General features: G+C 43.5%; 1 protein-coding gene across 1 annotated transcript; it reads right to left on the bottom strand.

Moving 5' to 3' along the window:
- Nucleotides 1-33,545: 33,545 nt before the first annotated feature.
- On the bottom strand, nucleotides 33,546-457,959 carry LOC126160312 (acetylcholinesterase-like; the record flags this gene model as incomplete). The annotated part of the gene is made up of 7 exons (XM_049916899.1): nucleotides 33,546-33,792; nucleotides 410,534-410,992; nucleotides 414,885-415,201; nucleotides 440,159-440,599; nucleotides 447,019-447,207; nucleotides 451,467-451,535; nucleotides 457,921-457,959. Coding segments are annotated over 7 exons (1,761 nt in total), but the record flags the coding sequence as incomplete, so codon positions are not given.
- Between the last annotated feature and the right edge of the window lie 118,757 nt (nucleotides 457,960-576,716).

Here is a 576,716-nt window from a genome sequence, read left to right on the forward strand (position 1 = left end):
CGGTGCCCCGGTTGAAGAACGCTATTTATAGTTCGTTGTCCAAAAAATTAATATTCATGCTATGGAACTTGTGCGTGTCATATGAGTAAACTGCTCATGGTTGGGATACACAGTCATATAATATTTCTTAAAAGACATCATAGTCGCCGTTGACTGTCTAAGATAGTTATTATTACGATTGCAGTTTCGGCCTTATGGCCATTTTCAGCTAACACTGCAAAAATTACATTGTGTCAGAATATAAAACCATCTGGCATGAGTTCGTCGTCAAAATGCAGCCTTTTGACTGTGAGAGTCCCACAAGATCCGATGAGTACGTCACTTATTACATCGTAATATATTGTTAAACTTTTGCAGTTTACTTGAAAATCGCCATAAGGGCGAAATTGCAATCGTAATAATAAATATTTTAGGCAGTCAACGGTGACTATGATGTCTTTTAAGAAATTTCATATGAGTGTTGGCGATTCACAATTGGTGATTTATTTGAGAACGACATTCACGAAATAGCGTTTCGTGTCGTGGAAACAACAATCAATCGCATCGGGTCAGTTGCGGGCAAGCAACGTGTAATCAGCAATTGTCAGTGTGAATATTAGACGAGAGAGAGAGAGAGAGAGAGAGAGAGAGAGAGAGAGAGAGAGAGAGAGAGACCTTTAATCCGGTTGACTAAATATCACAAGCACAGGTACTTTTCGTCCGGATATCGTAGCGCCACATCATGAATCAGGCGCGTCGCTATCGGTCGTGCTTACACTCCTGAAAGTAGACCCAACTAATAATAGCACAAGAACGGATTAGTACTCCAGAATGACATTTTCACTCTGCAGCGGAGTGTGTGCTGATATGAAACTTCCTGGCAGATTAAAACTGTGTGCCGGACCGAGACTCGAACTCGGGACCTTTGGCTTTCGCGGGCAAGTGCTACGTAGAGCAGTTGCCCGGGAAAGCAAAGGTCCCGCGTTCGAGTCTCGTTCCGGCACACAGTTTTAATCTGCCAGGAACTTTCGGATTAGTACTGATTACAAGAACTGTGTTAGTCTTCGGCATATATAACACTCCGTTGGAACTGTGTGTTTCGTGTCATCCTGCTCTAGGCATGTACACCGAGTAATTTACTTCTCGACAACAGGCTTCGTTGCATTCCATTGGACTACGTGGCTTAAGTGTCTAACTGACGATTACATCGTTTATTGATATGTTTGTTGAAGTATTTGATCACCAGACTACATTCGGATCTGTCAGATAAACATAGATATCTTTGTGTGTCTTCCCAACCCGTTAAATGTGAATCATTACGGTATTCCGCTTCTAGCTGGCGGTAGGAGAAGCAAGAAGACAGCCGTAGGGAAACCAGGTGCGTTGGGTTCAGGCACGCGGTCGTTAAATATCCAGGCCTCAAATATGTGTTTATGTGACTTGTGTAATGTACGAATCGAGAAAAATGTTCAAATGTGTGTGAAATCTTATGGGACTTAGCTGCTAAGGTCATCAGTCTCTAAGCTTACACACTACTTAAACTAAATCATCCTAAGGACAAACACACACACCCAAGCCCGAGGGAGGACTCGAATCTCCGCCGGGACCAGCCGCACAGTCGATGACCGCAGCGCCATCAGACCGCTCGGCTAATCCCGCGTGGCATGAATTGAGAAATACAAATACTTTTGACGCTGTTTTAGCCGCGGGAGTCTTACATACTGTATGAAAAATATCCTGATCTGAAATGAGGAGCCAGGGCTATATGTAAACGACACATTTTTAGGAAGCAAGGCAGAAGTGATTGATTAATGAAACATTTAAGTGCCTGTATAGTGTTAACATAAAAAAATGAAGCATACAGACTTACCTTTGAAAAGTTACGCTACGAGGGCAGCCTAGTCTGTAAATACAAAGTATGAAGCTCGTGGTCTAGTGGTTAGCGGCGCTTTTTCTAGTTCGGTGGGTCCCGAAATCGATTCGAGACCTGGTCGGGGACTGGGTGTTTCTGTTGTCTACATTTCTATGCGTACTCCGCGAAGCACTACATGATGCATGGCGGAGGGTTCCTTGTACCACTATCAGTCATTTCCTCTACTAATCCAGTTGCAAGTAGAGCGAGGAAAAAATGATTGTTTACATGGCTTCGGAAGAGCTCAATTTCCCGCATCTTATCTTCGTGGTCCTTACGCGAAATGTACGTTGGCGGCTGCAGAATCGTTCTGCAGTCGGCCTCAGATGCCGGTTCTCTAAACTTGCGCAGTAGCGCCTTGCGCAAAGAGCATCTACATCCCTCCAAGGATTCCCGTTTGAACTCATCAAGCATCTCCGTAATACTTGGGTGCTGATCGAACCTACCAGTAACAAACCTAGCAGTCCGGTTCTGAATTGCTTCGTTGTGTTCCTTGAATTAGACCTGGTTGGGATCACAAACAGCTGACCAGCACTCGAGAATGAGTCTCACTAGCATCCTACAGGCGATCCCCTTTACAGACCAACCACACTTCCAAGTAAACCGAAGTCGACAGTTTGCCTTCCCTACTACAGTCCTTACATGCTCATTCCATTTCATATTACTTTGCAATGTTCCGCCTAGATATGTAATCGACGTGACTGCGTCAAGCATCACAACTGTTTATACTGTATTTGATCGCCACGGGATTGTTTTTCCTACTTATCTGCATCAACTTAAATTTTTCTACATTTAGAGCAAGATGCCACTCATCACATCAACTAGAAATTTTTCATATTCATGCCGTCACTCAATGACGTCAGCTTCCCGTAAGCACAGCATCACACTGTCCGTCTGACCATTTATGTATATAGAGAATAAAAGCGATACTCTCACATTTCCCTGGGACACTCCTGCCGATACACTTGCCCTTGATGAGCTCTCGCCGTCAAAGATCACACACTTCGCGTTCTATTACTTACGAGGTCTTCGATCCAGAACTTAAATCGAATGCTCGGGCCTCTCTCAACAATCTGAACTGGAGCACCGTGTCAAAGACATTCGGAAATCTCGAAATTTGAAATCTACCTGTTGCGATACATCCATTTTTCGCAATATATCATTTGAGAAAAGAACGAACTGAGTATCGCCCAAGCGATGCTTCCCAAATCCGTGCTGATTTGTGGACGGAAGCTTCTTTTTTTTTCAAGCACATCTATTATTTTCGAACTCAGAATGTGTTCATGAATTCTGCAGCAATTCGATTTCAAGTATATTGATGTATAATTGCGCGGGACACTTCTTGTACTTTTCTTACGTACAGGAATCCCCTACGCTTTTTCTCATTCGCTTGGGACTGCTCCCTGAGCGAGAGACTCGCGATAAATGCAGGCTAAGTAAGGGGCCAATGCCGCAGAGTAGTCTCTGTAACACCGAATTGCGATTCCTTCTGGAACCGGTGACTTATTTGTCTCGCTTCTCTAGGCCACGGATGCCAATTTCTATGTCTTCCAAGCGGGAGTCTGTACGACAGTCAAAAGAAGGTATATTTGTAGGATCCTCTTGTTCAAATGGTTTCTTTAACGTGAAAATTCAAACTTCAGTTTTCCTATTTCTGTCTTCTACTGCCACCCCAGACTGGTCGACGAGTGACCGAACAGAAGCCTTCGACCTGTTTACTGATTTTACATAACACAATAATTTTGTCGGGTCCCCGGCATGGTTTTTCGCGAAAGTATGACAGTGTAAGTTCTCATATGCTTCGCACATCGCTCTTCTACGGAAGCGCTAATTTCTAATAAATTTTGCCTATCGACATTTGCGTGCTCTTTCTTGAATCGAGAGTGCAACAATCTCTGTTTCCTTACATTTTCAGAATTTTATTATGAAACCACGGAGGGTCCTTTCCGTCCTTAATGTATTTACTTGGCACATAGATCTCAAGAGCGCAGTTTACAATCAGTTTGAACCTTTCCCATAATCCCTCTACTTACGTCATATTGGAGCTACGTGATGTCCATTCATTGTGTAAGTGGACTGTTAACGATTGCTTATCTGTTTTTTCTAGCATAAACTCTCTCCTAAACTTCTTGCCGGATTTATTAATTTCAGTAATTATCACAGCTATAATGACATCATGATCGCTATTCCCTTTTTATTTACTCACACTGTCGATGGGCTCACCCCCACTTGTTCAAGGCCTAAAATACTTCCACTGCGTTACTCGTAGTTGTTCAAGATAATTTTCGGAATACGTGTTTAGAAGCGCAGCACTACACTGTCTTTCCTTAGGACCTGCAGTGAATCCATAGACGTTGCAGTCTATACTGGGTATGTTGAAGCCACCTCCAACTAATATTGCGTGATTTGGGGGTTTCTGCGATACTGAACGTAGACTTTCTTTGAAAGTCCTCATCATTTCATCTCATCTTCGTGGATGCACAGGTCGCCGAAATGGCGTCAAATAAAAGGACTAGCACTAGACTACCGCAAACCCGAGTCGTGGTTTCCAGGCCAATAATACCATACGATTATCTCATTCAGTGAATTCAAAAACGAAGAGAAAGTAAAAAGTGTTTATGCAGATAGTTATAAAAATGATCCTTCTTTCTTTTTTTAAAAAAAAGAAATTCCCCAGGCAATGCGTGCAGGTCACTTCTCTTTTACATGAGTTCCATTTGGGAAACTGTGTGCATTGCGGTTTGTTGTGTGAAAGCCACGTGGTGATATTACTGACTAGCCTATTGCCTACACGATTTATATTATTTTTTTCAGTAACAGTTGTGTCGTCGGTAAAGACAACGTTTGTCATCTCTTATGTTTAGTGACAAACCATTAATATGTACCAAGAAAAGAAATGAATTAGAACAGAACCTTGTAGCACCGTCAACTTTACACGAAGCTAACCACATCAATGCTGATTGCTGACACTGCAGAATGTTCTTGATTGTTACATGACACACATGATGTGCACCATTTTCCAAATCTCTACCTCATCGGGGAACGCCAGTGGTAAGTAAGTACTCCATACCACATACCACAGAGGAATGTCGGCCTCGATAGCTGAGTGGTCAGCACGACGGAATGCTATGCCAAGGTGCCCGGGTTCGATTCCCGGCTGAGTCGGAGATTTCTCTCCGCCCAGGGACTGGGTGTTGTCTTCATAATCATCATTTCACCCCCATCGACGCACATGTCGCCGAAATGGCGTCAACTAAAAAGACCGGTCTACCCGACGGGAGGCCGTTGCCACACGGCCACGGAAGAATGGGAGACTTAATATTGATGGTCATCCAGTTCTGAGCAATGCTGAAAGTGTTACTTCTTCAATTCCTCAAAGGGAATTTAAAATCAGTTGCCGTATTTGTACTGAACAGACAAACAAGACAGCGAGGAATTAAAAACGTCCTAAAATGAGTCACTTATGCACCAGATTTGTTCGAAATTACTCCAGGAATCCCTTACCTTAGTTGTGGTTTGATATCCCACAGCTGTAAGGGTGTGGGGTATTGAGGTTTCAACTGATATGTGTGCACAATTCGGTAGAAATTTCTTCAGCCGTCGCAAATGTGTACATGTAAATGGAATGAGTTGTCGCAGAATTCTTAAATCAGGCAATTTACGGACATTGCACCTGCAGGGGCGTTGACGCAATCTGCTAAGCACAGGCGTCGTGCAGGGACTACAGACATTTACACCGCCAGCACCGCCACTGTTGCAGGAACGAGGTTTTGGCCCCACACTACAGCATTGTCATCCAGTTCTCTGCACTGAATAAAATTTCAAGTTTCTAGTTCATCGAAAAGTTCGTTTAATATCAACTGAGAGATTTTTACTGAACAGACGAACAAGAAAGTAACCTAATAAAAACGTGCTGAGAAGGTACTATCCCCTAACCCGATCAAGGTTTTCGGGAGGTTTCCTTCGGTCGTTAGGCGAATGCCGGAAACAGAAGCCCCTCCCACCTATTCCCAATTGGAAGCCCCCTCTGCCCACTCACAGCCTACTGGGATGGTACGTTAGAAACTGAAAAGTTCTGCAATAGCCCACCCAACTTTCAGGAGCAGGAAATGAAGAAAAAAAATTGAAAAGACGCCAGGTACGAGTATAACTTGCTTGGTGATGGGTCCGTACAAACTTAATTACGAATATACACAGTTTTTCCATTCTGGGAATCGAGAATCTCGATCATTTAGCCTGTTATTGACGTTGATACTGGCAAGATATCAGACTCAGGGATTAATTTCAATAATTTGTGTGTGGAAAGTAACGCAGGAGGCAAGCGATCATTATTATAATAATCAGTAGTTCTCCGTACAGGCGGACTGAGTCACAACGGTAAAATTCAAACATCAAGCAAGGAATGACTTTATTGCTCCTAAGACATGCTTCGGAATTTATGTATCAGATACTCAGGAGCGATTACTTTAGTTACATATGTCATTTCAAGTTGTATGTCACATAAAAATGCTACTTGCTGTAATCGCTCCTGGACATCTGATGATGGATAAGTAACAAAAGACGTCATATGAGCAATAAGGTCATTCCTTGCCTGATGTTTCACTTTTACCATTGCGCCTCAGTAAGCAGAATACAGAACAACTGACTGTTTTAATTTCAGTTTTGTCGTGGGATAAGTAATGAAAAATGAAATATTTTCTTCTGTGTGATATAATTACAGACTATCAACTTTCGGATTTTTCCTTTATTTGTTCTGATACCTTGCTTCTTGCGAAATTTCATGATTCTAGGTCAATGGGAAGTAATCTATAAGTTTTGAGGAGTGAGTTTGCCAGTATCAAAGTATGTGACCTAAATGGACGTATTTTTTGGTTGGATTGACTTAGAAGCCTACATTTATTATACCCCCAAGGAAACATAGACCTCAATATGTGACATGAATTTCATCGTGATACCCATTCCTGAGAAAGAGGTTTTTAACAGTCAGATAGAGAGACAGACGGACAACGACGTAAACCCCAAGGGTTACTTTTTTATCGACAGAGGTACGTTACCCTAAGAAAGAGATATAAGCAAGGTTATAAGCATCAGCTGTGAAACCTTCCTTCATACGATTTTTGGCCTGAGTTTCGACTCGTGCTATGTGGTGGTATTTCAAGTAATTTGTCCATAATGGGGACATGAACCATGACCTTGCCGTTGGTGGGGAGGCTTGCGTGCCTCAGCGGTACAGATAGCCGTACCGTAGGTACAACCACAACGGAGGGGTATCTGTTGAGAGGCCAGACAAACGTGTGGTTCCTAAAGAGGGGCAGCAGCCTTTTCAGTAGTTGCAACAGTCTGGATGATTGACTGATCTGGCATTGTAACAATAACCAAAACGGCCTTGCTGTGCTGGTACTGCGAACGGCTGAAAGCAAGGGGAAACTACGGCCGTAATTTTTCCCGAGGGCATGCAGCTTTACTGTATGGTTAAATGATGATGGTGTCCTCTTGCGTAAAATATTCCGGAGGTAAAATAGTCCCCCATTCGGAACTCCGGGCGGGGGCTACTCAAGAGGATGTCGTTATCAGGAGAAAGAAAACGCGTTCTGCGGATCGGAGCGTGGAATGTCAGATCCCTTAATCGGTCAGGTAGGTTAGAAAATTTAAAAAGAGAAATGGATAGGTTAAAGTTAGATATAGTGGGAATTAGTGACGTTCGGCGCCGGCCGCGGTGGTCTAGCGGTTCTAGGCGCTCAGTCCGGAGCCGCGCGACTGCTACGGTCGCAGGTTCGAATCCTGCCTCGGGCATGGATGTGTGTGATGTCCTTAGGTTAGTTAGGTTTAAGTAGTTCTAAGTTATAGGGGACTGATGACCGTAGATGTTAAGTCCCATAGTGCTCAGAGCCATTTTTTTAGTGACGTTCGGTGGCAGGAGGAACAAGACTTCTGGTCAGGCGAATACAGGGTTATAAATACAAAGTCAAATAGGGGTAATGCAGGAGAAGGTTTAATAATGAATAGGAAAATAGGAATGCGGGTAAGCTACTACAAACAGCATAGTGAACGCATTATTGTGGCCAAGATAGATACGAGGCCCACACCTACTACAGTAGTACAAGTTTATATGCCAACTAGCTCTGCAGACGACGAAGAAATTGAAGAAATGTATGATGAAATAAAAGAAATTATTCAGATAGTGAAGGGAGTCGAAAATTTAATAGTCATGGGTGACTGGAATTCGTAGCAGGAAAAGGGAGAGAAGGAAACGTAGTAGGTGAATATGGATTGGGGCTAAGAAATGAAAGAGGAAACCGCCTGGTAGAATTTTGCACAGAGCACAACTTAATCATAGCTAACACTTGGTTTAATAATCATGATAGAAGGTTGTATACATGGAAGAACCCTGGAGATACTAAAAAGTATCAGATAGATTATATAATGGTAAGACAGAGATTTAGGAACCAGGTTTTAAATTGTAAGACATTTCCAGGGGCAGATGTGGACTCTGACCACAATCTATTGGTTATGACCTGTAGATTAAAACTGAAGAAACTGCAAAAGGGTGGGAATTTAAGGAGATGGGACCTGGATAAACTGAAAGAACCAGAGGTTGTACAGTGTTTCAGGGAGAGCATAAGGGAACAATTGACAGGAATGGGGGAAAGAAATACAGTAGAAGACGAATGGGTAGCTCTGAGGGATGAAGTAGTGAAGGCATCAGAGGATCAAGTAGGTAGAAAGACGAGGGCTAGTAGAAATCCTTGGGTAACAGAAGATATATTGAATTTAATTGATGAAAGGAGAAAATATAAAAATGCAGTAAATGAAGCAGGCGAAAAGTAATACAAACGTCTCAGAAATGAGATCGACAGGAAGTGCAAAATGGCTAAGCAGGGATGGCTAGAGGACAAACGTAAGGACGTAGAGGCTTATCTCACTAGGGGTAAGATAGGTACTGCCTACAGGAAAATTAAAGAGACCTTTGGAGATAAGAGGACCACTTGTATGAACATCAAGAGCTCCGATGGAAACCCAGTTCTAAGCAAAGAAGGGAAAGCAGAAAGGTGGAAGGAGTATATAGAGGAGTCTATACAAGGGCGATGTACTTGAGGACAATATTATGGAAATGGAAGAGGATGTAGATGAAGATGAAATGGGAGATACGATACTGCGTGAAGATTTTGACAGAGCACTGAAAGACCTGAGTCGAAACAAGGCCCCCGGAGTAGACAACATACCATTAGAACTACTGACGGCCTTGGGAGAGCCAGTCCTGACAAAACTCTACCATCTGGTGAGCAAGATGTATGAAACAGGCGAAATACCCTCAGACTTCAAGAAGAATATAGTAATTCCAATCCCAAAGAAAACAGGTGTTGACAGATGTGAAAATTACCGAACAATCAGTTTAATAAGCCACAGCTGCAAAATACTACCACGAATTCTTTACAGACGAATGGCAAAACTAGTAGAAGCCGACCTCGGGGAAGATCAGTTAGGATTCCGTAGAAATACTGGAACACGTGAGGCAATACTGACCTTACGACTTATCTTAGAAGAAAGATTAAGGAAAGGCAAACCTACGTTTCTAGCATTTGTAGACTTAGAGAAAGCTTTTGACAATGTTGACTGGAATACTCAATTTCAAATTCTAAAGGTGGCAGGGGTAAAATACAGGGAGCGAAAGGGTATTTACAATTTTTACAGAAACCAGATGGCAGTTGTAAGAGTCGAGGGACATGAAAGGGAAGCAGTGGTTGGGAAAGGAGTAAGACAGGGTTGTAGCCTCTCCCCGATGTTATTCAATCTCTATATTGAGCAAGCAGTAAAGGAAACAAAAGAAAAATTCGGAGTAGGTATTAAAATCCATGGTGAAGAAATAAAAACTTTGAGGTTCGCCGATGATATTGTAATTCTGTCAGAGACAGCAAAGGACTTGGAAGAGCAGTTGAACGGAATGGATGGTGTCTTGAAGGGAGGATATAAGATGAACATCAACAAAAGCAAAACGAGGATAATGGAATGTAGTCGAATTAAGTCGGGTGATGTTGAGGGTATTAGATTAGGAAATGAGACGCTTAAAGTAGTGAAGGAGTTTTGCTATTTGGGGAGCAAAATAACTGATGATGGTCAAAGTAGAGAGGATATAAAATGTAGACTGGCAATGTCAAGGAAGGCGTTTCAGAAGAAGAGAAATTTGTTAACATCGAGTATAGATTTAAGTGTCAGGAAGTCATTTCTGAAAGTATTTGTATGGAGTGTAGCCATGTATGGAAGTGAAACATGGACGGTAAATAGTTTGGACAAGAAGAGAATGGAAGCTTTCGAGATGTTGTGCTACAGAGGAATGCTGAAGATTAGATGGGTAGATCACATAACTAACGAGGAAGTATTGAATAGGATTGGGGAGAAGAGAAGTTTGTGGCACAACTTGACCAGAAGAAGGGATCGTTTGGTAGGACATGTTCTGAGGCATCAAGGGATCACCAATTTAGTATTTGAGGGCAGCGTGGAGGGTAAAAATCGTAGGGGGAGACCAAGAGATGAATGCACTAAGCAGATTCAGGTTGCAGTAGGTAATGGGAGAAGAAGAAGCTTGCACAGGGCAGAGTAGCATGGAGAGCTGCATCAAGCCAGTCTCAGGACTGAAGACCAAGCCAACGAGTACAGTGATAAGACCTGAATGTACGAGACTCTAGAGATCTGACGTCTGCTCTTCTGGTGGATTAATGAACTGCGTAGGCGCTGTTTCACCAGTTTAATCCTGACGAGAACGAGACCTCAAACAATACACTGTTGCGGAAGTACCGCTACGTGTTAGTTAGACGTCAGCTGTTCCTCCGACAGGGAGCCGGTGATAATCGGCTCAGTGATACATCGCGTGGGACTCGGGCGCGGGGGCGAGGAATTATCGGGGTTTTCGCTGTTTATTCGGCGGCAGCCGCGAGCCGTGTGGGAGCCTCTTCGAGGAGCTGGCTGGTAGCGCAGGGAGGTAATTAGACGGCGCGGCGGCGTGTCGCAGACAGTCCCAGAACAAGCCCGGGAATTAGGCGCGCTGCAGGCAGTAACGGGCTATCAACGGAGCTGCCGACTGTGGCAGCGGGGCGGGCAAATTACGCCCCGTCTGCAGCGCTCATCTGCGCCCCTAATTCTGCCGTTTAGGAGGCGACGGCGACCGCCCGTCCGCGCCTAATAGGATTTCGCGTTGTTGTGGAGGCGCGGAGGCGGCTCCAGACCCTGGGGGAAGCGGCTGCCGCACCTTCTGCTCAGCGAATTCTTCGGCGCCACCGGGCGCCGCTACTAACCTGGCCGCGTTTACAGTAGCCACGGCTACGTGCTACAACATTATCTTCGTGGGCGTTCCATCCTTGGAAGATCAGTTTAATACAGCTGACAGTTTTTAATTATGTTATCAGGTCAGTAAATAACATGTAACAAGAGTAATAGAGATCAGTCGAAATTTATCAGGGGATGCTGAGGAATTGATTATTTTACTGAAACTTCTTGGCAGATTAAAACTGTGTGCCGGACCGAGACTCGAACTCAGGACCTTTGCCTTTCGCTGGCAAGTGCTCTACCAACTGAGCTACCCAAGCACGACTCACGCCCCGTCCTCACAGCTTTACTTGTGCCAGTACCTCGTCTCCTACCTTCCAAAATTTGCAGAAGCTCTCCTGCGAACCTAGCTTAACTAGCACTCTGAAAGAAAGGATATTGCGGAGGTATGGTTTAGCCACAGCCTGGGGGATGTTTCCAGAATGAGATTTTCACTCTGCAGCGGAGTGTGCGCTGATATGAGTTCGAGTCTCGGTCCGGCACACAGTTTTAATCTGCCAGGAAGTTTCATATCAGCGCACACTCCGCTGCAAGGTGAAAATCTCATTCTGGATTATTTTACTGTATAGGTACGATTCGTTTCCTTGTTTTCTTTGTTTTGCGTGTAGTCCGGTTGCTGTTGTGTTATTCATCGATTGTCATTTTTATTTGTAGTTCACTGTTGCTATTTGAGATTATATATTGTCATTTTGTCATTTGGAGATATTGTGTGGAGCTGTGGACTCTAGAAAATGCAGTGCTAAGTGGAGAAATAGGATTAATTCCCACGTTTTCTTCTGTTTTAGTTGAACAGTGGGATGGCAGCAACAGAGGTAGCGGGAAACATTTGCACCGTGTATGGGGATAATGCTATTGGACAGAGCATGGTGAGAAAATTGTTTTCTGGTTTTAAGAAGGATAGTTTTGACATTAACGATTTTCCACGTTCTGGAAGACCTGAAGAGTCTGAAGTCCGTTTACGGGGGAAAGGCCGTCAAACATTTTTAAAAAATTCGATTTTTTAAATATATGCCTATTTTTAGAGCACATCTGCCTCTATAGTTTGCTGTATAAAACATATAAATTTGAGAGATTATAAGGCACGTTATTTGGTCTTAAGTGTACCAAGATGTAGCGTCACACTGTTCTGCACACCATTACTGAGTCATACGTATGTGAATAATTTCATCACAGGAGTTCTCCACCAACTGCTGTAATGGAAGCTATCAAAACTACATTCAAGGACCTTGCAAATGAAAAATTATTGCAGACATGTCTTCATGGTGGTGCCCAATACCCAAATGAAAGTTTTAACCAATGTGTATGTGGAAGATTGCCAAAAACCATTTTTTGGGAAGAAATGCACTTGCTATTCGTGTTTATGATGCAGATTCATGTTTTACTGATAGTATGCAAAGCAGAAAATATGTTTTAGAGAAAATGGGAACTAAGCCCGGAGTGAACTGCGTCAAAGCTCTGCATTCGTTAGACAGAGACCGTGTAGTGAAAGCAGATAAATCATTTTTGAAGCTGATGTAATCAAGAATAGTGCATCATAGGCATGTGAACAAGAAGAAAACTGATGTATAAAATGAAAAAGAACCTGATTATGGTTTTGGAAACCTCTAAAAGAATGCCAAATACAAGCAGAACGGCCATGTTCCGCAAAACACAAATTTCTGTACGTAGGTACATGTAACACCCAAAATAAATATCCTATTCCTTTCAAACTTGGTATCCTTATGAAACAATAACACCTTAATGCAAAACTCTTGCATTTTCCGAAATCTACTAAAAACTGTGGTAAAAAATTGATATAATTATCTATAAAATTTGAGTTTTTTCTTAACATTCTAAACATTCTGTGTGGTGTCTGTTTGTTCTATATCGTGTCTCCCTACCACTTTCGCGCAACGACGCTCTGAGGGTGTTTTTTAGGGAATTGAATAGTTTGAACCTGGGACCTGTTGCTGGTAAGGAGACGCCAGACCACACATGACATGTAGAATTCAGAAGAGTTCAGTGAGACTCGCGATGATATATCCAAATACTTAATGATTTCAGCGTCAGCTCCACTGCACTCCCTTAAAGGTATCTTAATACTAACTCAATTTAGTGGAAGGGGTTCAAGGCTTTCCTATTTTTAGTTAGCTCGTAAAATAACGTCGAAAAAGCAGTTAAGTTTACCATTGGAAATTTTATTCTGTTCACAAAACATCGTTTATAAATTGCACTATTAATAAAAGGAAGTGTTTTAATACAGGATGGTAAAAACCAACTGCGTTCAACAAAAATATGAACGAATATTCCCTGAATGGGTTTCCAAGTTCTACAATGGATCGAAGGATGGCCTATGCCATATTACATCTATAATCTAGGTTTAAATTAAGTTTCACAAAAGAGAAAACTATCAAAGTGGTCTACAGTGACCCTCAATTATCTTTAATTACTTATCTAACTTGTAAATTACAATGGCTGATGTGGCTTCTCAATAACTATATAACAGAAAAATCATCGCATTTCAGATTTTTACTTCAAGTGGCAAATGTGAACACCATGAGCTTTAATTGACGATCGACACTAGTATTACGCCAAAAAGGGGTTGTAACAGGGTTGTAACGGATGAGACTTCTGCAGTTCTGAGTGAAGCCTTATGCGCTCAAAAATGCAGCATCGTGTGCGTTCATTACCTTGTCGGTGTTCGTCAGGGGGCAGCGGGCAGCACAGCTCCGCTCACCTCACTGTCTCGGAAGCAACTCGCTCTTAACTTCTCCTTACTACAATTTACGTAAGTTGGTTTAAAAAAAACTATCTGGCTGTGTTTTTATCTGATCAATCAGGGTCTCAGTGTTAACCTTAAGCTCCGCCTACAAAAATTCTATCTATCCAATGAGAAACGTTATACTTTTCGTGGTGGGGCAATGTTTTTAAAGTTTGCAACGTAACAGAGAAGCGAAAAAGTCTCACGCTAAAACTTGCAGCTGGTGTGGTCCTTTTAGCGTTATCGTAAGATCTATACTGTTCTTCTGGAGGGCTCTAGTTTTTAACATGGGCTGGGGGGTGGTCCTAACGTAACAGAGACGCGAAAAAGTCTCACGCTAAAACTTGCGGGTGGTGCGGTCCTATCGGTTAGCTGGCGACGTGGGTGCCCGTCCGTCCCTTATCGTAGGGACTTCCAGCTTAACACGGTTGTGCTCTCGGCTTCTGTTCTCGTTTCTCCCCTCGGAATTGCGTCTGTCTCACGGTCGGACGGTATGACATGCATTTAGGCATTCTTGTGTGAGTCTGTGGTATTCCATTTGCTCACTCGTTATTCGTATTACTTTGGTTAATTTAATGTCACGATTTATTCGGAGTTATGTGACATACTACTGGATTTGCTTGTCATGTCAGGGTTTTCATGGAAGGTGTTGGATTTGCCTGACACCTTACAACATGATGTTTAAAATGTAACAGCTGGTTCATTTTTTCATATATAAAATAAATTCTGCAGTTTCATACACCTGTAAGTATGGTTTGCATTCTGTGCAAAATTCATCGAAGAATCTGTCTTACTTATGAAGAAAGGTGTACGTTCAGCAACAAATGCAGCCAATAGTAAGCGAAAAAATGACGAAATTTCACATGTGAAAAAAATTTATTTTATTATGTTTTTGAACTTCCACTCTTATGAGTGTGAATCCTGAATTCTTCCTAGTCATTCTGACAAAGTTTTATGAATTTATTTGTAAAAGTATTGACAGCGGAAATTAAAATGTCCTTTGGTGCCTGTGCTGCTCCAAGTCGACCCATTCGACGCACTGTCCCCCTTACATGAATCCAAGATGATCCACGTTAGCGTACTCGAGAATTGGTAAATGTGATGAACTGCGATAATTCCACCATCGTGCAACATTTGCATCCAATGATGAAGAGTAAAAAAATCGGATGTGTGGGTATAGCATGCTCTAAGCCAAAATCACAAAGAACAGCGGCTGGTCTTAATATGTGCATCTCTGCTTGCTCGTCATCAACTGGCTCATGAACAACGCTGACCATTATTTACTGGTGTCTTTATGCTAACATGAGGAAAAGAAACGAATTATTGAGCCCAAGGAAAGCAGCAACTCCCCGTGCAAAGACCTGCGCGCGTCCGCAAGGACAATATTACGCATGTGATGGCACAGTGACGGTGTGTTGTACTACGAATTGCTTCTGTGACGTGTAACCATCACTGCAGACATTTGTTGTCAGGAACCGAGACGTCTTGCAGACGCATTCCAAGAACAGCGACTAGGAAGACTTTGTGAAGTGATGCTTCTCCACAAATACGCCCTCCCTCATTCAGCTAGACTGACAAAAATATAAACACTATAGAGGAGTAATGTTGGGAAGTCACTCCGTACCCACCTTATTGTTCAAATGGCTCTGAGCACTATGCGACTTAACTTCTGAGGTCATCAGTTCCCTAGAACTTAGAACTACTTAAACCTAACTAACCTAAGGACATCACCCACATCCATGCCCGAGGCAGAATTCGAACCTGCGACCTTAGCGGTCGCTCGGTTCCAGACTGCAGCGCTTAGAACCGCATGGCCACTCCAGCCGGCCCAACCTTATTCACCTGATCTTGTCTCCTCAGAGTTTCATCATTTCCTCTCTCTGTCGAACAACCTTCAAGAAACTTGCTAGATGAAAATGATTATTAAACGTATGGAAAAACGCTACTAACTTATGTATCAGACGAATACATTAGTTAATGAGGCACTAAAAGTAGTAGATGAGTTTCGTTATTTCACCGTTAAAATAAGTGTTGTTGGCTGTACTATAAATGATTTAAAATAGAGACCGGAAGCAGAATACTAGAAAAAAATTGAATAATATACATGTGTTCACATCGATTTGAAACTTGAATCTTAGAACGTCTGTCCTGAAAGGTACCAGGAGCGAATCCTTTTACAGAGGTGAAATAAAGAGTTCAGACAAGAAAAGAATACAAAGGGCAAAAATAAAACTACTGCTTCGTCTAGGGCAGGAGCGGGCAAACGTTGCACGCGGCTCATGAGCGCACAGCGCTGCACGTGTGCTGCTCGCGTGCAATCGCCGACTGGGGCAGTGGCAACAGCCGGCAGGTTGCGGCAGTGTAGTACCAGGCTGAGCTGCGGACGTTGATGCGTAGCGACCACTACGTAGTCAACGTTGTATTTCAAGAACAGGAAAATGCAGAGTGAAACAAGGAAACGGAGAAGTGGATATTTGCTATCTTTTAAAAAGTAATGGGAGAATCATTTTTTCTTTGTGCAAAAACGTGAAAATTCAAAATGTTTAATATGTGGCAGTATTCTCGCTGGTCAGCGGAAGTTTAGTATTGAAGGCCATTATAACAAATTTCACAAGGACGAGTACAATTTATTGTCGGATTCTGAGCGGATGGGGAAATTGACTGAGCTTAAGAAGAGCGATCTGACGATACTAGATGAATCTGTCGTAGTTGCTGTGGTCACGAGAGATCTGCGACTTCCTTTCGTCATGTCTCTCATGCAACTGATTTAACATTTTATGGAGCACCGTTTTCAATTTTTCAGAACGACAACAATAATAGCCCAGCGGTACGAGCTTAATATAGCGAGAGCTGGAAAACCATTTGCTGAATTAGTAAGTGTCGGTTAAGAGAAAACATCAGTGATGAAAATTTAAGTAACTGCTTGCGTTTGTCCGTCTGTAGAAATTTTGTTCCACTCCACCTGTAATAATTAAATAAAACGTATCGTAGGTAATAGGTACTCTTTCAAAACACGACATCTTTCAAGCACTCGACATCTTTCAAGCACTCCTACTAACCTTACTTTGTTCCACTCCACCTGTGATAATTAAATAAAACGTATCGTAGGTAGTAGGTACTCTTTCAAACCACGACATCTTTCAAGCACTACTACTACTAATCTTATTCCTACATTCAATAAAGCAAGCTAGGAAACAAAACGCATTGCAGAGGAAGGAGCGGACACAAGGTATGGTGGGGAGGGAAGATAAGCGGGTGACCAGCTTGCCACTGTGTGCACGCAGAACACCTGTTAACTGCACGCGTGCAAGTGCACCGCACACGTGCAGGATTCCTGCCCGCCACTGGTCTAGGGCGTAAATTTACACACATTTTGTGGTCGAAAACGACAGTTTGCCATGCAACGTGCGACATAACGACGTTCTTGAACACCTCTGACACTGGTGACGCGTCCCGCACCACTGAACCCTTCTCTAAGGACATCGTGGGGCTGCAACCGCACTGAACGTGGTCTGATCCCTTTGTAGGGTAGTGCGACTGCACGTTTTGCCCCCCGTATATCGTGTGGGACCGAGAGGGACCGTTCAAAACTATTCGACGGAATTTGAACCTGATCTGAAGCAGCAAAGGATGTTTACACATTTTCAACATTTTTGAAGTGCTCAACAAAGGAACGCTGGCGGCATGAAGGGTGTTGTCAAACTGAGGGTCTTAGACACACCATTTGCCGTTTTATTCATGAACATTTGGGTGCCAAGTAGGAAGTATGAAAATGTAATAACACCCTTTATTGCTTCGATAATTAAAATTTCTTCAATTGGTTTTGAACAGTCCCGAGTCGTTCCATCTTACGAGAGCAAATATTGTGGTCGCGCTACGCTCTAAATGGGTCAAGACACGTTCAAGACGGTTGCAGCCTTACGATGCTTTTAGAGAAGGTTGAATCGACTGGAGTGGGAGAGCAGGAGTTTCAATAGTTGTCAAGAACGTTGTTCTGTTGCATATCACACAGTCGAACTATGTATAAATGAAGGCCCCAAAGGAAGGGGTGATTTCATCGACGGCCTTTATGCCACGCCCTGAGGCCTTTTCGTGTCGATTTTTAGCGGCGGTTTATCTAAAATGTTTTCCTCGGCCACCAATTAGATTTCATTTCTAGGTGCCGCGGCTCTGATCCCCATTGCTGCGGTATGAAAAGAATTGGTGAGGTGTGTTTAAAGGAGAGTGTGACGACTTTGCCGTTGTGGGACATGTTCACCTGTAGCTTTGGACAGAATTATCTTGAAATTTGTTGTCAATGTGACTTCATTCACCCATATTTCACCTCACATCGACTTCTGAGCTCATGAGCTTCCCTCATGTATTGACTCCTTGCAGTTCTAAGAGTCGTCGAACCCTAGTGTGACGTCGCGGGGCGCCACGCCTTTGGACCATTACACAGGAAGTTAGTACCCACCGTATCCGAATTTCGCACTTCTGCGTCCCCGTGAGTAAGATGGCGGAGTTTCAAAGACGTGGCCCTTTAATTCTTTTGGGCAGTGTACGGAGTAAAGTCTGCGGGAAATATGTCGTACTTGTGGACATGTAGAGTAGATGAAATGTCTACACATCGTCATATGCGCAAGCCTGCAAGCTGAGAGGATGGGAAAGGACGAACAACCGTGGAGTAATTATGAAGGGACTTGTAGGAGAGGAAGACAAAGGCACTCATACAACTATTAATGACGTCGAAAAGGCGTCTCTTCAGCAAGTAAGAAAAGCTTATCAGTTAGCTCCAAGAAACTATGAAACTTCTGCGCTGAACTGTATTTATACTGAAAGTACACTACCGGCTATTAAAATTGCTACACCACGAAGAAGACGTGCTACAGACGCGAAATTTAAGAGAAAGGAAGAAGATGCTATGATATGCGAATCATTAGCTTTTCAGAGCATTCACACAAGGTTGGCGCCGGTGCCGACACCTACAACGTGCTGACATGAGGAAAGTTTCCAACCGACTTCTCATACACAAACAGCAGTTGACCGGCGTTGCCTGGTGAAACGTTGTTGTGATGCCTCGTGTAAGGAGGAGAAATGCGTACCATCACGTTTCCGACTTTGATAAAGGTCGGATTGTAGTCTATCGCGATTGCGGTTTATCGTATCGCAGCATTGCTGCTCGCGTTGGTCGAGATCCAATGACTGCTAGCAGAATATGGAATCGGTGGGTTCAGGAGGGTAATACGGAACGCTGTGCTGGATCCCAACGGCCTCGCATCACTAACAGTCGAGATGACAGACATCTTATCCGCATGGCTGTAACGGATCGTGCAGCCACGTCTCGATCCCTAAGTCAACAGGTGGGGACGTTCGCAAGACCACAACCATCTGCACGAACAGTTCGACGACGTTTTCAGCAGCAGGGACTATCAGCTCGGACACCATGGCTGCAGTTACCCTTGATGTTGCATCACAGACAGGAGCGCCTACGACGGTGTACTCAACGAAGAACCTGGGTGCACGAATGGCAAAACGTCATATTTTCGGATGAATCCAGGTTCTGTTTACAGCATCATGATGGTCGCATCCGTGTTTGGCGACATCGCGGTGAACGCACATTGGAAGAGTGTATTCATCATCGCCATACTGGCGTATCACCCGGCGTGATGGTATGGGGTGCCATTTTTTACACGTCTCTGTCACCTCTTGTTCGCATTGACGGCACTTTGAACAGTGGACGTTACATTTCAGATGTGTTACGACCCGTGGCTCTACCCTTCATTCGATCCCTGCAAAACCCTACATTTCAGCAGGATAACGCACGACCGCATGTTGCAGGTCCTGTGCGGGCCCTTCTGGATACAGAAAATGTTCGACTGCTGCCCTGGCCAGCACATTCTCCAGATTTCTCACCAATTGGAAACGTCTGGTCAATGGTGGCCGAGCAACTGGCTCGTCACAATACGCCAGTCACTACTCTTGATGAACTGTGGTATCGTGTTGAAGCTGCATGGGCAGCTGTATCTGTACACGGCATCCAAGCTGTGTTTGACTCAATGCCCAGGCGTATCAACGCGGTTGTTACGGCCAGAGGTGGTTGTTCTGGGTACTGATTTCTCAGGATCCATGCACCCAAATTGCGTGAAAATGTAATCACATGTCAGTTCCAGTATTAATATATTTGTCCAATGAATACTCGGTTATCATCTGCATTTCTTCTTGGTGTAGCAATTTTAATGGCCTGTAGTGTACAACAACATTTCGGGAACCTTACGGAGCAATAGACACCGCGAAACTTGGACCTCGCGAAACAGACAGTCGTCCCACAGGAGGACCGTATCGGAGCCGTATCTGCAGAGAGGTTAAACCAACATATAATTTTTGCAGGGGGAACAGTCCGGTTGACTGGTTTAGCCTTGCAACATTAGCTGACACTTCCTTGCAAAGTTGGTACTGCCAAGGTTGAAAGCAAGGGTGAATTGCAGTCGTTATCATTTGCAACAACCTACAGCTCTACAGTATTGTTAAATGAAGATACCACGATATTGGATTAAATATTTTGGGGGTAAATAGTCTCCTATTACGATCCGCACGCAAGGAATTCTCAAGAAGTTGTCATCAGAAAATAGTGCTGGAACTATGATGCAAAAGCTGTACAATTTCGCCAAAGTATTTGTTGTAGCTGTTGTGCCAAATTATGAGCAAGAGTGAAAACTCTAGTTCCATATATGCCGAGCATGTAAGGAGTGCAGGTCGCAGCTACCCGCCACAGTCCCATGTGACCCACTTCGGAAACAAAGAATGTTTGTTGAAAATCCAGGAAATCAACAAACAGCTTAATACTTCTTGTCGGCTATATTTAGTTCTCCTCATTTACCCATTGGTCATGCACTGTTTCTTTCGTTCCTAACACCCATGTCACTCTTTATTTATTTTATTTTGACCGTCAGGGAATTCCATATTGCTAAACATTCTGTCCATTAGTATTCTAGTGCACATGTACTGAACTTGCGTTAATGTGATCGTTGTTATATACAGGGTGATCCAGCTGTCCTTACCTAACGGTTTTATCCAACCCACATGCGCATTATTTTCATTATCTCTTGCTAGCTGAGTGAAAACTGTTAGTGCTACGGAAAAAATGAACAGGACCTCTTTGTAGGAAATTTAACTTAGATAAACATTGTATTGGGATACGTATTCGCTTGAGTCCGTAGTTCCCGAATTATTTAGGAAAAACGTACAAAAGTAAACTTCAAACGGGTGTTTCTTGCACAACTCTAGAACCGCGCCCTCCAGCGAAAATGTATCCCAGTAGCGAATTTAGCTACATTAAAAATCTTACAAAACTGTCCTGTTCGTTTTTTTCTGTACGACTAATAGTTGGCACGTAGAAAAGGAGAGAATATAGCAAACGAGAGAATATTGAAATCTTGAACGTTGTTTTTTGAAGCCGTTGTGGGTTGCCAGAGATCCACTGATAGTGTAACACCATGGTTCTAATGCTGTACGGATTTATTTTGCCTTTTGCTTTGGTTTAATGTTATAACATTGAGTATCTTTGCTTTGGCTTAATGTTATAACATTGAGTATCTGTAAATGTGTTTGAATCGATAACATAAAATTGTATACTCCTTTCTTTGTAAAAACTTTGATGTCATGATTTGATTGTATGCAATGTAGTGTATCTGTCATTTAAATTCTTTGTCCCATTTGGAGGGAACAAAACTTACTGTATATAATTGTAATTTCTGTGTGAATAATTTTTTGTAGAAATGTCAATATGTGTGAATGTTCTGTTCTATTGAAAATGTTTGTTTGCTGTTATGTAAACTGCTGATCCCCACTTAGGGGTCTTAGTTATTCTGTGTATAAGAGGTGTAGTGGTTCCCCTCGGGAACGGAACTATGTAGCGCGCGCAAAATGTGGTTGGCCTAGGTAGAAAAGTTGGAACCAAGTGTCAGTCGGGGACGAGCTACCGAACTGTGCACTGCCATGTAGAAGTGGCATATTGTCCTGGTTCCGGGAGAGGCTTTTTCTGCTACTTTCCAATGCCTCGGATGGATGGATAAATAGCTGGAACGATTCTGGGATTGGTATTCATCCTCGTCACCAAGAAGGGCCAAAGTCCAGCAATTCTGTCTGCAAATCCGCCTACCAACATGCAGTTGTCACCACATTGCGTAATCACTGTAAAGGAGTACTATAATAATGTACAGTGAAGGATCAGCTTATTGGGCGATTTAGTATGCGAAAATATAAGGTAACTTATAACTGAATTTATGTACCTACCTTGATTTTTTCCTATCACAACACCTCTCAGGTTCCTCTCCATTTGAATTATGATTACCGAGTGTCCTATTTTGTGGAAAAAAATGAAAGCCTCGAAGGTAGACAGTTAATTACATAATGTTATTTGATCTTTGATGAGAAGCGCATACTCAGATTTACTGTGGATTTAGTGAAATTGTGGGAGTTTTGTGAAGTTTCAAAGTCACCTATTTAATCATTTACTTGAAAGTAAAATTTGCTGTTAAATTAAAGTTCTTAAAATTGAGGCTTATAAAGTTTTGTTTAGTTAATGATCATAGTCCTACCTGTAGTAAATTTTAAGAGGTGAGTCAGTTTCTTGCAATTTTGTCAACATTGTGTTTCACTGTAGTAAAAGTGGAAAACTGCAATAGTAGAAAATTATATGTTCATGATTGCTAAGTGTTTGTCTCTCTTGTGTATTGGAAGTGCATATTAATAGTATAACAGGATCCACAGTTTGCCTATTATGCTAATGCTAGGTTTACAATAATGGGAAGACCACTACTTATGAAAACCATAATTACTTTATTCAAAAGATAGTGAGAAGCCACCTGTTAGTGGATTCCAATTAACTTCCATTTCAAATAGTAAAGTATTTAACTGAGAGAGACTTAACCTATGTCCAATTTATGATCCTGCAGTGAATGTTAATAGTAATGTTATAAAGACCATTCAGTTTGAACAAGTCCTGAAAGTAATAGAGTGTTTCGGTAACTGTTATATTTTTGCAAATAGTTTGTGCTGTTCTAGCTGCTAGCATCAATCTTACCGTAAACATATGTATGTGTCAAAGTTCATTGCACTCGCGTGTGGCCAAGTATAGGTTGTGTTTATCCGTTAAAGAAATACTTTCTTAAACGAGAACGTTAATCCTTCTCTTGCCTAATTAGGCTGGCGACCGTTTTCCTTATTCTTTAAACAGTATAGCTAGGCAAAAATATTGTTTGTTACTGTTCGAATATTTACGTAATTCTGACTTCCATTTCCGATAAGCCATTTCCGTTAGGTACAACACGGTCAACCTAGCAAAATTCCTCTCAGAGGGTAACACTGTTCTGTTGCGTTATACCATAATTGCTTTAATAAGATTGTTTTATTTCACAACCTGCCTCCAGCTTCGAGGTTATGGTGTAGCTGTAGCAGACGGCAGTGTTACAATAGGGCCAAAAAAATGGTTCAAATGGCTCTGAGCACTATACGACTTAACTTCTGAGGTCATCAGTCGCCTAGAACTTAGAACTAATTAAACCTAACTAACCTAAGGACATCACACACATCCATGCCCGAGGCAGGATTCGAACCTGCGACCGTAGCGGTCACTCGGTTCCAGACTGTAGCGCCTAGAACCGCATGGCCACTCCGGCCGGTTGATACGGCCAGCTGAAACAGAATTTCTATATATTCTGCAGTTTACTTTAAAACAGGGTAAGTGCTGTCCATCCCATCACTGCCCCTCCCCCCACACATATATACTTGCACGTACACACACACACATGTGTGAGAACAGTGCTTTCAGCGTTTAGTCTTAGCGTTTTTGCAAACGTCTTACATTTATTTTTTGTTTAAATTACACAGTTCAATTTGAACACAACTAGAATATCAAATATGACGTTTACTCTACTTTTCATTACTCCTCTTAACTCTAACACCTTTTTCACAGTTGTTCATGAGACTTGTGAACTCTACAATGATGACAGTTATTGTCTCAAGACCGCCTCGAAAGCCGAAAGCCACTTAAGAACATAAATCTGGATGTAGATGATGGATGTTGGGTTGCCTATCTTAACGTACTAGGGTAATCCCAAAAGTAAGGTCACCTATTTTTTTATAAGTACATAGTCCTGTTCATTTCTACAATGTTTTACATCAGTTTACAGATTGAACATTCAGCTATTTTTCGACATAATCACCATTTCTGTCGATGCATTTTTGTAGACGCTGTGGCAATTTTTGTATGCCGATGTCATACCAGCTCGCCGCCATGCTTTTCAGAAAGTTATGAACCTCTTCTTTCACCTCGTCGTCGGAGCTGAATCACTGGGTCCACAATTAATGCTGACAGGTACTGTGAGACTCTGAAAAAAACGGGCAATTCGGAACCGGAGAAGAGGAATGTTGAGCAAGGGCGTACACGTTCTCCATGACAACGCTCGCCCACACATCGCTCGGCAAATCGTTGCTCTCATGCAACAGTTTCTGTGGAACATAATCGCACACCCACCCTATAGTCCTGACTTGGCGCCCAGTGACTATCACCTGTTCCCTAGGTTAAAAGAACATTTGGCCTGAAAGCCATTCAGCTCCGACGACAAGGTGAAAGAAGAGTTTCTTAACTTTCTGAACAGCATGGCGGCGAGCTGGTATGACGTGGGCATACAAAAACTACCACAGCGTCTACAAAAATGCATCGACAGAAATGGTGATTATGTCGAAAAATAGCTAAATGTTCAAGCTATGAATTGATGTAAACCATTGTAGAAATAAACAGGTCTATGTACTTATAAAAAAGTAGGAGACCTTACTTTTGGGATTAGCCTCGTACATGATATGCGAGGCCTATTCGGAAAGTAACGTCCGATCGGTCGCAAAATGACAATCACTGTGAATATAAAAAATATTTTATTTGCAACAGTTAGCTACACCTTCCAGCTACTTCTCCACATAGTCGCCGCTCCAATTTTAGACATTTTTCTGGTGTTAGAACATTGTCTTCATAGCCAGCGGTTCAAATGAGCATAGGTGAAACTCAGGAAGAGTCAATTACGGGCTCTGCTGTGTGTGATGAAAAACTTTCCATAGGAAACGCTGCAGGAGCATCTTCATTTCCCCTGCAGAGGACGGCCGAGAATTATCATGCAGAAGGAAAAGCATAGATTAGGTGAAATCTCACATCAGGCCCTCATACTTGGCGGGAGACACTATTGCTCTAAGCATTTTTACGTGCTCACTGTGCGCTCATAACTGACACGAGCGACGCGGCGCGATCAACGGGCATAGTAAAGGCACTGCCCAACGTATCTGTGCAAATCTTCGTCAGATTTTCACTGTGGTTTCCATTTCGATCCCCGCCGGCCCTTGCTTTCCGAACAGCCCTCGTATTTTCCTGGCCTGTTTTACAATGTGCAACACAATTAAATAATCACATTACCTAACTACGTAATTATTGGCCAGACGTCACCCTCGGGCTCGGAGAAGCTTCAAACAGCAAGCTGTCGACACACGCGAGAAAGAGGCAGAGCTCAGTTGATGTAAGGTGTAAGGTAGGTTAATGACGTTACAGTGGCACCAAATTTCACCAGAGTTTGGCCTAACCCCACCAAGGACTTTTTACATGATGAAAGGAATGTCTCACTCACTCTGACCCACAGTTTACCCCTTCTTTTAAAGTCTTCGCATGGAGGTTAGAACGGCGATGCCAAGAGATGAAATTACGCTTTTTCCTTATGCGCTCCCGGAAAAAACGTTTCAGGAAAGTCGCCTTTCAGAATCGACAAGAAAAGGCGTCAGGGAGTTGCATAAAGGGAGTCAATGAAACCACGCCTACCCCTGAGGCGTTCAGTTCAATGCATTTTGCCGTCGATAACGAGAGTTCGTTGGTGATGGACAACAGGACGACATTCTCGGCAATCTTTGACATGGCGGACGTCCCAACGGCCATTAAACCCTTCTCTAAGGACATTTTGTGGCTACATGCCCACTGAAGGTGACTACACAATTTAGGAGTGTAGTGCGATCGCAGCTGTTGTTCTCGTGTGTAGGTTGCAACCATTATGAACTGTTCAAACCATCTGACGGCATTTTACACCAAAATTCGGTAATACTGTCAGTTTCACCAGCCTTCGTTTTGTTGAATACGTTAAGGGGCTCCGGAAAGGCTCAAAATCATGAAAAGTTCAATTTTTACTTTTTTGCGTTTTCTCAATCTGCAGACTATTAGCTTTTAATAGATATATAATTTATTCAATTCCGAAGACTACAACAATTTTTAAATTTTTTTTGAAATGTGTTCTACATGGGCGTGACCCACTGTGGCGCTGTTAAACTGCTGTCAAATGGTGTTATTATTAACGTCCGTGTTCATCAGGTACATTTTAGTGATGTGAGATAAAGTATGTGTTGTGGCTAACCTATTTTCAGAGACTTAGCAGCACCTGAACTGTTGAAAAAGTGTATTCACGGAAAAACTCAAAACCCCAATGAAAGTGTAAATAGTGTTATATGGTCGAGAATCCCCAAGACTGTATTTGTTGGAATAGAAACACTTCACTTTGGTGTGTATGATGCTGTTGCGACTTTCAATGACGGCAACATTGTAAGGTGCAAGGTATTTAGAAATATGGGAATGAAGATAGGTTCTAACATGGTACGAGTGATGCTTGCTTCAGACAAGGAACGCCTTCGGGCTGCAGACAGGGCTGTAAAGAGTCTAGAAATACAAGCAAGAGTAAACAGGAGGAGGAACAAGAGGAAGCTGGAGAAGGAGTTTGCAGAGGATGAAGATAATCCATCCTATGGATGCACTAAAAAGTTAATCCAATCTTTGTCGCTCGATTCCCAAAACTTTTATTTTCTCATACTAATTACATGTTTTCTAAGGATCTTCCAAACATATTTGTTTCAAACTTTCAGTAAATGTTACACAGTACCTTCTGCATAATTTAACACAGCCTTTTTCCAAAAAACTGTATATTTTTGAATATATAAATAAAAAATTGCAAAAAAATGTTGTGAATTTTCATTACAATTGAAAAAAATCATCTTTAATAACTGAACTAAAATTTTGTAAAATCCCTGTGTTAAGTTGTAGCCCATATTCCAATAAATAATCTGTAAAAAGTTCAACTTCCTACCTCAAATACTTTGTGAGGAAAGATGTAATTTATAAGCGTTATTTTAACATTGCAAGTATAGGGCGTTCCGGAGCCCCTTAAAAAGATACCTGCATGGAGCAAACCTATGACAGAGTCCTGGGCACCTGCTAACACGCATACCGGAACGGAGAGTTTTCAAGTAGTTGCCTACCTGCAGGCACCTAGAGTACTCGTCGCAGGTTTTCTCTGGAAATGTACATTTTTAAAGTGCTTAACAAATGTGGGCGGGTGGCACTGAGTGCTTCGCCAAACTTGGATGGAGAGGGCGGCTTAGAAGGACCATCTGGTATTTTATTCCCGCGTGTGTCAGTGTAGCACCCGTCTGTCATCACGCCACGGGAGGGCACAAAACAGGACGGCTGAAAAAGCGGAATCATCCATTGCTGCTTCGAACCGTGTTCAGTTCTCTTCGAATGGTTTCAGACGGTTCCCTCTTGGTTCCGCACTGTACATCAGAGCAAAATCTGCGGTCGCACTGCACTCCAAAGGGGTGTGATCACGTTCAATGTGAATACTGGACCACGATGTCTTTAGAAAAGGGTTGAAGTGTACGTGGGATGTTAGCAGTGTCCAAGATTGTCACGAATGTCGTCCTGATGCTCGGTGCGCTGCGAACTATCGTTTTTGACTGCTAAACGTATGGAGTGCCTGAATGGTGGTTTCATTTACACACTTTGTGCCTCCCCCTGAGGAATTCTTGTCTGGATACTTAGAGGCGCTTTGTCTGAAATGTTTTCCTCGGCCAGACATAAGAAAATCACTTCATTTCAATGCTGGGCATCGAGTTCTAACTTCCATCGAAGAGGCTTTAAAAGAAGGCGTGAGACTGGGTGAGGTGACTTCCAAACCGTGTGACCGGTACACAGAGGCGTTGAGCAAAATTATAGTGAAATTTGGTCGCACTGGGTCATCATTGCCTACCTTGATCCTCACATGAGCTTCTGAGCTCTGGCCTTTTCTTCTCACGTGTCGACATCTTGCTGTTCGAAGCGAAGCCGAACCCAAGTGTGACGTTGCAGAGCGTCACGCTTAAATACATTACTACACAGAAAGTTTGAAGACACTGTTAAGCCAAATTTCAAACTTTTAAGTCGCAATGGAAAATAATTACGGGGCTCGTAAAACGCTGCGCAGCGTGTTTTGCCCATCCTGTATAAATACGAAACTGTTCTACAAAGCAGCGATGGGAGAATCATTCAGTATGATAGGCTACAACAAACAGTCATAACAGGCGGGACTGGAGGTCGGGGTGGTGGAATATCAGCAAACAGCTTCGCAGAGTCCGCCACTCCCACAGTAGCGCCACATTCATGCTCGGTATTCACGGCTGCTGTCGGCCCTTTAGCAGATGCAGCGAATCAGAGCCGCTTTCACGGCCTCCCCTATCGCTGGCCGACTGCCAAAGGCGACAGTTCGTGATGTTTCCACTGCTCACCGGCAGTAGCTCAGCGTATATTCCGCCTACTCTCTGGACAACGCCAGTCTGTGCCTGGCTGCCAGCAGGCAGATTACGCTGGGTCAGATGTTGCAACTTGGCGAGAGAACCACAAATAATTAAGAAGATTAAATGAATACAGAAAACGTCTGAAACACAGATTCTGACCTTATGATACTCTTTACCCAAAAAATTTGGTATTTCGTCATTGCTGAACAGCTAGTGAAATTAATATCGAAGTTTTCACTTTTTATTTTACTACAAATTGTTAGTTGTCGCATCCAAGTAAGCAACGAGTCAAGATGCTCTGTGCATCGTGCATAAATTGTAGGGGTTTGTAGCTCTCCACGATCCTTGCGTTCGTAAACAACCTGCTGCATTGCCTTGCCAATATGTGCTGAACGATTCGGTTAAGTCGAAGACAGAGATACACTGGAGCGTCTCCGCTGCAGTGTTGACCAAATATTACTGATAACGCAGTGGTTAGCACTCTGGACTCGCATTCGGGTGGACGCCGGTTCAAAACTGCGTCTGGCCATCCAGATTTAGGTTTTCCTTTATTTTCCTGAATCGCTCAGGCAAATCCCGGGATGGTTCCTTTCAAAGAGCATGTCCGATTTCCATCCCCTTCCTTGATACAATTCGAGCTTGTGCTCTGTCTCTAATGACCTCGATGTTGACGGGAACTTTATGTTAACGGGCGGTAGACCCAATCTTCCCTCCCTCCTAGCGCTGATAGATTTATTAAGTTTTATATATAGATTCAAATTACAAAAGAGCACTCTTCAGTACTCCCATTAGTCAAATATATGGCTAAAAAGCTACCGAAAAACACCATAGAATATACATTACCCTCGTTCTCGTATTTTAGTGTCAAAACTAATAGAATAGCTATGAAACACTCATTCACCGATTATTTCGTCTCAGTTAAATGTGTTGATACATAACAATGACTTCTAATTATCGTGGTGACAGAATCCCTTGTTATAGCCCAAGCACCAAAAAAATTTTTCATTTATACGACCTAGAACAAGCGTACTTAATCCTTTTTCTAACACACAATATTACGAGAAAAGATTTTATTACAGCGGGAAGGCATGGATAGGAGGAACGATTCTGTAACGACAGCAGAAATTAAGCTTCAAAGTCTAAGACACGCTCATTGAAATACACTACTGAAGATATTATAAACCTGGAATATTTAATTCGTTAGCTTCGTGATATCCAAAATGGGTCTGATTATTTAATATCGCACTTAAAGTGACTACTAAAGAGTGTTATACAAAAATATTCAGCTTGCTACAGTCTTTAGCTTCAGGGAATTTACGTAATTTGCATGTGTTATTTGTCGCTTACCACGAGATGTGAAGTGTCTACCCGTTTAGTACAATAGACACTAATCCCCCTGTGTTACTATGCAAAACCCCGGTCTTCACAGGTGATGACGAATGTAGTAGTTTTATTCGTGAGACACTCGACAAGTGCAGTTTATTTCCGTTCGCTAGGATGATGCCGTTGTACCTCAGAGTTAAAGTGGAGACACGTGTGCACTATTCTATTGACTTTGCCGACGTAACCTGGATCCCTCCATCCCCAAAAATTTTACCACCACTTCTAACTTCTAGAATGACTTTACCTCAGCGTCCCGTTCTATATCCGCATTCTCTCATCTACACATATCCTCCATAGTTTGATAAAATTCCCCCCTTTACTCAAATTCGTCGATTCTCTTCACAAAACGTGTAGATACCACAAACTCGACGATAAGAACTCGACTGTCTACAATGTAGCTTCCGCTCATATACACACATCAAGAAAATGTTTTTCATCGCCCCGGTTCCAAGAACTGCTGAAGATAGACTTTGACTGTGGATATTGTATTACAGACACAGTCCCTTTGACTGTGGATATTGTATTACAGACACAGTCCCTTTGACTGTTCAGAGGTGTCACTAAACCCGTCCTAAGATGTAAAGAGCCATGCATGAACAGTACCTATTAGACGGTGGGGATCCGACAGCGTATCAGTTCCAGTCATTCCACCAGGAAGGAAGTAAACGGCTCGTGTTGTCTGTAGTTCAACCATGCCTAGACGGTCAATACCGCAGTTCGATCGCGTCCGCATTGTTACTTTGTGCCAGGAAGGGCTCTAAACAAAGGAAGTGTCCAGGGGTCTCAGAGTGAACCAAAGCAATGGTGTTCGGACATGGAGCAGATACAGAGAGATAGGGTCGATGATATGCCTCGCTCAGGCAGCCCCAGGGCTACTACTGCAGTGGATGGCCGCTACCTACGGATTATGGCTCGGGGGAACCCTGACAGCAACGCCATTGTGTTGAATAATGCTTTTCGTGCAGCCACAGGACGTCCTGTTACGATTGAAACCGTGCGCAGGAGGCTGCGTGATGCGCAACTTCACTCCCGACGTCCATGGCGAGTTCCATCTTTGCAATCACAACACCATGCAGCGCGGTACAGATGGGCACTACAACCTGCCCAATAGACCGCTCAGAATTGGAATCACGTTCTCTTCGCCGATGAGTGTCGCAGATGCCTTCAACCAGACAGTCGTCGGAGACGTGTTTGGAGGCAACCCGGTCAGGCTGCAGCAAGGTGAGGTTTCCCTGCTTCTTTGGTGTGGCATTCTGTGAGGCCGACGTACGCCACTGGTTGTCATGGAAGGCACCGTAACGGCTGTACGATACGTGAATGCCATCCTCCGACCGATAGTGCAACCATATCGGTAGCATACTGGCGATGCATTCGTCTTCATTGTACACATCTTGTGAATGACTTCCTTCAGGACAACGACATCGCTCGACTAGAGTGGCCAGCATTTTCTCCAGACATGAACCCTATCGCACATGCTTAGGATAGATTGAAAAAAGCTGTTTATGGACGACGTGACCCACCAACCACTTTGAGGGATCTAAGCCGAATCACCGTTGAGGAGTGTGACAATCTGGACCAATAGTGTCTTGATGAACTTGTGGATAGTATGTCACGACGCATACAGGCATGCATCAATGCAAGAGGACGTCCTAATTCGTATTAGAGGTACCGGTGCGTACAGCAATCTGGACCACCACCTCTGAAGGTCTCGCTGTATGGTGGTACATCATGCAATGTGTGGTTTTCATGAGCAATAAAAAGGGCGCAAATGATGTTTATGTTGATCACTATTCCAATTTTCTGAGCCGAGGTGAAGCATAACTTCTTTTGATGTGTATATCAACAAGTGCCACCATCCTTCCACCTCCACACCATGTCCGATTACAAGACAACTTCAACAAGATCCCTCTTGGTGACAGAGAATGCGTCGTACTGGCTGAAGTCCTAGTTTCAATCAAATACATTATTACCCACGTCAACATTCCTTTTCCTCAACACATATTAATCATACACGGATGAATGAGGTCTCATTATAAATATTTATTAAACAGGCTTCTGACACTGCACTGCAATTTTGCGCTAAAACTTACGCTTAGCGGGAAATTTTAACGTACAAGAGACTTTTAAATATCATAGTCGAAAGGGTTTCATGGATGCCTTCATGCATGTCAAGCTTCGTATTTACATTGTACGAAACTGATTTGTTAATGACTAATAAGAGACTCCCTTTTCATAATATCTTATTACAAGTACCATTTTATTTGTTTTAAAATACTTATTAACTGGCTAATTTGTACACAGCGTTGTCACAGGTAATAACCAAGACCGCTGCGGTAGTCCATTATTTCTGCCCATCGTAAAAGTTGACTTTTCTAAACTAATCCGAAACGACAAACATATTTTTCATTGAGGCCTTCAATTGCTATTTACCTGTTGCTTACGTTCTTACTGTAATTAAAACTGTTGTGGGTCATGTGATCCTACTGACAGTCCCTGATCTCTGCAGTCGTACAAGACGGGACAAACATTCCGAATACAGAATATATTTCTGGACACATGGACATGTATGTACAAGGATGTGTCATAAATTCTTGATTACTATTTCACGTCGTCGGTTCTTTTTTCCCTTCCTTCCCACAACGATCCTTATCGCAAAGACTACCCTTGTTCGAAATACCGTCATTATTTTAAAAAAATATAAGTGTGCGGAAGTATCGCACGAATCCCCTGGTGTCCTATATGTAGACTAGGACTGCAGTACTTCTCCTGTCTTTCTGTCGCATCCTCTCACTCAACCCTCAGTTTATACACCCCACTCCCTAGCCTGACTTAGTTCCCCAAATCAGAGACATTACTAGCCATTTACCTGTATTGCCCTACATCTCTACATCATACATTCCTTCCTGCCGACACAGAACATTCTCGCACGTCCAGAATGAGATTTTCACTCTGCAGCGGAGTGTGCGCTGATATGAAACTTCCTGGCAGATTAAAACTGTGTGCCCGGCCGAGACTCGAACTCGGGACCTTTGCCTTTCGTGGGCAAGTGCTTTACCAACTGAGCTACCGAAGCACGACTCACGCCCGGTCCTCACAGCTTTACTTCTGCCAGTATCTCGTCTCCTACCTTCCAAACTTTACAGAAGCTCTCCTGCGAACCTTGCAGAACTGGCACTCCTGAAAGAAAGGATATTGCGGAGACATGGCTTAGCCACAGCCTGGGGGATGTTTCCAGAATGAGATTATCACTCTGCAGCGGAGTGTGCGCTGTTATGAAACTTCCTGGCAGATTAAAACTGTGTGCTCGACCGAGACTCGAACTCGGGACCTTTGCCTTTGCCCGCGAAAGGCAAAGGTCCCGAGTTCGAGTCTCGGTCGGGCACACAGTTTTAATCTGCCAGGAAGTTTCATTCTCGCACGTGCCGAGGGTGTCATCATCTTCGTTACAGTCACCATCACTGTCGTCATCTCGGTACAAGGCATACTGGTCTCCATCTGCGTTTTATACAAAGTCATCAAATGAAATAATTTTTTTAAGTTTTAACGCCGTGTGCCTGAAGTCCGGTACCATGGTCGCAGGTCTCCTCCCCCCGCCCCCTTTCATATCACAGTAGTGAGATAATCAATAGAGAAATGCAAAGCTTCGCCAGAAGGCGCCGAGGGGTACTCACTGGTCATGGCGATCAGCTGAGGTAGGTACTTCTTCCAGAAGGCACACTGCTTGAGCCGCGGCCCGCGCCCCGTCTCGCTGGAGTTGATGGCCAGCGTGAGGAACTCGCGGCCGTACGCCGTGTGCACCGGCCAGTAGGTAGCCGTCCACGTGCCGTCCTCCGACTTGCTGGGGTTCCTGCGGGCACAGGTAGGCGCACCTCAGTCCACGAGCCTCTTCTGCGGGCGAGCCAAACGTAATAATGAGTGATCATTTATGTGCCAAAACAGTTTTTGTGGGGATACTGATAACTCAAAAAGCTTTACGGGACGGCATAAACTAAGAAAAAACTGCATCACATATAAACGTTGACTGATGTTTCAGAAATACTCAACCGGCCATTAAAATTTCTACACCACAAGGATGACGTGATACAGACGTGAAATTTAACCGACAGAAGAAAATACTGTGATATGCAAATGATTAGCTTTTCAGAGCATTTACACAAGGTTGGCGCCGGTGGTGACACCTACAACGTGATGACATGAGGAAAGTTTCCAACCGATTTCTCACACACAAACAGCAGTTGACCGGCGTTGGCTGGTGAAACGTTGTTGTGATGCCTCGTGTAAGGAGGAGAAATGTGTGGCATCATGTTTCCGGCTTCGGATTGTAGGCTATCGCGAATGCGGTTTATCGTATTGCGACATTGCTGTTCGCGTTGGTCGAGATCCAATGACTGTTAGTAGAATATGGAATCGGTGGGTTCAGGAGGGTAATACGGAACGCCGTGCTGGATCCCAACGGCCTCGTATCCCTAGCAGTAGAGATGACAAGCATCTTATGCTCATGGCTGTAGCGAATCGTGCAGCCACGTCTCGATCCCTGAGTCAGCAGATGGGGACGTCTGCAAGACAACGACCATCTGCACGAACGGTTCGACGACGATTGCAGCAGCAGGGTCTACCAGCTCGGAGACCATTGCTGCGGTTACCCTTGACCCTGCATCACAGACAGGAGCGCCTGCGATGGTGTACTCAACGACGAACCTGGCTGCACGAATGGCAAAACGTCATTTTTTCGGATGAATCCAGGTTCTCTTTACAGCATTGTGATGGTCGCATCCGTGTTTGACGACATCGCGGTGAACGTATATTGGAAGCGTGTATTCGTCGTCGCCATACTGGCGTATCACCCGGCGTGATGGTGTGGGGTGTCATTGGTTGGACGTCTCGGTCACCTCTTGTTCGCATTGACGGCACTTTCAACAGTGGACGTTACATTTCAGATGTGTTACGACCCCTGGCTCTACCCATAATTCGGTCCCTGCAAAACCCTACATTTCAGCAGGATAGTGCACGACCGCATGTTGCAGGTCCTGTACGGGCCTTTCTGGATACAGAAACTGTTCGACTGCTGCCCTGGCCAGCACATTCTCCAGATCTCTCACCAACTGAAAACGTCTGGTCAACTGAAAATGTGGGGTCAATAGTGGCAGAGCAACTGGCTCGTCAGAATACGCCAGTGGCTACTCTTGATGAACTGTGGTATCGTGTTGAAGCTCCATGGGCAGCTGTACCTGTACACGCCATCCAAGCTTTGTTTGACTCAAACAACGGCCAGCTTTGGTATAAAAGATCAGTGCATTAACAGAGCTAGGATTTGTACTCAGGTGATTCATGTGAAAAGGCTTTCGTCGCGATGATGGCAGTACGCCGAATGATAGTTGAAGCCAGACGAAATCGACATTACATTTCGCAGTATTCTGCGTCGACATTGTCAAGAGTGTGCCGAGAATACTAAATTTCAGGCATTATCTCTCACCCGGACAACGCAGTGGCCAACAGCCTTCACGTAACGATCGAGAGCTCAAAATGGTTCAAATGGCTCCAAGCACTATGGGACTTAACATCTGAGGTCGTCAGCCCCCTAGACTTAGAACTACTTAAACCTAACTAACCTAAGGACATCACACACATCCATGCGCGAGGCAGGATTCGAACCTGCGGCAGTAGCAGCAGCGCGGTTCCGGGCTGAAGCGCCTAGAACCGCTCGGCCACAATGGCTGGCACGATCGAGAGGAGGCGTGTTTGCGTAGAGTTTCCAATTGGTTGGTCGGTTGGTTGGTTTGGGGGGGAGGGTGGGGGATGGGACCAAACAGCGACCTCATCGATCTCATTGGGGCAGTTAAGAATGGGGAAGAAAATCGGCATTGCTCTTTCAGAGGAACCATCCCGGAATTTTGCTGAAGCGATTTGGGGAAATCACTGAAAACCTAAATCATGACGGGCGGACGCGGTTTGAAGTGTCGTCCTGCCGAATGCGAGTCCAGTGTCTAACCACTTAGCCAGCGCGCTTGGTATAGTTGTCAGTTTTAACAGGTAAGTTCACTGCGTGAAATAGCAGCCGAAATCAATGTGGGACGTACGACCAACGTATCCCTTAGGGGAGTGCGGCGAAATTTGTCGTCAATGGGCTATGGCAGCAGACGATCGACGCGAATGCCTTTGCTAACAGCTCGACGTCGCCTGTCGCGCCTCTCCTCGGCTTGTGACCCTAGACGAGTGGAACACCGTGGCCTCGTCAGACGAATCCTGATTTCAGTTGGAAAGAGCTGATGGTACGGTTCGGGTGAGGGAGGTGCAGACCCCACGAAGCTATGGACCCAAATTGTCTACAATGCACAGTGCAAGCTGGCGGTGGCTCCATAATGGTTTGGGCTGTCTTTACATGAAATGGACTGCGTCCTCTGATCCAACTGAACGGGTCATTGACTGGAAAGTCATTGACTCGAAAGTTTAAGTTCGGCTACCTGGAGACCATTTGCAGCCATTCATTTACTTTGTGTTCTCAAACAACGATGGTATTTTTATGGATGGCATTGCGCCATGTTCAAAACAATTGTTCGCGATTGGTTTGAAGAACACTGGGAAGAGTTCTAGCGAATTATTTTGGCCACGTAGATCGCACGACATGCATCCCATTGAACTTATATGGGACGTAGTCGGGAGGTCATTTCGGGCACAAACTCCTGCACCGTGAATACTTTCGCAATTATGGACGACTGCAGAGGCAGTACGGCTCATTATTTCTGCATGAGACGTCCAACGACTTGTTGAGTCCATGTCACACAAAGTTGCTCCACTATACTGAGGAAAAGAAACTCCAACACGATACCAGGAGGTAGGCCATGACTTGTCACTTCAGAGTATATTTTCTTTAATTTTCATGGTTGGTGTGTCTGACTCTTGGAAGGTTGCTAACTTATTTTTGGTATTAAATGAAAGTGTTGTGAGCTCCATTTTTATTCGATGTTTCACAAAATATAACTGCACATTGGATATTTTTAAAACAGAAGTCTTCAACGATACGATATTGCAGTGCCTGTGTTATTCTCAATTACAAGGGGACCGTACGAACTTACCCTCATCATTTCAATCGTTTTGACAGTTTGCCTAGAGAATGACCTGAACTTCCAGGAAGACGCAACTTCCACCTTTTTCTACAAAATCGAGTTACAAAATTACAGGCCTACTAATATATTTTGTACAGTCGTAAGCTGAAAAAAATTGGGTTAATAGGCGGTTACTTCGGGATGCGCGAAGTCTCTTGATCGACTCTTTCTACCAGTCCTTTTTCTTCCCATTCTCACGTTATTCTGGGAAATTGCAGTATTAAAAGAATCACTCCCACGTATATTCCACTGTGTAGCCTGTCGACGTTTATTTTTACATACGTGCAAGGAATTTTACGTAACGACTACCAAATTGCTCGTACATCGTCGAACGGAGTAGAGGGATAGTTTCTAGAGAAGTTTAATAAAAATTTAATCGGTCGTACACTAGCACTAGTATGTCCAAACGTATGTACAAATATTCGGTGATATATTTTGATATGTGTGGTAAGCCGCTGAACTGTGTGATAATAAAGAACCTTTTATGAATGCAAACTTCTTTTCTTTTTTTTTTTTTTTTTTTTTTACACTGAAAAATCATGCACCTGCAAAAATTCGTCGCTCATCACACTTGCTGTATGTCACAGTAATTGTTCTTTACGGTAGCTGCAGTACTGATTTGACAGTAAGTTCTCGTGATATCCTTTTGTTACAGTCTCTTTACGAACACATTTTTGTGTACTTTTATTGCTAAATATTATGTAAGCAATGAATTAATCTTTAAATATTGATAATTTTTACAGTAAAAGTAATTCTGTTATTAGAATGGGAATTAAAAGTACCTATAGGAAGATCCATCCAGAGATCTTGCGCATATGGGACTGATGTGAAATTTTCAAATTCAATCTTTTCGAAAACGGGAGGAGTTGCACCACCCCCCTCCTGTTTACATATGTTGAAGTCCTAGTAGTGCTCTGAACGGCCTGTCTATATCAATGAAAACCGTGAGCGGAGGTTTATACGGTCTCCTTGTTAGCGGAAGGCAGTTATTCAAAGTAAAGCATGCTGTGCTTGTTAGTACTTTTTTTGCTGGTTTACTGCAGCACAGCATGTTAATATTCATCACTTTCGAGCAGTACCCAGTTTCCAGCGCCACACGTTAAGTCACTTAAGATTGTAAGAGCCCAGTTTAACGTCACAGCCAGGACACGGTAAAATCATTCACAGTCAAGCATTGCGTTACAATATTAGGTTCAGTTTGGTTGGGAAGTTCAGATTTTATTTGTTTCTGAGACGTTCTTATCGTTACAATGCAGTGTTAGTGTTCGCTTATGTGCCATTTAAAATTTGGTATTTTATTTAGGCACTTCTGGTATTTAAATTTGCAGGACAATTTTTACAGAAGCATTTCGGATATTTATTTCTAATTTTATGTACATTTTTTATTTTTATTTTCTGTGCTGGAATCGGAAGACATGCACTGTGATGTCACTCATCGTTTCACAGTTTATTCCACTGTACAACACAGAATTTCGCGGGATAGCTTCTTTAGTATTCAGTTTTAAGTTGTGTAATTATTTCTAGTCAAAGTTAACTTCAATACAGTAATACAGTTTCAGATGGATTCGAGGATTCATTTCAACAGAAGCCTTCACGTAAGCACATCGTTTGCATTGTTCAGGTTCACGTTACAGCACACACGTTCAAGAAAGTTAGAGAATAGGAAGCCAGTTTACTTATGGAACAACAAAAAACAAACAATAATAAAAATCAAAACAGTAAAGCATGTTTTATCAAAGCTATTTCAATATATTCGTTATTATTCTTAAAATAGTTCGTTATTATTCCTAAAATAGTTCGTTATTATTCTTAAAATAGTAGTTTTGTATAACTTGACAAATTATAAAAAATCTTTCCTCAACTTTCGTTCGTGCCTGATCTTTAATTCTTCGGTGTATTACGAGAAGGCTGCGGCCAAATGTTTAATCTGATACGCTTTAAAAACACGTAAGCTTTGCTTCTTCATCTCCTATAGTTATCCTGAAAATGCACGTAATATGGCAAAGAATCCTTTTCCTGCTCAGTATTTCTCAGTTTTTACTGTCTATGGCCGACAGAGCACTAATAACATATTTCCAGGATTAAGCTACACCTAATAATATATCCTTTGTTGCACGTGACAGTATCATAATACAATGCAACTTGTAAGGTATAATTTAACTTACAGGTCTTGAACCTTTACATGTATTATATCCAAGGGGACCAGACCTCTGTGCCAACACAATAGATACCGAAGATGAGACGGTGTTTATTGACATTACCGCAGTCCATCAAAAACTGTCATGGACAGCTGATTTCAAATATCTGACTGTTACTGGATTATTGAAATAATGTGTTATTAATCCCCTCCATAAGCAGAATGAAAGTGTTAACACTGTGCCTTGAACCAGAATTCCGGTCTTCATCTACATCTACATACATACTCCGCAATCCACCATACGGTGCGTCGCGGAGGGTACCTCGTACAACAACTAGCACATTCTCTCCCTGTTCCACTCCCAAACAGAACGAGGGAAAAATGACTGCCTATATGCCTCTATACGAGCCGTAATCGGTCTTATCTTTGTGGTCTTTCCGCGAAATATAAGTTGGTGGGAGTAAAATTGTACTGCGGTCAGCCTCAAATGCTGGTTCTCTAAATTTGCTAAGTAGCGATTCACGAAAAGAACGCCTCCTTTCCTCTAAAGACTCCCACCCGAGTTCCTGAAGCATTTCCGTAACACTCGCGTGATGATCAAAACTACCAGTAACAAATCTAGCAGCCCGCCTCTGAATTGCTTCTATGTCCTTCCTCAATCCGACCTGATAGGGATCCCAAACGCTCGAGCAATACTCAAGAATAGGTCGTGTTAGTGTTCCATTAGCGGTCTCCTTTACAGATGAACCACATATTCCCAAATTTCTACCAATGAACCGAAGACGACTATCCGCCTTCCCCACAACTGCCATTACATGCTTATCCCACTTCATATCGCTCTGCAATGTTACGCCCAAATATTTAATCGACGTGACTGTGTCAAGCGCTACACTACTAATGGAGTGTTCAAACATTACGGGATTCTTTTTCCTATTCATCTGCATTAATTTACATTTATCTATATTTAGAGTTAGCTGCCATTCTTTAAACCGGTCACAAATCCTGTCCAAGTCATCGTGTATCCTCCTACAGTCACTTAACGACGACACCTTCACGTACATCACAGCATAATCAGCAAACAGCCTCACATTGCTATCCACCCTATCCAAAAGATAGTTTATGTAGATAGAAAACAACAGCGGACCTACCACACTTCCCTGGCGCACTCAAGATGATACTCTCACCTCCGATGAACACTCACCATCGAGGACAATGTACCGGGTTCTATTACTTAAGAAGTCCTCGAGCCACTCACATATTTGGGAACTAATCCCATATGCTCGTTTCTTAGTTAGGAGTCTGCAGTGGGGCACCGAGTCAAACGCTTTCCGGAAGTCAAGGAATATGGCATCTGTCTGATACCCTTATCTATGGTTCGCAAGATATCATGTGAGAAAAGGGAGAGTTGCGTCCTCAGATCCATGAAGATGCCTCACATTGAATGTTGGAATCACTGTTTACCACATACAACCTCACCCCTGGTAATGACATTGTCAGTACTATGACATGAAACTTGTTAGTCTCAGTACTGAGAATGTTGCCGATTAGTTTTCGAATATCTGATACAATTACCAAAACACCTCACCGTTACTGTCACACACAGCCTCTCCCCTGGTAGTAGCATTGTTAGTATTGTGACATCAAACTTATTATTCTGAGTATTGAGAATATTTTCAGTATTGAGAATATTTTCAGTATTAAGAATATTTTCAGTACTGAGAATATTCATAGTATTGAGAACGTTACGCAATAGTTTTTGAATATTTGATATAACGCATCATCTTTAGAATATCTGATACAATTACCAAACCATGTTACCAGACTATGTTATCCTATTATCAAATTGTAGTACAACACTTGCGATTGCTATAACATTGCCCCGAAATATGTTGCTATAAATACATCACACATTAGACAACTGGTGCCTAACTTCCTCGGTACTGATTCATGAAACAGTTCTACTATGGCTTCATAACAGATGTTATTTTTCTGTAACTGAGTTACCTTTCTTGGAAGTTTCGTCTTTAATACTGAATCGTACCATCATAACATTTCACTAATACAATTAACTAAGCAACAGTGAAGATACGAAGATACATGTTACTTTATTCTTCTGACTCACAGTCCAAATCGGAAATAAATGCCCATAGTCCCATGTTAGTCAACTGTGGGTACGTGTCATAGAGTAGTAATATCTCTGGAGTGAGCATTCAGATGCTGAGAATAAACTTTGTGTTGTCAACATAAAATGCCCCCTGCCAATTTGACCCGGGGACGGCGAATGTTTGCCCGTAAAGTGCCCTGTAGTTTGAGATTTTAAAATGTAATTAGATCGCTAACACAGAGATTCTCTAGGAGGTGCAGTAGATTTGGTGCAGACATCATAAAAATTTCCATTTTATACTTGGAATAAATTAGACTCATAGTTTTTATGAGTCAGTTACACGAGAACAAAAACTGTTTCGTGCAACGACTGTTAGAAAACATAGGCGGCTGGCCGTCATTTACATGACTGAGCTCATATGTATATTCCAATAATAATTACATATTAAAGGCTACCCTGACAAATGAACAATAAGCCATAAATAACTTGTACTATAAATGCGATATATCGTATACACAAAGAAGGATAACCAATAAATCAGCAGTCTAGGCCGTAACATTTGCTAACAACAGCGGCCTATATTTGATCAGTTACTGTTAAATAATGAATTACCATAATTAGCGGCAATTTTTGGCCTTGTTGACAGTCTTTGTTTCTCCATTCAATCGTGTAAACATATTTAGCGAGCAAACATTTTACTGCATGCCTATTGAAACTAAGCAGATACTCTATCAACGCAAAACAACGAAATTTCTACAAGCTGAAGAAATATTATTTGCAGTTAGGTGAAAGGGGCAGAAGTAATTCGAAACTTTTAAAATTTGTAACACTGCTAGTAAGGTTGCTACATCAAATTTTTTCGCTTGGTGGTCCTGTTTGAAATCATAAGCTTTGTTTAACATCCACACAAATGATCAACCACTACCTGAAGGAACACAGAGCTTCATGTATGCAGATGACTGTGCTATCACAGCCCAAGCCCTCTGCTTTGAAACTGTTGAAGAGAATCTGTCCAAAGCACTGAGAGAACTGTCAGCTTACGATAGGGGCAACCAGTTGAGAACAAGTCATGGAAAACACAGACTTGCGCTTTCCATCTTAAAACCCGGCAGGCAGCTAGAGGCCTCAATATCACCTGGGAAGAAACATCACTAGAACACTTTACGTATCCCAAATACCTAGGGGTCACCCTTGACCGTGCATTAACATCTAAGAGGCACTGCCTAAATACCAAGCAAAAATTGGAAGCCAGAAACAATATCATTTGAAAGCTAACAGGCACAACGTGGCGAGCACACGCCAGCAGTGTGAGAACCTTTTCCCTTGCATTTTGTAACTCTGCCGGAAAATACACAAGCCCAGTGTGGTTCAATTCTGGTCATGCCAAAACAGTAGATGTCGCTCTTAATGATACTTGTCGTATCATCACCGAGTGCCTGAAGCCTACCCCTCGGGGTAAACTGTACAGCCTCCCGGGAATTACACCCTCCCCCCCCTCCCCCCGACAGCCGCCGAGAGGTAGCAGCAAAAAGTGAGAACAAAAAATCAGAAACTTCTGAATCTCACCCCCTATATGGCTATCAACCAGCAAACCCACGAATAAATCCAGAAAGAGGTTCCTCAGATCTACCGAGGCTCTAGTTAGGCAACACAGCAATGCCGAATCGAACTATGGCGTGCTAGGCTTACCAGTATTGTGGGATGGATTACTCCAAACGAAAGACTGCCACCCGGCTACACAGAGAATTGGAATACATGGAGATCCCCCAACAGACTACGCTCGGGTGTCACGAAATGCAAGCTATCGGAAATCCTAACCTTTGGCGGGAGGAACCAGTCTGTTCACTATAGAAGGGTTAATAGCGCAATGAATATAAATTTGCAACTCCTCTAGAATATCGAGCTTTTGCCGTTAAGGCTCAACATGTAGTACTTTCATGCCCTTATTTACAACAGGAAAGTGTAGCCTTCATTTTCTAGGTGATAGCCTAGAGGACTACTGTTTTTGCAATTATATTCCCTATACCTAGAAGCAAGGTCCCTTCCTGTTGCCTGGCGTAGGCATTACTGCACGAGCCACAATGGATTTATACACGCGGTTTCTCTTCTTTTTCCCTTAATTTATCTAGCTTGTCGCCAAGGCAATGACGCAAAAGCAAACCTAGTTTCTTACACGTATAAAACCTTAGTTTCGCATTAGCCTTCTTGCAGGCGTCACCTATCCCATCGTAACTGGGACCAAAGTAAGACAATGTTACCACCCCTCGTTGAAAATTATAGTATCCATTGCAAGTATGGATTTTTTAGTGTCACCACCAGCTAGTCCAACCAGAACAACAATCTTGTTCTATTTAGTGATAGCGTCTCCACTAAGCTGCAGTTCAGTGATTCTAACGAACACCAAGGGAAAGTATGCTCGCTTATGAACGAACGGGTGACATGATTGCGAATCGATAACAACGTCGGTGGAAGTTGGCTTACGATAATAGTCAGTAATCAGACTTGAACATGTCCTAGTTGTCTTCAAATACAAAAAAGCTTAGACATTCTTGTTTTTCCATTTCCACGGTAAATTTGGTTTTATCGTTCATACGATTGAGAGCGAGCACGAAGTTCATAAAGAAAAAGCAAAACGATAAAGGAAGATTGAGGCCTTCATTGTTGTGTTCGTATCACGGTCTCAAACTGTTCACCTTAAGCAGTGATATACGCTACACAGTGATTCCGGATACACTCTACTGCACACTGAGTTTTGCGTTGACTTATCGTAACAAAAGCCACTGTTACACACTATTTCATGTCTTCATCGTCACCTGCGAAGTGAACACCACAGTAAGAAGACGCTAGTGGCTGCCAATTTAACTTTGCAGAGTGGTCATTCCAAAACCGTTGAAAATAACACAGCTTTACTGGCCATGAAAACTGATGTCTTTTTGGCCTGTCAAATGATTTCCTTGGGAGGAGAAATTTTTAATTATCACCCATGGCAAATACTGGACCATACGTTTTGTCTCCAGACCATATAGACATCAAGTTTAGATGTCATATTGTAACAGTGTTCCCCAGTGTTAATGGCTCGAAACTATAATGGAGGCTGCTGGTTTTCGACGGTAAAACTACTTAACCGTCTTGGTCACTTGTCACGATGACTCAATAAAGAGATACTACTATAAAAGCTCGAAACTATGAACACAGGGTACTACTGTATAAGCTCGAAACTCTGAGCACAAGCTAACCACGATATCACCCATGCTGCCGCTTAGGTAATGTTTAATGTTGTGCCATCGCAGAACCATTTGGTAAAATGTATCTCTCACTAGCCTCAAATTTTCCCGTGCTATTTCTTGTGAGTGATTTTCTTTTCACCGACTAATAACAGCCTACGCAACGACCCGTAAGAGCTGATCAGTTTATGCACCGTTTGCCACTTAATTCAGCGTTATTTCGTTAAGAGACAATGTGTATCTAAAACTGAAGAATTAATTAAGTATATTCAGCAACTGATGCTGTCTACGAGTAATATTTAATATTTGGGTCAACATTTGTAAAACTCTAGTTCCTCTCTCGCAAACCCCACCTTATGGGGAGAGAGGGAGAGTTTTAGTTTCAGCGAATCAAAATTTACGAAGTAAGTAAGTATTTTTTATTTATCTGTTACCATTTTCCACCCAAAAATGAGAACATGGATCTTCTTGAATTATATACCCAACTGCCAAGAATCAAAACAAATGTTTAAGACAAATTGTACGTTGTTTTTTAATTAGAATCTGATTCTGCAATAAAAAATGGGGGTTCCAATTTGAAATTTTGGAGTTGCCTTCCGCCCTCCCCCCCCCTGGGGCTGGGGGTGGCGGGCTAATTTTAGCACAAGCAGATGTCCCCCTCGAAAATAATCAACTTTGGATTCTACACATTTTTTCGTGTGAAGCTTATTTTTCGAGTTATTCTCGTTTGTCAACATAAAATTTACACCCTGTATATGAACCGTTCGCATTAAATATTTTTTTTTTTTACTTATTTACCGAATCGCTTCGGACCGTGCGGCCAAACTTGCTTGTTCATGGAACGAGCCAATACATAGTTTACAGAATGTTGATTTGATAATTTACAAATATAAACCATTAATAAAACGGGAAGAAAGGATTTACGTATAAAGAAAACAAAGTAGAGATAAATCCTCAGGTAATGCGAGGAACTCCTGTACAGAACAGAGTGTGTGTGGCACAAGGAAACCTTTCATATTGAAATTGAATATTTGTGGCATTACGCTCATTTTTTTAAAAAATTTCCGCTGGAAGGTTACTGAAAACGAAACCTGTTTGATAGCGCACACTTTCCTGGGCTTTAGTAGCTATCATATCCAGCTCCGAGATTCTTTTCTTAGAGCAGCATAGGTTTCAGCATTAAGCGTATGGCGTAATCAGTGATGTGAGGTACTAGTTGCAGAATGTGCCTCTCTCGGAGGAAGGACCACAATAATTGTAATCTATCAGTGGGACTGGTTGATATTTTCGGAGACTGAGCGCCAAAACTCTAACAACCTTTCATTAATATTTTATTAACGGTTTGTTAAACCTGCTTAACATTCTGGAACGGGTATCTTCAAATAGCAACCTATCACCGGCTTATTTCAAAACTCTGAATTACGTACAAAACTAAAAACAAAAGCCAAACGAAAAGGCAGACAAAGCACTTGGGGCGCCTTCGGATCTCCGCCTAGACTTGGCTCCCAAGCGAAGTAGCGGAGCAGCCTAGCACATCGGAAGGGGCAGTCTTGGGAAACAGTCCTGTCGTCTGTCTGGCGAGATTAGTTATAGTTCAGTTTTTTTTTTTACGTAGATTCAGTGAAGTGTAATTCACATGGGAAGTGGCAGTCATGGTAGACAGACGTTTGTCTAACATGGACGGTTATGTGTCGATTTTACGCAAATTCAGTGAAGTCTTAATCAGATCGGAAGGTACAGTCTTGGTGGACAGACGTGTTGTCTGGTACGATCGATCAGATCTTAATTTTGTGCATGAATAATCAACTAGAACACGTAATCATTTACTCGTGTCACAAGACGGGTATATATACAGGGTTATTACAAATGATTGAAGCGATTTCACAGCTCTACAATAACTTTATTATTTGAGATATTTTCAAAATGCTTTGCACACACATACAAAAACTCGAAAAGTTTGTTTAGGCATTCACAAATGTTCGATATGTGCCCCTTTAGTGATTCGGCAGACATCAAGCCGATAATCAAGTTCCTCCCACACTCGGCGCAGCATGTCCCCATCAATGAGTTCGAAAGCATCGTTGATGCGAGCTCGCAGTTCTGGCACGTTTCTTGGTAGAGGAGGTTTAAACACTGAATGTTTCACATAACCCCACAGAAAGAAATCGCATGGGGTTAAGTCGGGACAGCGTGGAGGTCATGACATGAATTGCTGATCATGATCTCCACCACGACCGATCCATCGGTTTTCCAATCTCCTGTTTAAGAAATGCCGAACATCATGATGTAAGTGCGGTGGTGCACCATCCTGTTGAAAGATGAAGTCGGCGCTATCGGTCTCCAGTTGTGGCATGATCCAATTTTCCGCGGGCTACGCGTGAAACTTGCCCGCACGCGTTCAACCGTTTCTTCGCTCACTGCAGGCCGACCCGTTGATTTCCCCTTACAGAGGCATCCAGAAGCTTTAAACTGCGCATACCATCGCCGAATGGAGTTAGCAGTTGGTGGATCTTTGTTGAACTTCGTCCTGAAGTGTCGTTGCACTGTTATGACTGACTGATGTGAGTGCATTTCAAGCACGACATACGCTTTCTTGGCTCCTGTCGCCATTTTGTCTCACTGCGCTCTCGAGCGCTCTGACGGCAGAAACCTGAAGTGCGGCTTCAGCCGAACAAAACTTTATGAGTTTTTCTACGTATCTTTAGTGTGTCGTGACCATATGTCAATGAATGGAGCTACAGTGAATTTATGAAATCGCTTCAATCATTTGTAATAGCCCTGTATGTATATATATCTGTGTGTGTGTGTGTGTGTGTGTTCTACTTAAGTAAATAATAGGGGTATTCCTAAACAGTGAACGAATCAGATATTTGCGTGATATCTGTTCCTCGCTAACAGCTCATTGCGGCCTTAAGAAGACGGAGATACCACCTACTTGCAGGAGCGCTGAGAATCAGGACTGGGCTCGGGCCAAAATGTGTGACTGAGTCCCATTTCCAAATTTATCAACCTAGTTTTATTGTTATTTTAAAAGAACAATTGACATGATTTAAATTCGGGGAATCCTGGAGATACATAAAAAAATGAAACTGGGATGAAACACAGAATAAATATAGTTCCTTATTAAATACTAAGTATATCTTCACAAATGCAAACGGTTGATGCATAACAGTGCACGGTACCAAGGCCGCACGCAAAAAATAAGTTTTTCAGGTGTCATATCTCGTCTACTGATCACAGAGATAAGGCGTAACTGCTTTGGGTAGCCCTCGACCTGACGACCACGTGTATATGTATCAGGAGAATTGCTATTCTGTAGGTATATTACAGTACAGGGTCAAAATTTACACATTGGACACTTTCTCCAGTCCAGGCAAATCGAGAAAATCGCTTGGTTCTTTTGCATCAGGTGTGGTGTAGAGTGGACCTTAGGCGGCTTGTAAAATCACCATTTGTTAATTGGCGTGTCCTGCGGAAACCCGGGAAAGCAACGATTTTTAAGTACGAAAAGCAGACAAGTTGTGGGTAAGGTTACTTCTATAATTTCTATTCATGGCAAATCATCTAAAATTTTGTCATGTGTTCTTCAGATGCCATATTCAGGAAAATTCTAAACTTTTTTAATGTCATGATCCGTTATCAAGATCCATAGGCTCAAATTTGTCGTATAAGTTCAGTAAAATATGTGTGTAATATCCCACCTGAGGCGTAAATGTAGTTTTAACACGTTGTGGATACATGGCAAGGGCTCTGAGGTCACCCAACTATGTTTTTCGTCAGCATTATTTCACAAATAAAAATTTATGACTCACTGTCTGTGTATAATGTACGCTTAACACCTATCCAAACAAGCTGAAAATGGTACTACAGAAACAAAAAATCGGCTTAAATTTTTATTAACAAGCCTAAAAAGAACGTAAAATGACTTTGAAAACTTATCTAAAACTGGAAAGACGGAAAATTCCATAAATCAGTTGTAATCTTTTATGATACAAATTAGTAGGGCGTTTGCGATGGATTGCGAACGATGAGCAAAGTATTGAGAAAAACGAAAAGCAAACGATTTTGTATCATCCTTGTATTGTGAGCATTTATTTGTTGTTTATGACACTGGTCAAGTACATAAGTGTCGAAGTGTACAAATAAACTGTCAAAACTTTACTGGCCTATAGCATTCATTTGATATAAGCAGCTGTAGCAGCAGAAAAAGAGGGGATTTAGCGGAAAAGTGCTCCTGCTGGAATAACAAAAGGGCGAATATATTCCTCTTGAAAAGAATCTGATAGAAAAATCGGGAACCAGCTACCTCTATACTCGTTCCTACTTCCTCGCCAAAATTTTTGGCATGCGAACATATTTGCACTTTTTTGTGCTGAAAGGGAACAACAGAGAGGCAGAGATGGTGAAACAGAGAGGAGACAATGACAGTGGGAGAAAAAAGAGAGAGAGGAGACATAGTGACGGTGGGCGAAAGAAAGTGTCAATGAAAAAGAAAGAGGGGTGGATGAAGACAATATCAGCAGCAGAGAGGAGATATTGATGGTCAGTGGCAGACAGTGCCAATAAAAGATAAAGAGAGCTGCAAGAGTGGGTGGAAAAGAGGAGATAGTTGGAATGAAAAACAGAGATGCGTGGACATCATAGTGAACTTTAAGTGAACTAGTGAAGGGTACATTTTGCAACGAAATTTTTTAGCACATGGATATAGGGAGAAAGACAAGGTGGACCACCGCCTCTCTCCCCCCGGGAATTTTTGTGCTGCCAAGATATCGTGGGGACTGTGGCAGTGGCACAGAAAGACAAAAAGAGACAGAGGAGACAGTGGCAATGGTATGTGGTGTAAATGAATAGGAGAAAAATGAGAGAGTTGGAGAGAGAGAGAGAGAGAGAGAGAGAGAGAGAGAGAGAGAGAGAGAGAGATAGGCGGTGGCAGTGAGGGGATATGCTGAGTATTGAGGCTTAACTACAAAAGGAGGCTGGATTAACGCATTTAGAATGTACTGTATTAAAAGATCGCGAATATGTTCGCATGCCGAAATTTTTAGTGAGGATGGAAGAATGGGGGTTTAGGCCACTGGTTCCCCACTTTTCTGTCAGTCTTTCAAAGAGTAACGTATTCGCCTTTTTGTGCTCAAGAGGGGAATTTTTCTGCTGCTTTCTACTATGGTACTCTACGTTGCAGGAGATATTGCCTGTGGATTCGGGCGAAATAACACTGTTCACGGTGTAAAAGGTTGAATCAGAGCGCGCCCACACATGTGTACCATCGAACCGCTATTAACAGTATTAACTTCTGTTGCATGTTAGACGCTGTGTTAGCGTGTAATAAGGAACATGTGAACATCCGAGGAAATTATGTAGAGTGTGACACGTCATTGTCATTCATTTAGAAAGCGGTTTCCCCCGAAGAAACAGAGCGAAGTGTTCTGCAGCAGAGTGCGAAGTTTATATACAGGAGTATCAGAGTAACTGTTCTAAATTATACGCTGTCGTAGAAGACAAGAATGTAAACATTACTTATCAATAATAAAGTGCCTGCGAATGCTTCATATTCTACACAAAAGTTAGTGCTTATCACTCCGATTTAATATGCTTTTGCTTCAGCGTTATTCTTACCACGGAAACAATGAACTGTAAAAGTTAGTTTGTTACTATTGGTCGCAGACTATCTTTTATGAAATTTGTTTACTTATTTTCTGATTTTAAAATACATAAAACAGTTTTTCTTCAAATGTGGGGCAAGACAGATTTTCTATTTACAGACCTGATACTGATAGTTAAATTTACTGCCTCCTGTAAGTAATTTTTTTCCAAGTACATACTCTGCATTCACACTTCTGATTTCCACACACATTTTCTATCAGAATTAGAATAGGCTGCGGTGTCTACAAACTTAAATAACATTTAAAATATTTTAGCTGTTTTTATTGTCTTTAATTACTATAATTTAATAATTTAATGGAAACGAAACAGTATCACACCTTGGTGATGTGCCCCTCCTGAGATGATGATCTAAATTTTACACCCGTTTTTCAATTATGTCCTTCCAACACTTTTATTACAATACTCAGTTTCCTTCATCCCAGTGCAAGTTCAAAACGACTATTTACTGGACATTGTTTTACTAAGAAAAATGTTTGATTTCCATTATTTCAGAAAACTAGTGAAGTAATCTCTTAGACTCTTCCGGCGATTCGTTCTCATCTCTTTGAGACCAGGTGTTCTGCCGGTGGTCCGCGTCTTCCATCTTCCCAACACGTCGAGTTACGGTGTCTAAATAGTGTGCTGTGAAGACACAGACCACCGAAAGAACAGCCTATTTCAGCTAGATGACAGACTAGTATAGCTATTAATATACACCTTGTCTAATGGTCTATTATAATCAGAATTATCTGGATTGTAGTAAAGCAAAAAATCATCGTAAGCCATGTTTTCAGATTTCCACTGTGGCCCAGAAAAAGCTAATACATCAGTCAGATGAATCATGAATGAGTGTGAAAAGGTTAAATATATCGAGAAAGAATATTGACACCACGACGTTTTCATGGAGAAGGAGACGGAAAGAACAGTAATAAATTGATTTCAAAAGTAGTGACGGCGACGGTTATCAGCAACCCAAGAACACCACAGACTGGGAACTGGATGATATCCCAGCCATGACGCTAATGCCAAGTTAGAAAACGAGCATGACTTACAAACTTGCAAGTTCAGCTTAAGGTCTTACACAGTAATGAATTACCTTGAAATTTATGTATGCTCCTCGTAATTTTATTTTTTTAAATGGTTTAATTTACTTTAACTTCGTTTTAAAAGAGAAGGTTAAGTATTATAATGGTATGTACATAGACAAAATGTCTGGTACCAATAAAGCTGCAATATGGAGTGTTCAGTCCCTACGCGTTCCATGGTACGCATACACATTTCAGTAAACAGACTTCAATTCACTCCCATGTAAACCGCTATGAGTCATGCAACGGGGAGTATAGTATAACATACTTGCAAACAACACTGTCAATGGCGCTTTGAGAGCCTTTCGTTCAGAAAATGTTAGAATCATAGCATCAGAGTCTAATTTACTTGGCAACTTATGTTCGGTATCCAAGGTTGCACAAAGTTCGAGGCACTGTTGATACATAATTGATCTGAGACAGATTTGAACACAAGTCAGAGTGCTGAACGACCTTTCTCCTTCACTACAGTCACTAGAACAGTTAAAAGATGCCAATACGTACACATACATTAGGAAACTAGCTTAAAATTCTAAGCTCGCGCGTGTGATTCAAGAGTTCTAATGGTTCCAAAATTATGTATTCGATGTCTGAAGTCTGAGTTCTTTCCCGATATTTAATTTCTTCTTCTAAATCTTTTGTGACATCAAAATGGTATTCATTGCTGTCTTAGTAGCTTGACCGTCACACATCTTTAAGTATTTCCATAAAACTCAAATGTTTCATCTAAAATCTTCACTGTTTCCTTTGGGTTTTCAAGTTAAACAGCAGATTGTTAATAATGATATAAAATACATTTATGTTTAATAAATCTTCTGAATTCATATCTGGTATTTCGTTCCCGGCTTTAAAACGAAATGATTTCCTCTTCTTAGCGCGCACCTCCGGAAATTCAGGATAGATATTAATTGCACTGGTAACTACTTTAGATAAGGGTGAAGGGCTTCCCAATTTTCGTGAAGATATTGTAAGTCATTTAATAAGCTCTCAGAGTGTCTTACTCCAACTTCAATGTTCATATTTCGAGCTTAGTCAATTGGTACCTACAAGATTAGCTAAACTGACGCCACGATTAAGCGGTTGAATGATATCACACAATCCAAAACAGCCCGTACTGCAGAACGTGTTTTAACTGACAGATTTAACTTATGGGGTGTTTCAACAGCTGTGGTAATCTTACCCAAATGATTTGCAATCGGTATTCCAGCATAAACCCGACACTCAATGGGCATCAGATCTGGAAGATGAAGAACTGCTGATGTTACGGCCTACGTCGGTTACGATACGTTCCACATCTTTGTGTGATCTAAAGACAACAATTTGTGTGTCATCCTTCATGTTTAATGACAGAACATTAGTATACAGTGTGATTTAGCTGGGCTACCTATGGATATTTTCCAACTCACAATGCCTTCAGATGCCACACACAAGATTTTCATATTCTCTCCCTCGCTGAGTGCAAACTGTCAGGCCTGTAGAAGAAATGAACAGAACCTCCTTGGAGGAAATTTAATGTAGTTTGATTTTCTGTTTGGATACGTCTTCGCTGGGGGCAATGGATATAGTGTTCCTCCAGAAAAACACCTTTGAAAGTCACTTTGAACGTTTTTTTTAATAACACAAAAACCACGTCCTCTACTAAAACAAATCTCAGTACAAAACTTAACTACAGTACTGAACATTAAAATTCCTACACCAAGAAGAAATGCAGATGATAAACGGGTATTCACTGGACAAATATATTATACTAGAACTGACATGTGTTTTCACGCAATTTGGGTGCATAGATCCTGAGAAATCAGTACCCAAAACAACCACCTCTGGCCGTAAAAACGGCCTTAATACGACTGCGCATAAAGTCAAACAGAGCTTGGATGGCGTGTACAGGTACAGCTGGCCATGCAGCTGCAACACGATACCACAGTTCATAAAGAGTAGTGATTGGCGTATTCTGACGGCCCAGTTGCTCGGCCACCATTGACCAGACGTTTTCAATTGGTGAGACATCTGGAGAATGTGCTGGCCAGGGCAGAAGTCGAACATTTTCTGTATCCAGAAAGGCCCGTACAGGAAATGCAACATGCGGTCGTGCATTATCCTGCTGAAATGTAGGGTTTCGCAGTGATCGAATGGAGGGTAGAGCCACGGGTCGTAACACATCTGAAATGTAACGTCCACTGTTCAAAGTGCCGTCAATGCGAACAAGAGGTGACCGAGAGGCGTAACCAATGGCACCCCATACCACCACGCCGGGTGATACGCCAGTATGGCGATGACGAATACACGCTTCCAACATGCGTTCACCGCGATGTCGCCAAACACGGATTCGACCATCATGATGCTGTAAACAGAACCTGGATTCATCCGAAAAAATGACGTTTTGCCATTCGTGCACCCAGGTTCGTCGTTGAGTACACCATCGCAGGCGCTCCTGTCTATGATGCTGCGTCAAGAGTAACCGCAGCAATGGCCTCCGAACTGATAGTCTATGATGCTGCAAACGTCGTCGAACTGTTGATGCAGATGGTTGTTGTCTTGCAAACGTCCCCATCTGTTGACTCAGGGATCGAGACGTGGTTGCACGATCCGTTACAGCCATGCGGATAAGATGCCTGTCCTCTCGACTGCTAGTGATATGAGGCCGTTGGGATCCAGCACGGCGTTCCATATTATCCTCCTCAACCCACCGATTCCATATTCTGCTAACAGTCATTGGATCTCGACCAACGTGAGCAGCAATGTCGCGATACGATAAACCGCAATCGCGATAGACTACAATCCGACCTTTATCAAAGTCGGAAACGTGATGGTACGCATTTCTCCTCCTTACACGAGGCATCACAACAACGTTTCACCAGGCAACGCTGGTCAACTGATGTTTGTGTATGAGAAATCGGTTGAAAGCTTTCCTCATTTCAGCACGTTGTAGGTGGCGCCACCGGGTGCCAACCTTGTGTGAATGCTGTGAAAAGCTAATCATTTTCATATCACAGCATCATCTTCCTGTCGGTCAAATTTCGCGTCTGTAGCACATCATCTTCGTGGTGTAGCAATTTTAATGGCCGGTAGTGTATATTAAATCTCCTAAAAGGTCCTGTTCATTTTTCCCTAGGTCTATAGCTCTAACAGTAGCGAGCAAATGTGAATTCCTCACACGTGGTTTTTGAAGGCTTTGCGGGTTGCATAATACCGACAGGTATTGGCAGTTGAATCACCTATCATATCCAGAAAAGAAACGGGCCTAAAACCGAGCCCTACGGCACGCTCCACATTGTATGACCACGAGTCACATCCAAAAGTCTTCCCTGTTTGCTGCGAGAAGAGGGAAACTGCTCACTTTCGAGATACTGTCGAGCTTTCTTCGCTGTTCGAATTAATCATTAGAGAAAATGTTTCATAATTTTCGGGCTTTTCAGCAGAGAGACCGGGTGACCACGATGAAGGAGGAGGACGCGCCGCGCACCAATTAAGAGGACCGCGACCGGCGGGCGGCCGCAGCGGGAAGACCTTTAAGAGGCGGTCCCGCGGGAAATCAGCATCGGCGCCGCGCCGCCGCTAATGACGGTCAGGCGGGTCGCGACCCATCGCCAGGGCCCACCTACTACATCAGTAACGGACGCCGATACCTGCAGGACTGCTCTAGCCGGACTAACTGTACAGACTGCACTCCTTTAACGACCCGCTGACGTTCTACCGTGTGGCCTGTATTCACAAACTGAACTACGCAATGCACCTAACCTCCTCGGAACTTTCACACGTAAACCGCTTTTACCGATTCCGTATAAATTTTGCCCAGATTTTGGTTCATTTTGTTACTTACATTATATGTTTCTCATGTGTACATATCTCTGAACATCATTGATTACCAAAAAAAAAAAAAATTTTTTTTTTCTAATAACATATTTTTAATATTCATATCGATCCGTTTTATAATATCGATCTTGTACGGCGAAATTTATGACAATTGTCAACTTAAATGGTTTAAAAGGAAATTTGTCATTTGAACTATCCTGGACAATACATATTCAATAGCTTATACAGGAACAAAGAAACCAACTCGTACACTGAGACCAACTTGGCAAGGTAAGTCCTATTTAACATTGTTTAAACTACGAGATAGTTATTACAACGAAATAATTGTCTTTTATAATACAGGGTGTTACAAAAAGGTACGGCCAAACTTTCAGGAAACATTCCTCAAACACAAAGAAAGAAAATATGTTACGTGGACATGTGTCCGGAAACGCTTACTTTCCATGTTAGAGCTCATTTTATTACTTCTCTTCAAATCACATTAATCATGGAATGGAAACACACAGCAACAGAACGCACGAGCGTGACTTCAAACACTTTGTTACAGGAAATGTTCAAAATGTCCTCCGTTAGCGAGGATACATGCATCCACCCTCCGTCGCATGAAATCCCTGATGCTCTGACGCAGCCCTGGAGAATGGCGTATTGTATCACAGCCGTCCACAATACGAGCACGAAGAGTCTCTACATTTGGTACCGGGGTTGCGTAGACAAGAGCTTTCAAATGCCCTCATAAATGAAAGTCAAGAGGGTTGAGGTCAGGAGAGCGTGGAGGCCATGGAATTGGTCCGCCTCTACCAATCAGTCACCGAATCTGTTGTTGAGAAGCGTACGAACAGTTCGACTGAAATGTGCAGGAGCTCCATCGTGCATGAATCACATGTTGTGTCGTACTTGTAAAGGCACACGTTCTAGCAGCACAGGTAGAGTATCCCGTATGAAATCATGATAACGTGCTCCATTGAGCGTAGGTGGAAGATCATGCGGCCCAATCGAGATATCACCAACAATGCCTGCCCAAACGTTCACAGAAAATCTGTGTTGATGACGTGATTGTACAATTGCGTGCGGATTCTCGTCAGCCCATACATGTTGATTGTGAAAATTTACAATTTGATCACGTTGGAATGAAGCCTCATCCGTAAAGAGAACATTTGCACTGAAATGAGGATTGACACATTGTTGTATGAACCATTCGCAGAAGTGTACATGTGGAGGCCAGTCAGCTGCTGATAGTGCCTGCACACGCTGTACATGGTACGGAAACAACTGGTTCTCCCGTAGCACTCGCCATACAGTGACGTGGTCAACGTTACCTTGTACAGCAGCAACTCCTCTGACGCTGACATTAGGGTTATCGTCAACTGCACGAAGAATTGCCTCGTCCATTGCAGGTGTCCTCGTCGTTCTAGGTCTTCGCCAGTCGCGAGTCATAGGCTGGAATGTTCCGTGCTCCCTAAGATGCCGATCAATTGCTTCGAACGTCTTCCTGTCGGGACACCTTCGTTCTGGAAATATGTCTCGATACAAATGAACCGAGCCAAGGCTATTGCCCCGTGCTAATCCATACATCAAAGGGGCATCTGCCAACTCCGCATTTGTAAACATTGCACTGACTGCATAACCACGTTCGTGATGAACACTAACCTGTTGATGCTACGTACTGATGTGCTTGATGCTAGTACTGTAGAGCAGTGAGTCGCATGTCAACATAAGCACCGAAGTCTACATTACCTTCCTTCAATTGGGCCAAGTGGCGGTGAATCGACGCAGTACAGTACATACAGACGAAACTAAAATAAGCTCTAACATGGAAATTAAGCGTTTCCGGACACTGGTCCACATAACATCTTTTCTTTATTTGGGTGTGACGAATGTTTCCTGAGAGTTTGGCAGTACCTTTTTGTAACACCCTGTAAATGGACTACACATTAGAGATTGCATTGCACCTGCGTCCGCCCTGACAGCTGACTGGCCAGCGTGACGCACTGCCGTCGTAAGGGGCCCGGGTTCGATTTCCGGCGGGGCCAGGGATTTTCTCTGCCTCGTGATGACTGGGTGTTGTGTTGTGTGATGTCCTTAGGTTAGTTAGGTTTAAGTAGTTCTAAGTTCTAGGGGACTGATGACCATAGATGTTAACTCCCATAGTGCTCAGAGCCATTTGAACCATTTTTGAACAAACACGGGCCACGGTCGGCGAGCAGCATCTGCAAGGGACATGTTTACGATGACGACCGTGTTTACGAGTGTGGCTGTAGTGCACTGTTGTGGTTTGGTCTAGCTGTCGCAGTGTCCGCATTTAGCGCTTGCTGCTATTGTTATTCTGCATTCGTCTCCGCACGCAAACCAAGTGTACTACACCGTGTTACCAGACGTCTGTGATAGTGTAGTGTTATATTAACTGTGACCAAGGTGTATTCGAACTCTGAAAAGGCGGAGATGATACTCATCTATGGCGAGTGTCGACGAAATGCAGCTGAAGCCTGCAGGGTGTATGCAGAACGGTACCCGGACAGAGAGCATCCAACGTGCCGCACATTGAAAAACATCTACCGCCAACTGTATGCAACAGGTATGGTCGTAGCACGCAAACGAGTCCGTAACAGGCCCGTCACAGGAGAAGCGGGTGCAGTTGGTGTGTTAGCTGCTGTTGCCATGAACCCACACATGAGTACACGGGACATTGCGAGAGCCGGTGGACTGAGTCAAAGTAGTGTCATGCGCATACTGCATCGTCACCGCTTTCACCCGTTTCATGTGGCCCTACATCAGCAGTTTCATGGTGATGACTTTAATCATCGAGTGCAATTCCGCCAATGGGCATTAACAGAGAATGCGTTGCAGTTCTACCTGTTTACCGATGAAGCGGGTTTCACAAACCACGGGGCAGTGAATCTACGGAACATGCATTACTGGTTCGTGGACAATCTTCGCTGGCTCAGACAGGTAGAGCGACAGCGACCGTGGACTGTAAATGTATGGTGCGGAATCATTGGCGACCACCTCATTGGTCCTCACTTCATTGCAGGGACCCAAACAGCTGCAACATACATCGCGTTTCTACAGAATGATCTGCCAATGTTGCTCGAAAATGTTCCACTGGAAACGCGTCGACGTATGTGATACCAGCATGATGGTGCACCTGCACATTCCGCAATTAACACTAGGCTGACTCTTGACAGGATGTTCGACGGGCGTTTCATAGGACGTGGAGGACGCATAAATTGGCCATCCCGTTCTCCTGATCTTACACCTCTGGACTTCTTTCTGTGGGGTACGTTAAAGGAGAATGTGTACCGTGATGTGCCTACAACCCCAGAGGATATGAAACAACGTATTGTGGCAGTCTGCGGCGACATTACAGCAGATGTACTGCGGCGTGTACGACATTCATTACGCCAGAGATTGCAATTGTGTGCAGCAAATGATGGCCACCACATTGAACATCTATTGGCCTGACATGTAGGAACACACTCTATTCCACTCCGTAATTGAAAACGGAAACCACGTGTGTACGTGTACCTCACCCCTCATGGTAATGTACATGTCCGTCAGTGAAAAAGACCAATAAAAAGGTGTTAGCATGTGGACGTAATGTGATGTTCCAGTCTCTTCTGTACCTACGGTCCACCACCGTTCCCTTTGGATCCCTACGTAATTCGGTGCTCTCCGATACACACGATCGAACAGCGGAGGAGTGGTGCTCAAGCGTCAAGTTTATGTTACAATATCTCCGGATGTAATTAACATGTTACAATGCAACAAACGGCACTGATTATATATTTGTTTATATGTTCAGATGTGCTAACAAAACTAACGGGGTTGCATTTAAAGAATCGTAGGTTTGTGTTAAAAAACATACTTCCGTGCATTTTTGTATGGTTTGTATTAACCAATTACACTAGCCCCTCTCCTCATGTTCGGTCTGTGGAATCGATTCTTCAGTATTTGATGTGGTTTACGAAATATATCGAGCGGTAATGTTAGGTGACTCACCCTGTATATGGCGCTCTGTGACTAACGTAGGTCATGGGCGTGAAGTGGTGTGAATGTGTCGGTCGGTTTTCTGGAGTCAGTGCTGTAGTGAATGTTGGAACTGAATGCTACTGTTAGTTCAGTGCAAACATCCTTAGGTCGCCGAGAAATGCTATAGTTCGCCTAAGGTAGCCAAGCACGGTCGCAGGATTGAATCCTGCCTTGGGGATGGATGTGTGTGATGTCCTTAGGTTAGTTAGGTTTAAGTAGTTCTAAGTTCTGGGGGACTGATGACCTCAGATGTGAAGTCCCATACTGCTAAGAGCAATTTTTTTTATTAATTGCTCGTCCAGTCACTCCAACATAAACTTTTCCGCATATGCATGACATGCGGTATATTCCCGACGTTGCAAGTGGAAGCCTTTTCTCCTTTGACGATCTGAGACACATGATCTTCTTCGTCGGTTTGTAAATAGTCTTTATGCCGTATTTGGGCAATATACGGCCGATTCTACCCGTCTGTCTGGGAATGTACGTCAGAAACGCCTTACCCTACGTTTCTTTTTCTGATTTGTCACTTCGTCGAGTGTTTGGCCCTGACGCACTTCTAATACGACTTTCCAAGTGTTGCATATCGCGTCAGAGATGCTGCGGACCACATACTCGTCTTGCTCTCGTTACGAGCGTATTAATCATGCCTCTTTTCTGGCTCGGATGGTGACTTGATAGTTTGTGCAAGTATCGGTCCGTGTGTGTCTATTTTGGACACACGCTGTGTTCCAGGTTTTCACAATCCCTTGTGACCAGCACATCTAGAAATGGTAGTGGAAAAGGACAAAAACTACCATATAACTACCCAAGACCGCTCGGTAACTAGCAATGCGTTCGTTGAAGTTCTCGATGACACGTTTACGAACATCTGGTGGGATGCCGTTAATAACCGTTTTAATTTCATCCTTCAATTGATGTACTGTTTGTGGTTTGTTCTTGCACACTTTTGATTTCACAAATCCCCACAAATAAAGTTACAAGGCATAAGATCGCATGACCTGGCAGGCTGTTACGGGTTGCCACGCAAGGAGACAATTTTTTGAGGATACTTTTCATGGGATGTGTGACATGTCGCAACATCTTGTTGAAACTAAAATTCATTATTTGCATCTGTAAGAGGGAGAAACCAATCAGAAAACATGTCTTGGGAACGGTCGCCGTTCACATTGACGGCAGCTGCCTCGTCATTTTCAAAAAAGTACGGACCGATCACTCCTACTGGCCAGGATCCACGTCACACAGTCAGGCGTTGTGTACGCATCTCATTTTCTACAGTCACTCGCGCATTTTCGGTGCCTAAATTCTGCAGTTGTGCTTATTGATGTACCCCCTGAGATGGGAGTGCGCCTCATCTGAGAAAACTATTCTTTTTGTGAAGTTCTCGCTCTCCGCTTGTCAAGCCAAGACCCATTGAGAAAATCGATGTCTCTTTCCATGATCTGCTGGCTTCAACTCTTGTGTAAGTTGAATCTTGTACGCATGCATTCTCAGATGTTTTGAAAGGATTTCACGCAATGAAATTGTTGCTAAGTACAGCGGTTGAGCTCATCGACAAATCGCTCATCTGGGGCTTACGGTGACACGGTCATGCACGAAATCAATGTTTTCTTGTGTTCGAACAGAACGCGGTCGTCCTGTTTTCTTAACGTTTGAAACAGAATCCATGGTCTCAAACTGCCGGATCAACTTCGGAACTGATGATTCGGTTGAAGCAGCATTACGTCCGAGTGACACATGCAAATCCCGAACGGTCACTGTAGGACTTCCACTGTTTGTGAAATAACTTTATATCACTTGGATACGTTGCTTAGTTTTTATTTGCTCCATGACGAAAATAAACCACAAACGACAACGCTCAACGCACAAACGCTATCAGGCTACTAATGGGAAGGGTCGAAGATACCAAGCAAGAAAAGTCACGGCTGCCAATGGCCATATGAGAAAACTGCGCAAAATTCAAATTCGTCCTTACTTCCCAGACATTCTGTGTATCTGATTTTATAGGACTCAATAGGTTTGGAGATGAAGTAACACTGATTTCCTTGAAGTCAGTTTGAGGGAACTCTGTTACTGGATTCAGTTTTTATATACAAATGTTTGCTACATAGATAAAGAAAAACATAAATTGATAATAGTTACCTAAGAAGTCTATTGCAATTAAGCTTGTGGCGTGTAAAATTCGTTTTTACACAAGGCAGAAGCGGATGAACTAATATGAATTTTGATACAGGTATTGGCACGTGGTAGCTCTTGCTTCACCGTTTTTCATTACTTAACGATATTCCCAGAGGTGCACATATTTGTCATTCAATTGCACTCGCTGTGGAAATTGATAACTGCCGAACATCGCTCCCATGTGAATGAGAATATCCACTCAGTCTTTCACGACCGGCTCTTGTATATTCCATACATAGCCGCTTATAGCTGGAAGCAAGTCAATTACAACTCTGGAAATTTCTGTCGTGCAAGATGTCTTCCAGTATTATAAAATTGTTATTTGATATGACATTTGACGTTTTCCCGGCGTCATGAGTATTCCATAAGATTTCGGCCTTGCTGCCGAATGACGTCGACATCGGGTCCGCGATATTCCCGCTGAAGGTGTAAAACCCACCTGAAGGCGGCTATTCAGTCAACTGAAATATCGTGGCAAAATTTCAACTTCAGTCTAGAAGCCTGAAATATCATGGAATAATGTAGCATTTCTTTGTGAAACTGAAGACCACGTGTGTGTAAAGCGATACTATTATTTCCGTGTCCCTTGTATTGATGTTTCGTGAGTTACGTACGCTGTTATTTCTTAGTATCCTAATTGCTAGAGAGCTTTCACATTCTCCTTGAGGATTACTTGTATTTTTTTTGCAGCGAGTGTACCCTATATACCAGTTTAATTTTGTAAAATACAGGGAAGCTCAAACAGAACTAATTCAAATGTGAGAAATAGTCCGCTAGATTTACTTGCGTCTTCTTCACTTACCACCTATCCCATGCCATCACAAGCCTGCAACAGGGAGTGAAAAGGGTATATTACCATTGACTATACTTTCCCCGCCAGATTTCTTGTATTAGCAGCTGAAATGCTAAGTAGTTTAATCATCTTAATTTTCAGCACTACAAAGTAACTCGACGAACAGCTCATTTAGTGACCGTGTGGTCCTTCACCAAATGCTGAATTATTATGCTTACTTTTTGCAGGCAGTGGCGTGTTTTCATTTCTATTTGCTTCTCAATATATTCGTTAGAGTTTGCTTGTTGTACAGACAGCACCTGCATGACTTTGCACGGGTGAGTCCTGGAAAGGAATATTAAAGTTTTCAGTTACACATTCATATACGTAGTAAGCTGAGCTTCACTTGATATGTCACTGTATAAGACGAAATAGTGTGATGGAAAGGCATTCAGGAGGCAGTTATCATTAATCACGCAAAGTAAGAGGCTTAGAAACTGGGCTTCACCCCACACTGAAATGTATTCAGACAACGAGTTCCGGCCTTAAAAATGGACTCAAACTTACCCAAGACTGTATTTGAAATAACCACAGAAGCTTTACATTATGTAATGGACTCCGTTTCCTAGCGTTATAAGCCGAATCCGAAAATGAGCTGCGTTACTGGCTATAGTGTGGAATTTTGTACCTATAAAACTTTGATCACCAATCAGTATATCATATAACGGTTCTTGAAACAAGATAAATTAGTTCGAACAACTTACGGGTTTGCTGCCCGGTGACGTTGTCAACCATCCACCTAGTCGAACATAAAGCATAAACTGTCACTGATGGTTGACGACGTCACCCGGCAGCAAGCCCGTAAGTTGTTCGAACATTCAATTCGACGGGAAAAGTTAAGGTCTCACAAGATAAATTAGTGTCATAACTTTCAGTGGGAAGTATCGAGATTTCAACTTACGGAGTCACTGAATAATTGCTCCGGTAGTCGTTATTGTCTACTCATTACAGGAAACGTAATGAGAATTACCTCGGCTTCATCATCATTCCTTTCTCCACCTCCCCCCCCCCCCCTCCAGCTACCAACCCATCCCATCCACCTAATCGAACATAAAGCGTAAACTGTCACTGAACTCACCATTTTAGCTGCTGACTCAGCGGTCATTTCCACTCTGTCGGAACAAAATTTATAATATGCAGTAGACTAGCAGGATAATTTATTCTGCTAACCTCAATTTATTAGGAGACAACCGTATTTCATTCGAATGAAGTGTAAACCGTGAAATGCATGACTTTAATCATATGCAATAATTTATCGAATGGGCATTAATTTCGCTTCCGTGTGTCACGCTCAGCAATACGTTGGAATTGCGGCCATTGTATTCCTACAATACGTTTTTCTGTCGTGAAATGCAATTTTTTAATGTCATTACTCTTGAGCGCTATCGCAAATGAACCACAGCGTATTATAACTGTTACATATGTAACGAAGGTACGTGAAGAGGCTTTAACTATACACTTATCACTTAGATGTTTCTCAGCATGTTACTTTTGATGGATATTTCTCTGCATTAAACAAGCGATATTTTTCCACTGGAGCGGCCCCACGGCTTGTTTACATGGAGTTATAAACGAAAAGGTAGAAAGATTAGATTTGTGCGTCTTATTTTTGACGTGTCTATCAGAAACAGAAGAAAGCAGACAGAGAGTGGCAATCGGGGGTCACCTTTTCAGCGGAACTATACCGGTTTGCATCTTAACGGACTTTCGGAAATCACGGGAAAAACTCAACCTGTATTAAAACCAATTCGCTTCAGGTAAGTTCATTCTTATCTTTCTATTGCCGCTACATGGCTATTAAAGTGCATTACACGTCTGGTAACGAAATGTTAAAGTATGAATCTGTTTTCGATTGTATACAGTGTACTACAGCATAAATCTGTTAGAAGAAATTACGTTCTATAATATATCAACTGTTAATGTCATACCATGTGGATATTCCATGGATATTCGCGTGGTCGAATAAGGATCCACGTTTACGGTTGTAGTACTAAACCACCGATTTTTTTTCCTACCCACACCACGACTTCTTTTCCACTACCGACCACTTCATTTTAACATCCTCGATTACTAAGTAATTGTATTATAGTCTCAGTCTTACAACATACTCCTTTCCTCGTCAGATTTGCTGTTAATCCTCTTATTTTTTGACTCATCAGCCCACTTACCTGTAGTTTTAAGTATCCTACTCTAGCAATATATTTCTCAAACTCTTCGGGTCTGTTCTTTACCGGGTGTCCGATAGTCTTTTATTCACATCGTACAATAGAGTTATCCACAGCTACGTTCCCAGATATTTCTTCCTCAAATTAAGAAGAACGTTTGATTGTAGTAGACTTCCGTTGCGAGGAATACCCTCTTTCAATAAAAGTTAAATCAGATCAACAACTGTTTTATTAAGTACATGAAATGTCAAACTTCCCTCTGAAAGGTATACAGGATGAGTCACGTAAGACGTAACGCCGTCTTTGTTTTGCGAACGGTTCCGGATGAGGTTTTCGCCAAAGGATAGTACGATAAGGGGCACGTACTTTGGAATGTAATAAAGAATACTACTCTTGTATCGACGGAGATACTGAAGCAGATATGATTTTCTAAAATATAAAGATATAATTTTTTAACTGCATCCGGAAGCGCTTCATAAGCCTAGTACACTGATGTAATACCTGCTGAGTATGAGGTTGAAACTCTGCGCAAAAGAACCCAAGAAATGTTCTGAAATTGAAAAGCTTGTCGGCCGAAATCGGCTATTGCGCTGTAAACGCGCTCGTACCAGACTACGTCATTGTTTCAAGCCTTTAGACTGTAGAGGAGATATAGGAAGAACTTTATTCAACACATGCAGGTCATTTCTGCTCAATATTTGTTGCATTTGGACGGACGTGTACGCCAGCATTTCACATTTGCAATGTCTTATCTCGCGCTTCCATTCACCTGTGCTCTTGCTATGTTAATCACTGAAATATGTTACCGAAACAAATGTGTTCTGGAAATTTCATTATTCTGAGTTAATTATTTTTTCGTATAGATACAGAGTCATTTATGATTTTTGTACATGGAACTTTGTTATATGCTAGCTTCTGGAGACTCAGATAAAGCTTATAAAACGATTACAAATGTGCGTACGTTTTCCAAGTTTTTGGGGAAACAAATACAGTTTAGTCAGCCAGTTTTCCATTACAATTTGTTTGACATTCGCCGTATAAAATTTTGCATCTCTAACTTCAAAGAAGAGGTCAGAAATGTAGGAGTTGTCTTATAATTTCCCATATCTGTTTGATTAGAGACAGACCCAGTGATCGAACAGGCCAAGGCAACATGTCGACGCTCTGTAGAGTATGTTGGGTTACAACTTCGGTATGTGAGCGTGTGTTATTCTCATGGAAATGCTGTTCATGAATAGCAGCACAACAAGTCGAATCGCCATTGTGACGTACGACTTTGCAGTCAGGATGTGTGGCACAATCACAAGAGTACTCCTGTTTTCACACGAAAACCTTGATTCCAGGTGTAGATCCAGTGCGTATAGCACTCAGACAAGCTGGGTGAAGGTCTTCAATGGGCCACTTGCTAACCAACACACCGCCATTACTGGCCCCGCGGCAGAACCGGCTTTCACCAGAAAACAGAACAAATCTCCAACCAGAGCTCCAATGAGTTCATCTACATCTACATCTACATACATACTCCGCAATCCACCATACGGTGCGTGGTGGAGGGTACCTCGTACCACAACTAGCATCTTCTCTCCCTGTTCAACTCCCAAGCAGAACGAGGGATAAATGACAGCCTATATGCCTCTGTACGAGCCCTAATCTCTCTTATCTTATCTTTGTGGTCTTTCCGCGAAATTTAAGTTGGCGGCAGTAAAATTATACTGCAGTCAGCCTCAAATGCTGGTTCTCTAAATTTCCTCAGTAGCGATTCACGAAAAGAACGCCTCCTTTCCTCTAGAGACTCCTACCCGAGTTCCTGAAGCATTTCCGTAACACTCGCGTGATGATCAAACCTACCGTAACAAATCTAGCAGCCTGCCTCTGAATTGCTTCTATGTCCTCCCTCAATCCGACCTGGTAGAGATCCCAAACGCTCGAGCAGTACTCAAGAATAGGTCGTATTAGTGTTTTATAAGCTGTCTCATTTACAGATGAACCACATCTTCCCAAAATTCTACCAATGAACTCAAAGACCACTATCCACCTGTAACGCGCGCACGTAGCACACGATACTCATTAAAGCCTGTACTATGGTAAGTGAGTGGGGTTCACCTTACGTGACAGGATTTTGGTATAGATATTGACCGCGTGTACCTGAATGGAGGCAAATCAGACTTACACCCAATGATACGTCAAGTAAGTCCGAAATGCAACTACACGTCAGGACGGACAAGAAACAACACAGAAGATGCTACCAATTTGTTAATAATACGGTCGCCAGCCTAATTAGGCATTGACTGAGTTTCTTTCCTGTACAAGTTGGTGTATATTCATGCAAACCAACCCGTAGTAATACTGCATAATATAGTAAATTTTAGAACCAGAAAATCTATTGAACTGATAGTTTCACTTTCTGTACTGATATGGAAAAACCACAAATACATAACATCACACTATAATGTATACTACCAAACTTCGTAGTGTCTATTGATCTGATTAAAATCGGGCATAGGTTACCCTAGAAATAGTCATTTCGAGCCACAAATAAAATGTCAATTTTATTAAAGATAAAACACTGATAGGTTTTTTACTTTTATACTGACTTTAACTTTTGCTGGTCAAATCAATTTAGAACACTTCAGAATTCAAATGAATAAAAGGAGGGTGGGGGTGGGGGGGACTCTGAAACTGTTATGATCACTGTATTAAAAAAATTGATTACTGAAATCATTATGCGCTCAAGATTTCCAATATATGAGTTACTACTCTTTTTATCTTATTTCCTGCTCATTTAAATACCATTATATCTGTCTCGAAATAATTAAATTTCTTTACTAAATCAATATCAAAGTTATCTTCCAACTTTGTCAGGCCTTTGTTATTCATTTACTGGTTCATTAACAAAACAGTTCTTTAAACACCATTCTTACATAGTTAGGTCTGCAAGTAATTATTATTAACACAAAATTTAATTTTTCATTTCTGGACACTCGGATTACACAACATTCGGAAAGGACCCTATCTAGGTTAGTTGTGAGGATAATTAAATGATAGGACAGTTCTGGTAATATTTAAGTTGTTATTGAACAGTATGGAACAAAAGTAACACTGGTCCACACGAATACAGTACTAAAAGTTTCAACCTGTTTGTATCGATGCGGCGGCTGGCGGGCGGCGAGGTGGCAAGGCACAGAGCACACACACAACCACAGCTATGGCTCTTGATGTATCGGCACTTTAGTTCTTCTTAGCGTCGCAATGCTTGTCCATTTAGTGCCTATGGAATTTTGCCATGCTGTATAGGCGTTGGAACGGCATACCCGAGGCTCAATGAAACTACGTCTTCCAGGAGAGCCTCCTCGCTCCAGAACGTGTTGCTCAGACCAATGCCAAACTCCAACTACTACTGCTGAGCCCGTTGTGCCGTGCAGCGCCCGTGCGCATTTTTCCGCGCTCGCCTGCCATCCACCTTTTACCGCTCCCTTACAGACAGGGTATTCACCCGAGGTTTTGCATTCTACATATTCTAACACATTGCCTACGTATGGACCAGACGCACAGTTACAATTTTAAACATCTTATAATAGTTTCAACGTTTCTTACATTTCAATTCTGTTACAATATTGTTTGACATTTGACATAAACATTAATATTCACATTGAAATTTGTTTACAGTTTTCTTAATACAATGACATGGAACAAAAAAGAAATGACATCAGAACATCGATTACACTAATTTAACGAAAAATCAGAAGAAAAAATTACCTATTTGTACAATAGTACAGCGTTGTTGTTGTTACACACCTTCCCAACAACTGCCATTACATGCTTGTCCCACTTCGTATCGCTTTACAATGTTACGACCAAATATTTAATCGACGTGACTGTGTCAAGCGGTACACTACTAATGGAGTATTAAAACATTACAGGATTCTTTTTCCTATTCATCTGCATTAATTTACATTTATCTATGTTTAGAGTTAGCTGACATTCTTTACACCAATCACAAATCCTGTCCAAGTCATCTTGTATCCTCCTACAGTCACTCAACGACGACACCTTCCCGTACACTACAGCATCATCAGCAAACAGCCGCACATTGCTATCCACCCTATCCAAAAGATCATTTAAGTAGATAGAAAACAACAGCGGACCTACCACACTTCCCTGGGGCACCACAGATGATACTCTTACGTCCGATGAACACTCGCCATCGGGGACAACATATTGGGTTTTATTACTTAAGTAGTAGAGCCACTCACATACTTGGGAACCAATCCCATATGCTCGTACCATAGTTAGGAGTCTGCAGTGGGGCACCAAGTCAAACGCTTTCCGGAAGTTAAGGAATATGGCATCCGTCTGATACCCTTCCAGCTTGACACCACTGAACTCACAAATAGCGGTGGTTTGGGGTCAGTGGAATGCATGCTGCGGGGCGTCTGGTTCGGAGGTGTCCTTGAAGTAACCGATTTGTAACAGTTCGTTGCGTCACTGTGCCTCCAATTGCTGCTCAAATTGCAGCTTCTGATGTAGTTCGATGCGATGGAGCCATACGCCGCAGACAATGGTCTTCCCTCCCGGTAGTGTCAGTGGTTCAAATGGTTCAAATGGTTCTGAGCACTATGGGACTTAACATCTGTGGTCATCAGTCCCCTAGAACTTAGAACAACTTAAACCTAACTAACCTAAGGACATCACACACATCCATGCCCGACGCAGGATTCGAACCTGCGACCGTAGCAGTCGCGCGGTTCCGGACTGAGCGCCTAGAACCGCTAGACCACCGCGGCCGGCAGTGTCAGTGGTCATCCGGCGCACCGCCTTCTTGCGACCTTACCTTTCAGTTGCTACGGCTGCCAGCAATCATGTACAGGGGCTACATACCTGGCGAATCTGTCTGCAGTAACTTAGAAGGAACAGTCAGCTTCTGGTTGCCCTATTCCACAACCCCTTCAAATTCAGTGAGGTGTCGATAATGGCGTCTTTGTAGCCTTAAGGGCATTCTTGACTAACATCAACTCACCAAGTCCAGTCTCGAAGATAACTAACGCTCACAACAGTAACCGTGTGTACGTAAGGCAACACTAATTTTCAAACTCATAGTGGTGCTACTAGCGCCACTCTTATGCCGCTGGCACGAAATTTGAAGAGACATCGTTTTCCAGACGTAGAAACCCGCCTAGCAACTTTCGTATAAGTGGCACAGCTCCTTGTTGATGTTTATTTTTTTCCCGCCAATGCACGTCGTGTAGGAAATTAGATATTGTCTTACCAGCGCAGGCCTATCTTGGTGCGTATAACGACGGAGCGTGGCATCTGAATTCTTTTAGGCGTTCTTTAAACCTCAGTATCCGGCTCTGGACCCATTTTTTTCCAATATTAGTGCATTTCTCCAACTCTTTTGTGAAAGGTTTTAACGACAATACTAACAGGCGCTTTATGGCCTTACAGGGAGCTACTGAATGCAGTGATGAAAATTATACGGTTTCATTAAAAAAAATACTTGTTTCAGTATCTTGGCTGATACCAGAGTACAGGGGATTGTTCACGCAAAAACATTACGTGTCCCTCAGACTAGTATCACTTATGGAGTACCTCGTTTCTATACCTGGAACCATTCATGAAGTAAAGGGGGTTATGGATCTTACGTGGCTTATCCTATATCTAAAAATAATCATAAACCTACACAGAATTCATCATCCAGCCTCCGAAACATGTGTGTCTACGCATCGCGGCAAATATTTTGGCATCCTTGGTGACTAAGAACGGTTTATGCATTGCTGGCGTGAACTTAGGCGCGGAAAACATTCGTTAATTTTTTTTGTTCTACTCTATTTTCCCTTTAATTTATAACTCAACTGTATTGTTTTCGATTTTCAGTGCCATCGTTAGCCGACCTACAAAGATATGGGAACCGATAACATCCGAAACATACATCACTACCCGACACAAATGGTTCAAATGGCTCTGCGCACTATGGAACTTAACATCTGAGGTCATCAGTCCCCTATTACTTAGAACTAAGGACGTCACACACATCCATGCCCGAGGCAGGATTCGAACCTGCGACCGTAGCGGTTCCAGACTGAAGCGCCTAGAACCGCTCGAACACAACGGCCGACACAGTACGAGTTGATAGTATACAGGGTGAGTCACCTGACGTTACCGCTAGATATATTTCGTAAACCACATCAAATACTGACGAATCGATTCCACAGACCGAACGTGAGTAGAGGGGCTAGTGTAATTGTTTAATACAAAACATACAAAAATGCACGGAAGTATGTTTTTAACACAAACCTACGTTTTTTTAAATGGAACCACGTTAGTTTTGTTAGCACATCTGAACATATAAACAAATACGTAATCAGTGCCGTTTCTTGCATTGTAAAACGTTAATTACATCCGGCGATATTGTAACCTAAAATTGACGCTTGAAACCTCCGACGTTCAGTTGCGTGTTGTAACAAACACGGACCACGGTCGGCGAGCAGCATCTGCAAGGGACATGTTTACGATGACGACCGTGTTTACGAGTGTGGCTGTAGTGCACTGTTGTGGTTTGGTCTAGCTGTCGCAGTGTCCGCATGTAGCGCTTGCTGCTATTGTTATTCTGCATTCGTCTCCGCAAGCAGACCAACTGTACTACATCGTGTTACCAGACGTCTGTGATAGTGTAGTGTTGTAGGAACTGTGACCATGGTGTATTCGAACTCTGAAAAGGCGGAGATGATACTCATCTATGGCGAGTGTCGACGAAATGCAGCTGAAGCCTGCAGGGTGTATGCAGAACGGTACCCGGACAGAGAGCAGCCAACGTGCCGCACATTGAAAAACATCTACCGCCAACTATATGCAACAGGTGTGGTCGTACCACGCAAACGGGTCCGTAACAGGCCCGTCACAGGAGAAGCGGGTGCAGTTGGTGTGTTAGCTGCTGTTGCACTGAAAACACACGAGTACACGGGACATTGCGAGAGCCGGTGGACTGAGTCAACGTAGTGTCATGCGCATACTGCATTGTCACCGCTTTCACCCGTTTCATGTGTTGCTACATCAGCAATTACGTGGTGATGACTGTAATCATCGAGTGCAATTCTGTCAATCGGCATTAACAGAGAATGCGTTGCAGTTCTACCTGTTTACCGATGAAGCGGGTTTCACAAACCACGGGGCAGTGAATCTACGGAACATGCATTACTGGTCCGTGGACAATCCTCGCTGACTCAGACAGGTAGAGCGACAGCGACCGTGGACTGTAAATGTATGGTGCGGAATCATTGGCGACCACCTCATTGGTCTTCACTTCATTGCAGGGGACCAAACAGCTGCAACATACATCGCGTTTCTACAGAATGATCTGCCAACGTTGCTCGAATATGTCCCACTGGAAACGCGTCGACGTATGTGATATCAGCATGATGGTGCACCTGCACATTCCGCAATTAACACTAGGCTGACCCTTGACAGGATGTTCGACGGGCGTTTCATAGGACGTGGAGGACGCATAAATTGGCCAGCCCGTTCTCCTGATCTTACACCTCTGGACTTCTTCCTGTGGGGTACGTTAAAGGAGAATATGTACCGTGATGTGCCTACATCCCCAGAGGATATGAAACAACGTATTGTGGCAGCCTGCGGCGACATTACACCATATGTACTGCGGCGTGTACGACATTCATTACGCCAGAGATTGCAATTGTGTGCAGCAAATGATGGCCACCACATTGAACATCTATTGGCCTGACATGTCGGGACACACTCTATTCCACTCCGTAATTGAAAACGGAAACCACGTGTGTACGTCTACCTCACCCCTCATGCTAATGTACATGTGCGTCAGTGAAAAAGACCAATAAAAAGGTGTTAGCCTGTGGACGTAATGTGCTGTTCCAGTCTCTTCTGTACCTACGGTTCATCACCGTTCCCTTTGGATCCCTACGTAATTCGGTGCTCTCCGATACACACGATCGAACAGCGGAGGAGTGGTGCTCAAGCGTCAAGTTTATGTTACAATATCTCCGGATGTAATTAACATGTTACAATGCAACAAACGGCACTGATTACGTATTTGTTTATATGTTCAGATGTGCTAACAAAACTAACGGGGTTCTATTTATAAAAACGTAGGTTTGTGTTAAAAAACATGCCTCCGTGCATTTTTGTATGGTTTGTATTAACCAATTATAGTAGCCCCTCTCCTCACGTTCGGTCTGTGGAATCGATTCGTCAGTATTTGATGTGGTTTGCGATATATATCCAGCGGTAACGTTAGGTGACTCACCCTCTATATCAGCAAGTTCGGATACACCTCTAACGCGAGAGGGAGCCAATGAAAGAGACTACAATGGAATTCAAATCTCAGTCCAGAAAATACTGATACAGACTTTCCGCAGTCTCTCAAAATCCTTCCGTGTCCTCTTCCATTCCGTGAATGTGTTGTATCTCCAAAAGCCTCGTCGTGATCGGAACGCTATGCCGTAATCTTCCATCCTTCCTTCCTCGTTTTTTCAGTTTTTGGAAAAACGAAATTGCATCGTATCGGCGTCAAGATACGTGAAAACTGCAGTCCTACGAAGGACAAAAAATAATGAAGTTTTACGAAGTGTGCGACCACAGTGTAGTTCGGAGGACGGATGATTAAGTTTGTAGGTGATTCTGGGGATGTACAGGGCGTGAAATTCAGTACACTGAGCTTTTAGCTATTACAGAACAAACGGCCCTGACCCGTGTGTCGTATGAGTCGAGCTGAGGATGGGTGACAGATACGGGTGCACCATTTCACGCTGCTAGAACTCTTATGCCAGACTTCATCGAACCTAACGCCCGGCGAGTGGTGGTGTGCCTGTCCCTTGGCAACCGTGACCAGACGTCTGAACTGGTGAGAAATCTGAAGAACAACGCCTTCTGTATCGAGGTATGTCACGGCAGTGAGGTCAACATACCATCTTGCATTATCTTGTTGGAAGACAGTGTACGCTACCGACCTTAAAACTTCAGAAATGTAGCAGATGATGTTGACCGAGTTACCGGAAATGCACACCGGAGATGAATGTGATGTGTGCAAGTGCTGTCCCTGTAGTACTATGACGAATGCAATTTAACAACGTTCCTTCCTCACACACGGATACATCTGTTATGGTGCTGCTAAATAATCTACTGCATATTCGCATAACAGTTGTGAGACCTCCACCATCACGAAGAGCAATTGGGGCAAGACAAATCGCCGTTGAGTTCCTACCTCTCCCTCCCCCCCCTCCCCCCAACCTACCCCTTCCGCGCCGTAGTAGGCGTTACTTCTTACACGAGACATTTAACGAACTTCTTACAAACGATCAACATCCAGATGCAATTTCTATATGAGAAATCAGGTGCATAATCCCTCCCCATATACAGAATCTTGGTACTAAGAAGTTAATCGTTTGAATATGAACACTTTAGCCATTTTACTTTTATTGCATGCAGTCTTCAGTGCCACAGTATAGTAGAAGATTGGCTTCGAAAACTCAAATGTACAAGTGAGACTTACTGGATCACTATTTACGCATTTGAAATATAATATACGAAGAGTGTTCTGGAAGAGCAGTGCGTAACTACCCACTTAACTACGTAGGGAGTACATTTTCAGCCGCGCGGTATTAGCTGAGTGGGTGCAGCAGAGGCTAGGCCTGATTACCCGCAGCAGCCCAGCCAGCCACTGCACTGACATCCTGCTCTGGCCGGACACGAAACATTTTCCAGCTACCAAGAACAACACCGTGATGTGGCTGTTAGGACAGTTTGTGACATATATCATCATTCACAATACTGAAGATAATCTCATTAGTTTCGAGGCTTATATGAGAACGGCACGTTGGAAGATTAAACGTTACCCATATTTCAGGACGATATTTGGTACCATGTTAGACATAATTTTTGAAAAACAAGGCGTAGGGTAATTCTCGACGCCGGTAAGGACACAAATCACGTGCAAGACTATGTAGCGAACACAATACACAACGAATAAGGGGTTACACCTGTTCCTAGGACTGCTCCTGACTTCTCAATGGTGTTATTAACTTCATTTGACGTTTTCCTTAATTCATGTTGCCTGTGCATGTCTTTGTTATTCGTTTGTATGCTCCAAATGACTTTCTGTGAAGATTATGGACGGTTGTGAATCAATTGACAGAACTGCAATTCTAGTTAAGACACTCATATATATTTTGTAATTCTCTTTAATATGTTTACGTTTTGGTTCTATGTCTCTGTCTGGTCTGAAGATGCTATTGTCATTTTGTTCTGTTTCGTAAGTTTACGAATGGCACTATATTGAAATGTGTTCTTCGGTCTATTGTTGAATACAATTCGTGTTGCAACGGTTCCAGTACTTCATTATTTTGTTTTTGTGCTTATGTGTTAATATGATTGTTTTAATAAAGGGGAAAAAAGTAAAAAAAAAGCGGTCTAAGGCGCTGCAGTCATTAACTGTGCGACTGGTCCCGGCGGAGGTTCGAGTCCTCCCTCGGGCATGGGTGTGTGTGTGTGTTTGTCCTTAGGATAATTTAGGTTAAGTAGTGTGTAAGCTTAGGGACTGATGACTTTAGCAGCTAGGTCCCATAAGATTTCACACAGATTTGAACATTTTTTTTACGTTTTCAGCAATTTATACTGTTGTGTACGTGTGTGTTTTCACGCTACGTCGACGCAACAAAATCTTCTCAGCGTACTAAACGAACAAACTCACCGGGTGACCACGACGTTTTGGGAAGCATATGCTTTCATTCAATCCTCTGGCAAACAGACTTGGAAGATCCTCACCAGAAGATTGGACGCAATATCGTACTGGACACACCAGAGGTACTACAGATACGAGGACTGTAGCTTCAGAGGAATCTGTAGCATGCTCACAGTTATTATCAGACTCCTGTCCAATGTTATTAATTGTTACTGTAGAGGGAGATGAGGCCGACCACCAACAGAAGCAGCCAGATCTAGTAGGTCACAACGTGACATGTAAACATTATACTGTTCGTTCCTTAACATGATAGTCTGTTTATTATGGATATATTAGAGTCGCAGAAAATGCTGTTGCTTTTACACCAAGGAGGAGAGTAGGCCTACTTTAACATAATCATTGATGTGATTCTTCTGTCCGTCTCTAATGCTAGAATGTTAGCCTTGGAGACATTAAACCCTAATTACCCTATTTCCTTCTTACCTTCGGCACTAAACAATAGTTTACCAGTCCTTATTTGCGTATCATAACAACAGTCCGTCTACCAAGTGCCTACCACAAGCTATCGAAGTCTTCTGACTGGCTTAATGAAGCCCGCCACGGATTTCTCTCTTCTGCCAAACTTTTCGTCAGAAAACAGCAAAGTCTGAATAGAAATTGGAAAACACTTCGTAATGGGTTTAAAAGACCAGTAAGATGTAGTTGTGAACCTATATACTCAGAGGAGGATAGATATGAGGAAATTTTCCGAGTGAAAAAAAGTTCAGAATCTTTCATCCGAAACACATTTCCACCACGGTGTCAGAGCGGAAACATCCTTGCTGAGGCGCTCCAGAGATTATCCGCCATTTGCACCAAGCGGCGAAGAGCTTCCAAACTTTAGCGGCGCCTCACTTAGGCGATGCTATCAGGTTTCTCTCCCCTTACCCACACGCGAGAGAAATCGTCTGCTACGCTCACCCACCCCACGAGCAGCGTCAAGTCTTTATCGGTTGCACTGCCTGAAACAACCTTCCTGAAAATCGTTTAGAATCTTGTTCTATTTTCTTTCTTTCTTCACGGTATCCAGGTTGAATGTTTATATTTTCATCATATACAACTGCTGAAATTTGTTATTTAACACATTCCTCAGCAACTGTTTTAGTGAAAAATATGCCACATCCGTGTCACGTGTTTTATCATTCTCTTCTCGTAAACTATGGCAAAAAAGGGAAAAATAAAACAACGCTTTTCTTTCGAAAGTAGTTAACAGGATTTTTTAAATTGCTGCACATATGTATCAATAAATTTACCCGTGGCGATGAGATGAAATCCACAACTGTCTTGACAAGGCAACCAATTCGGCAAGCCGCTTGTGCACAACCTAAAATGAAAGATTCTAAGGTATTTAGGCTCAAAGCCCCCCCCCCCCCCCACTCCCCCCGTTTCGAGAAAACAACCCCTGGAGTTCATGACACGCAATCGACTCAGAATTCATGGGCTCGATAGACAACTGAAAATTAGCATTTTTCATTAGTATATATGATCTCCGTAAAGGCTTGTTTTCGTAGAAACCGACGAAATAAACTTTTTCGACTGACTCTTATGTACCCATAAGATATGCGCTATTAAACGAAAGCGCCGCTGGCGTAGCGACCAAGGCACTTGGCTCAGAAGTAGAGAACCTTAGTTCGAGTCAGAGTTGCGTTCTGCAGCTTTTTCATTTGTATTTTTTCCTCATTAAACTGATACGAATAGGAGAGTTAATAAGGTAAGTAAATCGATAAGGAATAATGACAAAACAGGCATATAAATTTCTCAACGCAAATAAATTTCTCAAAGAACTAATGCCTTACTGTACGCAAACAATTCCGAGTAAGATTGTTGTGATGACGAGCATTTTGGCGCACGTCGTTGCATAACGGAGAAAAACTATCCCTTGTCGCAGTTAGTAGTCTATATAAAATGACGCATTCGTAGACCAGACAATAATCCATCACAGCGTCTGGAAAATTGTCGCCTACGGTTTTCTCGTGCTTATAAGAAACTAATGAATAATTTCGTCCATGGGGTGCAGAAGAGGCCAATCGCTTAACCGACTCGTTAACAATGTTCAATTTATTTGCTCATAATTCGGGAAACAGAAGAATTTAATTTACAAAACATTTCTTGACATTTTTTTTAAAACCATATGTTGCTGAGTCCAAGTTTTATTTGACATCGAATTTCTGGGGCGGACAGACTGACACCATCAGGTATGTTAGCCTGTTAATAAATGACGAGGATCAGACGACTTGCACGTAGGAGTAATACCCCCAATCTGCAGACCTGTGTGCCACCTTTGTGATTTTTATCTTCGTGGCCAAGATAAAAGCTTTATTTCGAGGCTTCAAAATTACAGCTGGTCTGGAAGCCCAGCGGTAATTGCACAATCGAGCGAATGTAATAACGAGTCACAACATGTGTGATCAATTTTCAGCACCGACTTTTCGAACATTGTTATTTTATGCGTGGTCTGCATCAAAATTAATTCTCGAATAATAAACATATTTATAAGGGAACTTAGTTTGTTTTCGTCCGACTCTTATGAAGGAACGATGTAGTTATACAAACACTGGATACGTTAGATATTCTTAGTGACGCAAATATATTTACTTCGAATGCTTATATGACAAGTACCATCCACCTAGGTGTTCGAATGAAACTGAGGACATGTAACAGAATGAATGAGAAGTCATTGTAATGCCACCAGGATTAATACAAAACGTCTGAGAAATTTATTTGCCTAAGTTGTTATTACTCCATATTGCTTTTCTTACCTTACTAGCCCGCTTACACCTATTAATTGCGCGCCGACCGCGGTGGCCACGCGGTTTAGACGCTACAGTCCGGAACCGCGCGACTGCTACGGTCGCAGGTTCGAATCCTGCCTCGGGCATGGCTGTGTGTGATGTCCTTAGGTTAGTTAGGTTTAAGTAGTTCTAAGTTCTAGGGGACTGATGACCTTAGATGTTAATACCCATAGTGCTCAGAGCCATTTAAACCATTTATTAATTGCGAAGCGGAAAAAAGGAAATCCTACAGAATGCAACTGGGAATCGAACACGGATTTCCCGCTCGTTAGCCAGATGCCTGGAACGCTGCACCACCGGCGCTTTCGTTGAACAGCTCTTACTTTATGGGTACGTAAGCGGCAGTTGAATACGTTTCTTTCCTCCATTTCCAGGAAAATATGCGTTTTCGGCCCCATATTTGCTGATGAAAAATGCTCGATTTTCAATTATCTATCGGTACCGTCAATTCTGAGTCGACTGCGCGTCATGATCTTTAGGGGTAGCTTTTTAAATAACAGGTTTTGGCTGAGCCAAAATATCATAGAGACTTTAATATTGGGTTGTATCCAAGTGACCAGCCAAATATGAAGTTAATCACTTGGTCGTGTCTGAGAATATCATTTGTGAGATACATGAGACACCATTTTTTTTTCAGTATGGTTTTAAGGCGCAAAACTGCTACGGACATAAGCGTCCATTCTGTGCCTTCGTGAAGGGTAAAAAAAAATTTAAATCTACAGCAACGGGAGCAAAACTAAAGGAGGAGGGAAACTAAAATCGGAAGGAAATCTTAGAAAATTGCTACTGAAGGGGTGTTGTTTTCCCAGAAAAGAGATTCAAATGATCGATGTCATCTCACTAATACTGATAAACTCAAGGACGAGATCGGCTGAGCGCGCGTCATCTCCTAAAAGGGACACTGTTTGGAAAAATATTAACGAAGGGCATTGTATCGGTCGTCGGCTGCTGAAGACAATAAGGTGAAGTTGTCTGCGTACAGTGCTGGTGTAGAGAGTTCCTGACAGGCCTAACTCAAAGCGGCGGCATTCTGTCAGAAATTGGATCGTCGATCAGCCTACATGATTCTAGGGGGGGGGGGGCGACATGACATATATTCGTCAGGCATTCGTGGTCGTTCCTTGCTGTGTTTAAGTCTATGGAACCAGTGCCTCTACGATACTGAAGGTCTTTCCTCCACAGGGTTCATATCGGGAACCCGAATTATCGTGTCATCTCCGGTTACCTGGCGACCCGCTACCGTATTCACTGCACACCCGTCTTTTCAACAGATTCATCTGATACGGCGTATACGCTTTATATAGATGGAAACTTCTGGCGTTACACACAGTTCGCCATCAATTAGAATAAAACCTCCCGTGTCCTTTAGGCACCAACTTTATTTCTTGAAACCATTACCGGTTTCGAGCATTCCCTGTTCTTCTTCAGAGGATCTATAGTGATTATTTAATATTCCATGCAGATGATACTGACTTTGTCAATGGTAGAGGCAAATACGTACATTTCCGTAAGTAAAACGCGATTAACTACGAAAAAAGAGTTATATTCGAATTCACTTTGAGTTTTACCGTAATTAATGATCACTTTTCATAGATACGGCTATTATTACTTGTTATATCATATTTGATACAAGCAGGTCATCCAACGATCTTCAAATGGTTCAAATGGCTCTGAGCACTATGGGCTTAACATCTGAGGTGATCAGTTCCCTTGACTTAGAACTGCCTATCATAAGGACGTCACACACACCTATGCCCGAGGCACCATTTGAAACTGCGACCGTGGCAGCAGCGCGGTTCCAGACTAAAGCGCCTAGAACCGCTCGGCCACAGCTGCCGGCCAAGTATCTTCCGGAGACGCAATCGACACCATCTGCGCAGAACAGTGGGGGGAAAAATCACCATTCATCTGAAGATAACAAACTTATTTATTTATCTCTATGATGTTGAGTGGGCCGACGTGAACAGCAGCTGCTGTGCCATGGAACGACTCAGTACATTCTTCAGAATGGTCATTAGAAACCCTATAAACAATACATTAAAGACTTAACGAAACACGAAAAAACAGAGATAATACGAACAAACAAATTACAGAGAAACAAATGAATGCTTATGGCATTTTTGACCGGTAATCTCCTTCTGGGGATGAAATAATGATCAGAACAAAGCACACACCGATTTCACTGCCGAGAGAGTCCTCAACCCCGCCGGGAATCAAACTAGGACCCCATGGTAGACAATCAGCAAAGCAGTCACAAGACCACGAGCTACCCCTCTCTCTCTCTCTCTCTTTGTTTGTCAGTTCCCCTTTAAGCTACCGAAAGTGAACCCTGCTGAATGGTACACACCTTCCTGTACAATTTTTAAGAAAATGTTATAGCGTGAGCACGCGTGTGGCGTGTGTGTTAGTGTGTGTGTGTGTGTGTGTGTGTGTGTGTGTGTGTGTGTGTGGTTGGAGCATACAGGTAATGGCGAGGTTATCAGTACTTTCAATAATATGAGGGGCGTTCAATAAGTACTGCAATTTTTTTTTTCTGAAAGCAGGTTGCCTTTATTCCAGTGCACCATATTATTCTCCACTCTTTTTCCTACAAAACCCTATTTTTCAACATAATCTCCGTTCAGTGCGACGGCCTTATGCCATCTTATTTGAATGGCCAGTATGCCCGCATGGTAATTCAGTACTGGCCGACGTCGGAGTCAGTTCTTGGTGCAACAACAACCCCACCATCAACCACGTACTGCTTTCTGCGGAATGCATCCTCCATTGGGTTAAGCAGATGGAAGTCGCAAGGTGCGAGATCCGGGTTGTAGGATCGGTGAGGAAGAACAGTTCAGTGATGTTCTTTGAGCTCATCTCGGGTGCCCAGACTTGCGTGACGGCTTGCGTTGACATGGGGAACCAGAAGTTAGTCTGTATTTTTGTAGTGACGAACATGCTGAAGTCGTGCCTTCAATTTCCTGAGGATAGCTCAGTTCTCCTCAGAGTTGATCACTGCACCAAGAGGGAAGACATGAGACAGAATATCTCTTCACAGTCCCAGAAGGCCGTCGCCATGATTTTACAGACTGAGGGTGCTGCTTTGAGCTTTTTCTTCCGATGAGAGGTGGTGTGGCGTCACTCCATGGATTGCCGTTTTGTTTCCAGTTCGAAGTGATGAACCCACGCTTCTTGACCTGTGGAGATTTTCGGCCAAAATTGTCACCATCAGCCTCCTAACGTGCAAGCAATTCCACACACGTTGTTATTCATTGCTCTTTATCATCTTCTGTTAGGCGGCGTTGAACCCAGCCGGCACACACCTTTGAGTACCCCAACAGGTAGACTAGTGTGTCAGCACTACCAGCATAGACGCTCAGTTTTTTTTTCTTTATTGTGATTTCATTCCCCTGCTCCATATGGGCAGGGGAGGGCTGTCAGCGGCACAATCCACCGCTCTTCAGCCGAGTGACACGACAACTAAAACAAGAATAAAATGATACATACATAAGAAGATAAAAAAGGGGAACATAGAACAGGGAAAGGGGAGAAAATGGAGGTAAAAATACATTGACATGTAGACGTTCATGAGGGACAATTAAAAAAGTCACCAGAAAGTTAAAAAGCAGAGTTGGCGATTCTTGAAGCACAGAGAAGACACTGAATGCGCATGTACAGGTTAAAAGTTGGCCACAGTATTAAAAACACTCCGAAACAACACACTTAAAACCATTTTGGAGCACACACGACGAAGAGTAAAACTACCAGGTGGGACCTGCCGAGGGAAAGGTCAGAGAGGATGGAAAAGGAGGGGAGAGCATGGGGCAGCTGGGGAAGCGGCGGGATGAAGAGAGGAGGGGCAACCGTGAGTTCACGAAGAGGCAGGAGACATGTGGGGCAGGAGAGGAAAAGGGAAGACATGGTAGGAGGGAGCGAGGAGACACTGAAAGGAGGCACAAGAGATGGAGGGGAAAGCCGCTCAGAAGGAGGGAGGGGGAGGTTCAAATGGCTCTGAGCACTATGCGACTTAACTTCTGAGGTCATCAGTCGCCTAGAACTTAGAACTAATTAAACCTAACTAACCTAAGGACATCACACACATCCATGCCCGAGGCAGGATTCGAACCTGCGACCGGAGCGGTCACGCGGTTCCAGACTGAAGCACCTTTAACTGCACGGCCACACCGGCCGGCCGGAGGGGGAGGAGAGGGAGCCCTGAGGAGGAGGCAGGAAGAGGGGTTGGTAGGAAGGGTAGATGTCAGGGCGAAGCTCATCATCTGGGAGGGGAAGATGGTAGAAGTTGTGTTGGGAAAGGAGATGGAGGGTGTGGAGAGGGAGAGAGGGAGGGACACAATGGTAAACGCACGGCAACTGGTAGGGGGTGGAGTGGAAGGGAGACACCAGGGGGTGAGGGGGATCAAGGTGGCGGACAATATCTAGTGTGCGGATGTGTTCAAGGAAAAGGAGAGGGTGGGGGAAGGGGATGAGGTCATAGACGATGCGCGTGGGGGATGGAAGGCGGATGCGGAAGGCGAGGCGGAGTGTATGGCGTTCGAGGATTTGGAGGGCTTTATAGAACCGGGGAGGGGCGGAAATCCAAGCGACGCTGGCATAACAAAGGATGGGGCAGATCATGGATTTGTAGGTGTGGAGGATGGTGGAAGAATGCAGACCCCACGTCTGGCCGGACAGGAGTTTCAGGAGGCGGAGGCGGTTGTGAGCTTTGTTTTGGATGCTAAGGAGATGGGGAGTCCAGGTGAGGTGGCGGTCAAGTGTGAGGCCAAGGTATTTGAGGGTAGGAGTGAGGTGGATAGGACGGCCATAAATGGTGAGGTAGAAATGATGGAGGCGGAAGGAGCGGGTGGTGCGGCCTATGATGATCGCGTGGGTCTTGGAGGGATTAACACGGAGGAACCACTGGTTGCACCAAGTGGTGAATTGGTCAAGGTGGGTTTGGAGGGTACGTTGGGACCGTTGAAAGGTAGGATAAAGAGCTAGGAAGGCGGTGTCATCAGCGAACTGGAGAAGATGAAGAGGAGGGGGAGGTTTGGGCATATCAGCAGTGTACAGGAGATAGAGGAGAGGGGAAAGGACAGAACCTTGGGGAACACCAGCAGAGGGGTAGAAAGTACGGGAGTTGGAATTGTGGGTAGTCACATAGGAGGGACGATGGGAGAGGAAGGAAGCAACGAGACGGACGAATAGACGCCCAATTGAGCAGCGAGGTCTTTGTTTGTCATCCATCGACCACTTCTATTGAGAGTGTCCGCACGTTCCAGCAGCGCTACAGTCACATCTGTGTGCGGCGGGTCGGCAAAGAGAAATCGGAGGTATTTGCGAAACCTTGCCCACCTTGTTGCGACGCTCTGGTTTTCCGCCAAAAGAATCTGAGTGACAGCTCTCTGTTTGGACTGCACCCCCGTTGCACACGCCATTCTGAAGGCTACGTATAGTGCCGCCACCAATCGCAATTTCATGAAACTGTAGAGATTGAGGCGGAAAGATTCAAGATGTTCCACAGCAAATCCCGCAGTTTTTAACCAGAAATGACTGAGAAAAAAAGATGGTGCATTGCATATTGAACGCTGCTCGTAGTAAAAGAAACGAATGTGAAGAAAATGGTTAGAAATGTTATCACACATCAAGAAGTAAACCTACAAAACTACACTCACACACTCCACCCACGCATTGCCCACACAAGCAGTCTTTCCCACACGCCGTAAGACAATGGAGGATGAAAGGTGCTAAACATGGAACTCAAACACAAGTAAAACGACATAGGAACTTTAAAAAAAATCCACACAGGGAAATATGACCGGGCGACCACTTACAAAATACACACATCAAAAAAAAAAAAAGTTTTGCATCACCTCGGTTCCGAGACTTCCGAAACCTGTACGGAAAACTGGAATAGACATCAACATAAACATCATTTCCGCCCTTTTTATTGCTCATGAATACCACACATTGCATGTTGTACTAATATACAGCGAGACCTTCAGAGGTGGTGGTCCAGATTGCTGTACACACCGATACCTCTTTTAATACGCAGTAGCACGTCCTCTTGCATTGATGCATGCCTGTATTCGTCGTGGCATACTGTCCACATGTTCATCAACGCACCGTTGTTCCACATTGTCCCACTCCTCGACGCGATTCGGCGTAGATGCCTCAGAGATGTTGGTGGGTCACATCGTCCATAAACAGCCCTTTTCAATCTATCCCAGGCATGTTGGATAGGGTTCGTGTCTGGAGAACTTGCTGGCCACTCAAGTAGAGCGATGTCGTTATCCTGAAGGAAGTCATTCACAAGACGTGCACGATGGGGGCGCGATTTGTCGTCCATGAAGACGAATGCCTCGCCAATATGCTGCCTATATGGTTGCACTATCGGTCGGAGGAAGGCATTCACGTATCGTACAGCCGTTACGGCGCCTTCCATGACCACCAGCGGCGTCCGTCGGCCCCACATAATGCCACCCCAAAACAGCAGGGAGCCTCCACCTGGCTGCACTCGCTGGACAGTGTGTGTAAGGCGTTCGTTCAGCATGACCGGGTTGTCTCCATACACGTCTCCGACGATTGCCTGGTTGAAGGCACATGCGACACTCATCGGTGAAGAGAACGTGATACCAATCCTGAGCGGTCCATTCAGCATGTTTTTGGGCCTATCTGTACCGCGCTGCATGGCGTCGTGTTTGCAAAGATGGACCTCGCCATGTACGTTGGGAGTGAAGGTGCGCATCATGCATTCTGTTGCGCAAAGTTTGAGTCGTAACACGACGTCCTGTGGCTGCACGAAAAGCATTATTCAACATGGTGGTGTTGCTGTCAAGGTTCCTCCGACCCATAATCCGTAGGCAGCGATCATCCACTGCAGTAGTAGCCCTTGGGTGGCCTGAGCGAGGCATGTCATCGACAGTTCCAGTCTCTCCTCCATGTCTGAACAACATCGCTTGGTTCACTCCGAGGCTCCTGTACTCTTCCCTTGTTGAGAGCCCTTCCTGGCACAAAGTAACAATGCGGACGCGACTGAACCACGGCATTGACCGACTAGGCATGGCTGAACTACAAACAACACGAGTCGTGTACCTCCTTCCTGGTGGAATGACTGTAACTGATCGGCTGTCGGACCCCCTTCGTGTAATAGGCGCTGCTCATGCATTGTTGTTTACATCTTTGGGCGGATTTAAAGACATGTCTGGTCAAAAGGACTTTGTGATACAATATCCACAGTCAACGTCTATCTTCAGGAGTTCTAGGAATCTGGGTGACGCAAAATATTTTTTGGTGTGTGTATGTGGGTGAGCCAGTCACCTTGTTAACATGTTAAGGGCATCTTCCAAAAATGTTATCCAAGTGTATATATTTCTTCCGTCTAGCGTTCACAGAATGAATGTTGCAGTTTCCTCCGAGTGAATAAATTCGGTTAACAACAAATTGCATTATGGAATATGATTATAGGACGGCAGAGTTAGAATTCCGAGACACCTAATCAGTGGTCTACACGGAAGTTCGTAAACTTACATCGCAGGTAACTCGGACCGCGGACCGCTTGTGGGCTATGAATATTCTTGGTGACTTTACAGATTGCCACAAAGCGTAGCACCATACAATAGAGTGCAGGCAAGCAAAGAGAACAAGCCATCATGTTTCAGTGTGAGAGACAATGGAACTCGTTCTTGTAGTGAAGGTCGCAGCGTTCAGTTTCTGCACGACATCTTGACTGTGACTTTTCAAAGAACTGTTTGACCACCTTCCGACAGTAAATTTCCGTTTCGCGAGAGGGCGTGTCAAAAACTGAATGCACTGCATTTTTTTTTGCAGATAAACGTTAATCATTTCTGTGAAATCCGCGTGCTCGTGTTACTGACTACGATATTAGATACGTAATTTGCAATACGTTCTGTGCCTCTTACAATATGATTTGTAACAACTGCCAAGATAACTTTTGTGTGATCTATCATGTTTAGTAGTATCTACAATTAGTGCTTGGTTTTTCTGTATGTGGTAATGTCTGCAATTACTGGCACAAGACTAATAACGCTCCACAGCAATAAGGCAAACAATATGAAAATTGTGAACAAAAATAGTTCGTACTATGGAAACGTGCTTACGTTTCGTTAGTGAAGTTATAGTGCGACCTCCAGTATGTGGTCAGATGCCAACCGAAAAACGCGAGTAACTATAAGTAATCACTAATTTCCGTATAAAACCAGACGTCAACTGTCTTATAATCTGCAAATACCGCATATCAAAACATGTATAATTTTAGATTTCATTGTAGATTCATTAAAGCAAAAGGCGCAACGTGTCTGAAAGGAATGAAATACATTGGAGCAAGAAAAGGCGGCTTTTATTTAGAAAAAGAATGTTTCAAGGGCAGTTTACGGAGCAATACATCGCGTGATCTCTCTCGCGCACCACACGCCGTTAAGAGTATATGGAGTATGGGCGCGGCCTCGAAAGGGTATTCAGCATATACTACAGGATCTAAGAGACGATGCACAGGCAGTAACGTTTCACCACGAAGGTTACAGTCTGCTGGATCAGAGCTGACTTGTGAATTTACTGAGGTAACGTATTCATAAAGCAGATGAGATGAAGTGGTTAGAAGTTATTCATAGGACGCAAGAAGGCAGAATAACAAAGCAAGCACTGTACTACAGACCTCAAGGAAAGCGAGGTCCGATGCCAGCAGTCAAGAGATGGCTAGGCTAAGATAAGATCGCGTGAGGAGCGTACTCTGTAAGTGAAGGAGAAAGTGATGATGATGATGATGATGATGAAGAAGAAGATGTATTAGTTGTTTAATCTGTTATCTCTGTGATTTTTAATTATTTTTAAGTCGTCATTGTTTCGACTTGTTTGCGATTATCTGTTCATCTGTGTGTCAGTACTAAACTGAACAGCTTCTATGGGTAATTTTCAATATTCTGGTTTTATCTGTCCATACCATTTCTCCCCTCCTGGTCAGTGCAGTCTAGAGACAGTGTTTTTAATAAGAAGGTGATAGATACGATGGTGTGATGAAAAGACACAGTGAAAGAATTTTTTTAGTAACAACTGCTGACCCTATAACTCTTCGATATAATTTGTCCGGTAGCCTTATCCGTTAAGACAGACATCGTCAAGCTGGAACACGTTCTCGATTGCCAATCAGCGTCCGGAGTAGCTAGTGTGTTTACTGTGCCTCTCTCCCATCACGGACTTCGAACAACGCGTGAACTTTTTCTGTTTCAAGTCGCAAAAATAGTGCCCAAGGAAGTGATGAAATGTTGAAATTAGTGTATAGCGAAAATAGTGTATATCTGAAGACTGATTACAAGTGGTATCACCGATGTAAAAGCGGAAATGAGTCGGTAGAATACGAATAAATTTCGGGACTACCATGAACCTCAGACACAGAATTTTTTTGCAAAAAGTGGCAAAATTTTTTCACTCAAACAGGTGAATAGTATCCGAGAGATTACCAGAGAACTTAGCATCTCGTACAGGTCCGTGCAAAACATATTAACCGATAATTTGTAAATGAGAAAAGTGAGTGCAGAATTTGTTCCCAGACTTTTCAGTGATGAACACAAAGAAGCTCGTGTGTCAGTTTCCACGGAGTTGAAGACTCGCCTTCATTCAGATCCTGACTACACGTCCCAAATGGACTGGAGATCAAACTTTGGTCTATGGGTATGACTGAGAAGGAAATTCATGTTTCCCAAGGGAAAATCAGTAAATCTCTCCGCTCTAAAAGGCACGTCAATAAAAGTAAAATAGCATAGAAATGCTCATAGTATAGAGCAATCAGAATTAGTTCCACGGGGAAAAACTGTAAATGGCTCATTTTACAAAGGCTTACTGCAACGTTTGCATTACGATGTACGAAAAAAAGAGACTGAAAAATGGGCCATTGGTTTCCTTCTTATCATGACGATGCGCCGTGCTTTTAATTCACGAATTCACGAGGTTTCGACCGGAAAAAGTGTTCCTGTCTAACCACATCCGCCTTACTCACCAGATTTAACTTTATGTGACTTCTGACTCCTCCTGAAAATTAAAACCATGTTTAAGGGAAAACGTTTTGACGCGATTCCTGCTCTGAGAGGGCCACAACAAAACACAGCAGAACACCGTTCCAAAAGAAGCCTTCTAGTATTGCTTCCAGTTTCAAGTTCAACGATGGGATAAGTGCAATGTTAGCCAAGGACAGTAGTTCGAGTGAGGCAAATATAACTACATGTAAGCTTCTTCATTTGTTTTGTATGAAATTATTCATCGTAATATTTGATCAGACCTCTTAGCAGCAACTGCTTCGATTTTGAATAAAAAACGTCAACAGTGTCGAACGAAGACTTACGGTATGCGGTGTCATCCAGATCCTGGCAACAAACTGTTAAAAAGGGCGCAGAAGAGAACAGGACTTCGGGTAGTGATGGGACAATCGTTCGGTCGACTATTTTCTCGTTTAGTCGGCTTTTTCAGTCGAATAAAACAACTGAATGAAACTAATCTCAGCGGTCAAGTCAGTTATGTGAATGTTTCCAGTCACTCATCGGATTTGGGTGGTGTCACTCAATGAGTGGCAATCGACTGACTCAAGTCTCCGTCGGTTTCGGCCATTCTATGACGTTTCCACTCACTCACCGGGTTTCATTGATTTTTTTACATACTTTTTCAGCCTTTTCTGTTATACATGAAACATTACAAGGGTTGACAACTTTTCTAGAGACAAATAAAGTGTGTTATATCAAGGACATGTGAATAAAAAGTATATTTCTGAAACTAAAGTACATTAAAATGTATGTATTTACTTACTGAAATACGAATTTTCGTACTTGTGGCATAAAGTATCAATTTTTGGTTGGTTTTAAAAATTTAATATCTAGTGCTGCATTGTAAATTTGTGTATATATAAATGAACAGTCAGTTGTACCACGTTTTCATTAAGTCGGTTTCTTGTCTTTTTCTGGTACAAATTTTGCAGTTAATTTTAGTTTCCAGATAAGCTAGAGGCTTTAAAGTTTCAACATAGCTCAGGACTGCATGACAATGCAATATTAAGTGGATTTCTTTTCAGGTGCGTGGCTGGGAGTAGATACTTAGCGTTAGAACTGGATGACATTGCAACACTAATTCGGTTTCGAGTCTGGTGTGTCGGGGAAGGTGCTTTGTTTCTCGGTCGGTCTGTCAGTTTGGTACAAATTTTGCAACTGATTGCCGGCCGGGGTGGTCGAGCGGTTCTAGGCTCTAAAGTCTGGAACCGCGTGACCGCTACGGTCGCAGGTTCGAATCCTGCCTCGGGCATGGATGTGTGTGATGTCCTTAGGTTAGTTACATTTAATTAGTTCTAAGTTATAGGGGACTGATGACCTCAGACGTTAAGAACCATAGTGCTCAGAGCCATTTGAACCATGTTTTTTTGGCAAGTGATTTTAAACTAACTTCCCGATAAGCTACAGACTTGAAAATTAAAACTTAGAACTGGATGACAACGCAATATTAACTCGCTTTATTTTCTGGGTTGTTACAGACAGTACGTATTTGATGTACCACTGCTATTTCCCTGTTTTCTTGTTCCAGTTGCCAATTTTTTGCTAGTAAGAATGACTGCCGCTAAGTTTCCTTGACAGCTCGATTCTCTGTATTTTTTACGTTTGCGGTCTCCTCGCAAGATATGTCTATGAGTGACCAGTATATTGGCTGACTCATTTGAAGAGAAACTGAAATAAACCTGAAGTTTACCGCACACCCTGCTGTAATCTCATCAAAATATTTGAAATCAACTGAAAAATTTCACACACACGAGACTAAAGCAGGAAATAACTATTGAAATAGAAAAACTTTTTAATATTACACGGTTTTAATACGGACTAGTAAATTAATAGATATTAACTCCGTACAGATTCTTAACGCTATACAGATAGTCCTGTAAATTCGTGCTTGTGAATTTTTGTTAGCTATGACACTACCTGTAAAACTGAAAACGTCGGGCATACGTGTGTATCTACGTCTGGATTTCCCCGGATTGGCCCTAGTTTTGAGGGTGTACAGACGCGTGCTCGAGGGATTTTTATACAACTGTCAGGGCTAAACCTGGACCTTTCTTCATACCTGTCAAAATTCGATTGACTGGAAACAGATTGTAATAAACCATAGTTAAAATTCGTTGAAGGAGGACCTAACTACAGACAGTTTCTTCGTTTCAGACTATGAATAATGCAGTGGAAAGCACGCTTAACCGCTCTCCCGTTAAATACAGTATGTTCCTAAATTGTCTTTACAACTTTGATCACGTTTATTTTAGAAATGGGAATAGGTAGAAAGGTCAAGTTGGCGGCATGTGTTCACATGCACCTAAAGCTGTTTTTTTAAATTTCTTACCATCCCATGTAAGTTACCGACTGACCATTCATTCTCTAGCAGCTGGACAGTGTGTGTAATAGTTTGTACAGACCAGATCTGACACCCAGGTCCTGCGGACCCCTTTAAATTTTTTTCTTCTCGCGGGACTTGCATGAACTGTGAGCTCGCATCAGAGCAGGAATAGCATTTTTTAATGAGGACATTCTAGGCCGGCCATGGAACTGTAATATCGCTCAGATCACCTGTGTGCTACAGACGACGCGTGCATTAAAAGGGACCACCCGTCTCCCGCTCCACCTCTTTTCGTGACTGAAATGATAATTAAATCAAGACCTTAAGCTGTCGACAGGCGTTAATATACTTCAACGGAGACAGCTGAAAATATGTGCCCCGACTGGGACTCGAACCCGGGTTCTGCTGCTTACATGGCAGACGCTCTATCCATCCGGGCCAACGAGGGTACAGAGGATAGTGCGACTGCAGGGATTTATCCCTCGCACGCCCCCCGTGAGACCCACATTCCCAACTTAATGTCCACGCACTACATTCGTAGTGCCCCTGCCCATTACACTCATCACTCGCTGTAGACAATCTTACCGAGTCCCGTAAGAGTTCGGGCAATGCGTGTGCATCCAGCACAGAAGAAGAAGGTCAATGGCCGATTAGCCTTAACTATATGAAGATGGTGTATGTTCTTTCGGACATGTCTGAAAGAACAGATACCATCTTCATACATCTTTTCGTGACAGTCACGATTTTTCTAGTTACACCCCGAATGTTTTTAAACTGACTGTCCCGGATTTAACATTTATGGAACGATTCATCTCGAATTGTACGTTCATTTTACCTGTGTCGCTATGCTGTTATTGAAAGGATATTTTCCGAAATGAGTAATGTATGGAGCAGTGACAAATCACAGTTTGTTGTAGAAACTAAGAAAGCAATGTTAGTGACTAGAATGAATAATTATGAAACTTGAGTTGAATGTTTTCATAAGGTGGTTGAAGAATACAGACACGCTGAAGAAAATTTACAGCACTGATGGATACTGAATGCCTGCTCGCAGTCCATCTTAGAAAGTACTAATAAAATATAGATTAATGTACTTTTTGTAAAAAACTAAAGTGATAGTTTGCACTTATCACGTTCAATTTAGACTTTTTTTGTACGAGCGTGAGTCAAATGAAAACCTTAAATATCTTTGTAAATATTATTTACTGTGCAGAAGTGGTACAAAGCTGTATCACTTTTCAACATAATCTCCCCCACGCTCAATTCAAGTCCTCCAGCGCTTACAAAGTGCATAATTTCCTTTAGAAAAAAAATTCTTTCGGTAGTCTGCGCAGCCACTCATGCAGTGCGTGGCGTACCTCTTCATCAGAACGGAACTTCTTTCCTCCCATTGCGTCTTTTAGTGTCCTAAAGATATGGAAATCACTTGGGGCAAGGTCTGGTGAGTATGGTGGATGAGGAAGACTCTTAAAATGTAGGTCTGTGATTGTAGCAACTGTTGTACGGGAAGTGTGGGGACTTGTATTGTCATGTTGCAAAAGGACACCTGCTGACAGCAATACACGTCGCTTTGATTTGATTGCAGGCCGCAGATGATTTTTTAGGAGATCTGTGTATAATGCACAGGTGACAGCGTCCTTCTAGGCATGTAATGCTCCAAACTGACGCCTTTTTCGTTCCAAAAGAGAGTCAACGTAATTTTTCCTGCTGATGCTACTGTTCGAAACTTCTTTGGTTTTGGTGATGAGGAATGGCGCCATTCCTTCCTCGCTCTCTTCGTTTCCGGTTGGTGGAAGTGAACCCAGGTTTCGTCCCCAGTAACGATTCTTGCAAGGAAGCCATCACCTTCTCGTTCAAAGCGCCGAAGAAGTTCTGCACCTGCATCAAAACGTCGTTCACTCATTTCAGGAGTCAGCTGCCGTGGCACCCATCTTGCAGGCACTTCGTGAAACTAGAGCACATCGTGCACAGTGTGGTGTGCTGAGCCATGACTAATCTGTAAACATGCTGCAATGTCATTCAGAGTCACTCAGCGGTTTTCGTTCACTATGACTTCAACTGCTGTAATGTTCTGTGGAGTCACAACTCGTTGTGCCTGACCTGGACGAGGAGCGTCTTCCACTGAAGTCACACCATTTGCGAACTTCCTAACACATTCGTAGACTTGCTGTTGTGACAAACATACATCACCGTACTGAACTTTCATTCGTCGATGAATTTCAATAGGTATCGCACCTTCACTACGCAAAAATCGAATAACAGAACTCTGTTCTTCCCTGGTGAAAGTCGCAAGTGGGGCGGCCATCTTTATACTGGTACCGGTACTGCGACAGTATGTGTGCATCTGCACTATTCTGACACCTACAGGCCATTCTGCACGCTGTTTGTAGCACGCTTACCAACTTAGAGGATAACGGCGCGAAATTTCGATTTGCTATTACAAATTTAAGGTTTTCATTTGACTCACCCTTGTAATATCAAAACTTTTTAATGTGTCCCGAATTTTGCTCTATAAAAAATGGTAACCGAGGCGCACTGAATTCCGTTAAGCGGCTACTAGAGCCTTTGGTGTATATGAACATTATGCCACAAATCGCGCTTTTCTACCTAACGCCATTTGTGAAATACATGTGATCAAAGCAGCAAAGGGAATTTTAGAACTCACTTGATAGAGAGAATGAGAAGCCGCCGACAATAGGCGATCGCATACACTGCTATGCCGTCCCTTCCGCCAGACAAGTGAACTTCTTAAATGTCATTTGCTTTCTACTAATTGAGCTGTATAAAACTGATTTCATTTACGTTCATTTTCCTTACTGCAAATTAGTACTACGTCTGAACGTGAAACTCTCTATGATGCGCTTTCACAAATCCTTGTTACTCCCACGCGTAATTTATATTTGCTGATCGGCAGGAGGCGCGCGCCCGCTGGCAATGTTAGCACTGAAACGCAACCCAGGGAACATCCCCTCCCCTCCCCCTCCCCCTCCCCCTCATGTCACCGCTCCCGGAAGGATATCGTAGCCATTGGCCAACTTATGGTCTGCAAATTGTTTGTGTCCAGGAAAATGATCCCATTTGTACCTAATGCCCGGGGTTCTCGAAGATTTTGTCTGGGGTCGGCAGGTCTACCCCAGCGATATGCCAGGTTATTTAGTTACATATTAGTGGCACCTGGAACAATTTAGTCCACGACAGTATGTTCATCAGTTTTAAATGATGAACAGAAACGTTACTCCAATCAGTTCATAACTAAATGAACATGTATACTGATTATATATGAAGTTGGTATCTGTTCTTTCGGACATGTCCGAAAGAACAGATACCATCTTCATGTAGTTAAGGCTAACTGGCCACTGACCTTCTTCTTTTGTGCTGGATGCACACGTATTGCCCGAACTCTTACTGGACTCGGTAAGATTGTCTGCCGCGAGTAATGAGTGTAATGGGCAGGGGCACTACGAATGCATTGTGTGAACATTAAGTTGGGAATGTGGGTCTCACGGGCGCGCGCAAGGGATAAATCCGTGCAGTCGCACTATCCTCTCTGCCCTTGGTGGCTCAGATGGATGTTCGGTCAGAGGGCTGCTCAGCCCTCTGTAATAAAAAACTGAGTAAAGGAATCAACGACCAACTTGAACGGATGACTTCTGACGTCTGCCCAGACCAAACGCAACGAACAATACCGAACAAAATGGAAAAAAAAAGATGGATAGTGCGTCTGCCAATAAGCAAGAGATCCCGTGTTCGAGTCCTGGTCGGGGCACACGTTATCAACTGTCCCCGTTGATGTATATAAATGCCTGTCGACAGCTTAGGGTCTCGATTTAATTATCTTTTTATACTGATTATGTTAAATTTGGCATACCCCTGAGACACGTCTACGCGCTTCAGTCTGGAACCGCGCGACCGCTACGGTCGCGGGTGCGAATCCTGCCTCGGGTATGGATTAGTGTGATGTCCTTAGGTTAGTTAGATTTAAGTAGTTCTAAGTTCTAGGGGACTGATGACCTCAGATGTTAAGTCCCATAGTGCTCAGAGCCATTTGAACCATTTGAGATACGTCTTCACTTGGCACCACCCTCTGTCAATTTAAGGTAGCGCAGCTTTAGTTCAGCAAACTAAAGTACTGAAGGCTGTTTTCATTTAGAAGAATGAACGGATAACAAGGTCTCCTTAACACTGAACTACGGTTCCAGCCTAAACATTGAGTACACTGTTCAAGCGATAGAAAAACTATCGTTTCATTAGATTGCCCCCACAGACGTCTCACTCGAAACAATGAATGAGCAGTCCAACCAACTGAATCGATTGTTTTCATTTAGTTGCTCCCACAGATTAGTTGCACTCAAAAGAATGAAGGAATAATTCAACCGGTTTGTGTAACTACAACCGAATTAGTCAGTTATTTTCCAAGAACCGAATGAATTGATTGTTCCCATTACCAGCTTCGAGGCACATTATGTCATTGTACTGGTAGACCGGTCTCTATGGTCAAGAGAATTAGCAGGCAGGAAGCAGTGGAAACCACTCCTCTTACTACAGTTGACGTGTATCCACAGTATATATTACTTGTATTGGAAACAGCGATATGATTATCTATTTGCAAACTTAAGGACAAATATTTTCTTCGAATTATGTAATTTTTCTACATAAGCTGAAGATATTGTATCTAACGTTGCGCCAGTCACCAGACGATTACCTAACGAACCGAAAATCGGTTAGGAAATAAATAAAAATTATTTCGTGGCTTCCAGAAAAATAATTTTTTATTTATAAGGCCTATGATGACGGAAAGTGTGCCTAAACTCAAGGCTGAAACTCGAATACCTTTTTACACTGTAGTTTTAAAGACACCACAACACTGAATCTGAAACATGTTACACTCACCCCATAAGTATAATTCTGTACTGCTTTTTGGAAGCCTCGGCTCAAATAACGACGCAGCCCGTGTTACATTCGGTTTTCCGAGTAGCGTCAGATGTCCTCTGAGGACAAACGGAATTCCATTACAAATACTACCGGTACGGGGAAGTACGGGGTGGGAAAAGTTCCTAAACCATCTGGGAGTGCTGCCTTCTGTATAACTTCCACATCGATTTAAACAAGCAACAGACGCGAATCTCTGGGGGAAGCAAAGCCGATGAAGATTCCTGAGAAGAACTTTTTATCACCGGCCAACTTACTAGGGCTCTCCGGAATTACTTCTGCGCTCCGCCGCTTCGCTCAGCGACGGGATGCGATGGCAGCGCGGATCCCTGGGGACCTTACCACCCCTCTCTCTGTCCCCCTTCCAACCCCCCTCCCTCCTCACCAGTTCCTCTCGCCAGACCGCCCGCGCTGGCCCTGCAGCCGCGTTCGCCGACGTCATGGCGACGCCTTATCGAAGAAGCAATCCCAGCCGGCGCGGTGGACGGCTAGCGCCTGAGTGGACGCTGGACGGTAGACGTCTGTTTGGATAGCCCGCCGCCTGCGACGCGTGGCGACCCCTCGTCCCCAATCTCCAGGAGCTGGAGTCCAGGCCAGACGAGGAGACACGAGCCCCCACGACGCAGGCCGACAGGCGCCGCTCGCCGGATTCAATTAGCGAGTGGCGCAAACACCTGCGTCCCCGGGCGCCCCCAGAGGTCTGTTCGCTTGCCTTCCCGACACTCGCAGAAAGGATGGCGCAGCGGCACAATGGTGTCAAGTGTCTGCGGTACTTTACTCCCCTTGGCCGTCGCGTAGAAAACGTGTTTTTCTGTAGGTAGTGCAAAGTACGGAAACAAGCCTTCCGTGGAACGCTATCATGACATTCGCAAGCATCGCGAAGTCCGGCTAGTTTACTTTTTAGTCATCAATCTTCTGCCATGTTTGATGCAACTCACCACAAATTTCTCGAACTGCAACATGGTCGCGTATACAAACAGTGATCCAATACTGTCAAATGTTTTTTATTCCAGTCTTTGATCACAATATGAATTCTTTAGACGATGATCGGTTTCAGTCCGTAATGACCATCCTCAGACCTATAATATACAAATATGTACACCTAGTGAGCAGTGTGTCTTTCAACATAATACAGCAATACGTATCACAGTATACTAACGTACAACCAAGGAGACGTACAGAAAATACGATAAAATGTACCTTTTTTACACCATGTCCTAAAGTGATAAGGCCATAATGGCATCGTCAAAACATATAAATACAATCAGCATAGCATCGTCATATAGATCTAAAATAAGGTGTAGAATAGGCCGCATCGTCCACACAGTCATTATTGAAACTGGCTACTGAAGTACAGTAGCTACCAGAAATCTGTTTGCGTATATCATCCCTAGTTGTCGCTACTGTCGGCTTAGATTCACCATATAAAGGATCGATCCTATTCTATTCATATATTTTCTTTTAATAATTTTATATGGGTAATTGTATTCGTCTTTTAATACATCACAGTTTAGTTTCTATGATAGTTATCAATTTTAAAAGTTTGCTACGTGTATTTTACATAATGCGTTTTTAACAGATTACGTTTTTTGCGTAAATGATGATCACATCTAAGCCGACAATAGCGAAATCTAGGGATGATGTAGGCAAACAGATTTCTGGTAGCTACTGTACTTCAGTAGCCAGTTGCAATAATGACTGTGTGGACGATGCGACCTATTCTACACCTTACTTTAGATATATAACGACGATGCTATGCTGATTATATGTTTTGACGATGCCATTATGGCCTTATCACTTTAGGACATGGTGTAAAACAGGTAAGTTTTACCGTATTTCCTGTACGTCTCCCTGGTTGTATGATAGTATATTGTGATAAGTATTGCTGTATTATGTTGAAAGACACAGTGCTCACTAGCTGTATATATTTTTATATTGTAGATCTGAGGATGGTCATTACGGACTGAAACCGGTCATCGTCTAAAGAATTCATATTGTGATCAAAGACTGGAATAAAAAACATTTCACCACAAATTCCTCTCATGTGCAAACTTTTTCATCTCGAAGTTGCAATTGCAACCTAGCTCCTCAATTTGCTGGATGTATTCCAGTCTCTGTCTTCTTCTACACTTTTAACCCCCTACAGTTCCCTCTAGTATTACGGAAGTCCTTCCCTGATGTTTTAAGAGATGTAATATCATGGTGTCCCTTCTCATTGTTAGTGATTTCCATATGTTCCTTTCCTAGCCTATTCTCTAGAGGACCTCCTTACGTTATCTGTCCACCTAATGTTTTACATAATTCTGTAGAACCACATCTCAAATGCTTCGATTCTCTTCTGTTCCGGTTTTCCCACAATCGCATGCTTCACTACCCTACAACGCTGTGCTCCAAACGTAGAATCTCAGACATTTCTTCCCCTAATTGTGGCCTTTGTTTGATAATAGCAGTGCATCTTTTGGCCAGTAATGCTTTCTTTCCCAGTGCTAAGTGTGCTTTTGGTGTCTTCCTTTCTCTGTCCAACGTGTGTGATTTTGTAGCCCAGTTAGCAGAACTCCTGAACTTCATCTACTTCGGGATCACCAGCACTGATATTAGCTTTAAGTCTGTTCTCATTTCTGCTATTTCTCATTACTTCGGTCTTTCTTCGATTTAATTTCAATCCATATTCTATACTCATTAGACTGTTCATTCCACTCAACCCCTGTAATTTTTCTTCACTTTCACCCAGAATAGCAATTTCATTAGCGAATCTTATCACTCATATCTTTTCACCTTGAATTTTAATTCCACTCTTGAACGTTTCCTTTATTTCTGTGATTGTTTCTTCGATGTATACACTCCTGGAAATTGAAATAAGAACACCGTGAATTCATTGTCCCAGGAAGGGGAAACTTTATTGACACATTCCTGGGGTCAGATACATCACATGATCACACTGACGGAACCACAGGCACATAGACACAGGCAACAGAGCATGCACAATGTCGGCACTAGTACAGTGTATATCCACCTTTCGCAGCAATGCAGGCTGCTATTCTCCCATGGAGACGATCGTAGAGATGCTGGATGTAGTCCTGTGGAACGGCTTGCCATGCCATTTCCACCTGGCGCCTCAGTTGGACCAGCGTTCGTGCTGGACGTGCAGACCGCGTGAGACGACGCTTCATCCAGTCCCAAACATTCTCAATGGGGGACAGATCCGGAGATCTTGCTGGCCAGGGTAGTTGACTTACACCTTCTAGAGCACGTTGGGTGGCACGGGATACATGCGGGCGTGCATTGTCCTGTTGGAACAGCAAGTTCCCTTGCCGGTCTAGGAATGGTAGAACGATGGGTTCGATGACGGTTTGGATGTACCGTGCACTATTCAGTGTCCCCTCGACGATCACCAGTGGTGTACGGCCAGTGTAGGAGATCGCTCCCCACACCATGATGCCGGGTGTTGGCCCTGTGTGCCTCGGTCGTATGCAGTCCTGATTGTGGCGCTCACCTGCACGGCGCCAAACACGCATACGACCATCATTGGCACCAAGGCAGAAGCGACTCTCATCGCTGAAGACGACACGTCTCCATTCGTCCCTCCATTCACGCCTGTCGCGACACCACAGGAGGCGGGCTGCACGATGTTGGGGCGTGAGCGAAAGACGGCCTAACGGTGTGCGGGACCGTGGCCCAGCTTCATGGAGACGGTTGCGAATGGTCCTCGCCGATACCCCAGGAGCAACAGTGTCCCTAATTTGCTGGGAAGTGGCGGTGCGGTCCCCTACGGCACTGCGTAGGATCCTATGGTCTTGGCGTGCATCCGTGCGTTGCTGCGGTCTGGTCCCAGGTCGACGGGCACGTGCACCTTCCGACGACCACTGGCGACAACATCGATGTACTGTGGAGACCTCACGCCCCACGTGTTGAGCAATTCGGCGGTACGTCCACCCGGCCTCCCGCATGCCCACTATACGCCCTCGCTCAAAGTCCGTCAGCTGCACATACGGTTCACGTCCACGCTGTCGCGGCATGCTACCAGTGTTAAAGACTGCGATGGAGCTCCGTATGCCACGGCAAACTGGCTGACACTGACGGCGGCGGTGCACAAATGCTGCGCAGCTAGCGCCATTCGACGGCCAACACCGCGGTTCCTGGTGTGTCCGCTGTGCCGTGCGTGTGATCATTGCTTGTACAGCCCTCTCACAGTGTCCGGAGCAAGTATGGTGGGTCTGACACACCGGTGTCAATGTGTTCTTTTTTCCATTTCCAGTAGTGTAGATTGAACAATAGGGGCAAAAGGCTACATCCCTGCTTTACATTTTTCTTTTCTTGTATCTGAGCACTACGTTCCTGTCCTTCCAGTCTAATTGTTCTCTCTTGGTTCTTGCACGTACTGTATGTTGCCTGCCATTTCCCATAGCTTACCACTATTTCTCTGAGAATTTCGAACATCAGGCAACTTTTTACATTATCGAATGCTTTTTCCAGGTCAGCAGACCCAATGAACCTGTGTCGAGTTCTTCAGTTTTGCTTTCATAATCAAACGCTATGTCAGAGCTGCCCCTCTGGTGTATCTACCTTTCCTAAAGTGAAACTGACAATCACCTAACGGATCCTCAATTTTCTTTTCCATTCTTCTGTATATTATTCTTGTCAGCAACTTGGATGCATGAGCTGTTGAATTGATAATGCGATAATTCTGACACTTGTCAGCTCTTGATATCTTCGGAGTTGTTTCGATGAGTTTTTTCCCGAAAGTTTTATGGTATATCATCAGTCTCATACATTTTACACACCAACGTTAACGGTCGTCTTTTTGCTACCTATCCCAATGATTTTAGAAATTCCGTTGGTGTGGTCTCTAACCCTTGTGCCTAATTTGATCTTAACTTGTCAAAAGCACTTTTAAATTGAGATTCTAATACTGAATCCCCTACCTCTTCCCTGTCGACTCCTGCTTTTTCTTCTATCACGTCATCAGACAAGTCATCTTCCCCCCCCCTCCCCTCTCTGTCATAGAGGCCTTCAATGCACTATTCCCACCTTCCCGCTCTTGCTTAACAGTGGAATTACTTCTGCACTCTCAACGTCAATTACCGCTTCTCTCTCAATGTTACGGCCCTCACTTAAAAATTCCACCGAAGGTTGTTTTGACTTTTCTGTATGTTGAGTCTGACCTCCCGCCTAGTATTACAGGAAAATGACCACATGCTGTCCGTCACGCCGCCAGCGACACACTTGCACAGAGCGACATAATTTGGAGACGTGCATTGAGTTCCTCTCAGGCATGGTTTAATATGTTCGTATGCTGTTTCAAGTACGTAGCAGAGAGCGACGAACTGATGGTGTGACTGGAGACGGGTAACGAACGCTAGTTTTGAAGTACGTGGAATGTGAATGTGAGACACTCCCACAACATTTAGACGACAAATACCAAGGAGAATTTGCTGAAGTAATTGCGAAAGCAGAGGAAGAGACGATGTTAGTACAATCACGGGCAGAAATCATGAAAGTCAATAGTCACGACGCTAATCAAAGCCCAGTCTTACTTGTGGAATGGCAGGGGAAAACCAAGTTTTTATATGGACATGGAAAATAAGATATGAGGACGTTATGCGACAGCTCGTGGCCTCGATCAGTCTTCCATCGGGTACTGACAGATATGCGCCTCGGAGCGGAATCACTGGGTTCAACCGACAGCAACCAAAGGCCACTCGCCAGAGGCCAGCGTCCCATCTCGGCTGACAGCAGGTATTAACTTTTCGTACTGATACACAGGACCCAATCGGTAGCTGCTGCAGCAACCGCAGTCGTCATGCAAGATAAAGAGCTTACCTACTTCCGATCTAGATCAACCGACCCAAAGAGCACCGGGCATTCTCACTCAATTATGTAATTAACTGTTATTAGAGTTATAAGTCGCTCCAACACACTAACAAAAATGCTGATCTAGCCTTAAATCTAAGTCTGACGCCGGTGGCAGCTGGCAATATGAGACGACAGATTTCATGGTAAGCGTGGGGCAATCTCCAGGTCTTTAGGTAACAGCTACCATTACAGTCGGTATCATTTTAAGCCCAGAACTGTCAGATCAATACACACTCAAGCCAGCAGTCCCACGTTTCCTTCCAAGTTTCATACATTTCATTCATACAGAAGCGACGATTACATTGTTTAACGGGACCCGAACATGAAGAGGTACTATTCAAGTCCACACGCTTGATCAATATCATCTGATGACATCAGGTAAAGCAGTATTGGAAATTGTATTTATATATCTCTCAACGTTGAATTACGACTTAGACTTGTCTACAAGATGAACTTTGGACGCAAACAGATATGGAATTGCCATTATCAATGGACACTGTATGGAGAGGTTAGCTGATACACGTGTGTGTTAACTAAGCAAGAGATAATTATCATGATTACGACACAGGTTACATTTTAGACATTTTAGAAAAATCCATGAACTTCACTTCAGTCAACCATTACGCCAGAGAAAATTATACCACCAACAAAAATCAACAAGCCAGGCGTTATCTAGAAGGTGTTTTCCACATTATACAAACTAAAGGAATGATTCATTACAGAAATTTAGAACAATGTCCAAAGCATAATCTTATTCTGAACATAATTCACCAGCCATTAACATTCCACCAAGCTCACTAGACGACACCGCATACCGATACTAACGCTGAGAAATGTAAGACCGCAGAAAACGAAATCGAAAACAACTTCTTCAGACTTATTGGTTTTGCAACACTATAAACAATGTGCAAGAACACGGGTAATGTGAAGCAAGTAACATGCTGGGAATGTACATGTGAAGCTGCTGCTCTAATTGCAAGGCCAAATTTCAACTCCAGTATCGTATTTAAGAAACATTGGACTTAACATTGTTTTTGACGAATCAGTAGTTGCAGTAACGGCTGTTTCAGATATTTCTAAGATGCTTCTGGTAGAGTTCCATTACTGGTATATGTTGAAGGAATTTGAGACAAAAAATGTCAAAATGGGTTACACAGAGACGAATAGTTAAATAAATCAAGCAGCTACCTCGAATGTTTATGATGTTGTTAAAAATGATGTGTATAGGTGTTTTAGCACTTCAGGTTACCTGGTAACAGAACTTACAACATCCTGTGTGACAGTAAAATTAATGTGCATTTCGTGACACATAAATTATTGGAGGACATTATTACAGAGTTCATAGGACTGAAAGTAAACTCTCAAAGAAACACAATACTTAAAGTTTAGGGCAAAAGCTGTGAATTGCTCATCACCTAAGGAATTAAGAATTGTTGGTTACTGAGGATCTGTATTAAATGATGTAGATAAATCGTCTGTTCATAACACCTGGATCCAAAGCTACATTCAGCTGAACCAGTTCAGCTGACAAAAGGTGATAGGTGATTCAAAGTTCACGATAAAGTGAACATACTAGCGTGTGGACATTTTCGAAAGGATATAACTACTCAGCAGATGTGAGCCCAAGAGGATTCCATTTAAAAATGATTTAGCAGAAAAATTAGTTCTGAATTAAATGTATTGAAACTGTAATCAGTGTTTTACGTACATGGAAGAGATGATGGTGAATACTGTAACTGACATGTGGTGATAATACGATGCGATGAAACTGTAACTAATTATTCTAAATATATATTATGATACCGAAACTGCACCACACTGGCTAGATGTGTATTGTTGTTGTTGTTGTTGTTGTGGTCTTCAGTCCTGAGACTGGTTTGATGCAGCTCTCCATGCTGCTCTATCCTGTGCAAGCTTCTTCATCTCCCAGTACCTACTGCAACCTACATCCTTCTCAGTCTGCTTAGTGTACTCATCTCTTGGTCTCCCTCTACGATTTTTACCCTCCACGCTGCCCTCCAATACTAAATTGGTGATCCCTTGATGCCTCAGAATATGCCCTACCAACCGATCCCTTCTCCTAGTCAAGTAGTGCCACAAATTTCTCTTCTCCTCAATCCTATTCAATACCTCCTCATTAGTTATGTGATCCACCCATCCAATCTTCAGCACTCTTCTGTCGCACCACATTTCAAAATCTTCTATTCTCTTCTTGTCCAAACTATTTATCGTCCATGTTTCACTTCCATACATGGTTACACTCCATACAAATACGTAATTGTAACACGCTTGTCATAGATGAAGAAAAGATGTGATTGATGTATTACCTAACGAAACACTACCATGTTATATTACTCATATGATGCACATATCACTGTATTTTTATTATGATGTATACCAACCATGCCAGTCTGAACGTAAGTAGCAGACAGAGTATTCCTCCACCTTCATTCATGTACACAATTGTTTAGATTGTGTAACGTGGCAGATTTCAGAAAACACATGTGTAAGGACTTGGCTGTCTGCAGACAAGCTAATTAAGTGCCTGTTCCAATGTCCAGGCAGATAATTACAGAAATGCCATTACAAGTGGTCGAGAATTATGTATCTTCCTGACAATCCCAATTGTCGGCAGCTGATAGGCTCATTTTTCTAGCAGTAAGATACTGAACTCTGACTGGGAGTTTTAAATAAGTGTTAAAAATTGACTTAGAAATTGCCCAGTTGGTCTGTTTGCAAGAAAGGGGTTCGGTTTAAGGAGGAGTCGAGAAATGTGATTTCTTGTTTAATTTTTATGGCAGTAAACTACTTATCTTTTACTGTAAAAGCTAAATATGTGTGACACAACTGGCTTAGAATATATCTGATTGGCTTATTTCGAAGAATAATATGGAATAATTAGGAAATAAGAATTGAGAGTAGGTGTTTGGGTTAGTAAGGTAGCAGGAAATGGAGAGAGTTGGGAAGAGATGGTTCATGTGGTACAGGAGAAGGCAAGATGGAGCGAATGGGAAGCACAAGGGTAAGTGAGGAGTGGGCAAGAGAGGGAAGAGAGGGGGAAAAAGAATTCTGTGTCAAATTGTGGCCCAAAATGCCCTTTTCTCTCCTGCTGATATAACTGCTTACTCGAAACTGACGAAATACGTATAATAGAGGTAGAACGAAACTACTCTGACTATTTGATAAGAAAATTTTATTTCTAGTGTGTTCATTAACACACGGATTAACGCTTGACTAATAGTGTGGTTCAAATATTATGGATTGTTGTTAGAACAACAATAAGTAGATCAAAAATAAGTAGCTGAAATTACGACCATTACTGAGAGTTATTTTCAAAATTTTCTTGCCTTCTGCATCACCTTTACGTATGCTTTAATGTCCCAAACTAACGTAATTGCTAAATGTTAAGAACGTATCATCAGAGACATTGTAGTCAATAGAACAGCTAACGCTGATACAAGAATTACGGCTCAGCATAAAATTAAATCGCCGAAGGTGTATGTCATTTGTGGCTCGCTGTACAAGGAGGACATTTTATGCAACATATCAAGTATTGGTCTAGTTTCATAGGGTTATACTTAAAGGCACGCAGCCATAATTATTATAAACTCAAGGTTTATTCAGTCCAAATATTAGGAAGGGTCCCCTTACTCCAAAGGATTACTATGGCCCTCCTCTGTCTGCTGCTGTCCTGTTACGCATAGACTCCATTCCCTCCATGATACCACTACCACGCATTACATTACGTGATGATCTATAAAAGCTTTGATTTTATTGGTGTCCTGAAATAGAACGTGTGGGAATTTTTAATAGACTGCTCGCTTGTGGTAGAGGGAGTGAGTATCTGTTGTCCGTGTTTCCAAGGGATATCAACTGTGATTCGCAGTCAACAGTGAATTTTTTGTAGATACCGGTTTCCGTCTTTTGGGTTATGTGTGGCACAGTAGCAGTTTATCTCTCGTAATATTCGCATCTCATGTTGCTTGTGTGCATTGATAACTTTTGACGACAGGCAGTCAGGATGGTGTAAGATTATAGGCGTCCTTTCTAATCATTTTATTACAGCATTTTGCTCTTCACCATAACTGGCTGCTTGGCAAGTAAGGAGGTTCCACTGAATTTTACCTTCTTGCCACAATCTTCTATTGTTCGACCAACACCGATTGGCCGTGTTGCCCAAGTGAAATATTGAAATATAGATTATGTAGTTCGGGATATATGTCGCTTCTACCCTGTTGCTTTCGTTGGTACATACTACTTCAATGACGAAGACAGCAAGACAGAAGCTACACACATACTCGTACTCTTTGTGCCTTGAATTTGAAATTCGTGGCACGTCATTCCTCCAGCCCCGCTTAGTTAGCCTCAGTAGCCGTGCTCTGGGGCATGTCCGTAGCCAGATGGCACGCTCGGCGGTTTTCGTGTTGTCCTTAGCGCCACGTAGAAGTGAGCTGGGGTGGCGCGAGGTGATGGATATTAGTTACCTGCTGTACTTGTTCCCAGGAACATCGCCCAGAAGCCAGCGCCTAGGCCCAATTACTCAAGGACTATGGCTAGGCAAGATTCTTGAGTTCACACTTGTTAACTTTGTATTTTTGTAAACTGTTGAATTAATTTGTGTTTAATAAATGTTTATTGCTAAAATCAGCCCACCCCAGTACAACTCCTAGCCCTAACCCCTCTCCACTCAAATCCCACAATAGAACTGGTAGCTGAGAATGGTCGTGCTTTGTGCCACCATGGTGCTCGTAGGACGATAGAATTAGTTTGTAAGCTAAGATATAGTGTCCTGCTTTCCAATTTGCTGTTACACATATCGCCACTAGGAATGAACCTGGTGTAGCACGGCAGTGCAAGGGAGAATTAACTTATAAAGTATCCATTTGTGTTGAGGTCCCAGCAAGTACAGTGTCAGCGTTATCGCAGCGCCTTCAGCAGCACATGGGTGATCCGGTAATGTTACTAGTAAGAGAAGGGACAGACTCAAGTACTGAAATAAACACTATTCCGTTGCTCATCTCAGAGTATAATTCTGCACAGACAAACCACGTTTCTGAAGCCATTTGTATGGGATGAAAGCCATTCATTATGACAATAAAATTAATGATCTACTGGTGTTAATGAAAGACGTGGAGGCAGGGTTGATGCTGAATGAATTACAGGAGACAGCAACAGGTACAGAAGTTTTAATTTGTGATGTATTAGCAGCACCATCTGGCCACAGTAGCAAAGTGGGTTTAAACAAGTGTTTGGATTTAAGGACGAACCAGTTCCGAAGTTGTGTCATGGTCAAAGCTTGTTTGGTTGGTTTCTGGTAGGTTACAATCAGCACAGTTTATGCTGCAGCTAGCACTGCATCGAGGTGAGCCAGGTGGGCAGGGTGGTGGATGTCAGTCACGTGGTCTACTTCCTACCACGAACATATCATGAAAGCCTGTACCTTGGCCACAGGAAGTGGCTGGGAAGCCTGTGGAGTGTCAAGAACGGTCAAAATGGGTGTGGCGTAGCTGGAGTCAGCGACCGAGGATGTTGGAAGCAGGCTGCACTTGCAGGTGTGGATAGCAGAGCTTGGAATGTGGTGACATCTACGAGGGCTTCCGAGGATGCCTAGGGCTGATGAGGGGTTCTCTAGATGTGGTATGAGCACATGTCTGAAGGACATTGCAATCTGGAGATACAGATACTGTACAAACAAGGCATTGTAACAATCAATTATGTATCCATGCCTCGACAGGATAAAAGGACATAAGATATTTGTCTCTTACTGTGCCGCAACGACTCCATAACGTATGAAAGTTTGAATCGGCCCTAGAAGCATGCTCGGATAACCGAAGTGGTCAAGGTGACTGCTCGCAATAAGCGGGAAATCCGGGTTTGAGTCCTAATACAACAAAGATTTGCATGTGTCGCAGACAGATGATGTCAATGCAGATTCGCAAAATACGACTCCGTTTCATATTGGAACCAAATGGCTCTGAGCACTACGGGACTTATCATCTGAGGTCATCAGTCCCCTAAAACTTAGAACTATTTAAACCTAACTAACCTAAGGACATCACACACATCCATGCCCGAGGCAGGATTCGAACCTGCGACCGTAGCGGTCGCGCAGTTCCAGACTGAAGCGCCTACAACCACTCGGCCACACTGGCCGGCCATAATGGAACATTCTACAATATTAAAACTCACATAGTGAGTGGCACAGAGGTATTCGATAGAAAGATAGTTAAAATACCAATCCAGCTAGTTTGCGTATGTATTCGCCCTGCGATATATTGACATTACTGACGCTTTGCTGTCGTCATCACTGAATTTGCGTACATTAGGATCAATTACAATATTTAATCCTCCAGCAAGGACAATAGAAACGACAACTTTGTTGAATTTCTTAGTGTTTCTAATTGACACGGCTTAATACGAAGAAAGATTTTATTGATTTCCACACCTCAGGAACTAAACGTCGATAAAAGGAAGTTCTTTTATTTTTTATTTTGGCAGTTACACGTCTGCTTGATTCATGATTATTTCCCTGTATGTCCCTCCCTCGGGGATGCAGCATAACCATACATCACAAATTTATCGCCAATTTCTTTCCTAATACCTCCCAAACAGCGCCATATGTGTGTGCACTGACTATGTTTGAACGAAGCTTTAGACACAGTGAGAAATAAATGCAAATTCAATAGATTTGTGAACGTTTATAGTGAAGAGCATGAAGTGGAAAGAAAAGAACTGTACCCGAGAAAGCGTCACTGAAATACGCGCGCAGTCAAGATTTTTCCAAGTAATTTTCCGCTTTTCTGCCCCTTGCTTTAACAGCGGAGGACTGGACAGAAGGGCGAAACCAAAACCCTCTTAATACTGCGACTGCCACACAAGTTTGAATCATTGTCACAAAATGAAGAACGGCGGACTGAAGTAATCCTGCCGCAATTTCACGCAGTTTTAGGACTATTTCTACATTATTCTATTAAGCATAGCCAGATAGTTCGTTATCACTTCTTTCTAGATATGATACCGCAGTTCATACATTTTAGAAGGAACAAGCACTGCGTTTTAGGCTGTGCGGCTGGTCCCGGCGGAGGTTTGAGATCTCCCTCGCTCATGGGTGTGTGGGTTTGTCCTTAGGATAGTTTAGGTTAAGTAGTGTGTAAGCTTAGGGACTGATGACCTTAGCATTTAGGTCCCATAAGATTTCACACACACACAGAACAAGCACTGCAGCGACTACAGCTGTTATGAAATACATGAAAATTATTTGCAGTTGCGAATATCGACAACCTTCAGGTGTACAATGGAATGACGACATGCATGCACCACAATATCGTATTTATCCATCGACAACGCGAAAGCGACTTTCAATTAAATAATCTCCCCTGTACAGGAAGATACATAATGAATGGACAAGTGGAGGTTGCAGATATATGGACGAAAACGTGAAAGTTTTGGCCCGACCGTGATGAGTGCTCGAATAGCCGAAATTGTTAAGGTGATAAGCTGTAATCTTGATTCAAGTCCTGGTGAGGCACAAAATTTCGTTATCATCCCATGTAGAGAGATGAAGGTTGCCCACATTCACAACTGTGAGTACATTTCATGTCGTTCTTTCTAAGGTTACCATATTCCGTAATCTAAAATCTTAAGTCTTTGTACTGTAGAAGCTGACCAAAACCTTTGGGTAGAAATCCTATAGGCAGTAGGGGATACTCAATGGAGCGTTTTGAAAATGAGAACTAATGGCCATAAATGAATTTTTAAAAGCGTTACGTCGTCTTGAATGACCAAAGTGAGTGAGAGACTGGTGTTTGTACTCTGCTTAAACTGATGACCAAAGTACACTAAAACTAAAATTAATGTAGGGTAATGATATTTCGGGAATACATTTGTCGGTAACATATTGACGTAATTGACACTGAAAGGTCACAGGTTAACGTAAGAGTGAGATTGGCTATAGCAAAATGTGAAGTATTGGTACATTAATAACCTGTGTAATCACAAGAAGACTGAATGCAAGCATGCAAATGTGCACGCATTGTGTTGTATAAGTGCTGGATGTCAGTTTGTGGGGTGGAGTTCGATGGCTCTTGCACGTGGTCGGTCAGTGTTCGTTGCGGATGACGCTGGAATTGTGGCTGGAAAAGCACCCTGGAACGCTGTTCATGAATGGCAGCACAACAGGACGAATCACCAAACTGACGTACAGATATACAGTGAGGATGTGTGGGATAACCACGAGAAAGTTCCTGCTGCCATACTAAATCTCACCTTCGCCCATTAGTACAATGCTGTACTCCAGACGTACATCCTCAGACATTTCTTCCTCAAATTGAGGCCGGTATTTGATATTAGTAGACTTCTCTTGGCCAGAAATGCCTTTTTTGCCATAGCGAGTCTGCTTTTGATGTCCTCCTTGCTCCGTCCGTCATTGGTTATTTTACTGCCTAGGTAGCAGAAGTCCTTAACTTCATTGACTTCGTGAATATCAATCCTGATGTTAAGTTTCTCGCTGTTCTCATTTCTACTACTTCTCATCACCTTCGTCTTTCTCCGATTTGCTCTCAAACCATACTGTGTACTCATTAGACTGTTCATTCCGTTCAGCAGATCATTTAATTCTTCTTCACTTTCACTCAGGATAGCAATGTCATCAGCGAATCGTATCATTGATATCCTTTCACCTTGTATTTTAATTCCACTCCTGAACCTTTCTTTTATTTCCCTCATTGCTTCCTCGATGTACAGATTGAAGAGTAGGGGCGAAAGGCTACAGCCTTGTCTTACACCCTTCTTAATACGAGCACTTCGTTCTTGATCGTCCACTCTTATTATTCCCCCTTGGTTGTTGTACATATTGTATATGACCCGTCTCTACCTATAGCTTACCCCTACTTTTTTCAGAATCTCGAACAGCTTGCACCATTTTATATTGTCGAACGCTTTTTCCAGGTCGACAAATCCTATGAATGTGTCTTGATTTTTCTTTAGCCTTGCTTCCATTATTAGCCGTAACGTCAGAATTGCTTCTCTCATCCCTTTACTTTTTCTAAAGCCAAACTGATCGTCACCTAGCGCATTCTGAATTTTCTTTTCCATTCTTCTGTATATTATTCTTGTAAGCAGCTTCGATGCATGAGCTGTTAAGCTCATCGTGCGATAATTCTCGCACTTGTCAGCTCTTGCCGTCATCGGAAGTGTGGATGATGCTTTTCCGAAAGTCAGATGGTATATCGCCAGACTCATATATTCTACACACCAACGTGAATAGTCGTTTTGTTGCCACTTCCCCCAATGATTTTAGAAATTCTGATGGAATGTTATCTATCCCTTCTGCCTTATTTGACCGTAAGTCCTCCAAAGCTCTTTTAAATTCCGAGTCTAATACTGGATCCCCTATATCTTGTAAATCGACTCCTGTTTCTTCTTCTATCACATCAGACAAATCTTCACCCTCATAGAGGCCTTCGATGTATTCTTTCCACCTATCTGCTCTCTCCTCTGCATTCAACAGTGAAATTCCCGTTGCACTCTTCATGTTACCACCGTTGCTTTTAATGTCACCAAAGGTTGTTTTGACTTTCCTGTATGCTGAGTCTGTCCTTCCGACAGTCATATCTTTTTCGATGTCTTCACATTTTTCCTGCAGCCATTTCGTCTTAGCTTCCCTGCACTTCCTATTTATTTCATTCCTCAGCGACTTGTATTTCTGTATTCCTGATTTCCCCGGAACATGTTTGTACTTCCTCCTTTCATGGTGTCCCATAGCGTCACAGAAGTGTTCCACTGGGTTCGTATCAGAAGAATTTCTTAGTCGAGATATGAACGTGATTTCCGTACCACGCTGCTCAAACTTACTTAGCACGATTCTGGTCTTGTGACGGGGACAGTTATTTTGCTCGAAGACGTCATCGCCGACGGGGTAGACATCAAGATTTAAGGTGTGCAGTTGTTCCGAAATAATGTTGCCGAAGTACACAACCATCACGATGACTTCTATTACCGTCACACTTCCTTGGCACCCAAGTGAAATATCGCCAAGGTATAATACAGTTCCCACCGTCCTGTGTCAATAGGGAGGTGCTTTCTCCGGGCAGCCGTTCTCCTGGATAACGGTGTATCCGGAGACGGCCGTCAACCTGGTGTACAAGAGACATGCTCCATCCAACCAACCAAGCGATATGTTTACACTGACCAACGGTTTTATCTCGATGATACCGTGTCCACTATAAAACTACACTCCTGGAAATTGAAATAAGAACACCGTGAATTCATTGTCCCAGGAAGGGGAAATTTTATTGACACGTTCCTGGGGTCAGATACATCACATGATCACACTGACAGAACCACAGGCACATAGACACAGGCAACAGAGCATGCACAATGTCGGCACTAGTACAGTGTATATCCACCTTTCGCAGCAATGCAGGCTGCTATTCTCCCATGGAGACGATCGTAGAGATGCTGGATGTAGTCCTGTGGAACGGCTTGCCATGCCATTTCCACCTGGCGCCTCAGTTGGACCAGCGTTCGTGCTGGACGTGAAGACCGCGTGAGACGACGCTTCATCCAGTCCCAAACATGCTCATTGGGGGACAGATCCGGAGATCTTGCTGGCCAGGGTAGTTGACTTACACCTTCTAGAGCACGTTGGGTGGCACGGGATACATGCGGACGTGCATTGTCCTGTTGGAACAGCAAGTTCCCTTGCCGGTCTAGGAATGGTAGAACGATGGGTTCGATGACGGTTTGGATGTACCGTGCACTATTCAGTGTCCCCTCGACGATCACCAGTGGTGTACGGCCAGTGTAGGAGATCGCTCCCCACACCATGATGCCGGGTGTTGGCCCTGTGTGCCTCGGTCGTATGCAGTCCTGATTGTGGCGCTCACCTGCGCGGCGCCAAACACGCATACGACCATCATTGGCACCAAGGCAGAAGCGACTCTCATCGCTGAAGACGACACGTCTCCATTCGTTCCTCCATTCACGCCTGTCGCGACACCACTGGAGGCGGGCTGCACGATGTTGGGGCGTGAGCGGAAGACGACCTAACGGTGAGCGGGACCGTAGCCCAGAGACGGTTGCGAATGGTCCGCGCCGATACCCCAGGAGCAACAGTGTCCCTAATTTGCCGGGAAGTGGCGGTGCGGTCCCCTACGGCACTGCGTAGGATCCTACGGTCTTGGCGTGCATCCGTGCGTCGCTGCGGTCCGGTCCCAGGTCGACGGGTACGTGCACCTTCCGCCGACCACTGGCGACAACATCGATGTACTGTGGAGACCTCACGCCCTACGTGTTGAGCAATTCGGCGGTACGTCCACCCGGCCTCCCGCATGCCCACTATACGCCCTCGCTCAAAGTCCGTCAACTGCACATACGGTTCACGTCCACGCTGTCGCGGCATGCTACCAGTGTTAAAGACTGCGATGGAACTCCGTATGCCACGGCGAACTGGCTGACACTGACGGCGGCGGTGCACAAATGCTGCGCAGCTAGCGCCATTCGACGGCCAACACCGCGGTTCCTGGTGTGTCCGCTGTGCCGTGCGTGTGATCATTGCTTGTACAGCCCTCTCGCAGTGTCCAGAGCAAGTATGGTGGGTCTGACACACCGGTGTCAATGTGTTCTTTTTTCCATTTCCAGGAGTGTAAGTTACGATGTCATAGTGTGAACAGGGGAAGCTTAAGAGCTGTCTAATGCGGAGTCCCCATGTTCAACAAGGTACACTGAACAGTGAGTTCAGAAAAACTTCGACCTGTCCCAGCAGGCAGAGCTCACCGGCTATCCTGCTTTACAAAGCGAGCAAACCTCCACGTTATTCACTGAGGCATGGAGGTCCAACTCTTCGCCGTTTGCTCGTGGTTGCAGCGTCCTTCAACCACATTCCACAGATGCTAACTACAAATGAGTGCGAATACCCAACCAGCTTCGCCTTCCCCAAAGTTCCCTTTGATAAGGCGTTTGCAGTCTCGCTGCTGCGTGATATTAATTTTTATTTCTTCCCCTTCAGTAAAGATCTGTTACGGCTAAATAGCAATTATCGACTGACGTTTATACTGTCTAGATGGACTGACATACATGCAACATCGTTGGCAGCTGTATTTTAACTGTCGTTCAATATTTGTTGAATTATGGTGGAAATTACTTTGTTATGGGAGTAATTTGATAGTTTTGCAGCGATAGACATCCAGACAACATATAACTCACTCGATTATGGCAACTGAGCCCAAACAGACATGTAGTGGATGACTAAAAATAAAAATTAATATCACACAGTAGCCAGTCTTTATAAATGTGTCACTTGTTGCAGGTCCTACGGAACATAATATGCCCTTTGTCTAAGTCGTTACATCTGAGGACATTCCCATTTGAGACTCGCATCATATGATACCCTATTCGTCCCTGCTCCACTTACGTATTTTGCTTGTAGTATTACGCGCTTGGGCAATGCCACCAGGCGGCATTAACTCTCGCAGTGGACAGTGGACATAGTCTTTTGGTCATCATGGCACGTTTCACACGAGCTACCTACTATATGAAGTTGTTTTGTCTCCACAACAATAGAATACGAGAAATGATGTTGAATCTTGTGGGAGAAGAATTAAAAATTAGCATCTGCAAACTTGCTCTGGAAATTCAGGGATCAAAGAGAACAGCCCGAAAATTTAATTTTTATTCATTGGCTTGATCGAAAAGTTTTCTGAACGGAATTACCGATTGCGGCTAAGCAACAGACATCGTCAGAATCTACAATAAAAGTAAAAGAAAATAGATTAATAGCTTCTGAATTAAGAGATTAGAAACAAAGGATGTAGATTAAAATATAAACTTGATATATTTTTTATTCTGTTGCTGTGCAACATGTCAAAAACATGTAAAAATAACTTGAGTCAAAATTGTTCAAAAATATGTGTGAAATCTTATGGGACTTAACTGCTAAGGTCATCAGTCCCTAAGCTTACACACTACTAACCTAAATTATCCTGAGGACAAACACACACACTTATGCCCGAGGGAGGACTCGAACCTCCGCCGGGACCAGCCGCACAGTCCATGACTGCAGCGCCTTAGAACGCTCGGCTAATCCCGCACTGCAGTCAAAACTGCAATGCATATTTCAGCCAGTAGTATGTAGGCTACAAAACTAGCTTAGAGGTCGTTCATACATGAATAACGTACAAATAATTATACAAAGTAATTAAGTGGAGGTTAACTTAAAAGGACAGTCCTTGTAAATATTCTCGGTTGTATGTAAATAAGCAAAAATTCTTTTTAACATTTAACCATATGAGAAAACTGTTCTTTTAATCAGTTTGTATAATTACTTACACGTTATGCATGCATAAACGAACTCTGAGATACTTTGCGTCCTATATATAACTGGTTGAAGCATGCTAGGCGATTCTGACTCATTTTATTTTTACTGAGTTATGAATTGTTGCAGTGCAGCAGAATGAGAAGTACCCCATGTTCACCTTATAATTTCTGCCCTTTATTTTTAGTCACCTAATGCAGTTGCTAGAAATGTATTTCTTTAGCATTTACAACTGCACCACATGCATCGTGTGATAGCAAGGGTACTTAATGGCTTGGAGTCCATGGTTTAGTACTGCTAATAGATTATCCAATGGAGTACGGCTGTGCCGAGCTTTCACTACTTCGTATTATTAATGAATAGCGGCTCCTTCGTCTGTGATGTTTGAAAACGTTGCAAAAATTTTGTGTGGACTAATGCGGATCCATACGTCGCTCTGAGGTATATATAATGTGGTGTCACCGCCAGACACCACACTTGCTAGGTGGTAGCCTTTAAATCGGCCGCGGTCCGTTAGTATACGTTGGACCCATGTGTCGCCACTATCACTGATTGCAGACCGAGCGCCGCTACACGGCAGGTCTAGAGACACTTCCTAGCACTCGCCCCAGTTGTACAGCCGCATTTGCTAGCGATGGTTCACTGATAAAATACGCTCTCATTTGCCGAGACGATAGTTAGCATAGCCTTCAGCTACGTCATTTGCTACGACCTAGCAAGGCGCCATTACCAGTCACTATTGATGCTGTAAAACATGTACCGTCAAGAGCGATGTTCACCAATTATGGATTAAACTTAAGTATTCCAGAAGCTACGTACGTTTTTTACTATTCTCATTTCCGTGTCCTGTTCCAGACCTCACGCCAGCCTGCGTGAGCTTAAACGCGTGCCTTTCGGCTTCCTCATAGTGGATTGGCTGTCTTGCCAATCCACAACATATAACATAAATGATTATATGTCCGCCTACGAGCTGGAATTATTCAAAATGAACTATTGGCGCATTATCAGCCTCCAGTATTCATTTGAGGGGAAAAAAGGGAACGTAAGGACTAACATCACGTTGACCCCGAGAGTATTAGGGAAGAGCTGAATTGGAGAAAGATATCGACAGTAGCCTTTGCAACTGAAAAAGAAAATGCCTGAGTTTAGGGTTTCGGTGGAGTACCTATAACAGGATTTGACCGACAGTCAAGTGTCTCACCACGGCGACACTTCCTTTGACGTATGCTCTCTATTTGTATTGCCAGCATTAATAGACACAGTACCTCTTGTTGTCCGCAAGGACTTGGTTTCAACACATCAGTGTCGTGTCCTCGAGCACCTGAACGACGGATTACATAGCAGTTGGAGAAGAAGGGTAATTGCTGTAGGGGACGTTATTGAAGAAAAGGTTTTGTAAATGATAAGGCAGTTACTATGTAAAAGGGGTAAACGATTTTTTAATATTATTATGGAATACATTATCCGATGAAGGAGGGATTTTGGCTATACGAACAGTTATCGTAGCTAATGAAGGAAAAGCTAAAGAATGAAATTTCCATAAGAGTTCATATATTTAATAATTAAAAATGTTACCTCTTTTATTGAAATAAATTTTTATACCTCTTCAACGCTGTAATGACACGTTGATGTTTCCCTCCCTTACTACTGGTGTCCTTGCATGTCCTCACGATCGTCCAAACATTACGATGTACTTGTAACGACTAATAAATAAATATTCAAACAATTTTTAAAACTGTCCTGAATATGTTTTCACACACAATCTTTATGGAATGCATTCCAAGGGTTAATAATACTTGGGGTGCTTACACATGCCTCAAGTCTCTTTTAGATGTCTACACAGACGGACAGACCGCTACTAATTAATTAGTGTGCTCTGCATTGCTCATTAATAATCATCTCTGGTCTGGCACCGCGCGCCGCGGAATTTGAATTCCCGCCAGACATCATTGACGTCGAAGACCCATTGGGCTCTCTGCACCATCGCGCCGTAAGCTGTGGCGGCGCGCCCCTCCTGGCCCACATTTAGAGTGAGGGCGCCACAGTGGAACACGTGGTTGCAGCGGCCAATAGCGGCGTCCCGGATAGAGTACTTAAGCGCCTGCCTGTCGCTGAGCCTACAGTTTTATTCCTCGTCGTGTGTGCTCCAAGTGGGTTTTAAGTGTGTTGTTACAGAGTGTTTTTACTACTGTGGCCGACTTTTAACGTGTGCATGTTCATTTAGTGTCTTCTCTGAGTTTTCAAGACTCGCCAACTGCGTTTTTCAACTTTCTGGTGACTTTTAACTGTCCTCCATGAACGTCTCCTTGTTTATTTTTTACCTCCATTTTCTACGATTATTCTGTTTCAAGTTCCCCTTTCTTGCCTTATGTATGTAACATTTTATTCTTATTTTAAGTTGTTATGTCACTCGGCTGAAGAGCGGCGAATTGTGCCGCTACAGCCCTCCCCTGCCCATATGGGGCAGGGGAATGAAATCACAATAAAGGAAAAAAAAACAAGCTCAGCCTACCACCCCTTCCTTCCACCTCCTCGATTTTTATTTAACCATCTATGGCCGTCCTATCGCCGTCACCCCCACCCTTAAGTACCTTGGCGTCACCCTCGACTGTCGCCTATCCTGGACCCCCCCCCCATCTCTGGACAATCCAAGCCGAGGCACGCTCCCGAGTCCATCTCCACAAGCTCCTTTCCGGCCGTACATGGGGTCTGGACCCCTCCACCATACTCCACACCTATAAATCCCTCATCCGCCCTATCCTCTGTTATGCCCATCCAGCCTGGATCTCCGTCCCCCCTACCTTTCATAAATATCTGCAGATTCTTGAACGCCATGCTCTCCGCCTTGCGTATCGCATCCGTCTCCCCTCCCCCATGCGGATCCTGTACGACCTAATTCCGTTCCCCCACCTCCTCCTTTTCCTCGAACGGATATGGATCCTCTACACCTCCCATAAACTCGATCCTCCTCACCCGCTTGTCTCACCCATCCTCTCCCACTGCCACTTTCTGCCGCACCTGTATTCCCACGTCCCAACCGGTCTCCATCTCTCCACACTCCTTACCCTCTCCCAAGGTGGCTTCCGCCAGCTCCCCCTCCCTGATGATGTCCTCCTCCCTTCCATCTACCCCTCCTATCAACTTTGGTCCTCCCCTCCCACTTCCTGTGTCTTTTCCTTTGGGCACCCTCCCTCCCTTCTCTCTTCTATTCCCCCAGCCCCCCTTCCTCCACAACTGTTCCCCCAGGCTTCCCCTCCCCCTTCCTCCCTTCCTCCCTCCCCCCAATCTCCCCTGCCCGTGGCATCTCTGCTCTCCCCTCTCCCTCTCCCACCCCCCCTCCTCCTCTCTTGGCAGGTCCCCAGACTCGTACACACTCAGTGAACATTCGCGCGCTGGAGGTCATCGCCATCAGTGTCTAGTGTGTGTGCCTTTGTGTTTGTTTTTAGTGTTCTTTCGCCATCACGCCACCACCGTTCACCTGTGCCGTCGCAGTCGTCCGTGTTTTGTGCGCCGTGTCAACAGGTTTTAGTGTTTTTTCTTGTCCAGCGTGAACGGCTTCATGTATCTTGTTTTTCGTGTCTACAGTTCTTACCCGCTATTTTTATTGTATTATCTGTTCCTACTTTCTGTCATTTATTGTACCACTCGCGGCTGAAGAGCAGCGTACTATGCTGCTGACAGCCCACCTTTGTACAAGGTGTTTAAAATAACAATACAGAAAGAAAGAAGAGGAAGAAAAAAAAGCTCAGCCTGCCAGTCCTACCTTGCGTACGTCTCAGGACATATCGCCTCGCATTAGACAGCATAATCACTTTTGTGTTTTCTTTACGAGTTGACATGGTTGTCTTGTTTGGTTTTCTTGACTCTGTTGTCCGTTCTTGTTGTTGTCCTTTGTCCTGTCCGTCCTCTCCCGTTTTGTTGTTGTTCGCGCGCCGCGCCACGGGTCCCGCCGCTTTTTCCGTCACTTCTACCCCGCGACTGTTCCGGTCGCCATTACAACATCTGGCTTCACTATCTATCATCGTTTTTACACATGGTATCCCTATCTAGCGGACAGAGAGCGCGTCTTCTAACCAATTTAAAAATTACTGCCACATTTCTCTTCCACAACCAGAGCAGAATGTTCACTTTACTCCTATAAATACACTCCTGGAAATGGAAAAAAGAACACATTGACACCGGTGTGTCAGACCCACCATACTTGCTCCGGACACTGTGAGAGGGCTGTACAAGCAATGATCACACGCACGGCACAGCGGACACACCAGGAACCGCGGTGTTGGCCGTCGAATGGCGCTAGCTGCGCAGCATTTGTGCACTCCCGCCGTCAGTGTCAGCCAGTTTGCCGTGGCATACGGAGCTCCATCGCAGTCTTTAACACTGGTAGTATGCCGCGACAGCGTGGACGTGAACCGTATGTGCAGTTGACGGACTTTGAGCGAGGGCGTATAGTGGGCATGCGGGAGGCCGGGTGGACGTACCGCCGAATTGCTCAACACGTGGGGCGTGAGGTCTCCACAGTACATCGATGTTGTCGCCAGTGGTCGGCGGAAGGTGCACGTGCCCGTCGACCTGGGACCGGACCGCAGCGACGCACGGATGCACGCCAAGACCGTAGGATCCTACGCAGTGCCGTAGGGGACCGCACCGCCACTTCCCAGCAAGTTAGGGACACTGTTGCTCCTGGGGTATCGGCGAGGACCATTCGCAACCGTCTCCATGAAGCTGGGCTACGGTCCCGCACACCGTTAGGCCGTCTTTCGCTCACGCCCCAACATCGTGCAGCCCGCCTCCAGTGGTGTCGCGACAGGCGTGAATGGAGGGACGAATGGAGACGTGTCGTCTTCAGCGATGAGAGTCGCTTCTGCCTTGGTGCCAATGATGGTCGTATGCATGTTTGGCGCCGTGCAGGTGAGCGCCACAATCAGGACTGTATACGACCGAGGCACACAGGGCCAACACCCGGCATCATGGTGTGGGGAGCGATCTCCTACACTGGCCGTACACCACTGGTGATCGTCGAGGGGACACTGAATAGTGCACGGTACATCCAAACCGTCATCGAACCCATCGTTCTACCATTCCTAGACCGGCAAGGGAACTTGCTGTTCCAACAGGACAATGCACGTCCGCATGTATCCCGTGCCACCCAACGTGCTCTAGAAGGTGTAAGTCAACTACCCTGGCCAGCAAGATCTCCGGATCTGTCCCCCATTGAGCATGTTTGTGACTGGATGAAGCGTCGTCTCACGCGGTCTGCACGTCCAGCACGAACGCTGGTCCAACTGAGGCGCCAGGTGGAAATGGCATGGCAAGCCGTTCCACAGGACTACATCCAGCATCTCTACGATCGTCTCCATGGGAGAATAGCAGCCTGCATTGCTGCGAAAGGTGGATATACACTGTACTAGTGCCGACATTGTGCATGCTCTGTTGCCTGTGGTTCTGTCAGTGTGATCATGTGATGTATCTGACCCCAGGAATGTGTCAATAAAGTTTCCCCTTCCTGGGACGATGAATTCACGGTGTTCTTATTTCAATTTCCAGGAGTGTATATATATTACGAGGGGCGTTTGAAAAGTCCGAGCAGAGTCTGAGAGATGGCACCACCGGCACGTATCGAGGTCATGTTTAGTTAGTAGCATCTTTGGAAAGAACGCACACCAAGTTTCAGCCATATTGGTCTATTTATTTGTGTTTGGCAATCGTGTGAATCAAGGAAGTTGAATGATGGTCAAAAAATGGACAAAAAGAATTTCGTGTGGTGATTAAACATTACTTTATGAAAGGCAAAATGCCTGAGGAGGATAAAGAGAAGCTTGATAAACATTACGGTGACTCTGCACCTTCGATTAGAACAGTTTATAAGTGGTTTCAAAATTTTCGGAGTGGCTATATGGGCACAAATGATGCTGAACATTCTGGACTCCCTGTGGAGGTTACGGCTACAGATATCATTGATAAAATCCATAATACGTTGACGGATGCCAGAACAGTTAAGGTGCGTGAGATTTCTAGTGCTGTGGGCATCTAGAATGAATGGATACATAATATTCTGCGTAAACATTTGGACATGAGAAAGCTATCCGCAAGATGGGTTCCGCGATTGCTCACACTTGACCAAAAACGGAATGGTGTGAAGTGTTGCAAAGATGGTTTGTAGCTGTTCAGGAAGAATCCGCAGGACTTTAAGCATCGTTTCGTCACTGTGGATGAAACATGGATACATTACTATAATCCTGAGACCAAATAGCAATGTAAATGATGGGTTACCAAGGGAGAATGTGCACCAAAAGGGCGAAGACCATTCCTTCGGCTGGAAAGGTTATGGCGACTGTCTTTTGGGATTCATAAGGGATTGTCCTCATCGACTATCTGGAAGAGGGTAAAACTATTACAGGTGCACATTATTCATAGTTATTGGACCGTTTGAAAACCGAGCTGCATGAAAAACGCCTGCGATTGGACCGCAAAAAAGTCCTTTTCCATCATGACAAGACACCAGCACACAGCCGGCCAATGTGGCCGTGCGGTTCTAGGCGCTTCAGTCTGGAACCGCGTGACCGCTACGGTCGCAGGTTCGAATCCTGCCTCGGGTATGGATGTGTGTGATGTCCTTAGGTTAGTTAGGTTTAAGTAGTTCTAAGTTCTAGGGGCTGATGACCTTAGAAGTTAAGTCCCATAATGCTCAGAGCCATTTGAACCAGCACACACCTCAGCAGTTGTTGTGGTCACAAAATTATTGGAAATAGGATTCCAACTCGTTTCACATCCCCCCCTATTCTCCAGACTTGGCTAGCTCGGATTAGTATTTGTTCCCCAATTTGAAGAAATGGCTGGCGGGACAAAGATTTTATCCAAACGAGGAAGTGATTGCAGCAACCAATAGCTATTTTGCAGAGTTGGACAGTTCCTGTTATTCGGAAGGGATCAACAAATTAGAACAGCGTTGGATGAAGTATATAATTCTAAAAGGAGACTATGTCGAAAAATAAAAAAGTTTTACCCCAAACATGTAAGTAGTTTTTATTTTTGCACGGACTTTTCAAACGACCCTCATACCTACGGGGTTACACGAAGTAACAGGTTTAAAAATCCAAGTTGAAAGAGATGACAAACCTATTTCCAGGGGCGACGTTGCCTAAGATACTCTTTCTTATTTCATTGGATTGTTAAGTTGGTTTATATCATTTCAGGACTAGCTGTCTGTAAGACATACTGAACGCAAAAATGTTGCTTGTTTCATAAGCTTTCACCCAAAAACAATTTTATTCGGACACTGACGTTGAGAGACCTGAACACCAAACAATGAAAACATTTCATATGTCATCGGGGTGCCTGTGAAACATGGTACGCTGCAAATTTTTGTGTCGCTTGAAAACAATGAGCTCTGTCACACTCCGGCGAGCAGAGTAAGGAGCAAGCTGTCCCTTGTTAGCCGCATCGCTGGGTCAGCGATCCATCAACGAGAAACTTCTCGCGCACGCGAACGCTTCTGCATGTTGAAGCACAGCCAACTTTCGCCTATAACGGAAGAAGTTTGACGTAGAAAAATTAAAGCCATCTACCTACTCGCCGAGGCCTTGTCCGTCTGGCTGGCATAACGACCCCCTCCATCAGTGCAGTCTCGCTAAGGAGGTGGGGATATGCAGGACAGCAAGTTGGCGGGAACAACCGTTTCGCTCCCGGCTGTTGGCAGCTGCTGAGTTGCCAGGAGGAATAAAAAACGTGTATAATCCAACACATGGGGTAGCCTAGAAACATGCATCCAGAGAGTATTCATCACATCTTACAGACACCGCCGGAGTCTCAGCAGGAGCTACGTAGCCCACTGTGAAATCATCTTTGAAAAAGCAACTTGATTTGCTAACCGATCATCTTTCTGTGATATAATCACGAAGCAACACGATAAAATAAAGTAATGCAAACCATTCGAGATTTTATTACGTCGAATTAGAGAAGGCATTAGGATTCTTTAACCCTTTGAGTACCAGTACCAGTGTCTTTTGCGTGAAACCAGCGATGCTTTCGCAAGAGGGACATATCTAGTGGTACACTGAACTACACTTATACTGCTTCTTTTTTTAGTATTCATACTGAGGAGTAAATATATTTCAAGTTATTGTAACCCGAGTTTGTACAACTGTTTTCATTAAAACATTGGAACACAATTTATTAAATTTTAGGTCCGTTGTTATTTAGGACTATGAGTTCATAGATTTTTCGGGATGTGGGATTGTGTCTAGGTAAATGAGAAATTGCTTTCAAATCTCTCTCATGAAATGATGTGTGGTTGACAACTGTACACGTATCTCCCAGTGCTTCCAAAGTGAAACTACCTCCTTAACACAATATATTGTTTACTTTTTACCAATTTACTCTCGTATTCAATGCTCACTACGAGAATAAAGGTTAATTTTGTCAAAAATTTAAATTTTACATTCCAAAGTGAAACCATCTCCTTAAAATAATTGACCGCTTACTTCTTGCCAGTTTCTTCTTGTATTAGTGGCTTGATAGATGGTGAAGATCAAATTTCTGAAAATTTTTTAAATGACGTTTTTTATGTTAGTGGTGATAAAAGGGTTAATAGAGGAAAGGAGAGCTGTTGCTCACATAAGTGATGAAGCCTGCGCTGCTTTTCGTATTAGTAACTCAGCGGACGTAAGCCTTAACGCCACCAGGCGAGCTCATCCAGGTCCGGAAAATAAAACATGCCCATGACTGAGCGGCCTTTCTTGGGAACCAGACTATGACCAAAAAGTAACATTACGATTAATTACACGGAAGATCAGTGATGGAGAAAAGCTGCAGTGCAGTTCTTACATGTTGAACTCGGAAGTTATGACTGGTATCACAGTTCAGTCTCGAAACTTGTAATACTTAACGCAGCAAGGAGAGAAAATAAGCTTGGTGGGGAAAACGAAGCCAGTTAGTCCTATCTCCCTTGCGATGCAGAGAAGAACAGTTTGTAACAGCAGGAACGGCGACCAACTGATCTGGAAGCAGAATGACGTGTTTCAAACTAAAGAAAGCATTAAGCATAGCCTGTGAGTAATTTTGGCAGTCCAAGTTTGTGTGAATGCAAAATGACATTTTTCATTGAGCTAATCAGTATGTTAATAACTTTAATAAAGATTGAATTTAATAAATGAATCGGCCAGTTTAAGAGTTTCTGGTTTATCCCGTTGCTTCTAACTGTTTTGAATAGTTATTTAATAAGCACCGAGAAAATAAATTTAAAAATATTTTCAGGTAATGTTCGTACTCTGGTATGTATCCTAGAGGCGATATTGGAAGAAATGTAAAACGAATATTTGAATTCATTAGTATGTGGTTCTACACTATTTTTGTAATTCTTAGACAAGTCCATTTCCTAACAGCTACCACTGTCAAAAATTATATGCCATTTTATTTATTCCGATGCACATTACTCATCACAAATGCATCATAATAAATATATAATAAAATAATTTTAACAACATTGAGTTCCAAGGATTATGTCTTAAAAAAACAAAGCAAAACAGCAACGCCATCTTCATTAATTGTAGTATCGTTCCCAGAACCGATCGCGGTCCTCTGGTTTGGAGCCGAGTGGAAGGCATAAACCAGAGGCTCAGACGAGTCTGCGGAGATCTGTGGTGCAAATTTCTCGACCTCCGCTATCTTGTGGAGAAATGTAGGGTCCCCCTGAATAGGTCAGGCGTGCACTACACGCCGGAAGCGGCTACAACGGTAGCGGAGTATGTGTGGAGTGCAAATGGGGGATTTTTAGGTTAGAGAATCCCCTCCCTAGGCCCGACAAGACGCCTCCTGAGACGCGGCAAGGTAGGAGTAGGCAAAATGCAATAGGGAATGACAATATTAATGTGCTAATAGTAAACTGCAGGAACGTCTACAGAAAGTTCCCAGAACTGCTCTCATTAATAAAGGGTCACAACGCCATAGGGACAGAAAGTTGGCTGAAACCAGACGTAAACAGTAATGAAATCCTAAACTCAGATTGGAATGTATACCGCAGAGACAGGCTGGACAGTGAAGGGGGAGGCGTGTTTATAGCGATAAGAAGTGCAATAGTATCGAAGGAAATTGACGGAGATCCGAAATGTGAAATGATTTGGGTGAAGGTCACGGTTAAAGCAGTCTCGGACATGGTAATTGGATGTCTCTATAGGCCCCCTGGCTCAGCAGCTGTTGTGGCTGAGCACCTGAAGGATAATTTGGAAAATATTTCGAGCAGATTTCCCCATCATGTTATAGTTCTGGGTGGAGATTTTAATTTGCCGGATATAGACTGGGAGACTCAGACGTTCATAACGGGTGGCAGGGACAAAGAATCAAGTGAAATTTTTTTAAGTGCTTTATCTGAAAACTACCTTGAGCAGTTAAACAGAGAACCGACTCGTGGCGATAACATATTAGACCTTCGGTGACAAACAGACCCGAACTATTTGAAAAAGTTAACGCAGAACAGGGAATCAGCGATCATAAAGCGGTTACGGCATCGATGATTTCAGCCGTAAAGAGGAATATTACAAAGGGTAGGAAGATTTTTCTGTTTAGAAAAAGTGACAAAAAGCAGATTTCCGAGTACCTGTTGGCTCAACACAAAAGTTTTGTCTCAAGTACAGATAGTGTTGAGGATCAGCGGACAAAGTTCAAAACCGTCGTACATAATGCGTTAGATGAGTATGTGCCAAGCAAGATCGTAAGAGATGGAAAAGAGCCACCGTGGTACAACAACCGAGTTAGAAAACTGCTGCGGAAGCAAAGGGTACTTCACAGCAAACATAAACATAGCCAAAGCCTTGCAGACAAACAAAAATTACGCGAAGCGAAATGTAGTGTGAGGAGGGCTATGCGAGAGGCGTTCAATGAATTCGACAGTAAAGTTCTATGTACTGACTTGGCAGAAAATCCTAAGAAATTTTGGTCTTATGTCAAAGCGGTAGGTGGATAAAACAAAATGTCCAGACACTCTGTGACCAAAATGGTACTGAAACAGAGGATGACAGACTAAAGGCCGAAATACTAAATGTCTTTTTCCAAAGTTGTTTCACAGAGGAAGATTGGACTGTAGTTCCTACTCTAGATTGTCGCACAGATGGCAAAATGGTAGATATCGAAATAGACGACAGAGGGATAGAGAAACATATAAAATCGCTCAAAAGAGGAAAGGCCTCTGGACCTGATGGGATACCAGTTCAATTTTACACAGAGTACGCGAAGGAACTTGCCCCCTTCTTGCAGCGGTGTACCGTAGGTCTCTAGAAGAGCGTAGCGTTCCAAAGGATTGGAAAAGGGCACAGGTCATCCCCGTTTTCAAGAAGGGACGTCGAACAGATGTGCAGAACTATAGACCTATATCTCTAACGTCGATCAGTTGTAGAATTTTGGAACACGTATTGTGTTCGAGTATAATGACTTTTCTGGAGACTAGAAATCTACTCTGTAGGAATCAGCATGGGCTTCGAAAAAGACGGTCATGTGAAACCCAGCTCGCGCTATTCGTCCACGAGACTCACAGGGCCATAGACACGGGTTCACAGGTAGATGCCGTGTTTCTTGACTTCCGCAAGGCGTTCGATACAGTTCCCCACAGTCGTTTAATGAACAAAGTAAGAGCATATAGACTATCAGACCAGTTGTGTGATTGGATTGAGGAGTTCCTAGATAACAGGACGCAGCATGTCATTCTCAATGGAGTGAAGTCTTCCGAAGTAAGAGTGATTTCAGGTGTGCCGCAGGGGAGTGTCATAGGACCGTTGTTATTCACAATATACATAAATGACCTGGTGGATGACATCGGAAGTTCACTGAGGCTTTTTGCAGGTGATGCTGTGGTGTATCGAGAGGTTGTGACAATGGAAAATTGTACTGAAATGCAGGAGGATCTGCAGCGAATTGACGCATGGTGCAGGGGATGGCAATTGAATCTCAATGTAGACAAGTGTAATGTGCTGCGAATACACAGAAAGATAGATCCTTTATCATTTAGCTACAAAATAGCAGGTCAGCAACTGGAAGCAGTTAATACCATAAATTATCTGGGAGTACGCATTAGGAGTGATTTAAAATGGATTGATCATATAATGTTGATCGTAGGTAAAGCAGATGCCAGACTGAGATTCATTGGAAGAATCCTAAGGAAATGCAATCCGAAAACAAAGGAAGTAGGTTACAGTACGCTTGTTCGCCCACTGCTTGAATACTGCTCAGCAGTGTGGGATCCGTACCAGATAGGGTTGATAGAAGATATAGAGAAGATCCAACGGAGAGCAGCGCGCTTCGTTACAGGATCATTTAGTAATCGTGAAAGCGTTACGGAGATGATAGATAAACTCCAGTGGAAGACTCTCCAGGAGAGACGCTCAGTAGCTCGGTACGGGCTTTTGTTGAAGTTTCGAGAACATACCTTCACCGAAGAGTCAAGCAGTATATTGCTCCCTCCTGCGTATATCTCGCGAAAAGAGCATGAGGATAAAATTAGTGAGATTAGAGCCCACACAGAGGCATACCGACAATCCTTCTTTCCACGAACAATACGAGACTGGAATAGAAGGGAGAACCGATAGAGGTACTGAAGGTACCCTCCGCCACACACCGTCAGGTGGCTTGCGGAGTATGGATGTAGATGTAGATGTAGATTAATCCTATAGCAGTTTGAATGTCAGAGATTCAAGTTCCACAGTAAGTTGCATACCTCATTAACCGTTTTACACTCTAGGATAACTGCCTAGTAAATGTTTTTGTGATTGATATTTCTTACGTTGTACCATTTTAATAGTGACATCGAAATCAACAGAATTTTTAGGTGTTCGTATTCCATTTAAGTAATACATATGTTTTGAAATTGTCGTGGAACAAAATCACACACAATAAGCTGCTACGTGTCTTCTATATTCAACATAATTGTAGTTACAGGCAATACGTATATGTTTCGTCATGAATTATATAGACTGAAAAAGATGTCTAATAACTGGATGGAGAGTCCTCAACAACAGCTGACAAGGAAAGCATACACCAGATTGCTCAGCAATGTTGCACATCTTTCGCAGAACTGTACTACACACTTAGATATAATAACTGCTGTCGTTGTGCGATACTGTTTTCAAGCGTCTTCGAGAAATCGCGGTTCAGGATTTTATGACCTATTGAAAAAAAAAAAAGTACAAACCATCCAGAAGTTGCGTGAGTGCAACTAGCTATGGCGCCAGACCTGCAGTCTGTCCATATTACAATCGGATCTCATTTTTTGAATATTCCAACAAACATTTATTTGTTTATGCAAACAAGTTTTGGAGCCTTTTGGGCTGAGTGTTTTGATTCATGAACATAATGAAATTGGGATATTAAGGACGTGGCAACCTGTATACAGTTTCGACAGCACAGAGGCACATAATTTCTTCAGTTAAACATATCAAAAGAAATTTCCAAATCAACAGCCCTCTATAAAAATAAACATCACTTCCTGTCAGTTTCAGAAAGTTTGCGTTCTTAAAACGCCGCCATCTTCAAAACAGTATGTTTTTCCTCTTTGAATTTACCAAAACACGTTTCGACACCTATGTGTCACCATCAGTGGATCTCTATTTATTTCTGAAACTGCATGAAGTGTAAGTTTCAGAAATAAAACGAGACCAACTAAAAATGATAAATGTATGTCGTAATATATTTCGATAACGAATACGTTCCGTTTTGGAAAAATGAGGAGTTGTTAAAAACCAAATTTAATTCGTGATCAGGAAAGAGTAGCAGTAAGAGATTCCAAACACAGCGAGATGATTAACTTTGGAGAGGTATTGGCGTCCCTATCAAATCATTAAATATTACATGGAAAGAAGCGGGATAAGTACTCTATATACGTCCGATGATAATATTGTACTGTAATGAACACCTACAAGCTCTGTCTCGTACCTAACAGTACTTACAGTACACTGTTTGAAAGAATTACGGCAACACGGGAATCAATGACCGATATGTTAGATCTACTCTGATACAGGCGGTACCTGTGATCTTATGGCTTGAGAACTTCTTTTTCAATGTCGGCAAGAATTACAGTCATTTTCCATCTGTTGGCTGTATCAAGTATTGCAGTGGCAGGCCACCGCTAAGAAGAAAGTGACTCCAAAACCAAGTGTTTTCTAGATTGGAAAAGAGCACAGGTAGTTCCAGTTTTCAAGAAGGGTTGTCGAGCAGATGCGCTAAAGTATAGGCCTATATCTCTGACATCGATCTGTTGTAGAATTTTAGAACACGTTTTTTGCTCGCGTATCATGTCATTTCTGGAAACCCAGAATCTACTCTGTATGAATCAACATGGATTCCGGAAACAACGATCGTGTGAGACCCAACTCGCTTTATTTGTTCATGAGACCCAGAAAATATTAGATACGGGCTCCCAGGTAGATGCCATTCATTGACTTCCGGAAGGCGTGCGATACAGCTCCGCACTATCGCCTGATAAACAAAGTAAGAGTCAACGGAATATCACACCAGTTGTGTGGCTGGATTGAAGAGTTTTTAGTAAACAGAACACAGCATGTTGCTCTCAATGGAGAGACGTCTACAAATGTTAAAGTAACCTATGGCGTGCCACAGGGGAGTGTTATGGGACCATTGCTTTTCACAATATATATCAATGACCTAGTAGATAGTGTCGGAAGTTTCATGCGGATGATGCTGTAGTATACAGAGAAGTTGCAGCATTACAAAATTGCAGCGAAATGCAGGAAGATCTGCAGAGGATAGGTACTTAGTGCAGGGAATGGCAACTGACCCTTAACATAGACAAATGTAATGTTTTGCGAATACATACAAAGAAGGATCTTTTATTCTATGATTATATGATAGCGGAACAAACACTGGTAGCAGTTACTTCTGTAAAATATCTGGATGTATGCGTACGGAATTATTTGAAATGGAATAATTATATAAAATTAATTGTTGGTAAGGCGGGTGCCAGGTTGAGATTCATTGGGAGAGTCCTTAGAATATGTAGCCCATCAACAAAGAAGGTGGCTTACAAAACACTTGATCGACCTATCCTTGAGTATTGCTCATCAGTGTGGGATCCGTACCAGGTCGGGTTGACGGAAGAGATAGAGAGGATCCAAAGAAGAGCGGCGCGTTTCGTCACAGGGTTATTTAGTAAGCGTGATGGCGTTACGGAGATGTTTAGCAAACTCAAGTGGCAGACTGTGCAAGAGAGGCGCTCTGCATCGCGGTGTAGCTTGCTGTCTAGGTTTCGAGAGGGTGTATTTCTGGAAGAGGTATCGAATATATTGCTTCCCCCTACTTATATCTTCCAAGGAGATCACGAATGTAAAATTAAAGAGATTCGAGCGCTCACGGAGGCTTACCGGCAGTCGTTCTTCCCGCGAACCATACGCGAATGGAACAGGGAAGGGATGTAATGACACTGGCACGAAAAGTGCCCTCCGCCACACACCGTTGGGTGGCTTGCGGAGTATAAATGTAGATGTAGATGGTACACAGATGGGAGTTGTCATTTGCGGAGGGGTGTATTCAGCCTAGCACAAGCAATGCGATATCTTAATCCACTGCAATTTGCTACGGCAATCTGTTTGATCCAAAAAGCAAGGACTTTCGGTCGTGCTGCTGCAGATGGCAATGCTGTGGACGCGCTACAGGGAGACAGATCAGTACACAAGGCGAGTAGGACAACGTTACTGACGCATTACAACTGCACGTGACGAGCTATATCCGGCCATCTCTGCGTTGCGGGTTCATTCGGTTACCGTCAGAACAATGGAGAACGATCTCCGAATGGCCACTGTAGTAGCTGTGTCCGATTAGACTATAAAGAACAGGTTAGTAGAATGGAACCTAAGACGTACCCCACTTGAAACGAAAAGTTGCAGCTCGCCTTCAGTACGGTCGTTCTCATGTCAACTGGCAACTTCGTCACTAGCGAAATGTGTTATTCAGAGCCGAGTCCATATATCCTCTGAAGCAAAGTGGCGGGCGTGCTGTTGTGTGTAGACTCATTGTGAGCAGTACCTTTCAAATGTTGTCCAGATAATCGACAGATTTCTAAGGTTCTGTGATCTGGAGAGGCATCAGTTTTTATAGCCATGCGGATGTTGTCGTTTTGTCCATGGTCTCCTGTCCGCCAGGCAGCACATCGAGCAGATTCTGTTGTACCATGTGGTGGGTGCTGCGTACTCTGAATTCCTTATCATGTCAGATAATGCAGGACCCGTGTGTCGGGCGTCAGCAAGCGTGTCGTGTGAAGCCTGGATACTGAAGTAGTGGGATAGCCGGCGATGAGTCCCGAACTACATCCCGTCGTGCATATGTGAGACATGCTTGATGGGCGTGTTCCGATCGTCCCGTTCCACCACGGACTCTCCAAGAACTCTCATGGCCTCCGACTTCAGAAAGTGAACGGATAACACAGGGTATTCTCCACAGACTTACACGGACCATGTCACGTAGGGGCCAAGCGATGTTCCCCGCTAACGGGGGTCATACATGTTACTAAAGCTTTCGAAGTATAATGAAAAGCAGCAGGCTGACGAGAAGAATGATTGTTTCCACTTTGTTCGGGACAAATGCCTCATTTCGCATTTTTTATTATGTAAATGTACGGAGATATCACTATGTTTTAAGGTATAATTTAGAAACACAGCGCCGCGCGGAATTAGCCGAGCGCTCTAAGGCGCTGCAGTCATGGACTGTGCGGCTGGTCCCGGCGGAGGTTCGAGTCCTCCCTCGGGCATGGGTGCGTGTGTTTGTCCTTATGATAATTTAGGTTAAGTAGTGTGTAAGCTTGGGGACTGATGACCTTAGCAGTTAAGTCCCATAAGATTTCACACACATTTGAACATTTGAAGTAACATAGCCAGCACTCAATTATTGTTCAATATAGTATGGCAGACTCCCTTCGTCATGTTTCCCTAATTCATATGAGTAGTGGAAATCACTGTGTGTGTGTGTGTGTGTGTGTGTGTGTGTGTGTGTGTGTGTGTGTGTGTGCGTGTTGTAATGCCACTGCCTCGGACGAGAAATCGAGAAATGAAAATCATAAATTAGCTCCAAAATTCCAAAACATTTCCCCAAAACAAGTTCTAAATTCCATGAAAAATGAACAAGCACACAAATTTCCAGTTAACACTGTTATCTGGATATTAACCAGTAATTGAATCAGGAATGTAATACTTAGTAATTTATTAACATACGAAAGAAAGATAGGATTGTAGTAAAATCAAATTCAAAATTCAAAATCATAGTAAATCGCAAAATCATTATAATTAATATTCGAAAAGTAGAACCAACATTCCCAAAGAATACTACGTGTGAATACTCTGACATTCGTGAGTAATGGCTAAGGATAATTCAATCCATTGTCACCACGTTACGATGGTTAGCCGAAGCAGATCATACTTTTGAATGCTCGTGTATCAAGGCGCAGTTAGATTGTTTTTTCAGAATTGATTATCGCGATCTACTACGACGCAGCGAAACGATACTTTGACTTCAAATATTACGTTATTTAGAATTCAGATATAGGACTTGCATATATTAGACAGAAGTGACTTTCAATTAGATAACCTGACGTTAACACTAGTTAGGAAGTGAACACACAAGAGTCGAACGAAAACAAATGAATTTCACTTTTAAAAACGTTTTCTTTTTCGGGAATTAATTTTGATGCAGACCACGCGTAAGATAACAATATCCGAAAAGTCGGTGCTGAAAATTGATTACGTACGTTGTGACTCGTTATTGCATTCGCTCGGCCGGCCGGGGTGGCCGAGCGGTTCTAGGCGCTAGAGTCTGGACCCGCGCCACCGTTGCGGTCGCAGGTTCGAATCCTGCCTCGGGCATCGATGTGTGCGCTGTCCTTAGGTTAGTTAGGTTTAAGTAGTTCTAAGTTCTAGGGGACTGATGACCTTAGAAGTAATGTCCCACAGTGCTAAGAGCCATTTGAAACTTTATTTGAACACAGATAGACAATTTCATTCGTAATAACTAATGTACTATGGAACTTGGCGATAGTTACGAAGCATATAATTTATAATTCCCCCCAACTCCTGGGAAAGCTTCTTCCTCATAGCTCTGTTAGGAAGTGGCTAATATTGTGTAATAAACCAGCATATAGTGTCAATTCATGCATTTATCATTCAAGGTTTACAATATTATTTATTGAGATAACGTGCTGCGATATTATTTGACTGAAGTGCTCGGCGCTTATATAGGAACTCCTTGACGTTAGGAATTAATAACACTGTTACGAGTGATTATAGATTTGAGATTATAACTAGTCTATAGAGAATTTGGTGTCGCTGGAACTAATTTGAACTTATCATTAATATTTAAATAGCAACTGATAAACCATCGATTATAAACGATTTAATTACGACGTTTGGTGAAGTAAATATCTCGCACATGTCGCGAGTTCAGTTCATCAATGTTCTTTTTGTAACGTCGATACTGATACATAAGAAATAACAATCTCATTGCTCTGCCGCTGAGTGTTAGCCAAAACCGAAAATCCGAAGGACGTTACAGTGTGTGTGTGTGTGTGTGTGTGTGTGTGTGTGTGTGTGTGCGGTGTTTTAGCGCTCCTGGCACGGCCACGCCTCGACATTGCTGGTTCAGTCGTGATTCCGTATTTGTTTATGATTCTGATTTTGGAGACCCGGTAATTAGTGAGATCGCTACGCACAGGGGCAGCAGACGTCTCCTCCCAAACCTAGCCTGCTCAAATTCCAGCTCTGGCTGCCGCCTTCTCTCGGGCCGCTTAATTGGTTCTTTATCAACGGATTACAGCTAATGTTAATTCGGCCTTAACAAGCGCTGCCTTGATGAATGGCGCAGCCGCAGATGGTGGGGGATTACGCAACTGTGCCGCTCTTTCAGGACCTAAGCCTCTTCTCGATCGACGCTGTTGTTTGCACTTAAGATCGTTATTTTCCAGATACCATACGCTTTCCAAATGTTTCGACATTTATAACTGTATCTACTTCATCGGAGACACGGAAATTAATTCTGTGGCAGTAATCACAATACAATACTTTCACATTCGGCGACTAGTGCCATATCCCGAGATAGAAGATATACTATGGATAATTATGAACACAAGGAGTCCGCAACAGATCATACAGACAAACATTATTTTGTCCACAGCCGAAAAATGCAACACAAAATATTCGTGACATGCTCTTATTCTTAACTTAAGTACAGCTACTGTCATTACAAGCAACTTGTAGCAGAACATTTGCAATAGAACAACAAATTAAGAACGCTGCTGTTATTGATAGTACGCTGACGACGTTTCAAGAAGAGGTAGTCGACACTGGATAGCGCAACTGAAAGCATTATCATCGCTTATCAATAATTGAATCAGAAGTACTAATCGGACACACCGATTCTTATTGATATGCCGTCAATAGCTAACTTATTCGTCTACAAGGACCACCACTTTGACACCTGTTCGCCAATGGCGTCCTTTCAACAAACGTGTAACATTCCCTAGCGTCTATTAGCTATTATTAATTACTTTTATTTTATGTACAATGCGCAAAGACGTAAGTAGAATTATCCTCAGCTGGCGTAATAATAATTTTCCAGAGTTATTTGCGAAAATCTTACTTAACTCGTTTAGGAACTAACAAGAGATTATGACCAAAGTTTTTGTTTTCTCGCCTCTGTGACATGCCAGGGGTGAGACGTAATCACCTGTTCTCACATTAGGCTGTATATTAACATTATGCTGAGACACATCTCTTAACAAAATCAACTGATATATCAAAACCATTTATCCTTTATCTGTTTTAATCTTAGCACCATAAGAGAGCAAAGCCTGTCCGTCTGTTTCCTGCTGCAAAGAATGAGGCGAAAGGCAGAGCTTTAATTAATTCCCAACAGAGTCCGATTACCTTCATGCAGAATAGAAATCCAGAGCCCAAATCAAAGAAGAACATGAGAATAATTATAGAGTTTACGGTTTACATCTCCGTTTCCATGTCCGAATCATTCAACCCAAGATGGCCCCACTGAAATCTTTTGTTCCTGACGTTGAAGAATTTCTGCGTTATGAACTCTCTTACTTTCAGAGACTACCAACAGTCGGTCCCATAGCAGCAACACTCACATTGCTGTTAATGATTTAAGTGTTCCTTGTCACAAAGATATTTAACTCTTCTTGTACACTCCTGGAAATGGAAAAAAGAACACATTGACACCGGTGTGTCAGACCCACCATACTTGCTCCGGACACTGCGAGAGGGCTGTACAAGCAATGATCACACGCACCGCACAGCGGACACACCAGGAACCGCGGTGTTGGCCCTCGAATGGCGCTAGCTGCGCAGCATTTGTACACCGCCGCCGTCAGTGTCAGCCAGTTTGCCGTGGCATACGGAGCTCCATCGCAGTCTTTAACACTGGTAGCATGCCGCGACAGCGTGGACGTGAACCGTATGTGCAGTTGACGGACTTCGAGCGAGGGCGTATAGTGGGCATGCGGGAGGCCGGGTGGACGTACCGCCGAATTGCTCAACACGTGGGGCGTGAGGTCTCCACAGTACATCGATGTTGTCGCCAGTGGTCGGCGGAAGGTGCACGTGCCCATCGACCTGGGACCGGACCGCAGCGACGCACGGATGCACGCCAAGACCGTAGGATCCTACGCAGTGCCGTAGGGGACCGCACCGCCACTTCCCAGAAAATTAGGGACACTGTTGCTCATGGGTTATCGGCGAGGACCATTCGCAACCGTCTCCATGAAGCTGGGCTACGGTCCCGCACACCATTAGGCCGTCTTCCGCTCACGCCCCAACATCGTGCAGCCCGCCTCCAGTGGTGTCGCGACAGGCGTGAATGGAGGGACGAATGGAGACGTGTCGTCTTCAGCGATGAGAGTCGCTTCTGCCTTGGTGCCAATAATGGTCGTTTGCGTGTTTAGCGCCGTGCAGGTGAGCGCCACAATCAGGACTGCATACGACCGAGGCACACAGGGCCAACACCCGGCATCATGGTGTGGGGAGCGATCTCCTACACTGGCCGTACACCACTGGTGATCGTCGAGGGGACACTGAATAGTGCACGGTACATCCAAACCGTCATCGAACCCATCGTTCTACCATTCCTAGACCGGCAAGGGAACTTGCTGTTCCAACAGGACAATGCACGTCCGCATATATCCCGTGCCACCCAACGTGCTCTAGAAGGTGTAAGTCAACTACCCTGGCCAGCAAGATCTCCGGATCTGTCCCCCATTGAGCATGTTTGGGACTGGATGAAGCGTCGTCTCACGCGGTCTGCACGTCCAGCACGAACGCTGGTCCAACTGAGGCGCCAGGTGGAAATGGCATGGCAAGCGGTTCCACAGGACTACATCCAGCATCTCTACGATCGTCTCCATGGGAGAATAGCAGCTTGCATTGCTGCGAAAGGTGGATATACACTGTACTAGTGCCGACATTGTGCATGCTCTGTTGCCTGTGTCTGTGCCTGTGGTTCTGTCAGTGTGATCATGTGATGTATCTGACCCCAGGAATGTGTCAATAAAGTTTCCCCTTCCTGGGACAATGAATTCACGGTGTTCTTATTTCAATTTCCAGGAGTGTATATACGTGAAAACAACCTTTCCTTACTCACCGCTAGCCACTAGCACCGTTTGCAAAGTGGTATCACCTAACACTATGGTGATTATTCCTGAGTAAAGGAGCAGATGGTGTGGGGAGAGGGACTGTGGAGGGAAAACCATTATAAACAGTCCCATGCAGGCGGGGACCAATCACAGACGTATTTCCATTGTCAGTTAAGACTGTGGTAGATGTAAAATCGTTGTTTGAATTGTAACTTTGCCACAAATCTGCGTATATGCTCCTTGCTTCTGACAGTCTCGCTAACGACATACATTTTATTCCTCTTAAAGTACGTGAGTGGAAATGGTGAGTGTGTGTGTGCTCGCGCGCTTGTGTGTACGTGTGTGTGTGTGTAGGGTTGGAGGGGAGAGGGGGTGAATAGTTTATCACTATCTTATGTGACTGTTAAAGAGTGCTCAAATAATTATGCAACTTTTTTTCCATTTACTACCTAGCTGTCAAGATACATAGTAGCTTCAGACAGTTATATTTAATGATATTTTTTATTGATTTGGAATTCACTCCTTCCATAGAAAATGGAGTTACTCTTTTTCGATGAGAGATTTTTCATTGAGGATACGATTTCTACAGACGTTCCGTTTCTGGGTTCTATACAACAGTTTTAAAACAGGATGAATTTCAAGTCTGCAGCGGAGTATGCACCGTTCGCAGGTAAAAACTGTGGTGTGCAGGTGTGCCGGATCGGGTCCTAGGTTCGAGCTCTGGTTCGGTACACACTTTTAACCTGGCAGGCAGGTTCAAACCAATTACACCATTTCATCTCATGTTCATCTCGCCATAGATTAAATTGGTTAAAATTTTATCTATTTTATTCTATTCAAAAAGTCAAACTTGTAACATTTATTTACTCTGGAATTCGAACGCTCGGTTGCCAAAGGATCAGTAACTGTGTTCAGCGTTATAGCTTCTTACTGCTCTGTCTCAGTTGCACTGACAATTTGGGTTAATGGTAAACAGTTTGGAGTGTGTCTGTTCATTATCGTCTACGTTAAAAGTGCATCTTAGGGTAAACGTAAAATACAAATACTGAACTACTAGATAATCAGTTTTTTTGGTACTCTGTATGTTTAAACCATAATAGTACATTATAAAGGATAGAAGATGCCTGAGTTGTACGGCGGCCGCTGTGGCCGAGCGGTTCTAGGCGCTTCAGTACGGAACCGCGCTGCTGCTACGGTCGCAGGTTCGAATCCTACCTCGGGCATGGATGTGTGTGATGTCCTTAGGTTAGTTAGGTTTAAGTAGTTCTAAGGCTAGGGGACTGATGACCTCATAGTCGCATAGTGCTTAGAACCATTTTTGAACCTGAGTTGTTCTGAAAGATTAACGAAAAATATTTGCGTGTATTGAGCTGTTCAATACTGTTCAACCACGAAAATTCTATGCTCTTAATGCAAGTGCCTCCAATACACGACATCACCTCTTAGCGGAATACGCAGTAGCACTAACTGATGACAAGCTTATAACTGAGCTAGAATACTATTTATGTGCTTACATATTTGGATTATACATTTTGACTAACGTAGGTAATGTTTCGATACTGAACGGAGAAGTTCTAAATAAGTCAATCCAAATTGTCAGTGAAACTGTGACAATAGAATATACAAACAATAAGATTAATTTATAGGTACTGAAGTGATGATATATGTATTTCTTTATTTATGCATTTATTTTACCTGGCAATATTAGGGCCTTCAGGCCCTGTCTTACACCTAACCAGGCATACTCAGATTCAACAAATTTCAGTTTCTACAGAACATTAAGGACATATAACATGTTATACAGTATTAATGTTAAAGAAAGAGACAGAGATTATAAAAGTAGTACAATGATAATTATAACAATCAAAAAATAATTATAACAATCAAGAATAATAATAATAACAGTAATAATAATAGTAATGACTATGTATATGAAAGTAAACATATTTTTCTTTTATGAATGTCAGTCCTATTGCTAGTTGGGAATTTTTTCGTTATATTCTTGCAGCTTGTGAGTTATTCTCATCAAGCAGAGACATAAGACGATAGAATGGGGTGAAAGAGATATAGAAGAGGTAGATAGGTTAGAGGAAGAGAAATAGAATGGTAAAAATCGAAGCTATGATGGAGAGGAGAAAGAAAAAGATGAGAGGGGCACAACAATGGTGGCTATACCGTCCCTAATATGTAAGTCTTGAGTTCCTTCTTGAATGTTGAGTGGTTATGGATAAGACGCAGATCACAGGGGAGCGCGTTCCATAGTCGTATGGCTGAGATGGAGAATGACACGGAGAAAGATTTTGTGTTATGTAAAGGTACAGCCAAGATGCTAGACGTATCCGATCTGGTATTGCGGTTGTGGAATGATGATCGGTGTTTAATGTGAGAAGATAAGTATTGGGGGCACCAGTGGCTAAGAAATCGATGAAGTAAGCACATCATGTGGAGATCGCGTGCCTTATGTGGGCGTATCCAACCTAGCTGGGAGTATGAAGGACTGATATGATCATACAACCGTATATTGCATACGTATCTAACGCAAGCATTCATCACTAGCTCGAGGCATCTCGAATTTTCACTATTTGTGCCGTGTTGAACTACATCACAGTAGTAAAGATTAGGAAAGACTAGTGTTTGGACTAATTTTTGTTTAACATGGGTTGGAAATATTTTTCTAAATTTTTCAATTGTATGTAGGGAGGAGAGCGATTTCCGGCAAGCTGTGACTGTTTGTTCTTCCGAGTTCAGGTGTTCATCCAAGATTATTCCAAGGTCTTTTACTGTTTTTTGGTATGGTAGTTGGGTACCATTGAGGAGTATTTGAGGGACTGTTTCGCGAAAGTACCGACTGATTAACTTTGAATGAGATATAAGTATGACCTGGGATTTCTTGGGGTTTAGTTTCAGACCTAGGTTCTGTGCCCATCGAGAAACAGAGCAAAGATCTGCGTTCATACTCGCTACTGCGTCAGCAATGTTCTTGGGGCTTGCACTTATGTACAGTTGGATGTCGTCGGCATATATATGGTAGTTGCAGGAGTGAATCACTGAAAAAATATCATTAATGTACAGTGAGAAGAGTAATGGACCAAGGACGGAGCTTTTGGGAACTCCAGAGCGCACGTTTTTCCACGATGACTTTTCAGACCCACAAATGACTTGTTGACTTCTGTTTTTGAGGTAGCTGTCGAACCAGTGTATTGCGCTGTTTGAGAAATTCAGCTGCTTCATTTTAATTAGTAATATATCAAAGTCAACTGTATCAAAAGCCTCGCTAAAGTCAAGCAGTGTTAGGATGGTAGCTTCACGTCTGTACATAGCATGTTTAACGTCATCAGTTACTTTGATTAATGCAGTTGCTGTACTATGGTGCTTTCGAAAGCCTGACTGATATTTGTTGTGGATGTTATGAGTTTTGAGGTAATCCGTCAGCTGTTCTTGGACGATGTATTCTAGGGCTTTAGATATTGCAGGTAGTATGCTGATCGGCATGTAGTCACCTGGCGACTTAGGGTTGTCAGTCTTGGGTATAGGTTGAACTAAACTTTGCTTCCACTCAGTAGGATATGTACTACTGACAAGAGACAGGTTGAAGATGTCTGTGATAACTGGAGTAATAGTGTCTACGACGTTCTTCATCATGCCAATGCTCACTCCATCATTTCCTACTGCCTCGGAAGAGATTCTCATAATTGCCTTGTGTACTGTGCCGGTGGTGACATGTTTTAGGAAAAACTTGTCTCTCGAGAGATTGATATCTTGGGGCTGGTAATTTGTCGCTGCGTGGCAGTTTACAGATGTTGAGAAGAAATCGTTTAATTCTTCTGCAGAAGCTTGATAAACAGCGTCAGATCCTCGCTTCCCTATACCGAAACTGCGCAGCTTTTTCCACAGTGCAGCAGGTTTTGATATGCCGCATACGACAGAGCGGGCATGTCTGATTTTGGCATTCCTCACGCTTTGCTTGGTTCTATTTCGGAGTTTCCTATAAGCTTCGTACGCCTCGGGAGTTGGGTTATGCTTGAAGGCCCTATGTACAGCACCACGTTTATTCATTAACTGGCGTAATGCAGTGGTGAGCCACGGAGCGGGAGCTCTCTTTACCTTGACAGTGCGTTGAGGAGCATGTTTATCATACAGTGCAATAATTTTGCGACATAATTCCCGAATTTTTCCGTCTAAAGCCGGTTCATTGTTTATATCATGCCAAGCGATGTCTGAGCAATCCTTTTGAAGAGCGTCATGGTTAACATTTTTTAGGTTTCTGTAGATTACCAGGTGAGATTTTTCTTTGGTAGTATGCACTGAGTAATTTAAGAATATCACGTCATGAGCAGAGAGTCCCGGAGCAGATGTCTGATTGGCGCGAATTACTTTATCTGGTCGCTTTGTTGCTATTACATCTATGAGTGTATGGCTGTGTGGCGTGTGATGAGTTGGGTCTAGCGCTGTTAAACTCATATCATTGGAGTGGAAAAGTCTTCTTAGTTTTTCTGCAGAGGGAGATTTTAACTGAACGTCGATGTTTGTATCGCCCATAATGATTATGTGTTCATACAGTGTCACGAGCGAGGACAGGGCAGACTGAAAGGAGGACATAGCACCGACGTTTGGAGGTTTATAGATTACTCCAATTAGCAGTTTCTGATTTGATGTATTTATTTCGAAAAACAAGAACTCTGCTTCTCCTTCGCCCTTTGCATCCGATGTGCATAGTATAGTAGGTCTCAGATCAGAGCGAACATAGGCACCCACACCACCCCCGCATCGTGTTTCACGATCTGCCCTTAGGAGAGAGTAACCAGTGATTCGGATAGCGTCGGAAGAAATGTCTGGTTTCAACCAAGTTTCAGAGACGAGGATAATATGGAACAGCAATTGGCAGAACAGGTCACAGAACTCGTCGAAGTGAGCCGTTAGCGACTGAGCGTTCGCGTGGGCCACAAAGAGCCTGCCGCCGGAACAGATCCGTCCCATTGTGGCCGCCTGTAGGACCAAGCGCACTCCGTCTACCTGCTGACCTGAAGAGGGACAAAAGCTGGATTTCGCGAGGGAAGACATATTTACAGGTGTGTCCAAGGTCGTGACTGACTCAAGCGTCTGTGGGCTAAAGGTGAAAGACAAGCTGGAGGTATCGGAGAAGGGAGCGAAAAGAAAGATGGAAAGTGGCAGTAGTGGTTACGAAAAAGATAATAGTAGTAGTAGTGATAGTGACGATGATGAAAATAACAGATACAGATAGGCGGTTTTAAGGAGATTCCTGTTAATGGAGAATGTTAATTCCCGTTTGACTGACAATATGAATATACATGAGCACTTATGGTAGACAAATAAAGAAGCAATATTTATGTGAAACAATTGACTGATTTTAAATAGAGTACTTATGGTACTTATAGAAATAACGAAGCGATATTTACGTAAAAAATGAAAAGAAAGAATAAAAATTAACTTATATTAGACAGAGTACAATATGAGACTTTGTGTCTCGCGAGATTTCGCTCAGTCTTTCAGTTCGGACATGTTCGTCACCGTTTTCCTCCCTCCTTCCGTGTTGACTACGATCCTGCCATCCTGGGTCCATACGTTTTGAAGGCCGAACTGTGTGATGGCAGTGTTCAAAACTTTTAGTCTTTCGCGCGTCAAATCTTCCCTCAGGGTAACCCCACTCTTGGCGAGTTTTCTTTTCTGAGCAAACACTTCAGCTCTTTTCCGGTATGACACAAATTTAATTAATATGGGCCTGGGTTTCATGGCACCTGGTATCCTGCGCCCAACAAGGTGGCTTCTGTCAATATCGGCCAAGTCGATCTGCACGCCAAGTTTCTCACGCACGAGGCTAATGGCCAAGTCGTCGGTGTTTTAAAGATCGTTTTCAGCTACCCCGAACAATCGCTAGCTGTTCCTTCGCTGATACTGCTCAATTTCATCGGTGGCCGCAGACAGTTTAGCTTCTAGGTCGGCGGCTTTTTTCTCTTGTGCGGCCAGGGACTTTTTAAGAGACTGGATTTCGGTGCTGTTGCGCCCGACAGACTCTTGCAGTTTGTCCATGACCGCGGCCGTCACAGAGTCCGTAATGGATTGCACGATTGCGTCTAGCGTGTCTTTACTGTGCAACGCCGCACTCGCCTGGGACCGGACGAGCTTCCCGATGTCGGGAAGCGAGGCCTCACCTGCCGCCGGAGACCGGGCGCCCGCGCTGCCTGCGCCCCTGTAGCCTCGCCTGCTGCCGCTTACTCGTGCTCTTCCCATTGTTCACTCACTTATCACTTACCACTTCTGGTAATCAACGAAGAACAACACACCACGGCAAGTAACACTTGTTTAGTCGGATGCACACGTTGTGGACTGCCGCACTTCTCTGTAACACCTTCAATGGGTGGAAAAACTCGCGAGCCAAGGAAACGCGCGTCACTCATTGGCCGCCATATTACTACGCCTACTCGTAAAACCCTATTGCTTCACGATGGAAAGGCTGCCAGAAACTGACGATTAAGACATAGGATTTTATTTTTGCCAGCCGCAAGTCCCTCCATAAAAAAAAAACAATCACACCATAACACCACCGCCTCCGAATTTTACTGTTGGCACTACACACGCTGGCAGATAACGTTCACCGGTCATTCGCCATACCCACACCCTGCCATTGGATCGCCACATTGTGTACCGTGATTTGTCACTCCACACAACGTCTTTCCGCTGTTCAATCGTCCGATGTTTAAGCTCCTTACACCAAGTGAGGCGTCGTTTGGCATTTACCGGTGTAATGTGTGGCTTATGAGCAGCCGCTCGATCGTGAAAGCCAAGTTTTCTCACGTCCCGTCTAACTGTCATAATACTTGCAGTGGATCCTGATGCAGTCGCGCATACCTGTGTGATGGTCTGGATAGATGTCTGCCTATTACACATTACGACCCACTTCAACTGTCGGCGGTCTCTGTCAGTCAACAGACGAAGTCGGCCTGTACGCTTTTGTGCTGTACGTGTCCCTTCACGTTTCCTCTTCACTATCACATCAGAAACAGTGGACCTAGGGATGTTTAGTAGTGTGAAAATGTGGCGTACAGACGTATGACACAAGTGACACCCAATCACCTGACCACGTTCGATGTACATGAATTCATCGGAGCGCCCCATTATGCTCTCTCAAGATGTCTAATGACTACTGAGGTCACTGATATGGAGTACCTGGCAGTAGGAGGCATTACAGTGCACCTAATGTGAAAAACGTATGTTTTTTGGGGGTGTCCGGATACTTTTGATCACACAGTGCAGATGGTGAAGTCCTTCACTGTGGAGATGTGCAAAATTCTCAGAATTAAGCTTTCTTTTGATCATAGGAATTCTAAGAAGGTTTTTGGGAGAAAAGATTTCTATGTAGATATCTGCTAAATTTAAAATTTGTAGATCAGATTTTTACCTTTATTACGACCTTAGTTTCTCTATAGCTGCCTATTTCCCATTCTGCAACCGCAGGTAATTTCCTTCACACGCTCCTTTTAATCGGTCATTGTCAGGAAATATCGACAATCACTGGTAACATAAGTGTTTTTAATATTATTTCCCTACCAGTAAAAGAAGAATCCTTAATCAACACAAAAATAAAACCATCACTTATATTTAATCCACTACAAATTTCCAACCTACCGTTAGTTAACACAAAACTCGTCGTTAGTTAACACAATGAATAATAGATCACTCGAGGGATGTGTTTTCCAGACCCTGTCTGAGCAACGGTTGTTCAGCGCACAACATCGTAATGTTCATGATGGTAATACTGTTAGTAAGTCTCTCTAAGCTAAACAGCACTATGACAGTTCAGATGCGACCACTGTGGTACGTTCCCATTAAATGGTCTTTCGCCTTGACTTCTTATAATAAAAATAATTGCTCACCACAAAAGTGGGTAATGATTGTCAACACTTGCCACGCGGATTTGTTAACATTACGGGCGGTTCACTAACCTACCGCGAGGTGTAAGCGATCCAGGACGGGGTAGAGTCCTCTCGAGTTCACTTTCTATTATTACTGAAAATATGCGTTTACAAACAACCTATCTGTGACGTCATCTAAGGCAGTGCGTACTCCGGCGTTTGACACGCGGATTGTACGGTGGCTGGGTGTGAAGTGTTCCCTCTCAGGCCGTAATTATATACGGGCGCAGCGGACGGCCAAGGGAACACTTGCTGTTATCCGCTCTATGCACCCGGTAGTAGCCTGTAAACGGCCGCTTTCTCGGACACATAATATTTTATACCACTGTTGTGTATTAATTTAGTATCTTAATAAATTTTGTATGGTTGTTGTTAAGTTGGTTAAAATCAAAGAAAATTTTTTAGCTTTACTACATATTATCTTTGGCGTCTAGGATTTTTAGAGCAGAACTGACAGTAAAACATGACCTCTGAACTGCAACTTTAAGAGACCACGTATTGGTTGTTATTAACACCAAGGTTTTGAAACTTGTCATAGCTCTATTATTTGATAGGTTTCATCTCGTAATAAGAATTTTCTAGCATTAATATAGCAGATACTTAATCTACTACAAATAAGGACATTTTTCATTGCAAATTTAGTTTTCAGTAAATTACTCGAAAATTATTAGAGGTAGGTCAGTGGATTCACGTAGTTACTTTTTTTAAGTAGAACCGAAGCTTAATACAAATTTTCATATTTGTAAGTGTAATATTTCAGCGCCTTCAATTTTTCTTAAAAATATAGATTCTGACCAAAATATTGCTTTCATCGTGTTCAGACTTTCATCAGTTAATTTTTACATACATCTGCACATTCTGAGCAATTTTTGGGTTCCTAGCTTTATTTTTTAGCGCCACTTATTTTTTCTTAAAACCATTTATTTAGGGAAAGATATTCGTCAGATCAGTCTGAGATTTGACAGCTTAAACATTAATGTACTAAAGCACAAAGTTGGGAAAAGCAACTTTAACTTTTAATTTCATTCCTAAATTATGGTGTAACACTTGTGTGCTACACACATACGTATTGTGGTGACGTGGCGCTACTAACAGTGAACTGGGGTAAGTCCTGGCACACTCGTTCGCCTCTGTATCTCTCAAATGACACAGCGCTTGTTTCGCCATAATATGTCACTGTTAAAGTCATTTCCCGAATTCATTGCAACACAAAGCAAACAAAATTTATAGGCAGTAAAGATGGTAAGTTGTGTTCTCCGAATAAAAGACGGAAATATCCAGTATACTTTCAGTCCTTCGCAGGTAGAATACGTGCATCCTAGTGGAATGAGAATTTCATTGTTCAATGCATAGGACAAAGCAGATAGATGGAAAGAATATATTAATGGCCTTCGTGGTGGGGAAGATGTTATCTGATAACGTGATACAAGGAGGAACAAGAGTCTATAGAGAATAGATAGGACATCCTGTATTAGATTCTGGATGTAGAAGAGCTGTGCAGGACTTAAAATCAAATATGTCAGAAAGGGTACGTAGCATTCCATCGGAATTTTTAAAACCACTCTGGGGAATTGAAACAAAATGGTTATTCACGATGGTGAGTAGAATGTATGAGGCTGGCGATATACCATCAGGCTTGCGGAAAAATATAACCGACAGAATCCCCAAGATTACAAGAGCCCACAACTGCGAGGATTAATGCACCATCAGCTTTACAGCTCCTACATTCAAGTTGCTGACAAGAGTAATATACAGAAGAATGGAAATAAAAACTGAGGATTTGTTAGATGGCGGATCAGTTTGACTTTAGGAAAGGTAAAGGCACCAGAGTGGCAGTTCTAACGTTTCGGTTGTTAATGCAACCAAGACTGAAGAAAAATCAAGACACGTTCATACGATTTGTGGAACAGGAAAGAGTTTTCGACAATGTGAAATGGTGCAAGATGTTCGAAATCCTGAGAAAAATAGGAGTAAGCTACAGGGAAAGAGTCGTAATATAATATCTGTACAAAAAACAAGGGTAAATAATAAGAGTGCAAGACCAAAAGTGAAGTACACGGATTAAGGGTGAGAGACTGAAATGTAGTCTTTCGCCCCTACTATTCAATCTATACGACAAAGAAGCAATGGTTCAAATGGCTCTGAGCACTATGGGACTCAACTTCTAAGGTCATCGGTCCCCTAGAACTTAGAACTTCTTAAACCTAACTAACCTAAGGACATAACACACATCCACGCCCGAGGCAGGATTCACAGCTGCGACCCTAGCATTCGCGCGGTTCCAGACTGTAGCGCTTAGAACCGCGCGGCCACTCCGACCGGCAAAGAAGCAATGAAGTAATTAAAAGAAATGTTCAAGGTGAAAGGATACCACCGTTAAGATTCGCTGACGACATTGCTATCGTCAGTAAAAGTCAAGAATTACAGGATCTGTTGAATGGAATCAGTTATCTAATTAGTACAAAATATGGACTGACAGTAAATCGAAGAACGACGAAAGTAATGAGTAGTAGCAGAAAGGAGAACAGGAAGAAACTTAATTTCGTAATTGGTTATCACGAAGTAGACGAAGTCACGGAATTCTTCTACCTAGACAGAAAAATAACTCATGATGAACGGAGCAAGAGGGACGTAAAAAGCAGACAAGCAGCACTGGCGAAAGGGGCGTTCCTGGCCAAGAGAAGTCTACTAGTATCAAATGTAGGCCTTAATTTTGGAAAGAAACTTCTGAGAATTTACGTTTGGAACACAGCATTGTATGCTAGCGAAACATGGCGTGTTTGAAAAGACAGTCGAAGCATTTGAGCTATGGTGCTACAGAAGAGTGTTGGAAATTGGGTAGACTGATGTGGTAAGGAATAAGGAGGTTCTCCGTAGAATTGGCGTGGAAAGCAACGTACAGAAAACACTGACAAGAAGTAGGGACAAGATGATACGGTATGTGTTAAGACATCAGGGAAGAAATTTCATGGCTGCAAAGGGACCTGTTGAACGAAAAAACTGTAGAGGAAAGCAGATTGGAATATATCCAGCAAATAATTGAGGACGAGGGTTGCAAGTGCAACTCTGGGATGAGAAGAGAGGCAAAAGAGAGGAATTCCCGGCAGGTCGCATCAGTCCAGTCAGAAAAGGCAGATGACGGAACGTAAAGCAATTTAAACTTATCACCACACGAAATGGCTTCCCCAATTCGGTGTAATAAAAGTCATATTCGCTCAGAAACGAAACGGTTCCTAGATTCCGAGCGGAAGTTACTCCGCACAGTGGATGGGACCACTGTTTGTTTGTCTCTTCCCCTGCTGTCTCCAGGACGCCGCCCGGCGCACACCTGCGAGCGGCGGGCGGTCGTTCTCTCTCGGAAAATAAGAGGGGCAGAGCTGGCGGCGAGAGGCCGGCCGCGAGATAACGAGGTGGCGCCGCGGCCAAGTCCCCGGTGGCCGGCGAGCGGATTAATAGAGTGGAGCTAACGCGAGGGCGGTGAAATAAAGCCCGCAAACGAGCTCGCCTCTCCGTCGCCGTTCGGCAGCCGCCGCCTCCTGGCAGAGGGAGGTTTGCGGCAGCGGCGACGGTGGCGCTGTTGTCGAACGATGGCGTCGCAGCCCCCTAACGAGGACGCGCCCGGAGCCGCCGGTAATGGCAGACGTGAGTGCCAGACAGCGCTCTGATGGCCGTCACAACGGACTGGCAGTCCGACGCGACACGTGAGTTGATAAGGCGACGTCCTCGACGGAAATATCCGTTAGAGCCTGCTTTTTCAAAACCACACTCGCTTCTCGGCTCACACTCCCGGCAGTAGCGAAGTTTTCTTTTACCGATTTCTGCATTCTCACAACGATATAACACTACGTACTCCATCATCTGACGTCGAGAAATTATGTCTGCTTCTACTTATCTACGCTATTTGATCAAAAGGTTAAGGAAAACCCAATGCCACGATAGCTGGCCCCGCTATTATATAAACTACTGGCCATTAAAATTGCTACACCACGAAGATGATGTGCTACAGACGCGAAATTTATCCGACAGGAAGAAGATGCTCTGATATGCAAATAATTAGCTTTTCAGAACATTCACACGAGGTTGGCGCTTGTGACGACACCTACAACGTTTTAATATTTTTGTGGGATCTGAAATTTAAAAACCTCTCTCACACCGACCTGATTTAGCTTCACTGATCAGGACAGTAAAAAAAAAAAGTGTGTATATTAACGGAATTTCCATTCACAATGCAGGCTTATCACATTCACACAGTTCAATACTTTTCAATCCTGATTAAATTGAGCTTAAATTGCATAAGGGAGTGAAGCAATTTCGAAGTCTCGGTGCGACGAAAATTGTCAGTCGATCTCCTGAAAACATTTGTAATAATTATTAACTTTCGGTGATCACATGGGGAAGACCGGAGATCTGCTGGTAAGATCGTGTTAGTCCATTTATTGAAAGTAATGAACTGGATATCTTGAGCGTACAAAACGGCAGGTTCGTCCAGTGTAAATCAGACGTTCCCCACTAATCCCGTACAACACAGCGTAGTAAGCAGACACTGTCAATAATAATCAGTTAAATACTACGCGAACACACTGACTTTAGTTCATGTATTAAATTCCTTCTCATACAGAATCTCATCAAGATGGCGACTAGCTCAACAATACATACATATACATCTTCGTTCTTTCACGGCTAATCGGCAAGATCTGAATCCTTCTTTTCATAAGAGAAAACATAGATAGCAGAGAAGCTATTCCATGGAGTAAATGTACGCTCCAAGGAATAATAGGGCTTGAAACTACTTTGCATTGATAATCATCGTATATTAAGGTTTAGGAATCGGTAATATAAGAAGAGATATTTCGAGATACGTACTGAGCTATATAATTTATATAATTCATAAAAATTTCTGAAAATATCGCGGATAGACCGCTGCAAGAGACATTACAACGTGCTGACATGAGGAAAGTTTCCAACCGATTTCTCATACACAAATAGCAGTTGACCGGCGTTGCCAGCTGAAACGTTGTTGTGATGCCTCGTGTAAGGAGGAGAAAAGCGTACCATCACGTTTCCGACTTTGATAAAGGTCGGATTGTAGCCTATCGCGATTCCGGTTTATCGTATCGCGATATTTCTGCTCGCGCCGGTCGAGATCCAATGACTGTTAGCAGAATATGGAATCGTTGGGTTCAGGAGGGTAATACGGAACGCCGTGCTGGATGCCAACGGCCTCGTATCACTAACAGTCGAGATGGCAGGCATCTTATCCGCATGGCTGTAACGGATCGTGCAGCCACGGCTCGATCCCTGAGTTAACAGATAGGGACGTTTGCAAGACAACAACCATCTGCAAGAACAGTTCGACGACGTTTGCAGCACCATGGACTATCAGCTCGAAGACCGTGGCTGCGGTTACCCTTGACGCTGCATCAGAGACAGGAGCGCCTGCGATGGTGTACTCAACGACGAACCTGGGTGCACGAGTGGCAAAACGTCATTTTTTCGGATGAATCTAAGTTCTGTTTACAGCATCACGATGGTCGCATCCGTGTTTGGCGACATCGCAGTACACGCACATTGGAAGCGTGTTTCCGTCATCGCCACACTGGCGTATCACCCGGCGTGATGGTACGGGGTGCCATTGGTTACACGTCTCGGTCACCTCCTGTTCACATTGACGGCACTTTGGACAGTGGACGCTAGATTTAAGATGTGTTACGAAACTGGCGTTCTACGGATCGGAGCGTGGAATGTTAGATCCCCTTAATCGAGCAGGTAGGTTAGAAAATTTAAAAAGGGAAATGGACAGGTTAAAGTTAGATATAGTGGGAATTAGTGCAGTTCAGTGGCAGGAGAAACAAGACTTTTGGTCAGGTGAATACAGGGTTATAAATACAAAATCAAATAGAGGTAATGCAGGAGTAGGTTTAATAATGAATAAACAAAATAGGCGTGCGGGTAAGCTACTACAAACAGCATAGTGAACGCATTATTGTGGCCAAGATAGACACGAAGCCCACATTTACTACAGTAGTACAAGTTTATATGCCAACTAGCTCTGCAGATGGTGAAGAAATTGATGAAATATATGATGAGATAAAAGAAATTATTCAGATACTGAAGGGAGACGAAAATTTAATAGTCATGGGTGACTGGAATTCGAGTGTAGGAAAAGGGAGAGAAGGAAACATAGTAGGTGAATATGGATTGGGGCTAAGAAATGAAAGAGGAAGCCGTTTAGTAGAATTTTGCACAGAACATAACTTAATCATAACTAACACTTAGTTCAAGAATCATAAAAGAAGGTTGTATACATGGAAGAATCCTGGAGATACTAAAAGGTATCAGGTAGATTATATAATGGTAAGACAGAGATTTAGGAACCAGGTTTTAAATTGTACGATATTTCCATGGGCAGATGTGGACTTTGACCACAATCTATTGGTTATGAACTGCAGATTAAAATTGAAGAAACTGCAAAAAGGTGGGAATTTAAGGAGATGGGACTTGGATAAACTGAAAGAACCAGAGGTTGTACAGAGTTTCAGGGAGAGCATAAGGGAACAACTGACAGCAGTGGGGGAAAGAAGTACAGTAGAAAAAGAATGGGTAGCTCTGAGGGATGAAGTAGTGAAGGCAGCAGAGGATCACGTAGGTAAAAAGAAGAGGGCAGTAGAAATCCTTGGGTAACAGAAGAAATACTGAATTTAATTTATGAAAGGAGAAAATATAAAAATGCAGTAAATGAAGCAGGCAAAAAGGAATACAAACGACTCAAAAATGAGAACGACAGGAAGTGCAAAATGGCTAAGTAGGGGTGGCTAGAGGACAAATGTAAGGATGTAGAGGCTTATCTCACTAGGGGTAAGATACATACTGCCTACAGGAAAATTAAAGATAACTTTGGAGAAAAGAGAACCACTTGTATGAATATCAAGAGCCTAGATGGAAACCCAGTTCTAAGCAAAGAAGGGAAAGCAGAAAGATGGAAGGAGTATATAGAGGGTCTATACAAGGGCTATGTACTTGAGGACAATATTATAGAAATGGAAGAGAATGTAGATGAAGATGAAATGGGAGATACGATACTGCGTGCAGAGTTTGACAGAGCACTGAAAGACCTGAGCCCAAACAAGGCCCTGGGAGTAGACAACATTCCATTAGAACTACTGACGGCCTTGGGAGAGCCAGTCCTGACAAAACTCTACCATCTGGTGAAGAAGATGTATGAGACAGGCGAAGTACCCTCAGACTTCAAGAAGAATATAATAATTCCAATCCCAAAGAAAGCAGGTGTTGACATATGTGAAAATTACCGAACTATCAGTTTCATAAGCCACAGCTGCAAAATACTGACACAAATTCTTTATAGACGAATGGAAAAACTGGTAGAAGCCGACCTCGGGGAAGATCAGTTTGGATTCTGTAGAAATATTGGAACACGTGAGGCAATACTGACGTTACGTCTTATCTTAGAAGAAGGATTATGGAAAGGCAAACCTACATTTCTAGCATTTGTAAACTTAGAGAAAGCTTTTGACAATGTTGACTGGAATACTCTCTTCCAAATTCTAAAGGTGGCAGGGGTAAAATACAGGGAGCGAAAGGCTATTTACAATTTGTACAGAAACCAGGTGGCAGTTATAAGAGGGAAGCAGCGGTTGGGAAGGGAGTGAGACAGGGTTGTAGCTTCTCCCCAATGTTATTCAATCTGTATATTAAGCAAGCAGTAAAGGAAACAAAAGAAAAATTCGGAGTAGGTATTAAAATCCATGGGGAGAAGAAATAAAAACTTCGAGGTTCGCCGATGACATTGTAATTCTGTCAGAGACAGCAAGGGACTTGGAAGAGCAGTTGAACGGAATGGACATTGTCTTGAAAGGAGGATATAAGATGAACATCAACAAAAGCAAAACGAGGATAATGGAATGTAGTCGAATTAAGTCAGGTGATGCTGAAGGAATTAGATTAGGAAATGAGACACTTAAAGTATTAAAGGAGTTTTGCTATTTGGGGAGCAAAATAACTGATGATGGTCGAAGTAGAAAAGATATAAAATGTAGAGTGGCAATGGCAAGGAAGGCGTTTCAGAAGAAGAGAAATTTGTTAACATCGAGTATAGATTTAAGTGTCAGGAAGTCATTTCTGAAAGTATTTGTATGGAGTGTAGCCATTTATGGAAGTGAAACATGGACGGTAAATAGTTTGGACAAGAAGAGAATAGAAGCTTTCGAAATGTGGTGCTACAGTAGAATGCTGAAGATTAGATTGGTAGATCGTGTAACTAATGAGGAGGTATTAAATAGAATTGGGGAGAAGAGGAGTTAGAGGCACAACTTGACGAGAAGAAGGTACCGGTTGCTAGGACATGTTCTGAGGCATCAAGGGATCTCAAATTTAGCATTGGAGGACAGCGTGGAGGGTAAAAATCGTAGAGGGAGACCAAGAGATTAATACACTAAGCAATTCAGAAGGATGTAGTTTGCAGTAGGTACTGGGAGATAAAGAAACTTGCACAGGATAGAGTGGCATGGAAAGCTGCATCAAACCAGTCTCAGGACTGAAGACCACAACAACAACAACGACCCGTGGCTCTACCCTTCATCCGATCCCTGCGAAACCCTACATTTCAGCAGGATAATGCACGACCGCATGTTGCAGGTCCTGTACGGGCCTTTCTGGATACAGAAAATGTTCTGCTGCTGCCCTGGCCAGCACGTTCTCCAGATCTCTCACCAATTGAAAACGTGTGGCCACAGGTAGCTCATCACAATACGCCAGTCACTACTCTTGATGAACTGTAGTAACGTGTTGAAGCTGCATGGGCAGCTGTACCTGTACACGCCATCCAAGCTCTGTGTGACTCAATGCCCAGGCGTATCAAAGCCGTTATTACGGCCAGCGGTGGTTGTTCTAGGTACTGATTTCTCAGGATCTATGCACCCAAATTGCATGAAAATGTAATCACATGTCAGTTCTAGTATAATATATTTGTCCAATGAATACCCGTTTAACATCTGCATTTCTTCTTGGTGTAGTAATTTTAATGGCCAGTAGTGTAAGAATACGAGGTTTACCGTCAGCATGGAACCAGTAACAGCAGGACTGGTGGGACAGGATATGTGTCAGTGACTTCGATCGTGACATCATGCTGTACGCTAGAGCACCGATGGCCAAGAATTCGGCTCGCTGGCTGTACCCTGGCACGAGTACCATAGCGCTCAGTCTCGTTAGTACGTTTTCCCCGCTACCACACCACGTTGTCTGGCCGTAACGGTGAAAGGTGGCGAGAATTGCAAACACGCCGCATTTAAATGGCAATTCAGTCACACTGCATTAGATTTGGTTTTATATTTCACATTTTTCAATAATATAGATCAAAAACAAGAATATGCAGTTTTATAAAATTATTTTTGGCACTCTGAAGACATAATATAACTTTTATCTCGTACAAACTGTTGTCATAAGGACACACACGGACAATCTCACGATTTTCCCACTCGTGTTGCCATGTTATCTTGACTTATTTAGTTTAATAATCGAATAAACGTGTATAACACACGTATGTTGCACTTCGGCAACCCCATTATGGAGATATGGAAACTATGCCTGAGGAAAGCACTGTAGATGTCCTGCATACTTTTAACGTTAAAGGAATTTGTCTCTAAAACGGGAATTACCTTGCTTGTCAATCTTACACCTGCACATGCACAGGCGTGCTTTCAACTGAAATGGCAAACGGTCTAGAAAACAGCTCGAAAACTGATGTAAGGGTGGCAGTGTCGTCATAACGTTTAGGAAACTATCCTTCTAGTTCTTTAAGAGCTACAATGAATTCTTGAAAATCTCACATTTTCATTAATATCAGTGAGCTAAGGCAACTGGACTGTGTCACAATGTGTCCCTTCTACAACGGGATTTTCTTTTTAAATGCATCCCCTTCAAACCTGAAAGAAGTTTTTCCTCACCTTGCAATGTCTTACTGTCAGTAGTGTTCAGCGAAATTCACTTAAAACGCGATGTCTGCATTCCAGGTGTTCTAATTTTTTTCCTGCTTTTCTTTGTCCCACATAAATTCAACAGAAGCGAGTTTCAAATCGATAAATCGTTCCAGCCACGCACCTTACCTTAACGACAGTACTTTGCAGAAATACAGAAGTCTCCACACTCTCTGTTTAGTTCTATGGGAAATGTTGGGACTTCATATATTTCAGTGTTTGTACCACCAGTTACTTCACTCCCTCCAAACTTGCAGTATCCGTTGCTCATGCGACTGCGTAACGTATACTGAAAATGCTCATACCTCTCTTCTGTTCAAATGGTTCAAATGGCTCTGAGCACTATGGGACTTAACATCTGAGGTCATCTGTCCCCTAGAACTTAGAACTAATTAAACCTACCTAACCTAAGGACATCACACACATCCATGCCAGAGGCAGCATTCGAACCTGCGACCGTAGCAGCCACGCGGTTTCGGACTGAAGGGCCTAGAACCGCTTCTTCTGTTGTTCCTACTGATTTTTGTAAGCTTGTGACGATAGATTACTAGAATAGCCCTTTCTGCACAAACAGCCGCTGGAACTGCGAACAAATAGTGAAAGGTAAACAGCGCTGACACCAGGGTTCTGCCAAACTGTGTAAAGTTCTCCCGACAACTAAATGCGTCACCGCGGGTCTCAATAAAATGTCGTACTGTTCCGGGTACTTTCGATAAGTACCAAGCTCAAGTACCAAGCTCGGGCCCGCAAACCTTGCATACGTGAAGTTTGCCACCCCTTGGCCGGCCCTGCCCTCTAGCAACACAAAGGAGGTTAGAATCAGTCAATTAAGCACTTCAGTTGTAAACTGTTTTCTTAGTTCAAACTCATGAGCAGTTTTGGACAATTATAATATTATCTCCAGATGTAGAAGGACTGTGTGGCTCGTGGCTTATAATTGACCGAAATCGGTCACGATTTCCACTCAGAAACTATTTACAAATGGTTCAAAGGGCTCTGAGCACTATGGGACTTAACATCTGTGGTCATCAGTCCCCTAGAACTTAGAACCATTTAAACCTAACTAACCTAAGGACATCACACACATCCATGCCCGAGGCAGGATTCGAACCTGTTACCGTAGCGGTCACGCGGTTCCAGACTGAAGCTCCTAGAACCGCACGGCCACAATGGCCGGCAACTATTTACAATTCAGGTAATTAATTATGTTATTTTACTATGAAATTCAGTTGCGGATGTCCTCACCAAATCCGTTGGAAGGGTTTGTCATTTCTAAATGTCTGGAGAACTTCACCTGTGTCATGAATAGTACCGGTTTAAGGCAGAAGCTACACAAGCTGACGCTTGGTGTGCCTAGCTCAGAGCTGCACCGAATGGGCTACATGCGTAAGATTTATTTACAGGACGTATCGCAATTATTAGCGGTGACACGGTGAGATTTGTATGGAATTCGTTTCACAATTAGTGGCGAAAGCTGACATGAGTGAAACTGTATGAGGGAAAAGGAAAGCAGCAGAAGGGGTCAAATGACTAGGCACTTGTGTGGAACAATGATCTCGAATCATTCAGCCTCAGGTTAACACCTTATTGGGAACATCTAACAGACCTCGGGGCTTTGACTTGCCCCGCAAAATCTGGTCTACCCTTAACAGGATCAGGACGAGCCACGGCCGCTGTGCGGACTCCTTGTACAAATGGAGCATAGTGCCATCACCACAGTGCGACTGCGGCGCCGACAGGCAGACAATTCACCATATCGTGGTAGAATGCCCTCTGAGGGCCTACCCTGGGCCAACAAGGGACTTCATGGATGCGACTAACAGTGCAATCGATTATATTTCTAACCTAGATGTTTGTTTGTGATATTATAACTGTTTTGTGTGTTATGTACTTTTAGATTTTTCATACGTCATTTGTACTTGCCATACGCTAAATAAAAATAATAAATCTCGAATCCGCCCTCATGATCTGCAGTGCCATCAGTGAAGTATCGGGTAGGCATTGTACGGTATTGGGAAAGATGCGACAAACTTTACACGACTGTGTACTGTGTACAGTAGAGGAACGGTTCAAAGACAACTGTTTCTGTCAGCATGGTAATGCATCCTGTCAAAGTAGCATTTGTGGGCAATAACATTCGTAAAAAGGACTGGGCTGCCTAGAGTTCCGACCTTAACCCAAAGTAAAACCTTTGGGACGATTTACAACGTCAACTTTGCTCCAGGTCCCAGCGTCAAACATCCGTACCTTCTCTGATTTCGGCTTTTGAGTATCAACGTGCTGCCATTCCTTCACAAACATTCAGAAACTTCGTGGAAAGTGCACCCAGCAGAGTTCAAGGCGTCATAAACCCTAAGTGTAGACACACATAAAATTAATGTTCACTAATAGGTGTCTAAGCACTTTTGATCATATAGGGTACTCGTGAAGTCAGCTTATGCAGAATCATACTGAGGTAATCCCACGTCCGTGGCCAAACCAAGGAGGTACTCACTCTCCTCCTGGAAAACTACCTTCCTGCAGTTTTTATACGCATGTTTAACAAAAGTGATGCTGGCAGCAGTGAACATTTACGGTTGCAGTCAGAGGGAAACTTGTCAGGCTGCAACACTTAGAGTATGTTACGATGGAGAAGGACTTCTGGTTTTATGTATGTGACATAAAAGAATATGATGAGCACGACATGTAATAAATGAAATAACAAATGAGTTTGTTAATGGCTCAACGCCGAAAGTAGGTAATAGAGCGACTGTAACAAAGCACAATACAACCTACAACGGAGAATGTATTCTTTTATTAGCGTGGCTTTTGACGTTAATATTTTCCGGGAAATCTACTCTTCCAACAGGCAAATTGCTGTGACAAATGCTAAGACCGGACATTTGAATAACGTATGAAACCCTGTTCAACAATCACAAGAGGAGGAGGTATGCTAGGAAAAGGCCAGGTGATACGGGAAGATTTCACTTAGATTACCATCATGGTCAGACAGAGATTCCGAAATCAAACAATGGATTGTAAGGTGTACCCAGGAGCATATATAGACTCAGATCACAATATAGTAGTGATGAAGAGTAGGCTGGAGTGCAAGACATTAGTCAGTAAGAATCAATGCGCAAAGAAGTGGGATACAGATGTACTAAGGAATTCCGAGACACGGTTGAAGTTCTCTAAAGCTGTAATACAGCAATAAGGAATAGATCTGTAGGCAGTACAGTTGAAGAGGAATGGAAATCTATAAAATGGGCCATCACAGAATTTGGGAAGGAAAACATAGGTACAAAGAAGGCAACTGTAAAGAAACCATGAGTAACAGAAGAAATACTTCAATTGATCGGTGTGAGGAGGAAGTACAAAAATGTTCCGGGGAACTCAGGAATACGGAAATACAAGTCGCTGAGGAATGAAATAAATAGGAACTGCAGGGTAGCTAAAACGAAATGGCTGCAGGAAAAATGCGAAGACATCGAAAAATAAAAAGTCAAGACAACCTTCAGTGACATTAAAACCAAGGGTTATGACATTAAGAGTAAAACGGGAATTCCAATGTTAAATGCAGAGGAGAGAGCGGATAGGTGGAAAGAATACATTGAAAGCCTCTATCAGGGGGAAGATTTGTCTGATGCGATGAAAGAGGAAACAGGAGTCGATTTAGAAGAGATAGGAGATCCAGTATTAGAATCAGAATATAAAAGTGCTTTGGAGAACTTAAGGTCAAATAAGACAGAAAGGATTGATAACATTCCATCAGAATTTCTAAAATCATTGGGGGAAGTGGCAACAGAAGGACTATTCATGTTGGTGTGTAGAACGCATGAGTCTGTCGACATACCATCTGACTTTCGCAAAAGCATCATCCACACAATTCCCATGACGGCAACAGCTGACAAATGCAAGAATTTTCGCACAATCAGCTTAACAACTCATGCATCCAAGTTGCCTATTAGAATAATATACAGAAGAATCGAAAAGGAAATTGAGAATGCGCTAGATGACCATCAGTTTGGCTTTAGGAAAGGTAAAGGCACTAGAGAGGCAATTATGATGTTGCAGTTTATAATGGAAGCAAGACTAAAGAAAAATCAAAACACGTTCATAGGATTTGTCGACCTGGAAAAAGTGTTCGACAGTATAAAATTGTGTAAGATGTTTGAAATTCTGAAAAAAACTCTGGGGTAAGTTATAGGAAGAGGTGGGTCACATACAATATGTACAAGAGCGAAGATGGAATAATAAGAGTGGACGACCAAGAACGAAGTGCTCGGATTAAAAAGGGTGTAAGACAAGGATGAAGCTTTTCTCCCCTACTGTTCAATCTGTACATCGAAGAAGGAATTATGGAAATAAAAGAAAGATTCAGGAGTGGAATTAAAATTCAAGGTGAAAGGATATCAATGATACGATTCGCAGATGACATTGCCATCTTAAGTGAAAGTGAAGAAGAATTACACGAACTGCTGAACGGAATGAACATCCTAATGAGTATAGAGTATAGATTGAGACTAAATCGAAGAAAGACGAAGGTAATGAGAACTAGTCGAAATGAGAACAGCGACAATCTTAAGATCAGGATTGATGGTCACGAAGTAGATGAAGTTAAGGAATTCGGCTACCTAGGCAGTAAAATATCCAATGATGGACGGAGCAAGGAGGACATCAAAAACAGACTAGCAATGGCAGAAAGGGCATTACTGGCCAGGAGATGTCTACTAATATTTAATATCGGCCTTAATTTAAGAAAGAAATTTCTGAGAATCTACGTCTGGAGTACAGCATTGTATGGTAGTGAAACATGGACTGTGGTAAAACCGGAACAGAAGAGAATCGAAGCATTTGAGATGTGGTGCTACAAACGAATGTTGAAAATTAGGTGGACTGATAAGGTAAGGAATGAGGAAGTTCTGTGCAGAATCAGAGATGAAAGGAACATGTGCGAAACACTGATAAGCAGAAGGGATAGGATGATAGGACATCTGTTAAGACCTGAGGGAATGACTTCCAAGGTACTAGAGGGAGCTGTAGAGGGCAAAAATTGTAAAGGAAGACAGAGATTGGAATACAGTTAGCAAATAATTGGTGACGTAGGTTGCAAGTGCTACTCTGAAATGAAGTTAAACCAGTCAGAAGACTGATGCCAAAAATAGGACGATACTGTGGTTTTTTTCCTAGTATGTCCTGTTGCTGATTGAGATACTAATATTTATTTCGGGGAGCAGGTGCAAATCATGAACTGCCACAAAAAGTGAAACGTCCTGAAGGAGTGTGTCCAGTGACACCGGGGTACAATATGTTCATACAGAGGGCGATCAAATGTCGGTGCGTTCTCCGTTTCGACTCTGCAGGCAGTGACCGTGCAGAGTTTAGATGTGAACAGTGGGTGCAATGCAGACAACCTTGTAGGTGGGGCAACCACAACTACGAGTATTCATCTTGGGTATCAATAGCCGCTTCAGCGGTATTTGGTCATTTATTACTGTATGATTACCGGTTTCATGGCGCTACGGAAGCAAAGGAACAAGAAAGCTTCAGCACAGATTTAAAAGTGATCAAAGACTGGGTGAAGAACAAAAGCTGACCGAAGAAAAAATGACCGTAAGGATAGGTATTCAACGAACATGAAAAAAAAATTGTCGACCGATCTATCTATAAAGACCAAATTTCTGAAAGTTATTTAAGTCAGAAGCGCATCAATCGCTCTGTGACCATACAGCCACTGAACAGATGATGACAGACTGATGAGAGACAGAAGACCGAAATATTGAATTAGGTCTTTCAAAACTGTACCTGTCTTAGATCGTAGCACAGTTCCTTCTTTCAATCGTCGTAAGAACTCCGAAACGTCAGATACTGCCGAAGAAAAGCAACTGCGAATGCTTAATAGTGGAAGAGCATCGGCGCCACGTGTGAAGCCTGTAAGATCTACATCTACATCTACATGGATACTCTGCATATCACATTTAAGTGCCTGGCAGAGGGTTCATCGAACCATCTTCATAATTATCTATTATTTCAACCTCGTATAGCGTGCGGAAAGAACAAACATCAATATATTTCCGTACGAGCTCTGATTTCCCTTACTTTTATCATGGCGATCGTTTATCCCTATGTAGGTCGGCGTCAACAAAATAGTTTCGCGTCCGGAGCAGAAAGTTGGTGATTGGAATTTCGTGAGAAGATTCCTCCGCAACGAAAAACGCCTTTCTTCTAATGATGTCCATCCCAAATGTTGTATCATTTCAGTGCCACTCTCTCCCCTATTTCCCGATAATACAAAACGTGTTGCCCTTCTTTGAACCTTTTCTTTGTACTCCGTCACTCCTATCTGGAAAGGAGCCCATACCGCGCAGCACTATTCAAAAAAAAGGACGGACAAGCGTAGTGTAGGCAGTCTCTTTAGTAGATCTGTTACATTTTCTGAGTATCTTGCCCTTCCATACAACATTATCTGTGTGTTCTATATCAATTTAAGTTGTTCGTAATTGTAATTCCGAGGTACTTAGTTGAATTTAGAGCCTTTAGATTTGACTGATTTATCGAGTAGCCGAAGTTTAACGAATTCCTTTTTCATGTGGATGACCCCACACTTTTCGTCATTTAGGTTCAACTCCCATTTTCACACCATACAAATATCTTTTCTAAACCGTTTTGCAATTTGTTTTGATCTTCTGATGACTTTACTAGTCTATAAACGACAGCGTCATCTGCTAACAATCTATGACGGCTCTTCCGATTGTCACCCAAATCGTTTATATATAGATAAGTAACAGCAAAGGGCCTACAATACTACCTTGGGGACGTCAGAAATCACTTCTACTCTTATTTCACTCGATGAATTTCCATCAGTTACTACGAACTGTGACGTCTCCGACAGGAAATCATGAATCCAATCGCATAATTGAGACGACATTCTGCAAGCACGCAATTTCACTACAGTGTCAAAAGACTACAGGAAATCCAGAAATACGGAATCAATTTGAAATCCCTTGTCAATAGCACTCAACACTTCGTGTGAGTAAAGAACTAGTTGTGTTTCACAAGAACGATGTTTTCTAAATCCGTGTTCACTGTGAGTCAACTGACCGTTTCCTTCGAGATAATTCTTAATGTCCGAACAAAATATATGTTCCAAAACCCTGCTGCATATCGACATTAATGATACGGATCTGTCATTTAGTGGATTACTCTTACTACCTTTCTTGATTATTGGAGTGACGTGTGCAACTATCCAGTCTTTGGGTACGGATCTTTCGTCGAGCATACGTTTGTATATGTTTGTTAAGTATGGAGTACTGCATCAGGATACTCTGAAAGGAAGCTAACTGGTATACAATCTGAACCAGAAGACTTGCTTTTGATCTTCTGATGACTTTACTAGTCTATAAACGACAGCGTCATCTGCTAACAATGTATGACGGCTCTTCCGATTGTCACCCAAATCGTTTATATATAGATAAGTAACAGCAAAGGGCCTACAATACTACAAGTGATTATAGTTGCTTAACTACTCCGAAGTTATCTTCTTCTATGTTCTTCATGTTGGCAGCTGATCTTGATTCGAATTCTGGAATATTTACTTCGTCTTTTTTATTGAAAGAATTTCGGAAGGCTGTTTTTATTCACTCTGCTTTGGCAGCACTGTCTTCGATAGTATCTCCTTTCCATCGCACAGAGAAGGCATGATTGTGTCTTACCGCTAGCATACTTCACTTATAAACAAAATCACTTTGGATTTTCTGCCACGTTTTCCAGACAAAGTTTCGTTGTGGAAACTTTTATAAGCATCTCGCACTGAAGTTCACGTTTAATTTCGAGCTCCTGTAAAACATCGCCAATCTTTGGATTTTGCGTCTGTTTAAGTGTGGCATGTTTTTAGTTGTTTCTACAGCATTGCTGTGACCGGTTTTCTGTAACATGGGGGATCAACTCCGTCGCTTACTAATTTATTTGGTATAAATTTCTCAATTGATACCGATACCATTTCTTTGAATTCACGCCACATCTTGTCTATACTTACATTTTTAATTTGGAAAGAGTGGAGATTGTCTCTCAGGAAGGCGTCAAGTGAATTTTTATCTGCTTTTTTGAATAGGTACATTTTTGGTTTATTTTTGGAGGATTTGCGGGTTACAGTTTTCAGTCTCGCTATGACAGCCCTGTGTTTACTAATCCACGTAATTGTGTTGATGCTCTTTATGAACTCAGAATTATTTGTTGCTAAGAGGACAAATGTTTTTTCACAACCTTTTAGTTTCCCGCGGGCTCATGAACTAACTGCACGAAATAATTTTCAGGGAAGACGTTTAGGACAATTTCGAATGATGTTTTATGCATTCCTACGGAATTAAACATGTATTTTCGCCAACGTATCGAGGGTAACTTAAAGTCACCACGAACTATAATTGTTTTAGTCGGGTACATAATTGAAATCAAAGTAAAGTTTTCTTTGAACTTTTCAGCATTTGCATCATCTGAACTGGGAGGTCAGTAAAAGAATCTAATTTTTATTTTATTCCGGTTTCCAACAACGACCTCTACCCACACTAACTTACACGAATTATCTACTTCCATTCCGCGACTCGATAAACTACTTCCAACAGCAACAAACACGCCACCACCAACTGTGTTTGCCTATCCTTTCAGAACACCGTTAGGCTCTTCGCCAAAATTTACGCTGAACTTATCTTCGGCTTTAACCAGTTGTCAGCGCCTATAACGGTTCGAGGCTAAATGCTTTCTGTTAGCGCTTGGAGATCTGGTACTTTCTCAACAAAGCTACGACAATTTACAATGGTTTCTATACTTAAGTTCTTCCTGCGTTCGGCCTGCACCCTTTGTGACTGAAGCCCTTTTTGTGTTTTCCCGAGAACCTATAACCTAAAAAACCGCTCAGTCCACGTCACACAGTCCTTGATACCCGCGTAGCCGCCTCCTGCGTGTAGTGGGCTCCTGAACCTACTCAGCAGAACCCGAAATCCAACGACCCTATGGCGGAATTTGAGGGATCTGCAGCCATCACTGTCGCAGAAGCGTCTGAACCTCTGTTTCAGATTCTCCACTCGGCTCTGTGCCAGCAATCGGTCCTGTTGACTATGCTGTAAATGTTTTGCAATTCTTTCATCTCGCAAGCAAGACTGGCAGCCTTTACCACTTCTGTTAGCCGCTTGAAACCAGAGAGAATCTCTTCCAATCCAAAGTGACGCACACCATTGGCACCGACGTGAGCCTCCACCTGCAGTTGGCTGCACCCTGAGCTCTTAACGACAACCGAAAGGCCCCGTTCCACATCTGGCATGACTCCACCCAGTGTGCACATGGAGTGCACATTGGCTTTCTTCCCCTTCTTGGCAGCCATGTCCCTAAGAGGCCCCATAACGCACGTAACGTTGTAGCTCCCAACTATCAATAATCCCATACTCCGTGACTGCCCAGATCTTACAGGCTGAGAGGTTTCCTCTGAAATGGGACAGGCAACAGCATCTGGCTGATTGACAGTGTCAGCCACAGAACAGCACCGTCTGTCAGACTAACTGAGGAGGCCCTAAGTGCGGCTCCCTGGGAAGTCTTTCGCTGTCTGCCACACCCCGGGGCGACATCCAAATCCTCTATGGGTCAGCGTCAATGCGAGGAATAACGGGGTTGGGCACTGGTGATGACGAATCAGAGGACTCGGACGTGCTGGACGTCCGTTGTATCCCTACGGCTGGCTCACAACATTGCTGCCCATCCACTGCAGCTTCAAGCTGTGTAACTGAAACCATCACAGCCTGGAGCTGAGAGCGAAGTGTCATCAACTTGGCTCGCATCCGCACACAACAACTGGAGTCCCTATCCATAATAAAGACCGTGGAAAACTAAACTACCAAGATAAGCGTACTATCGACACATGCTGCAGAACTCTACTGTACGCCCTGATGAAAACGTAGGAACTGTATCTAATAAACTAGATTAATACTCAGTGATTCGAAAACCTAACTATCGAAACACTGAGGTGAAACAAAATAATTCGCCACTGATTAGGAATTTGTAATGTCACAAAATCGGTTTACTTTCCGACACAAACGAAAAGGCGAGAACTGTGGCTATTAGACATTAAATTAACATGTATAAACTCAAGAAACAAAGCTATCGAAGCTCACAGATGAAATCACAATATCGTTTACTGTCCTGATGCTGCCTCTGTTTCGGACAGTTGCTGCTGCGTGACTGGATTATATAGATATTATGCTAAAGAAGTTGCTCCCCTTCTAGTAGTAATTCATCAATGGTTCTTATATCAACGTTCTAACTGCGTTCAGCCTGCAGCGTTTGTGACTGAAGCCCTTTTCGGGTTTTCCCAAGAACCACTAACCTAAAAAACCACCCAGTCCACACCACACAGCCCCTGCTACCCGTGTAGATAAATGATCTGGTAGATAACATTTGAAGTGCAGGTCTAGAAGAAGCCACCGACGCCAGACACTGCAACGAACTGCAAGAAGCCCTGTAGGGATTGATTACTGGTGCAGGGACTTTTAGTTAGTTACCTTGAACTAAATGCAATATATTCTGCACGAATACGTGGTGAAATCCACTACTGTGTTGTTATTATGTTGGTGAAACAGTGAAACGTTGGGAAACAGCAACTATCGTAAAATACCTAGGACTAACAATTCGGAGCGTCGGAAAGTGGAATGAGCGCATAACATAAATTGTAGGACAATGAAATGGGAGGTTGAGATTCACTGAAAGAAATTTAAGGGAATTTAATTCATTGACTAAAGAAGTGGTTTGTGTAACACTTGTTCGACCGACTGCTCATGTGTGTGGGACTCATATGAAGTTGTATTGATAGAAGAGATAGACAACATCCAATGAGTGTGTCATAAAGGGATCATTGCAGAGATGCTGAACGAACTCCAGTGACACACGCTAAAGTAAATCTTTTGTTCACTACCGAAAGGTTTGCTGCTGGAATGAGAAAGAACATTCCAGAAAGAGGAGAGCAATATATTACTTCCTTACACATACGTCGCGGAAAAGTCGAAGAAATTTGGGTTAACAAGGAGGTTTACTGCCAATCAATCTCTTCCCGCGCGATTCGCAAATGAAACAGAGAAGTGGCACGAGAAGTAAGATTCGCCATGCATCGTAAGGCGACTTATGGAGTAGGTGTAGATGTAGACATCTTGTTGAAAAGTATCGTATGGGTGTACGAAACTGGTCTGAAACAGATTTTCGTTCATACGATTAAATGATTAGAGGGACAGTGGGAGCATACGAGTTATCTTTGGGGCAAATGTGGCGCATGGCCCCGCCCACCTAGCGCTAAAAATTGGCGGGTCGGTGGGCGGCGCCCAGAATAAAACCGTCAGTCCGGCGGCGCAGCTCTGTCCTCCAATAAAAGAGAGGATGGGCAGCCAGGCCGTGCGAGGTTTTAATTAAAACGATGATCGACGCCGGGTCGCGCGCTGGGGCTGATGAAATTTTTACTTGACGCCTTGAAGATCAATGGGGGCACGTGAGTGCCAGCCGAGCGCCGACGAGCGTCCGGCCCATGTGGCCGAGCCAGCGCCGGTAGACACTGGATTAGGCCAGCGACGTTTAACACTTGGCATTCTGTCAGCGGTAGGGAATGCTACTGCAGGAGACTGGCAGTGTCGCCTTCCACTGTGTTGCCACTTCTGCAGCAAAAAGCATTATGGCTTTCTAGCCGGCCGCTGTGGCCGAGCGGTTCTAGGCACTTCAGTCCGGAACCGCGCTGTTGCTGTGGATACAGGTTCGAATCCTTCCTCGGGCATGGATGTGTGTGATGTCCTTAGGTTAGTTAGGTTTAAGTAGTTCTACGTCTAGGAGACTGATGACCTCAGATGTTAAGACCCGTAGTGCTTCAACCATTTGAACTCCTTGGACATAAGTGGGATACCAACCTGACCGTCTCCTGCCATACAGCCCGACAACCGTGACGGATTGTCTTGGATGCCATTTTTTCATAAAAAGACCCATTTCGTTGTCTCATCTGCGATACATGGACGACATTCCATCCCCCCCCCCCCCTCCCTTTTGCAAATTTGTGGTAAGTACTATGGGACCAAACCTCTGAGGTCATCGGTCGCTAGGCCTATGCGCTACTTAATCTAATTTAAATTAACTTACGGTAAGGGCAACATACACACCGATGCCCGAGGGAGGACGTGAACATCCGATCCCCCCCCCCCACCCTTCTTTGTTGGTCTTCGTGACAAGCCATCAAGGGCTTACATTAAGGCACGATCCCGTACACACATGGCAAGAGTTTCTCTTGCTTGTCCCCGTACTTGACAAACCCACCGTGGCCAGACAGATTGCGTGGGTCATGGGAGGTTGTAATGTTGGAAGGCGCCACTGCTATGTAAGCTTTGACACACACGCATCTACATCTACATCTACATTTATACTCCGCAAGCCACCCAACGGTGTGTGGCGGAGGGCACTTTACGTGCCACTGTCATTATCTCCCTTTCCTATTCCAGTCGCGTATGGTTCGCGGGAAGAACGACTGTCTGAAAGCCTCTGTGCGCGCTCGAATCTCTCTAATTTTACATTCGTGATCTCCTCGGGAGGTATAAGTAGGGGGAGGCAATATATTCGATACCTCATCCAGAAACGCACCCTCTCGAAACCTGGCGAGCAAGCTACACCGCGATGCAGAGCGCCTCTCTTGCAGAGTCTGCCACTTGAGTTTGTTAAACATCTCAGTAACGCTATCACGGTTACCAAATAACCCTGTGACGAAACGCGCCGCTCTTCTTTGGATCTTCTCTATCTCCTCCGTTAACACGATCTGGTACGGATCCCACACTGATGAGCAATACTCAAGTATAGGTCGAACGAGTGTTTTGTAAGCCACCTCCTTTGTTGATGGACTACATTTTCTAAGGACTCTCCCAATGAATCTCAACCTGGTACCCGCCTTACCAACAATTAATTTTATATGATCATTCCACTTCAAATCGTTCCGCACGCATACTCCCAGATATTTTACAGAAGTAACTGCTACCAGTGTTTGTTCCGCTATCATATAATCATACAATAAAGGATCCTTCTTTCTATGTATTCGCAATACATTACATTTGTCTATGTTAAGGGTCAGTTGCCACTCCCTGCACCAAGTGCCTATCCGCTGCAGATCTTCCTGCATTTCGCTACAATTTTCTAATGCTGCAACTTCTCTGTATACTACAGCATCATCCGCGAAAAGCCGCATGGAACTTCCGACAGCCGCTATTTCCGAAAACTGCACACTGCAGTTTCCCCTTCCGTCCCGGCTTGTCCTGACATTGGACCTGTCTCCATTGTGGGCAGGGCCATTCAACCGTCTCGGGATTTTGAAGATCTAATGCATTAATTGGACAGAATTTGGCATGGTATTCCTCAGCAGGACATCCAATAACTCTCTCAATCAATACCAAGTCTAATAAATGCTTCCATAAGGGCCAGAGATGGAACAACGCATTAATAGCTTGTTCAATTTGTGAAAATTCTTCTCTTTCATAAATCATGCATTTTTTCCTGAAACTGTAATTACACTCCTGGAAATTGAAATAAGAACACCGTGAATTCATTGTCCCAGGAAGGGGAAACTTTATTGACACATTCCTGGGGTCAGATACATCACATGATCACACTGACAGAACCACAGGCACATAGACACAGGCAACAGAGCATGCACAATGTCGGCACTAGTACAGTGTATATCCACCTTTCGCAGCAATGCAGGCTGCTATTCTCCCATGGAGACGATCGTAGAGATGCTGGATGTAGTCCTGTGGAACGGCTTGCCATGTCATTTCCACCTGGCGCCTCAGTTGGACCAGCGTTCGTGCTGGACGTGCAGACCGCGTGAGACGACGCTTCATCCAGTCCCAAACATGCTCAATGGGGGACAGATCCGGAGATCTTGCTGGCCAGGGTAGTTGACTTACACCTTCTAGAGCACGTTGGGTGGCACGGGATACATGCGGACGTGCATTGTCCTGTTGGAACAGCAAGTTCCCTTGCCGGTCTAGGAATGGTAGAACGATGGGTTCGATGACGGTTTGGATGTACCGTGCACTATTCAGTGTCCCCTCGACGGGTCACCAGTGGTGTACGGCCAGTGTAGGAGATCGCTCCCCACACCATGATGCCGGGTGTTGGCCCTGTGTGCCTCGGTCGTATGCAGCCTTGATTGTGGCGCTCACCTGCACGGCGCCAAACAAGCATACGACCATCATTGGCACCAAGGCAGAAGCGACTCTCATCGCTGAAGACGACACGTCTCCATTCGTCCCTCCATTCACGCCTGTCGCGACACCACTGGAGGCGGGCTGCACGATGTTGGGGCGTGAGCGGAAGACGGCCTAACGGTGTGCGGGACCGTAGCCCAGCTTCATGGAGACGGTTGCGAATGGTCCTCGCCGATACCCCAGGAGCAACAGTGTCCCTAATTTGCTGGGAAGTGGCGGTGCGGTCCCCTACGGCACTGCGTAGGATCCTACGGTCTTGGCGTGCATCCGTGCGTCGCTGCGGTCCGGTCCCAGGTCGACGGGCACGTGCACCTTCCGCCGACCACTGGCGACAACATCGATGTACTGTGGAGACCTCACGCGCCACGTGTTGAGCAATTCGGCGGTACGTCCACCCGGCCTCCCGCATGCCCACTATACGCCCTCGCTCAAAGTCCGTCAACTGCACATACGGTTCACGTCCACGCTGTCGCGGCATGCTACCAGTGTTAAAGACTGTGATGGAGCTCCGTATGCCACGGCAAACTGGCTGACACTGACGGCGGCGGTGCACAAATGCTGCGCAGCTAGCGCCATTCGACGGCCAACACCGCGGTTCCTGGTGTGTCCGCTGTGCCGTGCGTGTGATCATTGCTTGTACAGCCCTCTCGCAGTGTCCGGAGCAAGTATGGTGGGTCTGACACCGGTGTCAATGTGTTCTTTTTTCCATTTCCAGGAGTGTATTTGTTTGGCTGTACATCATATTTACAGGTTTCCCTCCCATTCGGATGATTCATTTGGGGTGTGTCATTTTCTTTATTTTGCTTTTTAGTCTGACAGTGTAATTTCGTGGAGGGCTGGGAACAGGCAAAGTCGGGATTTCGGCTGTCACTCGTCGTGGGTGTATGGGACTAGATTGTAGCTCAATGCGTCTAAGGGGAAGGGGGAGGGGCGGTGATAGCGTATGTTTCGGATGCCAGTATGCAGGGACAAATAATGTGGAACGTTTAGAAAGTGTTCCGAAACACCTCCGTGCGCGGGCGTGCTAACAGTCTCAGTTAGTTGTCCAATGTCAAGGTGAGTGTCGCTGTCAATTAGTCTAATCCTACTTCTTTTAAAGAGGCTATCTAATTAAGCATGGAGCAACTAGGTAACTGGAAATCTTGTTTAGCGAACGATATTCGAATGTATATTTGAAGTGTGTAGTTCTTGTGTACGTCCTTATGCTATCTGACATTAGACTGAGATCCAATGTTGATTACCGGGGAGATGGCAGAGGAAACCGGATGGTGATAGTGTAGTGGCTGCGGTGTGTCTTGTCTAATCCAGTAGTCAGAATAGAGAGTTTTGTGACAGTTCTCTGACTGCTACGCCAAAGGCCCTGCTGCAGTGGTAACACCGGTTCCTGCCAGATCACCGAAGTTAAGCGCTGTCGAGCTGGGCTAGCACTTGGATGGGTGACCATCTGGTCTGCCGAGCGCTGTTGGCAAGCGGTGTGCACTCAGCCCTTGTGAGGCAAGCTGAGGTGCCACTTGACTGAGAAGTAGCGGCTCTGGTCTCGTAAACTGCATGTGGCTGAGAGAGCAGTGTGCTGACCACTTGCCCCTCTATACCCGCATCCAGTGTCGCCTGTGGGCTGAGGATGACACGGCTGGCGGTCAGTACCGTTGGACCTTCCAAGGCCTGTTCGGACGGAGTTTACTTTTTAGTTTCGTTTTTAGTCTGACTGCTACAAGGCGCTGATCAGCAGTGTAAAAAAGTGACTATTTTAACCCCGTGTTGCTGTTCGGAGCGAGCCTGGCGACTTATTTATTGTGTCAGTAGTCTGAGGAGGTTGGTGCAGTGTACACGCAACATATTTCGACTCCGATGTGGGTATAACAGCCACCCACATGTAAGCAAAAGATTAGTATGACGTCCGTGTCCATCCGACATGTGAGCAGTAAATGCGGAAACGTGAATTATGGTGATGTTATTGCCAAACACTCCAAGAAGGACCAATGTACAGTTACAGTTCTTGGCTGCTGACGGACAAACACAGGTAGACAACTTTCAGACAATGAGGAAGGTGTATGGGGCAGCATATCTGTCGACAGTCTTCTTTGTGGATCGGTGCGCCAAGTTCCGTGCTGTTCGTCATTCGACCCAAGACGCCTGCCGATCTGAGAGGCCAGCCTCTGTTGGGAACAAGTGGGAGACATTCGAGCACCTGCACCATACTCCCGCTCTTTCCTCATGCGAATATCACGCCTTTGGTCCCTTCAAAGAGGCACTGAAGGGTCGATGATTCCTGCCGGACTAGCACGTGCACCAGGCTCTTACCGACTTCCTCACGCAGCGAGACACGGTGTCTTCTAATACTTTGGCGCGACAGTTGGGTGATTCCTAAATGCTCAGGGCGATTTTGATTGACTTTCATACTGATTAAGTAGTTCTCTGTCTAGGGGACTGATGACGTCAGATGTTAAGTCCCATAGTGCTTAGAGCCATTTGAACCATTTTGCATACTGATTCTGGACTGTACAACCCTTCGAACGGAAACTTTTTGACTGCCCTGTTAGATATATGAACACTACTGGCCATTCAAATTGCTTCACCACGAGGATGACGTGTTACAGACGCGAAATTTAACCGACAGGAAGAAGGTGTTGTGATATGCAAATGATTAGCTTTTCAGAGCATTCACACGAAGTTGGCGCCAGTGGCGACACCTACAACGTGCCGACATGAAGAAGTTCCCAACCGATTTCTCGTACACAAACAGCAGTTGACCGGCGTTGCCTGGTGAAACGTTGTTGTGATGCCTCGTGTAAGGGGGAGAAATGCGTACCACCACGTTTCCGACTTTGGTAAAGTTCAGATTGTAGCCTATCGCGAATGTGGTATATCGTATCGCGACATTGCTGCTCGCGTTGGTCGAGACCCAATGACTGACAGCAGAATTTGGAATCGATAGGTTCTGGAGGGTAATACAGAACGCCGTGCTGGATCCCAACGGCCTCGTATCGCTAGCAGTCAAGATGACAGACATCTTATCCGCATGGCTGTAACGGATCGTGCAGCCACGTCTCGATCCCTGAGTCAACAGATGGGGACGTTTGCAAGACAACAACCAACTGCACGAATAGTTCGAAGACGTTTGGAGCAGCATGGACTATCAACTCGGAGACCATAGCTGCGGTTACCCTTGACGCCGCATCACAGACAGGAGCGCCTGCGATGGTGTACTCAACGACGAACCTGGGTGCTCGAATGGCAAAACGTAATTTTTTCGGATGAATCCAGGATCTGTTTACAGCATCATGATGGTCGCGTCCGTGTTTGGCGACGTCGCGGTCAACGCACATTGGAAGCGTGTATTCGTCATCGCCATATAGGCATATCACCCGGCATGATGGTATGGGGTGCCATTGGTTTCACGTCTCAGTCACCTCTTGTTCGTATTGACGGCACTTTGAACAGTGGACGTTATGGGCCTTTCTGGATACAGATAATGTTCGACTGCTGCCCTGGCCAACACATTCTCCAGATCTCTCACCAATGGAAAACGTCTAGTCAATGGTGGCCGAGCAACGGTCTCGTCGCAATACGCCAGTCACTTGATGAACTGTGGTATCGTGTTGAAACTGCATGGGCAGCTGTACCTGTACACGCCATCCAAGCTCTGTTTGACTCAATGCCCAGGCGTATCAAGGCCGTTATTACGGCCAGAGGTGGGTGTTCTGGGTACTGATTTCTCAGGATCTATGCACCCAAATTGCGGAGAAAATGTAATCACATGTCAGTTCTAGTACAATATATTTGTCCAATGAATACCCGTTTATCATCTGCATTTCTTCTTGGTGTAGCAATTTTAACGGCCAGTAGTGTAGCTATGTATAGAGATTAGCTAGATTATGCATGAAACGGTTCCGAGGAAGTCTACGGAGCAATACGTACTGTAATTTTTCTCGTGCACAGTATGGTGAGACGAGTTCATGTACTCTGCCCAAGAACGCCAGAGGCCATAGAAGCTCCGTGGGCAGGACGAGAAGAAACGTTTCAGGCTAGCGCAGGATAGTCTTGTGTGGCGAGCTGCATAAAAACAGTCTTCGGACTGAAGACAGCAACACTGTAGGGATCTATAACATACCTACATTTCAGAAAAATTACGTATATTTTAAATACGAAATTGAGACCTCATTCTTGTTACAGCTAGTGCAACATAATGCGCCCTCAGCGCAGAAACGTATTTTCGTCCTGACAACTGGGCGAGTTTGTGCGTAGACTGCAGCCGTTTAAGTGCATCTGCTCTAGTGCATGGTGATCGTTCTAAAGGGATCGGCCACCACAACCGCTTTACTCTCCCCTATTGCGCTGCCTACACAGGTATGGAACAATTTTTTGGCGTGCATTCTGCTTCTCAAATATAGACAAGATGGCAGAAAAGACGTAGTTTTCCGAAATTTTAACACAGGAAACGCAACGCGACACGCAACTTTAGAAAGATTCATTGACGAGCAAAATATTTTATTTATTTACGTGTTTGATGTGATCTGATTAGGGTCACCAGGCCCTCTTTTAAATCGGTGGGTATTTCATACATACAGTGCCTTTTGTACATTTTAGTTTCTCAAGAAATAACAATTTTAACTTGCCAAGAAGTATCAGAATGATATAAATGAAGTGCGAATATGAGTGAATAATATTGACTACGAACTAATAAAATTAATGCTGCCAATAATAATAATTGAAGGTATAATGCAGGAGGCTATTCCAAAGCCCAGTTCCTGTTACTGAGAAGGCATTCGAGAAAATAGCTGAAGGATGGGGTGTTAGAGAAAGGATTTTACTCTGATGGGAACGGGCGTACCTGCCATGATCAGTTAAAAACCTTAACGTGAAGGAAAAATATGAGGCACAGTGTTCATTAATAAGACAACAGAGAAGGCAGATGGTATGGAAATTATCAGCGCTTGTCCGCACGCAGCCAGGATAGCTGTGCATTCGACGGTGAAACGTATTTTGTAAGGAGCGATCAAAAAATTTTCTTTGCATGGCTGTCCAGTACAGAATCGGTATGCCAATCACGGAAAACGGCCTAGAGCATTGAGGCGATTATCCAATCGACGCACCGGGTTGAAGGTGCCCATTTAATAAAACACTGTGTACTGCTGCGTTAAGAAGTCCGTAACTGCCTGCTACACACCCTCGTCCGACAGCAATCGTCGACCCTTCAAGGTCTTTTCTATGGGGCCGAATGTGTGATAATCGTATGGGGAAATACCAGGACTATAGGACTGGTGCTTGAGTGCCTCACATTTGAGTTGCCGTAACTTCCACGTTACAACATTTGCCGTATAGGGATGTGCTTTATCATGAATCAGCAGCACGGAATTTGGCTCACCATTTCACAACAAATGGTTTTCGTACGACATGCTGGCCCACACACAGTCTTCATTCCCTACCGGATGCCTACCATGTGGATGCCTTCGGCAGCCAAGAAAAGCATAATGACACGTTGATCCTGTATGGACGAATTTGGTAATAACGTCGCCATAGTTCACTTTTCCGCATTTAATAAACGCACGTCGAAAGACACGAATGCTACACTAACTCCTTACCTACATGTCGGTGCTTATGTACCACCATCGGAGACATGCCACGTTGATTACTGGCTGCATAAATGCCCTCAAACTGCCCTAAGTAAGAATAATAAAATATTTTTGACATGATTAGAGATGCTATAGAATCTATTTCATAAATAAGCTTCCAAAGTTTTCCATAATTTGTGTGGGATAAACGGACTTCACAGCATTTTACTATTCCCGCGGAGAGCTGTGGTGGTTGTCACTTATCGAGACAACTGCAGAACTCCGGACCTTAAAAGTCAGATGCCAAGTAATTTTAAATATACTGCAGTCTCTACCGGTGCATAATTCGAGAATTATTTAAAGTCCAAACGAATTAGGCAGCGACGTCGGCGTCTAAATTTGGGGTTGCGGTGAAGTTTATTCCCTTGAATGTCAACAAATTTCGTATTCTGTCCGTATATATTGTTAACGGTAATCCCCCTGGCCGGCACAATTTATAAAAGAGCAGCACTTTCCGACAAGCTGCACCTGCCACGTGCAGCACTAGCATTGCTAAAAAGAAATTGAAACTTAGGGCCAAACTATCCCAGAACAGGAACGGTAAAATACAGACAGCGAAAATTATCTCTATGAATAGAAGGGAACAAAACTAGGCACTACTATGTAACGCAGTTACGCGGGCTTGAAGCCTATTCCCATGTTATTTAAACTATACTGTACTTTAAGTAGACAATAAAGAACATCAAGGATAAATTTTGAAAGGCAAAAAGAAACAATTACTTTCAAGTTCAAATAAAATGACACTACTTCAGAGACTTTATTGGTATCATACAAACATGATTTCATGTACATAGACCGAAGCAGCGGGTGAAAATTAGCGCCAAGGCCCGCCAGGGTGGCTTAGTGGCTAACGCACCTATCTAGTAAGCAGGAGACCCGGGTTCGATTCCTGTCCGGGTACAAATTTTCATTCGCCGTTCTTAGTCTTTCAGTCTTATTGTCCCCTCTAGGCTCGTGTACGAGTTATACATTACCCGTCTTACCCTTTAGTCTACCCCAATTTTTCTTGTAATTTCGAATATTTCACATTTCACATTGTCGAACGCTTTTTCCAGGTCACCAAATCCTACAAACGTGTCTTTCATTTTTCTTTAGCCTTCTTCCATTATCAACCGCAACTTCAGAATTGCATCTCTGGCGACTTCAACTTTTCTGAAACCAAACTTCCGTATATTGTTCTTGTCAAAATATTGGATGCATGAGCTGTTAAGCTGATTGTACGATAATTATCACATTTGTCGGTTATTGCAATCTTCGGACTTGTGTGGATGAGATTCTTCCGAAAGTCAGATGGTACACTCTACATATCGGTAGTTTTTTTCCTTAAAAAAACGTGGAGTTCAGTGTATTCATTCTGAGCGTGGAGATGGAAAATAATTTCCTTTCAAATTTAGAGTCCAGTGATGAATCACCACAATGTCGTTTACCGAGTAAGGACTTACGACCCTTTTTTTAAGAAGGAAAAGACAATTATATGAATCACGTACCTGGACGTGTAGATCTTGTTTTTTTTTTCACAATTACAGGAGCATACCGAAAATTTCATGTTTCAACAATACAAACTACATTTGTACTGGTACCCGCAAGGTATCGATTTAAAAAGATATATTCCATATATGCATACAAACAACCATCCGACCGATCGGCCGCAAGCGATGTTTAAATCGTAAAACACACATCTTTTGAGTTGCAGTCTTATTTCATGAGCAGTCCGTGGTTGGCAGGGATTGAGAGCTGCATCCATGATATCTGTCTCTGTGTAAATAGTAGCACACAGCCTAGGCATTTACTGGTGTGATGGAGCACTGAACAGACGAAATGTCGTACGATAAAAAATAAAAACAAAATGAATATAAAAACAGCGAAGCCAGGAAACTAATTTCTTTCAAGAAGTTTATAATAGCTGTGGACTCTGCTGTAATTAAAACTTCGGGTGAGCCGCGACGCCGTATGGCAACTGGAAGGTTAAATGTAAACTTTGGTCGCAAAGGTAATTGTAAAAAGCAATCGAAGCCTGTGTGCACTCACGTAAAATATATTCTTTCGTTAAATCGGATGGTTCTTTTGAAAATACATACTATGTAATGTTATTCGTAGGTTAAAATTTACACAGAGTTTATAGTGTCACCAAAATAGAGAAACAGTCTTCTCAAATTAGATGATTTTTTTCAAAACACCTCGTATAATAGGTTCAAGTGAAAGGTATATCGCTGACGCTCTGTCTGTGCAGGTAGTTTCCAGCATACATTCATATTCTGGGTGTGAAGTCTCTGTAGATTATCACGACTGTCAACCTCTCCTGCGGCACGTGGGAAGTCACCGCCCGAATATAACAAAGGATACGGCGTAGATGTATCGAGAAGAGAGTCAGATTGCAGGAAACGTCGACTGTCTTACAAAGAGCGACAATACTATCAGTCGGCAAAGTTGTCCAGGGCCTGCGAGACTTCGTGGCGCAGTAAATTTAAGCAGTTCGGGCGTGAAATACGAGTAATTATTATGTCGTGTGACTAGGGCCTCCCGTCGGGTAGACCGTTCGGCGGGTGCAAGTATTTCGATTTGACGCCAGTTCGGCGACTTGCGCGTCGATGGGGATGAAATAATGATGATTAGGAAAACACAACACCCAGTCCCTGAGTGAAGAAAATCTCCGACCCAGCCGGGAATCGAACCCGAGCCCTTAGGATTGACAGTCTGTCCCGCTGACCACTTTTTTTTTTTTTTTTTTACATGAAGAGGAAAAAAAATTTTGCATCCACCTATGCTTGAACCCATATTCTTCCATATCTCATTCCCGCGTGCTAACCACTGTTTTTTTTTTTTTGTCACGCTGACCACTTTTTTTTTTTTTGCAGACGCTCTATCCAGTTTTTTTTATAATAACAAACATAAACTGCTTCTAGCATTTTTTTTAATATATAAGACGATGACTATAAAAGAAAATGTTTCTGGGAAACGTAAATAAGTGGATTTTTTTAACATAATAGTGAAAAAAATAAATAAAATATCCTGCTTCTGGCAGTACAAACAATAACGGTCTACGTTCCTCTTTTAGGCGCGTACCTCGCTAATCCCGTCACACCTCGCGTTGGTGTCGGGTACGTCTTCACGTGTGTTTGTGGATCCTCTCCACTGTCCTGGTCCTTTCTTGTTCTGATACTTATAGACAATAATTACATTCTCCTACCCGGGACACCCCAACTGGGTGGGGGATCAAGCAAGGCACTCCCTAAAAAATTTGCGTAATATGTTCGATATCTCGGATGTCTCATAAGCTGTGAGTGATGTTCCTGTAGTAAGGCCCAAAAGTCAAGCACATTCTTACTGCCGTCTCGGAAAAGGTAACGCACAGTCAAACCTCGAATCCAAGTCACTGCGTTTGTCTTCGTTCGGGGATAATATGTCCTATCTGGGAGAAGTAGTGTGCGTGGTTCTATTGTTTGCGGCCCCACCCTAAGGAGGAAGGCGATCATTTTTTTGACCAAACACCAGACGTCCGCCGAAGGACCGCATATCAGGCGATGCTCCTCAGTGTCTATAACATTGCACTGCGGACACAGTGGCTCGTCCGCCATATGAATTGTATGCAACCTGGAACGAGTCACGTATTTCCCATTGACCACCTGATACCACAATGCGCGCGTTCCCGTATCGAGGTGTGGGTGGTGCACTGCACGCCATACCACTGACCACGTAACTGTTGGTTGGCGGCGCTCTACGGGATTATTCGGCCGTCGTCGAGTGAAGATGTGATATATATCACGTGCCGTTGCCGTCTTGGTAGTCGGTAGTTCCATATGGACATAACTGTGTTCCACAAAGAAGGTTCGCACATGGGCAAGCGATGGTGAGATGTGAGCCACCGTTACCGGAGCCGAAAGAGAAGGTGGAGCGAGTTCGTCTATCAAGCTGCCCGTCAGACTTGTCTGGTGTCGTGTCCACATCTTTATCATTGTGGTTACATAAACAGCCACTGCTCGGTCGCGTACGTGGACTAGTCCAAGACCTCCACGACTACGAGGAAGGGTGAGGGTTTCGTACCCTACCTTAAAAAGCAGACCTGTGCTCACAAAATATCCGAGTGCCGCCAGGAGTCGGCGGGCCAACACCACCGGCATAGGAAGAACTTGTGCCAGGTGGGGGATGCGAGAGGCTAGATAAGTGTTGGCAAAGGTGACCCGTTGTATCATATCCAGTGCCCTTAACCTGTGACTTCGGACACTCGCACGAATTGTTTGCAGAAGATTTCTGTAACTCAGTGCCACCGTGCGTCGAACGTCGGTAGTGAAGATAATTCCTAGGCATTTCATCTTGTTGATCGGCTGTAATGGTGCTACACTTCCTGTTGGGAGTCCTCTCCCGATGTTCATCGCTCCCGACTTTGCCATGTTCAGGCGACTTCCCGTAGCCATACAATACAAATTAATCCAATGCAAGGCCGCTCCTGCCTCGTCGCCTGACCTTGCTAAAAACACTAGGTCATCTGCGTATGTTCGGCATACAAACTTGGTGTGCCTTATCGTCATTCCTTGGAGTCGATTCCGGAGCCCGCAAAGCAGCGGCTCGACAGCGATGGCATACAATATCGTTGACAGCGGGCACCCTTGTCTGACCGATCGTGAGATGGTGATAGGTCCCACCAAGCGTCCATTGATGAGCACTTTGGATGCGGCTCCGTGGAGTAGTCGCATGACGACGGTGACAAAACTTTCCGGAAACTTCATTTTCATCATCACGTCCGTAAGATAAGCATGACTCAGCCTGTCAAATGCGCGATCGAAGTCTATCGATACCAATACACCATGGAGACGACATGTTGATGCCAGTGCGATAACATCGCGGTAGTCGCTGAGTGCCGTTTGTATATTGCTAGCTCCTCCTAGCTGGGTTTGGTCGAGTGAAATCACTTGTCGTATTACGCGTTTAAAGCGTGCTGCAAGTATCCTGGCGTAGATCTTGTAGTCGCAATTAAGAAGGGTCAGTGGCCGGTAGGCCTGTATCCCTGTGCCGCCAGATGGTTTGTGGATGGGGATGATCATTCCTTCCACGAAGGAGGGTGGAAGAGGCACGTTGGGAGACATCAATTCGCCGTACATGGCAGTCCATCGTGGAATCATGAGATCTTTAAATGTACGATAGAACTCTAACGGAAACCCGTCGGGCCCCGGCGATTTGTGCGACGCTCCCTTATCAATCGCTTCCATTACGTCGTCAACTGTGATTTCACCTGTTAACTCCAGGTTGGCCGACTCGTCGAGACACGCGGAGAGCGTTCGTCGGACCTCATGAAAGGCTGCCTGATCGTGTTCCGCTTCTTCATAGAGATGACCGTAGTGTTCCACGAAAGCGTTGGCAATGTCTTTTTGCGTTGTCATGCGGCGACCATCTGGCAGTACGACCGTCTGTATTAAGGTTCTGCGGCTACGTTGTTTTTCTCTAATAACGTGATACATCGACGGGGATTCTCCACGGACTCGTTCAAAGGCCCTTGCACGGATTGCGACACCCTCCAGTCGGCGGCGCGTTATGGAAATTATTTGGGCCTGTGCTCGTTTTATACCGGCACGACGCTCCTGTGAAGGTGCTTGTACAGATAGTTCGCGGAGCATCGTGAAATAAAATTCCGTCGTGTACCGCCTCCACATCATCTGCTCTCTTCCGTATGCAATTAACGCTCGGCGCAATGCAGGCTTAACGCATTCCAGCCACCACTGCAACGTCGTCGGATATGTCGGGAGGCGTCGTTCACACACATGCCAAGTGTCTTCGACTAAGCGTCTGCACTCAGGTTCCCTAAGCTGTGCTGTATTCAGTTTCCAAACACTGCGACTCCTCCACACCTGTTGACGACTCAGGGAGACCGTGCATATATATGCTATGTGATCTGAAAAGGCGACAGGCCACAATTCCGCATCGAGGATCGCAGGTTCGAGACGACGTGTTACGTAAATGCGATCGAGACGACTTGCAGAGTGACTCGTGACGTAGGTGTATCCACGTCTGTCGCCATGTATCTGCTCCCATGTATCAATGAGATTCATGTCCAGTATGAGTTGCCGCAGCTCCGGGCATGAAGTATAACGGGGGTGTTGATCTTTTGGTGCGAGCACGCAGTTGAAGTCGCCTCCAAATAAGACATGTTCATACCGACCTAAGAATAGTGTTGCAATCTCCTCTGCGTAAAATCGGGATCGGTCGCGCCGTCTGTCTGACCCCGACGGTGCGTAAATGTTAACGACCCGTACTCCCAACACTGTGAGCGCTAGTCCTCGCGCTGACGGCAGGTACACCACGTCCTCGGCGACTATGCCGCTACGTAGAAGTATCGCTGTTCCGCTGCCGCCGTCGGTAGTAGGTGTAATGTACGTATCGTACTCATAGAGGTCGGGGAAGCTCTCAACACATACTTCCTGCAGCAGAACGATGTCGACGTCTGATGCATGCAACATGTCTCGTAATAATTGCAATTTGACAGGCGTTCTGATCGTATTAATATTAATAGAGGCTGTTCGATATGCCTGCCGCTGTTCCTCAGTGCGTAAAGCGCACATGAACGCTTATGTTAATTTGTGTGCTGCTGCCCGGTGACATGCTGTCTGTGCGTCAGTCTGCATCTTCTGCGCGGTTAACATCCGGTGGACGCAGCACTCGCCATTGCGGGTGCGTCGTCGGTGTGGGGGTCAGTATCGGATTCGTCGGCCCAGTTCCTGTGCTGGAGGTCCAGCTCCCGTCGTGTCTCTCCGGCCGGGCTGACCGAAGGCGGTGGCGTTGCTGCGGTGGGTGGAGGGACTCCGTCCGTCGACTTTCCGTCCGGTGTGTCTGTATTCAACCCCTGCGTAGCATGATTCGCGTCGTACTGCTGTGTGGGAGGTAGATCCTCCCGTTGCGCATCCGGATGCACTGTATCGACGTTACACCCAAGTCCGTCTGACGTGGACTGCAGTAAGTAGGTATCCGACGGCGCGAGCCGTCGTTTCTTGTGGCGCTTCGGTGATCGTTGTTTGCGCGTGTGCGCCTCCGTATCCGAGTGCGGGAGTGACTCCCGGTGCTCAGGGACGAAAGCAGCTGTCGGCACAACAGCAGGATCAATTTCCATTTCTCCTACCGATCCTTTCCGCTCGGTTAAGTGCGTCGTCGGCGCCGGAGCGGCAGAGGTGTGCGTCGTTTCGTCACTGGAGGCGGTCTCTGCCGCAGTCGGTTGGCGTAAACTGTCAGGATTCTGTAGCTGGTCATTCTTCGGGATGGGATCCGTTCGAAATGCGTCCGCATACGTTAGTGGCAGCGGCGTCAACGTGGACGGAGGTACGGGTTCGCCGTTTGGAACTTGCACTATCCTCCGCTGCATACATTCGGAACGGACGTGGCCCTCTTTCCCACAGCCTGAGCATGTTTTGGGTTGTCCATCGTAGATGACTATAGCTCTGCATCCGCCGATGAACAAGTACGAGGGTACATGTCGTGTCAGTTCTATTCTGATTTGACGCACCCCGTTGAGAACGGGGTAAGTCGTGAAGTTGGACCATTTTTCCTCAACGTGGCTAAGCACTCTTCCATATGGGCGTAAGGCGTCAACGACCAAGTCAGACGGAACCTCGAAGGGAAGTTCGAAAATACGTATGTTCCGTAAGCCCAGTCCTGCATGATCAATAGTTACTTCTCCAACATGTCCATCAGAGTGACAAAATTTGAGTCCATGTTTAGTATCTCGGATGATTCTGTCACATACTGCGTCGTTAATCAGCTTGACGTAAACAACACTGCTCACTATGGAGAGGTGGATTCCGATAAGTTCGTTGTAGTCAAGTTTAACTTCGTCTCGTAGGAACCTTTCTATTTCGTAGGCTTTCGGTCTCGCATATTCATTCGAAAAACTAATCTTGAGAGTCGACTTTCGGTATGCATGTGCCATTCTATATCGAGTCGTCTAAACGCACTAGTACGCCGACGAGGTAAACAACTGCGCGAGCGCGAACTTCTCCGGCAGGGACGTAAACAGACGTCCGTGCCGTAGCACCGCCGAAGGCAGACTGCCACTCAGCTACCGGGGGTGGACCGTGCGTGAAATTACAGCAGGCTACGTCATGAATAGGTCTGTTCTGTGTGTGTGTGTGTGTGTGTCTTTCGACGCAACATTTAGTCTAGCTACTTGGCCACAGTCGGAACTATATGTTTGGTAAATGAACAACAAACGTGGATCAGGGCTTTAAAATGAAGGGAACGCTGCAATCATTCCTTATCTCTGATCTCTATCCAACGATTGGAGCACCTGTTACCCCCAAGACTTCTTAAAAGGCATAGATTGTAAGTCAACCGAGAGCACATTTGCTGAAGATAACTTTTGCAATTGGAGGAAGCTAATACGTCTTCGTCTTGTTGTAGAACGACGTCTTCAACGTATCTTTTCCACCATAGGCGCCTCTTTCAATTAAACTGAATACACTTCTCAACTTCACTCGATTACGCTCTGCTTCCGTCTAATTTATTGCAACTGTGATCACATAGCTATAGATCGCGTGTCTCACCTACTAATTGTGGATAAACTGAGAAATAATGTTTTAAATAACCTCTGCAACTCTGATCAATGCCTAATGGTCTGCTATATTACAGTTCTATTCTTGCAGATCACAGAATACGATACAATAGCCAGGTTCACAACAATGGAAGGTGGTTGTTGAATACGAGATGACCTAAAGAAATATTTCAAAAGAAAACAAATCAAATAACATTTTGCGCTTAAATCATGTTTTTGGTGTAATACCGATGTCGTGGAAGATTTAAATTTATATTGTTTGTTGATTGATTTGATTTATTTTCATTTCGATACACAGGTATGTAATAGCATAAGTGATAGAACAACCGATCAGGTTCAGTACCTTAAGTTTATATAATTGTTTTCCTGCGCTCTATACAGCTTATAGGAATATAATAACAGCTAATTTATCAACGCCAAACAAACTGGCATAGGTACGCGAATTCAAATACAGAGATATATAAACAGGCAGAATAATGCGCGCTGTCGTCTACGCCTATATAGGACAACAAGTGTCTGGCGTAGTTTTCAAATAGGTTACTGCTGCTAAATTGGCAGATTATCAAGCTTTAACTGAGTTTGAACCTGGTATTATAGTCGGTGCACGAACGATGGGTCACAGTATTTCCGATGTAGCGATAAAGTGCGGATTTTCCAGTGCGACCATTTCGCGAGTGTACCGTGAATATCAGGAATCAGGTAAAACATCAAACCTCCGACATTGCTGCGGCCAGAAAAAAGATCCTGCAACAACAGGACCAACGACAACTGTAGAGAATCGTTCAACATGACTGAAGTGCAACCCTTCCGCTAACTGCTGCAGATTTCAATCCTGTGTAATCAACAAGTGTGAGCGTGCGAACCATTCACGAAACACATCGATATGGGCTTTCGGTGCCTGAGACCCACTCGTGTACCCTTGATGACTGCGCAACACAGAGATTTACGCCTCGCCTGACCAATCCAGAGCGACATTGGACTGTTGATGACTGGAAACATGTTGCCTGGTCGGACGAGTCACGTTTCAAATTGTATCGAGCGGATGGACGTGTATGGGTATGGAGACAACCTCATGAATCCATGGACACTGCAGCTCAGCAGGGTACTGGTCAAGCTGATGGAGACTCTGTAGGGGTGTAGGGCGTGTGCAGGTGGAGTGATATGGGACCCCTGATACGTCTAGATACGACTCTGATAGGTGACACGTATGTAAGCATCCTGTCTAATAACCTGCATCCGTTGATGCCCATTGCGCAGTCCGAAGACCTTGGGCAGTTCCAGCAGGACAATGCGACATCTCACACGTCCAGAATTACTACAGGGTGGCTCCAGGAACGCTCTTATGAGTTTGAACACTTCCGATGGCCACGTAACTCCTCAGTCATAAACATTATTGAAAATATCTGGGATGGCTTGCAAAGGTGCTGTTAAGAAGAGATCTCCATTCCCTCATACTCTTACGGATTTATGGACAGCCCTGCAGGATTCACGGTGTCAATTCCCTCCAGCACTACTTCAGACATTAGCGGAGTCCATGCCACGTTGTGGTGCAGCAGTTCTGTGTGCTCTCGGGGGCCCTGCACGATATTCGGCAGGTGTACCAGTTTTTTTGTACAACTTAAGGTAGACAGCGGATCGCGGTGCAACTCGGCATTTTTCACATAATTCTTGTACACGAGTGAAAAAGCGATCCACCGCATCAAACTGTCATGTTATTGGGAGCTTTTAAATTGTGATGGCTAAATTGCGTGCATTGAAGCAGTCAAATAATTATGTAAAACTAATTAACTTGTAGTTGCGTCTCACGAAACGAACTTCGTATCTTCTGCTTCATACAGTTTATGGAACAATTTGAGGTCTCTACAACTGACACAAATCTGTGGCACTTTAATAGTCAAAACGCTGCTACGAAACGAGGAAGATACAACTATCCATTTTTACCTCAGAAGCGCCGCACTGTTCATAGCAGACAACCTTGCAGTGACCTATATTCCACTCTTTGAGATTCATACAGTTTGTTTTACTACTAAAAACAACCCTCTTTGGGCTGGTTAAAGAATGCTAACAATATTTTCCGTAGATCCTGGGTCCACATTGTCTGTGGTTTTTTTTGGCGATTCCATTGTTAGTTTCGTTTCACACTACGTGTACCTCGGCTTTCCAAGAGAGTTATAAATATCAGTCAGATTTAATCATAGACTTAAGCTATCGCATTTAATTACCGTGTGGCCAGCTCACCAGTTTCGTTCTATCGGATTTAAGGGGTTTTCGTTTAACGCTGAACGTAGTGTTCATAGGGAGAACCTGCCACTTGACCTTTACCTTGCTCTCGGTAAGCAACACAGTGTTTCATATTGTAGTACGTAAAATTGCAGAACGAACGAGTCCCGACGTATGACGAGTTTCTCCACGTATTTTATTCGTTGGATTTAACGTGTTTTTCACTCACTGGTGTCTGATTGGTGACATGCTTGTACTTATCCTGCATTTATACCAGGGCATTTAACTGTAACAGTTAAGCAGCCACAAATCCCCAGCAGATCTACCACGGAAACCTACCACGTCGATTGTTTGGAGTTTGAATGAATTGTTTCCGTTGCCTTTGTTGATCACTACCTTCCCTGTCTATCGCTAATATAAAACAAACTACATCTTCAGTAACATCCATTTTGCGTGTGTTATCAATTATGTTAAGGGATCATTTAGTTAAGTTTATATTACAGTTCTTTCATCTTGTGTTTCATTGACCGAAGTTGTTCCTATTTGCCTTTTCCGAGAAATCGATGGCAATCGTATGCGTTAAGAACTAATAAATGGTCTTCTTTGTGATCACTGACCTATCATCCATTACTAATACCTCGTACAGATGCAAACTGCTTCCTTCCTCGAAATTTAACCTTCTAGAAGAATGTAATGAATATTCAGAAAACGAGGTGAAATTAATTACTGGAATGCATTACTCCGTGCACGACCACGTATTCTTGAGCTCTTGCACTAATGAAAGTTTTCCATTAGGCAAAAAATCGATGGTAAAGATATTAGCGAGCCTGTTTGATATTACACGCAAGCTAAATGATACGTATATGATGTGATGTGAACATATGAGAATTAAAATATCCCCCTTTATTTCATATCACCCAATGGGTCCCTTACGGTCAGTCGGAGCCAAATTCGATTAAACAGTCCCTTTTAATTGGCGTCCTGCTCAGGATATTTGCCGGTCACCAGTAGTAGAAATAAATTCAATTAATCACGATCCTTTTGCCTGACGACCCTGCTCAGAATTGATTTCAACATCCCCCGTTTCACCATGCTGCCTGCATACCGTTGACTTTTAATTCATTTTTGTACCTCTGTATCATTTCGCCCTTAGGTCATTTCTAATAACCTCTCAACAGTTTTTTTAATAAAAGGATGTACGTCTTTAGTACATCATTTTTAGTTACACTTTAGAACACTGAATAAACAGTGCACAAGTTACGCCAGCTACAAAAATGTGTTGTTACAATGAGGATTCTGCTCGTATATTCTCAAACATCATATAAGGTACAACTGAACATTTTTGAATTTTTAAAATCTTGTACTTTAGTTTCGCAGCATATTGCCTATGGATGTTCAAGTCGCAACAGCTGGTTAAGTGCAAAAGTAATTTGTTCCCGCTGATTATGCTTCAAGTGCGACTATTACTGTTCTTATCATGCACTCGTGGGGCGTAATACTTGAATCAGAACCAGCTGTCCGACGCTCGAGAGCGCTCTTGAGATGCAAACGTATTGAGGTGTTTGTTTGAACACAACCGAGACGATATTGCAACAACATTGAGATTATGTTGAGTTTAATTAATCTCACTGTACTTAAAGCATGCCTGTAGTGTCAGTGAGAAGAAATTGCTTATGCTTACTGGCACATGAGATTCTTCTGACTCGAAGTTTGACTTGAATCGGTTTTTTGAGAATCCCAACAATAAACAATAATTCAGTCAACGCTTATAGCCTTACATGCACGGTATTAGATAGATATAGAATATAAATGATGCAAGAATGTATTATTTTTGTAAATTAGCTATGTACTAGTGATAGAGTTATTCCGGGAGAGATGGACCTCTGTTTGAGATGGATCAGCTCTTTAGTTTCTAACTAAACCTCCTGAATCCAGCAACGGCGGTCTTGTAGCAACGTGGCAGATAAGATAAGAGAGCCTTGTGCTTTTAACCGTTTTTTTTATTTTTTTGTTTTTTATTTTTTTGCACATTTCCCTATAAACAAACCTGCAAGGATGAATAAGGAAATATCAGAAATTTGTTTCATCATGCTGGAGAGTATCCTCTGGGACTACGATTTAGTCGGGAAGCCAAAGAAATGGCTCTGAGCACTTGGGACTTAAGTTCTGAGGTCATCAGCTCCCCAGAACTTAGAACTACTTAAAGCTAACTAACCTAAGGACATCACACACATCCATGCCCGAGGCAGGATTCGAACCTGCGACCGCAGCGGTCGCGCGGTTCCAGACTGTAGCGCCTAGAACCGTTCGGCCACTCCGGCCTCGGGAAGCCAGATCCAATTTTTAGTGTAGGTGAGATTCGTTTATAGCTGAATAATAAACCCGGGCAAGAAATAGCGAGGAGGAACTAAAAAAATGTGAGCATTATTACTAGTGGTGAAAAAGGTGAAACCATATCAGTTGTCACTTGTTTCAGTATTGCATTTTCAAAGGGTAAAATACGAAACAAGAGTTTACTAACGGAATTCCATCTGGATAACAAGTTGTGATGAATGAGAAGTCAGTCTGTGTCAGTTCTGACATGGTTTTTGCTTAGCTGAGAAATCATTTTCTTCCGAGGAAATCAGCTGGAACCTGTGCGAGTTCGGTCAGGGAGCTGGCTGGTCTCTGTAATAAAAAAAAGCTGAGTGAAGGGATCAACAAAGAACTTCAACGGATGTCATGTCACGTCCGCTACGACAAAAAAAATGTTTGAAACCATTTTGACTGTTTTTCGACCGTGACTGTCTCAAAAAAAATGTGAAGTTTTTTTTTTTTTAATTACCGCTATCAGTCACAAACTTTGTCAGCTATCGTATTACTTATTTATTTAGCGACATGTTTCGAGGTAAACCTCATCCTCAGGCTAAATGGCCTTATTTTAAAGTTGTTTTTGTAATGGCATTTAGCCTGAAGATGAGGTTTATCTCGAAACATGTCGCTAAATAAGTAAGTACGAGGTGCATTCAAGTTCTAAGGCCTCCGATTTTTTTTCTTCGGACTGAAAAGAGATAGAAACATGCGCATTGTTTTAAAATGAGGCCGCGTTCATTGTCAATACGTCCCAGAGATGGCAGCACCGTACGACAGATGGAATTTTACCGCCAGCGGCGAGAATGAGAACTGTTTTAAATACTTAAAATGGCGACGTTTCCTTACTTGAACAGCGTGCAATCATTCGTTTTCTGAATTTGCGTGGTGTGAAACCAATTGAAATTCATCGACAGTTGAAGGAGACATGTGGTGAAAGGAGTTATGGATGTGTCGAAAGCGCGTTCGTGGGTGCGACAGTTTAATAAAGGCAGAACATCGTGTGACAACAAAACGAAACAACCTCGGGCTCGCACAAGCCACTCTGACGACATGATCGAGAAAGTGGAGAGAATTGTTTTTGGGGATCGCCGAATGACTGTTGAACAGATCGCCTCCAGAGTTTGCATTTCTGTGGGTTCTGTGCACACAATCCTGCATGACGACCTGAAAATGCGAAAAGTGTCATCCAGGTGGGTGCCACGAATGCTGACGGACGACCACATGGCTGCCCGTGTGGCATGTTGCCAAGCAATGTTGACGTGTAATGACAGCATGAATGGGACTTTCTTTTCGTCGGTTGTGACAATGGATGAGACGTGGATGTCATTTTTCAATCCTGAAACAAAGCGCCAGTCAGCTCAATGGAAGCACACAGATTCACCACCACCAAAAAAATTTCGGGTAACCGCCAGTGCTGAAAAAATGATGGTGTCCATGTTCTGGGACAGCGAGGGCGTAATCCTTACCCATTGCGTTCCAAAAGGCACTACGGTAACAGGTGCATCCTACGAAAATGTTATGAAGAACAAATTCCTTCCTGCACTGCAACAAAAACGTCCGGAAAGGGCTGCGCGTGTGCTGTTTCACCAAGACAACGCACCCGCACATCGAGCTAACGTTACGCAACAGTTTCTTCGCGATAACAACTTTGAAGTGATTCCCCATGCTCCCTACTCACGTGACCTGGCTCCTAGTGACTTTTGGCTTTTTCCAACAATGAAACGCACTCTCCGTGGCCGCACATTCACCAGCCGTGCTGCTATTGCCTCAGCGATTTTCCAGTGGTCAAAACAGACTCCTAAAGAATCCTTCGCCGCTGCCATGGAATCATGGCGTCAGCGTTGTAAAAAATGTGTACGTCTGCAGGGCGATTACGTCGAAAAGTAACACCAGTTTCATCGATTTCGGGTGAGTAGTTAATTAGAAAAAACTCGGAGGCCTTAGAACTTGAATGCACCTCGTAATACGATAGCTGACAAAGTTTGTGACTGGTAGCGGTAATTTAAAAAAAACATTTACATAAAAAAATGGTTAACGCACCAGGTAGTAAGCTGAAGATACGGTTTCGATTCCCGGCCTTGGTATAAATTTTCACTCGCAGTTTCAGTTTATATACATAAAATCATATCTATAAGAGACCAGTAAAGCCTCTGACGTTGTGTCGTTTCATTACCTTCCCCTGATTGACCAAATTTGCCATCATTGCTATACTGACGATGAAACAGTTAGCAAAGACACTGCTTGATATGAAAAGCAAAGCATTTAGGAGACCTGGTCGTATGTTAACGTAGCTTCGTACACTACACACTGATCACGTTGATGTTGGGCTACATGGGGACGCGAGAGAAGGCATCGACGGAGGTTGCACAGTGGTTATCACACTGACTGGCATTTGGGAGGGCGACGGATCAAATCTGACCATACCTATAAGATTCTGTAAAGATTGTGCGATAGAACTTGCTCCCCTTGTAGCAGTAATTTACCGTAGAACGCTTGAGCAACGAAAGGTACGTAAGGATTGGAGAATAGAGCAGGTCATTTCCGTTTTTAAGACCTATGTAGTTGACGTCAATGTGTTGTACTCGTAGAATTAAGGAACATGTTTTTTGCTCAAGAATTATAATGCTTTTGGAAAATGAAGATCTACTTTTTAAAAATCAACATCGATTCCGCAAACAGAGGTCCTGCGAAATTAAGCTCACTCTATTCCTCCATGAGGTCCACAGCGCAGTGGACAACGGTGCTCAGGTTGATGCCGTGTTCCTAGATTTCAGTAAAGCATTTTTGACACCGTCCCACATTGCCGTTGAATGAAAAAATACGAACTTACGGAGTATCGGGACAGACTTGCGATTGCGTTCAAGTATTTCTTGCAGACGGAACTCAACACGTCGCTCTTAACAGAACAAAATCGACAGATGTGAAGATAATATCCGGAGTACCACATGGACGTGTGATAGGACCGTTGCTGTTTACAATACATCTAAATGACCCAGCAAAAAGCGTCGAAAGCTCTTTAAGGCTATTCGCATATGATGCAGTTATCTATACCAAAGTAGCAACGCCAGGAGATAGTAAGAATTTGCAGAACGACTTGCAGAGAATTGATGAATGGTGCAGGCTCTGGCAGTTGACGCGCAACGTAAATAAAATGGTTCAAATGGCTCTGAGCACTATGGGACTTAACATCTCAGGTCATCAGTCCCCTAGAACTTAGAACTACTTAAACCTAACTAACCTAAGGACATCACACACATCCATGTCCGAGGCAGGATTCGAACCTGCGAACCAGACTGAAGCGCCTAGAACCGCTCGGCCACCATCGGCCGGCGCAACGTAAATTAATGTAACATATTGCGCATACATGGGAAAATAAATCCACTACTGTTCAGCTACACTATTGATGACAAGCAGCTGGAGAAAGTAGGAAAGGCAGATACCAGACTCCGATTCATCGAAAGAATCTTAAGGAAATATAATTCATCCACGAAGGAATAGGTTCATAAGATGCTTGTTCGCCCGATTCTTATGTTCATTTATCTTGGATCTCTATCAGGTGGGACTGATGGAGAAGATCCAAGGAAGCGCAGCGCGTCTTGTCACGGGATCGTTTAGCTGGCCAGGGAGCGTTACGGAGACGCTAAACAAACTCCAATTGCAGACGTTACAAGAGAGTCGTTGGGCGTCACAGACAGATTTACAATTGTAATTTCGGGACAGCACTTCTCAGGAGGAATTGGAGAACATATTACTTCCCCCCACATATATCTCGCATATTGACCACAAGGCCGGCCGGAGTGGCCGTGCGGTTCTAGGCGCTACAGTCTGGAGCCGAGCGACCGCTACGGTCGCAGGTTCGAATCCTGCCTCGGGCATGGATGTGTGTGATGTCCTTATGTTAGTTAGGTTTAATTATAGTTCAATTCTTTTATCTTGGCGGTTCGCGCATGCCTACCCAGACGCGGGAGATTGCTGCGTTGCCAGTTGCAGGCGCCAAGCAAGCTTACGTTTAGGTGGGAGCGCGTAGTTTACGAAGTAAAGCCACCACGGCTGCATTAACCCTTTCGCTGCTACAGAGACGTGCTCCCCGCATTCCACGCTGTGCGCGATTTTGTCATCACTGCACTGTTCGCGTGTGCAGACACATGGTGTTCCGACTGCTTTGACACACTTTATCATTCGATTTCACAAAAACTATCTGGACCAAAAATTTGATTTTTGCAAATCTTCTTGACTGATTCCTTCCACCCATAAATGACTTAAATTTGTTTCGATGTTCAACGCAGTTATTGTGCAGTATTAAATGTAGTAAACGACTGCACGAAATTTTGAAGAGTTTGCAGAGGTAAACGTCCAGAGCGTATACTTTCTATACGGTCGATTTCAGTTGCCACTAGAAATTTCAAAAAATTACATTCAAACAAATAAAATTCATGAAGTAAAACACTTCGATATTGTTTTTAAATAAAGAAAATATTAGGCATCGAACAAGGGTTGAACTCGGAACTTTCATTTAGCAACCAAATACTTTAACCATTACGCTAACGCGGCTCGTCGTACAGTAGACTTCCTGGAGGATTTTAAACTAGGACGCAAAATACTGACAAACACTCTTGGTATGACTATGAATTACTCACGTTTCGTCGAAGTACAATACGAAATAAACAATTGGTGCTGTTCTTTATTGCGAAAAAGCGGTTAGTGAGAATGATAAAAACACCTTTCCTTGCTATCGCCTGAATTAGGAGGCTTATTGCTTGTTTGGTTTAATTAATTATAGAATATGAAGCAGTTGGTATAAAGAATGCTTTTTCCAAACTTTCTATAAAATAAATTCTGCTATCAAGACATTGCTTTCGTTCAGTTACTTTATTTATGACTGAACGTTTCTAAAACTGAAGACACTCGTCTGTGCCCTGTACTGCAGTCGAGCTCTGGCAACGTCGTTCTCTGTTCATTGGCTGACTGTGTTTTGTGACGTCAGATGCGCAGAACGAACCTAAACTCGGCCGCCGTCATAAATGACGCGCACTTTAGTTCTAAGTTCTAGGCGACTGATGACCTCAGAAGTTAAGTCACATAGTGCTCAGAGCCATTTTTTTACCACAAGGAGAAAATTCGAGAATTTACGGCCAGTACCGAGGATTACCGACAGTCATTCTTCCCACGCACTATTCGCGAGTAGAACAGGGTTGTAGAGATCAGATAGTGGTACCGAAAGCACCCTCCCCCTCACACCGTTAGGTAGCTTGCGGAGAATAATGTAGATGTAAATCTAGATTTAGGTTTTCCGTGATTTTCTTAAAACGCTCCAGGCGAACGGCGGCATGGTTCCTGTGCAAAGTGGAACGGTTGTTTTTACTTCCAAATCTGAGTTATGCTCCGTCTCTAAAGACCGCGCTGTCGACGGAACTTCGAACTCTGATCTTCCTTCCATCCTTTCTGAAAACAGTGATACCTGTCGTCAAGGTTCGGTCGACCGCGTCTGGCCACCAGAAGGGAGGAGCGCCATGTTATCCATCAAGCACATCGTAAGCCAGAGGCGGGCAGGAATCCTGCACATGTGCGGTGCACTTACACGCGTGCAGTTAACAGGTGTTCCGCGTGCACACAGGGGCAAGCTGGCCACCCGCTTATCTCCCATCCCTACCATACCTTCTGTCCGCTCCTTCCTTTCTAATGCGTTTTGTTTCCTAGGTTGCTTTATTGAGTCAATGAATAAGGTTAGTAGGAGTGCTTGAAAGAAATCATGGTTTGAAAGAGTACCTATTACCTACGATACGTTTTATTTAATTATCACAGGTGGAGTTTACAATACGTTTAATATCTGGAACAAAATTTCTACATACAGATAAACACAAACAGTTACGTAAATTTTCATCACTGATGTTTGCTCTTAACCGAGACTTATTAATTCAGCAAACGGTTTTCCAGCTCTCGCTAAATTAAGCGCAGTCTTATAACTTGCACATACCGCTGGGCTATTATTGTTGTCGTCCTGAAAACTTGAAAACAGTGCTCCATAAAATGTTAAATCAGTTAGATGAGAGACATGACGAGAGAAAGTCGCAGATCTCTCGTGACAACAGCAACTACGACAAATTCAAATGGCTCTGAGCACTATGGGACTTAACTGCTGTGGTCATAAGTCCCCTAGAACTTAGAACTACTTAAACCTAACTAACCTAAGGGCATCACGCACATCCATGCCCGAGGCAGAATTCGAACCTGCGACCATAGCGGTGGCGCGGTTGCAGACTGTAGTGCCTAGAACCGCTCGGCCACACCGGCCGGTCAACTACGACAGATTCATCTAGTATCGTCAGATCGCTCTTCTTAATCTCAGTCAATTCCCCATCCGCTCAGAATCCGACAATAAATTGTACTCGCCCTTGTGAAATTTATTATAATGGCCTTCAATACTAAACTTCCGCTGACCTGCGAGAATACTGTCACATATTAAACATTTCGAATTTTCACGTTTTTGCACAAAGAAAATATGATTCTCCCATTACTTTTTAAAAGATAGCAAATTTCCACTTCTCTGTTTCTTGAAATACAACGTTCACTACATAGTGCTCGCTTCGCATCAACGTCCGCAGCTTAGCCTGGCACTACACTGCCGCAACCTGCCGGCTGTCTCCACACCCCGTTCGACGCCTGCACGCGAGCAGCACACGTGCAGCGCTGTGCGCTCATGAGCCGCGTGCAACGTTTGCCCGCCCCTGTCGTAAGCGCTTCGTTGTGTGCCTGCCGTCAGACAACTACTGACGGACAGCGTGCCACGAACTGTGTCGCCCGACATTGTAGGTCGGAGAGTAGCGACAGCCACACTAGGGAACAATCGCCCCACGTGTAGGAGCCGTTAACACCACGATACAAAGAACAGCGTTTGGAGCGGTGTCGGAACAGGGAAGCGAGGACTGCAGCTGAGTGGCACCGCACTGTGTTCAGCGACGAATCGCGGTTCTGCACTACCCTCGGATGATGCTCGTAGGTCAGTATGTCGGCGACTTGGGGAGAGATCCCATTTTTTCAATATCTTGGAGAGGAAAAGTGGTGTTACACCTACAGTCATGGTGAACGGAGCCCTCGAGTATTAGTTCAAGGGCCAGCCGGTACTGGTTGAGGGTTCCACGACGACGTAAAGCTACGTCACGGATATCCTAAGCCTTCCTGTTTTACGTCTCGTGCAGCAGCACCGTGGTGACATTTTTCAACAGGACAGTTCTCACCCAGACATGTCGCGTGTGTATTTATGAACTGTCTCCACGATTCTGACGTACTCCCACGGCCAGCGAGATACCCTGCAGATCATGTGTAACACAATACCGGATGTCAGCTCCGTCGCAGTGACTGAGCGATACTGAGGGATATCAGGGACCAGTTACAACAGTCGTAGACCAGCTTCTCTCAGGTTGGGGATACAATGACTTTATGATACTCTTCCTGAACGAATCAGTGCGCGCATCGGGACCATAGGTAGTGCACTGTAATCACTGAAATAACACCATATACCCTCTCAACCCGTGAAATCTTATTTCGTTTCCTCCTCTCGTTCTGGGTGCTTCCCTTAGGATAACTTATGCATTGTTTAATCTCTGATTTTATCTTTAGGACTCGCGCACTGCGAGTTCCGTGGAAAGTTAATTGTGTATAGGCCTATAGATAGTTTAGCCATACCGGGAATCAAAGATACTGGCGATTTTTGCCTACTATCGATGCTGCTTATACCGGCAAAGTATAGGTCACAGGTTTACCAAGGCTTTCGTGAACGTTTTAATTTCAAGCTTGACGTTAGATAAGAAATGACAAAATAAATGTTTTTCGTATGATATAACTACAAACGAACAATTTCGGATTTTTCCCTTTACTTGTGTTGTGAAATCTTGCTTCCTTTCAAATTTCATAATTCTAGGTCAACGGGAAGGTTTTGATGAAAGAGCCGAGTATCAAAATGTGTGACATTAATGGCAGTGTCTTTTGACTGAATTGCCTTAGAGGGTTAAACTTTTTACACCGCCAGGGGCTACAGAGCTTAATGTGTGACATAAATATCCACTTTATTCGTCTACTCGTTCCATACAAAGAGGTTTATTAACATTATGACAGATAGAGAGACGAACAGACGAACGAACAACGAAGCGATACTGTCCGGATTCTGTTTTTACAAAATGAGGCACGAAACTGCAAAAAGTAATTGAACAGGCTACTATTAAATATCCTAAAGCCGAAACTGTACAAGCGTACTGAAATAAACTGGAACCGAACAGTTTGTCACACCTAAAATACAGGTAAAATACCTTCTGCACCATCCAAAATTTTTCGCAGTTTATATCCTTTGATAACTTGTACTGTTCTCCTGATTCTGAATCTTTAAGCTTTATCACAGAAACTATATCTAATACGTAATCGATGTAATACTGTATTTTTCTTCGGCCGACGTTCATCTGATGATTTTACTGACGTTTCGCCAGCACGAGTTGCTGGCATTGTCAAAGCTTCACCCTCCATTGGCGATGGTGAACTGGAGCCGAGCTCGCGGCCGCAGACTATATGTACCTGCCGCGCCAACGTTCGAGGGCTTCTCCGCGGTCATTTCCGGTGCGGTTCTCCTCTTGCTACCTGCGACGGTCGTTCGCTGCAGTACGGGAAGCCAGGATCCGTTTACCTTAAGGCTTTCCTATTTCTTGTTGAAGCTGTTCGCTTGTTTTTGTGTTCCTACGGCTTCTCTGAACAAGCAGGTGCGATAGTGCTTCTCTACAGCCAAATCTTGCGTCAGTAAAATCATCAGGTAAACGTCGGCCGAAGAACCCGAGAAAGAAGCCAATAGGCAGTTTGTCAACAAGTGGCCACGAAAGCCTTAACAACTTAGTAAAATATTGTAAATTACTGGGTAATAACCAAGGGAACTTAACTTTAACGTATCGATAGCAACAACAAAATGACACTAGCGGTAACGCTGTTTATCTTTGCATATGGAGATTCTCTGTCGCGTAGCGAGCAGAGAGGAGGCAGAGCAGCTTGTGTCATGAAAAGGAGCGGATGTTTTTGTTGGGCGCTCGGCTACATTCTTCGTCATCCGCACAGCTACAACATCGTAAGACTGTTAAGTCAAAAATTATGAGCTTATACAGGCATTAACCAGAGGCATTTCTTTTACAAAGTGTGACTAACTTGAATAGTAACCTGCAAAAGTGGAACTCGGAAGGCACCTGCGTTGTCATTGTCCTCAGACACTATTACCAAGCAGGGTTCGTTTCCTTTCCTTTCCCAGCAATCACCGAGTGTGGTAAAATTATGAAAACTGATTAACTATTTATTGACAATTTTGTATGGTTGGTAATGACCAGTTACATTCTAAATTTTCTGTCTCAGTAACTGTTCATTCTTGTACAGCATATCAGAGACTAAACTCAAAAAAATCTGTGTGAAATCTTATGGGACTTAACTGCTAAGGTCATCAGTCCCTAAGCTTACACACTACTTAACCGAAATTATCCTAAGGAAAAACACACCCACCCATGCCCGAGGGAGGACTCGAACCTCCGCCGGGATCTGCCGCACAATCCAAGACTGCAGCGCCCAGACCGCTCGGCTAATCCCACGTGGCAGAGGCTTAACTAATTTGTAATTTTGAGTATGAACTTCATTCACTTAAATTATTGTAAAATATTACTGGCAAAACTAATAAGTTAAGATAGAGCGCAAATTAAGAGTGCGCAATTTCATTTACTCTGTATTTAGCTTAGCGAGCGACTTCTGCTGACGTGGTATGTAATTTATTAATGTAGGTTATTTCTTTCAAAGAAGAAGACAGCAACCAGCCACTATAATACTGCTATTTAGTTTGGTAAAATAGCACCCTAACAGGTTTCGAACTGGCAAATTCATCATCAGACGGCTGTTCACATGATTTGCAAGATACACTTTACATAATAGAATAAAAGTCGAAAACTGACGATTATGTAAAGTGTATCTTGCAAATTATGTGAACAGCCGTCTGATGATGAACTTGCCAGTTCGAAACCGGTTACGACGCTGTTTACCTAAATAAATAGCGGTATTATTAGTGACTGGTTGCTGTCTTCTTCTTTGTAAGAATTAACCTACTCTGATTGTACACAGCCACGGTCTCACTATGTCAGTTTTAGACAAAATAGCATGTATTTTATTGTTATTACATTAAAAGTAAAATCAGCTGCTCATTTGCTTGAATGGAATTCAATTCTATCTCTCAACAATCAAAAGTAAATTGGTTGCCCTTTCCTAAATTATGCACTACGTTAGAGTGGGATGACTGAAAGCTTTTTTTAACGTAAGAAAGTTTTAGTTACGTTTATTTAATCAGTAACTTCATTTAACTGTACTTTCAAAATTTGGTATTCCAGAATAAGTAACTGCAAACTCAGTGCTTCCTGATTCATTTGATTTCACGTGAACTGTTGTTCTGTGGAACGGCGTGACAACCATCTGTTGCCATGCCATTGATCATTTACTTAAATTTCTGTGCCATTTCGTTTGTTAATATACTGTACATTCATTGCCCTAGCGCACTAGCGACAGTTTAATTACCTCCTCTTTAGCTAACCAGTGTTTTCTTTGTATTATCAGTAATTTTTGTTTTGTAGTAAATATTACGTGGTACCCCCCCTCCCCCCAACCCTCTCCTCCGTCCCGTGTGGGTAGTGAGCGATTGCAGTTCATTCCACTCAGTTCAAAATTCTCATCAGTGTTTAGATTAGGTTTAGAGTAGATTCTTCCTTCACAAGGGTCTGTTGTACACTTCACTCCAACTAGCCGGTGTTATTTTCCTTCATTAACGGTAGCCTTATTCACTGTAAAATTTCATTAGGCATATGCGATCGTGATCAGTAATATCGCAATCCAATAGGACGATTGGGGAAGGGGTGGTTGCATGTTGCAGGAAGCATAGAATCATTCTAATACGAGGGTCACTCCAAAAGAAATGCACACTATTTTATTAATCCATCTTTTATTCTACATGTTTGAAAGTTTTACAGTGTGTAGATACATCCTTTAGCAACAAAATTTTCATTTCTCCACATAATTTCCATCGCTCTCAACTACCTTACGCCATCTAGGAACCAGCGTCTGTATACCCGCACGGTAAAATTCTGGAGCAACTTGTTGGAGCCTCTGTTTGGCAGCGTTCACAAGGGAGTCATCATCTTCAAACCTTGTTCCACGAGGAGAGTCTTTCAGTTCCCCAAAGAGATGATAGTCACATGGAGCCAGGTCAGGACTGTAAGACGGATGTTTGAGTGTTGTCTATCCGAGTTTTGTGATCGCTTCCATGGTTTTTAGACTGATATGTGGCCGTGCATTGTCGTGCAACAGCAGAATATACTTCTTTTGCCGATGTGGTCGAACACGACTCAGTCGAGCTTGAAGTTTCTTCAGTGTCGTCACATATGCATCAGAATTTATGGTGGTTCCACTTGGCATGATGTCCACAAGCAAGAATCCTTCGCAATCTTAAAACACCGCAGCCAGAACCTTTCCAGCAGAAGGTGTGGTTTTGAATTTGTTTTTTCTTTTGCATGATGCCACTCCATTGATTGCCTCTTCGTCTCTACTGAAAAATGATGGAGCCATGTTTCATCACCTGCCACAATTATTCCAAGAAATTCATCTCCACCATTGTTGTACTGTTCCAAAAGGTCGCTGCATACCGCTTTTCTTGTTTCTTTGTGAGCCACTGTTGACAACCTGGGAACCCACCTGGCATAAACCTTTCTTAACGCCAACGCTTTCAGTATACTGCAAACACTTCCTTCCCCTATCCCAACGTAGTGAGGCGTAGCGCCGTATAACGATCCTGCCTTGGAGGCGGTTAAGTGGGAGATGTGTCTCAGAGCTGGATAGTGACAGATGGTGACGCGAGACTGGACGCGTACGTAGTTTATGTATCAGCCGATAGAGGACAATATTGGATAGGGGGACTAATTTAGTTTCGATTGTGCCCAGAAGAGTGCACTAAAGTAATAGAATGTTTTTCATAAACTGTTCTAGTATTTTCATAAAGTGTTATTATTTCGTTTTGTGTATGTAAAATGTTATAAATGTGTTTTAGCATTATGAATGATGCGTGAGTGTGATTTAAGGTTAGTATTAAGATAATTGTTTAACGACTTATGTAGTAGGATTTAGTGTGAGAACATTTCAAAGAAGTATGGATATGAACAAAGGGGATTTTTGTAGAATAGATTTGTAAAGTACGTTTATGGTAAAGGAAAAGTTTATTCAGGTATAAATAACAAAAGTAAATAACTTTATGCATAAACAAAATTTCAGCATATTAGATAATTACGTTGGTAAAAACTGCAGTCGTTAGGGTTACTATTTTGCGATTGGTTATTGATGAAAAGCATGGATTGACGCGGGAGAATGTTGTTGTGCTTTTGGCTGTTGAGTAAACTGACCAAAGGTAAAGCAATATTCTTGGCACGCCTTTCTCTGCTGGTAGAGAAGACTTAGAGTATTCTAGAGAAGAGTGGGAGCCTAGCCATGAAACATTTCGGACGTGTGTAGTAGTAGTTCCGATGGAAACGGTAAGTTGCCCGACCTAGCAGTGTTTCATGCAACAAAAGTGTAGTAAAGTGACGGCATAATTATTCCGATGGGGGTGTAGAAATTTCGGAATCTTTAAGTGAATTTTGTGACGATAAAATACATATACTCCGCGTGGCGTATTGAGCAGGTCGGTGGCTAAAAACTGTGACTGCATTTGGTACCGACAGACTTAATGTTTGGCGAGCATTCTCAATTAAAAACAACCAGTATTTTTGTAGCTATTACGTTTCCGGGAAATTCAACACCATAAACTTGCTAACGTGAGTGAAAGGGATTGTGAGTGACTGTGTTAAGACTAGCACGGGCTTGGCAGTGATACTTGTTCAGCTAAGTTTCAGAATATATTAATTGAGGACAAAATTTTCAACCTGTCATTTCGTGTTTCTCCCGAAACGTAGATTAGTGACTTTAATTGCAGCCTGGTTCACGTCGAAGTACAGTAGGTTTCACCCGGCTTTCCTACTGATGATCTGCTGAGACAATGTTCACAGGTAGGTGCAGGTCCGTCGTAAAGGGACGGAAAGAACCGCGCCGCCGCAGTAGCGAGATAATTCGTTCACTGTGATGCGTCTGTCAGCAGTCACCAATTCGTTAACACTCTGCACATTGTCTGGAGTGTGTGCAGTACGGGTACTGCCGCTGGGAGGACAATCCTCAATACCGCCGTGCCCGCTTTCGTAAGGTATCCCGCTTGCCCACCGACTAACTGTACTGCGATCGACAGCAGCATCTCTATACACCTTTTTCAACCTCTTGTGGATGTTTCCCACTGTCCCGTTTTCACAGCACAGGAATTCTATGGCAGCACGTTGCTTCTGACGAACGTCAAGTGTAGCAGCCAGCTTGAAGACATGCTGTGACAGCGCCACTCACGGGAACAGGTTGAACTAAGTTTGAAAACAAGAGGGAAGGATGTATCTACACACTGTCAAACTTTCACACATGCAGAATGAAAACTGTATTTTTTACAAAAACAGTGTGAATTTCTTTTGGAGTGAGCCTCTTAAATTCACAGAGAAAAAGTAATCGAACGCTATTTTTGTTGTGGAACCGTTGTACTTTTCCGCTAGGGTGATACTGAGACGCGGAGGATACCAGCGAAAGAATCGCGAGAGCGTGATTCAAACTGCGATCTTCTCCAGCACTAGTCTGCCTCCGTCCGTGGGAGCATATACTGTATCTCTCGGTTTACTCTCTCTGAACGTGCGCGACTGCAAGGTAGAGTGCTCCACGAGGCAGACAAGGGCCGGAGTGTCGCCTCGGCGCTTGCAGCAGAAACAATATCCGCGACACTGCGAGGCGCCTCGGCCTTTCTGTACTTTTTTGCCGGCGGCGCCGGCGAGGGCCCACGTGCGGCTTACGACCGCAGCGCGGCGCCACTGACCTGTAGCACAGCAGCGCGGGGTGGGGGCCGCGGGGGCGTCAGGCGACGGCGGCGCCGCGACGACTCCCAGGGGCCGCGTTCTGCCGGCTCTCCGGGGCGGCGCCGGCTCCCACGTGGCCACGTGTGGCAGCCACGCATTCAGCGGATGTAGGGCGAGGGCCAAGTGCCTGCCGCTCTTCTGCTTCGGAAACCGCCTTGCCGCACTCACAAGCGATTCCGCTACAGGGCTGCTATCTGTCTGCACTGGCCGATATCTGAGGGCGGCGTGGCAATATTTTTCAGTTCAACACCGAGCGAACTCGTCTGAAGAAAAATTCGTTACGCCACAAAAGCTTCATACTGGTGACGGTGTAGGACTTGTACCAAAAGGCCACCGCTTAAGTATAAGTCGTAGCAATGAAGTGATGTGCCTATAGATTTTTTGGAATCAGCGATGCTCAACAGGCGTAGCACACTGAACAGAATGGTGTCGAGGTCCTTGTACAGTCGTGGACAAAACGAGCGAGATCCCTAGCCTTTGCGTTACGCTGATCCGCACAGTTTTGAAGTCTGCTACACAGCATAACAGGCAAGGTGACTAAGTGCTATCAACATACTATACACAGGCGTGAAATTGAAAAACTATCTGAACTAGGTCAGAGCCGGCCGGAGTGGCCGTGCGGTTCTAGGCGCTGCAGTCTGGAGCCGAGCGACCGCTACGGTCGCAGATTCGAATCCTGCCTCGGGCATGGATGTGTGTGATGTCCTTAGGTTAGTTAGGTTTAATTAGTTCTAAGTTCTAGGCGACTGATGACCTCAGAAGTTAAGTCGCTTAGTGCTCAGAGCCATTTCAACCAACTTGGTCAGACTGTTTTTCATCATGTGTAAGACAATATTAACGCTGATTACTGTGTTAAACAAGTAAATATAAGATATAAATGAAAGAAGAAACTCTAATTAGTATGAACTGTACTAATAAAAATGAATTTCAGTTTATTGAGGTAACATAATTGTTTTAATAAGACAAAGTACCCCACATCGTTACGAATTAGCAAAATATTACGCGCATTCGGCCACGAAACGGTCTGTGTCATTGTTCAGACCAGTCACACTGGATTACCGTTGCTGACCTACCATGAAAGTGTGCAAATATAGCAAAGCATAAAGATTCATAACGAAATTCTTTTAAAAGTCATTCGTTGCCACACTTAAGTCAATTCAGTTATTGACAGAAGCGGAAAAAGTAGGCAGTAACAAAGTATGAAATTCCACAAGGGTTTCATATTAATATCCACAAGGCGCTGGTTCAGAATAAAGGTAGCAATAAAACGCATTGGGGCGCGAGAATTTCTTAAAATGGCTTTACTGGTACTCTATCTGCCTCCATCGAGATTAGAACCGAAAACAAACCAGACCCCCCTTGCAGTAGCTAATACCTTTCACTACACTAGCAGACACCCCAGGCCAACAGCCCTCTATTATTACCCCAGGCATGAATAAGCCGGCAATTTCGCAATGAAAATGGCAAAATGATCTACATTTTTTGTTGCATAGAGATTTCTGGACTCAAAAAATTAATTTTCTACCGTTATGTCACTTCTTATGTGACGATCATTCGGGATGTTTATGGAAATAACAAAACACTGTTATTTGCGAATAAATTTAGTAGGATAATTCTGCAACACCCCAGGAAATAAACGGCGACACAGCTGCCAAACATATTCTACAATGTTTCGAATTCTTCTTAGACTCACACCAGCTAGAAAACGTTCATTACAGGAAGTGTTTCTTAAGCTTGGTAACAATGGGAATGCTCTCACTTCTAAAACGCGGTGGCATTAATAATGAGAACTGAATTACCACGTGTATAGGCAAATGAACTTTATTTGCATTCCTGTAAACGTGATTTGGATCGAAAGCGTAACTACGATTAATATGCTGATGTATTGACTACAACTATAACATTTCTAATACAGAGTAGGGTGAATTATTCATTCCTTGTTAGGATTTCGTCACCTACACCAGTAAAAATGGAACCCTACTAGACTCACTTTCTTGACTGTCTATCTGTCTACCCAACCCTTGAAACCAGTTTACTTCGAGTAGGAGTAGACATAATAAGCGGAAATTTGTTGTACTTCCTGCGGTATACGGTCCCTTGGTGGTATAAAAAAGGTGAGCTTCTATGTCAACGCAATCTAAAGATACGGCCGTTTATGTAAAGAAAATTTACGAGAAAGGTAAAAAAAAATGGCTCTAAGAACTATGTGACAAAATTGCTTAGGTCATCAGTCCCCTAGACCTATAACTACTTAAACCTACACTTCTGGAAATGGAAAAAAGAACACATTGACACCGGTGTGTCAGACCCACCATACTTGCTCCGGACACTGCGAGAGGGCTGTACAAGCAATGATCACACGCACGGCACAGCGGACACACCAGGAACCGCGGTGTTGGCCGTCGAATGGCGCTAGCTGCGCAGCATTTGTGCACCGCCGCCGTCAGTGTCAGCCAGTTTGCCGTGGCATACGGAGCTCCATCGCAGTCTTTAACACTGGTAGCATGCTGCGACAGCGTGGACGTGAACCGTATGTGCAGTTGACGGACTTTGAGCGAGGGCGTATGTGGGCATGCGGGAGGCCGGGTGGACGTACCACCGAATTGCGCAACACGTGGGGCGTGAGGTCTCCACAGTACATCGATGTTGTCGCCAGTGGTCGGCGGAAGGTGCACGTGCCCGTCGACCTGGGATCGGACCGCAGCGACGCACGGATGCACGCCAAGACCGTAGGATCCTACGCAGTGCCGTAGGGGACCGCACCGCCACTTCCCAGCAAATTAGGGACACTGTTGCTCCTGGGGTATCGGCGAGGACCATTCGCAACCGTCTCCATGAAGCTGGGCTACGGTCCCGCACACCGTTAGGCCGTCTTCCGCTCAAGCCCCAACATCGTGCAGCCCGCCTCCAGTGGTGTCGCGACAGGCGTGAATGGAGGGACGAATGGAGACGTGTCGTCTTCAGCGATGAGAGTCGCTTCTGCCTTGGTGCCAATGATGGTCGTATGCGTGTTTGGCGAGCGCCACAATCAGGACTGCATACGACCGAGGCACACAGGGCCAACACCCGGCATCATGGTGTGGGGAGCGATCTCCTACACTGGCCGTACACCACTGGTGATCGTCGAGGGGACACTGAATAGTGCACGGTACATCCAAACCGTCATCGAACCCATCGTTCTACCATTCCTAGACCGGCAAGGGAACTTGCTGTTCCAACAGGACAATGCACGTCCGCATGTATCCCGTGCCACCCAACGTGCTCTAGAAGGTGTAAGTCAACTACCCTGGCCAGCAAGGTCTCCGGATCTGTCCCCCATTGAGCATGTTTGGGACTGGATGAAGCGTCGTCTCACGCAGTCTGCACGTCCAGCACGAACGCTGGTCCAACTGAGGCGCCAGGTGGAAATGGCATGGCAAGCCGTTCCACAGGACTACATCCAGCATCACTACGATCGTCTTCATGGGAGAATAGCAGCCTGCATTGCTGCGAAAGGTGGATATACACTGTACTAGTGCCGACATTGTGCATGCTCTGTTGCCTGTGTCTATGTGCCTGTGGTTCTGTCAGTGTGATCATGTGATGTATCTTACCCCAGGAATGTGTCAATAAAGTTTCCCCTTCCTGGGACAATGAATTCACGGTGTTCTTATTTCAATTTCCAGGAGTGTAGCTAAGCTAAGGGCCTCACACACATCCATGCCCGAGATAGGATTCCAACCTGTGACTGAAGCGCCTAGACCGCTCGGCCACCGCACCCGCTAAAACCCTTCTCACCATTAACAGAATTTCGTTATGAATCTTCAGGCATTGCTAAATCTGCACACTTTCATGGTAGGTCAGCAACGGTAATCCAGTGTGACTGGTCTGAACGATGACACAGACCGTTTCGTCGCCGAATGCGCGTAATATTTTGCTAATTCGTAACGATGTGGGGAACTTTGTCTTACTAAAACAGTTTTGTTATCTCGATAAGCTGTAATTCATTTTTATTAGTACAGTTTATACTAGTTATCGTTACTTCTTTCATTTATACTTTATATTTACGTGTTGTGTTTAACACACTTTTCAGTAATAATATAGACTTACACATGATTGAAAACATTCTGACCGTACGGATAGTTTTTCAATTTCACGCCTGTGTATAGTATGTTGGTAGCACTTCGTCGCCTTGCCTGTTATGCTGTGTAGCAGACTTCGAAGCTGTGCAGATCAGCATAACGAAAAGGCGAGGGGTCTCGCTCGTTTTGTGCACGACTGTACATGACACTTATTCGACCCCTGATGACGTACGCAGCCCCTGTCCGGGGATACGCTGCGCCCACACGCCTGCGCCGTCTGCAGATCTTACAAAACAAAGTACTCAAAATCATAAGCAATGCTCCACGATACACACGCATCGCGGACCTTCACCGGGAATACCGGCTTGAGACTCTCACGGAGGTAATCCACATCTCACCACAAGACTACACAGAAACTCCAGATATTCGCAGAACCCGTTTATTCTGAATCTGGGGAACTATGACCACAACCACAGATGGAAACAGAAAAGACCAAAAGACATACTTCTAAGGAACTAACATTTATGGCCAAGTACACGCAAAAACACAACGGTACATGTGAGCCGCTGTTAATCAGCCACCAATACTGGATATCCAGTTGGAACACACTTGCCGAATAACTGGTACAACACAGGGAAGCCGTACCGTACACTACATGCAGACAAGCTCGACACAACCACCCCCCCCCCCCAGGGGGATGATCTATGGCCGATCTCCCACTAATATATAACGATCCTGAATGATCCAGGAATGCAGCGGCTGCAGGAAACTCGGATAGATCGCCAGCGCCTGCCACGGTAATGCTGCATGATACCCATACTAACAAACCCAACCTTGCATGAACTATCGCAGCTACTAAGCCACTAAGCCACTACTGCCCACTGTCGCAGAGGTTTTTTCCTACGGCACAAGCCTTGGCACTTTTTTCCCTCTGCTCTTCAAATCGCTACCCTCACTAGCGTTTCGTCCACTATCTATCACCTGATAGACCGTGTTAATGCGTAGTCTTACCCAGACGCAAAGATAACATCACAGCCCAGGATCCTGTGATCCACCTGTTATATAACAAACATGTTGACGGAGGTGACAGTAGAACTTTTTGTTTGTTCACCACGTTGGTGCGGGTGTAGAGGGCCCCATCTCTATTTTAAAAAAAGAACATAGAGACGTGACAGAACGCAAAGAAATGAAACACCTGCAGCCGTCGGTTTGGCATTATTTTATTATATTGCAACTAGTTTCGGTAGCTAAATACACCATCTTCAGGCTTTAATTGACGCTGAGAGGATGAATTCCAATCAAATGGTTCAAATGGCTCTGAGCACTATGGGACTTAAGTTCTGAGCTCATTAGTCCCCTAGAACTTAGAACTACGTAAACCTATCTAACCTAAGGACATCACACACATCCATGCCCGAGGCAGGATTCGAACCTGCTACCGTAGCGGCCGCGCGGTTCCAGACTGTAGCGCGTAGAACCAAATGGCCACACCGGCCGGCGCGCCTAGAACCGCTCGGCCACTGCGAGCGGCGATTTCCTATCATATACACTATCCCGTCAGTGGCCAACATCTACGAATTGGCTTCCGCTGAATACTGTAAAAGCGATCTTGTGTCTGCTACCATCAACTGCCCTCCATTTACCCACGATGTGTTCATGTCCCGGATCAGTAATAAAATTTAACATTGACATACCTCAAATAATCTTGCATATTTACGGCTTTGCCATATTATTCATATGACACTCTTTTGTTTCTGACTCTAAGATGTACTAAAGGACTGAAGGTGATATTGATGACGTTTACACAGCAGGCGAAATAAAATAAAATTACTGTGTTCAGTGTAAATTATAACTATTTGCCTGTTTTATATGTACTGCAAATTACTTTTCATGCATATTGGTATACACTCATCACTCCGTCGTCAGGCCACGAGTGACCTACCGGGACCATCCGACCGCCGTGTCATCCTCATGGAGGATGCGGATAGAAGGGACATGGGGTCAGCACACCGCTCTCCCGGACGTTATGATGGTATTCTTGACCTAAGCCGCTACTATGCGGTCGCGTAGCTCCACAATTGGCATCAAGCGGCTGAATGCACCCCGAAAAATGGCAACAGTGCATGTTGGCCTGGATGGTCACCCATCCAAGTGCCGACCACGCCCGACAGCGCTTAACTTCGGTGATCTCTCGGGAAGCGGTGTATCCACTGCGGTAAGGCTGTTGTCTATATTAGTATACAGGGTGATTCAAATTTCTATCAACAATTTTGATACCTCTTAGCGTAAATGTATTTGCATGTGATGGATAATGTCAGGAACTACTGAAGCGATTTTCATACGGTTTTTGCTTATGCACAAACTGATTCACGTGTGAGGTTTCTGTATATAATTTATACTTACAGTAACGATAAGTGTGTGATACACGTATTGTTGTCTAATCCATATTTAATTGGCGTTTGGAGTGACATCTAATGGGAATGAAGGGAGCTACAAGCTGGTCAGCTACAGAGGAGGCGGTGTCTATTGGGGAAAGAAGTAAATTAAACTGTCCCCTCAACTCCAGAGAGCAGTGAAGTTTGATCAGAATCTATACGTCTATATATAACTACCCTATATATTATAAATTAAAGTCCTCCACCGTGTTTTTCTGTCTGTATGTATGCGAAGGCTAATCTGAGCGCTGCTGGAAGGATTGTAATACGGTTTTCACTAATAGATTGACTGAGTCACGGGGAAGGTTTGTTGGCCTGTTTGTAAGTTACGCACTAAGAGTAAGCATGGACCCGCCATGGTAGCCGAGATCGGTAACGCGCTGCTTCCTGGAATCGGGGAGGCGCGCCGGCCCCGGATCAAATCCGCCCAGCGGATTAACGACGACGGCCGGTGTGCCGGCCAACCTGGATGTGGTTTTTAGGTGGTTTTTCACATCCTACTATGTGAATTCTAGGCTAATACCCACGTCCCGCCTCAGTTACATGACTCTCAGACATTTGAAACACATTCACACAATTTCACGATTTACACTAGATACAGACAGCTGGGGTATGGAGTATGGGCGTCCCGGGGGTATGGGCTGGCGGCAGGAAGGGCATCTGGCCACCCCTTAAAATTAACCATGCCAATTCCGTACTTAACCCTTCCGACCCTAAGCACAATGCGGGATAAAGACAGTAGCGAAAGAAAGAATGTAAGCAAGACAAGTCATCTGGTGTAGTTGTTTAGAGTCACCCATGTGATGCCTGGGTGGGTCGGTAGTAATTTACACCTTCAGGTATTTATGAACCAAATAATACGATAGTATTTTGAATTGATGAAAAAATGGAGTGAAATGGAGTAGTTTTTGGAGACAAATGACTCTTGTGTGCGATATTGGGTGGGGACGGGAAGTTCCGATAAGGGTAGATGTGGTGTGAAGGGCGAGAGAGAGTTACAACCAGCAAATAGGGTGGAAGTGGGGGTGAGCTCTGGGTATGAATGTCTAAACTAACCCCACAATAATACAATTATTATCAAAAAATTCTTCTGAGTGGATTACAAGTTTACTTACTTACTCGTTTCCCAAAATGAATTTTTTGCCGGCCGTGGTGGCCGTGCGGTTCTGGCGCTACAGTCCGGAACCGCGGGACTGCTACGGTCGCAGGTTCGAATCCTGCCTCAGGCATGGATGTGTGTGATGTCCTTAGGTTAGTGAGGTTTAAGTAGTTCTAAGTTCTAGGGGACTGATGACCTAAGATGTTAAGTCCCATAGTGCTCAGAGCTATTTGAACCATTTTTTTGAATTTTTTGCTCTACCTCGTAGTGTACACCGACTTGAAATATCTTAGCAGATTAGAGCTGTCTGTGTGATAGGAGTGTCTCTCACAGATAAGTGCTCTACCTAGGAGCCATTCAGGCCTAATTCACGACCCTCCCTCACAATTTTACTTCCACCAGTACCTCTATCTTTTCTTCCAAAAATCACAGATATTAATCAGCATCCCTTTCGGGACCAGCACACTTTGAAGAAAGAAAATTGCGGAGAAATGGCTTAGTAACAGACTAGTGGACTGTTTGCAAAATCAAGTATTCACTTGTCAACCGAGTATGCGCTGCTTTGAAACCTTCTGGCAAAGTGGTGTCAGCCTGCTTAGGTGGCTGGTAACGTGCTCGCCTCCCATGCAAAGAGGCCCAGTGTAGGGAAGCAGCCTACTCACGCCGTATAAAATTCTCATCAGTCTTTCCGTTGTGTGCCAGCCAGTCTGCTGTAACTAGCTCTGACGTCATAAATGTTGCGCAATACTTTAAAAATCAAGTAAATAACCTGTAACGGTTCTACCATGTCAGGAGTTATACTAAATCAATATGTGTTGAATATCAGTTCGATAACTTTAACCATTTTCGAAATTTGGACGTTTTTCTGTAAAAATCATTGGCGCAACAGATAAGAGCTAGAGACTTAAAAATTTCTATTTAGATTCCTTTTTCATAATAATTTAATAGAAACAGTACTTTGGATCTCACAAATAAAGATTTTAGTTGAAATTCAATATTTTCTGGTTTTTGTCTTAAAAATTAAGGAAGCAAGATAGATTAAGTAGGCTAATAAATAAGGCTAGGATGTTTAAATTTAAGTAGAATGGAGATCCGCTATAATCATAAAGATGTGAGAAGTTTCAATTGAATAACTATATAACTATAGCGATAGCGTATCTCCAAAGGGCAAGTTCAGAGCTCGTCTACTGCGTGTAGTGTAATTAAATTAATTCTCTCGCCCAAAATATTTTACTTAGCCACGTCAGACTTTTATTATGATTACTTACCTGTGTGCTGAATGCACATTTAAATTAAGAGCTTCATCGGCCATCAGCAAAAGGAGCTATGATTTATTCAATGACTTAAAGTGGTGCATTACTAGCCCAGCGGCTAGTCGGGAGAGCCGATTTGATCAGGCGTTCCCTTAGCCGTCCGCACCGCGGCTTTATATATAAGAACGCTGCGCGAGGAAAAAAGGCCCTAGTTCTCTCCAGACGCTGAATAGCACACCATCTGTGTCGGGAGTCGCGTCGCGTCGGTATCATTGCTACAAACAGCCTCGGATGCCGTACTAAGTTACTCGGGATACGTGTAACCATGAAATCGTTTTCGAGTGAAGTGTAAATTCTGGGATGACTTTAATTATATATCTTCAGTTTGCGAATGTCGTATTTTCACGTGTCGCCGCGGGACAGACATTCTACCATTATGTGGCGTGGCGTTTGAAGAACATTATCATCAAATTATGGCGAGCATTCATTTAAACATTTAATTTGAACAGTTATAGTTGTATCAGCGCATTAGACTCTGAACTGCTCTGTTAGTTGGATTGTGTGGATCTTTTTTTTTCATCTGTGACTTCAGAATATATCGAACGTTTTTTTTTCACGATCGTTTTTGATTATGAATCCCAGACAATCTCCTAATTCCTCAGAGCTATAAGCTGTAGCTATAAGTGTGGCACTAGGAATTCTAATTACAGGCTTCGCGTTTTACTAATCACTTTCTGGTTGCCAATATTGTAATTAGAGAGCCAGTGTTGAGAACGGCAAAAGACAGCATAAATAATAGGACCATTTATATAACAATTAATTCCAGCCGCCGCTCCACATTTGGTTAATCGGTCGGGAAATGCAGTGTTTCTACAGTCAAATAAATAACAGTAACGTAAATTCCAACCAGCCGCCCCACACCAGGTTCGATTCCAGGTCGGGTTACAGATTTTCTCCACTCGGGGAGTTGGTGTTTTTTTATCCTCATCATCATTTCATCCCCAACACCGGCGCACATGTCGCCCACTGTGGCGTCGACTGAAATAAGACTTGCATTTGGCGGCCAAACTTCGCCGGTAGGGGTCTCCCCTGCCAACGATGCCATACGCTCATTTTCCTTTATTTTTGTGTTCACTCTTACCTGTTCCACATTATCCTCATGCGATTAGGTATTAAACACTGAGGTACGAAACAATCGTCCCTCGGTTGCACGTTCTACTGCGGTATTTGCTGAAACTCACCTTTGTCTTGCCGACTTTTGATACCGTCGCTTGGCTGAAGGAGAGCAGCAACGTATTCCGTCTCTTACACAGGGTGTAAACGATAACAGTGTCCATGATGCCACAGTGATGTAGGGAAAGTGAAGACGAACAATTTGATACGGGACACTTGTGATCTATTACATCGGGAAATTACCAGAAAATGACCTCCAGAAACCGACTACGCTACAACGCATGCGCGCCGCGCCAAGTTTCGAAAGTCCTCTCGCTTTCTTACGCCACTGCGTTAATCAGTTTCAACCGTTTCTTTGGGTCGTTAAAATCGTCCTAAAATAAGAAACACATCGTGTTCTTGCAATTAAAAAACGAAAGATTGACGTTTGTGTTAAATATAACTCAAAATTTCGTGAATTTTAATAGCGCAAACGTACTGTGAGGCGGAAAAGAAAATAATTATTTCTATAAATTTTTGCTGTTCTCAGCACAGGCTCTCTAACTACCATGTTGGCAACCAGAAAGTGATTATGCCTGTAATTAGAGTTCAATGTGCCCACTCTGATGGAGAATAAAAGTTATTGATTATTGAAGTTCATTACTCTGAGGATTTAGGATGATGTCTGGGATTCATAGAAAATGCAGTTTACTATAACCACTGCATTCTGAAAACGATAAAGCGTAAAATTCCAGACAAATGACTACCCATAATCTATTGTACTATCAGAGCTGTTCAGAGTCTATTGCGCGGATCCTATTATCCATAGATAACGAAACTGTTCAATAACCGTTATCGATGTAAATGTTCAAAGTGAATGCTCGCCAAAATTTGATGTTAATACTCATCAAACGCCACGCTAGTAATGGTAGAAAGTCGGTCCTGTGGCGACATGTGAAAATACGTCATACGCAAACTGAGAATAAATCACTGGAGTCGTTCCGTTATTAACTCTTCACCCTAATGCGATCTCTTTGTTACGTGCATACCCAGTTAGATAATACGGCATCGAAGGCTATTCCTGGCAACTGCACAAACGCGACGCGGCTTCCGACACGGAGTGCGAGCTGATACGAATCTAGAAGAGAACTGGGGCCCTGCCTTAGCTCGCACGGTCTTATTTATATAGCCGCGGTGCGGACCGCCGAAAACGCAGCCGACAACATTTGCCTTACTGACTACCCGCTGGGCTAGCAAAATACCACTTCAAGTTACTAAATAATTAGTTGCATCATTCGCTGAAGGCCAATGAAGCTCTAGATTTAATTGTGCAATCAGCACACATGTAAGTATCTATAACAAAATTCTAATGTGGCTAGGTTAAATATATTTGGTGAGAGAATTATTTTAGTTGTACTGCACCCAAAAGATGAGCTCTGAACTTGCCCTTTGGAGAGACGCAACAGGTATAGTTTTATAGTTACCTTTTTGAAACTTCTCACATCTTTGTTATTATAACGTATCTCCATTCTACCTAAACCTAAACATCTTAGCGTTATCTAAGCACTTACTTAATCTATCTTGCTTCCGAACTTTTATGACACAAAAACAGAAAATAATGAATTTCAACCAAAACATTACTTTGTGAGATCCAGCATGCTGTTTGCATTAAATTACAATGAAAAAGGAATCGGAATATAAACTTTGAAGTTTCTAGTTCCTTCCTGTTGCACCGATGATTTTTACGTAAAACGTCCAAATTTCGAAAACTGTCAAAGTTACTAAACTGAAAGTTAACACATCATCATTTTAGAATCATTCCTGACATGCTATCAACTTTTCAGATTGTTTACTTTTTTTAAAGTTATTCCGAAACATTCATGACGTCATAGCTAGTTACAGCGGACTAGGCTGGCACACAATGGAAAGCATATGAATTTTATATGGCGTGAGTAGGCTGCTTCCCTACAGTACCAATTAAAAGGTTTTGTTTTTCTGGCACTGTTACTATGAGACTGCTGTGGTTGGAACCGTTAAGTTTCGATCCAATTATAAACGTAACACAAAACAATGAAAGACACTACTTGAAAATTCGGACAGACAAAGCCAGTGACGTAAGAGCGCGAGCGAAAATTAAAAATCTCACGCGGCGCGCATCTGCTGCGACTCAGGCGTACTTTGAAGGCTAGTTTTAGTTTCTCAGCTTGGTAGACCCTCAAGTGTCTCACATCAAATTCTTCCTGTCGACTTCTTCTACAACACTGTGTAACTTAGTAGACAGTTACCGTTTTATTTGACTTGTAAATAAATCTATAACAGTGAAATCGGCAAAAAATAGTCCGTAACAAAATGCAAGCTCTTTGAATTCATTGTATTGGAACAATAATTTGCTGCTTCTCAGACGCTAATTAAAAAAATGCTCTAATAATTTCACTGTGGGCTCGTAGTGCTGCAGTACGGGTGCCCCCGGCATACTGAAAATATGCGAGCCGCTGTCGGCCGCTTTGCGGCGAGAGGCTATTGAATTCCAGCCGGAACGATTGAAAGCGCGCGTGGTTTTATTTCTCGACCGCTGCGCTGCGAACGGCCACTCATATTGCGTTTGCCGCGGCGTATTACACTGGGGACGTCCGGCTCATTCGCCGCAGCCAGCGGGGTGTAGCAGCGACAGCGCCGCGGAATGCGAGCATAACCCAGGCTAGTGTAGCGAGCGCGCTGGCTCTGCCCGACAGATGGCGCGCTCGTCTGCCACCAAGAACTAGAGCAACATCTGGGGCAGCCGTAAAATTATAATTATCACCTCGAAGAAATGAAGCTACGACCATGGCATCTGATGACGGCGCTGGTCCCTCTCTCCATACACTACTGGCCGTTAAAATTGCTTCACCACGAAGATGACGTGCTACAGACGCGAAATTTAACCGACAGGAAGAAGATGCTGTGATACGAAAATGATTAGCTTTTCAGAGCATTCACACAAGGTTGGCGCCCGTGGCGACACTTATAACGTGCTGACATGAGGAAAGTTTCCAACCGATTTCTCGTACACAAACAGCAGTTGACCGGCGTTGCCTGGTGAAACGTTGTTGTGACGCATCGTGTAAGGAGGAGAAATGCGTACCATCAGGCTTCCGACTTTGATAAAGGCCGGATTGTAGCCTATCGAGATTGCGGTTTATCGTATCGCGACATTGCTGCTCGCGTTGGTCTAGATCCAATGACTCTTAGCAGTATATGGAATCGGTGGGTTCAGGAGGGTAATAAGGAACGCAGTGCTGCATCCCAACGGCCTCGTATCACTAGCAGTGGAGATGGCAGGCATCTTATCCGCTTGGCTGTAACGGGTCGTGCAACCACATCTCGATCCCTGAGTCAACAGATGGGAACGTTTGCAAGACAGCAACCATCTGCAAGAACAGTTCGACGACGTTTGCAGCAGCATGGACTATCAGCTCGGAGACCATGGCTGCGGTTACCATTGACGCTGAATCACAGACAGGAGCGCCTGCTATGGTATACTCAACGACGACCCTGGGTGCACGACTGGCAAAACTTCATTTTTTCGAATGAATCCAGGTTCTCTTTACAGCATCGTGATGGCCACATCCGTGTTTGGTGACGTCGCGGTGAATGCACATTGGAAGCGTGTATTCGTCATCGCCATATAGGCGTATCACCCGGCATGATGGTATGGGATGCCATTGGTTACACGTCTCGGTCACCTCTTGTTCGCATTGACGGCAGTATGAAAAGTGTACGTTACATTTCAGACCTGTTACGACCCGTGGCTCTAACCTTCATTCGATCCCTGCGAAACCCTACATTTCAGCAGAATAATCCACGACCGCATGTTGCAGGTCCTGTACTGGTCTTTCTGATACAGAAAATGTTCGACTGCTGCCCTGGCCAGCATATTCTCCAGATCTCTCACCAACTGAAAACGTGAGGTCAATGGTTGCCGAGCAACTGGCTCGTCACAATATGCCAGTCACTACTCTTGATGAACTGTGGTATCGTGTTGAAGCTGAATGGGCAGCTGTACCTCTACACACCATCCAAGCTCTGTTTGACTCAATGCCCAGGCGTATCAAGGCCGTTATTACGGCCAGAGGTGGTTGTTCTGGGTACTGATTTCTCAGGATCTATGCACCCAAACTGCGTGAAAATATAATTTCATGTCAGTTCCAGTATAATATATTTGTCCAATGAATAGCCGTTTATCATCTGCATTTCTTCTTGGTGTAGCAATGTTAGTGGCCAGTAGTGTATGTAACCTACGATACAACACAACGTTCCCAAAGATGTGTGGCTTAGCACAGACCTTAGACGTAGAATGTGACGTAACGGAGTATAAGACGCTTAAGCGAGAGTTACAGCGGCTCATATTATATGCAAGAGACACCTGTGATCTTTTTGTTAAACTAATACTTTGCAAGACTGTGGGCAAATGCAAGGAGATACGACCTTTGCTTAGAGTAATACTATAGCTATAGCAAAAGCCCACGTATTGAACTGTTATAACACTAACTAGTATTCTAAATGGTAATCGGAGACAGAAGTATCTTTTTTATACAGTTCTGTAGGAATCCATTATAATTGTTACTGTCTGAACGTTAAATTTATGATTACATACTGGAAAACCTTCTTTGCATAAAAGAGAGCGAGAGAATTGGAAATTTGACGTAAGATCCTATGGGATCAAACAGCTGAGGTCATCGGTCCCTAGGCTTACGTACTACGTAATCTAACTTAAACTAACTTGCTCTAAGGACAACACACACACCCATGCTCGAGGGCAAGGCGCCCCTGACAGCGCGGCGGCGAGAGAATTGAAACGTTTTAAGTTTATGTAACATATTGAAACTAATGGTTAGGCAGCAAATTTTCACTGATGGAAATTGATACCACGTATGTCGAAGTAGATACTTTGGAAACTTTTGGCGTGGACGAGACGTGTATGTAGTGAATACATGGTGTGAACAGTTGTTCTACCTGCACAGTGGTTTTGATGAAAAAGTGAAAGAGAAACCTGTAATGATTTTGGCGGTGAGAAATTTAAGACCTGACATTGGAGAGCAATAATCGGACTGCAAAAATATGATCAGGTGGACAGGACCAAGGAAACGAACCTCTGGGTAAACAATCTCGCCTGAACGCTACGAAACCTAAAGACGTGTGTGGTGTAGTTATTAATAAGACTAGGAAAGTTCCATGACGATTGATTTAAAGGACTAGATACTGTCGTACGTTTTGTGTATCTATTGTGATCTCTTTCTAGGATATGAAATTAATAATAAATATTTGTCTTTGAATTCAGACTCGGTATTCTTCTATTGTCACGAACTCAAACACATGATTTTCAGCTTTATTCGTATGAATAGTGTTTTGTATGAATAGTGTTGCAATGTAGCAGAGATTTGAAGCTGAAGTAATTACGGCATCGTAGAAGTGAATGTCGACTATTCAATCATGTTAGTGAGCAAGTGTAAATTTACACTTCAGTCACTCGCTTTCCGAGTTGTTAACTTGTCGCTTTAGTCGACTGAGGGGCAGCAGCGTTCTTTAATGAAGCCCTTAGATCGTGGAAGTGTCTGTCAGATATTAAAGAAGAGACACTTTTACCCCACAGGCTACTGATTTGGAACAGAAGTGTTGTTCAACTAATGTACCATTTAATTCTTTGCAAGAAACTTTACGTAACTTTCAAATATCCTTTCACATGACGAACTTGATAATAGCTATGTGAGCTTACAGAAATTGTTTTTATGTATGGTTTCTTACAGTAGAACCAATATTCATTTTGTTGTAAAAATATTGCTGCATAGTAGATGAGTAAGTAAGAGCAAGAATAAATATTTTAAGAAACCGGCAGAGACGTTGCTAAGTGGGACGCATCTGCCGGCTACGCAACAACGTTGTAACCGAATGTCAGTATGGGATGCCAAAAGCACGAACAAGTTACGAGGTCGTATTGTCAGGGAGAGGGAACCCAAGAGCAACTGATTCAGCAGATTGACAACAGTGCGAGCAGACTAAACGCTCTATTGTAACGAGGCTAAATGCAGTAACTTAGAGATTTCGTAAGAACAGCTTTCAGAATGGAAACTTCGCATCCACGAACGTTCTGAGATCTTGATGTTAAATAGTAGAGCTATTAAGAACGCTGACAGGCTCAGAAAACTACAGCACATTCAGTCACCAGTGTGTGTGTGTGTGTGTGTGTGTGTGTGTGTGTGTGTGTGTGGATGTGTGTGTGGGCATGGGCGGGGGGGGGGGGGGGAAGGGTGGCTAACGCTTCATAGCCTTCTATAAAATCTCCGACCTCCTCCCGCTCATTCTCAAAGTGAGGACATTCCATCTACATCGAGGATACCGATGGAAGACTACCTTTGTTAAGTTGTAAGACGCTCTAATGAATTCAACAAGTGTTTACAAGCTGAAGCTGCTACCAACTTTGAGCCCACTGCTGCAAGTCCACAGCGGTCAAGGATACTTCTGGTCCGCAACCCGCAGTCCTGCTGGCCACAATGGTGATTAACTGAGGATTGGGGCAATGTCGATCTTCCATGGATGAAGAACCGACCTACACATCTGCAAGCTGTTCAATTTGGGAGCTGGGCACCTGTGTCGCCACTGTGGAACAGTGCCGTGCTACCGACTGGGCGTGCCAATTGCTCTGCCATTGCTGCTGTTGAGTCTTCCACCTTCGTGCCATCTGGGCCACCGCTACAGGGGTAAGCAATATTGAGGGACCATGCGTAAGCCCAGCTTCACTCACTGAGAGCGCTGAGGCTCGGACAGAAGTCCACACCCAACCTGGGCTGTGGGGATGCAGGGCTGTCGCACCCTAGTACGGGCTGCAGCACTCATTACAGAAGGTGCCTGGACTTGGCTCAACAGGTCTGGCCGGGAACTGAGGTGCCGCCTCGCGCTTTCAAACAGTTGGAGTAAACACGGTCGCTGCTAGGCAGCGCCGGGAAGAGGGCGGAGCTATTGTTAAAGTCTCGCCAATAAATGATTGTTAATTGAATGATGTTTCACTAGCGGCACAGCGCTCCACATGATCTTACAAGCCGGCTCTTTGCCCGACCTCCTGATAACAACACAACTCCAGCTAGAATCATAAAAGTACTGCCTATTAATAATGACATTCACTAGCGTTGATTAGTGCACTCATCAAAAGATTTAGGAGAACACGTGCATCAACGACCTGTTTGTTAAATCTAATTCGACACAGTCACCACTGGTGGTCTTACTGCATAGCTTGAGATCTTCACTTACAACTAAAGTCGTTTGTCGTTTATCGGCTGTGTTATGCATTACAGTTTCAGGTGACCCTTCAGAAGGACATGATACATGTCTTCCAATGTTCTCTAGTGAGATACACAGACGGCACTTGTCAAGTGCTGTAACATTCCAGGCTTATGGTTACAACCCCTGCATTATGTATTACTACATCAATACTCTTATATCTCCAGCTATAATTAAATTCAATTACTTTTCGATAATAGGAAACAACCTTTTAGAAGAATAATAGCAATACCAGACAATAGTAGTTACAATATCCTTTGCATCATAAACAACAAAAATCAGTTTCAGGAAATTAATATATGGAAAATGCTTATATGAAAGAATAATATATTTCGTCCTCATCATCTATAAATGGTAGGTATTAAATCTAGAGCCTAATTAACAAAATATAGATAACTGATCATTTAGCATTGTTAGAATGCTTATTTCTGCAAATTTTAATATTAATGTGATTTTTATGTGTTTATAAAATGTCTTAAACTTGTTCTAGCAAAGTAGGGAATATTATAGAGTGTTTGATAATGTTGTTAAACTATTTCATTATGAAACTTCCTGGCAGATTAAAACTGTGTGCCCGACCGAGACTCGAACTCGGGACCTTTGCCTTTCGCGGGCAAGTGCTCTACCAATTATGTTTTGTATTATTATAATCAGTAGTACATTGTAGGAAGTGTATTAATACTCGGACTCGAGTATTGTTACGGCAGATGAGTGTTGGACCCACTAGAGAACAGCCAGCCGAAGTGGCCGAGCGGTTCTAGGCGCTACAGTCTGGAAGCACGCGACCGCTACGGTCGTAGGTTCGAATCCTGCCTTGGGCATGTATGTATGTGATGTCCTTAGGTTAGTTAGGTTTAAGTAGTTCTAAGTTCTGGGGTACTGATGACCTCAGCAGTTAAGTCTCATAGTGCTCAGAGCCATAGTCACTAGAGGACCGGTCTGTGCGTACAGTTGAGATAAGTTCTTGGTTCATGATTGAGGTTTGGATTTACAGTAGAACAACTCGTGTGTTGGACATTGTCTAAAACAGCATATTAGAACAGTGCAGTGACGGATTATTTCTGAGTGTTAAACAGTTTGATTTAATATCGCAAAAGGCAGAATGATATGTGATTTTATTTTCGTACTTTGTTGAGTATTAGTGTTGAAAAATGGAATGGACCTCACACACGCATTTCTATCATATTACTGCGTCTGGACTATTTAATATCGCCAGTGTAATATGTGCAACCATCGCTTAGCCGTAGTAGTAACAACGAGGCTTATTACACCGATGATTGATCATGAGCTCATAAGATACAGGTTTTGAAATGGATAAACCTACGTACTTACTTTGCTTCAGTTGTGGCCTACAAGCATATTTTAGCTCATGAGGGACACCGGAGGCAACATATTCACAGGTATTTAAACCATTTTTAACAGCTCACTAACCGGTGGGGTGCTACAATGTGTAAGTTGTAATCAACCAAGCACATGCAAGGCGGCATCTTACTGCAGTGCAGGTTGCAAGAGCAGTCTGTTGGACCCAAGACGGATGGACTTTCCGTCATGTTTCTGCAGATGCCAATGGATAACCATCTGTCATCCATAGGTTGCGGACACGCTACAGACAGACACTTTAGTACACAAGGCGAGTTGGGAAAGCTCTTCGACGTATTACAGTCCCAACCGGAGATCGATGTCTGGCCATCTCTGCGTTGCAGTGTCGTACAGCTGTCGCCGAAGCACTGCAAGACACCCTCAGAAGGGCCACTGGAGCCGCTGTGTCCAATCATACAGTAAGGAACAGGTTACAAAAAGGACCTTACGACCCAGACGTCCTTTTCGAATACTCAGCTTAACACGACGACATCTCGCAGGTGGCCGTCTGTTCTGTCGTTCCTATGTCAACTCGGAACTTCATCATTGGCAAAAAGGATTATTTACAGACGAGTCCAGATTTCCTCTGCACAAGGTGATAGCAGTGATTGTGTATGAAAACGCGAGTGACCAGCGGTACCTGCCAAATGCTGTCCAGGAAATTGACAGATTCAAAATGTGCTTGTTAATTCGTAAGGGAGGGGTTTTTGGGCGCTCAACATCGAGGTCATCAGCGAATTCGTAAGGGACCAAACTACTAAGGTTATCGGTCCCTACACTCAAACACTACTCAAACTTACTTATGCTAAGAACAACACACACACCCATGCCCGAAAGAGGACTCCAACCTCTGGCGGGAGGGGCCGTGCAATCCGTGAAATGATTCCTCTGAACGCGCGGCCACTACGTGCGGCTTGACAGATTCGGCCAAGTTTCTGTGATGGTGAGCGAAAGCATCAGTGTTGACAGCCGTAAGGATCTTGTCGTTGTCCATGGTCGCCTCATCGTCTACATCTACATCTACATCCATACTTCGCAAGCCACCTGACGGTGTGTGGCGGAGGGTACCTTGAGTACCTCTATCGGTTCTCCCTTCTATTCCAGTCTCGTATTGTTCGTGGAAAGAAGGATTGTCGGTATGCCTCTGTGTGGGCTCTAATCTCTCTGATTTTATCCTCATGGTCTCTTCGGGAGACATACGTAGGAGGGAGCAATATACTGCTTGACTCCTCGGTGAAGGTATGTTCTCGAAACTTCAACAAAAGCCCGTACCGAGCTACTGAGCGTCTCTCCTGCAGAGTCTTCCACTGGAGTTTATCTATCATCTCCGTAACGCTTTCGCGATTACTAAATGATCCTGTAACGAAGCGCGCTGCTCTCCGTTGGATCTTCTCTATATCTTGTATCAACCCTATCTGGTACGGATCCCACACTGCTGAGCAGTATTCAAGCAGCGGGCGAACAAGCGTACCGTAACCTACTTCCTTTGTTTTCGGATTGCATTTCCTTAGGATTCTTCCAATGAATCTCAGTTTGGCATCTGCTTTACCGACGATCAACATTATATGATCATTCCATTTTAAATCACTCCTAATGCGTACTCCCAGATAATTTATGGTATTAACTGCTTCCAGTTGCTGACCTGCTATTTTGTAGCTAAATGATAAAGGATCTATCTTTCTGTGTATTCGCAGCACATTACACTTGTCTACATTGAGATTCAATTGCCATTCCCTGCACCATGCGTCAATTCGCTGCAGATCCTCCTGCATTTCAGTACAATTTTCCATTGTTACAACCTCTCGATACACCACAGCATCATCTGCAAAAAGCCTCAGTGAACTTCCGATGTCATCCACCAGGTCATTTATGTATATTGTGAATAGCAACGGTCCTATGACACTCCCCTGCGGCACACCTGAAATCACTCTTACTTCAGAAGACTTCTCTCCATTGAGAATGACATGCTGCGTCCTGTTATCTAGGAACTCCTCAATCCAATCACACAATTGGTCTGATAGTCCATATGCTCTTACTTTGTTCATTAAACGACTGTGGGGAACTGTATCGAACGCCTTGCGGAAGTCAAGAAACACGGCATCTACCTGGGAACCCGTGTCTATGGCCCTCTGAGTCTCATGGACGAATAGCGCGAGCTGGGTTTCACATGACCGTCTTCTTCGAAACCCATGCTGATTCCTACAGAGTAGATTTCTAGTCTCCAGAAAAGTCATTATACTCGAACACAATACGTGTTCCAAAATTCTACAACTGATCGACGTTAGAGATATAGGTCTATAGTTCTGCACATCTGTTTGACGTCCCTTCTTGAAAACGGAGATGACCTGTGCCTTTTTCCAATCCTTTGGAACGCTACGCTCTTCTAGAGACCTACGGTACACCGCTCTAAGAAGGGGGGCAAGTTCCTTCGCGTACTCTGTGTAAAATTGAACTGGTATCCCATCAGGTCCAGAGGCCTTTCCCCTTTTGAGCGATTTTAATTGTTTCTCTATCCCTCTGTCATCTATTTCGATACCTACCATTTTGTCATCTGTGCGACAATCTAGAGAAGGAACCACAGTGCAATATTCCTCTGTGAAACAACTTTGGAAAAAGACATTTAGTATTTCGTCCTTTAGTCTGTCATCCTCTGTTTCAGTACCATTTTGGTCACAGAGTCTCTGGACATTTTGTTTTGATCCACCTACCGCTTTGACATAAGACAAAAATTTCTTAGGATTTTCTGTCAAGTCAGTACATAGAACTTTACTTTCGAATTCATTGAACGCCTCTCGCATAGCCCTCCTCACAGTACATTTCGCTTCGCGTAATTTTTGTTTGTCTGCAAGGCTTTGGCTATGTTTATGTTTGCTGTGAAGTTCCCTTTGCTTCCGCAACAGTTTTCTAACTCGGTTGTTGTACCACGGTGGCTCTTTTCCATCTCTTACGATCTTGCTTGGCACATACTCATCTAACGCATAATGTACGACGGTTTTGAACTTCGTCCACTGATCCTCAACACTATCTGTACTTGAGACAAAACTTTTGTGTTGAGCCAACAGGTGCTCTGAAATCTGCTTTTTGTCACTTTTTCTAAACAGAAAAATCTTCCTACCCTTTTTAATATTCCTATTTACGGCTGAAATCATCGATGCCGTAACCGCTTTATGATCGCTGATTCCCTGTTCTGCGTTAACTTTTTCAAATAGTTCTGGTCTGTTTGTCACCAGAAGGTCTAATATGTTATCGCCACGAGTCGGTTCTCTGTTTAACTGCTCAAGGTAGTTTTCAGATAAAGCACTTAAAAAAATTTCACTGGATTCTTTGTCCCTGCCACCCGTTATGAACGTTAGAGTCTCCCAGTCTATATCCGGCAAATTAAAATCTCCACCCAGAACTATAACATGGTGGGGAAATCTACTCGAAATATTTTCCAAATTATCCTTCAGGTGCTCAGCCACAACAGCTGCTGACCCAGGGGGCCTATAGAGACATCCAATTACCATGTCTGAGCCTTCTTTAACCGTGACCTTCACCCAAATCATTTCACATTTCGGATCTCCGTCAATTTCCTTCGATACTATTGCACTTCTTATCGCTATAAACACGCCTCCCCCTTCACTGTCCAGCCTGTCTCTGCGGTATACATTCCAATCTGAGTTTAGGATTTCATTACTGTTTACGTCTGGTTTCAGCCAACTTTCTGTCCCTAGTACTATATGGGCGTTGTGACCGTTTATTAATGAGAGCAGTTCTGGGTCCTTTCTATAGACGCTCCTGCAGTTTACTATTAGCACATTAATATTGTTATTCCCTGTTGCATTTTGCCTACTCCTACCTTGCCACGTCTCAGGAGGCGTCTTGTCGGGCCTAGGGAGGGGATACTCTAACCTAAAAAACCCCCATGTGCACTCGACACGTACTCCGCTACCACTGTAGCCGCTTCCGACGTGTAGTGCGCGCCTGACCTATTCAGGGGGACCCTACATTTCTCCACCCGATAGCGGAGGTCGAGAAATTTGCACCCCAGATCTCCGTAGAATCGTCTGAGCCTCTGGTTTAAGCCTTCCACTCGGCTCCAAACCAGAGGACCGCGATCGGTTCTGGGAACGATACTACAAATAGTTAGCTCTGATTCTACCCCGCGAGCGAGGCTTTCCGCCTTCACCAATTCCGCCAACCGCCTGTACGAACTGAGGATGACCTCTGAACCCAGACGGCAGGAGTCATTGGTGCCGCATACGGTGGAGACCCGGAATTTCTTGGCTTTCACGGTAATGCCAGGGCCCATATGGCGGATGACACCAGTGATGTCTTGCGAAGCCTGAACATTCAAGTAATGGACCGACCAATTTTGAGTACCGACCTAAACCTCATCGAGCAAGCATGCTGACAGACGCGCTGGCGGTCATCCTGTTCCAGCACAGACTCTGCGCGAATTCTCAACAGCTCTCCTTGAACAATAGGAGCCAATAACACAGAGTGCGCGGAGTGACCTCCCTAGAGTTATACGGAGCATGTCACATAGGTGTCAGGCGGTGTTCAACGCTCACGGACGGCCTACACGTTGTTGGAGCTAACGAAATCCAATGAAAGGCGCTCAGGATGATGGGATGAATGCTAGATTCCACTTTGTTTTCGACACCTGTCGGATAATTCACTTCTTGTTATGTAACTGAACGAGGATGTAATGATATTTTGTTCTGTATTTAATTTGTGACAGATGAAGGTATAATTTGGTAATATACCCAGCCTTAATCATAGCTTAATGCTGTATGGTAGATGCCCGAAGTCACGTTTCCCCAATTCTTCTGAGCATTATATTACTGATGTTTGTGATTAAACTATTTAATTCTGTATATCAGCGAGGCCACAAAGTAATATCTAATTCAGCCACTGTCACTTGTCGTTTACCATAGGTCACCGATTTTATTATTACAATGATTGACAAAGTGACAGAAAATTATTGAATGCTTCAATACTTAACTACTTTTTAACATTTCCATTTTAGACAAAGAGTGAAGGAGACTGGTTGGTCACTACAAGAAGACTGCATTTTGGCTATTCATGAAGTGTTTCACTTCGAACATCACTTCGAACATCACTTCGTGTTCATTCTGCAAATGCTTGCCTCCAATGGTTTCTTCATCTGATGCAAGAGAGAGGTACTACTAGGTGTCACGTAGGGGGAATTCTGGTGGAGGTTCCGTGCAAAATTTGATCGCCTGATGAAGCAGCATGTGTGACTTTTCCATGTGCAGAAGGTGCTGGGGCATTGTCGTGCAACAGAAATAAATACTCCGTAAGGAACAGCTTCCTGCGTTATTTCCACTTGAAACGGTCTCTTAATCTCGTCAAGAGACTGCAAAAATACGTTCATGTCATGGTTTGTTCCTTCCTAACCATCGAAGCACCCCCCCCCCCCCGCCAAAAAAAAAAAAAAAAAAAAATACCAGCATTAATGCCCAGTGATAGTTGTCGGTCTTCGCCTTTTTCGGCGAAGATGCAGATTGCTTCCACCGCTATCTTTGCTCCTTTTTTTTATGGGTCATAGTGGCACACTCAGAAATCGTCCATGATGATTACGCGGCTATACAAGTCATATGGACTGGCCTGGCACAGTTGTTAACATTTCCGCTGCTGCCTCAGTTTGGCAGGCTTTTTGAATGGGTGTGTGCGCTGTCATGGAACACTGCGGGCAGTGACGTTTGTCACGTCCAAAATGTCGTCCAAGATATTGAATAACTAATCGATGACTAATTTTTCCTTTTAGGATTATTGCATCGACTATGACACGCCGGTGATGGGAAACCAGGGCCTGCAGTTGCTTTATAATCCTTAGGTCTTCAAAGAACTGTTGTGTGCCACATCGCCCTTCCTGATTCACACTTGGTCGACCACACTGGACTCTTCCGTACTATGCAACCATTATGTAATCTGATGATGCATTGTTGCCGCAAACCTTCACCAACTCAGCACGGATTGTTGGAACACTGTTTCCGTACAGATGCAGAAAATGAATTACGGCTGCGCCATTCAGTTTTGGTTCCTCAAGCTGTGTGTGACGGCTCTGTGGGGTGGGAGTTTATGCGTATAACAGAACTGCAGACAAGTAACAGCAACCAAATAAAAAAAATGGATAATGGATCTTTATTTTTTCGGGGAGATATTTAAAACTTAGTAACTGTCCCTCACATTTCAAATAACCCAGTGATGCATATTCTTCGACAGCTCCTACTACGCGTGTTGATGGTTTTAAATTTATGTAGCACTGATCACTGATTTCTAATATAGTATCTTTTAGCGCTGATTTCTATTCTAAAAAAATGTCACATCTCTCTTCTCCAATCAGGCTTATTTCAGGTGATGAACAGGGTGTCTCAGTGTCGACAACAATAATTCTAGAAGGCATCTGTCGTCTTACGAGTGCGCATGTGTCGTAATTTTCGGTCCTCAGGCCTTGGTGGCCCGAAGCTACTGACTGAGTGCTGTGTCAACCTCTACCAGTGGCATCATTGGGCGCCGTATGGAGGTACATGGGATCAGCACACAGCCCTTCCGACAGTTGTGTTTTCTTGACCTGAAGCCACTGCTACTAGCCGGCCGTTGTGGCCGAGCAGTTCTAGGCACTTCAGTCCGGAACCGTACTGCTGCTACGGTCGCAGGTTCGAATCCTGCCTCGGGCATGAATGTGTGTGATATCCTTAGGTTAGTTTGGTTTAAGTAGTTCTAAGTCTAGGGGACTGATGACCAAAGATATTAAGTCCCATAGTGCTCAGAGCCACATATAACATTTGAAACACTGCTACTCACTAGAGTAGCTCCTCAATTGGCCTCACGAGGCTGAGTGCCCCCCGTTCCAGTCCTCTCGCCAAGGAAAAATCCATTCAAGGAAATCGAACCCCAGTCCTCCTCATGGCAATCAGCCGCACATATATAAGTTCATAATTACAGAGAGTGAGTCAGCTGCTCCTACTGCTGTCGTTTTATACGACCTGTAATGTTATATCTAGCACTCGCAATCCAAGCAAGAGATTTTCATGTTCACTCGCTCGCTACACCAGAACTGTTGTGCAGAAAAAATGAGCTGGACCTTTTCTGTAGGAAATTTAATTGAGTTAAATACTGTAATGGTAAAAGTTTTTGGTGGAGGCCACGATTTCCGAGTTACTCCAAAAACAAATGTAGAACAGTGACCTTTAAACGCATCTACACTCCCATGCTCATTCCCAACCACTCAGATTTCAAGAATGTAATTCGTGAAACCACCCCCCCCCCCCCCCCCAAATGACCCATAGACCTTGCCGTTGCGGGCCTCAACGATACAGATAGCCGTACCGTAGGTGCAACCACAACGGAGGGGTATCTGTTGAGAGGCCAGACAAACGTGTGGTTCCTGAAGAGGGGCAGCTGCCTTTTCAGTAGTTGCAGGGGCAACAGTCTGGATGATTGACTGATCTGGCCTTGTAACATTAACCAAAACGGCCTTGTCGTGCTGGTACTGCGAGCGGCTGAAAGCAAGGGGACCCACAGACGTAATTTTTCCCGAGGGCATGCAGCTTTACTGTATGGTTAAATGATGATGGCGTCTTCTTAGGTAAAATATTCCGGAGTTAAAATAGTCCCCCATTGGGATCTCAGGGCGGGGACTACTCAAGAGAATGTCGTTATCAGGAGAAAGAAAACTGGCATTCTACGGATCGAAGCGTGGATTGTCAGATCCCTTAGTTGGGCAGGTAGGTTAGAAAATTTAAAAAGGAAATGGATAGGTTAAAGTTAGATATAGTGGGAATTAGTGAAGTTTGGTGGCAGGTGAATACAGGATTATAAATACAAAATCAAATAGGGGTAATGCAGGAGTAGGTTTAATAATGAATAGGAAAATAGGAATGCGGGTAAGCTACTACAAACAGCATAGTGAACGTATTATAGTGGCCAAGATAGACACGAAGCCCACGCCTACTACAGTAGTACAAGTTTATATGCCAACTACCTCTGCAGATGACGAAGAAATTGAAGAAATGTATGATGGAATAAAAGAAATTATTCAGATAGTGAAGGGAGACGAAAATTTAATAGTCATTGATGACTGGAATTCGGTAGTAGGAAAAGGGAGAGAAGAAAACGTAGTAGGAGAATATGGATTGGGGCTAAGAAATGGAAGAGGAAACCGTCTGTTAGAATTTTGCACAGAGCATAACTTAATCATAGCTAACACTTGGTTCAAGAATGTTAAAAGAATGCTGTATACATGGAAGAATCCTGGAGATACTAAAAGGTATCAGATAGATTACATAGTGGTAAGACAGAGGTTTAGGAACCAGGTTTTAAATTGTAGGACAGTTTCAGGGACAGATGTGGACTCTGACCACAATCTATTGGTTATAACCTGTAGATTAAAACTGAAGAAATTGCAAAAAGGTGGGAATTTAAGGAGATTGGACCTGGATAAACTGAAAGAACCAGAGGTCGTACAGAGTTTCAGGGAGAGCGTAAGGGAACAATTGACAGGAATGGGGGAAAGAAATACAGTACAAGACGAATGGGTAGCTCTGAGGGATGAAGTAGTGAAGGCAGCAGAGGATGAAGTAGGTAGAAGGACGAGGGCTAGTAGAAATCCTTGGGTAACAGAAGAAATATTGAATTTAATTGATGAAAGGAGAAAATATAAAAATGCAGTAAATGAAGCAGGCAAAAAGGAATACAAACGTCTCAAAATTGAGACCGACAGGAAGTGCAAAATAGCTAAGCAGGCATGGCTAGAGGACAAATGTAAGGATGTAGACGGTTATCTCACTAGGGGTAAGATAGATACAGCCTACAGGAAAATTAAAGAGACCTTTGGAGAAAAGAGAGCCACTTGTATCAATATCAAGAGCTCAGATGGAAACCCAGTTCTAAGCAAAGAGGGGAAAGCAGAAAGGTGGAAGGAGTATATAGAGGGTCTATACAAGGGCGATGTACTTGAGGACAATATTATGGAAATGGAAGAGGATGTAGATGAAGATGAAATGGAGATACGATACTGCGCGAACAGTTTGACAGAGAACTGAAAGACCTGAGTCGAAACAAGGCCCCGGGAGTAGACAACATTCCATTAGAACTACTGACGGCCTTGGGAGAGCCAGTCCTGACAAAACTCTACCATCTGGTGAGCAAGATGTACCAGACAGGCGAAATTCCCTCTGACTTTAAGAAGAATATAATAATTCCAATCCCAACGAAAGCAGGTGTTGACAGATGTGAAAATTACCGAACTATCTGTTTAATAAGTCACAGCTGAAAAAATACTAACACGAATTATTTACAGACGAATGGAAAAACTGGTAGAAGCCGACCTCGGGGAAGATCAGTTTGGATTCCGTAGAAATGTTGGAACACGTGAGGCAATACTGACCTTACGACGTACCTTAGAAGAAAGATTAAGGGAAGTAAAACCTACGTTTCTAGCATTTGTAGACTTAGAGAAAGCTTTTGACAATGTTGACTGGAATACTCTCTTTCAAATTCTAAAGGTGGCAGGGGTAAAATACAGGGAGCGAAAGGCTATTTACAATTTGTACAGAAACCAGATGGCAGTTATAAGAGTCGAGGGGCATGAAAGGGAAGCAGTGGTTGGAAAGGGAGTGAGACAGGGTTGTAGTCTCTCCCCGATGTTATTCGATCTGTATATTGAGCAAGCTGTAAAGGAAACAAAAGAAAAATTTGGAGTAGGTATTAAAATCCAGGGTGAATAAATAAAAACTTTGAAGTTCGCCGATGACTTTTTAATTCTGTCAGAGACAGCAAAAGACTTGGAAGAGCAGTTGAACGGAATGGACAGTGTCTTGAAAGGAGGATATAAGATGAACATCAACAAAAGCAAAACGAGGATAATGGAATGTAGTCGAATTAAGTCGGGTGATGCTGAGGGAATTAGATTAGGAATTGAGACACTTAAAGTAGTAAATGAGTTTTGCTGTTAGGGGAGCAAAATAACTGATGATGGTTGAAGTAGAGAGGATATAAAATGTAGACTGGCAATGGCAAGGAAAGCGTTTCTGAAGAAGAGAAATTTGTTAACATCGAGTATAGATTTAAGTGTCAGGAAGTCATTTCTGAAAGTATTTGTATGGAATGTAGCGATGTATGGAAGTGAAACGTGGACGATAAATAGTTTGGACAAGAGGAGAATAGAAGCTTTCGAAATGTGGTGCTACAGAAGAATGTTGAAGATTAGGTGGGTAGATCACGTAACTAATGAGGAGGTACTGAGCAGGATTGGGGAGAAGAGAAGTTTGTGGCACAACTTGACTAGAAGAAGGGATCGGTTGGTAGGACATGTCCTGAGTCATCAAGGGATCGTAGAGGGAGACCAAGAGATGAATACACTAAGCAGATTCAGAAGGATGTAGGTTGCAGTAAGTACTGGGAGATGAAGGAGCTTGCACAGGGTAGATTAGCATGGAGAGCTGCATCAAACCAGTCTCAGGACTGAAGACCAGAACAAGAATTCGTGAAATTCCCTCTACCACTGTTAGAAATTTTCGCATTCTACGAACTATTCCCGAAGCTCGAGTTTTTTTGTCTCCATTGCTTTCGTTTACATTATTATTGTAAACGTGCCAAAGAGAGTGATGAAAGAAAAACGACTTTTGCAAACGTTGCGCTAAAACTAGTTACGTTGACAATTCGATCCAAACTTAAACCCTCTCAACCACCGCATCTTCGTACTCAGAGGACCTGACGAATACAACGATCTAGTACTTTGTTTTATATTGTTAAATTTAACAATACTTTTTAGGTAAAATTCATAATAACGTCAATATTTCCATTTTTAAGTGCTCGACTAAGCTGGTGGTGTAATAAGGTGAATCAAAAATGGTTCAAATGGCTCTGAGCACTATGGGACTCAACTGCTGTGGTCATAAGTCCCCTAGAACTTAGAACTACTTAAACCTAACTAACCTAAGGACAGCACACAACACCCAGCCATCACGAGGCACAGAAAATCCCTGACCCCGCCGGGAATCTAACCCGGGAACCCGGGCGTGGGAAGCGAAAACGCTACCGCACGACCACGAGATGCGGGCAAGGTGAATCAAAGAAGATAAAAAAGTTGAAAGTGGGAAACAATTCGTGTAGTCGTAAATTTTGGTACAGTTCTAGGAGGGAGTGCTACGAGCAACATACTGCTGTGTATGAGAGTGGGGGAGCGTTATTCAGTCTTTAGTGAGAACGCATCCTTGTACAAAATTTAATTACATTAAATTTCCAACAGATAAGTTCCTGTTTATTTATTTCTGTAGGACTGATAGTTTGATCGTAGCCAGCGAGATTTATGAATGTCAGATATAACGTAGCGGGTTGCATAAAACGGGAGTGGTATGGGGAGTTGAATCACCATCATAGATCCGACGAGCATATCATTGTCTATGAGGCTGAATGTGGATTAATTTCACAGACATAATTTGTCGTCTGTCAGCATGTACCATTTTGTATCATGGCGTATCGTGGAGTGGCGGAATATTGTCAGTATTTCTACTAACTATTCCCAATTTGCTCTCAACGCATACACTTTGCTGAAGGCCATAGACATTTCCAAGCAAGCGCTGCTGATGATAAGAGAACTGCATCAGTAATAAGAACATTTATTGTATATGGTGCGGCGTGCGTGCCTGTATCTTTGTCCCCCCGGAAGCCGCGACCGATTGTAAATAACAACACAGCCATCCCAAATCCAAGAAAAGTCGCAGTAGCTTGTTGACATGTCAGCTAACGCCGACGCAGCAGCCTCAACATTCAAAACGGGCGAAAAAACCGAATTGTAAGTGGCCCGGTTGAGATTTGTCGCTATGACTCCCCCACACTTCTTGGCCATGTGCAGGGGGCACTTTCCTTTTGCCGCGCCACTTGCTGGAGAACTTGCGACGCGAAGACCAAGCCACCACCCTTAGTTTTGGAAATTTGTGGAACCGCGTGACCGCTATGGTCGCAGGTTCAAATCCTGCCTTGGGCATGGATGTGTGTGACGTCATTAGGTTAGTTAGGTTTAAGTAGTTCTAAGTTCTAGGGGACTGATGACCTCAGATGTTAAGTCCCATAGTGATCAGAGCCATTTGAACCATTTTTTTTTTTGTTGGAAATTTGTGGTAATTTTCTATGGGACCAAACTGCTGAGGTCATCGGTCCCTAGGACTACACATTATTTAATCTAACTGAAACTAGCTTACGCTAAGGACAAGACACACACCCATGCCCGAGGGAGGACTCGAACCTCCTACGGGGGTTGCCGCGCGAACCGTGGCAAACACCCTTAGTGTTTGTCACTGTAAAACGAAGTTAACGACACTATCAAACGAGACACCTAATATTTCATAAAAACAACCATTACGCTGGCTCGGATCAGAAGTGGTTGACGCAACCGACCTGGTCCGATAGATTGGTCACCTACGACTGTAGCCACGGCACCGCATCTCTGTTTCTAAGCGAATTATTTATTAATTCCGCTTATTCATGGATCACTTATCTTGTCATTGACGAATAACTTTCTCTTCCTCTGCAATATCCATATTAGGGCATTTGCGATCTGTTATGATTCCCACCTTTTTCTTGGTCTCCCAACATGTCTTTTCCCACTTTTTTAAAGTGACAGTATCACTGAATTCAATGGCGTCCGGATAGCTGCCGAGTTGTTGGACTTCTCCACGAGATGACCGCCTCTCCCACAAACGTTTTCCTGCTGTGAGTGCGTTGTAAAGGGCAGTAAAGGTCTCGAAAGAAGGGTAACAATGAGCATTTGGCGGAGAAGGGGCCAGTCTGTCGATAGGGAAGCAGTGTACCAGTGGACACTGTGCAGGCTCCGTGAAAGCTACAGGTATTTTTTTGCTATATTCTGCCGCCAGAACACAGCAGACGAGGTGTGAGGACTCTTATAAATGTGAGGCTGCAACTTTCTCGTCCCAAAAATACCTTTAGCTTGTAACGTCGGAAATGCATATCCTCCTATTTGCAGCTATTGTACTATAAATTTGTTTGCCTTATTTTTGTTACCTGAATATATGACATTTCTGTGTCTTTACATATTGTAATTGTTTATATATATTTATGCATTTATGTCGATGTATAATTGGTTTGTTTCGTAAATATTATTTGTATTTTTACGCTGGGTCTTGCCTAGGGAAAACTGCTATCGAACGATTACATCGATAGGTCGTGTGAAGAATCAAAGTGTGTAGGATCTTTGGTAGTGTTAACTCTGCCGCGTGGAGCGCGGGCAGAGAGGGAGTCTGGCTGGAGTAGCGAGTGGAGCAGGTGTGTTGTGTGACGCTCCCGTGAGTTGCCGCGCTTTCGGGGTTTGGCAGCATGTAATTGCGCTCGACTTGCGATGACAGTTTCTGACATGGTGTCGCGGACGGGAAGCATTATCTGGCGCACATAAAGAGCCCGTTTCGTCTGGTGACCGTGTCGAGAAGAACGCGCGCCAACATCCAGCTTCTGCAACAGCGACGGCCGACAATGTGTGACTGTCGCCACATCCTCGATCGACGGCTTCAAACCTTCAATCAACCAACAAGGAAGACTGGAAGCACGTAAAGTTTTGGAACTGTATGGCAGACCTCAGCTTTTCAAACTTTTAAAATTGTTGCATTACAAAATTACAGCAACTTAGCATGAACCTTTGTTGCTCATTGTCCCAATCGCATTACCAAGCAGGGTCCCTTCCTATTCCGAAATGAACCCGAGTGTCGTTGAAATTCAGACGCCAGCATTAAAGTACAATATAATTCAATTTCGCTGCTTTAATTTCAAAGTTTAGTTAAAGTATTCTTAGCTGGCTACAATATTTAGATTACACAAGCACAAATTAAGAGTGCGAGTTTTGTTACCGTATTTTAGCTTACCTGTGACTGCAGCTCAGCTTGGTACGTACTAAATTTTACTATTGTTAATTGTTCAGAATCATTTAATTCAAGTTCAAAGTTAAATCTCTTATTTCTAAATTGCGTAGATTCAAGTAGCTTTTGAAATGATTGTTGAGGTAGTCCAAGACTAACCGTATTTTACTGAATTTCAATATGCTTCAGAAAGAAAGCTCACTATTAACTTCAGTCACTAAATTAACTTTCGATTTTCCGGTTTTATTAATTCTTTTGCTAAATTAAGTCAGGGTGTAGCGAAATTTATTACTTCTGACAAACTTTCAGTTTTCACACTACACTTGTCAACCTTCAGTTGCCATGCTTCTAGTGCTAATTATATGTGTAATAATCTTTCTTTTTCAGTTACTATAGTAATTGTCCTTAGGACTGGCGACCGTAATTTCCCCCAAATCTCAAATATCTAATTACCGCTAGTTGATTGTTAACGTAACGGCCACACATGTACTTTCTTTATTAACTTTACCCCTATTTCAAAATTAATTTCACCAGTTTCATTAGCATTTTTCCTTTCATTTAGGTGTAACCCTTTCCTCCCTCTTTACCGACAAATTAACCTCGGTGACGATTGCTTTTCCCAAATTTCCATTAGGTACACGCGGTTTAATTTTTCACTGTCATTAAGGTCGATAAGTGAGGGGAGGTTACAAGTGGCGACCTGGTGACAGGACTATCTTCGGATTTGAGGTTGTTCTGGACACGAATTTTGCAAGCTGCACCCTCAGATAGATAAAGCAGATAGGAATCTAAGGAGGGTCATAGGAAAGAACATTTTAACGTGCTCCTTTGAGGCAACTACAGGACAGAGCCAAAACATATTCCTTTATTTAGCTGTAAGCCTCTAGGCGCTAAAGTACGGGAACTTCATTGGCCAGCCTGGTCAGAGGTAGTAGATTGGAAAATTATTGAGAGCTGGGAGGACACTCCAGAAGGACTGACATTTGTCACTGGATGACTGTTCGTGAGAGACTTCCGAAGAAGGGGCGAATGTTATGAGGGAGGACAGGAGGAACTAAGATGACTCTTCGTCTGCTGCTAATGAGAGAATCACTTCGAATATTGCTCTCAGAATCCTTTTGTGAGACAGTCATTTCGCATTCGAGCTCCAACTGGAGCATCACTTAATGTTTGCGTCAAGTAGTTTTACGGGATTCACAGGAATCGTCCAACATAGCCGACATCAGCACTGGCGGACAACACAACGAGGCTACCACAAAAATGGTAGTGTCTGCGTTCGGCTTCGGCGAGTATAGGTTGCAATCTGCTCAGTAAACATTAGTGTGTTAGTGAGTAGAAGGAAGACACCCTTCTGGCACGTATTATTTAACGAACTTAAATTTTGGAAATCACTGCCATCAAATCTCGGAAGCAAATAAGTGTGCTAATAATGTAGTAATCTACCTATAGTTTCCTGGTCTTGAATCTAAGCCAACTTCAGTTACTTGTAATTGTTCCATGTTGTTATGATTATTTGTCATTGAATAGGATGTTATTAAACATGCTCGTGTTACACTTCAGTGTAATTAATGCAATCGTTTTGAGTGAGAATTTATAATAAACAAAAAAAAACCTTTGGTAAGTTTGACTTTCATTACATACGTATCTTACCCAGTCACAAAATTAAACTACAGTGTCACTATTCCACTACCATTCTGAAATCTGTGGGGCCATAATTTTGCGTTAATGAAAGAGTCTTGGATCACAAGTAATATGTTACAGTCTTCATTGGGCCACTACATACCGATACAGGTTAATTATCTAAAGGCGTAGGCGATGGGGTAGAACCATTGCTAGTATCACGACAGTGATTGGAAACTTTGTTATGTGGTCACGAATAATAACTTGCACTTTTAAATTTTCAGAAATATTTTTAAAACATTTTGCCTAACGTAATGATCATAAAAGCAAAGAGAAGTAAAATTTTTGACAGTGAAAATTAGATTGGTTTATAATCATTTCTAGAAGCAAATCTGCTTTAGTTATAGAACTTCTGTTAGCACGAATTAAATAATCCATGTACGTGGTATTTCAGCTTTCTCTGGTTAATCTATAACTGATCTCTATCCTATAATGGTGAACAAACGTATGAAGTCATTTCAGCTCATCTGACAGACTGCACCCACCGACCAGAGTACCCACGACTGCCTTTGCCTTTAAGAAAATCACAGCTGAGTTACTACTGCGGCCAACCGTATCTGCCTGTCCGCTGACGCTATACCAATCGCCTCGGTAGGGTAAAAAATGGTTCAAATGGTTCAAATGGCTCTGAGCACTATGTAACTTAACATCTGAGGTCATCAGTCCTCTAGAACTTAGAACTACTTAAACCTAACTAACCTAAGGACATCACACACATCCATGCGCAAGGCAGGATTCGAACATGCGACCGTAGCAATCGCGCGGTTCGAGACTGAAGCTCCTAGAACCGCTCGGCCACTCTGGCCGGCTCCTCGGTTGGCGTCCTGACGTGCATAACATCTCCACTCGTCTCGAAAAAAATTCTCTTCGGTTCAGAACCGCAAATGGCGTCACTGTAATTGCTTCAGTTCTAATCAGTGTTAATTGGAGCTCAAGGTCTTCTTGGATGACTGCCACTTGAACGGCGAAAACAATTGTAACTTAGATTTGAACAAAAATAATTTTTTTCACCAAACAATATAAAAGACAACAATTCGTGCCATAATAGCATTAATTAATATTGTGCGTGAATATTTATCATCAATATTACGTTCATAAACGTGACAGCGTTAATAATTCTCTGCTAGCAAGGCAGCAACCGCTCTCGATTTGCACTGGCGCGAACACAGAACTGTTATACTCGGAAAACAGGATCTACTGCTATTAGCGGTTATGAATTTCGATGGGGCGAGGCCTTGCTGTAATATTATGCCACCGCAATATTTACAACCGTGCAACAGTAAATACATAAACAAAGCAACAAATATATGCTACTGTGTGCGTGGAACCCTTCACACGTTCCATCGTCAAACATTTTGTTACAATAACGCAACAGTATCGAAATTGGCAGAAATTGAATTACACCGAACTTGCATAAATGACTGATACTTTAACTTTACACTGAACTCTTGTCATTACTTTCATAGTTTCATTATGCATTTACCCGAAAATATCAGGTTATCGGCTGAGACACTGGAACAGAATCCGAGAGGAGCGGCGTCCAAGTATCAGTCCCGACGAGAAATTTCCCAAATACGTTAAGAATAACGTCGGAATTGTTCCTTTTGAAAAGCACATGACCGATTTTCTTCCCTGTCTTTCATGTATCCGATCTTTTGCTTCCCTTACCAACATCGTCATGTGCGAAATTTCTAAACACTAATTTCCTCCGACATCGCCGCCATGCGTTCTTTGGCAAAGCACTCCTAAATAACGTAAATGTACTGACACTCAGTCAGGATGAATTAAAATTACTTTTTGCGTTGCAGGGTTACACCGTTTTCTTAAATTTTTGACTGTTACCTGTATTGCTACATTCAGAGTTGTCTTTCAGGAGAAACGAAGAGATATTTTGATTCCTAGTTCTCGTTGCAAACCCATCGATAAGGAGAGAAGCGATAGTCTATGAACAGAGCTGAGCTGCCTGTCTCTCCTCGACAACTGTTTTAAGGGACGCTGCCACACGCCATAGGGACCAAAGCACACGCACGGCGGGTTGAGTTCTAACGAAGAGTTTCACGAATTGAAAAGTGGACAATTTCAAGGACCGACATCGTCATGAGCTCCATCAGAAGACGTCGTGTTCGGAGATAGAGAAAATTGGAAATCATCGATCAGACTTAGAAACGTAGAACTTTGTCATCAACGTCGTGTGCCGGTCCTCTATATAAGACTCGTGCCTGTCTTGCGTAGTACTTTCCTTGTTTAGGAAATGTTCAGCTCCTTTAACTGAATGGGTCAGTCTAAAAGTAAAGAACGTTTTGCACTGATGGCCACGCAATTTCAGCCCACCCCCGCCTCGGTGTCATAGATCTTCCTAATCGTCGACGCCGCTATGGAGCTAACAAGAGCAGGGACGATAGTTTATTGTTTATTTGCGCGGTTTCAAAATGTGTGACAAAATTAACGATCCCACCAATTGTGAGGCTCACAGGGTAATACTATTTCTGAATGCAAGATAGGTCCACCGTTCGAAATTTACTGACAATGGAGATTCACGAAAATGTAACGAATTAAGATTCCGTTCGAAATGATGCACCTTGTCTGGTAAAGGCCGAACGAATATTCTTGTTGAAGTCCGATCTTCAGTTGTGAGCGACGAACTCAGAGCAAAAATGAAGGACTATATTCAACGCGATGGCCTACAAAAAATTGTATGCGAAGTGAGTTCTTCGAGTTTTGAACAGAAAAAAATCTAAGAATGGGAGCTCCACTGACTTCTCCCACCCTACGAGCACGATGGTGGGGAGTTTTCCAACCGCATACTTGCTGAAGACGAGCTCTGTGTTTCGATCAAAAGTCTATAAAACTATCTCCAGCCAGTGGAACTGTTTCACTCCCGATCCCCAACATAACCAAAAACAGCGAAACAAAACTGCTACGGCCACACTGTTTAGGGTTCGAAAGGGCATCGTGCTCATCGACCTCATACTTAGAGGAGATACCACGAACGAAGCGTCATACTGTCATATCCTACTCCGATCAGCCGGCCGCGGCCGCTGTGGCAGAGTGGTTGTAGGCGCTTCAGTTCGGAACCGCGCTGCTGCTACGGTCGAAGGTTCGAATACTGCCTCGGGCAAGGATGTGTGTGATGTCCTTAGGTTAGTTAGGTTTAAGTAGTTCGAAGTCTAGGGGACTGATGACCTCAGATGTTAAGTCCCATAGTACTTACAGCCATTTGAACCATTTTTGAATTTAGTCGTCCATGCGGCACTGCGCTTCTTTACGGTAAGGGTAGCCTGCATTCTGCTGGGTTGACAAAGGATTTGCTCCGTAGTTCAAGTGATCGGTCTCTGAACAGCCGCCTTATAACCCCGAAATAACCCCGAGTGATTATGACTTTTTTCCAAAATTGAAAGATTTTTTGTGGAGAAAGTACTACGGAAATGAGAATGAAGTGCAAGTGAACATTAGTGACTTGTTCAACAACTTGGTGAAAAGTGATTCTGCAGAAAGGAATAGGAAAGCTTATGGTTCGCTCCGATAAAGGTTGAATTTGAACTGCAACTACGTAAAAAACAGCTAATTTATCAAAATATCTTGTAAAGTGAATTTTCTTTCATTGTCACGAATAAAATATTTGGATAAATAAATTTTCTTTGCTTTTGGGCTGACCCTTGTAACTATTGTGCAAGACTTCTTATTTCGTCTCATAAGTATTTGTGTGTTTTTGTTCATTTCTATAAAGCTTTTGACATTACTGATAGCAATAACCACTGAAAACTTGATATATTATTAAAAACCACTTTATAGACACGAGTCGTGTGGTACACACTGCCGTGGGAGTTAACGTCTGCAGAAACTTACAAAATTCAAGCTGAAAGAGGTATTCAGACTGTCGTCCCGTATCACAGAAAACAAGGATTGGTTATGAGACTGTCTTTTCCACTAGAAAACTGCGACTTCTTCTTAAATATTCTGGGATAATAAACGAAGAGCGCTAGTCCCTCTTTGTCTTACAGTTTTACTTTTATTGTGGTTCAAATGGTTCTGAGCACTTAACTTCTGAGGTCATCAGTCGCCTAGAACTTAGAACTAATTAAACCTAACTAACCTAAGGACATCACACACATCCATGCCCGAGGCAGGATTCGAACCTGCGACCGTAGCGGTCGCTCGGCTCCAGACTGTAGTGCCTAGAACCTCACGGCCACTCCGGCCGGCCTTTTATTATGATAACCGGTTTTCAGCTTTGAAGGCCATCTTCAGACATTTGCTGACAATTGTCGCCAAAGAAGTTAAAAAGGTTTGTGAACGAAATTGGAAAAGAAGTTACACATCTAGATTGAATCAGAAACGTACAGTAAATAACATTTTTGACAGTGTGGTAGTAATGCAATGTAGAAAGCTGAATAGTAAATGAATATAATTGGAGGAAACAATAAAAAAACTAATACAATACTGGAACTGCAAGTTACTTAACAATTTATATTAATAAAAAAGTCAATGAAATAAAATAAAGTTAGTGCTCGACAATGCCACTTCAGGATGTGAAAAACATGGAGAGTCATACACAAACCAATTTAAAAAAAGAATTATCAATGTAACTACAGGAAATATGAGGAACATAAACAATGTTCATAAGATAAAAAGAAATGAATGAATATAGGAAAATAGCGGAGTATGAGGAAACATACGGTAAATCCTACTTTTGAGAGTTTCGTGGTGTTGGATTATTTTCGTTCTGTAATTGCAGAAAGAAGCTGGATGTTTGTCTACATCGTAGATTCACTATTATTTTTTATGGGAAACACTCTCGTTTGTGTGAGGAAAGAATTACATTATGAGATAGGAGGTTGCCGCCAACAATGTCTGCACACATTTCTAACTTTCAAAACATCTGAGTGAAGTGTTGTATAGAACATATGCATTCTGTTGTATTCTGATGGTTTGTCTGCCATGAGTCAGCTATGTTCTTACCGGTTTCCTACTCGAAATGGTGCAAATAAGGTAAAGAACGTGTTCGTAGTGGATAATGTGTGTGTATTTGAAAAATCCTGTTGTTCTTCATTGAGCGGCGAGTAACTACTGATCTCAGCATTGCTTTTTTCATGCAATTAAATTACGACGTGCCGCTGAGAAACAGGTCCTGAAATGTGAAAGCTCAATGCTGCAATATGTCTCACCAAAATACTTAAGTGTGTTGCATGCTGAGACGGAGGTAGTCGCAAGCTGAAATGTCAGAATTACTATGACGTGGAAATCATCGTCATTTTATTCTTTGATAGTAAATATAAGCGAAACCAACACAGCGCATTTTTTTTCAGAGTTCGTGTTTAATATGGCAGAAATTATACGGTCTTACATCTCTGTAAACTGCTCCATCGGCAGGACTAAATATGTCAGCGCTGTGACTACCCGCATTCTGCGAGCTTACAAATTGTCTTCTCACTCTGCTCCATATTTACACAGGAATGAACAATTGCTGCTGCTTGTTACAGATTTTACGGAGCGATTTCCTCGGCTACTGTTGGAAGTACTAGGGTCTCCATACTTCCGGTAACTCCCGACACTTTTCTATGAGTAATATCTTGTTTCTTCCAGAACACCGGAGAATTTGGCAAAAGTGGTTTTACAACGCTTGGCCAGAAACTAGGCTCTTTCTTAATGAAACACGCGACTTTCGCTTCTGGAGTCATCATGACATATGTTGCATCAGGATGCCAGTAGAACATTTTTATGCTAGGAATTCTCCCTGAGAAAAGGTGATTGCTACTTGATATACTTTTCTTGAAGAGCAACGATATCTAAAATAGACGCTGATTTGTGAAAATTTAGATAATTAAATATTTTTTTCAATTTTCCATGCTGGAATATGATGGAGGAAAAGCTCGTAGTACTTTCACTCCAGTTGTATTTATTGACGAACAAATATTATATGCAGCTATTTCGAATTCAATACGTATCATCTGTCAGACGTTTAAATCGTAGCTAAATAAAACAAAGAAAAATTTGATTTAATAATTCCGTTCCTCTTCACATTCCTGATGATATACATGAAATATATTCAGTCTTTCCACCAGTTCCAGAGCATAATTTCAGTCTGCAACTATTATTAAAGCAGAATTTTCTGTGTAAAATGACATTTTAAGGAAGCCACTTGTCCTTTTTTTCCTGTTAGGGCGAAGTATCACTAGGGCTCGCCTATTAATGAGTGTGGTTACAGGAGTGTAATAATACCCACCATTTAATGAAATGAATGTCGTTGTACTTTATTCTGTACACCACAGAGATTTTGCAAATATATTGACGAGAAGAAAAATAAAAGCATTCTTCCATAGCGGTATCATCAATGTAATAGTATCGCAGAGCATTACTTTCGTGTATAGACAGAAAGAGCAAAGTGAATAATGTATCACTACTTGAACGAATTAAAATGAGTTACTTCAAGACGCTTTTCTTTCATTGCTTCTTTTTTCCTGTGCGCATACAATAGAAAGTTGACGTTAAGGCATTTTGTTGCGGAGGATTTTGTCCTGAACATTCACAGTGCTCACATTCAAATACTGAGTCAAGAATCACTATTTCCTTCCACATATGAGTCGCGTAATGGTTACTACGATAAAGCTGGAGACAATCGGGGTCCTAAAAACTTCGCTAATGACCGTCTTCTTTACCGTGTACTACTATCAGCGAAGAAATAGGGAGGGAACATAAATAAGTGTCACCTACCTCCCATCCTCGAGATAATCTTTGCACCTGCAATAGCGGTTAGTTACGTGTCAATTCCGCTACTAACTTCTTCAATCAGTAACTTGTTCAAGCACACGGGGGTGAATTTTATGGACCCCATTGTATACCTTTAAGCCTCAGAAAATACTAGAAATATCAGCGGAAACAAAACGGGAGGAAAAAGGAAACTCGGCTGCTCCACAGTATTATTAAATTACGCCAATTACTAGACCACGAGAGTGAAGTAAAAGAGATAAAGATTCTGCGCGTCCCATATTACGTACCCTCCTCCATACTTCGTCAACTTGAGCCTTCAATACCGTCCATCGTCCTTGAGCACTAGCGTAGTTCTGTTATGAGGAATGATGCCATTCGCTGACGAATTTACGCTCCTAATCAGTCAGATATTAAACAATATCTTCAGCTGATTTAATAACTAGAGAAAACAGTAACAGCAATTTAAATGAACTAAGAATCATTGTTGAATACATTTTCTTGCTCGGCGTGATAATTGGCTTGAGAGATGGAGGCTCAGTCAGTGTGTTATCATTCTTATTCTTATTATTATTATTTCTTTTATTTGTTCCCACTGTCGTGCTGGACTTCTGCTGAGGGGCTACTGGTGTCGTTTTTTATCTTTTGTTTCACTATTTTGTATAGTTAACCACCCCGTAGTTTGGCAGATATTATGTTAGATTTTAATCTGTCACTGGGCCAAACCCCCATTTCCTGTGCCTATTCCGTAAGCTCCTGTAATTACTAGTAAGAGTTTGTACGAGTCTGTATTTGATGATGGTATTTTTGCGCAATGGAAACGGGTGCCATCACTGATAGCCAATTTTAAATTTATCTTTGTGTTCCATTTCCGGGCTTGTCATGACGTCATTGGCCAAAGTCGATGGACTGTATCGAAGACTGTTACTTGTCGGCCACACTTGGTACAGAGGACTGTAGATTCCAAATGCACATTGATGTTGTTGTTGTTGTGGTCTTCAGTCTTGAGACTGGTTTGATGCAGCTCTCCATGCTACTCTATCCTGCGCAAGCCCCTTCATCTCCCAGTACCTACCGCAACCTACATCCTTCTCAATCTGCTTAGTGTATTCATCTCTTGGTCTCCCTGTACGAGTTTTACCCTCCACGCTGCCCTCCAATGCTATTTTTGTGATCCCTTGATGCCTCAGGACATGTCCTACCAACCGATCCCTTCTTCTAGTCAAGTTGTGCCACAAACTTCTGTTCTCCCCAATCCTATTCAATACCTCCTCATTAGTTACGTGATCTACCCACCTAGTCTTCAACATTCTTCTGTAGCACCACATTTCGAAAGCTTCTATTCTCTTCTTGTCCAAACTATTTATATTGTCCATGTTTCACTTCCATACATCGCTACACTCCATACAAATACTTTCAGAAATGACTTCCTTATACTTAAATCTATACTCGATGTTAGCAAATTTCTCTTCTTCAGAAACGCTTTCCTTGCCATTGCCAGTCTCCACATTATATCTTCTCTACTTCGACCATCATCAGGTATTTTGCTCCCCAAATAGCAAAACTCCTTTACTACTTTAAGTGTCTCATTTCCTAATCCAATTCCCTCAGCATCACCCGACTTGATTTGACTACATTCCATTATCCTCGTTTGCTTTTGTTGATGTTCATCTCATATACTCCTTTCCAGACACTATCCATTCCGTTCATCTGCTCTTCCAAGTCCTTTGCCGCCTCTGACAGAATTACCATGTCATCGGAAAACCTCAAAGTTTTTATTTCTTCTCCATGGATTTTAATACCTACTCCGAATTTTTCTTTTGTTTCCTTCACTGCTTGCTCAATATACAGGTTGAATAACATCGGGGATAGGCTACAACCCTGTTTCACTCCCTTCCCAAACACTACTTCCCATTCATGCCTCTCGATTCTTATAATTGCTAACTGGTTTCTGTACAAATTGTAAATAGCCTTTCGCTCCCTGTATTTTACCCCTGCCACCTTCAGAATTTGAAACAGAGTCAACATTGTCAAAAGCTCTCTGTAAGTCTACAAATGCTAAAAACGTAGGTTTGCCCCTTCCTTAATGTAGCTTCTAAGATGCGTCGTAGGGCTAGTATTGCCTCACGTGTTCCAACATTTCTACGGAATCCAAACTGATCTACCCCGAGGTCGGTTTCTACTAATTTTTCCATTCTTCTGTAAAGAATTCGTGTTAGTATTTTGCAGCTGTGACTTATTAAACTGATAGTTCGGTAATTTTCACATCTGTCAACACCTGCTTTCTTTGGGATTGGAATTATTATATTCTTCTTGAAGTCTGAGGGTATTTCGCCTGTTTGATACACCTTGCTCACCAGATGGTAGAGTTTTGTCAGGACTGGCTCTCCCAAGGCCGTCAGTAGTTCCAATGGAATGTTGTCTACTCCGTGGGCCTTGTTTCGACTCAAGTCTCTCAGTGCTCTGTCAAACTCTTCACGCGGTATCATATCTCCCATTTCATCTTCATCTACATCCTCTTCCATTTCCATAATACTGTCCTCAAGTACATCGCCCTTGTATAGACCTTCTATATACTGTTTCCACCTTTCTGCTTTCCCTTCTTCGCTTAGAAGTGGGTTTCCATCTGAGCTCTTGATGTTCATGCAAGTGGTTCTCTTATCTCTAAAGTTCTCTTTAATCTTCCTGTAGGCATTATCTATCTTACCGCTAGTGAGATAAGCCTCTACATCCTTACATTTGTCCTCTAGCCATGCCTGCTTAGCTGTTTTGCACTTCCTGTCGATCGCATTTTTGAGACGTTTGTATTCCTATTTGCCTGCTTCATATACTGCATTTTTATATTTTCTTCTTTCATCAATTAAATTCAATGTATCTTCTGTTATCCAAGGATTTCTACTAGCCCTCGTCTTTTTACCTACTTGATCCTCTGCTGCTTTCACTACTTCATCCCTCAAAGCTACCCATTCTTCTTCTACTGAATGAGGGCATTCCTGTCAATTGTTCCCTTATACTCTCCCTGAAACTCTGTACAACCTCTGGTTCTTTCAGTTTATCCAGGTCCCATCTCCTTAAATTCCCACCTTTTTGCAGTTTCTTCAGTTTTAATCTACAGGTCATAACCAATAGATTGTGGTCAGAGTCCACATCTGCCCCTGGAAATGTCTTACAATTTAAAGCCTGGTTGCTGAATCTCTGTCATACCATTTGATAATCTATCTGAAACCTGTCAGTATCTCCAGGCTTCATCCATGTATACAACCTTCTTTTATGATTCTTGAACCAAGTGTCAGCTATGATTAAGCTGTGCTCTGTGCAAAATTCTACCAGGCATCTTTCTCTTTCATTTCTTAGCCCCAATCCATATTCACCTACTACGTTTCCTTCTCTCCCTATTCCTAATATCGAATTCCAGTCACCCACGACTATTAAATTTTCGTCACCCTTCACTATCTGAATAACTTCTTTTCTTTCATCATACATTTCTTCAATTTCTTCGTCATCTGCAGAGGTAGTTGGCATACAAACTTGTACTACTGTAGTTGGCGTGGGCTTCATATCTATCTTGGCCACAATGATGCGTTCACTATGCTGTTTGTAGTAGCTTAACCGCATTCCTATTTTCATATTCATTATTAAACCTACCCCTCATTACCCCTATTTGATTTTGTGTTTATAACCCTGTAGTCACCTGACCAGAAGTCTTGTTCCTCCTGCCACCGAACTTCACTAATTCCCACTATATCTAACTTTAACCTATCCATTTCCCTTTTTAAATTTTCTAACCTACCTGCCCGATTAAGGGATCTGACATTCCACACTCCGATCCGTAGAACGCCAGTTTTCTTCTCCTGATAACGACATCCTCTTGAGTAGTCCCCTCCCCGAAATCCGAATGGGGGACTATTTTACCTCCGGAATATTTCATCCAAGAGGACACCATCATCTTTTAACCATACAGTAAAGCTGCATGCCGTCGGGAAAAATTACGGCCGTAGTTTCCCTTTTTTTCAGCCGTTCGCAGTACCAGCACAGCAAGGCCGTTTTGGTTAGTGTTACAAGGCCAGATCAGTCAGTCATCCAGTCTGTTGTTCCTGCAACTACTGAAAAGGCTGCTGCCCCTCTTCAGGAACCACACGTTTGTCTGGCCTCTCAACAGATAGCCCTCCGTTGCGGTTGCACCTACGGTACGGCTATCTGTAGCGCTGAGGCACGCAAGCCTCCCCACCAACGGCAAGGTTCATGGTTCATGGGGGTGTTGCACATTGATAACCTAAGAATAATCAAACTTCTCATGATTCAAAACAATAAAACTGTAGTCATGAACGTCGAGGTACTGTGAAAAAGGGCTTTGTTCATGTGATTCATAAAATTAACAACAAATTTCTTACGTAGTTCTCAGAATCGTTCTGTTTGCACCTGTTTCATGAATTGGTCTAAGATTCGGTAAGAAACCTACGACAAATCAGGATCTGTTCCATCTTAAGGCCGAACGAAATTCAAAAGCATAGGCGGTATTAATAGATTAACTATCGGTATTAGTTTTACTGGTAAGAAAATTATGTGTAACACGTCTGCCATAATTATATGAGGGCGTGGTTTATGGAGGGACTCCTACAAGGCTGGGAAGCTATATAAAATTATTGCTAAAAAGCAGCTAACTAACGGACTCTAATACTCCTTGCTGCTAGACGATTCTGGGCAGCGACTTAATGTTAGAAGTCATTAAGAGAATATATTATCCGAAATTAGCAGCAGCGCTTTAATGCTGCTCCTTAATATCCTTGTAATAAACTAACATTAAATCACTGTGAAAGAATGCAAAAGCGGAAGAAGTAAATGGTTCATCCGTGTCACGCCACTAAAACCCTGCGCTGGCACCAGAAGGAATACTACGTCATGGTGCGTGTGGACAAAAACGAAGATACAAAACGGATGCCTCTAACACATCCTGTAAGTAAAACAAAGAACCGAAGATGGACAACAACCAAGAACAGACGGAAAATATAAATGTACGAGGGTTCTCCAGAAAGTAATGCTTCACATTTTTTTTCTCAGCCGAAAACAATGCTACGAATGCGAAACGTTACGTCTGTACTATTTTCAATCTCCTGAGCGAGCGCGCCAAGATACAAGGTTCAAATGGCTCTGAGCGCTATGGGACTTAACAGCTATGGTCATCAGTCCCCTAGAACTTAGAACTACTTAAACCTAACTAACCTAAGGACATCACACAACACCCAGCCATCACGAGGCAGAGAAAATCCCTGACCCCGCCGGGAATCGAACCCGGGAACGCGGGCGTGGGAAGCGAGAACGCTACCGCACGACCACGAGATGCGGGCGCCAAGATTCAATCGCTTCCGACTGATAGCGTAGCTGCAGGACATATTCAAAATGCCATCTGTAGGTGACGTGCGTTACAAGCAACGTGCCGTCATGTAATTTCTCACTGCAGAGAAAGAAATTGGGGAATATTCACAGACGCTTGTGCAAAGTCTATGGGCCATCTGCTCTCGACAGAACTACAGTTAGTCGCTTGGCACGGAGGGTGAGGTCATCAGAATTCTGTTCGGGTGAGTTCCACGATTTGCTGCGTTCTGGGAGACCATACACGGCTGTCACACCTGACATATGGCAGCAGTGCATTACTTTCTGGACAACCCTCTTATTATTAGTTGTGCTACTATAACAAACTGGAAGAATTTAAAATGATTATTAACGCAGTTAGGATGGAGTTGAACGTTTAGAAGCAATTTATAATGCATTCCTTAATTTTTCGTCAGTTTTGTTTCCTTTTTTTCAGGTGAACTGTGTGAAACATTTTAGCAACATGGGACTTCCACATTTGATTCGATTTCTTTCAACTACCGTCCAGCGTGTGGAGAATGGGATGAAGATTTTCTGAACTTATACACTATTGGCCACAAAAATTGCTACACCAAGAAGAAATGCAGACGATAAACGCGTATTCATTGGACAGATATATTATACTAGAACTGAAATGTGATTACAATTTCACGCAGTTTGGGTGCATAGATCCTGTGAAATCAGTACCCAGAACAACCAACTGTGGCCGTGATAAGGGCCTTGATAAGCCTGGGCATTAAGTCAAACAGAGCTTGGATGGCGTGTACAGGTACAGCTGCAAATGCAGCTTCAACACGATACCACAGTTCATCAACAGTAGTGACTGGCATATTGCGACGAGCCAGTTGCTAGGTCACCATTGACCAGACGATTTCAATCGGTGAGAGATCTGGAGAATGCGCTGGCCAGGGCAGCAGTCGAACATTTTCTGTATCCAGAAAGGCCCGTACCGGACCTGCAACATGTGGTCGTGCATTATCCTGCTAAAATGTAGGGTTTCGCAGGGATCGAATGAAGGGTAGCGCCACAGGTCGTAACATATCTGAAATGTAACGTCCACTGTTCAAAGTGGCGCCAGTGCGAACAACAAGTGACCGAGACGTGTAACCATTGGCACCCCATACCATCATGCCGGGTGATACGCCAGGATGGCAATGACGAATACACGTTTCCATTGTGCGTTCACCGCGATGTCGCCAAACACGGATACGACCCTCATGATGCTGTAAACGGAACCTGGATTCATCCGAAAAAATTACGTTTTGCCATTCGTGCACCCAGGTTCGTCGTTGAGTACACCATCGCAGGCGCTCCTGTCTGTGATGCAGCGTCAATGGTAACCGCAGCCGTGGTCTCCGAGCTGATAGTCGATGCTGCCGCAAACGTCGTCGAACTGTTCGTGCAGATGGTTGTTGTCTTGCAAATGTCCCCATCTGTTGACTCAGGGGTCGAGACGTGGCTGCACGATCCGTTACAGCTATGCGGATAAGATGCCTGTCATCTCGACTGCTAGTGATACGTGGCCTTTGGGATCCAGCACGGCGTTCCGTATTACCCTCCTGAACCCACCAATTCCATATTCTGCTAACAGTCATTGTATCTCGACCAAGGCGAGCAGCAATGTCGCGAAACGATAAACCGCAATCGCGGTAGGCTACAATCCGACCTTTATCAAAGTCGGAAACGTGATGGTACGCATTTCTCCTCCTTACACGAGGCATCACAACAACGTTTCACCAGGCAACGCCGGTCAACTGCTGTTTGTGTATGAGAAATCGGTTGGAAACTTGCCTCATGTCAGCACGTTGTAGGTGTCGCCACCGGCGCCAACTTTGTGTAAATGCTCAGAAAAGCTAATCATTTGCATATCACAGCATCTTCTTCCTGTCGGTTAAATTTCGCGTCTGAAGCATGTTATCTTTGTGGTGTAGGAATTTTAATGGCCAGTAGTGTATTATTGCAGAATGGATTCCTGTTCCAGCATGAGTCATGCAAAAAAGGTACCTTACTGAAGACGTGGTTGCAACAGTGAGGATGAGGTTGAAGGTGAAGGAATAGGTAGTGATATCAGTATACAGTTGGCCCTTTGCTCTGTGTACAGAATATTTAAGCGATAAACGTTGCTCGGTAGAGCAATGAAGCACGCAGAAGGCATGCTCGTATGACAGAGTAAATTCGTACACACGCACGCACGCACGCACGCTCTCTCTCTCTCTCTCTCTCTCTCTCTCTCGCACACACACACACACACACACACACACACACACACACACACACACACACACACACACCATCGGCGAAAATGTAAATGATTAGAGTTACAATATTCTCTGTGAAATTAGAACGACGAGTAAATCGCGTTAGCCTTCTTCCCGTTGTTAGCAGGCCTGATAGGGTAGATAAGAAGAGTGAACAATGTCATATGTCGATTCATCTCTGTCAACATGGAGATGCCACATACTCGTGTGGAAACACGTTGTCAAAATCTTGTCACTGTGGCCCAACGTCGGGTTGTATGGGAACGTGACGACGGATGTGCTCGTCGTCAAGGTTTCGACCGACCACGTCCGTATCCCATTACGGAGGAGCGCAATATTGTACACCAGGCACATTGACACCCCTTCGCATATGCCCCTGCCATCCGAGTCTCTGCAACATTCTGAGTCATCCCGTAATTTTTGTCAGATTCTTGCAGCAACCGAACAGCCAGACACAGGAGACGGGCCCGCATCTCGTGGTCGTGCGGTAGCGTACTCGCTTCCCACGCCCGGGTTCCCGGGTTCGATTCCCGGCGGGGTCAGGGATTTTCTCTGCCTCGTGATGGCTGGGTGTTGTGTGCTGTCCTTATGTTAGTTAGGTTTAAGTAGTTCTGAGTTCTAGGGGACAGATGACCATAGATGTTAAGTCCCATAGTGCTCAGAGCCATTTGAACAGGAGACGGTCGTTAACATGAAAAAACAAACATGAGCACATAGAGTGTTGCCGTTACCTGTATACGTGGACAACTGATGAATGACATTCCATTGCGTTCAGCGATACGTAACCGTTTGGCACTAACCTGGATTGCCATCGTCGGCGGGTATGGCGACGATATGACGATTTTTTCCGTTTTTCCAGTGCTTTGGAGAGGCCTAACGGTGTTACTTCTGGCATCATGATCTGGCGAGCCATCGGATATGGCCGGCCGGTGTGGCCGAGCGGTTCTAGGCGCTACAGTCTGGAACCGCGCAACCGCTTCCTGCCTCGGGCACGGATGTGTGTGATGTCTTTAGGTTAGTTAGGTTTAAGTAGCTCTAAGTCTAGAGGACTGATGACCTGAGAAGTTAATTCCCATAGTGCTCAGAGCCATTTGAACTATTTTGAACCATCGGATATGCCTTCACGGATGGTAGTGATTGAAAGACCTCCGATAGCGCAATGGAACATCACGGAAATCCTGCGTCCTCACTGGTTATCTCTCACACGATAGTACCGTGGTGCCCTTTCTCATGAAGACGATGCTAGTCCACGCTCACACGTCACTCTGTGTATAGTGTGCATGATACTGAGGCGCGCATGTGGCTCGAGAGATCTCCAGCTCGAATGTCAACTCTGTCCCTGTGCCAGATCGGGGGTATTAAGGGCCTGACAAGTGGGTTCATACTTTTGAATGTTGGCAATCTTCCAATTTGCTTCTGTCTTGGGTTCTTCGACCGACGTTCGTCTGATGATTTTACTGACGTTTCGCCAGCATGAGTGGCTGGCATTGTCAAAGCTTCACCCTCCATTGCCGGTGGTGAACTGGAACCGAGCTCGCGGCCGCAGACTATATGTACCTGGCGTGCCAACGTCCGAGGGCTTCTCCGCGCTCATTTCCGGTGCGGTTCTCCGCTTGCAGCCTGCGACGGTCGTTCGCTGCAGTACGGGAAGCCAGGATGTGTTTACCTTAAGGCTTTCCTCTTTCTTGTTGAAGCTGTTCCCGTGATTGTGTATTTCTATAGCTTCTCTAAACATGCGGGTGTGATAGTGCTACTCTACAGCCAGAACTTCCGTGTCGATGAATTTTATTATATGGTCGGTCTCACTCAGCGCGTGCTCTACTTTCCGATTTCTCCAACTGCCCCAACCTGCAATGTCGCTTATGTTCATTGATCCTGGTGTTGATTGATCGTCCAGTCATTCCCACATAAACTTTTCCGCATGTGGATGGTAAAAGGTATATTCCCGTCATTGCAAGTGGGGTCCCTTTTATCCTTTGCCGATTTAAGACATTCTTTGATCTTCCATGTCGGTTTGAAAATTGTCTTGCACAAACACGGCGTAAATACAGTGATGACTGATATCAGTCGAAATCGATTTACAACAAGATAAATAAATTATGGTTCCGCGACTGGTTGCTACATTCCTTATAATTTAGGGTACATACTGTCACGTTATCTGTAAATTTGCCTCGATACTGTAATCACTAAAGTAACATCTTTGTAGTCCCAAAGCAAAGACTGCGCACAGATCAGTGCAGCGTCGCAAAACGCCATCAAGAAGGCGCTGATCCACGCACGACTGAAAGAGCGGACTGCGCCACACTTCCAGGAAGACAGAGTTCTGCGACCCTTATCGATGCTGATTTAACAAGCCGCCCAACAGCATCACACATTCTCAATTGCTGAAGTTTGATTTCGTTTCCTCTCCCATTTTCAAAACTTCACTTTCTTCTCAGACAGAGAATATAAGCCAATACTTTACTCGACACTCGGCAGTGGTCCATCTTGAGCGTGTCGCATTAGGTAGGACATATCCACACAGCAGTTTTTTGCGCATCTTTGAAGACTCGTTTTGCTAGCACGTTTGTAGCTATGAAAGACAATACTGCGTCATTATGAATCGAACTGAAAAGCAAAAAAAGAGGGGGAGAGAGAGGGAAAGGAAGAGGCAGAGGGAGACACGATAATTTATGTTTTCTTCCTAAGTATGTATATGTTCAGAAAAATTCAGGAATACAGAAATACAACTCACTTAGGACTGAAATAAATAGGAAGTGCAAGGAAGCTAAGGCGTAATGGCTGCATGAAGTGTGCGAAGAAATCGAATAAGAAATCATTGTCGGAATTCCTGAGTCAGCATACAGAAAACCATACCCCCTGAACCATGGACCTTGCCGTTGGTGGGGAGGCTTGCGTGCCTCAGCGATACAGGTGGCCGTACAGTAGGTACAACCACAACGGAGGGGTATCTGTTGAGAGGCCAGACAAACGTGTGGTTCCTGAAGAGGGGCAGCAGCCTTTTCAGTAGTTGCAAGGGCAACAGTCTGGATGATTGACTGATCTGGCCTTGTAACAATAACCAAAACGGCCTTGCTGTGCTGGTACTGCGAACGGCTGAAAGCAAGGGGAAACTACGGCCGTAATTTTTCCCGAGGGCATGCAGCTTTACTGTATGATTAAATGATGGTGGCGTCATCTTGGGTAAAATATTCCGGAGGTAAAATAGTCCCCCATTCGGATCTCCGGGCGGGGACTACTCAAGAGGATGTCGTTATCAGAAGAAAGAAAACTGGCGTCCTATGGATCGGAGCGTGGAATGTCAGATCCCTCAATCAGACAGTTAGGTTAGAAAATTTAAAAAGGGAAATGGATAGGTTAAAGTTAGATATAGTGGGAATTAGTGAAGTTCGGTGGCAGGAGGAACAAGACTTCTGGTCAGGTGACTACAGGGTTATAAACACAAAGTCAAATAGGGGTAATGCAGGAGTATGTTTAATAATGAATAGGAAAATAGGTATGCTGGTAAGCTACTACAAACAGCATAGTGAGCGCATTATTGTGGCCAAGACAGATACGAAGCCCACGCCTACTACAGTAGAACAAGTTTATATGCCAACTAGCTCTGCAGATGACGAAGAAATTGAAGAAATGTATGATGATATAAAAGAAATTATTCAGATAGTGAAGGGAGACGAAAATTTAATAATCATGGGTGACTGGAATTCGAGTGTAGGAAAAGGGAGAGAAGGAAACGTAGTAGGTGAATATGGATTGGGGCTAAGAAATGAAAGAGGAAGCCGCCTGGTAGAATTTTGCACAGAGCACAACTTAATCATAGCTAACACTTGGTTTAAGAATCATGATAGAAGGTTGTATACATGGAAGAACCCTGGAGATACTAAAAGGTATCAGATAGATTATATAATTGTAAGACAGAGATTTAGGAACCAGGTTTTAAATTGTAAGACATTTCCAGGGGCAGATGTGGACTCTGACCACAATCTATTGGTTATGACCTGTAGATTAAAACTGAAGAAACTGCAAAAAGGTGGGAATTTAAGGAGATGGGACCTGGATAAACTGAAAGAACCAGAGGTTGTACAGAGTTTTAGGGAGAGCATAAGGAAACAATTGACAGGAATGGGGGAAAGAAATACAGTAGAAGAAGAATGGGTAGCTTTGAGGGATGAAGTAGTGAAGGCAGCAGAGGATCAAGTAGGTAAAAAGACCAGGGCTCTTAGAAATCCTTGGGTAACAGAAGAAATATTGAATTTAATTGATGAAGGGAGAAAATATAAAAATGCAGTTAATGAAGCAGGCAAAAAGGAATAAAAACGTCTCAAAAATGATATCGACAGGAAGTGCAAAATGGCTAAGCAGGGATGGCTAGAGGACAAATGTAAGGATGTAGAGGCTTATCTCACTAGGGGTAAGATAGATACTGCCTACAGGAAAATTAAAGAGACCTTTGGAGATAAGAGAACCACTTGTATGAACATCTAGAGCTCAGATGGAAACCCAGTTCTAAGCAAAGAAGGGAAAGCAGAAAGGTGGAAGGAGTATATTGAGGGTCTATACAAGGGCGATGTACTTGAGGACAATATTATGGAAATGGAAGAGGATGTAGATGAAGATGAAATGGGAGATACGATACTGCGTGAAGAGTTTGACAGAGCACTGAAAGACCTGAGTCGAAACAAGGCCCCCGGAGTAGACAACATTCCATTGGAACTAGTGACGGCCTTGGGAGAGCCAGTCCTGTCAAAAATTCTACCATCTGGTGAGCAAGATGTATGAAACAGGCGAAATACCCCCAGACTTCAAGAAGAATATAATAGTTCCAATCCCAAAGAAAGCAGGTGAAAATTACCGAACAATCAGTTTAATAAGCCACAGCTGCAAAATACTAACACGAATTCTTTACAGACGAATGGGAAAACTAGTAGAAGCCGACCTCGGGGAAGATCAGTTTGGATTCCGTAGAAATACTGGAACACGTGAGACAATACTGACCTTACGACTTATCTTTGAAGAAAAATTAAGGAAAGGTAAACCTACGTTTCTAGCATTTGTAGACTTAGAGAAAGCTTTTGACAATGTTGACTGGAATACTCTCTTTCAAATTCTAAAGGTGGCAGGGGTAAAATACAGGGAGCGAAAGGCTATTTACAATTTGTACAGAAGCCAGATGGCAGTTATAAGAGTCGAGGGACATGAAAGGGAAGCAGTGGTTGGAAAGGGAGTGAGACAGGGTTGTAGCCTCTCCCCGATGTTATTCAATCTGTATATTGAGCAAGCAGTAAAGGAAACAAAAGAAAAATTCGGAGTAGGTATTAAAATCCATGGAGAAGAAATAAAAACCTTGAGGTTTGCCGATGACATTGTAATTCTGTCAGAGACAGCAAAGGACCTGAAAGAGCAGTTGAACGGAATGGACAGTGTCTTGAAAGGAGGATATAAGATGAACATCAACAAAAGCAAAACGAGGATAATGGAATGTAGTCGAATGAAGTCGGGTGATGCTGAGGGAATTAGATTAGGAAATGAGACACTTAAAGTAGTAAAGGAGTTTTGCTATTTGGGGAGCAAAATAACTGATGATGGTCGAAGTAGAGAGGATATAAAATGTAGACTGGCAATGGCAAGGAAAGCGTTTCTGAAGAAGAGGAATTTGTTAACATCGAGTATAGATTTAAGTATCAGGAAGTCATTTCTGAAAGTATTTGTATGGAGTGTAGCCATGTATGGAAATGAAACATGGACGGTAAATAGTTTGGACAAGAAGAGAATAGAAGCTTTCGAAATGTGGTGCTACAGAAGAATGCTGAAGATTAGATGGGTAGATCACATAACTAATGAGGAAATATTGAATAGGATTGGGGAGAAGAGAAGTTTGTGGCACAACTTGACCAGAAGAAGGGATCGGTTGGTAGGACATGTTCTGAGGCATCAAGGGATCACCAATTTAATATTGGAGGGCAGCGTGGAGGGTAAAAATCGTAGGGGGAGACCAAGAGATGAATACACTAAGCAGATTCAGAAGGATGTAGGTTGCAGTAGGTACTGGGAGATGAAGAAGCTTGCACAGGATAGAGTAGCATGGAGAGCTGCATCAAACCAGTCTCAGGACTGAAGACCACAACAACAACAACATACAGAAAAGTCAGAGCAACATTCCGTGAAATTAAAATCAAGGCTGGTAACATTCACAGTGCAACGGGCATCCCGCAGTCAATTGCAGTGGAGAGAGCGGATAGATACAAAGAGTACGCTGAAGGCCCGTATGAGGGCGAAGACTTATCTGAAGACTTGATAGAAGACGAAATAGGAGTCAGTTTACAAGAGATAAGGAATCCAGTATTAGAAACATAATTTAAAAGAGCTTTGGAATACATTAGATTGAATAAGGCAGTGGGGATAGACAACATTCCATCAGAATTCCTAAAATGTTAGAGGGAAGAAGCAACAAAGCCACTATTTCTGTTGGTCTGTAGATTGTGTGAGTCTGACGACATACTATCTGACTTTCGGAAAAATAACATTCACACAATTCCGAAGACTGCAAAAGCTGACAAACGCGAGAATTATCGCACAATCAGCTTTAACAGCTCATGCATCCCAGTTTCAGACAAGGATAATACACAGAAGAATGGAAAAGAAAATTGAGAATGAGCTAGATGACGATCAGTTTGGCTTTAGGAAAGGTAAAGACACCAGAGAGGCAATTCTGACGTTGCAGTTGATAACAGAAGCAAGAGTAATGAAAAACCGAAACACGTTTGTAGGATCTGTCGACCTACAAAAAGTGACAGTGTCAAATGGCAACATGTTTGAAATTCTGAGAAAAATAGGGGTAAGCTCTAGTGAAAGAGGGGTAACATAAAATGTGTACAAGAGCAAAGAGGGAATAATAAGAATGGAAGACAAAGAACGAAGTTCTCGGATTAAAAAAGGGTGCAGGTCTGGGACCTAGTCTCTCGCTCATAATGTTTAATTCATACATCGAAGAAAGATAACGATGATATGATTCGATGATGACGTTGCTATCCGCAGTGAAAATGAAAAAGAATTACAGAATCTGCTGACTAGAATGAACAATCTAATAAGTAGAGAATATGGATTAAGAGTAAATCGAAGAAAGACGAAAGTAATGAGAGGTAACAGAAATGACATCATCGAGAAACCTAACATCGAGACTGGTGATCTACTACCTAGGCAGCAAAATAGCCCATAACTGACGGAGCAAGGAGGACATAAAAAGCATATTAGAACTGGCAAAAAGAGCCTTTCTGGCCAAGAGAAGTCTACTAGTATCAAACACAGGCCTTAATTTGAGGAAAAAATTTCTGAGAATCTACTTTTTGGGCCCAGCAATGTATGTTAGTGAAATATGGACTGTGCGAAAAGCGGAAAAAAGATTCGAAGCATTTCAGAAATCGTAATGTGGAAGAATGTTGAAAATTAGGTGGACGGATTAGGTTCTTCGCAGAATCGTCGCGAAAGGATTGTATGGTAAACAACCGGATGATAGGACATGTGTTAAGACATCAAGGAACAACTTCCATAGTACGAGAGAGAGCTGTAGAGGATGAAAATTGAAGAGGATGATAGAGGTTGGAATAAATCCAGCGAAATGCTACTCTAAGTTGAAAAGGTTGGCACAGGAAAGGAATACGTGGCGGCCCGCATCAAACCAATATCAAACTGGTCAGAAGACTGGAAAAAATCCCACATGTATTTCTTTGTAAATCGAATGGGGAGAGAAGTTGTAGGGGCAGTATTTGTGTATGTGTTTCAGTCTCGGTTCTGATGTGACGCCTTTTCTTCTAATGCTTTACTTGTGAAGCAAAATAAATACATGGAGGAATGGCGTGATGATTTCCGCGTTTTCTCCCATTCATAGCGCAAACTGGCAATTTCTGAGAAATAGCGGAACAGAGAGCTTCGGACATCTATCGAGTCGCTGTACCTAGTGACAGATGTCACGGTGAAAGGAGAGGGGAGGGGCTGTTGGACGGGACGCGGGTCACTGCTCCTGAATTCGCTTTCTGCCCGCGGCGCTGTTTTTATTTCCGAGGTCGCCTCTTATTGAATTCCGCCAGCCTGGCACCCACGTGGATATCCCCTGAGGGCCTGCACGTACAACGCACGTGTGCCTCCCCCTGTCTCACCTACAGCGGTGAACTGCCACACAGATGTGGTCTGTGGTGACGCACGTGGTCTGGGTGCACAACGTTGGACCACGCATTCAGATTGCCACACTGCGCGCAGCTATTAATTCCGGAAAGAACATACGGGACAACAGCTGTGAGTAGAACAGGGAGATCTTGTTTGTCTTCAGTAAGGCTTTGGCTCCAGTTTTGCAGTATCGTTCAACAAAGAAAATACGAGCGTAAGAAGTTTTGGACCAGACGTGAGAGTGGATGAAGGATTTACTTGTAAATAAATCGAAACTCATCGTCACTAACGGAAGAAAAACCAAAAATTGTATAGGTAAAAAATGAAACTTCGTATGGCATTGTTGGCTGGAAAATCCTATTGGATGAGGTCTCCTCCAATGACACCATACGATAGTTTGTAGCAAGGGGGGGGGGGGGGGTTGGAGATTCGAACGCCACCACACACGGATGCATTAGCGACCTCGGCCGAAGAGATGGGTTGTATTTTTAATAATTTCGAAGATAAATGGTAGCTCACAAGCAGCCATTAAATGGTACAGTTCTCATCCTGTTGGAAACCTGGGAGGGGGGCGGCCCCCGCCTGTAGGGAATAGTGTTCTTCATGCGCGTAATGGCCCCTTCTTTTGCGGGCATGTGATAATTGTGTCGTGTGTGTAGTCGTATTGTATAGACGACTATATGAGTATTATTTTTGTGTTACATGATAATGATGAGAGAGGGGAGAAGTTTAAATCCGATGTTCTTTGCAAACAGCTCCAAGTAGGCCGCCGAGTTTTAACAAATCACTATCCACAGTGTCACGTGTCCTCACTTCCTGAGACACTTGGTAAAGCTCCGTATGAATATTTTCTCGCTGCAGACATTTCGTGAGACGTATGTGCGAGGAGGTAATACGTTGCATGACTCTTCCCGGAATGTACGCTCTTGAAATTTCAAAAGAAAATCTTTCCCTGACGCACAATGCTTCTCCTTCATTGCCGACGACTGGAATTTGTTGCGTATCTTTGTAATGTTCTCGCGGCCAATGAACGATCGCTTGACTGAACGCGACGCTGTTCATTGAGTCTTCTCTATCTTTTCTATTAATCCAACGATTCCCGCCGGAATCTAAAACGCAATGACTAGATAAAATTGTATGATTAATAGATTCCAGGCTGAAATTCAAGGAAATAATTTTAAACAATATAATTCATACACGAAAGATGTGGCTTACAATACATTTGTAAGTTCGATTCTTGAGTATTGCTCATCATGCCTGGACATTTAACACGTACTTTCGTCCTTAAATTCTGCACACCCGCGTATTTTGTCTCATGCATTTTAAAATCGTTTCACATTCTCACATACACTTATTTCCCGCAAATCAGTTAATTGCCAACAGGATATTTTCCGGCTGTCATTAACAGCAGCCGGAAATAACATCGAAAGTAATTAAAATTCTGAAGACCAATTAACCACAGACTCATATCTTTTATAATTCTGTCCTTTTTCTGCATTTATTGAAGTGTGTTACTTCCAGGGATCGAAGATAGCAGTTGAAAATGAACCATTCGTAGGATTATTATCCACAATTTATGATGGTTACACCTGTACTCCTTAAAAATCGGAATTGCCACATTTATCTTTTCATCAATATTGCCGCAGTCGTTAGTACGGTAAAACTGAAATCATAGCTGCTGCTCTAACCCACAGGACATAATCCGCTCTACAAGTGCCTACGGTTCTATGAGCAATCAACAGAAATAGTTAGAGCCCACTCCTGCTCTAAACAAATACTGGTTGTGCGGATAGAAACATTTACCATATGGTGAAATGATTCACCGAATTTGACATGCTGGGACTATTAAAACTTGGGATTAACGATGCAAGAGACGAAAACCACGAGTTAGCACACCGTTTAGACCATCATGAGACACCATGACGCACTCTATAACATCTTCAGCCAATATTTTCATACATGTGGAGCACAACCAAACTTTTAAAACCGCTCCCATTGGTTTAAAATATAAATTATCCAGGGTGGGGCAAATAAAAGTGGTAGGAGAATTTCCAAACCATTTGTGCCAACATTAACGGAGGAGAAAAAGACCTAAAGTTATTTCCAACAGGATGGAGCAGCTGCACACGCAGCTGGGCGAAACTTGGAGAACATTTACACCATCGCCTGCCTCAGTGGCCAACCGGTTCTAGGCGCTACAGTCCGGAACCGCGCGACTGCTACGGTCACAGCTTCGAATCCTACCTCGGGCATGGATGTGTGTGATGTCCTTAGGTTAGTTAGGTTTCCGTAGTTCTAAGTTCTAGGGGACTGATGACCTCAGAAGTTAAGTCCCATAATGCCCAGAGCCATTTGAACCATTTACACAATCTTCAGTCCTGATAGAGTTGTTGGCAGAGGGCAGTCTCAAAGTGCCTAGAGATGAATGGTGGCCACCTTCAACATCTACTATGGTCAGGTTAATACTGTAGTTACTTTCCCTGCTGTGTTTCTTCGTACCCTGGAACTCTGTTCTCCGGACCACTTTTATTTGCCCCATCCTGTCCTACTCTGTACTCCATATGCAACGGCGAGTGGACAAGGAGAAAAAAACCACTTTTAACCATCTCGGTTTTAACACCTATAAAATGTTTATACTACGCTGTGTACGGCTGGATGGCCTAGGTTGGCACTAGCCGCCGACCTAGGTTGGCAGTCCTTCCATATCCAGTGTATGTGAAGCTTCTCTGAGGAAGAAGTCGTTTTTCTGGGGTGCGCGCATGTTTTTGAGCGAAAGAAGGAAGTCGGGGGTACTATGTGACAGAACGGAAGGAGACAGGAGAAACCGAGACCTTTTTGTAGAAAGCGGGACGCCATGCTAGAACGCTGCTGTTTACTTGGTTGAGGATATGCTTGTAAGGGCGGTTGACTCCTTGCACAGAGTATGTAAGAGGCACTCGAAATACCTGTAGACGGCGGTGCATATGACGTGTCTGAGGAGGCCAGATGCCTGTAGTGTAAATGCAGCCGTTGTGTTGGTCGGAAGGTTTCCAACATTTTCTCTCACTTGGCAATATCATATCGCCATCATTTTTGGAATATCACTCTATGGTACGTCGATATCATACTGGCGTACCTTGTGGTTTGCTGCTTGTGTTCTGTTGATTGTGAAGCCTTCTACTTAGAGATTAGATGGCTCATTAAGTACGTTTTGTACAAAAGGGAATTATGAAGTGTTTGTTGTTACTATTTACGGTAAACTAGTTGATGCTCACCTGTGTCAGGTTGTTTATTAATAGCGCTGTCATAATGCCCCGGGCCGTGCTTATAGTGTAAAGTTCAGATGGTTCAAATTGCTCTGAGCAGTATGGGACTTAACATCTGAGGCCATCAGTCCCCTAGAACTTAGAACTAGACTGAAGCGCGTAGAATCGCTCGGCCACTCCGGCCGGCCCTATAATGTCAAGTGACGGAAGTTGCATTATGCCTGAGGTTTCTGTCTTCTGCCATCTACCTTGCCGCAATGGTAACACCGGTTTCCGTCAGATCACCAGAGTTAATCACTGTCGGGCATTGCTGGGACCTGGATGAGTGACAATCCAGGTCTGCCGAGCGCTGTCGGAAAGCTGAGTGTACTCAGCCCTTGTGAGACCACCGGATGAGCTACTTGACCCCGAAGTAGCGGCTCCGGTCGCGAAAACGGACAGCTGACAGAGGGCGGGAGAACGGTGTGATGACCGAATCCATATCCAGTAACGCCCATCAGCTGATGATGACAGTGCGGTCGGTCGGTATCGTTGGGCCTTCCAAGACCTGTTCGGACGGATTTATTCGGCTTATAGAAGTCATTGTTACTTCTGGTCTCTAATAGTAAGATGTTTCAGGGGTAAGAGGTGCTTTTGTCTTGTCTTATGTGGACTGAACCAGACGGACGGAGGATACAGACGGACACATTTCGTGATTAAGCGGGGGCTGGGACACGACCAGGCTTTGCAAAAAGGGGAGCTGTATTCTAATTATATTCAAATGCAAACTCTTTTGCCGGGCGGTATTAGCCGAGCGGTCTAAGGCGCTGCAGTCATGGACTGTGCGGCTGGTCCCGGCGGAGGTTCGAGTCCTCCCTCGGGCATGGATGTGTCTGTTTGTCCTTAGGATAATTTAGGTTAAGTAGTGTGTAAGCTTAGGGACTGATGACCTTAGTAGTTAAGTCCCATAAGATTTCACACACAACAACATGCAAACTCTTTGAGCATCACTATCAGCTAGTTGCCGTTGATTCTTTTACAAACTGTGAAACTAGTTAACTGCCTATTCACTAGAATTTTTGGTCTTGCTGTTCTTTGTAATCTTAAATGTTTTATGTCTGGTTTTGTTATGCTTATTAGTACTTCGTGACTCAGTGTGGAAAGAGGCAGTAAATTATACGAGGAGCACTCCAAAAGGAATGCACACTATATTTGTAAAAAGTACAGTTTTCATTCTGCATGTATGAAAGTTTTGCAGTGTGTAGATACACCCTTCCTTCTTCTTTTCAAACTTAGTTCAACCTGTTCCTGTGAGTGGCGCCGTCACAGCATGTCTTCGAGATGGCTGCTACACTTGACGTTCGTCAGAAGCAACGTGCTGTCATAGAATTCCTGAGCTGTGAGAACGAGACAGTGGGAAACATCCACAAGAGGTTGAAAAAGGTGTATGGAGATGCTGTTGTCGATCTCAGTACAGGTATTCGGTGGGCAAGCAAGTGACGTGATGAAAGCGGGCATGGCAATATTGAGGATTGTCCTCGCAGCGGCAGGCCTCGTACTGCACACACTCCAAACAATGTGCAGAGTTAACGAATTGGTGACTGCTGACAGGCGAATCACAGTGAACGAATTGTCACGCTACGTTGGGATAGGGGAAGGAAGTGTTTGAGAATACTGAAAGCGTTGGCGTTAAAAAAGGTTTGTGCCAGGTGGGTTCCCAGGATGTTGACAGTGGCTCACAAAGAAACAAGAAAAACGGTACGCAGCGAACTTTTGGAACAGTACGAGAATGGTGGAGATGATTTCTTGGAAGAATTGTGACAGGTGATGAAACGTGGCTCCATCATTTTTCACCAGAGACGAAGAGGCAATTAATGGAGTGGCATCATGCAAATTGACCCAAGAAAACAAAAATTCAAAACCGCAGCTTCTGCTGGAAAAGTTATGGCTACAGTGTTTTTCGATTCCGAATGACTCTTGCTTGTGGACATCATACCAAGTGAAACCACCATAAATTCTGATGCACAGGTGACGACACTGAAGAAACTTCAAGCTCGACTGAGTTGTGTTCGACCACATCGGCAAAAGCAGGATGTTTTGCTGTAGCATGACAATGCACAGCCACATGTCAGTCAAAAAACCATGGAAGCGATCACAAAACTCGGATGGACAACACTGAAACACCCGCCTCACATTCGTGACCTGGCTCCATCTGACTATCATTTCTTTGGGAAACTAAAAGACTCTCTTCGTGGAACAACGTTTGAAGATGATGACTCCCTTGTGCACGCTGCCAAACTCCAACAGGTTGGTCCATAATTTTACCGTGCGGGTATACAGGCGCTGGTTCCAAGATGGCGTAAGGCAGTTGAGAGGGATGGGAATTATGTGGAGAAATGAAAATATTGTTCCTAAAGCATGTACCTACACACTGTAAAACTTTCAAACATGTGGAATAAAAATGGATATTTAAAAAAATAGTGTGCATTTCTTTTGGAGTGATTCTCGTAGTTTACGTAGGATGAACAAAATTTTAATTGCGATAGTAGTATTTAAAAACTGTCATAAAAAACTTCATTGCAGATGTTAAATTGTGAATTTTATTGTCATTGTTGGTAAGGCTATAATGTAGTTTTAAGCATTTTTCTTAAGAAAATAAATTAATTTTGAAGTATTCCGTGAATGCGCTCTTCAAATAAAGAGAATAAAAAATAAACAGAGACTGATTTTTGCCGGATAACTCTTGTGAGAATTGTTTGTATGGTCGTTAGTGACCGAACTTTTGAGCAACTTTTATCTTAATTAATGTTAAAAATGTTAATGTTGTCCCTGCCCAGTCAATCGTTCCACCCATTCCCCACAGTATCCCAGTAAACTGTAACAGTATGTAATACTGAAAGAATCTAAGTTTGAAGGAAACTATCACAAAAAATAGAAGAAGCAACCAGGCAACTTTATTTACCAACGAAGAAATTCCCTTTTCAGAAATATACATCAAGATAACAAAGTGGAAGTCAGCAATTGTTTTGTTCATCCGTTAAAATAACGACTGTTGAATTGTCATCCCACATCTCATAGTTTTCATTAGCCACAAACAATTTGGAACATTTACAAAGCTGAAAGTTGTCAGAGACGGCTTCTTTGGCTATTTGTCATAATTTGATGGAGGCAGCTGTACAGTTCTATTAAAACCTATCGTAGTTGGAGACGAACAGGCGGAATGAGACAAGACAGATATCAGTTGATATCAAGCAGCTGCCATCCATGTAGCGATGTGCTCATTAGTAACTTGATCGGCAAAAATCGCTACGGAATCCTATGAGTACCCAAATCTTTGAGGATGACAGCGTTAACAGGTCGTTGTTAATATCTATTTCACCTGAAACGGTTGGCAGTCTTGTACCTACAGTTCACGAATTTGCTATATTTCACAGTTCATCCAAACGAAATGCACTAGCACTACTTTTCTTCCCATCTACGAACACTAACACTTTTTCTTTTTTTTTTTGCTGTCTGGTGCAGTTGCTTACTATTTGATAATCGTTATCGGAGTGTCCTTCGCCGATTTCCTCTATGTAAAGAAAATGAGATTTACGCATAGTTCGATTGAATTTTAAGAAGATCCTCTATGCTGGAATATTTGCAGCGACGAAACTAGATTTAATTCCACGTAGTGTGTCTAGTAGTGCTTCTCGGTGCGTCCCTCTATGCGCTTGCACATTAACATGATGCATTTTTATTCCATGTGGCAACCAAGCTATTGGTTCATTTCCTAGTCTAATGCATCCTTTCCATAGTGAAAGTACGATATTTTGTTATCTGTACTGCATTGCCTGCCTTGTGTAAGTTACTGTTCGAAATCACTAGTTTTTTATCATTTCTGTTTGGAAAATTACGAGAAAAATCCGCTATGTTCACCTACCGTCCAGAAAATAAAGGCCCGGGGCTGTAGTTCATCTTCAACATTAGAGCGATGGAGTTAGATCAACATCCCACAGTTCCTTCACGCTACGCAGGTCTTCGTTATTAATATCGTATGAGCAGATCAGTGTGAAAGGTGGTAATTTGTGGTAAGCTCCTATGGGACCAAACTGCTGAGGTCATCGGTCCCTAGGCTTACGCACTACTTAACCTAACTTTAACTTGCGATAAGGACAACAGACACACCCACGTCCGTGGGAGTACTCGAACCTCCGACGGCTTGAGCGGTGCGAACCGTGACAGGGCGCCCTGCACCCTGCGACTGCTCCGTGCGGTTAGGCTGAACGTCACAATCAAGTTTTCTTTTGCCCTCTCCCGGCATTCCATCGTACCCTCTTCTGATCCATTGCTATTTGTAGGTCCGCCCTTGAGCCCTAAAATCATCCAGACGTGCTCTGCGGCTGATGTTCGAGAAAAAGACTGTCGTCTTGCATCAACAATACTAGTGACGTATTGCCTGTTGGCTTCTATGTCTGTATCTTCGGCCGACTGCCTGAAAGTGTCAAAGTTTCACCCTGCATTGCTTGTGTCAGCTTTCAGTCCATCCACTGGTCAGAGATCATATGTACCCGTCACGTTAGCGTTGGTGGTGCTTGTTGTAACGTGTAGTATGGGAACCCAGGATAGCCGCGCTATTAGCCGAGCGGTCTGCGGCACTGCAGTCATGAACAATGTGGCTGGTCGCGGCGGAGGTTCGAGTCCTCTCTCGGGCATGGGTGTGTGTGTTTGTCCTTAGGATAATTTAGGTTAAGTAGTGTGTAACTTAGCAGTTAAGTCCCATAAGATTTCACATACATTTTTTTTTTGAACCCAGGATTCGCATACAAAGAGGTTTTCCTTTTTCTTGTTAAAAATAACGTCATGTTTACGAATTTCTATGGCTTCCCTGAATTAAAGTGTATGATACCTCATCTCCACATCGAGAACCAGCATGTTGGAGAATTATATCACGTAGTTGGTCTCACATAGCGAACAGCACTTCACGGCCGATTTATCCACTGTGCAAACCGTAATACCGTATATGTTCGATGATCCTGGTACTGATAGATCTTCCATTCATTCCGACTTTTCCACATGTACAAGATGCGCCATATAGTACATACATTGCGAGTGGGTCCTTTTTATCCTTTTCTGATCTAGGACACTCATTCACCTCCTCGACCAGTTTGTAAATAGTAGTTACACCGTGTTTGGGCAATATAAGGGCGATTCTCTACGTCACCCTGGGTGCACAGAAGTCGTATCCGACACTTGTTCCTCAGGTGCTTTATTTCGCCGGGTCTTAGGTTTCGCAACAGTACCTATGCAACTGATGGAGTACCCAATTCTCACCAGAAAGTATTCCACAAATTGCATCTCGCGTCCGAGGTGCTGTGGCTCTAATATTCGCCTTGTGCACGTCACAAGCGTAGTAACCGTACCAGTTTTCTGCTTCTGGTGATGATTTAAATGTATCCGGAGGTATCGGAATGTGTGTGTCACTTTTTGATCCACGTTGTGGCCATCACCATTCCTCGTAAAAAGAGAAGAACCACAGAGATAATGAGGAAAAGCACTTATAGCCTCCGGCCGCGGGCTCTACTGCAATCTGTCCACTGCAAATGGTTCAAATGGCTCCGAGCACTAAGGGACTTAACGTCTGAGGTCATCAGTCCCCTAGAACTTAGAACTACTTAAACCTAACTAACCTAAGGACATCACACACATCCATGCCAGAGGCACGATTCGAACCTGCCACCGTAGCGGTCGCGCGGTTCCAGACTGTAGCGCCTAGAACCGCTCGGCCACTCTGGCCGGCCTGTCAACTGCAATTGAGGGTGAATTTTTACGGTAACAGCCTCTCGTGCTGGCAAAAGTCAGTAAAATAGTTAAGCAGACGTCGACCAAAGATCCTGAGACAACGCAATACTCCAACAAGTGGTCATGAAAGCCTAAAAAATTTTGTAATGTAAGTACTGTTCGAAACTGATTGTTTTCAACCTCACGGTAAATGTACTAAGTAGAAATTAATTTCACAGTTCAATAACACTAGAAACACAATTAATTTCTGAAAGAGATAGTATAATAAACAAACACAAAAATATTTTTCCAAGGGAAGGGAATTGACATCTTTTACAAATTATGGAAATAAAAATGAGAAAAAGAAGAATAGTTTACGCTCTTATCCTCAACGTCTTAGGAGTAAGGTGTGAATTCAGGCCGAAATTTATAAAGACTCTGACAACCTTGCTGTATACACCATAATAATGAGTTTGGTCGACCACTGTTTTGTAATGTGGTGATCTGGTTGCCCAGCAAGGATATGGGAGCGGAGACTTGGATACACTACTCTGTTCTGTTATCATTTCACGGACATAGCTAAGCTTAGGTCCAAGCCGGTCCTTAATGTAACTGGAGGACCATTGTGTTCGCTTGATGACTGAATAGTGCGGAATTGATGAAAGGTGTTTCTCGCGGATTGTCTGTAGTTCGAGGTGAGGATGGGGAACGAATCAGGTATGCGTCTAAAGCGGTTTGAGAAACCAAGGATACTTAACGCTAGATTTATCAGCCCAATGGTTTGTTATTTCATGTGTAGTTTCATTGCTCCAGTATCTCGCAGGTTCACGCTTAATGAGTTACGCTAAAGCATTTCGTAATTACTTTAATTGGTAAACAATTTAGTTCTGAACATCAGAGTACATTTTTATGGACTATGCAGGTAGACAAGAGACGGACGATTAATTATTTTATTAACTACGTAATTGTGATCCGTAGATGGGATGGCCTGTAGGGATGCGGAGTGGATCAAGGTAAACTTGAAACAAAGTGTGGGAACTCGCTTAATGTTGAACTTTATCCTATTGTTTCCTTACTTGTATTAAAAAACAGCAGCTTGTTCATGAAAGATGTACTAAATTAATGAGGGTCCATTGTACGGTTGGAGGGATGGAAATACAGATCAATCAAACGTTGCTATCGAGATCAATAGAAATGGACGAACACAATACAAAACGCATAATACTTCATTAATTTATTAACACGAAATATTCCTATCATCTAGTTCAAGGTAGTGTACAAGTTTCTCTTAATCAAAGTAAACTCATACCCCCGTTTCTGTGTCATATGATCTACACTTGCTCTTGTGTGTGGTATGATATGTATACTGGAAACCCACCAGCTATCACTAAATGCACAATTCAACATCCTATAGAGGTACTACGATGCGGTACTTAATTTACGTACTCAGGAATTCTTCATCGCCCTTTTCTGACACGTGAATAAAGGTGTTGACTGGATATCCTGTGCAGCATCCATTCCCTACAGCATTATTGCTGTGCAATAGGAACGTCATAAATTCAGAATTTAGCATATCAAAACGTTTCCCGCCATTGTGCTCTCACACTCTCCACAAGAATTTAAAAAATCTCTTCCTCGCACGAGGCTGCGGCCAGAAATTGGAATATTTAGTCCAGTTTTATTGTGAAGTGATATGAAATGCAGGTTCAACGTATCATACTACGATGCCACACGAAAGTGGGCAGCTTATTAACGCCAATTACTCTGAAATGCGTGGCATCTGATCGCAACTGTCATCATGCGAGTCGTAAATGTTGGCTAAATGGTGCGGAACGATGTGGTAATTGGTGGTTTGGGCGATTAGCGTTCCGGCATCAGATTAATGGCATGCAGTTGCAGGCTTGTGGCTTGATGACGTATGTAGGACGTCAGGTTGTCAAATTTCTCTATCAGATACGGGACCGCGCATTGCAAACCGCGTATTAAATACGCACTGCGTGCTTTTCAGTTTAGAGCGAAATGCTCTTTGAAATGCCAACATAGTAAACAAGTGCAAAAGTCGATAGTAATTATTTATAAATTCCCCACAAACACCTTTGGTTGAACAGTTAAGCGCATGGAGAGGTGGTTCGTGACATGGGCATGAGATGAACGTGATAGATTCCGCGAGTTGTCTATTGTTGCTATTGTTGTTCTTTTCTTAGGTAAGCCTGAGTGAGATATTAGGCAGTTTTTCACAACTGTCTAGGTAAAATGTTGCCTACCGTCGAAAGAAGCAATTGGCACACATAGCATTCCTCACCTTGAGACATTGGTGACGGGAAGAAATGCACTGTCACAGAATTAAAAAAGTTAGAAAACATCCAGACTGCGGGTGCAAGAGATCGGGCATTAGTATCCCATCCTCCTCTAGACGAGACAATCACTGAAAATTATCTATTACGTATTTGTTTTTCATGTTGGTATTCCAGTTGCTATGCGTTTATTTATCGCTTGCATTTTATTTGTAGTTCACTGTCACTATTTGAGTTTATATGTTGTGATTTTTTCATTTGGAGATAGTGAATGGAGTTGTGGACCCTAGAAAATAGAGTGGAGAAATCGGAACATTTCCAACATACTCTTCTGTTCGAGTTCAATAAAGGGATGACTTCAGCGTGGGCAGCCAAAAATATCTGCGCCATATTTAAGGCTAACGCAATTGGACACAGCACTGTAAGAAATAGGTTTTCTCGTTTTAAGGAGGACCGTTTTGACACTAGTGAGTCTCCACATTCAGGAATACCTTTGCGTTTTGAGGAAGATCGCTTAAACCATTAATAAAAAATGATCCATGTCAGTTACTCGAAAACTGTAAAATGTGATGATCTGTGATCATTCCACCATAGTGCAAAATTTGCTTGCAATGAGGAAGGTTAGAAATCGGGTGTAATGGTACCGCGAGCTCCAAGTCAAAATCACAAAAATCAGCGGTTGGCTAAAAGCACATTTCTGCTCGCTAAGCATCAACTGGTGCGTGAACACCATCGACTATTCATATAATGTATCGTTACTGTTGACGAAAAATGGTATCTTATGCTAACATAAGGGAAAGAAAGGAACGACTGAGCCAAAACGAAGCAGCGTCTCCCCTGACAAAGACCTGCGTGCGGCACAAAAGGTAATATTAGCGTCTGGCTGGACATCGACGGTGTCATGTACTACAAATTGCTTAACCAAGGTGTAACCACCACTGCTGCTGTTTACTGTCAACAACTGAGAAGTCTTGCAGACGAAATCGACGAATAACGACCAGGAACAGTACATGAAGTCACCATACCCGGGAAACTGGAGCTGGAAAACGACGACGACGACGACGATGGTGATGATGATGATGATGATGATGATTAACACTGCATAATGTTATGCTACTCCACGATTATGCCCGCGTAAATTCTGCTAGACTATACAGGATTTGGGATGGGAAGTCATTTCGCATCCACCTTATTGACCCGATCTCGCGCCCTCAAATTTTCGCCTTTTCCACGCTCTATCAAACAACGTTCAAGGAACTTAACTTCCGGATGAAAATGCGATCCGAACATCGCCTCAAAACCATGCAGTCGTGGAACCAGAAGTTACCCCACCGTTGGAAGTCAGTTGGAAATGCGAATGTGGATATGTTATTGATGACTAAAGTTTGTGTTTTATGTACCCTTTGTGTTTACTAAACTTATGGAAAACGCTACGAACTTATGCACCAACCTAATATAAATTTAGAAAAGAAATTTTATAGCTGATATAGTGTAATATATTTGAGTGTAAAACATAGTAGTTGTATGGGCGAAGTTTAGTAACAGTAGCGATTTATATTATTATGTGCAACAATAATATACACTTGAAGAACAGCATTCTGTATCATTACTAGAAAACTATGAGAAACAACGAATCTAAGAATTTACATAATTTTACTTACTACAGTCTTTTAATTTATTAATTAGCAGTGAGAGTACACTTGTTTACTTTTTCCCTACGCTATTTATTGTAAGTTATATTATTATGTTATTATTTAAACCATCATTCACTGAAGAAAATGTCAAAATCGCAAGATATGGAGGACGCTACAAAACATTTGTGCGGCATCTCAGTAGCAACTGTATCTGCAACGTATAACTTGTCTGATGAGTGCCTTGTAACAGTTTTGAACTGATACAAGCTGACAGTGAGACGGCTTGGGGAATACAACTATACTGCTCTATGCACTGTTTGATACTGGCTCAAAACCGAGCACAGAAGTCGTTTAATATTACATCGCTAGCATCCATGTATTATTCATTTAACTATTCTTACTTAGCACGATGCATAGCATTTTGGTGATAATTAAATGATAATTGTGCAAAAAAAAAAACAGTAAGTCTGGTGGACGCACTGAGGCCCATAATACATAGCTAGCGATAACGTCGTATATTGGTAATCTGGAGGATTTCGACTGATTCTTCTGTCAGCTAACTGGTAAGCAATTTGTTTCTCGGGCACAATGGAACTTTCGCTTGCAAATTTTGAATGTTATGCATTAAGCATGACTGCCTGCTACCAGTTACAGGGCACATTTACCGCGGATACACATTACGTGTAATTAATGCCGTGGTTCTCACTGGCTCGTGTATCCTAAACTCGCTAGTCATTGCGGAGTCTCCTTCCTGTAGACACAGTTTCCAATCACACTGGCAATAGGGTGGCCCGAAACTGTATCCGTTCCTTCACGACATTTTGCAGTATCACTGGCAGAATGAGGGTGGCTCAGTCTATCGCGAGACGTCGGCCGCCTTTGCTTACGTTTTTCATTGAAAATCTAGGTAGTGGTTAGAATAGAAACGGGAACCATGGAATTCTGAATAGATGACTCTGAACATCGTGCATGGGAATTTCGAAAGGGAGCGTTTCAAGAGGGTGGATTTCAAGAAAGGTACCGTCGACTACATCAAATGCAAATATTTCCTTACGATCGTCTGATGGTGATACTATGCATCTTCACTGAGGACGGCGGTTCAAACCCTTGTCCCACCATCCAGTCTTAGGTATCCCATGAGTTCCATAAATCACTCCACGTAAATTCCGGGATAGTCCCTTTGAAAAGGGCACAGCCTATATCCCTCCCCAATCCTTAGAAATCGGAGTTTGTGCTCCGTCTGTAACGAGAGCACAGTCATCGAGACCTCAAACTCCCATCATCCTTCCTTCTTTTTTTTATCTTGAGTGAACATTATCATACTGATGATGACACTAATAATTGCTCACAAACATTGAGAACATCAGTAATCCAGTTAGGCTTTCCTGCTTCACAACCGACGTTAGTTTCGTCATGGCAGAAGGTCAGCGAAACTGGCCCTGCGGTAAGTGCATATAGTGAAGTCCACTATCTCTTCTACAAGCCTGTCCTCACGCCACCCCATTCTCAACCGAATAAAATGTCACCCACACGTCTCCCTCCTCTCTCGTCTCAAAAAATGATATACTCTCAAGACTGCAAGGCCTTAGCTGCTGTATTAATTCCTTCTAATGCATTATTTATAGAATATAAAACAGTTGGGTGTTGCAGAGGGAATTAGATTAGGAAATGAGACACTTAACGTAGTAAAGGAGTTTTGCTATTTGGGGACCAAAATAACTGATGATGGTCGAAGTAGAGAGGATATGAAATGTAGACTGGCAATGGCAAGGAAAGCGTTTCTGAAGAAGAGAAATTTGTTAACATCGAGTGTAGATTTAAGTGTCAGGAAGTCGTTTCTGATAGTATTTGTATGAAGTGTAGCCATGTATGGAAGTGAAACGTGGACGATAACTAGTTTGCACAAGAAGAGAATAGAAGCTTTCGAAATGTGGTGCTACAGAAGAATGCTGAAGATTAAATGGGTAGATCACATAACTAATGAGGAGGCATTGAATAGGATTGGAGAGAAGAGAATTTTGTGGCACAACTTGACTAGAAGAAGGGATCTGTTGGTAGGACGTGTTCTGAGGCATCAAGGGATCACAATTTAGTATTGGAGGGCAGCGTTGAGGGTAAAAATCGTAGAGGGGACCAAGAGATGAATACACTAAACAGATTCAGAAGGATGTAGGTTGCAGTAGGTACTGGGAGGTGAAGAAACTTGCACAGGATAGAGTAGCATGGAGAGCTAAATCAAACCAGTCTCAGGACTGAAGACCACAACAAACAACATAAAAGAGTGAGATTGTATTGGTATGACGTACTGCTACATTTCGATCGTTACAATTCTCACTCTCATACATTATGTTTGTAAGAAGGTAAATGAATTTTACTTTAACAGTATAAATGATTTCTTATCTGACAGCCCGACGCTTTGGATTTTCCGCCTTAACGTTATCCTTGAAGCGCTCATGGAACAGGTTTTTAAATAATACCACCGTAGTATGCAGTCGCCTAAGAATCTGTACATGTTCCGAGCTATTCCTCCGTCACAGCACTGGTCGAAATATTTGCTCACTTCTAGTCTACTCCGTTCTGTATAGTCAATTAACTGATATGCGCATTCTAATTCAGACTGATTTTTGACCTAGCTAAATGAGGCATATGGATTCTCATATCTTTGTCACAATGTTTTCCAAAATAACCTTTCACTATTTTAACATAGGGAAAGACTTCACTTGATCGATTTTACACATTTCCTCACTTTTCATTCCCAATTTCATTTTCCCTCATTATATCAATTTTTTTTTCAGTTGCACCTTACTCTCGCAGCCATTTCTCCGTTCCTTCTAGCCTATTAACGGACGTAGGAACCAAGATTCTTGTAAATGAATATACTTCACAGTCAGCAGGACTCCCGCTTCCCGAACAAGTGTAAGTACCACCAGGTAATAGCTCCCAGTCCTATGTTCATCCTCAGGATGATAGTTTGTGGTCTCACGTTTTGTCTGTAGCGGATAGCTTCGTAGTGAACAAATCCTTCGGCAGTGTTGAAGTTGCTCTCCGTAGAACTGGAGAGGGAAAACCACTTCAGAAAGGATACGCTTTGAGATTCTAAAAATTGAAATGTGATATACTGCGATAGAGCGCCACATTTAGATTTGGTAGGCTTTATTAAAACTGCCTCCATCGAAGATAGCGATGTGCTCGAGTCTCAAGGCCAACACAACAACGCAGCAGCAGCTGGTGATCATGCTGAAGCAGAAAATAGTATACGATGTCATGAGGTTCAGATGGTTCAAATGGCTCTGCGCACTGTGGGACTTAACTTCTGAGGTCATCAGTCCCCTAGAATTTAGAATTACTTAAACCTAACTAACCTAAGGACATCATACACATCCATGCCCGAGGCAGGATTCGAACTGCGACCGTAGCGGTCACGTAGTTCCAGACTGTAGCGCCTAGAACCGCTCGGCCACCCCCGCCGGCGATGTCAAGAGGAAAACTACAGAATACATAAATGATAGACCATCATAACATATGTACAGGGTGAATCACCTAAAACTTGCATCGCAAATATTGCAGTAATAGAAAGTGCTACTGATATGCTGTTTTCTCAGAATGGATTGGTAGCAAAAGGCTTGCATTGTTAGCTAATAAACAGATTGTGGTAATACTTAGAAAGCGTATTTTTGTGTAAACACACACTTTTTAAATGAAACAATGCATATTAACGCTAACAAGCAAAATGTAGCGTAAATAAGTATGTCAGAGGTCTTTGTTGTCGGATTATAGTGCGAGTCGTTGACGAGGTATCGTATTTTGAAAAGTTTCTACACCGGCATTTCTTTGTGCCATTCAACCTTCGTAGTTTCTAGGTACGCCAACGGCCTTGCCGTAGTGCTAACACCGATTCCCGTCAGATCACCGAAGTTAAGCGCTGTCGGTCTTGGCTACCACTTGGATGGGTGACCGTTCGGTCTGCTGAGAGCTGTTGGCAAGCGGAATGCGTCAGCCCATGTGAGGAAAATTGAGGAGCTCCTTGACTGAGGAGTAGCGGCTCCGGTTACGAAAACTGACAACGGCCGGGAGAGCAGTGCGCTGACCACACGCCCCTCCATATCAGCATCCAGTGACGCCTATAGGCTAAGGATGACACGGCGGTCGGTCAGTACCGTTACGGTCTTTCGAGGCCTGTTCGGAAGGAGAGAGAGAGGGAGTATCTAGTTACAATGCTCTTATGATTGGTTACAGTGTGATTGTTGGTTCCTTGGATGCACTGCGACTTGCTAGTTAATTAGTGTGTGACACTCCAAGCGGTAGATCGTGAGTGTACGATAGGATTTACCAAAGCAGGAAAAGCCGACGTGCGCATGGTGTATGGGGAATTTAGGAAGAATGCAGCTCGTTCTTGTACGGTGTATGCGTTAAGATATTCCAGTAGACAACAACCATCTCACGCCCGCATCTCGTGGTCGTGCGGTAGCGTTCTCAATTCCCACGCCCGGGTTCCCGGGTTCGATTCCCGGCGGGGTCATGGATTTTCTCTGCCTCGTGATGGCTGGTTGTTGTGAGATGTCCTTAGGTTAGTTAGGTTTAAGTAGTTCTAAGTTCTAGGGGACTGATGACCATAGATGGTAAGTTCCATAGTGCTCAGAGCCATTTGAACCATTTTTGAACAACCATCTCAGCAAATAATTATCAAAATCTTAACCAATTACGTGAAAGTGGTTGTGTAGCAACTAGAGTACGTGACACAATGAAAAAAAAAAAGGATGACAAAAGAGGGGAAAATTAATTTTCTTGGTGTTGCTGCAGTTGATCCGCATGTTAGTTCCTTCGCAATCGCACGAGGAAGTGGCTATGTCTCCATCGACATAGCTTGCAATCCCATCACATCCCTCTCTCCACGGAAATGGTTATGCCCCTTATGTTAAACTTCTGTACAGGGGTTTTGGCTGGCTCTGAGCTCTATGCGACTTAACTTCTGAGGTCATTAGTCGCCTAGAGCTTAGAACTAATTAAACCTAACTAACCTAAGGACATCACACACATCCATGCCCGAGGCTGGATTCGAACCAGCGACCGTAGCGGTCGCTCGGCTCCAGACTACAGGGGTTTTAAGACAGGATAGTCCACAAGGGCATTAAGACCGGATACTCCAGATCTATAAAGTAACTTGTTTAGTGATGAAGTCACATTTATCAATCATAGCCCGATAAACCGCTGAAATATGCACTATTTGTTTGTTGACAATCCCCGTTGACTTCGTCAACGGCGATTGATATATCGACTTGTGTTGCTCTCTAACGTGTCATACCACAGATATTATAGATGTGTCGATGTGGGAACTTTTCAGAATACTATATCTCGTAAACGACTCGCACTTGAATCCTGCAACAAACACCACTGACATCCTAATTTAACCTACTTTTAGTTTTTTGATGTCAATAGGCATAGTTCCGTTTAAAAAGTGTATATTTACTCAATAATTAACTTTCTAAGTACTATTACTATCTGTTGATTGGCGAACTGTACCAACCCCTGACTATCAATCCATACTCTGAAAACCGCTCATCAATGGCGCTTAACATTTCCGCAATATTCGCAGTGCAAGCATTAGGTGATTCACCCTGTATAATCAAGGGAAAGGAGAATAACGGAATAATAACCACTGAAGCTGTCGACAGATTTCATAAATCCATTTACAAAAGTAAATGGAAAATTCTAACGAAAATACCCATACGTTTTCAGAACATTCACGTCGTTCTTAACATATTCAGTCTGATACCTACAGATGGGGTGGATTTGCTGTTACATAGTGATGCTGTCAAGAGCATCGTAATATTCTGTTAAGTTTAAAACCGTAAAAAAAAAAGTGTGAGGCAATATATGTTGATGCGATTTTCAAGTACTGGACAAAGTTTCTTGTCAAACATTTACGTTCCGTGGGCGTGTTCATGGACATTGTATGCCAATGGTCTTTTTTTCCTTATTGAATGATAAGGAAACTTCAACTTACCAGTATGCCTTTTCAACACTTTTTGATAAATGTGATTATGTCTGAAATTATCTGCGTCAACCATGTTTTCAGTCTGTGAAGAAACCATAATGAAATCTGGAAGTGAAATGTGGACTAATGTAAGAATTCACAGTTGTAACTTTAATGTAACATAGAACTGCTGGTAAAAAATATAAACATTGTGACTTGCACATGACTCGTATTCCAGAAATGAAATCTGAAAGTTTCAGTGTTACATATTTGGTTAGCCAATGTTGGATTCTGATACGTTTGGTGACGGTTTTGTTCAGGATTTAATGTCAGCGAGGCCTGTCTGTGAAAAATTACAAACGTTCCGCGACTACTTAGAAGATGCTTACGAGGGTCACCTCAAAAGAAATGCACACTACTTTTTTAAAAAAAAAATCAGTTTTCATTATGCATGTGTGAAAGTCTTACAGTGTGTAGATACATCCTTCCCGCTTGTTTTCAAACTTAGTTCAACCTGTTCCCGTGAATAGCGCCGTCACAGCATGTCTTCAAGATGGGTGCTACATTTGACGTTCGTCAGAAGCAACGTGCTGTCATAGAATTCCTGTGCTGTGAAAACGAGACAGTGGGAAACATCCACAAGAGGTTGAAAAAGGTGTATGGAGATGCTGCTGTCGATCGCAGCACAGTTTGTCGGTGGGCAAGCATGTTACGTGATGAAAGTGGGCACGGCAATATTGAGGATGTCCTCGCAGCGGCAGGCCTCGTAGTGCACACACTCCAGACAATGTGCAGAGAGTTAACGAATGGGTGACTGCTGACAGACGCACCACAGTGAACGAATTGTCACCTACGTTGGGAGAGAATGTTTTGTTGTTGCACGACAATGCACGACCACATGTCAGTCAAAAAACCGTGGAAGCGAACACAAAACTCGGATGGACGACACTTACAGTCCTGACCTGGCTCTATGTGACTATCATCTCTTTGGGAACCTGAAACTCTCTTCGTGGAATAGGTTTGAAGATGATGACTCCCTTGTGGACGCTGCCGAACAATGGCTCCAACAGGTTGGTCCAGAATTTTACCGCACTAGTATACAGGCGCTGGTTCCAAGATGGCGTAAGGCAGTTGACAAGGATGGAAATCATGTGGATATATGAAAATATTGTTCCTAAAGGATGTTTCTACGCACTGTAAAATTTCAAACATGTAGAATAAAAGATGGATTTAAAAAAACAAATAGTGTGCATTTCTTTTGGAGTGACCCTCGTATAAAGACAAAAACATACTCTTCCCTCCATTCATATGGGCAGAAATAAGCTGCAACAGATAGAAACCAATGATGGTTGCGCAAGTACCCACAGCAAGTAGAATAGTCCTTTCTACTCCTGCAGTCCAGATATACAATATGTAAATTTCTTGAGATAAAGAAGAAAACTGAATGAAAGCTCTTGTCTGGATTTAAAATTCGCGAAGCAACAGGCGGCAAACTTCAAAGATGCAAAATTCACAAGAATGCAACAATTAATTAGTTTCTTATGAAGCAAAAACTGAAACAGTTCACACCTCGTGGTGCAACCTGGATAACAGCAAATGAACTGGTACAAAAACCACTAATTCATGTTTCTGCAACAGCAGGATGATCAGTCATTTTTTATTATTACTTATGACAAAAATTGTCTACGGCTTCGACTAGAAGTATGCATGTTGCTACCTGCTTTGAACAGCAGGTCTGAAGTCCTTCCTTGACCGCGGGAAACTCTGATTCTGTATCCCAAGCGCACCCTGTAAGGGTACGAGACATGAGTCCTATTTTTCTGACCGCGACAGGCTTGGGTCCTCCGTATCTATTTATGTCCGCGCTATTATCGCTCAACTGTTTTCTCAGTAGAGCGGCGACTATTTTCGGCAAATCCTTTTAGAGTAGAACAACATATCACGACGTGACGCATTTCTCCACAATGCAGGGCTTCTTTACAGCGGCCAACGCCGTTCCGGAACATCCGTTTTGAGACGAGCCGGCTGGCAAGCAACAAGGCTGAGTCCACCTACAGTCAGAAAAATCTCACAGAAACCGTGAAATGCAGTAAGAGCGTGGAGCGACTGTAGCGGTCAGAAGGTAAGCCATCTAGAAGCATTTGAACTCTACCAATTAGTGGCAAAAAAACACAGGCGTCAGATCCATTACACCTTTCTGTAAATCCAAAACATAAATTCCCACAGGCGTGTATATTTCATGAATAAGGTTCAAAATGGCTCTGAGCACTATGGGACTTAACATCTGTGGTCATCAGTCCCCTAGAACTTAGAACTACTTAAACCTACCTAACCCAAGGACATCACACACATCCATGCCCGAGGCAGGATTCGAACCTGCGACCGTAGCAGTCGCGCTCATGAATAAGGGAATCCTTCTCACTATAGTTATATAAACAGTAATTTTGTGTTCGGAATCAATCACCCGCATTGTTTATCAGTGTTTCATTGAGTAGTTTGTGTTAGTGTGCATTTCATAAATATTGTAATTATTCTCTCTCACAAAAATTTTGGTAATTTCCAAGAAGGATTGCCTATCGATTTGCTGGGTCAAAAATATATATATCCAACGTGTGATTGGAAATATGTCATGCGACGCGGGTGGCGGGCGTTGTGATCAATTATTTGTGATCGTCATTTTCATCTCTTTCCCATCGTGCTGTAAATTACATACCTCCGCAAATTATTTGAGAGTTGCTAGGGAAACCCAGACGATTTAACCGGCCGAAGTGGCCGAGCGGTTCTTAGCGCTTCAGTCTAGAACCGCGCGACCGCTACGGTAGCAGGCTCGAATCCTGCCTCGGGCATGGATGTGTGTGATGTCCTTAGGTTAGTTAGGTTTAAATAGTTCTAATTTCTAGGGGACTGATGACCTCAGAAGTTAATCCCATAGTGCTCAGAGCGATTTGAACCATTTTGAACCCAGACGATTTATGTCGTTAGTGAGTGGGATGTTTGGTGTTCTTGACGTTTCTTCGGCGGATTCTCTCACATGGAAGAATCTAATTCCATGTTTATCCAGCATAGAAAATTGTTCGACTTTTTATCGCAAATATGGAGTACTACCAAACGAGGGAAGAAGGGACTGTGTAGACTGTGGTGGTGCGAAGTGTGTAAAACTTCGTAAGAACAGTTTTGATGCTGAAATACCGTTACAATTTCATTGCGGACAGTGTGGAAAACGAACGAGTATCAGGAAGAATACATGGTTTACACTTCCAAATCATCAATTCAGACCACCGTAATGGACTTTCACATGACGACAACACCGACGACGTGTAAGGTAAGTCGTCTCCTTTGCAATTACAAGCATTTTTGTAACGCTCTTTTTTGTCGTTGCTGTAGTGACGAACGTAAGCATACTCATAACGCCCGCCACCAGAGTCGCATGATCGATTTACAATCGCTCGTTCCATATGTATCGTTTGGACCCTGCGACTTCGATAGGCAATCATTCTTGGAAATTACCCAAATTTTCAGTGGTATATGGTATCTGTATATCCTCGTATTGAAATTGTTCGATAAATCGATTGGTGTCACTGTGATGACCACATCACAAGTTTTCCATGCACATCTTAGAAATAATACATTTTTATTGGAATTTGTAACGATTAGAGACTAAATTTCAAACATAAAGTTGTATTTTTGTCAGAAAAGCAATCTGTCTATTGAATCATAGGTGTGTTATAAACAGAATGAGATGTGAACTGAAACTTTTTTTGCATACGTGTAATTAAATAAGGTGTGTCTGCTTCCGCCTTTATGCTAGTGCAGGTCGTATCCTCAAACCCAGGAGAGGTACGATCTTCTTTTTTTTCGTTTTATGTCACTAGTACTGAATAGGTAGAGACCGCTGGAATTTGGGCTGCTAATATGTCGATGCTTCTCACTGCTAGCATTGGCGATCCAAGGATACTGCGCTCAGTAGACCTAATAGCACAATTATTCGTCATTGCTTAATGCTGTGTTTCAGTCGGTAATAAGTAATTAATAACAGTGCGTATCATTTGTTCATGAGCTGTTACGCCATTGTGTGCCTGCTGATATGACACTGCTCTCTGAGCAGTGGTTGACCAGGTAACTAATTCGGTAACAAGTCGAGGGACTGTGTAACACTTTACAGCCTGATTTCACTTGATCGATTGTATCAGCATAACATTGCCATTTGTCATAAACCAGAATTTACGAAGCAATAGTTTGTGGACAATAACATTAGTGAAGTAGACTAGCCTGCTGAGAGTCCCGACCTGGACCCAATGCAACACCTCTGGGACGAACCAGAACGTCGACTTCGGTCAAGACGCGAGGGTACATACACTCCTGGAAATGGAAAAAAGAACACATTGACACCGGTGTGTCAGACCCACCATACTTGCTCCGGACACTGCGAGAGGGCTGTACAAGCAATGATCACACGCACGGCACAGCGGACACACCAGGAACAGCGGTGTTGGCCGTCGAATGGCGCTAGCTGCGCAGCATTTGTGCACCGCCGCCGTCAGTGTCAGCCAGTTTGCCGTGGCATACGGAGCTCCATCGCAGTCTTTAACACTGGTAGCATGCCGCGACAGCGTGGACGTGAACCGTATGTGCAGTTGACGGACTTTGAGCGAGGGCGTATAGTGGGCATGCGGGAGGCCGGGTTGACATACCGCCGAATTGCTCAACACGTGGGGCGTGAGGTCTCCACAGTACATCGATGTTGTCGCCAGTGGTCGGCGGAAGGTGCACGTGCCCGTCGACCTGGGACCGGACCGCAGCGACGCACGGATGCGCGCCAAGACCGTAGGATCCTACGCAGTGCCGTAGGGGACCGCACCGCCACTTCCCAGCAAATTAGGGACACTGTTGCTCCTGGGGTATCGGCGAGGACCATTCGCAACCGTCTCCATGAAGCTGGGCTACGGTCCCGCACACCGTTAGGCCGTCTTCCGCTCACGCCCCAACATCGAGCAGCCCGCCTCCAGTGGTGTCGCGACAGGCGTGAATGGAGGGACGAATGGAGACGTGTCGTCTTCAGCGATGAGAGTCGCTTCTGCCTTGGTGCCAATGATGGTCGTATGCGTGTTTGGCGCCGTGCAGGTGAGCGCCACAATCAGGACTGCATACGACCGAGGCACACAGGGCCAACACCCGGCATCATGGTGTGGGGAGCGATCTCCTACACTGGCCGTACACCACTGGTGATCGTCGAGGGGACACTGAATAGTGCACGGTACATCCAAACCGTCATCGAACCCATCGTTCTACCATTCCTAGACCGGCAAGGGAACTTGCTGTTCCAACAGGACAATGCACGTCCGCATGTATCCCGTGCCACCCAACGTGCTCTAGAAGGTGTAAGTCAACTACCCTGGCCAGCAAGATCTCCGGATCTGTCCCCCATTGAGCATGTTTGGGACTGGATGAAGCGTCGTCTCACGCGGTCTGCACGTCCAGCACGAACGCTGGTCCAACTGAGGCGCCAGGTGGAAATGGCATGGCAAGCCGTTCCACAGGACTACATCCAGCATCTCTACGATCGTCTCCATGGGAGAATAGCAGCCTGCATTGCTACGAAAGGTGGATATACACTGTACTAGTGCCGACATTGTGCATGCTCTGTTGCCTGTGTCTATGTGCCTGTGGTTCTGTCAGTGTGATCATGTGATGTATCTGACCCCAGGAATGTGTCAATAAAGTTTCCCCTTCCTGGGACAATGAATTCACGGTGTTCTTATTTCAATTTCCAGGAGTGTATTTCTACCGTTTCCGGTTCCTGAGGCAGAATGGGCAGTCATTCCTCCAAAGAAAAATTTGGAATAGGAATTAAAGATCAGACAGAAGAAATAAAAATTTTAAGGTTTGCCGATGACATTCTAATTTTATCAGAGACAGCATAGGACTTGGAAGAGCAGTGGAGCGGAATGAACAGTGCCTTGAAAGGAAAATATAAGATGGACATCAACAAAATGAAACCAAAGGTAATGGAATGTAGTCGAATTAAACCAGTAGATGCTAAGGGAATTAGATTAGGAAACGAATCGCTTAAAGTAGTAGGTGAGTTTTGCTATTTGGGCATCAGAATAACTGATGATGGCCGAGGTAGAGACGATATAAAATGTAGACTGGTAACGGCAAGAAACGCGCTTCTGAAAGAGAGAAATTTGTTAACATCAAATATAGATTTAAGTATTTGGAAATCTTTTCTGAAGCTATTTGTCTGGAGTGAAGCCATATACGAAAATGAAGCATGGACGATAAACAGTTTATACAAATAGAGAACATAAGCTTTCCAAATGTGGTGATACAGAAGAATGTTGAAGAGTAGATGGGTTGATTACATAACTAATGAGGAGGTACTGAATAGAACTGGGGGCAGAAGAAATTTGTGGCACAATTTGAGCAAAAGAAGGAACTACTTGAGAGCACACATTTTGAGACATCAAGGGATCACCAGTTTAGTACTGGAGGGAAGTGCAGAGGGAGACCATCAGATGAATAGAGTAACCAGACTGAGAAGGATGTGGGTTGCAGTAGTTATTCGGAAGTGAAGAGGCTTCCACAGGACACAGTAGCACGAAGACCTGCATCACCCAGTCTTCGGACTTAAAACCACACCACCACCACCACCACCACCACCACTACCAATCCTCCACAGACATTGGCACATCGTTGAAATAATCCACAAGATAGTTCAAGGCGTCATAAAGGGGAAGCCTGGACACACCCCATATTAATGTCAACTAATAAGTGGCCGGATTCTTTTGATCAGCTATGCGTACGTGCTAACTCCCTCGACAAAATGTACAGTGGCTAACTACCTCTGTACATGTATAAATGAACTTCACTTTCATTTAAATCTGCGCATCTTATTCCCTTTAAGGTAATCAGTTTTCGTTTACAACAGATCTTGCAGAACTAGAATTTAAATTCCGTGAAGTTCCGCGCTGGTAAAAAGAAAACTTTGTAAAATTCGGATGGAAATATCTTTCTACTTAGCTTCGTGAACTCTTAGGCCTTTAATGGAATATCCTATTATGTTTCATATGTCCGTCGAAATTACTGGTAAACTGCCATGTTCCCCAATTTTAACATTATGTGATAATCAGGCTTGTTACTCCTGAACAATGGGTGCTTGTTTACCCACACTGGATTGCTGCGAAACCGTATACAATTCCATTTAGCAGTCCATCAGTTATCATATTCCAGATTCATTTGCCGTCCGCAATCCGATGCCACAATAAAGTGAGATAATCCCGCAACTCGGTTCTGCAGTTATTCGGTTACTGCCGCTGTATGTAACCAAAGCAGCGTGCTGCTAATGCTTGTAATATGATATTGTTGAATTGGAAAAGTGAACAGCATTCAGAGAGTGACAGAAGTTCAGATATTGTGTTACCGAGGCCCTTCCCTCTCTCTGTTAACACGAATAGGACAGGATATCGTTTCTTTGTTTCGTTGAATGTCGGTGAAAAAACTTGTCGTTATTAAACCTAGATCATCGATATATTTTGTTTTCTTCTTTGTAAATGGACCTTAGGATGATTTTAAATAGTGATTTGTTTCCATATTTTTCATGCGTAGTGACCTGCTAAATACAACGTCCTCAGTAATGTGTGTTAGGTATACAAACATTTTAACGTCTGAGATTTGTGTTGTCCACTACTTCTTCCCGCGCTAATTTTAAACATCTTCACTCGAGTTTTACTTGGGTATCCTTACCCCGAAAATTCTCAGTTCCCATTCCCCGCGTCTTCATTATTCCATTTCATGTTCCCCATAGTTGTGGTTTCATATCGTGTTGAAAATTATAGTCACAAATTTTGACTGTTGGTGAAAGACGTAGTGCACCTACTAAGTTTATGCAGTCTTTATTTACGAGTGTGTGGACTAAAGATGACATTTTTTTAACAGTAAAAAGAAAACTATGAAACGTGTAGCTCGATAAAGAAAGGACTATTGGAGGTGTGCTGGTTCTGAGAATTTAGAATTGAGGACGCTAAATGTTTTTTCCGGTTATTATGCGCCGCACGTATGAAAGTACTTGGCAAATGAAAGATTCACGACCTGTCTCAGATGTTTCACTTTGAGCTTGAGTAAAAGAATTATCATCGCAAACCTTATACTATGTGTGTAGCAACTATGTAATTAATCACGGAATTGCTCTGAAAACAATGAGTTAAAGTCGTCGATCAGTTTTCCAACAGCAAAGAATTAAGTGTGATGGGCGTTCTTTTTGAGTGTGTGTTTCGCGCATCAACATTCGAAAAAGACTTATTTGTATTTTGATTTTAATCCTTCGGTAACAATTACAGCATTACAATTTACAGCATAACATATTCAGTGCGCAAAAGGAGCTACAACTACCACGAAGTGATTATTTTTCCCAAGCAGTTTAGCAGTCACCAGGAATATTCATCGAACTAAACCCAACAAGTGGGATTTATAATGGGAGTAAACAGCAACAAAAGAATACAGCTGCTCCCACCCTGATATGTCTGCGTTTGTTTTTGTTTTTGTTTTATTTGATAGCAGAGAGCAGTATCTTGTTGATGATTAAAACGTAATCACACGAAGTACCCACATGGGCCTGACCATTGTAGTCAGCGAATATGATTCCTACAGTGACTGTCTGGAATGCGTTGGAAAGATGGACTACAGTCCGTTAGCTGTCACCAACGTCGCTTATTCTCCTCAGACAAGAGATAAGAACACAATAATCTCTGTTTGGAAGAGATTTTCAGTTTTTGTTATTTTTTTCGTATGTAAATTTTAATTGCATGAATTCCTCTGTAGGATGACTAGTATCTTATGCTAAGGTTTACGTCTTTCTGTACTCCTCCAGGTACGCTATTCAAGAAAATATGCAATACACATGTCTATAAAACTGAGTCAACATGTCGACTCAACGTGCCCTCACAATGAAGGCAGCTTTGAGCTCAGTAAGATGAGAAGAAATTAGCATTTCCAGTAACATATATTATAGTTTTAAAGTATATTTTAGAATTACGGATATGTTTATTTATCTTTATTTTTACTAATCTGTACTCTGTGCTCTTTAAATAATCCTTTATAGTTCAGCATGTAATACGTAAGTGGTAAGCTTTAACTGCCATTTCAGTCATGGTTTTAGTTATCGTTGGAAGTCTCAGGGCAGTTTATAGTACCACTGTATTTGCTGGTAGAAATATATTTCATTTCAATTTTTTCAGCACATGAAAATTTAAGTGTGGCTCCTGTTCCATTATCAAGAACACAGTTCTCAGTGGAAAAAAGTACTAATATTAAAATTTTCTGACATTAAAACTGTGGGGTAGGTCAGGACTCGAGAAAGGCAAGATTTTGGGTTCTATTAACGGTCTGGCTGACAAATTTGATTTGCCAGAAAGTCTCTTACGAGATCTACGCTCTAGAGCTCTACGCTGAAGAGCGAAACATTGGTTCTGCAGTACTAATTTTCTTCTCATCGAGAACCATGCGTTGCTAGATGTACCCAGATAATGGAGTTGGGATCCAGAATTCCTTAAACAGGCTCTTACTATGAGTCCGATTATTGGTTTTAGCTGTTATTGTTGTGGTTCTCTTGTACAGTTAGAGCATTAGGCGTTTTGTTGTGTCCTTGTTCCAAAAAGACATCACAGATAAGTACTGGGTATAAACCGAATCATATATATATATATATATATATATATATATATATGAGAGTGAAGTAAATGTTATACGTATTGACTCATTTGTAAACTAATCAGACGTTTGAAGTTGATGTAAGCGAGAAAAAGTGTGGTAAAAATTCGAAATTATGTTTAAACTTTGTTGCAAATCGCTAAATGCTCTCATCTCAAATACTGGGTGAATGAAGTCCAGGTATTTGCGCTTCGTCAAGACAAACACATCGGTTGTAAGTATAGTACTCGTCTTGTAGCGTTGAACTTTTAACACAGGATTAACCTCTTAACGAGTCGATTAGGACAACAGTTTAAATTTTTATATTAAGCCAGTTACAACGTGTGGACTCGTGGTTACTTACAGGCTACAGAAATGTGTTGTGGACTGGCAAGACAGCCAATCCACTAGGAGGAAGCCGAAAGGCACGCGTTTAAGCTCACGCAGGCTGGCGTGAGGTCTGGAACAGGACAAGGTAATTATACTAGCAAAAAAAGTACGTAGCTGCTGGAATACTTAAATTTAATCCATAATTGGTGAACATCGCTCTTGACGGTACATGTTTTACAACATCAATAGTAACTGGTAATGGCGCCTTGCTAGGTCGTAGCAAATGACGTAGCTGAAGGCTATGCTAACTATCGTCTCGGCAAATGAGAGCGTAATTTGTCAGTGAACCATCGCTAGCAAAGTCGGCTGTACAACTGGGGCTAGTGCTAGGAAGTGTCTCTAGACCTGCCGTGTGGCGGCGCTCGGTCTGCAATCACTGATAGTGGCGACACGTGGGTCCGACGTATACTAACGGACCGCGGCCGATTTAAAGGCTACCACCTAGCAAATGTGGTGTCTGGCGGTGACACCACAAATGTACCCACAGATCAGCCCGACCGTGTTATCAATTATACTGAATGGGCCCATATTTAACGTCGTCTCTTCCGAAGAATTATTCTGTATATTTTGCAGGTACGTATTTTCAAAAAGCACAAACAAGCACTAGTAGTTTTTACTCTTGTAAAGATTCATGTTGTAAATATCAATTTCAAGCTACTTTCGTATTCGGATACATTACATTTTGTAATATACTGATTATTCCTTGCTACTGTAGTGTTCTCTTGAAGCTGTGAGAACGGAGGACAGGCGTTCCAAGGCGCGGAAGCAGAGTTGATGCTGAGAGGAGACGAAACTAGGAGAGATATTGTTACATGAAGTAAAAAGTAAGGCGAGAGCCTTGCGAAATTGCAGACGCCCCCAGACGCGGTCCCAAGGCGTTAGTTACTCTTCAAGGAATTAACATGTAACTTCATATGTCGTCTAGACGCTGTAGTAGGTTGTCACCGTAGAAGTTTGTAACCAACAGGCACGTACTAGTGTATAAAGCCAGCTTGATACCAGCCCTGAGAACAGCAACGTCAGTAGACTCACAAGGGTTAGAAAGAGAGCGGAAACGCCAAAAACAGTTGACCCAGCAGTCCCTGCTCCGGAGAGCCCGATGGGCGGGGCTAATTGACGTATAATAATAATGTTGCAAGCCTTATTTGGCAGAGCAGTTACTTTTAGCTTTCAGCTGAACAATGTTGATACCAAATACGGACTTAGTTAGTGCAACTGCATTAACATACCCGCCTTAGGAGCAGTAGAGGGTACCTAACTAAACCGTGATTGGCAGGCACCTGCAAGAGACCTACGGGATTGGCTGGATGGTTTTAAGTGGGAAAAACAGTTCCCCCACGCGACTCTTTAAAACCCCTAGATTCCGCATTTTGGCAGGGTTCTCAGTCAGACGATCTGGGCGCCGAATCCGCGTCAGTCGACTCCAGCCTCGGTCCAGCTCCGCAGAAGTCTGCTCTCTCTCACTTGGAGTGCTTCAGTGAACAGTGTCACATTCATTATGTTTTGTTTTGCAACTAAGTTGTTGCCTTAAGATGCTGCTAGTGTTTGCTACTGTGGCTAGCATTCACTCCTGGGACTTCTGCACTGGCTTCTGTTGTGACAGTGTTATTCATGCTTTTTCTAACCCTAGAACTAGGATCCAGTGTATTAGTTAGTCCTGTCTGGAATAAACAACTGTTTCAAAACCCTGTTTGTCCGCGAGTCTCCACAACGAGTTCCCTACCGACTCTCACCACTTGCATTTCTAGTAAATGCCTTCACTGTGAATTGTCCTTCTGCCCTCTGCTGTGAGCCGGCCGGAGTGACCGTGCGGTTCTAGGCGCTACAGTCTGGAACCGCGTGACCGCTACGGTCGCAGGTTCGAATCCTCCCTCGCGCATGAATGTGTGTGATGTCCTTAGGTTAGTTAGGTTTAAGTTGTTCTCAGTTCTAGGGCACTGATGACCACAGCAGTTAAGTCCTATAGTGCTCAGAGCCATTTGAATCTTCTGCTGTGTACCGCTCCGGAGCACAGACTGATCAGCAACCCCTTTTTCCCTCTCCCACCTATGTCAGGACACGACAATTTAATTTCTGTTGTCAAAACAAACAGAGATGCTGGCGCGTATTACTGAACAATCAAGCGCGCAATAGTGTTAAGAATATCTCTGATTTGTGTAACGTAACCGTTAAAATGTTTCACTTTTCAGTATTAACTTTCAATAAACTTTCAAAACTGTCAAGAACCATCAGATTAACTTTAATTTTTCCCACTGTAAATGAGAAGAAATTAAGTTTTTAAGCAAAAAAACTGAGTAGTCATATGATTGTCGTCTCTTTTTTAGCCGATTAGGATAATGGTTCAGTTTTGATTGCCAACATCAAGCACGCACACTTCCAAAACAAAAAAATTCTTCGACAGCAGATTGTTTTTCTTTTCACAATAATTATCTTCTCAGTTGGTTTGTTGAGAATTCTTCACAATACACATACTGTGGTTTATATCTCCATACAACGATTGACTTCAATGGAATACAGCAAATTTTGGTTGCCCCTGGAAGCATCTTGCTACCGGTATTGGGTAGCGGGGTAGCGGCTTACTGAAATAATATAGATGACTCGACCTTATGGTTCTAACATGCCAATGAGCGTGTGGATGTTAGTGTATTAAGTTCCAAGAATATAGTATTTTACACGAAATAATTTTCTTGGAGGAGCAAATAAGGAGGTGATGGAGCAAGAATGTAGACGTGAGCCTTGGATCGCGGTGCCGCTCCCTTCGCATAGCGGCCCGAGTCCCCTGCCTGCCTGCCTGGCTGAGGGCTCTGTTTTATATGTGCCTTCCCCCGGCAATAAGGCCGGAATAAGCGCGCCGCCGATATTGCGTGAAGCCTACTGGAGGTGCCCCGCACCTTCTCACCACGGCCGCTATCCGCATTCTTCAGAGCTCCTGCGTAAGTCTTACGTCACTTACTTCAGGCAGCAGAAACTTTTACTCGTCCTTTTGAAGCTCCCGTAAAGGCATATCTTAAATCTGTTTTACAGTCAGAAAATACCTTACAACTGTGCCTGAGGACTGGTTGGTGAACACACTGGAAAATGTTAAAAAAATATCAGTTTCCTAAATAGCGTAGCTCAAATGAATAAGAATTATTATTTTTACCAGATCCTTTGGGAACGTTTCGATGCTTTAGGTGTCACGCTTTTTTCTTAATTTTATTTTTTGTGTTGCAAGACACGTAAACCACGTTAATTGTATACGTGCAGCATAGGTACAAGTATCTCAAAATGAAAATAAACTAGAAGATTTATTATCTTCTAGAACTTTTTTCCACTTATCTTCAAAGCAGACTTTTAAAATGTTGCTGACATAAATTACGGTTCAAAATTTTTTAAACAATTGATGTAAAAAAATACAGCACTTAACTAATTGTTTTCCTTTAAGAATTCATTAATTTTAGAATTTAAGTCCTAAGAATTGTCGGCATTTAACATGAAGTACGGATTAAGATGGTACGCAAAATTTTAGCCCTCTAACTTTAATAAATATTAATCCTTGTGTGCCACAACATAAAATAGTTAAGTTTCGAGAAATTGATATTAAAGTTAAAACTCGTGTCTCCATCTGGCTTGCGTAACACCAATGTAGCCCAGGGCAATATTTATTTTGTTTCTACTGTTGTTCTTCCTCTCTCTTCTTTTTCAGACTACTTCTTATTCTTGCTTATTTGGCGGCTTCTCACACTGATTTCTCTGCTTCGAAGGGTCTCCTGCAGACATTGGAAGTTAAAGTTCTTTGCATACGTAGTCCACCAAGCACTCCCATCAATTCCACAACGTTAACTCTTGACTCTCAACCGTAATTAAAACATAGGACAGCATCTAGTACAGCAATTTTCAAACTATTTAGTACTACCAGAAGAGCTTTCGTTGTCCGTTCTTATACACTGTTGCTAAAATCCTTATTTGGGGTTTGTCTCACTGACATCCCTATATGCAGGTTTTACAAATTCCATTATAGCAAGTGGTAAATAATACTTATTACGAGAACATAATTCTGTTTTTATCAACGCTGTTTGCATGAGGAATTATCTTCGGAGCAAATTCCATGAAGAAAACTTTATCTTGTTCAGAAAACTTGAGACAATTTTTTAAGAAAGATATAAAAAAATCGATTTTTGACACTTATTGGTCTATTAATCCCCTCATCTTAGAATCTCACGCCCGCAGCAAGATAATTTGAAAACCGAATTTCATGTAGGATTTCGTTTCATTGGAACTGCCCGACGCCGCTGAACGTTACATTGCCGGCGTTTCTGTAAAATCTGTAAGTGTTTTTACATATGTATCGGAACACTCATCTACGAAATATTAATTATAGCTGGCATTCTCAGTCAATCCAGAAGATTACAGCGAAAACATGACAGAATATACGAACCAAAGTTAATCACCTGTCAGCAGTATAGTCAAGAAGCAGGGTTACAAGATTTTTCCTAACGAAACTCCTAATTATTTTTTCGACCCTGACACTTCTAAACTGAAAGAAATATGGGATTTCTTCGGAACTGACATTTCTAAAGCAAGGTGGAAGATACATAATTCTAAAATTCAAGACACAGCCTAAAATAATGATTTAAGGATTTCGAGATCGAATGATGAACGGAGGTTCTCTCTCTTGCAGTTCTTGCTCCCTTTTTTTGTTAGTTTCTCCTCCCTGACAAACTCAGATATGAGAGCATCATAACCTTTATGTTTCCTTCTGCCACTGCTAAAGCTTACATAAATCATGACTAAAGTTAATTTTTAATTTCAAATATGTATCTTTTCTGGCTTCCGAATTTTATTTGTTTTGCTGTCAGACGAGTCCACTTGTTAAAATGTTCATAAACGACAACCAACTGGTTTCATCGACTTCTGATACGCTAGGGAATGCGAGTATGTTTGAGGTAACAGCTGTTGCTTGCAGTTTTGCCAGCACAGCTCTCTTCGGGCTAAAACTTAATTTTTTTCGTTTACAAAATTGATATTAATTCCTGGCCAGACTATGTTAGTATCCCTTGCTTTCAGTTCACTTTCAGGAAATAATCGTCCAGTTTACTATGTTCCTATTTTAATTCACTTTTTTCCTGACGACGGTGTCCGTATTGTGTAGAGTTCGAAGATCGGCACAGTCAAACAAATTTTATCCTTAATACCCTGACGACAGATCAAAGCATTTCAATGCCTCGAAGTGTGTGACAACGAGCTTTTCGACCTCCCCGTCTTCATTTCACTCCTGTACACCCCATGTTTACTGCACCTGCATCACTTACCTGCTGAAATCCCAAGTCAATCGCATCGTCATTTATCTACCCGCGGATATTTTCGTCATGTCCGTTTCACAATCAGAAATTTGTTTCACAAAATTGGTCACATGTATAGCAGTATCACACACGTAATAGCGTTTTCCACACGAAAATAATTGTTGGAGTTGTAACAGAATACTGCAGCCTTCTTTTTCAGTTGTTTGATTTTCACCAATCTTCGCCTAACTATACGCGGATATTGTACAAACAGGGGAATAATCACCCTGATAAACGGAAGGTACGTGTATATAAAAAATGACCTTCCTTCAGTAAGAAATGGCTATTAAAATTATCATGCGACTGACACATCGTCCATTATAAATAACGTGTAATAAATAATCCATACATACGAGAAAAATGTATGCATGTATGATCCCCATTTCCTCTTAAGCCACTGGATCGATTTAAACCAAACTTTGTACGTGTTTGAAAAGAACCACTACGGGGGTAAGAACCAGATACTTGTCAAAGGGGTGAGGGTTCTGGTTGGGATGGGAAAGGAGCGTTGCATACAACGCCCTAATAGCCAAACTATATCCATCTAGTATTTGAGACTGAAAGGAATTACTGACTATCAACCAACTTTACACAGCATCTGAGAGCTGTACGAGAATTTTTCTTGCCGAAATCCCCCAAAGTTATGAAAGGAAAACTGTTTGTCGCTTACTACATTTTCGCTGTCCATGCAAGAAAACTGTGACATCTGGCACTACCTTTTAATTTATTACTTCTTTACTACTCTTACTTGCACTATATATATTGAAGCGCCAAAGAAACTGGTATAGGCATGCGTATTCAAATACAGAAACATGTAAACAGGCAAAATACGGCTCTGCGGTCGGCAACGCCTACATATGATAAAGTGTCTGGCACAGTTGTTAGATCGGTTACTGCTAGTACAATGGCAGAACAAATTTTGGAAATTTGTGGTAAGGACTATGGGACCAAAATGCGGAGTTCATAGGTCCCTAAGCTTACGCACTACTTAATCTAACTTAAACTAACTTACTCTAAGGACAACACACACACCCATGCCCGAGGGAGGATTCGAGCCTCCGACGGGGCGACCGCGCAAACCGTGATAAGGCGCCCAAGACCGCACGGCTACCCCAAATAGCGCAATTGCAGAATATCAAGATTTTAGTGAGTCTGAACGTGGTGTTATACCCAGCGCACGACCGATGGAACACAGCGTCTCCGAGGGAGCGAGGAAGTGGGATTTTCCGGTACGACCATTTCACGAGTTTACCGTGAATATCAGGAATCTGGTAAAACATCAAATCTCCGACATCGGTGTGACGGGAAAAAGATCCTGCAAGAAAGGGATCAACGACGACTGTAGAGAATCGTTCAACGTGACAGAACTGCAACCATTCCGCAAATTTCTGTAGATTTCATTGCTGGGCCATCAAAAAGTGTCACCTTGAGAATCATTCAAAGAACATCACGGGTATGGGCTTTCAGAGCCGAAGGCCCACTCGTGAACCCTTCATGTCTGCACGACACAAAGCTTTACGCCTCGCCTGGGCTCGTTAACACCGACATTGGACTGTTGATGACTGGAAACATGCTGCCTGGTCGGACGAGTCTCGTTTCAAATTGTATCGAGCGCAATGACGTCTACGGGTATGGAATTAATGGACCCTGCATGTCAGCAGGGGACTGTTCAAGATGGTGGAGGCTCTGTAATGATGTCGGGCATGTGCAGTTGGAGTAATGTGGGACCCTTGATACGTCTGGATAAGACTCTGACTGGTGACACGTACGTAAGCATCCTGTCTGATCATCTGAATACATTCATGTCCATTGTGCATTCCGACGAACGTGGGCAATTCCCACACGTCCAGAATGCTACAGAGTGGCTCCAGGAATACGTGTCTGAGTTTAAAGCCTTCCGCTGGCCACCAAACTCCCCAGACAGGAACATTATTGAGCATATCTGGGATGCCATGCAACGTGCTGTTCAGAACAGATCTTCAATCTCTCGCACTCTTATGGGTTTATGGACAGCCCTGCAGGATTCATGGTGTCAGTTCCCTCCAGCACTACTTCAGACATCAGTCCACTCCATGCCACGTCGTGTTGCGGCACTTCTGCGTGCTCGCGGAGGCTCTACGCGATATTCGGCAGGTGTACCAGTTTCTTCGGCTCTTCATTGTATTTAGCAGACGGTATTCACATACACACTGTTGAATGTAATTGTCAACAGGGTGACCAAGCGGTTCTAGGCGCTACAGTCTGGAACCTCGCTACCGCTACGGTCGCAGGTTCGAATACTGCCTCTGGCATGGATGTGTGTCATGTCCTTAGGTTAGTTAGGTTTAAGTAGTTCTACGTTCTAGGGGACTGATGACCTCAGAAGTTAAGTCCTATAGTGCTCAGGGCCATTTTGTCAACAATATACACAGAGTGACACCTAGTTCAGGAGATATAGCATCATAAACATAGAGCTGCGTAAAAACGTAATTCTAGGGCGACCCTTTTTTCTAGATTTTCGACCATCTGTTCGATATTACCCATCGCTTTTTCGTCATTCCAATGCAGAGCGAAATGGTTGCCGTGCTTCTCATCTTTTGAGATATTAGCTATCACCAAAATATCTTCGCATCTCGTAATCACCAGAATAAACATGCGGACAACGGCATAATCATAATAATCGATTATAACTAATTCTTCCTGTGATACTGTAGGGCAGTCTAATAAAGTAAAAACTTTTTCAGTTATTTCCTTTAATGTCATCTCAGTTTGAACATCAGTGTATCTTTGAGGCGCCAACAAATTAGGTACTTCGGGAGCGGTCTATTGACACACAGTCAACATCGTTCCTGTGAAACACAACTAGCTCTTTATTCACATGAAGTTTTGAGTGCTATTGATAGGGGATTTCAGATCGATTCCGTATTTCTGGATTTCCGGAAGGCTTTTGACGCTGTACCACACAAGCGGCTCGCAGCGAAATTGCGTGCTTATGGAATATCGTCTCAGTTATGTGACTGGATTTGTGATTTCCTGTCAGAGAGGTCACAGTTTGCAGTAATTGACGGTAAGTGACCGAGTAAAACAGAAGTGATTTCTGGCGTTCCCTTAGGTAGTTTATAGGCCCTTTGCTGTTCCTCATCTATACAGGGTGTTACAAAAAGGTACGGCCAAACTTTCAGGAAACATTCCTCACACACAAAGAAAGAAAATATGTTAGAGCACATTTTATTACTTCTCTTCAAATCACATTAACCATGGAATGGAAAAACACAGCAATAGAACATACCAGCGTGACTTCAAACACTTTATTACAGGAAATGTTCAAAATGTCCTCCGTTAGCGAGGATACCTGCATCCACCCTCCGTCGCATGGAATCCCTGATGCGCTGATGCAGCCCTGTAGAATGGCGTATTGTATCATAGCCGTCCACAATACGAGCACGAAGAGTCTCTACCGGTGTTGGGTAGACAAGAGCTTTCAAATGCCCCCATAAATGAAAGTCAAGAGGGTTGAGGTCAGGAGAGCGTGGAGGCCATGGAATTGGTCCGCCTCTACCAATCCATAGATCACCGAATCTGATGTTGAGAAGCGTACGAACACTTCGACTGCAATGTGCAGTAGCTCCATCGTGCATGAATCAGATGTTGTGTCGTACTTGTAAAGCCATCATGATAACGTGCTCCATTGAGTGTAGGTGAGAGAACATTTGCACTGAAATGAGGATTAACACATTGTTGGATGAACCATCCGCAGAAGTGTACCCGTGGTAGTCCAATCAGCTGCTGATAGTGCCTGCACACGCTGGTTCTCCCGTAGCACTCTCCATACAGTAACATGGTCAACGTTAACTTGAACAGCAGCAACTTCTCTGACGCTGATATTAGGGTTATCGTCAACTGCACGAAGAATTGCCTCGTCCATTGCAGGTGTCCTCGTCGTTCTAGGTCTTCCCCAGTCGCCAGTCATAGGGTGGAATGTTCCGTGCTCCCTAAGACGCCGATCAATTGCTTCGAACGTCTTCCTATCGGGACACCTTCGTTCTGGAAATCTGTCTCGATACAAACGTACCGCGCTACAGCTATTGCCCCGTACTAATCCATACGTCAAATGGGCATCTGCCAACACCGCATTTGTAAACATTGCACTGACTGCAAAACCACGTTCGTGATTAACACTAACCTGTTGATGCTACGTACTGATGTGCTTGATGCTAGTACTGTAGAGCAATGAGTCGCATGTCAACATAAGCACCGAAGTCTACATTACCTTCCTTCAATTGGGCCAACTAGCGGTGAATCGACGCAGTACAGTACATACTGACGAAACTGAAATGAGCTCTAACATGGAAATTAAGCGTTTCCGGACACTTGTCCACATAACATCTTTTCTTTATTTGTGTGTGAGGAATGTTTCCTGAAAGTTTGACCGTACCTTTCTGTAACACCCTGTATAAGCGATTTGGGAGACAATCTGAGCAGCCGTCTTCGGTTGTTTGCCGATGACGCTGTCGTTTATCGACTAATAAAGTGATCAGAAGATCAAAAGCAACTGAAAAACGATTTAGAAGAAATATCGGAATGGTGTGAAAAGTGGCAGTTGACCCTAAATAACGAAAAGTGTGAGGTCATCCACGTAAGTGCTAAAAGGAATTAGTTAAACTTCGGTTACACGATAAATCAGTCTAATCTAAAAGGCGTAAATTCAACTAACCTAGATATTACAATTACGACCAACTTAAATTGGAAGGAACACAGGAAATGTGGTTGAGAAGGCTACCCAAAGAGTGTGTTTTATTGACAGGACACTTAGAAAATGTAACAGACCTACTAAGGAGACTGCCTACGCTACGCTTGTCCGTCTTCTTTTTGAATACTGCTGCGCGGTGTGGGATCCTTACTAGACAGGATTGACGGAGTACATAGAAAAAGTTCAAAGAAGATCAGCACGTTCTGTATTATTGCGAAATATGGGAGAGAGGAACACTGAAATGATACAGGATTTGAGCTGGACATCATTAAAAGAAAGGTGTTTTTCGTTGTGACGGAATCTTCTCACGAAATTCCAATCACCAAACCACCGAATGCGAAAATATTTTCTTGACACCGACCTACATAGGGAGGAACCATCACCACGATAAAATATGGGAAATCAGAGCTCGTACAGGAAGATATAGGTGTTCATTCTTTCCGCGCGCTATACGATCTTCTAATAATAGATAATTGTGAAGGTGGTTCGATGAACCCTCTGCCAGGTACTTAAATTTGAATTTCAGAGTATCCATGTAGGTGTAGATGCCCAAGGCGAAAGAAATCTGCCATGGTCTTGGGCTTCAACAGCCTCTATGCGAAAGGCCACAAATGTCACTTGTGTTTGTAATGAACTGTTGGAGAAATATTCTTTTCCTTCGGTTCTTGGAATATACAAAGTGCGTCTGAAAATTTTAAAAACCGCTACGATGAGGCCCCTGCGTCTACGCGTTGAGAAACATGTCAACATGCGCTCCCACGTGCAAATCATCTACGCGAAGCAGTGGTGCACGCTGCGACTAGATTGATGGATTACGTGAGAAGTCGTGTCATTGCAATATGGAGCAATGCGTTATTACGAAATTTTGCTTCATATTAGGGGAAATTGCGACGGAGACTCATGGATTTTAGTGACTGTGTACGGTGAGACTTAACCGTCCTGGAGACGGAAGGGGAAGTGTCAATTATCAGCCGCATTATGATCGCCCTCAATACTTACAGCTGCAGACAATCTCGAATGAGTGTGACGGATACTTGCGGACGATCGTCGGTTGCCTTTCAGAATGATAAAAGAGGAGTTTAAGGCAACCAATGACTGTGGAAGCACTATTGTTCATTGACATATGAAAAAGTGGGAGATTGGTGCCCGGCTTGTACCGCACATGCTGAACACGAACAGAAGCCAACACTGATGGAAACTTCTGGAGATTTTATCGACATGTGTGACCGGAATTCGCAGCTTTTGGAAATAATCATTACAAGAAATGAGGCGCTGTGCAACAAAGAGCATCAGAAGACCAGTCGTTAGTCAATGGCATGGAATCGTCTGACATCCAAGATTAAGACAATGTTGTACCCCTTTTTCAGCAGCAAGGGCTTGATACATCATGAGTTTTTAACTGAAAATCAAACTGTCAATGCGGAAGTTTACGAAAAAGTTTTGAAACGACTACTACAACGCAAGATGTATGAGACAGGCGAAATACCCTCAGACTTCAAGAAGAATATAATAATTCCAATCCCAAAGAAAGCAGGTGTTGACAGATGTGAAAATTACCGAACTATCAGTTTAATAAGTCACAGTTGCAAAATATTAATGCGAATTCTTTACAGACGAATGGAAAAGCTGGTAGAAGCCGACCTCGGGGAAGATCAGTTTAGGTTCCGTAGAAATGTTGGAACACGTGAGGCAATACTGACCCTACGATTTATCGTAGATGACAGATTAAGGAAAGGCAATTCTATGTTTCTAGCATTTGTAGACTTAGAGAAAGCTTTTGACAATGTTGACTGGAATACTCTCTTTCAAATTATAAACGTGGCGGGGGTAAAATACAGGGAGCGAAAGGGAAGTAGTGGTTGGGAATGGAGTGAGACAGGATTGCAGCCTCGCCCCGATGTTATTCAATCTCTATATTGAGCAAGCAGTAAAGGAAACAAAAGAAATATTTGGTGTAGGTATTAAAATCCAAGGAGAAGAAATAAAAACTTTGAGGCTCGCCGATGACACTGTAATTCTGTCAGAGACAGCAAAGGGCTTGGAAGAGCAGTTGAACGGAATGGACAGTGTCTTGAAGGGAAGGTATAAGATCAACATCAACAAAAGCAAAACGAGGATAAAGGAATGTAGTCGAATTAAGTCGGGTGATGCTGAGGGAATTAGATTAGGAAATGAGAAACTTAAAGTAGTAAAGGAGTTTTGCTATTTGGGGAGCAAAATGACTGATGATGGTCGAAGTAGAGAGGATATAAAATGTAGACTGACAATGGCAAGGAAAGCGTTCCTGAAGAAAAATTTGTTAATATCGAGTATAGATTTAAGTGTCAGGAAGTTGTTTCTGAAAGTATTTGTATGGAGTGTAGCCATGTATGGAAGTGAAACATGGACGATAAATAGTTTGGACAAGTAGAGGATAGAAGCTTTCGTAATGTGGTGCTACAGAAGAATGCTGAAGTTTAGATGGGTAGATCACATAACTAGTGAGGAGGGATTGAATAGAATTGGGGAGAAGAGGAGTTTGTGGCACAACTTGACAAGAACAAGGCACCGGTTGGTAGGACATGTTGTGAGGCATCAAGGGATCACAAATTTAGCATTGGAGGGCAGCGTTGATGGTAAAAATCGTAGAGGGAGACGAAGAGATGAATAAGCAGATTCAGAAGGATGTAGGCTGCAGTACGCACTTAGAAATGAAGAAGCTTGCACAGGATACAGTAGCATGGAGAGCTGCATCAAACCAGTCTCAGGACTGAACACCACAACAACAACACTACAACGCATGCGGCTAGTTCGATCAGAACTGTACTGGAGTGGACTATTACGTATTCCGTGCGCTCAACGTGAGGTGACTGCCCATCACCATCCTTATTCTCCAGTGTTGGCGCCGGCAAACTTCGTTTTGTTTTGCCGTCTTAAATTAGCCCTGAAGAGCTTGCGCTTCGCGGACGTTGCGGATATCCAAGAGCGCATCACCACGGTTCTTCGAGAGTTTCCACAGGAAGCGGCTGTTGAGAGTTTTCCAACAGCTTCACAACCGATGTCAGAAGGGTATTGTTGCTAATGGTGGTTGGTTTGAAGGTCAATAAAGATATTTTGCCTGTAACTCCTCTCTCCTTTATTTTCTGAGCCCATGCACCTAATTTTTCAGACGCTTCTTGCATTTTCGGAAAAATTGCTTTATGCAGTGAAAGTTTAATGTTTATACAAAGCCTTGTTCGGAATGTTGTTAAACAGCTGTGGTGGTTTGAGACAAAAACATAAGTGTTATAGTTTTCAGTTTAATTTTTAGGTATGCTGACAATCATCAATAATAACCCAACTATACCTTTCTCTCCTGAACAAAATCTCTTACCCCAGTCGAGAACTCAATCAGTGAACATGGCGATCACCATACACACCCTATGGTCGCCGTTTAATCGACTGGTAACGTTCTTATATAACATGGTTTTGATTATTTCTCAATGATAAGTAAGGACTGTTTTTTTTTTTAGAATCTATCTTGGGTCATCTACACTCCTGGAAATTGAAATAAGAACACCGTGAATTCATTGTCCCAGGAAGGGGAAACTTTATTGACACATTCCTGGGGTCAGATACATCACATGATCACACTGACAGAACCACAGGCACATATAGACAGGCAACAGAGAATGCACAATGTCGGCACTAGTACAGTGTATATCCACCTTTCGCAGCAATGCAGGCTGCTATTCTCCCATGGAGACGATCGTAGAGATGCTGGATGTAGTCCTGTGGAACGGCTTGCCATGCCATTTCCACCTGGCGCCTCAGTTGGACCAGCGTTCGTGCTGGACGTGCAGACCGCGTGAGACGACGCTTCATCCAGTCCCAAACATACTCAATGGGGGGACAGATCCGGAGATCTTGCTGGCCAGGGTAGTTGACTTACACCTTCTAGAGCACGTTGGGTGGCACGGGATACATGCGGACGTGCATTGTCCTGTTGGAACAGCAAGTTCCCTTGCCGGTCTAGGAATGGTAGAACGATGGGTTCGATGACGGTTTGGATGTACCGTGCACTATTCAGTGTCCCGTCGACGATGACCAGTGGTGTACGGCCAGTGTAGGAGATCGCTCCCCACACCATGATGCCGGGTGTTGGCCCTGTGTGCCTCGGTCGTATGCAGTCCTGATTGTGGCGCTCACCTGCACGGCGCCAAACACGCATACGACCATCATTGGCATCAAGGCAGAAACGACTCTCATCGCTGAAGACGACACGTCTCCATTCGTCCCTCCATTCACGCCTGTCGCGACACCACTGGAGGCGGGCTGCACGATGTTGGGGTGTGAGCGGAAGACGGCCTAACGGTGTGCGGGACCGTAGCCCAGCTTCATGGAGACGGTTGCGAATGGTCCTCGCCGATACCCCAGGAGCAACAGTGTCCCTAATTTGCTGGGAAGTGGCGGTGCGGTCCCCTACGGCACTGCGTAGGATCCTACGGTCTTGGCGTGCATCCGTGCGTCGCTGCGGTCCGGTCCCAGGTCGACGGGCACGTGCACCTTCCGCCGATCACTGGCGACAACATCGATGTACTGTGGAGACCTGACGCCCCACGTGTTGAGCAATTCGGCGGTACGTCCACCCGGCCTCCCGCATGCCCACTATACGCCCTCGCTCAAAGTCCGTCAACTGCACATACGGTTCACGTCCACGCTGTCGCGGCATGCTACCAGTGTTAAAGACTGCGATGGAGCTCCGTATGCCACGGCAAACTGGCTGACACTGACGGCGGCGGTGCACAAATGCTGCGCAGCTAGCGCCATTCGACGGCCAACACCGCGGTTCCTGGTGTGTCCGCTGTGCCGTGCGTGTGATCATTGCTTGTACAGCCCTCTCGCAGTGTCCGGAGCAAGTATGGTGGGTCTGACACACCGGTGTCAATGTGTTCTTTTTTCCATTTCCAGGAGTGTATTTTTTGTCTGGCTTGAAGCGGCCCGTCACAACTTCCTCTGGTGTTTCAACCTCTGAATCCAAGCTAAGCACTTGCACATTACGCCCTCAATTAGTTGTTGGATATTTTTCCTGTCTAGGTCTTCCCCCACATTCCCCTCCCCCCACCCCGCAGCTCCTTATAGTACCATGGTGGTTATTCTCTGATGTCTTAGCACATTACCTACCATCCTGTCACTTCTTCTTGTCATATTTACACACATTTCTGTCTTCTCCTCTTTTATCTTGTCTTATCTCTCCACCAAATTTTCGGCATCCTTCTATGACTCACACCTCAAGCAACATGTTTGTCTTTTTCTCAACTTCCTCCACAGTCCACGACTTACTTCCACTTAATAGTTTGGTCCACGAGTCCGTTTTCAGAAATTTTGTCCTCAGATTAAAGCCCCCCGTTCGATGCTAATAGGTTTCTTTTTCCCCGGAAAGCTGTCTTTCCTTGTGCTAATTAGCATTGTATGTTCGTCTTGCTTCCTCCATCATATTTCATTTTGTTTACAATGTGTGTGATATTAATTTAGTCACTAATCTTGTTTCTGCTACTGCTCACTTTCGCCTTTCTTCAGTTTACTCGCAGTTCACATTATACGTTCAGAAGACTACATTTCGTTCAGTATTTCGTGTAACAGTACTCGACCACTGCCGCTATTCTTTATTTAGAGGTTTTCTTCCACTGAAAGCGATTTGCCATTGAACGATTAAATTTCATTAGATATGCATCGACAAAAAAGAGGCATTGTCGTCTACAGTGAAGATATCGTTCGGATAATATTGTTAATGTGACAAAAGCTACATAGACTACAACAATTCTGTAATGATAGTCGGCAAAGCATAGAAAACTTCATCACAAAGATTTTTAGCACAATGCCGTGCCTTTTCTTGTAATGTTACAGTCAGCCTTTACTTGCTAGGTAGCTCAATACCCATTTGTTCTGCAATTTAATAACTTGTTCTAGCAGTTAATTTTCACAGACAGGAGCATTCTGAAAGCTACGCTCTTTGAACCGAGCAAAAAATTACTGCACTGCAAAATTTGACGGGATTTAAAATACAGTATTTTCTTCCCCTTCATCGTTTAACACAAAATCCTTTTAACGTGTAAAAATGTTTGGGTCACTCACTATGGTCGAAAGTGTTTCTGCATCTCAAAACCGATATCTTTTCGCGTTAAACCATTTTTGTTGTGGGTCAGGATTAAAAAAAGTTGTGTGAAATTATACAGTATTTTGTCGGGACATCGCTACTGTTTGATGTTAACCGATTTTGTGTTTTAATCATTTTGCCGCGTGTTTTAGAATTGTTAAATGTTAACACTCGACCACTGTACGCTTTTTTCGTTATACTGTACGTTAATGCAGGATGTTCCTAAACTATTCTCTGAAGGTAGGCCCATCTTCTTTATGCAGCCTTTCGCTGGGGAGCTATTGTTACCGATTGTGGTTGCCGACTTGCTATTCCGTTACTGTTGGATTACTAGTTCCGTTGTTCCTTCGATTTAGTTTGGGCAGTTGCTATGCTCGCTACATCACATCGCGCTCTGCAGGATTTGCGCGCATGTCCGAAACTGTGCCGTCAGCGCAATGCCGCGGACGAACTGCTTATGGTAATAACTGGGACGTGGGGCGAAGCTGGACTGTGATAATTATTACATGCTCGGTCCGCAGGCCGAATTCAATTAAAACGAGTAATTTCAACTAGCAGCGCGCAGGGGCCAGGGGAGCCAACCTCAGTAAACGAGAAAGCCCCGAGGGCAGCGTAGCTTGTTATTACGCTAGTCTGGGCAACCTCACGCCTGCCATTCGTGCGTCGTCTGGACACAAGCGGCTGCTGCTGGAGCGATGCTTGGTAGCACAAACTTTTATCTTTCCTCAACGAGAAATAATTAGGTGTCGTCTATATCACATAGCGACTAACCCAGTTGACGGTTCATAGTTCACAGTCAGAGTTGAGTTTGCCTAAGGCTCCGAGAGTCAACAAAAATTTGTTTATCGATATTTTATTTCATTCCTGACCGAATTGGTTCAAATGGTTCAAATGGCTCTGAGCACTATGGGACTTAACATCTATGGTCATCAGTCCCCTAGAACTTAGAACTACTTAAACCTAACTAACCTAAGGACAGCACACAACACCCAGCCATCAAGAGGCAGAGAAAATCCCTGACCCCGCCGGGAATCGAACCCGGGAACCCGGGCGTGGGAAGCGAGAACGCTACCGCACGACCACGAGATGCGGGCGGACGGAATTAAAAAATTAAAAATTATATCATAATTTAGTCATTAAGAGGTGGACTATTACGTTGAGAGTAAAAACAACTCAAATACTACAGTGGGAACTTTTTAATGCTTCTTTATTTACATCATACTTCGCAAGCTACTTAGGGTACTTCTAGCACCACTATTACCCAAGTAATATGTGCATTTAATATCCGGTGTAAGGCGTAAATGTAGCTTTAACTCGTATCGCAAATATATGTCGACGATTCACGGGTTATCGCAAGGTTTTGAAGTCATCAAACTACGTTTTTAGTCACCATTTTTCCCTAAATAAAAGTTTATGACGCACTGTCTCTGTGTAATGCGCTCTTCACGCCTATAAGGCTGTCTTGACTTAGAAATTATTCGATGGTCCACCTGACAGGTGAAGCAGCTAGTAAACAATTACTTTATCAGAAGAAAATCTTTGCACTTGCAAACCAAAAACCGCATTTTTTGTTATATGGTACGCGTAGCATAAAAATATTGTGCGAAATTAAGAAAATTAGACACTCTCAAAATAAAAGCTCATCTGGTTTTGATGATGTTTCCAACAGAAATTTAAAGATTTATTTCTATGTAGGAAGGTCAGTCTTATCTGATATATGTAACACATCACTAATTCAGGGTATTTTTCCAGAGAGACTGCAATATACCGCTTTCTAACACCTTTTTTAATGAAGGTGATAGGGAAGATTTCAAAAACTACCGACATGTTTCACTGCTGACACCATTTTCCAAAATTTTTCGGAAGGTTATGTATTATAGGAGAGTATCTCACCTTAGCAACAGTAATATCCTCAGCAAATCATAGTTTCGGTTTCAGAAGAGATGCTCTACTGAGTACGCCGTTTACACGCTCACTTACCAAATTTTACGAACATTAAATAATAAATTGGCGCCGGTTGCTATTTTTGCAACCTGACTTAGGCATTTGACTGTGTGATTCACAGTATCGTCCTAGATGTTTTATGGGAATTAGATAAATCATGTTTAGGAGCTCCTACAACATTTTAGTTCAACCACGTTGCACTTAGAATGATTGCAAATCTTTGAGAGAGACTAATCAGTAAGATGACATATTTTGAATATCTTCATTCAATACTGTCATAAAGAGTAATGTTCTGGGGTAACTCATGACATATTTTGGATATATTCATTCAATACTGTCATAAGGAATAATGTTCTGAGGTCTTTGCTGTCCGAAAACGTGCTTTAAGAGAAATATGTGGTGGTCTCCCATGATCATCTTTTAGACATCTGTTTAAGGAGTTTGGCATTCTGACTACTATTTCACACTATATTTATTCCCTCGTGATACTGGTTGTAAATAACCCTTTGCAGTTCAAAAAGAACAATGACGTACGTAATTACAATAACAAAGCGAAAAATGGCATTCATTTCACCTCATTAAGGTTGTCCTTAGCGAAGGGGTGCGCAATACAGGCAGATGACACTTCCCAGCACATTAAAACGGTTTGCGGTGGCGGGACTACAACCGGGAACCCTGACTGTCGAGGACAACGCTTTTAGCGACTGAGCTGCGCAGGCGCGACTCACGAACCAACGTCACTGATTCTCTTCTGCCAACATCTCTCTCTTACTGTCCGAACTTCACAGAATACACATCTTCCTAGAGTAGTACTTCAGGAAAAGAAAGTATGGTTCCGGTTTCGAGTCATGGTTAAACAGTCCACTTAAATGTACTTATTTGAAAATACAGTAAAAAAGTACCAATTAGGCAGTTCATTCTATACAGTGAAGGACTACTTATATGAGTAGAGTAGGGGTTTAGTTAAAAATGTAGCATCAGTAAATACTATGTATCGGTCACGTTCCTCCCAGAGTATCCCGATACAGTAGCTCCACATTTAAAATCATAAGTAATCAATCGCTCGCTGAAAGATCCTTACCTAAGGACTGGAATGTTTCACAAGTCACACCAATACGCAAGAAAGGATGTAAGAGTAATCCACTCAAATACAGATCAATATCACTAACGTTGATTTGCCGTAGGAACATATTATGCAATAGGAACATATACTGTGTTCGAACATTATGAGTTATCTCGAAGAAAACGATTTATTGACAAACAACCAACACATATTCAAAAAATATCGTTACTTTGAAACGCAACTAGCTCTTCGTTCTCACGAAGTAATGAGTGATATCGACAGGGGATGTCAAATTCATTCCATATTTTTAGATTTCCAGAAGGTTTTTGACACCGAACACACAAGCGATTTCTAATCAAATTGCGTGCCTGTGGACTATGGTCTCTATTGTGCGACTCGTTTTGTGATTTCCTGTCATAAGGATGACACTTAAAACTTTCGGGCTGATAGGCCGTGGTCAATGTATAAAACTCTCCCCTGACCTTTCGTATTGACTGCGGGAGACATCCTCCAAGGTAAAACGGCGAACTGCGAAGAAAACTCAGGGAAGCGTTGATTATATACACAGTACAGAGGGCGCCACTGTCCTATCACATGGGGTCGGCTATGAGACTGTCTCTGGTAATGTAAACTGTTGTGGACTGACAAGACAGCCAGTCCACAGTGACGGGTAACCGAAAGGCACGCGTTTACACACGCCGGCTGGCGTTAGGTCTGAAACAGGATACGTAATGAATGCTATAAAGAAAAGTACGTAGCTGCTGGAATACTTGACTTTAATCCATCATTTGTATACAGCATTCTGGATGATACAAGTGAGACTCTCTCTAGAAATGGTTAATGGCGCCTTGCTAGGTCGTAGCCATGGACTTAGCTGAAGGCTATTCTAACTATCTCTCGGCAAATGAGAGAAAGGCTTCGTCAGTGTAGTCGCTAGCAAAGTCGTCCGTACAACTGGGACGAGTCCTAGTACGTCTCTCTAGACCTGCCGTATGGTGGCGCTCGGTCTGCAATTACTGACAGTGGCGACACGCGGGTCCGACATGTACTAATGGACCGCGGCCGATTTAAAGCTACCACCTAGCAAGTGTGGTGTCTGGCGGTGACACCACATAAACATTCTCGATTGAAATGCGTAAGATAGCATCGTTTACCGGAATCATGGTAAATAACGACACAATATCAAAACTGACGAGGATACCATCTGGGCCGACGCTCTTTTCCTTTAACTTGTCAATGAAATGAGCTCAATTTTTAATATGACTGTGCGTCCTACCAACTTAAGGTTGCAGCCATGAGGCAAGGTGTCTCTCTAACTCGTGTGTTGGTCCGCCTATAGCACTGACAACTGGCCTCAAAGGAACCTCAGCTTTACGCACTCTGGGTAATCCATAAAGTCTAGGTGGGCACGCTTCTATTTTACAAAGCAGCTTCTTATTATCGGAGGCGAATGAAGACGCTTTCACCTGTCGATTGATCGTTCTTAAAATCTTCATAGTCTGGAGTTTTTTGTAATTGGAGGGAACCAAAATATCATTGGTCTTTTCCTGATAGTCCTCACTGTTCAGTAAGACGGTGGCATTACCCTTATCTGTATTAAGAACAATAAGGTTTTTATCTGTATTTATAGCCCTCAGCGCCTACGTATGTACCTGCGACAAATTATTGTTAGGTGGCTTACATGTACATAAAATCCCAGCCGTTTCCATTCTAATTACGTCAGCTGACTGCTGTGGAAGCTGACGGATACCTGCCTCAATATTTGCTACAATATCCTCTGTGGTACGTTTTGGGGCGTCACAGCAAAATTGCCTCCTTTCGCTAGTACAGAAATTTCAACTTTTGACAAACATTTATCAGACAGGTTAATAACAGTTCGAGAATTGTTCTCAAATGAACCTCCCGAAATGTTCTTCTGTAAGTTATCGGACTTCTTCTTCTGTCTGTTTACTGATATTTCTGCACTAACTTCCATAGTTTTGAATGTTAGACCGTCAATCTTATTCCAATCACCGCACTGCATTACTAATCATCAAGTGGAGATGAAAAAGCTTACTGCTGGTTTCCGCCAGAACTCGCCGCTTCTGATGGACCTTCTCACGTAGCATTGCAGATTCCATACGGTTGTAAATACGATGAGCCTGTGCCAAGCGATACATCCTCTTCACCTTCAGATATTTCACAACCGTCAAAGTGTTCCTGCAGCGTAACAGGAAGGTACAGAAAGGTACAGGAGAGTACACAGTAGTTGTGCTTTCTTCTTGCGAATTCCTTCAAATCGTCTAACCGATCCTGACATATCCTCCTTGTAAAGGCGTTTGATCATACAATGTAGACTTTCACGGCCGGTATTGGCTTCACTTAAAACTTCCCATGCCGATAGGTCGTGGTCGATGTATGAAAAACTCTTCCGTGACGTTTCGTCTCCGACTGCAGGAGACATCATTCGAGGTAAAGCGGCGAACTGCGAAGAGAACTCGAGGAAGCGCTGATTACATAGGCAGTACAGAGGGCGCCACTGTCGATCACGTGGCGTCGGCTATGAGATTGTCTCTGGTAATGCCAAAATTCTCGATTGAAAGTAATCGATCGTCACGCTTGCGGTGCAACGCTGACATTCAAATTTTATCTAGTTTAACACATTCGTCTTTCCTGTTAAAATTATTACTGTGTTTATCAGTCTAGATAGCCTCTCTATACATACGTGCATAATAATGCAAGGTTTTAGATATGACGCTCGTCTCGCTGAATTTTATTTCATGATCACGTTCCCACAGTTGGAGGCCAAACGTCAGGGGAGAGTGTTATACATCGATCACGGTCTACCTACACGGAAGTTTTAAGTGAAGACTATACCGGCCGTGAAAGCCTACATTGTATAAACAAAGTTTACTGTTGAAGCACTCTTAGAATGTTTGCAGATGATGCTGTCACTTACGGTCTAGAAAGTCATCAGACGATCAAAACAAATTGCATAACGATTTAGACAAGATATCTGTACGGTTCGGAAAATGGCAGTAGACACTAAACAATGAAAAATGCGGTCGTTGACATGAGTACCAAAAGGTATCTGCTAAATTTCGATTACGGGATAAATCACATAAATTCTAGTGAATACTTAGGGTCTGTAATTACGGATTACTTAAGTTGGGACGATCACGTAGATAATGTTATGGGTAAAGCAAACCAAAGACTACGATTTATTGGTAGAACAATAAGAAAATGCAACAGGTCTGACGAAGACACTGACCACACTACGCTTGTACTTCCTCTTCTGGGTATTTCTGTGCGGTGTGGGATTCGCATCAGATAACATCGACGAAGGACATTGATAAAGTTCAAAGAAGGGCAGCCCGTTTTGTACTATCACAAAATATGGGGAGACAGGGGGTGCCAATCACTGAAATAAAGGCGTTTTCCGTTGCTGCAGGAATTTCTCATGAAATTCAGTCATCAACTTTCTCTTCAGAGTGTGAAAATATTTTGTTGGCGCCCAACCACATAGGGAGAAATGATCATTCTAATAAAATAAGAAAAATCAGAACTTGCACAGAACGATTTAAGTGTTCGTTTTTCCCGCGATCTCTACAGAGAGAGGTGGTTGTTGTTGTTGTTGTTGTTGTTGTTGTTGTTGTTGTGGTCTTCCGTCCAGAGACTGGTTTGATGCAGCTATCCATGCTGCTCTATCCTGTGCAAGCTTCTTCATCTCCCAGTATCTACTGCAACCTACATCCTTCTGAATCTGTTTAGTGTATTCATCTCTTGGTCTCCCTCCACGATTTTTACCCTCCACGCTGCCCTCCAATACTAAATTCGTGATTCCTTGATGCGTCAGAACATGTCCTACCAATCGATCCCTTCTTCTAGTCAAGGTGTGCCACAAATATCTCTTCTCCCTAATTCTATTCAATACCTACTCATTAGTTATATGATCTAACCATCTAATCTTCAGCATTCTTCTGTAGCACCACATTTCGAAAGATTCTATTGTCTTCTTGTCTAAACTATTTATCGTCCACGTTTCACTTCCATACAAGACTACACTCCATACAAATACTACCAGAAAAGACTTACACTCAAATCTATACTCGATGTTAACGAATTTCTCTTCTTCACAAACGCTTTCCTTGCCATTGCCAGTCTACATTTTATACCCCCTCTACTTCAACCATCATAAGTTATTTTTCTCCCCAAAGAGCAAAACTCATTCACTATTTTAAGCGTCTCATTTCCTTATTTTATCCCCTCAGCATCACCCGATTAAATTCGACTAAATTCCATTATACTCGTTTTGCTTTTGTCGATGTCCGTCTTATATCGTCCTTTCAAGACACTGTCCATTCCGTTAAGCTGCTCTTCCAGGTCCTTTGCTGTCTCTGATAGAATTACAATGTCATCGGCGAACCTCAAAGTTTTTATGTCATCTCCATGGATTTTAATTCCTACTCCGAATTTTTCTTTTGTTTCCTTTACTGCTTGCTCAATATACAGATTGAATAACATCGGAGATAGGCTCCAACTCTGTCTCACTCACTTCCCAATCACCGCTTCCTTTTCATGTCCCTCAACTCTTATAACTGCCTTCTGGTTTCTGTGCAAATTATAAATAGCCTTTTGTTCCCTGTATTTTACCCCTGCCACCTTCAGAATTGGAAAGAGTATTCCAGTCAACATTGTTAAAAACTTTCTCTAAATTTAACAATGGTAGAAACGTAGGTTTGCCTTTACTTAATCTATTTTCTAAGATAAGTCGTAGGGTCAGTATTGCCTCACGTGTTCCAACATTTCTACGGAATCCAAACAGATCTTGCCCAAGGTCGGCTTCTACCAGTTTTTCCATTCGTCTGTAAAGAATTCGTCCGGAATATTTTACCCAGGAGGACGCCATCATCATTTAACCATACAGTAAAGCTGCATGCCCTCGGTAACAATTACGGCTGTAGTTTCCCCTTTCTTCCAGCCGTTCGCAGTACCAGCACAGCAAGGCTGTTTTGGTTAGTGTAACAAGGCCAGATCAGTCAATCATCCAGACTGTTACCCCTGCAACTACTTAAAAGGCTGCTGCCCCTCTTCAGGAACCACACGTTTGTCAGGCCTCTCAACAGATGGTCTTCTGTTGTGGTTACACCTACGGTACGGCTATCTGTATCGCTGAGGCACGCAAGCCTCCGCACCAACGGCAATGCCCATGGTTGTAGAGAGGGGTACAATAGATTAATAGCTTGAAGGTGGGTCGATGTGCCTTCTGCCAGGTACTTAATTGTCATTTACAGAGTAATCATGTAGATGTAGATAGCATACACTCTGCTCCAGATTTAAACGTCCATTCCGAAAACAAATAACTGCGTAATGCCTGTTATGTAGGGCGACGACAACAGTTTTATTGGTCCCGTAGTCCGACTGAGAAATGTTATCCCTTCAGCGTAAGTTATGCATTACCTAGATCTAGATATGTACACATATGAGCAAAAAAGTAACGCTCCGCTTTCTGGTTCAGGCTGTCTAACCGGGACCAACCGATCGCCGTGTCGTCCTCTGCCAATGGCATCTATTGGATGCGGTATGAAGAGGGATGGGGTCGCCACACTGCTATCCTCGGCGCTGTCGGTTGAAAAAATCAAATGTGTGTGAAATCTTATGGGACTTAACTGCTAAGGTCATCAGTCCCTAAGCTTACACACTACTTAACCCAAATTATCCTAAGGACAAACACACACACCCATGCCCGAGGGAGGTTTCGAAACTCCGCCGGGACCAGCCGGCTGTCGGTTCTCTTGACATTGGAGGCGCTGCTTCTTAACAAAGCAGCTATTCAGTTGGCTTCAGGAAGCTGAGTGGACACCGTTAAAGCCGTCCAACCAAGGAGAAACTCTTGGCAGTACCAGGAATCGATCCTGCGCCTTCTGCGTAGCACCCGGCACGCTAACTGCTGAGATAAAAAGGCGGACACACATACAAGCGTGATTTGTTGTTCCATTTTTTTTTCAAACGAGTTACTGTTAATGAAAACGTTCCCAGGAATAGCGCCTCCGCTCAAGCTGCATGGGTGGATGGTTGTAGAGGCGACCAGTCTCTCAGTCAATAAAATAAAGCAGGATTTATTTTAAAAATTAATTTTTATTGCTGAGCCAGGTCTATAGGCGTAGCCGGGAGCGAGGTGTGGGTCAGCGCGCAGCTAATGCGATAATTAATGCGACAGGTAAGCTCTTAATCGCATTGCATTAGCGGCTCAAACGGAATATCGCCTTTTTCCAAAACTGCGCTGGTTCAGTCCTCATCAATCACCACTCCATGCTTTTTATATTTTACTTTTTCTCGGCGTCAGCACTCTCAAATACGCACACGGGGCGGTATTTATATTTTATTTCCCGAGATTTTTCAATCACCACATTCCCGTTTTACCCTATACTGCGCTTTAAAATAGCGTTCTCTATTGGGGGGAGTTGACTGGAATACAGAACTGCGCTAAAATGCTCTTCCTGGAGAGAGACTAGGACTGTCACAGGCAATGCAATTAGTTCTACAGTTTGTCGCTAAAAGAGGTATTGGCGTTACCCTTCTTAACAGCCCATATCTGCGGACAATCAGCTCATTCCTGTAGAAAAATTTATCACAAATATCTGTAAAACAGTTTCACAATCAGCTCATTCCTGTAGCAAAATTTCTCACAAATATCTGTAAAACACAAGTTGTAGAAAAATTTCCACTACCAGTCACAGTAAAAGGTTATTTATTAGTCGCACGACCGATTTCGGTCTTTCACCCATCCTCAGGTGTTTATACACTCACGTACATGTTTGTGGTAATCACTGTATAAATACAAAAAAGTTATTTGCTGGTGAGTAAACAGATACAAGTGAGACAATTGTAAGTGGCAAGGCAGCTTTTGTCAAAAATATATCTGTACTTACATGAAGCATCATCATTATAGTTACGCTGTGGTGACAGTTTTTACACTTAGTTGCACAAATGCTGCCTTGCCACTTACAATTGTTTCACCTGTATCTGTTTAGTCACCAGCAAACAACTTTTTTGTATTTATACTGTGATCTCCAGAAAACATGTACATGAATGTATAAACACCTGAGGATAGGCGCAAGCCCGAAACGGGTAGTCTGACTAATAAATAACCTTTTATTGAGACTGGTAGCGGACATTTTTCTACAACCTATAAAGGAACAGTCACGCCGTTCAACAGCATCCACTATGGATAAAATTCATATCTGTAACACAGTTTCCGAAGGAATGGAAAAGTAGCGGTTTCTTGTCGATAGGTGAATCTGATCGCATTAGTAATACGCTTTGAAAACTTTGAAATTTGTAGCCATTTTCGCATTACAACTGGGATATAAAATTTTGTAATGTTCCACTTGAAACTATAGGCATTGCAGGTGGAACGTAATCAGATTGGTATAGGCGGAACGTAGGACTTTTTTTAATTAAATTGTGGACAGTACCAATCGTCACATACACAGAAGAGTCTGGGTAGAACTAGCGTAAAATACTAGCATCCAAATGCAATCAGTCATTTTAGAGTTTAGATGCCGTTAGAGGTACAAATAAGCTTCTGAAAATTTAGAAGGACGATCTAGCACATATATTCCTACAGAAGTGGGATAAAACATTTCGTCTGATGATGTAGGTGTATTTCTCCAATACGAATAGTAACTCGTTATAAATATTTTCATATTTATGTTGATATTACGATATGAGTCTGGTAATTTTAGATTTATTTATGTTATCTACCCTCTGTGAATATCTTATTCTTAAGGTTTTTGCATTAAGATAATATCGTCCACAAAATGTTATGTTTCAGTTGGAACACATTATACATGAAAAATGATCTTCGTACTTATAATTACAATGTAATAATTTTGCTTTTGGATCAATGGCCACAAAAAGTTTCACCCACTAAATGTAATATTCCCCCCTGCCCCACTTGCGTGTCTCGAAGACATAGATAGCGGTACCATAGCTGCTACAACGGGGGCGTCATCTGTTGAGAGGTCAGACAAACGCGTGCTTCCCGAAAAGGGGCAGCCGCCTTTTCAGTAGCTGCAGGGGCAGCAGTCCGCATGACTGACTGGTGTTATCTTCTAGCATCAGCCAACATAGACTCGCAGTGCTAGTACTGCGAAGGGCAGAAAACAAGGGGAAATTGCAGGATATGCAGCTCTATTGTACGATGGCCTTCTCTTGGGTAAAATATTTCGGAGGTAAAATAGCCCCCCACTTGGATCTCCAAGCAGGGACTACTCAGGAGTATGTTATCAGCAAGAATGAAATTGGCAATCTATGTGTCGGAAGGTTGGATCACTTAATCGAGCAGGTCAGTTAGAAAATTTAAAACGGGAAACGGGTAGACTGATGTTAGATATAGTGCTGATTAGCGTAGTTCGGTGGCAAGATGAACACAACTTATGGTTATGTACGAATAAGGTTAGAAAAACAAAGTCAAACAGAATTGATGCAGGAGTAGGTCTAATAATGAATAAGGAAACAGGAATTCAGGTAAACAAATAATAAGGCTTTATTATGGACAAGACATACATGAAACCAACACCCAACACTGTAGTACAAGTTCGTATGCCAATTAGCTTCGCAGATAAAAGGGATACTGAAGTGATGTATGATGAGATAAAAGAAATGATTAAGGTAGTTAACGGAGAGGTAAATTTATGGGTTGGCGGCCTGGGGCTCGATAGAAAGGAAGAGAAAGAGAGGAGAAACAGGGTGTGAATGTAGAGTGTGTAGAGTGGGGGAAGGTATGAAAGACGAGAAAGCCGCCTGGTACAATTTTACACAGACCATGATTTGCCGGCCGGAGTGGCCGAGTGGTTCTAGGCGCTGCGGTCGCCGGTTTGAATCCTGCCTCGGGCATGGATGTGTGTGATGTCCTTAGGTTAGTTAGGTTTAAGTAGTTCTAAGTCCTAGGGGACTGATGACTTCAGAAGTTAAGTCCCATAGTGCTCAGAGCCCCCCCTCCCCATGATTTAATCACCATTAACACGTGTTTTAAGAATTGTGAAAGAAGGATGCATACCTGGAGACATCGGAAGGTGTCAAACAGATTACATAACGGTAAGACAGACATTTAGGAACCAGATTTTTAATTTAAGACATTTCCACGGGCAGATGTGAACACTTACCACAGTTCATTGGTTATAAACTGGTAGAATAAAAGTGAATAATTGCAGAAAGGCGGGAAATCACGGAGATGGGTCATGGATAAGTTGAAAGAATCATAGGTTGTTTGGAGTTTCAGAGGCAGGATAAGGCACCAATTGACTGAAATAGAGGAAAGGAATACAATAGAAGAAAACAGGTCGGAACACTGTTTGAGAAGCCACGAAAAAAGCGTGCCAAATTTAAAAGAACGCATAATCCCCAACGTTGGCTAAGTTTTACAGAAGTTCGAAACCTAGTGCGGCATTGGGTAATGGCTTTAGTAGTTTCCAAAACGAAGGTCTGTCGTGAAATGTGGCAGAAAACTCAACATATTCCTTTCGTACGTGAAGTACACTATCGACAAGACGCATTCAACGTCTTCACTGCACGACAGCAATGGAAATGTTAGTGTTGTCAGTGCCGCTAAAGCAGGCTTACTAAACACGATTTCCCGAAATTCCTTCACCAAAGAAGACGAAGAAAATATTCAACAACAACTGCCAAGACGTGTAACATAGACGTAGTTATCCTCGGTGTAGCGAAGCAGCTTTAATCACTTTTTAAAGGCAAGGTTTCAGATCCAGTTACGTTCTTCCGACCCAGTTACGTTCCTTTCTGGGTATGCTCATACAGTAGCCTCATACTTAGCTATGACTTACAACCGATCGTTCGCCGAAAGATCCATACATAAGTTTCAAAGATTACGCCAATAGTCAAGAAAGAAAACAGAACTAATCCACTCAATTAGAGATCCAAAACCAACACTGATTTGCAGTAGGATTTGGTAACACATATTTTGTTCGAACATTATGAATTACCTCTAAGAAAACGATTTATTGACAAATAGCCGAAAGGGATTCAGCAAACATCGTTCTTGTGAAACACAACTAGCTCTTTATTCTCACAAAGTAATGAGTGCTGTGGACATGTGATCTCAAAATGATTTCATATTTTTTAGATTTTTAGAAGGCTTTTAACACCGCTCGTCACAAGCCACTTCTAATCAGCTTTCGTGCCTATGGACTATCAATTATGCGACTAGATTCGTGATTTCCTGTCACAATAATCACAGTTTGTAGTAACTGATGGAAAGTCAGTGAGTAAAACAGAATTGATATATGATGGTTCCCAAGGAAATATTATAAGGTCTTTGCTGTTGTTTATCTAAAGCAACGTTTTAGATAACGATCTCGGCAGGTCTTGAATTGTAAGCGGATGATGCCGTCATTTACAGTCTTGTTAATTCATCAGATGATCAAAACCAGCTGCAAAATGGTTGACACAAGACATCTGTATGATGTGGAAAGAGGTAATTGGCTCTAAGAAATGAAAAGTATGAAATCCAAGTGATCACTAAAGCAAATCCTTTAAATTTCAGTTACACAAGTTTTGCTGAATGTATGTAAAGCGCAGACTGACAATGCTACAAAAACGTTTTCAAAGAAGAGAATTTCGTTAACATTGAATATAGTTCTGTTTTACAAAGTCCTTTCTGAAGGTATTTGTTGGAGTTTAGCCTTGTAGGAAGAGAAACGTGGGTGATAAACAGTTCAGACAAGAAGCGAACAGAAGCTTATGAAATTCATTGCTATAGAAGAAACGTAAAGGCTACAATGGGGAGGTACTAGACAGAATTGGAAAGAACAGAAATTTGTGGTAACTTGACTAAAAGAAGAGATCGGTTGCGAAGACACATTCTGAGACATCAAGGCATCAACAATTAGAACTGCCGTCAACCTGTTTCAATCCACGATGGGGTCATCTTCAGGGCAATTTACACCGTTCGGTCTCTCGCTGGAGTCGTCGTCATGCCTGTGCACGTTTGATAACTATGTACGTTGTGCTCCCGACGTTCTTCTCAGAACTGTCTTTTCCACTTTAACACATATGTCTAATACTAACAGACTTTCGGCCAGGAATTTCTTGCTGCTGTGCTTCTTATATCCTATTTGAACCGTCTGTCATGCGTTGCCATTAGTGTCACTTCCGCTGCTCCTTAATACATTTGCTATTTTTTACTTTCTTTTCATTCATATTCTTTACCCATTTAAATGTTCTTTTCATACAACATGACCAGTAACTTTTCCTCCCGTTCACAGAGAACAACTATGTCGTAAGGAGATCTATTACATATAACTGATGTTGATTTATAATCGGACTTCTGAATCCTTCATTTTTTTGGAGATGCCTATCGCCCTTTTTAATTCCAGCATTTCTCTTTTGGTTTTACGCTGTTCCTTCCTTCACGATTATAATATATATTACATATTACCCGTCCTTCCCTACGACTTATACCTATTTTTGAGAGGATTTCAGCCACCGTGCAGCACTTTACAGTGCCGAAATATTTTTATACTTCGACAAGTCATATGTGACTAGATGTTTCACAAGACTCGTTTCCAAAATTAAAAGTGACTTCAGAACTATGTTCCTGGTGCCTTCACTTTTCCTGAAGCCAAATCGATCTTCAAATTTAGTTTCTGTTCTTCCGTATAGTATTGGGGTCAGAAAATTACAATCTTCAAACTATGTCGATAACTCTCCGGAAAATGAAAACCGACCTCTGTAAGTAAGTGAATGAAAATCAGAAATAGAAAAACCAGACGTTATTTTCCTAAAGTGCACTGAGTGAAACTGATACGACATACAGGGTGTTTCACGTGATATTTTGTATATGGAGGTGACAGTTATTGAACTATATGCGATAAAATCGTTATACAGTCTGACTAGTTTACATTAGGAAGTTCAAACTGCACGGTTCGCTGCGAGGCGAAACTGGAATTAGTATGCACACTGTTGTTTGCTTTAGTGATTAAATCCACTTTCATTTGGATGAGTTTGACAATAAGCAAAACTGGTCCATAAGGGATACTGAGAATCCGCATTTCGCGATCTAAAAGTCGCTTTCCCCCTCAACGAGTGACTCCATGGTGTGAAATGTCCTGTCACGGAATAATCGGTGCGATATTCCTTGATGGCACGATACTACCGAACGGTACGTGAAGGTTTTGGTAGATGATTTCATCCCCATAGTCCAAAGCGGCCGGCCACGGTGGTCTCGCGGTTCTAGACGCTCAGTCCGGAGCCGCGCGACTGCTACGGTCGCAGGTTCGAATCCTGCCTCGGGCATGGATGTGTCTGATGTCCTTAGGTTAGTTAGGTTTAAGTAGTTCTAGGGGACTGATGACCACAGATGTAAAGTCCCATAGTGCTCAGAGCCATTTGAACCATTTAGTCCAAAGCGACCCTGATTTCGACAGGATATGGTTCATGGAAGACTGAGCTCGATCCCATCGAAGCAGTGGTGTGTTTAATGTCCTGTAGGAGCACTTTGTGGACCGCATTCTGGCCCTGGGATACCCACAGGCTACTAACATGGGCCTCGATTGAACACCATATTCTCCGGATCTGAACAAACGTGACTTCTTTTTGTGGGGCTGTATTAAAGACAAGGTGTGCGGCAATAACTCGAAAACCTTTACCCAACTGAAAACAGCCACTGAGGAGGCCATTGATAACATCGATGTTCCCATACTTTTGAGGGTCATGCAGAATTTCGCTATTCGTCTGCGCCACATCATCGCCAATGATGGCAGGCATATCGAGCATGTCATAACCTAAATCCGAATATCTGTAGTGACATTTATATATTGCATAAAGTGGTGCACGCCGTAGTTTGAAACTAATTTACGTTTTTGCATGTAGTTCAATATTGTCACCCTGTATGTTATCAATTTCTCGCTACTGACACGTAAGTAATGCAGTGGCCTTTCAAATGTGACGTTCGGCCTGTTTAGTAAGTAATTTAATAGCTGTTTCCTCTAAAAACACGTACATCGGTTAACCGCATGGTCTCAGGTACGCATTACGCAGGATAATAGGGAGCTTATCGGCTAACCTCATGGTCTCAGGTACGCATTACCCAGGATAATCGGGAGCTTTTTCTGTTTAGGAAAGAAGACTGAAGCAGCCATTTGATAAACGAATTAACAAATAAATAAGAAGGAAGACTGAAAGACAGGTAGTTTCTTGTAGCAGCAACAATATCCCCCGCCCCCCGCCACACACACACACACACACACACACACACACACACACAGAGAGAGAGAGAGAGAGAGAGAGAGAGAGAGAGAGAGAGAGAGAGAGAGAGAGCGCTGTCTCAGCTACAAAACCAAGTAATCGAATCGCAGACTTCAGAACACCACTCGAAGCACAATTTACGTCCAGGCAACGACAGCAAAGCAGAGCTTGGCCGTGTTTCGAATGATTAATGTTGTATCTGCTGCAAGAAGTGAAGAGCGTCCACGAGTAGCAAGAAGACCCATTAACATTCCGACCGGAGTAATAATTCAATCCCTTTTGTGCGAACACGCATCACTGACGTCTATTACCCCCTTATTAAATGGGGCGTAATAAATTGCCGAGGCGTTGGCAGCCCATTCTACGCGCGCTATCAAAGGGGTTCAGGTGTCTGCATAGTGATCGGTACCGCCCGTCGGCACATTTCCGCTGTTCTCGTTACGGAGCGCAGCGCCTGAGGAAGCGTCGACGGGAAGTTGGCCCGGGCGGCTGCCTCGACAGGTGTTCAGCGGAGCCGCGTCTAAGCGGGGGCGTCGCCGGTGAAGCTCGTTATAAACGCCCAGCACCGCCCGGCTCTCCCAAGTTCCCTCACGGCTCTGTAGATGCGAGTCCCCAAATGCGCTCACTCTCGCGTCGGAGCACTCTGGCACCCGAATCGCCAGCTGCAAGTTTCTCCACTCGATTTTTGTGCTCGTCTGTAGGACGCTAAAATGTTGTTAAAAAGGTCTGCTGTGTCGCACGCTGAGATGTGTTTTGATGTGGGGCGGGTCCCGAGACTTGCTAAATGTTGGAGGTGGGGGATGGGATTGAAGTTGTGTAGCTCTTTCAAATGCACATGCGTTTTTCCCCCGACACCATGGAGCGGTTATGGATGGAAGATGTTCTGCCACCTTTGTTGGTTGCTCAAGTTCGGTTGCAGTACACTGCGTGGCTCTTTGAAGTACGAAGAAAAGGAAGTTCTAAGGCAGACCTCGCCATTTTGGGACCGTGTTCTGAAGCAGGCTATTGAAATGCGAGTGGCGTCCGGAACTGCGTGACTGCAACGGTCGCAGGTTCGAATCCTGCCTCGGGCATGGACGTGTGTGATGACCTTAGGTTAATTAGGTTAAGTAGTTTTAAGTTCTAGGGGACTGATGTCCTCAGATGTTAAGTCCCATAGTGCTCAGAGTCATTTTGCGAGTGGTTGACGGACTGATCAACAGAGACACTGGGTCACGGCACTCAGCCAAACAAAATCGCAGCTTCGGCCGAGAGCGACTTCCGTGCCCGATGCAGACCACAGGTGTACTGATAGACCAGGGTTCGCTTCCAGAATCCGGCAGCGCCGCCTCCCCCCTCCAACCCAACCCCCATCCCCGCCAGCCCGCAGCTCTGACCGTCGCGCGGCCCGCGACCTGCAGTGGAAGGCCACAACGACGGTAAGACTATAAACGAGGCGGGATGGAGCAAAATTGTTCATTCTGCCGGTATCACCCGAGGATGACGGCAAGCCACTCTGTCGAAGTATCGTGTTACGAAAACAGCTGCACCCGTCTGCACACCCACCAACAGTACAGACAGTTGATTCCACGGGAAAGCCTAAGGGCACACACCACATGTACTCTTTAGACTTTCGCGTTGACAACCAAAAAACATCGCTACCACAGAACTGGCACCCAATGCAGGCGCCTCGATCGCCATAGCCTAGATACACCACTGGGTAACTCAGAATCTAGACTAGAACGTGCACGTCATTAACCTAGGACGCTAAGCACTAAGGCTTTTCTGACTATACTGCTTCTCGTAGTCCTCTTTTTCTTCGGTGGTTACCTCGCCTGCAAAGGGGCCCGCTCGTGATAAGGCAATCACGCACCCCATGACTGACTTTTCCTCTTTTTCTGTTAGTAACTGTACACTATTCCTGTGCCCATAATCGTCAGTTGCCTTAGGAGGAGTAATCCGTATGTGCCATCACTATGCCAATCGTGTTACTCTACTATCTGTGTATACGTGCTTTGCTAGTTTGTATGTTGATTGCTAAGGTGATGATCCCATTATCCTACATAAGCGTGGAGAAACCACTTAAAATCGTACGTAGGCTGGGCAGTGCAGTCGAGAAATGGTAGCTATTCAGACACTTGAATCGTATCAGGGTATATTCTGCCTCTTTGCCTCCCACGCCAGCGCGCTTCACGCTAAACTATACGAGGTGAGTATCATATTTTCTTACTGTTTTAGCACAATATCTCACGTCGCAGAAAGATAATCCTTGACTGACGCGTAAGTATATCTGAAATGTATGGTAGTTCCGTTTTTGTATTTCAGTTGGTGTCCCTGTGCGTTCGAAGATTTTAATCGCATATAGCAGAATGAGAGTGATCTGTCATTCAAACAGCAGAAATAATACAGTCAAATTTAAGTTACACAAATCCGAGAGAAAAATGAAGCAATTAGATTCTTAATGCAAACATTTTGTTGTTATATTCAATGTTTAGCAAAAATTTTGATCAGCGTATTATTCCATTCAGCGTCAAAGTAAAACATTACATTATTTTCTTGATTTGGGTGAATGATATCCGTAGTTATTGTTCAATTACTTAAGGTATTTTCAATATGTCTTCGAAACTACTAAAAACGCATATTTTTACCAGAAGATGCCTGTCCTTTTATTCATTTAAAATGTAAATGTTAACAAAGTAACATTTATTAGTGTTTTATTGTATAGTGCAACAGTACAGGTGAAAAACAGGTCGAATATACTGGTGACATGCCCAGAGGAAAAGTGTGTAGTTGTATGCACACACTTCCTGATGTAAATAGGAAACTTCCGGTAGTGAAACCATTGCCGATGTTTTATTGAGCAAAACAAACCGCGATTTTTGGAGAATATACGCGTTTTTAATAATTGCAAAGACGAATTTGAAATACTAGTCACATTATTTCTTTCCTGTATGTCAATAAACAATTATCTAAATGTAATTATTATTAGCTTGGGCTATCAATAGAGGGCAGTTCTTGGCACGAATGGCACACGGCGCTTTTAGTAAGAATATACTGTTAATGCACTTTAATCGGTGCACTTTGACAAAAGGACATCAGCAGAGTGTAGGACTCTACAGAGCAGTATAGGAATAATTTATCCACTGTAGTGAGTAACGCTCTACTCTCATGTCTGTTGACAACATAATCACGATTTTCGCCATATGTTTTAATTCAATTTGTTAATTTTTATCAACATATAAATGACTTCAATTGATATTCAGTTTTTCTGTGTCAATACAGCCTTGTTGAAATACGTTTTCCTTCGACTTGGATCACAAATTCGAATGTCATGCTGACATTTACATGGTGGTGACAAAAGTCATGGTCCTGCTAATATCGTGTCGGACATCCGTTTGCCCGCGTAATGTAGCAACTCGACGTGACATGGATTCAACAAGTCGTTGGAAGTCCCCTGCAGAAATATTGAGTCATACTGCCTCTACAGCTGTCCATAATTGCGAAAGTGTTGATGGTGCACAATTATGAGCACGGCCTAACCTCTCGATTCTGTCTCATGAATGTTGGATGGGATTCACATCGGGCGATTTGAGTGGCCAAATCATTCGTTCTAACTGTCCAGAATGTTCTTCAAACCAATCGCGAACAACTGTGGCCCGATGATAAGGCGAATTGTCAATCATAAAAATTCCATCGTTGTTTGGGAGCATGAAGTCCATGAATGGCTGCAAATGGTCACCAAGTAGCCGATTCCCACTCAGTGATAGGATCAGTTTGATCAGAGTACCCAGTCCATTCCCTATAAACACAATTCACGCCATTGTGGAGCGCCGGCCGCTGTGGCCGAAAGGTTCTAGGTGCTTCAGTCCGGAACCGCCCTGCTGCTGCAGTCGCAGATTCGAAGCTGCCTCTGGCATGGATGTGTGTGATGTTTTGAGGTTAGTTAGGTTTAAGTAGTTCTAAGTCTAGGGGACTGATGACGTCAGATGTTACCTCCCATAGTGCTTAGAGCCATTTGAACCATTGTGGAGCCACCACCTTAATTTCCACATTGTCTTGTTAACAACCTGGATCCGTGGCTTCAGTGGGCCTGAGCCACCCTCGAACCCAACCATCATCTCTTACCAACTGAAATAAGGACTCACATGACGAGGATACGGTTTTCTAGACGTCTAGGATTTGACAGAAATGATCACAAGCCCAGGAGAGGCGCTGTAGGCTATGTCGGGCTGCTACCCAAGTCACTAGTGTCGGTCGTCTGCTGCCACAGCCAGTTAACGCCAGATTTCGCTGCACTATCCTGGCGGATACGTTCATCTTATGTCCCACATTCATTTCTGCGGTTATTTCACTTCGTGTTGCTTGTCTATCAGCAGCGACAAATCTACGCAAATTCCGCTGCTCTCGGTCGTTAAGTGAAGATCGTCAGCCACTGTGTTGTCCATTGTGGGAGGTAATGCTTGGAAGTAGATACGAGGGCTATTCGGAAAGTAAGGGACGATAGGTCGCGAAATGGAAACCACAGTGACAATCAAAACTGTTTTACTTGCAACAGTTAGCTACAACTTCCAGCTACTTATCTCCATAGTCGCCGATCCGACTTAGACGTTTGTCGTCGCGTTGTACCAACTCTCCAACACGCTCGTTACAGAAGGCAGCCGCCACTGCTTTCCGCCAATTCTCTACGCTGGCCTATAGCTCGTTGTCTGTGCTAAAATGTTGTCTTACAGCCAGCGGTTCATGTGAGCAGATATAAAACTCAGAGGGAGGCAATAACGGGCTATTTTGTGGGTAATCAAACGTCTCCAATTGAAACCGATGCAAAAGCATCTTCATTGCCCCTGCAGAATTCGTCTGAGAACTGTCTTGAAGAAGAAAACGCACAACAGTTATGTAATATTAGCTGCATAGCTTCAGGCGAAATTTCTCACCAGGCTCTCGTACTTGGCGGGAGACTATTGTTCTACATCTACATCTACACCTACATGGATACTCTGCGAATCACATTTAAGTGCCACCTTCACAATTCTCTATTATTCCACTCTTGTATAGCGCACGGAAAGCACGAACACCTATGTGTTTCCGTACGAGTTCTGGTTTCCCTTATTTTCTCCTGGTGATCGTTTCTCCCTGAGGAGAAAGTTGGTGATTGGAATTTCGTGCGAAGATTCCATCGCAACGAAAAACGTCTTTCTTCTAATGATGTCCAGCCCAAATCCTGTATCATTTCGGAGAAACTCTCTCACATATTTCGCAATAATACAAAACGTGCTGCCTTTCTTTGAACTTTTTCGATGCACTCCGTCAGTCCTGTCTGGTAAGGATCCCACACCGCACCAGCACTATTCTAAAAGAGGACGGACAAGCGTAGTAGATCTGTTACGTTTTTTAAAGTGTCCTGCCAATTTAAGTTGTTCGTAATTGTAGTACCTAGGCATTTAGTTGAATTTACAGCTTTTAGATTAGACTGATTTATCGTTTAACCGAAGTTTAACGAATTTCTTTCAGCACTCATGTAGATGATCTCACACTTTTCGTTATTTAGGGTCAACTGTCAATTTTCGCACCATTCAGATATCTTTTCTAAACCGTTTTGCAATTTGTTTTGATCTTATGATGACTTTATTAGTCGATAAACGATAGCGTCATCTGCAAACAACCTAAGACGGCTGCTCAGATTGTCTCCCAAATAATTTATATAGATAAGGAACAGCAAAGGGCCTATGACACTACCTTGGGGAACTCCCGAAATCACTTCTATTTTACTCTATGACTTTCCATCAATTACTATTGTTCGAGGTATCTTTATGTGCTCCCTGTGTGCTTAGAACTAAAAAGAACGACGAATGCGATCGACGGTCATACTAGAGACACTACTCAACACATCTGTGCAAAACGTCATCGGATTTTCACTGTGGTTTCCATTTCGCGACCAATAGTTCCGTACTTTCCGAATAACGCTCGTATTTTCGGCACTCTCTTGACCCCCTTCACTCTGTGGTTCTCGGTATACTGAATTCGCTAATGATTTCCGAAATGGAATACTCCATACCTCTAGCTATAACTATCATTCCGCGTTCGAAGTCTGTTAATCCCCGTCATGCGGCCATGATCAGGTCGGAAACCTTTCCACATCAACCACACGAGTACAAATAACAGCTTCGCCCATGCACTGCCCTTTTACACCTTTTGTAGATGAAACTACCGCCATCTGCATATGCGCATATTGCTATCCCATGACTTTTATCACCTTCGTGTAAAGTGATTGTAACTCAAAGGAAGACACCGCAAATATTTCGAGAAACATCTTAACAAACTTTTAGAACATTGTTTCATAGCAGAAACTACGAATAACTTTCAGCCTTTGCAGTACATACAGACTATTTCAAGGTCTTTGAGACGATCGTTTAAGGGTGATAGCTCACGTCATGGGGAACAACTTTTGCAACCTGCACCACGCAAGTAACGAGCAGCCCTTAGTGGCTCACCATAACAGTTTTCTTTATCTTAAATATCTTTGTGACTAATGCTCTTTTTGCATATTTATTATTTTATAAATGACATATAATTACTGCCAGTCTTACACGATGATTCCGTACTTATACTCATCATACGTTTTTAGTCATAATTCTGTGACCATGTTATCGAATATAGACCATTCTTTGATTTACATTCTGAGGAAGACACTCCTAGCAGTGTTGAAACAAGGTTAATTCGTTAAAAATAGTGACCGAGGGCTGTTTTGCTTTCAATGGTAACTATTCACGGTCCCTGAACGTGCAGCCATGTACAAAATTTTGCGTTTTAGTTATTCCAAAAATTACGTACACTTTATATTGTACTCCTGTCACTAGAAACGTTTCAGGTTTCCCCTACTTTAATATGTTTCTTCAGTTAAGTTCTACAACCATTCAAGAGATAAATTATTTTGTTAATAAGTTGTTCAACAAACACCTTCGTTTCAAGTCGAAATATCATTAAGTATCTTTCTGTTTCGTTACAAGATGTTGAAACAAAAAATGATCTTAACGTCTGAAAGAAAGGAACGTTGTAGTTCAATATGTGGTGCAATTTTTGGGGTGTGTTGCATACACACATCTGTGATTGGGGATCCCGTTTCTCGTGAAGCTTTCGTGTTCGTACGTCTCGGCAGTTCTGTAGCATACATCACTGCCATTCTTTTACTCTTTCACAGAATTACGGAGCTATTTTGAGGTCAATGTGTCAGTAATCGTGTACACAACGAACCTAAAATACCATATCGGCGATTTATGTTAAGAACAGAGTTCATAGAGGAAGTGTAGCCACGACATTAATTTCAACAGGTAGCTACGACGTGCACCGCACACACCTAACATTGAAGATAAGAAAATCGATATCCAAGAACTAAAGTTGGCACAGAATTGGTTGTTCATGCAAAAATAAATTCGACCGTACTGATCATGATTCGTATATGAACAGTTTCACAAGTAAAGACTTGGAATAAACAAGCAGACATCAACGGCTATGCTGAATACGTTGTGGAGTCCTTTTTGGCATATGCACATAGAACTACAATAAGGTTAAGAGCCAGAAAAAAATATATGATAAAAATCTGCGGAGAACACATGAAGCTCACATTGGCACTGAATAGAATTCTCAGAACGGAGCATTTTGTGTTGGCTAGAGCGAATGTCCGTGTCGTAGATTTACGCATTGTTTTATTCTGCGGCGCGTAATCGGATCAGTGAAATTTTCCGAGTCCTCTGCAGATTGCAGCAGAGAATAAAAGCATTAACGGCACGACGCGGCGCGGCCGTTCGCCGCAACAATCGGAGCTCTAAATCACGGCTCTCACAATTTTTGCTCCTTCAATTATGCAGCGTAATACTGCCAAGTGTTCCCTTTTTTGTCTCTGGCAGCAGACTGTAAATAAAACACAGCTGGTTCCCCAGTACAAGGACTTTTTGCCATGCCTCGCCACAAACGTAAATCTCATTGCCCGTCTGCTTGTAAATTAAAAAAGTTGCGGAAGAGGCAGTAATTGTGTTACTCAAATTTTTAATTTCTGTTGTTATTATTATTTCCATGCGTCTCCGCCCTCTGGTCTCTCGAGGAACGGCATTGCGTTATTACCGCGATGGCCAACTATACTCTCCGCCAGATGGCACCGATGTCGCTTTTTATTCGAGGAAGAGGTATGTGTGTATGTGATATAAACCGTAGACACTCCTGTTCTGACCCAAATGTAGGGATGAAACGTGCAATTTCTCTGCTCTTCGCGTTGATTCTTTCGCAGTATCGGAGAACAACTACTATTTCTTCGTATTATACACCATGTGATAAAAAGTATCCGGGCATTCCCGAAAACATACATTTTCCATATTAGGGGCATTGTGCTGCCATCTGCTGCCAGGTACTCCATATCAGCGACCTCAGTAGTCATTAGACATCGTGAGACAGCAGAATGGGGCGCTCCGCCTACCTCCAAGATATTCGTATTTTACTGTATTCGCTAGATGCACCTCTCCAAGACTTCTCCATTTTGTCCATATTGAAGGACAGTTTTGCAGCGCGGAGTGGCCATTCGGTTTGAGGCGCCATGTCATGGATTGCGCGGCCCCTCTCACCGGAGGTTCGAGTCCTCCCTCGAGCATGTGTGTGTGTGTGTGTGTGTGTGTGTATATATGTGTGTGTGGTGTGTGCGCGCGCGCGTGTGCGCGTGCGTGCCTGTGTGTGTGTGTGTGTGTGTGTGTGTGTGTGTGTGTGTGTGTGTGTGTGTGTGTGTTGTTCTTAGCATAACTTAGTTTCAGGTAATTGAAGTAGTGTGTAAGTCTATGGACCGATGACCTCAGCACTTTAGTCCCCTAAGAATTCACACATTTTTTTTAAAGGTTAGCTCAGAGCGTTGTACAGCGGAACAATTATCTCGTCGTTAAATCAAACTCGGAAGTCGTATCCCTTACTGGCATCATGACGTTTTGCAGACTGAAATTTGCTTTTGCTTTAATTTTTCCTTGTCGAAATTTCCTCTTTGATCCCCTGCTTCCCTCACTGACCTTTCGCCTGGTAATTGTTAAAACAGGAGCTTAGGCCAGCCGTGGATGTGATTTTGGGGTCTTAGTCACATCTGAAGATGACGAACAGCTGATTCCTGAAAAATTGTGCAGTTTACGTGGTACCATCCTACGCAACGCCCAGTAAATTATCTTTATGGAAGCGTCCAAATCTACCCTGTCTGTTTGATTAAAGCAGATAGATGCTTCTCACAGAATACCTGAAAAACAACGCTTCTGCTTTTCGAACGCCCTTGTTCCGATAATCTTTTTAGTCTTTGAGAAAGATCTACGAGGAATCAGTACCATTGTTAGTCTCTTTTTCGATATTTGATTATGTTTCAGTACTCATTATAGAGGAGTGTACGGTAAATTTATACCTCGACTTTGTCCTATTGTATTAACTAGAATTTCCTACAAAACCTTCACCGTTCCACTTGCCCTTTATTGTCGCATCCAGTAAGATTCAGTTCCCACTTATTACATTTATTCCTTGTTGTCGTTGCTGAAATACTGTTTGTGTGGCAAACTGTTTATAAACGTATGGAAGTAGTTCTACAGGACGCCAACGAATTGATGACGGATGGAACCAGAACAAGTTCAGTAAGTACGATGCCAAAGAAGTGCGGCGGCGGTGGGGTGGGTGGACTGCTGTGGCCTGTTGTGGGGTTGTGAACCACTGAGGGTTACGGCGGGACGAAGGCTCTCCGACGTTTCTTGGTCCCCGATTCAATACACACACATGCACAATACCAAAGCAGACTTTTAAGGCTAGCTCTCTCGTCGATCTGCTAATTCTTAATAGTCGTGGTAAAATTATCGACGACTTTCGAGTTTTGTTGCACTGAACATCCTCAACTTTAGTCTGATAACCGGAGAGAAGCAAATTGATGTGTTTCAGTAAGTTAACGGTCCACTGGAATTAATACTATTGTTTTTGTTTGTTTATTGTATTTAGATAATACGTAAAGAGTAGCAAACTACATCATAGATTTGAAATACATGAGATCGTAGTGACTGGTCTGTTCCATTATGCATCGATACAGAAATAATGAACGTGAAAACATTACGTCAAAAACTACAAGGGACATTAACACTGAAAGTGGGTGCGGGCTTCGCGCAAGCTCCTTGCGACTGTGCGTCCGCTTCTACTGAAAATTAATCTATTTAATAAGTCCTTGTGAGGTTCCTGTAACATCTACAGTGAATACTAAGCTTTTATTAGGGTGTAGTTTCGAAACGTTTTCAGTGAATGATACTTCTCAAGCTAAAAGTTGTCGTGGGAACTTCTGCAATAATGCAAGAAGAGAAAACAGTTACTGAGCAGGGTAGTCTGCTGCAGCACGTCGGCGTGAATGGTCTTGGGCGTGCTGGGACGCTCGTTACAGCTGGTTTCTGAAGTCGCCTCGTCCGATGCTTCATGTGGACCCCCTACCACACCAGGGAAACATCAGTCACGCCACTCATCTACAAATCGGCTCAGTCTAAATACGCTACGGGCCATTAAAATTCCTACACCACGAAGATGACGTGCTACATACGCGAAATTTAACCGACAGGAAGAACGTGCTGCGATATACAAATGATTAGCTTTTCAGAGCATTCACAAAAGGTTGGCGCCGGTGGCGACACCTACAACGTGCTGAAATGAAGAAAGTTTCCCATCGATTTCTCATACACAAACAGCAGTTGACCGGCGTTGCCTACCGAGCGAGGTGGCGCAGTGGTAAGCACACTGGACTCGCATTCGGGAGGATGACTGTTCAATCCCGCGCCCGGCGATTCTGATTTAAGTTTTCCGTGATTTCCCTAAATCGCTTCAGGCAAATGCCGGAAAGGTTCCTCTGAAAGGGCATTGCCGACTTCCTTCCCCGTCCTTCCCCGATCCGACGAGTCCGATGACCTCGCAGTTTGGTCTCTTCCCACAAACAACCCAACCCAACCCGGCGTTACCTGGTGAAACGTTGTTGTGATGTCTCGTGTAAGTAGGAGAAATGCGCACCATCACGTTTCCGACTTTGATAAAGGTCGGATTGTAGCCTATCGCGATTGCGGTTTACCGTATCGCACAATTGCAGCTCGCGTTGGTCGAAATTCAATGACTGTTAGAAGAATATGGAATCGATGGGTTCAGGAGGGTAATACGGAACGCCGTCCTGGATCCCAACGGCCTCGCATCGCTAGCAGTCGAGATGGCAGGCATCTTATCCGCATGGCTGTAACGGATCGTGCAGCCACGTCTCAATCCCTGAGTCAACACATGGGGACGTTTGCAAGACAACAACCATCTGCACGAACAGTTCGACGACGTTTGCAGGAGCTTGGACTTTCAGCTCGGAGACCATGGCTGCGGTTACCCTTGACGCTGCATCGCAGACAGGAGCGCCTGCCATGGTGTACTCCACGACGAACCTGGGTGCACGAATGGCAAAACGTCATTTTTTGGATGAATCCAGGTTCTGTTTACAGCATCATGATGGTCGCATCCGTGTCTGGCGACATCGCGGTGAACGCACATTGAAAGCGTGTATTCGTCATTGCCATCCTGGCGTATCACCCGGCGTGGTGGTATGGGGTGCCATTGGTTACACGTCTCGGTCACCTCTTGTTCGCATTCACGGCACTTTGAACAGTGGACGTTACATTTAAGATGTGATACGAGCCGTGGCTCTACCCTTCATTCGATCCCTGCGAAACCCTACGTTTCAGCAGGATAATGCACGACCGCATGATGCAGGTTCTGTACGGGCCTTTCTGGATACAGAATATGTTCAACTGCTGCCCTGGCCAGAACATTCTCCAGATCTCTCACCAATTGAAAACGTCTGGTCAATGATGGCCGGGCAACTGGCTCGTCACAATACGCCAGTCAGTAATCTTGATGAACTGTGGTATCGTGTTGAAGCTGCATGAGCAGCTGTACCTGTACATGCTATCCAAGCTCTGTTTGACTCAATGCCCAGGCGTATCAAGGCCGTTATTACGGTCAGAGGTGGTTGTTCTGGGTACTTATTTCTCAGGATCTATGCAACCAAACTGCGTGAAAATGTAATCACAAGTCAGTTCTAGTATAATATATTTGTCCAATGAATGCCCGTTTATCATCTGCATTTCTTCTTGGTGTAGCAATTTTAACGGCCAGTAGTGCACCATCACAGTCACACATACTTTGAGTGCAAAAGCCCCAGCTATTCATGGTGTATTTCTACAAACCTTCTCCAGTCTGCTGCACCCACACCTCACGAGAATAATGAAAATCTTGAACTGTAACTATTGGGTCATCAATAAATACGTAGATCCTTGTTTTCATGGTTTAGCTGTAAATTTTTCGTCAGCGTTCCAGATGAATACCGTGGAGAGAGTTTTTAGTTCTGCTTCATATTCTGCTCATCTGGATTTAAGGCGCTTCTTTTGCCAGTGGAAATAAATCTTAGTGAAGAGTAAATGACTCACTTCTTGAACCTTGCTGGCGAATGTTCTAGCGAGCCACCTTCCGAAGGAGATGACCTGGACATGTTCGATGGTGTCGGGAGACTGCATGTACGTGTAGATTTTACTGCGCAATATTCTACTGCAGAGTATACCAACGCAAGAGCGCTAAAGGGAAAACTGATGTATTTGCTTAGAGGTATACTACCTGCCAGCTTCCTCAGCAGGTTCATGAAGTGACCAATGTAGAATGGAACTATGAACAGAATCAGTGGCTCTTATCAAGCCGCAGGAAAAATTATACAGACCTCACAAGCCGGTAGTAGAAGCTATGGTTTTCTAATTTATATTAAGGCCGAAACAAAATGCGGAATAATAAAGGGTAATGCAAAAAGCGACAGGTCTGAAAGTGAGCTCTTGTTCTTATTCCCGGAAGACATTACACTGATGTGACATTGTGGTACCTCGGTAAGGCGTACTGGCTAAATTGGGTCAGTGTTCAATTAAGGAGCGAGCAGGAACTTCCCTTCCCTCCGCTCCCCTCTCCACCACGCCTACCCCTCCTATGGATGGAGGACGCGGCGCATCTACTTGGCAGGCGGCTGGCCCGTAACGCCCAGCGGTCACGCCACGGCGTTGTCCACGTGTAATGGGGCCACCAGTCTTCATCATAACTACAGCTCCTGATAACGAACTGATTTTGCGCCGCAGCATCCTTCTTCCGCGATGTCGTTAGATGTAAGACTAGCCAAAGTTTGCCACTGGTAATTTTAGTTAGTTATTTTAATAGTCCATGTCTCGTAGTTTTGATCTCTCACAACGATGGGGATCGAGTTAGTTTTCTGATTATAGTAGACTTCCTCAGTGAAAAATATTACACAATCTGACCATACTTGTGTGTGACTGTCTAGGGCTATTTATTAAAAATTATACTTACAAAAAAATCGAAAAATCTTCGGTCAAACACGGTTTGAAACGACTTGTCCAAAAGTAAGAAATAAAATAGCTTAGAGTAACATTTGACGCACATCATTTGTCGTACAGGATTTCGGGCATCATTCAAAGGTGCATCAAATGTTCCTATAATCTGCAGAGTACCTCAAACCTTTTGGCTCAAATTGAAACAGGTGATAGTGGGTCCAGAGCTGATTTTGCTGAGATGACGAAACAGTGGTCGGAAACGCTTATTTAATGTGTTATGGGCATATGTAGCGTATACTGCATGTCAACAACGTAGCTCATAGTAATTGTTGGATGTGACAATCGACAGTCTCAGTGCATGCATGGCCACGGCGCATGAAGATCTGCCACACACTCTCAAATATTTCTGGTGTCTACTGAGCCAGGAGACAGGCAGATTGGACCGCAAGCAGACAAGCTTCATCCGTTTCTCCGGCATTTCGTACATCAAAGTCTTGATGTAATCGCAGAGAAAAACTCCACAGGTTGAGATCCGGCGATGGCGCTGGCCATGGGACAGGACGTCCCCTCCAGTCGAACGATGAGGGTATGTGTTGTTCAGGTGCTCGTGGACATTAATATACAAGTGGGCTGGTGCACTGTCGTGTTGAAACCACATCCTTTTGCGGACAAAAAGAGGTAAAGTCCTCAAGAACTGTGGCAGAAAATCACGCTGGTAACGTGGACTAGCCAACAGGCAACAAATAAAGCCCTATTGGGTCATCTTGGACAATGACAGCCCATAGGTTGACAAGGAATTGTTACTAAAGTGCGCGTCATTTATGTTGGCGGTCGAGTTTAGGTTCGTTCTGCGCATCTGACGTCACAAAACACAGTCAGCCAATGAACAGAGAACGACGTTGCCAGATCTCGACTGCAGAGCAGAGCACGGACGAGTGTCTTCAGTTTTAAAAACGTTCAGTCATAAATAAAGTAACTGAACAAAAGCAATGTCTTGATAGCAGACTTCCTTTTATAGAAACTTTGGAAAAAGCATTCTTTATACCAACTGCTTCATATTCTGTTAATTAATCAAACAAAATAAGCAATAAGACTCCTAATTCAGGCGATAGCAAGGAAAGGTGTTTGTATCAATCTCACGAACCGCTTTTCCGCAATAAAGAACAGCGGTAATCGCTTATTTCCTATTGTACTTCGACCAAGTGTGAGTAATTCATAGTCATACCAACAGTGTTTGTCAGTATTTTGCATGACCTGTTATAGTCCTCATGGCGTTTTATTGCGGTACGAGCTGCGTTAGCGGAACGGTTAAGGCGTTGGGCTTGTATGCTAAAGGTTAAGAGTTCAACCCTTGTGCAGTGCTTAATATTTTCTTTATTTAAAAATAATATCGAAATGTCTTACTTCACGAATTTTATTCGTTTGAATGCAATTTTTTTAAATTTCTAGTGCTTTGTCTCTTCATTAACCCTTTCGCTGCTGCAGACAAGTGCTCCCCGCATTCTGCACTGTGCGCGATTTTGTCATCACTGCACTGCTCGCCTGTGCAGACACATGGTGTTTCGACTGCTTTGACACACTTTACCATTCGATTTCACAAAAATCTGATTTTTACACATCTTCTTGACTGATACCTTCCCCCCATAAATGACTTAATTTTGTTTCGATGGTCAACGCTGTTATTGTGCAGCATTAAATGCACGAAATTTTGAAGAGTTTGCAGAGGTAAAAGTCCATGGCGTATACTTTCCGTATGGTCGATTTTAGTTGCCACAATGTTGAGAATGAAATGTGGACAAGATACCTAAATTTCATATAAAATTTACTGTACAACAATATCTCATTTAATTTAAGTACCACATAGGTGTCGTATGTAATATTAAGAAATATTCCGTCTTTCGTGACTGTAATAAAAGTTTTATTTACACCGGGCGCGTTTGGCTTTATTTTATAGCACTTCAGTCAATGAAAGGTATGGCACATTCACAATGGTACTCATGTTCTCTTTCTTGTTTTTGTTCCACAGTCGCAGTTTTACCAATGGTATTGAAATATATTCCTCTTCTGCAACTGTAATAAAGCGACGTATTTAGACCAGATGCGTGTCTCTCTTTTGAAGCATCTTCAGTGGACAATATTTTGTCTCCTCCATTGCCAAGTCACCTTTCGTAGTTTTGTGCTGCGGTAACACAATATTCAACGTTTGTGTCGGCTGATCAGTGTTTTAGCAAATAAATGTTGTTTGTGTGTGCCACACACAAAAATTATATTTGACATATCTCAGACCACTTCACTGATAGACGGTATATTCAAGTCCTAATGTTTCTGTAAGTCTACAGTTTTGTTTAATTTATTTTGTCTACTTCCTTTTGACTGGCCGGCCGAAGTGGCCGTGCGGTTAAAGGCGCTGCAGCCTGAAACCGCGAGACCGCTACGGTCGCAGGTTCGAATCCTGCCTCGGGCATGGATGTTTGTGATGTCCTTAGGTTAGTTAGGTTTAACTAGTTCTAAGTTCTAGGGGACTAATGACCTTAGCAGTTGAGTCCCATAGTGCTCAGAGCCATTTGAACCATTTTAAACCCTTTGATTGATTGAAGTGCTTTAAAATAAAGCCAAACGAGCCCGGTGTAAATAAAACTTTTGTTACAGCCGCGAAAGACGGAATATTTCTTAATATTACATATGACACCTATGTGGTAATTAAATTAAATGAGATATTGTTATACAGTAAATTTTATATGAAATTTAGGTATCTTGTCCACATTTCATTCCCAACATTGAGCAACTAAAATCGACCATACGGAAAGTATACTCTATGGACTTTTATCTCTGCAAACTCTTCAAAATTTCGTGCAAAGGTTTACTATATTTAATGCTGCATAATAACTGCGTTGAACATCGAAACAAAATTAAGTCATTTATGGGGGGAAGGTATCAGTCAAGAAGATGTGTAAAAATCAAATTTTTGGGCCAAATAGTTTTTGTGAAATCGAATGATAAAAGAGTGTCAAAGCAGCCGGAACACCTTGTGTCTACACAGGCGAGCAGTGCAGTGACAAAATCGCGCACAGCGCGGAATGTAGGGTGCACGTCTTTGTAGCAGCGATAGGGTTAATGCGGCCGTGGAGGCTTTTCTTCACGAACTGCGCGCTCCCCCCTAAACCTAAGGTTGCGAACTATGCTATACTATGGCGCTGCTTCTCGTGGAGCGTGCGTCGTGTGCAACTGGCAACGCAGCAAACTCACGCGTCTGGGCGGGCATGCGCGAGCCGCCAAGATAAAAGAATTCAACTATAGTGGCCATCGGTGTGGGCTGCGTGTGGATTGTAGTCTGACCAGTCATGCAATAGATGCAATGAGAATGGCGGTCCTCGATTTGAACTATTATTATGAGCTACTTTGTTGTTATGCGGTGTACGCAGTGTATGTCCACAATACAATAAAAGTGCGTTTCCGCCCATTGGTTCCCTATCTCATACAATCGGTTGCGGTATCTTTATTACCTATTTCAACAAAATATTTCATACATCCTGTGTCTCACTTCTTATTTTAAAACAAATAATTTCACAAAACATTTTCGCGAATTCGAAAGTATAAGGCGTTAATAGTTTGCTAGAGATAACAGCATCCAAGAGAAGCGACAGCCCTCATTGCAGATATTCTCTGCAAATGGCGAAGAAACGTCGGATTTCTGTAAAAATGCATCCGATCACAGCACAATGCCCCGGAATAATTTAGTGAGTATGATCCTAAGAATATTATTAATAAAGTGGTATTAGCATTTCCTTCATATAGATGGTATATCTAACGTGGCAGAAATCTGGCACTGTCATCGCATTTTATCGTTACCAGACCACACGTGAGCGACGCAGGCGATTCATCATCTCCCATATCACAATGTTAAGGGTGCGCCGTTAGCTCCTCCCTCGAGGAAAAAGTAGCTGCCATCAAAATGAGCTTTCGCCTGCAACAACGTAACCACGACGCGTACTGTTGTCGATTGTCATTCATTGTAACAGCGGATGGATGAGCTAGTGTGAAGGGCATTTTGTTAGTTCAATGGATGAGAACCACATTTCAGGCTTACTAGTCAAAATAACCTTCTCACTATGGGGTAGATAAGCCACTATCAGACATGTTTTCTTCTACGCACAGTACGCTGCTGGGCGCGAAAAGGTGCAGGATGTCTCCTTGATTGACGAAGTCTTGGTGAACATGGTCCATGTTGTAGATCACATGAGGCAATGTATGGCCCATCATTCAGGTAGACGCTATAGATCTTCTTTTGTAAGGTTTACATAGAACGAAATGATGTTCCGGATTTTTCCGAATTTCTTTCTCGCCGGGTACATGTGGTTAATGTAACTAAATATATTCATTGTTTTTGCCTACAGATCGCAGCCTAAGACTTGCACGCTCAACTAGATAACGCATCACCCCATAAATCCTGAATTATGCCAGAGTGATTTGGGGAATACTACACGGACATTGGGGTACATCAGAGGCAATCTCTCTGCCTCTCTCTATCTATGTTCTATTGGTCTAAACTCTAGTAAGCACATTCCACAACCAATAACGTGTATCCACCTGGGAACAGTTTCCGTGAGTTGCGTGCAGTAGTTAGAACAGGATGGTGTTCGTCCTCTTTGACATTTCTTGGAGTACATGGTATTATGCGTCGCCGCAGTTGCATCACACAGGTTCCACTTCAATAGCTTACGAATATTCTTAGTGCCGTGCTACTAAGAATTTCAACACATTGAGCGTTGATACAACAAACATACAGTTTGACGTGAAATTCCAATTACATCGCATTCCTGGCAGCTACCCACACCCTTGAAAAGTGAAACTAGACTGAAAACATCCGTGGCCGACTACGATTCGATCCCACGACCTCTCTGTCTTCAGGCAAGCACTTTGTCGCTATATCACCGAGCCCGATAGTAAATTGCATACAGACGTGCGATAGGAAAGGTGGATACTGCCTCATGAAGGTTCCCTCCCAGCGATGTGACGACTGAAGGGACAGTCCCTTCCCCTATGCGGATACGAATGAAATTTTCGTATCGAGTCCCTGTATCCAAATTAAAATGAAGTTTACACAGCTGTATTATTGGCAGAGAGTAATTGATTCTTGGTACGTGATGTATGTGCGGCGAGGTTCGTCAGTTGTCTTTTCCCTTCCAATTACAACCTCTCCTACCCCAATCTCAACATCTCTCCCTTCACCCCTTTCTCTCTCTCTCTCTCTCTCTCTCTCTCTCTCTCTCCCTCCCTCCCTCCCTCCCTCCACTCCTCTTTACTTTTTCCTGTTCATGTAATTTCGAAAAGCAAGGAAGGTGCGCTTTGTTATGGAATGACTCTCGTAAATTATCTAGGACGTTTTTAAAGCTATGTTCTCCTATGGGGAAACGTAAATTAAAGGAATTGCGTTCGCGCACATACCTTACCTTGTACGATGTATAGTAGTAGAAAACAGCTGAAGACTTTAGCAGCAGCTTATATGTAAAATTCAGACCTCCTAAAACTAACATAGTAAATTAAAATTGGATACTAGTACATTATTGAGTAAGTATTTGCTTATTTATTAGTAATTTCTGCTACGAGTCACTCTTTTATCTCTTGTTTTATGTTTAATCTATAATAATACAACGTTTCGAACATGTTCTGTCCATCTTCAGGCGCTTATACATACATACATACATACATACATACAGAGACATGTTACTTAAAAATAAACCGTCTCAAACTAGATTAACCTAGAACACTTTGTCCATTATTTGTAACTGTAGTTCCTGGTGTGGCATTTGCGGAATTGGGGGGGGGGGGGGGGAGAGCGGGACCGTGGGATGACCAGAAATCGCTGTCAGTGATGTCTTCTGCTGGTTTTCTTACTTGTAGTTGATTATGTATGATAACACAGCCTGTACAGGAGGCAGATAGTTTTGCATCAGTTGCATGTAGCGAAAATAGCGTGAAAGGCTTTTACACGACAGTTGATCACTTACGATTTCATCACCTTGCAGCACTGCTGTAATGGCGGAGCTCTTGCCTAACATTACACTATTTCACACTGCATTCTGTCACTGATTTCCGACGTAATTGACTGCACAAATTGCTTCGACACACATTTTAACATCAAGCACGTAATACAAGATGACGGACTTGTAGCATGTGAGTCAGTAACGATTATCGAGGTTTTGTATCGATATTCTTGGTACTGACAGATTTGTAGTCATATATTTACATTGACACATCTTGAATCTATTGAGTTAGAACAGGCTTACGACTGATGAAGAATTTTGAGTTTTTGAATTCGGTTATCTCATTAAGAATGTTATCTCCATGCTTTGTATAACATATGAAAATTTTCATGTCTTCCATACTTTTAATTTTTCCTATTTTGTGTAAGATTTCGAGGTTGTCTTCGATTTGCAAAGGGTGGCCTGTGACTTTAATGTGGAACTGCTGATTTGTTACATTTATCACGTCTGTAGCAGTCTAAATGTTCTTTGAATCGACTTTTGACATTTCTGCCTGTTTGGCCGATATAATATTTATGACATTGGGTGCATGTAATTTTGTAAATGCCAGATGCAGCAAGACTTGTATCTGGTGGTAGTAAAAGAATGTATATCATAGAACAAATGGAAATCTTCATAAATTGTACAAGATCAGTAACCCACACAAATTTTTCCCAGGAGTTGTAAATTCATCAACATTCAATTCAATCAGATAAAAATGACACTACTAAATAAGGGTTTTAAGCGTAATATAAATCCAACCATCAATCACAACATATAAAAGACACCATATGCTTACTAAAGATAGCCAGTTACTTTGCAGTACTTAACGACATTGTACAAACACCACTAGGCCACAAGGCTAATTAAATTATACAAAAACATATAACCACTAAAGCAACAAGACAACTAACTTTGAAATAAATGTACTTCAATCAATAAATAAGAAACTTCAAAACCATAATTCCCTGGCAGTAAAATCTGATAAAGGTTCGACAACATTGTGTTTAAAGATGATTATATACTTAAAACATTCGAATTCTTTGCAAACACTCACATACATGAAGTCCACGTTTACTTCACACCAAAGTTTCAAGATAAAATAAGAAAATGCCTTAACATCAGTAACTTTCTTTTGCTAAGAACGTAGTACGAGATCTTACTGTGATGAACCCTATAGCCCCTAAACTCAGAGTACAACCAAGAGTCCATAAAATCAACACACCTGTCAGGCCTATTGTGAACGCAATTAATAGTACAGCCTACAAATTAATGAGAAAACTAAATGACATACTTGTAGAAAAATACACATTTGAAAAATCATATTCCCTAAAGAACAGCTATGAACTTATTAACAGTTTGAAAGATTTGACGGTAACACCTCAATCTAAACTTCTATCCCTCGATATTGTAAACCTTTACAGCACTATACCTGTAGATGAAACAGTTGAGATAGTAAGAATGACCTTACTGAGAAATAAGACAATTAGCGAACCAGAAATCATATAATTCATATATGTACGTATTTAAGTTCTCTCACATAATTGCTTCTTCTTTAACGATAAAATTTACAAGCAGGATTGAGGATTAGAAATGGGAAGCCCTCTTAGTGGCCTAATAGTTGAAATATTTATCTACTATATCGAAAATAAAATACTGATACTAAATGATAACTTCACAAGCAAAGGTAAATTCTATAAGAGATATGTAGATGACACCCACATTCTTCATTCAATTTTACGGCACAGAGGAAGAAGTGACAAATCTTTTTAACAAATTCGATAGCCTACTCGAAAATATACAATTCACCGTTGAGCAGAAATAGGCCAAAACCATACCTTTTCTTGACATAAGAATATCAAAGCAGAACCAAAAGATAGCTTCCAGTGTTTACAGAAAACGTATTGGCACTAACACCACTATATCAAACTCCTTACACATCCGCCCTCACACAAAAGAGCTGTACACAAATTTCCACTTGAACATACAGAACTCCAACAAGAAATAGAAACCATAACATATACTGCAATAAACAATGGATATGATCCTTTTCTAATTAATACCATGTCACTATAGATAAAAATAATAAACTCAACAAACAACATCAAACTCCACTCACAACTGACAGTGCCCCAGCCGTCAAATATGTAAAAATTTCGTATCTTGAAATATTGTCCGGCAAATTAACAAGACTATTCAAAAACAAAGAAGTAAAAATAAGCTTCATCACCAACAACAACCTAAAAAGAAAGATTATTGACAATATAAAACCACCAGAGACAAGTCTTGATGCATCTAGAATTTACAAAATTACATGCAGCCAATGTAATAAATATTATACCTGTCAAACAGGCAAAAATCTCAGAAGTCGATTCAAAGAACATTTAGACTGCTACAGACGTAACAAATGTAACAAATCAGCTGAGCCACTCACATTAAAGACACAGGCCACCCTTTGAAAATCGAAGACAACCTCGAAATTTTACACAAAGTAGGAAAAATTAAAAGTATGGAAGACATGAAAATTCTCATACGTAATACAAAGCATGGAGATAACGGAATTCAGAAACTCAAAATTCTCCAACTGTCTTAAGCCAGTTCTAACTCAATAGATTCAAGATGTGTCAATGTAAATACACTCCTGGAAATGGAAAAAAGAACACATTGACACCGATGTGTCAGACCCACCATACTTGCTCCGGACACTGCGAGAGGGCTGTACAAGCAATGATCACACGCACGGCACAGCGGACACACCAGGAACCGCGGTGTTGGCCGTCGAATGGCGCTAGCTGCGCAGCATTTGTGCACCGCCGCCGTCAGTGTCAGCCAGTTTGCCGTGGCATACGGAGCTCCATCGCAGTCTTTAACACCGGTAGCATGCCGCGACAGCGTGGACGTGAACCGTATGTGCAGTTGACGGACTTTGAGCGAGGGCATATAGTGGGCATGCGGGAGGCCGGGTGGACGTACCCCCGAATTGCTCAACACGTGGGGCGTGAGGTCTCCACAGTACATCGATGTTGTCGCCAGTGGTCGGCGGAAGGTGCACGTGCCCGTCGACCTGGGACCGGACCGCAGCGACGCACGGATGCACGCCAAGACCGTAGGATCCTACGCAGTGCCGTAGGGGACTGCACCGCCACTTCCCAGTAAATTAGGGACACTGTTGCTCCTGGGGTATCGGCGAGGACCATTCGCAACCGTCTCCATGAAGCTGGGCTACGGTCCCGCACACCGTTAGGCCGTCTTCCGCTCACGCCCCAACATCGTGCAGCCCGTCTCCAGTGGTGTCGCGACAGGCGTGAATGGAGGGACGAATGGAGACGTGTCGTCTTCAGCGATGAGAGTCGCTTCTGCCTTGGTGCCAATGATGGTCGTATGCGTGTTTGGCGCCGTGCAGGTGAGCGCCACAATCAGGACTGCATACGACCGAGGCACACAGGGCCAACACCCGGCATCATGGTGTGGGGAGCGATCTCCTACACTGGCCGTACACCACTGGTGATCGTCGAGGGGACACTGAATAGTGCACGGTACATCCAAACCGTCATCGAACCCATCGTTCTACCATTCCTAAACCGGCAAGGGAACTTGCTGTTCCAACAGGACAATGCACGTCCGCATGTATCCCGTGCCACCCAACGTGCTCTAGAAGGTGTAAGTCAACTACCCTGGCCAGCAAGATCTCCGGATCTGTCCCCCATTGAGCATGTTTGGGACTGGATGAAGCGTCGTCTCACGCGGTCTGCACGTCCAGCACGAACGCTGGTTCAACTGAGGCGCCAGGTGGAAATGGCATGGCAAGCCGTTCCACAGGACTACATCCAGCATCTCTACGATCGTCTCCATGGGAGAATAGCAGCCTGCATTGCTGCGAAAGGTGGATATACACTGTACTAGTGCCGACATTGTGCATGCTCTGTTGCCTGTGTCTATGTGCCTGTGGTTCTGTCAGTGTGATCATGTGATGTATCTGACCCCAGGAATGTGTCAATAAAGTTTCCCCTTCCTGGGACAATGAATTCACGGTGTTCTTATTTCAATTTCCAGGAGTGTATATGACTATAAATCCGTCAGTATCAAGAATATCGATGCAAAACCTCAATAATCGTTACTGACTCACATGCTACAAGTCCGTCATTTTGAGTCACGTGCATGATGTTTATATGTATGTCGAAGCAATTTGTTCCGTGAATTACGTCGGAAATCAGTGACAAAATACAGTTTGAAATAGTGTAATGTTAGTCAAGAGCTCCTCCATTACACAATGTGCTGCATGGTGATGAAATCGTAAGTGATCAACTAACATATAAAAGCATTCCACGCTATTTTCTCAACACACAATTCATGCAAAACTATTTCCCGCGTCCCCCAAATGCCACACCAGCCACTACAGTAAGAAACATTGGACAAAGCGTTCTAGGTTAATCAAGGTTAAAACGGTTTATTTTTAAGTAACATTTCTCTGTATGTGTGTATAAACGTCTGAAGCTGAACAGAACATGTCCGTAAAGCATTGTCTTATGTTAGATTAAACATAAAACAAGAAATAAAAGAGTGACTGGTAGCAGAAATTACAAATAAATTATTATCCCACACAGTCACGGTTCACAAACCTAGCAATAATGGCCGAAAATACGTATGTCCTTGGTACAGACAACACGACATATAGTTTTCATGAGAAACTAAGCTCTTGTATTGTAATACAGTAAATATTCGTGCATGAAAATTCTTGCTGCCTGAATATTTACCGTATTGATGAAAGCGTAGGCGAGTGACAGAGGGCTTGAGATAGTGTGAAACCATGAAGAGCAATCAGTCATATACTTACAGAAACAAGAGGGATGCAACACCACCCTTTCTGTTTCTGTCGCTCAGACACCCCTTTCAGTAGGCGATCATAACTGATAAAAGTGTTGGAGTCAGGTTAGTTTATCGCCCTGACAACTGTATCGTGATGCTAGGAAACACCGCGGAAGCGAACGTACATTTCACTAATCGATGACCTGCGACCAAGTCTGTGCGATTTGTGTTTTGGAAAATCATTGTGGAAGGTAGTCGTTGTTTTATTAAGATCTTCACTGTTCTACACCCTACTTTCAGTAACTAGGTCAAAACAAAATCTTCGGAGATTAATAAACGGTGACACACACACACACACACACACACACACACACACACACACTTTTCTTCTTCTGCGAAAATGGACAATATTATCCCTTGTCAGAAATACTTTAAAAATTACCAGTCCCTTAGTTTTGACAAATGTTTTCGGGAGGTTTCCTACGGCTGCAGGAAACAGTAATTCTCTTCCATTTATTCAAAGGACAAAGCTAGAAAAGACCAGAAGCGGTCAGGATAACTTCGCCGAAACCACGATCGAGGTAAAAAATAATTTCATATCTGTTACAGTTTCTTTTACAAAGTTAAGAGTGTGAAAAGAACTATGACGCCAAGCGTAATACCTACCTGCGACAGCTATAGTATCACCTGAGAATATGTTTAAATGACATAATGTTGTACAAGAGCGCTGTTCGAGGAAAATTATTCGATTCAGTTTTGGGGACAATTCCAGGAAGCACGAAATGGATACGCATATGGTGATTATGTAAAAGTGTCAGGTACTTGCAACAGATGAAAACTTGTGCTTGACCGGGACTCCAAGCCGGATTTCCGGCTTGGCATTAGCGGTCGCCTTAACCACTTTGGCTACCCGAGGTCGCCCCCCGGGCCTGTCCAAAACTCTATACGTCACAATCCAAATGCTCACACTTCCGTGAAACAGGAAGACCACTGTTATTTTGTATCGTCATTTTAGCCTCGCCAGGCACAATTAAATCTCTAATGGCGACACAGTCTATGCTGTCGCAGTGACTGCGTTTATTACTATACAATGGCCTTCAGAAATTCATGCGTGCCACGAGGACATTGTATGGTAACAAGTGTAGTTACTGCATCAACACAAACATTGTCGCCATTAATCATATAACTCCAGAAAGGCATAAACAGAGTATATTCAGCTCTCTGAGCATGAGATGCCATGTGTTAAACGCAGGGCATAGTTAAGCTGTTATAAATCGGATGGTTATGGACTCTTCGTCTCTAGAAATCATCAGAAAGGAAAATTATATTATAGTTCGAAATTCGTTGCATCAGTTTAGAAGAGTTGGCCGAATTTTACCAGAGGTTGTGAGTTATTTCTGGGATGGCATCAAACAACGTGAGTCAGTTCAGAATTTTTTTTAATTACTGGCGACTTGGACCGGCTTCACACGAGTAGCATTAAGTATCCACGGCCAGGCGACTTCACTCGGGTTACCGTATTTTGTTTGCGGGCAACGAAGAAAATTCAGAGAAGAACTCTAAGTGAGTGAATATCATCGCTTTCATAACACTTACGTGACTTAAATAAGTAGCTCACGGCAGAAAAGTTGTGTGGAGGCATTAATGTCACGTGTTCCGTATAGGATTGGCGTTTGGAGTGACATCTCGTGACAATGATGGGAGAACATCGTGACGAAAGTTACACGTTTACAACCGCTGTATATACTATACGCGAATCAAGTGTGTGTTTGTGTGTGTGTGTGTGTGTGTGTGTGTGTTAGTAATTCAATGTGTATCAGAAACCGACGGACGTGGCTTGACATAGATGTTTAGGTAGTGTTAGAGCACATCTCTTGTGAAATAATGTACTGTACGTAAACGAAGCAAAGTTGCTGAAGTAGCTTTTCGGAAACGTTTTACTTTTAGCATACAAAATAAAGCGCCATTATTTTGGTTTTGTAAGTTTTTCGCCATGTAGTTCTTCTCAAACGATTCCAGTTGAGGTCTTAATGAGAAATATTTGATTATTTCCAATTATAAGCCTCACGCCTCATGATGAAGTGGTTATGTCCTCGTTATTGGTCAAATTTATTAGAATACTTCAAAGTGAAGTAACTCACTGCTGGTTTGCAGTGGATTAAGAGTGCGAATGGCTACTTCTAATGTGAGTGAAACAGAACTTGACCTTCTGAAATTGTATTTCGTATTACGTCTCTTAACGATGTGTTGACGTTTTCGAGATCTTGTGTCTTCATCCGCAGAAAGTCTCCGAATCCCTACCAAAAAGATCGCACCCACGTTTTTACTGTCTTTAGAAGGCCCAAATCTATTTCTCAACACTGGAGATTCGTTTACCAGTTTGCTGTATAATTTGAAAGTATAGAAACAAACAATATCTTTCGCCCCACCATGAAGAGAATCGCGTTCGCATCTACGACCCAAGGAAGTCAGAAGGGTTGAGTTGTATGCTGCGCTGCTGCAAAACTTTCTTTATATAAACGAAGCAAACCTGCACCCTATGCTGCGTTTTACTTTATGCATAAAATAACGAAAACCACAGGTTTTGGATTCGCTTGTTTCTTTTCGCTGCGCAGTTGATCTGAAACGATTGCCATCAACTGGATGTTACTTACGCGAGTTGCATGTCCCCTGAAACCAGTTACCCAGTCGGGCGATGGGAAGGTAGAGTGTAACGTAGATTCATAGTCACTTCCGTTTCTGCAAATATCCACGTCATTGTGAGTGAAGGACGTCTTAAAGACAGAGTAAAAAGCAGTGACCCAGCCAGGATACGATCCTACAACCATTCGGTCACTTGCCAGAAGCTTTACTGCTGGATAAACTCAGCTGATGAGAATTTGGCAACTATTTCTCATGGCAGTGCTGCTCTCTCCAGCTATCACAGCTGTCAGGTGGATATGGCGTCGTTTTATAAATTATATACGAAAACATTTCTTGCGAACCGACGTATCTGTCAATGAAAACCTAACCAAAATCCCAGCAGTAGCTCCTGAGATTAGCCTTTACATACAGACGGACGTGAGGAGATGCGCTACATGTTTTAGAATTCGTTTCAGTCTTCTATACTCTTTCATCTCTCGTTACCGGATTGCTTGGAAGTACAATAAAATTCCAAATTTGGATGACCAGTTTTGCTGGCGATAACATATACAACAACAGTTTATGCACTATTTTTATAGAATAGAAATGTACAAAGCCACTGTCTTTGTACATTGTACTAAGCGAAGTCAGGGATAGCTCAAACGCAGGAAGACACAGGATGCACACTGCGTGGTGCATGGGAGGTAATATGTTACAGTGTGTTGTCACGTAATAAAAATTTTAGGGACAGACTTACTTTGGGTCGGCACTGCAGTTTAGTGACGACCATCTCGTAGATCTCTAAGATCTACAAGGTGGTCATCACTAAACTTTCGCGTCTTGAAAGGGCCCCCATGGCAAAGTGGTGATCGTAAGAGAAAGAAATATTGTGGAACGTTCTGTGAGGACATGCAGAAGAGAAATAACGAATAACCCATGGACAGAAACACATTTTAATTTCCACCTAAGAGGGAAGCATTTGTTAATTATGCACCATGCTTAAATTGCAGGTACTCATTGTGATGAACATCTGTATCCACGACAACATGGAGCCGCACTATAGATACCACTTCGCAATTCCAGAACGAGATTTTTACTCGGCAGCTGAGGGTGCACTGATATGAAACTTCCTGGCGGATTAAAACTGTCTGCCGAAACGGGACTCGAACTAGGGACGTTTGCATTTTCGGGAAAGTGCTCTACCTGTGCTGTTTGGAAGACAGGAAATGAGCCGTGGAAGTAAGGTTGTGAGGACGGGGCGTGAGCCGTTCTTTGGTAACTCACTCGGTGGAGCAGTTGCCAGCAAAAGGCAAAGGTCACGAGTTCGAGTCTCGGTCTAGCACGCGATTTCAATTTGCCAGAACGATTCACTTCACAGTTGTTAGCAGTACTTTTCGAACGGTGGACCATGGACTACTGAGTTGTTGCGAGCAATGGCAACAATAACTTCTCCAACAATTTGTGGTGCAGTTTGTCGTCAGCTTCTCCCAGGAGCAATTCACAAATCTCCACTTAATTCGAAATTCTGAATCACATTCCTCAAACCAGGCCCCGGAAGGAGACCTCTCCGTATTCTATTAATGTGTCGACACCTCCGGAGAACAACAGCACAATTGCTGTTGTTCTGATAAAACTGTTTTACGAGTAAAGCCCTGCTAATTTTGTCCACACCCATGTTGACTGTCTGCTACTGCAGTGTACACTGATGCTTGTGTTTCATCCCCACGTCGCCGTATCAGTATCGGTGCCTGAAGGCGTCATGAAACTAACAGAAGCACCAATGGAAATCCTACAGCGCACAGTCTGAACATCAGTCTTGTAAAGTTGGATACCATACGGTAAATAGTTTTCCGTCTACATTGTCTCAAGCAACGAAAGTTTAATTATTAGCACACTATACGTCTTTTCCACTGAGAGGTTATTTTAAATCAGAACAGTAGTTAGCACTGCTAGCAGGTTTCGAACATGTGAGCATTCTCAAGTGCACAATGGATGTGGATAGATCTTTTTCGTAAGAAGTATGAAATAAAGTTAAATACCAGTCACACATACAGTTAAATACCAGGCACACTTCTGCGTAGAAGGTCTTCATGTACACGAGCTGAGAATATAAAGGGTGTTACGGAAGTGATGGTTAATAATTCACACATGGAAATTACAGACCAAAAGTAGTTAAAATTCCTATAAACATGGCTCCACAAATCAGTCGTTGTCGACAGACAACACATTTTCTGTTGCGGTGCATCACTGTCTAGGAACATATGGAATCTTTAAACGTTAAAGGAGGTATTCGAAATGTTGTCCGTGTGTCTGGATGCAAAACTGGCGGGTGTGTGTGTTTGTCTTACGGATAATTTAGGTTAATTAGTGTGTAAGCTTAGGGACTGATGACCTTAGCAGTTAACTCCCATTAGATTTAACACACAGTTGAACAATCCGCAAGCGTAATTCCTCAAGAGAGTTGACTTCGTGTAGTGGGACGCGAAATTGAAGCGTCACCCATCCACCAGTGTCAGCCCAGTTTGCAGGTGACTGTAAGTTTAATTTAGTTTGTTTATATATTTTTCTTATTATTGGTAATAGATGTGAATTATCTAAAAGTTTTTTTTTTTTATGTGTTTCATGTACGGAGAGGGCGGCGCAACGAACGGAGACAGCATCTTCGTTGCCGCGACCAGAGAAGAAATTGCTGGCCGCTATACGTCGCGGGTCGACAGCCGAGGAGCAACAGAAGATCCTGGAACCGAGTTGTTGCGTCGTGCTTCTAAAAATTAAAAATGAATTTGTATACTCTTTTTGTACAGCAATGACGTCATATAGAGCTTAATCTTGTTGAGAAGTCAGTCCTACTTTGTTAACCGTCAAGTTCACATATGTATGTACGAAGCTAATAAATTAGTGGAGGTTACTAAAGTTGAAACACGTGTTCTGAGGATTTATTTATGGAGAATTATGTGAGCTGATTAATAGTATATTTGACAAGATTATTGAATTTTGACAGTGGTCATCGCAACTTTGAATCTAAAAGGTTTAGTCAATGTGTGATTCTGATATCGATTAAGTCAAGATAAAGTGTGTCAATGTAAGTTCTGAGGAGAAACAAACGAAATTTAAATTGAAAAAGTTTACGCAAACCAATTGGCCCGAGTGACGAAATTCTTTGCTTACGACTCAACTGATGTTTTACAGTTTCGTTCAAGAACCCTTCTGTGACAATTTAAAAAGAATATAAATCATTTTGAAGTGGGTTGTAACTGACGTAGGTGACGAAGTCTGCACATGGTCATAGGTCGAAAGAAAACCATTTATAAACAAACCTATACGTCGTTACACTACATTCGGTAGCATAGACCAGGATTTTCACGTGACTCCGCACACAGAAATCCATGGGATTTAAATCCGGAGAACTTGGGGGCTACGGCACAGACCCTCCTCTACCTATCCAATGCTGACCATACGTCCGAGTTGGAAGTTTGCGCATTCGTAAATGCAAATGTGCTGGAGCACCATCATAGAAGAACGTCAGTGGGAAATCATCATGTACATCTGGAAGTACAATCTGCAGAAACCGCATGTATTGCTATGACCTTAGTCACTGTGGTAGGAAGTGTGGTCCAAAAATGTGGTCTCTGAGTAGTCCTGTCCAGACGTTCAATTATGGACCATCACATCTGAAACACCCTGTATATCGATAAACCACGAGTAAACCACTGTTTGTCGATAGTTATTTTAAGACTGTGTACAAAAAGACAATTAGTACTGACATAGGCCGAAAAATGCAGTCACGGGTAAATTCAGCATTATTCGTGAACATAATACCGCTTACAATCAGGGGAGTCAGGGTACAGTGTTGTTGCACCCACTGGTAGAATCTCTATCTCTAGGAGGGAAGTCTGCATGGTTGAGGGCTTGCACTCGCTGGAGATGATATGGATGGATGGAGTACTTGCCGATACAAAATCCGCCACGCACTGCAGTGACTCAGGAAACGCTCTTGGATAGCAATCCTCCTTGCTGAAGTACTCAGCCGTTCATATACAATGCGTAATACCCTTTCCTCAACGTCGGGTGTTATCTGTCTGGGTCGGCCTTCTAAAGAGGAAAAGTTTCTTCATACAATCGTGAGCCTCAAGGGCACTGCCATTCGCTTTGCCATACATGAAGTGCATGTCGGCGTACTCTTCGTGGTGCCTTCACGTTCGTAACTGATTTTGAGGCTGCTACGGCACAGTGCACTAAGCGAGAAACCAGTAGTTGCGCATGTGTAAACAAACAAATAGTCGACCCCAAACCTTGAGATACCAACTTAAATACGGCGATATCCAGGTGCGTTTACAGTTGGTTCCCAACTCGAATTAATACGATACCTCTGAAACGGTTGATTTGCGTACACATGTTTATTGCATCCCTTTAGCTTCTTTTCGCCTGTACCCTTTGCACTTCCCACGTGTGAATTATGGACCACCACATCTGAAACACCCTGTATATTGATAAACCACACGTAAACCGCTGTTTGTCGATAGTTATTTCAAGACTGTGTACAAAAAGACAATCCTCTTCGTAACTGTGGATGGCTTGTGATTTATACAGGGTGTCTATTAATTATCTTGACAACGTAATAATGTAACTCAGAGCTTTTTTTCCTTGAAGGTGACACAGAATTGAACTCGAAAACCTGATAAAATGTGGACGTCAGAAGAAAAACCTCTCTGTGTGCACTGGTTCACACAAATGACGTCCGAAACCCAAGTGCAACGAAACATTCGATAACTGTATGGAATGCTACCATCGTCTCGACCAACTATTCGGGCTTAGCATACTTCATTTATGGAAACAGGTACTACATAACAACGGATTGGCCCTCTGTTTCAGATGCCAACGTGGACAATCAACGGCAGGCGTTTTAAAGAGTCCGGCGACAACGGTGAGTATGGCGGCCAGAGGGCTGGAAATGAGATTATTAAAAGGGCATATAGTCTTGCATAAGAGGTTACGGCTATATCCCTACGAGCTGCATCTGCTTCAGATATTAAAGGCTACGGACAAGTCTCAGCGTGAGAAGATTGCTGTGGATGTGCTGGGCGAGACTGACGCAAACAATTTTTTGGAAAGGATTTGTTTCTCCGATGAAGCGACGTTCATGTGTCCGGCAAACGGAATCGTCATAACGTTCGTGTATGGCTATCACAGCATCCTCATGTTACCGTGAAATGGAAAGAGGCAGTCCCAAGAGCAATGCTTGGCGCGGACTTTTTTTCACTTTCACAGCAGTGGTGTTTATATGGACATCATAGAAGCGTTTGGTGTGCCACAATTGCAACACCTGCTACCTGATGTCAAATTGCAGCAGAATGGGCACGAATTTGCAGATAGATGGATTGGACGAGATGGTCCAATTCCATGGCCGCCACTATCTTCTGAACTCACACCACTAGCCTTCTTCCTAACGGGTTTTGTGAAGGATCTCGTGTACCAAACCAAGTTTAGGGACCTACAAGGCTTGAAAGTACGCATTCGTCATGCATCTGAAAATGTCACAGTGGAGACTTGGACTCTCACTTGGAGAGAAACGGAATCCAGACTAGACACTATCCGTGCCATTAAGGGTGAAAACATAGATGTGTATGAATGAGGAAACAATAATTTATGAGATGCCTTATCACATGTTGAAAACCATTTGTTAATAACTAGTATAGTTTTAAAGGTATTAAAGTCTTAATTTATAAAAATTTATCGAACCCTGTGTAAGTAGACTGTTTAGGTTTTTATGTTGGTAACGTCATCTAGCGCTCTGTATGAAAATCACTGGCTGTGCTGTGTGCAGTCTGTGGCTGGTTGGAATCGTTGGAATATTCGCCACTGTAGTGTTGGGCAGTTGGATGTGAACAGCGCGTAGCGTTGCGCAGTTGGAGGTGAGCCGCCAGCAGTGGTGGATGTGGGGAGAGAAATGGCAGAATTTTGAGAGCGGACGATCTGGACGTGTGTCCATCAGAAAGAGTAAATTTGTAATATTGGATATCAAGAACTGATACATATATATGATGACTTTGGAACACTATTAAGGTAAATACATTGTTTGTTCTCTATCAAAATCTTTCATTTGCTGACTATGCCTATCAGTAGTTAGTGCCTTCAGTAGTTTGAATCTTTTATTTAGCTAGCAGCAGTGGCGCTCGCTGTATTGCAATAGTTTGAGTAACGAAGATTTTTGTGAGGTAAGTGATTCATGAAAGGAATAGGTTATTGTTAGTTTGGGCTATTCTTTCGTAGGGATTATTGAAAGTCAGATTGCGTTGCGCTAAAAGTACTGTGTGTCAGTTTAGTGTTGATCAGAATAGCTAAAGAGCGAAATGTCTGAGTACGTTCAGTTCTGCTCAACTGTTTGAAAATCAAACAATGGAAGAGGTTTATCAGCACAGTCATTCATAAATTTTTCTATGGGGACGTTTCATACCTGTGTTTTGATCTATGTACGAGGATGGTTTATCCACATACGGTACTGCTCACTTGAAACTGAGCATACGCTCGAAACAAGCGGGTAGAGCGAAGTATAGTACTGGTTTGGAATAAAATCTCAGTGGAAACGATGAAGATCCTTAAGAAATATAGCGACGCCCTTGTATCTGTGAAATGAAGGATTAATGTTATAATTAGGACGGCTTTAATTCCATCTACATCATATGTACAATGATTTTCCTTCAATAAAAGTGGACAACTGTGGTGAAGTTTGGCTCTTGGGAGAAAGTCTGAAAGGCAGAAACCACCAGAAAGTCAGATATATGTGGTCAACTGTTTTCACAAACAACTCTCACGATTACAGCACAGCCCGCAGAATACCTGAGCGAGTCGTGATTTGAGCTCTCTCGTGAAGTTACGTCACCGAACCGTTACTGCTAATGCTGCCCGCAGTACTCTTCTCTTTTCCCTCGCAAAAAACTGGCAGAATGAGCTGAGAAGACGCCAATGGCGGGCTAGTTAGCCAGCTGCGGGGGTATTTAGCAGGAGCCGCCGCGACTGGCCCAACCCCGTTATTTTTAACGAAGCTACGCGGGAGAGGGACAGAGCGGCCGTTCGTGATAAGGCGGAGTAATGAAATGGTTGCAGGGGCGGCGGCGACGCCCTATCAGCGCGCAGCCGGCTAAGGAAGATAAGTGGATCCAATTAGAGGCGAGCAGGGAGGCGGCGGGCCAGGTGGACGGCCAACCTCCAGGGGCTGACCCGGAGGACCGAGCAGCGTGGGGTCACCTGCGGGCCTGCCTGCCTGCCTCCCTCCCACCACCGTCGTTTCCGTACATCACTAGCAGTGGCTACCACCCAACTACTCAGTGGACTGATGTATAGCTACGATCCACACTACGAAATAAGAGCCCTGGAAGGTGAAGAGGGCTTCGCGCGGCTATCAAACCCAATCACGTAACGTGACGTTGAAATTTCTCTGTGACAACGCCTCAGTGTTGGCGCGCATCTATAGACGAATATATACTTGCATGGATATGGCGACACCATATCCATATAAGCATATAGTTCCGGCAATACTGGCCATGACCATCCTCTTCTGTGCGGATGCCCACATATTGCACGAACTCTCACGGGACTTGGTAAGAATGTCTTCCACGAGTAATGAGTGTGTTGGGTAGGAACACGACGAATGTGGTGTGTGGACATATAAGGTGAGAATGTGGGTCTCGCGGGAGAAGTGCGTGAGATAGTCCCTACAGTCGCACTACCTCTGTGTCCTCGGTGGCTCGGATGAATAGAGCGTCTGCCATGTAAGCAGGAGACCCTGGGTTCGTGTCTCGGTAGGGCCACACATTTTCACCTGTCCCCGTTGATATATATCAACGCCCGTAAGCAGCTGAAGGTATTAATATACAATTCTAATTTCATAGACGAATATTGTTTTCAGCATTCCGCAGATGTGCAATGTGCCATCCACTTGACGTAAGAAAAACATATGGTACTGTGTAATGCAAGAGCTCTATGCGCCTTAGAGCCACTGCATCAGTGAAGCAGCTCGTTGTTAAGAAAATCACGTTACACAGTTTTAACCAAACTGTGGCTGTTGAAACAGAGGACGTAAATTCCTTATTTTTGCTGAGTACTGGCTGTCTAGGTACGATGTACCCTAGGTAATGAACGAATGAATGGGGAAATGAGCGAGTGAGCTAGCAACACCAGGGAGACCCCAGCCAACATTAGCCTCAACTTACCTCGTGCCCCGAGATTCAGAGGCGTCAGTCCATCTCAAGCCTGACACATCCCAATTTTATAACGCTAGTTCTATCACTATTAAGAGTCATACATCGAGCAATCCATTTAATTTCATAATTAAAGTAATGTTATCAGTGATTGTAAGGTTCACGCCATCTTCTTCCACTTATTAGCCATACTTATTCTGAATGGGTATACGTGAATATGTACCGTTAGTTTTTGAGGTCTACAGCTGAGGTCTGACAAACCAGCAGTTAACTGCATCTGGGACGACTGGACGAGATACCCATATTGAGACGCACAAGGGCTCCCAAACTTATGATCCCACCGAGAAGGGATAGGTAGTATCTCTGTACCTTTGGTCTAGCTAATCTGCAGACTCTTAAACGCCCCCACACACAGGCTGAGCCATTGACCAATCCCCTTGCCGAGTGGATCTGCTCCAACCCATTTATTTGAGTGTGGGCAATTTTACAATGGTCAGGTCCATGGTCTGGGTGCTTTGGTTTTCCGGAGGACCTCTACCTGATAGCTATGAATGCTACCTGCCATCACATATTCCGTCAGTGCACACATGTAGAGTCCGCCAAGCAGTCGCTGTTGCTGACAAAGAGTCAGATGGGACAGTGAGCGGGTTTGTGCATCGGTCGGGCTGTGAATGGGTAGCTGCACTGTCCGATTGTGATCTGGCAGGTAGTGGTTGAGGGTAGCAGGTAGAGATCTGCCAGCAAACCGACATACGCAAACCATGTACCCGTCCACTATAGAATCGCCCACACACAGAGGAACAGATTGGGACAGACATGCTCGGCGTGAGTGGTCGGTTGACTGGTCAGCTGATTGTGTGGCGGCATTAACTGTTCAGTTTGGTGCCCGTCTGTCGGCCGACGCAGGCTTGTTCGATGAGCTATAGAAATTCAATGCACAATGCACAAGTCCAACCAAAACGTTAAAACGATGAGCCGTGGAGACATGCCTTTACTAAATAAATGGCCAGTTTTACAACTACATCCAGGTGCACCAAAGCGCTCTGCAGTTCTCATTATGCGTAGTTCGGTGACCTCTTGGAAGGCAGTTTAGATGAAGGAACAATCTGAACAGATTCTTATTTCCCTGCCAAACGCAAAACGCCACGCTATTCGCCATTGTCTCCAGTGTTTCTTCGCCACTGAGTGAAAGTGCTGTGTATCCATCTGAGGCCAAGCGACGGTCAGTGAAGGATTCTTCCACTGACGTGCTAGAAAGAAGCTTATTCGGCACTCTTAAATAACACTGCTGAGAGTGGGAGATTTGGTGCCATCTTTCTACAAGTTGAATGCATGAAGACCTTTCTTTCTGTGGTGTTTCCAAAGTACTATCATCCACGTGGCTGGACTTCTGGGGTGTGAAGGTAAATAGCTCGTTCATCTTTATTAGTCTGAAGCATGATCTTGGGCTCTGGGTGCACAGTACCTTGACCCTGTACCACCGTGCAGCTTCCAGAAAGCTGACATACTCAAGGTGCCTGGATGTCAGATGTAGTGCTTCAAACTTGTTGAGGAGTTTCATAGAGGATATCCGAAACAGTTCCCTGGAAAGTGGCATGTCAAACACACGGTCAAAGTCCTAGATCCTGGCCCAATGAGGTGCACGGACTATAGCCCGTAAGCATCAATTCTGGACTGCCAGGAGGAGATCTAAGGATGAGGGCAAACTGTGTCTCTTGTCGAGCAGCCATAAAGAAGTGCTGAGAGGATTGTTGCAGAATAAAGGCCAAGACTGGAACTGGTCCGTAGACCCGTGCTGGCTAGTATAGGGTAGACCTGATGAACAATGTGTAGCAGCTTGAGTCGTTACTCTCTCTTACTTGTGTGTTAAAAAGTAGCTTCTTGTCCAGGATAATACAAAGAGATTTAACTCTGACTATTTAGTTGAGTGACCGACTGTGCAGAATCCGGCGATCACGAATATTGGGCTGGGCTGGGCTGTTTTGAGGGAAGAGACCAAACTGCGAGGTCATCGGTCTCATCGGTTTAAGGAAGGACGGGGAAGGAAGTCGGCCGTGCCCTTTCAAAGGAACCATCCCGGCATTTGCCTGGAGCGATTTAGGGAAATCACGGAAAACCTAAATCAGGATGGCCAGACGCGGGATTGAGCCGTCGTCCTCCCGAATGCGAGTCCAGTGTGCTAACCACTGCGCCACCTCGCTCGGTACGGATATTGGGGCATTGTCGTGTAAACACCACGGGCTTCGTCTCTTTTGCACTGAGTTTAATACAGTTTTGCGCCGCTCATTTTTCAGTTAACGTCAGCTGTCGCTGGAGGTGGTTGATGACGGCAGTGACTCGTCGGCTACTGGTCAACAAAGCCGTGTCATCAGAAACTTGGGTAAGCAGAACTGAAAGGTCCTTTAGGACAGATGACAAAGATAATTGTTGACAAAAACCGATCCCTGTGGAATGCCTTCCAAAAGGTGTTTGAGACTGATGCGTTGTTCTTGTATCTTAACTGTTATCTTCCTGTCCAGATGGTCGACTTGATACAGTAGTCAGGAAGGACGTGAAGGTCATACAATTTCGTGATCTGTTTGTCACGCCCGACAAAAAAATGACGACGGTAAAATTAAATACATTAATATTACATGCTATATATTCTGAGAGACGTAGAAGTTGTAATTCTGCCGAAGGCCGAGAGTGAAAGGCGAACGGATCCGGTTTTATCATACCCTCGTCGAGGATTACAGGTCGTATCCTGCATAGTAGCAACCGTTGAAGAATTTTGGACATTGTCGACAAGAGACTTATTGGTCGATTATTGTAGGGCTGGCATATATCTTTTGAGGCATCTTCCGGGGTTGTGAGAAGTACCCCAACGACATGGAGCTGTTGTAGATACGTGTGAGCAAAGCAAGTGGCTCCCGGGGGATGTGCTTAAGTTGGTCATACGCAACGCCATCTGGTCCCGGAGCGGAGTGGACCCCAAGGTTATGAATTATCCGTTGCTTGCTGGGCAGTCTCTCTGATTATTTGTGATCCCTGCCTGAGCCCACACACTTTGGAGTGCTTCGTAAATCGAAGCGAAAAGTTTTGCTTTGGCGAGTGGATCGTACGACAGTCCCACGGGTCACCGGAGCACTCGGTTCAGTGGTCGCGGATTCCGTAGGGTGTAGACAAGGCTCCATTCGGTTTGGGAGTGGAGCAGGAGGGTTGACATTTTGTCGTCCGACACCTCAGTTCAATGTTCTAAGACACGTCGCTGAATTTCGCGTGTGAGGCGTTTCATCTCCCTCCGATTTTCTAGGTTTCGATAGCCCCTGGTCCTTTTATGGAGAGTTTCCAAATTTTGCATGAGCAGGGAGAGGTACTCTCGATAAGGCATAAGGCAGTTCGTGGTGAGTGAAGCCTGCTTGTGTGCTCTTCTAATTGGGGCAGTTAGTTTGTCAATGACTTCATCAACAGGGGCTGCAGATGAAACGTCTGTAGTAGGTTTAATAGGTTGGGCGTTATTTTCAGCCACCGATCAAACTGGTTCCAATTCGTTGATGTTTGTGATGGATATCGCGTCGTGAGCAAAACCTCTGCGATCACGACCAAGACAGGTTGGTGGTTGGAGGTCAAGTCGTTGATCGTCTGCAACTGCAAGTCCAACCTCAGGTTCTAAAACATTTCCACGTCCGGAACATCCGTTCTACGATGGGCATTCGACGGAATGTGCGTTGGAACGTGATAGCGCCAAGTCTTTCTTCCAAAGCGTAGAGTGTCCGACCCCTCTGGTTGCTGCGTTGAGAGTGCAATGCTAAGTGCTTTGCACTGAGGTCACCTCACATCAAGATTTTCTCAAATTGGTCAAATGTAGCTAGGAAATCCCATCCAATGAATTGCAGTTGGGGCTGAGGTACGCAGTGAAAACCGTGATGTGGCCTTAGACAGTAGAAACTGTGATGGCCGTAGCGCATGCAGACCGCTGATTGGTGCACTATGCAGAGAAGTGATATATGTTTGCAGTCCAGAATATTCTGGAAACAATATAAGTTGGAAGCTGGCTGACTGGAGAACGTTTTATGCAGTTGTTTGGTGGCAGAATTACAGCCGCTTGACAACTATATCATTGGTTAATGTTGTGCAGAACTTTTTCTCAATGGCGGACAAAATATTTTGGCGTGCACTCGTTGCTGAGCAGGGACAGAAGACGCAGTTTTTGGTCGTCACTTCTTTCACAGGTTTAGTGCATTTAATTTCGATTCCAGATTAGAGCAGACTTTTCTCTTGGGTACAGGGACGGATGGACTGTAACCTTAAGAAGAACATCAGCGCTGTCAAGGGGGCTAAGAGTTGACTGCCGAGTTCCAGCGGCAGCCATCTACACCATCTACAATCTACATTTCAACACAAGAACTACGGTGAGATTATTGAGTGGCATCGGCTTGTCCGGAAGGAGTGAGTTTGGAAGTTTTCTGTTCTTTAAAACCGAGTGAGTAGGGGTCGTTGCATGCTATTTTCTCGTAATCTTTGGCACAGTGTTACAATTACTGCCTGTTTACTATGACTACGTTTGATAAAGTTAATATCCTAAGATGCTGATTGCTTTTGATTTCTGTCTGCATTTTTTAAAACTTTGCCAAGGTAGCTGATGCTAGTGTACCTAAGTAATATTTTCTTATTAGATGTTTCTCACATTATGTGCTGAATTAAATACTACGCTGTTAATGGTTCAAATGGCTGTGAGCACTATGGGACTTAACATCTGACGTCATCAGTCCCCTTGAACTCAGAACGACTTAAACCTAACTAACCTAAGGACATCACACACATCCATGCCCGAGGCAGGATTCAAACCTGCGACCGTAGTGGTCGCGCATTTCCAGACTGAAGGGTCTAGGACCACTCGGCCACACTGGCCGGCTAATTTAGTAGTTAGTGAAACTCTTTTTCATTCAGTGTATTTCACTGATATTGTAAAGGCCAATACAGTTACAAGGGCCACCGGATGATACTGTCAAATCTGTTGCGCAACAGCTACTAATTTAGTGGTCCAGTTCATAGGGAGCACTCAATCTCAATAGGCCCAGCCAACGCAGATCCAATTGCTATCCGATGGTAAAGGAAAACGTACCATAAATTTCTATCTTTATTCACGTGTAAGATACGTGAAAGTACATAACTCTTATGTAATACCCCTTGCTGTCACCAAGAGAGATAGCGTACTGGTCAAGTGCCGAATTTGTTCGAGGGTTAGTCAATAAATAAGTCACAGACTGAGATAGAGACATCACAGACGCATTTGCGAGCCTGTAATATACACTCCTGCAAATTGAAATAAGAACACCGTGAATTCATTGTTCCAGGAAGGGGAAACTTTATTGACACATTCCTGGGGTCAGATACATCACATGATCACACTGACAGAACCACAGGCACATAGACACAGGCAACAGAGCATGCACAATGTCGGCACTAGTACAGTGAATATCCACCTTTCGCAGCAATGCAGGCTGCTATTCTCCCATGGAGACGATCGTAGAGATGCTGGATGTAGTCCTGTGGAACGGCTTGCCATGCCATTTCCACCTGGCGCCTCAGTTGGACCAGCGTTCGTGCTGGACGTGCAGACCGCGTGAGACGACGCTTCATCCAGTCCCAAACATGCTCAATGGGGGACAGATCCGGAGATCTTGCTGGCCAGGGTAGTTGACTTACACCTTGTAGAGCACGTTGGGTGGCACGGGATACATGCGGACGTGCATTGTCCTGTTGGAACAGCAAGTTCCCTTGCCGGTCTAGGAATGGTAGAACGATGGGTTCGATGACGGTTTGAATGTACCGTGCACTATTCAGTGTCCCCTCGACGATCACCAGTGGTGTACGGCCAGTGTAGGAGATCGCTCCCCACACCATGACGCCGGGTGTTGGCCCTGTGTGCCTCGGTCGTATGCAGTCCTGATTGTGGCGCTCACCTGCACGGCGCCAAACACGCATACGACCATCATTGGCACCAAGGCAGAAGCGACTCTCATCGCTGAAGACGACACGTCTCCATTCGTCCCTCCATTCACACCTGTCGCGACACCACTGGAGGCGGGCTGCACGATGTTGGGGCGTGAGCGGAAGACGGCCTAACGGTGAGCGGGACCGTAGCCCAGCTTCATGGAGACGGTTGCGAATGGTCCTCGCCGATACCCCAGGAGCAACAGTGTGCCTAATTTGCTGGGAAGTGGCGGTGCGGTCCCCTACGGCACTGCGTATGATCCTACGGTCTTGGCGTGCATCCGTGCGTCGCTGCGGTCCGGTCCCAGGTCGACGGGCACGTGCACCTTCCGCCGACCACTGGCGACAACATCGATGTACTGTGGAGACCTCACGCCCCACGTGTTGAGCAATTCGGCGGTACGTCCACCCGGCCTCCCGCATGCCCACTATACGCCGTCGCTCAAAGTCCGTCAACTACACATACGGTTCACATCCACGCTGTCGCGGCATGCTACCAGTGTTAAAGACTGCGATGGAGCTCCGTATGCCACGGCAAACTGGCTGACACTGACGGCGGCGGTGCACAAATGCTGCGCAGCTAGCGCCATTCGACGGCCAACACCGCGGTTCCTGGTGTGTCCGCTGTGCCGTGCGTGTGATCATTGCTTGTACAGCCCTCTCGCAGTGTCCGGAGCAAGTATGGTGGGTCTGACACACCGGTGTCAATGTGTTCTTTTTTCCATTTCCAGGAGTGTATTTTCCTTTCAAACATACACCCCTTGTAAACATAAACACTTATGCCATCGGTTGACAAGGTGTTAATAAGCCGCAGCGAAGAATTCTAGTGGCAGCTTTCGCATCTAATGAGTAACCTCTCTAGATATAATAACTTTATTTGGTTCTCTAACTTGCTGCAACCCACCGGACTGATGCGTTCTGGAGATAACGATATAACCCTGGATCCGGAAACTAGGTGACATCAGCAGGTAACCAGGGCGGCTAGAACGCTACATGTTTGCGAATTTTTGGTCCTTTGTTGAGTTCCTGTATCTATTGATTCCATGAAGTACAGCTCTAACTATACAGGGAAGAATTTCGCTAGTGACGTGCTCAGTCAGTCCCGCGCAGTCAGTCCCGCGGCTCACAAAAATTTGTTGTTGTAATCGGGTACACACTTGTAGCACAGCTGTCATCTTGGTCTGACTTCATATCATTAATAACGCCGTGGAATACTGTGTATCGGCTTCCTTCCATGTGACATCTTCTGCCACCTTTAGAACACGTATAAGCACGAAATTTAAAGTGTTATGCGGTATTCTGGCGTTTGGGACTTACTTATTGACTCATCCTCCTACGCTGTTAGGAAAAGACCCAAATACGCTACAGTAACAATGATTTAGGTCTTCAACAGCGTCCCAGACATCTCTGAAACTGATCCCTTAACAGACTTTTTTAGTCCAATCCTAGTCCTGCTGCGATAGCTTGTCATTCTACAATGACATACATCGTGACAGTATGACGTTTCTTTCCATCTAAAGAAGAACGATTGGCTTGGTAAGCGATATGCGCCAGTACGTCTTTGGGAGAAGAAATATCAGTTAGTTTCGTGCTTCGTATAAAATGCTCAAGATAAATGCTGTAATGTAGAACGTGACAGTTCAACAAAAGGAAGGACAGAAAATTCCGTTTTAACGTCCCGTCGACAATGAGATCATTAGCGACGTGGCACAGGCTCGGTTATGGGAAGGCTGAAAAGAGAATCATTAGAGCCCTTTTGAAAAGGAGCCACGCCGGCATTTTCCTCAGGTGATTTACAGAAATCACGGCAAAGCTAGATCAGAATGGCTGGACAGCCATTTGAGCCGCCTTTCTCCGAATGCGTTTCTAGCGCCACAAGACCTAAAGAATGTAATCACGTGTTTGTCTGTGAATTGTTTGTAATATACTACTTACTTCTTTCTCAAGAATTCTTTTGCCGTGGAGAACGAGTTGCTAAGAAATATCAACATTACAAACACAGTATCATCCGAACAGCCACAGCGTGGAAATACACAGAGTGGATGAATGAAGAACAACAACTGTTAAACGATCTTTTGTTGAAACGGCCGGTTTCGCAGCATATAGCGGCCTTCGCAGGTAGAAAAGTGAGGGATAAAATAAAATGAACAATGCTGTATATTCCCCAAATTAATAAGGATGTAGTAAATAACGGGTAATTGCACTCACAATTAGTTCATAAAAAATCCAGATTAGAGTTAAATGGACCACCCATCATTATGATTCCAAATCAAAACAAGACTTCTGTAGAAGGTACATTAGTCAGATTATTTACTACACCCTTTTTAACTCGCGGAATAGGCAATATTGTTTATTTTTCCTCGTTTTTTCTACTCAGATGTATGCCTGAAGATGCAGCTGCCGAAGGAAAGGTTGTCAGATTATTTATTACCTCCTTTTTAACTAGGGAAATAGACAGTACTGTTTATTATATAGTTTACGCGTTTTTTCTACTGAGATGTACACCTGTGAAACCGATCGTTTCAATAAAGGCTCATTAACAGCTGTTGCGGTTATTTATTTTTCAAGATATGTCGACATTAATTAAATTTGCAAATAATTGTGTTCTTTGGGAGACGTTTTATTTACAATAGCAGATTTTCATGGATCATCAGCTTTCTTTATCTCTCTATGTGCCAATATTCACTAGCGGAAACTACAGATAATTTTCCCTGTTTTTGTCGTGTTTGAGGATACTTCTATCACTTTCAAACTGTAAAGCATTGTTTACAAAAAATTTCATGGCTATATGAATGTCCGGGGAGCTGTGATTACCATTCACAATTTCTTTAACTGCGGCACCTGCAAGATGTACGTGTGTCACTCCCACTGATGCTTATAATTACTTTGCATTGTGCTATCGATATTTTCGTGTAATTGAGGAGCTATACCAGAATATTATCTCGTACGACATAAGTGGTTGAAAATATGCAAAGTATGTAAAATATATCAACTTGCAGACTTCTTGTCCGCGAAGTTTGCAATTATTTTAAGTGGATAAAACTGCACGCTTTAGGAGCTGGATTTACCAGTTTAAAATTTTATCAATACGCATACCCAGTATCGTACAACTTTTTCATACTGGGGAGGGGATTCAAGTTAGCCCACAAAATAGGAGTAGAGCTTGGCACCACGACCTCTACAAAATACTAACGGTGAAAAATTGTTTTATCGTGATTCGAACCAGTTACTCCGAACCAGCACCACTGCACAGTCCTGCGATATGCATAAACGCCACAGTGGAAAGTGGATCGCCGCCGCTGTGGCCGAGCGGTTCTCGGCCCTTCAGTCTGGAACCACGCTGCTGATACGGCCACATGTTCGAATCCTGCCTCGAGCATGGATTTGTGTGATGTTCTTAGGTTAGTTAGGTTTAAGTAGTTCTAAGTCTAGGGGACTGATGACCTCAGATGTTAAGTCCCGTAGTGCTTCGAGCCATTTGAACCATTTGAAAGTAGATCATTCTACTCTCTCCATTACTTCACGGTGATCCCCTAAATTAACAGAACGGCAAGTATTTCTGATAGTAAAAAACTGGACATGAGCAACGTTTCTTCAAAATTTAAATCAAAACTTGTTAATGACTCTACAAAAACAAAGTTTACTATTTTCTTGTTGGTGATTCTATTCTCAGCATTACAATAACACTTGTCATATCTGGAAAAGTATAACTAATTCTGCCTCCTGATCTCAGTAACAGGGTAGATCATTATATAGACTACTGGTTTTATCTAGTTGGTGTCTAACAAGTTTCAAATATTTGTCGAAAATCAAGTTGCGCACTGTCTGTTAATATCAAATTCTTTCTTACTCCTACCAGTCTCCATTTTTATTTATTATCGCCAGACTCAAGATGTTTTTTCAGCTACAGCTCAGTGTCGGTACAAACATTACGTTCCATCTTATTGTATACAACGTCCAAAACATGAAATGAACAACAGAACTCAATACAAAATATTATTCAAACGATCAAATATGTGTTTAATATGATAATATACTCCCTACAAAACGTGGAGAGTTTTTCTGGTGCGATGCACTCTGCAATTAAGTTCTCCGATTGTCCTGAAAGTCTGGTTACCCGTATTATTCTTCCGTTCCTTAGACCGCCTGTAGGAGACAAGCTTTGCTGCCTTGTTAACCCCCAGAGTTAGTGTTCGTATTCTGTCACGGAATCTTCAGCTCATGTTCCTTGCTGCGTTTCTGAGGTCTTGACAATCGTTGGCTCCCTTAGCTCCGCGCACAAGTCAGTGCCCAATTTAGACTTATTTCGTTTGCTAGGAACATTACTCCGGCTTTGATGATTCGCCCTACATTCCTGGTGCTTCACATGCGGTTTGTGGGAACGCCTTCATTTACATCGGTGACTGCAAAGGATGACCATGGTATAGGATGCGCATTTGTGGTGGGCGAAGAGCTATTCAGACATCGGCTTTTAGACTAACACTAATTTTACTGTAGAGCTTTTTGTCCATCTGTAGGCCACCTTGTGGAACCGGCAACATGCAATCTCTAAATATATTGTACGTTCGGATTCCCTGCGGGATGTACAGGATTATTACAAATGATTGAAGCGATTTCACAGCTCTACAATAATTTTATTATTTGAGATATTTTCACAATGCTTTGCACACACATACAAAAACTCAAAAAGTTTTTTAGCCATTCACAAATGTTCGATATGTGCCCCTTTAGTGATTCGGCAGACATCAAGCCGATAATCAAGTTCCTCCCACACTCGGCGCAGCATGTCCCCATCAATGAGTTCGAAAGCATCGTTGATGCGAGCTCGCAGTTATGGCACGTTTCTTGGTAGAGGAGGTTTAAACACTGAATCTTTCACATAACCCCACAGAAAGAAATCGCATGGGGTTAAGTCGGGAGAGTGTAGAGGCCATGACATGAATTGCTGATCATGATCTCCAACACGACCGATCCATCGGTTTTCCAATCTCCTGTTTAAGAAATGCCGAACATCATGATGGAAGTGCAGTGGAGCACCATCCTGTTGAAAGATGAAGTCGGCGCTGTCGGTCTCCAGTTGTGGCATGAGCCAATTTTCCAGCATGTCCAGATACACGTGTTTTGTAACGTTTTTTTCGCAGAAGAAAAAGGGGACGTAAACTTTAAACCGTTAGATTGCACAAAACACGTTAACTATTGGTGAATTGCGATTTGCTGCACGAATGCGTGAGGATTCTCTACCGCCCAATTCGCGCATTGTGTCTGTTCACTTCACTATTAAGAAAAAATGTTGCTTCATCACTGAAAACAAGTTTCGCACTGAACGCATCCTCTTCCATGAGCTGTTGCAACCGCGCCGAAGATTCAAAGCGTTCGACTTTGTCATCGGGTATCAGGGCTTGTAGCAATTGTAAACGGTAAGGCTTCTGCTTTAGCCTTTTCCGTAAGATTTTCCAAACCGTCGGCTGTGGTACGTTTAGCTCCCTGCTTGCTTTATTCGTCGACTTCCGCGGGCTACTCGTGAAACTTGCCCGCACGCGTTCAACCGTTTCTTCGCTCATTGCAGGCCGACCCGTTGATTTCCCCTTACAGAGGCATCCAGAAGCTTTAAACTGCCCATACCTTCGCCGAATGGAGTTAGCAGTTGGTGGATCTTTGTTGAACTTCGTCCTGAAGTGTCGTTGCACTGTTATGACTGACTGATGTGAGTGCATTTCAAGCACGACATACGCTTTCTCGGCTCCTGTCGCCATTTTGTCTCACTGCGCTCTCGAGCGCTCTGGCGGCAGAAACCTGAAGTGCGGCCTCAGCCGAACAAAACTTTGAGTTTTTCTACGTATCTGTAGTGTGTCGTGACCATATGTCACTGAAAGGAGCTACAGTGAATTTACGAAATCGCTTCAATCATTTGTAATAGCCCTGTACACGTAACACGCTTTAGTACAGGGGTTACAGAAACGCCTGTAAATCGGGCGCTGACGCTGGGACCGATGTGCCGTTCACATGGGTTCCTGGACTTGCCAGCAGGACGGGGAAAATGAGGCTGAAACTCTGTCACCTAGTTCTCTTAGCAGTTCTATCCCCTCGAAAGAACTCAGCGTCTCTAGACGCAGAGGCACACAGTCGCTCTGGTACGAACACTGGTTGTGTCTCCGCGGGAACAAGATCAGGGAGTGAAAGCAGTCCCTACGGATTGGGCGACTTCCACTTGTCCGTCCTTTCTCAAGGAGATACATTTAACCCCCGAACGTGCTCGACGGATTGTCTTCGGGCTGCCTAGCGGCACTGAGCCGAGTCCTCGACGAAAGGTTCTCGGATCGCAGTTTGCAACATTCGGGAGCGTGTAGAAAATATATTTAGAATTTTACAGCAGCTGCAAGGGCCCACTTGATATTTTCGCATTCAGTTTTGACGATATCTTGTTAAGGGGCTCCGGAACGCCCTATACTTGCAATGTTAAAATAACGCTTATACATTACATCTTTCCTCACAAAGTATTTGAGGTAGGAAGTTGAACATTTTGCAGATTATTTATTGGAATATGGGCTACAACTTAACACAGGGATTTTCCAAAATTTTAGTCCAGTTATTAAAGATGATTTTTTTTCAATTGTAATGAAAATTCACAACAATTTTTTGCAATTTTTTATTTATATATTCAAAAATATACAGTTTTTTGGAAAAAGGCTGTGTTAAATTATGCAGAAGGTACTGTGTAACATTTACTGAAAGTTTGAAACAAATATGTTCGGAAGATCCTTAGAAAACATGTAATTAGTATGAGAAAATGAAAGTTTTGGGAATCGAGCGACAAAAATTGGATTAACTTTTTAGTGCATTCCAGGTCCATAGGATGAATTATCTTCATCCTCTGCAAACTCCTCCTCCAACTTCCTCTTGTTCCTCCTCCTGTTTACTCTTGCTTGTATTTCTAGACTCTTTACAGCCCTGTCTGCAGCCCGAAGGCGTTCCTTGTCTAAAGCAAGCATCGCTCGTACCATGTTAGAACCTATCTTCATTCCCATATTTCTAAATACCTTGCACCTTACAATGTTGCCATCATTGAAAGTCGCAACAGCAACTTTACTTTTACTCATTATTACACTTCAACAAAAGAAACAGAATTAATTACGAATATTTTCGAGATAACGACAGAGTAAATAAACATGAAACAATCGAGAATCACACCAGCGATATATATTGAACCATCACAGGTTAGCCACAACACATACTTTATCTCACATCACTAAAATGTACCTGATGAACTCGGACGTTAATAATAACACCATTTGACAGCAGTTTAACAGCGCCACAGTGGGTCACGCCCATGTAGAACACATTTTAAAAAAAATTTAAAAATAGTTGTAGTCTTCGGAATTGAATAAATTATATATCTATTAAAAGGTAATAGTCTGCAGATTCAGAAAACGCAAAAAAGTAAAAATTGAACTTTTCATGATTTTGAGCCTTTCCGGAGCCCCTTAAAAATATGAATAATGAGACGAACAAATATGCTGAACAGTTTGGTAAGTTCACATCTGGGTAGACTGAGACGACAATCGCATGTACACAGATGGGTACAAATCAACAAATGAGTTTTCTACTTTTTGTTAGAAATGTTGCTCCTACAAGGTATAATTCAGAAATCGGATTTTGGAATGTGTTATTCAAGGAAAGAAATTCTTAAAATATTTATTTTCCGAAAATGTTTCAAATGGCTCTGAGCACTATGGGACCTAACATCTGAGGTCAGCAGTTCCCTAGAACTTAAAACTACTTAAACATAACTAACCTAATTACATCACACACATCCATGCCCGTAGCAGTCGCGCGGTTCCGGACTGAAGCGCCTAGAACCGCTCGGCCACCGCGGCAGGCTTATTTTCCGAGATGTATTCTGTATGCATTCGCTATTCCAGCAAAAACCTTCACGAGATTGTCAAAATGAATCAATTGTAACTTGCTTATTTTCGCAGTATACATACCTGCTGCCGAAAGCTTCGAACTGCTGACAACGTACAATGTAACAATCACTCTACTTGGAAGAAGTGCACCGAAATGTGCCACAGTACGTCGCGCTGCAAGAAAGCACCACGTGATACGGGAGTACAGATGTGAGTAGACAGTGGCACAACGAACAGCTCTGTCAAGGGGTCAACTGTTATACGTGTGGGGCAATGTCTTTTCAGCCGTAATCAGCTGCTAAGCGGCAGATCCACACCACTATGTTATCACTATGACGAATCATTAGCAGCGCGCCAATTTTCCAGCCGGTGTCAGTTTTCTTACCTTTTTGCCCATTAATGTGGATTCGTCGTCTGAGGTATCTCAGATTTAGCAGATACAGTACGAGCTGTGGAATGCGATCTACTCTTTTCTCGCCGTAGCAGCGTCGTGAAGGAGATTTAAGTTTCATCCGTGGACACCGATTGGCCTAGAAACTATTAAGGAACGGGTTCTTAAAAAAATGCAGAGTCGTCGTAATTGTTCACGTGAACGACAATCAGCTCAGAAAAGGAAAGAATAGAAGCTTTGGTGAAACAGAAGAATAATGAAGGTTAGATGGGTAGACCGTGTAACTGCTGAGGAGATACTGACTAGAAATGGGGAGAAGTTTGTGGCGTAATTTGATTAAAAGAAGGAATCAGTTGACAGGAAATGTCTCGAGACATCAAGAAATCGTCAGTTTAGTATTGGAGGGAAGTGTGGGTTTAAAAAAACTGCATAGGAAAACCAAGAGACTAGCACAGTAAGCATGTCTCAAATGTTTGTGAGTTGCAGCAGTTATTTGGAGACGAAGACTCTCCAAAGAAGAGAGTATCGTGGATAGCTGGACCAAAGCACTCTTTAAACTGAAGACTTAAATATTGCAGCCCCTCCTTACATATCTGGTCTTTTTTGAAAATTAAAACTCATTTGAACTGGCCATGAACAGTTTCCATATTACATATAAAATAACGAATTTCCGTTTTAAAGTAGAGAAAATTAAATAACAGGCTAATAAGAACCAACGGAATAGAGTATTATATGCAAGGGAGCATAGGTATTTATTCAAAGAGTTGCTAACGAACGTCCCTTTACTCCGCCACACACCGTCAGGTGGCTTGCGGAGTATGGATGTAGATGTAGGTAACAACTATATAAACCCAATCTGCAACTCGTGGCGTCACGGAAGCGTTCTCCCTTCCCGAGCACGTAAAAACCGAGTTAAGGAAAAACTATAGTGTCCTACTAATTCGAACAGAGTATCACGAGAAGCGAACCGTGTATTCGATTATCTCTGGGCAACAACAATAATAATGAAACAGTTTATTCCACATTGATATTTAAGGGAGTAATTTTCAACGGACAAAACATCGTACTGTGTTAAACGAACTCTTTTGAAGGAGTTAATTCGGTGGACATGTGCTACGCTAATCAAAGATATCAATTCATTCCGAACGGAGACGATACAAGGCCCATGTGTCATGCTGGAAAAGCCAAGTCGGAGATTCCGGGTTACGGAGACGCGTGGATAGTGGCGATGGTATAGCGCTGGCTCCGTGTGACTTCCTGTAAGATGAAATGCGAGTGAATTTGTCGCTTGGTCCAGAAAGCTCCCTCGGAGTAAACTCGCCTCCGAGAGCCCGTGCGCCGGTCAAGTACAGCCCCTAATGCTGTCGGTCTTGCTTGCTGTCAAGTGGCTGCAGTGAGAAAGGGGTCCCTGGGTCCAGCGACCGTTGTCGACGCTTAGTTCTGCATCTGGTGGCTGTGTGTGGTATGGCCGCCCTCGTCTGACGTCTGCTAGAAAGCTGGCTGCCTGCGTAACACGTATGTGATAGGTGTTGCCTGTAGAGTAGGCGTAGCCCACGATACAGTCAACACCTTTCCACTAGGTTTGTTGTTATTCAAGTAGCGATCCAGGTACATTGTCATTATAATTTTAGCTAAATACGAATGTCGTTCAGGTTCGTATTTCTCAACTAACGTCAAGAATCACTAAGTCCTCTCACTGTTTATGCGGTGTCTGTTTCGATGCACAAGCCCGACAGAAGTGACACGACTCGTGATACCGCCGCAGCCACATACATTTATATGAAAAAGAGAGTGGCGAAAGTGAGGGAAGATATAGGTATGAATTCGTGAATTCCCGCCACACGTGGAATTGTGGCAATGCATTGGTGGAGGTTGAAAATTTATACCGGACCGGAAATCGAACCCAGTCATCGTTTCTCATGATCGGTTGCCTGAACCACTTTGGTCTTCCAGGTACGGCTTCCGACCGACCCAAATTTCTACTTCAATTGTTTTGCGCTCTAAAACCGCAACAAACTGAGTAACTGCTAAATGCATGAAATACGAGGGTGAGTCAAATAAAAACCTTAAATATTTTTTAAAAATATTATTTATTGTGCAGAAATGGTACAAAGCTGTATCACTTTTCAACATAATCTCCCCCACGCTCAATGCAAGTCCTCCAGCGCTTACAAAGTGCATAAATTCGTTCAGAAAAAAATTCTTTTGCTAGTCCCCGCAACCACTCATCCATCGCGTGGCGTACCTTTTCATCACAACGGAACTTCTTTCCTCCCATTGCATCTTTGAGTGGTCAAAACATATGTAAATCACTTGGGACAAGGTCTAGTGAGTATGGTAGATGAGGGAGACACTCAGAATGCAGGTCTGTGATTGTTGCAACTGTTGTACGGGCAGTGTAGGGCCTTGCATAGTCATGTTGCAAAAGGACACCTGCTGACAGCAATCCACATTGCTTTGATTTGGTTGCAGGCCGCATATGATTTTTTAGGAGATCTGTGTATGATGCAATGGTGACAGTGGTCCCTCTAGGCATGTAATGCTCCAAAATGACGCCTTTTTCGCCCCAAAAGAGAGTCAGCATAACTTTCCCTGCAGATGGTTCTGTTCGAAACTTCTTTGGTTGTGGTGATGAAGAATGGAGCCATTCCTTGCTCGCTCTCTTGGTATCCGGTTGGTGGAAGTGAACCCAGGTTTTTTTCCCAGTAACGATTCTTGCAAGGAAGCCATCACCTTCTCGTTCAAAGCGCCGAAGAAGTTATTCACAAGCATCAATTCGTCGTTGTCTCATTTCAGGAGTCAGCTGCCGTGGTACCCATCTTGCAGACACTTTGTGAAACTGGAGCACATCATGCACACTGTGGTGTGCTGACCGGCCGGCCGGAGTGGCCGAGCGGTTCTAGGCGCTACAGTCTGGAACCGCGCGACCGCTACGGTCGCAGGTTCGAATCCTGCCTCGGGCATGGATGTGTGTGATGTCCTTGGGTTAGTTAGGTTTAAGTAGTTCTAAGTTCTAGGGCACTGATGACCTCAGAAGTTAAGTCCCATAGTGCTCAGAGCCATTTGAACCATTTTTGGTGTGCTGACCCATGACTAATCTGTAAACATGCTGACATGGCATTCAGTGTCACTCGGCGGTTTTCCTTCACTATGGCTACAACTGCTACAATGTTCTCTGGAGTCGCAACTCGTTGTGCCTAACCGGGACCAGGAACATCTTCCACTGAAGTCAAATCATTTGAGAACTTCTTACTCAATTCGTAGACTTGCTGCTGTGACAAACATGCATCACCATACTGAACCTTCATTCGTCGATGAATTTCATTAGCTTTCACACCTTCACTGCGCGAAAACCGAATAACAGAACGCTGTTCTTCCCTGTTGCCAGTCGCAAGTGGGGCGGCCATCTTTATACTGATACTGCGACCGTATGTGTGCATTTGCACTATGCTGCCACTTACAGGCCATTGTGCACGTTATTTGTATTACGCTTGCCAACTTACAGGATAACGGCGAGAAATTTCGATTTGTTATTAAAAAGTTAAGGTTTTCTTTTGACCCACCCTCGTACGGCTAAAAAATGCATTTTCATTCTCTGTAGTTCTTTTGTTGTATCCCACAACCTGATTGTTGCACTTATCAGGGAATGTGATCCTGTACTACTGAGTTACACAGTCTGCGCAATAGGCACTCCATTTATGTGAATGCCGATACGCTCCGCTGTCCCATCTACCGTACCCGCGCCAGTCTGTGTAGTGCGCGGGGGCGGCCAATCACGGAGATTGCCCGGCGAGAGTCCTCTTTCACAGCACGACGCGCGTGCGCGTTTCCGCCCTACGGGAACGCGACGCAGTTTGCACTGCACTCCATCTGGCGGAAGGTACAGCGAGCGCGGCTGCAGCTTCCAAATGCCAGCGCTCCCGTCCCGTAGCCGTCAAAGCAGAGCGCCGGTGCGTGGTTTCCGGCCCTGTAAATAAGGAGACGCACCTCGCGTGTCTGCCGGCTGTCTAACCCGGCGGCGCAGAAAAGTGGGCACCGGCCGCGCGCGCGCTCCAGCAGGTGATTTAGTGCGTGCCGAGTGCGACGCCGCGGGCGCTGGTGACGTACGCGGCGGCGCCCGCGCCTCGGGGGGCATTAATCACCCCAGCAGCAGCAGCCGCTGTAAATACTGCCGCTGCCGCTCACGCCCTCAGTTGTTCCCGGCCGCTGCCCCTCGTCGTGAACGCTGCTGCTTCTCAATAAACCCCATGCACTCTGTAGCTAGCAGCAGTCGCTGTCACGCTTCAGCCGAGTTAAAGCGTTCGATTTGAGATTTCAGATTTACTTCATACATTGCACATTAAATGTAGAATCGTTTAAACAATTTGTTAGTAACGTTGAGCACTGTTGAGTGTAATAACACATACTCGCTTATGTTTCAACTGCCATGAAACATTATTGTCTCAGTTTTATTACATATTTCTTATAGGAACTGTATACAGGGTGAGGAAATAGTCTGGATGCAGCCCTATAAAAGTCGAATGCTGTGATACATCATAATGGTGCAGTATGGTGTGTCTGTAGGTGGGGGTAAAATTTACAGGAGCTATGGCGACAGCGGCTTTCGTCTTGAAATAAAGAGGGTCATGTGACACATGATTTTGAGCTCCGTCTTTCTCAGGAATACGCAGGTGAAATTTGTTTTAAGATATCTTTATTTGCTCTAGCAATTATGACTTTTTAAAGTTCAAAATTGCAAGGAAGTGATCAACTCTGCTGTCCTGGCGGAGGTTCGAGTCCTCCCTCGGGCATGGGTGTGTGTGTTTGTCCTTAGGATAATTTAGGTTAAGTAGTGTGTAAGCTTAGGGACTGATGACCTTAGCAGTTAAGTTCCATACGATTTCACACACATTTGAACATTTGATCGACTCTGTTTATAGTTGCAGGTGATCCACAGTTTCACTCACACAGCAGGAACGCAATGAAATTTTGTTAATGAGTGGTGGAAAAAGTACCAGAGTGATTGCTGCTGACTTGAATGGCCGGCATCTAGTATAAATCAGCTTTCAATCCTGTGTGTGTTACATGCACACCAACGTCGCCCACACAAGTTACAGTTGCAAAATCATCTCTCCGAATATGACTCTGATCGGCGGGTGCAGTTTGTAGAATGGGCTCTGGGTCAGTGTAACAGGAAGCGAAACTACGTACGACAGGTGTTGTTCAGTGACGAACTTAATACTTATGTACAAGGAGAATCAAACAAACAGATTCTTCGTTACTGCTCAGATCCAAAGCCCTCTTAGATGGATCCCTGTGAATGTGCTGATGGTGAAAAAGTGATGGTTATGTGTGGGATTTGGGACACAGTAGTCATGTGTTTGGTGTTTACTGACGTAATGTTGAATGGGGAGAATTATCTTAACATGTTCCGTGATTATGTGCTTTCGACGCTGTTGAATCCTCAAGGTGATTTCCCAATCTTCTGCGAACAGGGCGGTTCACCCCCCCCCTCTCCAACTATGCTACTGATCTCTGAGAGTTTAGTTTCTCAATGAACAATTCCTAGGTCACTAGATAGGTAGGACGGGTACTATCGAAATGACCACCAGGGTCCTCCGATCTTACACCTCTTTAATTTTTTGGGTCGTTTGAAATCAATTGAGTATGAGGTAAAAATCTTTAACGCAGCTCATCTTTGGCTACGTATTTAGGATGACCCATAGATCCTGAAACGTGTGCAACAGGACTGGCAAAATAATTTCGATTGTCATAATCAGCATATGCTGTAATGCCAATTCTGACAAGTGTCCGAAAGTTTAACAGGTCACAACTCCTACACAAATAAAGATATCTTGAAACAGATTTCATATGTGTATTCCTGAAAGAAAGGCAGCTAAAAATAATGTGCCATATGTCACCCTTCCCGTTTGAAATACGTAACCCGAATTCAAGATGGCGGATTTCAAGACTGCCGCCGTTATCATCATAGCTGCTATAGGCTGTGCCCCCAGACGCCATTATGATTCCTCACACCGACTTTCATAAGGGTGTATCCCGACGTCTGCCTCACCCTGTTGACAAATGAATTAAGCGTTGACTGCATGGACAATTAGCGTTACTGTCAGGCAAAGATTATCAACTGCGAGAAAGAAACTCTCTGAAACGTGGAATATTCAGAGACATTATTGGGTCGAGGAGGTGTAACGGAGATTGTTACTTCTGTCTACAGAGGATGCAGCGAATACACGTCGAGGAGTATGCGGAAATTTTGCGATTGTTGAAGAGCCGCCACTGTGATATTTTTTTAAAGACAAGAGTGTATTTAACCACTAAGGCGTATAAAAGTCAGTTTAAATGTAATGAAATGCTAGGCAAGAGGAAGAGAAAATTAAACAAATAAAAGTTTGTGAAAAGCTGAGCTACTTTTCATTCGCAACTGACTTTACTGGAATGTGTAAATATTCACACGTAAGTGCATAGACAGTCGTCTCCGTTGATGAATGAATGCCGGTTCTCCTGCGCACGGTCCAGATCCGTCAGAAGAGGTCTCCTTTCATCGGAACTGTTTTAATTTTACTAACAGCTTTCCCCCAATGTGACACCATCATTCAAGAATCATCGGAATGTACCACTGTACCTACGCCGTAGACTCTCTGTCTATAGCGAAGCTGTATAAATACAGAACGTTACAGGGAACGTCACAGCCTAGCAGCAGCAGCGACACGGAGCTGCAACGTTCAAGCACAATTGTCTTCCAGGTTGCGGAGACTGTAGAAATTCAAGTAATGTAGAAATATTTTCAAAAGATGCTAGATAAATTCTATACTGACAAATGATGCTTGGCATTCAATAAGCTACACAGAATTCATAATATTGCAAATTCCGTCTACATAGACTTTTCAATACTACACATTCTATATTACAACCATTAAATAAGATATGTCTATGGTGCAACCTCTCTGCCGGCATAATCTGTCGATGACGAAACAAGCTCACACTTTCACCTGCTCCATCGCTGCTCCTACTCGCTACGATTCTCGCCACTCGGAGGTATCAATTTGGTTTGTGTTTGGAGTAGCGATCATCGAAGGCCGTCCAGAAACTTGGTTCAAATGGCTCTGAGCACTATGGGACTTAACATCTATGGTCATCAGTCCCCTAGAACTTAGAACTACTTAAATCTAACTAACCTAAGGACATCACACAACACCCAGTCATCACGAGGCAGAGAAAATCCCTGACCCCGCCGGGAATCGAACCCGGGAACCCGGGCGCGGGAAGCGAGCAGAAACTTGAGCAGTGATTATATATATTATTTAGGTCGGACATGTTTGAAAGAACAGACACCATACATTCATGTAACTGATAAGCCTCAGTGGACTATGAATCGACAGCCTTCTTTGCGGATGCACTCCAGGGGGAATCTAAAATTAGCGAGGTTGGAGGACATGGACGTAGACTGCGGATTAGTGGTACTGCTAGGTGGGACTGTGGGTTGGCAGAGTAGCGTGCGAGATAGTCCACGCATTTGAGATTATCCCTTTACCTACAATGGGCTCTCAGAGACCCGTCCGTGATATTTAATATCTTCTCTAGCAGTAACTACACGTCATTAATTTGTCAAGTTAGTCACAATTTTCGGTAAAAAATTTATAAAAATTAACCTATGGTTTTGTGTTAAAGTGATGGCGCACGTTTCCTCCCGTACGGGCCTCGCAGGTCCGTGCGGCTAGATACAACTTTTCAACTAAAAGATGTCTGTCTGCGCAGCGACTGTTACGCCATTTCTCATTGTTGATTCGCGCTGTTATGATATCAGTGATCAATAGTCTTCCCTGTGATGACCACAAGTTTGTTTTGATGCACTACTTTACAGCAATTGTCTGCTTTACAAATTGAAAATGTTACGGAGAAGAGGACTGTCAGACAAGAAGATAAGAGAATTGCTGGAGCAGTCTTCTGATTCCGAAAATCCACCTAGTGAATATGGATCTTCCAGCGATGAGGATAATGAGGTAGATGTCGCTGAAAACTCAGAACTACACGAAAATTATGATGATTACAAATTCCTTTAGGAAGATGGAGAAGAACAATTTAGTACGAATTCTACTGAGTTTGACTTATTGTTTTCGCGTATTGGTAATGGATTACGGGCTACAGATCCTCAAGCTGGAAGCCCGGAAGACGGAGCAAAAAGGATATATTCAAAGATTAGGTACATACAAGTTATTTTATTAGGAACTGTGATAATGAAGAATCTTGTCTCAAGTTTTTCTTCCGTGTACCCCTCACTAACAAAGTGTGTTGTTGTTGTGGTCTTCAGTCCAGAGACGGGTTTGATGCAGCTCTCCATGCTACTCTATCCTGGGCAAGCTTCTTCATCTCCGAGTAACTACTGCAACCTACATCATTCAGAATCGTTTAGTGTATTCATATCTTGGTCTCCCTCTACCATTTTTATCCTCCTCGCTTTCCGCCAACACTAAACCGATGATCCCTTAATGCCTCAGAACGTGTACTACAACCGAGACCTCCTCCTAGGCAAGTTGTGCCACAAATTCAAATGTTCAAATGTGTGCGAATTTATGAGGGGACAAACTGCCGAGATCATGTGTCCCTCGACTTACACACTAACATAAACTAACTTATACTAAAAACAACACACACTCCCATGCCCGAGGAAGGACTCGAACCTCCGGCTGGAGGTAATCTGTGACATGGCGCCTCAAACCACGCGGCCACTTGGGGTGGCGTCACAAATTCCTCTTCTCCCCAATTCTATTCAGAACCTCCTCAATAGTTACATGATATACACATATAATCTTCAGCATTCTTCTGTAGCACCACATTTCGAAAGCTTCTATTCTCTTCTTGTCTAAACTATTTATCGTCCATATTTCACATCCATACATGGCTAGACATTAGATAAATACTTTCAGAAAAGACTTTATGACACTTAAATCTATACTCTAAGTTAACAAATCTCTCTTCTTCAGAAAAGCTTTCCCTGCCATTGCCAGTCTACATTTTATATCCTCTCGCTTCGACCATCAGTTATTTTGCTCCCCAAACAGCAAAATTCGTCTACTGCTTTAAGTGTCTCATTTCCTAATCTAATTCCCTCAGCATCACCGGATTTAATTCGACTACATTCTATTGTCGTCGCTTTGCTTTTGTTGGTGTGAATCTTATATCATCCTTTCAAGACACTGTCAATTCCGTTCAGGTGATCTTCCAGGTCCTATGCTGTCTCTCACAGAATTACAATATCATCGGCAAATCTCAAAGTTTTTATTTCTTCTCCATGCATTTTAATATCTACTCCAAATTTTTCTTTTGTTTTCTTTACTGCTTGATCAATATACACATTCAGTAACATCGGAGACTCTTATAACTGCCATCTGGTTTCTGTACAAATCATAAATAGCCCTTTGATCCCTGCATTTTACCCTCGCTACCTTCAGAATGTGACGTAGAATATTCCAGTCAACATAGTCAAAAGCTTTCTAGAAGTCTACAAATGCAATAAAGGTAGGTTTGCCTATCCTTAATCTATCTTCTAAGATAAGCCGTAGGATCGGTATTGCCTCGTGTGTTCCAACATTTCTACGGAACCTAAACTGATCTTCCCCGAGGTCGGCTTCTACCAGTTTCTTCATTTGTCTGTAAAGAATTCTTGTTAGTATTTTTTAGCCGTGATTTATTAAAGTGATACTTCAGTAATTTTCACACCTGTCAATACTTGCTTTCTTTGGGATTGGAAGTATTATATTCTTCTAGTAGTCTGAGGGTACTTCGCTTGTCTCGTACATCTTGCTCACTAGATGGTTGAGTTTTGTCAGGGGTGGCTCCTCCAAGGCTATCAGTAGCTCTACAGGAATGTTCTCTACTGTTGGGGTCTTGTTTCGACTTACGTCTTTCATTGCTATGTCAAACTCTTCACGCAGTACAGTATCTCCCATTTCATCTTCATCTGCGTAGTCTTCCATCAAAATGGTTCAAGTGGCTCTGAGCATTATGGGACTTAACTTCTGAGGTCATCAGTCGCATGGAACTTAGGACTACTTGAACCTAACTAACCCAAGTACATCACACCCATCCATGCCCGAGGCAGTATTCGAACCTGCGACCGTCGCGGTCGTTTCCAGACAGAAGTGCCTAGAACCGCTCGGCCACTTCGGCCGCCCCACTTCCATCTCCATAATGTTACCCTCAAGTACATCACCCTTGTATAGACCCTCTATATACTCCTTCCATCTTTCTGCCTTCTTATCTTACAACTGATTTTCTATCTGAGCTTTTGATATTCTTATAAGCGGTTCTCTTTTCTCCAAAGGTAGGCAGTATCTGTCTTACTCCTAGTGATATATGCCTCTACCTCCTTACATTTGTCCTGTAGCCATCCTTGCTTAGCCATTCTGCACTTCTCTTCGATCTCGTTTTTAAGACGTTTGTATTCGTTTTCACCTGCTTCATTTACTACAATTTTATAGTTTCTTCTTGTATCAATTAAATTCAATATCACGTCTGTTACCCAATGATTTCTACTAGCCCTCGTCTTTTTACGTACTTGATCCTCTGCTGCCTTCACTACTTCATCTCACAAAGCTACCCATCGTTCTTCTACTGTATTTCTTTCCACCGTTCTTGTCAGTCGCTCCCTAATGCTCTCTCTGAAACACTCTACATCCTCTGGTTCTTTCAGTTTATACAGGTCCCATGTTCTTAAATTCCCGCCTTTTTGCAGTTTCCTCAGTTTTAATCTACAGTTCATAACCAATAGATTGTGGTCAGAGCTCACATCTGCCCCTGGATATGTCTTACAATTTAAAACCTGGTTCCTAAATCGCTGTCTTACCATTACGTGATCTATCTGGGATCTTCCTGCGTCTCCAGGCCTCTTCCACGTATACAGCTTTCTTTCATGATTCTTAAACCAAGAGTTCGCTATGATTACGTTATGCTCTGTGCGAAATTCTTACAGGCGGCCTCCTCTTTCAGTCCTGACCCCCATTCCACATTCACCTACTACGTCCTTTTCCTCTTATCGAATTCTAGGCCCCCATGACTATTAAATTTTCGTTTTCCTTCACTATCGGAATAATTTATTTTATCTCGTCATACATTTCTTCAATCTCTTGGGCATCTGCGGAGCTATTTGGCGTATATACGTGTACTACTCTGGTAGGCATGGGCCTCGTGTCTATCTTGGCTACAATAATGCGTTCCCCACGTTCACTATGCTGTTCGTAGTAGCTTATCCACTTTCCTATTTTTTTATTCATTGTTAAACCTACTCCTGCATTACTCCTATTTGATTTTGTATTTATAACTCTGTATTCACCTGAACCGAAGTCTTGTTCCTCCTGCCACCGAAATTCATTAATTCCCACTATATCTAACTTCAATCTATTCATTTCCCTTTTTAAATTTTCTAATCTACCTGCCTGATTAAGGATCTGACATTCCAAGCTCCGATCCGCAGAACGCCAGTTTTGTTTCTCCTGATAAAGGCGACTTCCTGAGTAGTCCCCGTTGGAAGATCCGAGTGTGGGACTATTTTACCTCCAGAATATTTTGCCGAAGAGGTGCCATCATCATTTAACCATACAGTAAAGCTGCGTGCCCTCGGGAAAAATTACGGCTGTAGTGTCCCCATTCTTCTAGCTGTTGGCAGTACCAGCACAGCAAGACTGCTTTGGTTAATGTCACAAGGCCAATCAGTCAATCATCCAGACTGTTGAGCCTGCAGCTACTGAAAAGGCTGCTGCCCCTCTTCAGGAACGACACGTTCGTCTGGCCTCTCAACAGATACCCCTCCGTTGTGGTTGCACCTACGGTACTGCTGTCTGTATCGCTGAGGCACGCATGCTCCACACTTACGGCAATGTTGGAACGAAGTGTCTATGTAGGCCAAAAAAGAAGTTGAATCGCTTACAAGGACTGGGTGGAAATAGGTATGCATGAAATGGAAAACGTTTCTTGGTGTTCTCATCCTGACTGGAGCTTAGAAGTCAAGAAATGAATATATCAGTCAGCTGAGGAGTGCTCAGAAGGACCGAGCGCTGTTCAATGAAATTATTGTTCGCAACGCCTCCATGATACTTAGAGGGTGTTGCGCCTTGACAGTGCAGCAGCGCCAAGAGACAAACTGGAACCAATCAGAGAAGTTTTTGAGATGTGTGAAATTATCCTTAGCGGTGCCTACATTCTAGGGTATCGCATGACCGTAGATGAATTGTTGGTTCATTTCGAGGTCGCTGTCCGTTTCGACAATAAATCCCATGAAAACCTGGTAGATATGGAATAAAGATGTGGGCAATTTGTGACAGTGCAACAATCTACTGCTGGAAGATGAAAGTGTGTTTTGGAAAGGAGGAAGAAACCAGAGCCTTGCGACTGGGAGATAATGCTGTGAAAAACCCGGTGATCAAACTTGAAAAGTCTTAACGTAAAATCACCTGTGACAATTTTTTTACATCTCTCAATTTAGCTCATTGTTTGTCTAAAAATTTCTGACACTAGTAGGTACTATCCGAAAAAACGAAGAGGAACTGCTTGCTGAATTTATTACACCTAAATGACGTGAAGTATACACTACATTATTTGGTTTTCAACCAGTTGTCATAATAGCCTCCTAAGTTTCTAAGAAAAATGAAGTTGCTACCGTTCTTAGCTCTTTTCATGATCAACCAACGGTGTCATCATCTCAACTATGAAACCCTGAAATTACAGTAAAATACAATGAAAGAAAGGCTGGAGCTGACACCATGAAGCAGAAGCTGCGATGCTACAGTGTGAAGAGAAATCAAGGCGCTGACCGTCGGTGGTTTTCTTCGACATGATCGATGTAAGTGTATTGAATGTATACATAATGTGTCTGATGGTGGATAGCAATAAAAAACAATGAGACCTCGGACTTTAATCATCAATTTGAGGAAACAATTTGGGGTAAAGAAGTCAATAAATTCATCAATAGCACGGGATATAGGAAGGGCAGAGAAACCACCAGCAAAGAAAAGAAGAAGCTGTGCATATTGTGTAGAGACGAAAGATATAAAATGTCAACTTACATATTATATGTGCCCAAACCTGTAAGCTCGGAACATTCTGCTACTGTCTGTAGACCAAGCGCAAATTCGCAAAATCCACCAGTAAAAATATATCATGTCTTTTTTTTAATGTAGACTTCAAATAAATAAAATTATTTTAAAAATGTTTATACCTCAAAAGTCATTCACATCATAAGCAGTCAAAATCGTGTTAATTTATGTCGACTTAAACCACACATGCCGGCTGGTGTGGCCGAGCGGTTTTAGGCGCTTCAGCCTGGAACCGCGCGACCGCTACGGTCGCAGGTTCGAATCCTGCCTCGGGCATGGATGTGTGTGATGTCCTTAGGTTAGTTAGGTTTAAGCAGTTCTAAGTTCTAGGGGACTGATGACCTCAGATGTTAAGTCCCATAGTGCTCAGAGCCATTTGCAACATTTGGACTGGTGGGCGGTGCTATACAGATTTTCTGGTAAGCAGAGGGTTAACACCGTGTTCGGGTGGTGCAGTGGTTAACGCAACTGTCCAGTAACCAAGAGATCCGAGTCCCGATCCGGCACAAATTTTCTCTCGTTGCCGCTGATTCTGCGTAAGGTCCCGAGTCAGCTGGTATCTAAAGTTCCTTCCCTCTCGTTTCCTTTACTTTCTCCCTCCCCTTGTGTGATTGCTTCTCGTTGCGCGGTTTTCCGCTCACCATGTATCTACACTGTCTGATCAAAAGTGTCGGGACACCTGGCTCAAAATGACTAACGAGTTCATGGTGCCCTTCACCAGTAATGCTGCAATTCTGTAAGGTGTTGGCCTACCTTTAGCCTCGATGACAGTGTCCACTCTCGCAGGCATGCGTTCAGCCAGGTGCTGGAAGATATCTTGGGGAATGGCATCCCATTCTTGAAGGAGTGCTGCACTGAGAAGAGGTATCGATGTCGGATCGCCACATTGTGTACCGTGATTCGTCACTCCATACAACGTTTTACCGCTGTTCAGTCATCCAATGTTTACGCTCCTTACACCGAGCTAGGCGTCGTTTGGCATTTACCGGCGTGACGTGTTGCTTATGAGCAGCCGCTCGACCATGAAATCTAAGTTTTCTCACCTCCCGCCTAACTGTCATAGTACTTGCAGTGAATCGTGATGCAGTCTGAAATTCCCCTGTGATGGTCTGGATAGATGTCTGCTTATTACACATTACGACCCTCTGCAACTGTCGGTGGTCTCTATCAGTCAACAGACGACGTCAGCATGTACGATTTTGTGCTGTACATGTCCCTTCACGTTTCCACTTCAATACCACATCGGCAACAGTGGCCCTAGGGATGTTTCGGAGTGCGGAAATCTCGGGTACACACGCATGACACGAGTGACACCCACCCACCTGACCACGTTCGAATTCCGTGCGTTCCTCGTGTTCCGCGTGTTCTGACGATGTCTAATGACTACTGAGGTCGCTTATATGGAGTACCTGGAAGTATGTGGCAGTACAATGCCCCTAATATGAAAAATATATGTTTTTGGTGGTTTCCGGATACTTTTGGTCACATAGTGTACATCCATACCTCTGTCAGTGTCCATACTCTGCAAACTACAGTAAAGTGCATTCCAGGCGGTACTTCCCACTGTACCCCATATTAATGTTTCTTCCTATTGCATTCGCGTATGGGGCGAGAGAAAAAATACTTCGTAAATGTCTCTGTGAAAGCTTTAATTAGTTTCATCTTGTCTTTCCGACGACCGTAGGAGCGACGCGTAGCAGACTTAGTATATTCCTGCATTCCTCACATAACACTGGCACTATCAGCTCTGTAACTAATCTTACGAGAAACGGGATACTTCCTAATATCGTGTCGGACCTCATTTGCCAGGCAACTCTACGCGGCATGGACGCAACAAGTCGTTGGAAATCCCCCTCTCAAATATTGAGACATGCTGCCTCTATACCCGTCCGTAATTGCGAATTTTTTGCCGGTGCCACAATTCCTACTCAAATTGACCTCGTGATTATTTCCCATAAATGTTCGATGGGAGTCACGTTGGGTGATCTGGGTAGCCAAATCAACTGTCCAGAATATTATTCAAACCAATCGCAAACAGCTGTGACCTTCCATTGTTGTTCGGGAACATGAATCCCCGAATGGCGGCAAATGGTCTCCAAGTATCCGAACGTAACCAGGACCCAGTCAATGACAGGTTCATTTGGACCAGAAGCACAGTCCATTCCATGTTAAAATATCCCACATCATTATGTAGCCACCAGCAGCTTGTACAATGCGTTGTTGACTACTTGGTTCCTTAGCTTCTTGTGGTCTGCGTCACGCTCGAACCGTACCATCAGCTCTTACTACCTGAAATCAGGACTCATCTGACCAGGCTACGGTTTTCCAGTGGGTCTAGGGTCGAACTGACACGGTTACATGCCGAGGAGAGGGGCTGTCGGACTGTTATCAAAGGCACTCGCGTCGGTCGTCTGCTGCCGCAGCCCATTAACGCCAGATTCCGCCGTACTGCCATAACTCATACGTTAGTCGTACATCCCACATTTATTTCTACTGTTATTTCATGCACTGGTGATTGTCTGTTATCGAATGACAACCCACCGAAACGTCGCTACTCTCGTTCGCTAAGTAAAGGTTATCGGGCACGGCGTTATACGAGGTGAGGGGTAACGTCTGATATTTGGTGTTCTTGGAACCTTCTTGGCACTGTGTATCTCGGAATATTGAATTCTCTACCGATTTCGAAAATTGAATGTCCCCTGTGTCTAACTCCGCTTTCAAATTCTGTTAATGCCCGTCGTGCATCCATAATCACGTCGGATACATTTTCAAACGAATTACCTTTTCATATGGGTTCATTTCCCTCTACAGGCCCTGGAAGTTTGTAACGGGGATTTCTGAACACCCTGTACACTCTGGTCAGACTTATTACGCCATGTGCAGCTGGTTCCGTGTTGATAATTTTGTAAGTGTGCTCCTATGGTGTACTGCTGTGGTCTGTTTACTGTGTGCTTAAAGCCCATGTCTCGTTCTTTATGACTATGACGGGTGAGTTTTATATTGAGTTACTTTTGCACAATCTGACGAGGGTCCCAAAATTGCCAACTTTTTATTGAAATTAAATAACTTTCCAACCTAAACTGTTTTTAAAGTTGAAACCTGCCACTTTTCGTGCTGTCCATCTTTTTATAGTCCCAAAATCTCGTAATACTTCTGTTTTGTATGGGTGCCACATACTTGAGCAGTATTCTAAGATCGTGTACTGTAACCTGCATGCATTTTCGATGTGTTCCGGCAATGCAACAACCGTACACAGATGGTAATATTCGTTGTGAGCTTATGAGTTAATTTGAAGAAAGAGAACTGCAACTGACGGCTTTGAAAAGGCATTTATTTCATTTAATTTTTGGAAGTTAGTGCCTCTGGTTCGCCTAATTTATTCGTTTTTTTTTCAACAGAAACCAGCACGAAAATCTACATGTGGCAGGTGCAGCACAAGGAGTAATGTGGAGAAAAACTGGTGAAATATTACCTCAGGGTGAATAGGCCTACGAGTCACTGATCACATTGATTAAGTTAGCAGTGATAGGTCAAACTGTCATATTTCACTATTCTGGTCCAATAACATTTAAAATAAGCTTTCGTAAATGTCTGAGTAAGTGCTCTGGATAATTTCTGAGGTGTTGTTGGAACTGGTGACAGTGTCTACGGTGATGGGCGTTCCAAGGGTGCATGCATATATATTCTTATTTTTTGTTGCCAGTAACCACATTTTTTGACATGAAGAAAGAACTATTACTGTAGTCAGGCAGTGCCGAGAATATCGCTTCTGCTTAGCAATGTACGTAATCCACTCAACAAGTGATGTGAACAGATGGACTGTAAAGGCACCCGGCGAGAAGCGCGATACCTGCGCGACCAGAGATGTACCAACAACCAGGCTGCAGCTTAAACGTAACAAGACTCCCAGCCAGCAACGAGATGCGATGTGCCAGCGGCGAATAACGAGGTGCCAGCAGCCAAGCTGAGGCATAAACGTGCCCTTAGCGTACTTTTCTGCTGGAACTGCCCGCTGTACGGCTAGCGGTAACAACTTGCAGACGACGACCGTTACCTGGAAAAGGAGCAAACCAACTGTTGCTTGAACTGCTAAGCAGTCTACGGCCGAGACGTTATCGATTTACTCTGGCAACTTCTGCAGCTCGACCGCTGAAGGAGCAGTCCGATGGTTATGTTGCGATTGCTGGGTTTTCTAAATACGGTGCGCATCATGTACTGTTGCAAAGGTCGGCAAACAGTCATCGTGTAATTTTACAACACAGTATATTGTGTCACTTTGTATGTTTGTATTATGTTAACTGGATCTTACATAAAAGCTTTTGTAAGCAAATACTTAACTGATGATGTGTATGCCATGTGTGTATAGTATTAGTTTTGTCAAGTTAATCTTCTTGTTATTGTTGAGAAATGCATACAAATTTCGTGAAAGGTTGAAAACGTTAAATAACTGATCTTTATCTGGTGGTTCACAATACTAGAACTGAATGTGATATCGTAGCACTCAAGTAGGCAAAGTATGACGCCTTTTAATTTTCATCTGCATCTACATCTACATGACTACTCTGCAATTCACATTTAGGTGCTTGGCAGAGGGTTCATCGAACCACAGTCATACTATCTCTCTACCATTCCACTCCCGAACATCGCGCGGGAAAAACGAACACCTAAGCCTTTTCTTGATCTAGAGAGTAATGTTAGCGGAGCACTTATTATTCGTTAGCATATATTAGTACAGTGAACTCGGAGGCAGGCAGTCCGTCAAGAGGAGCGGTGATGTACAATGACTCGCGATGGACATTAGAAAAGTTTTTAAACGAAGCACAAAGTTGTGTCCTTTACGTTCATGCTTTCGCCTTTGTTCTTATGCCTCTTCAGATTATATACCAACCTAGTACCCGGCGTTTCCCGGAAATGTAGATACTTGAACTCCAGTACTCCATCTCCTCTTAACGCTCTCCCTCAGTACCTCTCTTGTGTCGTTCAGTGTGTCCATCTGCCTACTTTCTCCTCTTTCTCACCTCTTCCTCCTCTTCTCTCTGTCCATCTTTATCACCCCCCCCCCACACCCCCGAAACTCCGCTTGTCCATCTCCATTGTCTTTCCTTTCCCTGTCCATCTCCACCTCCCTTTTCTCAAAATCGTAGAGTGATATAATTTTGTAGCCACATTCAGCGGCATATGTAGATACTGTCTGCTGAATGTGTTGCCATTGGAGTTAGCAGCAAAGAAGTAATAAATTTAAACGTCGTGTCGTCACGCCTGATTCGTGGATTACAGCTGTGCTACCTTCCCTCATTTCAGACTGCTTTTAAACGGTGTAACATCAGAGAAATCACCTAGGTCCACCAATAAAAGTTTCCGAACAAAATTTTGGAACCGCTCCAAAGAGAGCGCAGATTCTGAACACGGCTGCGACTGCTGATCAGTGCGTTGCTCTAAATGGTTCAAATGGCTCTGAGCACTATGGGACTCAACTGCTGAGGTCATTAGTCCCCTAGAACCTAGAACTAGTTAAACCTAACTAACCTAAGGACATCACACACATGCTTAAAATTCTCCTGTTTACTCCAAAGTTTACATTCACACCATTTCATAATTATGAGGATCTCTCTAAGTATCAATAATGTTGTCTAGATGTCATTCTGTACTTGTTTATCTATTACTGTCACTGATACAGTCCTACCTAGCAATACGCGGCAGTGGTCCTTGAGATTACCCAGTCACCTATTACCAGACGAAACGTAAATGGAAACACAATTAACACATAAGCACTAGGTCTAAACTTCTGCTTCCGCCGTTTTCTCTCGAAGTTCGAGGCGTTACTGTGGAAAAACGAACTACAAATTTGTGATAAAAGTACTGACCAACTTTGGCCACTATTTTCTCCCATCTATCATACGAATCCCTGTGCGTCTTTTAACGTAATCCATGAATCGATACAATTTTGTACTTGATCATACGACCAGACGAGCTGGTCGACCACGTTGTGCGCCGTTTATCAAAAAAGGTGGTAGTGAGAGAGAACGATGTCTGCAGAACACGGAGGTTGGGGTTGGACTTATCATTCCAAAGTTTCAAGTATGCTTTGACGGGTTTTGCGAGATGGAATCCTGCATTATCCTGCTTCAAAATTGTCTTTTCACATCGATGTATTGTAGCCGTTCGTCTTTCAGTGCTCGTCAAATGCTTTCGATAACGATCTCCTGCGATAGTTTCTGTCGGTTTCAGTAGTTCCGAAAACCTTCTCGCTTCCATCACCATGACGTTTTACGACGTCAAAATCGCGTTTCTTGAAGAGTTGAACCATTCTCTGCACGTTCGTTGACTAATAGTTGCCTCACCATAGGTCTTACCCAGCATTTTATGAGCCTGATACGCAGACGTTTTCGTGTTAAAGTAGAAAATTAAAACTTGCAGCAAATTACGAGAATTGGGTTCATAAACTGGAATGTTCCATCGAGAATAACTTTACAATGGAATCATAACAATTCTAATAATATTTTGATGGCATTACTTTTACAAACGCATAAGATTATTGCATGACACTTACGACCTACCACCTGCACCAACACCTGCCACTACTGCCATCTATTGCAAAACGCTGGAAGCAAAGTTGTAGATCTAAGACTATCTTGTTAACCAACTGCTACTCTTTTCATTAAATAGCACTATTGTTGTTCAAGTAAGTTGCTTCTGCTATGCCCGGTCAGACTCTAGTGTGATGTTGACGAAATTCAACAACTTCCTCACACACAGGAAGCCCCTCCCTATTACTGCTTCTCCTTTTAATACTTGTACTATCTTACAAAAAGTGTCCGGCTGCTCCTATGTAGCGCGAAACTGATCACTAGATGCCACGAGAGTCGAACTCGCCAGCATAAGAGGAGGAGGGGCGTATCGTAGTAACAGAATGGGTCGGTCGGGGCTGCTCATTGTATGCCACCTGACTAACAAATGTATCAGTGACAATTCAATCCTTCTGAAGCGCCCAAATCCGACTGTCTGTGATGTAACTCACACATGTAAACGTGAAGAACCAATCACATTTAAACAAAATTCAGCAGACCTCAAGTACCGACGTGCAGATACCTTCGAATATTTCGGAGTGTAGTGGTACAAAATCGCACGAATCCAGTGGAAGAAACTGCTCGGAATTTCACACTTCTTTCAGCAGTCCAGCAAGCACAATGACTGTACGTAGCGAATGTAAAAGAGAGGGGTACAGTGCTCGAGGTGATCCACATAAACCACACCAGTCTGTTGGTACTAAGCTACGCCTGACATGGTACAGATAGTGACGCTATAGGATAGTGTATGAATGGCACGAGTGATCTGAAGCGAAATTTATTCCATTACATTCCACCTAGGCGTGGTAGTAGAGCAACCTTCCGTTGTTACTAGTTAAAAAAGTCTTAGGTTACACAATGTTCTTTATAACTCAAGAACGACGCGTTTCGCCTGGAAAGGGCATCATCAGCTTATCTGAAACTAGCCGGCCGGAGTAGCCGAGTGGTTCTAGGCGCTACAGTCTGGAGCCGCGAAACCACTACGGTCGCAGGTTCGAACCCTGCCTCGGGCATGGATGTGTGTGATGTCCTTAGGTTAGTTAGGTTTAAATAGTTCTAAGTTCTAGGGGACTGATGACCTCAGAAGTTAAGTCCCATAGTGCTCAGAGCCATTTGAACCATTTTTATCTGAAAATCAAAGGGGACGGTAACATTACAAAACATCGGCAGTGGTCCCATCCTAGACCACTTGAGGTTGAACGTTAATAACACCGACAAACTGCAGGGGCGGATTCGTGACTGTAAATGTACGAAAACTGATCCTATGAACAAGTGTCCGGAAACACATTGTTGTCTCGGTAGTTGGCGCTGACGAATGAAAGCTACTTTGACCATGTGCTGTGTGTTCGTTGCGTGTTGCAGGTTGCGTGATTTACGAAGTGTACTATAAGCAGCAGAATGGTCCGGTATTCATGTTTGGAACAAGCCGAGATGGTGTTTGCGTATGTACAAGAGGAAATGGTCGAGAGGCAGCACGGTTATACCAAAACAAGTACACTCACCGACTCAACCACATCATACAACATTTCAAGTTTTTTTTGGGCTTTTGTGTGATCATGTGTTATTTCAGACAGACGAACATTCTGGGAGGCGGCGGACTGTTCGTACACCAGATGTGGAGGACCGCGTTCTACAGGATATTCAGACGAACCGTAGTACAGGCAAAGTGGCTCGCCAGCTTGGTGTAAGCCAGAGTACGATTCTGTGTATCTTGCACGACAACCGCTGCTATCTCTATCGCATGCAACGAGTGAAAGGATTATCGGCAGACAGTCGATTTCCTTCTACGAGGAGGATTTTGTTGACGATTTTTTTAGCAGACCGTCACAACTACTGGATTTCTGTCGTCAGTACTCTTTAACGATGAAGCAACCTTTACCAAAACCGGTATCATCAGTCTGCATAATCGTCATCTGTGGGTTGCATACACGGCACGTGGTCATACGAAGTTTTATTTGTCAGCGCCATCTACCGTGGCAACGATGCATTTCCGTACAAATGTCCAAATGGCCTTTTTTCCTCCATTATGAGTCAGGAATCTGTCCCAGCAGTTTGTCGGTTTTACTGATGTTCAAGCTGTATAAAGGCAAAACGAGCTTCAAAAACCGGCCGAATAAAATAACACAGGGAGACGTACTGTAACTCACGTTAAAAAATATTACAAATCATCTTCCAAGAAGCATCAGTCAACAAGGCATGATACCAAATCAAACGTACTAAAAGACAACCTACACGGAAAAAAATATTGAAATATTAATGAAATAAAATCACAGGGATCTGGCATGAGCAGAGAACGAAGGAGGAATAGAAAATATGTATTATCTCATGGAGACGAAGCCAGGCGTAGCAGCGCAGAACAAGACCTCGCTCGCACACAGTAAACACAGCCGTACGCTACAACGGCCCCAGAGGCCCGTCCGTATACACATAGTGCATGCTTACGAGTGACAGAAGCTCATGAAAAATATTGGGCTAGTAGTAATGTCACTACTATTTGAATTTTACGCCCGCCGTTGTCACACAGGACACCCGACGGCAACACCGCAGGGCCACTGTCATTACTACTGGTCCAATATTTTGCATGACTTCCTATCGTTCATATGTACGTACTATATGGATACGGAAGGCCCTCTGGGGACGTTGTAGTGAACGACTGTGTTTACAGTTTGCGTTCGAGGCCCTGTTCTGCGCCGCTACACCTGTCGTCGTCTCCATGAGGTAACCCGCATTTTTCGGTTTATCTCCGGACCCCAGCGTCCAACATCTCTGGTTTCGACTCCTGAGGAATAATAGGCTACCATTCCTCCACAGATAATGGCGCGTCTCATTGAGTGTGTCCGTACCACAGTTCAAGCCGCTATTAAAGCGTAGGGTGGACATATCCAGCATTAATGATCATTAGAATGTGACTAAATGCTTACGCATGCATTCACGTATACCACAACAAGATCACACAAATCAGTTACAAGATGCGGAAGCATGCAGAAAGCAAAATTACCATCTGTGTACCTTTATAACTTGTTTTCTAACTCTTAATCAAAATCAGCCTAAATGCTCTTTTCGTTCAACTTAGATAGCGCTTTTTATATCTCTCACTTCATCGGCTATCTAGTACACGAAGTCGTAATAATAGGTGAACTGCATTGTGGTACTTCCGAGGGACTGAATGGTAGTGTTCTATCAGCGTAAGCTTCCGAGAATGGCTCACGGAATGACTGATAGGGGAACCTAAGTTATTTGGAAGAAACGGAAGAGAACTACGTATATGTTGAAGCGCAGAGACGGCCTTCTCGTGGTATTAAGAGTACACTCTTAGCTAATGCTAGCTATCCGCGTACGAGTATCTTGCCGGGACGGAGCTTTAAGTTGTCACATATAATAAGCATGCTTTATTGCATATTAGCTTGAAGTTTCAAAGAACTTTTTGCGTTGTGCGTCATCCGTATCTTCCTAATGTTCACTTACTGGTCGTTACGGCCTCCCTCATCCAATAGGCAATATATCTGTTTCAATGACACCTGGTTAAGCCAGTAACACAAACTTCTGGAGTCACGAAGCCAGCTGCGGCAGTTCCCCAGCTGGCTGTCGCCATACCCTGAGTTACGGCTTCCCGCTGACGTTAGTGAGGTTGGTCACGCAAGCCAGTTAACACAAAAAGGCGGCAGCCAGGGCCCGGATATTCTGAGTGGCGGAAAAGCCATGCCACGTGCAAGACACTGGTCACGAAAACAGCCCATGTTTCGTCACAGTAAGTTGGTCGTGGTTTTCCTTTTCGGAGTATCTATCTGAGAGCAGGTATCCGATAAATGATTCCCACTTTGCTTTTCACTGAGTCTCTCCGATAATCTGATGGTAACTTCGCACATTTTTAATGTCACGCAGCATTGGAAATCGCTGTTTTCCCCTTTCTCTCTCAAAAATGGCTCTAAGCACAATGGGACTTAACATCTGAGGTCATCAGTCCCCTACAATTAGATTTACTTAAACCTAACGAACCTAAGGACATCACACACATACACGTCCGATGCAGGATTCGAACCTGCGACCGTAGCAACAGCGCGGTTCCCGACTTAAGCGCCTAGAACCGCTCGGCCACAGAGGCCGGCCCCTTTCTCTCTTTATCTGATATTGTCCTTGAATGACTCTTTATTACTGGTAACTTCTTCGCAATGCATGTCCCAACTAAAAAGTATTGCTCATTTTCATGACTTCCACTGTTTTTCCTTTCTTCTCCTGTTTATAGAAATACTAGTTTGTCGTTCATGCAGCGCATTCCACTTTTACAATTCTTCTCCCCAACAATATTTTCCTAATTGTTTTTGGTTGCCCATAATTCCTTACCGGGTGAAACTCTTAGCGAACCTCCAATTTTAATTATATCTGATCTAATTTAACCTTGCCGGCCGAAGTGGCCGTGCGGTTGAAGGCGCTGCAGTCTGGAACCGCAAGACCGCTACGGTCGCAGGTTCGAATCCTGCCTCGGGCATGGATGTTTGTGATGTCCTTAGGTTAGTTAGGTTTAACTAGTTCTAAGTTCTAGGGGACTAATGACCTCAGCAGTTGAGTCCCATAGTGCTCAGAGCCATTTTTTTTACTTTAACCTTCAACAACTCTCTCACTTCGTGAAACGTTTTTTACATGTAGATGTACTACTGCTAATTTTCTCCACACGGCTTCCATTTTCAACCGACATCCTAAGTATGTGAAACATTTTACTTATTACTTCCCCGCCTGACTAAAAGGTGAAGCACCCAAAAGGGAGGAGGAAACGAAATGAAATTTGGTGAGTTGAGAGAGAATGTGTCCTTTGGCAGACATATCTGAGGATCTTGCTGGCCATAGTAGTACCTCAACATCAAGGACACCATGGACGCAAAAGCCATGTGTGGACTAGCAGTGTCATGTTGGAAAATGGCACCAATAGTGTGTCTCATGGGAGGTAATGCATGAGGATGTAAGACGTCCGTGATGTGTCGTTCCACTCTCGAACGGCACGCGGGAAAAACGAGCACTTAAATTTTTCTGTGCGAGCCCTGATTACTCTTACCTTCTCGCTTCCACCACCATGACGGTCTACGACGTCAAAGTCGCAGTTGTTGAAGAATTGGAACCATTCTCGGCACGTTCGTTGACACATCATAGGACTTACCCAGCATTCTATGAGCCACAGACGCAGAATTTTTCGCGTTAAAGTAGAATGGTTCAAATGGCTCTGAGCACTATGGGACTTAACATCTGAGGTCATCAGTCCACTAGACTTACAACTACTTCAACCTAACTAACCTAAGGACATCACATACATCCATGCCCGAGGCAGGATTCGAACCTGCGACCGTAGCAGCAGCGCAGTTTCGGACTGAAGACCCTAGAACCGCTCGACCACAACACCCGGCTAATCACTACCAACTGTAACCTGAAATAATACCCTGCAGTTATCCACAACATGACACCAAGAGTAACACCGCTGTGCCTCTTCAAAGGACTGGAAGAATGGGACCTCTCCCTAGGTCGCGAGCATACTCGCTGACGGTGGTTATCCGAGGTAGTGCAGAACCGCAGTTTATTCTCGAATACAATGCGACGCCATTCACAGCAGTCCATGCCCTTCGGTTACTGCACCGCTCTAACTGCTGTCGTTTGTTTTGTGCTGTGTTGACGCCAGCCTACGCATGGTACGGTAATTTGCTGGTATGGCTGCTGCTAGTACCCGGAGAGTGGTGCGGGATTCAAAATGTTCCAGGCAGTCCATTTCTTGTTCTCGGATGGCAGGTGCAGAGGTGAAGGACATACACTGAGCTTGGTGTGCCTCAAGACGAGCCTCCCTTGATGTAGTCGGAGGTGGTCCATTGGAACCTTCACGACGAGTGAGCCTCATGTTCCCATGGAGTCCAACATCGGACCAATGTCACAACATCCGAATGCCCCACAAATATGGATGTTGTACGATTCGACTAGCTAGACAAATGAAGGTCGACTAAGAGACTCCTTATAAACTCTGTCAGGTGCTGATAACGCCATCTAACACAACTTCACAGTGACCACTAAGACTTGGCGCCCCTTATACACCCTGTCAGGCTAACAACAACACAAAGAAACAACAGAAACGCATCCTGGTGGGCGCTCTAACTCATCTATCTGCCATATATAATTACAACGCTACTCACTTACACACCCGCCAGTGATGTGTACATGTACGAAGTTGTACTGACATTTTCCCATGTCTTCCGGGTGCACCACTTTTTTCTTTTGCCAGACAGGTTAGATCATTCCTTCGACTGAAATTTTATTTAACCTACATATTTGACGATTCTCAGCATTTTGGTCTCCCTGACATATAACTTAAGCCCATTCTGTTTTCCCATTCGTACGATGCTCTCGATCATAAGCTGTAGTTTTTTTTTTCAGATTCGGCCAACACCGCTTGATAATCTGCATAATTAATTTCCCTTATTCTTGTTTCTTCCACGGCTAGCCTCTTCCTTCCTCTAACGATTGACCCACTGGTTTCTAAGCACAGGTGTTGAAACGTGTTAATGCCTACCAATAGTCGTCTTGTCAGTTTCCTCGTCCCCACTCCCCTTGCTACCACTTTTTGTATACAGTTTTCTTGTCAGTTTTCTGTCGTTTCATTCTGGTCGTGGTAAGGACCACTTTTTCTGCCGTTTTGTGTAGAAACGGAATAAGTACTGAAAAGTAAAGCCTCCGAATTATTTGTTCTGTTCTCAATATCCGCTGGGGTTTTACATGTCATGCATATTACTCGGTCAACTTTCCCGCTTCGTTCACCCTGGTTGGAACCCCTGCCACTAGAGGTCTCCGAATTGCAGACGGAAACATAACGGCGTGTAACGTAACTGTGGCGGTGCGTGAGGAACTGTAATCGAGTTCGAATTCGAAGAGTTTGTCCACACAAAGCATCGACAAAGCATCCTCCATTTCAGCTCGACAATGCCGGACCACACACGAGCGTTGCGACACCTGCAACAATTCGACGCCTTCGGTCATCCTCCGTACAGTCCCGACTTGACCCCGTCCGAATTTTATCTGTCTGCTGTATTTAAAGAACACAAGCGAGGACTTCATCTGCATTGTAATGAAGCGATATAACCACAAGTGAGTCGTGGCTCCACCAGTAAAGTAAAAAATGCTATAGTGACAAACTGGTCTTTCATTTGGGGAAATGTGATCGTCGCCATGGTGCCTAAACTTAGAAATAAATATACAGATATGAAGATTAAGATATAGAATATTAAGTTTGTTTCATTTAAAAAGCTTTAAAAGCCCTCACATAAAAATTCCTAGGCTTTACGTTTCAGCACATCTTTGTATAACATCGGTAATCGAGACGAAATTAATTTTTCGTACAATGTTTGCAAGTTTTTTTCTACGTACCTCAGCACCTCGAACAATCTACATTTACGATACCACTGTGTTATGAGGAAGACTACGAACAGTGTATCTCGTAATTACACACTGCTACATTCGCGCCCTCGTCTTAGTTTCACTGTATCATAGTTACTACAGCCATCTACCCAGCAAGTCGATGAGATCGTGCGTGGAACAACAATGACGAGGGATATGATTTGATATTACCATAATTACCTTTTCTTCTTTGCGTTTAAAAACTTTTTATTTTATTTTTCTAACAAATAAAAGAAAACAAAGATATAACTGCCATTAACTGTGCCAGAAAAGAACATAATTAATTGTCTTATACGCAAGTAGCAATCTATTAATTTACATAAAAACTAGCGTTCGTGTCAGTTTTCTAGATATTGCTATTTTATAGTGTTACACAAGTTTGTTCGGGTCCACATCGCGTCAAAATATAAAAGCAATCTGTCACTGGAACGGATATTTGAAAAAGGCTGCAAAATCTCGTTAACCGGAAAGTATGTCCGGTCATGAAGCATATAAGGCATGCAAGAGCTTTATTCTGCATAATATGTGACATTCCAGCTTATTTTATAAGGAAAAAATACGTTCCGATCTCACGACCATTATTAAATATATTACCTATCTGCATCGACTGACGTTTAACAGTGAAGCTCAGCTTTCATGGTATCCTTTAAAATGCTTAATGCTTTATTTTGTACTGTTGAAAATAAAGATATCATATATGAAGTAACAATGACGCGTTCGTACTATACAGAATGGAACAAACAGGTCATCTGAGAAGAAAATCAATTAATAAATATGTATTTAAATAATGAAACAATATTTTTTCAGTGGGATGATTAGGTACCACTGACGAAATTTATAAACACGTGTAACGAATTTTGCTGGCGATGATGATGTTCACTGAACGGCCATTAGAATCATGATCTATGCATTTCAAGAGCATCAAGCAACAAAAAGGAGTTTCTTAACGGGCTTCATAGAGAGAGAAAAATTCTGCGAGAAATAGATAAGGAAATGTGAATGGATGATATTAGGAAAAATGAAAATTAAACTCGGCTACGTAATAGTTTAATATTACCTAGCCAGGTAACTCGAGTGTTTATCTTAAGGAGGCCTTTAATCAAAAGTGCATGAAAAATAGTGTATGTTTATGATGATTTTCACAAAAGTTATTTTGTTTGACTTGAGCTGTGTCTAATATATAGCGACGATGTCCGTCAGTTGTCGACGTGTATATTCAGTAGTGTATGTAGTTATTAAGATGAATTAAACGCCAGGCAAGGTTGCAGCATTCGATTCAATGAAAGGAAGGTCACTGTTTGTTACTGCCATCCACTCCCCACCACGACACCCCACCACCCCACTATCATCAATGTAATTTTCAGTCACCCCCACTTTTATGAGTCACAGATGCATAAGATTTTGACAACAACGTATTTATAATGTTTCTGTGTAATAATAATTTGTTTCCCACAATTCAGAGAAGTACACTGTCCCATCGCGATTTGTGGCCACCTGTCAAAAGCCTAAATAACCAGCTTTTGCAGCGCGATCCGTTGCGAGAAGTGCAGGAAGAGTTAGTGAGGTTCTGGAAGACTCCATTGCCATGGTCACCAGCGCTACGTAACTCGGTTGAGGATCCATGGCACCAACAGCCCAATCGAGGTTGTCTCACAGATTCTCGGCTAAATTTAAATCTGGGCAATTTCGTGGCCAGGGGAGTACGGTGAACCCATCCCCGTACTCTTCGAACCATGCGCGTACACTGCGTGCTGTGTGACACGTTGCACAGCGCCGCTGGTTGATGCCATCGTACCGAGGAAAACAAACAGCGTGTAGGGTGGACATGGTATTCAAGGATAGATTCATACTTACGCTGATCCATTTTGCCGTTCCGAATGATGTGATTATCCAGGGAATGCCACGGAAATGTTCCGCAGACTATAGCTGTTGCCGGGTGTTTGCATTCAGGCGTTTCAAGGTGTATACTGCGGGCTTTCAAAAAAAATTATGGATGTGGCCCTCAACTACGCACCCTCTGACTCAGTGTTGAAATATCAAAAAGCTTTGGCTGGTTTCGTTGTCTACGGGCTGGGATACGTAGTTGCCGCATACAAGCCAAATACTGCTGAGTCTACAGTACACAACATGAATATACACATGAATCGAATGGTCGAAGGTTCCTATCACTCAGTAATAGAGAAATTTCAATGTAACATTTACAAATGAAAGATTGCAATTAAATAAATTCTGCAGGTACTATTTTAACGAATTTAAATGATGAGTACGATAGCAGAAGTACCTATAACAATGCCGTCGATGGTCCATCAATTAAATAAAATATAAGTTGAATAACAGGGAAACAATAGATTCCTACTTCACGTAATCAGTTATGAGCAACAACATGGCTCGCGAGATATTCACTTCTAAACGCATACTACGTCCTCACTGCAGAAGGCACGGAACTATCACAAGTGCACAAGTCGCCACTACGACATAGTTCTATCATTCTGCAACCATGTGCAAACTGCTCAACTCTCCAAGTCTTGCCCGCGACTATGCATCTATCGCCCCGTACTGTTCAGAACTCACTGTGTCCTATGCGACTGTCCGTCACGCCGGACTGTTCAGAACTGCGTTGTCCTCTTCTCTAGGCGCTTCAGTCCGGAATCGCGCTGCTGCTACGGTCGCAGGTTCGAATCCGGCCACGGCCATGGATGTGTGTGATGCTCTTAGGCTAGTTAGGTTTAAGTAGTTCTAAGTCTATGGGACTGATGACCTCAGATGATAAGTCCTATAGGGCTTAGAGCCATTTGAAGCATTTTCTTTCCTCCTCTCTGGAAATGATTCTCCTCTCCCACTTCCATACAGTCTCTCCACATGTCCCTTTTGGAACTATCCCTGTGATTGGCTAGAGCGCTTCCGCCCTGTCTCCAAGCCAACGCACACTCACAAACGTAATGAAACACATTCGAAATACTGGATTTACATTCAAATAACTTGAAATTAAATAAATATTCATAGGGCTGGACTATAAATATATATAATATATAATATATAATATATAATATATAATCAAATTAAATAAACATATATCAAAGGAACAGAAGCAAAAGGTACAGCCATAGCCTAAAGTCTGTGCTTTTTGAAACAGTAAATATTTGACCAATTTCTTCATGAATAGTCTATGACGGATATAAACAAAGTCATAGATGAATAAATATATTTATAAGCATGCTGCTACCGTATTTTCGTGTAACTGTGCAGAACGTATGGCCTAATACGATCGATAGTAATCGGACACTTTGACCTCCAATAAACGATGTACTATTTAAGTTACATGTCTGTAATTTATACCAATTTAGATTTACGCTAATAGCTTTCTAAAGACATGTCTGTCGACAAAATGGGATGAACCGTTTAAATATTGGAAATTCGTTGCTGGGTGTTACTTGTATAATTTATCGTCAGATACTAAACTTTAGACAAATAAAGATTTTGAAAATCTTATTGCACCATCAGAATCGTCGTGCAAATAATAGTAATGTACATGATTCCAGAATGAGATTTTCACTCTGCAGCGGAGTGTGCGCTGATATGAAACTTCCTGGCAGATTAAAACTGCGTGCCCGACCGAGACTCGAACTCGGGACCTTTGCATTTCGCGGGCAAGTGCTCTACCATCTGAGCTACCGAAGCACGACTCACGCCCGGTACTCACAGCTTTACTTCTGCCAGTACCTCGTCTCCTACCTTCCAAACTTTACAGAAGCTCTCTTGCGAAACTTGCAGAACTAGCACTCCTGAAAGAAAGGATATTGCGGAGACATGGCTTAGCCACAGCCTGGGGGATGTTTCCAGAATGAGATTTTCACTCTGCAGCGGAGTGTGCGCTGATATGAAACTTCCTGGCAGATTAAAACTGTGTGCCCGACCGAGTCTCGAACTCGCGACCTTTGCATTTCGCGGGCAAGTGCTCTAGTTTGGAAGGTAGGAGACGAGGTACTGGCAGAAGTAAAGCTGTGACTACCGGGCGTGAGTCGTGCTTCGGTAGCTCAGATGGTAGAGCACTTGCCCGCGAAATGCAAAGGTCCCGAGTTCGAGTCTCGGTCAGGCACGCAGTTTTAATCTGCCAGGAAGTTTCAGTAATGTACATGTTTCTTTTTGAATTATCATAATTCACCTGGCTACAATTAATTTCCGTACGAACTGTGAAATCTGTACCATGATGGTTTCACATAGTCCACCATCTTTGGCACTGTCGGCATACAAGTCACCAAGGAATTCCCAGCCACGGGGTCGACCAGGACCCCGGCTGACGTTCTGCACCACGCGGCCGCCGACGAGCCGCGGCCTGCCAACTACGAACTTAGAATATTTTTAGGGCGTCACAGCTCGCCCTTTGCCTCAGCGTACGCCAGGGGCCATCTGTGCGATGGAGCATGAAACGTCGTTTATGTGAAAAGGCCACCTGTCGCCAGTCAGTGGACATCCAATAGTGGTACTGGCGCGCAAATCGCGCACCCTTCGTCGCCGATGAACACCTATCAGCGTGGGTGCATGCAGCAACGTTTGCTGATCGGTCGTGGAAGAGACGCTATTGCAGCCACTTGGTTCATCAGGGCGCTCAGCTGCTTCACACTTGCACCACTCTTCGCCCTTTCACATCTCCGTAGTCGTCTTTCACACGTGTTATCTACAGCCCGTTCTCGATCGCAGTTGCCTCGGCACCGTTTCCGGATAGCTCCATTTTGCTATGCACGGTATACTTTAACCATTACGGCACGCGAAAAGTTTACGAACTTAAACGTTGCTGTAATGCTTCCACTGTTGGCCAGAAAGCCAATAATCGTGCTCTTTTGGACGTCAGATAAATGGCCCCGTTTCCGCATTGCGGCGGCGACTGCACTATTTATGCGTACACCGACATGCTTTACGTGCCACCCCTGCTACTGCTGCTTCCTACCGTCTGTGAGTGGTTACTGCACGTAGGCGTCGAACATAAGTGGTGGTCACATTGACGTCACTGGGTCGTGTACACTGGATGTGTCACGCAAGTGATTTAAGGGCTGTAAATGCAACATCACAGTTCACTCGACACAATTTTTCTGAACACAGTTCTGGAAACTACGCCATGGCAAGCGAGTAACTGGAAAGGGGGACTAATAAGATTTCCTTCAGTCTTTACTGCCTACATTCGGGAAAAGTTAGTCTTTCTTTTCCTTAGGTAAGCATCTTTCCCCCTCTCTCTTGCCTTTCTCGATTTTCTGTGGTTTGCTGGTATCACTTTTGCGTTCATGAATCGAATCGGATTTGTTGTTGACAACATGGACAGCACATGGACTGGTCACCTTTACCAGTGTGCAATATTGACAAGGCTGCAAGGCCATTCACATTGCTAGCTCTCAGTCTATCAACTATTAAATATCCCGTTTTAAACACAGCACATTATCTAGAAATTTCGAGAGCCTTAGCTTTCACGCTACTTTAGTCTGCGAAAGCTAACTGAAAAATGTGGAAATAAATGTATGTAAATAATGTCCTTAGGGGGCGGGGGAAAGAAGTCAAGATCCTTGTAAACTACTCCACTGCCCCCCCCCCCCCCCCACACACACACACTTTTCATCGGTGCTTTTGAGAGTTAAGGAGATAATGGGACGGAGTTCGACGTCCATACATCAATAGAGGGCATTGTGACGATCCATATACCTGTGCAACAGTGAGTGGCAGCGGAATGCAGCGGTAAGGTACAAGCATTTCCGGGCAACGCTTCATTCCTACTTTTTTTTTTATATACACCTGTACGTGTACCATTCTTGTTTCAGTCACGTAGTTAACTACGACTGCTGTGGCCAGGATGCTTCGTAGTCAGAAGCGTTAGTGTAAAACGACCCGTCGTTGGTGTCAATAGTTTTGGCGCGTGTAGGACATAACATAAACAGGAAAAGTAAAAGACTGTGTCCTTGCTTAAGAAAATACTGGATCACTGCCATGCATACTGGATCACTGCCATGCATACACACACACACACACACACACATATATATATATATATATATATATATATATATATATATATATATATATATATATATATATATCCTGGAAATTGAAATAAGAACACCGTGAATTCATTGTCCTAGGAAGGGGAAACTTTATTGACACATTCCTGGGGTCAGATACATCACTTGATCACATTGACAGAACCACAGGCACATACACACAGGCATCAGAGCATGCACAATGTCGGCACTAGTACAGTGTATATCCACCTTTCGCAGCAATGCAGGCTGCTATTCTCCCATGGAGACGATCGTAGAGATGCTGGATGTAGTCCTGTGGAACGGCTTGCCATGCCATTTCCACCTGGCGCCTCAGTTGGACCAGCGTTCGTGCTGGACGTGCAGACCGCGTGAGACGACGCTTCATCCAGTCCCAAACATGCTCAATGGGGGACAGATCCGGAGATCTTGCTGGCCAGGGTAGTTGACTTACACCTTCTAGAGCACGTTGGGTGGCACGGGATACATGCGGACGTGCATTGTCCTGTTGGAACAGCAAGTTCCCTTGCCGGTCTAGGAATGGTAGAACGATGGGTTCGATGACGGTTTGGATGTACCGTGCACTATTCAGTGTCCCCTCGACGATCAAAAGTGGTGTAGGGCCAGTGTAGGAGATCGCTCCCCACACCATGATGCCGGGTGTTGGCCCTGTGTGCCTCGGTCGTATGCATTCCTGATTGTGGCGCTCACCTGCACGGCGCCAAACACGCATACGGCCATCATTGGCACCAAGGCAGAAGCGACTCTCATCGCTGAAGACGACACGTCTCCATTCGTCCCTCCATTCACGCCTGTCGCGACACCACTGGAGGCGGGCTGCACGATGTTGGGGCGTGAGCGGAAGACGGCCTAACGGTGTGCGGGACCGTAGCCCAGCTTCATGGAGACGGTTGCGAATGGTCCTCGCCGATACCCCAGGAGCAACAGTGTCCCTAATTTGCTGGGAAGTGGCGGTGCGGTCCCCTACGGCACTGCATAGGATCCTACGGTCTTGGCGTGCATCCGTGCATCGCTGCGGTCCGGTCCCAGGTCGACGGGCACGTGCACCTTCCGCCGACCACTGGCGACAACATCGATGTACTGTGGAGACCTCACGCCCCACGTGTTGAGCAATTCGGCGGTACGTCCACCCGGCCTCCCGCATGCCCACTATACGCCCTCGCTCAAAGTCCGTCAACTGCACATACGGTTCACGTCCACGCTGTCGCGGCATGCTACCAGTGTTAAAGACTGCGATGGAGCTCCGTATGCCACGGCAAACTGGCTGACACTGACGGCGGCGGTGCACAAATGCTACGCAGCTAGCGCCATTCGACGGCCAACACCGCGGTTCCTGGTGTGTCCGCTGTGCCGTGCGTGTGATCATTGCTTGTACAGCCATCTCGCAGTGTCCGGAGCAAGTATGGTGGGTCTGACACACCGGTGTCAATGTGTTCTTTTTTCCATTTCCAGGAGTGTATATATATATATATATACACTCCTGGAAATGGAAAAAAGAACACATTGACACTGGTGTGTCAGACATACACTCCTGGAAATGGAAAAAAGAACACATTGACACTGGTGTGTCAGACCCACCATACTTGCTCCGGACACTGCGAGAGGGTTGTACAAGCAATGATCACACGCACGGCACAGCGGACACACCAGGAACCGCGGTGTTGGCCGTCCAATGGCGCTAGCTGCGCAGCATTTGTGCACCGCCGCCGTCAGTGTCAGCCAGTTTGCCGTGGAATACGGAGCTCCATCGCAGTCTTTAACACGTAGCATGCCGCGACAGCGTGGACGTGAACCTTATGTGCAGTTGACGGACTTTGAGCGAGGGCGTATAGTGGGCATGCGGGAGGCCGGGTGGACGTACCGCCGAATTGCTCAACACGTGGGGCGTGAGGTCTCCACAGTACATCGATGTTGTCGCCAGTGGTCGGCGGAAGGTGCACGTGCCCGTCGACCTGGGACTGGACCGCAGCGACGCACGGATGCACGCCAAGACCGTAGGATCCTACGCAGTGCCGTAGGGGACCGCACCGCCACTTCCCAGCCAATTAGGGACACTGTTGCTCCTGGGGTATCGGCGAGGACCATTCGCAACCGTCTCCATGAAGCTGGGCTACGGTCCCGCACACCGTTAGGCCGTCTTCCGCTCACGCCCCAACATCGTGCAGCCCGCCTCCAGTGGTGTCGCGACAGGCGTGAATGGAGGGACGAATGGAGACGTGTCGTCTTCAGCGATGAGAGTCGCTTCTGCCTTGGTGCCAATGATGGTCGTATGCGTGTTTGGCGCCGTGCAGGTGAGTGCCACAATCAGGACTGCATACGACCGAGGCACACAGGGCCAACACCTGGCATCATGGTGTGGGGAGCGATCTCCTACACTGGCCGTACACCACTGGTGATCGTCGAGGGGACACTGAATAGTGCACGGTACATCCAAACCGTCATCGAACCCATCGTTCTACCATTCCTAGACCGGCAAGGGAACTTTATGTTCCAACAGGACAATGCACGTCCGCATGTATCCCGTGCCACCCAACGTGCTCTAGAAGGTGTAAGTCAACTACCCTGGCCAGCAAGATCTCCGGATCTGTCCCCCATTGAGCATGTTTGGGACTGGATGAAGCGTCGTCTCACGCGGTCTGCACGTCCAGCACGAACGCTGGTCCAACTGAGGCGCCAGGTGGAAATGGCATGGCAAGCCGTTCCGCAGGACTACATCCAGCATCTCTACGATCGTCTCCACGGGAGAATAGCAGCCTGCATTGCTGCGAAAGGTGGATATACACTGTACTAGTGCCGACATTGTGCATGCTCTGTTGCCTGTGTCTATGTGCCTGTGGTTCTGTCAGTGTGATCATGTGATGTATCTGACCCCAGGAATGTGTCAATAAAGTTTCCCCTTCCTGGGACAATGAATTCACGGTGTTCTTACTTCAATTTCCAGGAGTATATATATATATATATATATATATATATATATATATATATATATATATATATATATATATATATATATTACTAGCAGATTTCATGGTAGTACAGGGTAATTCTGTGACGATGCTACAAACTTGCAGAATGATGGAGCAGATGATTTTCGAAATTTTACCTCACTATTCTGCTGTGTATAGAAAAGGAGGTTATTTCACCTTTAGACGTGGACGTGTGTACATTTTTCGAAATTATTTTTGTATTTTAGGTAGGTTTCTTCGTTTAGAATATTACTCTGATCTTTGTTTGATGTGACTACTAATTTCCATTTCCTTGAGGTAGATCTGATATCTGCTTTCAACAGCTATGTGTAAAACTGACATGCACTGTGATGTGTCTGTCGCTTCATGATTTTGTTCTATAATATGTACTATAATATGTGTACAGCACGTGTAAGGGATCCGTGTTCCCACGAACATAGATCGTAGTATCCGACGCCCGGGTCGATAGGAGACAGGAGTCGATTGTCGAGCGCTGCAGGAGGCAGTGAGACGAGTGTCGAGTGCAGAGTAGCACGGGAGTGTGTCGAGTGAGCGGTGGTGCTGGAGAGACGGGCAAGAATGGTGGTCGAGTAAATTTACCGGAGTGTAACAGATGAGCGCGTCCCCCTAATCGTCGTGGGGTGGACCCTCATCGATACCAATTCGCGAGTGATATGACACCAAGAGTGACAAGTGCCGAATTCCGTGTTTCGCGTCAACCGCGTCGCCCAGCAACAACCATGGATTGCAGTGAGGATTGTTGTGAATGTTAACCATCAGCATTGCATGTGACGAAGTACTGGAAATCAGCAACCAATAAAAAGATATAACTGTGATTAGACGTGTAAGGCAAAGGTAGCAACTGCTTCAGAATTTGTGTGTTAGTAGGAAATATATATCAGTTTGTACATCGCAACCTTTGTGACCCTTAATAATAAACAAACTTTCAATCATTCCACTGTTCAATCTCAGAACAGCCGCACTCGGTTGAAATACCCCCAAAACCACAGCAGAAAAACCGATAGCCTTTCATCCATTAAGCACACGGTCATATAATCATAATAATTAACTGTTTGGCGGCTTCGATAAATTACACAAAACCCAATGAGGAATTTTAATCGGGGGTGTTTCAAACGCTGATGGATTATTTTCATCATTATTCATCTGTTCATGGTATCTCGTTTTAAAATGTCTCCCCGTTTAAATTTTAGTTCACAATCTCCAGATCGAGAAAATTTTTTGGGTTGTTCTAGTAAATGCCATATGTGTGTGTTGGACATTGTAATCAAAAATTATAAACGAGCCCCAATCCCCATGGCATATAGCATTATATATTGTACTGTTGTGTACCTTCTGTGTATATATTGTCGTTCTTCAAATTCTCGAAAACCTTCATGAGGACTATGATTGTCTAAAAATTGAGCATGAACTGTAGCTTGTATAGTACTACTGTAGACCTTTGCCATGCTTTCAAGGCTTTAGAAACAGCACATGTTCCTACGAACTGTATAATTTACAGAATCGCTGAATCGTAATACGGTATTTTCAGAGACATAATTGTGAAACTGTGAAGTTAATTTCCACTCGAAGGCTTCTTTACTGTCGTTCCCTGTACTGTGTGATCTCTTGCGGTATTACAGTTTAAGGAAAGTGCAGAGATTCACAAAGAATACAGGTATTTCTACTTTTTGAAAGGGCGGCCAGAACAGTCATATTAGGTCGCAGTATTCGTGAAAGCCATTGTTTAAATGTGTAGGAGCTCCTAGCACACACCCCTGTACTGTATAAATATATTTCATCGTGGTATTTGTTGCCAATGACACGAACCGATTCAACTACCTCTGCAGCATTCACACGGTGATCACTGGCCAGAAAAATAAACTGGACATTCATAACGTTATCGTGCAGCATGTGCACAAAGAATGTGTACCATTTTGCACGTTCTGCGAGACAAAACCCAGAATTTGAAACCTAATTGCAGGTTGCGAGGCGTCAAATGTGTTGCTCTCAACCTGTTGTTTATTTGTACACATTATCGCATGTCCTTTGTCTCCTGCTGATTATTAAGTAGAAATTAATTAGCATGCCATGAACTACACGAGTATTAAAAAAACTTTCAACAATCGTGTAGCATCAACTGATATAGTCCTATGTATCCATGAAGTACAAAAGTTTAAAAAAATTAATATCAAATCGCCATATAAAAAAGGCTACAGATCTTAAACGTTTATTAATAAAGGCAATAAATTCCTTATATGAGTCTGCGATCATTATGGATTTCTAGCGGAGGAAAAGTATAACTGGAGTACTTGTTTAGATGTTTGGCATTCTGGCAGACGTGGAATAAAGTAGTGAAAAGAAGCGTGAAAAAAATAATAATAATTTCAACCGATCTATACCAGAGTGTTGTGCAAAGCAACACCGCAAGTGAAGAGTTATAATAAATTTAGCATCAAATATTTAATACACAAATGACGCTGATGGCAGATGACAATTGATCCTCTCACACTGAAGATGTGTACGTAGTGATCGCAACAAATATTCGTAACCAGCAACGTGTAATAATTAGATTTTCGTCATAGTGTGGAACAGTGCTGGAAGGACACTAGCTTCCTGGGATTACTAGTACGTGAAGCCTCTGCACGTGCAGAAGTGTGAGTGCATCAAGTCGTTCGTTGGCCATCCGCAATTTTGCAGTTGCCTGTGTAATGAGCTTCGCGCGTAATGAGATACCAAAGAGGGGTACTTTATACCTCCTAGTACGTTGTTTCTTACACAGAGAAAATTCTGTTGAACCACTCTAAGTGTCTGGAGAAGCTCTCTTCCAGACGTGAAATGAAATCTTCAAAAACTTCAAGGCAATTTGTTGTCTGCCGCTACTCTTACACTCGACAAGCTAAACTTCCATTTTCATCAGACATTCCATGTGATAAGTGCAAATTGTTACCTATCAATGTACGTATATGTCGCTGACATTTACTTTACAAAATTGAAGTGAAACTACTGTATTCTTTTTAAGATGCCACACCACGCTCTATCGTGAACGTAGCACAGCAAGGCACTTCATGTCGTTCTGAAGCAAGCCGACCTCGGTTCGTGGGGACAATCCTCTGGCCTGGTTTAAAGTGTCAATTATATTTTGACAAGTTACATTGCTTGAGTTACTTTGGTAGGCGACCACCTCTCACTTTACTTCTCACCTGTTCTGTTATTACTATCATAATTGCAGTGTTGCAATATGAGATGGTGCATTTGAATTGTGTACCATAAATTAAGAAGAGATGCTGTCTGAAATCCCTATTTACCAATAACTGGATTCAGTATATGACACAACCAGGTTGTCTAGTCTAATCGGCTCCCACAGTTAACAGTTGGTACGAGACGGAAATTAGGTTACCAATTTATTTGCATCGTCCTCTGGCTTCAAATAATAATGCAGCGGGTGCTCTGCTGGTCGTGATAGTGAAATACTACGTACCAAAACACTTGCATGTCTTCCCTCTCGTATCTCGCTGCAGAAAATGATCTGCACGAGTTTAATGGCAATATTAAGGACACTAGCAATATATAACATAAGTTCAGTGTGATGTTGTCCGTAGCTGAAGGTTACTAATTTTCCGTCATGTTATAGACTTCTGGCCTTTCCCTGTATCTCTGCACCGTACGGCAATTGAACCCCGAAACACATCCAGTTCACGGCCGTCCTGCAAAATCATAATAGAAAAATATTCCAGCAAGGAGTCCTCGAGTGTGTAGCTGTTGTTTTGGAAGTACTACACAAACGAAAATTTCAAGTCTGGTGCAAATTCACAGTTTGTATCTCCAATAAACTCTCTTTCCACAGTAACATACCAGTGAACTTAAGAGTACCGTAGCTTTCTTCACATTTACGATGAAGAAGAATCCTGGTGATTAGTACAGTACAAGATAATTCCTCCACGTAAAGCCGCTTCGCCAGCTCTGAATGACTCACTTTTAAGGAATCTGCAGTTCGTTTTATTTGCCATAGGTCAGTGTCATATTCCCTCACTCCACGAGACACTGCGAAGAGAGTCTTATAATCAGACTCATGGTGTTAGTATATTGTATGACATCCAAAAACTGTGGGCTGTGCCAATACTTTTAGTCCCCTTGCGAGCCAAATACTAGCGATAATAATCCTTTCCCCAAGAGTATGTGAAAGGGCTTCTTCAGAATCTAGACACAACTTACGAGGGTAGATTGAAAAATTCTTCCAACATAATAGAAACGAACGAATATTCAGAGTAGTCTCTCAGAGGACTAATGCACTTGGTCCAGTGATGTTCCGATGCATGGATTACATATCGAAAATTAGATTCCTCCAGGCCTCCAAAATAATTGTCTTTGGATGTTAGTTCGTTGTTTGAACGAAATATCTGTCCACCGAGGAATATTTCGAACTTGTGGACGAGATGGAAAGTTGATGGAGCCACATCAGGCGAAGAACGGCGGATAAGATGGATTTGGCAATAATTTGTACACTACTGGCTATTAAAATTACTACACCACTAAGATGACGTGCTATAGACGCGAATTTTAATCGACAGAAAGGATGCTGTGATATGCAAATGATTTGCTTTTCAGAGCATTCACACAAGGTTGGCGCCGGTGGCGACACCTACAACGCGCTGACATGAGGAAAGTTTCCAACCGATTTCTCATACACAAACAGCTGTTGACCGGCGTTGCCTGGTGAAACGTTGTTGCGATGCCTCGTGTAAGGAGGAGAAATGCGTACCATCAGGTTTCCGACTTTGATAAAGGTCGGATTGTAGCATATCGCGACTGCGGTTTATCGTAACGGGATATTGCTGCTCGTGTTGGTAGAGATCCAATGACTGTTAGCAGAATATGGAATCGGTGGGTTCAGGAGGGTAATACGAAACGCCGTGCTGCATCCCAACGGCCTCGTATCGCTAGCAGTCGAGAAGACGGGCATCTTATCAGCATGGCTGTAACGAATCGTGCAGCCACGTCTCGATCCCTGAGTCAACAGATGGGGACGTTTGCAAGACAACAACCATCTGAACGAACAGTTCGACGACGTTTGTAGCAGCATGGCCTATCAGCTCGGAGACCATGGGTGCAGTTACCCTTGACGCTGCACCACAGACAGGAGCGCCTGCGATGGTGTACTCAACGTCGAACCTGGGTGCACGAATGGCAAAACGTCATTTTTTCGGATGAATCCAGGTTCTGTTTACAGCATCATGATGGTCGCATCCGTGTTTGGCGACATGGCGGTGAACGCACATTGGAAGCGTGTATTCGTCATCGCCATACTGGCGTATCACGCGGCGTGATAGTAAGGGGTGCCATTGGCTACACGTCTCGGCCACCTCTTGTTCGCATTGACGGCACTTTGAAGGGTGGACGTTACATTTCAGATATGTTACGACCCGTGGCTCTACCCTTCATTCGATCCCTGCGAAACACCACATTTCAGGAGGGTAATGCGCGACCGCATGTTGCAGGTCCTCTACGTGCCTTTCTGGATACAGAAAATGTTCGAGTGCTGCCCTGGCCAGAACATTCTCCAGATCTCTCACCAGCTGAAAACGGCTGGTCAATGGTGGCCGAGCAACTGGTTCGTTAGAAGACGCCAGTCACTACTCTTGATGAACTGTGGTGTCGTGTTGAAGCTGCATGGGCAGCTGTACCTGTACACGCCATCCAAGCTCTGTTGGACTCAACGCCCAGGCGTATCAAGGCCGTTATTACGGCCAGAGGTGGTTGTTCTGGGTAGTGATTTTTCAGGATCTATGCACCCAAACTGAGTGAAAATGTCATCACGTGTCAGTTCTAGTGTAATATATTTGTCCGAAGAATACCGGTTTATCATCTGCATTTCTTCTTGGTGTAGCAATTGTAATGGCCAGTAGTGTATTTCAGATCATGTGTTTTGGTCACATAAACAAGAGTTGTGCATGGGTGCGCACTGTTTTGATGAAAGATGATTTCATTCCTTGCCAAACGTTACCTTTTGTTCGCCTATATTTTGCTATAGTTGGTCTACGATGTTACCGTAGAATGGTCTCGTAACGGTTTGACCAATGGAGAGATAGTTTATAATGAGATTCCCTTTCGCATCTCAGGAAATCGTATAGGTATTCGTTAGCGTCCCCAGTATATGGTCATATAACATCTTCTTTCTTTGGTGGTGTTAGGCTATGGCGTGCAATAAAGGGTCATTACACAGTACACGGAAGTCTATTTTATCAGTCGATTCGCTGAGTGGTGTGCATCACTTGAAACCATTAGACTGCTAAATACCCCTACGCCGTGTACTCACCCCGTCTTGGCGAAGTTGGCCCAGTAGCGCATCATGCGGCGGCTCAGCTCGACCTCATGCGGCGTGTAGCCCTTGCGCGGGTCGAGCGGCTCGCCGAACACGTAGTTGATCTCGTCGCCGTGCATGACTCCCGTCCACGACGGCCACGGGTTGCCGGCGGAGCGGTGTTTGAAGTAGTACATGTACACGTTGTTGCCCGTCTCCGCGTAGCGGTGCGCGAACTCGTTCACGTTGCACGTGAAGTGGTAGTCGCCCACCATCTTGTCCAGGGCGTCGCGGTTGCCGATCGGGTCGTCCGGGTTTGCCCAGTCGGTGTACTCGAAGACGATCGCCTGGCGCGCCACGTTGTTGACGTACGGGTTGAGCTCCCGCACCGCCTTGAGGTACTCGTCGCGGCTCACGTACACGTCCTCCTCCTTGCGGAACAGCTCCGTCAGGTAGTAGATGATGAAGTAGTACCTGCGGGAGCGTCAGGGTATCTTCAACTCGTACCGAAGCCAGGCTGCAGTTACAAGTGAAAAAGAACAAGAGAGGAAAGATTTGTTTGGGACAGGAGTGAGAGATGACTGTGACATATTTCCGTTGCCACACTGCGTTAGCAGTAAACGAAATCGAAGTGAACTGGATGTTAAGTTCACGGCAAGAAATAATAATAATAAAAAAAAAGACTGAGGCATGCCGCTGATGCTGTAATACTGTCGGGAATGGCAAAGACGCCGTAATACTGTCAGAATCTGCAAAGGTTGCAACATCAGTTAAACGGAATGGAGTGTCTTGAAAAAAAAATTGTAAGTTGACTGTCAACTAAAATAAATTAAGGGCACAGGAATGTAGTGGAATTAAATCAGGCTATGGGACAGTAAAAGTAGTAGACGAATATCGCTACTAGTGCACAACGTAAAGAAGGACGTAAAACGCAGATTAGGAAGAGCTAGAATAGAGTTCCTGAAAAAGACAAGTGTTATAATGTGCAGCATAAATTTAAGTGTCAAAAGTCTTTTCTGAAGTATCTCTGCTTGGATTGCAGCCTTCTACAGTAGTACAATGTGGACCAAGATGGGAATACACATTTTCGAAACTGGGAGCTACACACATATGTTGAAGGTTAGATAGGTAGGTAGGTCGAATGCTCAATGAGGAGACACTGAATGGCAATGAAATGAAGTTTACGGTAAAACGTAATCAACAGAAGGTATCGCTTGCTAGAACACATCCTGAGGCATCAAGGAATCGTCAGTTGGTAGTAGAGGCAAGTGGTTGAGGGGGGGCGGGAGGGGGGGGGTAAAAATTGGAGAGTTAGAACAACCCTTGGACACAGTCAACAAGTTCAAATGGATATATGTTGAAGAATAGGCCAAAATGAAAAGACTTTAAGAGGAAAGGCTACAGTGGAGAGATGCATAAATCTGATCTTCGGACAATAATCTGTGGTGGCTAATGAATACAAAAAGAGGTAACTCAAACTACACAGTTACTCTAAAGAGACATTAAAAATAGGTTTGATTTGGTTGGCTGTTCTCTTTAGTTGTATATTTATTACCTTATTAATTATGAACGTGATGGCACTCACCAGCTCCCGTTTACTTCATGGGCGTTAGTTTTCGATCAACACATTTAAGGAGCGTACATGTAATGTATAATTTGACCGGTTATTCTTTCTAAAGACATCATCGTCACATTTGACTATTAAAACAAGTTATCACCATTGCATTGGATGCAGGTTAGCCATTTTGAAGTGGTGTACAAGGAAAGTTTAGTACTCCAGTTCACCCAAAAATATGAAAAGTTCTATATGAAGCTGGTATCTGTACAGATACCATTGGCGACTTGCAGCTCTCGAACAATGAAATTACAATGCCGTTAGTAATGAGTGTAGTGGGCAGGGGCACTACAAATGTAGTGTGTGGACAGAAAGTTGGAAATGTGGGTCGCACGGGGAGCGTGCTATAGAACGTCTGCCATGTAAGCAGGAGGTCCCGGGATACAGTCACGGTCGGGGTATACATTTTTCAACTGTACCCGTTGATATTTATCAACGCCTGTAACCAGCTAAAGGTATGGATTTCATTATAATTTCATGAAAAATTCTTTCCTGTATATATGGCATCAGATCCACGAAATGAGAAAGTAACGTTCTTGGCAACTCTTTCAGAAGTGCCAACAACGTTAAATAAACAATCTATGGATATTATGATGACATATAAATTAGTCATTCCTTACATATACTACAGCGTGTTCCGCTGACGTCCAGTTCAAAATTGTTAAACATCGAAAACTGTAATAGTGGAAACATTAACTTTGAACCTCAGCCACTGATGTAATGTGACTATTCTCTCGCATCGGGAACATTATGCGGGCATCTCCACGACGGAATTAAAGGTACCTTTACAGTTGTGCGACTTTCCGTGCGCACAAGGTGTACGCAACCGTTGCACGTAGAGGCGGGGGAGCATGCACCGGTGTAAAGTTGCGCAGGCCTCAGAATTGTACTCTCAGATGCGCAGAGGTCTCCCCCCACCGAACGGGAGATACGTGTCTCTCCTTGCGCGTGGGGAAAGCACAGCCGAACGACGACTAGCCGCAAGGCAGACAGCTGTTAGCGCACTTTGGAATAATGCCTAGCTCCTATTAGCTGTGCTTTTGTCGGGAAGAGACCTTGGAAAGTACATTACCATTCAAATGTATTATACCTTAAAATCTGTAAGTGTACTAATAGCTCATGCTTACTTCAGTGAAAGACCATTTGTATTGAAGCCTTGTGAGCTGAAGGTGACGGCGTACGTTTTATACAGTTCAAGCGACCAATTAGTAAACATGCGCCTCGGCTTTACCATGGATCATATACAGTTACATTGTCTCGAATTTCGCCCCCTGACTCAAGTAACGCTGACCGTTGCAGCTTACTATATATGATCCGAACCATTTCACTTTTCTGATACTCTCAGCAGATATACCACTGTCTTGAATAATAACGGGCAGGGCTACGCGCCTCTCCACTTACGTTGTAGCTACGGCAGGAACGCAATTGAGGCCTACAGTTTATCCCCAAGGTTACCGTGAAATACTGTGAAGTTAACAATTACTGTAAACAAACTATGTAATAACGAATGAACTGTCGGTATTTGTTCTGTAGCTCCAGTGGCGTACATCGGGTAATTGCCGCCCAGTGAAACTGCGACTCTGAGAACCGCTACCCCTCCGAGCGGAAAACTATGCCATCCTCCCATCCACGACCGTTTTGGTTAGCTCCACATTAATGTTTAGCCTGTTTTTTTTCGTTTATTTAGACCAATATTACTTTATAATTCAGTGAAAGATAGACATTTCATTAAGTCTACAGTGTGTGATGTTATTCCAAATACAAATGGTTCAAATGGCTCTGAGCACTATGGGACTCAACTGCTGTGGTCATCAGTCCCCTAGAACTTATAACTACTTAAACCTAACTAACCTAAGGACATCACACACACCCATGCCCGAGGCAGGATTCGAACCGGCGACCGTAGCAGTCGCGCCGTTCCGGACTGCGCGCCTAGAACCGCGAGACCACCGCGGCCGGCTATTCCAAATACAGAAAACACGTAATCCAAACCGGCATGCTTGCAACAATATCATTCCATTTTCATTTTTTATATTAGATCTATGAAAAGGTGCGATAAACAACAAACATAAAATGTAGTAGATACGCTTTAACTGCGTTGGCTCATTTCTCTTAAGGGGGATAGGACATCAAACGGGGCGACTTGGAGCAGGAGAGGCACCACAGGACATTTTAATTTCCTCTGTCTATACTTTTAAAAATAAATTCATAAAACTTTAACAGCATGACCAGGAAGGATTCAGGATTCATATTCATAGCAGTGGAAGCTCAAAAACGTAACAAAACACATTTCGTTTACATGTGAAATTTCATCATTTTTTCACTTACTACTGGCTGCATTTGTTGCTATAGGTACACTTTTCTTCCTAAGTAAGAGAGATTCTTCGATGAATTTTGCGCAGCATACAAACCATAGTTACAGGTGTATGAAACTCTAGAAGTTATTTAATTTATGAACAGTTGCTCAACACATTCCGATCTAGATTTCCTAATTTCCCTTCACACATCTCCGACCCTTCCAGATTAATGACCCCTAACACTTCTTGCATTACTTTTTCTTCTCTCACCAACCTCCCACCTCTTTCTCTCTCTTACCTACTTCTGTAACCATTCCCCACTGTTTTCGCCTACCACAACTGTAAGAATTCCGCCCCTATGGAAACGGTGTCCAGAGCAATGCCCCAGATACGTCACTCACAGAGACCTTGCGATTTGATGGTAAAAGTGTAGGGAGTAATAGCTGGTTGTTACCCCTCTTCGGTGTTGCTGCCCATCATGATGTTGGTCTTCTTGAAGTTCTTGGCGGCCAGCGAGCGCTGGGGAGTCTCGTCGAGGATGGCGCCGTCGATGATGGGCACGAAGGGGAACTCGCAGATGCCGAGCGTGCCCCACTCGTTGTTGACGAGCTCGGTGGCGTTCTTGCGGCGCAGGCAGTCGATGACGGACGGCATCTCCGCCTTGGTGTGCGGGCAGCCCACCGCCTCGGCCAGCCGCAGCCCGCGCAGAATCGACTCCTCGCGGTCGATTATGGCCCACGGCGCGGTCGGCGAGCCGGACTGCATTATGGCCTGCAATTGGGTCGCCATCATTACTGCTCATTCGCCCCCAGAGGCATAGCACGCAAAAAATCTGGTGCAGCTTACGTTTACTTATTATTATTAAGTTTTGGAGGCATTCGTAACCGTATGGTCACATCTCTGTCGGCTCCCCTCATCAATACCGTTCTACGTCTGAAAGCGCGAATTGTAATTGTCGACCACAGGAGCTACGGTTGCAAAGTAGTGAGACTTGAGACGTTCACGCGTCTGAATAATGAAGTCATAATCATGCTAAAAGACATTATTTAGAGGTCAGACGCACACGTTCGATCAGGAATATTGTGAGTTAAATGTTACATAAATAATGTAGCCTTTCGAATATGCGTGTCGTGTCGTGTCGATTAATAATTACGAGAATGAGTAAATAAATAAGCCACAAATTGGGATCGAGACATGAACCGCGTGTACCAGTCTGAATCTTTCTTTTCAGCATACAGCCTTTGTAAAATTAAACACTTATCTCATCAGTCAACAAGGCGTTAAAAGACTGCAGCATGGAAATCTTTTGGTAGCGTTTGCGTATAACAAGTGACCTCCCGGAAAATAACAAGTTTATTTGGTTCCTTAAATTACTGCAACCCACAAGACCAATGTGTCCTGGGTGTAGCGAAAAACCTCTAAACGGGAAAACAGTGTTCCGTCACTGTATTAACAAGGTGGCTACGACGCGCCTTATTTGTGAGTCTCATGTACTTTGATGAATTCCTGTATCCAGCTGAACACAAATTTTCACCAAATACACTCCTGGAAATAGAAATAAGAACACCGTGAATTCATTGTCCCAGGAAGGGGAAACTTTATTGACACATTCCTGGGGTCAGATACATCACATGATCACACTGACAGAACCACAGGCACATAGACACAGGCAACAGAGCATGCACAATGTCGGCACTAGTACAGTGTATATCCACCTTTCGCAGCAATGCAGGCTGCTATTCTCCCATGGAGACGATCGTAGAGATGCTGGATGTAGTCCTGTGGAACGGCTTGCCATGCCATTTCCACCTGGCGCCTCAGTTGGACCAGCGTTCGTGCTGGACGTGCAGACCGCGTGAGACGACGCTTCATCCAGTCCCAAACATGCTCAATGGGGGACAGATCCGGAGATCTTGCTGGCCAGGGTAGTTGACTTACACCTTCTAGAGCACGTTGGGTGGCACGGGATACATGCGGACGTGCATTGTCCTGTTGGAACAGCAAGTTCCCTTGCCGGTCTAGGAATGGTAGAACGATGGGTTCGATGACGGTTTGGATGTACCGTGCACTATTCAGTGTCCCCTCGACGATCACCAGTGGTGTACGGCCAGTGTAGGAGATCGCTCCCCACACCATGATGCCGGGTGTTGGCCCTGTGTGCCTCGGTCGTATGCAGTCCTGATTGTGGCGCTCACCTGCACGGCGCCAAACACGCATACGACCATCATTGACACCAAGGCAGAAGCGACTCTCATCGCTGAAGACGACACGTCTCCATTCGTCCCTCCATTCACGCCTGTCGCGACACCACTGGAGGCGGGCTGCACGATGTTGGGGCGTGAGCGGAAGACGGCCTAACGGTGTGCGGGACCGTAGCCCAGCTTCATGGAGACGGTTGCGAATGGTCCTCGCCGATACCCCAGGAGCAACAGTGTCCCTAATTTGCTGGGAAGTGGCGGTGCGGTCCCCTACGGCACTGCGTAGGATCCTACGGTCTTGGCGTGCATCCGTGCGTCGCTGCGGTCCGGTCCCAGGTCGACGGGCACGTGCACCTTCCGCCGTCCACTGGCGACAACATCGATGTACTGTGGAGACCTCACGCCCCACGTGTTGAGCAATTCGGCGGTACGTCCACCCGGCATCCCGCATGCCCACTATACGCCCTCGCTCAAAGTCCGTCAACTGCACATACGGTTCACGTCCACGCTGTCGCGGCATGCTACCAGTGTTAAAGACTGCGAGGGAGCTCCGTATGCCACGGCAAACTGGCTGACACTGTCGGCGGCGTTGCACCAATGCTGCGCAGCTAGCGCCATTCGACGGCCAACACCGCGGTTCCTGGTGTGTCCGCTGTGCCGTGCGTGTGATCATTGCTTGTACAGCCCTCTCGCAGTGTCCGGAGCAAGTATGGTGAGTCTGACACACCGGTGTCAATGTGTTCTTTTTTCGATTTCCAGGAGTGTAGAGTTCTAGATTATCTGACTGCAGACGAGGAATCATTGGCCACGGAATAATGTGTATCGGCTACGTTCCACGCCACATATTCTGCATCCTTCCAGATACGCATAGATGCGAAATTTAAAACTATATGCGGCATTCTGATGTTTGCGACTTATTTACTGACTCATATTCGTACCTGTATCATGGCGATTTCCGGGAGATGTGAACGCTCGTAGACTTGGTGCTTTAGGATGAAACAGTAATGCAAGACAAAGTGTCCGCTAAATGAAAATATTTGACGAGTGGCTAAACATTCACATTTTTAATCGTGTCGTGGAGACTACATGCATCCGCGTCTCGACGTTACGCTCGTACACATGGACAGGAGTGTCATGCAATCTTGTGAACTTTGTAGAATGGGACGAAAAACATTAAATTATTGCAAAACTGTGTCAATCAACAATTAAAATACAAGTTCGAGTAATTATAGACTAATTGGAGTGCAGCCCATATTTTAAGTATATTTTTATCGTATGAATATATAAATTCTACGACATTCTCGCGTGAGTGATTCCAGCGCGTCCTTCTCAAGCATTGAAGACATTAACTGAAGAGTGAAAATGTCACACACTCCGTCTTTTACAAAACGCGTTTTCTGTGCTATTGGCCTTTTGTCACTCTGTTTCATTCCCCTGGACTTTTTCCAAATGCTAAATCGTGGTGAAAATGTTTAAAACATTCATCACTAGATGGTGGATGATGTTTGTGTCAAGTAGTGCTTCCCTCTGGATTTTCACGTCGCATGAGTCAAAACCTCCTCCATTTAGTTGATGCACAAATTGTGTAGTAGGCAGAGAGCATGTAATGCTTTGAGTGTACCAATGAAACATAATTGTAATGGAAGAAGATGAAGTGGGTTTCAAGAATTGTAAAACGAAGTTGGAGAAGTGTGCAGAGGTAAGACATGTTTCTCGGAAATATTATGAAAAGTCTTTTCTTCTTCAATAGCACACGGAGCTCTTCAGTGAACCTTGCAACGTCTCATCTCAAAAAGGGAGTTGTGCAAAGAACAGAAGTCAACAGCGAAAGAAGTTTTTTATTGAATTTAGTGTTGTTATTCTCCTGTAAAAATTTAAGGGTCAGAAAACGTTTTTTTTTTTACTACAGTTCTACCATTTAAAATATTATTGCTCTATCTCTTGAACTGTATAATCATAAATCAAATGTAGAGTTTCAGAATTAATGACAGCTGAAACAAAAACTTCCTTAGCGGCACTTACAGTCAGTCAACAGGTACCGCTACTGCTAGTGATTATGTGTTTAAGGAGACGTAACATCTAAGGGCATCCCCCCAGTTTCGCACCGAACTATATTATTCTCGTATGCTGTAGGTGAAGTTATATTTTAATTATTTTAGCGTAATATATACCTTTCCTCCTTGTCATGAGACTCATTGTTGTCCACTTCCGTTATTGTGAAAACTACTAAATCATAAGATCTCCTTTCTTAAATGCTGGAATTTCTCAATCACTCAATTTATAAACATTTATGGACATCAAACACTGTGTGCCATTCTGCCACTTATATCTGGCTTCGCTATGGAGCAACCTCTCTCTCCAGCCTCTCACACCCGACTTCCACGCACGGACTCCAACACTCGACTACTGCTTACCCACTCCCACATTGTTGACTGCACTGCAGTCTTTGCTTAAACCGCGTATGATCTCTGCATAGTGCATAATCGATACTACGTAAGGGTACTGTACCCTCAGAACTCCTTAGGACGGAAATAGAGAACACCATCTGTCTGCTCTTTGAGTTAATTCTACTGATAAGTGTAAAAAAGTTTTCTAAACATTTATGTGTCTTGCAACTAAGGAGGGACGTGGGAAGAACTCCGGTATTCACCTCGTGGGATTGAGAAACCACCTAAAAAACACGTCCAGTCCGGTTGGCACACCGATTCTCACGGTTATTCCGCCAGGCGGATTCGAACCGGGACCGGCCGCCTCGCCGGTCGGGAAGCGGGCGTTTCAACAAGCACCTAATATCCGAGCGGGCTTCCCTGGTTTAGTGCCTAGATCGTTCACAATGCCTTACTTATTTTCTAATGTGTCTCGTTATTTTTGCAGTCATCACGTTGGCAGTCTATTCTATGGTATCAGAATAGCTTCTGAGTTTCTTGGATACAAATAAGTTACGTGAGATAACATAAATTGTATTTGATTCCACGGGAAAATTTGATATTTGGCACATCGAACGTTTGAAATTTCCAAACTCAAATTTATTACAGAGACAAACGCTAATGGTCAATCACGAGCATGTGGCTGAGCGCACTGCGACAAGTTATGTACCCGAACATAAACATGCACGGTGAATAGCTATCAGTACATAGTGAAGTGGAAGTCGGGAAGGGAGTACAAGTCAGGGATGTTATTCAGTTTGTTCACCGAGCAAGCTGTGAGGGAAACCAATGCGAAATCTGGAAACTGAATTAACGATCAGGGAATAGAAATAAAAAAATTGAGAAACAGTAATTTCTTCAGAAGTGGCGAAAGTTTTGGAGAAGCAGGTGAACGCAATAGGCAGGTTTCTTTTTTTCCCTTTCTCCCATTATAAGTCTCCATTCCGGAGTATCACTTGCACCAAACGTCCTCAATTATCTGTTGGATGTATTCCAATATCTGTCTTCCCTACAATTTTCACTTGAGGTACCTCAAGTAATGTGGAGGTTACGTCTTGATGCCTTAACACATGTCCTGTCATTCTGTTCGTTCTTCTTATCAGTGTTCTCCCCATTTTGCTTTCTTCGACGATTCTGAGGAGAACGTCCTCATTCCTTGTCAGTCCACCAAATTTTCAATATTCTTCTGCTGCTCTACATCGCAGCAGGTTCGGTTCTCTTCGGCTTCGGTTTTCCCACTCACTATAATTCACTTGTCTGCAATCCTGTCCTCCAAACGTACATTCTCAGAAACTACATCCTCAAGTTAACGCCTATCTTAGATACAAGAAGTCTTCTTTTGGCCAGAAATGCCTCCTTTGGTTGTGATTGCTTGCTTTTTATGTCGTCCTTTGTTCGTCCGTAATGGTTATTTTGCCCCTAAGGTAGCTGAATTGTTTAATTTCGTGTACTTTGCGACCACCAAACATGTTTGTAGGTTTCTAGCTATTTTCATTTTTGCTACTTCTCATTACTTTTGTCTCCTTCCAGTTTACCTCCAATCAACATTCTGTACTGATTAGACTGAATATTAGATTCATCGGCTCCTCTAATTTTTCTTCACTTTCACTGAAGATACCGATGTCATCAGCGAATCTTATCTCAGATTTCATTTCTACCAGAATTTCAGTCGCGCTCTTGAACTTTTCTCTTTTTAATTTCCGCCGCTCCTTCATCGACGTATGGACTGAAGAGATAAGGCGAAAGACTGGATCTCTGTCTTACTTACTTTTTAATACGAGCACTTCGTTCCTGGGTTTCTAATCCCATTGTTCCCTCCCGGCTGTTGTACATATATTATCCGTCTTTCCCCGTATGTTACTTCGAGTTTTCTGAACATTTCGAACATTTTCATCATTTCACATTGTCGAATGAATTTTTTAAATCGACAAACCCTATGAAAGTATCTAAATTTTTCTTTGTTCTTACTTCCGTTATCAAATGAAGGTCTGGCCTGCCTCTCTGGTGTCCTTACATTTCCTAGAGTGAATCTGATCGTCATCTAACAGATCATCAGTTTCTCTTTTCAGTCTTCTCTACGTTTTCCTTGTCAGCAGCTTAGATACATGAGATATTAAACTGATCGTGCGATAATTTCCGCACCTACCTGTGCTGACTATCTTTGAAATCATGTACATGACGTCTTTCCGAAAAGCTGATGCTATGTCACCAGTTTCACAGAGTGTAGAATAATAATTTCTACCAGGTGAGTGATAGCGATTATTATTCTGCACCCTATAAAGAAACAGTCATGGAGTTAAGCTGCACTCATTATGGATAAAAGTCTTATAGATCTTGCACAAGCTTCACTAGTCTTTTGCTTGCCGTTTCCGCCAATGATTTGATAAATTCAGATGGAATGTTACCTATCCATGCTGCTTTATTTGATCACAGGCCTAGCAGAGCTATGAACTGAAGACAAAGTCTGTAAAGGAGTCTGCGATCATTTTGAGGCACTTTATTTTTAAAGGTCCGTCTTGTCACACGAAACTTTCATAATTCACTATTACCGATTCCTGCTTCTGCCATCCTCAGGTCTGTCACAAATAAAAAGTAGTGGTGTAGCCAACTAAGTTCTGTTAGCTGAAGGAATATCTATAACAGGCCTCGCGATACACGAGAAAAATAAAAAATATTTTTTATATATATTTAAATGATTAACAGTCATGCATATCAGACATACATAACGTAAGATATTCTGATTGTGGTAGCAACGTCATAATTATACATGGGTCAGATAGTAAGCGCTGGTGATGGCTTGGATGCGTCTGATGTTTATACAAATAACTGAGACCAGCAGAGGGCACTATAGTTAGGGTACATGAGTAATCAGTAAGGACAATTTAATGGTTAAAATGCAGTATGCTTAGTCATTAATTAAAAATTTCTTAACACATGACAATGGGCACCTCGCAACGAAACATGTGCTTACACACAATAGGTGGAATTAGACACATACTTAAAATCCACATAAAAGGTTCAATTAATAATAATGAGAAGCTTTTCGCCAGCAAGTAAAAATACACGATTGTGTAAAAGCAGCATGAAAAGTTTAAAAATAAAATAACATCCAAAAATCGAAACCTTTCAGCATGACAAAGAAATGGTTCAAATGGCTCTAAGCACTATGGGACTTAACATCTGAGGTCATCAGTCCCCTAGACTTAGAACTACTTAAACCTAACTAACCTAAGGACATCACACACATTCATGCCCTTGGCAGGATTCAAACCTGCGACCGTAGTAACAGCACGGTTCCGGACTGAAGCGCCTAGAACCGCTCGGCTACAGCGGCCGGCCATGACAAAACAATTAAACCGTAACCATAACGAAACAGCGGCAGTCAGTTAAAATGTCGATAATCGATAACACATTCGGAATGGGATCTCACGGCGCTGCCTCGAGGCTTCTCTGCACGAAGTTCTTGTTTTCCTGTAGCGGAACTCGCAGAAGAAGGTGCAGTCTCTTGCCGCTGGTGGCCGGCGCACGCAAACGCACGCCAAGCTGCTGCGGCGGTCCATGTTGCTCAAACTAGTAGGTTTCTGAATACATCAAAATAAGCACTCAGGTTAAACTCATTCGGTTCACTCAGCAAGAATTCCGGTTGCCGTTTTCTTTGTACATAAATCTCCATTTCTATGAGTAGGTTCAGTAATTGCCCCTTTGGTACCTTATGCAACACTTTCACATTACCCTCTATGTTTTCCACTGTACGTTTTTCTTTATGCAAAAAATCTTATTTTGACTCTCTCTCAAATGAGTCTTTAATTCCTTCCTGTTTTCCAGCCTGACTCTTTCGGCAGTTGATCTTGTAGACACCAGATTCTAAATATGTGTGCAATGCCGTTGGAAAATGCACCATTTTATGGTATGGCAACAAACATCTTGCCCGCTGGAGTTGTTGTTTCCTCCTCATCAGTATTTTGCGACTGCACTTTATTATAAAGGTTCATTACATCACGGTCTTTACACCCGCTTACCCTGGCTACTTGTCTAGTTTTCGCATTCTGTTGATCATGGCTCTGAGTATGCCCATTTATGCTCCTTAGGGTGGCAGGATTTCACATTTATAAGCGACGAACGATGGACTTTACCGTTGGTGGGGAGGCTTGCGTGCCTCAGCGATACAGATGGCCGTACCGTAGGTGCAACCACAACGGAGGGGTATCTGTTAAGGGGCCAGACAAACGTGTGGTTCGTGAGGAGGGGCAGCAGCCTTTTCAGTAGTTGCAGGGGCAGCAGTCTGGATGACTGACTGATGTGGCCTGTAACACTAACCAAAACGGCCTTGCTGTTGTGGTATTGCGAACGGCTGAAAGCAAGGGGAAAATACGGCCGTAATTTTTCCTGAGGGCATGCAGCTTTACTGTATGGTTAAATGATGATGGCGTCCTCTTGGGTAAAATATTCCGGAGGTAAAATAGTGCCCCATTCGGATATCTGGGCGGGGACTACTCAAGAGGACGTTATCAGGAGAAAGAAAACTGGCGTACTACGGATCGGAGCGTGGAATGACAGATCCCTTAATTGGGCAGGTAGGTTAGAAAATTTAAAAAGGGAAATGGATAGGTTAAAGTTAGATATAGTGGGAATTAGTGAAGTTCGGTGGCAGGAGGAACAAGACATTGGTCAGGTGAATACAGGATCATAAATACAAAATCAAATAGAGATAATGCAGAAGTAGGTTTAATAATGAATAAAAAAAATAGGAGTGCGGATAAGCTACTACAAACAGCATAGTGAACGCATTATTTTGGTTAAGATAGACACGAAGCCCACGCCTACTACAGTAGTACAAGTTTATATGCCAACTAGGTCTGCAGATGATGATGAAATGTATGATGAGATAAAAGAAATTATTCAGGTAGTGAAGGGAGACGAAAATTTAATAGTCATGGGTGACTGGAATTCGAGAGCAGGAAAAGGGAGAGAAGGAAACATAGTAGGTGAATATGGATTGGGGGTAAGAAACGAAAGAGGAAGCCGTCTGGTAGAATTTTGCACGGAGCATAACTTAATTAAAGCTAACACTTGGTTCAAGAATAATAAAAGAAGGTTGTATACATGGAAAAATCCTGGACATACTAGAAGGTATCAGATAGATGATATAATGGTAAGACAGAGATTTAGGAATTAGGTTTTAAAATGTAAGACATTTCCAGAGGCAGATATGGACTCTGACCACAATGGATTGGTTACGAACTGTAGATTAAAACTGAAGAAACTGCAAAAAGGTGGGAATTTAAGGAGATGGGACCTGGATAAACTGAAATAACCAGAGGTTGTATAGAGTTTCAGGGAGAATATAAGGGAACAATAGACAGAAATGAGGGAAAGAAGTACAGTAGAAGAAGAATGGGTAACTTTGAGGGATGAAGTAGTGAAAGCAGCAGAGGATCAAGTAGGTAAAATGACGAGGGCTAGTAGAAATCCTTGGGTAACAGAAGATATATTGAATTTAATCGATGAAAGGAGAAAATATAAAAATGCAGCAAATGAAGCAGGCAAATCGTCTCAGAAATGAGATCGACAGAAAGTGCAAAATGATTAAGCAGGGATGGCTAGAGGACAAATGTAAGGATGTAGAGGCTTATCTCACTAGGGATAAGATAGATACTGCCTACAGGAAAATTAAAGAGACCTTTGGAGAAAAGAGTACCACTTGTATGAATATCAAGAGCTCAGATAGAAAACCGATTCTAAGCAAAGAAGGGAAAGCAGAAAGGTGGAAGGAGTATATAGAGGGTCTGTAGAAGGGCGATGTACTTGAGAACAATATTATGGAAATGGAAGAGGATGTAGATGAAGATGAAATGGGAGATAAGATACTGCGTATGAGTTTGACAGAGCACTGAAATACCTGAGTCGAAACAAGGCCCCAAGAGTAGACAACATTCCATTAGAACTGCTGACGGCCCTGGGAGAGCCAGTCATGACAAAACTCTAACATCTGGTGAGCAAGATGTATGAGACAGGCGAAATACCCTCAGACTTCAAGAAGAATATAATAATTAAAATCTCAAAGAAAGCAGGTGTCGACAGATGTGAAAATTACTGAACTATCAGGTTAATAAGTAACACGTGCAAAATACAAACGCGAATTGTTTACAGACGAATGGAAAAACTGGTAGAAGCCGGCCTAGGGGAAGATCAGTTTGGATTCCGTAGAAATGTTGGAACACGTGAGGCAATACTGACCCTACGACTTATCTTAGAAAATAGATTAAGGAAAGGTAAACCTACGTTTCTAGCATTTGTAGACTTAGAGAAAGTTATAAGAGTCGAGGGGCATGAAAGGGAAGCACTGGTTGGGAAGGGAGTGAGACAGGGGTGTAGGCTCTCCCCGATGTTATTCAATCTGTATATTGAGCAAGCAGAAAAGGAAACAAAAGAATAATTCGGAGTAGGTATTAAAATCCATGGAGGAGAAATAAAAACTTTGAGGTTCGCCGATGACATTGTAATTCTGTCGGAGACAGCAAAGGTCATGGAAGACCAGTTGAACGGAATGGACAGTGTCTTGATAGGAGCAACAAATGCAAAACGAGGATAATGGAATGTAGTCGAATTAAGTCGGGTGATGCTGAGGGAATTAGGTTAGGAAATGAGACACTTAAAGTAGTAAATGAGTTTTGCTATTTGGGGAGCAAAATAACTGATGATCGTCGAAGTAGGGAGGATATAAAATGTAGACTAGCAATGGCGAGGAATGCGTTTCTGAAGAAGAGAAATTTGTTAACATCGAGTATAGATTTAAGTGGCAGGAAGTCGTTTCTGAAAGTATTTGTATGGAGTGTAGCCATGTATGGAAGTGAAATATGGATGATAAATAGTTTGAACAAGAAGAGAATAGAAGCTTTCGAAATGTGGTGCTACAGAACAATGCTGAAGATTGGATTGGTATATCACATAACTAATGAGGAGGTATTGAATAGAATTAGGGAGAAGAGAAGTTTGTGGCACAACTTGACAAGAAGAAGGGATCGGTTGGTGGGACATGTTCTGAGGCATCAAGGGATCACAAATTTAGCATTGGAGGGCAGCGTGGAGGGTAAAAATCGTACAGGGAGGCCAAGAGATGAATACACTAAGCAGATTCAGAAGGATGTAGGTTGCAGTAAGTACTGGGAGAAGAAGCAGCTTGCACAGGATAGAGTAGCATGGAGAGCTGCATCAAACCAGTCTCAGGACTGAAGACCAGAACAACAACAACAACAAGTGACAGAATTGCACAAGTTTTCAGAAAAAAATAAGTTAAAAATTGCATTTCAAACGGAAGGTACAATTGGTTCTAGGCTACGCCACGAAGGTGGCAACAACGGTAATAAATATTTAGAATCTGGTGTTTGTAAGATAAACTGTTGGGTCTGTGACAAAGTTTATATAGGTCGGAAGAGAAGTAATTTAGAGGCGCGCTTTAAAGGGAATAAATATTGCCGAAATAACAGCGCTTTCAGTACAGTTTTGGATAAAGAAAAACATATGGCAGGAAACATAGAGGATAAGATGAAAGAGTTGGATGAGGTACCAATGGGATAGCTACTGAACCTACTCGAAGATACCGAAACTTACGTACCCAGGATACGGTAGCCGGAGTTAATGCAAATGAACAGAATGTTTTTAACCTGAATGCTGATTTTGATGTATTCAGAAATCTACTAGTCTGAGCAGCGCCGAGCGCCTAGCAGCTTGGCTTGCGGTTGTGTGCGCCGTCCACCAGCGGCAAAGGGACTGGGACTTCTGGCGCAAGTTAAGCCACAAGAAAACAAGAACTTCGTTCAGAAAATTGGAAATTTGTGTTAAGGTTCTACGGTACCAAACTGCTGAGTTCATCGTTCCCTAGGCTTACACACTAATTAAACTAACTTAACCTAACTTACGCTAAGAACAATACACACACCCATGCCCGAGTGAGGACTCGAAACTCCGAGGGGTGAGGGGGGGGGGGGCGAACCGTGACAAGGCGCCCAGACCGCACGGCTACCCCGCTCGGCCTTCGCACACAGAAGTCACGGGTAGCGCCATTGAAATTCCTCTACGGGTGTGTTACCAACTATCGACTTTTTAATTAACTGTCACTATTTCTGTAATTACCTACACTTGCAGTTATTATTTAATTGCTTTGTCATGCTGGAAGGTTTCGATTTATAAATGTGATGTTATTTTTAAACTTTTTGTACTGGCTTTTACACGACTGTGTGGTTTACTTTGCCAGGAGAGAAGCTTCCAATTATTATTATTAGCACCTTTTATGTGGATCTTAAGGATGGATCTAATTCCACCGATTCCAGTCTTTTATCACAATATCAATTCTTTTGACGATGACCGGTTACAGTCAATAATGACCATCCTCAGGTCTAGAATATAAAAATGTATACATGTAGCAGACTTTTTAAATGTAGATAACTATTATAGAAACCAATTGTGATACAGTAAAAGACGAATACAGTTACCCATACTGTATCACAGTTGGTTTCTATAATAGTTATCTATGCCAGCCGGAGTGGCCGAGCGGTTCTGGACGCTACAGACTGGAACCGCGCGACCGCTACGGTCGCAGGTTCGAATCCTGCCTCGGGCATGGATGTGTGTTATGTCCCTTGGTTAGTTAGGTTTAAGTAGTTCTAAGTTCCAGGGGACTGATGACCTCAGAAGCTAAGTCCCATAGAGCTCAGAACCATTTCAACCATTTCAGTTATCTATATTTAAAAGTCTGCTACATGTATTTGACCTAATGTGTTTTTATTAGACTAAGTTTCTTACGTAAATGATGACTACATTTAATCCCACAGTAGCGACATCTATGTGGGATGTAAGCAAACCTATTGCTGTTAGCTACTGTAGTTCAAAAATGACTGTGTGTACGATATGACCTATTCTACACCTTATTTCAGATCTATGTGACGATGTTGTTCTGAGTACATTTATATGTTTTGACGATGCCATTACGGCCTTTTCACTTCAGGATATGGTTTCACCATATTTTATCTGAATATTTCCCTGGTTATATGATAGTATATTGTGATACGTAACGCTATATTGTGTTGAAAGACACACTGCTCACTAGTTGTATATATTTTTGTATTGTAGATCTGAGGATGGTCATTACTGACTGAAACCGGTCATCGTCAAAAGGATTGATATTGCGATGAAAGACTGGAATAAAAAAGATTTGACAGTATTGGATCACTGTTCATGTACGCGACTATGTCGCCGCGGGTTTGTACATGTTTTATTGTCAGACACTCACTATACTGTCTGAAGTAATTTTAATTAATGACTACGTATACTGCATTTTAACTATTAAACTGACGATACTGATTACTCATATATCCTAACTACAGTGCCCTCTACTGGCCACAGTTATTTGAATGAATATCAGACGTTTCCAGGCCATCACCAGCGCTTACTCTATAACACATGTATAATGTTGATTTTGATACCTCAATCAGAGTATTTTATGGTATGTATCGCTGATGAGCCTGTCTGTTAATCAAGTAAATATTTTTTAAATTATTTTTCGTATGTATCATCAGGCTCGTTACGGATTTTCCCTCAGATAACTGAACTTAGTTGGTTACACCACAACGCTTTGTAACAGATCTGAATACGGCAGTTGCCGAAATAGAGAACTGTAAAAGTTTTGTGTGATCAACACGGCCCTTTACAAATAATCAACCAGACCCTTTTAAATTCTAACACTGTTGGCGTGTTTCTGGGGTCTCCCGCGAAGCCGACAACCCGCAACGTAGCACCGCTATGCGGGTCGTCGCTACAGTTCCATAGGCGCACCGACCTAAGTCAGCCGAACTTCGCCTGACCTGCATCAAGCAGGTTAGTTCAGAGCGCGCGCTCAAGAGCTGTAGAAGCCGCCATATCTCTGGACCATTTGCTGCTTCCGCCAATCCATTTTCCTCAGACAGTCCGAGGCCTCATCGCTAGACCATTAGCCACCTGGTAGTCATCCGCCATGCGGACGTAACTGCCCTCGCCCGGTGAGCAGCAGGCAATAATATATTCCTGCCTACTACTGACGTCTAAGAGGACAGGCTGTTTCGTTTGCGATAGAACTTTTCTGAAGACAGTGTCATGCAGAGATTTACTTCTGTTGTTTTCGAACAACTTTAAGATGTCAAAGAAGTCATTCCTTTATTTTCAAGGACTTTTCTTATTTTTTTGGACTGTTAACGGACCCTGAACTTATATCTGTGAACATAAACTGAGGGTTCAATAAATTGATGTTTGAGCGTAATTAACTGAACTGTGAAAGTGCCCCAAACCGGGGAACTTCAACTGGATCCTTCATGTCTTTCATACCGACTCCACTTTCATATCCTATCGCGTTATCAGCAAGTCCTCCGTTCACAGAGACCTTCAGTATACTCTTTCAATGTATCCGCTCTCTCCTCTGCGTTAGCAGCGGCTTTCCCATTGCAATCTTAATGTTACCACAGGTGCTTATAATTTCACCCAAGGTTCGTTTGACTTTTCTATATGCCGAGTCAGTCTTTCAGAAAATCATTTCTTTTCCGATTTCTTCACACCTTCCCTGAAGCCATTTCCGCTTGACTGGTTGCACTTCTTATTAATTTCATTTCTAATGGATTTCTATTGCCATATTCCTATATTTATTGAACGTTTTTGTACCACCTACTTTCGTAGATCAGTTATAGTAATGCTTCAGTTATCACAGATTTCTTGGCAGTTACCTTTCCTGGATCTATATTAGTCTGTTCAACACATGTGATTACCATTTTTGCAGATGTCCTCTCTTCTTCAATTGAAATCCTTACCGTGATACTCCTTACCATCGCAGTATCCACATTCTTAGCGAACATCAAACGCATCTCGTCATTCCTCATCACTTCAGTATCCCACTTCCCTCCAAACTGACTCTTCTGTGCCATTGTTTACTCTTCCTCATTACTAAATTGTGATCTGAGTCTGTATGTTCTCCTGGGTAAACCTTACAATCGAAATCTGATTTCAGAATCTTTGTCCGACCGTGATGTAACCCAGATGGAATCTTCTTGTGTCTCCGCGCCTTTTCGAAGTATATCAACTCCTCTTGTGATTCTTGAACATAGTATTCGCTATTACCATTTCAATTTTATTGCAGAACCCAATCAGTGTTTCTCCTCTCTTATCCCTACTGCCTAGCCCGTATTTCCGAATAATATATTCCTTCCCCAACAAACGCTTTCCAGTCGTACACGATTAATAGATAATAATTTCCCTACACGTACGTAATTACTCGTTCAGTATCCTCATATACTTTCTCTCTCCGTTCATCTTCTGATTGTGACTTTGACATCTATACCTGAACAACCGCTTTTGGCGTTGATTTGCTGTCGACTCTCATGAGAACAACCCTATCTCTGAACTGTTCACGGTAACGCACTCTCTGCCTTACTTTCCTGTTCATGACGAATCCTCCTCCCATTATATTGTTTTCTATAGCTGTTGATATATTCGTCGGTCCCGAAATCCTTATTTTCTTTCCATTTAACTTCTTTGGCACCTACTTTATCTAGACTGAGCCTTAGTATTTACCTTTTCAGATTTTCTAGCCTCCCTATCACGTTCGAACTTCTGACACTCCATGCCCCGACTCGAAGAACGTTATCCTTTCTCTGGTTATTGGATGTTTCTCTCATGATCACCTTGGCAGTAACCTCCAGCAGATCCGAATGGGGACTAGTCCGAAATCTTCTGCCAAGGGAGAAATCATTTTGAATCACAAGCCACGCGTCCAGTCAATATACATGATGTGTCTTAAAAACAGTGGTCTCCATCGTATCCTGCATCCTCGAGCCGTTCATCATTGTTGATTCTTCTTCCTTGTTGGGGCAGTTTCCAGCCCAAGTGCAAGAATGAGTCCTGAACCTCCGTGCGCTCCTTCGTGCCTTTGACAGGACCATTGGCAAGCCAGGGTGAGTTTTTACGCCGTAAATTTACGTTCGCTACTGCTGATAAATTTTATTGAGAATTTAAGCTATGGTGGATATGAACCCGGGACCGTGACGTTTTGATTACTAATAAACATCAGCAAAAGGAAAACAAGGTAATCAGTATATGGTCGAACTAAATCAGTTGAATCTGGGTGAACTTAGACACTAGGAAATTAGACACTAAAAGTAGTGGCTGTGGCTTGTTTCTTGTCAGCCAGTTGACTGTCGATGGTCGAAGCAGACGAGGTGTACAGTACAAACTGGAAATATCAAGATAAACGCTTCTAAAAAACGGAAAGTTGTTAGCACTGACAAAATATTTAAATTCACAAAGCTTTTTTGAAGTTTTTTGCAGTGTATCTTTGTTTAGAAGTGAAACGTGGTCGAGAAACTGTACAGAGAAGAGAGAGTCGAAGACTTAGAAATAGGTTGCGATAGAAGAGTGCTTCAGATTTTATCTGTAGATTAGACAACTAATGGAGAGGTGTCATATCGAATGATGGGGAGAAAATTTATTTATATCACTACTTTATTAAATAAATAGATAAAATGATGGAGGAACATACCGTATAGAACGAGAAATTCATGCGTTTGTAACATTACACTGATAGCAAGATGAGATAGCCACCAACAACAAGTAGATGTAGATGAAGATGAACGTAGGTTGGGACCTCACTGAAACTCACTAAAAATATCGTACAGGTCACCGTGCCATTTATTCTATTAAAAATTTATGTAATCTTACTCTTTACAATTATACATATATTGACTGTTTTCTTTGATAATCTTGTTTGGTTAAAATTAGTAGGAGATAAACAGCATAAAAAATACAGCTAAGGCAAACTGCGTTCTGAGATTACTGTGAGAAGTATTTTGCACAGCACAACGCGCGATAGAATATTAAGTAACTCCACGAAAGAAAAATGTATTTCAAATGATTAAAAGAGAGAACCTCGCTTTATGTATGTACAAAGTGATCTACCCTGTGGAGCCATATCAACGTTGTTACACATATTACAAAGACTGGACTATCTCTCTGCTGTCCGTGCGAGTCAACGCTACAATTTCATGTCTCATCGAGGCTTCAGTTATCATATTCCAGTCGACGAGAAGTTTCCGAAAGCTTTATTCGATTAGAGAAGACTATGTTTCCTGCATGGACACTGATAGAAACTAGGGGCAAACAGTAAATTACTCGTTGCAACTTAGAAGATTACTTTGGCATCAGTTTGTTGGATCGCGTATTCGACCTTAGGGATCGCCGTGGTGCAAATCGCTCGGTCGCTCATACCCGAAGGTGCGTCGAGTCGAGGTAACACAGAAAGAAAGGTGTTTCGCGTTCTTCGTTTAAACAGATATGATTAAGTTACAAATGTTCAGAGTTATTTCTGGCCGAAGAGTACGGCACTGAATCATCTACACGGCAAAGTATTCGACTATGGCGCCAGCAGTTTATTGACACTCGTCATTTATGTACGATTCAACTACGTTCTTCACGTAGTTCGTAGACGTCTAACCCGGCTCTGTGCCGAGGTCGCTAATGCTCGCTCCAGCGATGGCACTCGAATTGGAGCTACACGTCTTCGACTCCTAGTAGTGGGAGATTTTCACTTTGGCCAGCAGGTGGAGGAGAAGTGGTGGTGTGAAGTTCCTGCCCGCCAGTCACTGCGCCAACGTCCTGGGTTGAACTTCAGACCTCTACGCAGTGTCTCATGAAGCGAAGGCATGTCACACTGTTGATGGCGTTCTGTCCGTCGGAGGAGGACGTAAATTTTGGCGGACCCCTTGGTACTTTTTGAGAGGAGTAAGCTGCAAATATGTGCTGGCACTGGGTTTCACCCTCTCTCTTCCCTACACCCATAGCTACAGGAACACAACACTATACTCAAGGCACATTTATATGCATTACACTTCATAACAGGTCGGAGGAAAGCATAGGGAAAGTACCTCCACTAGGACCTTGAGGAGAGCGATGATGCAGGATTCTCCATCTGCACCCGTGTGACCATTTCCTGAATATGGGATTAGTCTGACTTTGAATTGAGTCCACTCGTTATGTTAGCCGAGAGTTTGTCGCATAGCAACAATAGTGAACGCATTAACTCCAGACATGCTCGCAAATGAAGGAGGCGAGTTTGAATGCCATCTGGATCTTATTTTTGCATACGATGGAGGACAGCTTGATCATCTGTGGAAGGTAAAAGAAAACTGTCTCCCTATATGTAATAGTGAAGGCACCCCAAGGCTGCACGTCGAAGTACGTAAAAGTCATACTTTTTTTAAATCGGATGCTTCTTTTGAGAATAAGATCTCTGCATTCCTATTTGTAAGCTACAATCCACCAGAGGTCGGTATCAACAAGTGAACTGGACATGACATGACATGACATGACATGACACGACATCAGATGTTCCTGCCGTGACGGATTTGTTCACGACGATATCTGATTCTCAGTGATAAAATTCCTACGAACAGCAAACTGCACAGAATGCATCTCAGTACAACAGCTGCCTGCCACAATGAGGAAACGTTGACTCGCTCACGCACAGATTTGTTTGTGGAGCAGCGGAAGAAACATATAATTCTGTCAGTCAGTTACTAGCCATCACTGATAGAACGATCGCTTGCTATCTGCACGTTAGGGAACTGACGTGGCCTGACAGCACGCGATACCCGATTGCCAAACAGCTCTATGGACGATCGGACGTACGATACAGCCACCTACATTATTGACAACCGAGATGCTAAATTCTCGGAATAGTTCTCCCTGTAGATTACTGGTGGCCAATATTATCGAATCGTGCAGAATGTCTATCATAGGGAAACATTTCACAACATGCTACATATCATGATCAATAAATCGGCGCAAGTAGTCTCAATCACGCCTGTCACTAGATAATACATAATCGATACAATGCGATGGCAGAAACCACAGAAGAGTCTCTTAAATTATTATAGCTGTTTCATGTAAGTTACACTCCTGGAAATTGAAATAAGAACACCGTGAATTCATTGTCCCAGGAAGGGGAAACTTTATTGACACATTCCTGGGGTCAGATACATCACATGATCACACTGACAGAACCACAGGCACATAGACACAGGCAACAGAGCATGCACAATGTCGGCACTAGTACAGTGTATATCCACCTTTCGCAGCAATGCAGGCTGCTATTCTCCCATGGAGACGATCGTAGAGATGCTGGATGTAATCCTGTGGAACGGCTTGCCATGCCATTTCCACCTGGCGCCTCAGTTGGACCAGCGTTCGTGCTGGACGTGCAGACCGCGTGAGACGACGCTTCATCCAGTCCCAAACATGCTCAATGGGGGACGGATCCGGAGATCTTGCTGGCCAGGGTAGTTGACTTACACCTTCTAGAGCACGTTGGGTGGCACGGGATACATGCGGACGTGCATTGTCCTGTTGGAACAGCAAGTTCCCTTGCCGGTCTAGGAATGGTAGAACGATGGGTTCGATGACGGTTTGGATGTACCGTGCACTATTCAGTGTCCCCTCGACGATCACCAGTGGTGTACGGCCAGTGTAGGAGATCGCTCCCCACACCATGATGCCGGGTGTTGGCCCTGTATGCCTCGGTCGTATGCAATCCTGATTGTGGCGCTCACCTGCACGGCGCCAAACACGCATACGACCATCATTGGCACCAAGGCAGAAGCGACTCTCATCGCTGAAGACGACACGTCTCCATTCGTCCCTCCATTCACGCCTGTCGCGACACCACTGGAGGCGGGCTGCACGATGTTGGGGCGTGAGCGGAAGACGGCCTAACGGTGTGCGGGACCGTAGCCCAGCTTTATGGAGACGGTTGCGAATGGTCCTCGCCGATACCCCAGGAGCAACAGTGTCCCTAATTTGCTGGGAAGTGGCGGTGCGGTCCCCTACGGCACTGCGTAGGATCCTACGGTCTTGGCGTGCATCCGTGAGTCGCTGCGGTCCGGTCCCAGGTCGACGGGCACGTGCACCTTCCGCCGTCCACTGGCGACAACATCGATGTACTGTGGAGACCTCAAGCCCCACGTGTTGAGCAATTCGGCGGTACGTCCACCCGGCCTCCCGCATGCCCACTATACGCCCTCGCTCAAAGTCCGTCAACTGCACATACGGTTCACGTCCACGCTGTCGCGGCATGCTACCAGTGTTAAAGACTGCGATGGAGCTCCGAATGCCACGGCAAACTGGCTGACACTGTCGGCGGCGGTGCACAAATGCTGCGCAGCTAGCGCCATTCGACGGCCAACACCGCGGTTCCTGGTGTGTCCGCTGTGCCGTGCGTGTGATCATTGCTTGTACAGCCCTCTCGCAGTGTCCGGAGCAAGTATGGTGGGTCTGACACACCGGTGTCAATGTGTTCTTTTTTCCATTTCCAGGAGTGTATATACAGGGTGGCGAAAAACTGTGACACGAAATTTTAACCCCGGGTAGCTGATGTCAATAGCAACCCAACTTACTAATGATGTGTGCGTCGACAACGCACCATTTTTAAACTACGGAAACATGGCGCCAGTTGCTCCGATTGGCCGTGTGATTGCCTCGTTGCCCTTCGTCGGTTGACAGGCAGCGCTATGGGTGTCGGTTCACACATACAAACGATACAAACGTCCCTCACCCCGTCATTGCCAAAAGTGATACGCAAATGTGTCGAATAGATCTTGCTTTTTCTCTCCACCTCACGTCAGAGGCATTCAGACGTAAGCTTCGCTTCGGAGCACACACGTCACCTGCGGTTTAGTCATACAGTAAGCATGGCGTCATAGGATTCGTTTGAAGAACAACGAGATGTGGTTTTTGTTTATGGACTAGACGACGGTAATGCGCATGAAGCTCGACGGTTGTTTGAGAAAGCAAGACGCCACCCACACCGGCAAACGTTTACAGCAGTTCACCGGCGACTTGGCGAAACAGGCTCGTCAGCGGGATAGCATGGTGATGCTGGAAGACCTCGACCACGACGGGATGCTGCATTTGAACAGAGTATTCTCGACCACTTCGAGGAAGCGCCTACGACAAGAAGTCGAGCGGTTGGACACGACATGGGGGTCACTCATCGGTTAGTCTGGGAGGTTTTGAGGGATGACGGCCAGCATCCATTTAGTTTCCACCCTGCCCAAGACCTGAATCCTGTGGCGGACTATGAACACAGGTTGGGGTTTTGCCGGTGGTTTCTGCGACGTATTTCACGAGATCCCGACTTCCCCGCCATTGTGTTGTGTCCCGAGGAGTGCACCTTCCATCTGAATGGCACTTTAAACACTCGAAACGTTCATTTCTGGGCAATGGAAACCCTTACGTCACGTACGTCCACGGACACAAGGAACGATTTTCGCTCAACATTTGGGCAGGCCTTGTGGGGGACCATATAACTGGGCCGGTGCGTCTACCTCCTCGACTTGCAGGGGCCAATTTCTTTCACTTTTGGAAAGAAACTCTACATGGACTGCTGTAAGATGCTCCCCTGGACATACAGCTACGCATGTGGTTGCAGCATGATGGGGCGCCCGCACATAACAGTCGTGCTGCGCGCGGATATTTAAATGAAGACTTCGTCGGCCGGGCAATTGGCAGAGGTGATCGTAGGACATGGCCCCCGAGATCACCAGACTTCACGCCAACGGACTTTTCCCTGTAGGGATTCTTCAAGGTTCTAGTTCGCCCACCCAGACGCGAACCACCTAGAAGCGAAGGGGAATTAATGGATCGCTTTCAACGTGCCGCCAATCACATCACGGCAATGGCAGGAATCGTTGAAAGAGTTTGGCAAAGCACCATTCGCTTCTGTCGCGTCAGAGGTTCGCCAGTCCGAGCACCTGCTTTAAGTAAACAATGTCATAGCTATAAAAAAAAGGCCATTTTCAGAGCCGACACAATGTGTAAAATACTTTCTGTACGCGAAATAACAGCTGTTGACGGGTTTGTTCCCCGTATGTCTCATCATGAAACTACAATAGATGTGTCGGGACCCCGGCGGATTCGCCCCCAGGCCCCCAGAGTGGAAGGCAGGCGCGCTACCACCGAGCGTGGGGGCCGCGCCTGCGAGATTTCCGGTAGGCAAAGCATTCGCGGTCATGCGTTTTGCAGAACTTCCAGCATCAGGGCAATCCTGTGACCAATAGGAGTGCGAAGCGCCAAATTTACGTAGTTTAAAAATTGTGCGTTGTCGACCTACAGAACATTAGTAATTTTGGTTCCTACTAGAGATGAGAAAAGTTGTTCAACATTGAGAACTTGTTCACTGGTGATCTCTCTTTGTTAGGAAACGTTCATTTTTACTCGTTCACCGTTCATTGTGCTTGGTATATGGTTCTTATGAAAAACTGAAAATTAGTAGCCTAGGTGACTGAAGGATGGAAGGAGCCTAGAGGGGGCACTTGCCTCCCCCCTGGAGTACAGAATTTTTATTCGCAACAGAATTCTCACACCCTTGTAATTTTCGTGATTCTGCAAGACAGCTCGTCTAGCCAACTGTAGCTTTACGTGGCTGATCGAAGTACAATAATGTAAGGTGGCGCACGAAAACCCGGTCCCGAGTACAGACTACTCGCCAATTACGCACCATTCGTTGACCGATACGAGCTAAATAGATAAACATGTAATAATTAGGCAGTGGAGAAATACCAAGCCAATCCAAAGAACTTCGAAACAAGAGATGACGATTGGTAAGCGACAATGAGTAGTCTAGTACTCGGGGCCGATATTTCGTGCGCCAACCTCTACTACTGAAATAGCATTGTAGGAGTTATCATATTCTCTTTAAAAAATGTGACACCAGACACTCGATTACGAAGCGCGGATTTCATTCGATTATAAGCCGATCTGCCTTACATAACAATGAACATGTTCTTTTACCTTGGAAGAGAAAAAAGACGGAAAATGGCCACTCGTGTGTGCCGTGCCGACATTCTTTGCAGGTGTATAACAAAAAATCTTGCCTTTTTACAATTATTTCTTCTTCTGTTTATCGACATAATGAAGTAAGCTGATACGCCGTTTTCTTACCTGAAAAGGTGTATGTATTACATACCACGTACTTTTTCGTAGTTTACGTAATTATAAGATACATTTTCATTAGCGTTAGTGGACGCTGAATAGAATACAAAAAGAATCAGCAGTTCAGAGCTCAAAAAAGGTTTCAAACAGATCTAGAATGGACGTGCGAAGCGAACGAAACGAACAACGACAACTCGATACTAAACCAACTAGGAGCAGTCGACAGTGGAACTGCGACGATTGGCCACGCGAAGAAGGACGAGTCCGGCTGAGCGCAACCAAGACCGAGACACACGGGAACGGGACCGAGGTTGGAACGAGACCGGCCGACGTGCCGTTGCGGTAACGAGACCGAATGGTTTCATCAGTTATGAAGGGTTAAAATTCCGTGACACAATTTTCCTGCACCCTGTATACAGGGTGTTACGGCCAAACTTTCAGGAAGCAAAGTAAATATGTTATGTGGACATGTGTCCGGAAACGCTTACTTTCCATGTTAGAGCTCATTTTAGTTTCGTCAGTATGTACTGTACTTCCTCGATTCACCTCCAGTTGGCCCAATTGAAGGAAGGTAATGTTGACTTCGGTGCTTGTGTTGACATGCGACTCATTGCTCTCAAGCACATCAGTACGTAGCATCAACAGGTTGGTGTTCATCACGAACGTGGTTTTGCAGTCAGCGCAATGTTTACAAATACGGAGTTGGCAGATGCCCATTTGATGTATGGATTAGTACGGGGCAATAGCCTTGGCGCGGTGCGTTTGTATCGAGACAGATTTCCAGAACGAAGGTCTCCCGACAGGAAGACGTTCGAAGCAATTGATCGGCGGCTTAGGGAGCACGGAACATTGCACCCTATGACTCGCGAGTGGGGAATATCTAGAACGACGAGGACACCTGCAATGGACGAGGCAATTCTTCGTGCAGTTGACGATAACCCTAATGTCAGCGTCAGAGAAGTTGCTGCTGTACAAGGTAACGTTGAACACGTCAGTGTATGGAGAGTGCTACGGGAGAACCAGTTGTTTCCGTACCATGTACAGCGTGTTCAGGCACTATCAGCAGCTGATTGGCCTCCACGGGTACACTTCTGCGAATGGTTCATCCAACAATGTGTCAATCCTCATTTCAGTGCAAATGTTCTCTTTACGGATGAGGCTTCATTTCAACGTGATCAAATTCTAAATTTTCACAATCAACATGTGTGGATTGACGAGAATCCGCACGCAATTGTGCAATCACGTCATCAACACAGATTTTCTGTGAACGTTTAGCCAGGCATTGTTGGTGGTGTCTTGATTGGGCCCCATGTTCTTAGACCTACGCTCAATGGAGCACGTTATCATGATTTCATACGGGATACTCTACCTGTGCTGCTAGAACATGTGCCCTTACAAGTACGACACAACATGTGGTTCATGCAAGATGGAGCTCCAGCACATTTCAGTCGAAGTGTTCGTACGCTTCTCAACAACAGATTCGGTGACCGATGGGTTGGTAGAGGCGGACCAATTCCATGGCCTCCACGCTCTCCTAACCTCAACCCTCTTGACTTTCATTTATGGGGGCATTTGAAAGCTCTTGTCTACGCATCCCCGGTACCAACTGTAGAGACTCTTCGTGCTCGTATTGTGGACGGCTGTGATACAATACGCCATTCTCCAAGGCTGCATCAGCGCATCAGGGATTCCATGCGACGGAGGGTCTATGCATGTATCCTCGCTAACGGAGGGCATTTTGAGCATTTCCTGTAACAAAGTGTTTGAAGTCACGCTGGTACGTTCTGTTGCTGTGTGTTTCCATTCCATGATTAATGCGATTTGAAGAGAAGTAATAAAATGAGCTCTAACATGGAAAGTAAGTGTTTCCGGACACATGTCCACATAACATATTTTCCTTCTTTGTGTGTGAGGAATGTTTCCTGAAAGTTTGGCCGTACCTTTTTGTAACACCCTGTATACAGTTACATAAAATGCATAGAAAAGAAATATGTAGCTAATATTTCCTTGTCGTAAGGTGATGGGACCTTGTTAATTGTTCCTTGGAGAAATAAATTACTGATTTCGAAGAACGAGCTGCGCTGTGCTGAGGACTGGGCGCTCACCTGTGAGAAGAGGTTTCTGCTGAGGGGGCTCAGCAGGTGGATGCTGACGGAGACCGCGCCGGCCGACTCGCCGAACAGCGTCACGTTGTGCGGGTTGCCGCCGAAGTAGTGGATGTTGTCGTGCACCCACTGGAGCGCCATCAGCTGGTCGAAGAGCCCCGCGTTGCCCGGCACGTCGCTCGTGTCGAAGAAGAGGAAGCCCAGCGACGCGACACGGTACTGCATCGACACGAGGATCACGTTCTCCTCGGACACGAGCGTCTTGTGGTCGTACACGTCGAGCGTGGCCGTGCCCGAGTAGAAGCCGCCGCCGAAGATCCACACCATGACGGCGGCGTTGCGCGGCCGCGGCTTGGGCGCCACCACGTTGATGTAGAGGCAGTCCTCCGACAGCTGCGTGTTGGGGTTCCAGATGACCGAGCCCGGGAAGTCGCCAAACACCTGCGGAGCACAAAGTCCGTACAACGGAAGTGGAGCGAGAGCCATATTTAACTGACGTCAGTTTACTTTAACACGATGTAGCACAACGTTTTCGAGACGTGTGTTGTGGGACTGGAGCTGCCTTCCTATCACCAATATGCGTGCAGCTTTTTATTACACTACCGGACATTAAAATTACTACACCACGAAGATGATGTGCTACAGACGCGAAATTTAACCGACAGAAAGAAGATGCTCAGAGCATTCACACACGGTTGGCGCCGGTTGGCGACACCTACAACGTAACAACATGAGGAAAGTGTCCAAGAAATGGTTCAAATGGCTCTGAGCATAATGGGACTCAACATCAGAGGTCATAAGTCCCCTAGTACTTAGAACTACTTAAACCTAACTAACCTAAGGACATCACACACATCCATGTCCGACGCAGGATTGGAACCTGCGACCGTAGCAGTTGCGCGGTTCCACACTGAAGCGCCTAGAACCGCTCGGCCACACAGGCCTGCAGGAAAGTTTTCAACCGATTTCTCATACATAAACAGCAGTTGACCGGCGTTGCCTGGTGAAACGTTGTTGTGATGCCTCGTGTAAGGAGGAGAAATGCTTACTATCACGTTTCCGACTTTGATAAACGTCGGATTGTGGCCTATCACGATTGGGGTTTATCGTATCGCGTCATTTCTGCGCGCGTTGGTCAAGATACAATGATTGTTACTAGAATATAGAATCGGTGGGTTCAGGAGGGTAATACGGAACGCCGTGCAGGATCGCAACGGCCTCGTATCACTAGCAGTCGAGATGACAGGCATCTTATCTGCATGGCTGTAACGGATCGTGCAGCCACGTCTCGATCCCTGAGTCAACAGATGAGGTCGTTTGCAAGACAACAACCATCTGCACGAACAATTCGACGACGTTTGCAGCAGCATGGACTATCAGCTCGGAGACCGTGGCTGTGGTTACTCTTGACGCTGCATCACAGACAGGAGTGCCTGCGATGGTGTACTCAACGACGAACCTGGGTGCACGAATGGCTAAACGTCATTTTTTCGGATGAATCCAGGTTCTGTTTACAGCATCATGATAATCGCATCCGTGTTTGGCGACATCGCGGTGAACGCACATTGGAAGCATGTATTCGTCATCGCCATACTGGCGTATCACGCAGCGTGATGGTATGGGGTGCCATTGGTTACATGTGTCGGTCACCTCTTGTTCGCATTGATTGCACTCTGAACAGTGGACGTTACATTTCAGATGTATTACGACCTGTGGTTCTACCCATCATTCGATCCCTGCGAAACCCTACATTTCAGCAGGATAATGCACGACGGCATGTTGCAGGTCCTGTACGGGCCTTTCTGGATACAGAAAATGTTTAACTGCTGCCCTGGCCCGCACATTCTCCAGAGCTCTCACCAATTGAAAACGTCTGGTCAATGGTGGCCGAGCAAGTGGCTCGTCACAATACGCAGGTCACTACTCTTGATGAGCTGTGGTATCGTGTTGAAGCTGCATGGGCAGCTGTACCTGTACACGCCATCCAAGCTGTGTTTGACTCAATGCCCAGGCGTAACAAGGCCGTTATTACGGTCAGAGGTGGTTGTTCTGGGTACTGATTTCTCAGGATCTATGCACCCAAATTGCGTGAAAATGTAATCATATGTCAGTTCTAGTATAATCTATTTGTCCAATGAATACCCGTTTATCATCTGCATTTCTTCTTGGTGTAGCAATTTTAATTGCCAGTAGTGCAGTATGATGAAACAAAGAGAAATGAATGGGTATTGAGTGAACGATCCTTTAATATGAGTAAATGCTACGTTGTGACTTCAGAGAGTAAATTTCACGTGTCGTTCAATGCTAAGAACATTGCGCACGCGAGTGGCACATTGTCAGAAGTGAGTAGGTCTACATGCTCCGGGTTTGTCGCAGACATAATTTTGAGTCGGTACGGGTAATAAGTGCATTAGAGCGTACGACTGAAATGGAACTGGAAACGTCCACCAGAACGGAAGTATGAGAATTATACGATTCTTGAGGACGGCTCGTCTGTATTACACACGGAGCCACCTTGAGTATCTGGCGGTATGTCGAGCAAATGCTATGTTACATCAAGCCGTAGTGAATTTATGTCAACATTTTGGGCAAAGCTGCACAGACGTGTGTGATGCCGATCGCGAAGTTAAATTCTAACATGGTATTTCCTTCTTTTCGGCAAGCTGAAAGAATGTCTGGGGGATATTTTCCAACGATGAGGACGTTAACACAGCAGTTCTCGAATGGCTTCGTGCACAACGAGCGCATTTCTATCGTGAGGAATTAAACGATTGGTAGAAAGTTTCCACGGCTGTCCACAGAGACTAAGGTGACTATGTTTAAGGGGGGTAGGACGTCAAACGGACCGACTTGGAGCAGGAGAGGCATCACAGGACATTTTAACTTCCAGTGTCTATACTTTTACAAATAAATTCATAAAACTTTGTCAGCATCACCAGGAAGGATTCAGGATTCACACTCATTGCAGTGGAAGTTCGAAAACATACCAAAATAACTTTTTACTTGTGAAATTTCATCATTTTTTCACTTACTAATGGCTGCATTTGTTGCTATAGGTACACTTTACTCCATAAGTTAGAGAAATTCTTCGATGAATTTTGCCCAGCATACATACCATACTTACAGGTGTATGAAACTCTAGAATTTATTTATGTAATTTATGAAAAAACGAATGATCTGTTGTATTTTAAACTTCATGTTTAGAAAAAACACAAATTTTGTAATTAATTACTTCAATTTTTACCACAGTTATTAATAGATTTGGAAAATTCTAGAGTTTCATACACCTTTAAGTATGGTTTGTATGCTGTGCAAAATTCATCGAACCATGTCTCTTACTTATGAAGAGAAGTGTAACTATAGCAACAAATGCTGCCATTAGTAAGTGATAAAATGATGAAATTTCACGTGAAAAAAAAATTTATTTCGTTATGTTTTCGAACTTCCACTGCTATGAGTGTGAATTCTGAATCCTTCCTGGTCCTTCTGAGAATGTTTTATGAATTTATTTGGAAAAGTATAGACAGTGGAAATTAAAATGTCCTTTGGTGCCTCTCCTGCTCCAAGTCGGACCGTTTGACGTCGTACCCCCCTTAAAAATAATGTGATATATTCGTGCCACTTTGAAATCAGATGCACCGTTCAATAACAAATTGCTTGGCTTTCCGTAATAATGTGTACGTTATTTTTTGAAGATCCGTTTCGATATTATCTTAGTAATTAAACACACAACTACCATCAGTTTATTATTTATCACCGAGGTGCTTAGCTAGGAACGTAGTAAACTCACTAGATAGCCCACTACATCAACTGCTATCCCCTGAGTTTTAAGAAAATATTTAAGATAAAATCAGGGACAGTTGCTTGTGGATACGACCGACTGTGCTCGAAGCGCCTTTCTACGACAGATTTTGAATGGCGAGGTTCGCTCCCATTCAGTAGTTCACTTAATTATTTGAATTCATCGAGAACGCTCGAACAGTAACGCCATGTGATCCGCGGCTCCAAGTGAAGATGAGCCAGACTCTCATTATATTCAGCCTTAAAGCATGGTCCACCACCAAAGCCCAAGGTCGCCCTCTTAGAGAGAGTACAGAGACTTAAGAGAATGGATAAATCTCCGAGGGACTGCTTCCTCTGTAAAATTAATGTGTGTGTGTGTGTGTGTGTGTGTATTTTAAACTGGCTCTCTAATACTCCATTTTAAATTAGAGCACACTTTTCCCACTGCTAGAAGCCCGTCGTAGATGGTCCTGATAGGACCGTTTTTTCACTCAAAATTCTCGTAAAATTTCCTTAAGATAAAAATATCACTTGCATGGTTTTGAAAGAAAGGAAATCACTTTTATCCACGGTTGCAATGATAATTATCATGATCATTTGCACAGAATCACATAACCATTGCCTGCAACTAGGATCTGGCATAATCTAAAACTGGAAAGTCTTCAGAATGTAAATGTATACAGCGTTTTATAACTAATGCAGACTATTTTCCTCTACAATTTATTCGTTTATGTAACTCTTCCAGTTTGCAGCGTCACAAGTACACTAATACGCTGACGTTGTTCAACCAAATTCTTCAACATATATAATGAATTTATGCAGACCGGTATAATCTTATTTATGTATTTAATTTACCTGCCTAGATTAGTACCTTCAGGCACTCTCTTATATGTAAAGACAAATTTTTAGAGAGATACACTGATGAAACAAAAAGTCATCGGATAGTGATATGCACATATACAAGTGGTGGTAGTATCGCGTACACAAGGTAGAAAAGGGCAGTGCATTGGCGGAGCTGTCGTTAGCACGCAGGTGATTCGTGTGGAAAGGTTTCCGACGTGATTATGGCCGCACGACGGGAATTAACAGGCTTTGAACGCGGAATGGTATCTGGACCTAGGCGCACGGACATTCCATTTCGGAACCCGTTAGGACATTCAGTATTCCGCGATCCACGGAGTCAAAAGTGTGCCGCGAATACCAAATTTGTGGCCCGGCCTCTCACCTTGGACAACGCAGTGGTCGACGGCCTTCACTTAAAAAAAACGACAGAGAGCAGCCGCGTTTGTGTTGGGCTGTCAGTGCTAATAGACAAACAATTTTGAGTGAACTAACCGCAGAAATCAATGTGCGGCGTACACCGAAGGCATACGTTAGGACAGACCGGCGAAATTTTCGACGTTAATGGGCTATGACAGCAGACGACCGACGTGAGTGTCGTTGCTAATAGCACGACATCGCCAGTAGAGCCTCTTCTAGTGATTACGTAGGCTTTCCCGGCGTAATAAGTCTTGAAAGTCTCTTCGGGTTTGCTGCCGGATCCTAAAATCAACTTGACTCGATATTTCGGCGATCCAACTGTTCGCCATCTTCAGGAAATGCTGCTTCTGCTGATGAGTCCCGCTGAGAACTGACGCAGGATTGCAATTCGACGTCCTATATAGGCCACCGTTCGAACTCCCGTGTCAATGTGGGAAAGCTTACGTTGGCCGTTCTATTCGCACAGTGTATGACAGGTGTGTGGAACATCGCCGTCACACGAGGCTACAACAGCCGGAAAAATCGGCCGTAGCAGAACACTGCCTAAATGAGGGACACAAAATGAAATTTGAGGAAACTGTTGTGACTGCCAACATTTCCGGTTTTTGAAATAGTGTCTATAAAGAGGCGATTGAAATTAGGTTGGCTGGCAATTTAATCAACAGAGACAATGGGTTTCCTCTTAGCAAAACGTGGAATCCCGTATTATCTCGCATCAAAACTGAACGTTCTTCGGTGCGGCATGGATTGCGATATATCGCTGCCAGCAGTGTTTCACTAAGGGCGGCGCCACCTCCCTGTTTTGTAAGGCAGAAACCGTGATGAGCGGCACATGCGCCGTGTACTGAACGGTGGCCTATATATGACGTCGAATTGCAATCTTGCGTCAGTTCTCAGCGGGACTCATCAGCAGAAGCAGCATTTCCTGAAGATGGCGAACAGTTGGATCGCCGAAATATCGAGTCAAGTTGATTTTAGGATCCGGCAGCAAACCCGAAGAGACTTTCAAGCCTCTTGTAGGTTCGTGATCATAGCGGTTGGGCCATAGACCAATGGGAAACCTTGACTTGGGTCACTTAGTCCCGACTTTAGTTGGTAAGAGCTAATGGTAGGGTCCGAGTGTGGCCCACACCCCATGAAACAATGGGTCCGTGTTGCGAAAAAGGCACTGTACAAGTTGGTTGTTGCTCCATAATGGTATGCACTGTTTTTACATGGTACGGACTGGGTCCCTGGTTTAAATGAACCGATCACTGACTCAAAATGATTATGTTCGGCTACTTGAAGTCCATCTTCATCCGTTTTCCAATACAACGACGGAATTTTTATGGACTGAAGTGAGCAATATCACCAGGCCACAATTGTTCCCGATGGGTTTAAAGAACATTCCGGGAAGTTCGAGCCACCATGATTTGGCCACGAAGTGAACATTTATGGGACATAATCGAGAGGTTAGTTCGTGCACAAAATCCTGCACCGGCAACAAATTCGCAACTATGGACGGATACAGAGGCAGCATGACTGAATATTTCTGCAGGGGACTTCCAACGACTTGTTGAGTCCATGACACTACAACGAGCAAAAGAAGGATCGAGACGATATTAGCATGTACCCCACGACGTTTGCCACCACATTGTAATGCTGAAATGCGTGAAGTACGTGGACTGTACATAGTGGTACTGGCAGTCATTAGTTAGTGTAGAGGTTTCAAATAATTGATGACTTTATTTCAATTTGAACTCAGCGGAAACATAAAAACAGTGTGAAAAGTATTTAAAATTAATGACATCTGTAAGTAGAGAATAAGAAGCACTGACCGTGTCGATGATCTGGACGCAGCTGTTCGGAGGAGTGGTGGTGTTGAGGATCTCGCCGTTGGTGTCCCAGCGGTCCACGGGCCTAGGATGGCGGAACCTGAGTGGGCCCACGGGTTTCTGCGCGTATGGGATTCCCATCCACACGTCCACCAGCTTTCCCGTCGTCGCAGCCAGCGTTACGCCGCGAACCTGTAATCAGAATACCGCAGTCGCAAGTCACTGTTGCCTCGCAGGCCATGGGCGATGTTCAGTGGTGTGAATGCAAGCATTTCCTCGCAACGTGCACATCAGCACCTTCTCTTTGTGAAATATTACTGTATTTCATAAGTGTAGCTGCTAATGTCATAACTATAACTGCTATGTGTAGCCGAGTAATTCATAAGATTAAAGTATTGTGTTAGAGAATTTATGAATGGGAGAAATGAGAGAGTGAACCCTGAATCGCTTCTAGCTTACCATTATCAGTTACCACAAAGTAGAGTTTATTGTTTAGTCTTTTCATCAGGGTCGCTATTTCGAAACGCATTCTTCCAGAATTTTATTTTCTCTGTGTCTCATACTGTGGCCCATTTTCTTGCTGGAAACTGTTGATGACAGAAACGTGTCCAAACGTTAGATAAATACTGATCTATAGCTGTACAATATCTGAGTTAACTAGTCACTTCCAAAGTAGGCCTATTTACTTGCTGTTTTGACATGGAATTCAAAAAGTTTCCAGAGTAAAATCTGTTGAGAAAATTCTGATTTTTAGAAGGTAAGCTCAAATGATGCACATTAAGAAGAATCATTAGGTCATTTAAGTTGTTTGTAAATGACGTAAACGAAATCAGTTCAATCCTGTGGCTTCCAACTTGCGAAACTTTGGCATTTAATCCTCTAGTAGTACTGAAGGGCCGGTCATACTAGTGTTCAGTACGTAATGTTCTTTATATGTGTTTTACTTTCCCAGACTACTCCCAATAAACTGAAGTCTCTTCTAAGGAAATTTATGTTTGTGAGTCGTGGTTCTAAATTTTGTTCCATGTTGAATGATTTTTTCGTGGCTGCCAATTTCTTTCAGGTGTTCATTAACTTCTGTTTGCCAGTTGTGGTTTTTCCACTCGTAAGGCTAACTTCAGAATTTTATTTACGAGCCTGTCGTTGTCCACTCTATGTAATGCCATATGTGATGTTATGCTGTAGCTCCTAGAACTTCTATGTTTTCTTTTTCATCCAAGTTTCATTTATGGCTTTTGGTCCTAAGAATTTTCTGAAAATCTTATTTCTTTTTTTATTAATGTTTCTTTCTTTGCGATCTGCCACTAGTTATAACGGTTCCATAAGCTTGATGAGCTTTTGTTGCAATAACTGTATTATAAGGTAATTTTCCCTTTTGTGGAATTGATCTTTTAGTTGTATCTATTTAATGTGAGCTTTTTGATCTTTGCTGCTTTGCAGTTATTTCTTTGTAAACTTCCCAAATTCCCCATTTCGCTCTCTCGGTTCAATAATTTCTCATAAATGGATTTAAATTTTTACTCTGCTGATGCAGTAAATTTAGAACTTGACTTATTGTACCACGTTTTAATTTTCTGTTTGGAAGACACTTGGAAGGCGTACGATTCTCCCCCACTTGTTGCACACGTTTTATATTGGAGACTTGATACTGTTAAATAGTGTTTTAGAAGGAATATTGTGACAGGGCATCTTATGCAGTAATTGCAACTAATGTGGGTTTCCAGATATGTGTTTCGAAAACTTCTTAAAAGTAATAGTGAAAGGTCTCTGTCAGATTCCTTTCTCGCTAATTTCCTCGATTTATTGTTGTTTACGTCATACGTTTGCACCTCTAAATTTACTGTGGTATTTCTAAATTTATCTGGGAGGAGACTTGACATATAAACAAGAACAACTTGTCATACAACATTTTCAAACACAATTTTATATGTAAATCTTATCGTACAGTTTCTTATGAAATTCACATCCGCCTCCTTTACGTAGTGTATATGTCTTAACATACTGTCATCTCCTTCCATTCTGATGTGAAAGGAAGAATGAGTGAGAGTATTTGTAGTGGCATGCTCGGTGGTAGCAGAGGAGTTCTGTCTACTAGAGAGCAGTAGGACCAACGTCTGAGTAGGTAGATACAATTTCTACGGCAAAGAGTTTTGTCTCCTTGGTGTGCTTCTGTCCGTCCCTTGTCAGGTTGGTAAAGGAAGCTACCTCTCTGGCCACTTCCTATTGTATGTGTGGGACACCCTTAGACGAGGTCCACGCTTGTCAGTCTGCGGGCAGTTTCTCATGTGGTATCGTCTCCGGGTAAGCGCATGTTTGGTAAGACCGAAGGACAGTGAAATTCTTAAGTTTTCAGCCTAACTGAAATATTAATTACTTTTCTTACAGATATACATCGAAAATGTTTTTTATATTCTCTTAAATCGGGATCCAGTGCGATTTCAGTGTTTTTTTCGGAGTGTATTGTGGTAGTTTCTTTGTTTCCACCCCACTAAAGGAAAGTGAAAGCACGTTGTCATGAGGCGTAATTCTGTTTAAAATCATCGCTCTTTAGTGTGAATGTGAGTATAAGTGTTTACTCTCGTTGAAATTCTTGAGATTAATAATTTCTCTTCGTGTGTGCTTTGTAGTAGCAGTACGATGTGCTCTTAAAATCGTTTGAGCCATCAGCGTCAGAGGAAGCATGACATCGGTGAACAAGATTCTACCGCAGGCTGACAAATTTGCCTGGTGTGTTTCGAAACGCATCACAGACACCTACAATTCTGGCAACTTAGTCCAACCTCGTATCCACTGGGGTCTCATGCTCAAGTGACTTTAGATATCCCTTTAGGATACAACCAAGGCTACTCAGGTCAGGTGACCTCGCAGTCCATGGAACAGGGCCTCCCCTTTGAATCCAGCGGCCAGGAAATATAGGACTGAGATGGTTGCGGATATCCACACTGAAGTGAGGCGGGGTACCGTCATGTTTTATCTACATCCTCTCACGAACAGCCAAGGCTACGTTCTCCAACAGCTTAGGTAAAACTCCTTGGACGAACCTCAAGTACGGATGACCATTCAGCCGGCCAGGTAGAAGATACGGCTTGTCCTTTTTTTTTTCCTTGCAGGAAATCAAGAAGTACGTGTAAAGTTGTATGCATGATAGTTGCAAATAAGCAGGATAACAATAATGCTAAACAACTCGGTAGACAAGTTAACTTCCGTGTTTCCTTCATCGGGTTGCACCAACCCGTTTTCCCACCTCAAACTGTTGCGTGCAGCGTCCTCTATGTCCTGTTAAATTTTTTGCACACTCTTATGCAAACACCCTGTATACACCCAAATATTCTGACTAAAGGGTGAGTAGCGATCTGCGGCTGTTTGCTGATGATGCTGTAGCGTACTGGAATGTGTCATCGTTGAGTGACTGTATGAGGATACAAGATAAATTGAACAAAATTTTTAATTGGTATGACGAATGTCCGGTATCTCTAACCGTAAAAAAAAAGTAGGTTACTGCAGATGAGCAGGAAAAAAGCATTCCGTAATGTTCGAACACAGCATTAGTAGTGTACAGCTGGGCACAGCTACGGCGCTTAATTATGTAGGCGTAAAAATGCAAAGTTATATGAAATGGAAGGAGTAGGTAAGGTGAGTAGTAGGGAAGCCGAGTGGTCGACTTCAGTTTATTAGCAAAAAATTGGGAAAGTGCGGTTGATCCATAAATGTGACTGCACTAGTGCGGCCAATTCGTAGGTATTTCCCGAGTATTTGGAATCCCGATTAAAGGAGGACATCGAAGCAATTCATAGGCAGGGGTCTAGCTTTGTTACTGGTAGGTTCGATCAGCACTCGAGTATTACGGAGATGCTTAGTGAACTCAAGTGGCAATAACCAGGAGGGAAGAAGACGTCCTTTTCATGGATTACTATTGAGAAGAGTTTTGAAGAACCGTCATTTGAAGCGGACAACGGAACGATTCTATTGCTGCCAATATAAACTTCACGTAAGATTCACGAAGGTAAGAGAAATTAGAGCTCGAAAAATTAGGGCTTTTATGGAGGATAGAGGGTCATTTTCCCCCGCTCTGTTAGGAAGTGGCACAGAATAGTGAAATGAAATGATCGTATAGGATCGATTGCCGCGAGTCCCCACCTGGGGAAATTCGGCCGCCGGGCTCCAAGACTTTTCAGCTGACGTCACGCTGGGCGACCTGTGTGTCGATGATGATCATGAAATGATGATGACAATAACACAAGACGCATTCCCCGAGCGGAGAAAACCTCCTATCCGTCCATGATCTTGGGCCTGCTGCATGGGAGTCAATTCACACTCAGTTAAGGGTGCGGACACTAATGTGGCAAAGGGCACCTTCCGGTATGAGCCACCTTGAATGTATGTTGACGTAAACGGTTGCCAGATTGTTGCCAAAGCCTGTGGTGCGGGTTAGAGGACGAGGGGCGGCGCACCTTGCCCTTGGTGGTCTGCACGACGAGCGGGTCGTCCTCGGGGTGCCGGCGCGCGCTGCCCGACAGCGGCTGCTGCGGCGCCTGCGGCGGTTGCGGGTCGAGGTCAAGGTCGAGGTGCAGGTCCTCGCCGCTGGCGCTGGCGTCGCGCTGCCGCAGCGCCGACAGGTGGTGGCGGCCGCGCGCGCTGCCGCCGCCCGCCACCAGCCACGCCACCAGCGCCACGCTCACGCGCCACCGCCACATCCCCATCCTGCGCCTCACGGGCTCTGCGCAGGCCACAGCACCAGCCGTCAGGGAGAGCTGCTGCCAGCTCACAGTAGCGGACGTACACTATACTGCAAAACTTAAGATAAATGTAACACAATACACTACTGGTCATTAAAATTCCTGGATCCCAACGGTCTCGTATCACCGGCAGTCGAGATGACAGGCATCTTATTCAAATGGCTTAACGGATCGTGCAGCCACGTCTCGATCCCTGATTCAACAGATGGGGACGTTTGCAAGACAACAACCATCTGGACGAACAGTTCGACGACGTTTGTAGCAGCATGGACTATCAGCTCTGAGACCGAGGCTGCGGTTATCCTCCACGTTGCATCACAGACAGGAGCGCTTGCGATGGTGTACTGAACGACGAACCTGGGTGCACGAAGGCCAAAACGACATTTTTTTGGATGAATCCAATTCTGTTTACAGCATCATGATGGTCGCATCCGTGTTTGGCGACATCGCGTTGAACGCACATTGGAAGCGTGTATTCGTCATCGCCATACTGGAGTTTCACCCGGCGTAATGATATTGGATGCCATTGGTTAACACGTCTCGGTCACCTCTTGTTCGCATTGACGGCACTTTGAACAGTGGATGTTACATTTCAGATGTGTTACGACCTGTGGCTATACCCTTCATTCGATCCCTGCGAAACCCTACATTTCAGCAGGATAATGCACGACCGCATGTTGCAGATCCTGTACAGGACTTTCTGGATACATAAAATGTTCGACAGCTGCCCTGGCCAGCACATTCTCCAGATCTCTCACCAATTGAAAACGTCTGGTCACTGGTGGCTGAGCAACTGGCTCGTCACACTACGCCAGTCACTACTCTTGATAAACTGTGGTATCGTGTTGAAGCTTCATTGGCAGCTGTACCTGTACGCGCCATGCAAGCTCCGTTTGATTCAATACCCAGGCGTATCAAGGCCGTTATTACAGCCAGAGGTGGTTGTTCTGGGTACTAATTTCATAGGATCTATGCACCTGAATTGCGTTTAGGTGTTATCACATGTCAGTTCTAGTATAATATATTTGTCCAATGAATACCCGTTTATCATCTGAATTTCTTCTTGGTGTTGTAATTTTAATGGCCAGTAGTGTAGTTTGGTGGCCGGTAACAACATTTGGATCACTTCACACTAGGACAAAGCATCGGGGAACTATAAGATGATGGAAGTGACGACTATAGCCCGAGGGTATGTCACTGCTCTCAGCATTCTTTCTCGTGCCTGCGGGGAGTTCCAAACTACAGCCACTGCGGCCCGAAGGAGAGGAAGTGGCATACAACAATCAGCTACAGCATCAGATGACCTCCAAATTATGCAGCAGGAAAGAAGAAAAAAATGGTTCAAATGGCTCTGAGCACTATGGGACTTAACTGCTGAGGTCATCTGTCCCCTAGAACTTAGAACTACTTAAACCTAACTAAACTAAGGACATCACACACATCCATTCCCTAGGCAGGATTCGAATCTACGACCGTAGCGGTCGCGTGGTTCCAGACTGTAGCGCCTAGAACCGCTCGGGCATTCCGGCGGGCAGGAAAGAAGACATCCACGTTAAACAGCGGGCACAAATGGAACGACAGGACTGAAAGGCATGAAATCTCACTACTGCTCTTGGGTGGTGTATTTTTGCGACGTCTAATACTTCGTGCTCCGTTGAAGCACGCACATCGGCGACACTGTTTTCAATTCTTCCAAGAGTGTAGGGACTGGAATAACGACGAATGGGTTCACTCACTTCCACTGAGAGCGGGTACGATCTGAGTAGTGACTCTGAATGTACCGTCACATGAAGAGAGTTGGGGGCACGAAATGAACCCATGACCATAGTGGAACACGATCGGTTTGGTGTTTCACCTGTTGTCGTGTGGAGACGCATAATGCTGCATGCCATCCAAATCTTTGAAGGCGATGCACGTAATTGTCGCCGTTATTGTAACACTAAACTGCTTCCCTTTCCGGGGTAAATTCGACCCTTTTGTACGAATGAAAATCCGCGACCGCGTCGAACAGCGCAGGATGATGCTGATGCTGATGTTGATGTTTGGTTTGTGGGGCGCTCAACTGCGCGGTTGTCAGCGCCCGTACGAAGTCCTAACCTCTGCTCAGCGCAATCTCGCCACTTTCATGAGTGATGATGAAATGATGAGGACAACACAAACACCCAGTCATCTCGAGGCAGGTGAAAATCCCTGACCCCGCCGGGAATCGAACCCGGGACTCCGTGCTCGGGAAGCGAGAACGCGACCGCGAGACCACAAGCTACGGACGAACAGCGCAGGTGGAGGAACGCTTGGAACTTGGAGACAAACGGCGAATAGAGTGGCCTGTCCGTTCCCAGACTTCAGTCCCCAAGCACACGTGTGGGATGCGTTGAGGAAACGTATTGTAGCGAGTCCACATGCACCAAAGACTATCCAGAAGTCGTCAACCATACTGGTGGAGGAATTCAACGCCCTGCCACGAGAGCTCCTCATCAAGCTGATGGTCAACAGGGGAGCACGCTGCAGAGTATGGACTGCCTTCCGCGGTGATCACAGACATTGTTTAGAACCACGTCCCGTCGTTTGTGATTTCCAGGCAACTATCGTGAATCGCGCTCACTTCAGTGTAATTATTGTCTTTGAATTATTGTCTTTTAGTCGCGTTCTGTATAATACTGCAGCATCTCTTTGTATGTTTCAAGTGTCATCGAGTTATGTTACTTGGTACTCGTCCGGCGAGCCGCGCGCTAGAACGCGCTGCTTCCCGAGCGGGAAAGCGTGCCGGCCCCCGGCACTAACCCGCCCAGCTGATTGGTGTTTAGGTCCGGTGTGTCGGCCAGCCTGTGGATGTTTTTTAAGGCTGTTTTCCATCCACCTCGGCGAATGCAGGCTGGTTCCCCTTATTCCGCCTCAGCTACACTGTGTCGGCGATTGCTGCACAAACACTGTTCCCACGTACACATAAACCATCATTAGTCTACCACGCAAACGTTTGGGGTTACACTCGTCTGGTATGAGGCGTTCCGGTAGAAGGTGTGGGGGTTCACTGGGGGCCGAACCGCACAATAACCATGGGTTCAGTGTGGGGCGGCGGAGGGGTGGGTGGACTGGTGTGGCCTGTTGTGTGGTTGTGAACCACTAAGGGCTCCGGCAGGACGAAGCTTCTACGTCGTTTCTAGGTCCCCGGTTGAATACATACAAACGTTACATGGTCGTGGCACATTATGGAGAAGTTACATCTCTCCTAAAGTTTCGCACAACAGTGCAATTGCCAGGCTGCATATACATTCGCGAGTCGAGCTCCGTATGAGCCATTCGCTTGCATGTTGCTCGCAAGTGAATACCTGTCTTCAGAATTACTGAAATGCACATGCCCCTCGACTTCAATATGGTGTAAAGTTCTCAACAGATCTAATCCGAGCCCCAATACGTCATCCACTGTATTCGTGCTATTTCCCTACAGGTGGCATAACAACTGGGCAACAGCTATGGTTGCAGGAGCTCTGGACGTAATGGTTGTTGAAAAGTTGCATCTATCAAGAAAAAACATCTACTTTGGCTTTCTATTCCACACCAACAAAAGCACACTTTGAAGATACCAGCTCCAGAAATCGGTCGAGTGTGAAAATTAGGGTCGTAATTCTCACAGTACGCAGTTAGACCTTCTTTTAAATATCTGAGCCCACCTGTTATCACGCTCTCAGTTACGTATCTCTGCAGCCGCCTAATATCCGGGCGCTACCTACTGTATAAGGGAGTGAGTAAAACGTTCGCGTTCCTAGTGTCGATGAACCAACAAGAGATACCGCTTTGTACATCGTGTCGAATTGCGCGGTTTCTAACTGTAGCTGGTGCCACAGATCTCTCCGCTTAGAACACTTGTATGCTGGGATTCATAAATGCAGTGTAAATCAAAGAAATGGATAGGTTTGCCGTTACATGAGTAAATTGGCGCTGTTTAATAAGTAACATCGCTATTGGGGGTTATTTTCTTTGGACTGGAATGCTGACACTGTGAAGGTGAAGCACGTTTGCAGGAGATGCGCTATACTTCTATGTGATTCGAATGCTTAAACGGAAAACAGAAAATCATTCAAATGGTTCAAATGGCTCTGAGAACTATGCGACTTAACCTCTGAGGTCATCAGTCGCCTAGAACTTAGAACTAATTAAACATAACTAACCTAAGGACATCACACACATCCATGCCCGAGGCAGGATTCGAACCTGCGACCGTAGCGGTCACGCGGTTCCAGACTGAAGCGCCTAGAAGCGCTCGGCCACAGCGGCCGGCTTAGTTGGTTAGCTTTGTTTATCTAGAATATACACTCCTGGAAATGGAAAAAAGAACACATTGACACAGGTGTGTCAGATCCACCATACTTGCTCCGGACACTGCGAGAGGGCTGTACAAGCAATGATCACACGCACGGCACAGCGGACACACCAGGAACCGCGGTGTTGGCCGTCGAATGGCGCTAGCTGCGCAGCATTTGTGCACCGCCGCCGTCAGTGTCAGCCAGTTTGCCGTGGCATACGGAGCTCCATCGCAGTCTTTAACACTGGTAGCATGCCGCGACAGCGTGGACGTGAACCGTGTGTGCAGTTGACGGACTTTGAGCGAGGGCGTATAGTGGGAATGCGGGAGGCCGGGTGGACGTACCGCCGAATTGCTCAACACGTGGGGCGTGAGGTCTCCACAGTACATCGATGTTGTCGCCAGTGGTCGGCGGAAGGTGCACGTGCCCGTCGACCTGGGACCGAACCGCAGCGACGCACGGATGCACGCCAAGACCGTAGGATCCTACGCAGTGCCGTAGGGGACCGCACCGCCACTTCCCAGCAAATTAGGGACACTGTTGCTCCTGGGGTATCGGCGAGGACCATTCGCAACCGTCTCCATGAAGCTGGGCTACGGTCCCGCACACCGTTAGGCCGTCTTCCGCTCACGCCCCAACATCGTGCAGCCCGCCTCCAGTGGTGTCGCGACAGGCGTGAATGGAGGGACGAATGGAGACGTGTCGTCTTCAGCGATGAGAGTCGCTTCTGCTTTGGTGCCAATGATGGTCGTATGCGTGTTTGGCGCCGTGCAGGTGAGCGCCACAATGAGGACTGCATACGACCGAGGCACACAGGGCCAACACCCGGCATCATGGTGTGGGGAGCGATCTCCTACACTGGCCGTACACCACTGGTGATCGTCGAGGGGACACTGAATAGTGCACGGTACATCCAAACCGTCATAGAACCCATCGTTCTACCATTCCTAGACCGGCAAGGGAACTTGCTGTTCCAACAGGACAATGCACGTCCGCATGTATCCCGTGCCACCCAACGTGCTCTAGAAGGTGTAAGTCAACTACCCTGGCCAGCAAGATCTCCGGATCTGTCCCCCATTGAGCATGTTTGGGACTGGATGAAGCGTCGTCTCACGCGGTCTGCACGTCCAGCACGAACGCTGGTCCAACTGAGGCGCCAGGTGGAAATGGCATGGCAAGCCGTTCCACAGGACTACATCCAGCATCTCTACGATCGTCTCCATGGGAGAATAGCAGCCTGCATTGCTGCGAAAGGTGGATATACACTGTACTAGTGCCGACATTGTGCATGCTCTGTTGCCTGTGTCTATGTGCCTGTGGTTCTGTCAGTGTGATCATGTGATGTATCTGACCCCAGGAATGTGTCAATAAAGTTTCCCCTTCCTGGGACAATGAATTCACGGTGTTCTTATTTCAATTTCCAGGAGTGTATATTGAACTTATATGTACATGAGGTAACCACATTAAGTACTTCTCTTTCGCTTAAAGTAACCTGTCAAAACACGTCGGGCTAACGTAACTCTCTACCCATTCCTCTTCCACGCCTTCAACACACCGCGAATAGCATGGCGCTGGTTGTCACTCCATTGCACAGTACCTCGAGCTGGAGCATTAGGTGTCTGCTGTGAGCCATACTATCAGATTTATGGCCAAATTTGCGCACGAGATTGATTGCTGCGGTTGATATCTTCGTACTGTGATTTTGTTCTCCTTACAGTATAAGGTCAAGTTGGTGATGTTTTCTCGTACGATATGAAGGGTGACACGTCACGCTGAAGTACAGACTAGGGATCAGTGATAGATGTATCATTTCTGAGATGACTTTGTAGTAACTGTTGTGTTTTAGTAGGGCATCACGTGTACCAGACTAATGAATGTTTTTCTTCATCTTCATCGTCATCGTCTTCTTCTTCTTCTTCTTCCCTTTCCTCCTCCCTGTTTCCTCCCGCTCCTCTACGGCAGTGTTTCCCAAACTTTCTTAGCAGACTGGGTGGCCGAGCGGTTCTAGGCGCTACAGTCTGGAACCGCGCGACTGCTACGGTCGCAGGTTCGAACCCTGCCTCGCGCATGGATGTGTGTGATGTCCTTAGGTTAGTTAGGTTTAAGTAGTTTTAAGTCTAGGGACTGATGACCTCAGAAATTAAGTCCCATAGTGCTCAGAGCCACCAACGAGACTTTCTTAGGCCGTTGCCCCTAAGTGCAATCAGATATTACCTAGTCCCACCCACCACTAACGTCATCACATTAGTGCCTAACTATACGAGGTGCATTCAAGTTCTAAGGCCTCCGATTTTTTTTCTAATTAACTACTCAACCGAAATCGATGAAACTGGCGTTACGTCTCGACGTAATCGCCCTGCAGACGTACACATTTTTCACAACGCTGACGCCATGATTCCATGGCAGCGGCGAAGGCTTCTTTAGGAGTCTGTTTTGAACACTGGAAAATCGCTGAGGCAATAGCAGCACGGCTGGTGAATGTGCGGCCACGTAGAGTGTCTTTCATTGTTGGAAAAAGCCAAAAGTCACAAGGAGCCAGGTCAGGTGAGTAGGGAGCATGGGGAATAACTTCAAAGTTGTTATCACGAAGAAACTGTTGCATAACGTTAGCTCGATGTGCGGGTGCGTTGTCTTGGTGAAACAGCACACGCGCAGCCCTTCCGGGACGTTTTTGTTGCAGTGCAGGAAGGAATTTGTTCTTCAAAACATTTTCGTAGGATGCACCTGTTACCGTAGTGCCCTTTGGAACGCAATGGGTAAGGATTACGCCCTCGCTGTCCCAGAACACGGACACCATCATTTTTTCAGCACTGGAGGTTACCCGAAATTTGTTTGGTGGCGGTGAATCTGTGTGCTTCCATTGAGCTGACTGGCGCTTTGTTTCAGGATTGAAAAATGGTATCCACGTCTCATCCATTGTCACAACCGACGAAAAGAAAGTCCCATTAATGCTGTCGTTGCGCGTCAACTATGCTTGGCAACATGCCACACGGGCAGCCATGTGGTCGTCCGGCAGCATTCGTAGCACCCACCTGGATGACACTTTTCGCATTTTTAGGTCGTCATGCAGAATTGTGTGCACAGAACCCACAGAAATGCCAACTCTGGAGTCGATCTGTTCAACAGTCATTCTGCGATCCCCCAAAACAATTCTCTCCACTTTCTCGATCATGTTGTCAGACCGGCTTGTGCGAGCCCGAGGTTGTTTCGGTTTGTTGTCACACGATGTTCTGCCTTCATTAAACTGTCGCACCCACGAACGCACTTTCGACACATCCATAAATCCGTCACCACATGTCTCCTTCAACTGTCGATGAATTTCAATTGGTTTCACACCACGCAAATTCAGAAAACGAATGATTGCACGCTGTTCAAGTAAGGAAAACGTCGCCATTTTAAGTATTTTAAACAGTTCTCATTCTAGCCGCTGGCGGTAAAATTCCATCTGCCGTACAGTGCTGCCATCTCTGGGACGTATTGACAATGAACGCGGCCTCATTTTAAAACAATGTGCATGTTTCTATCTCTTTCCAGTCTGGAGAAAAAAAAATCGGAGGCCTTAGAACTTGAATGCACCTCGTACTTTACAATGAAAAAAAAAATTCTGTCTAAACAGATTGAGGGAAGATAGTTTCTGTAGGTGTTTTATTATAGTATGAAATGATTTTGCATATTTCTAACAACCTTTTTTGCAGAATGATGAAACCCTTAGCAGTGCATCACGAGTGCTTTATTTTGCTCCTCTTCAGAAAAGAAAGCTAACTATCCACATTGAGGAAAGACACTTGTTATGAATTATGCTTCCTCTGCATCACTCTTCTCCATAGCGGCTCGTGCTTCACCCCCCCCCCCCCAATTAAAAGCAACCGAATTAAAATACATGTGGCCAGCCGATGTGGAAGAGCGGTTCTAGGCGCTTCAGTCCAGAACCGCGCTGCTGCTACGGTCGCAGGTTCGAATCCTGCCTCGGGCATGGATGTGTGTGATGTCCTTAGGCTAGTTAGGTTTAAGTAGTTCTAAGTTTAGGGGACTGAGGACTCAGAAGTTAACTTAAATAGTGCTTAGAGCCATTCGAACCAATTGAAAATGTGTGTGTTACACATACTGTTTTTAATTTAATTCATTGCTGGACTCCTTACTTCTCAACTGGCAGAAACTGAAAGACGTTACGCTACCAAAGCTATATGTCTGACAACCAATACTAATAATAATTGCACTGTGAACGCCCTGTAGCAATTTAGTAACAACTAAGTAGTTACTGTTATGTCGTGCCGTCAGTTAGATGGATTACCTGTTGACAAATTAATAATCAAGCGATTTGTGATCCATTGCTGGAACTACGTACAACTCAGAGAATGCATTTTGATGAGATGTTATAGAGTATGTGATTTATAGATTTCAGTTTTACTGTCAGGATACGCATGGCAAAAGTAAAACGTTTGTGTATAAAAACTGGACTATGTGAGCGAAAGATGTTCATGCTTCATAAGCTTTAACCACAACCAAATTGTGTCACGGGTTAATGCTCGTGAGTGAAGAAAATATAAGGATTGGTAACTTATTAATCAGTATTACATTCTTATGAAATAGTAACAATAATGATGATATTTTTAAAAAAAAGAAAACTTTATTTTCGTAACCGTAACACAATCGAATTATTTTGTTTTTACCTCTTAGAAAATTTCGTTCTACGCCTCAGGGGGTAATTACCGACAGGTTGGTAATCACTGCTGTGCGGAGTCCGCGTGGGTTGTGGCTATGCTACTGACAATGACGCCACACTACCTCCGGGATGACACCTGTGTATCTGATCTGTGTGTCTAGACTAAATCTCATCTTCAGTCATGAGAAAATTTCTAAATGTCTGTGTAACATGTATTTGAAGCGTGACTTGGGTATAAGTCTGGCATTTATCTAGTAGGATTTGGGGACGGTGCAAAAAAGGCACGTCCAGATTGGCCGGTCCTACGGGCCTCGTCATTAAACCACGAGGAGCATTGGACTCGCGGCAGGCTCGCCTCTCCAATTCGGGAAACGGCTCGTCAAAGAGTTCGGCTATCTGCGTCGATTATTGTTAATTACACTGCTTAACTATAGTGTAATATCAGTTGAATATGACACTTAAAGTAGTAAAGGAGTTTTGCTATTTGTGGAACAAAATAACTCATGGTGGTCGAAGTATAGAGGATATAAAATGTAGACTAGCAATGGCGAGGAATGCGTTTCTGAAGAAGAGAAATTTGTTAACATCGAGTATAGATTTAAGTGTCAGGAAGTCGTTTCTGAAAGTATTTGTATGGAGTGTAGCCTTGTATGGAAGTGAAGAATGGACGATAAATAGTTTGGAGAAGAGGAGAATAGAAGCTTTCGAAATGCGGTGCTGCAGAATAATGCTGAAGATTAGATGGATAGATCACATAACTAATGAGGAGGTATTGAATAGATTGGGGAGAAGAGGAGTTTGTGGCACAACTTGACTAGAAGAAGGGATCGGTTGGCGGGACATGTTTTGAGGCATCAAGGACTCGCCAATTTAGCATTGGAGGGCAGCGTGGAGGGTAAAAATCGTCGAGGGATACCAAGAGATGAATACACTAAGCAGATTCAGAAGGATGTAGGTTGCAGTAGGTACTGGGAGATGAAGAAGCTTGCGCAGGATAGAGCAGCATCGAGAGCTGCATCAAACCAGTTTCAGGAATGAAGACCACAACAACAACAACAACATGACAGTAGCAGTTATTCAATTTTATTAGATGTGACACCTACAGGAATGCAAAACACGATACCTAACACAAAACTGTTGAGATCTTTGTGGCCACAATTTACGTGTTGCTCTTTGGCCCTCGCTTTAGAATATTCAGCCGACTGCAGTTTCATGGTTTTCTGGCGTTTCGCCAGCACTGGTAAATAACATAGTCAATGATTCACGCTCCACTGCTTGTATAGGACTTCTCACTGGCTTGTGGAATACCGGAAAAACCATAGAACGACAGTTAGCTTAAGTCTCCTACTCGGGTGACAGGTATCATGTCACAATACGTTCAAAGTCTAAATTTATGTGTCCGCTCCTCGTAGCTGAGTGGTCAGCGTGACGGAATGTCATACCTAACTGCCCGGGTTCAATTCCCGGCTATGTCGGAGATTTTCTCCGCTCAGATACTGGGTGGTGAGTTGGCCTTATCATAGTCATTTCATCCATATCGAAGTGGCGTCAGCTCGAAAGACATGCACCAGACGAACGGTCTACCAGACTAGAGGCCCTAGCCACTCGGCACGGCAATTTATGTAAAATGTTGTTTCGGACCACAGTTAGTTACTTTCATTTACCCTGAGCAATTTACAATTACTACACATAACAAGGAGACCAGTTACCACAGGAGCAGCAGAATACAAACGCTACGTGTGATTGTCACAGGATAAGAAATCGGCGATAGGGTTCACCAGCAACTGCGGACAGCCTATCCTCTTCCAGTAAGTCCGTTTGCTGGCGAAATATTCGTCGGCGATGCAACGTGGAATTCGACAGGCGACTGAAATTATTAAGAAGCCTGGCAGTATCAGCATCTACAACAAAGACGGCCATAAACCTCCCTCGTTTTGGATGGCAGCTATCCCAGTCAAACTGACCGCGAGTGGTCACGGGGCAGGAGCCTCACCGGACACGGATGCGACATCCTAAACAAACAGCTATAGTGAAACCGTCAGCACACAGCTGGAAGAAGCCAAGCGCTGATTGTCAGACACCCGCCAATCGCTGACAAGCCGGCTGGCCGACGTATAGCTTGTGTTCTAACCTCCTCCTTCCGTTATGACTAGCCTACTGTATACTGGAGCCAATAAAGTGAAAAGAAAAAGACCTATTGACACAGATCGTCTGCAATAAATAGCCACGTTTCCTCCATCAAAACCAATCTTACAGCGTCGAAACGTTGGTTTTAAGTCTATAACGGAATCAATTCATACAATGATGCAGTACAACACCCAGAAAAACTTTTATCATCAATTACTCAACAGTTAATTTACTTTCTTGAGGTAAGAAACAGTGACTTTCTTCATTACATTAACGAAAAGACTGAAATAAGTACATAAAATGAAAATTGAAAATTTTAACGCACACTACTGGCCATAAAAATTGCTACACCAAGAAGAAATGCAGATGCTAAACGGGTATTCATTCGACAAATATATTATGCTAGAACTGACATGTGATTACATTTTCACGCAATTGCGGGGCATAGATCCTGAGAAATCATTACCAGAACAACCACCTCCGGCCGTAATATCGGCCTTGATACGCCTGGGCATTGATCAAACAGAGCTTGGATGGGGGTGTACAGGTACAGCTGCCCATGCAGCTTCAACACAATACCACAGTTCATCAAGAGTAGTCACTCGCGTATTGTGACGAGCCAGTTGCTCGGCCACCATTGACCAGACGATAACAATTGGTGAGAGATCTGGCGAATGTGCTGGCCAGTGCAGCAGTCGAAAATTTTCTGTATCCAGAAAGACCCGTACAGGACCTGCAACATGCAGTCGTGCATTATCCTGCTCAAATGTAGGTTCCCGCAGGGATAGAATCGCAAATCGTAACACATCTGAAATGTAACGTCCACTATTCAAAGTGCCGTCAATGCGAACAAGAGGTGACCGAGACGTGTAACGAATGGCACCCCATATCATCACGCCGGGTGATACACTAGTATGGCGACGAAGAATACACGCTTCCAATGTGAGTTCACCGCGATTTCGCCAAACACGGATGCGTCCCTCATGATGCTGTAAACAGAGCCTGGATTCATCCGAAAAAAAAAAATGACAACAGCATTGTGGTACTGCCAGCAGAAAAGGGAACTCCACTGTCATCTTGCAGCGGGTGGATTACGATGAGAAAGTACGCCAACTTCTGGAGGACCCTGCATACAGAATTGTGGAGTGTGACCCCACGGACAAGGTGGCCAAGACGACTAGTGCTCTCTTGAAGGAGACAGGGATGCCCGATAAGATCGTCAGACAACTACGGGAAAAAGCGCCAGTGCCACCTAGACTGTATGGTCTGCCTAACATACAAAAAGAGGGCGTGCCCCTACGTCCTATTGTCAGTAATATTGGGGCACTTACGTACACAACAGCCAAGTACTTGAAAGGTCTCCTGTCTCCATATGTGGGGAAATGTATTCACCACATCCGCAACTCAACTCAGAAGATATCCTGCAACGCCTCAAGCAAGTGCACATCACAGATTCGGACATCATGGTTAGTTTTGATGTGGTATCGCTGCTCACCAGGGTCCCACTGAAGGACTCACTAGAACTGATTGCAGAGAAATTTGACGGTGCTCTGTTGGACCTGTTCAGTCATACACTGACATCCACGTATTTCCTGTACAGAAACCAATATTACGAGGAAAGTGAAGGTGTAGCTATGGGCAGCCCACTGTCCCCTGTGGTTGCCAACATGTTTATGGAGAGTTTTGAGGAGAGGGCATTGGAGACAGCCACATTTAAACGCACATGCTTCTTTAAGTATGTGGATTACACCTTCGTGATCTGGCCACATGGGATGGACAGGCTCAATGAGTTTCTTGAACATATTAACTCATGCCACCCTAATATCAAGTTCACCATGGAACTGGAGAAGAATGGCCAGCTGCCATTACTGGATGTACTAGTCCAGTGGAAAGCAGATGGATCAATTGGCCACAGTGTGTACCGAAAACCAACACACACTGATTTATATCTGCAGGCCAGCAGCTGTCACCACCCTGCACAGAAGAATGTGGTTCTGAAAACTTTGGTCCACAGAGAACGTGCCCTGTCAGACCAAGAGAATCTACCCATAGAGATAGAACGTCTCAAAACAGTTTTCTCCAAGAATGGATACACGGACAGACAAATTGAGAGGGCACTCCAACCAGCCACTATACCACAGGTTCCTGAAGAAGACCAAGATGAAGCAAAGAAGGTGGCATATCTGCCCTATGCTGGCTCTATTTCTGCCAGAATCAGTAGGATCCTCGGTAAACACAATATCAAGTGTGTTTTCTGTCCATCCAACAAGATCGGGGGACTGCTGGGGAGTGTCAAAGACGACCTGTGGTTACGAAAACCAGGGATTTACAATATACCTTGTCAATGTGGCATGTCCTACATTGGCCAGACGACAAGAACTGTGGAGATCAGGTGCAAAGAACATCAGAGGCACGCTAGATTAAGACAGGTGACTAAGTCAGCCATTGCTGAACACTGTCTAGAACTAGATCATGCCATGAAGTATGAGGATACCAAGATTCTAGCACAAACACCCAGAATTTGGGACAGTGTTATAAGAGAATCGATAGAAATTAAAATGGCTGACGATCTTATGAACCGTGACACAGGGTACCAGCTAAACAGAGCCTTGGATCCTGCTCTGGAATTGGTAAAGGAGCAACGGGGCCAGCTGCAACACTACACAAACAGGAGAACCAGAGACATGGAGATGGAAAACGAGCCCCTGACGGACTGCCAGGCGCACCAGACCGAAAATGGAACACCCAGAAGTGGGACGTGGGCGCGGACCGCAGAGGGAACATCCAGAGCCGCAGCGGACGAAAAACGGAGCGGCAACGCTCCAACAGGTCGTGGTGAGCGGACGCGGACAGCAGGGGGAGCGCTTGGTACCCCAGACCGTAGATGAAAGCACCAGGAGCGGATTTGGTGGACGCGGACCGCAGAGGGAACACCTAGAACCGCAGCGGACAGAAAACAGAGCAGCAACGCTCCAGCAGGTTGCAGGGAATGGGCGCGGACCACAGAGGAAGCGCCTGCAGCCGTTGGTGGAGGGGGAAGGCCATAGGCATAAATACTGGACCAGGTCCACTCGAGGAGCAATTTCAGGTCGCACGTGATGAAGGTCACGAGCTACGTGACCGAAATATCGTGCAAGTACGACGCTGATATCCGGCAGAACACCCGACAACCCAAGATGTCAACTGCATGCCAGTTTCACAATATAGTAAGATTTTCAAGTAAGATATTACAATCACTCTCCTCAGTCATGTTCCGACTCCCAGTTCCATGTCGATTTCATGCAAACAAATTCTAAACGTGTCTCAGTCAAATATCTTACATTTGGTTTTTGCAACTGCAGTTAGTTTAGTTGTGCTGAGAGCAGAACAACGCGTTCTCCTAGGCGACACCAATACGAGATAAGAAATTTATTTCACACGGTCGATGGAATTATCGCACAGGGATCACTTTTGTACGTATTCAGATCTGCAGGGCCGTATTAAGATGGAGTAAATCTGAATGCACTTTCCTCTAATTTGTCATTATCGCGCACAGGTTTTAATTAGTTTGTCTTCACTGGTATTGCTTTCTTATTCGTAGACAGATTGCTTAAAACAAGGCCAGGAAAATATACAGATATGCGTAATCAGAGACCCAGTCAGCACACCACTTGATAGAACTGTTCTTTGTTAGACATCAACATCACACCTTACATTAGACATAATCGTTACGCTTCACGCAAACGTTACATGCCTCTCGGTAATTTTTCGTAATAATTAATTATTGTGACTCAGAGTCAAACAGGATATTGGCAGGTGCCTTGTTACAGGAGCGCTATGGAGTCCGTTTGCAATGTCAGTTGGCTGGCCACAAGAGTCGGCTGCCGTTCCCCTGGGTGGCTGCGGTGGGCAGTGCATGTCTTGTGGCTACAGCCAGAGCTCAATGTGACCGCGTGTTAAAGTCCATGACATGCTGAAGCTCTTAGTGCCCGGAATCTAAGTAGCACGGAACACTCGTGCGCCTGTAACTGATGGACAGTATGTAGTGTCCGAAAAAGCCATGCTTTGCCACTAAGCAACGGCATTAACTTTCCCTTCCGTACTTGAGTCGTTTGTAATTTCCGCACACACCTATTATTCGTTTGTGACACTGTTCGACTCGTCAGGGTCATTACCTCTCTCTGTCGGAGATAAACAAACATCAGTGTGCAATCTGGATCGCCGTAAGAGTCCTGCTTTCGTTGTGATCTATGTTAACCAAGTTCACATGTATCTCGCCTATGCGTGCTACAGTTGCTTACGGAATGACAAGTAGGTAATATCGGAGCTAGAATAGATTTTTAAGAAAATGATAGTATTCTGCAGTGATGGCTGCAATAAAGGGGATAATGAACACACATGACGAAGACGTGCTCATGCACGAGCTACAAAACGAGCTTTTACTATTTTTTGTTGTTGTAAATATTCAGATGTTTAATAATGTTGCTAGCGTGTCGCACGAAATACCTACTTAATAGCTACTTAAACGACGAAATACCAACCATTATCTTCACCAAGTGAAGTAACAATACGAGCGTTCAGTAAACACTTCTCAGTGGCAGTATTTCGGCACTAAGAATGTTTCGGTTAATTTCTCAGAGACGAGGAGATTATACATAACATACCGAAAAACAAGGAGGTGATGATGTAATACTCATTATTTGTATTATCCGTGATAGCCTTTCACGAGATGTTCTTTCCACGTGGTTTCCCTGAGTGTCTTAGTATCTGTTCCTTTTTTTATTGATTATGTCAACGTAATTTCCAAGTCTGAGAAGCAATATACTGCCTAATGTGTCTTCACATTATAACTGAAGCGTTGCCTGAACATGGATCTTTCTTCCGACTGCTCTCTGTTACAGCACATGTAAACTTAAATTTTTAAGTCTTTAATATAATAAAACCAGCAAGATGAAGAGATGCAAGAGTATTCATCGGCAACGTAATACGCTGTTGCGGTGTAAGCCATACAACTTATGGAGAGGGAGTTACTCTACAGGTATTTCTAATTGATTCTTCTGATACGCAACACTACATCTTATACACGAACGAAGGTGAAAACGTTCGCAGCGAAACTAAAAGTTAATCTTGGCGCCGACTGCCAGTTGTTGGTTCATGCGGTTGCTGCTAGGTACAGCTATCTCCCTCGCACTCGCTCCCTTTTTTCCTGGTTCCACTTAAGTGACTATGTTGGCGACCATTGTTGAACAGGAATGAGTCCCACCGCACTGGCACCTGCAGGTTAGAGCACTTCGTAACAATGACCCGCCGCAGTCCCGGGTGTGGCATTGCATCGTCTGTCTCCAAGGTCGCCTGACCCCACGGTGAGTGAACTGTTTCGTGGAGGTCCGTGGGAGACCTGCTCTTAGCTTCTGGTGAACTGCGAGCCACATACAAACACCAATGAATTCAGTACCTCGAAGTTTGCTCGAATAAGTCCGAGTTAAACTATCGTTTAACATATAGATGTTTGTCATGCGTCTAGTGGACGGCACATTGTACATGCTTGAGCAGAAAATGAATACCTTGATTAGAAACTTACTTGTAAAAAGTACCCAAAACTTATATGCGCCAACATTTAAAAGTTATACTCTTAAACAATCAGATAGTTCTTTGAAAGTGAAATTTTTGTACTAGTATTAGATTGGATGAAATTAGATGCAGTTTTTGTTCCATAAATACACAGTGAGAAGGTATTTAAGGATGCACAACATATGAATATGCGTTATTTATTCTTGCTTCATTACAATGAAAAATGCTAATGTGCCTTCCACATATCCACAGTGACATGGTCATAAAATATTTCCATTTAACAGATAATAACAAACCTGTCACAAAATATGTAGATATACAATACACAGAAGTGCCTATGACAATTCTTAGGCTATTGTAGCCATTCATTATCAAAGAGAAATACATTTTAGAATACTTACTTATAATTATCACATTACTGCACTGAAGATGTGTGGATGTCTGATATTGTTAATAATATATGCGCATCAGTCGGTCACCAAAAATTCCTGTCGTCTCCTCTTAAACTGAACTGCATTAGCACTTTTAATGGCTGCTAGCAAGTTATTTAAAATATGTGTTCCTAAATAATGGTTATCTTTCTGGACCAAAGTAAATGACATTAAGGTTTTGTGAAGCTTGTTCTCATTTCTAGTACTGATTCCAGCGCATGTGCTGTTGGTTTAAAGAAGAGATATATTATATATGAAAATTCCATTAAGAGATAAATATACTGGGGAGTAGTAGCTAGGACTCCCAGTTTCTTTGAATTTTTTTTTGAATGCCTACCACACCATGTGTATTTTCATTTTAAGTTGCTCAATAAGGTATTTAGTGTGTTGTATGCTGGCACATTGTCAAAACCCGCATTAGGGTCGCATTCCTTCAATTGTGAATATGGATTTCATGTCTGATATACGGTGCACATTCAGGCTGAGCACGTAACTACTGCGGTTGTATGAAACGCTTATTAGGGATGTCATCACTTGTTGCTTCCTCCACATGTATGTACATACTATACTCTGAAGAGCCAAAGAAACTGGTACACCTGCCTAATATCGTGCAGGGCGCCCGCGACCACGCAGAATTGCGCAACAAGACATGGCATGGACTCGACTAATGTCTAAACTAATTCTGGAGGTAAGTGACACCATGAATCATGCAGGGCTGTCCACAAGTCAGTAAGGATACGTAGAAAAAGGGGGGAGGGTGGATATATATTCTGAACAGCACGTTGCAAATCATCCCAGATACACTCATTAATGTTCATGCCAGTGGGGGAGGGGGGGGGGGGAATCAGGAAATTTGTGGTAAGTTCCTACAGGACCAAACTTCCGAGGTCATCGGTCCCTAGGCTTACACACTACTCAGTCTAATTTAAACCAACATACGCTAAGGACTGCTCACGTACCCATGGTTGAAGGAAGACTCGAACCTACGAAAGGGGGAGCTGCGAAAACCGTGGCAAAGTCCCTAGACGGCGCGGCTACCACGCGAGGCCCGTGTCTGGGGAGTTCGACGGCCAGCAGAACTGTTTAAACTCAGAAGAGTGTTCATGGAGTCACACTGTAGCTATTTTGGCATGCTGGTGTCGCACTGTCCTGCTGGAATCGCCCACGTCCGTCTGAATGCACAATGTACACGAATGGATACAGGTGATCAGACAGGATGGTTACGTACGTGTCACCTATCAGAGTCGTATCTAGAAGTCTCAGTAGTCCCATATCACTCAGACTGCACACTCCCCAAACCATTACAGAGCCTCCACCAGTTTGAACAGTCCCTGCTGACGTGCAGGGTCTATGGATTCATGAGGTTGTCTCCGTACCTGTACACGTCCATCCGCTCGAAAATCTGAAAGGAGACTCGTCCGACTAGGCAACACGTTTCCATTCATCAAAAGTCCAGAGTCGATGTTAACGGACCCAAGCGAGGCGTAAGACTTTGTGTCGTGCATTCAGCAAGGGTATATGAGTGGGCCTTCGGCTCCGAAAGCCCAATCAATGATGTTTCGCACGCTGACACTTGTTGATGGCCCAGCATTGAAGTATGCAGCGATTTGCGGAATGATTGCACTTCCGTCACGTTGAACGACTCTCTTCAGTCATCGCTGGTCCCGTTCTTCCAGGATCTTTAGGGGCCTCAGCGATGTCGGAGATTTGATGCTATACCGGTTTCCTGATATTCACGGTACTCTCGTGAAACGGCCATACGAGAAAATCCCCACTTCGTAGCTACTTCTGAAATGCTGTGTCCCATCGCTCGCGTACCGAGTATAGCACCACGTTGAAACTCACTTAAATTATTGATAACCAGCCATTGTAACACCAGTAATCGATCCGACAACTGTGACAGATCATTGTCGTCTCATATAGGCGTTGCCGACGGCAGCGTCTTTTTCTGCCTGTTTACATATCTCTGTATTTGAATACGCATGCTTGTATCACTTCTTTCGTGCTTCTGTGTATCATACCATATGTGGTTGTGTCGGCTACTGTGGAAGTCAGCACCGACGCAAAAGAAAGGACCAGAGACCTTGCGATGGACGTCGGTAGGAATCGAAAACGATCTGTACATTAAACTTTCGAAGTATTTGTAAAAAGGAAAGAAATATAACTCATTTCTTGTCATGAAGTGGCTTCCTGCGTCTCCTACATGCAATTACTTTGGCATAGTATTGCTGCTCGCAGAAAGCGGATTAAGAGTCGCTTCCTATTACCGAGTATCGATGCTCTCTAAGACTGTGACCAAACTGGATATACCAGCGATGGGCTGCTGATTAAGTTAGCGTTGAAAGTGGGCGCTGAACTCTATCTTAATCGAGGAGTCGCGCTGCCCGTTCTTTCCATTGGTGAGCGTGTCGGCGCCTACTTGATGCCGTTCCGCGGTGCTGCTCTGGTCTGTGTGCAGTCGATATGTTGGGACTGCACAGTATGCTTACAATCTTTTACTGTGAAGTTGCTTGATAATGAGCAAGTGAGTGGGGGTCAAAAATACCTAATAACTAAATCATGAAATAAAGTGGTGATTTAAAGAACAAAATAGCCTACGCAAGAGAATTAATTCCCTCTAGGAACTCACAGTGACAGAGCACTCAACAGATAAATTTGTGAATAATATGGTTACGGCAAAAAACATTTAAAAACCTTTTATTTATAAATTAGAAAAAACTAATATCTTCCATGATACTGGTACTTTCATAAAAATCGTAATGAACAGGTTTTTCTTGGTGTGATACACGTTGCAAATTTGTATAGAAAAGCGCTGTGAAACACGGGATTAGTGGTGTATGAAAATATCAATCCTTCACAGTCTCCGGATTTTATGCAGTTGGTATTATTCTAGTCTTTTGTAGAGCATACTCTGCGTTAGTTATGTAAACCGACAAAGCACTGTTTGTGGATTGGGACACGATCTGTGATTTTTGTCGCCCACGAGCATTGAATGTTCTACCGATCTTACTGCTAGATGTTTCACTGCATGACAGAATGGCTATGTACTTCAAACATGATGGATCTGCGGCACATTCCTCGCGTGCCGTTGAAGCGGTATTGAATAGCATATTTCATGACAGGTGGAATGGTCGCCGAAACACCATACCATGGCAAGCACGTTCACCGGATTTGACGTCTCCGGATTTCTTTCTGTGGGGAAAGTTGAAGGATATTTGCTATCGTGATCCACCGACAACGCCTGACAACATGCGTCAGCGCATTGTCAATGCATGTGCGAACATTACGGACGGTGAACTAATCGCTGTTGAGAGGAATGTCGTTACACGTATTGCCTAATGCATTGAGGTTGACGGACATCATTTTGAGAATTTATTGCATTAATGTGGTATTTACACGTAATCACGCTGTAACAGCATGCGTTCTCAGAAAAGATAAGTTCACAAAGGTACATGTATCACATTGGCACAACCGAAATAAAATGTTCAAACGTACCTACGTTCTGTATTTTAATTTAAAACACCTACCTGTTACCAACTGTTGGTTTAGTTCGTCTAAAATTGTGAGACATATGTTTGCGATTATGACAGCGCCATCTATTACAAAGCGAAAAAAATGATCCAACTAAAAAATTCGTATTTCTTTACGTACTACACGAATATGTAATTAGAAATGGGGGTTCCTATTTAAAAAAAAAACGCAGTTGATATTCGTTTAACCTCTGACAGCGCCATCTAGCGGGCCAGCCATAACGCCACCTGGTTTCCCCCTTCAAGCTAGACAAGTTTCGTTCTTTGTAGTTTTTTCGTCTGACGCTTATTTCGTGAGATATTTGGCCCGGTCACGTTCAATGGACCACCCTGTATAATGATACGGCCCTTTATTACGACAATGCCGGACAAATACTCTACTCTAATAACATAATTGTGTTTTAGTTTTTAGATTGTTGTAGGATGGCGGCAAGAGAAAGTTACGAGCGCCAACTTTAAGAGGCGAGATCTTGTTGTCTAGCTAAAAGCAGCACTTGGCAAAGTAATTTTATCGGAGAGCTAACTTCAGCAAAGAGGTCTATGAAACACGAGCTCATCATGGCGGCATCGTATACTGTCTAAAGCAGTTTCATTAATTGCACTCGGAAAGACAAGCAATCAGTATTAGCAGCGTTTACGAACAACGGACAAAGTTACAAAATCGATGTGCCTAAACGTTTACACCATCTGGGAATCCACGGCACAAAGTTCTGTATCAACTTTATTGGCAACGATTTTGAAACTGTTCTCTTACTTCAGTTCACACTTACGATACAGCCACCACTGCAGAAGAACAGTTGATATCAACCCACCAAGTACAAACCATTATGTATAGATACGGTGGCGACACCGCTGTGGTGTGGCCACATCGGACTAAAATGTTCCTCTAACATTTAAACTCCGTCCATCCTAAAATAAAATTCACGATAGAAACCAGAGAAAGAGGGACAATTACATTTAATCTATTTGTTAGCAACAGGAAGAGTAGACGAAATCCTACATCACAGTAAATATAAAAAAAACTGCACTCACTGCCATCCGTCTCCACGCCTCGAGCCATGAGCTTCTGTCTCAACAACATTTGGTGATAGATACTGTAGTCCATTGAGCTCTAATACTTTCAGACAAGCTCTATGCCATAGAATTGCAACAAACCTACGAATATTGTTCCGAAGGAATGAGACCTCAGATCATCAAAATTAGTGGAAGATGCGGTCAAAAATCGAGATTGCCTGAGAAATGAAATGAGTATTGACATATTTGGCTGGGAGTTCCCTTTTGGAGAGTCCGTCAGCCCGACCCAAGCCTCTATATTCGAGGCCATTTCGGCGACTTTCGTGTCGAAAATGATGAAATGATAATGAAGACAACTCATCACCCAGTCTCCGAACAATGTTCCAACTAGCGGGAAATCAAATTCGGGCCCCCTCTCATGGCATTCAACCACACTCAGCTATGGAGGCGTGCAGAGAACGCCTGAGAAAGAGTTTGAGACTGAGAGAAAGGGAAGCCAAGAAAGGCTTATCTTATTTTTGTGTCAATATCCAGAACGACAGGTAGACACGTATGGAAATCGTGAATGTAACATGTTTTATATGAGGGTGACTATTAGAACATTCGAGGAGAGCTGTGAGGAGCTTCATGGACACACACGACTGAAAATAAGCAAACCAGCTGTCGCCGATCACTGCCTCGAACAGGAACATGAAATATTGTAAGAGCAGTATCGTGCTCCAAACTGCATGATTCTGGGACGGGATAATTACAGTGAAGAGCCAAAGAAACTAATACGCCAGCCTAATAACGAGTAGGGCCTCCGTGGACACGCAGAAGTGCCGCAACATGACGTGGCATGGGCTCGACTAATGCCTGAAGTAGTGCTGTGGAGAAATGACACCATAAAACCTGCAGGGCTGTCCATAAATCCGTAAGATTACTAGGAGTTGGAGATCTCTTCTGAACAGCACGTTGGAAGGCATCCCAGATATGCTCAATAACTTTCACGTCTGGAGAGTTTCTTGGCCAGCGGAAGTGTTCCTGGAGCCACTCTGTAGCAATTCTGAACATGTGGGGTATCGCATTGTCCTGCTGGAATTGCCCAAGTCCTTCGGAATGCACAATGGACATGAATGGATGCAGGTGATCAGACAGGATGCTTACGTACGTGTCACCTTGCTGAGTCGTATCTAGTTGTATCAGGGGTCCCATATAACTGCAACTGCACACCCACTACACCATTATAGACCCTCCACCAGCTTCAACAGTCCCCTGGTGACATGCAGCGACTATGGATTCATGAGACTGTCTCCATATCCGTTCATGTCCATACGCTTGATACAATTTGAAACGAGACCCGACCAGGTGACGTGAGTCCAGTCATCAGCAGTCCAATGTCAATGTTGACGGGCCCAGGCGAGACGGACGGCTTTGTGTCGTGCAGTCATCAAGCGTACACGAGTGGACCTTCGTTTCCCAAAGCCCATATCGATGATGTTTCGTTGAATAGTTCGCACGCTGACACTTATTGGTGGCCCAGCACTGAAATCTGCAGCAATTTTCGGAAGAGTTGCTTTTTCTGTCACCTTGAACGATTCTCTTCATTAATCGTTGGTCCCGTTCTTGGATGATGTATTTCCAGCCGCAGCAATGTCGGAGATTTGATGTTTTATCGGATTCCTGATATTCACGCTAAATTATTGGAATTGTCGTAGGGGAAAATCCCCACTTCATCGCTACCTCTGAAATGCTGTGTCCCATTGCTCATGCGCCTGCTATAACACCAAGTTCAAACTGACTTAAATCTTGATAACCTGGCATTGTAGCACCAGAACCGAGCTAACAACAGCGCCAGACACTTGTTGTTTTACATAGGCGTTGCCGACCTCAGCGCTGTGTTCTTCCTATTTATATATCTATGTATTTGGACGTGCATGCCTATACCGTTTCTTTGGCGCTTCAGCGTATTTTCGGATTTGCATAGGTACTTAATATTCCAGAAAAGATCAGCATTTCACTAAGGTACGTAAGGCGACACAAAAACGCTTCTTACAATATCATCTAGCTTTCAACATGTACTGAAATAGCTAATAGTAATTTAGAAACCGACACTTACCGAGACAGCGTAACGTGATGAAAATACGCGGAGAACGTTCAAATGGTTCAAATGGCTCTGAGCACTATGGGACTTAACATCTGAGGTCATCAGTCCCCTAGAACTTGGAACTACTTAAATCTAAGTAACCTAAGGACATCACACACATCCATGCCCGAGGCAGGATTCGAACCTGCAACCGTAGCAGCAGCGCAGTTCCGCACTGAAGCGCCTAGAACCGCTCGGCCACAGCGGCCGCCCGCTGAGAACGACTGACACTAATCGTATCTGGTGGGCCCTTAAATTCGCAAGTGTAACGACCTGATTGGTTAACTTCTACGCTAATTAACTTGGATACGGTGCAACGTATCGAATTTTTTTCTTATCAGTTCTGTCTCAGCTCATCCTACCCTGTAACACCTTGAACAGCTCTTCAGACTGCTTCTGACCTCCCTGTTATTAGTAGATGGATCAAAGGGATGGAGAGAATTTAGCTACGCGTTGTATCTCATTTTCAAACCAACAGCTAAGTTAATGGAATCAACGCTAAAAACAAGAACAATGTACATAGAGATCTGAAGTCGCTTGCTTTGACTCAGGAAAGTCTACATTACTCAGGAACACCTATTTTCAGTAACTTGCCAGCAGCCATAAAACGTTGACCTCAGTAATGTACAGCCGGCCGGTGTGGCCGTGAGGTTCTAGGCGCTGCAGTCTGGAACCGCGTGACCGCCACGGTCGCAGGTTCGAATCCTGCCTCGGGCATGGATGTGTGTGATGTCCTTAGGTTAGTTACGTCGAATTAGTTGTAAGTTCTAGGCGACTACTGACCTCAGAAGTTAAGTCGCATAGTGCTCAGAGCCATTTGAACCACATTTTTTCAGTAATGTACAGCGTGCAGTACAGGTAGTGGTAGGATTGGACTGAGCTGTGAGTGACGTGTTTGATGAACTATCAAAAAGAATTTTACAATGAATATCCAAAAATTTAAAAAGTGGCTCTGTTTTTAAAATTGCGACATTCAGTGATTCAGATCAAAATTCCAAAGGGTTACAATAAACAAAGGAAATTTTAAACCCTGTAAAAGACCCCAAGAATTTCCATATAACGTTAAAACCACTGGCATAATAATTTTTCACCAAATAAGTACAAATAGCCAGAAAGCATATTAAAATGCAAAACAGATCCAAAATAAAATATTGGACCTAGGCTAGAGCACTGCACACACAACTTACTATAAATGTGAGACTCTCCCTTGTACTCTTGCTCTAAATAATCATACACACAGTCTGCCCAGTAAGGCAGCTATAATTTACCGACAACATTGTCACGTAAGAGCAGACCCGCCAGGATAGCCGAGAGTGCTAATGCGCTGCTTCATGGACTCGCGTAGGCGCGCCGGCCCCCGGATCAAATCCACCCGGCGGATTAACGACGACTGCCAGCCTGTATGTGGTTTTTAGGCGGTTTTCCACATCCTACTAGGTGAATACCGGGCTGGTCCCCACGTCGCCCCCTCAGTTACACGACTCGCAGACATTTGAAACACATTTACACTATTTCACGATTTACACTAGTCGCAGACAGCTGGGGTACACTAATTCATTCCCGGGGGATATGGGGTTGCGGCAGGAAGGGCATCCGGCCACCCCTTAACTTAACCATGCCAAATCCGTACTTAACCCTGCGCACAATGCGGGATAAAGGCAGTAGCGAAAGAAAGAAATTATCATATACGAGCAATATCGATTTAGTCTGAAAATACAACGAAATGACCAAACGCTTTCACATGTTCTCAAAGTAATTTTGATTTTGGGCCCCGAATGGATTGGCTCTGGCTCTGAGCACTATGCGACTTAACTTCTGAGGTCATCAGTCGCCTAGAACTTACAACTAATTAAACCTAACTAACCTAAGGACATCACACACATTCATGCCCCAGGCAGGATTCGAACCTGCGACCGTAGCGGTCACGCGGTTCCAGACTGAAGCGCCTTTAACCGCACGGCCACACCGGCCGGCCGAATGGATTTATAACAATAACATTAATCAGAAGAAGCAAGGCTTCAAGTACTATCATTGCAAGAGAAAACCAGATCGAGACACAAGCACTCTAGCAGAAAATACGTCAAAGGTTAATTTCAATTATATGTGCTCACATAACCTAGCAACAGGTACAATAACATACGCTATTCACTGAGTACTACAGCACAAATGTACTGAATAAACAACAGCTATCCTCAGAAACAGCCATAATTCTATAAAAATCCTCGGCGTGCATGCAATATCAGTAGTCACCCTAGCACTGACTAGAAACGTACGGACACAGAAATAACTCTTGTCTGTCCTATGAGCACACTACCAACTACATCGGGGAATTAGTTTTTTAAACTACTTGAGTCAAAAGTTTAGGGAAACAATCTGTGGCAGTACACTCATACAGCTCAATATGCCGTCCAAAATCGTGCCTCCCATGTAGGAAGATGCTGCGACGGTTCGGCCAGTACTCTCTTACTAAACGGCTTCCGTCTCAACCACGGCTCTCAAGGTATGCCGTGCCGCCAGTTTCGATGTGGAGTTATAGTTCGCTCAGGATACGGTAACCGATGCCTAGTGACCAGTTTTCGTCCAAAGCGCTGGGCAAGTTCATTCGTTTATTCTAAAAGGGGAGGCCTATAAATATTTCCACCTTTCGGCCGGTCAGCGATGTTTTCGTTAACGGTCATATTTGCTGTGATATTTACGCTAAAGTAGGACACTGGGGGAAATTCGGAAAAGTGTGCTATGAAAAACAGGGGTTGCTATGATTCAGCGTTTGATGAATACTACATAATATGTTGTTGCGTATGAAATTTAGCTCACATATTGAATTTTTCTTTAGACTTGGGTAGAGGTATCTGTCACCAATCTCGAGAGAACTGATCTGATGTGGCACACTCGTTTGGGATCGCGCCGCGCCAGCGATAAAGCCAAAGTGAAATATCCACAACATTCCTTATATTTCAGAAACTGTTTCAGAAATCGAAATGAGATTTTGTTAAATCGTAGCATGCAAAGAGGAAAGTGTTTTACCATATCGTTGCAATATGAAACTTCATTATCTACTGTGTTATTCCAATAAGTACAGACATTTTTGGTGAAAGAATATAATTTTTAAGGGCATCGATGGCTGGTGAAATGAGAAATGCTCTGGTTTTGCAGCAACATATATGCTGACATTACAGATTTTTTTGTACAGAGGATGTGCTTTTTTACAAGCTACCGACTTTACCTTTCCTCTTCAAAATGTCGTCAACTTATCGGCGTAAAATAAGATACCTAATGTTGAAGTTGCAAAATTTTTAAAGATATTTTCTTCAAAGGAATTTATGAAGATATCGGCTAAGACACTTGCTAACGGATTGCCCATAGCGAGTCCGTGATGTTGTTGGTATAACTATCCATTAAATTCGAAATAATTATATTTCAACGCGATATGTAGTAAATTCATGACATCGGTAATTTGCTCGTCAGTAATTCCTTTTTTAAAAAAACGGTAAATCTTTTTCGCAATATCTAAAGTCATGAGTACAGGTTTTGAATAGCCAGGACATAGTGCATAAAATCAAAAATTTGGAATGTGATCAAAATACCACGATTGTTTCGTCTGATATTAAGAATTTGTATACGAATGTACCTGTACTCACGACATTAGGTACTTCATTTTATTGCCCATACGCTGGTGACATTTTGATTATTTAAAAAGGCCAATCTGGTACTGACCATCTGTTTAAAATCTTCAATAAACTGCACGAAAAAATTACGTTCACATGTGAGGGCGAAAATGAACAGTTAAACTACTTGGATTTAGCATTAACGATAACTGACGATAGAATATTATTTAACAATTTTTCTCAAAGGAACATGGACGTACCAGATTGTACCAGCCTCTTCAACGCATCCTGAATCCCATAAACTCCTTTTTTCACTCAGCCACCCACAGAGCTGTTTCCACAGCATAGTTCGCCGAAAATTTTGCAACTGAGATAAATCTGCTAAAAACCATTACAGTTAATAACGAATATAAACCGACTACAGTAGATAAAATCTTCAGAAATAAGACCAAAGCCAGAATTACTACTTTTAACACTACTTTTATTAATGAAATTGACGAAAAGAAAAAATATTTTTCCCTTCCGTATATAGAGCCCGCATCTTAGAGGATTCAGCGATTACTCAGGAACAAATATAACTGCAACGTAGCCTTTCCTACTAACAACAGCTTGCACAGAAACCTTATACGTCATTTAAAATCAGAACGGTCTCCCCTTCAGAACTCAGGAGTCTATAAAATACATGTAAGGCCTATTACATAGGCAAAACAGGTCGTGCCTTCTCTGCTAGATACAAGGGGCTTCTTTTAGGGAAAAATGGTTCTAACATAAGTAACTCAACGTTTGCCGACCACCTGTTGATCACAGGCCACAACCCTATGGAAATTCATGACATTGGAATTTTGCACTGTGAAAGGAAAGGTCTTAGACTAAACATTTTAGAAGAGTTACAGATCTTCAAACATCCTTCTCTGAATGACGGCCTCATATTAAATGAACAACTGCAGTCGCGCAATAAAATTTTTTTCAATGGCTTAATTACTTAAACATGTCTGATAGCTGATGTTGGTTATCCGCTTCCCTGTTAGGTCCTTAAATACTGTTTCCCGCTCCCTTGTTTTTATGATTTACAACCTGTTAATTTGTCAATCACTATTATATTAATTTCGTATAGATGTTGTTAAACCTTTGTAAATTCTGCAACTACATGTCGCGAGCTGTATCATGTTCACGTCGTCATTTGCTACGGCCCGCTCGCGCAGTCTCTGTTATTCACTCGTATCTTATACCACTGTAGTGTCCTTAGTGGCATATTTATATATTGATTTAAAATTTTGACTGTAACTGTTATGTATTCAGATGGAAAATGTTTTAATTCTGACTTTAATGTTTTGACTAGAGCGATGTCGCTCAAATTTTCTTTTAACTACATGTGAGTATTTTTATGCAATTTAATTTGTAAAAATTAAGTGTTTGTTTTCATGCCTACCTGCTATTAATGTACCTTCCTGTGATATTTTTAGATAAGGTAACAGTTTCTTCTGAAGAAAGCGCCATTAGTTGGCGTTGAAAACTAGTTAAAGAATTTTAAATTCTATTTGCAGCCGGTTGGCTGGGAATGTTTGACGTTGTAATTAATTACGGTTGCTGATCACACCAATGTTCAAAACATCCTGTTAATAATTTTTGTTTTATTTAAAAAGCCACAAGTGTTCACATAAAAAATTCGGAGGCCTTACATTTCAGCACGCATTCGTACTATAGATCTCAATGTATACACTTTTAATTGTTTGGAACAAGTTTGGTATTTTCTCTGAATTTTTATAGTACTTCACATACATGTGTACCACTTCACTCAGGAACTGTAGAAGAAGAATATCGTGTCCCTTTTTTTGTTAATGTGCACCGTGTATTCATGTTTCATAGCATGTTCTAAACATTAGAACATTTCCTCACTATGGGAGGAATGAAAAGTATATCATATCTAATCTAATCCAGCCCAGTCACGAACACTGACACGAAGTATTTCATTAACGTGTAAAATTATCAATCAACCGCATAACACGACATAGTGACCACTTTTGATCTATCAGTTTGTGCGCTTTCCTTATATACCAGCTTTAAATTTAAGCATAGGCGTGCACAGAAATTTCGCCGAGATTCACTACACATTTGCGTTTGGTTTGGTTTGGATGATTTTTCTAAAAAGCTGCTTCCGAAATAAGGAAGAATGATGTTGAAAAGCAGGAGAACAGAACTGGGACTGCGGCAAGCAAGATGTCACTGGATGGCATGGACGACACGATTTGCACGGCTTAGGTTTCGAGTTCGAGTCTAGTACACAGTTTTAATCTCCACCGGAGTGAAATGTACATTCTGGTTTGTTTCAAATTTTTCAAATGATGTTTTGTAAGAACTGCGCTACAAGTCTTTGAAGTATGGCACACAATATGGTCAAGAGCGCAAAATGGACGTCGTTTGTTGACAGCTACGAAGAGCATCAGGACAATCCGTCTGCGGAGATGGTGACTGACTTACTGTAAGCTGTTATTACAGTTCTTTTTGGCACTATCACTTTCTATGATACTATCATAGCCGGATTCGGCATTCGAAGGCCATGGCTTCAGATACTACGATAGAGAATAGAAAGACTTAAATTATGACCGCCAATAGCTTTCAAATTTTATGAGCAGCTGACTGATATATTATTGTAATAATTATAATATTTTATGGTTTATACGATTGAAAATTGCCTGATAGAGCATGCGCGTATCCAGTGAATAGGGACGGAAAACTACAATCAGCTGTACGCATATAATTCCTTGATGTCTGATTTGTGTTTAGTTGACAACGCATTAACATTTGTTCACCAGATGCCGCCCTTAGATGCGAACCATATGCATGTTAATAACGCTTTACTAGGCTCACAAGTAGACCTAGTGAAAATAATTGCTCTTGTTTCCATTCTTAATTTAAGCTTTTATGTTCTCTATTATGGTATCGGAAGATGGCCTTTAAGGTCGAAACCGGTTATGACTGTATCATAAAAAAGTAATTGTCTCAAAAATAAGAAAAATTAAACTACCTTATAGTGTCATCCCTTTTTGCAACAGGCTATTCTAATGGTAAATAAAACTATTGTCTTCAGAAACTTAGTAATTATTTGCAGATAATGACTGATGATTGTCAGTGATTGGGTGAGACGATAAACCTTAAGCAAAAGCAAATGCTAAAGTGACGGCTCAAATAGGCTGTCATTAAATGTCGTAAAAATTTGGTGGGCCACCCGTATGAGAAAAGTTTCTCTGAGAACATCCATATTCACAACATGACGTACTAATGTTATTAGAGTTTAACTACAAGAGGGATGAATCTGTAAATCATACGACCTTTTATAACGTAATAAATTAATATAAATTCAGCAGTAGCCAGTGCTGTTATAAGATAGTGACTGTCACATTCTTCATAACCTTTTTGCAAGTGTGATACAAAAAACTTAATTGTTGATTGAAAAATTATTATTATTATCAAAATTATTACATATGTAACAGATGTTATTTGTAACGCGCTTGAAAAATAAATTATTCGGGTACTCACTTTTCAGATGAATAATGCACATACAGAGAGAATTGTCCAGTTATCACAGGTCAGATTAGTAAAATGTTGGTAGAATAAAGTGACCAGAAACGCTCTTGACTTTAGTGGTAGGGAACATATATATTTTAAATCCTGGTGGAAATGTTCGTTTTTATAAATCCTACAATGATAGCAAAATGGTTTCTGATGACAAAAAGCTAAGAAGATCATCAAGCTAGCCAACATCCCAAATAAATTAATATGTTTAACATTATTTAGTCATTGTGAGACAAAATCTTTTAAAGGCATCTTTTGGCAGAGTGTGTGCACGCTGTTCTTTAAACCTTCGTATGGAGCATTTAGATGTATATTTACACGTAACTACTACTACTTTGAGGTCTCTTTCATAAGTTATAATCTTTGTCTGCTCCTAGAAGTTTTCCTGTTTACTGACCCTCTCACTGCTAATTCTGAATGACTTAGAAAGCTTCAACGTTTCCAGGACAAACGAGTGAAAGAGCTGCTGAAGACTGTATACTGACGCACTTTATTGGCACACCACTCATTCTATCCTTGACTATGAAACTTGTTTCCAAGTATTCGGAAATTTCATGAGCGAACCACAGCAAGTTAGTTGTCATGGAAAATGTACAAAAAATGGGACAGCAAAACTATCACAAAAATGGAGAAAATTTCGTAGGAAACTAGTGAGAACTAAAGACAATTTTTGCCCTTGCAGTGTGAGTTTGTTCTTCTTTCTTCATTTGGAGTCAAATAAATATTTATATTCTGGGAACTTCTCTCACAGCTGTCTGTTAAAAGCCACAAATACGTTTTGTCTCGAACTTCCTTCATAGGTTCTTATCGTAGTGTTGAAGTAGACTGAGCGTCAGTCTATATATGAATGAATGTGAGTGGCAAATAAAGCTTTTTTTTCATGCTGACATTCTGGGAGATTTCGTATTTTAGAATACAGATTTGGTAAATTGCGGTTTTCTCCCCGCGAGCAACGCCACTGTTTGACGTCTGCTCAGATCTGAAATTATGATGAGAATGGGCGGCACTGATTGGAGCTGAAACACACTGGGGAGATCTTAGTCTATCCGCCTGCCGCCGCTACGCCCACATAGCTCGGCTCCTGTCGCCTGTGAACAAGCGAAACCTCTCAAAGCCCCTCTGCTCCTCAATTACTCCGCAGCATCCAGCTCTGCGCGCGGCAGCCAGTCGAATGGATTGCTAACCGCTCGCTGGGTGACTAGCATCGCAAATCGGCAGACAGGGCAGTCAGTCAAGATAATGGACAGGTATGGAGGTCCCACTGTGTGCCACCGCCCCAACCACCACAACCACTACAGCAGCTCAACTACGTTGATCCTATTTTATCATTTTACAACTGCACTATTCGTATTTTTATCAAAGATCAGTAGTAAGAACACAAAAAGTGCAATGTGAGTCCAGAAAAGTAATCTGTGGAGAGAAACCATGGCACCTCAGCATGGGAGGCAAGAAATTGTTTAAATAGCTAATTAGTCGTGGACTCGTAGTAACTAATTATTACAGAGGCGATTCAGAGATAATGATACGAACTTTAAGGGATGATTCCCAAGGGGTATGTTCCTATTTGAGTTAGGTAACCAACTCAGCTAAAGGGAGAGGAGATTAGTATTTAACTTCCCGTCGAAACGAGGTCATTAGAGTCGGAGCACAAGCTCGGATTAGGGAAGTCTGGGGAAGGAAATCAGCCATGCCCTCTGAAAGGAAACATCGCGACATTTGCCTCAAGCGATTTTAAGGAAATCACGAAAAATCTAAACCAGGATGGCCGGCGTCGGATTTTAACCGTCGTCCTTCCGAATGCGAGTCCAGTGGGCAACCACTGCACCACTTCGTTCGGTAGCTCAGCTAAGGGAGAAAAAATTACAGAAGTGATTAAGGATTGCAGGATCTGTAGATAGAGAGGCACAGTTAAAGAAATATCGATTGTAGACTGGTAATATTCCTAAATACAATACCTAAGAGAGGGGAAGTTATGGAGGAGTAGCATGAACGGAATTAGCGACAAAATTAACATCAAAACTTGGGACCAAGTAGTAGATAAGGCGCAGGAATTATTCTTCGTTGCCCGCATCTCGAGGTCGTGCGGTAGCATTCTCGCTTCCCACGCCCGGGTTCCCGGGTTCGATTCCCGGCGGGGTCAGGGATTTTCTCTGCCTCGTGATGGCTGGGTGTTGTGTGCTGTCCTTAGGTTAGTTAGGTTTAAGTAGTTCTAAGTTCTAGGGGACTGATGACCATAGATGTTAAGTCCCATAGTGCTCAGAGCCATTTGAACCATTTTATTCTTCGTTGGAAGTGAAATAATGGGGGACGGACGATTCGAGGAGACATTAGGAAGTAGATCAGCACAGGTGAATATGGCATTCCTTGAGATAAGTTCCATGGCACAAGAGGCGAAGAAGTGTGAGGATCACTGTGACTGGAATATATCAAACACAAAACTAATGGCGTTGGATGAAAGAGCTACTCACAGCAGAACAGGTGGCAGTGGTTTTAAATGTCGCCTTTACGAAATCGTTCACACAGGAGAGTCGTACAAACATACCTCGTACAAACATACCGCGTACAAACATACCGTCGTTTGACCATCGAATACTCTAGTAATGGCGACATAGCAATAAGCATCCCTGACCTGTAGAAACAACTGAAAGAATTAAAAATAAATATACCGTTAGGTCAGGATGGAATCGCAGTTAGGTTTTACAAAGAATACGGCATTGGCCCCTTGGCGAGCTTGCATTTATCGCGAACCTCTCGACCAGCGCAACGTCCCAGGCGACTGGAAAAAAGCGCAGGTAACTCCTGTATACAAAAAGAGTACAAAAACATACCTGAAAAATTACAGACCAATGTCCCTAAGATAGGTTTGCTTCAGAATCCGCGAAAATTTTCTCAATTCGAATGTAATATATTTTCTGAAGACCGAGAAGCTTAAGGCCACAAACCAACACATTTTGGAAAGCATCACTCGTGCGAAACTCAGCTTGCCCTTTTCTCAAATGATATACTCAGAGCTATGGATGAAGGGCAACAGGCCGATTCGGTAATTGCTGATTTCCGGAAACCATTTGACATGGTGCCCACCGCAAAGTGTTAACGAAGCTACGAGCATTTGGAATAGGTTCCCAGCTATGTCAATTGTTCGAAGACTTCTTAAGTAATAGAACCCAGTATGATGTCCTCGACGGCGAGTGTTCATCAGAGACAACAGTATCGTCAGGTGTGTCCCAGGAAAGTGTGTTAGGACCGCTGTTGTTCTCTATATAAATAAATGATCCGACGGACAGGTTGGAGAGCAATCTGCGGTTGTTTACAGATGATGCTGTGGTGTACGATAAGGTGTCGCAGTTGAGCGGCCGTAGGAGGGTGCAGGAATAGATGACTTAGACCAAATTTCTATTTGGTGTGATGAAAGGCAGGTAACTCCAATTGTAGAAAAATGTTACTTAATGCGGATGAGTAGGAACAAGATACCCATAATGTACGGATACAGCATTAGTATGGACTAGCTTGACAGTCGCACCGGCCGTTGTGGCTGAGCGGTTCTAGGTTGGTTGGTTGGTTGTTTGGGGAAGGAGACCAGACAGCGTGGTCATCGGTCTCATCGGATTAGGGAAGGAAGTCGGCCGTGCCCTTTCAGAGGAACCATCCCGGCATTTGCCTGGAATGATTTAGGGAAATCACGGAAAACCTAAATCAGGATGGCCGGACGCGGGATTGAACCGTCGTCCTCCCGAATGCGAGTCCAGTGTCTAACCACTGCGCCACCTCGCTCGGTAGCGGTTCTAGGCGCAGTTTATTGTTATAACAGGCTTTGTCTGATAAAAGGTTTCCACAAGTTATTATTCTAACTGCTTTTCCCCCAAACTCTATGATTCGGAGAAAAATAGTTTGATACTTTACCATTAGGTGGAATACGGTTAAAAATCTCTCTCCGAGAGTCGATGGTTTGGAGTGTTAGTGCTGCGTGATTTTGTAGTGGTGTTCCTGCCGCTACTTACTACACAGTTCTGACATTCTTGACCGCGGATCTTCCGTCTTTGCCGGCCTTAGTGGCCGTGCGGTTCTAGGCGCTACAGTCTGGAGCGGAGCGACCGCTACGGTCGCAGGTTCGAATCCTGCCTCGGGCATGGATGTGTGTGATGTCCTTAGGTTAGTTAGGTTTAATTAGTTCTAAGTTCTAGGCGACTGATGACCTTAGAAGTTATGTCGCATAGTGCTCAGAGCCATTTGAACCATCTTCCGTCTTTACAGTGGTAAAACTTAAACATTCTAATGCCATGTTGATTAGAACGCGAAAGTACCATTGCAAACGAACATGTGGAAAATGTGATGGGGAAGAGGAATGGTCGACTTCGGTTTTTTGGGGTGACCTATTCTTGTTTACTGTTCGAGTGTTTGGGATCCGCACAAGGTCGGATTAAACGAACACATCGAAGCAAATCAGAGGACGGCTGTTAGATTCCTTACCGGTATGTTCGAACAACAGGCAAGTGTGACGAATATACTTCTGGCGATCAAATGGGAATTCCTGGATGGAACGCGACGTTCTTTTCTTGGAACACTATTGAGAAAATTTAGAGTATCGACATTTGAAGCTGACTGCAGAACAATTCTACTACCGTCAACATACGTTTCGCGTAAGGACCATATTAGGGCTCCTACGGATGCGTATAGCCAGTCGTTTTTCTCTCATTTTATTTGCGAGTGGAACAAGAAGGGAAGTTACTAGCAATGGTGTAGGGTACCCGCCGCCACGGGCCGTACTGTGGTAGTATGTATGTAGATGTAGAACAGATGTAGAGGAAAGCATGGTGGCTGCATCATACCATTCCGAAAACAGATCACTCAAGGAAAAAATAAATGTAAGCAGACTGTATGCCGTTGGAGAAATAATTTGCCAAAGTAGCGCATGCTTTTGACGAATTATATGAGAGTTGGCTTCCATGGCAGACTAGCCACATCTCAACCTGGAATATGCAAATGACAGACAGGCTGTAGCAAATACACATCAATCATAAGCTCGGATATACAAGTGATTGCAGAGGCAGTATTAACCATCTAAGCATGCTCTTTATTCAACGTGACTCTGGAGGTATAAAAAGATGAAAAGTCGGTCGTTCGGGCCGCTGCTAGCTAGGCAAGATAACAAACACCAACAAGCGACAAACGTCGGCAAGCCCCTGCATATCAGCAACGTTGACTGGAAATAACAGCTGCTATTAAAGCCGACCAACAGGCTACAGCAGGGAAATCGACGAGCTCGCCCACTGACGCACACACAAACTGCCAACAACACCATACACTGTGCATCTGATATATGAACTATCGGACACAAAACGATGATGAACCTAACTGTTACAGCTTTGCTGACGCTGAACGAGTAAGAGTACCGCACAACGTCAAAGGTATCGACATGCAACAAAGCCTACCATTGCACGACCTGTCGCGAACCGCAAGACATCCACTACTACGATAACCACCCGACCTATGTGTCGCAGAGGTTTTTTTCCCTTGGTTCTTGCTTTGGCACCTTTTTCCTCTGCCCTTCAAACCTCGTTCGACTTTCGACCCAATCTATCTCCAGATGAGCGCGTATTTATGATTAACGTTAACCAGACGTACGCAAACATCGCAGTACCCACAACCTGCGACACATAACCCTTATGCAGAGATGTTAGGAGACCTTTTGAGTTTGCCATCATGCCGGTGTGGGAGTGGAGGGCTCTACCTCTTGTTTTGTTTTCGTTCGGGGCAGATGATTACGTCTCAGGACGGGCGCTCCATCTGGACCCTTGTAGGCAACGGTGTCTTCCAGAGTACGGCTGTGCGCCACAGCTCTCTGTGGGCGTCTGGACTGACGCTGAACACGACACCACCTGACAGATCAACGCGTCAAGACGGGACTACCGTGGTAATACATACGAACCCCAGCCGTTTCCGCCAGCTCCGCTCGTACACATCGCAGGCATTTGCAAGTGGACGACAAAATATACGGCTGTCGCGTGGACATGTTTCTGTGCCACAAAGGAATATGCGCTGTGAGGGGAGATAACGTCTTAGAAAGCTGCAGAACACTGCGAGCTGCGACGGTATAACGGTGCAGGTGATTCCCACATAATGCTAAAGAAAGAGAACTTACTTTTTACGTTTATATTTCCACGGTGGCGAAATCGCGTCGGCGGGAAGAAAACGTCTTGTCATTGGTGAGTGGGTTGTGACATATGTCTTACATCCCACTTTCTGAGCGGAAAACCACTCTAAAAAAGGTGTTAATAAGGAGCTGAAAAAGGGAGAAACTTTATGCTATTGTCGGATATCGGCGGCAAAGCGAGAGGAGACTGGACTGAAGTTGGAGGAAGCGGAAAGAAGCTGGGAACGGCGCTGTCCATGGAAACGAGAAGGCACACATTCGGGACTCGAAGTTCAGAGATTCAGGACTCGATCTGAGAGTGAAGAACAGTGCGTTAGGTGAGATTAACATTCGCTACGAAAGAGCAGGGATCAATCTGTTGATCCCATACCAGACGGCAGTGACGAAGGGCCATCACGAGATCTACAACTCCATGGAAGGTGATGCAGCTCATTGTAAGAACACATTGGGGCAGAGTCATACATAGGACAGATAGCTGCCACGAAGCATTAGTTCGATGCGAAGCGGCGGTCTCTACAGTGTTCGTTCTGAACCTGCAGTACCATTACCTTCATTCACTGTCAGTTCAACGCCGTGCCACCACTGCTTACGTACCGTAAAACTTCGCACGTCTCTGAATGACAGCTCGCAGCACATCCTCCTCAACCGAGCGAGGTGGCGCGGTGGCTAGCACACTGGACTCGCATTCGGGAGGACGACGGTTCAGTCCCGCGTCCGGCCATACTGATTTAGGTTTTCCGTGATTTCCCTAAATCGCTTCAGGCAAATGCCGGGATGGTTCCTTTCAAAGGACACGGCCGACCTCCTTCTCCGTCCTTCCCTAATCCGATGAGACAGATGACCTCGCTGTCTGGTCCCCTCCCCGAAACACCCTAACCCAACCCAACATCCTCCTTAATGCGCTTGCTCGCCATCAAACTTTACCACTGTGTAGTGTTGACTAGTTGTGTGAACTTTTTTTTAGTAACTGATTTGCGATTCTGAACCAAAACTGTTAACTCTTGCAACGCATAACGTTATTATTGGAATAAACTCTGAAAATTCTAATTACTGAGTCTGATTTCAAAGCAATTAAATCGCCTGTCATAGTAAAGAGTTATAGAAGAGTTAAAGCGACCACATTCAGGAAATATTAGGTAAGTCTGCAGGCTTTCGTGCCCGTTGTCACTGAAGTTAAAATCTTCTGCGTTCTTACGCCGCGGCACATTTCTTCACACGATCGACGTTTCGACCCCTCTGCTGGCATCTTCTTCAGGAGTGCTCAAGCTATTGTGGTACACTACAAGATTCTTGAGGAGATCCCAGCACAGAGGTCGAAACGTCGATCGTTTGAAGAAGTGTGACGCGGTCTAACAACCCAGGAGATTTTAACTGCAGCATATTTTGATTAAGGCACTTAACAGAAAGTCGTGGCCAGCCGGTGTGGCCGAGCGGTTCTAGGCGCTACTATCTGTAACCGCACGACCGCTACGGTCGCAGGATCGAATCCTGCCTCGGCCACGGATGTGTGTGATCTCCTTAGGTTAGTTAGGTTTAAGTAGTTCTAAGTTCTATGGGAGTGATGACCACAGCTGTTAAGTCCCATAGTGCTCAGAGCCATTTCTTTTTTAACGAAGTCGTGTTACCCAAACCTCCACTGCACAACTTTATAAATTAACATCGTGCACTGAGAAGAGATCTGTTACGGGGTCAGATCCATCACATCCGACTGTAGAAGGCCGTCTAAGGTAAAAGTTTTTGTAGCAACGGGCGAGGTCTCATGTACGGAGCACTTTCAACCATCAAAAATTTGAAAATGGTCATTCAGGACTGTAGCCGGAAAGTATTATAACAATAATGTTGCAATCGTTGGTTGCTAACGGAACTGTACTTAATGTATAAGGAAAACTTGCACGTATCGGCTTCAGAGTGTAATGTGCCTACTGAGCTACATTGTGAGGAAGCATATCTGTCATCTTCTTTGGGACACCATAAGCTAATGGTGTAACGCACCCTCTTATATAATCGGGTGCCTGCCTCCGGTAGCGGGATGGTCAGCGCTACAAAAAGTCAATCCTGAGGGCCCGGGTTCGATTACCGGCTGGGTCGGACTGGGTGTTGTGTTGTCCTGATCACCATCATTTCAACCCCATCGACACACAAGTCGCCGAAGTGGCACCATACCGAACGAATTGCACCCGGAGAACGGTCTACCCGACTGGAGGCCCTAGTCACACGACATTTACCTATAATCTGGTGGTCTACGAATCCCTCATAGCTCATTGTAAACAGATACGGATATTCACAAAAATAAGAAACCGGTGGTGTAAGAAAAAGAAAGGAAGGGAAATATGAAACTGGTACTGTAAGGAATGGAAAGAAACGGAAAACGTGAACCAGTAATGGACATGAAGCTTAATAAAAATCTGTTGTTAAGTTTCAGAAAATTAATGGGAATGATTTACTAACCATCATGATATCATAGTCTTTCTTCGGACATCAGCCATAACATTGGTTTCATGGCTTTCTCTACTCCTGCCGTTTAGCAGCTCTCCATTTCCGTGACAACAACAGCACCATATCTATTTCTCTGATATTCAGGGAAGTCCCGGTGGTTCTTTTAGCTCAGCCTACCATCAACTATAATTTCCAGCAAAGGATCTTTTTGTTCTAGGCATTTTTTTCCCGTTCAGTTGTTGTAGGACCTCTTCATTCCATACTCGATGAATCCACATAGTCTTCGACAGAATACCATAATGAAACAACAGTATACTTTTAGTTACAGTATTGGCCATGTACGGATCCGAAACGTATACTGTCTACACACATTTTTAAGCACAGTACAGCGTAACAGCCGGACGTGATGGAGGAATGAACTATGTATAACATCGTTAATCTCTTGTATAAGCATTTGTGATCGAATTGCTTCTTCTCAGCACTAACGGAGCACAAACCACACCGTCTTCTCAGTACACACCTCAGTATATAGTTCAACACGCAAACTACCGATCACAGGTTGCTGTGGATGTGCAATCCTATTGTTTATGATCCTGACTGCCAGCTGGCTTGTCGTTGCGTTATTTGCGAATGTGCTTTAGAAAGATTTTGCCAATTCAGTCATTTTTTTTTGTTCTAGGAATCATAACCAATGGACTGTACACTTCGATGAAAAACAGTTCAGGATGCAGTGCCAAAGAAGCACTTCAAACGCTGCTCTCACTCTTCGTATTCAGGAGAACAAAATCATAATGCAGCTGGAAATATACTACTGCTTTGTGTAAACTCATGTGCAACAGTAAATACCAGAAACAGCTTTAATAAACTTATTTACGTTGTAGAGGACTTTGATATCCAGAACATTGGAACGCTGCTGTGATGCATGCTAACTTCGAACAGAAAGTGAAATACTGAAGCAAAATGGCTACGAACATAGGTATTAGCAGATGTAGTAGTGCCGTTTACGACACGTTACGGATAGAATATTTAATAGAATGTGTGCTTAAAGCTTACAGTAGGTTATAATTACATTTAGATACTTCATGCAGTACGTCATAAGGCATACTGAAATCTACAAGTTTCTCCAAAAACCCGTTACTTCCTGCGGCCACGTAACTGCGTTGTACATTATTTTTCTTGTTGTCAACGGCTAGCGTCAGAGATAGAAAGGACAGAAATATTCATTTCCGCAGAAAGACGAACAGACATTTTGAGGCGAAACAAGCACTGTACCATTGTAAGAGGTACAGGCGCTTACCCCGGTTCACTAATACCAGCGCCACGTCACACCATAATCTAAGAGTGAAATTTAAAATCAAAATAACTTTCCTAAACTTCGTCAGCAAATGCTTAAGTATATTAATATTATATTATATTGACTAGAGCAATATTTTGATCAAAATCAGCGTTTTTACCCAAAACTGAAGGTGCTAAATATTTCACTCAGAAAGGTAAAAATTGGTGTGTAACCTTAGTTACATGCGTAAACCTTATATATGTGACACCTACAAGCTGCTTCTACCAGTTTTAAAGATATTTACTAAAAACTAAATTGTAACAAAAATATCCTTATTAATGATAGATTAAGTATAATTTGTATCTTTGTACAGCGGTACCAAGTTTCAAGAATGTATTGTAAATAACTATGAATACAAGGAATCTTAAAGAGGCAGTCATATTGTACTGTCGGTTCATTCTACAAATTTTATGTGGTAATGTATAAACGCAGCAGAGCTAAAACTTTTTCAGTAACTAAAACACATTTAACTCTGCTTATATAAAACTTAAACGACAGAGATATTAATTCACATGTGTCCGTGCTGCTAACTGTACCTAAGGCGGCTGATATAGGATGTTCAGTTTGGCACTCCGCTATATATCTCCAGAGAGGCACTCGAAAGAGACACATGGAAGATACGAATCTGTCCGCGTCAGTGAAACGCCTGTTTGCACTATGCCTCTGATGACGACAAAGCCGCGCAACTACCAAAATTATTTTCAGTACAAGAAGGGAGTGAACTCACTAGGACTGTACACCGTTCTGGATCACTTCGATTGCACGGAAGTACCTTTGAGTGCCGTCCATAATGTTGACAAAACTGCGTGGAAAGTGGCGAGATTGTTTTCCACATGGCGAGCAGTTAACTTTGGTGATTAGAAGTCAGGGTGATAGAACATTTCACTTCGAACTTCGTATAAAGATCATCTCTGAACTGTTGATAATGCAGTTTTTGTTAGGGATACTGTAATTATTATTAAGGATAGCATTATATTTTGTTCAGATAAAATTTTAAAGAATATACCGATCAGAACTCTAAAGTTTTTGTTAGTTCTTGTTCCTGCTGAGTAAAGTACATTTTCTTACAGTGAGTACAAAGAGTAATGTGGACTTTCAGACTCGAAATTATGGCGAGTATCATTTTTGGCTAACTGGAAAAAGAGTTTTCAGGCTCTCGTAAACGGCTAAGGTAGCTGCAAAGCATGCACAGGAAATGTAAGTGCGTATTATAACGAAAATAACGACCATTTTGATTATTTTCCCGGCTCTCCACAGTTTCTTCCATGTGTGGGAAGTGGCAGCAAAGAAGTAGGGTGGCTGCGCATTTCGCAATAAGTATGATGGGATGGATACCTGTCTGGTGTGTTCAGACACGGACTGGCGGCATGTTATCAACGCATCATGGCTTCCCTGATGTCCCAAGCTGACACGATATGGTAATGTATTATGGGGAAATCAAACAAAGTCGTCCGCAGTCGTTTTCCTGCAAAAGAAATTCTTTTAGATTCATTTTCTTCCATCACGCTGCTGCGACGAGTTGTAACATTACTTCAGGAAACAAATAATACTATGCAACGAGCATGGCGTTGTCCACACAACTCGAATGGAATAAATCGTGGTTATCTGTTGCACTAACCTATACATCCTCTTCTCATCGAATACGTGAAAGAACACTTAACAAGCATGTGTGAACCGTAGCGAATTCATGGGAGTTTTGGTATGTACTGTGTTAGTAGTGAAAGCCCAGATAAGTTTCAAAATTTTCACTTTGTCGTATCTACGGAAAATTGTCAGTTAAGTAGTAATATTTCATACTCAAGTGACAGTACAGAGAAAATCGTCATTTAATCAAATGGAGCTTTACAATCGTCCAAACTCTTCAACTGCTTCGAACTCAAATCTTCTGTTAATAAAGGTGGCATATTCCCACAAAAGCAGCTGCATTTCATGGCTCTCTTAGATTAGCAAGTACGCCGAAACTTTTTTTACATATGATTTATTGTAGTCTCACTTCAGATGCTGCGTCCTTTATACAAATATTCTGCGGGACCTCTTTCCGTAAGGGGAGGTAGACTTAATTTGACTCTGCGAAACTGTTGCAAACTAAGATCATTTTCGTCGACGGGACAACACCCGTTAAATTAGTTTTCCCTCGCATTAATACTTAATAACCACAGGCGATGCTCCTGCAAAACGTTTCTGAACTGTAAACTCTTCTAATTAGCCTCAATTCTGCAGCTAATTATGAGCAGCAAAGTTAAAACAAACGCGTAGTGGACTGGAAGGTTATAATGAATATATTCCAAAGTGAGCCACCGCCGAAATTAAAATTAAAATTGTTCGCTGCGTAATGTAATTATAATTGAGCCACAGAATGCTGGCAGAGCCCGAGCGATTTAGTCAACTTTTCACGGACTTTGCTGCTCAAAATTCGGAGATGGGAGAACTATTATACTGTAGTGAACCAACATGTAATAGAGATATCCTTTTTTATGTCATATCCTAAAAAGAGTTGGAATTAGCAACTTAGAGGAACTAAGAATGCTTATTCAAAATATTTTGTTAAATATTTTATTGACACTCGTCGCTGTGTATCTATTGATCTGTCAAGTAACTACTATACTCCGAATAAACAGCTTTTTTTGCATTTTTCCCTAAATTTCTTCCGGCGAGTTAATGACATCATTCTCACTGATAGTCTCCGGTATTCTCTAGCTTAATCTGCGTTGCTTGTTTCCTGCAATGACTTGCATTTGAAGTACGTCATGCCGGTGTTACACTCTTAGAAATAAGTCAGTAAATAAATAATTATACAAACAGTGAAAGCTGATGTGGTCTATGCTGGTGCGTAGGATACTGTCTTGAATAGTAGCATAAAATTTTTGCGGAACATACAGAAAGACGAAATCCGGAATTAACGAACTTCAGCCAGTAAGCACTCAAACCAGAAGGTAACAGTACCCCCGATACAACTAGTGATAGATCTGAGAAAGTAGCTAACATGTGGGGAACGAAATGGAGGGTTCTTAGAAACCCAACGTTATTACCTCATCCCTGCTGTACAGTAACAGATGAAAGCGGAACTTCATTTATGCGTTTGTGTACGTCGATTAATATATTAAAAAGCCGTTTGGCTGTGAACATTTTTCTACAAGTGAATCTGCTAATTATGCTAAGGCTAAAACTTTTTATCTTTTTCTTTTCCTTCATCAGGAATATCTTCTGTTTCAAGCTCTCCTTTATGCGTTCGCTGGCCTGTTTTCTTTATTCTTTTGTTCAAGTTTGTCCACTTCTCTTATGTCTTCCTGCAGCTTGAAATACGTCAGAACTCTAATTCCTGAATGCGCTTCAAGGTAATAATCCGGAGTCTCTTACGTTTGTATTTGCTTATTCCATGATGAAGTGATTGATTTTCTTCCAGAGATATTTGAGTATAATTTTAATTAATCTGCGTTTCTTTCGGTATATGTAGGTGTAAAAGAAACCTACGCTCCGCCCCCCGCCCCCCCTGCATTCTGTCCCAAGTTTTAGTAGGCTTCTCAGACGTTTCCATCCTCCTTCGGCGGCCGGGGTGGCCGAGCGGTTCTAGGCACTACAGTCTGGAACGACGCAACCGCTACGGTCGCAGGATCGAATCCTGCCTCGGGCATGGATGTGTGTGCTGTCCTTAGGTTAGTTAAGTTTAAGTAGTTTAAGTTTTTTCCTTTCCGGATAGCATTAGTGTTATTGTAAAAGCCATGGAAGATTATATTGTGGTACGGCTGAAAGAGCAGCGATTATCATAAACACGTGGCTTACAGAGAACATACTAGCTAGCGCTTAACCGCACAATACTCAATTAATACAGTTTCTTATTTGTTCATGCGGACATGTCCGCTACAGTACGGGACGTACACAGTCTACAACACCACAAGAACACCGATATCTCACCATCAGTGCCCGCAGACGGCCACGGAGTACAGCAGGTAGCCTTGCTCGGGGCCTTACCGCAGCCACTGGAACAGTTGTCTCCAGACATACAGTCTGCATACGACTGAACAGACATGGTTCATTCGCCCGGAGACCTGCAAGGTGCATTCCACTGAGCCATGGTCACAGGGGAGCCCGTAAAGCCCGTTGTCAAGAACACAGTACATGGTCATTGGAACTGTACTCTCAGGTTATGTTCACGGATGAGTCCAGGTATAGTCTGAACAGTGATCCTCGCCGGGTTTTCATCTGGCGTAAACCAGGAACCAGATACCAACTCATTAATGTCCTTGAAAGGGACCTGTATGGAGGTCGTGGTTTGATGGAGTGGGGTGGGGTTATGATTAGTTCACGTATACCCCTGCATGTCTCTGACAGAGGAACTGTAACAGGTCAGGTGTATCTGGACGTCATTTTGCACCAGTATGTCTGCCTTTCCAGAGGTGCAGTGGGTACCACCTTCACCCTGACGGATGATAACGCAATGCCCCACCGAGCTGCTATCTTGGAGGAGTACCTTGAAACAGAAGGTATCAGGGGAATGGAGTGGCCTGCCTGTTCTCCAGACCTAAACCCCATCGAGCACGTCTGGGATGCTCTCTGTCGACGTATCGCTGCATGTCTTCAAACCCCTAGGACATTTCAGGAACTCCGAAAGGCACTGGTGCAAGAATGGGAGGCCATACCCCAGCAGCTGCTCGACCACCTGATCCAGAGCATGCCAACCCGTTGTGCGGCCTGTGTACGCTTGCATTGTGATCATATCCCATACAGATGTCGGGGTACATACGCAGGAAACAGTGGCGTTTCGTAGCACATGTGGTGCGGTTTTCTCAACTTATCACCAATACCGTGGACTTACAGATCTGTGTCGTGTGTTTTCCCTATGTGCCTATACTACTAGCTCCAGTTTTGTGTAGTGCCACATTGTGTGCCACCAGATTCTGCAATTATCGTTAATTTATGAGCATGAATGTACTACGAATTGCTTCCGCGAGATGTAACCATCACTGCTGACATTTAATGTCAACAACTGAGATGTCTTGCGACTCAATCCCAGAACAACCACCAGTAAGACTGCGTGAAGTTGCAACTCCACAATAACGAACCCCGCAACCGCTCCCCGTATTCTGCTAGAATGACAGAAAACACTATACCGGAGTCATTCCGCACCGACCTAATACATCTGATCTTCCGGCCTCAGATTTTCACCTCTTCCGCTAGCTGTTGAACACCACAGACAACGGCGACTATGATGTCTTTTAAGAAACCTTTAAGGAAATTCGTGTTTCTGGATGATAATGCGTTCCGTACATGCCTCGATTAGTTCTTCGCCTCAAAACCTTGTGATTTGTATAGTTGTGGAATCGAGAAATTACCCCAGCGTTGGCAGATCGTTGTAAATTGTGAAGGAGAATATATATTGATAACTAAAGTCTCTGTTATGTGTGTCTTGCAACTGTACGGCACTGTTTACTAATTCCTACGTGTACTGGCGTACTTGCGTATGTAAACGTAAAACTGAAGTACTGAACTGAACAAATTTCGCTTGAATGTCAATATCCAATACGTCAGTGTAATAGGTCAGAGTTCCCAGCACTACTGTACAAAATAACTATATATTAAAGGTTTAGTTAGTAGCACGATATAACTTTCCATTTTTCTAAAGTCTGGCCGCAATAACTTCTAGGCACCAACGATTCTCTCGTCGTATTTGTCCAAATTATTCAACAGTATGCAGGCAGGGGTTTGCGTAACATAGTTCACAACTCACAAGAGTCGGAGTTTCATGAAATTATTAGATTTTTCCTTATGAAGCGCAGCAACAAGTTTACTCGGCTTTCTATGCGAGAATGTAAATAAGCTTGCAGCATCTCAGCTAGGTCGACAACTCGGCACATAGAAAAATCTTAATACTTTCACGAGACGAACCACTTTCTGTCCATACAACTCACACAGAGACTGCTTGCGAATACTACCTAAACCAGCCTTTCTGAACCTACATAGCGGCCGGGTATTTATACTGTCGCATAGATCACATGAGTCACATCAAACATATTTGCTTCTTGATCATGTAAAAATACATATCTATTGATATACAGAAGTATTATATACCAAATCACTGCCACACTTTAACAGCTTTTCAGTGCTGAATTTAGATTTTTGTGCACACAGTGCTTTCCACATAAATTAGGCTTTTATCATGATAAACGTTACTTTTTGTGATATTATGGACTTATAACTATTGTTATTTCTTAATGCTGCCGCTACTTTCACAATATAATCTTGTGGTTGAATTTGCCGATTTTGCAGCACTGAATACACATTCTAGCTGGAAGTACAAAAATGGTAATGTTTATCACAATTTTGGTTTAATTCTCTCTTCGTTTATGAAAATTGGTGTAGTTCTCAATGACTTAAAATTTTTTAAAGTTTATACAGTGTGTAAGTTGTTCAATACAGACTAACTTAAAAACTATTCACCGCACCGAGGGCGCACTTATAGCCTTGTACTCGCTATAGCTTTCCCTTTATTTCTGTGATATTGGCTTTCCAGTATCTTACGGTGTTCACATTTTATTAGAACAAACCTGATTTTTCAGTCTTTAACAAGATACTTTAGTCTCTCATGGCGGTCATTTCAACAATTTTTTCCTCAATGGCTTTCGAGCACTTGAAATACCGGCCATCTGCTTTCACAGTTAGTTAATCGTCCACTACCATCATAATTTCTCATACATGATGTCCGCTTCAAAAGCAGAGCTGTAAAAGCGCCGAAATCTAGCGGAGGAAATACAAACCTGTTGACGCTGTGGGCAGCCACGATCGACAACCACGTAGCTTGCTAGAGCCGCAAGCTCTGCAATCTTTCTCAAACAATTTTACAGAAACTATTTGAAAAAAAAAGTTCATTTTTACGATGCTTGTAGCCTTATATGTCAGTTTCATGATCATGTGGCCATCCTTTCATTAATGGCCATAGTTACTGCGATATTTACGTGGAAGTAACACACTGCGCGAACTCCGAAAAAGTTTTCAATGGGAAATAGGGGTCGTTATTACTTTGCGTTAGGAGCATATTAAATAATATGTTACTGCATACGAAATTTGGTTAACATATCTAATTAATCTTTATACCTGGGTAGAAGTCTGTATCTGTCACCATTCTCGAGAAAACTGATCTGATGTAGCACACTCATTTGGGATCGCGCAGCGCCAGTGATGAAGCCAGAGTGAAGTATTCGCAACATCCCTCATATTTGATAAACGGTTTGAGATATCCAAATGAGATTTTGGTAAATGATAGCACTCAAAGAGGAGAGTATGTTGTCAAATGGTTATCAGGCAAAAATTCATTAGCAACAGTTTTGTTCCATCAACCACAAACTGTTTCGATGAAAGAATGTAATTTTCAGTGGCCATAAAGGAGAACTGCGGTTGGTTTTGGAACAACATAATTGAATATGCTTTTTCATAAACTGCTGACCTTACTTTCCCTCAGTTCCTCACTTCATAAACTTAACAAACCAATGTTAATATGGCAACAAGAGAATTACGTACACTCATGCTCATAAATTAAAGATAATTGCAGAATGTTGTGCCATACAATGTGGCATTACACGAAACTGGCGCTAATAGCGTAGGCACATAGGGAACACAGGACAAAGATCTGTAAGTCTACGGTATTGGTGATAAGTTGAGAAAACCGTCCCGAAACACGTGTGCTACAAAACGCCACTGTTTCCTGCGCATGTACCCCGACATCAGTATGGGATATGATCACCATGCACACGTACACAGGCCGCACAACGGATTGGCATATCTGGATCATGTGGTCGAGCAGCTGCTGTGGTATAGCCTCCCATTCTTGCACGAGTGCCTGTCGGAGCTTCTGAAGTGTCCTAGGGGTGTGAAGACGTACAGTGATACGTCTACTGAAAGCTTCCCAGACGTCCTCAATGGCGTTTAGGTCTGTAGAACCGGCAGGCCACTCCATTCACCTGATACCTTCTTTTTAAAGGTACTCCTCTACGATGGCAGCTCGGTGGGGCATTGCGTTATCATCCATCAGCAGGAAGGTGGGACACGCTGCACCCTTGAGAAGGCGGTGCAAAATGTCGTTCCGATACACCTGACCTGTTACAGTTCCTCTGTCAAAGGCATGCAGAGGTGTACGTGCACCAATCATTATCCCACCCCACACCATCAAATCACGACCTCCATACAGGTCCCTTTCAAGGACATTAAGGGTCTGGTATCTGGTTCCTGGTTCACGCCAGATGAAAATCCGGCGAGAATCACTGTTCAGACTATACCTGGACTCGTCCGTGAACATAACCTGGGACCACTGTTCCAATAGCCATGTACTGTTTTCCTGACACCAGGCTTTACGGGCTCTCCTGTGACCAGGGGTCAGTGAAATGCACCTTGCAGGTGTCTGGGCGAATAAACCATGTCTGTTCAGTCATCTGTAGACTGTGTCTGGAGACAACTGTTCCAGTGGCTATGGTAAGGTCCGGAGCAAGGCTACCTGCAGTACTCCGTTGCCGTCTGCGGGCACTAATGGTGAGATATCGGTCTTCTTGTGGTGGTGTACACTGTGGAAGTCCCGTACTGTAGCGCGTGGACACGTTTGCTGTCTGCTGGAATAATTGCCATAATCTTGAGATCACACTTTGTGGCACACAGAGGGCCCGTGCTACGACCTGCTGTGTTTGACCAGCCTCCAGTCGCCCTAGTATTCTACCGCTCATAACGTCATCAATATTTGTTCTTTGAGCCATTTTCAACACACAATCACCATTAGCAAATCTGAAAACGTCTGCACACTTACTTGCTACACCGTACTCTGACATGCTCCAACATACGTCTGCATATGTGGACTTCACCCTGGGCCACCGTGCGACGCCCGCAGGTCATATGCACCGCATGGTCATAACCAGAGGTGATTTAAACCCGAAAACCGCCTATCAGAGCGTTGTTCCACAATGTATCGGCATTATCGTTAATTTATGAGCATCAGTGTAGGTTTTACTCAAGATTCGATATTCATATCGCTTCTCCGAATGTTTGCTAACAAGTCAAGCACAAATAAATGGCTACATTTTCAGCAGAATTACTTTTAGATACTAACCAAAGCAGATGTGACAGATCTTTTTGAATGATCACCCTGCAAGTGTGGGCATGAAGGAGCTCCAGTAAATGTTAACAAAAATTTTCAAATAGGTTTCATTTTGTAACCACAGTTACCCTCCAGCGCTCGGCATTTTCCCTAAAGCGTCCGCCCACAACCCTCACAACTACCGCTCTTCAGACGCGTTTCCTGCCGATTGCGCATCTACCGGGCACGGTATTCTGAACGAAGTCCACCACCTTGTCTTATGTCAAACGTGAGCTCGCGCCCTGTTAACGGTCACACAGAGCATAATAAACTCCGCGCTATCGGCTGCGTCCATTCCCAAAGTAAGGTGCCTTCATGTGGGCTGTGCCTGTCATAATTTGGTATGTTTATTACACTTAATGGAAGGCGCTATGAAATTACGCAGCAATTCAATAGCATATCCAGACACTCTGGGATGATGATGACATTGAAACAGAGGAAAACAGAGGATGACACGCGTAAAGCTGAAATACTAAACACCTTTTTCCAAAGCTGTTTCACACAGGAAGAACGCACTGCAGTTCATTTTCTAAATCGTCGCACAAACGAAAAAAATGGCTGACATCGAAATAAGCGTACAAGGAATAGAAAAGCAACTGAAATCGCTCAACAGAGTAAAGTCCACTGGACCTGACGGGATACCAATTCGATTCTACACAGAGTACGCGAAAGAACTTGCCCCCCTTCTAACAGCCGTGTACCCCAAGTCTTTAGACAAACGGAAGGTTCCAAATGATTGGAAAAGAGCACAGGTAGTCCCAGTCTTAAAGAAGGGCCGTCGATCATACGCGCAAAACTATGGACCTATATCTCCGACACCGATCTGTTGTAGAATTTTAGAACATGTTTTTTGCTCGCGTATCATGTCATTTCTGGAAACCCAGAATCTACTCTGTAGGAATCAACATGGATTCCGGAAACAGTGATCGTGTGAGACCCAACTCGCTTTATTTGTTCATGAGACTCAGAAAATATTAGATACAGGCTCCCAGGTAGATGCTATTTTCCTTGACTTCCGGAAGGCATTCGATACAGTTCCGCACTGTCGCCTGATAAAGTAAGAGCCTACGGAATATCAGACCAGCTGTGTGGCTGGATTGAAGAGTTTTTAGCAAGCAGAACACAGCATGTTGTTCTCAATGGAGAGACGTCAAAATGGCTCTGAGCACAATGGGACTCAACATCTTAGGTCATAAGTCCCCTAGAACTTAGAACTACTTAAACCTAACTAACCTAAGGACACCACACACACCCATGCCCGAGGCAGGATTCGAACCTGCGACCGTAGCAGTCCCACGGTTCCGGACTGCAGCGCCAGAACCGCTAGACCACCGCGGCCGGCGGAGAGACGTCTACAGACGTTAAAGTAACCTTTGGCGTGCCACAGGGGAGTGTTATGGGACCATTGCTTTTACAATATATATAAATGACCTAGTAGATAGTGTCGGAAGTTCCATGCGGCTTTTCGCGGATGATGCTGTAGTATACAGAGAAGTTGCAGCATTAGAAAATTGCGGCGAAATGCAGGAAGATCTGCAGCGGATAGGCACTTGGTGCAGGGAGTTGCAACTGACTCTTAACATAGGCAAATGTAATGTATTGCGAATATCTAGAAAGAAGTTCCTTCATTGTATGATTATATGATAGCGGAACAAACACTGGTAGCAGTTACTTCTGTAAAGTATCTGGGAGTATGCGTGCAGAACGGTTTGAAGTGGAATGATCACATAAAATTAATTGTTAGTAAGGCGGGTGCCACGTTGAGATTCATTGGGAGAGTCCTTAGAAAATGTAGTGCATCAACAAAGGAGATGCCTTACATAACGCTCGTTCGATCTATGCTTGAGTATTGCTCATCAGTGTGGGATCCGTACCAGGTCGGGTTTACAGAGGAGACACAGAAGATCCAAAGAAGAGCGGCGCGTTTCGTCACAGGGTTATTTGGTAAACGTTACAGCGTTACGGAGATGTTTAGCAAACTCAAGTGGCACACTCTGCAAGAGAGGCGCTCTGCATCGCGGTGTAGCTTGCTGTCCAGGATTCGAGAGGGTGCGCTTCTGGATAAGGCTTCCCCCTACTTATACCTCCCGAGGAGATCACGAATATACAATTAGAGAGACTCGAGCGCGCAAGGAGGCTTTCCGGCAGTCGTTCTTCCCGCGATATACATAAATGACCTGGTGGATGACATCGGAAGTTCACTGAGGCTTTTTGCAGATGATGCTGTGGTGTATCGAGAGGTTGTAACAATGGAAAATTGTACTGAAATGCAGGAGGATCTGCAGCGAATTGACGCATGGTGCAGGGAATGGCAACTGAATCTCAATGTAGACAAGTGTAATGTGCTGCGAATACACAGAAAGATAGATCCTTTATCATTTAGCTACGAAATAGCAGGTCAGCAACTGGAAGCAGTTAATACCATAAATTATCTGGGAGGACCATTAGGAGTGATTTAAAATGGAATGATCATATAATGTTGATTGTCGGTAAAGCAGATGCCAGACTGAGATTCATTGGAAGAATCCTAAGGAAATGCAATCCGAAAACAAAGGAAGTAGGTTACAGTACGCTTGTTCGCCCGCTGCTTGAATACTGCTCAGCAGTGTGGGATCCGTACCAGATAGGGTTGATACAAGACATAGAGAAGATCCAACGGAGAGCAGCGCGCTTCGTTACAGGATCATTTAGTAATCGCGAAAGCGTTACGGAGATGATAGATAAACTCCAGTGGAAGACTCTGCAGGAGAGACGCTCAGTAGCTCGGTACGGGCTTTTGTCAAAGTTTCGAGAACATACCTTCACCGAAGAGTCAAGCAGTATATTGCTCCCTCCTACGTATATCTCGCGAAGAGACCATGAGGATAAAATCAGAGAGATTAGAGCCCACACAGAGGCATACCGACAATCCTTCTTTCCACGAACAATACGAGACTGGAATAGAAGGGAGAACCGATAGAGGTACTGAAGGTACCCTCCGCCACACACCGTCAGGTGGCTTGCGGAGTATGGATGTAGATGTAGATGTAGATGATGAACCATACCCGACTGGAACAGGAAAGGGAGGTTCAAAAATCAAATGTGTGTGAAATCTTATGGGACTTAACTGCTAAGGTAATCAGTCCCTAAGCTTAAACACTACTTAACCTAAATCACCCTAAGGACAAACACACACACCCATGCCCGAGGGAGGACTCGAACCTCCGCCGGGATCAGCCGCACAGTGAAAGGGAGGTATGACAGTGGCACGGAAATAGGTGACACTCTCCAAACTCTACTTTGTTCTGGCAAAACAAGCGCATTATACGAGATATGGGATCAAGAGAATTATGTAGGTTATACTCAAGATTACCAGCTTCTCTTCATATCGCTTCTCTGAATGTTACAATTTGCTAACTAGTCAAGCACAGATAAATCGCTACATTTTCAGCAGAATTCCTTTTAGATACTAACCAAAGCAGATGTGACAGATCATTTTGAATGATCACCCTGCAAGTGTGGGTATAAAGGAGCTCCAGTAAATATTTCCAAAAACTTCAAAATAAGCTTCATTTTGTAACCACAGTTCCACCCCAGCGCTGGGCATTTTCTCTAAAGCGTCTGTCCATAACCCTCACAACCACCGCTCTCCACACGCGTTTCCTGCCGACTTTGCGTCTGCCGGGCACGGTATTCTGCGCGGACTCTTACCACCTTCTCTTATGTCAAACGTGAGCTCGCGCGCCGGTAATTGTCACACAGAGCATAACAAACTCCGCGCTACCGGCTGCGTCCACTCCCAAAGTAAGGTGCCTTCATGTGGGCTGTTCCTGTCATAACCTGGTATGTTTATTACACTTAATGGAAGGCGCTACGAAATTACGCACCAATCCAATAGCGGACCAGCGCTGATTTCAGGTATCGTGGGCCTGCAAATCAGTGGAGCAGAGTCCAGGGCTGTGGGCCAGCCACGTGGCACTCTGGTGGCGGGCAGCTGGCAGCTGGCAGCTGGCAGCTGGCAGCTGGCAGCAGGCCGGAACCGGGCCGGCCGATGCGATGAATACTTGATGGCGCGCCGCGCCGCGCCGCGCCGCGCCGCCCCCGACAACTGCCGCTTTCCTGTGCCGCGTTTGCACTCGGCTGGACTTTCTCCCAGTGTGTGGCCGATCGAAGAGAAACACTCCCCCTTTAAAGAACGTCATTTGTTTTGTGAAAGCAAATATCAACAAAACTTCCTGTGGCAGCGTCTCGTCTAGAAACTTTGGATGTTTTAATATTGAAAACACTCTGAATGTTGTTCAGACAAATTTCCGGCTTGCAGCCGCTGTGGTACAATTCATCCCACGATAGTCCAACTGGGCACCTGTCAGTCATCCGCAGGTGAGAGGTCGATGTCTCCGATGTCTCACCTGAAGGATGACTGGCAGGTGCTCAGCTGGAACATGGTGAGTTGTATTGAACGACTACAGACTGCAAAGACCCGATGATGATGACTGGCAGGTTACCAGTTAAAATATCGTGGAATGTACTGAACGAGCCGGCCGTAGTGGACGTGCGGTTCTAGGTGCTGCAGTCTGGAACCGCGAGACCGCTACGGTCGCAGGTTCTAATCCTTCCTCGGGCGTGGATGTGTGTGATGTCCTTAGGTTAGTTAGGTTTAACTAGTTCTAAGTTCTAGGGGACTAATGACCTCAGAAGTTGAGTCCCATAGTGCTCAGAGCCCTTTGTACTGAACGACATACGACTGAAAGCCCGAAATTTGTTTGAGCGTCCATTTCGCCGGGAAAATTTTCAAATTCATTCTGGATGTTCCTTGTTGGCACTAGTCTATCGTATGTAGGGCTCTTCATCTTAGCTCAACTACCACAACCCAGATCCACTTGAATATGCCTACCGTAGTCAAGCCTTGGTCTTCCTGTTCAGTTCTTATCCCGCACACTTCATTCTCTTACCGAACTGGCCATTCCTTGATGTATCAGGGCGTGTCATAACAATCGCCCCTTATTTCGGTCAAGTCGTGCCATAAATTTATTTTCCCTCAACTCGATTCGGTACCTCTCCACTAGCTATGCGATCGACCCACTGATTTTCAGAATACTTCTGTTACTCCACGTCTATTTACCAAGTTTTAATTAGGCCATTTTTGTGTGTGTCTTTCCGGTATATATTATGCGACTGGTTTTAAACTAATTTCGAGAACAGCTAAAGATCAGAAATTTTAAATATAGATCCGGAGTGGGTGTCACTGCCGTGTCTTGTCTAGTGCACACGCAAGAATAACGAGCCAAATATAATTAGTTAAAAAATGGATTTTTCAGAAACCATGTCTTCAGTAGGACTAAAAAGTATAAAGTATTTTCTCTTACAGCATGCAGATTCTGTCGCAACACAAATAAAAGTAAAAATTGTGATTGTGAATTTTTAACAGTTATGAATATTCTTGCGAGATTTAAAACGAAAAACAGGGGACGCACGATATCCATTAGCTACGCGTGAATAGTTCACTGCCTTACTGTTAGACTATTTACTAACAGATGCATAAACACTTCACCGTGTAATTATTATCAAGTTTTTCAGTTTAAATATTTAACTGTGTTCTAGCCATTAAAAATTCACTATCATAGATTTTCAGGAATCTGTACGAAGATAGGAGAAATTATTTTATGCTTTTTAGTCTTCTTTAAAAACTCGGTATATTTAAATTTAATTTTCATTCAAATAATTGTTAAGCACAACTGTTCTCTCCTTAGAAGAACTTTTTATCGTCTACATTTTACTTTCATGCAAGGTCACACTTTAGACAAACGCCGACGGATAAAGATTTCGTAACTCGTTTATATTCGATGTTATCAAACTTCTCTGTTTTGAGAAATGTTTCTCTTATTATTGGAATTCTGCATTTTGTATACTATCTGATTCTGACATCGTCAATCATATTGCTTGCCGAATGTCAACATTTATTTCCTACTTCTAGTGTTTCATGTTCTAGTCTAACACTCTCAGCAGTGTTTTATTTAATTTTACTATATTTCATTATTGCTGTTTTGTATTTCTTCATATTCATCTTCTATTCAATACACTTAAATTCCATTCAAGTTATCTTCCAATACTCCTGCCACCTCTGACATAATTACTATGACAGAGGCATACTTCTACGTTTGTGCTGCTTCTCGCTGAATTTTCATTCACTTTCCAAGTACTATGAGTTAAGTATTAGTTCTCTGTCCACTCTCATATGTTACACCACCACTTCTCACTCCAGTGCCAAGTTAATTACATCTTCTTGGCCGGCCGGGGTGATCGAGCGGTTCTAGGCGCTACGGTATGGAACCGCGTGAGCGCTACGGTCGCAGGTTCGAATCCTGGCTCGGGCATGGATGGGTGTGATGTCCTTCGGTTAGTTAGGTTTAAGTAGTTCTAAGTTCTAGGGGACTGATGACCACAGCATTTAAGTCCCATAGAGCTCAGAGCCATTTTTGAACATCATCTTGTCCTAGCTCGGACGCCAATAACCAGCGCCGTCTCATCATTAAAATGCAACTATTTCCTCGTTAGATTTATGACCCTTCATTTTTATCATTCGCCTGTCGCACCAAATTTTAAATGCTCGTAATGCTTGTAATATCTTTCACCTTTTACATTATCATACCATGCTGTAATCAAACATAATGTTTCGGTGGTGACTACATCATATACCTACCGGTGCCTTTTGTGAAAAATTAAATATTCGACTGCGTTACCTAGCTAGTGACTTCTCCCTTGGTTCAGTAGTCTTATCCACTCTTGTTTTCTAGATAAAAGTTTCATTTGCAACGAATCTTCTGTCTTCCACCATTTCTGACTTTTGTGAGATCGCTATTTTCGTTGCCGCTACAATGCATCTCTCTCGTCGTTACTGTGTTTTCCGTCAGTACGAATTCTGCACTGAATAGACTGAACAGACTTCTTAGGCTCTTCAGTAATGAGACTCTATGTGTTATCTTCCTCTCTTTCAGCTAGTGGGTATATGTCGTCACTGAATCATAACGTTTCTGATTTATCCCCTAACAATTGATTAATATACCAGAGCATTGTTGTACTGAGCAGTTTCATTGCTAAAATTCTAAAGTTCACCTTCAAGAGTTGTTCTGAAATACCATTAAATTGTAGCAGATGATCTTTCATCTTCTGGATACATGGCGTTCCTATCATGTACATTTTGACGATTCGACAGATTTTTTTTAGGGTTCCGAAAGTCAATCGGCAAAAACGGAACCCTTAGAGGACCATTTTGTCGTCCGTCTGCCTGTCCATCTACTAAGACCCCTTTTCTCAGGAAGGGGTAGAGGTATCAAGCTCAAATGTATGTCAAATACTGAAGTATATGGTGCCTTGGCAGTGTAAAAATGCCACATGTTTTGATACACGCAAACTCATTTATCAAAACCGACAGATAAACTAGAAGCCGAGAGTTCGAATCTTGTTCGGGAAAAAGATTTTTTCAGTCCTCATTTAGCGAAGCCTTCAGCTCTGAGCTTTGTGAGGAGTCACCAGAATGATATAACTTTCGGATTCCACGTTAAACTGAAAGGTTGGCACCATGTAACTGACCCACACAAAATCATTATTATTATTATTATTATTATTATTGTTGTTGTTGTTGTTATTTCTTTCCTTTCTCAGACGTTATGTCTGGTTAAAAATGGATAGTGACGCGGACCTTGATCAAGAGTGACTTCCTTTTAAATGTACGGTATATGTTAATTTGCATTTTGGAACTTTCGGGTAATTGAACATGTATCAATAATTACAGATTTCTGTAGTCGTATATATTCGTTTGGACGTAGCTGTATTGCGTTGATGTACTGGTGGATATTGTGTGGTATGACTCCTCTAATTGATAGTATAATTGGTATAAAGTCAACTTTGTCCTGATGCCACATGTCCTTGACTTCCTCAGCCAGTTGGATGTATTTTTCAATTTATCCTCCTGTTTTCTTCTGTATATTTGTTGTATTGGGTATGGATATTTCGATTAGTTGTGTTAATTTCTTCTTTTTATTGGTGAGTATGATGTCAGGTTTGTTATGTGGTGTTGTTTTATCCGTTATAATGGTTCTGTTCCAGTATAATTTGTATTCGTCATTCTCCAGTACATTTTGTGGTGCATACTTGTATGTGGGAACGTGTTGCTTTATTACATTATGTTGTATGGAAAGTTGTTCATGTATTATTTTTGCTACATTGTCATGTCTTCTGATGTATTTTGTATTTGCTAGTATTGTACATCTGCATGTGATGTGATCTACTGTTTCTATTTCTTGTTTGCAAATTCTGCATTTACCGGTTGTGGTTTTGGGATCTTTAATAATATGCTTGCTGTAATATCTGGTGTTTATTGTTTGATCCTGTATTACAATCATGAATCCTTCCGTCTCACTGTATATATTGCCTTTTCTTAGTCATGTGTTGGATGCGTCTTGATCGATGTGTGGCTGTGTTAGACGATACGGGTGCTTGCCATGTAGTGTTTTCTTTTTCCAAGTTACTTTCTTCGTATCTGTTGATGTTATGTGATCTAAAGGGTTGTAGAAGTGGTTATAAAATTGCAATGGTGTAGCCGATGTATTTATATGAGTGATTGCTTTGTGTATTTTGCTAGTTTCTGCTCGTTCCAAAAAAGAATTTTCTTAAATTGTCTACCTGTCCGTAATGTAGGTTTTTTATGTCGATAAATGCCCTTCCTCCTTCCTTTCTGCTTAATGTGAATGTTTCTGTTGCTGAATGTATGTGATGTATTCTATATTTGTGGCATTGTGATAGTGTAAGAGTACTGAGTGCTTCTAGGTATGTGTTACTCCATTTCACTACCCCAAATCTGTAGGTCAATATTCGTATAGCATAAGTATTTATAGCTTTTGTCTTGTTTCTTGCTGTCAATTCTGTTTTGCAGTATTTTTGTTAGTCTTTGTCTATATTTTTCTTTTAGTTCTTCTTTAACATTTGTATTATCTATTCCTATTTTTTGTTTGTATCCTAGATATTTATATGCATCTGTTTTTTCCATTTTTCTCTATCGCTTCTGTGCAGTCGCTGTGGTTATCCAATATGTAATCTTCTTGTTTAGTGTGTTTTCCCTTGACTATGCTATTTTTCTTTCATTTGTCTGTTCCAAAAGCCATATTTATATCTTTACTGAAGACTTCTGTTATCTCTAGTAGTTAGTTGAGTTGTTGATTTGTTGCTGCCAGTAGTTTTAGATCATCTATGTAGATCAGAAGCGTGATTTTGTGTTGGTATGTTCCTGTAATATTATATCCATAATTTGTATTATTTAGCATTTTGGATAGTGGGTTCAGAGCAAGGCAGAACCAGAAAGGACTTAATGAGTCTCTTTGGTATATTCCACGCTTAATCTGTATTGGCTGTGATGTGATTTTATTTGAATTTGTTTGGATATTAAGTGTGGTTTTCCAATTTTTCATTACTATGTTTAGGAACTGTATGAATTTAGGATCTACTTTGTATATTTCCAATATTTGTAGTAACCATGAGTGGGGTACACTATCGAAAGCTTTTTGTTAATCAATGTATGCGTAATGTATCGACCTTTGTTTAGTTTTAGCTTGATATGTCACCTCTGCGTCTATTATCAGTTGGTCTTTACATCCTTGTGCTCCTTTGCAGTAGCCTTTCTGTTCTTCGTTTATAATTTTGTTCTGTGCTGTATGTGTCATTAATTTCTGTGCAATGACTGAAGTTAATATTTTATATATTGTTGGTAGGCTTGTTATGGGGCGATATTTTGCTGGGTTTGCTGTGTCTGCTTGATCTTTAGGTTTCAGATAAGTTATTCCATGTGTAAGTGTATCAGGGAATGTGTATGGGTCTGCAATGTAACTGTTAAATAATTTAGTTAGATGTGAATGTGTTGAGGTGAACTTCTTTAGCCATAAATTAGCTTTTTTATCTTTTCCAAGGGCTTTCCAATTGTGAGTAGAGTTAATTGCTTGGGTGACTTCATATTACAAAATTATCACTTCAGGCATTTGTGGTGTCATCTTGTATGTGTCTGTTTCTGCTCGTATCCACCGTGCATGTCTGCTATGTTGTACTAAGTTTGACCACTGTTCCATGTTGTTATGTTTGGTGGACTGTTTATTTTATTGTGTGTGTTATCTATTGTCTGGTAAAATTTCATTTGGTTTATGTTGAATGTTTGGTTTTGTTTCCTTCTATTTTCTCTTTTTTTGCATCTTCTAAGTCGTTTGGCCAATGCTTGTAATTTCTGCTTCTAATTGCTCTATCGCTTCTTGTTGTGAGATTTTACCTAAACTTTTTCTTTTTTGTCTGATATTTCATTTCTTATAAATTGTGTTAGCTGTCTGAGGTCTTTTCTGATTTTCTATTCTGATGTGTAGCCTGTGTTACCATGCTGGTTTTGTGGGTTTCTTCTGTGTGTTGGTTGGTTCTGATCTCTGCCTAGTGTGTATATTTAGTGTAGTGAGTGCTCCTATATGAACCAGTAGTTGTAACTCTTCCATAGTTGTATTTTCATCTAGTTTGTTTTGTATGATTGTGTTGATAGTTGTTATTGTTGTTTCGACTTATGGGTTATATGGTGGTCTACGCAAGAATGGTCTGATGTCTGTGTTTGTGTCTTTGTATTCTATATATGTCAGCTGAAATTTTTCTTCTATATCTAACATGTGTGTCACTTCGTGTTCTATTTGTGCTTGTTCTGGTGGCTGTCTTAAGATTTCGTTTTCCTCTGATTGATTAATTGATGCGTGTTGTTCTTTGTTTGTTTGCTCTGGGATGTTTGAGTCCATTACTGTATTTTATTCTTCTTCTGATTGCACTTTATTTTGTTCCAGTATTTGTTGTACTTGTTGTTTAATGTTTTCTAATTCTGACTGGGGTATCCTGTTAGTTTTTGATTATTACACTGATCTCGCCAGCTAGTCGTTGTTCTGTTAAAAATTTTAATTCTGGGTATCTGGTAATAAATGTTGTGTATACTTGTGATCTGTATCCAGTTGTGTTGATTCCTAAGTTTGGCAATAATAGAACATGAGCTGTCAGTTAACTTCATCTGACCATCTCATCCTCTGTCTTTGTTTTCCTTCTAGTGTGGTTGTAGAAAGCATATCTTGCAAAACTCCTCTATTTGGATTTAAATCATTTTCCGTGTGGCTAGCAGTGTCGTTACCATTGTGGACGGGCATAGGGTTGAAGTGTCGTTCCCGACCATGACAGCGCTTGTCCGAGGCTTCATTACTTCTGTCCTGAACCAACTAATCACACTAAAAGGGGGGTTAGCCCCATTAGTGGTTTCCACTTTTCGTCGCCTTTTACGACTGGCAGAACATACCGGAGGCCTATTCTTTTCCCGGGCCTCCACGGGGTTTATTGTTATTATTATTATTATTATTATTATTATTATTATTGTCATCAATACACATAACTATGTTTGTACAGAACCTTCAAAGGGCGAGTTCTACTATCACTTGTCCCGTTTATTCACAATGATCTTTGTTTCCTCCATTGCAGATAATGCCAAGTAGCGGTAATGTATGAACATTCAGTGGATGTAAATCTCTGCACCTGAGATTTTTCTAGACACGGACGAGACAAGGAGAGGCGCGTACAAATTTACAAATGCCAGGCTATACGACAACGTGCCAGCTAAAATTCGAAATCCGTGTGCTGCCTCGTATACACTACAGGTACATGTTAACAATCAATGACAAAGAGTCCAGTTCTTGTCCAAGTTCCTTGGTGTGTGGTTTACACCCACTATTGCTTTCGACTGTCGGGCCTAGTGGTCTAGTGGTAAAACGAGTGCGTGGAAACCAAGGTATCACGGGGTTGAAACCTCGTATGACGACGAAAATTTTCAGCCTCCCTGTAACCTGACTCTCGTCTCAAAATAATGTGACAGCAAGGCAGGAATAACACATACTGTGGACTCCACATTAAACTGCAGGTTCCCTTTCCCCGGTGAGACATGCAAGCCTCCAATGTGGTGTCCATTAAAATCTTTTGCACTCAGCAATCGAGCCACACGATTTTTTATTGCTCTTCCTTCAGAATTTGTTGTCTTTCAGTACATCTCCTCTAGGTTTGTCTTCAGTCGCGTAGACCGGACAGTTATGTTACTGTTGGGTTTTAGTGCACCAGTTGCCCTTATATGGGTCCATAAATATAGGGGAATTTGTTAAGAATGTTGTTCATGAGTTTTACTGTATTAATTTTGATGTGTTTCCTCCGCAAGCAGGTTTTTATAGGCAAGGTAACTTCATATCCTACACGACTACCATTATGCTATAATGATTTGAGAAGCTCAAATAATTAATCTCGTAAAAGCCAACGACCTGTTCTGGAATGCCACAGAGCACCTGCTGCGTGTTCAAAATCCACTTGGTTATAAACTACTGCAAAAGCTTTTAAAAAATTGTTGCCGCCCTCGACCGTCAAAATTATTTGTTTAGGAAAACCACAATTATAAAGTCAGCCATTACCAACTCTCAAGTGGAATAAGGTAAATAAATAAATAAATAAAATAGAGCCTGAAGTGAGTGAGAAGGAAGAGTATACTAAAGACTGATATACTTAGTGTCATACAGATTGTAACTAGATTGTAAAACACGATATCACGCACAGATCTTGCTTTAGCACAAATCAAACTTCAAACATGTCTACAGTGGCTACATATCATCATCACACATTTAACATCATGTGTTGCTAATAATTCTCAAGAATTTTAGCACCAGTGATAAAGAAAAAAATAAAAAATACCATTAACAACAGTAATAATTTAAACTGAATTAGCAGAAAGTAGTAGATTTTAAGACAGCAGTTTGTATGAGAAAAACATTGTTAATAATAAGAATAAAATAATAATACTAATAACAATAACAGTAATAGTGACAAGCCACGGCGTAGCCGCTTGGTCTGTGGCGCCTTGCCACGGTTCGCGAGGCTCTCCCCGTCCCGTTGGAGATTCGAGTCCTCCCCTCGGGCGTGGGTGCGTATTTTGCCCATAGCTTATCTTAGTTTGAGTTAGATTAACTAGTGTGTAAGCCTAGGGACCGCTAACCTCTGGTGTTTGGTCCCATAGGAACGTACCACCAGCACCAATATTGACAGTGTTAATAGAATAGGGGGGATTTTGATTATGGCCTACAAAGCGGAAAATCTTGAAGAAGACAAAAGTAATAATTTAAGAAAACAAGCTACAGTGATTCGAAACGATACAGAAAAATCAATTGGACTGCAGAGAGAAAAGCTACTGTGTAGCAGAGGCGGAATGGAAGTCGGAAATTATTTTGAGGATGTTCTTCTCTGACCAAATGTGAAAAAAGTTGTTTTCATCAATAGTGAGACGAAGTTAGGACCATATAGCACGAATTGGTGTGGCTTTGTGTTAAAAGCAACGTCGTGCTAGGTTATATATATGAAACACCGTAATGGAGCTTCCTTGTATGAGAACATGATATGATAACGCAATTTCTAGTAGTCGAGTGTACTGTCCGGTAACATTCAACTTAATTAAGCGAATTAGGTAGTGACACAGTGAATCAGACAAATGTGGCAGACATTCAGTCGTGCTTACTACAAGTGGACCGGCGCTTGAACTGCAGTTTGATGTTTTACTACATCAACTGGATGGTCAAAGTATTGTAGAGATCTCTGTGTTTTTGCGCAGAGATACTTCAAGATAACTGAAGAAGGTCTGGAGCGCAGCAGCATCGCATTAAAGGGAAAGATTTACACATAATTCACAAATAATGGTTTTGGATTGTTTTGATAATGTGTTTTAAAAACACCTACAGACACTAAATCGCAGAATTATTCAGCGTCGCTACCAGTCCTGAACTCAGACAGTTCATTTTCGTATGGGTCTAGTATACTTATGGGGAGGCCTTGTTACACGTTAGTGAAATATTGTTGTGGTGAAACACAACAGACTACTCAAAGCAATGTACGTTGGAAATGAAAATGAAGCTCAGTACTGTGCGAAACATGTAAATGTACGGCTCTCATACTGTAATCGAAACGTAACTACACTCCTGGAAATGGAAAAAAGAACACATTGACACCGGTGTGTCAGACCCACCATACTTGCTCCGGACACTGCGAGAGGGCTGTACAAGCAATGATCACACGCACGGCACAGCGGACACACCAGGAACCGTGGTGTTGGCCGTCGAATGGCGCTAGCTGCGCAGCATTTGTGCACTGCCGCCGTCAGTGTCAGCCAGTTTGCCGTGGCGTACGGAGCTCCATCGCAGTCTTTAATACTGGTAGCATGCCGCGACACCGTGGACGTGAACCGTATGTGCAGTTGACGGACTTTGAGCGAGGGCGTATAGTGGGCATGCGGGAGGCCGGGTGGACGTATCGCCGAATTGCTCAACACGTGGGGCGTGAGGTCTCCACAGTACATCAATGTTGTCGCCAGTGGTCGGTGGAAGGTGCACGTGCCCGTCGACCTGGGACCGGACCGCAGCGACGCACGGATGCACGGCAAGACCGTAGGATCCTACGCAGTGCCGTAGGGGACCGCACCGCCACTTCCCAGCAAATTAGGGACACTGTTGCTCCTGGGGTATCGGCGAGGACCATTCGCAACCGTCTCCATGAAGCTGGGCTACGGTCCCGCACACAGTTAGGCCGTCTTCCGCTCACGCCCCAACATCGTGCAGCCCGCCTCCAGTGGTGTCGCGACAGGCGTGAATGGAGGGACGAATGGAGACGTGTCGTCTTCAGCGATGAGAGTCGCTTCTGTTTTGGTGCCAATGATGGTCGTATGCGTGTTTGGCGCCGTGCAGGTGAGCGCCACAATCAGGACTGCATACGACCGAGGCACACAGGGCCAACACCCGGCATCATGGTGTGGGGAGCGATCTCCTACACTGACCGTACACCACTGGTGATCGTCGAGGGGACACTGAATAGTGCACGGTACATCCAAACCGTCATCGAACCCATCGTTCTACCATTCCTAGACCGGCAAGGGAACTTGCTGTTCCAACAGGACAATGCACGTCCGCATGTATCCCGTGCCACCCAACGTGCTCTAGAAGGTGTAAGTCAACTACCCTGGCCAGCAAGATCTCCGGATCTGTCCCCCATTGAGCATGTTTGGGACTGGATGAAGCGTCGTCTCAAGCGGTCTGCACGTCCAGCACGAACGCTGGTCCAACTGAGGCGCCAGGTGGAAATGGCATGGCAAGCCGTTCCACAGGACTACATCCAGCATCTCTACGATCGTCTCCATGGGAGAATAGCAGCCTGCATTGCTGCGAAAGGTGGATATACACTGTACTAGTGCCGACATTGTGCATGCTCTGTTGCCTGTGTCTATGTGCCTGTGGTTCTGTCAGTGTGATCATGTGATATATCTGACCCCAGGAATGTGTCAATAAAGTTTCCCCTTCCTGGGACAATGAATTCACGGTGTTCTAATTTCAATTTCCAGGAGTGTATATTTTCTGAATTATTTGTGAAATACTTATTCACAAATAGTTATGGCCATCATTTTCCTTTTCAATTTACATTATTTAAATTTAGTTTTCGCTGTAGGTCACAATAGCACTTGAAAAAAGGCCACAAAAATATCAGTTACAGAAGTGTAAATCAGCTGATAGAAGATGAACTGTCTTAATTAGAAGGTTATATGGAATGGAAAATAAAATGAACTAAATACTTCAGAAGTTTAGTGCCTGTTATACTATTAACTATAACTCATATTTCTGTACTGGTTGTTAGGGGCATAGGTAAAGATATTTCAATCATTAGTACCTTAGTATGTACTCACTTCAGTGTATTCGGTGCTTATTCTCTGTGTCTACATGTCTTTCCATAAACACGTCACATAATTTACTACCTGGTGTCTTCTATATGGTCATAAATACCCTGTGATGTGGACTACGCCTGTCAGTATAAACTTTCTGTACTGTGTCCATGCATCCACACGTGAATATATGACTGGGTGCCCAGGAGAAAGTAAACATCAATTGGTTACTTGTACCATGCCTGCCTGGAGACACTAACAAATATGTTGTTTGTTGTTGTGGTCTTCAGTCCTGAGACTGGTTTGATGCAGCTCTCCATGCTACTCTATCCTGTGCAAGCTTCTTCATCTCCCAGTAACTACTGCAACCTTCATCCTTCTGAATCTGCTTAGTGTATTCATCTCTTGGTCTCCCTCTACGATTTTTACCCTCCACGCTGCCCTCCAGTACTAAATTGGTGATCCCTTGATGCCTCAGAACATGTCCTACCAACCGATTCCTTCTTCTAGTCAAGTTGTGCCGCAAACTTCTCTTCTCCCCAATCCTATTCAGTACCTCCACATTAGTTACATGATCTACCCACCTAATCTTCAGCATTCTTCTGTAGTACCACATCTCAAAAGCTTCTATTCTCTTCTGTCCAAACTATTTATCGTCCATGTTTCACTTCCATACATGGCTACAGTCCATACAAATACTTTCAGAAACGAATTCCTGACACTTAAATCTATAATCGATGTTAACATATTTTTCTTCTTCAGAAATGCCTTCCTTGCCATTGCCAGTCTACATTTTATATCCTCTCTACTTCGACCATCATCAGTTATTTTGCTCCCCAAATAGCAAAACTCCTTTACTACTTTAAGTATCTCATTTCCTAATCTAATTTCCTCAGCATCACCCGACTTAGTTCGACTACATTCCATTATCCTCGCTTTGTTTAACTTGATGTTCATCTTATATCCTCCTTTCAAGACACTATCCATTCCGTTCAACTGCTCATCCAAGTCCGTTGCTGTCTCTGACTGAATTACAATGTCATCGGCGAACCTCAAAGTTTTTAATTTCTTCTCCATGGATTTTAATACCTACTCCAAATTTTTCTTTTGTTTCCTTTACTGCTTGTTCAATATACAGATTGAATAACATCGGGGGGAGGCTACAACCCTGTCTCACTCCCTTCTCAACCACTGCTTCCCTTTCGTGTCCCTCGACTCTTATAACTGCCATCTGGTCTCAGTACAAATTGTAACTAACAAACACAAAAACATACAATTTGTAGTGGCTATAATTTTTAGTCTCTAAATGAAGTAAATATTGGCGTAGTGTTCTGTACATTGTCCTCAGTCATCCATAAAAATATTTGCACTTATACCCTTAGCACTCTTACCATAGTTGGTTGCAGTTTACCACGACACCTTTCAATGGAATCCCCTAAAAATTTTCTATCCGTAATTCACCTACTGGCTAAACAGATTGTAAATAATTACTGAAATTGCAACTTGCAATGTGCTCATATATTTGGGCTTTAGTTTGTGGTACTGCTTAAATTATCATGTTGTTCTATTCTTCAGTTCTAAGTCTGATCTGAAACACCATACTAGCTTATCCTGCCCAAGTCTCTTCATTTAAGAATACATATCGCAAACCACCTCCATTAGAACATGATTATTGTGACGATGCCTGGGTCATCTCTCTAACTTTTTGCCTCTCACGTTTCCACCCATTTCCCAATTAATCGATTATTATACTGCCTTCTATCAATTTATTCGTTGATTTAGTGAAGTAGTACAATAAGGCTCTTATCCTCGATTCCATTCATTATAACGTTGTTAGTTATACGATCAACCCATTTGTTCTGCAGCATTTTTCCTAACATCACGTTTCAAAAGACTGTATTTTCGTCTTGTCTGATCACCTCATCATCCAAATTTTACTTCCTTAAGACTACGTTGAAGACACTTTCTGAAAACACTAAAATTTATATTCAGCGCTAGCATTTGTGTGTTTTTCATTAAAACTTTTCTTCCTGTGTTCAGCACAGAGGTTTGATTACATACGAGGTGTAATTGAAATGTAACAACTTTTTTAATTCTGCGGGATTTACAATGCGATTTTAAAACTTTTTCTATCTTGTTGGTACACATATTCCTGATGTATGTTTACATTTTCAGCTGTTTTGAATATTTTGTTTACTGTTGAAATTAGAAAAGATTATACATGTTTTAGAGTGCTCAGCGAATCTTTACACATGAAAAAGGTGAATCAAAGAAGCTCCATAACATTTCGGTAGAAAACTGTAATAAAATGTAGCACTACATTCGAAATGTTGACAGCGGCTTTTGACGAATATACTACGAGTAAGACAAGAATCTGGGAGTGACATTAAGGTTTCAAAAGGGTTGAGAAGTCATTGAAGAGTACGACCACCTTCGTCGCCCTAGCACATAAATTACTGACGACAACGTAGAAGAAGTAAAGAATGTTCTTCTGGAAAATCACCGAATCACCTTCAGAGAGGTTGCTGTTGAGTTCGCATGTCCTTCGGCTCATGCCAAGCAGTAGTTATGGGATGTTTTGAGCATGAAATACGTAGCAGAAAAGTTTGTTTTCAGTTCGACCAAAAACGACGTCGCGTAGTCATCACTTAGGAATTTCTGAATGAAGCCGACAACGGTCCAGAACTTCTAAAGAAGGCTGTAACAGGTGACAAACTATGGATACACAGGTATTACGTCAAAACCAAGGCCTAATCGTTCCAATGGAATCTTCCTGAAGACGCAAGAACGAAAACAGTTCCACAATTTCTATCTATTATTCTCTTTGTTTTCTTCCATTGCAATGGGATGGTGCATCATGTGTTCCTGGCTTACGATCAATAAGGTCTATTGCCTGGAAGTTAGCGCAGTTTGCGTGAAGCACTCCACAAAAACAAACGACCAGAATTGTATCAAAACCATTAGTGGAAAGTGCTTCAAGATAATGCTACAGTTCACAGTTCAATAATTGTCCGTGATTTTTAAGGGAAAAAAACGTTATCTTGCCTCAGTCACCGTATTCATTGATTAATTTCCATTCCTCAGGCTGAAGGGAACCATGAAAGGAGGTCGTTTTGCCAGAATTGATGGGATAAAAACAGAATCGCTCAAGAAGCTGAACACCATAAGGAGATATGAAATCCAGAAGAGCTTCCTAGATTTGAAAAAGCGCGGGCACAAGTTTATTGTATCTGAGGGGGTTACTTTTTGAAAGGGAGAAAGTTGTTGATGATGAATAAATAAATTTAAAAAAGTTGCCTTTAGAGTAATATCACCAATTGAGTCCGCCTTGATGCAAAACACCTTGTTATTCGTTTATTTCTTTATTATCCCAAACTAGTTTCGGCGACAAATATCACCATATCAGTTTGTTTTATCTAAAAATGCAGAAAATGGTATGGTTGTACAAACAAAGTAAAACATTATTACATTTTTACAAATCGTCTTTTGAAATATAGTTTTATATTGATGCTTTCATATTACCTTATTTATTGTATGCTACAGCATGTTTTAAGCAATTATTGGCGCTGTTTGTTACATATTTTCTGTGGCCATTTTTTTTTGCCGGCCTTTTACTTAGCGAATATCATGTCATCTGCATCCATGTGAGCGGCTGTTAGTAAACAAATACTCAAATGTGACACAGAACAGAAAGCACACACACGCAAAAGAATCATTTCGCCATCACACACAGAGACAAAATAATGAACAGAAGTCGTCGTAATTCGCGATACAGTTTTTTCACAGCCTTTCTCGCCACTTGCGATACGCCTCTCGCGACACACGCTAACAGCAAGATGGCGTAATATTCTGAATCAGAAACGAAGTGGAAAAGTTTTGTTGTTCTGTGTAAAAAGCAGCCACACACCATCCACACTACCTCAATCCCAAGTATGTACTGCTGACATACTAAGTTCACATTTGAGTATTTGTTTACTAACAGCCGCTCACATGGTTGCAGATGACATGATGTTCGCTAAGTAAAAAGACGGCAACAAAAAAAGAGCACAGAAAATATGTCACAAACAGCGCCAATAATTGCTTACAACGTGCTGTAGCATACAATAAATAAGGTAGTATGAAAGTATCAATATAAAACTATATTTCAAAAGACGATTTGTAAAAATGTAATAATGTTTTACTCTGCTTGTACATCCATATCATTTTCTGCATGTTTTGGATAAGAAGAAACAACTGATGATGGTGATATTTGTCGCCGAAACTAGTTTGGGATAGTAAAGAAATAAACGAATAACAAGGTGTTTTGCATCAAGGCGGACTCAGTTTGTGATATTACTGTTTTTGTATGCAAACACGGACCAAATGGAAGAGTTCCAAGATAATATGAAAGTTGCCCTTTCTTTTTGATCACATGTCGTATGCGGAAACTCGAAAGAGTGGCGAGTGCTGTAAACATCTTCATAAACTTTCGTAAGAGAAATGAATAGTTAGTTCATGGAAGGATTTTACTGACGAATTTTTTCTATGAGCATCTACATCTACTTCTACATCCATACTCCGCAAGTCACCTGACGGTGTGTGGCGGAGGGTACCCTGAGTACGTCTATCGGTTCTCCCTTATATTCCAGTCTCGTATTGTTCGTGGAAAGGAGGATTGTCGGTATGCTTCTGTGTGGGCTCTGATCTCTCTGATTTTATCCTCATGGTCTCTTCGCGAGATATACGTAGGAGGGAGCAATATACTGCTTGACTCTTCGGTGAAGGTATGTTCTCGAAACTTCAACAAATGCCCGTACCGAGCTACTGAGCGTCTCTCCTGCAGAGTCTTCCACTGGAATTTATCTATCATCTCCGTAACGCTTTTGTGATTACTAAATGATCCTGTAACGAAGCGCGCTGCTCTTCCTTGGATCTTCTCTATCTCTTCTATCAACCCTATCTGGTACGGATCCCACACTGCTGAGCAGTATTCAAGCAGAGGGGGAACAAGCGTACTGTAACCTACTTCCTTTGTTTTCAGATTGCATTTCCTTAGGATTATTCCAATGAATCTCAGTCTGGCATCTTCTTTACCGAAGACCAGCTTTATATGATCATTCCATTTTAAATTACTCCTAATGCGTCCTCCCAGATAATTTATGGAATTAACTGCTTCCAGTTGCTGACCTGCTATTTTGTAGCTAAGTGATAAGGGATCTATCTTTCTATGTATTCGCAGCACTTTACGTTTGTCTACATTGAGACTGAATTGCCATTCCCTGCACCATGCGTCAATTCAGTGCAGATCCTCCTGCATTTCAGTACAATTTTCCATTGTTACAACCTCTCGATATACCACAGCATGATCCGCAAAAAGCCTCAATGAACTTCCGATGTCATTCACAAGATCTTTTATGCATATTGTGAATAGCAACGGTCCTATGACACTACCCTGCGGCACACTTGAAATCACTCTTACTTCGGAAGACTTCTCTCCATTGAGAATGACATGCTGCGTTATGTTATCTAGGAACTCTTCAATCCAATAACGCAATTGGTCTGACAGTCCATATTCCCTTACCTTGTTCATTAAGCGACTGTGGGGAACTGTATCGAACGCCTTGCGGAAGTCAATAAACACGGCATCTACCTGTGAACTCGTGTCTATGGCCCTCTGAGTCTCGTGGACGAATAGCGCGAGCTGGGTTTCACACGATCGTCTTTTTCGAAACCCATGCTGATTCCTACAGAGTAGATTTCTGGTCTCCAGAAAAGTCATTATACTCGAACACAATATGTGTTCCAAAATTCTACAACTGATCGACGTTAGAGATATAGGTCTATAGTTCTGCACATCTGTTCGACGTCCCTTCTTGAAAACGGGGATGACCTGTGCCCTTTTCCAATCCTTTGGAACACTACGCTCATCTAGAGACCTACGGTTCACCGCTGCAAGAAGGGGGGCAAGTTCCTTCGCGTACTCTGTGTAAAATCGAACTGGTATTCCATCAGGTCCAGAGGCCTTTCCTCTTTTGAGCGATTTTGTTTCTCTATCCCTCTGTCGTCTATTTCGATATCTACCATTTTGTCATCTGTGCGATAATCTAGAGAAGGAACTAGAGTGCAGTCTTCGTCTGTGAAACAGCTTTGGAAAAAGACATTTAGTATTTCGGCCTTTAGTCTGTCATCGTCTGTTTCATTACCATTTTGGTCACAGAGTGTCTGGACATTTTATTTTGATCCACCTACCGCTTTGAAATAAGACCAAAATTTCTTAGGATTTTCTGCCAAGTCAGTACATAGAACTTTACTTTCGAATTCATTGAAAGCCTTTCATATAGCCCTCCTCACACTACATTTCGCTTCGCGTAATTTTTGTTTGTCTGCAAGGCTTTGGCTATGTTTGTGTTTGCTGTGAAGTTCCCTTTGCTTCCGTAGCAGTTTTCTAACTCGGTTGTTGTACCACGGTGGCTCTTTTCCATCTCTTACGATCTTGCTTGGCACATACTTATCTAACGCATATTGTACGATGGTTTTGAACTTTGTCCACTGATCCTCAACACTATCTGTACTTGAGACAAAACTTTTGTGTTGAGCCGTCAAGTACTCTGTAATCTGCTTTTTGTGACTTTTGCTACACAGTAAAATCTTCCTACCTTTTTTAATATTTCCATTTACGGCTGAAACCATCGATGCAGTAACCGCTTTATGATCGCTGATTCCCTGTTCTGCGTTAACTGTTTCAAATAGTTCGGGTCTGTTAGTCACCAGAACGTCTAATATGTTATCGCCACGAGTCGGCAACTGGAAACGCAGCATTTTCTTCGAAAATAAGATAATGAGAACATATTTCACCATGGAAAGCGTGTGTTAGCAGTACATCTGAAATTAAATACCTAAGATTTTCTTCGGCCCGACTGCGGAGGCAGCGTGGAATTTGAACGAGATAAAGAATGACCGAACTTTACCTCCAATCAAAGAGGGCCTGGCATTGTCGTGGTGCAGAACAATGGCAGGGAGGCGGGGTGGATGGCGGCGAGGCGCCTACCCGGCCGCGTGGCGACGCCGCTATAATTAGATGGGCTCATTGTTCCCGACACGCCGGTTTGATTTACAGTTCCGGGAGGCGAACTAACTCGTTAGGACTACAAAGCGGCACTTTAATTGACTTGGCAGCGCCCGCAGCCCGCAACCCGCAGCGCCTCCTGCGTGGCCGACGGCGCTCTCCGGATTGGCGCGTCACGCCGCGACGTGGCCTAAGCGCCGGCGCCGCCATTTTTCAGGCTGGAGAGGCGCGCTGGAGCGCAGACGACAGTGACAGGAGGGGGACGGCGGGGGATGGGGGTGGGGGTTACGACAGTCGCCTAACGAACGCTAAAGTGATCCAGGATCATAGAGGTCAACTTTTCCATCTCAGGTCCTCGTCAACAATAAGTTCACCGGTCCAATTATTGGCAACCCCTCAGAAGAGCACTCTGAATTCCTCATTTTTGTGGCCGTAGCATCCATAATTATTAAAAGAATTTCATTTCTGTCTCTCACCCTGTCCACCTCTGCCTCTATTTTGCATTCATTACCTTTGTTCAGCTTTGTCCTTCCCCATCACAGATTCTCCACTCAAATATTCAATTCCCACACCGCTACTTTACTTCACTAACATATTAAACAAATACACATTAAGACAATTAAGCCTAGCAATATTAAGGCATTTTCCATAATGTTAGTTACCAACGATGGCGAGAGAGCGGTCCTTTGTGCCCCCGTTATAAAAAATTTAAAACAGTGCAAAATTTGTTAATTGTTGAATTATACTTTTTAAAGTTCTGGTGTGTTAGTAGCGTCGAGAACATGAAAGTATCTTTTAAAATACTCAAACGATCGTCAACCCACTGTCAATCATTTCTACTATCGAGGAAGTGAGGGTATCTGATTCGCACCCTAAAACATTTAAAAACGCAAATTTTGTTAACTATTGTTGACTATTACTCACAAAACACGTTTTAAACGGATACTGATTTGTAATTAAGGTCCTGAATTTGGAAATATTGTGTATAACTCTACTTGGGGAAATTGACGACAACTACCACTGGGTTCAGTTCAACAAATTTTAAAACCTTCACTAAATCAGGCAGGAGAATTCATTATAAATAATTAATATTTCATAATTTCTAAATGTAAAGGAATTTACTAGATTACAATACTTTCAAAATGTGCGCTTAATGTTGTTACTGGTTGATTTGGGGGAGGGAAGCAAAAAGCGAGGTCATCGATCCCATCGGATTAGGGAAGGATGGGGAAGGAAGTCGGCCGTGACTTTCAAAAGACCTTCCCCGCACTGGCCAGAAGGGATTTAGGGAAATCACGGAAAACCTAAATCAGGATGGCCGGACACAGGTTTCAACCGTCGTCGTCCTGAATCCGAGTCCAATGTGCTAACCACTGCGCCACCTCGCTCGGTTTGGGCATAAAGCATCCTCTCCCCCTGTCCCACCATGGCGTTGCGACGGTTAATATATAAATGACGAACCACAGAATATAAGAATATTTATAAATCCAGTGAAAACCAAAACTGATGGTTAATAAGGCAATACTACATACTCTAATAAACACCGGGATTCGTTTATTCATGAGCATGCTAACAAACGCCAATGGTCTACATCGTGTCGTACTTCACATCAAAAAATGTATGTCTAGTGCTGGAAGAAAACGAGACAGTAGCCAAAAGAAACATCAGTGCCAACTGAAACACAACGGACGTCTCCAGGAGCAGTGGACTCACATCACTGGAAACAAAGACAAAGTCAAATATGAAGTAATAAGCAATCCATCGTGGCACGAATTCAAGTCCCTTTCGTGATGAAGAAACAACCCAAATACCCATAACTTCCCAACAAATTTTATTTAGAGTTTTTTCAAAACGGAATATCTATTTATTCGAGTTTCATGAAGTTTCTTTTCAAGAGGAACGAAACCTCACGATAATAATTCATAACAGAGAGGGGAACATAAATCTGTCGTCGTATGAAGAGGTATTCATAATTTACACCAAATTGTGGCTACCGTTAAAAAACTTCTTAAGTTTTAAACGGGTGTCTGCTTCCTCCTGGGAGACGAACTGATACAGTGGAAAACTCGTTTCTGATAGCTGGACTGGGCCAGTATAGGAAACGCATGTCGGAAAAAAGACATGGTCAGTGACTGTCTCAGAAGGCAGGCTTCGGACCTTTGGGCACACACAGTTCGTTATGGGTCTATTTTTTGAAGTCAGGAGTCTACAAAAAAGCGGCATGAGTGAGGCCATAAAGTGTCTGTTTGTTGCCACGTCCTCCCCATTTAGTTTGAGCTTCGAGACGGACCACCACGTAGTATCGTCACCATTCGTGGGCGCGACTTGCGTCAGGCATTTACTGCCGTCCAATAGTAGAATATTAGCTGTTCATCACTATGAACAAAACACACCAATGTCGGTCGAGTTCGCTCGCCGTATCGATCGCTCAGAAGACTGGACTGAAACCCAAGGGTGCCAGTCATGTTGTGAGATTCAGCGAAGTCTCCCCCTTTGTCACTATGATCTGCTTCTCATGGTTTAGCACTCTCTGTCCTATTTGATCGTAGTTGTGTGTGCTTATATAAGGTTTTAACACATGTTCTCTGTACTATTACCACAGCTTAGCGTCAAGGAATCTTGCAATCGGCGTAATATTGTGAGTTGCTCAATTCTGATTTCAGAATATATCTGTTTTCGTTACTCCTTACTATCTTATTCTGTTTGACAATCGAACGTAGAGTTCAGTAAGTGGAAATCAAACCACAATCTTTCATAAGGAGCGGAACGGTTTTTTATCTAGGAAGCACACCAAAATTTTAAAATGTTTGATGGCAGACCATTGACGATGTTTTGTATCAATAAAATGAAACTTGTATAGTGATATAAACATCTAATTTCTGGTAGTTTCGTAGACAGAATTTAAACATTGTTAATAACGCCTTAGTGATTACTTTGGGACACAGTAGGTGAAGGGAAACTGTTTCCATGTGGTCATGTGATCCTACACCGCTACAGGGAGAAACAGCGGTGAAGCGCTGTGTGTTTTTTTTCCAGACGATTTTATGGAATCAGCAAAATATGAGCTCGATGTCTAGGCGTCGCAGGATGGCAGAAAATGACTATCGTGTTTCGACGTGCCCGCGAGGACATTGTGAATGAAACTGCACGATTTCGTGATATATTATTTTGAGCTATCCAACCTGTCTACAAGGAATGGTGTTCTATTCACAGCCATGTAACATAGTATCCGAACGGTGGTTGTGAAATGACACTAACCAGTAAGGATCGGAGACGAGCGCCATGCATTGTCAGTCACAGCTAGTTCAAATCCGACAGGAACTGCTGCTACCAGTGAATTCTGGTCCTTCTCAGCCAGTCTATAAGCGAACACTCCGAACGAAACTGCATGTGATGGGCGCTTGGAGCTGGATAGTGTGGACGGCCAAGTCACACTTTTGTTCTCTTCAAGAGATGAGACTGGCCGTCTGCACCGACGGCTCAATGGGTCTTTTAATCCGCAGTGTGTGCGAAGTGTTCCTTGTGCATTTTTTGGTTCAGTGTCTTGAGCTGATTCACATTCGTTACCGTGAGCAAGAACTTGGTTTCTTATTTCAACAACCAAATATGACCCCTTCTTCAACTTTTTCGTGTGAATATTTTGTTGACAATTCCGTCTTTCAAGATGACGCCACCTTTCACATGGCAGAACGAATTCCTCCTGAGTTGACACCGAATGCCCCCTAAATCACCACATTTTATTCCTATACAAAGTGTCTGGGACTAACGGGAACAAAGGGTGGAAGATAGCAACTAATATCCCCGGAATTTTGTTGCTCTACGAGATATGATTGTCGAATGTCTCCATCTGTGTACTGCAGACATGAAGAAACATGTGTACTGCCTTTCCAGCCTAACTGAAGCCATCACCAAGACTAAAGGTGTTGTTACTTGGTGACGGCGTGATGTCTCCTAGCGCTGACTAACGTTCGGTTCAGTGTGCTTGAAATTAGCTGTCGTGATCCACATACTGTCGCTACAACCGACTATATACTTGCCTGAGCGGAGTCACGTAAACTTTTGCAATTTAATACAATACTAGAATCTATTTACATTGCCGCCAGGTAAATTTATTCATACATATGGTTTTTTTTTTTTTTTTGTTTAATGTGCGTGTAAAGCATAAACATTTCGTGTGCAGGTCCAGTACGTGGCGTAAACACAAAGACTGCCTTCTCCACGTCCAGAAACAAAGAGACAGAGTGAGAGAAAACCATTTTGGATAATCTGATTAGTTATTACACTGTAGGCGAGATAAAGAGTTGACTGGTGCTGAGCAAGGGCCCGTTAATTTCAAAATTCGTTAATTAAAACGTGTGATGCCTAATTTTCAGCGATCATGCACAACACCGAAGTCGGGTGCAGAGAGCTAAATAATTTTATAGTTCGACGATTAATTAACGTTATAATTCATCAGTCTGGCGGGTTGATCGAATTTCTAGCTGTTAGTTTCAAACATATCCAGCAGGGATGCGATCGCACAGCAACACCAACAAGGTGTGACCTGGGACGAGCTATCATCCATACGGCCCCGGTTACCTAAACTTCAGGTTGCTTAGCCACGTTTCCACCCCGAACCACAATGACCGTTAACTTTTCCCTGTCCTGTTAAGTTGGTACGTGGCAGCTTTCCGCGTACCACAGAAATTCAATGTGTGGAGTTCCTCGCGTTAACAAAACTCCGTGGACCGCAGTTGTACCCATATGTTCGGAGGTGCAAGACGTGCCGCATTTCGTTAAGTCGCAGTAAGGCGGAAGTGGTCACCATTTCAGTCCAGACTGTCGCTTCAACACATGGAAATAGTCTCGCGTACCGTTTGGATATTATGGTGTACAGTAAATATCATTCGGTATATTGTAGCGATTAACTGGGTTGCTTACGCGCCTTTACGTGAGTTTCTGTGCTCGCGCCCGGGTTCACGAATACGTCGGCAGTAATGCAGGCAGCTACACCTTGCCGCCTCTGTCACTGTTTCACCTCAGCTTTCGTGTTAGCCCGTTAATACGATCGAGATAAAATTCCGGCTAGTGCTCTCTCGCCGGCCGCGGTGGTCTAGCGGTTCTAGGCGCTTAGTCTGGAGCAGCGCGACTGCTACGTCGCAGGTTCGAATCCTACCTCGGGCATGGATGTGTGTGATGTCCTTAGGTTAGTTAGGTTTAAGTAGTTCTAAGTTCTAGGGGACTGATGACCATAGATGTTAAGTCCAATAGTGCTCAGAGCCATTTGAACCATTTTGAAGTGCTCTCTCTCTCTCTCTCTCTCTCTCTCTCTCTCACTCTCTCTCTCTCTCACTCTCTCTCTCTCTCACTCTCTCTCTCTCCCTCCCTCCAGGGGCCAAATCTCAAATTTATGCCTTCTTAGAATTTCATGCTTTTGTCGTTTATATCTCTTGGCCTACAGCAAGATACAAGCTCGCCATTTACATTGACATCCATATTGATACTGTCATTTTTGTTTGTACAAGGCCGCCACTTTTTGCGTTCTTATGCACATAAATATATTTGCAATTTAACTTCTATAAGAGCCACTCATTTTCTGTAGCTTCCCACTGCCCGTTTTCAACTAACCTGTTAGCAACTAGACAAATATACCTCCTGCAATCAGATGAAGAATCCGACAGCTTACGCGGTCAACGGGCAGTATGTCAGCAGGTGAGTGAAAACCTCTCTGGCGGGTACGGAAAGGATGTGAAGTACTTCACCAAATTTGATCCCAGGCGCCGCAGACGCATCGACTGTGATAATGACGCTAATTCTTCTTTGTATTTAAGTGATAGGAACAAACTCCAGTTGCTACACTGTGTTTACTGGATCCTGACAAATTGGTGCAGTTATTCTCAGTTCATGCGGGATTCCTCTCATGACTCAGTACTGGAGCAACTTAATTACATTCTTCACTATGGTGTCGACTACCTCTCGTCGTATCCACTAGTCTTCCCACTTCACCCACAGAGATATTCCGCCGTCCTCCGAACCTACACAACATTCTTGTCTATCCCTCCGCAACTCCTGCTTCTAACCCCTTGCCTCACGGCTCATATCTCTGTAATGGACCTAGATGCAAGACCTGTCCCTATACATCCTCCCACCACTACCTGCTCCAGTCCTGTCACAAACATCACCTATCCCATCGAAGGCAGGGCTGCCCGTGAAACGAGTCAAGTGATCTACAAGCTAATCTGCAAGCACAGTGCTACATTCTACATGTGCATGACAACCAACAAGCTGTATGTCCGCATCAATGGCCACCGACAAACTATGGCCACGAAACAACTGGATCACTCTGTTGCTGAGCACGCAGCCCAACACGACGTCCTTGATTTCAATGACGTACGTTCCGTTTTTGGGACAGTGTTTATAAGGAGGCAACTGAAATTAGATTTGCAATCAGATTATTAGAGACAAGACTCATCCTCTTAGCAGAACGTGAAACCATGCAGGCCCACTATCTGGCATCAAAACACAATGTTCTCTGGCGGGGCCATCCTGAGTTTTTGAGAACACTCTCTGAGTGCGATGTATCGTTAGCGCCGGTGTTCTAGTACGGTCGGCACTACAAGTTCATTCTATCGGGCAGAACTTGTGGGCGGCGTATGCGCAGTGTTTAGTAAGAGGCCATGCTTAGATTGACAGTTTACAGTCGTGGTATCAGCTTCCTGTGGGGATCAGCAGCGCAAAAGCATCTATGTTGGAGCTGGACGTCAGGTGGACTGCCGAAATATCGAACGTTAATTTTAGGATCCGGCAACAAAGCCCAGCTGACTGTCATTGCTTCTAATGACGTCGTTGCCCCAGCGTACGTGTCGTCTGAGACCAAGGAAGCGTTTGGAACTGCCCACAGCACTACTCGACAGCGATGTGGAGATGGGAGGCTGCAGTCAAACTACACAACTTATATCGCCACATCTCCGGAGGGCGCCAGGCAACTCATGCACGGGCCTACAGACGGCAACTAAGAGGCTGGGTCACCACTGCCACCTACTATCTACCTGCTGAAGCACTGACCAGGGCACTTACGCCCTTAGACGCCCGTTTGTGTGTAAGGGGAGCGGGGGAGGATAGGAATCTAGTATCCTGATAAAATGGAATACCCTCCGAAGAAATGGACGCACGCGGCAGTTAGGTGGCGGCAGTACCTGCACAGTGGCGCTGTCGCTGAAATAGCGTCACCCATAACTCCTCGCGTTTGCGTTTCGGTCAATGGCTCTCGCCGCGGCCAAGAAGATACGGCAGCGAGGCCGGCGATCCGTCTGTTTAATATACTTGATGCTGGACTGTCTCAGCTACTTTGTCCCATTGTTTTGATTTCTCGTTCACTCACTGTCTGGATTACGCTTGTCGTTCACTTGTCCACTTTGTATTGTCACTGTGAACGTTTCCTCCGGGGCACTTGTACTTTCCGTCGACATCCGGCTCTCGGAACTTCACTGACTTCGATTTAGAGTTGGTTCTTTTCACTTCGTCTAAGATTCTGCTACGTTGCGGCAACAGCAGAAAATGTTAGGCTTTCTGTAACATACACTACAGGCCATTACAATTGCTACACCAAGAAGAAATGCAGATGATAAACGGGTATTCATAGGAAAAATATATTATACTAGAACTGACATATGATTACATTTTCACGCAATTTGGGTGCATAGATCCTGAGAAATCAGTATCCGGAACAACCACCTCTGACCGTAATAACGGCCTTGATACGCCTGGGCATTGAGTCAAACAGAGCTTGGATGGCGTGTACCGGTACAGCTGCCCATGCTGCTTCAACACGATACCACAGGTCATCAAGAGTAGTGACTGGCTTATCGTGACGAGCCAGTTGCTCGGCCACCATTGACCATTTGGTGAGAAATCTGGAGAATGTGCTGGGCAGGGCAGCAGTCGAACATTTTCTGTATCCAGAAAAGCGGAAAGGCTATCTAGTAATAAATACGCAGTAACACCATGGTTGTAGGAGCGCGGTAAAACCACAGCCAGCATAATAACCATGTCACTGTGACGGGCCGTCGAAAGAAATTTCCGCTGGCAGGCAGATAAAATCTCTACGTGGGGCCCCTAAAGCTGCTTCTTGCGTGTGTTGCCTGGGCAACGGCGCGCCCGCCAGTATGTAGACGTTGGAGATACAGAGCCCAGGCGGCCGTGGTTTAGCGCAGGGCCACTTCGAGTACGTCAGCCCTTTGGTATTTTGGTCTGATACAAACAACAGAGGCTATCGATGGAATCTCAGCCAGCCAGAACGCTCGAATTCCACCGATAACTGCCGTAATTATCCCAGCGCTTTAGCATCGCGATGCATGAGAATACTTGACCACAGCAGGACTGGAATTTATAGCCATTTCTGACAAAAGCAGACAACCTGCTTTCTTTTCAATACTTCCTAAAGCGAATCCCGACGAGTAAAACTGAAACAAGAGAAAAACTGGTGGATAAGTCCTGAAAATGAACTACATTCTGTTTTTAAGGATGAATTAATGCAGAGTCCACTTAGGACTATGAATCTACGGGGTGTTCAAAAAGACACTCTGCAGTGCCATATGGCTGTTAGGCGCACGTGCCGTATGCCGCAGTGAATATACCGAAATGAAATACAACTTATTAATTTATTGAATATTCATTTTTATTTACAAATTTTCACATTAAATGTTGAAAGTGTCCCCACTGTTATTGAATACACGGTTCAATTCGTCTTATCATGTTTCCAAACACAAGCTGTAACATTTCTTCTGTAATAGAAGCAGTGAAAACGGATATTGCAGTTTTCAGTTCATTGATGGATTTTGTACGGTTTTTATAGACAGTTGCTTTCGATGCACCCCAGAAGAAAAAGCCAGGTGATGTTAGGTCGGGCGATCGTAGAGGCCAAAGTCCAAGTGAAATTATGCGATCACCAAAAACATCAGCAAGCAGTGACATTTAAACGCGAGCTGTATACACGGATGCACTATCTCGTTGAAAATAACCGTTCAGTATTTAACTTAACAGAAGTTCTCCTATGAATGGGTACAGAATATCACTGCAGTATCGTTGTGTTTGTATTGTTTCGTTGAAAAATATGGGACCCACAATCCGACGTCTAGAAATTGCAATCCAATCTCCTATTTTCACACAATGAAGTGGTTCCTCATAAATAATACACAATGTATTTGCAGTACTCCACATACGAGAATTTTGAGAGTTAATGTACCCGAATAAATGAAACCACGCCTCATCAGAGAAAAACGTTTCGTTAAGAATATCCTTTCCATTTTGTTGACCGAAATATTTGAACCATTGACAATAATGCAGTCTCTTGTCATGATCAGTATTTTTCAGTTCTTGCACGACTGACACTTTGTATGGGAAAAGTTCTAATTTTTTTTCTTACAGTTGTATGGGCAGTTTTGACAGTAACATCAATTTCTTGGGCCAGTTTTTTTACTGAATTGTTGGGACTCATGGACATTTTATCGGAAATACCGAGTAGTTTATCCTCAGACATAACGCTAAGACAACCACTTCTCGGTGCATCTGTCACTAAACCCATACTTCGCAATTTGTTAATCAAATCTCACACAGAATAGCCATCTGGCAGTGCTGTCTCTGGGAAAACAGAATTAAATATTTGACAAACTGAAACTGTGTATTTACCGCCAGCTTTGAACAATTGTTCGACTAAAAACACACGCTCTTCAATGGTTAGCTTTTTTAATAGTGACAAAAACGAAACAAACGAACTAAGAAACTAAACTTAAACGTTCACGTCAACACGTAACGACACACACCAACGATACTTCTGACGCTGGCTGAGGTAAACGACACAGTGGAATGTTGGGAGAGTGCACTTGAAGGGAAGTAACCCGGGCAGATGAACAATCATACGGCACGCGCGGCTAACAATCATATGGCACTGCGGAGGGACTTTCTGAACACCCTGTATACGTCGAAATAAATTAAAAAATAGTTCCATAAATAATGTTACTGTAATTGAGACGACTTTGGTTATAAATATTGATCACAAACGAAATTTCAGGGTTGACGAACACAGTTCAGATATTTACATAAAATGCCGCATTACCAATATTGTCTTTTCAGCGTCCTTTTAATCAGAAGGCAGATTATTAAGATTATGTAAATACTGCCATTATGCGCTGATTTACTAGTTCCTAGTAGACTTAAGGTCTGTGAAAAACTTCGTAAATTCATTTTGGTGCAAAGGTAATAAAGCATTACTTGCTAGTTCCTAGTGGACCTAAGGGCCGTGGAAAGCTTCCTAAATTCATTTAGGTACGAATCTAACAAACCATTATCTTTGTACATAGCCAATGTGTGGAACAAGTTAAGAAAATCTATTTTCTTGAATAACTTTAAATGGCGTGATAGCGGTTTATTGATCTATGTTTTACTACTGTAATTGAGTCTGTGACCTGTAATTTTCGGTGGTTCGGTAGCTAAGCACTAGACCATGAATACAGAAGTCTTGGATTCGATCCTCAGACCAACAATACCGTTTTTATTTGCCGCTTATTAATTCTCTCAGCTCTGGCAATATTTCTTAATGCGAAAAGTGTCAAATCGCACCGTGGTTAGGAATCCACATTAAACTGGAGATCCCGCTATAACTCGCTGGGTAAGTCATTTGAAGCTCACAGGGAAGCAATTCCATGCCACATCCAACTGGGTTTTCCCTTGTAAAGAATTGTGGCGTTCAAACCAAATTTCTGGTTGATGAAAGCTTTCCCTTCCTGTGTAAGCTCCTGAGTGTTTAACAATTGTCTACAGTTTTCTAGCACAGACGTGTTATCTTTGGCTACTTAAGTTGAAAAAGTTACTTTATCCTGATTACTAACGTTCGATACTTTTATTATCGTAGCCCTGACTAAAACGCCCTGGTCTAATGAATGGACACATTCTGGTCTTACGTTGGTAAGAGTAATCTGCGAGCATAATGGAGCGTGACGGGCTCTGAAACTTCGCTCCTATTATGCTTTGTTAAATTGTATAAGAAATAACTAAGGCCAATTCTTACTAACAATGTTATGGTAAAGTCAGTGCCAGTGATAGTGACCGCTGCGTACAGACATCTAATAGTGTACGAATTCACCTAATCACGTGTGGCATATGTTGAGGGGCTTTCAGACACTCATTATTTACCGCGCAATAATACTTTGTCAAAGTACTGCGTGAAAGTGCGAGGCCAAGAATCGCTCACTGGTATTCCGCAATATTTACGAGCAGGGCCTGTCAATCAGGACTCTGCCTTCGCAGCGGACATGTCTGCACACGATGACGTACCATCAGTACATACTGCAAAAATGGCAATGAGAGGCACTATTATTGCCGAAGATGTCGCTTTGAAGGCGTTTTAGGAATGGCCGTACTAACATACTTACATAAAAACACAACTTGTAGCAGAACCATATGACTATCGGAATTTTTGAAGAACGAACCATGAAATTTCCAACGAATTGCTTAACTTCGTTGAATCTTATTTACACAGGAAATATGCTATTCATATGTTCATTGGGTCTAATTTTTCACAATATTAGAGCGACCTGTGAACCTAAGAAGAGTAAGATACATTACGGCAGAGGGTCGGTAGATAGCGCTGCTATGAATTTCTGAAATAAATCATTCAGTCTTTGAAACGAACGAATGAGAAGTTGTAATGTTATTTCCCTGCAATTAAATACTTTTCTCAAAAGTTTCTACATCTAATTACTGAATAATACTAAGTATGAAATCAAAAAACTCTCCTGAATACACTTCAAAGAATAAATGCCTTCATCTGTCTTCCCTAATACAGCCATATTTACATGATGTCACTGTACCAGCTGACTGTATGTTCGTAACTCAAGGGTACTTGGCAGTAGCTTCTGCTTACTGAACAATTTCGGCCTCACGCGGTACGGTATATTGCCCAATATACTGAGCTAGGGAGTCGTAAGAAAAGTCATTATTGTGATGAGGGCTTGTCTTACCCCCTTGCCTGCTGTGGGCAATATAACTCGTCATAGGCTGGCATTTCCCGGGTAATGAGAAAGAGTTTAAATGCAGTCAATAGCTTTTCCTTTAAGTGACCTGTTTCTAAGTGTCCTGTTCTGCTAACCTGTCATGCTACGAACGAGTCACTTATATATCTCACTGAAAAAAAGTTTCTAGTACATGTGGCTCTTTGCGTGCTAACATTTTCAAAAAACCTCGTTTCGAAGTCTTGAACAATTTATGAATCACGGCGATTGTTATGACTACATGATTACCCATGCGTTGGGACAGTAATGGACATGTCACATGCGACCACCTGACACACACACACACACACACACACATATATATATATATATATATATATATATATATATATATAAAATTATGTCCACAAAACTACAGAAATGAAAAGTTGACGTATTATTTTAATTGAAGGTGGAGTGGGAAGTCGGTGAGGAAGGAAAAAAACTGATGATACCAGCCAGCTGTATCAGGACTTTTTATGCGGAATCGGCGGCGACGAGTGAAAATGTGTGCCGAACAGAACGCCAACCTGGGATTGCCTGCCTACTTTATTTTTCATTTTGTTCGTGGTTGACCGTTGTGTTTGGTCGTTGCGGACGACACATGACATCCGGTCAAGTTCATTTGTTGATTCTTCCACTCAATTTTTTTATTACAGAGGCCAAGCGGCTCTCTCACCGAACACGCTGAGCTACCGTGCCGGCGCTTACTAGACAGCTGCGTTAACCACTGCGTCATTTGGACACGTCGTTCATCGCCAATGCACGGATTATCACAGCGCGCTCCCCAGCCGACCCACATTCCCACCATCTATCCGCAGGTTCCATGCATGACGTCCGTGCTTGATAATTTTCGGTTTCCACAAAGAGGTCGAATGATATTGTGCATCCGCTCTGAACATTGTGGAATCATCGCATATCGAGGCCAATCAGTTAGATGAGTACTTGGTGTATGTCCTCTTACACATTTCAAAAATTTCAATAACAGACGATTTATGAGGACCCTTTGTGTAAATGTGTCTGGAGGAATTTTAGGAAAATGTAGCTCATCAATAAAGGACATCAATAGAACATTCGGGCAATTCTGTCTTGAATACTACTCCAGTGTGTGGGATGTCCACCCGGCCCGATTAAAGAAAGAAAGACATACACCGAAGCAATTCAGAGACGGATTCCCAGGTTTGTTATCCGTAGGTTAGTCAGCACTCAAGCACTATGGAGATGCTTAGTGAATTCAATTAGGAATCTGTGGAGGGAAGACGAAGTATTTTGGCGAGGCATTGTTGAGAAAATTTAGAGTAACGGCACTTGAGGCTGACTAACAAGACTAACGTACATTTCGCGTAAGGGCCAAGTAGATAACAAAATTTAAGGCTCGTACCTGCGTACCTCTGTTTGCGAGTGGTACAGGGAAGGAAATGACCAGTTGTGGTACAATGTACCCTCCGCCATACAGCATGCAGTGACTTGCGGGGTATGTATGAAGATTAAGATATAATTAATAAATATATATATACGAGTAAAGTGGCTGAAATACAGTTGTGTAGAAAATCAAAGTAGCAAACCGCTATTTCGCCCTCCTTGTTGCCGGCAGCTGTGGACGAGCGGTTCGAGGCGCTTCAGTCCGGAACGGCATTGCTGCTACGGTTCGAATGCTGCCACGGGCATAGATGTGTTTGATGTCCTTAGGTTAGTTAGGTTTAAATAGTTCTAAGTCTAGGGGCCTGATGACCTACGTTGTTGAGGCCCATAGTGCTTAGAGCCATTTGAACCATTTTTAAGCTTTCCTGTGGCTAATTCACGATATAGTCATAAAAACTGTCGGCAGATCTTTGTACGATCGTGTTCTGCAACGAAGACGGCAATCGGGTCAAGGGAAAACCACGTCAGAAATTTACGTCAGGGCACCTATAAAACGGGATGCGTTTGCCGAGTAGTCCCACATTCAAAATCGCTGTATACAGTCACAGACGCTGCAGTATGTCACAGAGAATACGCCTAACAAACTCTGCGGTGGAGGCCCACAGGAAGAATGGAAGCAGAACAGACTAAATGATGTGGTCTAATGGCTTAATATGAATCGTTCTATTGTTTCTTGGATGTGGCGATAATTATAGACACCGGACCAGGGTAGGGCCGATCATACGTGACATCATAAGAGAGAGACGTTATTTGGCTGTAAGGGCACAACGGTACCGCTTTAGTACTGCACTGCAACTGGCGTCTGACCTCTCAGCATGTAATGGATGAGTTACACTGAGGCAAACGGTGTGCAGAAGGCTTCGGGAGACAGGCGTTTACTGTCGGAGACACGCTGTATGTGTACCTCCGACGCGTCTTCACAGAAGGGAACGTCTAGAGTGGTTCAAATGGTTCTGAGCATTAAGGGACTTAACATCTGAGGTCATCAGTCACGTAGACTTAGAACTACTTAAATCTAGAATGAGATTATCACTCTTCAGCGGAGTGTGCGCTGATATGAAACTTCCTGGCAGATTAAAACTGTGTGCCCGACCGAGACTCGAACTCGGGACCTTTGCCTTTCGCGGGCAAGTGCTCTACCATCTGAGCTACCGAGGCACGACTCACGCCCAGTAGCTCAGTTGGTAGGGCACTTGCCCGCGAAGAGCAAAGGTCCCGAGGTCGAGTCTCGGTCGGGCACACAGTTTTAATCTGCCAGGAAGTTTCATATCAGCGCACACTCTGCTGCAGAGTGAAAATCTCATTCTGGTAACATCCCCCAGGCTGTGGCTAAGCCATGTCTCCGCAATATCCTTTCTTTCAGGAGTGCTAGTTCTGCAAGGTTCGGAGGAGAGCTTCTGTAAAGTTTGGAAGGTAGGAGACGAGGTACTGGCAGAATTAAAGCTGTGAGTACCGGGCGTGAGTCGTGCTTCGGTAGCTCAGATGGTAGAGCACTTGCCCGCGAAAGGCAAAGGTCCCGAGTTCGAGTCTCGGTCGGGCACACAGTTTTAATCTGCCAGGAAGTTTCATACTTAAATCTAACTTACCGAAGGACATCATACACATCCATGCCCGAGGCAGGAATCGAACCTGCGACCGTAGCAGCAGTGCGGTTCCGGACTGAAGCGCCTAGAACTGCTCGACCACAGCAGCCGGCGTCTAAGAGTGGAGTCGTCGACATGCTACCTGGACGGTCGAACAAGGGGTCAATGTGCTTTTTACAGATGAGTCCCAATTTGGTCTGGAGAGTCATCCTCGACAGTTTCACATCTGGAGGGAACGTGGAACACGATTTCGGGACGCAATCTTTGTCGAAGGAGACCGGTATCGAGGAGGGTCCCTAATGGTGTGGCAGGGATTAAGTTGACCACTCACACCTCTTCAGCGTTGTACGGGTGAATCGGCAAGGCTTGACTGCTGCTAGGTATCGTGACCAGATCTTCGGACATCATGTGCGGTTGTTGCGAGATGCTGTGGGCCCATCCTTCGTATTGAAGGACGGCAAAGCTCGACCCCATAGAGCACGGTTGAGGTTTTCTCGATTTGAATACCATACAGCATGTCTGGTATGCAGCAGGCAGACGGGTTGCATCTTGTCAGCATTCACCAACCACCCTCAAAGACTAGTGAGCAGCTCTGCAAGAAGAATGGGCATTATTGCCTCAACATGAGACTGATGATATCATTCACAGCATGCCCCGTCGTAGTTAGGCCTGTATTGCTGCCACACGTGGTCGTACCCCATACTGAACACATTAACCAGTTGGCGGAATGTGTGTGCAAATCCGTTAGGTTGTAAAAACGAAGAACCATTTTTGTTAACCAGCGTGTGTGTTGCAATTCTTTAAGTTCTGCGTTCTTTACATTTTGTCTACCTTACTACCAGCTGTTTATATTGTTCTGTGGCAAAATACACCGAACCTTGCAACATCCTTTTGTTGCTTTAATTTTGGACACTAGTGTATGAGGAATTAGACACCCAACCACTGTGAAAACAATGTCATTGCCATCTAGTGTTGAATGGCCGAACAGTCTCTGCGGCCACTTCAGCTCTATGAATGGTTGTTTGTAGCTCACGTGATGTGAGGCAAACGACTGTCAAGTCTCTTGAATGTTTTCAATCTCCGGATTTGAGTGGTGTTGCTTACGTACTTGTCCATATTTTCCAGTTATATATTAACCGAGATGAAGTGTGACAACATTTTTAAGAGAAATAACTTATTTTATGTCAAGGTGAGGTAAATAAAAAGTATATTTCAAAAAGTAGAGTATTTTAAAAGTTATGTATGTATTTATTTAAAGAAAAATTTTCATGCTTCTGGCATTAAATTTCAATTTTAAATTTGTTTTAAAAGTTTAATAACCGGTGCAACATTATAAATTTAAATACATTTAAATAAATGGACCATTAATATTTGATCCAAATTTATTGAAGCTCGGTCTCTCTCTTCGTACCGACTGGAAAAATATTTGTCATCATTCGTTATCTCATTGGGCATTCTTTAATTAAAACAGCTTCAGAGCATAAATCATCCTTGCACATGCTTTATACTGCACTGAATTTATCTTACGGATCACTTTTTGTCCAGTAATAGGATTTATACCATTCCCACGCTAGCGAACGTTTCGGCACATGAAGTTCCAGACGCAACCTACAGTGTTAAGTAGATGCACTAACGATAAACGTGGACGAAACATTGAACTAAAAGTTAATTGGCACTAAATCAAAAGCAAATACTGTAACGACAGTAACAAGATGATAGGGGATGATAGGTTGCAGTCAACGACTAAGTCTCAACAACAAAACACAAAAATTATTGTTTGTTTCCGCTCAGAATTGTATGCTTCTGAGATCAGGCAGTCTAGCAGTCGCTTCCAGCATTCCAGACGGGTGCCAACTTGATTATAGACTATTTACGATGTTGTCTAGATGTAGTCTTAGCTGTGTAAGAGCTCTTTAGCACTTTTTTCTATGCTTGTACATGCTACTTTCCGTAGGCTTTCAAATATAACAGGTTAGTTTCCACGCGTGTGATTTTTTCCTATGTATGTAGCCTGTGACGTAATTTCCTTCGCAGTGTGTTACCTTACACACAAATAAGTGGCTTAAAAAGTAATTAAGGGCCAAGGTGAAATGATTTTATTCCGTACAACTGAATGCAGACGGCCTAAAATATGGTAGTGTTCCTTTCTTTTTCATTTGTCCTTAAGGGATGTTTCACGCACGACTTTGTACCACCAACGATACAGTAGCTTAACTAGTTAAGAGTCAATTACATCCGAATCATCTTAATACGCAGCAATATATTAGCCAATTTTTAATGATTAAAAGAAACATTAATTTCTTGTGTACATAATTAAATGAACATCTATAGCGCTTATTTCAATACGGCGTACCCGTGATATATCTTTACGTAACACTCCACCCTGCGTTCCTGGTATAATGGTATTCCTACTGCAGACACTGCTGCAGTTCAATGAATGAAGGTACTACAGACCATTTTCACTTAGAAGAATATACTAATGTATTAAAAAGAGGTTTTTGTTGAAAGGACGAATACATAGTTCAACTCACACAAAGACCACAAACTGACATCACTGGAAAAGAAAGGATAGGTAATTCAATGAACGTAGCTACAACAGACTATACTGACACTTTTCATTCGGTTACCTTCACAGACTTGCTTCACTCAAATAATGAATAATAAACCAACTTATATGTGAAACTACAGCCGTCTGAATCGATTGTTCTCATTCGACTGTTCCCACAAACTAGTATCACTCAAAAGAATGAATGAATACTTCAGCCGACACGTGAAACTACAACCGAATGGGTCGACTGTTTTCGAAGAGCTGACTCAATCGACGGTCTTCATTCGCTTCTCCCACCGCTACCCGGCGATGCCGTCGGAAGGCGTTAGTCATATCTCCCATGCCGGCAGCGAGTGCTTCGTAAATTTTACGTGGTGACTGATGTTTGCTACTACTGTTGCGTGGGAGAAGGCTCTCTGTACCTAAACTGAGTCCACCGGGTGCTGCTTACCAATTGTGCATAGCCAGAGAGTTCTTCGAGTCTACGTTAATTCTCAGAAGGTCTTTAGTATCGATGTCGCAGATCTGAGGGTGCTTCGTATTCATGGCAGATGGTGCATCGTAATGATTTTGGGTGGCAGAGGATGCTACGTACTGATGTTGCAAGGCAGAGAGTGATCCATATGTTTGGCAGACGGTGCTTAGTACCTATTTTGCGTAGCATAGGCGATTAATAACAATATTATTTAAAATGCTTCGTACTAATGCTGCGTGTTAAAAGTTACTTTATACTGATTTTGCATGACAGAGGGTTCTTCATTCGGTATTGCACAGCAGAGGGTACTTTGTTCCACTGTTGTATGGCCGCAGATGCTTTGTACCAATACTATATATATAAAGAGATTACTTCATAGTAAGATTCCTTGGCCGAGGGCGCCTTTATCGTGCTGCTAAACTTTTATTTCCTATTGTCATTAAATCGTGAGATATTTTAGTGATATTTTAGAAAGACTCCGTATTTTGAAACTGCTTGAGGTGCAGTGTGACAAGCATCTCTCTGTTCTTTACTCTATTGTATTCCTATAGTGTTCAGTAGTATTTCGTCGACTGCAAACTCTTATTCTCTGCGTCTGTTTTTGCCGTGAAAATCAGAAATTTCTTCTGTTTTTCATCGGAGCACATCACCGATACTTCGCAAAAGTTTAACTTTTCTTGCTCAAGTTGCAAATACAAATATCCGAGAAACAGGTCCTACTAAACAGTTACTTTTTTAATTAATTGTAGTTACAGGTAACGTGCATTTGACCATATAAAATGATGTGACAAAGTTAAAGGCAGGACATTTGCGGGTCTTCAGCAATAAGTGATCCAGTTAGCCTAAAAACATAACCAAATTCTTTTGTTTACATCAGAATTAAAGAAAGAAGTGAAACTAATCAGCATTGTAAGCAATATGAAGTAATAATTGACGAGCTATTTTATTTCAACAGTTCTATTTATTACGTTCTTTCCAATTTTTAAATTAACTTTTATCAGAAAATTATTTTTGGACTTAACACACTTTATGCGCCAAACACAAGGTGTTCAAAAGGTGTTTTCCAATAAAATCCATTTACAGAACAGCAACTTAACATAAAGTACCATAGCCAAAACTCCATGACAAATTTAAAAATGAATAAAATATGAAAGTATTTACAACAACATTTGTGAATGACTTATCTGAGACCGACATTCAGCAGCAGATTGATGAAGAGGTGCACGAAAGTATTGAGTAAACCTTTCCTGTTTTTACTTTCGGAAAGGTAAAGGCATTAAAGAGGCAGTTGTGACGATGCAGCTGATAATGGAAGCAAGACTGAAGAAAAATAAAGACCCATTTGTAATAGTTGTTGATCTGAAAAACGCTCATGACAATGTAAAATAGTGCAAGGTGTTCAAAATTCTGAGAAAAAGAGGAATAAGATCCAATGAATGACGGGTAACCTGCAGTATGCACATGAAGTAAGAAGGAACCATAAGAATTTAAGACCAAGGACGAAGAGCGTGGATTAAAAACTGTGTAAGACAAAGATTTGGTCTTCCGCCGCTACTGTTCAATCTATCGAAAAAGCAACACGGAAATAAAAGAAAGGTTAATGACTGGGATTAAAATTCAAAGTGAAAGTTTATCAAAGATAAGATGGTCCCATTTGGGTTCGCCGCAGACAGAGGTAGAGGAATCACAATGCCTGCATTGGTGCAAGAGATACAGCTGTAACTCAAGGCGCTATGGCGTGCGGTGATATTGGTTCAAATGGTTCAAATGGCTCTAGGCACTATGGGACTTAAGATCTGAAGTAATCAGATCCCTAGACTTAGAACTAGTTAAACCTAACTGACCAAAGGACATCACACAGCTACGGTCGCAGGTTAGAATCCTACCTCGGGCATGGATGTGTGTGATGTCCTTAGGTTAGTTAGGTTTAAGTAGTTCTAAGTTCTAGGGGACTGATGACCACAGATGTTAAGTCCCATTCTGCTCAGAGCCATTTGAACCATTTTTTGACATCACACACATCCATGCCCGAGACATGATTCGAACCTGCGACCGTAACAGCAGCGCGGTTCCGGACTGAAGCACCTAGAACCGCTCGGCCACAGGGTGCTATGGGTACAACCGCAAATCACAGTTGGTGCACGTCCAGGGCACTGTGACCAGTGTCACCTACGTGAATGACATCCTGCGACCCGTAGCCATATCCTTTCTGCTCAACACCCGACACGCTATTTTTCAGTAAGACAATGCACGACCACATGTTTCTGCACGAACACGTGCCTTATTGGTGTCACAGGGTATCAGCCTTTTGCTCTGGCCCGCCAGATCACCAGGCTTGTCGCCTATCGAAAATGTGTGTTATATGGTGAAACGAACGGTGCAGTACTGTGACCCAATGCAATCAACCATAAATGAACTTTGGAAGCAGGTGAATGCATCATGGGTGGCTATGCCACAGGACGCCACTCGCACCCTATGTGCGTCGATGCCATCAGGCATGGAACAAGTTATCATGGCCCATGGCAAACCCTGTGCATGCTGGGTGATTTGAAACATGCTGAATCGAGACGACTGAAATATTAATCATTTCTCCAGAACTTGGTAATGAGCGTGTCATGTGAATACGAGTGTCCCATCTTTAGCCATTCAGGGTGTTCCGTCTTTTTTTCTGAACATGAGTAGATAAAACCTTCAGGATCAAAACTTTCATTTACTGTTTACATGTGTTCATTGTACCCCCTATCAGGCATTCGACAAACATCCAAACGATAGAGTCATCCCAGGCTATTGGGAGGGTGTCGTGTTTTGCTGGACAAACTACTGGTGGTAGCTCGTCCATTTCCGCACGACTGTTATGTGGAGAGATACGTCAACTGGCTCTTTCATTACTACCCTGTGGTACGAAACTGAATGATGAAATTAACTTCCGCATAATGCGTCACAACCAAGTACCATAGCCGACCTGGGTGACGGAGCGGTTCTAGGCGCTACAGTCTGGAACCGCGAGACTGCTACGGTCGCAGGTTCGAATCCTACGTCGGGCGTGGATGTGTGTGATGTCCTTCGGTTAGTTAGGTTTAAGTAGTTCTAAGTTCTAGGGGACTGATGATTTCAGAAGTTAAGTCTCACAGTGCTCAGAGCCATTTGAACCAAGTACCATAGCTCGATGAAACTTGGACCATACATAGAAAATACTTCTACAGTATAGTACAGACGATAACTGGAAGAAATGAGCAATGAGGCGAACAGAAATTACACTTCTATAAAGACAGTAATTACATTAGAGTCGCCACAGTTCATGGTGGTTCCTTGGACATTTCAAACAGCAGGGCGTGATAGTCAATGAGGAGTGTGATCAGCACGGACAGCAGTACATCCTCTGCAACGTGGGAAATGCTCGTACATGCTATGCAACGGGCTCCCACGCTGAACTCAAAGTTTGTAAAGAGTTGTTACAGCAGGGTGTTCATTCCTCCACCACCGTGGTTAACAACTACGCATTGTCACTGGTGCATGTGGACATGCTAAAATACGTCTCACATGTGGTGGCACATCGTCACCCATACAACCTAAGTTAAGGCCGAATGCACCACTGTAAAGATCCATGAGAGGAACGAGTACAGTGTTGCAATGTACAGTGTACAAAGATTTTAGGTTCATTATGCCCAAATAACATTATGCCACCCCACGCCGTATTACCTGGAGCACTAAGCCCGCATCTCGTGGTCGTGCGGTAGCGTTCTCGCTTCCCACGCCCGGGTTCCCGGGTTCGATTCCCGGCGGGGTCAGGGATTTTCTCTGCCTCGTGATGGCTGGGTGTTGTGTGCTGTCCTTAGGTTAGTTAGGTTTAAGTAGTTCTAAGTTCTAGGGGACTTATGACCACAGCAGTTGAGTCCCATAGTGCTCAGAGCCAACCTGGAGCACTAAAACGCACCAGCTCGGCATTGTTTCGGAGTGCATCACGCGTTGCCGACTCTCGCCATTGAGGATACGTTCAGCACTGTCGAACATGATACACATAGTATTCTAAGGCCTTACTGGCCTCCAGATCTTTGAACACTGCACACTCAACGATGTACGTTATTGTGACATCACGCACGTGTGTCTTTTCAGGATTTCATTTCTATGGATGTCAATGCGCGACTGCGTCCATCTTCACAGTTGTTTCTACACAGTTGTTTATAATTCCTTTTATTGAGTCTTCTGGCTGGATTGATGCGGGCTGCCACTAATTCCTCTCCTGTGCCAACCCGTCACTTCAGAGTAGCACTTGTAATCCACCTCTTCAGTTATCTGCTGGTTGTATGCGAATACCTATCTTCCTCTGCAGCTTTTACGCCCTGCAGTTCCCTTTAGTACTATGGAAGTTATTCCCTTCTTCTTGTCAGTGTTTTCCACACATTCCTTTCCTCACCGATTCTGTGGAGAGTCCCCTCATTCCTTACCTTATCAGTCCACCTAATTCGTCTGTAGCACCACACCTCAAATGCTTCGATTCTCCTCTTTTCCAGTTTTTGCATAGGCCATGTCTCACTATCATACAATGATGTGCTCCAAAAACACATTTTCAGAAATTTCTTCCTCAAATTAAGATCTAAGTTTGATACTAGCAGACTTCTCTTGGCCAAGAATGCGCTCTCTACCTGTGATAGTCTAGTCAAACATAACTACCACACTCAACGATTCAAATGTCGTTAACGACCATGCAGTTCCGAACATGTGCCCTTGGGACGCTGTTACAGACTTACGCGCTACAGTGCGATTACAATTACCTTGTGATTGACGGATTGCAGTGGCGAGGATAAGTATTGCCGGTCCGCATCAAGGAGGAGTAACATTGGTTTTAACGCCCCGTCGACATCGAGGTCATTAGAAACGGAGCCCAAGCTCTAATTGTGTCAAGGGTGGGGAAGGAATTTGGCCGTGTCCTTTGAAAGGAACCACCCCAGAATTTTCCTGTAGCGATGTAGGGGAATCACGGAAAACCTAAATGTGGATGGCCATACGCGGATTTGAACCGTCGTCCTCCCGAATATGAGTGTAGTGTGCTAACAACTGCGCTACCATGTTCGGTCGAGCATCAAGCGACACTTCACAAGGCGCTGCACACACCTACGAAACAACGATACAGCGAGAACTTGACGCTCGAGAAAGAACTACGATTGAATGGCGGCTGGTGCCAACCACTCGACTCGCTGAAGCGTCTGTCGAAAAGTAGTCCAGCCCGAGTGTATGTGTATCGTATGATGGCCCTAACGAATAAGTTGGCAGTTCCAGAGGTTCACTCTTGCGGGGCTGCTACAAACGTACACCGGCCTAAGTTACACTACTGGCCATTAAAATTGCTACACCAAGAAGAAATGCAATTGATAAACGGGTATTCAATGGACATACTAGAACTGACATGTGATTACAAAAAAAAAAAAAAAAAAAAGTGGATCAAATGGCTCTGAGCACTATGGGACTTAACATCTATGGTCATCAGTCCCCTAGAACTTAGAACTACTTAAACCTAACTAACCTAAGGACATGACACAACACCCAGTCATCACGAGGCAGAGAAAATCCCTGACCCCGCCGGGAACCTAACCCGGGAACCCAGGCGCGGGAAGCGAGAACGCTACCGCACGACCACGAGCTGCGGACCATGTGATTACATTTTCACGCAATTTGGGTGCATAGATCCTGAGAATTCAGTACCCGGAACAACTACCTCTGGCCGTAATAACAGCATTCATACTCCTGGGCATTGAGTCAAACAGAGCTTGGATGGAGTGTACAGGTACAGCTGCCCTTGCAGCTTCATCACGATACCACAGTTCATGAAGAGTAGTGACTGGCGTATTGTGACGAGCCGGTTGCTCGGCCACCATTGACCAGACCTTTTGAATTGGTGAGAGATCTGGAGAATGTGCTGCCCAGGGCAGTAGTCAAACATTTTCTGTATCCAGAATGCCGTATAGGACCTGCAACATGCCGTCATGCATTATCCTGCTGAAATGTAGGGTTTCTCAGGGATCGACTGAAGGGTAGAGCCACGGGTCGTAACACATCTGAAATGTAACGTCCACTGTTCAAAATGCCGTCAATGAGAACAAGAAGTGACCGATACGTGTAACCAATGGCACCCCATAGCATCACGCCGGGTGATACGCCAGTATGGCGATGACGCGTACATGCTTCCAATGTGCGTTCACCGCGATGTCGCCAAACACGGATGCGACCATCATGATGCTGTAAACAGAACCTGGATTCATCCGAAAAAATGATGTTTTGCCATTCGTGCAGCCAGGTTCGTCGTTGAGTACACCATCGCAGGCGCTCCTGTCTGTGATGCAGGGTCAAGGGTAACCGCAGCCACGGTCTCCGAGCTGATAGTCCATGTTGCTGCAAACGTCGTCGAACTGTTCGTGCAGATGGTTGTTGTCCTGCAAAAGATCCATCTGTTGACTCAGGGATCGAGACGTGGCTGCACGATCCGTTACAGCCATGCGGATAAGATGCCTGTCATCTCGACTGCTAGTGATACGAGGCGGTCGGAAACTGCATGGCGAGCAGCAGTGTCGCGATACGATAAACCGCAATCGCGACAGGCTACATGGCGACCTTTATTAAAGTCGGAAACGTGATGGTACGCATTCCTCCTGCTTACACGAGGCATCACAACAGCGTTTCACCAGGCAATGTCGGTCAACTGCTGTTTGTGTACGAGAAATCGGTTGGAAATTTTCCTCATGTCAGCACATTGTAGGAGTCGCCACCGGCGCCAACCTTGTGTGAATGCTCTGAATAGCTAATCATTTGCATATCATAGGATCTTCTTCCTGTTGGTTAAATTTCCCGTCTGTAGAAAGTCATGTTCGTGGTGTAGCAATTTTAATGGCCAGTAGTGTAAAATATGTGAAATTGGACGAATCTTTTTGAAATAACATGCACACCGCTCTCCTTGCAGGCACACAATTCGTACAATCGGGGTATGAGACTGGTGGGCAGTAGTGGCGGCTTCTCCGTTCTGCGGAAGGAGGCAGTAGCTGGAGGCACGTGTCAGGAGCCGCTGGCTCTCACGTTGGGATCGCCTGGGGCCTGGACTGCCGGCAGCGCCGCCCGCGGCAGGCAGCGCAGGCGAGATTACTCGCCACGCCAGCCCAGAGGCTGCGCAAACATTTGCCGCCAATTACAGCTGGCGCGGCGAGACTAATGCGTGCCCACGGTGGCGAGCCGTGGTAATGCCTCTCCCTACACCGGCCACGGCGCCAGCGGCTAGCCGTGATTTCTGTTCCTCCTCCTCCGTTCGTGCGCACCACCACTCAATAGCAAATATCGTGTTACCCACTGCGTCATCCGCTTCACGGAAACCCTCACTGTGGCCAGACCGACGAGACTTATTCATGGAACGGAAGCTAATACGTACAGAGGTGTTTATACCACGTCGCTGGTGATTATTTTCGGTACAGAGTTACATTCACAGGAACTGCTGACTGGATGAGAAGATTTACGCTGACTACCCACACCACAGTAAGAGTTCGTCAAGACACCTGTATCTGGAGTGTGGGACGTTTCAGTCGGTGGGAGACTTTGTAGTTGGGTTAAGACAGACCGTAGAAACTCCCACACAACATTAGCGTGTGAAATTAGAGTGATATGGGACCCGTGATAGCCTAGAGAACATCGAAAATGTTCAAAGAATGGCAGCAAGTTTTGTATCATCGCGAAATATGGGAGAAAGTGTCACAGAAATGATACATGACTTAGGCTGGAAATCATTAACGGAAAGGCGTTTTTGGTTGCGACGGAATCGTCTCAAGAAATTCCAATCACCAACTATCTCCTCCGCATGCTAAAATATTTTGTTGACACCGACTTACATAGGGCGGAACTATCACCACGATAAAATAAGGGAAATCAGAGCTCGTACGGCAAGATATAGGTGTTCATTCTTTCCGCTATACGAGACTGGAATAATAGAGAATTGTGCAGGTGGTTCGATGAACCCTCTGCCAGGCACTTAAATGTGATTTGCAGAGTATCCATGTAGATGTAGATACGACTCTCACAGGTGACAAGTACCTAAGCATCCTGTCTGATCACCTGCGTCCATTAAAATCCACTGTACCTTCTAACGGACTTGGGCTATTCCAGCAGTACAACGCGACACCCCAAACGTTCAGAATTGCTACACAGTGTCTCCAAGAACACTCTTCTGAGATTAAACACATCCGCTGGCCACCAAACTCCCCAGGCATGAACATTATTGAGCGAATCTGGGATGCCTTGCAACGTGCTGTTAAGAAGAAATCTCCACCTTCTCGTGCTCTTACGGACTTATGGACAGTCTTGCAGGATTCATGGTGTCAGTTCCTTCCAGCACTACGTCGGACATTAGTCGAGTTCATGCCACGATATGTTGCTTCACTTCCGCGGGCTCGCGGAGGCACTGTACGATATTAGGCAGTTGTACCAGTTTCTTTCGCTCTTCTATGTAGTAGATGTTGGCTGCAAGCAGGGTTGCTCGTGCTCGGTGATGCTAACCCGTAGCTAGTTATGGAAATAATAAGTTATATGCCGGCCACAGCGGTTTTAGGCGCTTCAGTTTGAAACCGCGCGTCCGCTATGGTCGCAGGTTCGAATCCTGACTCGGTCATGGATGTGTGTGATGTCCTCAGGTTAGTTAGGTTTAAGTAGTTCTAAGTTCTAGGGGACTGATGACCTCCGATGTTAATTCCCATAGTGCTCAGAGCCATTTGAACCATTTGAGTAAGTTATAGTTTGGTAGTTAAATGTGAAATAAATTTTGGAAGTGCCACTGGAAATAAATGATACGATCTTAAATGACTCGAGAAAAGAGATCACTGTTTGAATGTGAGTTTGATACAAAAATATCGGCGAGAATACCCTTTTCCCTACGATTCTCCCTCATTGCCGTAAGTTTTCTAATCTTTGATGCGGTGATAGGTATGAGAGTCACAGTACTCGATGCTGTGATTAGCCATTGCGATTGTAACGTTGACTTAAATATTTTTGTTGTCTTTCACGTCCTTCTGATTTTACCGTATCACCACATATTTATATTTACAAATAAATACGACGGCGTCCATTTTTCTTAATGAAAGACTTTGAACATTATTTTAGCGACAATAGCAGCCAACCAGATGACCACGCTTACTTTCACTATTAAAAGTAGCTAACGTACAAGCTGCGACCTACGGAGAACATTTTTAATGGGGACAAAGAAACATTTTTCCAGCTATCAGCGAATCAGCGAGTGCAGACTGTTAGGGTTCAATCCTGCAGTTTATCCACCGTATCCCTCTATATGCAATTCATACAGCGAGCGACGTATTGAGTTAGCACATCCGTATGCAGAACAATATCGAGGCAGGGAGAGTTCATTCTATTTACAAGTCAAGAATCAGTTATAATGTTGTCCCAAACACAATTTCTGGTCAAAATTATCCGTATAATGTGTAACCATGCTGATAGAAAACTAACAAGATAACGGTGCTGCAAATTACCCTTGTGTCTTGAGTAAAAGTGGTACCGGAAAAGTCTGTCGTTCTGTGACAAATGCAAGCACACACATAACCCAGGTAGGGCTCGTATCTTTACGTATGCACTTGAAGTCAAACAGACTGTCCTATTCTGTTGCAGCGATCAGTCAAATTGCTCGTAAAGTTATTAAGAGTTTCAAAACGCATGCACCAGTGGAAACAAATGAGTACGGTTTTCGTTTACGACGAGCATCGTCAAACTGACAGAGGAACGATGTGGTCGTATTTATTGAAATATATCCTGATCGTTTCAAATCATTAAGGTGGGTATTTAGTAAGCCTTGTGAATAATTTTAAGAAACTAAAGGATCATGAAGACTTGAACGTGCTGTGACAGAAGTCCGAACAACAGGGGACTGACGTACAAGGTCATGGATTGATACTATGAAACGGTGCATTGATAATGGTTAGGTACTAGCCGAAAGCTAGATTTGCTTAATACAACCTGAAAGGAAAGGACGACTGATTGCTGTGCTCCATCATTTTGAAAGTCATGTCACAATCGTTGATTGCATACAGATTCCTAATGGAAGGTAACTTGTTAAGGAATATAATACCACAATGAGAGAGAACACAGACAAGAGAAATACAACTAACAGTTTAGTACTGGTAATCCAAGTATCACTGCTGGCAACTTGAATGTGGAGGGGGATCAACCAATGGAGTGTTCCGCGAATACTGTACTCCATCGTATTCCATCATTTCCATATGTCGCCACCAACAACGAAATCTTTGACAATGACTTTCTAAATCGGTTAAATTTTCTCCGAATGATGTTTACGAAAACTCTAAAATGATGCGGTATTCCTAGTAAGAAATTTGTCTGCATATTTACAAGCTATGTGAAAAATCAGTACTTGCTATTCATGCCACTAATCGAATAAAAGCGCGCATTCTCTCAGAGAATGACCTTGGTCTGTCAACGAGTGACTGTTTTGGTCTTTTCGCTGTCAGGAATTTTGGTTTCCTACTATTTTGCACCTCTAGCCAGGATAATAACAGCTTAATTTTGTCTTTTGAGCCCTGTCTCAGTAGTGAAGAACGAATAACGAAGTACGAAGTAGCACACACGCCAAGAGTACTAGCCGTAAGTGGCCAAAATGAAAAGAGATTGTAACCGTAGGCTCCTTGCCTGACCGTGTGCAGTACGCGCTGTCCTTGATGCTCACCCCTATAACTATGTTTTCATGCTTTGTGATACAATCAGATTTTAATAAGCTCTTATACTTCACAAGCCTCCGGTTAAATTTACATACCGTATTTTACAGACTATAAGACGCACTTTTTTCTTAGATAAACTGCCTCCAAAATTCAGGAGCGTTCTATACTTGAAATTAATATAAAAATGTCCAATGTTTGATTAAAAATTCCCGCCAGTCTTAAAAATAGCGACATATTCGATGCCGCGGGAAACCTGTTGCGGCGGAGTGGTGTTAAAGATGCTTTCTTCCTTCATTGAAAATCTCCGCTTGTCGATACTAATGTTTTTTATTTTCTCTTAGTTATGGTGTCAACAAGCCCCCATTTACGTCGATAGCAAATCTACTATTAATTCATGCAGATTATATCACACGCAAGACAGCCAACCCAAAATATTACAAGATTAATACAGTCAATACTCTGCTACGAAATGAGTTTCACACTCGGTCGTTTTCAGTGGATTCCTCAAAGGAAGATGCTCGCCAAAATTGTTCTGTAAATGCATACTGAACACGCTACGCAGAATCTTCAGAAAGGCCCATAGTTTCACATGCGGTTTTCTCTACAACAAACACTCCAAAATCTCCCAAACTTCACAGAACTGTCCGTAAATGCATCTGCTTGCACGGCGATATAAACCGAACGTGAAATAACAGTCACTTCTTCATTTTACTAGCAACTCTTTCGGACACGTCTAACATGATCTTCTCGTCCGGCAGCTAGTCCACGACTATCCGAATGCCGTTGCTTTCAGGGCCTGTAACTCATTACAATTCGCGGGAAAGACTTTACTCTGATTGGTTGATCAAAACGAACAGCCAATTAGAGCATTCTTTCAAGATCATGTTTGCGCTTAAAATGTTCTATTCCAATCAACATTCGCAGATGCATTTACGTCATTTCATGCTGCAAATGTTAATAAAATGTTCCATCAAACCAAACCAAACGAAAACTAAGGGAAAACTATGCCTGAAATATACTTTAGAACTGATTATCCCCTTATTACCTTTCTGGCTGCCTTATTACAAAAGCAAACACTCGTAGACATACGTCATCAGCAATGTGGGTACAAACATCTCCCCCACTCTATGACTGCGTAATGCATTACATAAAATTAATCTTCAAATTTAATGTATGTCCCACACACACACACAGTCACACTCACTCTCATTTACTCCCACAACGGCATAACACACAAATAATAATTTAGTTTCAATTTTATATGACGAAAATGAGAATTAAAGTTTTAATATGAAAACCTCAACTAATTAATTCTGCAAACAGAGTTCTGTTTATGTTTTCAAATTATACCAAAAGATAAACTATTGTAGTTCCTAACTGAATTTACTTTCTTAAGTGTTGGTCAAGTACTTTTTAATGGTTTTGTTATATCTCTGAAACTATTATAGTTAGCGGTATCAAATTTTGACAAAGTTCGTCTTAATAACAAAAGGTCATGTACCAAATCTGGAGTAAAACAGATAGTATTAACATAGTTACTTAGTTTCTTAGGTGTGGTGAATAAGTGATTTTAGTAAACACTACAGTGAACATTCTCACGGGCCGCTTTAGCGACAGGTGTGGCTATGACGCATGCGGCAGGCCACAAGTCGGCCGCCGTCAAATGCTACTATACTGCAGGCTTCCAGAACAGCTTGCCATAACGTAACAAAACTTAGTGCAAAAATCTGCAGTCGCATAATAGCTGCGACGCTACAATATCTCTGTCTGGCAACATTGGATTCAAATGACAGCAGGAGTGCACCTCTGCGACGAACATGAATTGTGGGGATTCACAACACTGTTTCCGCCCCGCTCCGTATCACAGACCCAGTACACCGTCCAGTCTATAATGCGTCACTGCAATCTACCGTGCCAGTGAACTTGAACTGAAAGTGATTTGTGTTATCGGTAATAGTTCTGTATCTTTGTTAGCAGCCAGTTCCGTAATGGAAATAAATAAAAGGTATTCATATGATGCGGGCTTCATATTTTGAAAGTAATGGCATATGCAGAAGAACATGGAAACAGAGCAGGATGAATGGGCTAGTGATAACAATTAGGAAGACTAAATGTTCAAATAGAAGACGGAATGTAAAATTCACAAAAATGGAATATGACGTACTGAAATGGATTCAAGGACGCCGTCAAAATGTCATTGGAATTAATACAAAAATGACTGAAACATACGCTCGTAAACTAGTGCTAAAATGGACCTTACAGAATTTAAGGATGCAGTTGGTTGGTGCCATTGGTTTATGACGCGTCATGAACTTAGAATGCGAAGCAAAAGCAAAATTTCTCGGAAAATGCCACAAGAGTAAGAAGAGAAAATATTATCTTTCCATCGCTTTATTATTCAACATCGAAAAAAGACCAGTGTGGAACTAAGCCAAATAGCGAATATGGATGAAACTCCTCTACCACTTGATGTACCGAGTTAACGTAACTGTTGCTATGAAAGGAGCTAAAACTGTAACTATAAAACAAGTTGACATGAGAAAATGCGCTTCACTATTGTCCTTTCATACAGTGCTGCTGTGCTGACGGTACTAAACTAAATCCAATGATCATTTTCAAGAGCAAAACAATGCCAAAACCTTCTGGAATACCGCCAGGTCTTGTTATTCATGTACATGACAGAGGTTGGGTGGCTGAAGCTGGTATGGAATTAGGATTAACAGACTTTGCGAGAGAAGGAAAGGTGCTTTATTGAAGGTTCTCTTCTTGTGCTAGACCAGTTTAGCATCACTAGAAAAATTCTGTGAAAGAGAAATTGAGTCAAGGAAACACAACGCTTACTGTTGTTCCGGGAGTATGTACTTCAAAATTGCAACCTCCCGATGTCACGATAAATAAACCATTTACTGTGTATTTAAGAGAGGAATGGAACAAATGGAATATGGATGAAACCCAACATGAATTCATGAAGAAGGGAGACTTAAAACGAACAGACAAGTGTGTCAGTGGATAGAACAGGCGTGGTCTAGAGTGAGAGAAGACATTGTTAAATGCCAAAAAGTGTGGCATATGTGACATTCTCGATGGCAGTGAAGACGATCTTATATATAAAGAGCATAACGATGATGAAAATGAAGAAGAAGAAGAAGATATTCCAGATGACGATTTTCAAGGATTTTAAAGGACAGTTCGGTTTTATTAACTAAGAATTTTTTTAGTCTGGTTTGGAATCTAAAAATAAAAATGGTAAAATCTTATTTAAAAATATTGCTTAAAAATTAAGGTGCATCTTATAGTCCGTAGCGGCTTATAATCCGTAAAAGTATGGCATTAATGTACATTCCTTGAGGGGGCACAAAGTCATAACAGTGGCCATCAACATGCTCGATTATTCGATTTCTTTTCTCAGTTACTATCTTCAGAGGTTTAACAATACATTTTACTGCATTCGGCTTTAGGGCCTTAGGGAAGTAAAAGTGTGGCCAGTAATTGCGATGCCAAGCGGTTGAGGAGGAAGTGCACCTCTACACTGATCCCTATACCCACATTTGCGTAAATATTTAGTGGAGTCCCTCCACGCCCACACTTGCATGATGACTATTCATAAAGATACGTCACCTCTGCTATAATTAGTATCTAACAAGAATTCCGGTGAAAATGCTACGATTTATTTTTGCTCGGCTTGTTAATCATTTCGAACTTTCAGAAAAGCGTTACAAACGGCGAATTTTGAGTGAAACACGCACATTTCTCTTGTTTCCATGTTAGAATTTTCTTTTTTTTTGTCAAAACACAGCAGAGTATACACAGTGTCACATCTCTAACATGTTGTGCACATGTAATAGCGAGATAATTGAGAAACAGTGTTTAATCAAGTTTATTAAGTGAGGAATTGAGGAAAAATAAGGTCAGTCGTTTATTAACAAAGGAACAATCTCGGTAGAAAATAAACGTCTAATGTCTTCACTTATGTTGATCCAAATGCCGTAGCATTTTTCTTTTCACCAGCTATCGATGGCCCCTAAAAATTACATTCTGCCATCGAGAAAGTCTGTAGTTAGAGGAATAAAACCGTAGATAGTGAAGTTTTGCATAATAACCATATGGTAAAATAATTTCCTCTTTATATGCTATCATTTGTGAAACTGAATTTCGATATCTCAAACCGTTTATGAAATATGACGGATGATGTGGGTATCTGGCTTTATCGCTGGCGCGGCGCGATCGCAAGTGAGTTGCTACATTATATCAGTTTCTTCGAGATTGGCGACAGAGTCGTCCCTCCACCCAACCCAAAAGAAAAATTTGATATTTTACATAAATTTCATACGCGGAAACATAATTTGCAACAAACTCAAAATCACAGTGAACCCCGTTTTTCATTGCAAACTTTGTCGAATTTCGCCCAGTGTGTTAGTTCCACGTAAACAGCGGAATAAATAATACCGTTAACATAATGATGAGGACATCATCATGAATCTTACATATAAAGCTATAAATAATGCAAAATTGATTTTTTTCGCCGCTGGGCGTACATGTCGATTCCGTCATTGCCGACCGGCCGAAAAGTGGCAGAGACTATCGGCCTCCCTTTCCAAACAAACCTTATGAACTTGCAGAGAGCTTTAGAAGAAAACTGGTAACTGCACATCGCCCACCTTATCCTGCGTGGGCTCTATGGGTTCAAGTTTGAGCAACAGGTGGAGGTGTTAGTCGTTACAGATTTTGCTGGTTAAGACCGTGTGACGAGATAATCTCGCTGTTCTTTGGGTGTGGAATATTTCTCGGTGTCCCTGTTGAATTAGTATGTATCGTAAGTATTCCGAGACAGTGTAACCTGTAACGTTACTGTGCCACTATACTTGTACTCGTGGAACGGAGGGCGTTAATTGGCCAATTTTAATTCGTGCTGCCACGACGAGTTTAGTGGGTGATATGTAGCGGGAATCGAGTGTTGAACATCCACGCAGATTCCAGCCTCAACTATATCACCATCCGCTTTCCCCAGAACTGAATGGACTTCACATACCTCTGCGAATCTTGATGAGTGTTCTTCGGCGTTTTAATGTTAGTATACATGGGTAAGTTTGGTACTGAATATCGAATCAGGTTAAATCTTACTAAAAGTTTTATAGTGCTCTCTCTTAGCAACCATAATCATATACATTGGGTCATTGTTTATGAGTAACCGCTTCTCCCGTGTTGGAAGATGAAAAGTGTACATGGGGAACGTAGACTTGTAAGCTCGTTATTGGTACCCAGCTTCATTTCAAGAATGTATTACGTAATTTTTCAGTACGTGTCTGTGTTTCACCGTTTTCCGAGGCTGAAAAAAGGCATATGTCTATTATTGGACTTTTTGCATAGGACACGACTGGTGAACATTGAAAGAATCAGTAATCTGATGTACTACGAGTTCACCATCTTGCAGTCTAGTATCGCTTTCCAATGCGATTAAATCATAAAGCGACTAAGGTTACCAGAGATAATATTTTTGTTTTATGTTAGCTTCACGTGGTCGAAGCATATTTGAAAGAAAAGCGTCACGACGACCGGTCTATTACAAGCAGAGGTTACGGTTACGCAAATGAAAAGCTGTAAACGGAGGAGGAAATGTAGAACCACGTGTCAGAATATCGGCTTCCGGGAAATGAGTCAGCCATACAGTAATATTTATCTTGGTGCAGGACACGCCGCTACTAAAGCGTTGCGAAAGTGGAAAGCTATGAACCGAAGTAGAAAACTGCACGGACGTCTCAGAATGATGGACCTCTGGGAATATGTTAACAAGCCATTACTAAAATAATGTCCTTGGAGAAACAATGGATTGAATTACGTTGTATTACAGAGCTGCCCACATAAATCTTAATAATATGTTGGTGCAAAGAATTTCTAAATGCGGTGAACGTCTTCAATGTAAACGTCACATTCGTGATATCACAACGCGAAACCACTTGTTTGCAATGTAGCGCTATATTGACTTCCGTAAGTGATGCAAGGCGTTGTGCAGATTCGCATCGTCCTCCTCTTTGACATTTTTTTTCTTTATATAACAAGCAATATCCTAAGAACATCTGTACTATCTGTTAGTAGGAAACACGTTTCGATACCGTGCGAGGTGTGTGAAATTTGGCGCGTGTTCCTTGCATAGTTTGTGTATTCACTTAGATCACACGACGTTCGGAAACTGAGCTCAGGAAAGTATCGGATAATTTATGGGCATAGGTCCTTGTTATATTTTAGTTCCCACGTGAGAGTCAAAAACTGCTGCTTTGCCAGTGTTCGCACTTTAATAGATACAGAGAACAGTGGAACTTCAAGTCAGCTGCGAAAATATATCTGATTGGAAATATTAAAGAAGAAGGAAGATTAGCTTTTAACCATCCGTATGCGACTCTCTCATTAGCGTCGGAATATTTTACAATGGTCCGAAAAAGTATGTCTGTTTCGTCACGACCCGGCTTTCGGCTTTTTCGGCCACCTTCAGGTGACGACTGAACGTTGGAAACACAGATAAGACGACATGTGACTAACACAATTATTATTTACACATACGATATAAAAACGATAATATCTGGAATGTTTAAATAGAAAAGTATTTCTTAATAGAGATCCGTAACTGAATCGGTAAAAACGGAATCATTTCAGCATCATTTTATTGTCTGCCTCTTTGTCTGTCAGTTTTTCTCGGGGACAGGTAGAGGTGTCAAGTTTAAATATATGCCGAATACTAAGGTCTTTCAGCCCTTGGCAGTGTAAAATATTCAAGATCGTAAGTCAATGCAATCAAAAATTTGGTCATCTCTGTCACATATTTTGATACTCGCAAACTCACTCTTCAAAAGCTGCAGATGAAACTATCGATATACAAATGAAGTTTGTACCGAATCTACTCGTTTTTTCTCATACAGAAATAGTTACATAACCTGAAAGAGGGGAAAAATTCTGTTTTTGTGGAGAAGCATTTAACAACTAATGAAACAGTAAGTTGTATTTCCAAATTCAGTTCAGTGTCCCTAACTAAATTTAACAGAGGGCGAGAAACGAAATTGAGTTTGGTCATTTAGTTCTAAGCTAGCATTCTGTATCATATATTTCCTTCCAGTATCTACAGTAGGGTCATGCTTCTGCTTTTCTTAACGGAATTGAAAATTTGATATTCTACGTCATATGAGTGATGTAGACCCGTCTTCTTTAGAAAAACATGTAACAAATCTTTACATTTGAAATCCAAATCACGATACGATTTGGCCATTGTCCAATGAAAGTATGCCGCCAGAGCACATCATTGTATACATTACAAAATGCTAGCCCCAATAATCAGAGCTTGTCAAGTAAATATAGTTATAATATGCAGAAATAAAAGCAATCAAATCTCATTCAGTATGAGGAGGAGTACATCTCGAAGTTCGACAATGGGAATTTTGCGTGCAAGATGAATTTTGTCCTCAGTACAAGATGAAATGGTGAAAATATGTCATGTGGCAATGTGTCTGGAATGTGATCGACTTGGAACCATGCTGTTTTTTCCAAAATTTTAGTCTCAACTGAATTCAGTCGGAATTCCATGTCAGTTAAATGAACTATTTTCTTGTATCGTTTCGACCGAAGTATCAATGTTCGAGTAAACAATCAAAACAGATAAAAGGTTTGCTTGCTTCGATCCGTCTGCTCTGACATCATCATTCGTTCAGTGTAAGACTGGAAACAGTCAGCTGAGTCATTTCCATCCCAAAACAAGGGGGAAGGGAGCAAGGGAGAGAGTGAGTGAGAGTGTGTGTGTGTGTGTGTGTGTGTGTGAGAGAGAGAGAGAGAGAGAGAGAGAGAGAATCAACCAAATAACTTGTTCCAATCCTGAGTTCTGATCGAGAGCTCATAAAAAAATTGTGTTTTTTGCAGTTTGTTCGAGATTTACGACATTCCTTTGTTATAGCCAGAATTTTTTCACGAAAACTTTTGTAGGACCAGAACGAATCGTCCAGTTTTCCGGGCAATTCTTTGAATTTTTGTTTCCCTAAAAACTATAGGCAATGTATTACTAATATTAAAAAATAATATCGAAATCGGCCCAGGCGTTCCCAACTGATACACTTACCAACGAACAGCATTTAATTTATATTTCTAGAGGTTGTGCATCCTTACGGAAACAAAATTTTAAATTATTCCACAGCCCGTGGTAGGAACAAGGTATCGGCAAGTATTTCTAAGTCACGGACAGCTTTTCAAAACGAAAGACAAACGTATGGAAAGGTCTTTACGCATGGTGAACAGGCTACTACAGATGTTGTTACACGGCGTATTCAGTGGAAACTGTACCTGTCCGACGAAACGTTACATGCTGAGTAATTTATGGCTGCACTCGTCCGCGAGTTGGAAATTTCATCCGGAAGCAGGTGCCGTGAATTTTGCCGGCGGTGAAGAGGCAGCAGCGCAAGGCAGAGCGCCGTGCGCTGCGGGCAGTATTCGCGTCGCCTGCAGGCGCAAGCGGCGGCTATTGGGAGCTCTGGTTTCACCCGCAAGTAACAATAACGCGGGGCGCCTCCTCTCGCTTCGATTACACGATGAAATTCAATAACACGGGTAGCGCGGTGAAAATGGAGCCGCTGAGCTCAGCACTGGATTACTAGCATATTGCCGATATGGCGAATCGGGGACGCAAAAGTATCTGTGGCAGGTTTCTTCTCAATGTTCAATAACGTGTGGAAAGGTATCCATATAACTTGGTAGATTACATTTGGAAACCGTCGAAAGTTGCAATAAACACCAGGCACCCTTATTCAGAGAAATAAGATAGCAATGCAGCGTGACAGCTTATGTACACGCCTTACACTCTACAGGAGGTGAGAAATAGTTTCACAGATACGATTCAAGATTAAGTGTACAGTGTGGAAGCCATTCTTATGCTGGAATATATATATCCGTGCTGCACACTAGTTTAATACAAAGAGCACCAGCTGGCGATACAGCGATATATAGTAGGCCTAGACGCAATCTGCTTCAGTGTGTTAGAAATACGGTCGATATTATAGTACAGAAGCCACCATAATTACACGCACGTGTGTACGACTTCCCACATCATTTTCAACAAATGATGAGATTATTCGGTAAAATGATTAAAATACGCGAAAAAGAGCTTCTATGAGATGAAGACAACGGTAAAATCAAACATAAATAACCAAGATGACGATCAAATAGTCACACAATTATCTTAATGAAATCTCACATTTGTAGCGTTTGTCTCGCTACATCCAAACCATTGTCTATTCGTTATTTTATTTTGTTATAACTTTATGATCGGTTACCTAAGGGCTGAAAGACACAAAGGAATTAAAGACATTAGCTCCCAGTGGGCACTGATTAATATCAACAGGGCAATCTGACAATTTGTTCCGGATCGGGATTCGATGATGATGACGATGATGATGATGATGATTGGTTTGTAGTGCGCTCAACTGCACGGCTCTCAGCGCCCGTACAAATTGATAACCTTTACTCAGTCCAGTTTCACCACTTTAATGAATGATGATTATGAAATGAAGAGGATAACACAAACACCAAGTCTCCCGGCGGAGAAAATCCCCAACCCTGCCGGGAATCGAACCCGGGACCCCCTGATCCAGAGGTAGCAACGATAGCCACCAGACTACGCGCTGCAGACTTGGGATTCGAAGCCGAGTCTCCTAATTACTTGTCAAATGCGCTGACCACTACACCATCCGGGCACAGTGCTCACCACGACAGTACGGACACCACAGAACCATCTTCAGATCTGATATTTCAGTTACAAGAGTAACCCGTCCAAATCCAGCAACTTTCACATGCTACGTCACGTAGCATGTGAAAGTTGTTGGATTTGGACGGGTTACTCTTGTAACTGAAATATCAGATCTGAAGATGGTTCTGAATGAACCGAAACCGGTCATATGAATAATAAAAAAAAATTTTTTGCAATCAAGACGGATTTTAAGTAATATTATAAAATAAGTGATTGCTGTTATCCCACAAGACATTATGTCTGTTTTTACATCGTTTTCTCCATTGTTTACCTTATTCTCATCGTCTGCTGATGGCCTTGTAAGCCGAAAGGCGGTTAGCGAAATAAATTAATACTGTAGAACATTCAACTACTATACTTTTCGTTTATAACTATTAAATACGCCGGTGCAAGAAATGAATGTGTCACAGTCCCTAAACTATCACTTGGACACTGCATGACGTTCGAGCCTAATTCGATAAGATTTTATACTAAAAGTTATTAGTATTTTCTCCCTTTTCAGCTTTCGAAAATAAATATAACACACCATGTATTCAAGAAGGGTATGTAATAGAGGACTAACGTTCTACTGAATAATATCTGAATCAAAATGCATACTGACGATAGGCAATAATGCACCAAAAGATGTCTGAGAAATAAAAAGATTAGTTGTTTGCATAATTCCCACACTTTATGTTCCTCATTATCACTCAGTAATATTGCGAATAAGTAATGCAGAACAGCCAGTTGCATGAACGCACCGCTTGTGTTCCGGCCTACTAACGAGGCAGAGGCCCCAACTTCCGGACGTACGGCCCCCGAGTAGGTCCGTGACCTCGGCGGAGGTCCGTAACTCAGCCGCCCCCTCCGTGGGACGGCCGCGCGGCACGCAGGCGGGCCAGCCGCCTCCGGACGGCGGTCGATGCAAGGTGCCCCCGCTCCTCACTACCACATCAAACGGAAACTCCACGTGGCAGTCACGTAATCTCACCAGACAAAATATTAGCCACCGCTTTAAAGGGGCACAGTGGCCGCTTAGGAGCGCTGTAGATGACCTTACACCGGTTCCAGGTGGTCGTCCGCCACCGACCTAAGTCATGACCGTGCAGTGGTGTGTAAGTGTCGGCCGGGTGCATGGAATTAGCGTAGTAAAAAGGTTGACGTGGAGACACAGCATACTGGTAGAATGTAGCTACTGTGTCTTGTCGTGGCCGGCCGATGTGGCCGTGCGGTTCTAGGCGCTTCAGTCTGGAACCGCGTGACCGCTACGTTCGCAGGTTCGAATCCTGCCTCGGGCATGGATGTGTGTGATGTCCTTAGGTTAGTTAGGTATAAGTAGTTCTAAGTTCTAGGGGACTGATTACCTTAGAAGTTAAGTCCCATAGTGCTCAGAGCCGTCTTGTCGTGCCTTTGAAGACCACCTACCTTGAACAGTCATTACATATGGCAGATGATGCAGTAAAAGAGTGAAAGATGGAGGTATATATCCATGGAGTGAAGAATTTTTCTTACTGTACAGGAAATACATATATTATGTAATAACAGTATATCGGGAGTACTTGATCCAAGAAAACAATTAACTACAGGAAAATGGCTAAATAGAACTGAACAGACAGTGTTTGAAGAACAAGAAAATTGTCAAAATTAGGTGAAGTTGAAGTTTAGAAGAAGGCGGTTACTGAGCTGTGGCCATTAAATATTGGAATAAGCGGAAAGGATCTTCGCCTTCGTTTCAGAATGACTCATTTCTGTGTGCTTCTTTTAACAAGGTAAAGATGAAAACATTGAATTGCTTTTTAACTAACGTACTCCACTTTGAAACTCATCGTTTGTTAACAAAAATGGTTCAAATGGTTCTGAGCACTATGGGACTTAACATCTATGGTTATCAGTCCCCTAGAACGTAGAACTACTTAAACCTAACTAACCTAAGGACATCACACAACACCCAGTCATCACGAGGCAGAGATAATCCCTGGTTTATTAACAAAATTCGTTGTAAGCATGAGGGTATCTCTCTTCAAATCTCGTGAGCTGAATTTCCGCCAGATGTAGACAAATAACATTTGTATTGGCACTTACCATTTATTTTAAAAACTGGTAGTGAGACGTGAACAGAGATAAAACAGGTCAAACGAGTACCTATTCGATAGTAAAGTTTACCTGGCACGAGGAAAATACAGATGAGAACGTCGCATAACAGTAGGAAACGAAACGGCAAGAGTTATGCCCCACATTTAATAGTAGGCCTAGAGTCCATTAAATTTATCTCCCACACTTTCGAACAGAACCTCTGTTTCGAACGCGAACATCCTCGTATGTCTGTTCCCACTGCATTTTTATTCCACCTGAGATCTTCTATTTCCTTTTACGCTTCTTACGAATAAAATAAAGCTGTGATTCTATGGAAGTTAACCACACACCATACTTAAAAAATAGTTGCATGGCTTAATGTCAAATATTTATGTTTCATTTTCAAGTAAAGTGTCACTAGAACCTCTGGAGAATATCCTGCCAAAGAAGAATTATAGTTCTATCTTGTCCAGATCTTCACCGACAAAGGCAAACGTGTTATGGACACAGAAGAGACAATTTCCACGATTCTTGGATTATCAGGAGTGCACCAGTGAATCTGCACTTTCATAACCGATTTAGTTTTTGAGATATCGATTGCGCAGGCAGAAGTAGAGACAAATTAGATTCTGCAGTTGGATGGAAGATATGGGCTTATATATTGCCCTTACTCACACACGTTTTTAAGATCTAGTTGTCTGGTCAGTTGTGGGGAAAATGTTGGCTGAGGTTGAGAAGCTGATCTTCTGCATATTACTTGGGATGGAAGGTACAGTGGGTGTTAGGCAGAGGTAGGTACTGTTTAGATATTTGTGGACGCGCTGTGTTTGGATGAATTTAAGAGTATAGCTTCATTTTCTGTGCATTTAGTGCTTTTGTTTGACGAATTTGCCTGTTCGCAGACGTTCACCTCCTTACAGTTCGTTCAGGTAGTGAACTTACGTGGAAGTAAAGGTATACTAGCGACTCGAAATGCTACTAGCTGTTATTGAGCCATGTGGTGGTGGTGGTGGTGGTGGTGGTTGTGTGTGTGTGTGTGTGTGTGCGTGTGTGTGTGTGTAGGCGCTTGATTTGTGCGCTGGGTTGAGCGTGGCCGCATGCTGTGGTTGGCGTGGTGGGGATTGCTGCCGGCGCGAGGTTCCCCACAGCATCCATCACTGCACTGGGGGCTAGCAGCCCTCCCGTGGGTCACCCGTTGTGACACGGCCAAGGCAAAAACCAAAAGCGCAGGCTGCCAGCCACGACGTGCTTCTTCTCAAAACGCCTTCCGTCGAAGTGGAACATTCAGTTGGAAAAAAAAAAAAAAAACTTTGTCCAGTATCCTAGAAGATACGACCGCACGAAACGAACAAAATTTCGATTAGTCGCCGACGCCAAATGCTGGAAAAAGTCTGGAGACAAAATTTCTATTAGACAGCTGGATGAAACAACGGAAGATGTCGTAAATATGGATACTTCTGAGATAAATATGTCAGCTCTGAGATAGGTCTGCCGTGCATTTGAAGTTTCAGTTTAGAAAATGGATACTGCATTTGTTGAGACTCAGGTTTCACGTATCTTGCATATTTCTTGTAGCTTTACAAGTAATACGAAAATGTACTCAATCTCCGAAGTTTATGTGTCATACATAGGATGTTACGACACATTTTCAGAGAAAAATAAAGGAGACCTACACCTTCCTCATCCTGATCCTCAAAGGCATGATTTTATTAAATGGACTGTATTTATTCAGGTGTTAATTCATTCTAAACCAGTTTCGGATTTTTAACTCATTTACTTGAGTGCCCCTGCTCTCTGTAAAACGATCAAGATCAGTACAGTTTGCTAACGAAAACCAACGATACAAAGTAATGCCATGGTTCAAATGGCTCTGAGCACTATGGGACTCAACTGCTGAGGTCATTAGTCCCCTAGAACTTAGAACTAGTTAAACCTAACTAACCTAAGGACATCACAAATACCCATGCCCGAGGCAGGATTCGAACCTGCGACCGTAGCGGTCTTGCGGTTCCAGACTGCAGCGCCTTTAACCGCACGGCCACTTCAGCCGGCAAAGTAATGCCATACTGTGAGACTTTCTTCTAGCCTGATCTCTTCAACCTTTACGTTTTATATATGCTCAGGTAATAAACTTCGCGACTGCTACGGTCGCAGGTTCGAATCCTGCCTCGGGCATGGATGTGTGTGATTTCTTTAGGTTAGTTAGGTTTAAGTAGTTCTAAGTTCTAGGGGACTGATGACCACAGATGTTAAGTCTCATAGTGCTCAGAGCCATTTGAACCATTTTTAATAAACTTAATTATACCATGTGCCTACTGTTGATCACTTGCTTTCGTTTCTGTATGTTCCTCCCTAGGTGACAGTAACTGCTTGAAGAAAGCTGTTGATCACATTGTCAGTTTGTCTCGGAAAAATAAAGCTAATTTCGGTTTGTTTCTAGTAATTTAGAAATATGACATATTTAGAATATGATGTAATATACTAATATATCCAACACAATACATTAAATGATTTTTTATTTCATCATTATTCAGTAACGACCTATACTTTCTCATTCCAGTAGCATTGTTTCCAGTACAGCGAGCGTCAATAGTGCCAGCTAAATAAAAGATTGTAACTACTAAAGCCACTAACTACTAATAGGCATGTGGTTAGCAAAGAGAAGATTTTGTTGCTAACCAAGTAATGTATTTTTTACCTTAATAATGTGACATCCAGTTCAAAAACGAATATAAATCGTCATTGACATCTAGTACAAAGGTATATAATCATGAATAATATTCAATCTCCAAGTCGAACATATACAGATCGTTAGCCTACGCTAACACTTCAGACCTCTACCCTCCATGAATGCTAACTTCTCACATCTACAATCCATCACTGCTGGCTGTTAACCCCAACGCCCGGCAGTACTTCCATCACTGCTGGCGACTAACTTCCAGCTGGCCAACAGTACTGGCGATTAACTTCCAACAGCGAGTCCGACCAGCCACAGAGTCTCTTACAAAGAAAGCTCAGTCAGAGATCCAATGCAAAGCGCTACACAGCGCTGCCAACACAGAAGCATCCCACTTACTACCACGGCAAATAATTGCCAATTTCGTTCTCTCTCTCTCTCTCTCTCTCTCTCTCAACTTTTTTCAGTGAAAATCAGTAGCATTAACTCAAGATTACCTTCCGTTTGATTGAAACGGTATTCTTCGCGTCTCACACTGGAAGGAGTAGGATTTAACGTCTCGTCGACAAAGTAAGGTCAGAGGATAAGAAACATAAGTTCGGAGTGAGGAAGGATGGGGACGGAAAAGATATGTGTGGCATCAAAACAGCCTCCTTGTCATTTGCCTTAAGTGCTTCAAAGAAATCACAGAAAACCTCAATCTGAATGGCCTGGCGGAAAGTCGAAATGTTATCCGCCCGAAAGCGGATCCGCTAACTTACCACGTCACTCGGTTTTATTTTCGGCACCGACAATTTTTCATACGGCACCTTGAGTTAGTCTACCACGTTACTTAACTATGGTGATGCAGTACGTAATGCTTAGATTGAGGTAGGACTACACACACTATTGGGTCGATTGTGGAAATGCATTTATCTAGACGAATTGAATTACTTTTGTCAGTTTCACTAACAAATCCTTAACAGTATGAAAAATGGGCAAATGGCAAAATGAGCCTAAAGGTACAGGTAACACAAGAAGTTTGCGAAACTCAGAGTATTAATTTATAGATCGTTGTTGTATTAGTTAATGTTTTCGTTACTATTTCTATCGCCTCAAATTTTAGATGTGAGATGGTAATATTATTTATAGTCTAGAAACTACTATTCACATGTAACTCTGCAAAATATACGATAAAATCGATATATTTGTAGGTTCAGGATATATCTCTACGTCGCCTTTTGGACAGGAGCCTTTTACAGCATCAAACTATCTATTTAACCGGTTTTCAGCTTACAAGGCCGTCATCAGATTATCAGATTATAACTAAGTTTCGTAATCCAAAAGGATGCAGTGCTGGCGAATAACATTGGAAAGGATGTTACATATTCAAAATAGTAACATAATAAAGAGAATAGAGCTAAACACAAAATAAATGCCATGTGAATACGCCGGAAAACATTAAAACCAAGCACCAATAGAAACAATGCTTCAGTGTATGTGAGGATGAGACGGAAACAGAGGACGGAAACGTCAGCAATGAATTACACTCAGCAGAATGAAAGATGTACATCTGGTAAATCAACAGAATAGAGTATGTATAACAGTTTTAACTGAATTAACAATAGGAAGAAAAAATGTGATTGTATTGGAGAATAGCTTGAAAATACATACGGTGCAGATAGGATTTATTTTCTCTCATTGAAAGTGCATACTTAATTTAAGTTGTCATACAGTCTATTCTGTTGTTTTTCAACAAGTAAATATTCTTTTCTGTCGTCCCCCTCCTATTCTGTCTCATATGCGTGCGTTTTCGATTGATGAGTATGGTGTTTTCTAATAAGTAGTGACTGAAAGATCAGTTAACAAAATAAAAACCACAACAGCAGTGGAATGTTAATAAAGATAATAGATGGTGTAGCGTCCATGAATGTTAAGATTTAAGGGGCACGTTTCCTTTTAATAACTGTAATGAGATTACGGATGTGCTGTATCCAATACTGTTATTACTTCGCATGAGGTACTGCTTTAATTAAATCGTGAATCTCTTAAACAAAATTCCATTGCGTTAAAGTCTCCTATTTTCACCCAGATGTGCTAGCTACTGTATTCTGTAAAAAGACTGAAATTTACACCGTAACACACTGTAAGTGAACTCGGCGGCATCGTTCAGCTCTTACACACTCGAATGCACGCCCCGAGGCCGGCTACAAAAGGATGCTACGGCGGGCTATGTTTTCCTCTCACATTTTTCCACGCGAAACTCCAGTTATAGAAGATGAGGGGAGGCTTAAAGGAGTCTGTGAGCACAGAGAGAGAGAGGAAGAGGAACGGAATTAAATATAGAATGCACGGGGGCCGCGACACATGCGGAATCAGCAGCAGATGCGGGCTTAAAAGGGGATTTATTCCGTCGGACTTCTCCCACGCACGCAGTCGCTCAGCCTCTCCTCCATTGGTAATGCGGGCCGGTTTTATTCCCCCTAGTCGAGGCCGATCCCTTTAAAGCTGTTAGTTCGCCGGCCGCTCCCCAGCTGCCAGCCGCTGTACGCCCAGCTCCATCTGTCTCCGCCAAAACAGAGGAGTACCAGGGCTGTCAATTAGCCTCCTTTACAGGATTACTGATCTGTCGCTGCCATTCCGGGTGGTGGATTCTAGCGGCAGATTTCCCTGTGAAATATGTTCACCCGTCTGGCTATCACGCACGGAGGATAAAGCGGCTACGCGGACCATTCCACCGCAAGCAGTCCACAGTTCCTGTGACAGTGTAAATATTTTGCTGAAATGTTTTGGAACTTAACTGTGTCGAAAATTACTACCAAGGGAACCTCCCCATCGCACCCCCTCAGATTTAGTTATATGTTGGCACAGTGGATAGGCCTTGAAAAACTGAACACAGATCAATCGGGGAAACAGGAAGAAGTTGTGTGGAACTATGAAAAAAATAAGCAAAATATACGAACTGAGTTGTCCATGCGCAAGATAGGCAACATCAAGGAAAGTGTAAACTCAGGAGGGCCGTAGTCCCGTGGTTATCGTGAGCAGCTGCGGGACGAGAGGTCCTTGGTTCAAATCTTCCTTCGAGTGAAAAGTAATTTTTTTTATTTTCAGACAATAATTATCTGCCCGTCCGTCCGATGCGCGGTAACTGCGCCGTAGTATGGGGACGCTACACCTAAACAAACGTCGAAACATATGACGTCAGTCGACTACAGCGCACGGAAGAGAGAGTATTCCTGCTAACGAGGCTCCCTGGCTGGCAGTTGACTGTTCGCTACTTTGGACGACAGTGCATTAAATACGTGAGGAGTATTCCGTGGGCAATATGAATCCAGCGAATATAGCTCGCGACTTCATTGTAGAGGCACGTCCTTTCGTCTAATAATCGCACGATTTTGCGGTGCGGTCGCAAAACACAGACACTAAACTTATTACAGTGAACAGAGACGTCAATGAACGAACGGACAGATCATAACTTGGCGAAAATAAAGAAAGGAAACTTTTCCCTTGAGGGAAGACGTGAACCAAAGACGTTAACCACTGGACCACGACGCTCCTGGGCTCACACTAGCTTATGTTGCCTATCTTGCGCATGGACTACTTAGTTTGTATATTTTGCTGATTTTTTTCATAGTTCCACACAACTTCTTCCTGTTTTCTCGATTGATCTGTGTTCAGTTTTTCAAGGCCTATCCACTGTGTCAACTTATAACTAAATCTGAGGGGGGTGCAATGGGGAGGTTCCCTTGTATGATTGCCTATTGCATTGTCCTGCAAGGCGAACTGAAGGTACACCCAGAGTGTTACTTCCCAGTAAAAAGGTAGTAATAGTGTTCTTTCCAGTATACTTGCACGTGGAGCGTCAATACTACAATGCCTTATGTTGCACAACACTTAAACATTCTTCCGCATTTTTATTTGATAATACTACTCATCCACTTGATAGTATTCATCGCGTATTGATAGCCTTAGCACTGATGATTAATTTTTCGCAAAAGGTCTGCTTTGAAACCACATCGTCTCGTTCACACGCGTGAGACCCCCTTTAAATTAAATTTTCCTCGCAGTTCTCCTGCCACCTTTGGAGTCTATTTCTGTACCACAAGCTTGTATCGTCAATGGGATACCTAGTGTGTGCACTTTTGTCTTGCTTCTGTGGCGGTAGGTTCGTGAATCCAACTCCGCTTACAATCGTACCCTCCTGCCGCAATTTACACACAACTGACTTACTAGGAACTTTAATTTTGTTACATGTTACGTCACCTTCGCCTGCAAATACTATCACTCATATCTGCACGTCATCCCCGATAAATTTAATGACGCGTACAGAAATCCATCGCGGTTGCCGACGAAAACATTTTCCGATCACTTTCCCTGCTTGCGCTTCGTGGTAACAAAATCCACTGCTTCGAACTAGAACGTGGTTGTATCTAATCACGTTAATTATTTAGCTGCCGTTACGATCGGGTCTTCGGTTCACTTTGTCGGGAAAGACTTTCACACTTCATCATCCAAATCTGCAAGAATAAGGTTGTATAGAAATACAGGCATTTTTCCTAATTTGTTCCTATCTGCAATCAGAAAAGGAGGGTACTTCTTACAGTTGCTCGTTTCTCTTCTCTCGTATTGTCTCCAATGCTTTTCGCGGTACAGTCTTCGTGTTACATCCCGACGGATAAACTTTCTGAGAGCTTAATAGTAATGTGTTTAGTGTCAATACTGTCCAAGAAAACTCCGGGAAAGGTCAATAAAATCGTTCAGATTTGGAACAAAGGTCTACCGTTGTTTTAGTATTACACGGTTCTCCGATGAAATGGGATAGTCGTTGGAAGGAAATTGGAAGAGAGTCGGATGATTATTTAAACGGAATGTATGTCCGTAGCTATAGTAGTCACACAAACAACAAAAAAACTGCCGTGAGGTAAGGCTGTACAAGGCTGTACATAGTAGGTGAGCACGGTGGATTATTAAGTGGTAGCTTCGACAACACATTCTTGAGGACGTGGAGGAAGTTTGAAAGCTTGGTAGAAAAAGAGAAGCTTAAAATAAAAGAAAAACTTCCAGAAACAAGACAATATTCCTGAAACGCTGTGTTTGAAGTAATTTAACATGTAAACCTTGGAGATCACAGAAATGATACTATCGGAAACATTAGACATGTGGTGCTGCGGGAGTCTATTGTAAACCAGTTGGTTTAATCTAGTAGGGGATGGAGACATTCATAGAGACAGAGGAGAAAAGAAACTTAATAATGAACACAGTGGGACAAAGAGAGTCACTGATTGAGTACATATTATGAAATTGCTGGAAAACTTAGCTGAAAGCAAGATGGAAGGAAAGATAGTAGGAGTAACACTATGGCTCAGAATCTAAAGCAGATTGTCGATGCAGTGCGGACGCAGGAGTTTGTTGAAGTGACATGCGGCAGAACTGGAGAGCTTCGTAAAACCACCCTTAGGGTTGATGATCGAAACAATATACATGGCACTATGTGATCAAAAGTATCCGGCCACCACTATGCGATGCTGAACTAATGATGAGATAGAACGGGGACAGGCCTCCCAGTATAACTGAGGGTATTACGTCGGCTGTACGGAAGCAGTAACAGCAGAATGCGTTCGTCAGCACGGCTCAGTGAACGGGACTTCTCATGGGATGTCAACTGAGTAACAAATCTATCGGGAACATACCAACCCTTCTAAAGGTGCCCAGATAGACTTTTGGTGATGTGGTTGAGGAGTGGAATCACGAAGGAACAACCACAGCTAAAGCAAGACCAGACAGAAGTCAAGTACTGATGGACAGGGATCGTCGAACATTGCATAGTGCGGTTGTAGTATATTGTATCAAATCAGCGGAAGGAAGCGCTCGTTAGTTTCGAGTAGCTACCAGCACTCCAGCTAGCACAGTGCCTGTTGGTATGGAGTTAAAAAGAATGAACAGCAACTGTCGAGCAGCTCCTCCTAGGAGATACATCTCTGCAGCCAATGCTACGCGCCGTTTGAGGTAATGTAAGGAACGACGCCATTGGACGGCAGGTAACTAGAAAGAAGTGACTGGAGTGATGAATCCCGCTTTACCCTGTCGCAATCCGATTGAAGGGCAGGCCTAGAGGACGTGGCATACCATCATTTGTAGTACCAACTGTGAAGTTGTTATGAGGTTGTCTAACGCCGGAAATGCATGTCCTCCTATTTCCATCTATTGTACTATAAATTTTTTCCTTATTTTGGTTGGTTCAAATGGCTCTGAGCACGATGGGACTTAACATCTTAGGTCATAAGTCCCCTACAACTTAGAACTACTTAAACCTAACTAACCTAAGGACATCACACACACCCATGCCCGAGGCAGGATTCGAACCTGCGACCGTAGCAGTCCCGCGTTTCCTTATTTTGCATATATATATATATATATATATATATATATATATATATATATATATATATATATATATATATGTATGTATATATATGTATATATACATATGCATTTGTGTCGATGTATAATTGGTTTGTTTTGTAAATATTATTTGTATTTTTACGCTGGGTCTGGCCTAGGGAAAACTATGCTATCGAGCGATTACATCGATAGGTCGGGTGGAGAACCAAAGTTTATAGGATCTTGAGTAGTGTTAACTCTGCCGCGTGGAGCACGGGCAGAGCAGAGGCTGGCTGGAGTAGGGCGGCGGAGCACATGTGTTGAGTGATGCTCCCGCGAGTTGCCGCGCTATCGGGGTTTGGCAGCATGTAATCGCGCTCGACTTGCTTTGATAGTTTCTGACACGGTGTTGCGGACGGGAAACGTTAGCTGGCACATATGAAGAGCCCGTTTCGCCTGGTGACCGTGTCGAGAAGGAGGCGCCCCAACATACAGCTCTGCAAGAGCTACGTCCGACAATAAGTGATTGTCACCACCTCCTCGATTGACGACTTCAAACCTTCAATCAACCAACAAGGAAGACTGAAAGCACGTAAAGTTTTAGAACTGTATGTCAGACCTCAGCTTTTCAAACTGTTCCATTTGCATCACTAAAATACAGAAACTTAGGATGAACCTTTGTTGCTCATTGTCCCAATTGCATTACCAAACAGGGTCCCTTCCTTTTCTGAAATGAACCCGAGTGTCGTTGAAATTCAAACGCCAGCATTAAAGTAATATCATTCAATTTCATGGCTTTCATTTCAAAGTTCAGTTAAAGTGTTCATAGCTGGCAACAATATTTAGATCACACAAGCACAGATTAAGAGTGCGAGTTTTGTTACCATATTTTAGCTTACCTGTGACTGCAGCTCAGCTTGGTACGTACTAAATGTTAGTATTGTTAATTGTTCAAAATCATTTAATTCAAGTTCAAAGTTAAATCTCTTATTTCTAAATTGTGTAGATTCAAGTAGCTTTTGAGAAGATTGTTGACGTAGCCCAAGACTAACTTTAATTTATTTAATTCCGTATTCCTTAAGAAGCAAAGTTCACTGTTAATTTCAGTCACTAAATTAACTTTCAATTTTCCAGTATTAATTATTTTGCTAAATTAAGTCAGAGTGTAGAGAAATTTATTACTTCTGACAAACATTCAGTTTTCATACAACACATGTCAACCTTCAGTTGCCACGCTTTTAGTGCTAATTATATGTGCAATAACCTTTATTTTTCAGTTATTATAGTAGTTGTCCATAGGACTGACGACCGCATTTTCCCCAAATCCCAAATATCTATTTAAGACCAGTTAATTGTTAACGTAACGACCGCATATTTACTTTCTTCATTAACTTTACTCTTTTTTCAAAATTAATTTCCACCAGTTTCATTTGCATTTTTCCTTTCATTTAGATGTAACCCTTTCCTCCCTCTAAACCGACAGATTAACTTCGGTGACGATTACTTTTCCCAAATTTCCATTAGGTACACGCGGTTTAATTTTTCACTGTCATTAAGGTCGATAAGTGAGGGGGAGGTTACAGGTGTTTTTCGAGTTTGAGGTGTGGTCTCCTCATTCTCCTTAAAAGATATGAACACAGCACTATGTACTACGTACAGTAAAGGAACAGCTCTCAGACGATGATTTTATCAGCGTGACTATGCACTCTGTCAAAGCAGAATCCCTGAGGCAGTGGTTGTGGACAATAACATTCCTGAAAAGGACTGGCCTGCCCAGAGTTCTGACGCAAGTCGAAAGGATCACCTATGGAAAGAGTCATAAAGTCGACTTCGATCCAGAACTCAGCCTCTAGCTTCACTACCTTCTCTGGGTTGGGCTCCTGAGGAAGAATAGGCTGTCAATTGACCACAGATATTTAAATGCCTCACTGAAAGGCGTCTGTAGAAAAATATAGCTCATCACAAAGGTGATGTGTGTATACAGCCTATATTAATGTCGACCAATAGGTGGCTGAATACTTTCCATCACATGATGTGCACCGTGTGTCTCAGGACTGGTACTGAATATTGCAGGAGCCTGTAGTATAGACTGCCTCGAATAAAACGTTTCATGTAGCGTGAGCACAATATTTTTGGTTACAGAGATACAGCCGTTAGAATGTAAACCAAACAAAAACAAATTGTAAAACTTCCTGGTAGATATTTAAAACTGCGTTCCGGACCGAGACACGAACACAGGACCTTTGCCTTTTCACGGGCAAGTGCTCTACCGTGTGAGGTAGTCAAACATTACTCAGAGCCTGTCCTCAAAGCTTTACTTCTGCCAGTACCTCGTCTCCTATCTTCCAAACTTCACGGAAGCTCTCCGGCGAAACTTTCAGAACTAGCAGTCCTGGACGAAAGGATATTGCGGAGACATGGCTTTGCCACAGCCTGGGGAATGTTTCCAGAATGAAATTTTCGCTGTGCAGCGGACGTAAAGCTGTGAGGGCGGGGCGCGTGAGTCGTGCTTGCGCAGCTCACTCAGTTCCGTTTCAGCCGTGCTGGCGAATGCACGTTGTTTGCTGCTGCGCTGCACT

The sequence above is a fragment of the Schistocerca cancellata genome, chromosome 2 (assembly GCF_023864275.1).
Source record: "Schistocerca cancellata isolate TAMUIC-IGC-003103 chromosome 2, iqSchCanc2.1, whole genome shotgun sequence".
Taxonomy (NCBI): domain Eukaryota; kingdom Metazoa; phylum Arthropoda; class Insecta; order Orthoptera; family Acrididae; genus Schistocerca; species Schistocerca cancellata.